General features: G+C 45.0%; 13 protein-coding genes, 3 long non-coding RNA genes and 6 pseudogenes across 194 annotated transcripts in view, besides 70 other annotated features; 10 read left to right on the forward strand and 12 right to left on the reverse strand.

The window, feature by feature from the left end:
- Window positions 3,690-4,459: a transcriptional cis regulatory region, noted in NCBI's record as "candidate enhancer chr12.1615 targeted for multiplex CRISPR interference". NCBI's record gives its function as "positively regulates LETMD1 gene expression in K562 cells {active_cell/tissue: K562}" and the evidence as "EXISTENCE:mutant phenotype evidence [ECO:0000015][PMID:30612741]".
- Window positions 14,646-14,846: a silencer, noted in NCBI's record as "peak1732 fragment used in MPRA reporter construct". NCBI's record gives its function as "represses an SCP1 promoter by STARR-seq MPRAs in K562 erythroleukemia cells {active_cell/tissue: K562}" and the evidence as "EXISTENCE:reporter gene assay evidence [ECO:0000049][PMID:32103011]".
- Window positions 26,322-26,531: an enhancer, noted in NCBI's record as "active region_6365". NCBI's record gives its function as "activates an Ori minimal core promoter by ATAC-STARR-seq in GM12878 lymphoblastoid cells {active_cell/tissue: GM12878}" and the evidence as "EXISTENCE:reporter gene assay evidence [ECO:0000049][PMID:35858748]".
- TMT1A (thiol methyltransferase 1A) lies at window positions 27,208-34,701 on the forward strand. Its single transcript, NM_014033.4, has 2 exons — window positions 27,208-27,729; window positions 32,107-34,701. Exons 1-2 carry the CDS (start codon window positions 27,232-27,234, stop codon window positions 32,341-32,343), a joined length of 735 nt encoding a protein of 244 aa, NP_054752.3. The 5' UTR covers window positions 27,208-27,231; the 3' UTR covers window positions 32,344-34,701.
- Window positions 27,545-28,088: an enhancer, noted in NCBI's record as "H3K27ac-H3K4me1 hESC enhancer chr12:51319135-51319678 (GRCh37/hg19 assembly coordinates)". NCBI's record gives its function as "activates a minimal SCP1, AML or CMV promoter by ChIP-STARR-seq in naive H9 embryonic stem cells {active_cell/tissue: H9 hESC(naive)}" and the evidence as "EXISTENCE:reporter gene assay evidence [ECO:0000049][PMID:30033119]".
- HIGD1C (HIG1 hypoxia inducible domain family member 1C) lies at window positions 33,303-74,785 on the forward strand. 5 transcript variants are annotated; one of them, XM_017019783.3, is made up of 6 exons: window positions 33,303-39,851; window positions 54,634-54,709; window positions 55,398-55,452; window positions 56,184-56,285; window positions 63,161-63,295; window positions 74,622-74,785. In XM_017019783.3, the coding sequence occupies exons 1-6, from the start codon at window positions 39,847-39,849 to the stop codon at window positions 74,723-74,725; spliced, it is 477 nt and encodes a 158-aa protein (XP_016875272.1). In that variant the 5' UTR covers window positions 33,303-39,846; the 3' UTR covers window positions 74,726-74,785. The 5 variants fall into 5 exon arrangements, with proteins under 5 accessions (XP_016875272.1, XP_016875273.1, XP_011536951.1 ...); XM_017019784.3 differs by lacking the exon at window positions 74,622-74,785 and adding an exon at window positions 72,635-72,800; XM_011538649.3 differs by lacking the exons at window positions 33,303-39,851; window positions 54,634-54,709 and adding an exon at window positions 54,737-54,908.
- Window positions 36,019-36,313: an enhancer, noted in NCBI's record as "tiled region #4642; HepG2 Activating non-DNase unmatched - State 5:Enh, and K562 Activating DNase matched - State 5:Enh". NCBI's record gives its function as "activates a minimal TATA promoter and a strong SV40 promoter by Sharpr-MPRA in HepG2 and K562 cells {active_cell/tissue: HepG2 | K562}" and the evidence as "EXISTENCE:reporter gene assay evidence [ECO:0000049][PMID:27701403]".
- SLC11A2 (solute carrier family 11 member 2) lies at window positions 54,456-131,079 on the reverse strand. Of its 37 annotated transcripts, XR_007063078.1 has the most exons (19): window positions 128,508-128,577; window positions 112,888-112,959; window positions 110,669-110,817; window positions 107,504-107,629; window positions 106,981-107,100; window positions 102,506-102,612; window positions 101,538-101,608; window positions 101,367-101,434; window positions 99,010-99,165; window positions 97,822-97,980; window positions 96,737-96,823; window positions 95,003-95,122; window positions 94,383-94,532; window positions 93,792-93,865; window positions 92,988-93,141; window positions 90,575-90,628; window positions 83,832-83,996; window positions 73,775-73,882; window positions 54,456-56,001 (listed from the first exon to the last, which is right to left on the reverse strand). XR_007063078.1 is itself a non-coding variant. In XM_047428887.1 (18 exons), exons 2-18 carry the CDS (start codon window positions 130,416-130,418, stop codon window positions 83,919-83,921), a joined length of 1,794 nt encoding a protein of 597 aa, XP_047284843.1. In that variant the 5' UTR covers window positions 130,419-130,604; window positions 130,704-131,079; the 3' UTR covers window positions 81,977-83,918. The 37 variants fall into 37 exon arrangements, 21 of the variants coding, with proteins under 21 accessions (XP_047284843.1, NP_001366375.1, NP_001401676.1 ...); XR_001748720.2 differs by lacking the exons at window positions 73,775-73,882; window positions 128,508-128,577 and adding an exon at window positions 130,370-130,435; XR_007063077.1 differs by lacking the exon at window positions 73,775-73,882.
- Window positions 54,819-55,319: an enhancer, noted in NCBI's record as "H3K4me1 hESC enhancer chr12:51346409-51346909 (GRCh37/hg19 assembly coordinates)". NCBI's record gives its function as "activates a minimal SCP1, AML or CMV promoter by ChIP-STARR-seq in primed H9 embryonic stem cells {active_cell/tissue: H9 hESC(primed)}" and the evidence as "EXISTENCE:reporter gene assay evidence [ECO:0000049][PMID:30033119]".
- Window positions 83,886-84,086: a silencer, noted in NCBI's record as "peak1733 fragment used in MPRA reporter construct". NCBI's record gives its function as "represses an SCP1 promoter by STARR-seq MPRAs in K562 erythroleukemia cells {active_cell/tissue: K562}" and the evidence as "EXISTENCE:reporter gene assay evidence [ECO:0000049][PMID:32103011]".
- RNU7-39P (RNA, U7 small nuclear 39 pseudogene) lies at window positions 113,192-113,250 on the forward strand (annotated as a pseudogene).
- On the reverse strand, window positions 116,327-116,434 carry RNU6-87P (RNA, U6 small nuclear 87, pseudogene; annotated as a pseudogene).
- Window positions 127,537-128,150: an enhancer, noted in NCBI's record as "H3K27ac hESC enhancer chr12:51419127-51419740 (GRCh37/hg19 assembly coordinates)". NCBI's record gives its function as "activates a minimal SCP1, AML or CMV promoter by ChIP-STARR-seq in primed H9 embryonic stem cells {active_cell/tissue: H9 hESC(primed)}" and the evidence as "EXISTENCE:reporter gene assay evidence [ECO:0000049][PMID:30033119]".
- Window positions 128,151-128,762: an enhancer, noted in NCBI's record as "H3K27ac hESC enhancer chr12:51419741-51420352 (GRCh37/hg19 assembly coordinates)". NCBI's record gives its function as "activates a minimal SCP1, AML or CMV promoter by ChIP-STARR-seq in primed H9 embryonic stem cells {active_cell/tissue: H9 hESC(primed)}" and the evidence as "EXISTENCE:reporter gene assay evidence [ECO:0000049][PMID:30033119]".
- Window positions 128,151-128,957: a biological region, named in NCBI's record as "H3K27ac hESC enhancer GRCh37_chr12:51419741-51420352".
- Window positions 128,168-128,227: a silencer, noted in NCBI's record as "silent region_4456". NCBI's record gives its function as "represses an Ori minimal core promoter by ATAC-STARR-seq in GM12878 lymphoblastoid cells {active_cell/tissue: GM12878}" and the evidence as "EXISTENCE:reporter gene assay evidence [ECO:0000049][PMID:35858748]".
- Window positions 128,238-128,957: a silencer, noted in NCBI's record as "silent region_4457". NCBI's record gives its function as "represses an Ori minimal core promoter by ATAC-STARR-seq in GM12878 lymphoblastoid cells {active_cell/tissue: GM12878}" and the evidence as "EXISTENCE:reporter gene assay evidence [ECO:0000049][PMID:35858748]".
- RNU6-1273P (RNA, U6 small nuclear 1273, pseudogene) lies at window positions 139,692-139,795 on the forward strand (annotated as a pseudogene).
- Window positions 149,795-149,914: an enhancer, noted in NCBI's record as "active region_6366". NCBI's record gives its function as "activates an Ori minimal core promoter by ATAC-STARR-seq in GM12878 lymphoblastoid cells {active_cell/tissue: GM12878}" and the evidence as "EXISTENCE:reporter gene assay evidence [ECO:0000049][PMID:35858748]".
- Window positions 149,965-150,044: an enhancer, noted in NCBI's record as "active region_6367". NCBI's record gives its function as "activates an Ori minimal core promoter by ATAC-STARR-seq in GM12878 lymphoblastoid cells {active_cell/tissue: GM12878}" and the evidence as "EXISTENCE:reporter gene assay evidence [ECO:0000049][PMID:35858748]".
- Window positions 150,135-150,404: an enhancer, noted in NCBI's record as "active region_6368". NCBI's record gives its function as "activates an Ori minimal core promoter by ATAC-STARR-seq in GM12878 lymphoblastoid cells {active_cell/tissue: GM12878}" and the evidence as "EXISTENCE:reporter gene assay evidence [ECO:0000049][PMID:35858748]".
- Window positions 150,135-150,764: a biological region, named in NCBI's record as "H3K27ac hESC enhancer GRCh37_chr12:51441816-51442354".
- Window positions 150,226-150,764: an enhancer, noted in NCBI's record as "H3K27ac hESC enhancer chr12:51441816-51442354 (GRCh37/hg19 assembly coordinates)". NCBI's record gives its function as "activates a minimal SCP1, AML or CMV promoter by ChIP-STARR-seq in primed H9 embryonic stem cells {active_cell/tissue: H9 hESC(primed)}" and the evidence as "EXISTENCE:reporter gene assay evidence [ECO:0000049][PMID:30033119]".
- Window positions 150,413-171,151, forward strand: LETMD1 (LETM1 domain containing 1). 52 transcript variants are annotated; one of them, NM_001351315.2, is made up of 9 exons: window positions 150,520-150,671; window positions 151,206-151,378; window positions 154,285-154,400; window positions 155,971-156,053; window positions 158,028-158,214; window positions 158,337-158,438; window positions 158,543-158,695; window positions 160,225-160,321; window positions 161,554-162,617. In NM_001351315.2, the coding sequence occupies exons 1-9, from the start codon at window positions 150,550-150,552 to the stop codon at window positions 161,622-161,624; spliced, it is 1,104 nt and encodes a 367-aa protein (NP_001338244.1). In that variant the 5' UTR covers window positions 150,520-150,549; the 3' UTR covers window positions 161,625-162,617.
- Window positions 150,515-150,564: an enhancer, noted in NCBI's record as "active region_6369". NCBI's record gives its function as "activates an Ori minimal core promoter by ATAC-STARR-seq in GM12878 lymphoblastoid cells {active_cell/tissue: GM12878}" and the evidence as "EXISTENCE:reporter gene assay evidence [ECO:0000049][PMID:35858748]".
- Window positions 150,765-151,303: an enhancer, noted in NCBI's record as "H3K27ac hESC enhancer chr12:51442355-51442893 (GRCh37/hg19 assembly coordinates)". NCBI's record gives its function as "activates a minimal SCP1, AML or CMV promoter by ChIP-STARR-seq in naive H9 embryonic stem cells {active_cell/tissue: H9 hESC(naive)}" and the evidence as "EXISTENCE:reporter gene assay evidence [ECO:0000049][PMID:30033119]".
- Window positions 163,398-185,789, reverse strand: CSRNP2 (cysteine and serine rich nuclear protein 2). Of its 14 annotated transcripts, none has more exons than XM_047429621.1 (7): window positions 185,532-185,789; window positions 184,714-184,887; window positions 183,621-183,654; window positions 178,604-178,840; window positions 176,016-176,275; window positions 169,866-170,162; window positions 163,398-166,862 (listed from the first exon to the last, which is right to left on the reverse strand). In XM_047429621.1, exons 4-7 carry the CDS (start codon window positions 178,752-178,754, stop codon window positions 165,939-165,941), a joined length of 1,632 nt encoding a protein of 543 aa, XP_047285577.1. In that variant the 5' UTR covers window positions 178,755-178,840; window positions 183,621-183,654; window positions 184,714-184,887; window positions 185,532-185,789; the 3' UTR covers window positions 163,398-165,938. The 14 variants fall into 14 exon arrangements, 13 of the variants coding, with proteins under 13 accessions (XP_047285577.1, XP_024304983.1, XP_047285575.1 ...); XM_024449215.2 differs by having other exon boundaries at window positions 183,621-183,689; XM_047429619.1 differs by having other exon boundaries at window positions 185,422-185,789.
- Window positions 171,624-172,124: an enhancer, noted in NCBI's record as "H3K27ac hESC enhancer chr12:51463214-51463714 (GRCh37/hg19 assembly coordinates)". NCBI's record gives its function as "activates a minimal SCP1, AML or CMV promoter by ChIP-STARR-seq in naive H9 embryonic stem cells {active_cell/tissue: H9 hESC(naive)}" and the evidence as "EXISTENCE:reporter gene assay evidence [ECO:0000049][PMID:30033119]".
- Window positions 185,351-185,840: a silencer, noted in NCBI's record as "silent region_4458". NCBI's record gives its function as "represses an Ori minimal core promoter by ATAC-STARR-seq in GM12878 lymphoblastoid cells {active_cell/tissue: GM12878}" and the evidence as "EXISTENCE:reporter gene assay evidence [ECO:0000049][PMID:35858748]".
- Window positions 186,214-186,840: an enhancer, noted in NCBI's record as "H3K4me1 hESC enhancer chr12:51477804-51478430 (GRCh37/hg19 assembly coordinates)". NCBI's record gives its function as "activates a minimal SCP1, AML or CMV promoter by ChIP-STARR-seq in naive H9 embryonic stem cells {active_cell/tissue: H9 hESC(naive)}" and the evidence as "EXISTENCE:reporter gene assay evidence [ECO:0000049][PMID:30033119]".
- TFCP2 (transcription factor CP2) lies at window positions 195,849-275,328 on the reverse strand. Of its 3 annotated transcripts, none has more exons than NM_005653.5 (15): window positions 274,494-275,328; window positions 220,814-220,965; window positions 219,864-219,940; window positions 218,508-218,613; window positions 213,070-213,176; window positions 211,314-211,466; window positions 209,429-209,539; window positions 208,718-208,806; window positions 206,348-206,396; window positions 205,863-205,956; window positions 204,128-204,218; window positions 201,848-201,972; window positions 200,969-201,111; window positions 198,182-198,233; window positions 195,849-197,471 (listed from the first exon to the last, which is right to left on the reverse strand). In NM_005653.5, exons 1-15 carry the CDS (start codon window positions 274,613-274,615, stop codon window positions 197,434-197,436), a joined length of 1,509 nt encoding a protein of 502 aa, NP_005644.2. In that variant the 5' UTR covers window positions 274,616-275,328; the 3' UTR covers window positions 195,849-197,433. The 3 variants fall into 3 exon arrangements, with proteins under 3 accessions (NP_005644.2, NP_001166923.1, NP_001166924.1); NM_001173452.2 differs by having other exon boundaries at window positions 195,949-197,468; NM_001173453.2 differs by lacking the exon at window positions 211,314-211,466 and having other exon boundaries at window positions 195,949-197,468.
- RPL35AP29 (ribosomal protein L35a pseudogene 29) lies at window positions 209,015-209,337 on the forward strand (annotated as a pseudogene).
- On the reverse strand, window positions 226,628-227,661 carry PHB1P19 (PHB1 pseudogene 19; annotated as a pseudogene).
- Window positions 265,094-265,200, forward strand: RNU6-199P (RNA, U6 small nuclear 199, pseudogene; annotated as a pseudogene).
- Window positions 274,611-274,660: an enhancer, noted in NCBI's record as "active region_6370". NCBI's record gives its function as "activates an Ori minimal core promoter by ATAC-STARR-seq in GM12878 lymphoblastoid cells {active_cell/tissue: GM12878}" and the evidence as "EXISTENCE:reporter gene assay evidence [ECO:0000049][PMID:35858748]".
- Window positions 274,761-275,508: an enhancer, noted in NCBI's record as "NANOG-H3K27ac-H3K4me1 hESC enhancer chr12:51566351-51567098 (GRCh37/hg19 assembly coordinates)". NCBI's record gives its function as "activates a minimal SCP1, AML or CMV promoter by ChIP-STARR-seq in primed H9 embryonic stem cells {active_cell/tissue: H9 hESC(primed)}" and the evidence as "EXISTENCE:reporter gene assay evidence [ECO:0000049][PMID:30033119]".
- Window positions 275,601-275,650: an enhancer, noted in NCBI's record as "active region_6371". NCBI's record gives its function as "activates an Ori minimal core promoter by ATAC-STARR-seq in GM12878 lymphoblastoid cells {active_cell/tissue: GM12878}" and the evidence as "EXISTENCE:reporter gene assay evidence [ECO:0000049][PMID:35858748]".
- Window positions 276,748-283,827, forward strand: LOC124902933 (uncharacterized). Its single transcript, XR_007063307.1, has 2 exons — window positions 276,748-276,876; window positions 283,531-283,827. It is a non-coding gene; the product is annotated as an uncharacterized LOC124902933 (long non-coding RNA).
- A 5,301-nt stretch (window positions 283,828-289,128) lies between these two features.
- POU6F1 (POU class 6 homeobox 1) lies at window positions 289,129-320,255 on the reverse strand. Of its 25 annotated transcripts, none has more exons than XM_047429034.1 (12): window positions 319,835-320,255; window positions 311,005-313,367; window positions 308,982-309,076; window positions 306,366-306,561; window positions 301,940-302,061; window positions 300,743-300,968; window positions 299,963-300,216; window positions 298,992-299,120; window positions 298,163-298,366; window positions 294,523-294,664; window positions 293,789-293,957; window positions 289,129-292,785 (listed from the first exon to the last, which is right to left on the reverse strand). In XM_047429034.1, the coding sequence occupies exons 3-12, from the start codon at window positions 309,027-309,029 to the stop codon at window positions 292,440-292,442; spliced, it is 1,836 nt and encodes a 611-aa protein (XP_047284990.1). In that variant the 5' UTR covers window positions 309,030-309,076; window positions 311,005-313,367; window positions 319,835-320,255; the 3' UTR covers window positions 289,129-292,439. The 25 variants fall into 25 exon arrangements, 15 of the variants coding, with proteins under 15 accessions (XP_047284990.1, XP_047284989.1, NP_001317351.1 ...); XM_047429033.1 differs by lacking the exon at window positions 319,835-320,255 and adding an exon at window positions 313,457-313,722; NR_147051.2 differs by lacking the exon at window positions 311,005-313,367 and having other exon boundaries at window positions 299,963-300,213; window positions 300,743-300,879; window positions 301,940-302,056.
- Window positions 290,519-290,658: a silencer, noted in NCBI's record as "silent region_4459". NCBI's record gives its function as "represses an Ori minimal core promoter by ATAC-STARR-seq in GM12878 lymphoblastoid cells {active_cell/tissue: GM12878}" and the evidence as "EXISTENCE:reporter gene assay evidence [ECO:0000049][PMID:35858748]".
- Window positions 291,029-291,238: an enhancer, noted in NCBI's record as "active region_6372". NCBI's record gives its function as "activates an Ori minimal core promoter by ATAC-STARR-seq in GM12878 lymphoblastoid cells {active_cell/tissue: GM12878}" and the evidence as "EXISTENCE:reporter gene assay evidence [ECO:0000049][PMID:35858748]".
- Window positions 302,007-302,506: an enhancer, noted in NCBI's record as "H3K4me1 hESC enhancer chr12:51593597-51594096 (GRCh37/hg19 assembly coordinates)". NCBI's record gives its function as "activates a minimal SCP1, AML or CMV promoter by ChIP-STARR-seq in naive H9 embryonic stem cells {active_cell/tissue: H9 hESC(naive)}" and the evidence as "EXISTENCE:reporter gene assay evidence [ECO:0000049][PMID:30033119]".
- Window positions 319,429-319,688: a silencer, noted in NCBI's record as "silent region_4460". NCBI's record gives its function as "represses an Ori minimal core promoter by ATAC-STARR-seq in GM12878 lymphoblastoid cells {active_cell/tissue: GM12878}" and the evidence as "EXISTENCE:reporter gene assay evidence [ECO:0000049][PMID:35858748]".
- Window positions 319,919-320,078: a silencer, noted in NCBI's record as "silent region_4461". NCBI's record gives its function as "represses an Ori minimal core promoter by ATAC-STARR-seq in GM12878 lymphoblastoid cells {active_cell/tissue: GM12878}" and the evidence as "EXISTENCE:reporter gene assay evidence [ECO:0000049][PMID:35858748]".
- Window positions 320,279-320,428: a silencer, noted in NCBI's record as "silent region_4462". NCBI's record gives its function as "represses an Ori minimal core promoter by ATAC-STARR-seq in GM12878 lymphoblastoid cells {active_cell/tissue: GM12878}" and the evidence as "EXISTENCE:reporter gene assay evidence [ECO:0000049][PMID:35858748]".
- Window positions 320,579-320,638: an enhancer, noted in NCBI's record as "active region_6373". NCBI's record gives its function as "activates an Ori minimal core promoter by ATAC-STARR-seq in GM12878 lymphoblastoid cells {active_cell/tissue: GM12878}" and the evidence as "EXISTENCE:reporter gene assay evidence [ECO:0000049][PMID:35858748]".
- Window positions 322,536-322,715: a silencer, noted in NCBI's record as "fragment chr12:51614127-51614306 (GRCh37/hg19 assembly coordinates)". NCBI's record gives its function as "represses an EF-1alpha promoter that drives an FKBP-Casp9 reporter gene in an ReSE screen in K562 erythroleukemia cells {active_cell/tissue: K562}" and the evidence as "EXISTENCE:reporter gene assay evidence [ECO:0000049][PMID:32094911]".
- Window positions 340,069-340,706: an enhancer, noted in NCBI's record as "NANOG-H3K27ac-H3K4me1 hESC enhancer chr12:51631660-51632297 (GRCh37/hg19 assembly coordinates)". NCBI's record gives its function as "activates a minimal SCP1, AML or CMV promoter by ChIP-STARR-seq in naive H9 embryonic stem cells {active_cell/tissue: H9 hESC(naive)}" and the evidence as "EXISTENCE:reporter gene assay evidence [ECO:0000049][PMID:30033119]".
- Window positions 340,798-341,092: an enhancer, noted in NCBI's record as "tiled region #9853; HepG2 Activating DNase matched - State 1:Tss, and K562 Activating DNase unmatched - State 1:Tss". NCBI's record gives its function as "activates a minimal TATA promoter and a strong SV40 promoter by Sharpr-MPRA in HepG2 and K562 cells {active_cell/tissue: HepG2 | K562}" and the evidence as "EXISTENCE:reporter gene assay evidence [ECO:0000049][PMID:27701403]".
- Window positions 340,798-341,265: a biological region, named in NCBI's record as "Sharpr-MPRA regulatory region 9853".
- Window positions 340,816-340,925: a silencer, noted in NCBI's record as "silent region_4463". NCBI's record gives its function as "represses an Ori minimal core promoter by ATAC-STARR-seq in GM12878 lymphoblastoid cells {active_cell/tissue: GM12878}" and the evidence as "EXISTENCE:reporter gene assay evidence [ECO:0000049][PMID:35858748]".
- Window positions 341,016-341,265: an enhancer, noted in NCBI's record as "active region_6374". NCBI's record gives its function as "activates an Ori minimal core promoter by ATAC-STARR-seq in GM12878 lymphoblastoid cells {active_cell/tissue: GM12878}" and the evidence as "EXISTENCE:reporter gene assay evidence [ECO:0000049][PMID:35858748]".
- Window positions 341,019-348,910, forward strand: DAZAP2 (DAZ associated protein 2). Of its 6 annotated transcripts, NM_001136264.2 has the most exons (5): window positions 341,019-341,113; window positions 342,536-342,654; window positions 343,064-343,122; window positions 343,189-343,309; window positions 344,523-346,126. In NM_001136264.2, exons 1-5 carry the CDS (start codon window positions 341,101-341,103, stop codon window positions 344,649-344,651), a joined length of 441 nt encoding a protein of 146 aa, NP_001129736.1. In that variant the 5' UTR covers window positions 341,019-341,100; the 3' UTR covers window positions 344,652-346,126. The 6 variants fall into 6 exon arrangements, with proteins under 6 accessions (NP_001129736.1, NP_001129741.1, NP_055579.1 ...); NM_001136269.2 differs by lacking the exon at window positions 344,523-346,126 and adding an exon at window positions 348,254-348,910 and having other exon boundaries at window positions 343,064-343,309; NM_014764.4 differs by having other exon boundaries at window positions 343,064-343,309.
- Window positions 341,982-342,618: an enhancer, noted in NCBI's record as "H3K27ac hESC enhancer chr12:51633573-51634209 (GRCh37/hg19 assembly coordinates)". NCBI's record gives its function as "activates a minimal SCP1, AML or CMV promoter by ChIP-STARR-seq in primed H9 embryonic stem cells {active_cell/tissue: H9 hESC(primed)}" and the evidence as "EXISTENCE:reporter gene assay evidence [ECO:0000049][PMID:30033119]".
- On the reverse strand, window positions 346,751-372,608 carry SMAGP (small cell adhesion glycoprotein). 2 transcript variants are annotated; one of them, NM_001031628.2, is made up of 4 exons: window positions 372,449-372,608; window positions 371,438-371,509; window positions 348,944-349,024; window positions 346,751-348,312 (listed from the first exon to the last, which is right to left on the reverse strand). In NM_001031628.2, exons 2-4 carry the CDS (start codon window positions 371,469-371,471, stop codon window positions 348,134-348,136), a joined length of 294 nt encoding a protein of 97 aa, NP_001026798.1. In that variant the 5' UTR covers window positions 371,472-371,509; window positions 372,449-372,608; the 3' UTR covers window positions 346,751-348,133. The 2 variants fall into 2 exon arrangements, with proteins under 2 accessions (NP_001026798.1, NP_001029045.1); NM_001033873.1 differs by lacking the exon at window positions 372,449-372,608 and adding an exon at window positions 372,252-372,403 and having other exon boundaries at window positions 347,542-348,312.
- Window positions 349,642-350,143: an enhancer, noted in NCBI's record as "H3K27ac-H3K4me1 hESC enhancer chr12:51641233-51641734 (GRCh37/hg19 assembly coordinates)". NCBI's record gives its function as "activates a minimal SCP1, AML or CMV promoter by ChIP-STARR-seq in primed H9 embryonic stem cells {active_cell/tissue: H9 hESC(primed)}" and the evidence as "EXISTENCE:reporter gene assay evidence [ECO:0000049][PMID:30033119]".
- Window positions 350,144-350,643: an enhancer, noted in NCBI's record as "H3K27ac-H3K4me1 hESC enhancer chr12:51641735-51642234 (GRCh37/hg19 assembly coordinates)". NCBI's record gives its function as "activates a minimal SCP1, AML or CMV promoter by ChIP-STARR-seq in naive H9 embryonic stem cells {active_cell/tissue: H9 hESC(naive)}" and the evidence as "EXISTENCE:reporter gene assay evidence [ECO:0000049][PMID:30033119]".
- Window positions 350,644-351,145: an enhancer, noted in NCBI's record as "H3K27ac-H3K4me1 hESC enhancer chr12:51642235-51642736 (GRCh37/hg19 assembly coordinates)". NCBI's record gives its function as "activates a minimal SCP1, AML or CMV promoter by ChIP-STARR-seq in naive H9 embryonic stem cells {active_cell/tissue: H9 hESC(naive)}" and the evidence as "EXISTENCE:reporter gene assay evidence [ECO:0000049][PMID:30033119]".
- Window positions 371,877-372,546: a silencer, noted in NCBI's record as "silent region_4464". NCBI's record gives its function as "represses an Ori minimal core promoter by ATAC-STARR-seq in GM12878 lymphoblastoid cells {active_cell/tissue: GM12878}" and the evidence as "EXISTENCE:reporter gene assay evidence [ECO:0000049][PMID:35858748]".
- Window positions 371,877-372,782: a biological region, named in NCBI's record as "H3K27ac hESC enhancer GRCh37_chr12:51663873-51664373".
- Window positions 372,282-372,782: an enhancer, noted in NCBI's record as "H3K27ac hESC enhancer chr12:51663873-51664373 (GRCh37/hg19 assembly coordinates)". NCBI's record gives its function as "activates a minimal SCP1, AML or CMV promoter by ChIP-STARR-seq in primed H9 embryonic stem cells {active_cell/tissue: H9 hESC(primed)}" and the evidence as "EXISTENCE:reporter gene assay evidence [ECO:0000049][PMID:30033119]".
- Window positions 372,587-372,666: a silencer, noted in NCBI's record as "silent region_4465". NCBI's record gives its function as "represses an Ori minimal core promoter by ATAC-STARR-seq in GM12878 lymphoblastoid cells {active_cell/tissue: GM12878}" and the evidence as "EXISTENCE:reporter gene assay evidence [ECO:0000049][PMID:35858748]".
- On the reverse strand, window positions 383,231-426,861 carry BIN2 (bridging integrator 2). Of its 9 annotated transcripts, XR_001748746.2 has the most exons (14): window positions 426,215-426,367; window positions 416,016-416,096; window positions 405,280-405,334; window positions 404,879-404,973; window positions 404,213-404,308; window positions 401,800-401,907; window positions 401,396-401,481; window positions 399,282-399,357; window positions 397,989-398,071; window positions 393,784-394,537; window positions 390,301-390,381; window positions 390,077-390,225; window positions 386,909-386,980; window positions 383,231-383,721 (listed from the first exon to the last, which is right to left on the reverse strand). XR_001748746.2 is itself a non-coding variant. In NM_001290007.2 (13 exons), the coding sequence occupies exons 1-13, from the start codon at window positions 426,706-426,708 to the stop codon at window positions 383,692-383,694; spliced, it is 1,620 nt and encodes a 539-aa protein (NP_001276936.1). In that variant the 5' UTR covers window positions 426,709-426,861; the 3' UTR covers window positions 383,231-383,691. The 9 variants fall into 9 exon arrangements, 8 of the variants coding, with proteins under 8 accessions (NP_001276936.1, NP_001351708.1, NP_057377.4 ...); NM_001290007.2 differs by lacking the exons at window positions 390,077-390,225; window positions 426,215-426,367 and adding an exon at window positions 426,706-426,861; NM_001364779.1 differs by lacking the exon at window positions 390,077-390,225 and having other exon boundaries at window positions 393,784-394,534.
- Window positions 421,078-421,137: an enhancer, noted in NCBI's record as "active region_6375". NCBI's record gives its function as "activates an Ori minimal core promoter by ATAC-STARR-seq in GM12878 lymphoblastoid cells {active_cell/tissue: GM12878}" and the evidence as "EXISTENCE:reporter gene assay evidence [ECO:0000049][PMID:35858748]".
- Window positions 421,418-421,587: an enhancer, noted in NCBI's record as "active region_6376". NCBI's record gives its function as "activates an Ori minimal core promoter by ATAC-STARR-seq in GM12878 lymphoblastoid cells {active_cell/tissue: GM12878}" and the evidence as "EXISTENCE:reporter gene assay evidence [ECO:0000049][PMID:35858748]".
- Window positions 422,838-423,132: a silencer, noted in NCBI's record as "tiled region #8177; HepG2 Repressive non-DNase unmatched - State 24:Quies". NCBI's record gives its function as "represses a minimal TATA promoter and a strong SV40 promoter by Sharpr-MPRA in HepG2 cells {active_cell/tissue: HepG2}" and the evidence as "EXISTENCE:reporter gene assay evidence [ECO:0000049][PMID:27701403]".
- LOC105369767 (uncharacterized) lies at window positions 424,561-426,201 on the reverse strand. Its single transcript, XR_944957.3, has 2 exons — window positions 425,921-426,201; window positions 424,561-425,396 (listed from the first exon to the last, which is right to left on the reverse strand). It is a non-coding gene; the product is annotated as an uncharacterized LOC105369767 (long non-coding RNA).
- Window positions 425,893-426,082: an enhancer, noted in NCBI's record as "active region_6377". NCBI's record gives its function as "activates an Ori minimal core promoter by ATAC-STARR-seq in GM12878 lymphoblastoid cells {active_cell/tissue: GM12878}" and the evidence as "EXISTENCE:reporter gene assay evidence [ECO:0000049][PMID:35858748]".
- Window positions 426,113-426,602: a silencer, noted in NCBI's record as "silent region_4466". NCBI's record gives its function as "represses an Ori minimal core promoter by ATAC-STARR-seq in GM12878 lymphoblastoid cells {active_cell/tissue: GM12878}" and the evidence as "EXISTENCE:reporter gene assay evidence [ECO:0000049][PMID:35858748]".
- Window positions 429,298-429,592: a silencer, noted in NCBI's record as "tiled region #12465; K562 Repressive DNase matched - State 5:Enh". NCBI's record gives its function as "represses a minimal TATA promoter and a strong SV40 promoter by Sharpr-MPRA in K562 cells {active_cell/tissue: K562}" and the evidence as "EXISTENCE:reporter gene assay evidence [ECO:0000049][PMID:27701403]".
- CELA1 (chymotrypsin like elastase 1) lies at window positions 430,635-448,872 on the reverse strand. The gene is made up of 8 exons (NM_001971.6): window positions 448,816-448,872; window positions 447,988-448,070; window positions 445,946-446,046; window positions 444,768-444,893; window positions 443,437-443,573; window positions 442,053-442,198; window positions 431,877-432,026; window positions 430,635-430,787 (listed from the first exon to the last, which is right to left on the reverse strand). Exons 1-8 carry the CDS (start codon window positions 448,829-448,831, stop codon window positions 430,770-430,772), a joined length of 777 nt encoding a protein of 258 aa, NP_001962.3. The 5' UTR covers window positions 448,832-448,872; the 3' UTR covers window positions 430,635-430,769.
- A 4,572-nt stretch (window positions 448,873-453,444) lies between these two features.
- GALNT6 (polypeptide N-acetylgalactosaminyltransferase 6) lies at window positions 453,445-493,866 on the reverse strand. 21 transcript variants are annotated; one of them, XM_047428182.1, is made up of 15 exons: window positions 493,794-493,866; window positions 493,275-493,388; window positions 493,043-493,130; window positions 485,654-485,775; window positions 484,534-484,702; window positions 481,484-482,077; window positions 479,388-479,560; window positions 467,623-467,772; window positions 466,314-466,548; window positions 462,914-463,031; window positions 461,325-461,525; window positions 460,323-460,454; window positions 459,542-459,643; window positions 457,999-458,151; window positions 453,445-456,685 (listed from the first exon to the last, which is right to left on the reverse strand). In XM_047428182.1, the coding sequence occupies exons 6-15, from the start codon at window positions 481,972-481,974 to the stop codon at window positions 456,572-456,574; spliced, it is 1,869 nt and encodes a 622-aa protein (XP_047284138.1). In that variant the 5' UTR covers window positions 481,975-482,077; window positions 484,534-484,702; window positions 485,654-485,775; window positions 493,043-493,130; window positions 493,275-493,388; window positions 493,794-493,866; the 3' UTR covers window positions 453,445-456,571. The 21 variants fall into 21 exon arrangements, with proteins under 21 accessions (XP_047284138.1, XP_047284130.1, XP_024304584.1 ...); XM_047428174.1 differs by having other exon boundaries at window positions 484,506-484,702; XM_024448816.2 differs by lacking the exon at window positions 493,275-493,388.
- Window positions 459,997-460,046: an enhancer, noted in NCBI's record as "active region_6378". NCBI's record gives its function as "activates an Ori minimal core promoter by ATAC-STARR-seq in GM12878 lymphoblastoid cells {active_cell/tissue: GM12878}" and the evidence as "EXISTENCE:reporter gene assay evidence [ECO:0000049][PMID:35858748]".
- Window positions 471,519-471,668: an enhancer, noted in NCBI's record as "active region_6379". NCBI's record gives its function as "activates an Ori minimal core promoter by ATAC-STARR-seq in GM12878 lymphoblastoid cells {active_cell/tissue: GM12878}" and the evidence as "EXISTENCE:reporter gene assay evidence [ECO:0000049][PMID:35858748]".
- Window positions 473,507-474,073: an enhancer, noted in NCBI's record as "NANOG-H3K27ac hESC enhancer chr12:51765098-51765664 (GRCh37/hg19 assembly coordinates)". NCBI's record gives its function as "activates a minimal SCP1, AML or CMV promoter by ChIP-STARR-seq in primed H9 embryonic stem cells {active_cell/tissue: H9 hESC(primed)}" and the evidence as "EXISTENCE:reporter gene assay evidence [ECO:0000049][PMID:30033119]".
- Window positions 481,446-481,947: an enhancer, noted in NCBI's record as "H3K4me1 hESC enhancer chr12:51773037-51773538 (GRCh37/hg19 assembly coordinates)". NCBI's record gives its function as "activates a minimal SCP1, AML or CMV promoter by ChIP-STARR-seq in naive H9 embryonic stem cells {active_cell/tissue: H9 hESC(naive)}" and the evidence as "EXISTENCE:reporter gene assay evidence [ECO:0000049][PMID:30033119]".
- Window positions 481,948-482,447: an enhancer, noted in NCBI's record as "H3K4me1 hESC enhancer chr12:51773539-51774038 (GRCh37/hg19 assembly coordinates)". NCBI's record gives its function as "activates a minimal SCP1, AML or CMV promoter by ChIP-STARR-seq in naive H9 embryonic stem cells {active_cell/tissue: H9 hESC(naive)}" and the evidence as "EXISTENCE:reporter gene assay evidence [ECO:0000049][PMID:30033119]".
- Window positions 490,200-490,699: an enhancer, noted in NCBI's record as "H3K27ac hESC enhancer chr12:51781791-51782290 (GRCh37/hg19 assembly coordinates)". NCBI's record gives its function as "activates a minimal SCP1, AML or CMV promoter by ChIP-STARR-seq in naive H9 embryonic stem cells {active_cell/tissue: H9 hESC(naive)}" and the evidence as "EXISTENCE:reporter gene assay evidence [ECO:0000049][PMID:30033119]".
- Window positions 490,298-490,592: a silencer, noted in NCBI's record as "tiled region #14751; HepG2 Repressive non-DNase unmatched - State 10:DNaseD, and K562 Repressive DNase unmatched - State 5:Enh". NCBI's record gives its function as "represses a minimal TATA promoter and a strong SV40 promoter by Sharpr-MPRA in HepG2 and K562 cells {active_cell/tissue: HepG2 | K562}" and the evidence as "EXISTENCE:reporter gene assay evidence [ECO:0000049][PMID:27701403]".
- Window positions 491,725-491,814: an enhancer, noted in NCBI's record as "active region_6380". NCBI's record gives its function as "activates an Ori minimal core promoter by ATAC-STARR-seq in GM12878 lymphoblastoid cells {active_cell/tissue: GM12878}" and the evidence as "EXISTENCE:reporter gene assay evidence [ECO:0000049][PMID:35858748]".
- Window positions 492,776-493,361: an enhancer, noted in NCBI's record as "H3K27ac hESC enhancer chr12:51784367-51784952 (GRCh37/hg19 assembly coordinates)". NCBI's record gives its function as "activates a minimal SCP1, AML or CMV promoter by ChIP-STARR-seq in naive H9 embryonic stem cells {active_cell/tissue: H9 hESC(naive)}" and the evidence as "EXISTENCE:reporter gene assay evidence [ECO:0000049][PMID:30033119]".
- Window positions 493,362-493,946: an enhancer, noted in NCBI's record as "H3K27ac hESC enhancer chr12:51784953-51785537 (GRCh37/hg19 assembly coordinates)". NCBI's record gives its function as "activates a minimal SCP1, AML or CMV promoter by ChIP-STARR-seq in naive and primed H9 embryonic stem cells {active_cell/tissue: H9 hESC(naive and primed)}" and the evidence as "EXISTENCE:reporter gene assay evidence [ECO:0000049][PMID:30033119]".
- Window positions 493,362-494,171: a biological region, named in NCBI's record as "H3K27ac hESC enhancer GRCh37_chr12:51784953-51785537".
- Window positions 493,632-494,171: a silencer, noted in NCBI's record as "silent region_4467". NCBI's record gives its function as "represses an Ori minimal core promoter by ATAC-STARR-seq in GM12878 lymphoblastoid cells {active_cell/tissue: GM12878}" and the evidence as "EXISTENCE:reporter gene assay evidence [ECO:0000049][PMID:35858748]".
- SLC4A8 (solute carrier family 4 member 8) overlaps window positions 493,639-561,131 on the forward strand; it is a 124,318-nt gene continuing 56,825 nt past the window's right edge. For 6 of the 13 annotated variants that reach the window (XM_011539010.2, NM_001039960.3, NM_001405268.1 and 3 more), the window contains exons 1-7: window positions 527,024-527,228; window positions 542,901-542,982; window positions 553,069-553,215; window positions 554,317-554,452; window positions 555,732-555,892; window positions 559,544-559,732; window positions 560,752-560,843. In XM_011539010.2, coding sequence (XP_011537312.1) covers window positions 527,181-527,228; window positions 542,901-542,982; window positions 553,069-553,215; window positions 554,317-554,452; window positions 555,732-555,892; window positions 559,544-559,732; window positions 560,752-560,843 — 855 coding nt within the window. In that variant the 5' untranslated portion in view covers window positions 527,024-527,180. Of the gene's footprint in view, window positions 493,682-527,023; window positions 527,229-527,309; window positions 527,608-542,900; window positions 542,983-543,171; window positions 543,373-553,049; window positions 553,216-554,316; window positions 554,453-555,731; window positions 555,893-559,543; window positions 559,733-560,751; window positions 560,844-561,131 lie in introns of those variants that run through there. The other 7 variants (XM_011539011.2, NM_001258401.3, NM_001405266.1 and 4 more) reach the window with 4 other exon arrangements.
- Window positions 495,990-496,079: an enhancer, noted in NCBI's record as "active region_6381". NCBI's record gives its function as "activates an Ori minimal core promoter by ATAC-STARR-seq in GM12878 lymphoblastoid cells {active_cell/tissue: GM12878}" and the evidence as "EXISTENCE:reporter gene assay evidence [ECO:0000049][PMID:35858748]".
- Window positions 521,944-522,445: an enhancer, noted in NCBI's record as "NANOG hESC enhancer chr12:51813535-51814036 (GRCh37/hg19 assembly coordinates)". NCBI's record gives its function as "activates a minimal SCP1, AML or CMV promoter by ChIP-STARR-seq in primed H9 embryonic stem cells {active_cell/tissue: H9 hESC(primed)}" and the evidence as "EXISTENCE:reporter gene assay evidence [ECO:0000049][PMID:30033119]".
- Window positions 524,092-527,521, reverse strand: SLC4A8-AS1 (SLC4A8 antisense RNA 1). 3 transcript variants are annotated; one of them, XR_001749147.2, is made up of 3 exons: window positions 527,433-527,521; window positions 526,680-526,792; window positions 524,092-524,370 (listed from the first exon to the last, which is right to left on the reverse strand). It is a non-coding gene; the product is annotated as an SLC4A8 antisense RNA 1 (long non-coding RNA). The 3 variants fall into 3 exon arrangements; XR_007063309.1 differs by lacking the exon at window positions 527,433-527,521 and adding an exon at window positions 526,945-527,043; XR_007063308.1 differs by lacking the exon at window positions 527,433-527,521 and having other exon boundaries at window positions 526,680-526,882.
- Window positions 526,783-526,992: a silencer, noted in NCBI's record as "silent region_4468". NCBI's record gives its function as "represses an Ori minimal core promoter by ATAC-STARR-seq in GM12878 lymphoblastoid cells {active_cell/tissue: GM12878}" and the evidence as "EXISTENCE:reporter gene assay evidence [ECO:0000049][PMID:35858748]".
- Window positions 527,263-527,472: a silencer, noted in NCBI's record as "silent region_4469". NCBI's record gives its function as "represses an Ori minimal core promoter by ATAC-STARR-seq in GM12878 lymphoblastoid cells {active_cell/tissue: GM12878}" and the evidence as "EXISTENCE:reporter gene assay evidence [ECO:0000049][PMID:35858748]".
- Window positions 527,583-527,642: an enhancer, noted in NCBI's record as "active region_6382". NCBI's record gives its function as "activates an Ori minimal core promoter by ATAC-STARR-seq in GM12878 lymphoblastoid cells {active_cell/tissue: GM12878}" and the evidence as "EXISTENCE:reporter gene assay evidence [ECO:0000049][PMID:35858748]".
- Window positions 534,897-535,397: an enhancer, noted in NCBI's record as "H3K27ac hESC enhancer chr12:51826488-51826988 (GRCh37/hg19 assembly coordinates)". NCBI's record gives its function as "activates a minimal SCP1, AML or CMV promoter by ChIP-STARR-seq in primed H9 embryonic stem cells {active_cell/tissue: H9 hESC(primed)}" and the evidence as "EXISTENCE:reporter gene assay evidence [ECO:0000049][PMID:30033119]".

The following is a 561,131-nucleotide window of genomic DNA, read 5'->3' on the forward strand; positions in this document are numbered from 1 at the left end:
TGAATACACAACTACCACTGAATTGTATGCTTTGTAAATAGGATTAATTTTATGGTATGTAAATTTTGCCTCAATTTAAAAAATCAATCATTACAATAAGAGAATAGATGGAGAAAATGTGATCATTCCAATAAATGCAGAAAAATTTTACATAAAATTCAAATACCCATTCATTATAAAAACTATGAGAAAATAGGAATAGAAGGGAAATTACTCATACTGATAAAGGATATCTATAAAATAACTGTAGGCTGGGCACAGTGGCTCATGCCTGTAATCCCAGCACTCTGGGAGGCCGAGGCCGAGGCAGTGGATCACCTGAAGTCAGGAGTTTGAGACCAGCCTGGCCAACATGGTAAAACCCCATCTCTACTAAAAGTACAAAAATTAGCTGGGTGTGGTGGCGGGTACCTGTAGTCCCAGCTGCCTGGGATGCAGAGGCAGGAGAACTCCTTGAACTCGGGAGGCAAAGGTTGTAGTGAGCCAAGATTGCACCACTGCACTCCAGCCTGGGCATCAGAGCAAGACTCTGTCTCAAAATAAAAATATAAATAAACCCTAAAGTTAACCTCGTGCTTAATAGTAAAAAAGCAGATTATCCTTCTAAGATCAGGAACAAGGCAAGTAGATTTGCTCTCACTACTTCTATTCAATGGTGACTAGAGATCTTATGCAGAGCAATAAGGCAAGAAAATTAAATACCAGGCATACATACTGGAAACGAAGAAGTAAAACAGTCTTTAACAGATAGCATGATCATTTGCATAAAAAATTCTAAGGAATCTACAAAAAAGCTACTAAAATTAATATTATAAATGAATGTAACAAAGTCAAGGGATACAGCATCAATATACAAACATCAATATATAAAGGTTGAGCATCTCTCATCTGAAAATCTAAATCCAAAATGCCCTAATACCTGAAACTTTTTAAGGGTCAACACGATGATCAAAGGTCACACTCAAAGGGAATGCTCATTAGAATATTTCAGATTTTGGATTGTCAGATTGGGGATGCTTGACTGGTATGTATATCAAATATTCCAAAATCTTAAAAAAAAAAAAATCTAAAATCCAAAACACTTCTGGTCCCAAGCATTTCAAATAAAGAACACTGAACCTTTACTAGCCATAAACAAATAGAAATTATACTTTAAATTCTGTTTACCATAGCACTAAAAATATGAATTAGTAATAAATTTCACAAAATATGTACAAAACTTACCAACTGAAAGCTACAATAGAAACTCGTAGAACTTGCTAAGAAAAACTAAAGAAGATGTAAATAAATACAAAGATATACCATATTTATGGATTGAAAGGCTGTTATTCAGAGCTCTCCATACTGATCTATAGATTCAATGCAATCACAATCAAAATCCCAGCAGGTTTTTTGCAAAGAGTAAGAAGCTATCTCTAGAATTTGTATAAACATGCAAAGTACCTTGAATACCCAGAATGATTTGGAGAAAGAAGAATAAAGTTGGAGAACTTAAAGTATCTGATTTCAAGATTTGCTCTAAAGTTATAATAATCAAAACAGTGTGGCACTGGCATACAGACAGACTTAAAGATCAATAAGACAGAATAGAAATCCCAGAAATGAACCCACAGATATATGATCAATTGATTGTGAACAAAAGTGCCAAGATAATTCAATAAGGAAAGGACAGTTCTTTCAACAAATTTGTGCTAGAACAAATAGATATCTGTAAGGGAAAATATTAGCCTTGCCCTTTAACTCACACCCTATGTAAGAAATAACTTGCACTAGGCCAGGCGCAGTGGCTCACGCCTGTAATCCCAACATTTTGGGAGGCCGAGGTGGGTGGATCACTTGAGGTCAGGAGTTCAAGACCAGCCTGGTCAACATGGTGAAACCCTGTCTATATTAGAAATACAAAAATTAGCCAGGTGTGGTAGTGTGCACCTGTAATCCCAGCTACCTGGGAGGCTGAGGCAGAATTGCTTGACCTGGCAGGCGGAGGTTGCAGTGAGCCAAGATCACGCCACTGTACTCCGGCCTGGGCGACCCAGCGAGACTCTGTCTCAAAACAAAATAAAACAAAATCTTGAAGTGAATAAGTGAATCACAAACCTAAACAAAAAAGCTAAAAGTATACAACTTATAAAAGAAAATACAGGAGAAACTGCAACCCTGAAATACACAGAGATTTCTTAAACCAAAAAAAAAAAATTCTGAACCCAAAGAAAAAAATTATAATTTGGCCTTCATCGAAAGAAAATGAAAAGGCAAGCCATGTACTAGGAGTAAATATCATCTATATATACATAAACACACATGTATACACATATACACATCTTTATATGTATCTCATAAATAACATATATATAAAATAGGTAAAGAACACTTTCCACCTAATAATACAGAGACAACCCAATTAAGAAATACACAAAAAGCCCAGGCACTATGGCTCACATCTGTAATCCCAGCACTTTGGGAGACTGAGGTAAGAAGATTCTTGAAGCTAGGAATCTGAGACCAGCTTGAGCAACATAGTGAGACCTCATCTCTACAAAAAAATGTTTAAAGTTAGCCAGGTGTGGTGGTACACACCTGTAGTTCCAGCTACTCCGGAGGCTGAGGCAGGAAGATCACTTGAGTCCAGGAGGTTGAAGCTTCAGAGAGCCAAGACTGTGACACTGTACTCCAGGCCTGGGCAACAATGTAAGACCTTATCTCTAAAACAAATTAAATTAAATTTAAATTTAAAAAAGAAAAGAAAAGATGGATGAAATATTTAAATAGATATTGCACAAAAAAGATATACAACTGGTCAAAAGCACACAAAAACATGCTCAACACCATTCAATCTAGAGGAATCGACATGTTAAAATTATATCTAGATGGTGAAATTCAAGTTACAAATATAAGTATGAAATAACAATATATTTCTGGTTTTCTGGAAAACACAACAGTTGTGACAGACACTTATCACTTTGGCCAAATAAACAGAGAAGATGGGCAGAAGAGCCATAGAGCTAAGCAAAGATTAGATTAAACAGTTCAAATAAGCCTCAGCTTTTTTTTTTTTTTTTAAATACAGGCTCTTTCTGAAACCCTTAGCTCTTTTAAGAACTAAAAATAGGAAATGTGTAGTAAATACTTCTGAAATACAGTGATTTCAGTACATTAACAAATAATCATCACTGAATTCATGCATTCAAAGAAACTTGTTGGTTTTGATCACTAAACACTGGATTCAAATTAAGTTATAGCTGCTCAGCAACATAAGCAAGGTGGCAGAATAGGAGGTCCCCAGCTCTAGTCCCCCTTGCAGAAAAAGTAATTAGCAAATATCTAAATAGCCATGTTCAAGAACACCTCTGTGAGCAGTGAGCATCCTGGGCAAAGTAGCAAGACCTCGTCTCTACAAAAAAAAAAAAAAATTAATTAGTCAGGTGTGGTGATGTGTGCCTATGGTCCCAAATACTCAGGAGGCTGAAGTGGGAGGATTGCCTGAACCTGGGAGATCGAGACTGCAATGAACCACAATCGTACCATTGCACTCCAGCCTGGGTGACAGAGCAAGATCCTGTCTTAAAAAAAAAAAAAAAAAATCTCTGTACAAATCCCAGAACCTGGGGGTGAGACTTAATCCCCCTCTGGTAACACAAAAACTAAGAAAAGCCACATTTTACAATGTGGTAAGAAAGCCATTTTACTTCCATCATATCACCTCTCTGCTGGAAAAGCACAGCACCATACCAAGAGGTATCCCCTGGGTCTACAGTTTCTCCGAGGAGCAAAAGAGAGCCCGAGGCAGACATCCAGCTTCCAAAGTGTTCAGAGGTACTTCCCAGGAGGACCACTTCTGCCTTGTCTCATGGGAAACACTGTGGATATTAATAGGGCTAAACTACCTGGGGTCAGGTAGGAACAAAGAAGTGGAGTGACGCCCTTCTGGTGACCTTACATGAACATTAAGCCCAGACAGCAGCTCCACCCACCTGCGCAGCTGATCTAGCAGCCCCATCTGGCTAGGGAGCAGAGTCAGCAATTCTGCCAACCTGAGGTCTCTAGCCAGAGGTCTAGCTCAGCTGCAGAGCTCAATCTGTGGCCCCCACCTGACTGTAGAACACATCTTGTGGCCCTGCATGATTAAGAAGCCCAGCCAGAGACCCTGTCTCACTGTGCACCACAGCCTGAGGTCACGCCCCACCATAGAGGATAGCCAATGGCCCTGCCTGATCATGGAGCTCAGCTTGCTGTCCCACCCAACGGCAGGGCCAGGTCAGCAGCCCCACCCAAACAGGGAGCCTGACCAGCAACCCTACCCTACCAGATAGCACAGTTAACAACCATGTCCAATTGCAGAGTCCATCTTGCAACCAAACCCTCTGCGAGGTACATCCTGAGACCCCACCCAACCTGAAGCTTGGTCAGCAATTCAGATCCATAGTGGAACAAAGTCAGCAACTCCACCCAGGTGGGGAACCCAGCCAGTGACCCCATCGAACTACAGAGCCCAGTTGGCAGCCTTGCCCAATTGCAGAGTCCAACTAGCAGCATCACTCCTGCTGGAAAATGCAACCTGTGATCCCACCAGACTAGAGGCAATGATGGAGCCCAGATAGTTGCCCCATATGACCTCAGAGAATGGGCAACATCCTTGTCCAACCAGCAACCCCAGTAGCAAGTCCCAAGTGCTACTGGCAGTTCCTTGCTCCCAGAGCTCCCAAGATGGTGGCAGGCCACTTCCAAGATGGTGGTGGGCCACTTCCAAGATGGTGGCAAGCCTCGTGTTCTCTGACCTGGGGTTCTTGGCCTCACAGATTCCAAGGAATGGAATCTTGGGCCATGCGGTGAGTGTTATAGCTCTATTAGAAGCCATGGGTCATGGAAGAGAACCGTGGAACCCACTGACTGGTATTCAGCTCGATTAGGATGAACCCAGGCACTTCGCCGTGCAGGAACAATGGCAAGCCTTTAGCCCGATCCGGAGCAGCAATGGGTGCCTGGCTGGATCAGGAGCACAGCGGACACCCTGCCGGACCCAGAGGAATGGAAGTCAGTGGCGGGTCTGCAACAGCGGCAAACAGCAGTGGTGGATGGCGAGCGAAAGCTCAGCTAGAGCCATAACACGGACCAGAAGAGATTGCAGTTGCAAGATTTAATAGAGTGAAAACAGAGCTCCCATACAAAGGGAGGGGACCCAAAGCGGGTAAGCCATTGCCGGCTCGAATGCCTGGGTTTATATCCTGATCATTGTCCCTCCCACTGTGCTCTCAGGCAATAGACGATTGGCTATTTCTTTACCTCCTGTTTTTGCCAAACTAGCTTTTACTGAGCTGTCTTTACTACCTGATTGGTCGGGTGTGAGCTAAGTTGCAAGCCCCATGTTTAAAGGTGGATGTGATCACCTTCCCAGCTAGGCTTAGGGATTCTTAGTCGGCCTAGAAAATCCAGCTAATCCTGTGTCTCAGATCCCCCTCTCAACAGGAAAACCCAAGTGCTGTTGGGGAGGTTGGCCAATGACCACTCTAACTGCTTCCTGCTGAACTGGGGCATAGTAGGGGTTGTGCAGTTGAGATTTCCTCAGGAGGGGTGCCCTTGATGTCATTAACATCGGACCATGGGCTAGCAGGCTGGTCCAGGGGTCCGCGGCAGATTTTAGTCATGGACTGCATCTGAGGCTCAATTTGAAGAACCATTTGTAGCTTTACAGCTTCAATTCTGGAAGAGACAAACTTAACAAGGAGGTTAAAGTTACAGTGTCCAAAGAGGAGTGACAATATTATAGCTGCTAGAGGTCCTAAGAAGGGGAGAATCCACAGTGTTCATTGGCTGAAGAGGCCCCAGGGTCCAGTGTTTTGAAGCTCCTCTGCTCTATGTTGTATTCGATCTTGAATTACTTTAACTTCCTCGGTGATGATTCCAGATTGATTAACATAATAACAGCATTGTTCCCCTAAAAATAAACAGGTTCCCCCTCTTTTGGTGGTTAGCAAGTCTAAATCTCTTCGATTTTGAAGGCCTACTGCTGCTAGGGAGTTAAGTTGATCTTGCAAGGTGACCAGGGAGTTGGCAACCCATTCCATGTCACCATTTAGTTCTTGAGATAGTTGGTAGTAGAACTGAGTAGAGGTTGTGATACCGCCAATGCCAGTACCTAGTCCAGCTAACACTCCTGCTCCAATAACAAAAGGAAGAATGGGAACTCTTTTGTTGCGGGGCTTAGGTACAACATGATTGTATAAATCTCATTCAGTGTAGATGGTCATAGGGGGCACTAAGAATGAGAGGAAGCACATAGATACTGAAAAGCTATTCAAACAATGATAGGCTGAAGTACCACAGACAAAAAATATTCCTGAAGGTAGGCAGACTATTCGTGTGGGAGGAGTTACCCACCTGATGCATTGGGAGTTGGTTGTGTCTATAGTGTTGCTAAATTTTACACAGGTGAGGTTTGAGGTATGGATTATTTCCACATTGGAAGCAAGAGGTCCTACTAAAACGGAAGTGGTGATTATTTCTGTGCTGAAGTTGTTCCACTGTTCAGGTACAGGGGTTGAAATGTATGGCCTGAAGTGCAGGGGGAGGCACATCCAACTGTTAGTAGGGTTTTGGGCTGAGACCTCATGGAGCCCAGTGAGGGCTGTATTAAATAGACTTACCAGGCGAGTATGGGTACGGAGGTTTTCATGTAGTTTTGAGAGAATATAATCCTTTGTAGGGGCTAGGGGTGCTATGTACCCGGGCCAGTTGGGAGATTACTTCCTTTATGTGTTTTTCTCTTGCTTGATCTTGAACTCCACCCCCATCAGACATACTGGTATGGGTGAAGTAAGTCCAACAGACAGTGGCTCCAAGACCTCCAGGACAACTAGGATTAATCATTTTCCCTGTCCAATAATGAGTATTTGCAGGCATGCAAAGAGTGGCAGAGTTATAGCAGTTGTGGGGCATATGGGTGTGGGCAGTAAAGATGGGGGTTCCCTTAGATAAAGTCCTATACGATGGAGCATCAATATTTCCGGGAAGCCACATTCTCCATAGAAACTGTTGGTAAGGGGAGCTACTGGTCGTACAGCAACATGGAGGGGGTGCAGTGAAAGTAAAAGGGGGTAAGAGAACAGTAAAGAGAAAAATATGATAAGGGAGGGCCATGGTGATTTATGATTTTAGTTACTTTCCTCATGGTTGTTGCTCGAAGAGCAGGCACAGATCCTCTAGATGTTCACAGGAATAGCTAGCGTTGTCTCCTGGATTTTTCGGTTCCTTTGGCAGTATCCAGGATTTGGCTCGAGTGTGAGGTATCCAAGACTCCACTCCAGCCACTTTAACCGAGGTTGGGGTAGATAAAATGACTGGGTAGGGTCCATCCCAGGATGTATCTAGGGATGGGGAATTAAAGGGAAGGGACTTGGCTAATAGCATGTCACCAGGGTGGAATAATTCCTTTCCCTCTTCTCGGGGACAGGCTCCTTGTAATGTTTTAAGAACTTGTTGATATTTGGCTAAGCAGGTGACGTCTGCAACTAAGTTGGCCATCTCTCGGTCGAGCACAAGGTTATTGGTTAGGAAGGCCGTCCATACAGCATTTCGTATGGGCTAAGTCCCGCTTTTTGGGGAGAGTTTTGGATTCTTAGTAAGGCTATAGGCAACAGAGCAGGCCATGCGAGGTGGGTTTCCTGGGTTAGCTTTTTTAGATATCATTTGAGTGTTTCATCCATTTTCTTGACCTTCCCTGAGGACTGTGGCCTCCAGGCGCAGTGTAAGTGATATCGTATGCCTAATGCCTGGGATACTACCTGGGTTACTGCAGCCTTGAAAGCAGGGCCATTGTCACTCCGTAAGCCTCAGGGAAGTCCGAATCTGGGAATTATTTCATGAACTAGTGCCTTTATTACCTCTTGGAACTTTTCTGTCTTACAGGGGAAGGCCTCTGTCCAACCAGTGAAAGTATCTACCCAAACTAGTAGATACTGAAATCCCTGAGATTTGGGCATGTGGGTAAAATCTAGTTGCCAGCCTTCTCCTGGGTAATGGCCTGTTCTTTGTTCTCCTGAAGGAGCTTAGCAATAAGGCAGGGGATTATTTCTTTGGCACACTTCACAGGCCCTGACTATCTGCTTGATAGTTTTGACAAGGCCTGCTCCAGTAAATAATGATTTGGCCATCTTAATGGTGCTATCAATGCCTAAGTGAAAGGTTTGGTGAAGGATTTTAAGTAATATCCATTGGTTAGCTGTAGGCAAAAAAGTATTTTTCCTTCTTTGGTGGCTAGCCATCCTGAGGGGAGGAAACTATGTCCTCATGAGGTTCCCCATTCTATTTCTTCTTCTGAGTACTGGGGCTTGGTTTCCTGGAGGGGATTACCCCATACTAGGGGTCCTTCTATAAGCATTTCTAATGGAGGGTCCTGCCTTGCGGCTCTTTTGGCTTCAATATCTGCTTGGCAGTTCCCTTCTATTTCCCTTTCCTTTCCTTTCTGATGACCCCGGCAGTGTAAGACTGCCACCTCTTTAGGTTTCTGTACAGCCAATAATAATCTCCTAATGGCTTCCTGATGTTTTATAGGTGTTCCCTCGGAAGTTAGGAATTTCCTTTCTCTCCATATTGCTGCGTGGGCGTGGAGGACTAGGTAAGCATACTTACAGTCTGTATATATATTTACCCTTTTTCCTTCTCCTAATTCTAGTGCCCGAGTGAGGGCTATTAGTTCTGCCAGCACTGAGCACTAGTTCCTGGAGTGAGGGGATTACTTTCAAGTATTCCATTATCACTGACCACTGCATACCCTGCTTTTTGAAGTCCTTTTTCTACAAAAGGAACTTCCACCACTATACAAGTTGAGGTTGGGATCAGTCAAGGGAACCTCTAAAAGGTCCCCTCGAGCAGCACAGGTTTGAGCAATTACTTGTTGACAGTTATGTTCTATCTTTTCTTCATTGTCTGGAAGACATGTGGCTCAGTTAAGAGTTGCACAAGTGCACAGTCGCAGCACTGGCCCTTCAAGTAACAGAGCCTGATATTTAAGTAAATCGTTGTCTGACAGCCACAAGTCTCCTTTAGCAGTGAGTATGCCGTTCATATCATGAGATGTCCACACAGTAAGATCTCTTCCCTGTATCATTTTAACTGCTTCAGATACTAAGACTGCTGCTGCCGTCACTACCCATAAACAATGAGGACAACCTTTGCCACTACATCAATTTCCTTACTCAGGTATGCCACGGGTTGCAAGCTCATCCCTCGGACCTGTGTAAGGACTCCTAGAGCTATTCCTGTTTTTCTGTGACATATAAAGAAAATTCTTGCCCCATTGGCAAGCTTAACACTGGGACTTGGGTTAGGGCCTTCTTTAGGGCCTGGAAAGCCACTTCTGCTTCAGGTGTCCATCTTACTAAATAGGTATTGGCTTTCTGAGTTTCCTTAATTAGTGTATATATTGGTCTGGCTATTTTGCCATGCCTGGACATCCATATTTGGCAGAAACCTGTTATGCCAAGGAACCCTGTTAGTTGCTTTAGGGTTTTGGGATGAGGATAAGCCAGTATAGGCTAGATACATTCCTCACTGAGGGCTCTGTTGCCTTTGGATAATTTTAGCCCTAAGTATTTAACCTGCTGTGAGCAGAGCTGAGACTTTGTTTTGGAAACCATGTAGCCATTGGTAGCAAGAAAATTTAAGAGCTCTTGGGTGGCTTGATGGCACACGGTTTCTGAACGGGTGGCTAAAAGTAAATCATCCATGTACTGAAGGACAAGGGTGTCCAGGTATGAGAATTGGCTCAAGTCTTGGGCTAATGCCTGGCCAAATAGATGGGGGCTATCCCTGAACTCTTGGGGTAAAACAGTCCAGGGGAGTTGAGACGTTAGGTTCGAAGGATCTCTAAAGGCAAACAAGAATTGAGAGTCAGGATGTACAGGGATGCAGAAAAAGGCATCCTTAGGGTCCAGGACTGTAAACCACTCTGCTTCCTCTGGTATTTGGGAAAGCAGAGTATAAGGGTTAGGTACAGCTGGGTCTAGAGGAACAACAACCTCACTGAAAATCCTGAGATTTTGCACTAACCTTCACTGTCCATTGGGTTTCTGTACTCCTAAAATTGGAGTATTGCAGGGGCTACTGCATGGTTTTACTAGGCCTTGGGCTTTTAGGTCCTTAACAATCTTCTGGAGTCTTTGTTTGGCCTTGGGTCTGAGGGGGTACTGCCTTTGGTAGGGAAAGGAGGCAGAATCCTTTAGTTTAACTTGAACGGGATGGGCATTCTTTGCTCATCCATATTGTCCTTCTGTTGTCCAGACTTCAGGATTAATTCCTTCCTCAAGCAGAGGACAACAAACGGGTGTTCCTTCTCCTATGTTCAGGTGTATAATGGCCCCCACTTTTGCTTGAATGTCTCTCCCTAACAAGGGAGTGAGGCTCTCAGGCATAATTAGAAAAGCACATGAAAAGAGTAAAGTTCCCCAGTCACATCTTAGTGGCTGGGAGAAGTATCTAGTGACTGGCTGTCCTAAGACCCCTTGGATGGTGACAGATGTGAAGGACAGTTGTCCAGGACAGGAGAGTAAGACTGAGAAGGCCGCGCCAGTGTCCAGGAGACAGTTAACCTCCTGGCCCTCAATGGTTAGGCATACCCGGGGTTCTGTGAGGGTGATGGCATGGGCTGGCGCTTGCCCTGGGCACCCTCAGTCCTGCTGCTGGATCATCTGGTTAGTGGCTTCTGACTCAGAGGACCTTCATCCCCTGGGGCAGTGGACCTTCCAGTGATTCCCTTGACATAAGGGGCATGGACGACCAGGCGGCTTATTTCTACTTGGACAATCTTTTTTAAAGTGTCCTTGTAGACCACACTGGAAGCAAGCCCTATTAGGCATTCGATTTGCCCAGCTTTTCCCTTTTGCAGAGGTTCCAAAGTCCACTTGCCTGAGAGCCATGACTAAAGCTGTGGCCTTTTCTTTTTTTTTTATCCCATTTGTCCCATTCCGTCTGCTCCTCCTGATCTCTATTATAAAAAACCGAGGTTGCCAAGTTCAATAGGGTTTCTAAGTTTTGCTCTGGGCCTAAGGTGGACTTTTGAAGTTTTTTTCTAATATCTGCAGCTGACTGAGTGATAAACGTATCCTTTAAAATTAGTTGGCCTTCAATAGAGTCAAGTGACAGGGAGGTATGCTTCCTCAATGCCTCCCTTAGTCTCTCCAGAAAGGCAGTAGGATTTTCTTCCTTTCCCTGTGTTATAGTGGACATCATTGAATAATTCATAGGCTTCTTTCTAGTTTTCCTTAGTCCTTCTAGCATGCAAGTTAGCAAATGTCTGCAGCACCAATCTCCATGTTCTGATTCTGTGTCCCAATGAGAGCCTACACTGGGAACTGCCTGCTGGCCTGTGAGGAATTTTTCTCTTTTCTCTGCTGCAATCCTATCATTGACCTGACTGAGATACCAGAGATCGCCAAACTCTCGGGCTGCAGTTATGGTGGCACTTCTCTCATTTGGGGTTAGTGTCTGATTTAGCAGTAACATTATATTTCTCCATGTCAGATCAAAGGATTGTCCTAACCCTTGTAAAACATCAATATAGCCATCAGGGTTATCTGAGAATTTATCTAGGTCTATTTTAATTTGCTTTAAGTCTGAGAGAGAAAAAGGTACATGAACTCTGGCTGGGCCGAATTCTCCTCCTCCCACTGCTTGGAGGGGGCATAATCGGGGATACTGGCATTCTTTGGTTCATTGTTTACCCCTTTGTCTATCTCCTTTTGGACAGTTTGGGTTGAAGGGGGGTCCTTATTAGTTGGGGAGGGAGTCGGGGGGAAGCTGGGGTAGGGAGGTAGACTCTGAGGGCTTCCTGTAGGGCATAAATCACACTTTTTACATAATTGCGAGTTGCCTCTTAATGAAAAGAAAGTTTGTACATATGGCACTTCACTCCATTTGCCTTCTTTTCTACAAAAGAGGTCTAGTTGTAAGATAGTGTTATAATTTATACTTCCCTCAGGAGGCCAGGTTTCTCCACCTTGAAGAGGATATCGTGGCCAGGCAGTACTGCAGAAGAATATAAGTCATTTCTTTCCTAGCGTCTGAGTGTCAAATTGGTCCCAATTCTCCAGAATACATCTTAGGGGCGTTTTTGCCTTGGGGGAACAGTTCCCATTTGAAAAAAGAACATAGGGACGCCGGCACCCCTAGTCATTTTCCGATGACCGTTAGTCCTAGAGCGTCCTCTATGGTCCTAACGCTTATTCCTTTCCAGGGTGTGTAACCACCCATGGACCTCTGCTTATTGGATTAGTTATGCTCACCAATGTAGCAGTCCTGCACCCCTTTTCCCGCCTTTCTTGACCACAAAGAAAGGGGTCCAGGCTGCTGGATTCTAGCAGCATGCCCAACATTGCCTTTGTGCTCAGGGGTGAGTCCTAGAGCTGGGCTGGGTTCCTGAGTATTTCATAACAACCCAGCTGCCCCATCAAGATGCATTCTCATAAACAACAGTTCTTATGCAAATTCATTTAGAGAGGGTGTAGGTAAGCTTTTGAGTCAGGATATTGATAGTCTTTTTTGATTCTGTAAGTACTTTAAGGCTTGTCTGGGAGCAAACAGCTCGCACTTTTGAGGAGACCAATTATTAGGCAATTTTTCTAACTCTGCTTCCAAAAGAGTCTCCCTATCAATTACTGAATACCCATTGTGGTTTTTCCCTCAATCACCTGGGAGGAAACTTCTATCATCCTGTCCTGAAGGGAGTTCCTCCTAGGTCTGGCCGGACCTTTGTATGGTAATTAAGATTTAAATCCCCTGTTAGGAAATCTGCTGGGTTAAGGGAATTATCAGCCGTTGGTGTTAAATTACCTTTTTCTAACAGAATAGACCCATACTTTACGATTTTTTAGTTAGTAAGCTACCTTTTTGCTTTTTTGACTTAGAATAATTCTGAACTGGTGAGGTGTGCTCACAATGAGGTTTCCTTTAAAAGTTACTTTTCTACTTTCTTCTGTTAGCAAAGCAGTTGCCGCTACAGATTGAATGCATCCACGGGTTACTGGGTTAAGGATTTTTGATAGGAAAGCTACGGGTTGTCAGTGGTCTCAGTGTTTTCAGGCTATGCCCTTGTTTACACTGACAACAAGGTAGTATTGGAGTGTTATAGGGAAGACCTTCAATTATCAATTATAGGTTTTAAATTTACCCTGGCTTTTAAAGGAATAGGGCATACTGTTGTTGTTGTTGTTTTGTTTTGTTTTACTATTTCTATCTTTCTCTTTTTCTCTTTGACTCTTTCTCTCTCTCTCCTCTGTCTCTCTCTCTCTCTCTCTCCCCTCCATCTCTCTCTTCACTCCTCCGTCCCTCTCTCCTCCTCTTAGCCATTACAAACTTGGGTCCCTGGCAAGGGTGGTGGGGAAAGGGTCCCACATAACTGCCCATGTCGAGAACTGTATACCTAAATCGGGAGGGACACCAGGGATAAGACTTCCTGGGTTTATAGCCTAGATGCCTAAGGACACAGCATAGAGCTTTCTTAGATCCCTTTGGAGATACAACTTGCTAGAGGAAATGCAAGTCTGAACCATTGGTACCTAGGAGGCAGGGATCAGAGGAAGTAGATTCAGAGGTAACGAGAATTTTGGGGCTACACTTTCAAGAAAGTCGTGGTTGGGACCCAGGAGGTATGGGTCAGAAGAAAAGGTACGGGGGCATGCATGGGTGACTGTTGAACAGAGACTTCTGGCTGTGCCATGATCTCAATCGGCTAATGCTGGGAGTTTGGAATGACAGCTTTCTGTCTCTAGTCAGCCCTCGGCTTCCCCAAGAAAATTGAAAGCAGAAGCTGGTTCTAGGCAGATGAATGCTCCCAACCCAGAAGGGTTGGGTGTTGTTAGAAAGTCCTTCCCCAGACAGCCTCACACCTGAGTCTTAAGTCTGACAGCCATGCTAATCGTTTTTAACTGGCCGACAGGTGCCCGGTATTTTCCGCCAATTCTAAGGAAAGACAGGACAGAATAGCAAGCGAAAGTGGTCCAATATTACTCACTGCTTTGGAGGTCCCTTCGTGGTCACCAAATGTTAGTGGTGGGTCCTTTCTCCCAGAGCTCCCAAGATGGTGGTGGGCTGCTTCCAAAATGGCAGCAGGCCACTTCCAAGATGGTGGCAAGCCTTGTGTTCTCTGACCTGGGGTTTTCGCCTCACGGATTCCAAGGAATGGAATCTTGGGCCATGTGGTGAGTGTTATAGCTCTATTAGAAGCCGTGGGTCATGGAAGAGAACCGTGGAACCCAGTGACTAGTGTTCAGCTCAATTAGGATGCACCCAGGCTAAAGGGCACTTAGCCGTGCAGGAACAATGGTGAGCCTTTAGCCCGATCGGAAATGGCAATGGGCACCTGGCTGGATCAGGAGCACAGTGGACACCCTGCCAGATCCAGAGGGATGGAAGTCAGCAGTGGGTCTGTGATGGTGGAAAACAGCAGTGATGGACGGAGAGCGAAAGCTCAGCTTGAGCCATAAGAAACACAGATCAGAAGAGAGTGCAGTTGCAAGATTTAACAGAGTGAAAACAGAGCTCCCATACAAAGGGAGGGGACCTATCAGGGGAACCCGCCCCCAGTTAGAACTACTGATAAGGGTCTATGTTCAGCAGTGTACGTATTGTCTTGATAAACATATTAAACAACAGAAAACAGGGTTCAAGAGCAGAGAACCAGTCTGACCACAAATTACCAGGACAGGGTTTTTCCCCACCCTAGTAAGCCTGAGGGTACTGCAGGAGACCAGGGCGTATCTCAGTCCTTATCTCAACTGCATAAGACAGACATTCCCAGAGCAGCCGTTTATAGACCTCCCCCCCAGGAATGCATTCGTTTCCCAGGGTATTAATATTAATATTCCTTGCTAGGAAAATAATTTAGCAATGTCTTCCCTACTTGCACGTCCATTTATAGGCTCTCTACAAGAAGAAAAATATGGCTATTTTTGCCCAACCCCACAGGCAATCAGACCCTATGGTTGTCTTCCCTTGTTCCCTAAAAATTGCTGCCACTCTGTTCTTTTTCAAGGTGCACTGATTTCATATTGTTCAAACACACATGTTCTACAATCAATTTGTACAGTTAACACAATTATCACAGTGGTCCTGAGGTGACCTACATCCTCAGCTTACGAAGATAATAGGATTAAGAGATTACAGGCATAAGAAATTATAAAAGTATTATTTGGGAACTAATAAATGTCCATATTTAAATGAAATCTTCACAATTTATGTTCCTCTGCCTTGGCTTCAGCCGGTCCCTCTGTTCAGGGTCCCTGACTTCCCACAACAGTAACCCAAAGAGGGTAGTCATTGCCGGCTTGAATGCCTGGGTTTATATCCCGATCATTGTCCCTCCCGCTGTGCTGTCAGGCAACAGAAAATTGGCTATTTCTTTACCTCCTGTTTTTGCCTAATTAGCTTTTTAGTGAGCTCTCTTTACTACGTGATTGGTCGGGTGTGAGTTAAGTTGCAAGCCCCCTGTTTAAAGGTGGATGTGATCACCTTCCCAGCTAGGCCTAGGGATTCTTAGTTGGCCTAGAAAATCCAGCTAGTCCTGTCTCTTACAAGTACCTGCAGATGCTACCAACTGACTCATCCAGAACCCCAGGCTGGACTTACTGAAAAAGTCTTTCCCTGCCAAAGCTAACCTGTAAAGGCAGAAGAGGTGACTACTTCCTCAAAAACACAGACAGCAACACAAGGACATAAGAATCACAAAGAATCAGGGAAACATGACACCACCCAGAGTAAACTAATAAAGCTCCAATCACTAACCCTAAAGAAATGGAGATCTATGAAATGGCTGACAAAGAATTCAGAATAATCCTCTTAAACAAGTTCAGTGAACTACAAGAAAACAGAGATAGACAACTAAACAAAATAAGGAAAATACATGGAGAAAATAAGACGTTCAACAAAGAAATAAAAACAAAAAAAGAAAACCTATAGCTGAAGAAAAATGTAATAGAGATCTTCAACAGCAGACTCAAACAAGCAGAAGAACCTATGAACCCTAAGACAAGTCATTTGAAATTAAACAATCAGAGGAAAAAGAAATAAAAAAACAAAAGAGTGAAGAAAGTCTATGAAACATTTGGCTATCAAGTGAACCAATATACAAATTATAGAGGTACCAGGAGAAGAGATAGAGAAAATGGTAGAAAGTCTACTTAAAGAAATAATGGCTGAAAACTTCCCAAATTTAGGGAGAAATGGACATCTAGATACAGGAAGCCAAAGCTTCCCAAAAAGGTTCAATTAAAAGAGGTCTATGCCAGGTAAGGTGGCTCATGCCTGTAATCCCAACACTTTGGGAGTCCAAGGTGGGCAGATCATAAGGTCAGGAGTTTAAGACCAGCCTGGCCAGCATGGTGAAACCTCATCTCTACTAAAAATACAAAAAATTAGCTGCACATGGTGGCAAGCACCTGTGGTCTCAGCTACTTGGGAGGCTGAGACATGAGAATCACTTGAACCCAAGAAGCAGAGGTTGCAGTGAGCTGAGATCACTCCATTGCACTCCAGCCTGGGTGACAGAGTGAGATTCTGTCTCCAAAAAAAAAAATTATACCAACACACACTATAAATTGTCAAAAGTCAAAGAAAAAAAGTGAATTTTAAAAAATTTAGCTAGGCATGATGGTATATGTGCCCATAGTCTTATCTACTCAGGAGAGACTAGGGCAGTAGAATTGCTTGAGCCTGGGAGATTGAGGCTGCAGTGAGCTATGATTGTGCTTTCCCATAAAAGCCTTTGCATTTAACTGTAAAAATGGCAACCCTCTTCCAGGTCCCCTCTCCACAGCACAGAGCTTTCTTCTTTCTCTTATTAAACTTTTGCTCCAACCTCACCCTTGGTGTCTGCACTCCTTAACTTTCTTGGTGGTGAGACAAAGGACTCTAGGTACTACCTCAGGGACATTGTGATGCACCGGCAAGACTGTAACATTTTGGTTCCTTGACTGGGAGATATCAGAAGGGTGAGTAGGAGCAGATCTCCAAACTTTTTTTTTTTTTTTTTGAGACAGAATCTTGCTCTGTTGCCCAGGCTGGAGTGCAGTGGCACCATCTCAGTTCACTGCAAACTCTGCCTCCCAGGTTCACACCATTCTCCTGCCTCAGCCTCCTGGGTAGCTGGGACTACAGGCACCTCCCACCTCGCCTGGCTAATTTTTTGTATATCTAGTAGAGACAGGGTTTCACCGTGTTAGCCACAATGGTCTCAATCTCCTGACCTCATGATCCGCCCGCCTCAGCCTCCCAAAGTGCTAGGATTACAGGCGTGAGCCACCATGCCCTGCCACCTCCAAACTCTTTACTTTCATTTCTGAAGCTGCTTCTCAGTTTTTTTTTTTTTTTTTTTTTTTTTTCCCCCTGAAGACCAAACAAGACACTGGGCCCCTGCCAGCCAGTTAAAAGATTTTAGAGTGGCTGTCAGCCTTACAAGACTCAGGGGACAGGTTTGCTGGAGAGTCAATCCTGCATTGCCATCAGGTGGTGGGAATGTTGGCTCTGTTCTAATCTAGTTTCCTTTCACAGAGGACCTAGCCATCGCATGGGGCTAGAAGGAGGTCCTGGGGCAACTGAGGGTTTCTGGCTGAGGCTACTCCTTGGTGTTACCTGAAGAGCCCCTAGAATAACTTCAGCTTCTGAGAGCCCATCAATGGTGTCCACACCAGGACTTCCAGACTTTTCTATAGCATTTTCTTCCTTTCTTTTTCGTGGCTATCATGTCTCCTATCCTTTCTTTGTATGCTATGTTAAGGGAGTTTTTACAGCCTAGGCAGATAATCTTCTTGGGTAAAGTTAGTGAGTGCCTTAGTAACCAGGAATGTAACTTTAAAAATTGCTGCTTCTCTGATTTCCTTGAGATGGGGGGATTTCAAGATTTCAGTCTAAACTTTCACCTAGTGAGGGCCTTTTTGACCCCCAGTGATAGGCATTCATAGCACTATATGGGAGGATATTCCACCCTAAGTAAACACCCTCCTCTCCATTTGGGTTTTCTAAGAGCTCAGCATTGACAAACGAATTTTCTTCTGCTGGGTGGCATACTATGGGGGTAGCCTATTAAGACCCAGACCTCTCTTTCTAACCTCTGCCTAAAAAGAATTTGGAGTCAGAGTTTTTACCTAACATTTCAAACCCTACAACACCACCAAATGGGATGGGATTTTTCATGGGGAGTCTTGTCAGTTCTTTGCCCAAAATCTCTAGTTCCCCAATTCCTTTCATTGTTATATCCCTCTCTCAGTGCTCAGGCCCCATGCCCTATTTGTAGATAGTAAAACTCCCCTTTCAACATGTGGGAGGAAGCCACCCTGGTGAGACAGATTTTAGCCTCAGTGCTATCCCCATCAGATATTCTTACATTCTTTTGAGGCATCTGTTCTGCATCCAGCTATGTTGGCATCCAAGAAAGGAAGGGATCTTATGTTTAAAAGTCAATTGGTCCCATTCTCTAGGAATTCATTACTTTGCCTGGGCAGTAATAAGGAGATATAAGGGTAGGGTTAAACCACTCACTCCATTAAAGGGTCTTGCCCAAATTCAACTACTGCATAATCTCTCCCGGGCCCCTAGGGTACTTCTGGAAGCCTTATAGGCCAAGTGGGTCTAAGAAACCAGCAGGGTGGAGAGCTAGGGCCTCACTCAGATAAACATGACTCTTCCTGCTGACTAGCTTCTCCAGATCCATTGGTGAAGGTCATGCTTGCATCCATGGGTGGCACCTGTGATGTTCGCTGGGACCCAGAGGAGATGGGAGGAAAGAGAAGGGGGATACCCCTTCTATCTTTCTCTCCACACTGGGTCGCTCTGAAAGGAGGAGGGAGACTAAGGGACACATTCTCCCCTCTCTTTCCAGATGGGTAACAACCCATCTTTAGCCTGCACTTCCCTTGAGTACAGCCTGGATCAGTGGAATTTCTCTGACCCTCAGACTCTAAAAATAGTGCCTCATATTCTTTTGTACTTGGGCATGGCCATCTCACCAAGTGCAGAACTTGGGGAGGCCTGGTCTCTTCAGGAAAGTGCCTTTTTTTTTTGAACCAGAGTCTTGCTCTGTCACCTAGGCTGGAGTGCAATGGTGCAACCTCAGCTCACGGCAACCTCTGCCTCCTGGATTCAAGTGATTCTCCTGCCTCAGCCTCCCGAATAGCTGGGATTACTGGTGCCCGCTGCCATGCCCAGTGAATTTTTGTATCTTTGTAGAGACGGGGTTTCACCCTGTTGGGCAGGCTGGTCTTGAAATCCTGACCTCAGGTGATCTGCCCACCTTGGTCTCCCAAAGTGCTGGGATTACTGGCATAAGCCACAGCGCCTGGCTACTCATTTCAACACTATCCAGCAACTAGACCTTTTCTGCAGGCAGGAGGACAAATGGTCTGAAGTCCCCTATGTGCAAGCCTTCTTTGCCTTGAGAGGCAACCCAAATCTTTGTCAGCACTGCATAATTGACCCTCCTCTTTTAGCAGTCATATCAGACAAGCATGCAGGAGATAATTCCCCAAAGTCAAAGAAACAACCCCCTGGGGAACCCTTAAATGCAACTTCCAGATGCCCTGGCCCTTCTTCCCCCCAACATTCACATCATCAGCTCCTCCAGTTCTACCACCCAAACCCCCAGACTTTTTTTTTGAGACAGAGTCTTGCTCTGTCGCCCAGGCTGGAATGCAGTGGTGCCATCTCAGCTCACTGCAAGCTCCGCCTCCTGGGTTCACGCCATTCTCCTGAGTCAGTCTCCTGAGTAGCTGGGACTACAGATGCCCACCACCACGCCAGGCTAATTTTTTGTATTTTTAGTAGAGACAGGGTTTCACCGTGTTAGCCAGGATGGTCTCAATCTCCTGACCTCGTGATATGCCTGCCTCGGCCTCCCAAAGTGCTGGGATTACAGGTGTAAGCCACAGTGCCCGGCCCCAAACCCCCAGATTTTTCTATGGTATTTTTCCTTCCTTTTTTCATGGTTTGAAATGGCTCTTCTCTCTTTATGATATCCCTCCAAACTGGGAAAAGTTAATTTCTCAAACCTTAAACCTTAAAATTCTTGGCTTAGAATTGATTGTGGGGAGGGCACCCAGAAGCCTGCCATGCCATTCCAAAAAGGTAAAAGGGTTGTTTTTTGTTTGTTTGTTTTGTTTTTTTACCAGTTTAGCTTTTGGCTTCTCTCTCCCTGTGCAAACCAGTAAAAGGAATAATAAGGATCACTGTTTATATTCTCTGTAAAGCTTTGATTAATGAAAAAGGATTTATGAAGTTGGTCTTAAGCTGTAGCCAATCTGGTGTGCTTTGCATGTCTTTCTGTACGGTTCTGTCAGAAAGAGGGGTACCTTAGGATGGAATGTGGGTCTAGAGCTCCATAAGCCCACTGTTCAAGCCAGCCTGGTAAACTGGTCAATAACAAACTTTGCTATAGGCCTCCATCTTGTTTTACATCCTTGGAAGTGTGACCTGTAACCATGTGGCAATACTTTGTTTTAATCTCCACCATTTTACAACGATGGCCCGAGTTCAATCCTGGCTTGGAGAATGAGTACCTTTGGGTTAATGTCTGTATGACTTTTGCCATTTGCTGATTCTGTTCCCCTCCATGAACAACTTCTAGCTTCCCTTCTTAAATCTTCCTTTCTCTGAGTTGCCTTTAAAGGTTCTAGATTTTGTACAAGTGTGGCCACCCAGTAGGTTCACCTTGCCCACTGCCTCAAAAGAGCTGATTTATTGGGATGGGGGAATTGAAATGGAGAGGGGGTGATTCATGTGGGGCTGGCTGTGTGGGAGACCATAGTTTTGTTATTGCTCTGGTCAGTCTCCCTAAGCATTTGGGGAGCAGAGTTTTTGAGGCGGCTTGGTGGGTGGGGAAGGCCAGTGAGCCGGGAATGCTGATTGTTTAGGTTAGAGATGAAATCACAGGGAGTCGAGGCTGTCCTCTTGTGCTGAGTCAGTTCCTGGTAAGGGGCCACAAGATCAGATGAGCCAGTTTATCAGTCTAATCCATCCAGCTAATCCATCAAGTGCAGGGTCTGCAAAATATCTCAAGCACTGATCTTAGGAGCAGTTTAGGGAGGGCTAGAATCTTGTGGCCTCCAGCTGCATGATTCCTAAACCATAGTTCCTAATCTTGTGGTTGGTTTCTTGGTCTGACAAAGGCAGTCTGGTCCCCAGGAAAGGAGGTTTGTTTTGGGAAAGGGCTGTTATCATCTTCGTTTTGGACTATAAACTATAAGTTCTTCCCAGAGTTGGTTCAGCCTATGCCCAGGAATGAATAAGGGCAGCTTGGAGGCCAGAGGCAACATGGAGTTGGTTGGGTCAGATCTCTTTTACTGTCTCAGTTGCAGTTTCACAATGGTGGTTTCAAAAGCTGCTTACCACCCCTTTGAAAATACCTTGTACACTCATGGTTAAATCGTAACCTTAATTGAGGCTTGTTGGTTTCACCTGTGAGGTTGCTTTTGGTAAAGTTCAAATGCCAGAAATCTTAACCACTTAGTGTGACTAAAGTCAGGTAACAAGGGATTTAAAAGGATTTTCTTAAAGAGCACTCAGCTTAATTAAAAGTGGATATCCAAGTTATAGGTATATTTAAAAGGCCTTTATGTTTTTCTCTTCTTGGCTCTTGTTTTTGTAGAAAAGGTTTTTAACCAGTCACCTACATTCTTCTTTTCCATTTTGTCTTGCCACTCTTAATGCATGCACGAGAGGCCCCAAGATAACTTCTGATGGCCTAGGACTCCTTGGTAAAAACAGAAAAGGCTCCATGGATTCCATTTTGGGAGAAACCTCTGTTTTCCTCATGGAACCCCAGGAATTAGAGGCAGATAGATCCCTCTCAAAATCTGTTTTTGTCTTCCCCAGAAACTGCATGCTTTTGATATAGGAGTTAAGAAGAATTCACATAGGCAGATAGTAAGGGTATGGGAGTCCTCAAGTAAGGCTTTTCTCTTCAGTGAAATCAGCCCAATCATTTTCTAACAAGAACAGCCTGTAAAGTCAAGCTGCAGACATATAGACAAGCAAGCTGGGAGCTTGCACAGGTGAATGTCGGCAGGAACTACAAACCAGACATGTTCAAGAGGGTGGTTCCATCTTCCCTTCTCTTTGTCAGCCATGTGTCTAGTAAGGAGTAGACAAGATGGTACCGATCAACTAGAAAGCCCATTTGCGTTAGATTAGGATAGGGCAGCCAGGCTTCCCTGCACGCTATGTAGATGTCATACCTATCAAACCAATCCCCTACGTAAATCAGTCACCGCCTTCTCTAGCCTGCCTATAAAATCTGCTGCGGTCTACTACCTACCCACTTTTTTCAGATGTCTCTCTCAAGGAGCTGCTCTCCTCTCTCCTTTCTTTTATTAAGCTTTCCACTCTTTAACCCACCCACATGGGCCTGTGTCCTGAATTCTTTCTTGGCATGAGACAACGAACCCCAGGGTATATACCCCAGACAATGTAGCCATTTCACTCTCCCACCCCTGCTCTTAAAGGGCCCCACTTGGAGGCCAATAATCCAATTAGAAGATTGGCAAATGAAAAATCTTATAATGACTAGATCCTCTTCTGTTTGTCTGTGTAGCTATATATGTGTTGTGTATGATGTCTATAAAAAGAGTTCTGATTGGCTTAAAAAAAATAAGCACTTAAATATTTTTTAAAGAAAAAAGTTGTCTTTTAGTTCATGTGACTTTAAGAAATAAAAATAGTTTTAAAGATAATTGGTATAAATAAATGTCGTCAAAATGTAAATAGGTGGTCTAAATCATGCAAGTCAGATACTAGGTTTGCTTAATGTTTCAAGGTTGTAAACTGCCTGCTTTACAACTCTGTAAGGCCTAGGGATGTACAAAATTAACCACTCCCCTAACTATGCTGGAAAAAGTCAGACTTTATCTGCACCTAGTACATAATTAAAACAACTTACTAAATTTTAAAGTTAAAAATTGCTAAGAGTTACCATTATAACATGTAAATGAGACTACTGAAAATAGATTTACATACAAGGTGTGTAAGAACAGTAAAATGTTTTGTGGTAAAATATTATAAAAAGGCATGGAAATGTAAATATTGCCTAAGGATAAAGGATTGTTTTGAAACCAACTTAAGGGTAAAATCTTGCTTTCTCTCCCTTGTATACGATTGTCATGTAATAGTGAAGAATAATGAAAGATTTTCATTTGCATGGTGGATAGACTGCCAAGAAGAGGAAAGAAGACAGGAGACAAACTTTGGAAAGCTAAGTCTTCCCTCTTAATGAGTAAAGATTTTTGCCTTGTTTTAAAATTTTTGAGTCATCATTTAGGCAAAGTAAATAACTTATGGTAACCTGGAACTGTATTTCATAATATCAAGTGTTTTAAACCTCTAACATTTAACAGGCTTTTCAAAATCAAACTTCAGTTTCAAAATTGTCTTTCCTGACCCTCTAGCTTTTCAATGCTACAGAGGGCCCTGAAGCATCCAGAAGAGAGGTAAACAGGATTATTTAACATATTTAGGCACGTGGAATTGCCAAAATGATGTTTAATGTTCTTCAGGTTATATTTTAGTGAATAATACTGATATGTGTTCCAAAATTGTATGGGATGTCTAAAATTCCAATGTCTGAGTACATGTTATCAATCAAAATTAAGGTTATGTTAAACCATTGTCAACCACAGAAATAACCAGATTTGTCAATCGTGTTTTTAACTGTAACTACCCTAGAAATTTTGTCATTCACAGACAATTGTCGTCTTGTTTTAAGCTTTTTCAAGAGACAGCTTATAATCAGCTATAAGACTTTAACAGGTGCTTTCACATGCAGGTTTCTGATAACTTTGGAAATCGTGACATGGGAGTAAAGACATACATACTACCAGTTTAGATTCTTTAATGGTTAGTAGTTTAATCAGATATTCTATGTCTTCTTGAATCAATTATGGTATTTTCAATTTTGCAGAAAATTAATTTATCCAACTCTTCAAACATATTAGCATAAAGTTGTGCCTAGTATTCTCATATAAATTTTTCTATATTATCTGTACATGTGCCCTTTTATTCCTATTATGTCTTTTCTTGAAGTCTTATTACTTTTCATTGAGATAAATTTACATATAATTAAAGTGCAAAAACTTTAAGTGTACAGCTTGATAAATTTTTACATATATATGTGTGTATATATATATCTGTTTAACTTCCAACAAAATCAAAATATAGAACATTTCCAATATCCCTAGAAGGCACCTTTGTGGCCTCTAAGTCAATAACCCCAAAATGTCTATGTAAGTAAGTCTGCTTGAATTTCATGTAAATAAAATGCTACAGTATGTACTCTCTTCCTTTAATCTGTAAGATTAATTTTTGTTGTTGTATGTATCAGTAGTACATTTGTTTTGTAGGGCTTTTTGAAAATTAAGTATTCCATTATTTGAGTTGACCATTCAATTTCATTTTTATTTTTTATTTTTATTTTTTTGAGACAGTCTCATCTCACTCTGTCGCCCAGACTGGAGTGCACTGGCACAATCTCAGCTCACTGCAACCTCTACCTCCCAGCTTCAAGCAATTCTCATGCCTCAGCCAGGCTGGTCTCAAACTCCTGGCCTCAAGTGATCCGCCTGCTTGGCCTCCCAAAGTGCTGGGATTACAGGTGTGAGCCACGGCACCCAGCCTGATAATTCAATTTCATCTGTCTCAACTGGGCTTTGTGACCCAGGTATTGTCCTTTGCTAAGAGCCTCAGAATGCTGTTTTGTTTTCACAATTCTGAAAAACAGTTTCAGGAACAACATTCAGGCTATTTCCCTAAACAAAAACAAAAGATAAGTGCAAAAGAAAAAAAGAAAAGAGTGTGTCACCAGAAGGATAATGAGGTTGTCTGATTTGTAAAAGGAAATATCTATAGCTGGAGATAAATGGCAAAGTTGTCCAGCCAGGTAGGTTCCCAAAAGTATTTTAATTTTCTTAATGATTATGTCTGGGGTTACTTTGGTACTTTTCTTACAAGCAAACTTTGTGGCCATAGGCCTCTCCATTTTAAAAAGAATAATTAAATTCTCTACAAAATTACTTTCATTCTCCTTTGCTGAGGGCTTTAGAATCTTCCAGTCCTGTGGAGTTGCTCAGTTTCTTCCCTGGATCCTGTTTTCAAAAACAGACAGAAGGGCAACCCGCTCGGGTCCCCTTCCACACTGTGGAAGCTTTGTTCTTTCGCTCTTCACAATAAATCTTGCTGCTGCTCATTTAAAAAAAAAAAAAAGGAAAGGAAACAGGCCACAGACAGAAAACAGGCCACTGATTGCCTCAGGATTAGGAATGCAGAAGGGAGGATCACAATGGAGCAAGAGTAATCTTTTAGGGGTGATGGATATGTTCATTTATCTTGGCTGAAGTGATGGGTTCACAGGTATATAGATATGTCAAAACTTATCAAACTGTACACATTAAATATGTAAAGTTTATTATATGTCAATTCCACCTAAAAAAATCTGTTAAAAATGGAATAGATACAATATTTATAAAATACATGCAGGTTATAACAAATCATGAAACAACAGAACACTCCCTGTATCCATCACCCAGTTTTTTAAAGTAAATGTTTACTATTTTTAAAAAATTATTTTTTTCTGTGTTCCCTAGCCACCCTAAAGCTCAGGCCTTTTTCTTTTTCTTCTTTCTTTTTTTTTTTTTTTTTTTTAAAGAGATAGAGTCTCACTATGTTGCCCAGACAGGATTTGAATTCCTGGGCTCAAGGTATGCTTCTGTCTTAGCTCCTCAGTAGCTGAGACCATGGGCACCCACCACTGTGCCCAGATTCGGGCTTTCTTGTAAAAAGCGGATGGATGCTTGAAACTATTTTCTGAATCCCTTTGGCTCCCAAATGTGAATATTCTGGGAAATATTTTTATCCAAATTAGCTGAGTAATCGAGTAGTTAGGCACATTTTGAAGACTGAGGCTTGTCCTTTAAAAGAAGGGCAGCCCACAAACTGACTTCCTTGAGCCAAAAATTGTTTTAAAAGGGGAAGTACAGCCCAAAACAGTGATTTTAAAATATCAACAAAAAGAGTCAAATTCTGTAAAATATTTAAAGAGATTTATTCTGAGCCAAATATGAGTGACCATGTCCTGTGACACAGCCCTCGGGAAATCCTGAGAACATGTGCCCAAGGTGGTCAGGGTACAGCTTGGTTTTCTACATTTTAGGGAGACATGAGGCTTCAATCAAATACATTTAAGAAATACATTGGTTCAGTCCAGAAAGGCAGGACAACCCGACGCGAGGCAGGGAGCTTCCAGGTTATAGGTACGTTTTAAATTTTTCTGGTTGACAATTGGTTGAGTTTATCTAAAGACCTGGGATCAATAGAAAGGAAATGTCTGGGTTGCAATAAGAGTTGTGGAGACTGAAGTTTTATTATGCAGATGAAGCCTCCAAGTAGCAGGCTTCAGAGAGAATAGATTGTAAATGTACTTAAGGTCTGCGTTGATGTGAATGCCGGCTTGAGGTATAATGAGGCATATCTGACCCCCACTTCCCCTCATGGCCTGAAACAATCTCTCAAGTTAAATTTTAAAAGCGCCCTGGCCAAGGAGAAAGTCCATTCAGATGGTTAGAGGCCTTAGAACATTATTTTTGGTTTACAAAAACGTTGAGTTGTGAACACTGAGAGCCTCTGCCCAGAATGTAAAAGAGAGAATTCTTGCTGACTGTGGCCGGGCATGCATGTCCTTTCACTTCCTTTTTTTTTTTTTAAAAAAAAAAAAAAAAAAAAAAAAAACAGGGTTTGGGCGGGGGAAGTAAGGGGGATGTGTTATGATAAAGGGGCCTTGGCAGCACTCTTCTGGTGTGGTTTGACCAGGCTCCACCCACGAATTCTGTTTTCTTTTAGAGGTCACTGGAGAGCCCGGTGGGGTGTAAGTACACTGCGCTTATAAAACTCTAGCAGGAAGCTAGCAGCTGTCTCCAAACCCAGAGAAGGGGAAACAGGAATCGATTAGGAATAAAGGATTATAATCCACTTTCCTTCTGAGGAAAAGCTGGGAACCTTCTCATTTTGCCTTATGAAAACTAAGCTGAATCGACTGCTGCCAAACATCTATTAGGCAAAATTGGCCTCTTGCCCATGATTTGACTTTCCAGCACAGCCAGTTCTTTTTCTCCTCTGCAGCTGATTGGCTCTGGAGTGTGGCCAGAAGCCTCTCTCCTGCAATTAAAGGAGTCGGGTCTCTAACTGTTGATCTGTTTTTTTCCCTTCTGAGCAATGGAGCTTACCATCTTTATCCTGAGACTGGCCATTTACATCCTGACATTTCCCTTGTACCTGCTGAACTTTCTGGGCTTGTGGAGCTGGATATGCAAAAAATGGTTCCCCTACTTCTTGGTGAGGTTCACTGTGATATACAACGAACAGATGGCAAGCAAGAAGCGGGAGCTCTTCAGTAACCTGCAGGAGTTTGCGGGCCCCTCCGGGAAACTCTCCCTGCTGGAAGTGGGCTGTGGCACGGGGGCCAACTTCAAGTTCTACCCACCTGGGTGCAGGGTGACCTGTATTGACCCCAACCCCAACTTTGAGAAGTTTTTGATCAAGAGCATTGCAGAGAACCGACACCTGCAGTTTGAGCGCTTTGTGGTAGCTGCCGGGGAGAACATGCACCAGGTGGCTGATGGCTCTGTGGATGTGGTGGTCTGCACCCTGGTGCTGTGCTCTGTGAAGAACCAGGAGCGGATTCTCCGCGAGGTGTGCAGAGTGCTGAGACCGGTGAGTGAAAGGGTGTGAGGAGGACTAGTTAGTAGCAGCTATTATCATAGAGGGCAGGCCTGTCAATTTCAGGTGGCTGAAACATTTTAACATAAAAAGTAAACTACTAGAAAATACTGTAGAATTTTTTAAAATTTTAGCGTGGGAGAGAAGCTATAAAGAGAAAGATTGATAAATCTGAATATAAAAACTTAAAACTGCTATAAAGAAAAAACCTCCTGGCCGGGCACAGTGGTTCACGTCTGTAATCCCAGCATTTTGGGAGGCCAAGGCAGGCAGATCGCTTGAGGTCAGGAGTTCGAGACCAGACTGACCAATATGGTGAAACCCCATCTCTATTAAAAATACAAAAATTAGCCAGGCATGGTGGCAGGTGCCTGTAGGCAGGAGAATCGCTTGAACCTGGTGGGGCAGAGGTTAAAGTGAGCCAAGATTGCACCACAGCACTCCAGCCTAGGCAACAGAGTGAAACTCCATCTCAAAAAAAAAAAAAAAAAAAAAAAGAAAGAAAGAAAAAAAAGAATAAGAAAAAAAAACTCCCCAAAACAAAGTTAAACTACAAAACAAGCTTGGAAAAAATATTTGCCAGGGATGATAGACAAAGGGTTAACTTCCCTCATGTTAAAAGACATTACATGTCAATAAGATCAATATTTTTCAATAAGAAAAACAAAAGGGAAAATGGGCAAATAACAGGAACAGAAATGTAAACCAATTATAGGACAAAAGTGCTCAAACTTAAAGAGTTAATTAAAGGAGATACTAATTTTACCTATTATACTGTTAGGGACTTCTTTTAAGGTCAGTATAGGGTTGGGGTGGGTTTAGGGGACTGGACACCACCATACACATTAGAAGAGGTACCCTCTTTGGGTGGTATCTGATAATATCAAAATTTAAACCACACATACTCTTTTATCCACATGCAAAAACTTGTCCATACACAAGAATATTAAGTAGAATTTGTAATTGCACAAACTGGAAATAACTGAAATGTCTATCAATAGGATGCTATGTAAGTGAGTTGTCATATTGTATAAAGGAACACTGTGCAGCTGTCAGAAAGAACAAGAAGAGTTATCTGTGCTGATACTTAAAAATCCCCAAGGGATAATGTTTAATGAAAACAAAAAGCAATCAAGCCACAGAATGTTAGGTAGAGCGTAGGCCCACCACATGCCCATTGTGTGAGGCAGGGAGAGGAGATACATATATGTGTATAAGTTAATGGGAATGACAGACAAGTAACTATTAACAGTGGTTGCCTTTGGGGAATGGGATTGGATTCAGGGAAAGAATTACTTTTCATTTTAAACCTTTCCGTAAAGTCTGTAATTCTTTATACCTGTATGTAGTTTTCACATATTACCCTTATTATTTTTAGCTAGTTTAAAATCGTTTTATATTCTGAACAAAGTTGAAGATATGGATATCTTAACATTTGAATTTACTCTTCTGGGGGAAAGGCATGTTTTGTAATCCCCAGTTTTCATTTTTTGTTGAGACAGGGTTTCCCTCTGTCACCCAGGCTGGAGTGCAGTGGCATGATCACAGCTCACTGCAGCCTTGACCTGCTGGACTCAAGCAATCTTTCCGTCTCAGCCTCCCCACCCTCCCAGCAGCTGGGACTACAGGCATGCACCACCACACCCAGCTAGTTTTTGTATTTTTGTAGAGATGAGGTTTCGCCATGTTGCCCAGGCTGGTCTCAAACTCCTGGGCTCAAGTGGTCTGCCCACTTTGGCCTCTCAAAGTGTTGGGATTACAGGTGTGAGCCACCATGCCCAACCATCAGTTTTATTTTCTAATAGAGGAAGTTCCTCAGGAAGAAAAGAACTTGGAGATAGGGTTTAGGGAAAATCATACAATCCTGTCTTGGCTCAATATCAGAGTAGTAAATAAAAAAGGACTGATTCTTATACCCAAATGCTGGGTTCTTATATGCTAAGACTGGGCACCAACTGGCACATTAGTAGATGTTTTGCTTACAGTGTTACTAATCTCCCAACACCGCTGCAAGGCAGGTAATTATTATCTCAGTTTTCCAGTGCCAAAAATCAATTGAACTCTTAAAGTTATCACATTCGTGATAGTCTTCCTTAGCTCCTGCCAAGCACCCACTCTCTGCTGGATATAACAAGGGAACTTTATTACATTTTCATTTAACCCTGTCAACAGTCCTCTAAAGTACATATCTTCATGTTAGGACAAAGAAACAGACTCAGAGAGATTAAGGAATTTGCCCAAAGTTACACAGCTAGTAGACATGGCTCTCTTTAATGCAAATGCAAATATTCCTTTTTTTTGAAACAGAGTCTTGCTCTGTCGCCCAGGCTGGTGTACAGTGGCATGATCTTGGCTAACTGCAGCCTCCACCTCCCAGGTTCAGTGACTCTCCTTGCCTCAGCCTCCCGAGTAGCTGGGTTTACAGGCACATGCTACCACGCCTGGCTAACTTTTATATTTTTAGTAGGGATGGGGTTTCACCATGTTGGCCGGGCTGGTGTCCAACTTCTGGCCTCAAGTGATCCACCCACCTTGGCCTCCCAAAGTGGTGGGATTACAGGTGTGAGCCACCGCGCCCAGCCAAATGCAAATGCAAATATTCTTACCACTGTACCACAGTGCTTGTTATTGGGGTTTTCATCTTTCTGATTTCAACATTGCTATCACTCTTGCTGGCTCTTCTTCCTCTACCCATCTCCTACCACTGGGGTTCCTTTCTTGGTGACACAGGATTTTTGCTCCTTAGCTCAGCTAGGTCCAGGTTCTTGTCTCACATTCAGGAAGAAATAGGCACGTGAACATGGAAGAGTGAGTGGAGTAGAATTTATCAAGCGAAACAGAAAGCTCTCAGCAAAAAGAGGGGTCCTGAAAACAGGTTGCTGGTTGCCCCCTTCGCAACTGAAAAGCTGATGGAGCTGGATTCCCTGTTTGTAAAGGCATGAATTCCTGGTGGCTCCACCCCATTCCCCCAGCGTGCATGTGGGGCCTTAGTGGGCTGCAGGCATGTTTAGGCAAGCCCCTGTGCAAGTTCCCTTATCTGCACAAAACATCTCATGTAACCATTTGTGGGACTGGTCAGAAGTTCTTCCGGGACCCTTCCCTACTGTCTGCCTAAAGCAAGCTGGCTAACTCCTTTCATTGGTTCATTTCACTTATATACACTCCCCAGCAATCTCATATACCTCCACAGTTCTCAAATACCACATATATACAGATGTTTCCAAATCTAAACATCTATCCCAGGTCTCTCTTCTGACCCCAAACCTTCATATCCAGCCGTCTACTCAACAGTCTCCTGGATTGCTCAGAGGCACCTCTTAACATATGTAAACCAGAGGGCAACACTGACCTCCCCAAACCTGCCTCTCCTCCTTTATGCTGCCCTATCCTATGAAGATTTTTTTTAAAATCAGGGCCGGGCACGGTAGCTCACGCCTGTAATCCCAGCACTTTGGGAGGCCTAGACAGGAGGATCACTTGAGCTCAGGAGTTCGAGACCAGCCTGGGCAATGCGGCGAAACTCTGTCTCTATAAAAAAAAAAATTAGCTGGGTGTAGTGGTGTGCACCTGTTGTCCCAGCTACTTGGGGGGCTGAGGCAGTAGGATTGCTTGAGCCCAGGAGGCAGAGGTTGCAGTGAGCTGAGACTGTGCCACTGCATTCCATCCTGGGTGACAGAGCCAGGCCCTGTCTCAAGAAATAATAAATGAATAAATAAATCAGGAAATTCCAATTTTTCTATTCGTAACATAGGTCTTACACTGACCCATATAATTTGGGGAAACTCCATCACTAAACTGAATTCTCTCTCTAAACTCTGCCTGAGGAGCCAAGACTAGGATAACTAGAGGAGGCCAAGAAGAGTGGTGCAGTTACCACAATTTTGTGAGGTGACTGTCTGGTCCCTTGCTCCTTACTCCCCTCAGAGGTAGATATGTAGAAAACTTCTGAAGATGTCCCCACACATAACATGTAATAACATCTATTGTGCCTGTACTTGATCAACATTTATAAAACTCCTCAATGAAAGCAGCAGTTGCTAATTCCTACAAAGAGTAATTTACATTTAGCATCCACTGACTGAATAAAATACCTAATGACAAAATGTTACCTTGAATTCAGTAATGATTTTAGATGAATCAGAATTTTCATTAATCATATCACGTACATATTTGTGAAAATGGCACAAAAATTTAAAACATGGTTATTCAGTCTCAAGGGTGTGCTTAGTGTGGAGTGACCCTCCTGCTCAGAACTCTACGGTTCTCTCACAGGTTTGCAAGGCAGTGCCAGAGAACAATTTTCAAAAAATAAATTAAAAAAGCAGAAATGAAAAAATCCTTGAAATGTTTTTTTTTTTCTTTCTTTCTCAGGGAGGGGCTTTCTATTTCATGGAGCATGTGGCAGCTGAGTGTTCGACTTGGAATTACTTCTGGCAACAAGTCCTGGATCCTGCCTGGCACCTTCTGTTTGATGGGTGCAACCTGACCAGAGAGAGCTGGAAGGCCCTGGAGCGGGCCAGCTTCTCTAAGCTGAAGCTGCAGCACATCCAGGCCCCACTGTCCTGGGAGTTGGTGCGCCCTCATATCTATGGATATGCTGTGAAATAGTGTGAGCTGGCAGTTAAGAGCTGAATGGCTCAAAGAATTTAAAGCTTCAGTTTTACATTTAAAATGCTAAGTGGGAGAAGAGAAACCTTTTTTTTGGGGGGCGGTTTTTTTGGTTTGTTGTTGGTTTTTTTTTTTTTTTTGGCGGGAAGAAAGAGTTTTGCTCTTGTTGCCCAGGCTGGAGTGCAATGACGTGATCTCCGCTCACTGCAACCTCCACCTCGCGGGTTTAAGCGATTCTTCTGCCTCAGCCTCCCTAGTAGCTGGGATTACAGGTGCCCACCACCATGCCCAGCTAATTTGTATTTTTAGTTGAGACAGGGTTTCACTACGTTGGCCAGGCTGGTCTTGAACTCCTGATCTCAGGCAATCCACCCACCTCAGCCTCCCAAAGTGCTGGGATGACAGGCGTGAGCAACCGCACCCAGCTTAAGGTTTTTTTGTTTTGTTTTGAGACGGAGTTTTCGCTCTTGTTGCCCAGGCTGGAGTGCAATGCTGTGATCTCAGCTTACCACAACCTCCACCTCCCGGGTTCAAGTGATTCACCTGCCTCAGCCTCCTGAGTAGCTGGTATTACAGGCATGCGTCACCACGCCGGCTAATTTTGTACTTTTAGTAGAGATGGTGTTTCCCCACGTTGGTCAGTCTGGTCTCAAATTCCTGACCTCAGGTGATCTGCCTGCCTCGGCCTCCCAAAGTGCTGTGATTACAGACGTCAGCCACCATGCCTGGCCTGAAACCTTTTTTAGGTAAAGTTGAATTCCATCCTTAAAAGTTTCTGTTATATCCTATTTAGCCATTTTCTATTGTCTCCCAAAGAATTCACATCAAAAAAACAGCTTTGAACTCCCCCTTCAAAGGAAACAGTCGACTTTCATAATTAGCATCTACCATTATCCCCAAATCTTATTTTATTCATTGACTTGAAATTTTTTCCAATTGCTTTTTTTTTTTTTTTTTTAAGGTTAAGAGCAGAGGTTTACTAGGCCAAAGAAAGAGAATAGCTCTCTGTTGCAGAGAGGGGTCCTGGAGAAATGGGTTACCCCAGTTGTCTTATTTAAATGGTTACCCATCAGATTTTAATTTTATCTTCTCTTTGAGAGCTTGGTAATAAGAAGCACTTAAATCACTCCAAAGAAGACTTTAAAAAGGGAGCAGTGAAAAGGTCTTAATAATTTATTGATTGAATTAAGAAATACTAGCTAATTAAGAATCTGAGTCTAAACAGCACAGATTTTTTCTTTCTGCTTTTAAATTGTGTTTTAAAAAAAGAGACAGGGGGCTGGGCGTGGTGGCTCACGCCTGTAATCCTAGCACTTTGGGAGGCCGAGGCGGGTGGATCACGAGGTAGGAGTTAAAGACCAGCCTGGCCAACATGGCAAAACCCTACTAAAGATACAAAAAAAAAAAAAAATTAGCCAGGCGTGGTGGTGGGTGCCTGTAATCCCAGGTACTTGGAAGGCTGAGGCAGGAGAATCTCTTGAACCCAGAAGGCGAAGGTTGCAGTGAACCGAGATCATGCCATTGTACTCTAGCCTGGGTGACAAGAGCAAGACTCCGTCTCAAAAAAAAAAAAAAAAAAAAAAAGAAGTAGAGACAGGGAGACAGGGTCTCACTGTGTTGCCTAGGCCGGTCTTGAACTCCTGGGCTCAAGTGATTCTCCCACCTTGACCTCCTAAATTGTTGGGATTACAGGTGTGAGACAGTGCACCTGGCCGAAATAGCTCAAGTTTCTGAAAAACAAATCTGAATCTATTTGTTATTCTTAGCGTCACTGGTCTGGCTTTCAGAATTAACATACAAGGTTGCCACACCTAGTTCTGCCCAGCTTTATGTCTTTTATTCCAGTATTCCACCAAAGTTTGTTTTCCTGCATTCCAGTTCTCAAGTCTTAAGATAAAGATTGTACTTGACAGTTTAGTATATCCATAAAACTATTTGAGGTGGTTAAGGTTCTTGGGTTCATTTTCCTTAATACTTTGCTGAATATTGTAGATTGTAGGCAATGAAAAAGTCTACTAAATTAGGAAAACCTTGAATAATTAGGTATCCTAGGTAAGAGCCCCTAAACATCAAGCAATCTGTGAGTCTGTAAAGAAATAAATATTTTTTGGATTATTCTTATCTAATTCCACCCCTGTTGGAAGATGATTTCTTTGTTCTTTGCAACTATGGAAGCTGTGAAAATCATCACAAGTGCCTCTGAAAGCGAGTGTTAGGTTGGTTAGAGGGTTTAATATTTTCTGCAATGGTTTGTAGGAATTTTAATAAATGTAGTATATTTTCTGAGATGATTTTGTAAAAGTACTATTTTAAATATCAAATCAACCAATAAATTCACATTTGTGTTAGGAACAGAAATATGGTTTATATCTTTGCTGGCTTGGTTTCCTTTTTCTTAATGTCTCTGGGAGGCTTATTCCTTCATTGTGGAAATTTTAGCTATTTAAACATGTAAATTTTTCTTTCTACAGCCAGGTAACTATAAACACAGCCAATAGATTTTACACAAAGCAATCCTAGAAGTATCAGAATGGGTTTTGAAAAGTTCAAGTCCATCATGTGATCATGTTTGGCTACTTTAAAAAAGCAAAAAAGTTCAAGTCTAACGATCCCATTTGTGAAATCCACAGAGCAGAAAGAAAGGAAGCTTTTACTATTTTAACTATCTCTTGAACGTGAAAAGTTATTGATGCAGTGAGGTCGAATGCACACCTACTGCTTCCTAAGCTCTGGAACATGAATCTCCTTCCTCTGTCATCTCCCCAGAATTGGAACCTCCTTAATCCAACCATCTCACTATTGGTCAGTCTAGTGATTGAGAAATAGGAAAAGCCACAGGTTGAAATGATGAAATGTCATTACACTGAAAGATAATACCAAAGTACAAAGTCCTAGGCACAGTCTTGTCAATTCCCTCTTGTCTAAGTGGTGTGGCAAATATTATTGTCACTTTTCAGAGAAAACTGAGGTGTAGAGAAATAAATAAATGAAGTTTTTTACAGTCATTCCACAAGTTACTGAGCAAGTCTTAGAAGCCCTGACTCCCCAAACCACAAAATCTCCTTTGATAATCATTGCTGCCATAACACCTTCTTTTACTGCTTTCCTCCTTGAATCCAGAGAACACATATTTATAATCATTTTAAGAGCCTGAGGAAATGACTTCAGCCTGTGCAAAAGGGAGAAAGAAAAAAAGGCAAAACATGTCCAATGTCTTTTAGGTCCTATATTGGTTAGGAATCCTTTGATTCCAAGTGACAGAATCCCAATCCAAACAGACTTAAGCAGAAAAAGGACTATCAACTCAAATTAGTGAAAATCATACAGGCAGAAAGCCTCAGGCACAGCCTGAACAGGGCTCAGATAATGTTATCAGGAGCCAGACAATCTCTAGGGTCATGTCTGTCCTCCCCTCTGCTCTATTAGGTAGCAAGTTGGTAGAAATGGCTCTGACCTTCATGCTTCCAGGGCACAAGCCCAGTTAGAAAGAGCAAGCCTACTTTTTGTGGCCATACCAGACCAATCTGATTTAACCTTTATGTAACAAAGTTGTGAGTTGTTTTTCAGTTGCCAATGGACCCTCAGGTCATGTGCCCTGAGCACACCCAGATGAACCAAGCCTGCAACCACAGGGGGAACCTAAGCTAAGTGCTCAGTCCAAGGATGGGGACTGAATTAAGAAGCAGACACATGGGAGGATCCATGACCGATCAGATCAAGCTGTGGTATCACCCCATGGCAGGATCCAGTCAGATCATGCCTCCCGGCATCACCTCATTGCAAGATCCAATCAGATCATGCCTCATTACCCTATACTTACAAAACCTGACCAAGCCCCCAGCTCTGGGAGATACTGCTCTGGGAGATACAGCCCTGGCATTCTCCTTACTTGTTGCAAGTAATAAAATCCCCTTGCTAAATGCTCCTTGGTTGTGGTCATTGGGTTGAATTTGCAATGGATGCTAGGAAGGCACATAACAAATATACATTATAAACCCATTGCTGGATTTCACCGGATTTGGATCAGACCCTGTCTGTCTTCCTATGGGAGATCATATAGTACAATGCTTAGAACACTGGATTTTCAGTGGGATAACTGCTTGCAACAAAGAAAGTAAAAGACAAATTGAAACACTGGCTTTGGCATCAAAGTGACATGGTCAAGTCCTGGTTGTGTCATTGGTTGAGTCTGTGACCTTGAGCAAGTTATCTGTTTTTTCATCTGTAAATGGGGGTATCTACCTAAAAGGTTATGCTGAGGAGTAAATGAAGCAATGCACTTGGCACTTAATATAGGTTGACTTCATTCAACAGATATTTATTGAGTGTCTACTGTGTGCTCTGCTCTTAGTGCCTGGCTTAGAGCCCTGAATAACTAGACATATCCCTGCCTGCGTGGAGCATACAATGATGATAAATGTTTTCTATAGATGAGGAAGAAGCTCAGGGTGCCCAGCGAATGTAATCTGACCTATCCAAGAGGAGAAGCTCTGAGGCTTTCTTGAGGAAGTAACATCTGAGCTGAATTCCAAAGAATGAAAAAAGAATATTTCAGTCAACTAGAATAGCTCGTGCCACAGCCAAGTGAAAGGAGGAAACACACTATATTCAAGGAAATGAAAGAAACCAGACAGGGCTGGGCACCAGAGCCTCAAGGGCAGATTCTAGGATGGTTACTATTTCCATCAGTTTCTTCCTAAATCTTGTTAAGACCCTGGGACAATGAGCCAAATGCTTATTTTAATGGCTGACACACACACACACACACAAAGGTACATTAAAATGTCTTATATTCTGAAACATTTTTTATTCCCAAGTGTTCTAATATTCAAATTGTTTCATCTGAATTCCTACATAGTTCAAACTTGAATAGAAAGTAAAGCAGACATTGCCTAATAGTTCCTTTTGTACTCTTGATCGTACCATAAGCCTTCCCCTTTCGTCTTGGTTTAGAAAACACAGAACTTAACATAACTGAAATTCTTGTTTATCTGTTAAAGTAATTAAAAGTCTGATGAATCATAGCAAACCAGTACCAACAAAAGCAAAAAGGCAAACTGTTCAGTATCACTTTAACTCTCTCAATATTTAAAACCAGAAGCATTAGGCTACATTAAAAAATAAAAAGAATTCCCTGTTGAACTGTGGAGCCACTGGTTAATCCCAGTGCCAGAGAAACGGAGCAGAGGTCACCTGAACAAAGGGCAAAGTAAATAATGAACCAGCAATGTGCAAGGTATTATTTTGTTTCTAAAGGAAACCATCTTGGGAACCTGCAGAGAACTACATGGTAACATATATGTGAACTAGGAAAATTACCATTCAGAATTTACCGTTTTTTGTTTTGTTGTTTTTTGAGACACGGTCTCCCTCTGTGGCCCAGGCTGTAATGAGGTGGTGTGATCATGGCTCACTGCAGCTTCAATCTCCCAGGCCCAAGTGATCATCCTGCCTCAGGCTCCTAAGTAGCTGGGACCACAGGCATGCACCAGCACACCTGGTTAATTTTTTTATTTTTAGTAGAGATAGGGTCTCACCGTGTTGCCCAGGCTGGTCTCAAACACCTAGGCTTAAGTGATCCTCCCTCCTCAGCCTTCCAAAGTTCTGGGATTACAGGCATTAGCCACCACACCCAGCCCCAGAATTTAACATTCTTAAAAGTAAAAAGCATGATAGTCTTACTTGAGGCTGCATGTTTCTCAATCTTTAAACATGTATCTGACACTGCCGGGCACAGTGGCTCGTGCCTGTAATCCCTGCACTTTGGGAGGCCAAGGTGGGCAGATTACCTGAGGTCAAGAGTTCAAGACCAGCCTGGCCAACATGTTGAAACCTCATCTCTACTAAAAATACAAAAAGTTAGCCGGGCGTGGTGGAGGCCACCTGTAATCCCAGCTACTTGGGAGGCTGAGGCAGGAGAATTGCTTGAACCTGGGAGGCAGAGGTTGCAGTGAGCCAAGATCACACCATTGCACTCCAGCCTGGGCAACAAGAGCAAAACACCGTCTCAAAAAAAAAAAAAAAATGTACCTCACACTGATGTCAATCTTCTCTTTGGAATAATCCTTTTATTCCATGTCCCAAATATCTAATAATTTCCATTTCTTAAGTATCTTCTTTATGCAAGGCACTATTTATTTATAGAGACAGGATCTTGCTATGTTGCCCAGGCTGGTCTCAAACTCCTGGGCTCAAGCAATTCTCAAGTCTCAGCCTCCCAAAGTGCTGTGATTACAGGCATGAGCTATCACACTCAGCTGGCATTAACTTTTTAAACAATTATTTCACATAGTACTTATAACTCTACAAGACAGGGATAATTATCCCCATTTGACAAATGAGAAAACAGATTTGCATATTTCTTGTCCAAGGCCATGAAGTGAGTGTCCACACCAGTGTTCCCATGCAGTTTGCCTGACTCAGAAGCCCAGGCCTCCCCCACTACACTGTATAGCTTCCCAAGATCATCTTCTGAGTCCAAGATCTCCATATTTGTCTCTTCTCTCCTCCACCATTTCACTGTGATGGTCTCCTGAGACTCATTTGTTCTGTATTATTCTATGTTCAATCCCTTGACCCTTTCTTCCACTCTTAGGTCATGAAAAATCACCTGTGTGAAGATTCCTAAACCTCATACTTTTGCCAATCCTTTGATATTTAGAATTTAACACAGCAAAACCAGAATACACTGTCTCCTTTCCTAAATAAATAACACTGTCTAACTTCTCTACTACCTATGATTATTTCTGTATTATTTAAGGATCAGATAAAGTGATGCCCCTTCTACAAAGCATTCTCTGGCTATTTCAAGAAACTTCCTCTTTGAGAAATCTCTTATCACTAACACCCAGAGGTATGATTTCACACCAGCAATTTCTTCTTTGTTTCTTCTACATGTCAGACACATTGCTTATTACATAGCACGTGCTCAAAAAGTATTTACTGATTAAATCATCATAAGTACTGCCTGTTCTTCTGACAAGGATTTTTTTGGTGCTGCTTTGCCAGACGCAGACCTCCATGGCTAGTGACACCCCTGCCCAGGGCCTTACTCCACCCTGGGCTTGCCGCAGGAGACACCTGACCCCCTAAACCCAGCAGGGCTGCACTTGGCTTGTGCTCTGGCTCAGATCCTGCAACTTTCTGTGGGATCTGTACTCAGCCTGCAGCTGGGCCAGGTATGCCAAGACCTGCCTCCAGCTTGGGCGTGGCATCTGGACGAGGGGAATGTGGTGACATCACAAAAACTTGGAGGCACCATTGACCCCGAAGCCTCAAAGTGGTGTTACAGCATGTCACAGCCCTGGCTTGGGGAGCCCTTAGATCTGGACTCCCAGAAGGGCCGCAGCTTTTCTTTCCTTCTCATCGCCTGCAACGTGACGAGCAGGAAGGGTTGCAGAAGGGTGGTGTGTGCTTCAGTCCATTTGTGTTGCAGCTCTTTCAGTCCCACCATTCGGCGGGTCCCTCGGTGGGTCCCAAGTTCTTGTTCCGTGTCCTGGAACAATGAGGTACATAGACACTGGAGGGTGAAGAAGGCAGAAGAGAGCTTCACTGAGCCACAGAACAGCTCTCAGGAGACCTGAAGTGGGTAACTCCTTTCTGCAGGCAGGACATCCCATCAAGCATGCAGCCCTCAGCAGAGAGGAGACCCAGAGTGGGTAGCTGCTATCTGCAGGCAGGTTGTCTCATTGAGTGTGTGAGTCTGGCTGAGTCTGGGGACTTTATGTGCTCAGAATGGAGGAAGTGCATGCTGATGGGTCCATGGGCAGCCATGCATGGGCCTGGGAAAAGCATTATCTGATTGGCCAAACGGTCATCAATGAAATTCTCACTCTGAGTTGTGGACTGTACCTGGAACTGGCAGCCTGGCCCCCCAACCTTCTGGCCATCCCTGACTTGAAGATGGGGTTTCACTGGGTACCTGCCCCTTCCAGCCTAGGAAACTGAACTTCCTCCCTCCGCCATCAATATGCCCTCCACAGCGCCCAGGCTGTCTGTGCCAAGGGGTGCCTGCAGGCCCCTTCCAAGCTTCCCTCTGCACCCCTCCACCCCCCCACCCCCCTACACACCCCTCGGTGTCCAAAGTCTGGAAGGGGCCCAGGTGGCAGAGGGCTGGCAGGAGGCTGGCGTGTCAGCACCGCCCTGAGTGCATGCACCCCCTGCTAGGTTGTGACAGTGCTGGAGCTTGGGGCTACAACTTTGTTCCACACCAGAGCGAGTACTGGGAGTGGGTAGAGGCCAGGGAGCAGGCACTTCCAAGCCTGTTGGGGAAGGGGGTTTCCCAGACTTCCAAGAGCACAGGGATGCCCAGGTCCAGAACCGTGGCTGGCCAGCTGCAGCTGTGCCCAGGAGTGCAGGGCTGGTGCCCCACCAACTCAGTAGGGCACAGGGCTCCTTCCTGTTCCCAGCCCCTGTGGACTCTACAGAGTGTGCAGCCCTGGCCATGCCTCCCCTACTGTAGCTGGCATCCTTGTAGCAGCCGCTCCAGATGGCCCGCTACAACCATCACTTCTACATACCTCTCATTTGTCCCTTCCACTCCATTTCCACAGCTATCACCATCACCTTAGTTTGAGAACTAGTGCCTGGATAACTATTTGTATAAGTTGACCAGGGATGGCTGGAATGACAAACCATTTGTGTGAGAACTTGCCAGTTATTGCCTAGTTACTCAAAGGATATGACAGGAAAGTAGGGAAGACACTAAGTCTAGATAAAACAGTAGAAAAACACTCCTTTTGCAACTGACTCAATCTTCCTTGCCCTTCTTTGTCCAATTCACCCCACTAACATAGCATGGCAAAAAGAGAAGCTTAGCAAGCAATTTTCCTGGGGTACAAAGAAGTGGCTTCCTAGATAAGCACCAATATCTGATCTAAAGCATAGTGTCTAATACCTAACAATGCTACATGTTGGTCTCCATACCTCCACACCTTCACTCCTCCTGTCTTCCTACTCACCATTTCCAGAATGAGGACAATCTTTCTTAACAGTTTATTTGTATTTATTTATTTTGAGACGGAGTCTTGCTCTGTCACCCAGGGTAGAATGCAGTGGTGCGATCTTGGCTCACTGCAACTTCTACCTCCCAAGTTGAAGCAATTCTCCTGCCTCAGTCTCCTGGGTATCTGGAATTACAGGCATCTGCCACCACACCCAGCTAATTTTTGTATTTTTAGTAAAGACGGGGTTTTGCCATGTTAGCCAGGCTGGTCTCCAAAACCTGGCCTCAAGTGATCTGCCTACCTCGGCCTCCCTAAGTGCTGGGATTAGAGGCATGAGCCACTGCACCTGGCCTGAAGTAACAGTTTAATTTGGCTATTCTCACAACTCAAAATTATGAAAGTACCTACTAATGATAAAATCGAATTTAAGCCGCTCATCTCTGTATTTAGGGCTGTCAGTGCTGCCTCGACACTTTTACCTGCTTTGTGGTGCAGTGGAAAACCATGAGGTTTGGAGTCAGAATATTTGAATCCAGATCTCATCATTGCATCTAATATCATTATTAACTTAGTAAAAGAGGATACCACCACCTACATCTCCCAGGATTCTTATGAGGATGAAATGAGATAAACACAAAAGGTGCTTCATAAACCATAAAACTGCCAGTGTTGAGCACTGGAACTTCTCCACACAGTCTCTCACTCTGGTCAAGGCCTGCTTCCTTAAGCATTTGTAAGAGGAACAGAATGTTTATTTTTCTATCAGAAAAGATATTTTACTTCTATAAATGTAGCCTTGAAATTCCAATCATCTGGATTTTTTTTTTTTTTTTTAGCCTAGTCAATTGAAGCAGTGGGAGTGGAGGAGGAACAAAAATCTATAACTGGCTGTGATCAGTTCACTGTAAACACCACTGCACTCAAACCAACCCATCTGGATTATTATACATTATAATGTTTTCTGAAGATTTGGTATATTTTAAAGGCTTCTGTCGTAAAAAAAATAGTTTGCAAAATTCTTATTTTTGTACCTAACAAAAAGTTCAGCACCCTCATGAGAAGCACTTGCTTCAATTGCTACAAAAAAGTTCCAGACAGACTGCTTGTGGATATAAACATGGTTTTCTAAATCTCTCTAATCTTGGCTCCCATCTTATCTGTCAAGCTAAGCAGGTAGTATTAGAACTATAAAAGAAACACCATCTAATTAATTCTATCTTGCCTATCAGGTTATGGGAACAGATTACTAAATCTAATCCCAGAGGAAGAGCTTCTTTGATCTTATTGTCCACTGAAGTTTAGAAATAAATCTAAAATCCTTCCTAAAAAAGCAAAGGCTTGGCCAGGTTTAATGGCTCACACCTGAAAACCCAGCAGTATGGGAGGCCAAGGTGAGAAGATCACATGGTGCCCAGAAGATTAAGACCTAACTGGGCAACACGGTGAGATCTCATCTCTACAAAAAATTGTTTTCAAAAATTAGCCGGGTCTAGTGGCACATGTCCATAGTCTCGCTACTCAGGAGGCTGAGGTGGGAGGCTTGCTTGAACTTGGTAAGTCGAGGCTGCAGTGAGCCGTGATTGCACCACTGCAATCCAGCCTGGGCGACAGAGTGAGACCCCATCTCAAAAAAAAAAAAAAGACTGCAATATTAAAATAAACAGATGTACATCTATATATCTACAAATATAAATGATGCTGTATACCAAGTTGCTTGCCAATGCATACAATCCCATTTGCCCCAATTTTTCTTTTCTTTTTTTTCTGGAGATGGAGTCTCACTCTGTCACCCAGACTGGAGTGCAGTGATACGATCACAGCTCACTGCAGCCTCAACCTCCCAGGCTCAAGTGATCCTCCCACCTTAACTTCCCAAGTAGCTGGGACCACAGGCATGTGCCACCATGCCCGGCTAATTTATTTATTTTTATTTTTATTTTTTTACAAAAAACCGAGATGAGGTCTCACTGTATTGCCCAGGCTGGGCTTGCACTCCTGGCCCTCAAGCAATCCTCCCTCTTGGGCTTCCCAAAGTGCTGAGCCACCATACCCAGCTGAATTTTTTCATTTTTAGTAGAGATGGGGTCTCCCTATGTTACCCAGGCTGGTCGCAAACTCCTGGGCTCAAGTGATTCCTCCGCCTCGATCTCCCAAAGTGCTGAGATTACAACCATGAGCCACTGCACTCAGCCTGCCCCAATTTTTTAAATGGGAGGAAACATTGGAGAAAGTGAACTATTAATACATTGTTAACCTGTCAGCCCACGTTTTTGCCACTGTGCTTTTATTTTTTTCCTTTCATATTCTGGGCTCCTGAGTAAAATTCTATAAACATTGGCCTTACGTTTGCACAACATTTGGATGGCAGGTATGCCTAAAAACATGAGAATTAGGTAAAAATGGTGCCATCTAATGCCAATTCTTAACTTTTATGGTGGGAGGGGCGGTATGGTCATCAACAACCTTGAGAATCTGATGAAAGGTATAGGTCCTCTCTCTAGAAAAATGCTCCTACAAATAAACGTACCATTTCAGGAGGAAACAGATAAAACAAACACTTCCAAAGCACCACATATGAAATTTTAAACTCAAAAGTCCCATTCTCTAAACCCAGACTCCTAGCCTTTTACATCTCCCACTAAACCTGATCCTTAACTTAGAGACTTCCAATGCCTCCACTCTACCTGGTCTGTTTCTGGCTATCAACCAGGACTGATTCCCTTCTCCCACCAGGCTGAACTACAGAGTAAATCAATTCATTAACATTATCACTCTCCTATTCATGCTCCCTTGTTCCTTTTTTTCTTTTTTGAGACATAGTCTCACTCTGTCACTCAGACTGGAGTGCAGTGGTGCAATCTCGGCTCACTGCAACTACCACCCTCCAGGCTCAAGGGATGCTCCCACCTTAGCCTCCTGGGACCACAGATGTGCGCCACCATACCAGGCTAATTTTTTTGTATTTTTGGTAGAGATGGGTTTCGCCACATTGCCCAGGCTGGTCTCAAACTCCTGAGCTCAAGCAATCCGCCCACCTCAGCCTCCCAAAGTCCTGGGATTACAGGCGTGAGCCACCGCACCCGGCCCATGTTCCCTTGTTCTGTTGCCATACAAATCAGCCAATTTCTGAGTGAGGGGGACCTTTTACCCCAAATCTGCTTCTTACTCTATATTTTTTAACTTAGTGAATGGCAAAACCATTTCTGTTACTGGAACTCAAACTGGAAACCAGGACATCATCCTAGCTCTCCCCCTCTCACTTACTGCCCACAACCAGTCAGATGTGGTCTCATCCTTTCTTCCCCCATTGCTTCTGCACACATCACTCTTTACTTGGCTTAACTGGCCTCCAGTCTGACCCCTTCCAATCTATTTTTTATGCTGCTACCAGAACCTAAATAAAAAATCACTTCCTCCTTGAAATCCTTTGATGGCTTCCCATAGCTTTCAGGTTAATTTTCAAAATCCTTAGTTTAAAATGCAAAGCTTGGCTGGGTGTAGTGGCTCATGCCTGTAATCCCAGCACTTTGGGAGGCCAAGGCAGGAGGATTGCCTGAGTTTGGGAGTTAAGAGGCCAGCCTGGGCAACATGGCGAGACCTCATCTCTACAAATAAAAAATTAGCCGGGCATGGTGGCATGCACCTGTGGTCCCAGCTACTCAGGAGGCTGAGGTGGGTGGATCAATTGAGCCCAGGAGTTCGAGGCTGCAGTGAGCCCTGATTGTGCTACAGCACTCCATCCTAGACAGAGCCAAATGCAGTTTCTCTTCTCTTTTTTTTTTTTTTTGAGATGCAGTTTCACTCTTGTTGCCCAGGGCGGAGTGCAATGGCATGATCTCGGCTCACTGCAACCTCAGCCTCCCAGGTTCAAGCAATTCTCCTGCCTCAGCCTCCCAAGTAGCTGGGATTACAGGTGCCTGCCACCACGCCCAGCTAATTTTTGTATTTTTAGTAGAGACGGGGTTTCACCATGTTGGCCAGGCTGGTCTCGATCTCCTGACCTCAGGTGATCACCCACCTCAGCCTCCTAAAGTGCTGGGATTACAGACACGAGCCACCACGCCCAATCAAGATGCAGTTTCTAATACAAAATCAAATAAAATGCAAGTATCTTGTGATCTGGCCCTGTTGGTCCTCACGCTTTATCCTCCACATGCCTCCCTCATGCCTGGTTCTATACATGATAACATTTGTGCTGTTTGCCTCTGTGCAGTTCCACAACAGCTATGCCCTCTGCCTGGAGTACCCATATCCTCCCTTCATCTGAAGCTTACTAGTTCTCAAAAACATCCATAGTCTTCTCCAAAAATGCCTTTCTTAATTCTGCAGTTTAGGCCGGGTGTGGTGGCTCACACCTGTAATCCCAGCACTTTGGGAGACCAAGGCAGGTGGATCACAAGGTCAGGAGATCGAGACCATCCTGGCTAACATGGTGAAACCCCATCTCTACTAAAAATACAAAAAATTAGCCAGGTGAGGTGGCGGGCACCTGTAGTCCCAGCTACTCAGGAGGCTGAGGCAGGAGAATGGTGTGAACCCTGGGGGCGGAGCCTGCAGTGAGCCGAGATCGCGCCACTGCACTCCAGCCTGGGTGACAGCGAGACTCTGTCTCAAAAAAAAAAAAAAATCTGCAGTTTATTAAGTGCTCTAGGTATACTCCCACAGGCCCATGCTTCTATCCTCTCACCTTTCCAGTGGGCTCTAATGTTGGTTTACTCATTTGTCTCTCCTACTTAACTCTAAGTGTCCTGATGGCAACACACTTGTTTTATATCCTTATATCATATCTGTAGCACTCAATTAATCTTTGTTAAATGTACAAATAATACCAGGCATCTCTGTTCCTACCCTCAGGAGAAAGTAAAATACCCTAGTTAGACTTTCAACGATGCTTATAAATCTTGTAATTTACCTTTAGCAGCCCCAAAAGCCAAACCTTGACACTCTCAAGTCACCCTAGTCATGTCCATACTCCTCCCTCTCAGCAGAGGACTTCACTTCTCACTTCATAGAACAAAAAAATGAGCCACTGAGACTGGAAATGTAAGAACCTCACAGATCCCTTCTCCTGACCTAAGGATGAGGTCTCCTCCCAGGCTCTGCAACAATACCCCTGGGCTCTTGATTCCTCTCTCCCAGGTCTGTCTTTTGCTAAGTCACACTCATTTTGTATCTTCACTGTTCCCCTCTTCAGGAATTCCTTCCCCTATACTCAAATATTCTAAAATCCACACCTTCCTCCAGTAAAATCAAAACAAAATAACACACCAGGCCAGGCACGGTGGTTCACTCACATCTGTAATGAATCCCAGCACTTTGGGAAGACAAGGAGGGCAAATCACTTGAGGTTGGGAGTTCAAGATCAGCCTAGGCAACATGTCTCAAAAAGGGTGGGGGGAACACCCAAAAACCAAAATAACACACCACAGAAAACTTAGTTTTACCTTCCCCTCAAGTTACTGCTTTCTCATCCTCCCTTCACTGTCAAATCTTTAAAAATGTTAAATCTGGCCAGGTGCAGTGGCTCATGCCAGTAATCCCAGCACTTTGGGAAGCTGAGACAGGTGGATCACCTGAGGTCAGGAGTTTGAGACCAGCCTGGCCAACATGGTGAAATCCCATCTCTACTGAAAATATAAAAATTAGCTGGGCATGGTGGCGCACACCTGCAGTCCCAGCTACTCAGAAGGCTGAGGCAGGAGAATCGCTTGAACCTGGGAGGCAGAGGTTGCAATGAGTCGAGATTGCCCCACTGCACTCCAGCCTGGGTGACAGAGCAAGACTCTGTCTCAAAATAAATAAATAATTCATCCCTGGGATGCAAGGCTGGTTCAACATACACAAATCAATCAATGTAATCCAGCATATAAACAGAACCAAAGACAAAAACCACATGATTATCTCAATACATGCAGAAAAGGCCTTTGACAAAATTCAACAGCCCATCATGCTAAAAACTCTCAAACTAGGTGTTGATGGGACGTATCTCAAAATAATAAGAGCTATTTATGACAAACCCACAGCCAATATCATACTGAATGGGCAAAAACTGGAAGCATTCCCTTTGAAAACTGGCACAAGACAGGGATGCCCTTTCTCACCACTACTATTCAACATAGTGTTGGAAGTTCTGGCCAGGGCAATCAGGCAGGAGAAAGAAATAAAGGGTATTCAGTTAGGAAAAGAGGAAGTCAAATCGTCCCTGTTTGCAAATGACATGATTGGATATTTAGAAAATCCCATCGTCTCAGTCCAAAATCTCCTTAAGCTGATAAGCAACTTCAGCAAAGTCTCAGGATACAAAATCAATGTGCAAAAATCATAAGCATTCCTATACACCAATAACAGACAGAGAGCCAAATCATGAGTGAAATCCCATTCACAATTGCTTCAAAGAGAATAAAATACCTAGGAATCCAACTTACAAGGGATGTGAAGGACCTCTCCAAGGAGAACTACAAACCACTGCTCAACGAAATAAAAGAGGACACAAACAAATGGAAGAACATTCCATGCTCATGGGTAGGAAGAATCAATATCGTGAAAATGGCCATACTGCCCAAGGTAATTTATAGATTCAATGCCATCCCCATCAAGCTACCAATGACTTTCTTCACAGAATTGGGAAAAACTACTTTAAAGTTCATATGGAACCATAAAAGAGCCCACATTGCTAAGACAATCCTAAGCCAAAAGAACAAAGCTGGAGGCATCACACTACCTGACTTCAAACTATACTACAAGGCTACAGTAACCAAAACAGCATGGTACTGGTACCAAAACAGAGATATAGACCAATGGAACAGAACAGAGCCCTCAGAAATAATACCACACATCTACAACCATCTGATCTTTGACAAACCTGACAAAAACAAGAAATGGGGAAAGGATTCCCTATTTAATAAATGGTGCTGGGAAAACTGGCTAGCCATAGGTAGAAAGCTGAAACTGGATCCCTTCCTTACACCTTATACCAAAATTAATTCAAGATGGATTAAAGACTTACATGTTAGACATAAACCATAAAAACCCTAGAAGAAAACCTAGGCAATATCATTCAGGATATAGGCATGGGCAAGGACTTCATGTCTAAACCACCAAAAGCAATGGCAACAAAAGCCAAAATTGACAAATGGGATCTAATTAAACTAAAGAGCTTCTGCACAGCAAAAGAAACTACCATCAGAGTGAACAAGCAACCTACAGAATGGGAGAAAATTTTTGCAATCTACTCATCTGACAAAGGGTTAATATCCAGAATCTACAAAGAACTTAAACAAATTTACAAGAAAAAATCAAACAACCCCATCAACAAGTGGGCGAAGGATATGAACAGACACTTCTCAAAAGAAGACATTTATGCAGCCAACAGACACATGAAAAAATGCTCATCATCACTGGTCATCAGAGAAATGCAAATCAAAACCACAATGAGATACCATCTCACACCAGTTAGAATGGTGATCATTAAAAAGTCAGGAAACAACAGGTGCTGGAGAGGATGTGGAGAAATAGGAACACTTTTACACTGTTGGTGGGACTGTAAACTAGTTCAACCATTGTGGAAGACAGTGTGGCAATTCCTCAAGGATCTAGAACTAGAAATACCATTTGACCCAGCCATCCCATTACTGGGTATATACTCAAAGGATTATAAATCATGCTGCTATAAAGACACAGGGAGGGATAGCATTAGGAGATATACCTAATGTAAATGACAAGTTAATGGGTGCAGCACACCAGCATGGCACACGTATACATATGTAAAAAACCTGCATGTTGTGCACATGTACCATAGAACTTAAAGTATAATAAAAAATAAATAAATAAAAACAAAAAATAAAGCCTTCATTTTATGTCTGATCTGTGTAATATCTGATTCTCATGTTCCTTCTTAAGATGTTCTTCCATTCCTATGGCTTCTGGACACCATTCTCTCATGGGTCTTTCAACCCTCTACATCTGCTCCACTTCTACTTCACCAGTATTCCTTCCCTAGTCCTTATTATTCCTGCAGACTTATTTTTGTGGGAGTTCACTGGATCTGTGACACGTCCACCCTTTCCTACCCTGTGGAGCAGACTGACTACACAGAAAAATGTTGGGCACCTGTCACTTGTATTAGTTTCCTACTGCTGCTCTAATGTATTACCATAACCTAAGTGGCTTAAAACACCACAAACTTTTCATGTGACAACTCTGGAAGACAGAAGTCCAAAACGGGTCTCACTAGGCTACAGTCAAGGTGTCAGCAGGTCTGTGTTTCTTCTGGAGGCTCTGGGGGAGAATCTATTTCCTTTTCCAGTTTGTAGAGGCCACCTTCACTCCTTGGCACATGGTTCCTTCCTCCATTTTTAAAGTCAGCAGCATAACATCTTCAAATCTCTCAACCTGACTTGATTCTCCTACCTTCCACCTTCTTGTAAAATCCGTTGTAATTACACTGGCCCCACCCAGATAGTCCAGGACAATCTCTCAACTCAAGGTCAGTTGATTATTAGCAACCTTAATTCCATCCACAACCTTAATTTCCCTTTGCCATGTAATGTAACACATTCCCAGGTTCTGGAAATTAGGATGTGGACATTTCTGGGAGTGGTGAAGAGGCAATATTATTCTGCCTGCCACATCAGCGAAACCAGCAAATATATAAAAGATAATGGGACCTTCAGTGAGGCATCAAACTGGTCTAAAATAGACAAGATGAGCTTAGCATGGTGGCAGGTGCCTGTAATCTCAGCTACTTGGGAGGCCGAGGCAAGAGAATCATGTGAGCCTGAGAGGCGGAGGTTGCAGTGAGCCAAGACCACGTCACTGCACTCCAGCCTGGGCAACAGAGTGAGACTCCGTCTCAAATAAATATGAAAGACAAGATGAGAACAGTGTGAAATGGCAGAATAGTTGCAGGAAGAACTGAATGAGGACTACAAGGGAACAAAATACTGCCCTTACACTCTAGGTTTCAAAAAGAAAATTAGGCTGCATTTTATAGAATAGCTCACATTTGTCTCTGACACATCTCCCCATGCTAAAATTATAATTTCTATTTCTGGAACCTTCCCTACATGATCACTTGACTCAGAATCCTTTGATGACTCTAAGCATATCTTCTAATCCTCCCCCAATCTCTTCACAACTTTAAAATTATGAAACCTAACAAATAAGTTATTGAATATGCAAAATGACCATTATACACATGAAAATATGTTCAATTTCACTCATAATACAAGAAATGCTCATCAAAACTGCTGTAAGGTACCATTTCTTACACATCAGATTGGTGAAAACTTCTAAAGCCTGACAACACATTCTGTTGGGCAGGCTGTGGAGAAAGAGACACTTCTGTAGATTGCTGGTGGGAATGCCAATATATTAAAACCTTGTAGGGAAATCTGGCAATATCTAAAAAACTAAACTTTATTTTCCTTTGACCCAGCAATTCCACTTCTGGGAATTTACCCTGAAAATATACCTTCAATAATATAAAAACACCGCCGGGTGCAGTGACTCATGCCTGTAATCCCAGCACTTTGGGAGGCCGAGGAGGGTGGATCATGAGGTCAAGAGATTGAGACCATCCTGACCAACGTGGTGAAACCCTGTCTCTACTAAAAATACAAAAATTATCTGGGCATGGTGGCATGTGCCTGTAGTTCCTTCCAGCTACTTGGGAGGCTGAGGCAGGAGAATCGCTGGAACCCAGGAGATGGAGGTTGCAGTGAGCTGAGATTGCACCACTGCACTCCAGCCTGGCGACAGAGCGAGGAGGAGGGGGGAGGGGAGGGGGAGGGGAGGGGGAGGGGGAGGGGGGAGGGGGGGAGGGGGGGAGGGGGAGGGGAGGAGGAGGAGGAGGAGGAGACAACACATATGCACGAGGTTATTCCTTGCAGCATTGTTTGCTGTAATGTCTCCAGCCTACATGCTCACTCACATCTAGGAGAGCATTTAAACTATGCTATACCCACACAGTGGAGGACTATGCAGCTATAAAACAGAATGAAGAAAAGATCCCTAGAATGTGAAGTCCTCCACTCTCTGCTTGTAGATTTCGGATGCTTTCTTCAGGATCCTTTCCATTTGACACTTCTCTTGCATCTTTCTAAGGCCATCTGGGCTGGGGTCCACTTGTCCAGGCTGTGTCGCTTCTCCCCCTTGTTCTTTTTGCTCATTGCCATGGCTTTCAGGAAATTTGCCTTGCCTTTGTCCTTCTTTTTCTTCTTCTGCTTGATCACACTGAGCTCTGCAATGCCTTTCAGCTAAAGGGGTCCCTTCTGGACCTGCTCAGAGGCTGTCACGGCACCCGCCGCAGTTTGGTAGGCAGACTGCCCTGGTTATTCTAATGATCAAATTGTCCCAGATTTCGCTATTGGAAACCCCTTTAAGCTGGCTCCTGTTGTCTATTGACATGTCTCATTATTCTTTGAATGCTTCTTTTTTTTTTTTTTTTTTTTTTTTTGAGATGGAGTCTCACTCTGTCGTCCAGGCTGGAATGCAGTGGAGTGACCTCAGCTCACTGCAACCTTCGTCTCCCAGGTTCAAGCTATTCTCCTGCCTCAGCCTCCTCAGTAGCTGCGATTACAGGCATGTGCCACCTCACCTGGCTAATCTTTGTATTTTTAGTAGAGACAGGGTTTCACCATGTTGATCAGGCTGGTCTCAAACTCCTGGCCTCAAGTGATTGGCCTGCCTTAGCCTCCCAAAGTGCTGGGATTAAGGCGTGAGCAGTGAGACAACATAGCCTAGGTAGCAGAACCACCACCCAAGGCAGGAATGGAACATACACCTTGTCCCTTTCTGAGCTCATTCCCCCAAAACCCCACTTCCAGACACTTCTAATGTGTATTGCCAGGGCAGGTATTTATAATCAATCACGGTTTCTTTGTAATGGAACCCAGACACAGTCTGCCTCATAACCCTCATCTCTGGGCTCCAAGCAGCCTCTTGTATTTACTCAGAGTTAGCCCATCACCTGGAGCCTATTTGGCATTCCAGCCTTAAGGACACCTCACGGGTGACAGGACCAAGGCACAGCCCCAGTGTAAACAGACATGGGTGCAGTCAAATGGGAGGGTCCAGGTACCAGTGCTGATGGGCCAGCGTCTTCAAGGGCCTACTTAACCTAGATGAGGATCAAACTACATGTGCTGCTGGGAGAAACAGTCTCTGCTGATACAGATATTGAATGAATAACAAAGGCAGAAGAGAAAAATCAAGCATGGAGTTTGAGGTTGGCCCATGTAAACTACAGAATAAAGCAAAAACCAGTTATTTTAAAATAAAATAAAATAAAAATAATCATAGTGATGGATTATAAGCCACTGAATAAAATAGGAATGCAAGAGTCCAAACTGATAAAAGATTAAATAGAGAAGAAAGAAAAGCTATTCCTCATTAGAATGCCTACTAATAAATGGTTGTTTGTTTTTGAGATGGAATTTCCCTCTGTCACCCAGACTGAGTGCAGTGGCGCAATCTTGGCTCGTTGCAACCTCCACCTCCTGAGTTCAAGCAATTCTCCTGCCTCAGCCTCCCCAAGTAGCTGGGATTACAGGCACGCACCATCATGCCCAGCTAATTTTTTTTTTTTTTTTTTTTTTTTGAGATGGAGTCTCATTCTGTCACCCAGGCTGGAGTGCAGTGGTGCCATCTCAGCTCAGTGCAACCTCCGCCTCCCAGATTCATGCCATTCTCCTGCCTCAGCCTCCCGAGTAGCTGGGACTACAGGCGCCTGCCACCACGCCCAGCTAATTTTTTTTGTATTTTTAGTAGAGATGAGGTTTCACCATGTTAGCCCGGCTGGTCTTGAACTCTTGACTTCAGGTGATCCACCTGCCTTGCTTGGCTTCCCAAAGTGCTGGGATTACAGGCATGAGCCACCGCGCCCGGCCATAAGTTTTTTTTTAAGGTGATATATTTAGAAAAACCACCATTTAGCAAACTAAAATTAATGGATTCAAGCAAGGATCATCAACAGACACTGAAATTAATGGGTAAAAGTCTGACAAATAACAGGATATTTGTATAATATTAAAGTACCTGTTCAGAAACTACTTATTAATTAAAAGGGAGAAAAAAAAGTAACCACAGTGGAGAACCAGGCAGACACCACGTTAATCCACATGATGAAAGCAGTGGTGTGCTAGAGCCCATTCCTACCAACCCAGGAAAGGGACATTTCCCAACTTTGTGTTCCGTGATGACAGACTCTATTTAGAAATTGGGCATGGTGGGAATATTTACAACACAGAATGGGGCAATGGCAAATGCCACAGAACAGGGCAATATCTCCCCCTCCAGAGCCAGTTGAGTTGTTAAACATTTGTCAGCACCACACTGGATCAAAGTTAACTACCACCAGGCAATTCAACTTTCTGTGTCTCCTGATATTTCACACTAAGAAGAGCACAACATCATTTTTGTCATATTCTGCCCAAAATGTATGACCTCAATCTAGTGAGAAAACATGAGTTGGGGGAGGGGACGGGAACACAGGATTAGATTGAGAGGCATCCTACAAAATAACTGGCAAAACATCAAGGTCGGCTGGGCGCGGTGGCTCACACCTGTAATTTCAGCACTTTTGGGAGGCCAAGGTGGGTGGATCACCTGAGATCAGGGGTTTGAGACCAGCCCGACCAACATTGTGAAACAAAATCTCTACTAAAAATACAAAAAAATTAGCCGGGCGTGGTGTGGCGCTTCTATAGTCCTAGCTACTCGGGAGGCTGAGGCAGGAGAATTGCTTGAACCAAGGAGACAGAGGTTGCAGTGAGCCAAGATTGCGCCATCACACTCCAGCCAGGGTGACAAGAGCGAAACTCCATCTCAAAAAAAAAAAAAAAGAAAAAAAAATCAAGGTCAAGACAGACAAAGATGATTAGGAAGGTGTTTCAGACTAAAGGAGACTAAAGAAACAGGACAACTAAATGCAATATATGATCCTAATTGGATGCTAGACCAGAAATTTTTTTTTTTTTTTTTTTTTGCTATTAAGGACATAATTGGGACAACTGGTGAATATGAATAAAATCTTTAGATTGAAAAACAGAATTATATCAATGTTAAGTTTCTGATTTTGAACACTGTACTATGGTTATATAATAAAAGAATGCCCCAAATGCATACAAAAGTATATGGAAGAAAAGGCATAAGTCTGCTACTGTCAGGTGGTTCGCCAAAAATATTTTTTAAAGAAAGAAACATGTTAATAAAGGAAAATGCGGGTACCAGACACACAGTTCTTTGTACTATTCTGGGGACTTTTCTATAAGTCTGAAATTATTTAAACATTAAGTTACAAGGGAAAAACCATGAACGCTACCTGATCCTCTGCCCTCATCTCTAGGTCCACATGGCTGCAGTCGGAGGGAGGCGGTGAGCAAGGTGTTCTCCAAGGTCTCAAGGGGCCCCAAGGCTACAAGGTCAGAACAGAAGCAAAGGCCACGTCCACCACCGACCCACCTCAAGAGCCACAGCCTCTCGGGTCTCCACAGCCCCACTCAGGTCTCACACACAGGCGCAGGGACTAGCCACAGGTGCAGCAACGTCACGTCTTTCCCCTGGGCGCGTGTGCAGCTCGAGGCTTTGCAGGAGGCGCACCTGCGATGGCCTTACCGCCAGGTGAGCCCGGCGGGCTCTCATCGCCTCAGCCGGAGATTCCAACTGCAGGGAGCGCACCTCCTCTGGCTAGGGCGTGTTTCCGAAGGATGGCAAGAATCCTGGCCTCTGATGGCTATCTTCTCCCCTTCCCCTCCAAGCCCAGTGTTGTGACCCTGTGCCCTCTTTCCCCTCAATTTTGGGCCCAGGAGTCAGGTACTAAGACTCAACAGTCACAGAGGGAAGTCAGGAGCTCCCTTGTGAAGGCAGACTTAAGCAAATGCATCTTCTTCCAAAGCCTTCATGTTTTTCTTAATGTTGGCTTCAAAAGCCTAGTTTGTGGCCCAGGCTGCTACTGGTGAGTTTCTAGCAGGGTGCTGGAAATCTTGGCCAATACCAGCCGACCACTCCCCCAGTCCCCTGGGGCGTGTTTCTGGGCTTTCCCATTATCAATTAGTTGGAAATTGCACATCGTGTCCTGGCCTTACAACAAACACCTGTTCTGATCTACAGCCTCTTGCTGAAGGAACAACAGGAGACAGACAGCAGGTGGCGGGGTGTGCCACAGGTATTGTGCTTCTTACGCTTAAGTTTTCTGATGAAGTCTCATTCATAGGATGAAGCCGCTGTATTTGAATTCTGGGGTGAACACAATAAGCTGCACAGGGAACAGACTCAGGCGCTGCTAAATCTGTTGTGATTATAGTTGCTTTTGCAAGTTTCTTCATTCATCCTATGTAGACAAGCCAGGCTAGACAAGGAATCCATTGTCTAGCATAGCAACTGGCACACAGTAGGTGCTTGGTAAATATCTGAATGACTTTATAATGCCCTGCACATTCTGCAGAGTTGAAGTGATCATTCTCCCAATACCTGTAAATCTGGAAGTATTTTTGCCTATGTTGGCACTGCCATACTTCTTTAAAATGATACTTTAAAAAGAAAATGTGTTCTTCAAATACAGTGCTTGTGGAAGAAGTCCTGAGGTTCCCAGTGATCTCAAATGCTGAGCAGTGGAAAGGAGACTGAATAACAGCATTATGATCTGTGTTTTTACTCTGTATTCATGAAATCTGATTATCATTTCCTCTATGTATTTTTTTCTTATCCCCTTCCCCTGCAAAATGAAAAAATTCGGTAGTGAAAAGTGTGAAGGAAAGACAATTGTTTCAGTTGAGCAGATAGGCTTATCAAACAAATGAAAACAAAAAAACACATAATCAAGAGTATGATGGGAGAGGAAAAACAAATTATTTTTAATGATTCACGGCAACCACATTTATATCCTATTGTTACTAGAGAAAAAAATGTCTTCAGATAACCAGTGGTCAGCAGATGAGGATGAAGGCCAATTATCCCGACTAATCAGGAAATCTAGAGACTCCCCCTTTGTCCCTATAGGTAAGTACAAGCCTTGACTGGATGCAGAAAACTGTAATAACACAATGATGCCTTACCCAGTGCCTTTGCGGATTGAAATGTTTCTTATAATTGAATTTTTTCAGATAATTGAAGCTAACCTCCTCTAAGCATGTGTTGAACTTTCAGAATAGTTCCTAATACATGGTAAGCCCCCAGTAAATGTTAGCTGTTATTTGAGGCATCAAATTTTATTCTATTTTATCCATTTCATTAGAAGTCTACCTAAAATTATTAGTTCCTAGCCAGTCAAATGGAATAGATTGAATGAATATTAACATTTCAGTCATAACTCAGGACCATCAACAGCAGCATCAGTTTATTATATTTAAAGCCTATTAGGGACTATTGAGATGCATATGTCTCTTTGTCTTGTAAGTAATCTAAACTTTAAGTTCTTACATCTTCTGTTTATAGATTTTTCTGTTTCTATCTTACTATTGGGCACATTAAAAACTTCTGCTTCTAGGCCGGGCACGGTGGCTCATGCCTGTAATCCCAGCGCTTTGGGAGGCCGAGGTGGGAGGATTGCTTGAGCTCAGGAGGTGCAGGTTGCGGTGAGCCAAGATCACACCACTGCACTTCAGCCTGGGTGACATAGTGAGACCCTGTCTCAAAAACAAACAAACAAATAAACAAAAAACCAAAAACTTCTGCATCTAATGTTTTTAATGCTCTGTAGCACCAGAAGCTAGATAACCAAGCTTGAAAGAACTGTGGGTCAATTCAGAGGAAAGCTCTGAGTAAAAGCCTGGATCTATCTGAACACTTGTGAGCATGAACTTTGGAGTGGTCATTTTGGCTGCTCAGTGGCCCTCTGTGCTGGCTTCTTGGTGTGCTCCAGGTGTTGAGTTTGATGGCAAAATAAATTCTGGACTAAAGAAGTGATACTATAATTAGGCCGGGCACAGTGGCTCACTCCTGTAATCCCAGCACTTTGAGAGGCCGAGGCAGGTGGATCACTTGAGGTCAGGAATTCAAGACCAGCCTGGCCAATAGGGTGAAACCCCATCTCTACTAAAAATACAAAAAGTTGGCTGGGCATTGTGGCACACACCTGTAATCCCAGCTACTCAGGAGGCTGAGGCACCAGAATCACTTGAACCCGGGAGGTAGAGGTTGGGTGCAGAGCGAGACTCCATCTCAAAAAATAAAAAAGAGAGATACTATAATTAGATCACCTAATAATCTGGACCCTTAGCCTCTTTATCCTTTCCCCACACATATTTAGTATGTTTACATTTTCAACAAGTATTATGTGTATGTGGACTTTAAAAAACCCCACAAAACCTAAGCACCAATATTATGTTTTGAAGTCTGAGCTTTCTCTTTCTTCTCCATGGATGTATACTGCAGCCATGCCTGTTTCCTTGTGTTCATTTTGTCTGGAAACTATTAAAATAGTTTACTTAAATCAGACTGACATAAGTTTGCAAAAATATTAATTCCATAAAAACTTCTAAATAGGTATGTCAGATGTTCCCGTTAAGTGTTACTCTGACTCTAGCAACTTCCTAAGTGTCATTATTCACATATCAAGAAAGAATCAAATTTTACTTTACAGTAATATTCTGTTTAGAAGTTTTAAGACTTATAATAGCACCCATAAGAAATGGAAGCAAATAATTTAATAGTGATTTATCTTCCTTAGCATTTTTAGTTAAAAAAAATTCGAAAACTCAATGCTACTTGAACAGATCACTATAATGAACAGAAATTAATTAATAAACAGAGACAAAGAGACATACGCACCACTGTGCCTGTTGTATATTAAATTATTTTTCCAGAGACATTTAGGATGATTAAAGTGGAAAGATAAAAGTGTTTCCAGCTAAATTCAATTATAAACAAACTAGAGACACTATATGGAAAACAGTAAAGGTTCTGACTTTAATCTCCAAAAGAAACAAAACCAATTTAAGTAAGAACAGAACTTTCATTTGATTAAGGGAATAGAGATAAGTTTTTGCTAAAAAATAAATAATGATAAAATTTGGTAGGCTGGGCACAGTGGCTCATGCCTGTAATCCCAACACTTTGGCAGGCCAAGGTGGGTGGATCACTTGAAATCAGGAGTTTGAGACCAGCCTGGCTAATGTGGTGAAACCCTGTCTCTACTAAAAATACAAAAATTAGCTGGGTGTGGTGGCAGGCGCCTGTAGTCCCAGCTCCTCAGGAGGCTGAGGCGGGAGAATCACTTGAACTCAGGAAGTGGAGGTTGCAGTGAGCCAAGATTGCGCCACTGCACTCCAGCCTGGGCAACAGAGCGAGACTCCATCTTAGAAAAAAAAATTGGATATATATCATTGAATAATTTGTTTAGCTATTGTCATTTTAACAATATCTACTATGTATTTTCCTGCTACAGGATGGAGGGTCCTATGCAGGTAACTTACAAAACATTTTTTGTTGGTTATCTTAAGCAACTTCCATCATTATAAATATATTTACACTGTTCAAATCATCTTACAATCACTGTTAAGGTCTCTGCATGCATTATATCTATTTAAAGTATGTGTTGACAGATTATTTGGCTTTGCTTGTTTCACTTAACAGCTCATACGTGCATTTCTGTGTATTAATACTCCCTATTCTTATTTATTTTTATAGCAATGGCAGTTTTTCTTCTGTTTGGGTTATTTAGGTTTTCCTCAAACATAGTGTAGCCCTGAACATCTTTGTGTCATTTTCTTGATTTTTCTTTTGGTTATTTCCTTGGAGTATGTTCCCAGAAGTAGAATTTCCAGAGCAGGAAGCATGTTCAGTTTAATATCATTTGTTATATATTTCCAGAGTTCTTTCTAGAAGGACTTGGCCAAACTTACAGAGCTTTCAGGGTTTTACCTGTTTCCTCATATGTCTACCATCATCATTTTGTTATTTTTTTTTTTGCTGTTTTTATGTCTGTAGCACATTAGTCATTTTTATTTATTGTGGATCAGTGTATAAAATATACATGTAAATGTAATGATTTACTGATTCTTATTTCCATTTATTAAATGGATCATGAAAGAATAAATATATCCTTACCCACCCATAGACACACATATGCCAACATAGTTATTCCAAACATGCTATCCACATAAAAATTACTTGCTTTTTTTTCTTTTTTTTTTTAAAGACAGAGTTTCCCTCTGTCGCCCAGGCTGGAGCGCAATAGCACAATCCTGGCTCACTACAACCTCCACCTCCTGGGCTCAAGCGATTCTCGTGCTTCAGCTTCCTGAGTAAGCATGCGCCACCACACCTGGCTAATTTTTGTATTTTTAGTAGAGACAGGGTTTTACCATGTTGACCAGGCTGGTCTCAAACTCCTGACCTCAAGTGATCCATCAGTCTCAGCCTCCCAAAGTGCTGGGATTACAGGAATGAGCCACCATGCCCACCCAGCCTGCATTTCTTCTTTTAATCGATCCTTACATTTAGATTAAAATTTGCATTTCTATATACTAACAAGAAGCATCTGGAAACTGAAACTAAAAACATAATACCAACCAGGCATGGTGGCTCACGCCTATAATCCCAGCACTTTGGGAGGCCGAGGTGGGCAGACCACCTGAGGTAAGGAGTTCGAGACCAGCCTGGCCAACATGGCAAAACCCCATGTCTACTAAAAATACAAAAATTAGCCAGGTGTGGTGGCATGCACCTGTAATCCCAGCTACTCAAGAGGCTGAGACAGGAGAATCGCTTGAACCCTGGAGGTGGGGGTTGCAGTGAGCCGAGATCATGCCACTGCACTCCAGCCTTGGGCAACAGAGTGAGACCCTGTCTGAAGAAAAAAAACAAAACAAAAATGGAGAGACTACTGTATTCATGAATTGGAGGTGTGTGTGTGTGTGTGTGTGTGTGTGTGTGTGTGTGTGTGTGTGTGTAGTAGAGGCAGGGTTTTACCATTTTGGCCAGGCTGGTCCCGAACTTCTGACCTCAAGTGATATGCCTGCCTTGGCCTGCCAAAGTGCTGGCATTACAGGCATGAGCTACCATGCCTGATCCTGTGTTCCTGAATTGGAAGGCACTGTATATTGGTAAAGATGTCAATTCTCCCCAAGTTTATCTACAGGCTTAATGTAATTCCTGTCAAAACCCCAGCAAGGTTTTTGGTAGACATAGACAAACTTATTCTAAATCTTATATGGAAAGGCACAAGTCCTAGAAAAGCTAAAATAATCTTTTTTTTTTTTTTTTTTAGACGGAGTCTTGCTCTGTTGCCCAGGCTGGAGTGCAGTGGCACTATCTCGGCTCACTGCAAGCTCTGCCTCCCGGGTTCACACCATTCTCCTGTCTCAGCCTCCCGAGTAGCTGGGACTACAGGCACCCGCCACCACACCCGGCTAATTTTTTGTATTTTTAGTAGAGATGGGGTTTCTCTGTGTTAGCCAGGATGGTCTTCATCTCCTGACCTCGTGATCCGCCCGCCTCGGCCTCCCAAAGTGCTGGGATTACAGGCGTGAGCCACCGCGCCCGGCCTAAAATAATCTTTTTTAAAACAAGATAAAAGTGGAAAGAATCACTCTGGCTGATATTAAGGCTTACTATATTGCTACAGTAATCAACATGGTGTGGTACTGATGGAAGGTCAAATGCAGGGATTAATGGGAAAGAATAGAGAACCCAAAAAATAGGCCGGGCACAGTGGCTTACGCCTGTAATCCCAGCACTTCAGGAGGCTGTGGTGGGTGGATCACTTGGGGCCAGGAGTTCAAAGCCAGCCTGGCCAACATAGCGAGACATCATCTCTACTAAAAATACAAAAGTTGGCCAGGTGTGGTGGTGCATGCCTGTAATCCCAGCTACTAGGGAGGCTGAGGCACGAGAATCACTTAAACCCGGGAGGCAGAGGTTGCAGTGAGCTGAGATTGTACCACTTCACTGCAGCCTGGGTGACAGAGCAAGACTCTGTCTCAAAAGAAAAACAAACAAAAAAAAGATGCACACTTTTACTGTGCAAATGTTTTCTTACTGTGCATTTTGTCCTTGTCATATTCTATTACATCTACCATATCCTCTTTTTTATTTTTTTCCTGAGACGGAGTTTTGCTCTTGTTGCCCAGGCAAGAGTGCAATGGTGCAATCTCAGCTCACTGCAACCTCTGCCTCCCGGGTTCAAGCGATTCTCCTGCCTCAGCCTCCTGAGTAGCTGGGATTACAGGCATGCGCCACCACGCCTGGCTAATTTTGTATTTTTAGTAGAGATGGGGGTTTCTCCATGTTGGTCAGGCTGGTCTCGAACTCCTGACCTCAGGTGATCCACCTGCATTGGCCTCCCAAAGTGCTGGGATTATAGGTGTGAGCCACTGTGCCCGGCCCCATATCCTCTTATAGATGTTATAAATACACTATTCTATTTTCTTCAGTTTTTGTTGTTGTATTTTTGTTTTGTTTTGCATTTAACTCTTACTTATCCAAAAATTTTTTTTCAGGGTCTAGTGTGAAATACAAATCCAAGTTAGTTCTTCTCTATACCAATAAGTTATACTTATGGCATTTATTAAATTATTCCAGTATCTGGGTTTATTTTTGTCGTTGTTGGTTTTGTTTGTTTTTTGTTTTTTAAAACAAAGTCTTGCTCTGTCACCCAAGCTGGAGTGCAGTAGCATTATCTCAGCTCACTGCAACCTCCACCTCCTGGGTTCAAGTGATTCCCCTGCCTCAGCCTCCCAAGTAGCTGGGATTACAGGCATGTACCACCACGCCCGGCTAATTTTTTTGTATTTTTAGTGGAGATGGGATTTCACCGTGTTGGCCAGGCTGGTCTTGAACTCCTGACCTCAAGTGATCCACCCGCCTCAACCTCCCAAAGTGCTGGGATTACAGGCATGAGCCACTGCACCTGGCCCAGTATCTGTTATCTGGCTATTTTTGTTTTGTCATGGATTAAGTTCTCAGTGTTTTAAATCTTTTTCTAGAATCTTTCCTATTTAGTTGATGAGTTCTTTGTTTCAGAGCCAGTTACACAGAATCTTGGTTGTCACAGCAGTATATTCACCCCTTGACATTTGTAGGAAATACAGAAATATTTGTATAGGCTTCTGAACTTTTCTAGAATCACAGTTCTTGCCAGAGTTATGCTTCTTGTGCATATATTCATACCTTTTCATCTCTCACTAAAGTTTATTGTTTCACTTTATATAGAAGCACAAATTTTTTCTCACTCTACTGGGTTTACTCCTTATTTGGTAACAGGAAGAGAAGAGTAAAGCCAAACACTCAAAAGCTGTGGGCACTGAGATGCTGGGTTAGTTCACTTACTGGCTAAGTGACTTGCCACAGATAATAACTTTGTAGCATGCACAGTTTGAAATCATTCCTCAGGAAATTACAAATGACTAGACAAGTTACTACACTATATGGTTCTAATTTTTCTGGGAAGAGTCAAAACTGCAAATACTGGACTCAAGAATATTAAGGGCTCATTTTAAAGTCTGGTAGATCAAATCCAGCTTGGTTCTTTGAAAAATGTTCTTTGCTGGAGTCTTTCCTGCTTATCTTTCAGGTTCTTATCCTGTAGACATTCTTTCATTTAACTCTCTAAGCACTTGAAAATTCTTGCCTGCTGTGTATTTAACCCATACATTTTTTTTTTTCTAGAGACAGGGTCTCACTCTGTCAACCAGGCTGTAGTGCAGTGGTGCAATCACAGCTCACTGAAGCCCTGAACTCCTAGGCTCAAGGGATCCTCCTGCCTCAGCCTCCTGAGTAGCTGGGACTACAGACGTGTATCACCATGTGTGGCTAATTTTTTTTTTTTTAGAGATGGGGTCTTGCTATGTTGCCCAGGCTGTTTTCAAACTCCTGGTCTCACACGATGCTCCTGCCTCAGCCTTCCAAATAACCCATACTTTTAAAATTCACAGGTATAGCAGGCTTTGTGACTGTGGTGTCCTGTGGTCTTTACAAGCTAAAGTACAGAAGAGATCAGAAAATGTCAATTCATCTTATTCACATGAGAGTTGCTGCCCAAGGATTTGTTGTTGGAGCTGTGACTCTAGGTAACCCGCTTAATTTGTATCTTATGTTCAGCTGTCTTTGAGAGTACATTTATTTATTTTATTCATTCATAGTAGAAGATGAATGTTGGGTCACAATGATGTAATGAGAGAGGGGTAGGAAAGACTGATCTTCCCTTAGTTGAGGTTGTGGCCCAGTTGTGCGCTTAATTTTTTATGAATGCAGCTGACAAAAACTGACAAAACCTATGGTAGAAAACTAGGGCAATGGGCTGTTCTTCTCTTTAGTGAAGGGAGTGGTGAATAGTTCCTATCCTATAACTCAAGCGCAGCAGTTATGGATAGATCACAGCCTATATTGTGGCTGTGATCCCCATCTCATGGCTAAGAGCAGCGATCGTATTTCCCAGCCTATCTGAACAGCAAATGTAGTTATTAGCTTAGGAAGAAGACATTTTTAGAGTCCACAAATCTCATCTGCCTTCTTCTTTCCTTCCAAGTTTCAGCAATAGGCAAATCTTTTTTTATTAGTCCATAAATTAAGCAAGACCTACCAGTCAAATCCAAAGAAAAGGTATAAAATTGTCTTCATTAATTCAGGTTATACCCAGAGCTAAATCAGGTAGTTCTAACAAGAAGTCCATTTTAGGACCTAAATTAATCTAAATTTGTTTGGCCTACATTAATGAGAACAGGTCACAATACTCTTAAGTCCCCTTCATGACGTGCAGAGTGGAGTCATCCTGCGTAGGATGGAAATTACAGAATGATGGGCATGGGGCTTGCAAGGAAAGTTACGTGGTAATAATCTTATTACTGTGAGCTGTAATGTGCTCCAAATACAGGAAGCCTTACTACAAAGTTACAGTCCTCATTTTCATCATTCAGCAAACATTGATTGAATGCCTGCTATGTACCAGACACTGTTTAGAAATATGACTCAGTCCCTACCCTTAAACAGTTTAGTCTCCTTAGGAAGACAGACCAAGAAAGAAAGAAGACAATATAAAGTTATAGATGCCGTGACAGAAATAGCACAGGCTGGCTGGGCGCAGTGGCTTGCACCTGTGATCCCACCACTTTGGGATGCCGAGGCGGGCAGATCAACTGAGGTAAGGAGTTCGATACCAGCCTGGCCAACATGGCAAAACCCCATCTCTACTAAAAAAATTACACACACACACACACACACACACAAAATAGCTGGGTGTGGTGGCACATGCCTGTAATCCCAGCTACTTGGGGGAGGCTGAGGCAGGAGAATCGCTTGAATCTGGGAGGTGGAGGTTGCAGTGAGCCGAGATCATGCCTTTGCACTCCAGCCTGGGCAATAAGAGTGAAACTCCATCTAAAAAAAAGCCAGGCACGGTGGCTCATGCCTGTAATCCCAGCACTTTGGGAGGCCAAGGCAGGAGGATCACTTAGGGTCAGGAGTTCAAGACCAGCCTGGCCAACATGGTGAAACCCTATCTCTACTAAAAATACAAAAATTAGCCAGGTGTGGCATGCGCCTGTAGTCACAGCTACTTGGGAGGCTGAGGCAAGAGAATCGCTTGAACCTGGGAGGCAGAGGTTGCAGTGAGTCGAAATCATGCCACTGCACTTTAGCCTGGGCATCAGAGCAAGACTCCATCTCAAAAAAAGAAAAAAAAATTTTTTTGCTATGGAAGCACAAACACAAGGGAGTGGTATTTAACTAGGGCTGGGAGGCCAGAGGAGGCTTCTTTAAGGATGTAAACCATGTACTGAACCAAGAATAAGGAGGAATTAACTAAGCAGAGAAGGACCTCAGGATTCTAGGCAGAGGAAAAAACAAAGGCACAGAAGCATGGCATGTAAGTGGAACTCTACATAGCTTGGTAGGCGAATCAGTGTTTGAGGAGAAAAGCAACACTACTAGTAGTAATGTTTAATGAGGGATTTATTACAGGTATTTGAACTTATATAATTATGAGGCTCTTGCTTATGAAATCTGGAGCTGGGGCCTGAAGTGAGCCGGGAAAGGAATTAGAAAAGAAAGGAAAGTAGGCCAGGCATGGTGGTTTGCACCTGTAATCCCAGCACTTTGGGAGGCCGAGGCAGGGGTATCACTTGAGGTCAGGAGTTTGAGACAAGCCTGGTCAACATGGTGAAACCCCATCTCTACTTAAAATACAAAAATTGGCTGGGAGTAGTGGTGCATGCCTGTAATCCCAGCTACTCAGGAGGCTGAAGTAGGAGAATTGCTCGAACCTGGGAAGCGGAGGCTGCAGTGAACCAAAACCACGCCACTGCACTCCAGCCTGGGTGAAAGGGCAAGACTCCATCTCAAAAAAAAAAAAAAAAAAAAAAAAGAAAAGAAAAGAAAGGAAAGTAGAAGCAAGGAAAATCCAGAACCTGCAAAGATGAGCTAGAACAATACACAGGACAGACTGGAACCCTTGTGGGTTTTCAGCCATCTCCAAGCCTCCACATTCACTGACGGAGGTGAAATATAGAAAATGCCAATGCCTTTCATCCTGGGGCTAAACATGGAGCTGGCAAAGGGGTCAGAGAAGGTGAAGGAGAAAATTCAGCAGGAGCCATGGTGGCTGTGCTCATGATTGCTGAACCCTGCCAATAAAGTGAGCCAGCAGAGAAGCAAAACTGTACCGCAACAGTGTCTTCCAGACATAAGAAGAATTCGACTGCTGCATCATTTCCACCTTCTAAATCTCATACAGGATGTCTCTTTTGCACTAACCCTGGTAATAAAAGGAAAGGAATTCTGGAAAATGCAGTTACAGGCTACTTCAACTGACATAATATAAGCCTACCACTGTCCAGCCCTTGTCAACTTGACATCCATATATACCTCTATTAATTACTCTTAACTTCCAAATAAAGACAGTGTCAAAATCAGCCACCCCTTGTATATCCAAAAGCATGCTAGTTATCTCCCAAAAGAGGATACAGAATCCCTTCATACGTCTTTGGATGATGATGATTCCTCTTTGAGCTGAATCACATTCCCCTTTGATATCCTATGACTTAAATCCTGAGATATAAGGTTGAATCCTATTAACACTTCTTATGTTAGATGATAGGTAAATGGACGTGGGGAATAGAAAAAAATTGGGCTAATCTATACATAAATGCATTCATATCAAAATAAGGAAGAAACACTCCTAAATATCACAGTCTGTTTCTGCAGCTGGTCAGATGGTTATTGCTAGTATTATATCTATATTCATCCACTACACATTTCATATCCCCTTTGCTTTCAGCAAGTACCTTGGCTACTCATGGTTATTTGACTGGTGGGGTGACCCAAACCTTCATTCCTTCATGCCTAACCTGGATTATTAGGCATCCTGCCTGTGTTGGATTTAGTTTTCCATTGTCTTTAATCACAGGACATGGGAGTACCAAGAAGTGCCCTAAAAGATATAATGCATTCCAATTTCCCCTTGATGTTCAGAACAAATTAATATAATGAACTAAAGGGATGTCCTGTGTAATGAAGAGATGATCAAGGTCCCTGCAGACTAGATTATGACATACGGCTGGAGAGTTCACACAGCCCTGATATTAGGCAGTGAAAGCATACTGTGGGCCCTGCCAGGTGAAAGCAAATGCTTCTGATTATCTTTAGTAAAAGATATACAGAAAAAAGCATTCAACCAGATTAACAGCTGCATACCAAAAAGCAAATGTTATGTTGATTTGCTCCAGCAGCAAAACCACATCTGGATAGCAGAGTGACCACCTGATTAAGTTTATAGGAATAGTATCATTCTCCAAGATCCATCTGTCTTCTGCCAAATAGGCAAACTAAATGGGGATGTTTTAGGAATCACCACTCTGGTATCTTTTTTCAAAGACTTTTTGTAGAGGCAGAGTCTCACTATGTTGCCCAAGCTCAAACTCCTGACCTCAAGCAATCCTCCTGCCTTGGCCTCCCAAAGTGTTGGGATTACAGGCACGACCCATTGCATCTAGCCACTCTGGCATCTTTGAAGTCCTTGATGATGGCACTAATCTCTACAATCCCTCTAGGAGTAGGGTAATGCTTTTGTTTTATGTTTGTGGGTTTTTTTGTTTTTGTTTTTTGAGACAGGGTCTTGCTCTGTCACCCAAGTTGGAGTGTAGTGGTATGATCATGGCTCGCTACAGCCCCAAACTCCTGGGTTCAAGCAATCCACCCACCTCAGCCTCTTGAGTAGCTGGGACTACACGTGTGCACCACCATGCCTGGCTAATTTTTAATTTTTTTTTTTTTTTTGTAGAGGTGAAGTCTTGCTACATTGCCCAGGCTGATCTTCACCTGGTGGGCTCAAGCAATCCTCCCACCTCAGCCTCCCAAAGTGCTGGGATTACAGTTGTCAGCCACCGTGCCCAGCCACTGGTTTACTATTTTTCCTTCCACTTGGTATTTCCTACTATAATAGCCCTTACTTTGCAGGTCAGGGGACCAGTGTAAGAATTCTGACAGTTGATGAGTATGTCTATTCCAATTACACATTCCAGAACTGAGGAATAACAGAGAGTGGGTTCAGTGACCCACCAGGCTTGACTATGAAACAGACCCACAGCAAAACTCCATTAACCACCTGACCTCCACAAACCCCTACTTTGACTGGTAGGCCACACTCATTCTACCAAAGTATGGATTAGTGTCAATTTAGAACCAGGATTCAAAAATCCCCCATAAATGTGATTCTTTTCCCTTCCTTGGTGAACAGGTACCCTGGTAAATGAGCACAGGTCCCCTTTGGGAAAGGCTAGAAGGAAGACTTACATCTATTTTTGTCTGTCGAACATGGTCTTTCCTTAAGGGGATCTGGCTCCCTCTTCATTCAAGGGATTTCTGGGCCTGTGAAAATGACTCAATTCTAGGAATTGGTCAAGGAGCCCTGGCTCTTTATTGTGGTGATTCAAGTTAGACTTTTGTTCACCAAACCTAGAGCTTTTCTGCTTCTGCCCATAAGTTTCAGTTCTAGGGATACCATAATCAGTTAGCCAATGCCAAAGATCTCTGTGGCTTACTTAGACTATTCTGATGACCACTTAGGCTTTGCTGCCCATCACAACAATCATGCTTTCCTTGTCTTTGTCAATCAAATGCTACCACTTGACCCCCACAGCCTCAGGATCCCATCATCCCCATTGAATTTAGGGAGCCCAGCAGTTTGCACTGTCATTTCTGGCATACAGAGAACAGTCACCACAGGACTCTTGTCAGGGCTACCCTGACAAATGTCTTTCTCACAACCTTAGTTTAGGGAGTGGGTAAGCAGGATAAATTTACTCTAACATACCAATCTCCCTAATCCTTTGGATACCTACCTCTGTGGCAGTTTCTGAACCTCAGCACTACTGACATTTTGGGCTGGATTCTTCTTTGTTGTGGAGGATTGTCCCATGCATTGCAAGATGCCTAACAGCATCCCTGGTCTCCACCCAAGAGATGCCAGTAGAACTCCTTCCCACCTCCACACCCTCAGTTGTGACAACCAAAAACATCTCCAGACATTACCATATTTCCCTGGGGAACAAAACTGCCCCTGGTTGAGAACCATTACTCTACCAAGGAAGTTCTGGCATTTCAATTTCATTTAGTGGAGATTACCTTTTGGTCCAAGTTTCAGTCATTCTCAGACAGGATGGAAGGACTGCTTCTATTGGCAAAGGAGTCTCACTAAAATTTAAGTGTTCAAAGACCCATTTCATTTATGTCTGCCACATCTTCCCAATTTTCAGTGTCCCACTCCTTCTAAAGCAATGGTTTAACATAAGTGACTTTGTGAGGTTGGGGATTGAATTTGTATTGTGATGAGCCACTCACAGGATTCGGGAGGCCAAGGTGGGTAGATCATTTGAGGTCAGGAGTTCGAGAACAGCCTGGCCAACATGGTGAAACCCCCATCTCTGCTAAAAATCCAAAAATTAGCCAGGCATGGTGGCATGTGCCTGTAATCCCTGCTACTCGGGAGGCTGAGGTAGAATCACTTGAACCCAGGAGGCAGAGGTTGCAGTAGGCCAAGATCACACCACTGCACTTCAGCTTGGGTGATGGAGCAAGACTCAGTCTCAAAAAAAAAAAAAAGAAAGAGAAATAGGGTCTTGCTCTGTCACTCAGGCTGGAGTGCAGTGGTGCAATCATGGCTCACTGCAGCCTCAAACTCCTGGGCTCAAGATATCCTCCTGCCTCTTCTGGGCTTAAGAGATCCTCCTGCCTGCCTCATTCCCACAGAGCTGGGACTACAGGTATGCATCATCATGTCTGGCTAATTTTAAAATTTTTTCGTAGAGGTGGGATCTCCCTATGTTGCCCAGGCAAGTCTCAAATTCCTGGGCTCAAATGGTCCACTTGCCTCAGCCTCTCAAAGTGCTGGGATTACGGGCATGAGCTACCAGACCTGGCCTTTATTTTTTGTAGAAATGAGGGTCTCACTTCATTGCCCAAGCTGGTCTCGAACTCCTGACCTCAAGCGAACTCCCACCTCAGCTTCCCAAAGTGCTGGGATGACAGGTATAAGCCACCATGCCTGGCCTAATGGGTGATAATTTAAGAAACTATTTTGCTACTAAATGCCATGGACTGTTAGCATCCTCCTTATAACTGAAAACATGGCCATTAATGCCTTTAAATCTAAACGGATCAGAGAACCAATTCCGGATAACCCAGAACCATTTCAGAGAACCTATCATGCTGGTTCTGTTCCTCTGGAAGTACTTCTAATTCCAAACTGTATCAGTCAAGATTCAGACAAGCAAAACTACCAGTAGTGATATATAAAAAGTGATTTAGGCTGGGTGTATTGGGAGTCCAAGGCAGGAGAATCACTTGAGCCCAGGAGTTTGAGACCATTCTGGGCAACATGGCGAATACCCTATCTCTACAAAAAATTAAAAAGTTAGCCAGGCAAGCTGCATGCACCTGTGGTCCCAGCTACTCGGGAGGCTGAGATGAGAGGATGGCTTGAGCCCAGGAGGTCGAGGCTGCATGAGCCTTGCTCACGCCACTGCACTCCAGCCTTGGCCACAGAGCGAGGCATTGTCTCAAATAATAAGAAGAAGAAGGAGGAGGAGGAGGAGGAGGAGGAGAATGAGGAGGAGGAGGAGAAGGGATTTATTACAGAGATATGACCTTAAAACATTTTTGGAGTTGGCTAAACAGTTTATGCGAAGCTGTTGCTTATGTTTCTAATACTGGGGACTGAAGTCAGTAAGGCAGCAGTTGGGAAGGAAAGATAAACTGGAATCTGCAAGGATGAACTAGAACCCAAGAAGACAGATGAGAACTTGTCAGACTTACTGCCTCCCAACTTACCGTAATCTCCACTCCAGTTACACTGATTCTTTTTTTGTGTGTGTGTGGGGGGAGACAGGGTCTTGCTCTGTCATCCGGCTGGCGTGCAGTGGCGTGATCACGGTTCACAGCAACCTCAAACTCCTAGGCTCAAGTGATCCTCCCACCTCAGCTTCCCTAGCAGCTGGGACTACAGGCGTGTGCCACCATGCCCAGCTAATTTTTGTTTGTTTTGAGATGGAGTCTCACTCTGTTGCCCAGGCTGGAGTGCAATCTCAGCTCACTGCAACCTCCACCTCCCAGGTTCAAGTGATTCTCCTCACTTTGCCTCCTGAGTAGCTGGGATTACAGGCACCCGTCACCACACCTGGCTAATTTTTGTATTTTTAGTAGAGATGGGGTTTCGCCATGTTGGTCAGGCTGGTCTCAAACTCCTGACCTCAAGTGATCCACCCGCCTTGGCCTCCCAAAGTGCTGGGATTACAGGCATGAGCCACCACGCCTGACCCTAATTTTTTTATTTTTTTGTAGAAATGGGTCTCGCTATTTTGACTAGGCTGGTCTCTAACTCCTGGCCTCAAGTGATCCTCCTCCCTTGGCCTTCCAACGTGGTGGGATTACAGGCATGAGCCCCCACCACGCACCGCATTTATATTGTTTATAAATAAATGCACAGTTTAGCTGGGCACGGTGGCTCACGCCTATAATCCTAGCACTTTGGGAGGCAGAGGCGGGTGGATCACCTGAGGTCAGGAGTTCGAGACCAGCCTGGCCTACATGGTGAAACCCCATCTCTACTAAAAATACAAAATTAGCTGGGTGTGGTGGCGCACACCTATAGTCCCAGCTACTAGGGGGGCTGAGACAGGAGAATTGCTTGAATCTGGGAGGCGGAGGCTGCAGTGAGCCAAGATCACCCCACTGCACTCCAGCCTGGGCAAGACAGAGAGACCCCATCTCAAAAAAATAAAATAAGTAAATAAATAAATCCAGATTTTGAGAGGCATGCTCAACATATTTACTTAGATAAATCTGGAAAGTTTGGAGACCACCTACCTGTGCCATGTAGAAATCTCATACGTAAGGCCAGGCACAGTGGCTCATGCCTGTAATCCCAGCACTTTAGGAGGCCAAGGCAGGCAGACCACCTGAGGTCAGGAGTTCAAGACCGGCCTGGCCAACATGGCGAAACGCTGTCTGTACTAAAAATACAAAAATTAGCTGGGCATGGTGGTGGTGCCTGTAATCCCAGCTACTTGGGAGGCTGAGGCAGGAGAATCGCTTGAACCTGGGAAGCGGAGGTTGCAGTGAGCTGAGATCACGCCATTGTACCACTCCAGCCTGGGTGACAAGAGCAAGACTCCATCTCAAAAAAAAAAAAACAAAAACAAAACGTCATACTTACAATAATGAATATATGGGTTTCACACTCAGAAGAGGGATCTAATTTCAAGATCTGATGCCTTGATAACTGAGACAGGTATGGGCTGGTGGTGGTGGTATGTGAGTTGTAGTTTAAATCTGTGACTCCCTAACTTGCTTTTGGGTGAGAACATTTGCTGACATCCTTGGAACTCATTAAAGCAGCTCCTCTCTTCCTTACCCTATTCCTTCTGGCTACTTCCCCCTTTCTGCATGCCCCAGGACTCTGTGGAAGCCATACATATCATCCGCCTAAACTCACAGGCAATTCACCCACTAGATCATAAATCCCTAGAAGCAGGAATTAGATCCACTCACCATTTGTTTTCCTCGGGATACTGAGTACAAGTAGAGACTGAATAAATGTTTGCTAATTGAGATGACTACTATTTTTATCTTCACATCTGGTCAAATTTGCCCACTTTCCTAACATTTCACCAATATTTTGGTGGCACTAAAACATCATAAATTTAAGTTGATATTGATTTGAAAGGGCTCCTAGAGTTTTGTTTTTTGTTTTTTTCTAGAGTCACTTGTATGATCCAAACCAAAAACTAGTAAGAAGGAGGGCCTTTGTTTGTTTCTGTTTAAATTGTGGGCTAGTTTCATAAAAATACAACAAGTGGAAGAAATTCAGTGTTTGTTTCCCATGGATACTCAATTGATATACATCCTTCTTTTTCTAGGTGTTCTCTATTCTATGTATAAGGATTACATTAGACCACGATTCTTCAGTGAGTCCAAAAAATGAAGCTTACATGCTGGAAGCAAGAAAGACAAGAAGCTTCTGAAAACTATTTATTATGAAGAATAAATTTTCAATATGTAGCAAATTTTACTACACAAGTGTCACAGAATGCTCATAGCCTTTGTATTTCAAGTCTCAGTGTTTTAAGAAGTTGATTTCCAGATCAACAATCATAAACAGTCAACTCAGAAATATCCCGTGTTAATGTCTTTCAGAACCTAGGGCATGATTTTCTGACTTAATTTTTTCAAATTTTGTAGTTAGTGGCAGAAAATAATCTGCCACTAATCTGTCAAACTAATGATAATCTGCCAAACCAATCTGAAAAATTAATAATTATATAATGGTTACAGAAGACTTCTCTTTTCTTTATTTTATTTTATTTTATTTTTTGAGATGGAGTCTTACTCTGTTGCCCAGGCTGGAGAGCAGTGGTATAATCTCCGCTCACCGCAACCTCTGCCTCTCAGGTTCAAGTGATTCTCCTGACTCAGCCTCCCAAGTAGCTGGGATTACAAGCACCCACCACCACCCCTGGCTAATTTTTTGTATTTTTAGTAGAGATGGGGTTTCATCATGTTGGCCAGGCTGGTCTCGAACTCCTGACCTCAGGTGATTCACCCACATTGGCTTCCCAAAGTGCTGGGATTACAGGCGTGAGCCACGGCGCCGAGCCACAGACTTTTTATATCCATGTTAAATGTGACACCCTATCCATGTCTTAATTCTCCCCAAATAGGGCAAAGTAATTACGGTTTCATAAACTCCTTTTTAGAATGGGTAATAATGACATCAGAGGAGAATGGTCATGTTGTTATATAAAGTTGGTTCACCACTTTATATCTCATTCTTATACAGAAACTTGACTATTTTACCGCAAACACATGTTTAACATTTAATTATTTGTTTATTCATTTTTAGACTTTAAAGTAGTTCTAGGAATACAAAGGTAAACTGCAAACACATTTCTTTTTCCTGAGATGGCAAAAAGGATTTAGTCCAGAAGTGCTAATGCTAATGTGGTACGACACTGTAGAAAACACAAGAAACCAAAGCAGATGTTAAAGGTTAAGTTTACCTGTGGCCTTGGACTCCGCTCTAACTGCCCTCAGGGTCTAAAAAATTAACTAGGCTTTGCTGAAGACATAACTGCCTTGACTTAAGCTTAATCCCAAAGACTCCAAGCCTAGGAGAGAAAAAAATAGTCACTGAAATAAAATCAAGAATATATGCAATGTAAGATGATTTCTGGTGGGTACTTCCTTTTCCTCAGTGTTTCCTGTAATGGAGGTTTACACTGACAAGAAGGTGAAGTCCAGTATTTGGGGATAAGAAAGATGTAAGAATATATGAAAATATGTCTGCATTCTGGATATTAACCTAGTGTTCTGTGTATTATATACATTTTTCCCCATTGGGACAGACAATTATTTTAAAAGTTGTCAACTGTATCTATCATGAAGATCTTCTAGTGCTACCAACAAGTACATATTTTGGTCAACACTGTCCTCTTTGGAAAATAGGCAAGGAAAGAATCCAACTGCTTTATTCCATTAGAGTAAATATTCCAGCAGCTGGATCTAATATGTTCCATTAAGGTCAGGAAAACTGAGGACAGCTGGCATGGAAATAAGTCATCCTTTCATGTTGGTTGTGCAATGAAAAGTATTTCTAACCAGGCCACTGGAAATATTCTACCTTCTCAATATGTACTCAGCACTAAAAATAGATTAAGAGTTTAATTAGAAACTAGCTTTTCCTACAAAACCCAGTAAGTTCCACAATTTTGTAATCTTACTCTGAGAAAGCTAAAGTAATATATTTGTTGCTTGAAAAAAGCAATGCTAAGTATTCATTTGTTAAGAGTATCTATGCATGAGAACCTACAAACTATGTTTAAATTAAAATGTAAAATCATTTCCCAGAACCAGAACAGGAGCACTTAGAAGGAAAGTGGTCACAATCGAATCACTCGGTCTTACTTGTAGCCATTGCCATGTTCTGGGGTGGTTCCAAGATGGCCGAATAGGAACAGCTCCAGTCTACAGCTCCCAGCATGAGCGACACAGAAGATGGGTGATTTCTCCATTTCCAACTGAGGTACCGGGTTCATCTCACTGGGGATTGTCAGACAGTGGGTGCAGGACAGTGGGTGCAGAGCACCGAGCATGAGCCGAAGCAGGGCGAGGCATCGCCTCACCCGGGAACCACAAGGAGTCAGAGAATTCCCTTTCCTAGCCAAGGGAAGTGGGGACAAACAGCACCTGGAAAATCGGGTCACTCCCACCCTAATACTGCACTTTTCCGACAGTCTTAGCAAACAGCACACCAGGAGATTATATCCCGCGCATGGCTCACAGGGTCCTACACCCACGGAGCCTCACTGATTGCTAGCACAGCAGTCTGAGATCAAACTGCAACGTGGCAGCGAGGCTGGGGGAGGGGCGCCCACCATTGCGGAGGCTTGAGTAGGTAAACAAAGCGGCTGCAAAGCTCGAACTGGGTGGAGCTCACCGCAGCTCAAGGAGGCCTGCCTGCCTCTGTAGACTCCACCTCTGGGGGCAGGGCATAGCCAAACAAAAGGCAGCAGAAACCTCTGCAGACTTAAATGTCCCTGTCTGACAGCTTGGAAGACAGCAGTGGTTCTCCCAGCACGGAGCTTGAGATCTGAGAACGGACAGACTGCCTCCTCAAGTGGTTCCCTGACCCCCAAGTAGCCTAACTGGGAGGCACCCCCCAGTAGGGGCAGATTGACACCTCACACGGCCGGGTATCCCTCTGAGATGAAACTTCCAGAGGAACGATCAGGCAGCAACATTTGCTGTTCACCAATATTTGCTGTTCTGCAGCCTCCACTGCTGATACCCAGGCAAAAAGGGTCTGGAGTGGACCTCCAGAAAACTCTAACAGACCTGCAGCTGAGGGTCCTGACTGTTAGAAGGAAAACTAACAAACAGAGAGGACATCCACACCAAAACCCCATCTGTACATCACCATCATCAAAACCAAAGGTAGATAAAACCACAAAGAGGGGAAAAAACAGAGCAGAAAAACTGAAAATTCAAAAAATCAGAGCATCTCTCCTCCTCCAAAGGAATGCAGCTCCTCACCAGCAATGGAACAAAGCTGGATGGAGAATGACTTTGACAAGTTGAGAGAAGAAGGCTACAGATGATCGAATTTCTCCGAGCTAAAGGAGGAAGTTCAAACCCAACACAAAGAAGTTAAAAACCTTGAAAAAAGATTAGACGAATGGCTAACTAGAATCACCAATGCAGATAAGTCCTTAAAGGACCTGATGGAGCTGAAAACCATGGCACAAGAACTACGTGACGAATGCACAAGCTTCAGTAGCTGATTCGATCAACTAGAAGAAAGGGTATCAGTGATGGAAGATCAAATGAATGAAATGAAGTGAGAAGAGAAGTTTAGAGAAAAAAGAATAAAAAGAAATGAACAAAGCCTCCAAGAAATATGGGACTATGTGAAAAGACCAAATCTACGTCTGATTGGTGTACCTGAAAGTGACAGGGAGAATGGAACCAAGTTGGAAAACACTCTGCAGGATATTATCCAGGAGAACTTCCCCAACCTAGCAAGGCAGGCCAACATTCAAATTCAGGAAATACAGAGAATGCCACAAAGATACTCCTCGAGAAGAGCAACTCCAAGACACATAATTGTCAGATTCACCAAAGTTGAAATGAAGGCAAAAATGTTAAGGGCAGCCAGAGAGAAAGGTCGGGTTACCCACAAAGGGAAGCCCATCAGACTAACAGCTGATCTCTTGGCAGAAACTCTACAAGCCAGAAGAGAGTGGGGGCCAATATTCAGCATTCTTAAAGAAAAGAATGTTCAACCCAGAATTTCATATCCAGCCAAACTAAGCTTCATAAGTGAAGGAGAAATAAAATACTTTACAGACAAGCAAATGCTGAGAGATTCTGTCACCACCAGGCCTGCCCTACAAGAACTCCTGAAGGAAGCATTAAACATAGAAAGGAACAACTGGTACCAGCCACTGCAAAAACATGCCAAATTGTAAAGACCATCGATGCTAGGAAGAAACTGCATCAACTAACGAGCAAAATAACCAGCTAACATCATAATGACAGGATCAAATTCACACATAACAATATTAACCTTAAATGTAAATGGGCTGAATGCTCCAATTAAAAGACACAGACTGGCAAACTGGATGAAGAGTCAAGACCCGTCAGTGTGCTATATTCAGGAAACCCATCTCATGTGCAGAGACACACATAGGCTCAAAATAAAGGGATGGAGGAAGATCTACCAAGCAAATGGAAAACAAAAAGAGGCAGGGGTTGCAATCCTAGTCTCTGATAAAACAGACTTTAAACCAACAAAGATCAAAAGAGACAAAGAAGGCCATTACATAATGGTAAAGGGATCAATTCAACAAGAAGAGCTAACTATCTTAAATATACATGCACCCAATATAGGAGCACCCAGATTCATAAAGCAGGTCCTTAGAGACCTACAAAGAGACTTAGACTCCCACACAATAATAATGGGAGACTTTAACACCCGACTGTCAACATTAGACAGATCAATGAGACAGAAGGTTAACAAGGATATCCAGAAATTGAACTCAGCTCTGCACCAAGTGGACCTAATAGACATCTACAGAACTCTCCACCCCAAATCAACAGAATATACATTCTTCTCAGCACCACACTGCACTTACTCCAAAATTGGCCACATAGTTGGAAGTAAAGCACTCCTCAGCAAATGTAAAAGAACAGAAATTATAACAAACTGTCTCTCAGACCACAGTGCAATCAAACTAGAACTCAGGATTAAGAAACTCACTCAAAACCGCTCAACTACATGGAAACTGAACAACCTGCTCCTGAATGACTACTGGGTACATAATGAAATGAAGGCAGAAATAAAGATGTTCTTTGAAACCAATGAGAATAAAGGCACAATATACCAGAATCTCTGGGACACATTTAAAGCAGTGTGTAGAGGGAAATTTATAGCACTAAATGCCCACAAGAGAAAGCAGGAAAGATCTAAAATTGACACCCTAACATCACAATTAAAAGAACTAGAGAAGCAAGAGCAAACACATTCAAAAGCTAGCAGAAGGCAAGAAATAACTAAGATCAGAGCAGAACTGAAGAAGATAGAGACAGAAAAAACCCTTCAAAAAAATCAATGAATCCAGGAGCTGGTTTTTTGAAAAGATCAACAAAATTGATAGACCGCTAGCAAGAGTAAGAAAGAAGAAAAGAGAGAAGAATCAAATATACACAATAAAAATTGATAAAGGGGATATCACCACAGATCCCACAGAAATACAAACTACCATCAGAGAATACTATGAACACCCCTACGCAAATAAACTAGAAAATCTAGAAGAAATGGATAAATTCCTTGACATATACACTCTCCCAAGACTAAACCAGGAAGAAGTTGAATCTCTGAATAGACCAATAACAGGCTCTGAAATTGAGGCAATAATTAATAGCTTACCAACCAAAAAAAGTCCAGGACCAGACGGATTCACAGCCGAATTCTACCAGAGGTACAAGGAGGAGCTGGTACCATTCCTTCTGAAACTATTCCAATCAATAGAAAAAGAGGGAATCCTCCCTAACTCATTTTATGAGGCCAACATCATCCTGATACCAAAGCCTAGCAGAGACACAACAAAAAAAGAGAATTTTAGACCAATATCCCTGATGAACATTGATGCAAAAATCCTCAATAAAATACTGGCAAACTGAATCCAGCAGCACATCAAAAAGCTTATCCACCTTGATCAAGTGGGCTTCATCCCTGGGATGCAAGGCTGGTTCAACATACACAAATCAATAAATGTAATCCAGCATATAAACAGAACCAATGACAAAAACTAAATGATCATTTCAATAGATGCAGAAAAGGCCTTTGACAAAATTCAATAGCCCTTCATGCTAAAAACTCTCAATAAATTAGGTATTGATGGGATGTATCTCAAAACAATAAGAGCTATTTATGACAAACCCACAGCCAATATCATACTGAATGGGCAAAAACTGGAAGCATTCCCTTTGAAAACTGGCACAAGACAGGGATGCCCTCCCTCTCTCACCACTCCTATTCAACACAGTGTTGGAAGTTCTGGCCAGGGCAATTAGGCAGGAGAAAGAAATAAAGGGTATTCAGTTAGGAAAAGAAGAAGTCAAATTGTCCCTGTTTGCAGATAACATGATTGTATATCTAGAAAACCCCATCGTCTCAGCCCAGAATCTCAAGGTGATAAGCAACTTCAGCAAAGTCTCAGGATACAAAAATCAATGTGCAAAAATCACAAGCATTCTTATACACCAATAACAGACAAACAGAGAGCCAAATCATGAGTGAAATCCCATTCACAATTGCTTCAAAGAGAATAAAATACCTAGGAATCCAACTTACAAGGGAGGTGAAGGACCTCTCCAAGGAGAACTACAAACCACTGCTCAATGAAATAAAAGAGGATACAAACAAATGGAAGAACATTCCATGCTCATGGGTAGGAAGAATCAATATCGTGAAAACGGCCATACTGCCCAAGGTAATTTATAGATTCAATGCCATCCCCATCAAGCTACCAATGACTTTCTTCACAGAATTGGGAAAAACTACTTTAAAGTTCATATGGAACCAAAAAAGAGCCTGCATTGCCAAGTCAATCCTAAGCCAAAAGAACAAAGCTGGAAGCATCACGCTACCTGACTTCAAACTATACTACCAGGCTACAGTAACCAAAACAGCATGGTACTGGTGCCAAAACAGAGATATAGACCAATGGAACAGAACAGAGCCCTCAGAAATAATACCACACATCTACAACCATCTGACCTTTGACAAACCTGACAAAAACGAGAAATGGGGAAAGGATTCCCTATTTAACAAATGGTGCTGGGAAAACTGGTTAGCCATATGTAGAAAGCTGAAACTGGATCCCTTCCTTACACCTTATACAAAAATTAATTCAAGATGGATTAAAGACTTAAACGTTAGACCTAAAACCATAAAAACCCTAGAAGAAAACCTAGGCATTACCATTCAGGACATAGGCATGGGCAAGGACTTCATGTCTAAACCACCAAAAGCAATGGCAACAAAAGCCAAAATTGACAAATGGGATCTAATTAAACTAAAGAGCTTCTGCACAGCAAAAGAAACTACCATCAGAGTGAACAGGCAACCTACAGAATGGGAGAAAATTTCTGCAATCTACTCATCTGACAAAGGGCTAATATCCAGAATCTACAAAGAACTCAAACAATTTCACAAGAAAAAAAACAACCCCATCAACAAGTGGGTGAAGGATATGAACAGACACTTCTCAAAAGAAGACATTTATGCAGCCAACAGACACATGAAAAAATGCTCATCATCACTGGCCATCAGAGAAATGCAAATCAAAACCACAATGAGATACCATCTCACACCAGTTAGAATGGCGATCATTAAAAAGTCAGGAAACAACAGGTACTAGAGAGGATGCAGAGAAATAGGAACTTTTACACTGTTGGTGGGACTGTAAACTGGTTCAACCATTGTGGAAGACAGTGTGGCGATTCCTCAGGGATCTAGAACCAGAAATACCATTTGACCCAGCCATCCCATTACTGGGTATATACTCAAAGGATTATAAATCATGCTGCTATAAAGACACATGCACACGTATGTTTATTGCGGCACTATTCACAATAGCAAAGACCTGGAACCAACCCAAATGTCCAACAATGATAGACTGGATTAAGAAAATGTGGCACATACACACCATGGAATACTATGCAGCCATAAACAATGATGAGTTCATGTCCTTTCTAGGGACATGGATGAAGCCGGAAACCATCATTCTCAGCAAACCATCGCAAGGACAAAAAACCAAACGTCGCATGTTCTCACTCATAGGTGGGAATTGAACAATGAGAACACTTGGACACAGGAAGGGGAACATCACACACTGGGGCCTGTTTTGGGGTGGGGGGAGGGGGGAGGGATAGCATTAGGAGATATACCTAATGTAAATGACGAGTTAATGGGTGCAGCACACCAACATGGCACATGTATACATATGTAACAAACCTGCACGCTGTGCACATGTACCCTAGAACTTAAAGTATAATAATAAAAAAAAAAATGTAAAATCACATTTGAAGAAAAGTTAGGAAGTATGCAGGATGTGAATTTACCCACTTCAGCTTGGGTAAAGTTTGAGGGTCATTGCATGAAGACCCTATAAACAGATAACATAACAATACTTGAATTTGCAAAAGACTTCCTGGGCAAAATTTTAGTGGCCTCATGTTGTAATGTCTGAAATTGAGAAGGCTGTTTATATTAGCTACTAAAACCACTGCCTCTGTTACTAATGAAACTACTTCATATACCTGGATACACTCACCTGCCTTTTATATTAGGCTGGCACACAGTTATGTAGCAGTGACTGCTCAGTAACAATTAGGTAATTGCACTTTTTCTGACATTCTGTGTATACATTGTCAGAGCATCCTTTTACAGATTGACTCTATAGTGTTGAACCCCAGGAATTAAGTGAATGCACTCAGGTTATTCTTAAGATTGAATATATTAATATATGCACAAGTACACTTATAGTAATCCAGATTTATATACCACAAATTGGAGAGTGATTAAATATTCTTAACTTAGAAAAAAGCTTACCCAAGACTCACTCTTAGTTATCAACCTCCTCTACTGGCTTTGACATGATTCAGTTTGCTTTATTATGACATTTTCTGATTACAGGAGTTCTGTGACCTGAACGGTACACTTGTAAACCTGTATTCTCTGTTCCTAGTAACATATAGTTCAGGACTGGAAAAGAGCTATAGAAATTCCATAAGTACTTAACCAACCACCTCACCTTTCTATGAGTTTCACAACAGGATGTTTTTATTTTTTACCTTCGTTTCCCCAACACTCTCTGGTAATGAAACAACTGAGAAATAAAACCACCCAGGGAGGCGGGGAAAATCCAACACACTGGTTTCATCTAGAGTTGTTGTCCTGTATAAAGAAACCAAAAACACTTAAGAGTCTCTTTTTCAAGTAAAAGCGTAAAACTGATGTGAATTCAGTCTCAGTTTTAAGATCAGAAGGACTCTATAGCCTGAGTTGCAGGGTTGGCTGCTCTCATTATCTGAAGTTTCAAGAGGCCCTGAAGTAGAAATGAGGAAATTTTAAAGTGTCATTTTAGAAAAATCCCTGCCTCTTTAAGGGCCGATTATAAACGAACATAGGCAATGTCTGGATTTTTTAAAAAGTTTTATTGAAATGTAGTAAGTTCTAAAATAAGGCAGAGAGGTCATATATTTAATGCTGAAAGGGGAAAGTGATGCTCAAAGTCACACAAAGGCTGCAGGATTTGCTGACTCAACACCTTTGGGGCTAGAAAGAAATGAGGAGTGAGCTGGATGCAGTGGCTCACGCCTATAATCTCAGCACTTTGGGAGGCCAAGGCCAGCAGATTACTTGAGCTCATGAGTTCAACACCAGCCTGGGCAACATGGTGAAATCCCGTCTCTACAAAAAATACAAAAATTAGCTGGGTGTGGTGGTGTGTGCCTGCAGTCCCAGCTATTTGGGATGCTGAAGTGGGAGGATGGCTTAAGCCCAGGTGGCAGAAGTTGCAGTGAGCTGAGATCACACCACTGCACTCCAGCCTGGGCAACAGAGCAAGACCCTGTCTTAACAACAAAAAACGCTGGGTGCAGTGGCTCACACCTGTAATCCCAGCACTTTGGGAGGCTGAGGCAGGTAGATCACTTGAGGTCAAGAGTTTGAGACCAGCCTGGCCAACATGGTGAAACCCCATCTCCACTAAAAATGTGGTGCCTGTAATCCCAGCTATTCAGGAGGCTGAAGGAGGAGAATCGATTAAACCGGGGAGGTAGAGGTTACAGTGAACTGAGATCACGTCAATGCATTCCCACCTTGGCGACAGGGCAAGACTCTTCTCAAAAAAATAACAACAAACAACAACAACAACAACAACAAATTTAAGGAAACAAATTCCTGGTTAGGAAGGTGGGTGAAAAAAAAAATCTATACATGTAGGCAAGCAGTTTGTGATATGTGGACTAATATTCCAAATCTCACTCTAGTACTAATCTCATGCTACTTGGTATAAATAGGTATTTTAAAGTGAAACATTTAGCATTCCCTAGGAGATTCAACAATACAAATATTGGCCACTCCTAGAAATAGACTTTGGACCTAGAAACAGTGTTTGGTATGTTAATGGGAATAGTGGGAAGAAAATACATTGGCGGACTATACAAATATTAGAAAGAAGATAAATATCTTCACTATCTTATGTCAGGACTTACAAGCTAAATGTTAGAAGTTTCCTCTTTTTTTGCCTAAAACTTGAATGCCAGAATGAGCTGAGTTACAATGCAGCACGGAAAACTGATCACTGGTTAAAGTGTGGTTTCTGGATCTTGTTACTGGATATTAAAGCTCTTTGGCAATGCCTTCATATCTGTTTAATGACTAGAAAACAATTCAAGAAAAGTGACGACAAAGACAATAATTACAAAATAGGCTGATAACCAGAGTTAATTATGATTGCCAAACAGAAGAAATGTTTTTTTAAGAAATGATGTGTTAATATGATGTGTTAATATCAGTAGATACAAAGGATATAATCTGGTTGACTAAAATCAAACTGAAATTTCACTGACATAGTAAAGTATCACTTTACAAGATAGTCAATTTGACCAGTTCATTGTGAAAAAGAGCATTGTTCTCTTTTCTTTCTCACTTGTGATCCAGACAAAACAAATATCTGATATATCAAAACAATATTTAAAAAAAAAATACAAAAGTTCTATCAGTTTCATATAACCTTAAAACTCTACCCAAACTGAGATGCTCAGGTTTACATAAATATATATACATATATATCTTTTAAATCCCAGAGTCCAAGACACAAGCCCATAGGGGTGTGTGGCCATCAGAGGCCAATCGTTTAACTCTGGGAGTGTATGACTGTTATGAGGTGGGTGGGTCTCTGACCTACATTTATAGCTGTCAGTTTTGAACACCCTTCCCATGAGGAAATCTTTGCCTTTTGTTCAAAACGTCTGAACAAAACTCACCTCTGAACTAACAGAGACGTTAACGGGACACCTGGCACAAAAAGGGCTTAGAAAAACATGTTCTTATAGAGTCTCTCAGGCTGTCAGTCATCTAGACACAAGTGAGTCAGCGTCCATGGTGTTCAGAAGATAGAGTTCAGGCTGAGCTGTCAATCCCAGATGGCACTAAGGAAAAAAAGATGGAAGAGGGTTAGACTGATTTTCACGTATTTATTGAAATCAGCTTTTAAGTACCTATAATTAGCACATCAATTTAGGCCTTTTTTTCTGTACTGCTATATTGATTTTTATTTCAGAAAAGAAATGGCTTACAGATACATACATGAATGGCTTCTGATATGCAAAATAACAGGTAGGAGCTGAAATAGTTAAGGACTGAGATGGTACCAAATGTCCTTAGCAAAATTAGCACTCTGACTATTCTTGTGACACACTCTGCCTAAGGATGGGTGCTTCAAATCAGGATAAGAACAAACAAGCAGAATGCTTTTGTATTTTACTACTGTGTGAATTAGAAATCAAATTCCCAATGGTTTCAATCCTGAGCCCTATTATCCTTTGGCACTGGAGCAGAGAAAAGCCTTTCATTTAAAAAACAAAAACATGAAATGGCATGTACCAAGAGGGAGAAAGATGACCTGTGGGTCCCAAATGTTTGTCAGCCTGCATCAGAATCACCGAAGCTGCTTTTAAAACACAATTCCCAGCTGGGTGCGGTGGCTCACGCCTGTAAACCCAGCACTTTGGGAGGCCAAGGTGGGCGGATCATGAGGTCAGGAGATCGAGACCATCCTGGCCAACATGATGAAACTCCGTCTCTACTAAAAATACAAAAAAAATTAGCTGGGTGTGGTGGCACACACCTGTAATCCCAGCTAATCGGGAGGCTGAGGCAGGAGAATCACTTGAACCCAGGAGGCAGAGATTGCAGTGAGCCGAGATTGCACCACTGCACTCCAGCCTGGCGACAGAGTCAGACTCCGTCTCAAAAAACAAAACAGCAAACAAACAAAAAACAATTCCGACTGGGCACGGTGTCTCATGCCTGTAATCCCAGCACTGTGGGAGGCCGAGGCGCATGGATCACCTCAGGTCAGAAGTTCAAGACCAGCCTGACCAACATGGCGAAACCCCTCGACTAAAAATACAAAAATTAGCGGGGCATGGTGGCGCATGCCTGTAATCCCAGCTACTCACGAGGCTGAGGCAGGAGAAACACTTGAATCCAGGAGGCAGAGGCTGCAGTGAGCTGAGATCATGCCACTGCACTCCGGCCTGGGCAACACAGCGAGACTCCGTCAAAAAAAAAAAAAAAAAAACCCACAATTCCAGACTCCACTCCTAAAGAACTGAGTCTAGATGGTTTGTGTTGGGACCTGTGAAGTTGTTATTTTTTTTGTAGAGACAAGGCCTCACTATGTCACTCACGCTGGAGTGCCAATGACACAATCTTGGCTCACTGCCACCTCTACCTCCTGGGCTTCAGCCATCCTCCCATCTCAGCCTCCCAAGTAGCTAGGACTATAGGCGTGTGCCACCACACTCAGCTAATTTTTTTGTAGACAGGGTTTTGCCATGTTTCCTAGGCTGGCTATGAAGTTATTTCTTTTTACTTTTTCTCTTCTCGAATACACCTTGAGACAAGTTTGAGTCTCATTTTAGCCCTATTATTATTACGCAGAGCTTTTATTGTTATCCTTTGGCACCAACAGCCTCTAAGTTAATGCAGAATGCAGACTATAAATTTATTGGTAGCAACTATCCCTATTTTAGTGTAATATAAAGGCACTGGAGTTGGGTTCAAGCCCTTAACTCTGCCACTTTCTATGGCCTTCAGCATGTCACATATACTTTTGGAGCCTTATTCTACTCATTTGTAAAATGTGAATAAATGCTACATTTGAAAATGCCAAGTACAGCCAGGCACAGTGGCTCACACCTGTAATCCCAGCACTTTGAGAGGCCGAGGCAGGCAGATCACTTGAGGTCAGGAGTTCGAGAGCAGCCTGACCAACATGGTAAAACCCTGGCTTTACTGAAAATACAAAAATTAGCCAGGTGCAGTGGCTCACGTTTGTAATCCCAGCACTTAGGGAGGCTGAGGTGGGTGGATCATGAGGTCAGGGGTTTGAGACCAGCCTGGCCAACATGGTGAATCCCCATCTCTAAAAATACAAAAATTAGCTGGCCTTAGTGGTGTGTGCCTGTAGTCCCAGTTACTTGGGAGGCAGAGGCAGGAGAATTGCTTGAACCTGGGAAGGGAAGGTTGCAGTGAGCTGAGATCGCACCACTGCACTCCAGCCTGGGCAACAGAGTGAGACTCCATCTTAAAAAAAAAAAATTATCCAGGCATGGTGGTGGGCACCTGTAATCCCAGCTACTCGGGAGGCTGAGGCAGGAGAATTGCTTGAACCTGGGAGGCAGAGGTGGCAGTGAGCCGAGATCATAGCACTGCACTCCAGCCTGGGTGACAAAGCTCGACTCCATCTCAGAAAAAAAAAAAAAGAAAATGCCAAGTACACCAATATACTATCTCATGTGAGTCTTCGACACATATATTTAACACATTACAAACTGCAGTGTATAACCTCACAGGCTTGCAGTGATGACTGTGTGAAGACAGATTAGACCAAATGATGCCCAGGATAAAACTATTTCCAACTAGTGGGCTAGGAAAACACTGTATTACACTGGCTTTAGGACATGGAAACAGCTCTTCAGACATCAGCTTGCTTAATTTAGGCTTAAGTAAATAACAGCAATTAAATATATTGACAATTCATTGAAGCCTTTCCCAAGTGAGCAATGGTGGTAGACTTCTTCAATACGTAGTAAGCAAGGGTTGCAGTATTGGTCCTGTGATGCCCACAGAGTGTCACTTAGATGACTTAGTTGATAGACCACTTTCATTGGAGATGTTTGTTATATTGTTCTGAGACATTGAGAAATGAGACTAAATGGCCTGGAAATAGGCTAAAATACTTCCGGGGGCAGAGAGCTAATGCAAATGAGTGAACTTATTAACTAGTAACTCTTGGCTATTGCTGGGATAGGACCATAGAGGGCCCTGTCCATTCTCTACACTTGCCAAAAGCATTCAAACTTACTTTTAAAAATTCTGCACAGGGACCAAAATCTACCAGTTGGCAACTTCTGCCTAATGCATATTCTAGCACTAATCAGAGTATGAAACAAATGCTTCAGTGTGTTATGTTCCTTGTGCTGCTAAACAACAAAGCTTGGTGACAACCCAACATGAAGGGTATACTATATATTACACAGGATAGTTTGGGAATGAAAACATGGGTTCTGGAGTTAAGCTATGCGAGTTCAAATGCCAACTGCACATTTCATTAGTAATGTAAATGTGGGCAAGTTACTTTTGGCCTTCCAGTTGACTCATCTACATAGAGGCTGATCCTCTTGTTGTTACAAGGATTAAATGAGATAATACAACTGTTCAGGCCAGGCCTTAGAACACAGTACTGAGTTAGCCATTTTTAAATTCATAAGCTAAGGGACTTAGAGAAGCTGACAGATTTAGATTCATTGGTCCTACCAATGAAGGAGCAGAAGGTATTCCAGAGGGCAGAGCTAAAGGAAATGTTTCAAAACAGGATCCTCACATTGTTTTGAATCCTATTTTAGTTCTGAAATTAAATCCAAAGTAAAGAGAGAGCACTAAATGAGGAAGGACAACATGGAGAACAAAATTCTTCCTAGATGAATTCCACTGTGTTACTCACAGGGAAGCCTTGCAACAGAGAAAGGGAAAATGAAGTTCTGGTGACACTCCTGGGACAAATCAAGTGCTGACTCAAGTTTTCCTGTCATGTGCCTAGTAAAGTTCACTGTGCCTGAGCTCTGCCTTTGTTTTTAATAAATGGTGTCAATATTTCCATTTATATCAGGTCTGCCAAAATGCTCCTTGGTCTTTAAGCTAAATGAGTTTGGTTTCTCTTCAAATACTAATTTTTCATTGGCAGCACATATAGAATGTAAAAGTGAAACAGTGAAATAAGCTACAGGTAGAAAATAGTCAGCTTAGAGAAAAGCAGAATAAAATTTTTTTCCCAAGTTTCAACATGGTAATGATGTGACCTTTAGCTATGGTAAAACTATTTGACTAAGTGGGTAAATGGAAATTAATATCCTGGTATCTGCAATTAATCCAAGCTTTCTGAGGACTAAATCCATTTATTTCTCTATCCTTTCTAAGGAGAAAATCCTAACAGTGTGGACTTAGTGTGCCATTCCAGGTGGTAGTTGCTGTTTCAGTATTTTTTGTATCAAAGTTGTTGTAACCCTATTAATAAATTATTTCAAGGTTAAAAAAATACCCAGGAAACCAAATTGGAAAAAGAAATTTTTTTTTAATTAGAAACCAAGTTTACATACGGTTAAATGGTTACTAAAAGCTCAGTTGTAACCACTCCTAACACCACTAGCAGAACCTCAAGGGAGCCAAGAGCTCTTCCCTTTTCCCCTGTTAATTTCCAGTATAATGTAGCAGCACAATTATTTCATGTCACATTTAAGAAGAACAAGAACCAATTTATATAAAGTACAATTGTATATCCTTAAACATTCCACATAAACACACTGTCAAAACTCACTGGATATGCTGGAATTGGAGGACTTAAATTTCTACATATTATTTATTGCACCCAGAGTACTGGTTAAAATGCACTTTCTGTGAAGATCAAATGCAATAACGTATGAGGGTATTTTTAACACTGTGAAGTACACACATAATATTATAAAATGCCATTTAATTGGAAGGAGTTTTCTATCATTGCAAGTCATAAATATAACTTTTAAAAGAATACTAGCAGCTTTTACCTAGGCTCCTAAATGCTTGTAAATCTGAGACTGACTGGACCCACCCAGACCCAGGGCAAAGATACATGTTACCATATCATCTTTATAAAGAATTTTTTTTTTGTCGTCAGTTTGGCCTTTCCTACTGCAGCCAGGTGAGAGCTTAAGATGTCAGTCCCCAATATCTTCACAGAGTGCCTTTATGACCAGTTTGGAGAATTACGATGGTAAGGGGAAGAGGCAGATATGAAGAGGAATGGTTAGGGGAATTGTCATTCATAACTCTGTGCTATATTACTTGAGGGGCTAAGAAAAATGTATGGTCAGTGAAACACAGTAGTGTACCCTTAAATGCCTTATAAAAGACCATCCATCCAGTCTGCGCTTTTGACTGTGTGCAAGTATCAGTAATAATGCTTTTGGGGGCTCAGATGAACAGCGAACACCAATCAGCCAGGACTCTGGAAGGAAAGCTCCAAAAATGAGAAGTCCTTCAACACCATTTTCCATTACTGTTCTCACCAAATCAATGACTATAAAACAGTTTTGATTATTTATCTCCATCAAAGTGATTTGATTTGAGATAATCACACAATCTCAGGCTCGGTATGTAAAAATGTCAGAAGTGGCTGAAGTAAAAGCAGCAGCTTTGTGCTGAAGACACCCATTTCCTCTGACTCCAGAGCTCCACCATCTGGTCTCAAGATTTTTCCCTCTGAGGAAACAGCTGTAGAGAGGTAGCCCAGTTCAACTTTGCTGAGACAGTGAACTTTGCAACCATACTAACACCTACTGACTTGCAGAGAACGCTGAGAAAGACAGTGTGCTTTGCAACGGTTAAGTCCACAGCTCCTGAGATTGCCTCGCAAGTCATCTTGGGCATGAAGCAGAGCGGTGCATCAGAAAAACATGACGATTCTGCTGAGAGGTGGCTTTAGGAACAAAATAGATGGCTCTCCTCCCTTAAAGTCTTTTCTCCCCACCCTCAACATTTCACGAGAACATCAGTTCATAAATACTACCATCTGTTTCTATCACCACCCTCCTGGAGAAAGAAAGTTAAGGTTTTACAACCACATGTGCTCAAGAGTAAATATCATCAGGAAAGCTCTGTACTAACAGGCAGGTTATTAAGACTCCCAAGAAATCCTCATAAGCTTTTCAATCTGAGGAAAATCCTGAGAAGGTAATTAGTAAGCACCACCTAGCGATGTGGTGCTGGTTTTGTTAGTTGTCAGTTTTTCCCCTTCTTTGTTTTCTCACCCCTCTTAACTTCCACTGAGAAATTAAAGTGGAAATAAGTTCAAAGAATCCTAAGCCTGATAGAGCTAGGTGTCTCTTCATTTTATATTTCATATGGATGAAGCTATTCTAGTTGATAATTTGGTATAATTAAAATAACTGAAAAGGTAGGTATAAGGAAAATTTCTCAGCCTTTAAAAATCCATTACATTTTGATAAATAAAACTTGCATACTCATTCTGTAGTTTGTATAATAAAAAATGTATTGCATTTTCCAATTTTTTTTTAACATATAGCCTGGTTAAGAATCATGCATATCCTTGTCTCTCCGAAGGATAAACTGAGCTGGCCCTTGGGCAACTACTTAAGAATTTAGTGTTGGAATGATAGCAGCAAATGTCAGCTTTTCAAAGATCCCACCCTAATCCAGTTCTAAGGTTAGGTCAGGAAGGAAAAAATAATTCCATCTTTCAAATACACATGAAACAAAGTCTTTTCCAACCAACGGTTGAGTCATAAACACAGTCTGTGCAACGGCACATACTTTTGGCTATGTTCACACAGTAAACCATAGAAACACACTGGCTCTGATGGCTACCTGCAGAAGACAGACTAATCCAGTGTTATTTAACGTAGCCACGGGTGGCTTCTTCTGTCAGCAGGCCTTTAGAGATGCTTACCGTATGCCCACAGTCCAGGAAGGACATGCCCAGTGCAATCAAACATTGCCAACCCTGAAAGACAAAATATGGTCATCACTCACCAGGCTCTTTGAAGAGCCATGACTGCTCACACAGCACTTCTCAAATGCAAACCTGCTCCCTTCCTTGAACATCCAGCTGTGCCCATCTTCTACCACCAAGGGTTGCACAAGTCATTCTCTCAACCCCACTCCCCCTTCAAAAAATCAGCTGCCTTCCTCAACAAAGTTTGTCCATACTATTTTAAATATTGAATTTCTCTGTTCTTACTGCTTTGTGTCTGTGGTTTTCCTTTTTTTTAAAATCTTTATTATTATTTTACATTTTAGAGACAAGGTCTCCCTCTATTGCTCAGGCTGGAGTATAGTGGTGCAATCATAGCTCACTGAAGCCTCGAATTCCTGGGCTCAAGCAATCCTCTCTCCTCAGCCTCCTGAGTTGCCAGGATTACAGACGCACACCACCATGCCCAGCTAATTTATTTTTTTTTGTAGAGACAAGGTGTCTTGCTATATTTCTCAAGCTGGTCTGAAACTCCTAACCTCAAGCAATCCTCCTGGCTCGGCCTCCCAAAGCACTGAAATTACAAGCGTGAGCCACCTCGTCCAGCCTGTTGTTTGTTTCTTTTACCCAACTGTAAGTTCTCGGAAGTCCACTTTTCCTCAGTCCTCCCCATGATAAGAATGACTAACAGACTAATACAATTGGTGTAGTCTCCTAAGCTGCTCTATGAAGTTCCTGTTTTGAAGTTAAACAACAGTAACCCACTCTAGAATCAGCCCTCTCCTCTCAAAATGGGTCTTCAAGCCAGACACGGTGGCTCATGCCTGTAATCCCAACACTTCAGGAGGCTGAGGCAGGTGGATCACCTGAGGTCAAGAGTTTGAGACCAGCCTGGCCAACATGGCAAAACCCCATCTCTACTAAAAATACAAAAATTAGCCAGGCATGGTTAGCACATGGCTGTAGTCCCAACTACTCAGGAGGCTAAGGCAGGCGAATCACTTGAACCCAGGAGGCAGAGGTTGCAGTGAGCTAAGATCATGCCACTATACCCTAGCTTGGGCGATAGAGAAAAACTCTGTCTCAAAAATAATAATAATAATGGGTCTTCAACAAGCTCATTAGCCTTAGGCTGACTGAGGACAAACTGGCATCTTCATATCCAATTTGCATTCTGAAAGGATCCCCCTAACTTCTATAGTGAATTTTTAAAAACAATTCCTGTCAAGGACACATTCAGTTACTTGGTTTTCCTTGAAGTTAAGTTCCTAGATCATAGGGTCAGTACAGTCTTTGTGTGCACAAAGTTTATTGGGAAGAAAAAAAGAAGAGATCTAGGAAATAATTTTTCAACATTTACTGAAGTGATTTTCTTAATAAAGTATCTAATGTGTGGCACACTGGTGTGGGGAAGTGTTCTAGAGATTAACAGCAGGTTTCCAGCCTCCATCTGTAGCCATTCTCTGCAGCAAAAATGGTATAAATTCTACTATTCCTTATCCCTAACCCCTGTGTCTTTTCAAAGAAACCTGTATAGAACAGGGAAATGGATCTGTTGTTATTTTGGCTGTTTTTCATTAATATAAGCAATGCTAAAGAAGATTTGGAAAATAGAGAAGAATATATCTATAATCCTAGCTTCCTACAACAACTATATTGCCATTTTTATATAATTCTAGACTTCTTAAAAAATTTTTTATAATTGAAATATAAATTTTACATACCTTTTTCATGTAGCTATAGTTTTATAACCATGATTTTTAAAAAATGACTCTAGAATGAGAGAGTCAAGGGGAGACTATCACTATTTAATTATTTCCTTGGACAGCTAGTAAGTGATGGAGCTGAGTGGGGCTGTGTGCCACATGTGTCCCACCCCGAATCTCTAAATCACACTGCATGCCCTATTCTCCACCTCTGTTTTGTACCGTTCTCCACTCTCTGTACTGCTACCCTTCTTTTAGTTCCTCAAACATACTATACTCTCTTGTTAGGAATTACTAAGAATGGAAACTACAGAAGTGACAGAAATTGAAAAATGACAAATCTTAGTAACCAAAGTGAATTTTATGGTTAGAAATATTATTTTGTAAACAGCTGATTTGACAATTCCATATACATTGTCTCGATCACCTGGAGGTAGATTGTTATGTGCTCTTTTGGGTCTGTTCATTTCTCTTTTTTTGTAGAGATGGAGTCTTACTATGTTGCCCAGATTGGTCTCTAACTCCTGGATTCAAGCAATCCTCCCGCCTCAGCCTCCCAAAGTACTGGGATTATAGGCATGAGCCACTGTGCCCAGCCTGGGTCTGTTCATTTCTGAATGTCAGTGAACCCCACCTCAACCATCCCTGATACCTATGCCCCTGCTCTTCCAGGCTAGACTTACCAAGTAGAACACAAAGCCCAGATAAGCCACGCTGACCACAGCAGCCACCACATATAATGCCACATGCCCTAGGTCCCGGACATAAACCACTACAAAGTACATATTGATGGAACAGATGATAAGGACCAAGATTCCTCCTGCAATCCGCCAGCCTCTGTAAAAGAAATCAGCACAGTCACTGATGGAATAATCCAACTTGGCCACAGACAGAAAAGGAAACAGGATGGGAATTAGAGGCAGTTCAAAATGAATGGAAAAATTGTTCTTAATTTGAAAAAAAATGATTCTTCATAAGTCTAAGTTAAATCACCCAAAGTTAGATACTGGTAGACAGGGAGAAAGAGGGGGGAAAAGACACCAACAAATAATCCCTAATATTTAAGTCCCTAGAGATGCAACAAGGCCTAGAAACGCAATGAGCCATTTTATTAACGTTCCCAAAAATGCAACAAGTCACTTCAGATACCTCATATCCTTTAAAGATATATATAAAAGGTACTAACTTATGCCTTTTTTGTTAAGATCATTTAACAAAGAATTAAGGTGCCTCAAACTTCAGTGGCTGAAGCTGAAGAGTTATGCTGTAAAAGCTGAACTTTCTCTCCCCTTCATATGAAAGACGTGCTTTCTCTTCCTTTACTATATTCACAGTTTCCATTCTCTAAGCCAAAGAGGAAGCAGCTAGCAATCACCTCTCAAAGCATATCGCTTCCCTCTGTGTCTCACGTCTGACTGGCCTACTGCATGAAGATACCCTTTCCCCATATCAGCATCCCCTTTGGGAACGAAGAGGAGTACACTCACAGTCCATTGGCAAAGTCACTCATTACTGGCCGCAAGCTCGTAAATGTGAGGATGGGTATGAGAGCAAAGGGAAGCTGGAAAAGAAAGAAGATCAGATGGGATTACTATGGGTCCTTGTATCACCCTAGAGAACAGCACAATTAATGAAAGGGAAACATAAATGCTGCCTCAACTACTCCATGAGAAATAATTATTCCTATCATCCCAACATGCTTGGGCATTATGCTGAATTCTGCAGAGCTGTCATTAACCTAGCATACAAACCTTTGTATGTGACTTGTCTTCTTAACCTCCACAGGACCTAGCACAGTGTCCTATATGTTCATTTAATGTTTGCTTGCATTAATGAACTACAATTTTGTGTCCCATATGTAAGTAAAGTTCATAGTTCCCATTCAACAGGTTTAAAAAACCAACCATTTCTAAAATCCTTTTAGATGCCAAGGATTTCATATACATTTACTGCAGACCACAACCATGCCTCTGTCTTCCTCTCAATATCCCCCCAGCACTCAGCTAGGCTTGGTACCCAAGGGCAGTACATAATGCTACCTGAATAACTAGGATGTGTTTCCTCAGCTTCCTCCTCACCTGTAAGCTCTGTAGAACATTCAGAAAGTCATTCATCCCTGTTAGATGCTCTACATCTTGGAAGACAGCAACAAGCAGAGTGGGGATGATGGCAATAGAGCGAGTCAGAACCACTCGGGCAAAGCGTGACCACTTTAGGTTCAGGAATCCCTGGAAGAAAACATAGGAGCAGATGACTGTCTGCAACAGGAAACAAAAAAAAGTTTTGGGGAGGTTCAGGAGAGACCTCAGAAGAATGGGATTAAGAAGTGACAAAAGGGGCCAGGCGCAGTGGCTCACGCCTGTAATCCCAGCACTTTGAGAGGCCAAGGCGGGTAGATCACTTGAGGTCAGGAGTTCAAGACCTGCCTGGCCAACATGGTGAAACGCCATCTCTACTAAAAATACAAAAAATTAGCCGAGTATGGTGGCCAGAGCCTGTAATCCTAGCTACTCGGGAGGCTGAGTCAGGAGAATCACTTGAACCCGGGAGGTGGAGGTTGCAGTGAGCCGAGATCATGCCATTACACTCCAACTTGGGCGACGAGTGAGACTCCATCTCAAAAAAAAAAAAAAAAGAAGAAGAAGAAGAAGTAACAAAAGGGTTGTGTTATCTCCCTCTATCCTATACCAGCACGTACCTCCATGACAAACTGGCCAGAATAGGTTCCTGTCATGGTGGAGCTCTGTCCTGCAGCCAGGATCCCCACTGCCCAAATGTAGAGTGCAGCAGGCCCAAAGTAACATCCCAGCACAACACCCTGTGAGAGGCCAAGAGGAAGGATATGATTGTGGCAATAATCTGCTCAGACAATATCCAAAACAGCAGTTCCCTGTGGCATTTCTCCCTTCTTTGCTATGCACCACCAACACCAAGTGCTGTGCTGCGCACTGTGCCAGAAGCTAGGCTCAAGTCTGGACCTCATTCCAGAAGCTTTCAGTCTAAACTTTACTGGATGCTCCTTCGTTTCTCTGCCTAGTCCTTTCTCTTCTCCAAGCTCCTAAACCTCCATCTTAAATATTAAAAAAAAAAAAAAAAAAAAAGAGGTCTACACCACTTTCCCCAAATTATATTCCTTTACACACTATTCTGGAAAATGGCAATAGAAGTACAGGGAAATATCAAATAAATTGGTGAAATGCTACACACTATATATTCTACTGTTGGAGGATCACAATGTAACCAGCATAAAAGAACTGAGAGACTCCAGTAAAAACACTTTACTAAGAACACTTTCTTGGGGCTGGGTAGGGTGGCTCACGCTTGTAATCCCAGCACTTTGGGAGGCCAGGGTTGGAGAATCCCTTGAGCCCAGGAGTTTGAGACAAGCCTAGGCAACATGGCAAATACCCTGACTCTACAAAAAAAATACAAGGCCAGGCATGGTGGCTCACACCTGTAATCCCAGCACTTTGGGAGGCCGAGGGGGGGGTGGATCACCTGAGGTCAGGAGTTCGAGACCAGCCTGACCAACATGGAGAGACCCCCATCTCTACTAAAAATACAAAATTAGCCAGGTGTGGTGGTACACACCTGTAATCCTATCTACTTGGGAGGCTGAGGCAGGAGAAGCACTTGAACCCGGAAGGCAGAGATTGCAGTGAGCCAAGATCACGCCAGTGCACTCCAGCCTGGGCAACAAGAACAAAACTCCATCTCAAAAAGAAAAAAAAAATAGCCAAGCATGGTGGTGCTTGCCTGCAGTCCCATTACCCAAAAGACTGAGATGGGAAAATCACTTGGACCAGGTAGGTGGAGGCTGCAGTGAGCCATGATCGAGCCACTGTACCCCAGCCTGGGCAACAGAGCAAGACCTTGTCTCCAAAAAAAAAAAAAAAAAAAAAAAAAGCTGGGGTGTATACTGCATCTTTTTTTTCCTTTTTTTTTTAAAGACAGAGTCTTATTCTGTCGCCCAGGCTGGAGTGCAGTGGCCCAATCTCGGCTCACTGCAACCTCTGCCTTCCAGGTTCAAGCGATTCTCGTGTCTCAGCCTCCTGAGTAGCTGAGATTACAGGTGCCCACCACCACATCCAGCTAATTTTTGTATTTTTGTTTTTAGTAGAGACAGGGTTTCACCATGTTGGTCAGGCTGGTCTTGAACTCCTGAGCTCAAGTGATCCACCCGCCTCAGCCTCCCAAAGTGCTGGGATTACAGGCGTGAACCACCGCACCCGGCCTGTATTATATATCTTTTCAACTGATCCTCTATTCCTTCCCATTTAATCCAAAATGCTTGTCTGGTGTCTGGAACTCTGAAATAAATGACACTCCAGAGGAGATATGCTCATATCTGAAGTGAAGTCACAAAAAAGACCACATACTATGCTAAAAATACTGATTCAGGAACAAAGATCACAAATCCAAACATGCTTACCCCTTTGTAGATGTCCACAGCCAGTGTCGAGTTATCTTTAGGAAAGAGGCCAGCATGAGGACTGCTGGTATTTGTACAGACTTCAACCTAGAACCCAAAGCAATTCAACAGCAACTTTTGTTTCAGAAGCAAGGACCAAATAAGAGCTCTCCTACATATCATACACAATCATCTATAAGAGGTAGGCTGGAGGGAAAACACTGGACATATGCTGTGATGTGGGCAGAGACTAGCAGCAATGTTATCTAGGATCTTCCTCTATAATCCTTCTACACCCACAGGTCATCAAAAATCTTTACTGAGTTACAGTGTGCATGGTAATAATGTACAAACGCTGGGGTACTTTAAATGATGACAAGAGGAGAGGCTCTGAAGAAGGCTTCAGACATGAGAGAACACCCAGAATAGAATCCTCAGTCAAAGCAGACAGAGGAGTCAGAGGTTCCATAGACGGGAAACAAATGGTGATCAAAACTACACAGGCAGGCCAGGCACAGGAGCTCACGCCTGTAATCCCTGTACTTTGAGAGGCCGAGGCAGGTGGATCACTTGAGGTCAGGAGTTTGAGACCAGCCTGGCCAACATGGTGAAACCCCATCTCTACTAAAATTACAAAAAATTAGCTGGGTGTGGTGGCAGGCACCTGTAATCCCAGCTACTCAGGAGGCTGAGGCAGGAGAATCGCTTGAACCCAGGAGGTGGAGGCAGTGAGCCAAGACTGTGCCACTGCACTCCAGCTTGGATGACAGTGCAAGACTCCGTCTCAAAAAAAACACTACATAGGTAATCAGAAATCAAGATTGATACAGAATTCAAAATGACAAGACAAAGTCTGTCATCATCACAGTTTCTGTTTTCTGTTTGTTGACTACTCCCAAACAAAAGCTGAGAAAGAGGGTCCAGGCTTGGTCAGCCCCATACTGTAGACTCTGACTGGTGCACAGTGATTTTGGGGGGCAGACGAGAAGCTAGAGATTATTTCTCCTGAACATTAACACTAGGATGAGGTATTTTCCTTCCCCATCCCATTGCAGTCTTCACTTTACCCTCACATTCACTACCACCCATAACCCTGGCTTACTCACCACCTGCTCGTTGGTTTTCCCAAAAAATGCTTCAGCAAAGACTGAGACAACAAAGACATTGATGATGAAGGAAACAAAGAGTGCAATGCAGGATTCAATGAAAAAGTACTTATTGGCTTCTCGAACTTCCTGCTTATTGTTCCGGTTTACCTGTCTAGACTAGAAAGATAACAACAGCAGTCACTTTTTGACCAGTTAGAACAAGTTTCCTTGTGACATTTCAGGAGTTTGGAGTCAGCTGAGAGATTTAGGGGACAAAAGTTGACCAGACGAAAAGTGAGAGATCCAACACTCACCTACATCCTAGTTCACTGAGCAATTAAGAACTTCATATGGGGGGAGAAAAAAGAACTTCATGCCCTTTCGTTGAACTGTACATTCCCCAAATAGGGAACAGAGACTAAATGACTACTGAGCTCTCAGTTACTCTCAGTGGCTGGAAGGACCACTGACCTATAAAAACGACCTGATTTCAGTCCTAAGGTGTGCATATACCTATTTATAAAGGTTTCTAAAATCTCCCAGCAAACTATTACATAATACTGACAGTAAAAGCCTGTTTGGGCTCCTTTACTCCTGACCTCCATAAGGCCACTCGAGCTTTTGAAATTTAAACACAAGAGACTTGATGCACTTCCAACCTTTTATGAAGAACTTTAGTCCCAGCTGGGTGCAGTAGCTCACGCCTGTAATCCCAGCACTTTGGGAGGCCAAGGCGGGTGGATTGCTTGAGCTCAGGAGTTCGAGACCAGCCTGGCCAACATGGTGAAACCACATCTCTACTAAAAATAGAAAAATTAGCCAGGCATGGTGGTGCACGCCTATAATCCCAGGTACTCAAGAGGCTGAGGCACGAGAATCACTTGAACCCGGGAGGGAGAGGTTTGCAGTGAGTAGAGATCACGCCACTGCACTCCAGCCTGGGCAATAGAGTGAGACTCCATCTCAATTTAAAAAAAAAAAAAAAAAGAACTTTAGCCCCACCTGCTTTATGCAGTTAGTAATCTCTGGTCAATTTGGTGATAAAAACAGCATCTAAGTATATGGAGTTTATAAATGTCCAGGCTTGGAAAATACCTTGCTCCTTCATGGTCCTAATAATTGTAAACTAACTTTGTGTCCCTTGCAATTGAAGGAAAAGATCCCATGAACTGTCTAGGAGGTGAAGGAGATAAGGGCCTTGCTCACCTTGACTAAGGCAGAATGCAGGTACATGTTGTGTGGCATGATGACAGCTCCCACGATGCCCACAGCCTGTTCAATCTGTGGAGTGCGACAGCCTGAACAGGATGGTACGAACATGCCCTTGAGTACCTGGCTCTGGCTGGGTTTCACTGTAACATACTACATACCAACATAACAATGATTAGCCTTTACAGGAACGTGAAACGGGAGTAACATAGTACCAGGGAACAGTTAGCATCCTTTATCCCTTACAATGCCTTCTTCCTTATTTTTATATTTTTTGAGATAGGATCTTGCTCTGTCACCCAGGCTGGAATGCAGTGGCATGATCACAGCTCACTGAAACCTCAATCTCCCAAGAACAAGCAATCTTCCCACCTCAGCCACCCAAAGTGCTGGGATTACAGGCCACCACACCTGGCCAAAATCTTTTCTTCTGCAACTACCTAAGATAATGAGGAATACAGAATCATCATAGGACCAAGCAACATAAGGGGCTTACTATTAGGGGCCAGAGAATTCAAGACTGAGTATCCGGATAGTTTACAACACATCTTAGATATATGAAACAGATGTGTATGATACATAATTAATTTCTAAAGAAAGGGCTGGGTGCGGTGGCTCACGCCTATAATCCCAGCACTTTAGGAGACCAAGGCAGGCGCATTGCTTGAGCCCAGGAGTTCAAGAGCAGCCTGACAACACAACAAAACCTTATCTCTACAAAAATTACCTCGGTGTGGTGGTGCATACCTATAGTACTAGCTACTAGGGAGGCTGAGGTGGAAGGATCACTTGAGCCCAGGAGGTGAGCTGAGATCGTGCCACTGAACTCCAGCATAGGCAATAGTGTGAGACTCTGTCTCAAAAAAAAAAAAAAAAAAAAAAAAAAGGCCAGGCATGGTGGCTCACGCCTGTAATCCTAGCACTTTAGCAGGTCAAGGCGGGTGGATCACCTGAGGTCAGGAGTTCAAGACCAGCCTGGCAAACATAGTGAAACCCCGTCTCTACGAAAAATACAAAAATTAACCAGGCACGGTGGCGGGCACCCGTAATCCCAGCTACGTGGGAGGCTGAGGCAGGAGAATCGCTTGAACCTGGGGGTGGAAGTTGCAGTGAGCAGAGATCGCACCACTGCACTCCAGCCTGGGCGAAAGAGGGAGACTCCATCTCAAAAAAAAAAAAAGAAAAGAAAAAAGAAAAAGCTGCTAAGGGACTTGTGGTTATTAGTAATTCCACAAGGCTCAAAAATATACAACCAGGGCCAGGCACAGTGGCTCACAGCTGAAATCCTAGCACTTTGGGAGGCCAAGATGGGCAGATTACTTGAGGTCAGCAGTTCAAGACCAGCCTGGCCAACATAGAGAAACCCCATCTCTACTAAAAATACAAAAAGTTAGCCAGGCATGGTGGTACACGCCAATAATCCCAGCTACTTGGGAGGCTGAGGCACAAGAACCACTTGAACCTGGGAGGCGGAGGCTGCAAGTGAGCCAAGATCACACCCACTGCACTCTAGCCTACATGACAGAGCAACGCTCTGGCTCAAAAATAAATAAATAAATAAAAATCTAAAAATTAAAAAAGAATATAGAATCAATTTTTATTATCCATACTGAGCATACTTCTGTTCACCCATGTTCATTTAAAAATCATTTGCTGTTTGCCACTAGTACGTGTGTAATGAGAGACTCATCCTTAAACACTCTCATATATACTCTTCCCCGGTTCAGTATTTCTCTTGGAAGCCTTAGGCCAAGAGGCATAATCAACCCATAGATTACATATATTTTTTAAAGTTCAGCCAGACCAGTAAGCAGAAATCAGTTTATAAGAATTGTACAAAGAAAGGTGCTAGTACTGCAAATAATATTAGTGACTCTAAGGAGTTTCTGGGTTGGGGCACAAACCAGGAAATATCCAGTATATTTCATATAATTCATTAACTGTTTTAATATTGGGAAAGTTCAAGCTGCAATTAATATAAACCAGGATGAACAAAAGCAGAACTCCTGTAAGTTAACACCCAAGAATAACCCTGCAACCCCCTCCTTAATTAACACTATCCATGGCTGTTCTGTTGTCAGATGGTCAACTTGGGACCAAAGAATCTAGTCTGGAAAGCCCTAAAATATCTAGTCATTTTAAACCTGGGAGCCCCTGCAGGCCTTTCTGCATGCTAATCTTTGCTATAGATCATATTCCTTTAAAATTGGCCCAGGGAAAAATTGGCTTTTTGTTGATACACCCACTATAAGTGAATCATACTAGCATTATTACTGTCTTTTATAATAAAAGGCTAAAAAAAAAAACCACAAAAACTTATTTTAAGAAGCTAATGAATATCCTGTACCACTTGCCTCATATCCAAATGTGAGGGCCATAATAGTGATGAGAAAGCCAAAAAATGCTTCTAGCTTCCGCAAGCCTAAAGGAAAAAAGGCAGCAGTGAGCTCAGAGAAGGTAGACTTCCCCATCTGCCACATGACAGAGAGCAGCTCCTTTGACCCTCCCATTCCCGCTCTCCTTACCATATTTGTCCAAGAAGAGAAATACAAAAGTATCTGCAATGGTGATGAGAACGCCACCCCACAGAGGAATTCTAGGTCAGAGATGAGATATGGAAGTCAGAGAGACGGAAAGAAAGGAAACATTGAAAAACACTCTCTTCCCAACAGCTCTCCAGATAAAGAACACTTGGAGAAGCTAGGACTTGAGGGAGGAGGGACAATGGCAGAAAACTAGGCCTTGGGTAAAGTAGGGTAACAGCATCAACTTAATTACATTCATTTAAACTTTGAGAGTCTACTATGTCACTCTTAGGATACAAAGCTGAAAAGTTTGGGTCTTACCCTCATGGAGTTAGACAGATAGAATTTTATAGGATTAGATAGATAGTATCTAGTGGGGGCTGGGTGTAGTGGCTCACGCCTGTAATACCAGCACTTTGGGAGGCTGAGGCGGGCATTCCTAGACCTGAGGTCAGGAGTTAGAGACCAGCCTGGCCAACATGGTGAAATCCCGTCTCTACTAAAAACACAAAAATTAGCTGGACATGGTGGCAGGTGCCTGTAATCCCAGCTACTCAGGAGACTGAGGCACAAGAATTGCTTGAACCTGGGAGGCGGAGGTTGCAGTGAGCCAAGATCATACCACTGCACTCCAGCCTGGGTGACGGAGAAAGACTCTGTCTCAAAAAAATAAATAAATAAAATAAAATAAAAAGATAGTATCTAGCGGGATAAAATGACATACAAATCAATAATTGCGATACAAAACGCCACACATTCTAATAAAGGTAAGCATAACCCACCATGGGAAACGGAAGATGTAGAGTCTACATCTACCAGGGGAGAAGAAATTGTTTCCAGAAAGGTTCCACAGAAGAAATAACAATTGAGTTGAGTCTTCAAAATTAAAAATGAATTGGGTTTTTGTTTTTATCTCTGCTTGGAAATCCAGCAAAACACTGATGACTTTCTAGAGGAAAACCCCTCACCTTCCTACAGACAGAAGATTGATAGCAATGGCTGAGCCAATGACTTCTTGCATGTCTGAGCCGATGATAGCCAACTCCACCATCAGCCACAGGATGACTCGTGGGACCTAAACATCAAACAGTAGAAAGACACGGTTCTGATTAATCATTTCTAAAAAATTCCTCCACAATTTGGAATTCACATTTTGGCACTAAACCATAAACAGTCCTTTATAAGCCTCCAGACTAGAGAAGAAATACCAGAACGTGCCTCCACTTGGCCGATCACTGCACTGTGGCTCTCACCTGGAGAAGGAAAAGTGTGCTACCACGTGGCAGAACCTGTGAACGAAGGTCAAGGCAGTAATTGATCTTACTTTTTTCTTTTTCCTTTCTACTTGAGAAGAATATAATTGCCATTTACTAACTTCCACTTAATTTCCTAAAAACAATCCTAAAAAGTTTAGAGGAGAATAAGGATGCTAATACGGTCCAAATATGGGTCAAGAAAGAATATTAAATGATTGCAGAAGAACATATCTATCCTGACCATAGCTGGGAAGACAAAACAAACATGAAAAGGTTGGGGTCAGGCTGGGCGCGGTGGCTCACACCTGTAATCCCAGCACTTTGGGAGGCTGAGGCAGGTGGATCACCTGAGGACAGGGTTCAAGATCAGCCTGGCCAACATGGCGAAACCCCGTCTCTACTAAAAATACAAAAATTAGCTGGGCATGGTGGCACATGCCTGTAATCCCAGCTACTCAGGGGGCTGAGGCAGGAGAATTGCTTGAACCCGGGAGGCGAAGGTTGCAGTGAGCTGAGATTGCGCCACTGCACTCCAGCCTGGACAACAAAGCGAGACTCCATCTCAAAAAAAAAAAAAAAAGGTTGGGGTGGACCAGGCACAGTGGCTCATTCCTGTAATCTCAGCACTTTGGGATGCCAACGTAGATCCCTTAAGCCCAGGAGTTTGAGACCAGCCTGGGCAACATGGCAAAACCCCATCTCTACAAAAAGTATAAAAATTGGGAGCAAAATGATAAGAACTTATGAACACACAGACAGAAACAACAGACACTGGGGTCTACTTGATGGGGGAGGGTGGAAGGAGAGAGAGAAGCAGAAAAGTTAACTATTGTGTATTGGGCTTAATATCGGGGTGATGTAATAATATGTACAACAAACCCCCATGACACGTGTTTATCTATGTAACAAACCTTCACATGTGACTGCTCTGCCTACGGAATAGCCTTTCTTTATTCCTTTACGTTCTTAATAAACTTGCTTTCACAAAAAAAAAAAAAAAAAGAAAGAAAGAAAGAAAAAACCTTCACATGTATCCATCTCCAAACCTAAAATAAAAATTATAGGAAAAAAAAAAAGTACAAAAGTATCCAGGCATGATGGCATACACCTGTAGTCCCAACTACTTGGGAGGCTGAGGCAGGAGGACAGCCTAAGCCCCAGTGGTCAAGGCTGCAGTGAGCTATGATCATGCCACTGCACTCCAGAGTGGGCAACAAACAAGAGCAAGACTGTCTCAACAAACCACCACCACAACAACAGAAAAGGTTGGAGTCACCTTTAATGTAATAATAATGCCCACGTATGCAAAAGGACTCAAGGGAAGATGGTTGGAACTGGGTGGCATATAACAAAGTCAGAAACTTATCTGGCCAAACAATACAGCTGAAAATCAGATTTAGTTATGCTGACTCACTGAAGCCAGAAAAAAACACCTCCAGATAGCTAGCATCCAAAAAATTTGTCAGGTCACCCATGGTAGTTCACACCTATAATCCCTGAACTTTGGGAGGCAGAGGTGGGAGGATTACTTGAGCCCAGGAGTTCAAGCCCAGCCTTGGCAACATGGCAAAACCCTGTCTCTACAAAAAATTTTAAAAATAGCTGGGTATCATGGTGCACACCTGTGGTCCCAACTATTCAAGAGACAGAGGTAGGAAGGCTGCTTGCGCCTGGGAGGTCAAGGGTATAGTGAGCCATGATTGTGCCACTGAACTCTAGTCTGGGTAATAGAGCAAGATCCTATCTCAAAAAAACAGGCCAGGCACAGTATCTCACATCTGTAATCCCAGCACTTTGAGAGGCTAAGGCAAGTGGATCACTTGAGGTCTGGAGTTTGAGATCAGCCTGGCCAACATGGTGAAACCCTGTCTCTACTAAAAATACAAAAATTAGCTGGGTGTGGTGGTGCGCACCTGTAATCCCAGCTACTCGGGAAGCTGAGACAGGAGAATCGCTTGAACCTGGGAGGTTGAGGTTATAGTAAGCCAAGATCACACCACTGTACCCGAGCCTGGGTGACAAAGCGAGACTTGGTCTCAAAAAAAAAAAAAAAGGGCAGAGCCAGGCGCAGTAGCTCACGCCTGTAATCCCAGCACTTTGGGAGGCCAAGGCGGGCAGATCACGAGGTCAGGAGTTTGAGACCAGTCTGGCCAACATAGTGAAACCTCATCTCTACTAAAAATACAAAAATTGGCCAGGCGTGGTGATGCACGCCTGTAGTCCCAGCTACTCAGGAGGCTGAGGCAGGAGAATAGCTTGAACCCAAGAGGCGGAGGTTGTGGTGAGCTGAGATCACGCCACTGTACTCCAGGCTGGGCAACAGAGTGAGACTCCATCTCAAAAATACCAAAACAAGGCCAGGCGCAGTGGCTCACGTCTGTAATCCCAGCACTTTGGAAGGCCGAGGTGGGCAGATCACAAGGTCAGGAGTTCGAGACCAGCCTGGCCAACATGGTGAAACCCCGTCTCTACTAAAAATACAAAAATTAGCCAGGCATGGTGGCAGGCACCTGTAATCCCAGCTACTCGGGAGGCTGAGGCAGGAGAATCACTTGAAACTGAAGGCGGAGGTTGCAGTGAGCTGAGATCACGCCACTGCACTCCAGCCTGGGTGAAAGAGTGAAACTCCGTCTCAAACAAACAAACAAAAAAGCAGGCTGGGCACGGTGGCTCATGCCTGTAATCCCAGCACTTTGGGAGGCGAAGGCTGGCAGATCACCTAAGGCCAGGAGTTCAAGACCAGCCTGACCAACATGGTAAAACCTCATCTCTACTAAAAATACAAAAATTAGCCAGATGGTGGCACGTGGCTGTAATCCAAGCTAGTCAGGAGGCTGAGGCAGGAGAATCCCTGGAATCGCCTCACTGCAAGAAGCAGAGGCTGTAGTGAGCTGAGATCACACCACTGAACTCTGAACTCCAGCCTGGGCAACAGAGTGAGATTCTGTCTCAAAAAAAAAAACAAAACAAACAAACAAACAAATATATATATATATAATTATTATTACAAAATAACTATTAACGTGTATGAAGAAAGAGAAGCTAGGCTTGGTGCAGTGGCTCATGCCTGTCGTCCCAGCACTTTGAGAAGCTGTGGTGGGAGGACTGCCTGAGCCCAGGAGTTTGAGACCAGCCTAGACAACATAGCAATACCTCATCTCCACAAAAAAAAAAAAAAAAAAAATTTTAATTAGCTGGGTGTGGTCGTGCTCGCCTGTGGTCCCAGCTACTTGGGAGGCTGAGATGGGAGAATCGCTTGAGCCTGGGAGGTCAAGGCTGCAGTGAGCCATGATCACATCACTGCACTCCACCATGGGTGACAGAGTGAGACTCCGTCTCAAAAAATAAGAAGAAAGAAAGAAAAAGAAGCTAGAAGGATTATAAATTACCAAGGTTTTGTTTGTTTTTTAAAAATTTTATGGGTACATAGTAGGTGTATATATTATGGGGCATATGGGATATTTTGATATAGGCATAAAATGTGTAATAATCACATCAGAGTAAATGGGGATATTATCAAGATTTTTTTATTTTTTTGAAAAGCAGATAAGGATACTTTTTGCTCACACCCAGGAAAAGAAACAAAACAAGAGACAAAACTAAGTTAAAAATATCTTCCAGACATAGTGTTCATTCTTGCCTTAGGCAACGGTAAGAAAGGCCCAAAATGTCCAGAAGAAGCTGCAGAGGACAGTGTAGCCCCCGGTGGGAGGGGAAACTGAAAAATAATTATTAGCAAATCCAAAGATCTTGCCACATATAGTTTGTACTAAAAAGAAAAAAAATTACTTTTTCAAAGTGATGGCAAAGTCAAACAAAAAAAGAACATATATAAAATGCAAACTGATGGAGTAACATGGAGGTATGAATAAAAGTGCTTAGAGAGAGCATCCTCCTCCCCTTGGGCTGGGCATTGCTAGATACTGGAAGCCAGAGTGAATGGTAACACAGTTTTTCTAAGAAAACCTTCTAGGAAATGCGAGTCTCAAGTTAGATTTTGAAAGAGGGGGAAAACATGGCCTGGCAGCAGGAGGAGCTACAGTATTTCCGTTGGTACCGTCTGTCTTCAGGGCCACTGACCCCCAAGTCCTTGACTGTCTCACTATAGAATGAGGCCAGCACATACCGCCAGACACACAGATTCCTATGGCATGGGTGAGAGACAAACAGGACAATACATTGCTCACCTTGGGATACTGACGGTGACATACTTCAGCAAGATGCAGCCCAGTAACCACTCCCAGTCTAGCTGCAAGCCGCTGGAGCAGCAGCCCCACAAGGGTGGCCAACAGAAGGATCCAGAGCAACTAAGAAGAACAAAATCTCCTGTAACACTCATTGAACAACTGAGTTTTTGTCTGTTTGTTTGTTTAGTTGTTTGGCAACATGAGTGGTAAATACTGCATTCAGAAAAGAGCCCAGGTCAAGAATCAAATGACTTGAGTTCTATAACAGATTTTGCACATGACCTGCTAAGTCACCTTGTACCTTTCTGAGCCTCAGTTTCTCCTATATGTAGTTTCTCCTTTGTTCAAGGAAACTATGTGGATAAAAATAAGACCAAATGGAAAGTACTTTACACATAAGAGCCACTGCCAATGAAGTATCTGCATGTAGCCCCTGAGGCTACTATCCAACATGCAGGGTGGAGAAAAGGATGTGAGAGTGTATTATGTGCTTAAAAGGACAGGGGTAGGACTAGATGTTCACCTTAAATCCAGCCACTGCTCCAGACTGCAAATCGGATTCAATATTTCCTGGATCCAGGTAGGCAATGCTCATAAGAAAACCTGGTCCGGTGAAAGCCCAGAGTTTACGAAAGCTAAAACAAGAGTACTGTACAAGAGAGGAAAAGAGATTAAACTGAACATCACCATTGAACTACTGATATAATTGGTCTGTTATCACATATGAAGCAACAAAATCCAGCCTCACAAGAAAAAAGGATTTACAATGTCAGATATTGCATGTGTCCAAGTTTCACCTCCATCTTACCCACTTTTTATTAAGAAGCTGGCCACTTCTCTGTCCAAGTCAAAGCTCTTCCCTTACCTGCAGGTTCCATCAGCCTCTTATTCTAAAACCAGAATAACAGTATCAGTACCTCTGTGCCCAAACACTTCCCAAAAAGGACAAGAGCCACCATTTTAAAAAGGAAACAAGCCAGGTGTGGTGCTGTGTGGTGTGTGCCTATAGTCCAACTACTTGGGACACTGAGGAGAGCAAACAAAAATAAAATTCTAAGCTCCCCCAACCAACTGAACGGATCCTCTTCTTGACCAAGGGCATTCCAAAGAAAACCTGAAAAACTAGTTCAGGCCATGATGGGAGGGAGGGGTCAGACAAACCTCATTATACTCCCGTCCCTTTGGAATTCAGACACAAATGACCAGCATTAAAACAGAGATCTTGGCCAGGCACAGTGGTTCCTGCATGTAATCCCAGCACTTTGGGAGGCCAAGGCGGGCAGATCACCTGAGGTTGGGAGTTCGAGACCAGTCTGACCAACACTTTAGTAGAGAAACCCTGTCTCTACTAAAAATACAAAAACAGGTGGGCGTAACGGCACATGCCTGTAATCCCAGCTACTCGGGAGGCTGAGGCAGGAGAATCACTTGAATGCGGGAGGAGGAGGTTGCGGTGAGCCAGGATTGCACCATTGCACTCTAGCCTGGGCGACAAGAGTGAAACTCCGTCTCAAAAACAAACAAACAAACAAACAAACAAAAACCAGAGATCTTAAAACTGACAAAACAGATTCCTTGTAGCAATAACATGCTAAATTCCAACCTGACTCTAGCATAGCATCACATGACAGATAACAGGCCCTGAAAGAAATCAAAGTATTTTACTCCAAGATATATTTCTTTGTATATTTTGAAATGACCCTGCAAAGCTGTCTCTTATGAGCAAAACCTAGAATATATAGAATCTCCTTCCCTTTTCAGGTCTTTTCCTGATCCCGGAGAGAATTAACTAGGAGTCCGGTACCTTTTTAAGTCTGATAAAAGACATTTACATCTATTTTCTCTGAAGCTTGTTACCTAGAGGCTTCACCTACATAATAAAAACCTTGGTCTTCACAACCCCTCATTTTAGACACTCCACAGCCCCTCATTTTAGACCAGGTCTTTAGAAAATAACTCTTTCAACCAATTTCTTTTTTTATTTATTTTTATTTTTGTAGAGACAGGGTTTTGCCATGTTGCCCAGGCTGGTCTTGAACTCCTGGGCTTAAGCAATCCTCCCACTTCAGCCTCCAAAGTAGCTGGGACCACAGGTGTGCACCACCACACCCAACTAATTTTATTTTATTTTTTTTACTTGGAGACAAGGTCTTGTCACATTGCCCAAGCTGGTTGGTCTCGAACTCCTGGGCTCAAGCGATCCACCCGCCTCAGCCTCCCAAAGTGCTGGGATTACATGCATGAGCCACTGCACCCAGTGTCAATCAATTTCCAATCAGAAAATCTTTAAATCCACCTTTGACCTGAAAGGTGCCCCCTCCCCACTTCAAGTTGTCCCACCTTTCCTGATGGAACCAATGTACATCTTAAATATATTGGCTGATGTCTGCCTGTAACTTCTGACCCCTAAAACGTATAAAATCAAGCTGTAACCCAACCACCTTGGGCACATGTTCTCGGGACTTCCTGGGGCTGTGTCACGGGCCTTGGTCACTCATATTTGGCTCAGAATAAACCTCTTTAAACATTTTACAGAGTTTGACTCTTGTTTGTTTGTTTGGTTTTGAGACAGAGTCTCACTCTGTCACTCAGGCCGGAGTGCAGTGGCGCGATCTTGGCTCACTGCAGCCTCTGCCTCCTAGGTTCAAGTGATTCTCCTGCCTCAGTCTCCCGAGTAGCTGGGATTACAGGCACCCACCACTACGCCCAGCTAACTTTTGTATCTTTAGTAAAGACAGGGTTTCACCATGTTAACCAAGCTGGTCTTGAACTCCTAACCTCAGGTGATCTGCCCATCTCGGCCTCCCAAAGTGCTGGGATTACAGGTGTGAGCCACCGCGCCTGGCCTGTTTTGTTTTGGTTTTCGTTTTTGAGAGGAGGTCTCATTCTGTTACCCAGAGTGGAGTACCATAGCATGATCTTGGCTCACTGCAACTTCTGCCTCCTAGGCTCAAGTGATCCTTCCACCTCAGCCTCCCGAGTAGCTGGGACTACAGGTGCATACCACCATGCCCAGCTAATTTTTGTATTTTTTGTAGAGACAGGGTTTCGCCATATTGGCCAGGCGGGTCTTAAACTCCTGGGCTCAAGTGATCCTCCTGCCTTAGCCTCCCAAAGTGCTGGGATTACAGGTGTGAGCCTGGGCTCAGCCAGAGTTTGACTCTTTTTCATCAACAAACAAGAGGAAGGATAGCTTGAGGCCAGGAGTTCAAGACCAGCCTGGGCAACATAGTGAGACCCTGTCTCTAAAAATAAAAATAAAAATAATGAGCCTGGCATGGTGGCATGCCATCTATAGTCCCAGCTACTGGGGAGGCTGAAGTGGGAGAATCACTTGACCCCAGGAATTCAAGGCTACAGTGGGCTATGGTTGTGCCACTGCACTGGAGCCTAGATGACAGAGCAAGACCCTGTCTGTAAAAAAGATTAGATAGACAGATAGATAGATAGATAGATAGATAGATAGATAGATAGACGGACAGACAGACAGACAGAGATAGATAGATATAGATGGGGTGTGTGTGTGTGTGTGTGTGTGTATATATATATATAGATATATAGATATAGTCTTCAGAGATTGCCAGCCAAAATTAAACCTGAGGCTGCTGAACTTGAGCCATCCAGCAGATCTTTCACTCACAGGTTTTCCCCAGACAATAGTGTTCTCCTCCAAGGACCTGATACTAACCTCCTCCTCAGGAATGGAGATCTTCTCATTAAAGTAAGTGGCGAAGTACTCCTCTGAGTCCCCAGGGGACTGTGAAAGAGAGGGATTACTATAGGCAGGGTTGATGTTACCAAGACTGGCAGACTCCCCATGATCTCCAGAAACACTGTCTGAATTAACAGATTTGAAAATAAATTAGTAAAAAATGAACAAAATACACTAACAATTCATCCTTAGTATACTGAAATTAAATAGTTTAATATCTAAATGCACAAGAGACCAACCTGACTCTAGCTCAATTTATTTTGAATAGTTTATTTTTAATGTACATTTTAGAATAAGTAATACATTCACATGGTTAAAAATTCAGGAAGTAAAAAATTTAGCCTACACTAAAAAAGTTATCTCCCTCCCCCTCCCCCAGTCACTCAATTCTCTAGATCAGTTTTAACTCACAATGGTTTTCCTACTTCCACACTTCTACTCCTACTTGGGAATTTTTAGAGCCATTTCATTTTCCTCTAAAAACACTGACATATGGGCTCAAAATATCATATTCCCAGACCAGCTCCTGGTAACCTAAAATCCTAGCTTTTAAAAGAAAAGAACTAGGCCTGTCTAGCGAAATGTCCTCCCCACCTCCTATATTTGGTAGGACTTACTCAAATAATCGACCGTGGACATTATACCTCCATCAGACTTCTCAAAAAATGTGCAAGTTACAAAATCCTGCCACAGTTCAGGCTAAACTCTGAAGCTGCAGCAAAACCACCAAGCAGGAACCCTTTGTACTCTGACTAAGGCTTGCAGTAAAGTGCCGCCGGTCACGGGGTACTGGCACCCTCGTGATGGCAGGGCTCATCTCAGACTGATATCAGCGTTTCCCTGAGTTCTGCATTTTGCAGTCAATCTTAAATATTGGGAAGCAGAAGGTCTGGGAGAAAAGGGATACCCTGCCAGAAATACACAGAGCCTAGTTTGCTTCAGCCATCAAATGGCTATTTTGAATCACAAAGCTCTAATCTCTGTGTTTGCAATAAATCCTTACAACCTCTAATTTAAACAAATAAGAGCTTTCTTTCCATAGGGAGCTGACTCATATCATCTTAATTAAGCAGCTTTAAATTAATGAAGAAATTTATAGAAAAGGAACAGAAATTCCAAAGAAGCTCAGATTTAGGAAGGAATAGTCAAAGCACTCAAGAAGCTCCAATCAAATACAGAGCGTAAGGTACTCGCCCTGTATTTTACTGCTCCATACACATCTGAAACACCAGGAAGCATCATGAGTAGCCAAAACACTCCAGAGGTTTTTATCCTGGGTCTGGGAATAACATTGCCCTTGCAAGCATTACTGCCAGAAACCAAATTTCAGCTAATCTTGGCTCAACTCAGAATTGTAAAAAAGATACGAAGCAGGTCTCTGGTTAAAAATCTGTTTTCAGGGCCGGGCACAGTGGCTCATGCCTGTAATCCCAGCATTTTGGGAGGCCGAGACGGGTGGACCACCTGAGGTCAGGAGTTCAAGACCACCCTGACCAACATAGCAAAACCCCATCTCTACTAAAAATACAAAAACATTAGCCGGGCGTGGCGGCAGGTGCCTGTAATCCCAGGTGCTCGTGATGCTGAGGCAGGAGAATCCATTGAACCGGGGAGGCGGAGGTTGCAGTGAGCCGACACAGTGCCACTGAACACTAACTAGCCTGGGCAACTAGAGCAAAACTCCGCCTCAAAAAAAAAACCAAACAAACAAACAAAAAAAAAACATTCTGTTTTCAGGATGGGCGCGGTAGCTCATGCTTGTAATCCCAGCACTTTGGGAGGCTGAGACGGGCGGATCACTTGAGGTCAGGCATTTGCGAACAGCCTGGCCAACATGGCGAAACCCTGTCTCTACTAAAAATACAAAAATTAGCCGGGCATTGTGGCGTGTGCCTTTAGTCACAGCTACTCGGGAGGCTGAAGCAGGAGCATCACTTGAACCCATGAGGCGGAGGTTGCAGTGAGCCGAGATTGTGCCACTGCACTCCAACCTGGGTGACAGAGACTCCACCTCAAAAAAAAAAAAAAAATCCATTTTCATTTACAGCCTAAGTCACCAGATGGTGACTTTTGAATGGAGTTGTTAGAATAGATGATGACAGATGATGACAAGAGGAAAAATATGATAAATTTCTGTTACCAACATAAACCTAATTACAAATAAAATTAGACAATAACACAAAGCGGTAAATTACCATCTGACATCTTCTGTTCAGGACCCAGCACCATGGTGGATACCTGAGTGGCTGAGTTCTTAGAATATGATTCTGGAAAGGAGAAAAGTGAGGGAGAAGAATTAGGAAGAACAAACTAACAAGTTCAGAACCAGCAGTTTGTTACTCTGTATGACTGAATCCTTACTATGAAAAGAGTAATTTTTCTACTGAATTAGGTAACCTTGAAAATAATTACAGTTTTCAGAATATGACTGACAGATATTTAACAAAAAAAGAAAAGTCTTAGTCAAGATTTTGCTGGCAAGACTTCAAAACCAAATTGAAGTGTTACAGCTCTTTTAGAATGTGTCTAGCAGGCTTTCTGGCTTTCACTGTGAAACCCTTCACGGATGGCAGGGGGTGGTGGACAAATTGAACAGGAGGTATTTTAGTGAGACAGCAAATACCATTTTTTTTTTTTTTGAGTCTTTGAGTCGGAGTCTTGCTCTGTCGCCCAGGCTGGAGTGCAGTGGTGCAATCTCAGCTCACTGCAACCTCTGCCTCCTGGGTTCAAGTGATTCTCCTGCCTCAGCCTCCCGAGTAGCTGGGATTACAGGTGCCCGCCACCACGCCCAGCCAATTTTTTGTATTTTTAGTAGAGACAGGGTTTCACCGTGTTAGCCAGGATGGTCTCGATCTGCTGACCTCGTGATCCGCCCGCCTCAGCCTCCCATAGTGCTGGGATTATAGGCATGAGCCAACGCACCTGGCCAGGCAAATACTTTTTTAATAAGCATCTACACAGAGGCTGCTAGGCAAGTATCCATTCTCTGCCTTTGCCTCCAAATTATCCCAAGTGTCTAAAGCCAGACACATTTCCCCCTATTTTATGAGTTGTTTTTTTTTGTTTTTTTTTTAGTTTTTTTAGACGGAGTCTCACTCTGTTGTCCAGGCTGGAGTGCAGTGGCACGATCTCAGCTCGCTGCAACCTCTGCCTCCTGGGTTCAAGCGATTCCCCTGCCTCAGCCTCCAGAATAGCTGAGATTACAGGCGTGTGCCACCATGCCTGGCTAATTTTTGTATTTTTAGTAGAGACACGGTTTGACCATGTTGGCCACGCTGGTCTCAAAGTCCTGACCTCATGATCCGCCCACCCCACTTCCCAAAGTGCTGGGATTACAGGCATGAGCCACCACGCCCAGCCTATTTTATGAGTTTTTAAGGACAGAAATCTGTAATTCTCTTTGGTCTAAAATATGTAATTTAAGCTCATGGTTCAATCTTCTAGAAAGGGTAGGAAAAAGCACCATACAAGCATACTGGTAGTGGAAGGCCACTATTTGGCAGCCTCAAATCTTCCTAAGAAAGTAAAGTCTGCAGCCATAATGTTCTAGACCTCATTCCTCAACCCTCTGACAACTAGAAGAAACTAGTCACCCGTGGCCCAGCCCCTCCCAAGCTCTCCAAGAGAGCTGAAGCACCAGCAGGATTAAGCATAGCGTGTGGGATGCCAGCCTTTGTCTACAGGTCCTGTACTAAGCAACCCGCAGTGGGGCGGGTGGAGTCAGGGGTGGGGTGGAAGTTCCAGATGTCCATCATCCTGTTAAGTTTAATTGGGAGGGAGGATTTTAGCAAGCTCACTTGGGAACAGATCTATGGCATATTCTCCATTGAGCCTTACCAATAAGGCTATTAAAAAAAAAATGTTTCAATCTTCTTATCTACTTCTCAGTTGATTTCAAATTTAGAAGGGGAAGGACAACATAGTATTCATTGATAAGCCCCTCTTTGAATCCCAATAATAACTGTCCTACTGAAGAAGTGATGAAGCCTCGCTTAATGATCTTTTACTGCTTAAATCTAGTCTTTTTTCCACCCTTGTCCCTTATATGTTGTTCCTACATGAACAATCTTCTACTTGCTGTTTCAGGTTTTGGGTAATCTTTCTATCTACCAACATATTCTGTACTTATAGAATTACAGAATTCAGACCAGAAAGGAGCTTTTCTTTTCTTTTTAGGTTTCATCTGTCTTCTGGGGCATATATACCACCACCTGCTAATTTGGAAAACATAATCCTTCCTCTCTAGAGTCACCAATGCCAAGTATTATATTACAACGGACAACTAGCCATGTGTCTCCTGTCAGGTTTTAAGCCACCAGATGACTAAACATCAGCCAACAGCCCCCAATAATACTGACTAAATTCAACCCCTCTTTCAGTCAATGACAATAGCACCTCACCTAAATGGGATTTAAATATTTGACCACTCAGAGTAGCAGTACTCACTTGGATTCCAATCACAGCACAGCCCCGACGTTCCCGGCAAAGCCTTTTTACTTTTGTTTTACATATAATTGTAACAAACTAATGTTATCAGATTGTCTTAACCCACAATAAATTGGAAACCACAAATCAGATCTGGAACTATGCATAGCTCTTCCAGGAAAAGAGGAACTTGGCACACTGAGGAATCAAAAAACTCAAGTACATCAATTAGTCTTGGGCTATTTGATATGAGGCAAACAGTCCTTCCTTATGCGTCAATCAGTTCTGAGAATATTACTGCAAGTATAATAACTCAAGTTTCCAATTGTGGCCCTGATCAAAATGAGCTGAATGAATTAAATTGCTTTTTTTTTTTTTTTTTTGAGACAGAGTTTCACTCTTGTCACCTAGGCTGGAGTGCAATGGCATGATCTCAGCTCGCTACAACCTCTGCTTCCTAGGTTCAAGTGATTCTCCTGCCTCAGCCTCCGAAGTAGCTAGGATTACAGGCGCCCACCACCGAGCCCGGCTAATTTTTGTATTTTTTTTTTTCAGTACAGACAGGGTTTCATCATGTTGGCCAGGCTGTAAATCACTTTTGTAATGATGATTAATATCATTAAGGCACTGGAAAATCAGCTGGGCACTGTTTAAGGCACTGGAAAATCACCTGGGCGTGGTAGTGCATGTCTGTGGTGCCAGCTACTTGGGAGACTGAACTAGGAGAACTGCTTGAGCCCTGGGGTCAAGGCTGCGGTGAGCCATGATCGCACCACTGCACTCCAGCCTGGGTGACACAGCGAGGCCTTGTCTAAAAAAGAAGAAAAAGAAGACACAGAAATGTCTCGTCTACATCTGAGGAAGATTTTTATCCAGAATAGGCAAAACAGGCCTTAAAAGTTTTTATTTTTTTTTGAGATGGAGTCTCACTCCGTCACTCAGGCTGGAGTGTAGTGGTGCGATCTTGGCTCACTGCAACCTCCGCCTCCCGGGTTCAAGCGATTCTCCTACCTCAGCCTCCCGAGTAGCTGGGATTACAGGCACGTGCCACCACACCCAGCTAATTTTTCTATTTTTAGTAGAGATGGGGTTTTGCCATGTTGGCCAGGCTGGTCTGAAACTCCTGACCTCAGGTGATCCACCCACCACGGCCTCCCAAAGTGCTGGGATTACAGGCATGAGCCACTGCCCCTGGACAAAAATTTTTCTTTTAATATGGAACACTTCACAAATTTGCGTGTCATCCTTGTGCAGAGAGGCCATGCTAATCTTCTCTTGATTGTTCCAATTTAGTATACGTGCTGCCGAAGCAAGCACCAAAATAGGCTTTTAAGTTATATTTTAAAAGCAAACAATTAAGGTAATAGCGTGATCTTCCCAGGACTGTAGTCTGCAAATATTTTTAGACAGAAATATTTCATGATAAAATTTTAAATAATTATTAGTGATATTCTAAGTTCATTCCTATACCAAGTACATACAGAGCCGTTCAAATACAAAAAGTTTCGTCTTCTATCTGAAATCTCAAGAATGAATTATTTCAAGAAAGAAAACAAATTCTAGATTCCAGTCTCCAGCCTTTTCAACAAAGCTTTTAGTCAACAAACTACATGTTTCATTACAGTGCCTACAGAATAAAACTTGGGGCCGGAGGCGGTGGCTCACGTCTCTAATCCCACCACTTTGGGAGGCTGAAGTGGGCGGATCACCTGAGGTCAGAAATTCAATACCAGCCTGGCCAACATGGGTGAAACCCCGTCTCTACTAAAAATACAAACATTAGCCAGGCGTGGTGGTAGGTGCCTGTAATTCCAACTACTAGGGTGGCAGAAGCAGGAGAATCGTTTGAACCCAGGAGGTAGAGGTTGCAGTGAGCCGAGATCATGCCACTGAACTCCAGCCTGGGCGACAGAGTAAAACTCTGTCTCAAAATAAAATAAAATAAAATAAAAGAGGTCAGGCGTGGTGGCTCACGCCTGTAATCTCATCACTTCGGGAGGCTGAGGCAGGCAGATCACCTGAGGTCAGGAGTTCGAGACCAGCCTGGCCAACATGGTGAAACCCCATCTCTACTAAAAATACAAAAGTTAGCCAGCGTGGTGGCGCATGCCTGTAATCCCAGCTACTCGGAACGCTAAAGCGGGAGAATCGCTTGAACCCGGGAGGTGGAGGTTGCGGTGAGCCAATATTGCACCACTGCACTCCAGCCTGGGCAACAGAGCAAGACTCCGTCTCATTAAAAAAAAAAAAATTAATAAAACTAGGGAGGGGCCGGGCGCAGTGGCTCACACCTGTAATCCCAGCACTTTGGGAGGCTGAGGCAGGCGGATCACCTGAGGTCGGGAGTTCAAGACAAGCCTGACCAACATGGAGAAACCCTGCCTCTACTAAAAATACAAAATTAGCCAGGCATCATGGTGCATGCCTGTAATCCCAGCTACTCAGGAGGCTGAGGCGGGAGAATCGCTTAAACCTGGGAGGTGGAGGTTGCAGTGAGCTGAGATTGCGCCACTGCACTCCAGCCTGGGCAACAGAGCAAGACTCCATCTTATAAAAAATAAATAATTAAATAGTTAAAAAAAAAAAAAACTAGGGAGGAATAGAAAGGGCCAGGCCAGTTATGCACAGCATTCAAGTCTCCATGAAAATTTATGACCCATATGGAAGCAGTAAGTTAATATTAAGACAGTTTTGCTCTCCAGGGCTGTAGCACCAGGTTGTTTCAGTTACTTCGTCACATTAAGGAAAAGATCCAGAGTTAGGACACAAACAACTAGAATCAACCCAGCAATACTTTGATAAGTAACCATCACAATTATGATTAACATTGCTTTGATATTCCAGCTTACCCCTAACCATAAAGTGTCACCTTCTCTTAAACCCATTAAGTTTCTTCCTATCGAACAGCAATTGACAGAAAAAAAATGGCACTCATGGTTAAATGTAATATGACTATTTTATCCCATTCTCCTGCCTCAGCCTCCCTAGTAGCTGGGATTACAGGCGCATGCCACCATGCCCGGCTAATTTTTGTATTTTTAGTAAAGACGGGGTTTCACCGTGTTGGCCAGGATGGTCTCGATCTCCTGACCTTGTGATCTGCCCACCTCAGCCTCCCAAAGTGCTGGGATTACAGGCGTGAGCCACCATGCCCAGCCTATTTTATCCCATTCTCTAACAAAAGTTGTAAGACTGGCTGGCTGTAGTGGCTCATGCCTGTAATCCTAACACTTCGGGAGGCCAAGGCAGGCAGATTGCTTAAGCCCAGGAGTTCAAGACCAGCCTGGGCAACATAGAGAAACCCCATCTCTACAAAATATACAAAAATTAGCTAGGTGGAGGCCGGACACGGTGGCTCACACCTGTAATCCCAGCACTTTCGGAGGCTGAGGCAGGTAGATCACCTGAGGTCAGGAGTTCGAGACCAGCCTGGCCAATATGGTGAAACCCCATCTCTACTAATAATACAAAAATTAAAGCTAGGTGCAGTGGCTCACGCCTGTAATCCCAGCACTTTGGGAGGCTGAGGCGGGCAGATCGTGAGGTCGAGAGCTTGAGACCAGCCTGGCCAACATGGTGAGACCCCATCTTTACTTAAGATACAAAAAATTAGCCAGTGTAGTGGCGCATGCCTGTAATCCCAGCTACTCAGGAGGCTGAGGCAGGAGATTCACTGGAACCTGAGAGGCAGAGGTTGCAGTGGGTTGAGATCGCACCATTGCACTCCAGCCTGGGTGGCAGGGGGAGACTCCATCTCAAAAAAAAAAAAAAAGTTAGCCGGGTGTGGTGGTGAACACCTGTAATCCCAGCTACTGGGGAGGCTGAGGCAGGAGAATTGCTTGAACCTGGGAGGCGGAGGTTGCAATAAGCCGAGATCGCGCCACTGCACTCCAGCCTGGGTGACAAGAGCAAAACTCTGTCTCAAAAAAAAAAAAAAAAAAAAAAAATTAGTTGGGTGTGGTGGTGGGCGTCTGTAGTCCCGGGAGGCTAAGGTGGGAGGATCACCTGAGTCTGGGAGGTCAAGGCTGCAGTGAGTGTTGATCAGGCCACTGCATTCCAGCCTGGGTGACAAAGCAAGACCCTGTCTCAAAAAAAAAGTGTTGTAAGACTGTTTTACAAGATAAAAATGCTAACAAAATTTTATTTTCTGTCTAAAATTTCAAAAGTCTACATATTCTTTGATCTAGCAATTTTACTCCTAAAAATGTATTCTTTAAAAAAAAAAAGCAAAAAGTACTCATCAAGGAAATATGTACAAGGATATTTCCCACAGCATTGTTTGTAGTATGAAAAGACTGTAAACAACCTTGATATTAGTAGAGGACTGGTTGAATAAACTGTGCACATTCATTGGACAGAATACCATGCAACCACTATAAATAAGACGATCTATCATGTATAGATAGGATACAATCTCTAAAATATTACATGTTGTCAAGTCAAAAGACCAATTTGTTGAGCAGCATGCTATCATGTATGTAGCAAAAAGAAAAAAGAGAAAACACACACGTACACGTACAATCTCCAAAGGACACACCAAAAACTGGTAATAAAGGCCATCCCTGAGAGAAGGAAGGAGTAGGAGAGCCCAAATGAGGTCATGTGAAGGGAAAACCTCTCACTGAATATACACTGTATACCTTTTGCACATAAAAAGAAGTTTTACCAGATACATGTATTATTTGCCTTATAAAAAATGTCAAGGTCATATAGATTCACTCAGCTTCTCAACAAACATTTTAGGGATGTTCAGTTGAACTCTCTGATAAAGCTTCTGCAATAGATAATCAGAAGTCTACAGCTGTCTAATTGGCAGGTATTTATTGCCTTCAGCCTAACTTACTACTAGTTTGTCTTAGTGCCACCTAAATGCAAAATATTAAAAATCCCCTCTCAGGAAAGCATTCCTGACTCCCTAATTTGGCTTAAGTGGCTTCTCCGTGTTCCCTCAAGGCACCCACTGCTTACCACTGTCATTTTCTTGAAAATTGTCCATTCCCTGGTACTACTCTTACAACTTTTCTGCAAGTTTGAAATTATATGAAAATTAAGTTACCCCCCAAAACACATACTAGCTATAATAAATTCTAACATCTAATTAACAGTAATTCTGTATATTCTCTTAGCATTTATAAGAACTCTGGAAGAACAATTTGGATAGCCCAAACCTGTTTTAAAAACTGCCCCTGGCTGGGTGGGGTGGTTCACACCTGTAATCCCAGCACTTTGGGAAGCCAAGGTGGGTGGATCACTTGAGGTCAGGAGGTCGAGACCAGCCTGGCCAACATGACAAAACCCCGTCTCTACTAAAAATACAAAAATTAGCCGGGCGTGGTTGTGGGTGCCTGTAATCCCAGCTATTGGGAGGCTGAGGCAGGAGAAACGCTTGAACCTGGGAAGTGGAGGTTGCAGTGAGCCGAGATCATGCCACTGCACTCCAGCCTGGGCAACCAAGCAAGACCCCATCTCAAAAAAAAAACAAAAAACACAAAACAGAAAACTGCCCCTAAGAAAGTTTGAAATACTGAGTATTAATATATACAACTTCAACTTTTTTTTTTTTAATCTACGGTTAAAACAAAAGTTTGGGCCGAGTGCGGTGGCTCAAGCCTGTAATCCTAGCATTTTGGAAGGCCAAGGCGAGCAGAGTTCAATGCCAGCCTGGGCAACAGGGCAAAACCCCATCCCTACAAAAAATATACAAAAATTAGCTGGGTGTGGTAGTGCGTGCTACTTGGGAGACTGAGGTGGGCAGACTGCTTGAGCCTGGGAGGTTGTGGCTGCAGTGAGCCGTGATCAGGGCACCCCAGCCTGGGCTACAGAGCAAGACCCTGTCTGTCATAAACAAATAAATAAATAAATAAATAGTTTGGGTTTGAAATAATTCGTTTTCATATAAAATTCCCCTATAGAGAATAAAGGTACTCAAAACCATTTCACTAGTCTTACAGCTGAAAAGGTCTCCCTAAAATTAATTGTAGGTTTAGAGAGGAATGTTTTTAAATACAGTCCCTTAATTCTTTCCTCCTTTTTTTTCATCACCTTCCTCATCTCAATAAAATCAAAGACAACATTAAATAGGAAAAAACTTTCATAGAAGCAGCCAGAAAGGTGTCTTCATGGAAGTAACTGATGAAATAAATGCTAGCAAGAATGCGTTCAAGCTACATGGCAAAGCCACCTCTTCCTCTTGACACTGTTCAGTTCATTCTTCCTCAGGCACTGTTCAGTGCCAGAGACATGCTAGTGACAAAAGAGAAACTGCTAGGTGCACAGATCAAGGCTTAGCGACACCCAAAGTGTTTATTAGAGAATAACAAAGAATTCTCATTTTTTAAAAAAATTATATTTGTCCTAAAGAAAATGAAAAGGTTTCTAGATTCTTCTAAAATTCTCTTTTCCCTAATGGTCTACTTCAAGGCCAAAGTACTTGACAGTTCTACTAAACCATTACTGTATTATTAACACAACACCTTGTTGTACCAGGTGCTCTTCATGAAGGTGGGCTCCTGCCATTTGGATGACTGACAGTCAACAAAACTTTCTGAAATATTCTAGCAGCTCAAACAGAGCTAATTATTTTCTGAACCCTATGTATTTTAATGAGGAAGGTTATTAATCACTTTTTTAAAATAAGAGATTATTACTCTCCCTCTATTTTTCCATTCTAGGTCATGAAGAAGCAGCATTTTCTGAGTCTATCAAAAATATCCATCCAACTTTTTTTTTTTTTTTTTTTTTGAGATAGTGTCTTGCTCTGTCACCCAGGCTGGAGTGCAGTGGCGTGGTCTCAGCTCACTGTAGCTTCAACCTCCTGGGCTCAAGTGATCCTCCCGCCTCAGCCTCCCAAGTAGCTGGGACTAGAGGCGTGTGCCATGCCCTGCCAATTTTTGTATTTGTTGTAGAGACATGGTTTCACCATGTTGCCCAGGCTGGTCTTGAACTCCTGGGGTCAAAGGATCCATCCACCTCAGCCTTCCAAAGTGCTGGGATTACAGGTATGAGCTACCATGCCCAGCCCAATTAGTTCTAAAACTCAATCTGCTCCCATTCGAGGTGTGGGGAAAGAAACAGCTTAGAATAGACATGTGAATTTCCAAATTGTTCTTGAAGGTATAAAGTCTGGTATTGTTTTTTATTTTATTTTTTGAGACAGGGTCTTACAGAACAATTATTTACATATTTCTAGCCTCCCAGGCTACAGTGCAGTTGCACAATCCCAGGCTCAAGTGATCCTCCCACCTCAGCCTCCCAAGTTCCCAAGTAGCTGAGACTACAGGCACGTACCACCACAGCTGGCTTTTTTTTTTTTTTGTAAAGGTGGGGTCTTGCTATGTTACTCAGGCTGGTCTCAAACTCCTGGGCTCAAGTGAGGTATTATTTTTTACACTGGAGTAAGTTTATCCTGTTTTCCTCTTATTAAAATGAATTTGATATAAAATGATACACAGAAAAAAAAAGTCAGGTTGAAGACTGATTATGTGTACTTCATGGTAAACAGTGAAAAGCCCCTGTGGTAAGTATTCATTTTAGAAAAAGGCCTCAAAACTCTAATCCCCTCTACTCAAGTGGGTAATATTAGAATGTCTTCAACCAAAAGCCACACAAACACACTCAGTTTATAAAGTACAAACAGAGCTGCTATTATACAATGCGCTTAACATGAACCAGTCTCTCTCTCTCTCTCTGGCATAATGGCCACTGAGATACAGTCAGGCCTCTGTAACCCTGGGTTCCACATTTGTGGTTTCAAACAACTGCAGATCAAAAAGATTTGGGGGAAAAAACGGTTGCTTGTGCCTGTACTGAACATATACACCATTTTTTTCTTGGTATTATTCCCTAAACAATACAGAACAATTATTTACATAGCAATTACATTGTATTAAGTATTATAGACCCAGTGCAGTTGCTCACACCTGTAATCCCAGCACTTTGGGAGGCTGAGGCAGCCCAGAAATTTGAGACCAGCCTGGGCGACATAGTGAGACATTGTCTCTACAAAAAATTTAAGAATTAGCCATGTGTGATGGCCACACTCCTGTAGTCCCAACTACTCAGGAGGCTAAGGTGGGAGGATCCCTTGAGCCCAGGAAGTCAAAGCTGCAGCGAACCATGATTGCACCACTACGCTCCAGGCTGGATGACAAAGCGAGACCCTGTCTAGAAGAAAAAGAGGGGGATTATAATTGATATAACTAATCTAGAGGTGATTTTAAGTACATGGGACGATGTACATAAGTTAAATGCAAATACTACACCATTTTATAGGGACTTAAGCATCATCCCAGGATTTTGGTATGCATGTGAGTGAGGTCCTGGAACCAATCCCCTACAGACACCAAACCATACTTTGCATGCCCTAGTAATAATCTCAAAATTGGAGACATCCTATTTAACTTACAAAACCACAATTTCGGGCCAGGCGCGGTGGCTCACACCCATAATGCCAGCACTTTGGGAGGCAGAGGCAGGTGGATCATTTGAGGTCAGGAGTTCAAGACCAGCCTTGCCAACATGGCAAAACCCCATCTCTACTAAAAATACAATAATTAGCCAGGCAGTAGTGGCACGTGCCTGTAATCCCAGCTACTTGGGAGGCTGAGGCAGGAGAATCGCTTGAGCCTGGGAGGCAGAGGTTGCGGTGAGCTGAGATCACACCACTGCTCTCCAGCCTGGGTGACATAGTGAGACCCTGTCTCAAAAAAAAAAAAAGACAACCACAACTTCAACTCAACACCAAGTTTGCTGTTTCTCACCTGAGCTGGACTTTTAAGTGTTTTGTAGTTGAATGAAAAACCTGACATTGAGACCATCTTAAGATAAAGAAAAAAGAAAAAGAGAAAGTGGAGAAAATGTTAGGAAGCAAGAAGAGGAGGGGGGAGGAAGATGTAAGGAGGAAGAGTACAGCTGATAATGAAACCAGCTGCCTGGGTGTCAAAAACGATAACAGTTGGGAGAAATGTGGCCAGGCTGTCAAGGAGTACTTATCTTTTAAACAAAAATATCACACATCAACCAGAGACATCAGAATTAGAAGGGGCTGGTACCCATTAAATACAACTCTTCACCTTCTCCCATCAGCACTCTTGAGGCTTAACCAGCTTCCAAATCTCCCTGAATGCTCACAAGTCAGGGTCACTAAAGTCTTACTTCCAGTGACTATAGCTTCGTCTTTGTTCTTCCCAACTCTGTGTGAGCTTCCTCTAAACTTCCTCCTAACCAGAAGTTTACAGCAGTGTGTTTCCTTTTGGGGGACAAACCTGGCCTCCTGATCTGACACCTCTATCATGGAACACAATGCCAAGCTCTGTGAACAATTTCAAAGACCCCTTTCTATTGGAATAAGAAAATTCCCTATTAGACTGGCCATGGTGGCTCACATCTGTAATCCCTTAGCACTTTGGGAGGCTGAGGCGGGAGGATTGCGTGAGCCCAAAAGCTTGAGACCAGCCTGGGCAACATAGCAAGAAACCCAGTCTCCATTAAAAAAAAAAAAAAATTACTTTTTTCCAAAAAAAAAAAAAAAAAAATCCCCTATTAAACCAGCCTATACCTACTTCTTGCCTCAGAAAATATGTTTTGTCCTCACACTTAAGTAGCTTTTCTCTGGCAAATATGAAGAATTTTCATTAGATTACATTCAACCCATTTTTCCTAATGATGGATATTGGCTCCCAAATGATGTAGATTGACCTTAACAACTTTAAGTAAATATTGTCCTCCAAGTTTCTTTTCCTAAAAGCAAAGAAAAATTAAGACAATATATACTACAAGATTCTCCAGCCTTTAACAAGCCTCTTTCTGCTCTTTGAAACCTGGTAAAGTTTTAATAATTAACTTGTAGCTTTCTTCTTTCATTTCCTAGGAGTTTTAACAGCTATCAGCTTAGTAGAGATGAGACCAAAACAAACACAAACCTGACACAAAATGACTTATCGGCAATAAGCACCAAAACAAGACTAAAAACCCTAATTTGTTCCTTATGCCAAAAAATATAAATTACTTTAACCTGAAATTAAAAGTGGAAGAGAAGTTAGGCCATTTTGATCATTGCTGGCCAATTGTTTTATATTCCATTATGATTTCATTAAAATATACCTTATTATATACATGTCATTTTATTGTATCTAGAATATTCCTGATGATGCCTTGAAGGCTCTTCTTTGTGTCTCAAGGGGCCAATTAATGTAAATTGCTCCATAAATATTTGTTAAATTATAAAAAGAATAAATGGCAAGGCTGGGCGCAGTGGCTCATGCCTGTAATCCCAGCACTTTGGGAGGCCAAGGCAGGAAGATTGCTTGAACCTAGGAGTTCAAGACCAGCCTGGGCAATATAGTGAGAACTCAACTCTACAAAAAAATTAAAAATTAGCTGAGCATGGTGGCGCAAGCCTGTAGTCCCAGCAACTCAGGAGGCTCTAGTGGGAGGATCGCTTAAGCCTGGAATGTGGAGGTTGCAGTGAACCAAGACTGAACCACTGCACTCCAGCCTGGGCAAGAGAGCGAGACCCTGTCTCAAAAATATAAAAATAAAGAATAAATGGCAGCAAGTAAGTGAGACATGGTCTGCATCTTCTAATTCATTATATTCCGCTCATTCAAATGCCCCTACCTTTTTTCCCAGAATGTTTTACTCAAACTACAGAGCCTCAGAGAGATGATAATAATGACAATATTAGGGCAGCAGACTTCCCTTTCTGCCTCAAACACACTCAGTTCTTTAAAGGTGTCATTCCCATGCCTCTCAGGGAAAAACAGATTACAAAGACATTGTCCTTCACTCTTACCAGGCCAACTTCCAACTTTAAATCCTAAAGAAGTATTAAACTGGTTGGGCACGGTGGCTGGCACCCAGGGGCTCAAGACAACCTGGGCAACCTAGTAAGACTCCATCTCCACAAAAAAATTTTTAAAAATTAGGGGTGGTGGCATGCACTTGTACTCCCAGCTACTAGGGAGGCTGTGGCAGGAGAATCACTTGAGCCTGGGAGGTCAACCCTGCAGTGAGCTGTGATCATGCCACTGCACTCCAACCTGGGTTACAGAGCCAGACCTTGTCTTGTGGGGGGTGGGAGGGGAAGTCTTGAACTCTCTTATTCCAAAACTAAACAACTAAACTTATACCAACTGCACTTCAACTAAATTTGGCCAGCATGCAGCTGAAGTAAGCAATGTTTTTTTTCATAAACTTAAAGTTTCTCATTTTCTGACTAGTTCCTAATAATGCTATGTGTATAAATAGCCGCTTCTTTGAAGGGAAGAATTAGAAGACAAAGCAGTCTTCCACTGGTGTATCCCAGATAGCACCACGAGAATATGAGAAGGCTTTTTAAGGCCATAGGAAGGGCAGATATCTGTCAGCAGACATTTGTACGTATGTGCATGGTGAGGAGGCAGAGAATAAAGATGTCTTTGATTCAACAACACTCACCCAAATTCTTAGCAATGAAAGTCAAACAAGAAAGATCTGGCAGGGCGCGGTGGCTCACACCACCCCAGCACTTCGGAAGGCCGATACAGGTGGATCACTTGAGGTCAGGAGTTCCAGACCAGCCTGGCCAACATGGTGAAACCCCGTCACTACTAAAAATACAAAAAAAATTCGCCAGGCATCAAGAGGCTGAGGCAGGAGAATCGCTTGAACCCGGGAGGCAGAGGTTGCAGTGAGCCGAGATCGCGCTATTACATTCCAGCCTGGGCAACAAGAGCGAAACTCCGTATCAAAAAACGAAAGAAAGAAAGAAAAAGATCCTACTTTGTAGATATAATTCTCTAACCTTCACTGAGTCATAACTGAACCAAAGCTGCCTACTAGCTTTGTAGAGTAATCCAAGGGACCACTGCTGATTTCCTAACATTAGAGTAAGATTAGATTCATAAGAAGCTTCCCCATTCCTTAACAAGAAGTGCTGCCAGGCTACCCAGAAATTCCCCTCCCGAGTCCCACTGCCATTCCGGAAACATGAGAAACCAAGTATGCTGCAATCATGGCCTTTTTAGTACTGGCTCCAAAATAAACTGAGTAGGCCAAGCAAGACTGTCAATGAAATACTGTCCAATGAAAAAATAAACAGCCGAAGGTTTCAGGTTTCATTTACCCAACACAGGTATCACAATAAATGACCTAGTATAATGATAGTTTCCAACCGTATTTAATAAAACAAACACGCAGCAGAAATCCTCTAGTCACATATAACTACACTATACCCTCAGATCAAAGTTAATGATGTCAATGGAAAGTATAGGCCGGCGGGTTCACTGGTGATAAGTCATGAGACTCTGAGCAAAGAATAAGTAATAAGGTTAGAATTCTTTAGAAGTGTTAAGGGGAAAGAAGGTAACAACAACAAAAACTCCTCCACATCAAGAGTTCTAAGTACTTTGTTGTTTATTAACTAATTTCATACCAACAACCCTGTAAGACTGATATTATCAATCCCCATTTTAAGTACGTGGAACAAAAGAAGAAAGAGGCAAACAACATGCTCAAAGATTTACAAAGCCAAGAAATCATGCGAACTGGTGGGGCTTCGGGTTCCAGAAGTCAGTGTAAACATAGCTTCTCCATTTTTCACCAACAGTCACTAAAATTGAGGCCAGCAAGTTTTTAGAAGCCTATCTCCCCTTGCAAACTCTCCTTCCATATAATTTTTGCTTTTGCAAGAGATGTCACATTTAAGCGGTAGCTTTAAAAGTGGGGACACATGAAACGCACAGCTGGGAGAGCCATCCAGCCCACTTACATATGTGCAATATCCCCCTGTAGAAAAACCCTGCTCATTGGAGCCTGGAATCCAGAGGGTCCCTGAGAGCTACACAAACAGCCTTAAAACCAATCTACCCACAATTACTGAGCCGCGTATGCAGGCTATTCACACAGAAGGCGCTCCCTGAAGTCGGTTAGGTTATAATGAGTCTTTTGTTGAAGCGGGGCGGCGGGAGGCCCCGGAGAGCAGCCCGGCCCCCTGCGGCGCCGACGAAGAGGCCACGAAAGACCTTGCCCTGTGCCCGTCGGCCTCTTTCGAGGCGTCGAAGCAGGTCAGCGCACCCCGACACAGGCCGGGCGCGCCATCCGGTGCAGCTGGGAGCTGGGCCATGTGTCCTAGGCCGCGGCGGGGAAGGGGCGAGACCCCCGCGACCTCCGGCGTTCCCTCCCTGCCCCCATCTTTGGGTCTTTCTCTGAATGGCGCGACTCCATCAGTCCTGGACTCTGGGCCTGAGGCCCTCCCTGGCCACACCTCCCCTCACAGCCCCGCACGGCGAGCCGGTGTCGCATCCTAGCCCCGGAGCCTGACCCCCGACACAGGCCCTCGAGCCGCCCCGCGCCCCTCCCTGCCAGCGAGCGGAATGCCGTGACCCCTGACCTTGCCTTCCCCTCACCTTACCAGCTCCGCAACCACCTGACACGCCGCCCCCGCGCCCAGGGCTCCATATTCCGGGAGCCAGCGCCACGCTGGCTAACGCCCTCCCCTCCCCGCGATTGGTCGACAGGACGGCAGCCGCACATCCCTATTGGCTGGAGTCCCTGCAGCGGCCGGGATGCGTGGCCCGCAGACCAGGGACCTAGGCTCCGCCCACGCGGAGTCTGGATGCGGCGGCCCCTGGGGCACGCGGCGGCCCCTGGGGCACCCGGCGGGAGCTGCATGCTGCCTAGTTGCTGCTTGCGTTGGCCAGACCCACACAGCCCCTGGACTGGGGAGCTCCAGTCCGCTAGCAGTCTGGGGACAGATAAGATTCCTGCCCTAGTTCGCCGTGGCGCCACGTTAGGTACTGACAATCAAGCTACGAGGTATAGCTCTATCCTGTAAAGGGTAGCCAGGCCAGGCGCGGAGGCTCACACTTGTAATGCCCAGCACTTTGGGAGACCGAGGCGGGAGGATCACTTGAGTCCAGGAGTTCGATACCAGCCTGGGCAACATAGTGAGACCCGGTCTCTACAAAAAATTTTAAAATTAGCCAAGCAAAGGCCGGGCGCGGTGGCTCACGCCTGTACTCCCAGCACTTTGGAGGGCCCAGGCGGGCGAATCACCTGAGATCGGGAGTTTGAGACCAGCCTGACCAACATGGAGAAACCCCGTCTTTACTAAAAATACAAAATTAGCCGGGCGTGGTGGCGCATGCCTGTAATCCCAGCTACTCGGGAGGCTGAGGCAAGAGAATCGCTTGAACCCGGGAGGCGGAGGTGCAGTGAGCCGAGATCGCGCCATTGCACTCCAGCCTTGGAAACAAGAGCGAAAACTCCGTCTAAAAAAAAAAAAAAATTAGCCAGGCATCACGGCGCCCGCCTGTGGTCCCAGCTACTCGGGGGCTGAGGTGGGAGAATCACTTGGGCCTGGGAGGTGGAGGCTGCGGTGAGACAAGATCGTGCCACTGCACTCCAGCCTGGGTGGCAGAGCAAAACCCTGTCTCAAAAAAAAAGGATAGCCACCTGGAAGGAACATTTCCTCGCGCCCCCAGAGCCACATCATAGTATCTGCTGCCCCACCAAGAGCACCCCACACCTGGGAGGAACCGAGAAACATCAGCTAGTGCAGCCAGTTTGACCGCCTTAGGTGTCCTCCCAAGCCTCCGTAGTGAATTGTTTTCCTCCTCGCCCAGCTGACTCGATTCTCCCCAGACTTCATCCTACCTACCCAAAAGCAATCCCACTCTATCGCCAGTTTCAGCCTCACACCGTATCTTTTGCTCTGAAGATGAGACTGCCAAACTGGTGAAGAGGGAATAAATGGCCTAACAAATTACCGTAATTTTCTGCAATGTCGTTTACAGCCACCAAAAACATTAGATCCTCCCGCCACCCTCACTCCCCGACCCCTCGCACTGCTTACAGCATTAAAGGTAATTGAGCTTCTTTATTCACGTAAAAACAGCTAGGAGAAAATTTCATTAGTAAGAGAGACCAAGAAATGAGGAAAGGAGCGTGAACTGCAAAGAGAAAAATCCAAATAAAGTGCGAAGTAAAAACAAACTCGGGGACCAAAAAAAAGTGGGGGGGGGGGGCTTGGCTTCCTGGAGCAGGTTGGTTTTCATACAGAATTTCTCCTGGAGAAAAAAGAAAATGCACAAATTAGTTCTGAGATTCTCGCTACAGTACATCTGTGGAGTTTCAGAAAGGTTTGATGAAGTTCCTCCAGATCGGAACCTTTCCTTTGGCAACTTCTATTATAACTAGAAAATAAAATTGCTAGAGCTGTACTTGTCACCCTTTCAGGTCTGCTCAGCTGGGCAGCTTCCCTGGGCTACTTACTTAGTTCACAGTGTGGAGCTGCCTCCGTCTTCAGCTGCTTCTTCCTCATGGTGCAGAACTAGTTTGACTTTCCCAATGCCAGCTCCTGCCTCTATATATGAAGACAAGTGCGCCTCCCTCAGTTAGATAAAGGGCACTTTTGGGTGCTCTAAGCAACACAGCTTTCTAAAGACGAGCAAGGAATTTCAAGAGGCAAACCACGCCCTCCAAAGCCTAATCAGATTTCATCTTTGACCTGTCGTGAAAAGAGAAGCATTATATATCTGCCACTCCTAGATATTAATTAACAATTTATTGAGTTCAAAAATTTTATTCTAAGATTTCATCTCTGTACCATTTGGCAGGAGCAAGAGTAGGTGGCAAGCCTGTGAGTGCCAGTGGTTGAAAGGGGTGGAGTAAGAAATTGCTTCCCTTCTCTGCTCCTCTTGGAGTGCAGCTGGTTCAGGCTCCACAGGTGCACTAGGACTCTGCTCCTCTGAGACGTGAGGTGAAACCATTAACCCCAAGCCTGACAGTGCACTTGTATTTTCCATATAGGTACGTGCAGCACTGAGGCAATTATGAGGAGTCTCAGAACGTGGGTGGAAATGCTGCCTGCTCTATTATCCCTCGGGATCTAAAGGACCCTCTGGCTTCAGCCTGGTCAATCAGTGATCCACGAGCAGACATCAGAGCCACGCAAACTCCGGACTTGGTGCCTGATGGAAAAGAAAAAGAAAGGAAAAAAACCCAGAGACTACAAGACAGAAGTCCAGGGCAAGCCTAGAATTTCTCAATCTGGGAGGAGGGGAGCTGAAAGAATGGGGAAATTTTGCCTCAGGGAAATAACTTAGACGACAAAGCTGCATAGGAGAAGCATTGGGGTGGCGTAAAATACAGGAGAGAAGAAAACAGTTTCTTGCAGGTAGCAGGCAGTTTTCTAGAAGTTTTCAAGAAAATCTGCTTAGTACCATAAAAACATAATAGCTTAGAATGGAAAAGAAAGAAAAGCAGTAATCGATTCAAATAAGTCAATGCAGGCTTCCAGCAAGTGGTTCTGGTTCCTACCTAGAACAACCATTGAGTCAGGAGAAAGAATTATGGATCTCCTGCCCAGGGATCCAGATGAAAGGTCTCTTTGCTTCAGGGCTCTCTTAATCACGAAAGTCAAATAACTACAACTTGACCTGTCTCCTGTCCTTGTTCTACATCAGGTAACTTCCCCAAGGCAAAGCTGTCTCTGCAGATTGGACTGGGGGCCAATTTGTTCCACTTGAAGGGAAAATAGAAGCACCTGTAAAATCACCCACGAACTAAAGTCTTGGCAGGAAAAAGCCTATTTGAGTTTAGGAATTCTTACCCTGGGCAACATAAGGAGACCCCCTCTCTACAAAAAATTTTAAAATTACCTGAGTGTAGTGGAACGTGCCTGTGGAACATCCCAGCTTCTTGGGAGGCTGAGGTGGGAGGATCATTTGAGGCTAGGAGGTCAAGGCTGCAGTGCGTCGTGATCACACCAGAGCACTCCAGCCTCTGCGACAGAGCAAGACCCTGTCTCAAAAAAGTGGGAGTGTAGAAGGGACAAAGAAATCTGTAACTGTTATGAGTGTCAGGTTTAGACTACGCCAAAGGTCATGTTGAGGTCCGGAGGTAGTGGGTGGATGAGCAGAAAGAACACTTGGGGAGCTGTAGACAGGTGAAAGATGATTTTATTCAGCAGCAGCTCTCATCAACAGCTTTCTCACACTGTCTGCCCTGTCTCGACTGCTTAGTCTGGCTCCCACATACAGTTGTGTGCCCCCTGCCTTCAGGGTCAGCAGCTTAACTCTCTGAGCATGAGCAAGCTGAGCTGTGTCCTGGCTCCCCTCCGTCCATCTGCAAAAAACACACTCCATTTTTGCCTTCTTGGTCCCCAATTTATACTTAAGAGTAACTGACAACCTTAATTGAATTTTTATTGTGTACCAAACGCTATATTTAACACTTCACAAGCATTAATCCTTGTAGTAGGCTGGCACAAAAATTCACGCCTGCAATCCCAGCACTTTGGGAGGCCGAGGCAGGCAGATCACTTGAGGCCAGGAGTTTGAAAACAGCCTGGGCAACATAGCGAGACCATGACTCTACCAAAAAAACAATCCTCATAATAAACTAATGGGGCAGGAAGTATTATTTATTATTATTCTCATTTTGCAAATTAGGAATCTGAGACTTGGAGTATAATTTGCCTAAGGACACAGCTAGTTAGTGGCAAAGCCAGGCTTTGAACACAAATCTGTTAGACCCACGAGCCAAGACTCAACCACCACACCATATTGGGACCTCCATCTTGTACACCTTAAACAATTCCCTTCCATTAAAAAATTGAGACAAGAATAACATAGGGTAGTCACAGAAGAACAGAAAACTCCAGGAGTTCAAGACTGCAGTGAACTGTGATCATGCAAATGCACTCCAACTTGGGCAACAGAGCAAGACCCTGTCTCTGAAAAAAAAAATTAAAAAAAAAAACAAAAAAAACCACTGTGGATTGCGGCCAGGCACAGTGGTTCACGCCTGTAATCCCAGCACTTTGGGAGGCCAAGGCGGGAAGATCCCTTGAGCTCAGGAGTTTGGGACCAGCCTGGCCAACATGGTGAAACCCTGTTTCTAATAAAAATACAAAAGTTAGCTGGGTGTGGTGGTAGGTGCCTGTAGTCCCAGCCACTTGGGAGGCTCAGGCAGGAGAATTGCTTGAACCCAGGAGGCAGAGGTTGCAGTGAGCTGAGATGGCACCACTTCATTCCAGCGAAAAAAAAAAAACTGTAGGTTGCAACCAGAATATTTTTTCTTTTCTTTTTTTTATTAAGAGAGCCCTGAAGCAAAGAGACCTTTCATCTGGGTCCCTGGGCAGGAGATCCATAATTCTTTCTCCTGACTCAATGGTTGTTCTAGGTAGTTGGACACAGCAAGAAAACAGGGTCTCCCTATATTGCCCAGGCTGGTTTCAAACTTCAGGACTCAAGGGATCCACCTGCCTTGGCCTTCCAAAGTGCTGAAATAAAACAGAATTTTTTTTTTTTTTTTTTCTGAGACAGAGTCTTGCTCTGTCACCCAGGCTAAAATGCAGTGGCGCAATCTTGGCTCACTGCAACCTCTGCCTCCCAGGTTCAAGCAATTCTCCTGCCTCAGCCTCCCAAGTAGCTGGTATTACAGGCATCCGTCACCACACCCAGCTAATTTTTGTATTATTAGTAGAGTCGGGGGGTTTCACCATGTTGGCCAGGCTGGTCTCGAACTCCTGACCTTGTGATCTGCCCGCCTCAGCCTCCCAAAGTGCTGGCATGACAGGCGTGAGCCACTGCGCCCAGCCAGAATTTTTAAAAAATAGAATAGAAAATATCAGAGAATGTCACAGGCACTAAGGTAGGTATTGTTTTGTGCAACTTTAAGAGTGTGTGCGTGTGTGTGTATGTATGTACGGGGTTACTGTAAAATATATTTCTTGGCTGGACACGGTGGCTCTCACCTATAATCTCAGCACTTTGGGAGGCCAAGGCAGAAGGATCACTTGAGCCCAGGAGTTCAAAACCAGCCAGGGCAACATAATGAGATCCTATCTTTACAAAAAATAAAAAATTAGGCCAGGCGCAGTGGCTCACACCTGTAATTCCAGCATTTTGGGAGGCTGAGGTGGGCCGATCACTTGAGCTCAGGAGTTTGAGACCAAGTGGGCAACATGGCAAGACCTCATCTCTAAAAAAAATACAAAAATTAGCTGGGAGCGGTGGCACATGCCTATAGTCCCAGCTACTGGGGAGGCTGAGGCAGGATAATCACTTGAGCCCGGGAGGCAGAGGTTGCAATGAGCTGAGATCACACCACTGCACTCCAGCCTGGGCAATGGGAGTGAAACCCTGTCTCAAAAAAGAAATAAATAAAAATAAAACTTAGCCAGGCATGGTGGTGCAAGACTGTAATCCCAGCTACTCAGGAGGCTGAGGGAGGAAAATTGCTTGAACCCAGGAGGTGGAGGTTGCAGTGAGCCGAGATCACACCACTGCACTCCAGCCTGGGCGACAGAGCGAGATGGATCTCAAAAAAAAAAAAAAATCAGCCAGGCATGGTAGCCTGCTCCTGTAGTCCCAGCTACTCTGGAGGCTGAGGCAGGAGGATCCCTTGAGCCCAGGAGTTCAAGGCTGCAGTGTGCTATGATTGTGTACTTCACTCCAGCCTGGGTGACAGGGTGAGACCCCATCTCTTTTTTTTTTTTTTGAGACAGAGTCTCACTCTGTCACCCAGGCTGGGGTGCAGTGGCGCAATCTCGGCTCACTGCAACCTCCATCTCCCGGGTTCAAGCAATTCTCCTGCCTCAGCCTCCTGAGTAGCTGGGACTACAGTCTTGCACCACCACGCCTGGCTAATTTTTGTATTTTTAGTAGAGATAGGATTTCACCATATTGGCCAGGCTGGTCTCAAACTCCTGACCTTGTGATCCACCCTCCTTGGCCTTCCAAAGTGCTGGGATTATAGGCGTGAGCCACCGCGCCTGGCCTGAGACCCCATCTCTTAAAAAAAAAAAATTAGCCAGGCTCAGTGGCTCACACCTATAATCTGAGCACTTTGGGAAGCTGAGGCAGGAGGATCCTTTGAGCCCAGGAATTCAAGGTTGCAGTGAGCTATGATTATACCTCTGCACTCCAGCCTGGGTAGCAGAGTGAGACTGTGTTTCAAAAAAAAAAAAATTACTAAATAAAAAAAAATGTATGCCCTACCTCACATAATTGTGTTAAAATTAAGTGATATGTAAATACAAGATTATTTTATAAACTATAAAAATGTTCATAAGTCTTAGGTAAAAACCTGTATATAATATTAAGTAAACAAGTGAAATTCGACGTAGTAGAAATTATACAGCTAAATGTGCATTAGGTATGGTTTTGTTTTGTTGTGTTTTGTGATTGTCAATGACAGAAACCCAATTCAAACTGCTTGTGCTCAAAAGGAGCTGAATCACTCACATAAACTGGGAAACCCAACAACACAGCTCACTGTAGGCAGGACTGAAGCTGGGGACCCAGATATCACCAAGTCACTGTCCACCTGTCCGTTTCCTTTTTTCCCTCCCCCACCCCTCCTCCTTCTTTTTTTTTTTTTTTTTGTAATAGGGACAGGGTCTCATTTTGTTGCCCAGGCTGATCTCACACTTCTGGTTTCAAGCGATCCTCCTGCCTCAACATCCCAAAATTCTGGGATTACAGGCTAGGGCCACTGCACCAGGCCCTGTCTCTTTCTTTCTATTTCTCACTCTCTAGTCTCTGCTTTAGAATCAGTGTGGTTTTGTTCTCAGGCAGGTTTCCCTGCATGATAGAACAGTGACCACCATCTGCACTGGGCTGACTTGGTCCTTTTTCCTATAGTTCCAGCAAAAGTCCCAGGGAAACTTACTCAGGAGGCTGAGGCAGGAGGAACACATGGGCCCAGGAGGCAGAGGTTGCAGTGAGATTGCACCACTGCACTCCAGCCTGGGCAACAGAGCAAGACTCTGTCTCAAAACAAAAACAAAAACAAAACAAAACAAAACAAAAAAGATGAGTAGTGTCCTAGCCTAGACTCCAAGAAGTCTTTCCAGACTAACACAGAAAGCTCTGCCTGCTACCTAGCTTGGGTCATGAGCCAGTCCCAAACCAAAAACAGTGACCATGGGGTGCCTGGGACACAAGCTGATCCTTGGAGGCAGGGGGTGGGGTCAGCCCTGCTTGAGTCACCTGAACTGAAAAAGAGGTTGGTGGCGGAGTCTTCTCAAGGGGTAGAGTGAGAGATTCAGAATGATTGCGCTTTTTTTTTTATTTGAGACAGAGTCTCGTTCTATCACCCAGGCTGGAGTGCAGTGGCACGACCTAGGCTCACTGCAACCTCCACCTCCCAGATTCAAGCAATTCTCCTGCCTCAGCCTCCCAAGTAGCTGGGATTACAGGTGCCTGCCATCACGCCTGGCTAATTTTTGTATTTGTTTTGTTTTGTTTTGTTTTTTGAGACAGAGTTTCACTCTTTCGCCCAGGCTGGAGTGCAGTGGCACTATCTCGGCTCACTGCAACCTCTGCCTTCTGGTTTCAAGTGATTCTCCTGCCTCAGCCTCCCAAGAAGCTGGGATTACAGGTGCCCACAACCTCGCCTGTCTAATTTTTGTATTTTTAGGAGAGACAGGGCTTCACCATGTTGGCCAGGCTGGTCTCGAACTTCTGACCTCGTGATCCACCCACCTTGGCCTCCCAAAGTGCTGGGATGACAGGCGTGAGCCACCGTGCTGGGCCTAATTTTTGTATTTTTTTGGTAGAGACAGGGTTTCACCATGTTGGCCAGGCTGGTCTCGAACTCCTGACCTCAGGTGATCCGCCCACCTTGGCCTCCCAAAGTGCAGGCGAAAGCCACCCCGCCCGGCCTATGACTGTACTTCTAATGCTGAATAGGATTAGTCTAGAAAGACTTCTTGGAGTCTAGGACACTACTGATCTTGCTGTTAGTTTCTTCTGTTTAATTTTCTCATATGCCAATCAATGCAGTAAGGATACACAACATATATGTTCATTTAATTTAGTTTCATTCATTTAACAAGTGCACTATTTGTAGATAATCTACTATGTTCCAGGCACTGATTCTGGGCAGTGGGATATAGCAATGATAAAGACATAAAAAGTTCCTGTTCTCTGAAAACGTATATTCTGTGGGGCAGACAGATAACAACCAGTCAATAAGTATACATCGATAAGTACAGATCATTAAATTTTATTAAAAACAAATTTAAAAATCAGGAAATGGAGCAGGGAGATCAGGACTATTTCAGAAGAGATGGTTAAATACCTCGCTCAGTGACTTTTGCTTTTTTTTTAAATTTATTTATCTTATTTTTTGAGACAGAGTCTAGCTCTGTCACCCAGGCTGGAGTGCAGTGGCGCAATCTTGGCTCACTGCAACCTCCACCTCCTAGGTTCAAGCGATTCTCCTGCCTCAGCCTCCTGAGTAGCTGGGATTACAGGTGTGGGCCACCACACCCGACTAATTTTTATATATTTTTTATTTTAGTAGAGATGGGGTTTCACCATGTTGGCCAGGCTGGTCTCGAACTCCTGACCTCGTGATCCGCCCGCCTCAGCCTCCCAAAGTGCTGGGATTACAGGCGTGAGCCACCGCGCCCGGCCACTTTTCGTTTTGGTTTTTTGAGAGAGAGTCTCACTCTTACCCAGGCTGGAGGGCAGTGGTGCGATCTCAGCTCACTGCAACCTCTGCCTCCTGGGTTCAAGCAATTCTCCTGCCTCCCTGAGTAGCTGGGATTACAGGCACATGCCACCACGCCTGGGTAACTTTTGTATTTTTAGTAGAGATGGGGTTTCACCATGTTGCCCAGGGTGGTCTCAAACTCCTTACCTCAAGTGATCCACCCACCCTGGCCTCCTAAAGTGCTGGAATTACAGGTGTGAGCCACTGCATCCAGCCCATGTACATTTCTTAATGAATATATATGAAATATGTTAACCTTTTTTTCTACATTGAAACAATTTTTATGACAGTGATATCAAACTGCAAAATCCTTGAGGCCTTTCTAATATTGATTCAGCTAGGTAAGACATTTATGAGTCTTGCTGAATGTGCAAATGCATTTAAATTGAGAGCACAGCCGGGTGCAGTAGCTCACGCCTGTAATCCCAGCACTTTGGGAGGCCGAGGTGGGGGATCACCTGAGGTCAGGAGTTGGAGACCAGCCTGACCAACATGGTGAAACCCCATCTCTACTAAAAATACAAAAATTAGCTGGGCGTGATGGCGGGCCCCTGTAATCCCGGCTTCTAGGGAGGCTGAGGCAGGAGAATCTCTTGAACCTGGGAGGTGGAGGTTGTGGTAAGCCGAGATCACACCATTGCACTCCAGCCTGGGGGACAGAGTGAGACTCCATCTCAAAAATTAAAAAATAGTAAAAATAAATAAATAAATTGAGAGCACTTTGAGGCAAGGGCTTCCTTTCTTTTATAGGAACTGAACACAGAGGAAGCTCAGTAAATGGTGCTAGTGGAACAACGGGGGTACCACAGTGAATATCAATACTGATGAGAGGGCCCCCAGGTGACCCTGCCAAAGCTGGGTGGGGAAAATTTTCCTCAAAGAGTTTCCTTAACTCTGTCCTTTTGCTCTAATTGCTGTGGACGTGCCAGGCAGCACAAAGTGACTCCTGAGGGTGGTTCCTGCTGATGCTGGGTAAAGGTCCACTTATTGAGAGCTAAGTGCTAACACAAAGTAAAAACTCCTCTGATTTCAAGCGTTAGTGAGGCTTATGTTGCTTGGAGGAGAAAAAGCTTGGAGTGGGGCACATGTGTGGAGGATGGAAAAGGAGAGGATGGGAGAAGTCAGAAGAGACCCACCCTACCTAGTTGATTGATGACAGTTTCCCTGAACTTGGAACCCCTATAGCAAATACATACTAGGCACTGCTTGTCACCCAGTGATGCCTTTATCCTTGAATTGCACCGACTTTGATGTGTTTGATGTTAATTCTTTACTATATACAGTAGTTCTAGATTGCTCTTTTTTATTGTTATATGGTTTGTCCTTTGCTTATCTGTTTTATTAATTTTCAGAGTATAAATTCTTAGACTATATTTGTGAATAATACATTCTAAATTTAGTTCAGTGTCTACCTTAATTGCCCATTGCAAGCAATCACTGATAAAAACTTTTCTGTTTTTTGTTTGTTTGTTTTTAAGACAAAGTCTCACTCTGTCACCCAGGATGGAATACAGTGGCATGATCTTGGCTAACTGCAACCTCCCGGGTTCAAGCAATTCTCCTGCCTCAGCCTCCCAAGTAGCTGGGATTACAGGTGCATGCCACCATGCCCGGCTAATTTTTGTATTTTTAGTAGAGACGGGGTTTCACCATGTTGGCCAGGCTGGTCTTGAACTCCTGACCTCGTAATCCACCTGCCTCAGCCTCCCAAAGTGCTGGGATTACAGGCATAAGCCACTGCGCCCGGCCCCCCCACTTGCTTCTTTAAAGGCCTTCAGTGAACCAAGATCACCACTGCACTCCAGCCTGGTGACAGAGCGAGACTCTGTCTCAAAAAAAAAATAAGGCCTTTGAAGAGCTATTCTAAGCCTGGGGCCTTTTATATTCCCATTCTCTTCAAGAAAAAGACTCTGAGGGAGGAGATTAGAAGCAGAGAGTCCCAAAGATGGTGAAGAATCACATAATGAGGCGCTGAAGTATCAGAAGACAGAAAAGGAATAGGCAAAAATAAACTCCAGGGCAATTAAATATCTAAAGTTGTAAAAACAAAACAAAACAAAACACCAACCAACTTCAAAATTATCTGGTGCTCACTTTGGCAGCACATATGCTACAACTGGAATGATACAGAGATTAGCATGGACCCTGTGCAAGGATGACACGCAAATTCATGAAGCATTCCATATATATTTTTTAAAATTTATTTTTAAAGGCTGAGCACAGTGGTTCACACCTGTAATCCCAGCACTTTGGGAGGCTGAGGCAGGCAGATCACTTGAGTCCAGGAGTGTGAGACCAGCCTGAGCAACATGGTGAAACCCCGTCTCTACAAAAAATACAAAAATTAGCCAGGCATGGTGGTGCATGCCTGTAGTCCCAGCTACCTGGGAGGCTGAGGCAGGAGGGCCGTTTGAGCCCAGGATGTGGAGGTTGCAGTGGGTTGAGATTGCACCATTGCAGTCCAGCTTAGGTGACAGAGTGAGACCTTGTCTCAAAAACAACAACAAAATTATTTGAAAAAATATATAGTATTTTTATAATCAAGATAAAATTTTAACAATAAAATTATGAAAAAGCAGAAGTAAAAATGGACCATTCTGATTCAATTGACTATTAAAAATATTTAAAACTCCCATCTAAAAAACTTTTTTTTCTTTTCTTTTTTTTTTTTTTTTTTGACACAAATTCTCACCCTGTCGCCCAGGCTGGAGTGCAGTGGTCCAATCACAGCTCACTGCAGCCTTGACCTCCTGGGCTCAGGTGATCCTCCCACCTCAGCCTCCCAAGTAGCTGGGACTACAGGCACATGCCACGACGCCTGGCTAATTTTTTCCAAATTAAACTGACAATGATATTTGTTTCACATCTACAGGACCATCAATAATCTAAAATTCTGACCATTTCAAGTGTCAGTGAGGATATGGAAAAACTAGGACTCTGATATCCTGTAAAACTGATACACCCACTTTGGAGAGCAACTTGATAATATCTACTCAAGTTGAAAATGCACTTATTCTTTGATCTAGAGAGTCTACTTCCAGATAAATGCCTTACAGCATTGTTTTTCAATCCATTAGTGAGTCATAAAATCAATGTAGTGAGTCATGTCCAGCATTTTACAAAAATGAAATAGGACAGAATGCAATAGAGTAGGAAACAGAGTGCATATAGCAAGGGCAGGTATTATTTTGTTAAATTTTTATTTCATCTATGAACTGGGTCTCAATATAAAACATATTTCCATAGTGGTTTCAAAAAAAAAAACCTCTAAAAACATTCCTTCATAGAAACTCTCATCCATTAGCACTAGGAGACCTGTTGGAGGATATTCCCTGAAATGTAGTGTTTGTAATAATGAAACACTAAAAACAATGTAAATGTCAATCAGTAGCAAATGGATAAGCAAATTGGGGTGTATTCATGTGATGGAACACCATTCAGCAAGCTAAATGAATGAACTTGCTGGGCCAGTGGCTCACACATGTAATCCCAGCACTTTGGGAGGCTGAGGTGGGTGGATCACCTGAGGTCAGGAGTTTGAGACCAGCCAGGTCAACATGGCAAAACCCTGTCTCTAATAAAAATACAAAAATTAGCCTGGTGTGGTGGCATGTGCCTGTAATCCCAGCTACCCAGGAGGCTGAGGCAGAAGAATCGCTTGAACCCGGGAGGTGGAGGTTGCAGTGAGCGAAGATCATGCCACTGCACTCCAGCCTGGGTGACAGAGCAAGACTCCATCTCAAAAGAAAAGAATAAAAATTTAAAAAATTGAGAAAATAAAATAAATCAATGAACTTAATCTAGATGAACAAATTATGAAAACAAAGTTAAGGAAACAAAACAAGATGCAGGAAAATAAGTGCCACATGAAACAAATTACATGAATTTTTAAAACATTAAGAAATACCATATATATGTAAATGTTCATATGTATGTATATGTATGTGTATAGATGTATGTATGTATATATGTATGTGTGTGTAAATACATCATAGATAGATAGATAGACATTCAAAGAATTAAAAGCAGACTAGGCTGGGCACAGTGGCTCATGCTTGTAATCCCAGCACTTTGAGAGGCCGAGGTGGGCGGACCACTTGAGGTCAGGAGTTCGAGACCAGACTGGCCAACATGGCGAAACCCCGTCTCTACTAAAAATACAAAAATTAGCCAGGCATTGTGGTACAGGCCTGTAGTCCCAGCTACTCAGAGGCTAAGGCAGGAAAATCGCTGAAACCCAGGAGGTGGAGGTTGCAGTTAGCCGAGATTGTGCCACTGCACTGCAGCCTGAGAGACAGAGTGAGACTCTGTCTCAAAAAATAAAACAATTAAAAATTTTTAAAAAATGAAAGTAGGCTAATATAAAAGTGATGCCTAAAGGGAAGGAGAAAAGGAAGAGAATTGGACTTGGAAGGCGAAAATAGGTATGATACTATTTATTCATTTTGGGTAGTGGATACATAGAGAAATGTTATAGTATTCTTTCTTATTATCCTTTTAAAACATTTTTAATACATACAAAAGAAATAGGATTAGGTGGGTTTTTGGGAATTAGGTTTTACTCTTGCTCAGAGAGTATCATAAAACTGTATTAACCATTGGTTATTAAGACCCTTGGCCAGGGCTGGGCGCGGTGGCTCATGCCTGTAATCCCTGCACTTTGGGAGGCCAAGGTGAGTGGCTCACCTGAGGTCAGAAGTTTGAAACCAGCCTGGCCAACATGATGAAACACTATCTCTACTAAAAATACAAAAAATTAGCTGGGTGTGGTGGTGGGTGCCTGTAATCCCAGCTACTCAAGAGGCTGAGGCAGAAGAATTGCTTGAGCCCAGAGGGCGGAAGTTGCAGTGAGCCAAGATGGTGTCACTGCACCCAGCCTGGGCAACAAGAGTGAAACTGTCTCAAACAAAACAAAACAAAACAAAACCCTTGGCAGGGCTGGGCGCAGCGGCTCACGCCTGTAATCCCAGCACTTTGGGAGGCCGAGGCAGGTGGATCACTTGAGTTCAACACCAGCCTGGGCAACAGGCCAGGCTAGAAACCCTGTCTCTACTAAAACAAAATTAGCCAGTCGGGCATGGTGGTACATGACCTGTAGTCCCAGCTACTTGGGAGGCTGAGGCACCAGAATCACTTGAACTCAGGAGGTGCAGGTTGCAGTGAGCTGATATTCAGACACTGCGCTCCAGCCTGAGCAACAGAGCAAGACGCTGTCTCAATAAATAAATAAATAAATAAAACCCTTGGCCGGGTTCGGTGTGGTTCATGCCTGTAATCCTGGCAATTTGGGAGACTGAGGTAGGAGGGTTGCTTGAGGCCAGGAGTTTGAGACTGACCTGGGCAACATAGTGAGGCCTTGTCTCTACAAAAAAATTAAAACTCACTTAAAAAAAAAAATCCCTCTTTAAGACTGGGCCCAGTGGTTCACACCTGTAATCCTAGTCCTCTGGGAGATCAAGGTAGAAGAATCCCTTGAGGCCAGGAGTTTAAGACCAGCCTGGACAACATGGCAAGACCACCTCTCTATAAACAGATTAAAATACAAACAAAAACTCTTTCATTCTGGTATTTCCCCCCCAGTTCCTTGGGAAGAATAACTGTCCCGAATCAGCTTGTCAAATTTAGTGAATTAGTAACTAAAAGTGGCAAATCACTGCAGTTATTACCTCTGCTACAAAAAGAAACTTTACCTTTCCCTAAGGTTGCATTCTTCCATATCTTTGCACATATTGTTCCTTCTTTCTTCCTAGAAATGATACTCCCAGTGATACTTGGGTTTGGGGGCTCCAATCTTGTGCCATTTATTCCTACTACTTGTCTGCCAAGCAATCTCCAATTGACTCTCCACAACCTACTTCAAATCTGATGTTTCTTCACCTGGAAGCACCACTACTGCCACCACCATCAGAATTTATAAATTTACAGCCAGGCACAGTGGCTCACACCTGTCATCCCAGCTACTCAAGAGGCTGAGGCAGGGAGAAGTGCTTGAACCCAGGAGGCAGAGGTTGCAGTGAGCCGAGATCACACCATTGCACTCCAGCCTGGGTGACAGAGCGAGACTCTGTCTAAAAAAAAAAAAAAATTATGAATTTACTACTCCTTCAACTTTTTTTTTTTTTTTGAGACAGAGTCTCACTCTGTTGCCCAGGCTGGAGTGAAGTGGTGTGATCTTGGCTCACTATAATCTCCACCTCCCGGGTTCAAGCGATCCTCCCACCTCAGCCTCTAGGGTAGCTGGGATTATGGGCAAGCACCACCACGCCTGGCTAATATTTGTATTTTTGGTAGAGACGGGGTTTCACCACGTTGGTCAGGCTGGTCTCAAAGTCCTGACCTCAAAGATCTTCCCCCCTTGGCCTCCCAAAGTGCTGAGATTACAGGTGTGAACCACTGCACCCAGCTGCACATTTTAATGTAAGGCAATGCCTTACGTTTCCCAAGGAGAAGAACTAAAAGATAGTTTTTGGCCAACCTTTTATGAAGTAGTCAGATGTCTACTTTAAACATCTACTTAGTGGAAAATGTAAGTCTAATATTATTTAGCAACACATATTTTAAACCACATATAAAACATTTATTTAGAAATAATGCTTTTTCAGTCAAATTTTATATCATAATTTTATTCAAATCATCAATGTCATCATCATTCACGCCACTTTTATCGTTAACTAGCCCAATTTGCAGAGCAAGACATCCTTACATGTATCTAAGTTGAGGACAGTTTTTTTTTTTTTTAGTTCATGCTATGTTTGTATGTTCTTGGCTTATACAATATAATTTCTGTTTGTTTGTTTGTTTTTGAGATGGAGTTTTGCTCTTGTTGCCCAGGCTGGAGTGCAATGGCGTGATCTTGGCTTACTGCAACCTCCACCTCCTGGGTACAAGTGATTCTCCTGCCTCAGCCTCCCGAGTAGCTGGAATTACAGGCATGCACCACCACGCCTGGCTAATTTTGTATTTTTAGTAGAGATGGGGGTTTCTCCTTGTTGGTCAGGCTGGTCCCAAACTCCTGACCTCAGGTGATCCACCCGCCTCAGCCTCCCAAAGTGCTGAGATTACAGGTATGAGCCACTGCGCCCGGCATGTTTTTTGTTTTTTGGGTTTTACTGAAATAGATTCTGGGTTTGTCACCCAGGCTGGAGTGCAGTGGTGCAATCTCAGCTCACTGCAACCTCCGTCTCCCAGGTTCAAGCGATTCTCCTGCCTCAGCCTCCCGAGTAGCCAGGATTACAGGTGCTTGCCACCTCACCCAGCTAATTTTTGTATTTTTAGTAGAGACAGGGTTTCACCATATTGGCCAGGCTGGTCTCGATCCGCCTGCCTTGGCTTTTCAAAGTGCTGGTATTACAGCATGATCCACTGTGCCTAACCCTTTCTGGTTTTTTGTTTTGTTTTCTTGAGATGGAGTCTCCCTCTGTCACCCAGGCTGGAGTGCAGTGGCATGATCTCGGCTCACTGCAACCTCCCCCTCCCGGGTTCAAGTGATTCTCCTGCCTCAGTCTCCTGAGTAGCTGGGATTACAGGTGCACACCACCACGCCTGGCTAATTTTTGTATTTTTAGTAGAGACGGGATTTCACCATGTTGGTCAGGCTGGTCTCAAACTCCTGACTTCGTGATCCGCCCACCTTGGCCTCCCAAAGTGCTGGGATTACAGGCATGAGCCACTGTGCTCAGCCTCTGTAGTTTTTATTTTATTTTTGAGATGAAGTCTCACTCTGTCACCCAGGCTGGAGTACAGTGGCATGATCTCAGCTCACTGCAACCTCCACCTCCCGGGTTCAAGTGATTCTCCTGCTTCAGCCTCCAGAGTAGCTGGGATTACAGGCGTGTGCCACCACGCCCAGCTAATTTTTGTATTTTTGGTAGAGACGTGGTTTCACTATCTTGCCCAGGCTGGTCTCGAACTCCTGACCTCAAGTGATCATCCTCCTCAGCCTCCCAAAGTGCTGGGATTACAAATATGAGCCACTGCGCTTGGCCATATTCATTTAATAAATATTTAATAAGCCCCCCTTGTGTGCCAGGGACTGGAATACAGTGAGCTTAGACTCCTGTGGGGAAGATAGCCATGAAATGTATAATGACACAGCTAATTAATTATGATGTTAAGTACTATGAAAAATAAGTATAGCTAGCTACAAAGTGAGTAACAGGAACCTCAGTCTGTGGGGTTAAGAGTTTCCTGTAACAGAGCTGTTTATATACAGTGCAGCACTAACTCATATGCCCAGCCTGCCTGGGTTCAAATTCTGACTCAATCTTGAGCAGATTATTGAACCTCATTTTCCTCATGTATAAAGTGGAGCTAGGTCTGGCTTAGTGACTCACACCTATGTGAACCCAAAATATCTGAGACAGGTCTCAATCAATTTAGAAAGTTTATTTTGCCAAGGTCAAGGACATGACACAGCCTTAGGAGGTCCTGATGACACGTGCCCAAGGTGGTTGTGGCACAGCTTGGTTTTTCTTTTTTTTTTTTTTTTTGAGACAGAGTTTCGCTCTTGTTGCTCAGGCTGGAGGCAATGGCGTGATCTCGGCTCACCGCAACCTCTGCCTCCCGGGTTCAAGCAATTTTCCTCTCTCAGCCTCCTGAATAGCTGGGATTACAGGTGTATGTCACCATGCCCAGCTAATTTTTGTTTTTTTTTTTCTTTTTGAGATGGAGTTCCGTTCTTGTTGCCCAGGCTGGAGTGCAGTGGCGCAATCTCAGCTCACCACAACCTCCGCCTCCCGGGTTCAAGCGATTCTTCTCCCTTGGCCTCCTGAGTAGTTGGGATTACTGGTATACGCCACCAAGTCTGGCTAATTTTGTATTTTTAGTAGAGACGGGGTTTCTCCATGTTGGTCAGGCTGGTCTTGAACTCCCGACCTCAGGTGATCCACCTGCCTTGGCCTCCCAAAGTGCTGGGATTACAGGCATGGACCACTGCGCCAAGCCTAAGTTTTATATTTTTAGTAGAGACGGGGTTTCATCATATTGGTCAGGCTAGTCTTGAACTCCTGACCTCAGGTGATTTGCCTGCCTCAGCTTCCCAAAGTGCTGGGATTACAGGTGTGAGTCACTGTGCCCAGCCCACAGCCTTTTGTTTGTTTGTTTTTTGAGACACAGTCTCACTCTGTTGCCCAGGCTGGAGTGCAATGGTGTGATCTCAGCTCACTGCAACCTCCGCCTCCCAAGTTAAAGTGATTCTCCTGCCTCAGCCTCCTGAGTAGCTGCAGCTGGGATTATAGGCACGCACCACCATGCCCGGCTAATTTTTGTATTTTTAGAAGAGATGGGGTTTCACCATGTTGGCCAGGATGGTCTTGATCTCCTGACCTCGTGATTCGCCCGCCTCGGCCTCCCAAAGTGCTGGGATTACAGGCGTGAGCCACCGCGCCCAGTCGGAAACCTGAAAGGTTTTATAAAGAGAAATGACAAGCTTAGATTTGCAATTTTAAAAGCTCTCTCTGGTTACATACAACATGGAGAACTGGTTGGAGGGAGGACAAAACATATGGCAGGGAAACCAGTAAAGAGGCTGCTGTAGAAGTGGGGACCAGAGGCTTGCAGCTTAGCCTAGGGTGGTGGCAGAGAAGATAGAAGGAAGCTGGCTGATTGAAGAACAGCTAGAAGATAGAACCAACAAGATGCATGTGTGTGTGTGTGTGTGTGTGCGTGTGCACGCGCGTGTGTGTGTGTGTGTGTGTGTGTGTGTGTGTGTGTAGCGGGGGAAAGGGGGAAGAGGCCTAAACACTAAATAAATATCTCAGGAAAGGGCTGGGTGCAGTGGCTCAAGTCTGTAATCCCAGCACTTTGGGAGATCAAGGCAGGGGAATTGCTTGAGTCTAGGAGTTCAAGATCAGCCTGGCTAACGTGGCAAATCTCTATCTCTACTAAAAACACAAAAATTAGCTGGGCGTGGCGGCATGCGCCTGTAATCCCAGCTACTTGGGAGGCTGAGGTGAGAGGACCACTTGAGCCCAGGAGATCAAGGCTGCAGTGAGCCATGATGGGGCCACTGCACTCTAGCCTGGGCGACACAGCGAGACCCTATGAAAGAAAGAAAGAGAGAAAGAGAAAGAAAGAGAGGAAGGAAAGAAAGAAAAGGAAGGAAAGGAAGGAAGAGAAAGAAAGAAAAGTCTGAGGAATGACCTGTGTTCCTGCCACATTCTTTCATTGCATGAAATGCCTTCCCCTCTACTCCATCCTTTCAGACACAGTTCCTTCCTATTTTCTCCACAAAATTCTGATTTTGTCTCCTTTCCAAGAGAGTTCCAGAATTTTAGAGCTGAACATTCTTGAGTAGTTGACATGACTCAGAAGCTACCTGAAGATGGCTGGGCACGTTGGCTCACGCCTGTAATCCCAGCACTTTGCGAAGCTGAGGTGGGCAGATCACCTGAGTTCAGGAGTTCGAGACTAGCCTGGCCAACATGGTGAAACCGCGTCTCTACTAAGAATACAAAAATTGGACTGGGTGTGATGGCTCACACCTCTAATCCCAGCACTTTGGGAGGCCGAGGTGGGAGGATCACGAGGTCAGGAGATCAAGACCATCCTGGCTAACATGGTGAAACCCCGTTTCTACTGAAAATACAAAAAATTAGCCAGGTGTGGTGGTGGGCACCTGCAGTCCCAGCTACTCGGGAGGCTGATGCAGGAGAATGGTGTGAATCCGGGAGGCGGAAGTTGCAGTGAGCCGAGATTGCGCCACTGCACTCCAGCCTGGGCAACAGAGCGAGACTCCGTGTCAAAAAAAAAAAAAAAGAATACAAAAGTTGTCTGGGCATGGTGGCGGGCGCCTGTAAACCCAGCTACTTGGGAGGCTGAGGCAGGAGAATCACTTGAATCCGGGAGATGAAGGTTGCAGTGAGCTGAAATTGCGCCACTGCACTCCAGCCTGGGTGACAGAGTGAGACTCTGTCTCCAAAAAAAAAAAAAACAAAAAAAAAAACTACCTGAATATGAAGACCATGTCTTAGTCAACTTTTTTTTTTTTTTTTTTTTTTTTGAGACAGTCTCACTCTGTTGCCCAGGCTGGAGTGCAGTGGTGCGATCTTGGCTCACCTCAACCTCCGCCTCCTGGGTTAAAGCGATTCTCCTGCCTCAGCCTCCCGAGTAGCTGGGATTACAGGCGCCCACCACCACATCCGGCTAATTTTTGTATTCTTAGTAGAGATGAGGTTTCACCATGTTGTCCAGGCTGGTCTCGAACTCCTGACCTCGGGTAATCAGCCCGCTTCGGCCTCCCAAAGTGCTGGGATTACAGGCATGAGCCACGGCGCCCAGCCGTCTTAGTCAACTTTCTATCCCGTCCACCCCATCTACCCAACACTTGTGAAGATCCAGGGCCATCTTTTAAAACTTTTCCTCTGACTGCACGAGTGGTACAGTCATTAATAACCTGTGCTAATATAAAGCTCTGTGACCCATAAAGCATTATACAGATGTGGGAGCTTTCACAGCTGTATTCTCTTTGGATCCTCAAAGATTTCTTATAAAGTAGGTACTATTATAAGGGAAATAAACTCAGAGCTAAAGTGACATATCCAAGGTAACATTCACTAAAACAAACGTCAATGCCAAGATTGAACCTATATCCAGGGAACCCACATGGGATGCTCTACCACCTTCCATGAAGAATAAATATTCATATATATCCAAGAGGACTGTTAATTCTTGGAGGCAGTTAAGTACCACTTCTGGGAATCCTTCTTAGTTTCAAGTATGAATCTATTCAAACATGTTTACTGAACACCTACTATGTGCTAAGTAAGGCACCTAGTGTTGGAGGTGCAGCAATGAACAAGGCAGAGAAGATGCTTACCCTCATTCTAGTTCAGGGAGCTGTCAAACAAGGACACAAATACATAAACACTGTAAGTGACAGATGCTACAAAGAAAATACAAGGCCGGGTGCAGTGGCTCACGCCTGTAATCCCAGCACTTTGGGAGGCCAAGGCTGGCGGATCACTTGAGGCCAGGAGTTGAAGACCAGCCTGACCAACATAGTGAGATCCCGTCTCTACTAAAAATACAAAAATTAGCCGGGCGTGGTGGCGGACGCCTGTAATCCCAGATACTCGGGAGGCTGAGGCAGGAGAATCGCTTGAACCCGGGAGGCGGAGGCTGCAGTGAGCCAAGATCGCGCCACTGCACTCCAGCCGGGGCGACAGAGCAAAACTGTCACAAAAACAAAACAACAAAACAAAACAAAACAGAGTAACATGAGAATAAGTGTGAAGTGTGTCCTTTTCGCCGGCACTGCTTCAGATAGGGTGGTCACAGAAATCCTCTCAGAATAGTAACATTTAAGTTGAGACAGAGCTTGGTCTTCGGTAGGTGCTTAACGAAAACCATTTTCCCACAAACTTAGTTCTGGAAACGACAAAGAGAGGAAAAAGTGTACTCAGTCCGCACAGGGGCCGCTCCCAGGCCTCCAACCTTCGCCGCCAGACTGACTGGAAAGTGGACAGTTCCCGGCCTATCCACGCCGGCACCATTAGAGGGCGCCGCGGGTCCTCCTAGCCCCAGGCACTGGCAAACTGACATCTGCTACCTAACAGTCGAGGCTCCGACGCCCCGAGTCCAGGCAGAGGGCAAGGGCGGCGCTGGGAAGCCCTGAGGCCCTAAGGAATCGCGGAGGGTCACTGGGCGCCTCAAGGACAGGGTGCCCTCCGCGTCGCAAACCCACACCAGTGGCATAAGAACTCGCTCCCTCTGGGACACCCTGTTTCCGGCGCCTTTAAACCTGGAAGTACTGCTGTGTCCAATCCTGGCCCTCCTTCCGCACTTAGTCTTTGAGTCCTTCCCTCTCCTGGCTTGTGCTGGAGCCAAGCAGGCTATGGCTACCAATCAGCGCTCAGAAAAGACGCATGCGTCTTCGAACGAACGCGACGTACGGTTAACTTTGACCCAAAGACAACCTCTTCTCTCCCGCTTCTCTCGCTGTGAAGATGGCGCTCTCCAGGGTGTGCTGGGCTCGGTCGGCTGTGTGGGGCTCGGCAGTCACCCCTGGACATTTTGTCACCCGGAGGCTGCAACTTGGTCGCTCTGGCCTGGCTTGGGGGGCCCCTCGGTGAGGGACCTGTAGCGAGAAAAGCATTTTTGACGTCCAGGCTCTTTCAGTGTCTCAACCTTGCTTGCATTCTGTCTCTTAATTCTCAGAGTTCCACGCCTTGGCCCTGGAATTTTTATTCTTCTGTTCAGGATTCAAACTCCGATCCCCACTAGTGACCCGGCTTCCTGACCCTCTGTACTCTCAGTGCCCCATATTGTCTGGTTTCCCCGCGTGTCCTGAGCTCATCTTTCAGCCTCACTTTTTCGGCTCAGGTTTTACCGCTGCTATCTCGATTCCACCTCTTTCTGACTTAGCCTGCAGTTCAAATTGTCCCACAGGCATTGCGCTCTCTCCAGAGGCATACCCTGAGTTACTTTCCTGCCTGGCCTTTGCCTGATTTGTGTTTCACAGTCTGATTGCCTATCTCTTCTTGACCCCAAGACCTTCCTTGGATTTCAGAAGTGTCAAGCCTTGGGATACAATCTCCGAGACTCCTGCTTTACATTAGGGACTCAAGGCGTGAGGGAGCTTCTAGGACTGATTCCCAGATAGTCTCTTTGATCTTCCTTGTAGGTCTTCAAAGCTTCACCTTTCTCCAAAGGCAGATGTGAAGAACTTGATGTCTTATGTGGTAACCAAGACAAAAGCGATTAATGGGAAATACCATCGTTTCTTGGGTCGTCATTTCCCCCGCTTCTATGTCCTGTACACAATCTTCATGAAAGGTAAAAACGAAACTACAATAGAAATTCCGGAATCAGCTCTTGGGCAGGGTCAAAGAGTTAGCATAAATAAGATCATTTGCAGGTTCTGCTATGGGGATGTGAGCCGAGATATCTTATATTTCATAAATGCCTGCGCCTTAAACTAATTCCTATAAATTAGCACTTCTTGAGAATGTTTCTAGAAAGATGTTATGAGAAACAACTTATGACAGCAACATGAGGGAGGGAGAATATAGGTATGTTCTCGTACTTTCTTAACCACACACCTGGCTATAGTAGAAATTTTTTGCCTTGCACACGGCAGGGATCTGTGGCTGTATAGACCTGCCCTGTGATGTATCAGTTGACTTACCCATAGGAAAATGAGGTCTAACCCTTGTTATGAATCTATATTAGGTAGTATGTTGTAGTGGCAATAGCCCTACATAATACTTGGTTTCTAAATGTTTTGTTTCAAATCAGAGATCCTTAGTTACTAGGAGAAGATATGTATCGTGTCAAGTGTCTACTCTGGAGCCAGATTGCCTGATTCAAATCCCAGTTCGTCACTGTGCGATTGGACTAATTAATTAACCCCTCTTTCCTTGGTTTTCTTATGTGTAAAATGGGAGTAATGGAACCTACCTATTTATCACATGATTGTGAAGACTTTAAAAATTGATACATGTAAAGTACCTAGAACAGGTCCTGATCCCTAGTAAGTGCCAAGTAAATGTTAACTTATTTTCATCTAAATGTTACCTAACAGTATTATAAGTTGGTGCAAAAGTAATTGCGGCTTTTGGCTTTCAGTGGCAAAAACCACAATTGCTTTTGCACCAAATCTATAATATGCTCTATGCTTTTATCATAACACTATAATAAACTACATTGTCAAATCTGAACATTATCATAATTATTACTAGCTTCATGGACTTGAAAAATTACTTATCCTTAATTTGTAGAGATAAAATTGGCTGCTTTTTCTGTTTTCATGTAGATAAATAGGATCAAATGAGAGAAAGGGATGAAAGCATTTGTGTTTGTTTTTAAACTTTTTATTATGAATTTTTTTTTTTTTTGAGTCTCACCGTGTCGCCCAGGCTGGAGTGCAATGGCATGATCTCGGTTCACTGCAACCTCTGCTTCCCGGATTCAAGCAATTCTCCTGCCTTAGCCTCCCAAGTAGCTGGGAATACAGGCGCCTGCCACCACACCAGGCTAATTTTTTTATTTTTAGTAGAGGTGGGGTTTCACCATATTGGCCAGGCTGGTCTCTAACTCCTGACCTCGTGATCCGCCTGCCTCGGCTTCCCAAAGTGCTGGGATTACAGGCTTGAGCCACCGCGCCCGGCCAACTATTATGGAAATTTTTAAACACACACAGATGTAGAGAGAGTAGTGTAACAAACTTCCATGTATTAACCTCACTTCATTATCATAACTCATGGCTGCCAATCCTATTTATATACTTGCCTTATGTATTATTTTGAAGACAATCGAGACATCATATAATGACATGTAAATCATTGATAAATATGAAAGCATTAAAGAAATAGATGCAAGAAGCCGGGCGCGGTGGCTCATGCCTGTAACCCCAGCACTTTGGGAGGCCGGGGCGGGCGGATCATCTGAGGTCGGGCGTTTGAGACCAGCCTGACCAACATAGAGAAGCACCGTCTCTACTAAAAATACAAAATCAGCCAGGTATAGTGGCACATGCCTGTAATCCCAGCTACTAGGGAGGCTGAGGCAGGAGAATCTCTTGAACCTGGGAGACGGAGGTTGTGGTGAGCCAAGATCGCACCATTGCACTCCAGCCTGGGCAACAACAGTGAAACTCCCATCTCAAAAAAAAAAAGAAAAGAAAAAAATTAGATGCAAGAATTTTCATAAAATGAAAATTTAAAATGTAATCATAAAAATATATTGAACTAAACTACTTTAAAAAGTGTTCCAGGCTGGGCACGGTGGCTCACGCCTGTAATCCTAGCACTTTGGGAGGCCAAGGCGGGCGGATCATGAGGTCAGGAGTTTGAGACCAGCCTGGCCAACATGGTGAAACCCAGTCTCTATTAAAAATACAAAAATTAGCCAGGTGTGGTGATGGGCACCTATAATCCCAGCTACTCGGAAGGCTGAGGCAGGAGAATTGCTTGAACTCAGGAGGTGGACGTTGCAGTGAGCCGAGATTGCGCCACTGCACTCCAGCCTGGGCGACAGAGCAAAACTCCATCTCAAAAACAAAAATAAGTGTTCCAGGCCGGGCGCAGTGACTCATGCCTGTAATCCCAGCACTTTGGGAGGCCGAGGCAGGTGGATTGCTTGAGGTCAGGAGTTAAAGACGAGCCTGTCCACATGGTGAAACCCCATCTCTACTAAAAATGCAAAAATTAGCCAGGCATGGTGGCACACGCCTGTAATCCTAGCTACTTGGGATTCTGAGGTGGGAGAATTATATAAACCTGGGAGGTGGAGGTTGCAGTCAGCCGAAATCGCACCACTGCACTCCAGCCTGGGCAACAAAGTGAGATTCCATCTCAAAAAAAAGAAAAAAAAAGTTCCAGAAAGGAGATTAAATTAATATCTGGCTGGGGAATACATAGGGTTAATTTAGCAAGACTTTCTGAAGTTAGGGAGCTTGATTTTTAAAAAGGAGTGACCAGTGAAACAGAAGAGGGAGACCATTCCATAGCAGATTACAGAAGCCAAATGTAGCTAGAAGAGAGGCGATGTGCTAGGGGAAAAAATGTTGAGAAAAGAGATTCGAGTTGACCTCAGGAGTTTCAAGTTACCTAGTTTAAAGCTTTGAGTATCGTTGGGGAGGGGTGAGAGTGTTTGCATGTGATTGAACATGGAGTAGGAAGCTGTGGTTAAGATTTAAACTGGGATAACATCACACTCTGTCCTCTACTTTAATGAGGCAGGATTGCAGATGTTATGGGCTGATGCCAAAAAGGCTAGAAGAATAAAGACAAATATGTGGAAGCACAATATAAAGTTTCATCAACTTCCATACCGGGAGATGGAGCATTTGAGACAGGTATGGGCCAGGGGCAGATATCCAGAAGTTCATGGTGAGGTAATTACATTTAATCAAGATCTCAAGGTTTTTTCTTTCATTTGTTGTTCACCATTGATCAAGCTTTTGCCCTTTGCCGTGAGAACAAAATATTGAACTGAATGAGGCATCAGATTATTTGTAAGAATTGGGTTCATCCAGAGTTGTAGCCCTCCATAGCAAGAGCTCCATAGAATTTCTGGCACACTTTCTGAATGAAAGTTGTAAATACTAAAATCTAATTAGTTTCTGAACATAACAAAAGTCTGCAAGGGGGCTGGGCGCGGTGGCTCACGCCTGTAATCCCAGCACTTTGGGAAGCCGAGGCAGGCAGATCACGAAGTCAGGAATTCGAGACCAGCCTGGCCCACAAGGTCAAACCCCATCTCTACTGAAAATACAAAAATTAGCTGAGTGTGGTGGCGGGCGCCTGTAATCCCAGCTACTCGGGAGGCTGAGGCAGGAGAATCGTTTGAACCCGGGAGGCAGAGGTTGCAGTGAGCCAAAATCATGCCATTGCACTCCAGCCTGGGTGACAGGGCAAGACTCCATCTCAAAAAAAAATAATAATAAAATGAAAATAGAAGTCTGCAAGGGCAGCCAGGCACAGTGGCTCTCGCCTATAATCTCAGCATTTTGGGAGACTGAGGTGGGCGGATCACCTGAGGTCAGGAGCTTGAGACCAGCCTGGCCAACATGGTGAAACCCCATCTCTACTAAAAATTCAAAAATTAGCTGGGCATGATGGCAGGCGCCTGTAGTCCTAGTCCCAGCTACTCGGGAGGCTGAGGCAGGAGAATTGCTTGAACCTGGGAGGCGGAGGTTGCAGTGAGTGAAGATCGCGCCACTGCACTCCAGCCTGGGTGATAAGAGCAAAACTCTGTCTCAAAAAAAAAAAAGTCTGCAAGGATCCAAAGGGCAGCATGAAAGTAGTATTTGGTGGTGACTTGATGGGTCGTTTTGAAGCTGAGAGTAAGAATCTAGGACCCATTCCGCAGATCAGGAAGAGTTCACTGAAGGATTTGGTATAATGTCAGGCTCTGTACTAGACATTATTTGGGATACAAAAGTAAATAAGTCAGAGGTTTTGTCCTCAAGGAACTAACCATCCAGAAGTAAATAGAAATAAACTTGGGGACCACATGCAGTGCTCATGCCTGTAATCCTAGCACTTTGGGAAGCCAAGGCGGGCAGATCACTGGAGGTCAGGAGATTGATACCAGCTTGTCCAACATGGTGAAACCCTGTCTCGACTAAAAATACAAAAGTTAGCCTAGAGTGGCGGCTTATGCCAATAATCCCAGCTACTCGGGTGGCTGAGGCAGGAGGATCACTTGAACCCAGGAGGCAGAGGTTGCAGTGAGCTAGGATTGCACCACTGCACTCCAGCCTAGGTGACAGAGCAAGACTCCATCTCAAAAAGAAAAAGAAAGAAATTTGGTCCTTTTTCTGGGCTGTAATAGAAGTTTACTGTACAGTGGGGTGGATGGATTGTCTATTGTATTAACAACTTATTTGGGTTAAAACTGCATCTGTGTTTATTTCTGCTTAGTTCCGCCAAGACGTCACCAAGTGTCTTTTCCTAGGTATTATTTCCATTCCACCTTTTGCCAACTACCTGGTCTTCTTGCTAATGTGAGTACAGACTTCCATCTCCCCAACATCTTGAAGATGTATCAATTTTTTTAAATTAAGAATTACTTTAAACAGCACTCATTTCAGAAGATAGGCAGAGGTTATCAAACTTCTGCTCCAATCTTCTCATTATTCCAAGGTTCATAAAAACCACTTAGGAAGACCTTGGTTACTGTGACACATCACAGCTATAAGTGTAGGTGGCCTAGACTCTCCCTATCTCTTAGCTGCCCTGAGTCATGTGAAATAAGATAGTGACCTTCTCCATCATCCCTAGAGGCTCTCTCCCCGAGAGAGAGTACTTTTAGACTAATTTCTTTAGGAAAAGTACATTTCGTATTCTGATAACATTTTTATTACTTCATATCCAAAAATGACATTTCTTAACTGTGATCTTGCATGTCATTCATTATCTATTGCTGTATAACAAATAACTTCAAAGCTTAATAGCATAAAACAATCGTATAAATCATTTTCATGATTTTGTAGCTCAAGAATTAGGGCAGTGCTCAGGTGGGCAGTTGATTTCTCTCTTCCATATAGGGTTGACAGAGGTCCCTTAGTGATATTTAGCTGCTGAATGGACTAGTCTGGAAAGTCCAATATCACTCTTATGTCTGGTGCCCTGGCAGGGATGGCTACACGGCTAGAACTGTCAACCAGAGTGCCCAGATGTGGCTTCTTCAGTATGGCAGCCTCAAGATAGTGGGACTTCTAACTTGGGAGCTCAGGGCTCCAAGAGTGAGGGGTTCTAGTAAGAATCTACATGACTTTATAACCTTGTCTTGAAGGTCACATAGAGTCACTGCTGCTCTGTCCTATTGATTGAATCAGTCACCTAGAATGAAAAAAGGGCAGGATGTAGACCTCAGCTCTCCATGAGACAAGTGCCAGAGAATTTGAGGTCATGTTTTAAAACCACCAAACACGTAGATAAATAAATTAAAAAACAAATCGTGGCCAGGTGCAGTGGCTCACGCCTGTAATCCCAGCACTTTGGGAGGCCGAGGCGGGCAGATCACAAGGTCAGGAGATTGAGACCATCCTGGCTAACACAGTGAAACCCTGTCTCTACTAAAAATACAAAATACTAGCTAGGCGTGGTGGCGGGTGCCTGTAATCCCAGCTACTTGGGAGGCTGAGGCAGTAGAATCGCATGAACCCAGGAGGCAGAGGTTGCAGTGAGCCGAGATCGCGCCACTGCAGTCCAGCTTGGGTGACAGAGCGAGACTCTGTCTCAAAAAAAAAACAACAAATCAGTTGCCTTTTACATACTGGGTCCACATAAGGACTGTGCTATAGTTAGATTGTCAACATCACATATAGTGTCCTGGTCAGGCTGCAACTCTCTCCAAAGCATGCTCTTCACATGCTTTAGTTCAAAATGAGTCATTATATCTGATTGCTGCGTGGCAGGCTATTCTGCTAGTCCTTCCTTTCACATCCCATTTCAGTAATGGTGCTTGAAATTGTGCTTCAGTGTGTCTTATAAACTTTGGTCTGAGAGTCACTTAAGAGAAAGGGCTGACTGTAGTGGCTCTCACCAGTAATCCCAGCACTTGGGGAGACTGAAGCAGGAAGATTGCTTGAGACCAGGAGTTTGAGACCACCCTGGGCAATATAGCAAGACCCGTCTCTGCAAAAAAATTAAAAACTTAGCCAGGCATAGTGGCCTGTGCCTGTAGTCCCAGCTACTCAGTAGGCTGTGGTGGGAGGATTGCTTGAGCCTAGGAGGTCGAGGCTGCAGTGAGCTGTGATCTTGCCACTGTACTCCAGCCTGGGTGAGAGAGGGGACCCTGTCTCTTAAAAAAAAAAAAAAAAAAAAAAAAACTGAAAAAGAAAAAGAACACTGAGGTAGGGAAATAGTGTCTCCATCTCTTCTTCCTAGTATTCATGTCTACCAAATGCTTTCTTTGGCTTCCTCTGAAAGAAGCCAGTTTCAGCAAGTGAGTTTGTGATTCTTTCTCCTTTCAGGTACCTGTTTCCCAGGCAACTACTGATCAGGCATTTCTGGACCCCAAAACAACAAACTGATTTCTTAGATATCTATCATGCTTTCCGGAAGCAGTCCCACCCAGAAATTATTAGTTATTTAGAAAAGGTCATCCCTCTCATTTCTGATGCAGGACTCCGGTGGCGTCTGACAGATCTGTGCACCAAGGTATTCCTGCAGTTAACCCTTCCTACAAATGTGGAATCTTGTTAGATTCAGTGTGCACTAAACTAGGTAAGAGGAGTAGTCAGGACTTTCCTAACATCTACAAATCTCTTACCTCTTCCAAGATACAGCGTGGTACCCACCCAGCAATACATGATATCTTGGCTCTGAGAGAGTGTTTCTCTAACCATCCTCTGGGCATGAACCAACTCCAGGCTTTGCACGTGGTGAGCACTTTGAGGGCTTCTCTTTTCCATAGCATCACCATGTTTCAGGTGTTTGCTTGAGCTCATACTATTTGCCTTTCCCCTCCTATGTGGTTGTGTTACAGAAAGCCTTGAGCCGGGCCATGCTTCTCACATCTTACCTGCCTCCTCCCTTGTTGAGACATCGTTTGAAGACTCATACAACTGTGATTCACCAACTGGACAAGGCTTTGGCAAAGCTGGGGATTGGCCAGCTGACTGCTCAGGAAGTAAAATCGGTAAGAGCTTGATTGCAACATCAACCCTCAACCCTTGGTGTGCTTTTGAGCCTATGGCAGGCCGGAGGTTTACAGGGGCTCCTTGTCTTGTTTGTTTATAGAACCCAGCTTCTTTATTCTCTCACTTCATTTATTTATTTATGATTTATTTTTATTTATTTATTTATTTTGAGACAGAGTCTCATTCTGTTGCCCAGGCTAGAGTACAGTGGCACAGTCTTGGCTCACTGCAACCTCTGCCTCCCGGTTCAAGTGATCCTCCTACCTCAGCCTCCCAAGTAGCTGGATTACAGGTGTGCACCACCACGCCCAGCTAATTTTTTGTATTTTTAGTAGAGATGGTTTCACCATGTTTGCCAGGCTGATCTCAAACCCCTGGCCTCAAGAGATCCATCAACCCAAAGTGCCGAGACTACAGGTGTGAGCTACCGCACCCAGCATATTTATTTATTTTTCAGTCTCACTATTTTAACCAAGCTGGTCTTGAACTCCTGGCCTCAAGCAATCCTCCCATCTTGGCCTCCTAAAGTGCTGGGAATACAGCCGTGAACCACTGTGCCCGGCCTTTTTAAAAATTATTTTTTAATTAGCCAGGAGTGGTGGCACATGCCTGTAATCCCAGGTACTTGGGAGGCTGAGACATGAGAATTGCTTGAACCCAGGAGGTGGATTGCAGTGAGCCAAGATCGCACCACTGCACTCCAGCCTGGGTGATAGAGTGAGACTCTGTCTCAAAAAAAACCCAAAAAATAAAATAAAATTATTTTTTATTTTTGTAGAGACAGGGTCTCACTATGTTGCCCAGGCTGGTCTTGAACTCCTGGGCTCAAGTGATCCTCCCGCCTTGGCCTTTCAAAGTGTTGGGATTACAGGCATGAGCCACTGCGCCCAGCTCCTCACCTCATTTCTGTGTCTTTTTTCTCAAGAAACTTAGCTAGGGGGAAGGAATTGCCCACAGAAATTTTGGTTTGTATTTCTTTTCTTCTGGCACTTCAGAAAGCAAGGATACTGCAGTTTAGACCTACTATTTTAGCTTATATAGGACTCTTTGCTTTTGTCATCTTGTCCATCACTAGTTTTCAAATTGCCATGAGGAAAGGCTTCATGTGGGAATGAGATTGTAACTTTTTTTTTTTTTTTTGAGACAGAGTCTCGCTCTGTTGCCCAGGCTGGAGTGCAGTGGCATGATCTTGGCTCACTGCAACCTCCGCCTCCCAGGTTCCAGTGATTCTCCTGCCTCAGCCTCCCGAGTAGCTGGGACTGCAGGTGCATGCCACCACGCCTGGCTAATTTTTGTATTTTTTAGTAGAGATGGTGTTTCACCATATTGGCCAGGCTGGTCTCCAACTCCTGACCTCGTGATCCGCCTACCTCGGCCTCCCAAAGTGCTGGGATTACAGGCACGAGCCACCGTGCCCGGTGAGATTGTAACTTATTTAAAGGAGATTTAGGATTGTTTGTGGATTTCCATTTCCTTGGCATAATCATTCTATGATTATTAAGGACCATTTCTGTTCTGAGTGGTATAGGCTTGTTATCTCCGTGGCCTGAATTCTACGCATATTGGTGAAGATAGGTGTCGAACTTGGCTGGGAGAATGGCTGCAGATTTCCTGCAGCCTGAAAGGTAAAACACATTTCTGTGGTTATACCACTAAAATCCAAGTCACTTTTGTATTTTATTCTGAGGTCATTTTGGAGTTAATTATTGAGTACTGTGAGACATATATATACATACATCTAATTGAAAGGGCACAAACTCACATGCCTACTGCATGCCCGGCAGGTAACGAAGTAGGCCATAAGACAAGAGGGAGTAGTGGGGACTGTGGAAACCTAAGAGTGAATGCATGCTAGTGTGAATTTTCCAACCTTGGCACTTCCTTATGGGGGGAATATCCTGTGCTTTATTTATTTATTTATTTATTTATTTTGAGACGGGGTTTCGCTCTTGTTGCCCAGGCTGGAGTGCAATGGTGCGATCTCGGCTCACCGTAACCTCTGCCTCCTGGGTTCAAGTGATTCTCCTGTCTCAGCCTCCCAAGTAGCTGGGATTACAGGCATGCACCACCACGCCCAGCTAATTTCGTATTTTTTTTTAGTAGAGACCAGGTTTCTCCATGTTGGTCAGGCTGATCTCGAACTCCCGACCTCAGGTGATCCGCTGGCCTCGGCCTCCCAAAGTTTTGGGATCACTGGCGTGAGCCACCATGTCCAGCCTATCCTGTTCTTTATAGGTATTTATTATAGCAGTATCCCTAGCCTCTACCCACTAGATGCCAGTAGCACCCCTTCACCCACAGTTGTCTCAACCAAAAATGTCTCTAGACATTGCCAAATGTCCTAGGGGTGGGGAGGAGAGAGGCAGGATTGTCCCCGTTGAGAAGTACTGGTCTAAAGGCATTCAAACTCAGAAAAAAAACAGTCTGCTGACCAAACACAAAGCATCTGAGGGTATGTATTAGGCTTGTTTGCCCCCTGTTTAGGCTAGGTCTTGATGTTTTGTGGGCCTTTGGATGTTAGGGTAGGCCTACTAATCTTGAAGCTGAGAAATGTCCCTAGAGCACCAACTTCTACCAGAAGAATCCCAACGCGACTGGTGTTTAGTACCATTACCATCTCTGAATTTTCTACTGCAATCACATGAGAAATAGAGGATGAGTTGATACGAATATATAGTAGAAGGAAAGGAAGGCATGCATACAGGGGCTGAAACAAAGAAGGGGAACTTTGAGAAAAACAGCTTCTTCATTCCACCCCTCCCTGCACTTGGCTTCCTGCCTCCAGGCTTAAGCCATATATAACAAGGCAGTTATAAGGCAGTGTTCCCAAGCCAAACCACTAACACTGTGTTTTCAGAAGCTGAGCTGTCTCTCTTGCTGCACAACGTGGTCCTGCTCTCCACCAACTACCTTGGGACAAGGCGCTGAATGAACCATGGAGCGGATGGCATTGTCCTGCAGTCGTATAGTATAGCAGTGCAGGAACAAACAGCACTTGCCAGCAAAGTCTGTGTGTACTGTTAAGTGTGTGGGAGGCAGAGAGAGGAGCAGGGGCCATGGGCTTCACAGCATGGCACACATGTGGGAACTGCAGACATTCCTCTCACAGCTAGAACTGAAACAAACCCTCTTGCTAGGGGTGGTCCGTGTGAGGTGTCATCCTGTCCCCCTCATAATTACTAATAGCTGGAACTGGCAGCAGCCTCTACTGGGCTTTTACTGTGATGTGTTCAGTTCATGTCCTAGGAAGTCAGCTTTTGCCCCAGGTGGGAATCCTTATTTGGCTTAGGACTGATCCACTTCCATGTTACTTACATCTGTGGGTTTTTGTTGTTGCTGTTAGAAAATTTGTGGCTGGTGAAAACAGCACTCCTTTGGCTGGAGCACATGTGTCCGTGCATGTACTTGGGTGTTTCCCTCCATCCTTTCTGATATGACCAAAAATCAAGTTGTTTTGTTTTTTGTCACCTTCACTGGCATGGGCTAACCACTTCTTTTTCAAACCCTCTGAACACCTTTTTCTGATGGGTAACTTGCAGGAATATTCTATTGGAAAAGATAACAGGAAGTACAAGTGCTTCTTGACCCCTTCCTCAATGTTTCTAGCCTTCACTCTCCATTGTCTTTTCTGGGCTGTATTACAGCCCTCTGTGGATCTTCAACTCTGCTGCCTCCACTGTGATGCAGCAGTCCAACTGTAACTGACAGTGGCTGCCTTCTCTGGGCCATGGATCACACCTGTAAGGTACTAATTACTGCCCAGCCTGGGGAGATCAGGAGAGGTCTGCATAGTTAGTAAGTTGGGTTTAGCTTTTGTGTGTGCATCAGTGACTTAGAGTTCTGTAATAACTTATTGTAAATGCATGAAGCACTGTTTTTAAACCCAAGTAAAGACTGCTTGAAACCTGTTGATGGAAATGACTTATGCATACTCTAATCATTTTGCTGTCTCCTTTTACAAGACTGACATAATCTAACAAATGGGGATTTAATTGGTTGGCATAGAACCTTCTGATGGGATGGAAGTTTTGCAGAAACTGATTTGAAGTTGATCTCCTTGCTGGACACTTTAAGGTGATAACAAGGAAAAGAGAATTTCATAAAGTTAATGGAATGAGGCCGGGCGCGGCGGCTCACGCCTGTAATCCCAGCACTTTGGGAGGCTGAGGCGAGCGGATCACAAGGTCAGGAGATCAAGACCATCCTGGCTAACACGGTGAAACCCCGTCTCAACTAAAATAGCAAAAAATTAGCCAGGCGTGGTGGTGGGCGCCTGTAGTCCCAGCTACTCAGGAGGCTGAGGCAGGAGAATGGCGTGAACCCGGGAGGCGGAGCTTGCAGTGAGCCGAGATTACGACACTGCACTCCAGTCTGGGCGACAGAATGAGATTCTGTCTCAAAAAAAAAAAAAAAAAAAAAGTTAATGGAATGAGAAAATGGGAGCCCAGAGTAGGGACAGGGCTAAGCTCCAACAGAGCAGGAGCAAGGCCTGCTTCAGCTGAACAGGTACACAAGGGCATATGAACCAAGTCCAGCTCTTGGTACTCCAAAGAGAATATTCTATTTTTCCATCACAAAATGTTTCTATTGTTAACATTAATTCCTAACTGACCTAATTAGTTTTATAACGAAGCTAGAGAAGCATCCTTTTTCTAACAAGTAACTGAACTGTGGCCTGCCGAGACAAAGAGTAACACATCATTCTTTTGAATATTTCTTTAATATTACATTTAAATATTCTCTTTAAATACAGCATTATCACAATGTAAAGAACCTAAAGGGGAAAAAATTATTTTCAGAGAACCAGACAAGCTTTGGATTCACATTGAAAATACTACCTGTGTACAGTATGTGAGAAAGGAAATTGGAAAATAATAAGGGTTGTGGTAATAAGAGTCATTTATCTAGGCCTAGACTGGGACTGAAGCTATCTGCTTCTATGATCAGAGGCCTAGCTTTCCTAGCAACCATGAGCTAGAATTCTGTCCAACTCAGGTAGCACCAGAAGTGAGATGGACTAGGTTGTAGAGAAGGCCTTTCGCTTGACAAGACAGTTAATGCTAAATGTTAATATTTAGCACTTAAAAGTTTGGGATCAGTGTGAGTCACAACTGTAGCGTTAATGAAGGGGATGGACTTAAATTAAGAAACTACAGGTTTTCAGAAACATATCTTGTGGGTTGGCAATGAGCTTAATAATTACAGATTCATATTCCTGGTTTGATCCCAAAAGCTAATGTGTTCCTCATCGTGCAGCTGGAATCTACTTCCTAGATTAAGCCGGAGCCTTCCTGCAGAGACAGTGGGCAAACCTCACCCTCCCCTTCCGACACAAACTTTGAAAAAGATTCTTTTCTCCATAAAGCCAAATTCCCAATTAAGCTTCAGTCCTGTGTTTGAGGGTACCAGTCTAAGGTAGGGGAGTCTAGTTCAGTTCTGGGTAGCTTCGAGAGCTCAGGTACTTAAAAGACTCTCAACTGTGTTTTGTGAGGCTAGGGGATGGGGAGAGATAAGGATCTGTGTACTTAAGTTCCCCTCCAAACTAAAACCAAGCAAAAACTGGAACAAATAGGAAAGGCAGAATGAACTAAAAAATGTTATGTGTATTAAATACAAATCTTTTCAGGCTCAGAGTTTAGAGACTTCAGGGGTGAAATGCTGCTGCGACATACGTGATGGTTTCTGTAAGACACCAGGGCCTTAATATCCCACCAGAAAAGGCTTTATGAGCAAGATAAGTAGGAGTAGTGTCTCCCCCCCAACACAGTTTTTCACTTTTGTGTGTGTGTGTGGTTAATAAACCATACCAGAAGTAAAGTATGGTGTAAAGGATGCTTGAGAAGAATAGTTTTGCTCCCTACTGCCTCCATTTTAGAACAGAGACAAAGATCACTTTGCTAATGAAAGGAAATCAGTGCTGTTCAATGGAGATCTTAGAACACAGGATGAACAGGAACTGTATTCCTCCTGACAGAGGTAAGAACTGAATCAAACTGAATGAGTTCCATTCTATACGCTTCAAAGGTTATAATTAGAACTTGAATCCTTTGGAATCTGGGAGTTGCATGTAGCATTTAAGAACTGGTTTGGCTTCCAATTTTTATATATCATCAAGATGGAGGGGTCCAATAAACATTTGCAATTCTTGGAATTGAACTGGAACAGTATAAGAACTCTAACCCGCTATGTTGAAAACGACCATGAGGGTAGATCCAGGAAAAAAGAACAAAAACTGATTGGTGACCTTAAGATTGCCACATTCTACATTCCACTAAAGCTCAGATCTCACAAAGAGGGAAAAACCTGGGTGAAAAAACAAGCATGGCACAAATATGTCATCTTTCCAGATAGCAAGCAGCCTGTTCCCGCTGCCTCCTTTGGCCACAGTTAATGCTCCACATAGGCCTCCTATGGGATGGGTGAGCCCCAGCCGAAAGCTGCCTGACAGTGCTAGTGTCAGACACGTACAGAAGGCTCAGGCTCGTTATACCATATCCCCAGCCAATCCAGCTCTTTCTCCGAAGGAAAAAGGATGGAGAGAAAAAAGACACATAGACAAGTTTAACTCTAGTACTTAAGAACATGTGGAAGAAACAATTCAAGTTACAGACCAGGAATCCCCAGTGTGGGGAACAGGTCAGAGAACACCAAACATGTCAAATATTAACTTATTTACCAAATATGGGATTGAAGGAAGGCAGGTTACATTTTTGTAAATCCTGGAGATTTTGTACAGAAGCAGAGACCCTTCCACTCCCTCCTCCCTAGACTCGACCAGGTGACTTTCCAGTTTGAAGTATTATGACACACCAAAATGGGATATCAGAATAACCACCGAGAAAAATGAGCTTGTACTCTGCCTGGGGCTTGGGAGAGAAAGGGCTTTGCCATGCTCTTCAAATTCTCGTGTTCTGGTCCCTACAGAAAGAATAGCTGCTTGAGTTACCCAGCTTTTCCTGTGAGATCCTAGTTCTTTGTTCCAGTGGCCCAGAAAGCTTAATGTTCAGCACTACGCAGCTTTCTTTGCCCCAAGACTATCCCCAGATCAAGGTAGGGCTGGTCTCCTTGGTACTGTTTCCCTTTTAAAAAATACTCAAACAATCCTTTCCCACCCATTCCCCAAAGACCCCAATAAAATAACATGGGAGCAGCAGCTGCTTCTACAGTTTTGTTTTGAAATGGTGTTAGATAAAATAAGGGAATAAATAGAGAATGGGTAAGAGGCAGGACCTCTAGCGCCTGTCACACTGCCAGAGGGAGTTCTAAGGAAGAATCTTCAGGGGGCCGATCCTCATTCTGCTGGGAGGTCTTCACCATCCCACAGCCCTCTTCATTGTCCGTGCGGAAGGGGAGGCTTGAGGGGGACCAGGAAGGGTGGAAGTCTTCATTTTCAGGCTCCTCAGGGTTACAATCTTCGGGCAATAGAGCTTCTAGGGTGGGTGTTTTCCCCACCTCTGATTTACAGAGGGCAGCTGGGTCTGTGGAGCTACAAGCCACGAGTGAGGTAACAGGGAGAGAGAAGACATTCAGATCCTTCTCCTTTGGGAAAGAGGCTGAGCCTTCTTCCGTACCAGGCTCTCCTTTCACTCCCAAGACTGGCCTCTGCTCCACTTGATAATAGACCAGGGGCCCACTGTTCAAGTAGGATGGGCTGTTCACCGTTGAGGCAGTTGGGTGGTCTGAGTTCTCGGTAAAACACAGGACAGAGGAGCCTGGGGGCAGCTGAGCCTGGATGAGAATGGGGGCTGTAAGGCCTGGGCACAGCTCTTCGGGGACAGCCAGAGGCTCCTCTAGGATGCACACACCCAGGCTCTCGATGCTCGAGTCCAGGCTGGCACTAGAGCCGCTGGAATCTTCTTCTGCCTTGAGCCGCTCCAGTTCCTCTGCACTCTGCAGGTGCATCACTGCTGTCTCATTCTCAGCAATGAACTCCTGGAAGTCCTGGGTCTCAGAGCCCTGTGCTCCTGTCAGGCTGCAACTGGCAGTCGGGGAGGGCTCCTCATCTGGGGCTGCTGGGCGGCTCACCTGCCGCTTGCTCTCCAGCTCCAGCTTCATAATGGTGTGGAGGTAATGAGTCCGGACCCGGATTGGATTAAATTCAATGCGTCCTGCCATGTTCCCACAGCCATCCCGGGAGCAGCCACATGGAAAGGACATGCGATCCACCTGAGCGGGGACAAGAAGGTTGGGGCAAGATGAGACCTACAATCCTAACAATGGAGACAGGAGACATGAGCTGGCAAACAGGCAGTTGGGATTTGAGGTCTCCTTGTAAGAAGAAAAGCAACCAATTCAAAGCATAGCATGCAGTGTGAGCTAACAGAACACTAGATGGTAGTTATCAGACCACTTGCATTTCAATCCCAGCTCAGCCATTAATTAGTGGTGTGACCTCAAGAGAATCATTTATCTCTCTAGGGCTTTGTTTCCTCTTCTAAATAACAAGTAGACAAAATCACAGCACAGGGTCCTTCCAGTTAAGAGTCCAGAGATACTTCTCTGAATGCTGATAGTTTTCACAGAGGAAATTTACGAGCCTCAGAGACTTTTTCAGAACTTACCTGGTTCACTGAGACAACAAAAGGCTGGAACCAAGCCTATGGCCTGCAATGACAGGCATGGGAGAGTGAGTGGAAGATCTTGCTACTTCAAAAAAAATACATTCTGGGGAAACTAAGCAAATGTGCCTTAGTTTGCTAAGGTGCTAGAACGCAGGTTCACACAGTGGCCAATTTTTTAGCTACCTGCTTTATTTTCCCTGAGGGTTGACTAGTTTAGTTCTGAAGCAGTTACCAAGATAATTAACTTACAGACCAGGAATATCTGGAAAGGAGATGCTTTCTACCTCCTTATCACTTTCATATTCCAACAGGAAAAACACATAAACCAAAAATAAAAGGAAAAATTAAAACCACAAGTAAGCAAATAAGCATGTACAAATCACAATGTCTTTCTATGATACTGACTTATAGAAATCTCCACTCCAGTTATACCATTTTTTTTTCCTTTGGAGATAGGGTCTTGCTCTGTCGTCCAGGCTGGAGTGCAGTGGTGCCATCATGGCTCACTGCAGCCTGGAGCCATGCTGGGATTACAGGTGTGAGCCACCGCGCCCGGCCCTAATTTTAAAATTTTTTGTAGAGATGGGGTCTCGCTATGTTGCCCAGGCTGGCCTCAAACTCCTGGGCTCAAGCAGTCCTTCCACCCCAGCCTCCCAAAGTGCTAGTTACAGGTGTGAGCCAACATGCCAGGCCCAGCTGCATCAATTCTTAGGACTGTTCTCAGGTGTGTGTGTAACAGAATGACTCATTATGGGACTTTGGTCTGAAAAGCAGTATTTGGCCAGATATACCACAGTTATTTGTTACCCAGCTAAAAATAAAGAAAGAGTGAGTTAGGAGAAATCCAACCACAAGGACTCAGCATCTACACCCTCAATAATTAAGTTCCAGATAAATTTCATTCTTAGGGATGGTATTGCTGTTTTCAACTGAAATGTGTCTTAAACTGTCCCCCATCAGAGGGCCAACAAGGGGCCAGGCACGGTGGCTCATGCCTGTAATCCCAGTACTTCGGGAGGCTGAGGCAGGCAGATCACCTGAGGTCAGGCGTTTGAGACCTGCCCGGCCAACATGATGAAACCCTGTCTCTACTAAAAATACAAAAGCTGGCCAGGTGCGGTGGCTCACGCCTGTAATCCCAGCACTTTGGGAGGCTGAGGCAGGCGGATCACGAGGTCAAGAGATCGAGACCATCCTGGCCTACATGGTGAAACGCCGTCTCTACTAAAAATACAAAAATTAGCTGGGTGTGGTGGTGTGTGCCTATAGTCCCAGCTACTCGGGAGGCTGAGGCAGGAGAATTGCTTGAACCCGGGAGGCAGAGGTTGCAGCGAGCCGAGATCACGCGCTACGGCACTCCAGCCTGGCAACAGAGCAAGACTCCGTCTCAAAAAAAAAAAAAAAAAAGAATTACAACAATACAACAATTAGCCGGGCATAGTGGTGCACACCTGTAATCCCAGCTACTTGGGAGGCTGAGGCGGGAGAATCACTTGAACCCAGGAGGTGGAGGTAGCAGTGAGCCAAGATCGCGCCACTGCACTCCAGCCTGGGCGACAGAACGAGACTCCGTCTCAAAAAAAAAAAAGGGCAGCCAACAAGAGATGATACTTTCTCTTTCAGATAACTATGGTTTTAAGCTCTGCTAGGCCAGGTCTGATCCTGAATTATAAAGCTCTGAATACTATTTTGATTTTTTCAAAATTGGAGTAGAGGTACTGAACAATAAGTGTTTGCAGATAGAATCTACAGGCCCACACCATTCCTCTGCTAACTTTTTGAGACAGGGTCTTGCTCTGTCGCCCGGGCTGGAGTGCAGTGGCACAATCATAGCTTACTGCAACCTATGCCTCCCAGGCTCAAGTGATCCTCCTCCCATCTCAGCCTCTTGAGTACCTGGGACTACAGGCCCATGCTACCATGTCCAGCTAATTTTTGTATTTTTTGTAAAGATGGGGCTTAGCCATGTTGCCCAGGCTGGTCTCGAACTCCTGGGAAGCAATCTGCCTGCCTGCCTCGGCCTCCCAAAGTGCTGGGATTACAGATGTGAGCCACCATGCCCAGTCCTGCTTCCTTTTATCTCAAGGAATCAGTATTTAGGAAACAGTATTTAGGAAATACTGTTTAGGAATCAGTATTTAGGAAACATTTACTAAATGTTAAATGTACTAACTCCTCTTCATCCCTTTCCTAACAGCTGCTTCTTATCACCTCTGAGAAATGAAACAAAAAAAGATGAGATACCTCCACAGCCTAAGAATCCTGTCATGCTTGTTTTCTTTGCAAAAATTTTAAGAGACAGGGTCTCACTCTGTGACCCAGGCTGGCGTGCACTGGTGTGAACTCAGCTCACTGCAGCCTTGACCTCCTGGACTCAAGAGATCCTCCTACCTCAGCCTCCCACATAGCTAGGATTAGAGGTGTGAGCCACCATGCCTGGCCGTGTGCTGTTTGCTTACTCTGTTGACGGAGGAGGGTTGTGGAACTGGAGAGTGTTCACAACCATAGGGAATCCACCCCTGAATGGGCCTCCCATGTTCAGTGGCACCCACACCTCACCCCGCTGACCCTGGTGTAGATATACTATCTCAGGCCAACTTGGACTGACCTGGCATTTAATCCCAGCCTGGCTGCAGGCACACGCTTCTGGGTCACAATACAGTCGGCAGTCACAACCACATTCTTCCCGTGACAGGCGGATGGCTCGAAGTTCTTGCTTCTCTTCAGCATCAATACGGTGGACCCCAGAAGCCCTCAGCAGGGCCCGTCGCCGTTTGGTGGGCAGAGGCTGCAGGAAGAAGTAATCATCCACCTCCACATTTTCCACATCAATATCTTCATCTGACACATCATCCAGCGTCAGGCCATCAGCCTCCACCGACTCCACTGTCCCATTCTTGGTCAGCTGCCAAGAGACAGGAAAGGTTAGCCTCATAGACATGAGCGGCATGCACCTCCTCAGTGACCATCCCAGAGCAGCACTGTCCCTTGAACCTTCTGCAATCATGGGAATATCTGTGCTGTCCAAAATGATGGCAGCTACTAGCACATGTGGCTACTGAGCACTAGAAATGCAGCAATTGGAAAACTGTCATTTTATTTATTTTTTTGAGACAAAAGTCTCATTCTGTCGTCCAGGCGGGAGTGCAGTGGTGCAGTCTTGGCTCACTACAACCTCCGCCTCCCGGGTTCAAGCGATTCTCCTGCCTCCCAAGTAGTTGGGATTACAGGCGTGAGTCACCAGCCTGGCTAATTTTTTCTATTTTCAGTAAAGACAGGGTTTCACTGTGTTGGCCAGGCTAGTCTTGAACTGCTGGCCTCAAGTGATCCACACACCTCGGCCTCCCAAAGTGCTGGGGTCCACTGTGCCAGCCCAATTTACATAATTTTAATTGAATAGCCGTATGTGACTACTGGCTGCTATATTCACTAGCACAAGTCAAAAGAATAAATCCAGAGTGGGAAGATGGGAAATCTTACGTACCATCACCTTTCTGGGTCCAAGCTTCTCAAAAACCCGTCTCATCTTCCCTCCTACACGAAAATCTATTTCCACAAACATACCGTCTATTTCCAGACATGTATCCCCTAATTTACACTCACTTGCCTTCTAACACAGAGAGGAAAAGGTATGTGAATGACTGGATGATCCTTGGATATACAGAAAAATGTGAAACACCCTTCAACTTGCACCCACTGAATGCAAAACTACCTTCTTGAAAAAAAAAGGGCAAATTAAAGTGTAGTAAAAGGCTACCAGGTCTTAATCAATGAACCCAAATCCCCACAGTGTGAACAATTATCTGTGCATGCACTAAAGAGCTTCATTCTACTGTAAGGAGAAAAAGCAAATATATTAACAGGTATTAAAGAAAGCCCTTGGCCGAGAAAAAATGTATTTCTTCTCCTTTCTTTTTTCATTTTTTTTTGAGACGGAGTCTCGCTCTGTCGCCCAGGCTGGAGTGCAGTGGCGTGATCTCAGCTCGCTGCAAGCTCCACCTCCTGGGTTCACGCCATTCTCCTGCCTCAGTCTCCCGAGTAGCTGGGACTACAGGCACCTGCCACCACGCCCGGCTAACTTTTTGTATTTTTAGTAGACATGGGGTTTCACCGTGTTAGCCAGGATGGTCTCAATCTCCTGACCTTGTAATCTGCCCACCTCGGCCTCCCAAAGTGATGGGATTACAGGCATGAGCCACCGTGCCCGGCTTCCTTCTCCTTTCTTTTTTTTTTTTTTTTTTTTGAGACAGGGTCTCACTGTCGCTCAGGATGGAATGCAGTGCATGATCTCGGCTCACTGCAATCTCTGCCTCCTGGGTTCAAGTGATTCTCCTGCCTCAGCCTTCCAAGTAGCTGGAATTACAGGCTCCTGCCACCATGCTCAGCTAATTTTTGTATTTTTAGTAGAGACAGGGTTTCACAATGTTGCCCAGGCTGGTCTCGAACTCCCGACCTCAACTGATACACCCAACTCCACCTCCCTAAGTGCTATAATTACAGGCCTGAGCCACTGCACCAGGCCTAATCCTTTTTTATTTGACTTCAAAGAAAAGCTGTATGTGAGGAAAGGTGGTATCAATAATACTGAGCGTACTATGTACAGGCAGAAATCTGGGTTTTTTTTTTTCTTTTTTTTCTTTTTTTTTGAGACTGAGTCTCACTCTGTCACCCAGGCTGGAGTGCAGTGCTGCAATCTCGGCTCACTGCAAGCTCCGCCTCCTGGGTTCACGCCATTCTCCTGCCTTAGCCTCCCGAGTAGTTGGGACTACAGGCGCCTGCCACCACGCCTCGCTAATTTTTTGTATTTTTGTATTTTTAGTAGAGACGGGGTTTCACTGTGTTAGCCAGGATGGTCTTGATCTCCTGTCCTCATGATCCGCCCGCCTCAGCCTCCCAAAGTGCTGGGATTACAGGCGTGAGCCACCGAGAAATCTGGGTTTTCTGGGCTGAGATGGATAGAGAGCCAAGAAAGGGAGTCTTGGTGGAAGGACAGATTGAAGACAAGCCGTGGCTGAAAGAGTTCTGAAAACTCACTAGAGAACTCAAGAAAATGAGGCCTCATAATCCCTGGGGCTCTGGAAGCTGCTAGCAGGATGAAAGCCACGTGACTGGAGCCTTTGGTTGATTTCATCAGACAACCAGAGTAGAGCTGCTAAAGGAACAACTCCTGGGAGAGATGTGATGCAATGGGCTTGGGTAATCAGCTACACACCTGGTTTTCTTGTTTGTGGGGGAGGTGGTAGAGAAATGAAGAGAAGTAAAGTGGGGCTTCTGGAGGTTTCCTAGTCAGTGATTTCGGTACTAGGCAGGCCAACTACAAAGGGCCTTTCTGTTTATCTCAGGATTGCTCCTGTCTACATCTCCAGGGTTGACCTCCCCCTAAGCATACCCCCTCCTGCTGTCCTCTCATAGGCAAGGGATTAGAGATGTAACACGAGGACACTCATATAGATGTGAGAATTTAAATATCGAGATAGAAGTGGCATTTCAAATCAGTGAGAAAAGAGTCTTCTAGTTATTAAATCGTATTGGAACAAGTGGATATTTTCTGGGGGAAAAAAGATTCCCAATGTATACTATTCATGATAATGAGTTCCATATGGATAACAGGCCAAAATACAAAAAATGAAATAAAAATATTAGAAAAATTATAGTTAACTAAAGTTGCGGAACACCAAGCAGCTGCTGGAACAACCCCAAAGGAAGACAAACATTAGATGGTACATGAGAGATGCAGAATGTACATTTTTTGAAACCAACTGCCTCCCTTATAGAGAGCTAAAAAACAGGCCTGGTGCAGTGGCGCATGACTGTTATCCCAGCACCTCTGAGAGACTAAGGTGGAAGAATCGCTTAAGACCAGGAGTTCGAGACCAGCTTGGGCAACAGAACAAGACCCCATCTCTACAAAAACTGGCCGGACATGGTGGCTCACTCCTGTAATCCCAGCACTTTGGGAGGCCGAGGCGGGTGGATCACTTGAGGCCAGGACTTCGAGACTAGCCTGGCCAACGTGGCAAAACTTCGTCTCTACTAAAAATAAAAAAATTAGCCCAGCATGGTGGTACATGCCTATAATCTCAGTTGAGGGAGGCTGAGGCACAAGAATCGCTTGAACCTGGGAGGCGGAGGTTGCAGTTAACCGAGATTGCGCCACTGCACTCCAGCCTGGGCAACGGAGTGAGACCCTGCATCAAAAAAAAAAAAAAAAACCTACAAAAATTAACCAAGCATGGTGGTGGGTGCAGCTGCAGTCCCAGCTATTTGGGAGGCTAAGGCAGGAGGATCGCTTGAGGATTGCCTCTGTGCTCCAGCCTGGATGACAGAGTGAGACCCTGTTTCAAGAGAAAAAAAAAATCTAAGCAAAGAATAAACTAGGTAAGGTAAAGCAAGGGATTCCTCTTGACATATAAAGATAAGCCTGGTGCAGTGGCCCACACCTGTAGTCCCAACTACTTGGGAGGCTGAGGTGGGAGGATCACTTGAGCCCAGGAGTTTGAGACTAGCCTGGGCAACAAAATGAGACCCCATCTTTAAAAAAACAAAGTGCTGTATTAGATGTCATCACTGCTGGTGCTCACTAAACATCCTGCTAACAAGTAGAGCTCCTGTATCTGTCTTGGGTTTGCCTGGCTTCGTCCCTAGAATTCCTGTAAGTGGAGAACACAGAACAGGATGGTATACTGTTTTGACAGATCATTCCTCTGCCAGATTTAGGAGAGTGGAGTTTTCTTCTAGGGAAAGGAAGGAATGCCTTCACTGCAATTGATGAGAACAGTGTTTATTTGCCCAGCTGTTGCTACGGCAGCTGGAAGGTGACAGGGTCAGTGATGGAATTCCTCAGACAGAGGAAAGGGAAGCCTGAATGTCATTCTAGAGTGAGAAAAACAGGTGTAGGGCTTTAGGAATAGTCTGAGGGAAGTAGACATACAGCTCTCAGAGAAAGAAAGGAATGAGATGCTCTGGTTAGCCTACATCCTCTGCCACCAGTCTCCAACTCCACCACATTCTAACGTGTCTCTCTCATGACTCTGGAAATAATGGAGCTACCTGTTTTAATATGGGTCAGCATGCTTTGGGCTTCAAAGAAACCTGGCCAGGCTTAAACTGGTGTTCTTCAAATTTGGAATCAGGATCTCTGGGAGAAATTTTTGAGAGGTAGTAGCAACTATGGCTGTGGGAATACCAAACAGTACTAAGATGAAAAATGGGTGGCCAAGTGCGGTGGCTCACGCCTATAATCCCAGCACTTTGTGAGGCTGAGGTGGGCAGATCACGAGGTCAGGAGACCGAACCCATCCTGGCTAACATGGTGAAACCCCGTCTCTATTAAAAATACAAAAAAAAAAATAGCCGGGTGTGGTGTTGGGCACCTGTAGTCCCAGCTATTCAGGAGGCTGAGGCAGGAGAATGGTGTGAACCCGGGAGGTGGAGCTTGCAGTGAGCCGAGATCGCACCACTGCACTCCAGCCTGGGCAACAGAGCTAGGCTCCGTCTCAAAAAAAAAAAAAAAAAAAAAAAAAAAAAAGAGTGGCTATGAAGAGCCATGTAAGGTGGGTCTTTTCCCAGCCTCTCTCTCTCGAAGAAGAGGTGGTGCTGTATCAGGTGGCAGGCACAGTATTATACAAATCTAAATAACTATTTGATAATGCTGTTTGTATCTACAAGATTATCACGTAAGGGTGATGGGGATTATAGAAACAGCAGGATCCTTTCAGAGACTGTGAAATATCCAAAACCTGTTCTGTGCATCCGGCCAAGGGACAATTATTTGACCAGAAATTGAAAATTGTGCTTCCTTGAGTTCCAGGGTGACAGACCTGAACGCCTTCACGTATTCATATTTTAAACTTAAAAATAAATTGGGGGCGGGGGTGTTGGGCATGGTGGCTCATGCCTGTAATCCCAGCACTTTGGGAGGTCAAGAGGGAAGGACCACTTGAGCCCAGGAATTGAGACCAACCTGGGCAACGTTGCAAGATCCCACTACTATTAAAAAAAATACTAGCCAGGCATGGTGGCATGAGCCTGTGGTTCCCAGATACTTGGGAGGCTGAGATTGGCAGATGGCTTGAGGCCAGGAGTTCAAGGCTGCAATGAGCTGTGATTGAGCCACTGCACTCCAGCCTGGGTGACAGAGAGAGACCCTGTCTCAAAAGAAAACATACATACATACATACATACATACATAAAATTGAGGGAGGCAGTGGGGGTTTGGGAGGGGGAAATTCTAGGGAAGCCATTTTGCTATATCTGGTAGACTCCCCTGCCAGATGCAAAGACGGGAGTCTTGGACTGAGATTTGATTTCAAATCTGAGATTTTTCATTAGAAAGAGTTGAAATCTCTATACCCCAAGGACAACAGTCAAATAAAAAAAAAAATCAGCTGGGTGCAGTGGCTCACACCTGTAGTCTCAGCACTTTGGGAGGCCGAGGCAGGTAGATCACTTGAGACCAGGAGTTCGAGACCAGCCTGGGCAACATGGCAAAACCCTGTCTCTACTAAAAATACAAAAACAAGACGGATGCACACCTGTAATCCCAACTACTCGGGAGGCTGAGGCACAAGAAATCGCTTGAACCTGGGGAGGCCGAGGTTGCAGTGAGCTAATATCATGCCAGTGCACTCCAGCCCGGGCGACAGAGCAAGACTCTGTCCCAGAAAAAAAAAAAAAAAAAAAATCAATCAACCAACCAACCAATGAACCTAAATGGTTTCCTACATGGACAGCAGTAGATCCCAGAACACTTAGGCACCTTCATTTTCTTGGCATGGAGTTTCTCTTCCTTCAGGTGCTCACGCAGAATCTCTCGATGGTTCACCTCCTGTTCCTGGGCAAACTCACAGAGTGTATAGCTCCGTACAGAGTTATGGCGCTGGGCCATGCCCAGAGAGCTACCACCCTGGCTGGGCACACTGGTAAAACCTTGGCGCCGGGCAAAGTAGTATACAGTCACCTGGTCAAAGCGTACATTCTTCCTCCGCAGCTGCTTCTGCCGCTTCAGGATGGATGTGGCTGAGAAGGGAGCACAGAGAGATGTTTTATTTATTTTTCTATTTATTTATTTAGAGATGGAGTCTCGCTCTGTTGCCCAGGCTGGAGTGCTGTGGCACTGTCTCGGCTCACTGCAGCCTCCACCTCCCGGGTTCAAGCAATTCTCCTGCCTCAGCCTCCTGAGAAGCTGGGATTACAGGCGTGTGTCACCACGCCCAGCTAATTTTTGTATTTTAGTAGAGATGGGGTTTCGCCATGTTGACTAGGCTGGTCTTGAACTCCTGACCTCAGGTGATCCGCCCGCCCCGGCCTCCCAAAGTGCTGGGATTACAGGTGTGAGCCACCATGCCTGGCCGAGAGATGCTTTATTAACTCAGGGATGACCTGTTTGGGGAGCTTGCTCTTTCTCATCCATCTAGGCTCTCAACTCTTCTTCTCTAAACGTGCTCTCTATATCTAGAGAACTGTCTAATATCTTCAAATCCTAAATGCTCTGTCAGAAGGGACCTTGAACTTCAGCTGGTTCATACAACTGCCTCCAGACTGACTATACCTAAACAGATGACCACAAAATCCATTTTTAGACATCAGCTGGGAAGAGGATCTCTAGTTAATCTTTTCTGGATATAAGAATCTACAGCTTTACTGTCCAATACAGCAGCTACTAGCCATGTGTGGCAATTTAAGCTAATTAAAATTAAATAAAATTTAAAATTCAGCTCAGGCCGGGCATGGTGGCTCATGCCTGTAATCCCAGCACTTTGGGAAGCCGAGGCAGGCAGATCATGAGGTCAAGAGATCAAGACCATCCTGGCCTACAGGATGAAACCCCATCTCTACTAAAAATACAAAAATTAGCTGGGCATGGTGGCACATGCCTGTAGTCCCAGCTACTCAGGAAGCTGAGGCAGGAGAATCACTTGAACCTGGGAGACGGAGGTTGCAGTGAGCCGAGATTGTGCCACTGCACTTCAGCCTGACGACAGAGCAAGACTCCATCTCAAAAACAAACAAACAAAAATTCAGCTCAATTATACTAACCATATTTCTTTATTTTCTTTTTTCCTTTGAGACAGGCTCTTGCTCTGTCACCCAGGCTAGAGTGCATGGCACAATCACGGCTCACTGCAGCCCCAACCTCCCAGGCCCAAGTAATCCTCCCACCTCAGCCTCCAGAGTAGCTGGGACTACAGTTGCACACCACCACACCCAGCTAATTTTTGTATTTTTTGTAGAGACGAGGTTTCGCCATGTTGCCCAGGCTGGTCTTGAACTCCTGAGTTCAAGTGATCCACCCATATCAGCCTCCCAAAGTGCTGAGATTACAGGCGTGAGCCACTGCGCCCAGCCACTAACCACATTTCAAGTGCTCAATAGCCACATATGGCAACTGGCTACTGTTGGACAATGCAGATACAGAACATTTCTATCATAACAGAAAATTCCATTGGATAGCATTGATCTGTAGCAGGGGACAGCAAACTGTCAAGAGCCAGACAGTAACTATTTTAGGCTCTACAGGCCATGAGGTCTCTGTTGCAATAATTCAACTCTGCCACTGTAGCATGAAAGCAATCATACACAATGGGTATAACTGTGTTCCAACAAAACAGGCATTGGGCCAGATTTGGCCCATGGGCAACCCCTCATATATAGTATCAGTTCTTTCCAAGAACTAATAGAGCCGTAAGAATTAAGAAAGCTTGGCCGGGCACAGTGGCTCACGCCTGTAATCCCTGCACTTTGGGAGGCCGAGGCGGGTGGGTCACCTGTGGTCAGGAGTTCAAGACCAACCTGGCCAACATGATGAAACCTTGTCTCTACTAAAAACACAAAAAATTAGGCGGGCGTGGTGGCAGGTGCCTATAATCCCAGCTACTGGGGAGGCCTGAAGCAGGAGAATCACTTGAACCCGGCAGGCAGAGGTTGCAGTGAGCTGAGATCTCGCCACTGCACTCCAGCCTGGGCAACAAGAGCAAAACGAGAAAAAAAAAGAATTAAGAAATCTGGATTTGCCCCAGTTGTCCAAGCAGCAAGCATTTATATCCTGCTACAGCTACAATTTCCTGGAACTCTCTGGGACTCTGGTGGGGGCAGGGTAGAGTCCTAGACTCCTTTTTCAATCTAATTTAACCCATTCTGGGAACCAGCAACCCACAAGACAAGTAAAATCAGCTAGAATAAATCAGACTTTAGTCTACGGTATGAGAGAAATGAGGTCCTCCAAAGAGCAAGGAAAGATGATGATTAAGGGCAAATCCCCAAGCCACACAGACGCTGTCTCGAGCTGCCATGGGTTCTGCTGCTTGGGGAATGTGGGTATAGGCAGGGACGGAGCAGCTTACTCACGTGTGAAGCTGGCAGTGGTAGGAGGATTGAGGCTGTCGCAGCTGTCAGCACTATCACTGCTGGAGATCTCATCATCTGAGTTGGAAACTGATGAGCCCACATCCACATCATCAAACTTCCTCTTGAGACCCGAGCCCGTGAATGCATCCATTGGTTTCAAAGGGGTTTCCTTGGGGAGCCCACCAAGTTGGCCCCAAAGCCCCTACTCACCACCAGCTAGCCAGGTACATTAGGATTCTGCCCAGGGAAAAAAAGGAATCAGCATTCCTGTCCCCAGACAGACTCCTCCCCAGTCTATACACACAGCTCTCTAAAGAAAGCACCTCACCTAGCACTGATGTCTGCTTTCTCAATATTACGTTCTTTCTCTACTAGCTCTGGCCAACATTCTCCTACTTTCGTTTCCCTTCAGCCCCTCTATTCTCAATCACTCTTAGAATAATGAGATGGGTAGCAGCAGCACCTTTCCCAGTGAAGGAAAGGCCTTTGCTTCCAATCCAGCTGGGGTCTAGGCTTCATTAGCCCAGGAATCACAGTAGCTGCTCTTCTGATCATATAGAAAAGCTCTCCAAGGCACCAGTGAGAAGAACTTGAAATCAAAAACACAATTATCACTGCTGCTTGTTTGGTTGGCAAAAAAAAAAAAAAAAGGAAAAAAAGAAAAGCAGAATTAGGCTTTGCCTAAACCAAGACTAGACCCAACTATTTATCTGTTTTAGAAACAGGGTCTCACTATGTTGCCCAGGCTGGTCTTGAACACCTGGGCTCGAGCAATCCTCCTGCCTCAGCCTCCAGAGTAGCTGGGACTACAAGGCACACACCACTGAACCCGGCTAGACCCACTTATTTTTCCTAGTGATAATACAGCCCGGCATTTCCCAAAGTGCGTGTCTTATGGTATTAATAGCTTTTACATAGAAATACGACTGCTGTGTCAAAAGGGTTTTAAAAATTGCCTATAGTGGAACTTCTTAGAGGCTTTTAATATACTAATAAGGATGGTGAAGGCTGAGAGAACACAGAATGCAGTGTTTCTACAAACGTGATTAAGGAACCCACTGTTTCCAAGGTATTTTAGAGTGCAAATAATGCTTGGAATACACTTTGGGAAATACTGCTCCAGGCACTCAATTTTGAAGGACATTAGCAGTCAGGAAAACCCTTTACCCAGATCTTCATAAGTGTAAAGTGTTTCACCAGGCTTCTATAAAGGTCAAATTTGGTACCAAAGAATGGACCCAAGATTAGAATCTGCATGGCTTCAAAACCCAGAATCTTTCCCAATCTCATACTGCTCCATAAAATAGGGCTCATCTGGTCTGTCACCATCCTCTGTGCAAGGACATTGTAGCTTTACAATCTTTGCCCTCTATAAAGAAATCAGCAAGGGGAAAACAAATAGCAAGAGAAGTAACTATTTATTCTGGTTATATCAATATGGCATGCAGTGTTGTTTTCAACACACTTTCATACAACCAAGGAGTCTGAGATAGTCCATTTCCCTAGGTACAAATCTTTTTCCTCCATCTTTGGATTTAAGTTCCAGAAGGACACGAATCTGCTCAGCAGAAATGCTGTCAAAGCGGGAGCCATGTGTGATGAGACACGAACCCTCCCTTGCCTCAGTAATGCCAGAATCTCCCCAGACTATGATCTCACTAGTTGCTAATTATGCAGCAGGAATAACAACACTGCCCAGAACGACAGGGCTGCATTACTGCAGAGCAGCTACCCAGAATATACTGTGGTGTCAAGAGATGCCTGCTACAGAGCTGCTTTTCTGGACTGTGTCTGTTGGAAGCAATTTGCCTGCTCTTGGATCAGCTCTACAAAGTCAACCAGACGTAATAAGTACCTTAGAGAAGGTATTTCCTAATCTATCCAGATTGCATCAAATTCTGCATTCAAGTCACAAGATGTACCTAAGAAACCTCAGCCATCAGAAGTCTCAGACAAGCACATTCCTGAAATAAATTTGCCAGGGAAGAAAAAAAAAAATCAAGTATTTGATAAAAACTGTAATTAAATTAAAAAACGAGCCCAAAGTATCAGTTTAGTTCTTCATGTTACTGATCTTATCAGAGGTCACATTCTTAGGGCATGGTAAGAAAGGAGCGAGCCAAGGGCTTTTTATGGGTTAAGATTTTAGCTGGGTTTAAAGATACCGATCAACAAGAAGACATTTATGCATCCAACAGACACATGAAAAAATGCTCATCATCACTGGCCATCAGAGATACGCAAATCAAAACCACAATGAGATACCATCTCACACCAGTTAGAATGGCGATCATTAAGAAGTCAGGAAACAACAGGTGCTGGAGAGGATGTGCAGAAATAGGAACACTTTTACACTGTTGGTGGGACTGAAAACTAGTTCAACCATTGTGGAAGACAGTGTGGCGATTCCTCAAGGATCTAGAACTAGAAATACCATTTGACCCAGCCATCCCATTACTGGGTATATACCCAAAGGATTATAAATCATGCTGCTATAAAGACACATGCACACGTTATGTTTATTGAGGCACTATTCACAATAGCAAAGACTTGGAACCAACCCAAATGTCCATCAATGATAGACTGGATTAAGAAAATGTGGCACATATACACCATGGAATACTATGCAGCCATAAAAAAGGATGAGTTCATGTCCTTTGTATGGACATGGATGAAGCTGGAAACCATCATTCTGAACAAACTATCTCAAGGACAGAAAACCAAACACCGCACGTTCTCACTCATAGGTGGGAATTGAACAATGAGAACACATGGACACAGGATGGGGAACATCACACACCGGGGCCTGTCGTGGGGTGGGGGAAGCGGGGAGGGATTATACCTAATGTAAATGACAAGTTAACGGGTGCAGCACACCAACATGACACATGTATACATATGTAACAAACCTGCATGTTGTGCACATATACCCTAGAACTTAAAGTATTAAAAAAAAAAAAAGATACCGATCGACAAACAAATTTCTCATTCCATTCTATTGTAGCGGGGAGGGGGAGCCCCTTGTGATTGAATGCTTATGTGGGTGGAATTTTTTAAGGAGACAGAATAAAGCTGGGCACAGTGGCTCATGTCTGTCATCCCAGCACTTTGGGAGGCCGAGGCGGGCAGATCACCTGAGGCTGGAGTTCGAGACCAGCCTGACCAACATGGAGAAACCCCATCTCCACTAAAAATCCAAAAAAAAAAAAAAAATTAGCCAGGCGTGGTGGCACATGCCTGTAATCCAGCTACTCAGGAGGCTGTGGCAGGAGAATCGCTTGAACCCGGGAGGTGGAGGTTGTGGTGAGCCAAGATCGTGCCATTGCACTCTAGCCTGGGCAACAGAGGGAGACCTTGTCAAAAAAAAAAAAAAAAAAAAAAAAGCTGGGTGTGGTGGCTCACGCCTCTAATCTCAGCACTTTGGGAGGCCAAGGCGGGTGGATCACAAGGTCAAGAGATCGAGACCATCCTGGCCAATATGGTGAAACCCCGTCTCTACCAAAAATACAATGATTAGCCAGGTGTGGTGGCGAGTGCCTGTAATCTCAGCTACTCAGGAGGCTGAGGCAGGAGAATCGCTTGAACCCAGGAGGCGGAAGTTGCAGTGAGCTGGGATCACGCCATTGCACTCCAGCCTGGGCGGCAGAGTAAGACTCTGTCTCAAAAAAAAAAAAAAAAAAAAAAAAAAAGAGGGAGGGAGGGAAGAGAAGAAGGCAAGCAGGCAGGCAGGCAGGCAGGCAGGCAGGCAGGCAGGCAGGCAGGCAGGCGGTCTTTTTCCTTAGCCTGGAAACACTCAAGGATTTATGACTGGAAGTAACTGTCCACTCCTGTTCTTTCCTCAGGTGTCCCCAGGCTTCTGGTAGTATCTCCGGTGAATATTTCTCTTTAAGCCCCATATGAACTTGGGTCTGATCCAAAATCATCTTTATTACTACAATTCTCCACGGTCTTAACCCAGCTGCCCGCAGGAGTATCAGTTATCTTTAGGTTACTTTTTGTGAACTTGGATGCAGCAAGGATTGCTGGCTGCTTGTTCTATTCTCCTCTTTTTCTGTGTTTTCTCTACTTCTGGAATAGTGGTTTCTGGGCAATGATAGGAGATAGGTAAGAAAGAAGGAAAAAGATGTGACACCTAGGAGAAAAGTATTTTCCTTAAGCTGTCTGAGAATAACTGGAACCTATGGCTATGTGTGTAAATAACATGTATACTGACTTATGGTCAAACTCTTCCATTCACATGGATGGCACTCAGGGAAATCCTCAAGGACTCCTCTCTTCACCCTACCCAGGCTCTGTTAGCAGCATTTTCTCTGACATTAGCTCCACCATTTTTTTAAAAAGAAAAAAGATTATGTCCCAACAACAATGTAAGATTAAATTTCAACCCAGCTCCCCTTGTCCAACTCTCTGATATGAACTCGACTTTTAGATGAAGATGTTCACTGGGCACCAAGAACAAACCTCCTGTTCACTTCCATGGTGCCCTGAAGAAATCCTTCTTTGGGAGGCTGAGGCAGGAGAATTGCTTGAGGCCAGGAGTGCAAAACCAACTTGGCCAACATAGCAAGACCCTGTCTCTGTATTTTCAAAAAATTGGCCCGGCATGGTGGCACATGCCTGTAATCCTAGCACTTTGGGAGGCCAAGGCGGGCAGATCACTTGAGGCCAGGAGTTCAAGACCAGCCTGGCCAACATGGCAAAACCCCACCTCTATTAAAAATACAAAAACTAGCTGGGCATGGTGGTGTGAGCCTGTCGTCTCAGCTACTTGGGAGGCTAAGGCGGGAGGATTGCTTGAACCCAGGAGGCAGAGGTTGCAGTGAGCTGAGATTGTGCCACTGCACTCCAGCCTGGGTGACAGAGCCAGACCTGCCTAAAAAAATAAAATAAAATAAATAAAAATAAATTTTTTAAAAAAATAAATCTTTCTTTGCAATAGTAACAGAATAGTTTCCATACTTTCCAATTCATCAAATTAATCTTTCAAACTACAACTAGAAAAATCAGTCATTCCTACCTCTCTCAATTATTCATTGGTAGAGGATCAATGCCTGTGTTCAAGAGATACACTTGTAAGTTTTAGCACCTAGGAATGCAGGTAAAAACCGACAGTTAACTGTCAAAATGACCAACTCAACAAATGCTTTTGGAGAAAATAATGCAACTCTCTTTAAAGCTTTTAAATGCCAGTGAAATGAAAGGTCAGCTGACACTTTCTGGCTACATGTCTAATGGTCTTTTCTCAAGAGTTTCTAGCTGAACATTTTCCAAAGTTATATGAAATAGTTAAGATCCAGAGCACAGAATACATCAGGCTAGCACCTAATAAACAGTTCCACCAGAATATGTATATTTTAGTACTAGATCTAAGTTTTTTTCAGGCCTAAAAGGATTCCTATAACCACCAAAACAAACAAACAAACAAACAACAACAACAACAAAAAAAAACAGCATATGTGAGAGCAGCAAGAGGGACTGCCCAGGCAAAATTTTCTGGAAGAATCTATTTGCAAAGTTTAGGTAATATAAGTCTCTTTCTTAAATGAGTCCAAAGTAATAAGCTACATCTCACAGGAGAAAGCCTCTTCACTTGACTGGAACCCAACCTTCTGCTAAAGGTCAAGGAATCAAAACCTCCAGTAAGATGGTCAGGGCTACCATCTGTAGCTGGGTTGGAAGGAAGGCTTGCTGCTGTGTTACCATAAACCTGAATAAAATGACCTGCCCTGTTTCTCCTTTTACAAGATACTGTGGTTGTTTCTCATATACCATGAATTTCATGGATCCATGTGTCTTTGTGATCACCAGGATCATGAACTTACAAAGCACCCAAGTGAAAACCCCCCGCTTAAGTTAGGTGTTTAAAGAAAGCCGTGCACTCACCACCCCCACTCCCCGATTTTTACCCATTCACTAACACAAGGTTAGAATTTTCCATGCCTAAACTACCATCGTGTGGAAGACAGATCTTTGTGGGAACTGGAACATGATGCTGCATTAACTCTCAAGGATATCCAGTCATTTATAACACCGGCACAACCAACATCCTGGCTTTGTGGATTTGCAAGACAGAAAGCCAGTGAAGAAAAAAATCTGAACTATGAATTTACCTTGAACTGAAAACTGCAGGACAAGGGGACAGTGTTGTCTTGTGGGGATAACTTCTAGCATTTCATTCTGAAGAACAGTTTGTGTGTCACACTGCCACTCTCAACCCCTTTAAAAGGATGAATCAAGACCACAGCACTAAAAGGGACGGGTGGCAGTTGGCTGCGTAATTGGGCCTATGAAAAAAGATCAAGCTAGCAACCAGGGCAATTGATGCTTTCATTTTCCCACACGACGCCAGAAATATGGGAGACATCAGGAACCGGAGCGAAGGGACATGTCAAGTCACCAGTTCCTTTTAATGAACACTCCTGCCGAACCCTTCAGCTCTCGGCCCACTTCCCTCTGATTCCTGCTAACCTTCCCGCTCATTCCAATCCTCTGCAGCCCCTACCCAGCCTTCCGCATCCCTTCCTGCCTGCTACTCACAAATTCCCAACCACTCCTCCCACATTTTCCTCTGTTCCCCCTCCCCTTCCTTCACTTTCCTCCATCCTACATCATTCTCCACTCCATTCCGAACTCAATCCTCATCTGCAATCCTGCAGGCTTCCAAGCCGCCCATCGGTCTCCCGCGAGCTGCCCCCGCAGTCCGGGCCAGCGTCCTCGGTGCCCCTCGCTCCCACGCCTCTTCCCGACTCGGTTCCTTCCCAACGGCACCCGACCTCCCCGCCCCCCGACCGCTCCCGTCCGAGCCTCTCATTTCTGACCCCTCCATCCGCACGGCTCTGGGCTTGACCACTCCTCCACGGCCGCCCGAGGGCCGATCCCGAGAAAGGACGAGGCGGCACCCTCCGCCCCGCACCCCTAGGCCCATTACCGGCCCCGCCGCAGCTGCCTCCTCCCGTGATGGTCTCTGCCGCCCCCGCTGCCGCCGCCGCCCTAGCCCGGTGGGAAGGAGGGAGGAGCGAGCGAGTCCCGGGCCCCGCGGCGACGGCCGGGGAGCTCCCAGGGCGGCAGGGCGGGGAGGGAGGGCGGTGGGCAGCCCAGCCGGCAGGCAGAGAGGGCCGGGCGTCTCCGGCAACTCGGGCGCCCCCGGCAGCAGACGCCCAGAACCGCCCCGGCTCCGGCTAACAATAGGATCCGGCCGCAGCGCACTGGCTCTTATAGGCGCCGGCACGTCCTGACCGAGACCCGGGGCTGGCTGGGAAATGGAGTCTACGGGCCGGCCCACACCCAGCAGCATGCCGGGAGTTGTAGGCGGTAACTGCTGCAAAGCCGAAGCCGGCGCGCAAACCGGCTCCCGAGGCGGCAGCTCTGCTGCAACCTTTTAATGGGGGAAGAGAGGAGACTCAGCTACAGATCTTAAATAAACGAATTCTCCTCCAAAGCTCCCTTTTTCTTTCGTGTCCTGACCACACGCCATTAGGAACATGATCCCCCCTTCTCCTCGCTCATGGGGTCTTAGTCTTCAGCAATATGACTTATTGCAGCCTGCGCAGGTTATAAAGAATACAAGCAATATCTTGAGTTATCTACTTATATGAGGGAGTGCTTTGAGTGTTTTCTTTAAAAAAAAAAAAATTGCTGCCGGGCGCGGTGGCTCACGCCTGTAATCCCAGCACTTTGGGAGGCCGAGGTGGGCGGATCACGAGGTCAGGAGATCGAGACCAACCTGGCTAACAAGGTGAAACCCCGTCTCTACTAAAAAATACAAAAATTAGCCGGGCGTGGTGGCGGGCGCCTGTAGTCCCAGCTACTCGGGAGGCTGAGGCAGGAGAATGGCGTGAACCCGGGAGGCGGAGCTTGCAGTGAGCCGAGATCGCGCCACTGCACTGCAGACTGGGCGAAAGAGCGAGACTCCGTCTCAAAAAAAAAAAAAAAAAAATCTTCTCAACTTTGCAAACTAATTTATTTATTTAAATAGAAAAGGGGTTTTCGCCATGTTGCCCCGGCTGGTCTTGCACTCCTGGGCCCAGGCGATCCGCCCGCCTCGGCCTCCCAAAGTGCTGGGATTATACGCATGAGCCACCGCGCCCTTCCGCAACCTATTTTTAAGAAAGGGCGCCAGGCGCGGTGGCTCATGCCTGTAATCCCAGCACTTTGGGAGGCCGAGGCGGGCGGGTCATGAGGTCAGGAGTTCGAGACCAGCCTGACCAACATGGTGAAACCCTGTCTCTACTAAAAATACAAAAATTAGCCGAGGGTGGTAGCACGTGCCTTTAATCCCAGCTCCTCGGGAGGCCGACCCAGGAGAATGGCTTGAACCCGGGAGGCGGAGGTTGCAGTGAGCCAAGACTGCACCATTGCCCTCCAGCACGGTCAACAAGAGCGAAACTCCGTCTCAAAAAAAAAAAGAAAAAGAAAAAGAAAAAAAAGGGGAAAACCAAGATTAAGAAGTCAAAAGTTGTATGTGATTTGCCAAGGACACATAGCCTTGGTTTCTTCTTTGTTGTCTTTCCCTTGAACTATAAGGCTCGGCAAGCTCGAGCTGCATTCTCTTGTCCCCCGACCCCCACCCCGCCCCCTCATTTTGTTCTGTCATCTTGTTTGCTTCTACTTTCCCCCTTCCATACTCTGCTTGAATACACTGGCCTCATTGCAGCTCCTTCAACTGGGCAATCATTCTCTTACCTCAGGGCCTTTTGTCTGGCTTCCACCAGCTAGCCACATACTTACTCCCTCACATAATATCTGCTCGAATGTCCCCATATCCGAGATCTTCCCTAACCATATTTCTTTTTCCCTGCATTAAGAGACAGGATTTCACTCTGTCACCCAGGCTGGAGTGCAGTGGCGCAATCACGGCTCACAGCAGCCTCAAACTCCCGGGCACAAATGCCTAACCATATTTCTAAAATGGTGCTTCTCCTTAGTTTCTATCCCTGTGCCTTATATTTCTTCTTAGCATCCACGTATTTGTTTTTGTCTTGTCTCACTTGACTAAATTCGGTGAGAGCAAGGAATTGTTTTGTTTACTGTATCCTCAACACACAGTACAAAGCCTAGTAGTTGACATTTAAGAGTATGATAGATATTTATTGGATAGATGGATGGACAGCAGGATTTAAACTCACGTTAGGCTGGTTCCAAAACCTGGTACATTTTTCACTGCAACCAAGAAACTATGAAGCCAGATCCACTAGCTACCAAGCCATCTCAGCTTTAGAAGTGAGAGGCTGGATGGCTTGGGAAAACATGCTAAGAATTTCAGTTCTCTCCCCTAGGTGACATCAGAGACTCCAAGAAGCTAGGACACTACACTGCAAAATAAAAAAGCAGTAGATCAGAAAAAAGCAATCTTTTGGTAACATGCACTTGTCATCTCTCTTTGCTGAAATTCAGAGGCAATATAATGAGTGATCAAGAGCATGGATCCTGGAGTGATCGAGAGCATTGATCCTGGAGCCAGACTGCCTGAATATAAACCCCACTTCCTCTACTTACTAGTGGCATGACCCCGGGCAAGGGACATAAGTTTTCTGCCTTAGCTTCCTCATTTGCAAGCCAGGAATAACGATGTCTATCTCATTGGGTTTTGTGAAGATTAAACAGCTGATATATTGGAAAATGTTTACAACAGTCAGTGCTGTGTAAATGTTAGCTATTTTTAATCATAAGCTTTCTATTCAGTTGTGTAGAAGGTTTGGTTCATGATCCCATTCTTCCTGTGCATACAGAAGACAAAAGGGAAGAGAAAACTATCCTAGACCACTCTATAGAATCAGTAGGCTGAGTAACAAAAAACCAGCCTGATGCCCATGTTGAGGATGCTAAAAAAGTGTCTCATATGCCTACACATCCAGTGTTCCAGCAGTCATGGAAATTCATCAGGGTACCATCAGCCCCAGTGCCCAATGCATTAACCTCAATTGGTTAATGCCACCAAACTAGAAGATAGCCAAACCAATGTTAGTACATCCTTTGAGAAGACGGCAGAATTCAATTTGGCAATAAGCTCTTGATCAGTCAGAAGATCATCTGGGCCAGGCATGGTGGCTCACACCTGTAATCCCAGCACTTTAGGAGGCTGAGGAGGGAAGATTGCTCGAGCCCAGGAGTTTGAGACCAGCCTGGGCAACATGGAGGGAGACTCTGTCTCACAAGAAATTTTTAAAAATTAGCCAGGTGCAGTGGCATGCACCTGTGATCCCAGTTACTTGGGAGGCTGAGGTGGGAGAATCACTTGAGCACAGGAGGTCAAGCTGCAGTGACAGCTGTGTTCATGCCACTGCACTCCAGCCTGAGTGACAGAACAAGACCCTCTCTTTTTTAATTAAAAAAAATAATAAAATAGAGATGGGGGTTCTCCCTGTGTTGCCCAGGCTGGTCACGAACTCCTGTGCTCAAGCAATCCACCAGCCTCAGCCTCCCCAAGTGCTGGGATTACAGGCCTGAGCCACCACACCCGGCAGAGACTCTGTCTCTAAAAATAAAAATAATAGGCTGGGTGCGGTGGCTCAGGCCTGTAATCCCAGCACTTGGGGAGGCCAAGGTGGGTGGATCACTTGATGCCAGGAGTTCAAGACCAGTCCAGCCAACATGGCGAAACCCCATCTCTACTAAAAATAGCTGGGAATGATGGCACGAGCCTGTACTCCCAGCTACTTGGAAGGTTGAGGCATGAGAATCGCTTGAACCCAGGAAGGCGGAGGTTGCAGTGAGCCGAGATTGCGCAACTGAACTCCAGCCTGGACAACAGAACGAGACTCTGTCTAAAACAAAAAACAACAACAACGAAAAAAATCATGACCCGAGCAGTGTTTTCTTTTCTTTCTTCCTTTTTTTTTCTTTTCTAATAGAGAGAGGGGTCTCACGTTCCCCAGGCTGGCCTTGGACTCCTGGGTTCAAACAATCCTCCTGCCTTTGCCTCCCAAAGTGCAAGGATTACAGGCATGAGCCACCACGCCTGGCCCTGGGAAGTGTTTTATACTTTGGTCTTGCAGCTATGACTGTGTGTGAAGGTGATCTTATAGTCAGTAGTATCCTTAGATTATTGAGCTAATGAACAGGTGTATAGTATTCAGTATAAACTGTTTTACACTCATAATCCCTTTAAAACTCTCAAATAACTCTATGAATTAAGTATTACCTCCTTTTTAATACTTAATTCATAGGGTTAAGATGATAAAATTGAGGCTTGAAAGATTACTCTGTCCAAAGTCATATCCAGGAAGAGAAGGATCTGGGATTTGAATGCAGGCCTATCTGACACCAAAATATATACTGTATCAACTACCTCTTACCACCAAAAGATAAACGAGAACACATTCCCCAGAGAGGTGAAAATAAATAGGACAGAGGATATAATATGTTGAAATTCTTAGAGAAAAAGAGTTAAAATAAAAATCTAAGGCATTGTGTTTGTTTTTCTGAAAAGGTATCTGTAGACTTAGCCCTAAAGTTGTTATGCTACTTCACTAATTGACATTTAATTATATTATATTCCAGATCTAGAGAGACAGGCACCTCTTTGTGACTAATTCCACACTAACAAAAAGAGAACAGTATGTGTAAATCTGAGAAAAAGAGTGCCACAGCAAACTGAAAGCACAAACACCAAAGAAGTCATATGCGCCATTGCACTCCAGCCTGGGCGACAAAAGTGAAACTCTGTCCTCCCACCACACAAAAAAAGGAAAAGAAAACAAGAATCTACATTAATTAAAATGTGCACCTCATCTTAAACATATCTAATACATGAAAACAGAGATTCGCATAATAGGTAAACCAGTTATAACTCATGTCCCAAAATACCATATCAGTAAAAAATAGTACAATAAGACAACAAATAATACAATAATATTAGTTTAAATAGCAAGTTCCCTTATAATTGATATTAATCCAATTGAAAACTTTAATTCATATAAACTTTTCAGTGTCTGAATTTGAAAATGCAAATGCTAGACTTACTTGAAATTTTTGGCCAGGCGCGGTGGTTCATGCCTGTAATCCCAGCACTTTGGGAGGCGCAGGTGGGTGGATCACAAGGTCAAGAGTTCGAGACCAGCCTGGCCAATATGGTGAAACCCTGTCTCTACTAAAAATACAAAAATCAGCCGGGCATGGTGGCAGGCGCCTGTAATCTCAGCTACTTGGGAGTCTGAGGCAGGAGAATCACTTGAACTCGGGAGGCAGAGCTTGCAGTGAGCCGAGATAGTGCCACTGCACTCCAGTCTGAGTGACAAAGCAAGACCCCACCTCAAGAAAAATAAATAAATAAATAAATTTTCAAGCAAGATAGATTTTAGCTTAGGCCTATGTTCACAAGGAACACTACAGGGGAAATGCTGTAGAGAATGTGTGAACAAAGACGTGAAAAGAAGAAGGAAGAAGTGGAAATAGATGAAAATTCAAGGTTGAAGATAAAATACAAGGTCACTAAAAGAACCAGGAAGGAGAAATAAAGTATGCAGAAAAAACAGTGCTGGTGGCATTACTCCCATGTCACAAAGGGCATCTTTCCCAACTCACTCCATTTTGCAGTGGTAGGATATTCTTCCTCATTTAAGTTTTGGAGTTGGTATAATGAAACAAAAATTAATCACAAACTAAAAGCAAGCATTCTAGCAGGGAAAGCCTTAACTCACAACTAAGAAAGTAGAGCATTTGCAGGAGAAGCAGAATGATGTAGGATTACTCCTAATGACATAATATATAGGCTGGGTGTGGTGGCTCACGCCTATAATCCCAGCACTTTGGAAGGCTAAGGTGGGAGGCTCGCTTGAAGCCAGGAGTTCAGATCAGCAAGGACCACATGGCAAGATCCTGTCTCTACGAAAAATAAAAATTAGAGCTGGGCACAGTGGCACATACCTGTAATCCCAGCACTTTGGATGGCTGAGGTGGGAGAATCGCTTGAGCCCAGGAGGTCAAGGCTGCAGTGAGCTATGATGGTGCCACTGCCCTCCAGCCTAGGCAGCAAAGTGAGATCCTGCCTCAAACAAAACAAAACAAATTTGTTGGGTGTGGTGGCACATGCCTGTAGTCCTACCTACTCAGGAGACAGGCGAGAGGATCACTTGAGCCTAGGAGTTCAAGGCTACAGTGTGCTATGATCACACCACAGCCTGGGCAACAGAGCAGGACCCTGTCTCTTAAAAACAAAAAAAGAAGCTAAGAAAGAAATAGGCTGGGCGCAGTGGCTCATGCCTGTAATCCGAACACTTTGGGAGGTCAAGGCTGGTGGATCACTTGAGGTCAGAAGTTTGAGACCAGCTTGTCCAACCCGGTGAAACCCCGTCTCTACTAAAAATATAAAAATTAGCTGGGCGTGGTGGCACATACCTGTAATCCCAGCTACTGAGGAGGCTCAGGCAGGAGGATCGCTTGAACCCAGGAGGCAGAGGTTGCAGTGAGCTGAGGTCGCGCCACTGCACTCCAGCCTGGGTGACAGAGACTCTGTCTCAAAAAAAAAAAAAAGGAAAAAAAGAAAAAAAAAGAAATATATATATATATATATAAATGGGGCAGCTAGGTGGGACAATTGTGCCATTCCTACTGAGACTGGAGTTCTCATAAGACCCATGGCGGCCATAACAGATCAAATTCCTGTAGAGGAACCATCCGTGACCAAGGAAGCAGACCAATAATTCAGTAAAATGATAAAATGGTTCTTCAATTTCAGTTCTCCTGTCCCCCCAAATCTGGAATTGTTAGGTTTGGCCAGAGAAAAAAGCTACAAGAGGGAGAAGCTCAATCCTGACTTCAAATATTTGGACTCTAAATTGCTTTCAAGACTGAATACCGAAGCTCTGCTCAGCCCTTCATGGTGATTTGCAAGACAGTTCAAATCTCTGCGGTAACCCTATACAAAACACTTTCTCAGAATATGTGGGGATACACAGGGTTTTGAGAACACTCCTCCATTATGCATACATTAGAAATGGTTGGTGCCATTATCTCACACCTTCTTTACTTGCCAAGCTTCCCCCGGAACCTCCAGCTCAGAGATCATACTCTGCCCGCACAACATACCCAGTACCTGGACTTCCAGGAATCAGAACTTCAGCCCCTTCATGTGGACCTTACTTTTTTGTCACGTCTTGGGTTGTCTTTTTAAAATTTCTTTTTTTAGATAGAGTCAGTTTCTTTTTCTCTCTCTCTTTTCTCTCTTCTCTCTCTCATACAGGCTGGAGTGCAGTGGCACAACCTCCGCTCACTGCAACCTCCACCTCCTGGGTTCAAGCAATTCTTGTGCCTCAGCCTCCTGAGTAGCTGGGATTCCAGGCACCCACTACCACGCCCGGCTAATTTTTTTTTTTTTTTTGTATTTTTAGCAGAGACGGAGTTTCACCATGTTGGCCAGGCTGATCTCAAACTCCTGACCTCAGGTGATCTGTCCGCCTCAGCCTCCCAAAGCGCTAGGATTACAGGGGTGAGCCACCACGCCCAGCCATGTTTCCTCCATTTATATGACTTCTTAAATAAATCATTTACGTGGGCAAACATTCTCATTGGGCCATAACATTGAACAGTCAATCTCATTACTCAACAGCCACATTTCACGTACTGACTACTCAATCCTTAGAGTCCTGCAACAACTTCCCTCCCCTTTTATTAATATTTCGCAATAACTCCCTTTTAATTATCAAGTCTTTATACAGCAGATTTTTCTACATGGAACCTATTATACTTCAAAGGAGTACAGGCAATGGTAAGTCAAATAGGATGCTACGCCTCTTCTCTAAATGGCCTAGGCCGGTATGGTGGGTGGCTCACACTTGTAATCCCAGCATTTTGGGAGGCTGAGGCAGGAGGATGCTTGAGCCCAGGAGGTCAAGACCAGTATGGGCAATATAGGGAGACCCTGTCTCTACAAAAAAATACAAAATTAGCCAAGTGTGGTGGCACACACCTGTAGCCCCAGGTACTTGGGAGGCTGAGGTAGGAGGATCGCTTGAGCCTGGGAGGCAGAGGCTGCAGTGAGCTGAGATGGTGCCACTGCGCTCCAGCCTGGGTGACACGCACACACAAAAAAAGATGCATGTTCAAATATATGTGACCTAAATGGCATCCATACAGAATAACCAGTTTTTAAAAAGAATGATGTAGAACTAAAAATTCTAGTATAGTAAGATATTCAAGATATGCTAAATACAAAAATCAAATTGCAGGTCATTAGTATAACATGAGCCCATCTGTGTGTGTGTGTGTGTGTGTGTGTGTGTGTGTATGTGTGTGCATGTGTGATGGGGGAAATTCTTTGCAATGATTACCTCTACAGAGTGGGACTAAGAGGTAAGGGGGAAAGTTATATGATACCATTCTTTATTGTTTGAATTTATCATTCTGTGTATTACTTTCATAATGAAAAAGCTAGTATAAAATTTTCACTTAATTGAAAGGATTATTAGTGAACATATGCAATGTTTTAAAGCAAACTGAATAATTACAGTGTTCTAGCACTATGCCAATTCTTACCAATTATACATCACTGGCACAATAAAAATTTTTTGTAGCTAAAGAAAGCCTAAGAGATTTTCTGGTAAATTTAAGGATCTATAATTTCAAAGTTGTATAAGTTCATTTCCATAAATTCGAAGACTACTCTAAAAAACCCTGACTTCAGGTAAAAATAGTTAAGTGTAATTTATAGTCAATATATTAATAAAGGCCAGGCGTGGTGGCTCATGCCTGTAATCTCAACACTTTGGGAGGCCAAGGCAGGAGGACTGCTTGAGGCCAGGAGTTCAAGACTAGGTTGGCAACATGGTAAGATCCTGTCTCTACAAAAAAACATTAGCAGGGCTTCGTGGTGTGTGCCTGTAGTCCTAGCTACTTGGGAGGCTGAGGCAGGAGGATCACTTGAGCCTGGGAGTTTGAGGCTGCAGTGAGCTATAACTGGCACTGCACTCCAGCCTGGGTGACAGAGGGAGATATAATTCTTGTTTTGTTTTCTTTGAGATGGGGGTCTTACTTCGTCACTTAAGCTACAGTGCAGTGGCATGATCACAGCTCACTGCAGCCTCCAACCCTAGGCTCAAGTAATCACTGCCATACCTGGCTAATTTTTTTAACTTTTTGTAGAGATGGGGGGGCGGGTCTCACTTTGTTGCCCAGGCTGGTCTTGAACTCCTGACCTGGCTTAAAGTGATCCTCCCATTTTGGCCTCCTAAAGTGCTGGGCTTACAGGCATGAGCCACTGTGCCTCATCTATATATTTAATTTTATGCATCATTTGCAGTAAGAGTCACAAATGCAAAGATTTGGAAGAAACCTTAAAAGTCACCTAGCCTTGGGCCAGGTGCGGTGGCTCACACCTGTAATCCCAGCACTTTGGGAGGCCGAGGTGGGTGGATCATGAGGTCAGGAGTTCAAGACCAGCCTGGCCAACATAGTAAAACCCCATCTCTACTAAAAATAGAAAAATTAGCATGGCATGGTGGTCCGTGCCTGTAGTCCCAGCTACTCAGGAGGCTGAGGCAGGAGAATTGCTTGAACCCGGGAGGCAGAGGTTGCAAGTGAGCTGAGATCAGGCCATTTAACTCCAGCCTGGGCAACAGAGTGAGACTCCGTCTCAAAACAAAAAAGTCACCTAGTCTTGGCCAGGCACGGTGGCTCACACCTGTACTCCCAGCACTTTGGAAGATGAGACGGGGGATCACTTGAGCCCAGGAGTTCAAGACCAACCTGGCAGGCAACACAGTGAGACCTCATTTCTATATTTTATTTTATTAAAAAAAATTTTTTTGAGACAGTCTTGCTCTGTCACCCAGCCTGGAGTGCAGCAGCCTGATCTCAACTCATTGCAACCCCACCTCCCAGGTTTAAGCAATTCTCATGTCTTAGACTCCCAAGTAGCTGGGATTACAGGTGTGTGCCACCACGCCCAGCTAATTTTGTATTTTTAGTAGAGACAGGGTTTCACCATGTTGGCCAGGCTGGTCTTAATCTCCAGGCCTCAAGTGATCTGCTTGCCTCAGCCTCCCAAATTGTTGGGATTACAGGCATAAGCCACGGTGCCCAGACTCATTTCTATATTAAAAAAAAAAAAAAAGAAAAAGGCATCTAGTCCAACTTTCCTACCCAAACACCTAGACATAAAAAAAAAAAAAAAAAAAAAAAAAAAAATCCAAACCAATAGCAGCCTGCTGAGGAAAGAACTGAGGTTGAGAACCAGTACTAGGAATATAAGACAACCAGATACGTCTCCTCCTCAAAATGGAGACACCTGGTAATCATTCACTAAGAAGCATTTTGGTGTAATATAACAAGTTGCTCAGGTCAGTTTTAAACAAGTCATTGACTTAATTTTTTGGTTTCAAAGTTTTCAATTTGTTTCAAACCAAGAGAAATTAGACCATGATGCAGATTGAGTTTAATGAACAAAAATCTCTGTATAAAAAACATTTAAACCTTATCAAATGCTTTAAACACACACACACACACACACACACACAAATCCAAATCCAATACACAATCTTAGAACATTATCTTTGTGTACCTCAACATAACCTGTAAAAGTATTTCTAGATAAAACTTTACAAGTGAAGAAAGAAAACCCATGATGTTACACTTACACACTTACACACACACACACACACACACACAATCATTCTTAAGGAAGAACAAAAACATGGTAAGAGTGTGAACAGGAAGGGAATGCATCTTTTTTTGTAAAGCTTCTATTAAAAAACATAGCATGAGTAAAATAACTTCCTATGCCAAGAGAAGATGCAGAGAGAGGAAACAGAAAGCAGGGATGAGACTAACTCATTAATAAATAGTTTGAGAATGTCATTCAAGAACAGTAAATTTGGGGAGTTACAGATAATCCCCAGTTGTCACCACCTCAAATTCTTTGATTCCGATAACTAATGACACTTAAAAAGCATCTATGTGTTCATTTCTTGTAGGTCTTGATTTGTTCATCATTATTTAGGTGTGCTTTGTCTCTTTCAGTGGTTAATTCCTCAGTTCATACTCAGTGTTATGTTGTAGTCACCAGAAGGGCCACAGTAATAAGCGAAGTGAACACAGGTTATAATGGGTAGCACTGGTGGTATGAGAGGGTGAATAAGGAGGGCCAGATTGCCTGGTTTGGATTTCAGCATCACTGCCTGCCAGCTCCTGGCACCTAGCAAGCTACTTAGCCACTGTGTGTCTCCATTTCCTCATCTTCGGTTGGGGGTCACTATAGCACCTACTTCAGATAGTGTGATTAGGGGGTTAAACAAGATGGTCATTCAAAAAATTTATCACACTGCCTGGTCAATAAATGTTAGCTGAAAATACTATTAGTTGTGGTATTACAGGGGAACCAAAAGGAAAATTCTGTATTTCTCCTCACTGATAAAGTTTTCAGGGACAAACTGTGGCAAAAAGCAGAGATACCAGTACATTTGAGACCAGTACAAAGAGATTGAAGACCTAGTCTTATGAATATAGATACCCATTTTTATATAAGAAAAAAATTACAGGGCTCCATATCACAAAATTTAAGATCTTCCTGTTAAACATCACACAATTCCCATCATCATTATGCCCTACATACACTCTAAATTATGTAGAGTTTCTACTGATATTTAACAACAACAAGGTCCAGAAATTTAACTAAAACAGCTGCAGAACTGCATATTGGGCAGTAATCTGTGTGTACCACAAGAGCTTGGGCCAACACAGAGGGCCAGGATTCTGCCTCCATGGCCTGGACTCCTCCACACACAGTCAGACGAGTCAGGTTCTTGCAGACCTTCAAATCTCCATTCATATCCCCCTTCAAGAGGGCCGTTTTCAGAGGTGAAGGAAGGAGCAGCCACTGGGCACGAAACGCCGCACTCCTACTTCAGTATGATATGATAGCTATCATTGGTTTCTGCTGTTAAAAAAAAGAGAGAGAGAGAATCATCTTTAGTCACCTCTAAAACACAGCAGGAGAAAAAAAGTATGGTAAGATTCTCGTGAGAAGGGGAGAAAAGGGAGGTGGAGGTTGCAGTGAGCTGAGATCACGCCACTGGACTCCAGCTTGGGCAACAAGAGCGAAATTCTGTCTCAAAAAAAATGCATTATAAAAACAACATGCCTCAATTTCCTCATCTGTAATGGAAGATGGAAGAGAATGGCAAAAAGCTGGGCCAGGCACAGTGGCTCATGTCTGTAATCCCAGCACTTTGGGAGGCCAAGGTGGGTGGATCGCTTGAGGTCAGGAGTTCGAGACCAGCCTGGCCAACAAGGTGAAACCCATCTCTACTAAAAATACAAAAATTAGCCAGACATGGTGGCACGTGCCTGTAATCCCAGCTACTTGGGAGGCAGAGGGAGGAGAATCACTTGAACTTGGGAAGCGAAGGTTGTAGTGAGCCGAGATCATGCCACTGCACTCCAGCCTGGGCAACAGATCGAGACTCTGTTTCAAAAAAAAAAAAAAAAAAAAAAGCCAACTTAAAAAAAGGAACAATCTCTAATATTGTCACTTTCTTTACCCAAATATGGTTACTTTTCCTATCTCTCCTCAAAGAAGTATGTACTTTGCCTAGTAGTAGTAAAGCTGTTAAACTGCTTAGAGAAAGATGTTTGTCTTACTATTACCTTTCATTGTGTCCAGAATAAAACATGCTTCTTCCTGAAAGTTCTGTATCATCTGAAAAATGCAAGAAAATTTGTGATTATTTAAATGAAAAACAACCCCTTTATATTCCTGTGTCCCTAAGGACTACCCCACATCCAGAGGGATTTATATGGGAGGCTTTACAGGTCACAAATAATGTATTTCTTGAATATCTAGGATCATAAAAGTTTTTTCCTCCCCTCCCATTTGGTTTTTAAATATTAAAAAACTAAGCAGATTGGAAGAGTTGTTTTAAAGCCTGGTATGCATTTCCCTGGGTTAACCCCAAGACTCTCCAAGGAGCACACGGACACAAATATGTGCATACAGGAGAACTGACTTCCGTGTCTTCAACTCCCATATGTGCTCTTTCCTAAAACCTCTTTAATTTTCCTTCCCCACTTTCCCTTCTCAAACTCCCTTCTCCCAGGGATAAACTCCCTTCTCCCAAGATAAAGGCATGAGTTTCACCCTCCCAGGATCCTAATAAGGTGGCCCATGATGTGAAAGCTTCAGGTGGCAAAGTGGAATGGCGAAGGTGAACGCTAATAACTGAGCAATAGACCCTTTTATGAGCCACATGGTTTCTAACTCTTTCCTTTCACCAGAATTAAAGAGTAACCTAATCACAAATTGTCGTAAGACAGAGGATTCAAAATGATTTTTTGGTAATATCACTATGTAATTTCTGGTATATAATTCTGAAGTATAATCTAATGACATTGTCATTACAAAATTCCATCCATTCCTATCAATTTATGGGAATCAAGTCCCTCAGCATTTATATCTAGAGGAAAAAAACAGAATGGAATTGATGCTGAAATCCTGTGTCATTCTAGCAATCAATAGGCAGTATTCAGCTACAAAGGAAATAATTATGTGCAAGGGTACAGGTAGGGAACGAAACAATTTCATCGAACTCATTCATAGATATACCTGTAATAATTTTTTCTTAATTTTTTTTTTTTTTTCTGAGACAGAGTTTTGCTCTTGTTGCCCAGGCTGGAGCGCAATGCCCCCATCTCGGCTCACGCAACCTCCGCCTCCTGGGTTCAAGGGATTCTCCTGCCTCAGCCTCCTGAGTAGGTGGGATTATAGGCACGTGCCACCACACCCGGCTAATTTTGTATTTTAGTAGAGACAGGGTTTCTCTATGTTGGTCAAACTCCTGACCTCAGGTGATCTGCTTGCCTCGGCCTCCCAAAGTGCTGGGATTACAGGTGTGAGCCACTGTGCCTGGCCTTCTTTTTTTCTTTTTTTGGATGAAGTCTCGCTCTGTCGCCTAGGCTGGAGTGCGGTGGCGCAATCTTGGCTCACCGCAACCTCTGCCTCTCGGGTTCAAGCAGTTCTCTGCCTCAGCCTCCCAAGTAGCTGGGATTATAGGCACCTGCCATCATGCCCAGCTAATTTTTGTATTTTTAGTAGAGATGGGGTTTCACCATCTTGGACACGATGGTCTTGAACTTCTGACCTTGTGATCCACCCGTCTCAGCCTCCCAAAGTGCTGGGTTTACAGGCATGAGCCATTGCGCCTGGGCAGCCTTCTTAATCTTTAATAATTACTTATTAAAACATGTAGCATATTTACATTATTTTAATCAATTGTATAATTATGATAATTCCATTATAATAATTTTTAAATTTTTATTTAAAAACTTTATTTCAAACAAATATAGTAGGATAATCAATAAAAGATGTTTGTGCATAAAAATATGTTATGGTAAGATGGCCAGGCGTGGTGGTTCACATCTGTAATCCCAGCACTTCGGGAGGCTGAGGCGGGTTGATCACTTGAGGCCAGGAGTTCGAGACCAGACTGGCCACATGGTGAAACCCAGCCTCTACTAAAAATACAAAAATTAGCCAGGCATGGTGGTGGGTGCCTGTAATACCAGCTACTTGGGAGGCTGAGGCAGGAGAATTGCTTGAACCTAGGAGGCGGGGTTGCAGTGAGCCGAGATCACACCACCGCACAACAGCCTGGGCGACAGAGTGAGACTCTGTCTCAAAAAAAAAAAGTTACAGTAAGATAAAATTCACCGGGGGAAGTAAATGAAAATAAGAGTTCAAGGAAACAGAGGAATAGTATAAGAATTCTAACTGTTAAAGAAAAGCACAATCATGTATTTTTTTTTAATGGATGGTGGTGGTATTAAATCATTTTTGTATTAAGGTTACATGGGATGCAATTAGAATAATGATGTAACCATTTCACTTAAAAATGTCATTATATATGCCCAGAAATGACATCTTTTACAACTATTTAAACTTTAACAAAAAATTTTAAGTCAACCTAAAAATGTGCATGGGAATATGTGGTTTTTAAAATATTTTAGGACCAGGCGCAGTGGCTCACATCTGGAATCCCACCACTTTGGGAGGCCGAGGCGGGTGGATCACTTGAGGCCAGGAGTTTGAGACCAACCTGGCCAACATGGCAAAACCCCATCTCTACTAAAAATACAAAAATTAGCCAGGCGTGGTGGCGCACGCCTGTAATTCCCACTATTCGGGAAGCTGAGACAGGAGAATCACTTGAATCCAGGAGGAGGAGGTCGCAGTGACCTGAGATTGGGCCACTGCACTCCGGCCTGGGCAACAGAGAGAGACTGTTTCAAAAAAAAAAAAAATTAGGAGGAAAGCAAGCAAAAAAGTATGAAACCCTCTGATCTAGAAAACAGAACACTCTGCCCCAGGAGAACTGCTCTTGCTCCATGCGCTGACAAATTAATCATCATCTGGTAATTCAACTGTACTGAAAAATCTACCTCATCACTGATGAGCACATGAATTCCTGTTGGCCCCTGCTTGTAAATCTGGCTGATCTGGCAAGGGGAAATGCTGAAAAGCTGAGCAATTTTTTCTGTCAATTCAACAGCTGTTAGTTCTTCTAGATAGATAGCATGGTAAACTGCAAAAGGGAGAGAGCAACAGCAGTCAGTACAAAGTTTGTCCACTCTTACAGGTAACTTGATCACTAGGAATGCCCACTTTTCTGAAGGACTCAGAAATCACACTGCCTAAGTTCAAATCCTGGCTCAACCACTTGCAGCTGTGTGACCTAGGGCAAGTTATTTAACATTCCTAGGCCTGATTTTTCTTGCATAAATACCGGAGATAACAGTAAAATCCTCCGCAAAGAGGAGATATTAGTTGTAAATATTAAAGCATATAAAAAGTGTTAAGAATAGTACCTGGCTGGGTGTAGTGGTTTACACCTATAGTCCCAGCAATTTGGGAGGCTGAGGCAGGGAGATCGCTTGAGCCCAGGAGTTCAAGACCAGCCTGGGCAACATAGGGAGATCCCATCTCTACAATAAATAAAACAATTAGGCAAATGAGTAGCTTTAGTTCTAGCTACTCGGTAGGCTGAGGGGAGAGAATCACTTGAGCCCAGGTGGTCAAGGCTGCAATGAGTCATGATTGTGCCACTGTACTTCAGCCTGGGTAACTGAGTGAGACTCTGTCTCAAAAAAAAAAAAAAAGAATGGCACCTGCCATGTATTAGGAACTTAATAAATGCTAGTGATTATTGTTACTTCTAGCAAATACTAAATCTGCTGTTTGATAGTTTCCCATCACACATGCCCATAAGTTATCTCTTCACCTTTCTTCATATCTGTCCTAGTGTGTCCAGAACAACCTACCGAAGAAAGTACCATTTGAGTCTCCATCCTCATGCTTCTGCTGCTGTTGCTGCTGCTGTTGTTGCTGCTCCCTCAACTGCAGTGATTCCTGACAAACATAAATGGTTAACCTTGGACGCACCATCCTAAGGGGAGGAAAAAGGCTAATTAGTCTTACATTCTTTATGGTAAGCACAATAAAAAGAAGGGAGAAATTGTGTTTCTACATTAATCGTATAGAGCAGATGAAAATTGGAAGCTCATTGGCCAAATGCAATTAATTTGCTATGTTTTATTAGTTCCCCAGTAGTAGGGTTTTTTTTTTCCTTAAGTGGAATTAGTTCCAATATGAGACATCATATAAACCTCTGAACTTTTGGCTTTTCCTGAAGACTCAGATCTAGCAATCTTAGGCCTGCATTCTCACATGAAAACAATCAGCCGTTCTTCTTACATGATGCATATATTCTTCACTATACCCCAGTCTTGACTGCCATTCACTTACATTACCTGTATGTACTCTATAGTCATTTGAGTTTGTGGCCTTTGGTGTAAAAGTTAGAAATAGTCAAAATATAAAAGCCACCGTCTAATGGGTCAGGTTCAAGATATACTTTTTACTAAAAAATGCCAACACAGTAAACTAGATCATCTTATTTCTCTCATTACCTTCTCCTAACTAGCCTAAGTCCTTTCTCTGTTCTTCTTAGAGAAAGGTATTCAACTACCTCTTGATCTGATCATCTTACTCCTTCCAATTTCTAAACACCCTTTAGATAATATGCTTGAAAAAATGAAAGATCAATTATTTTTCCACAAGTCATCAACCCCTGATTTCACTTCCTTCCTTAAAATTTTCCAAGATTCAACATCCCTTATGATGTAGACAAAAACAAATATGACCAGGCACGGTGGCTCACATCTGTAATCCCAGCACTTTAGGAAGGCGAGTCAGAAGGATTGCTTGAGCTCAGGAGTTTGAGACCAGCCAGGGGAACACGGCAAAACCCCGCCTCTACAAAAAGTACAAAATTAGGCGGGCGTGGTGGTGCGTGCCTGTAGTCCCAGCTGCTCAGGGATCTAGGCAGGAGGATGGCTTGAGCCCAGGAAATCGAGGCTGCAGTGAGCCATGATTGCATTGCTGCACTCCAGGCTGGGTGACAGAGCAAGACCCTGTCTGAAGAAAAAAACCCCAAAACAAAAGCAAACCAAAAATAAATACTGCACACTCTGTTTTACTATGTAGTCACTGATTTAGTTCTGTTGCCATTGACCTAAATGCTTTTTTCATCAGTTACTACTACCTATTTAAAATTGTAAATCCCAAAAAAGGACCACAAATTACTATGTATTTTAACAATTGCAGGCAGACACTTCCTACCCACATTTGCCGGGTGCGGTGGCTCACGCCTGTAATCCCAGCACTTTGGGAGGCCAAGGCGGGTGGATCACGAGATCAGGAGATCGAGACCATCCTGGCTAACACGGTGAAACCCTGTCTCTACTAAAAAAATACAAAAAATTAGCTGGGCATGGTGGCAGGCGCCTGTAGTCCCAGCTACTCGGGAGGCTGAGGCAGGAGAATGGCGTGAACCCGGGAGGTGGAGCTTGCAGTGAGCCAAGATTGCTCCACTGTACTCCAGTCTGGGCGAAAGAGTGAGACTCTGTTTTCAAAAAAATTAAAAAAAAGTAATTCCCACCCACATTTAAGAATGACCACTTCTCCAGTTAAAACCAACTTGGGACCTTTGCACCTGTTGTTCCTTCTGCCTAGAACAGTCTCCCTTCCTGTGACTCCAGAGCTGCATCTTTCTCAGAACTCAGCTTAAGTATCCCCTCCTTGGAGAGGCCCTTCCTGACCATATTCTGGGCACCCTATAGCCCACAACCTTGTTTTTTGCTTATTTGTTTTGTTTTCCTTCAAAGCTCTTATCACTATCCACAATATTTATTATCTTACTCCCCATTAGAAAGTAAACTCCCTAACAATGGGCACCCTGTTTTGCTCACCAATATATTAATATTCCCAGAGCCTACAATAGTACCTGGCTCATGAAAAGGATGATGAATTTTCATTGGAAAATTCATTCACCTGGAAATGAAAAATGGAATATCATGGGGAATTCCTTGGACAAAGTGCAAGAAAACATTTTTCTAAAATCTTTATTTGGTACATAGCTGACATTTAAAACAAATGTTTTGAGAAGGTGTATTTAGCTGTGTAGAGTATTGTGAAGAATTCCTGAATCCAAATCCATTTGGAATCCCAACCTTATTGATATTTTAACACTAATTACATACCGGCCTTTTAATGCATTAAAAAGTCTGATTCCATCTGCAGGGCCACAGATTTGGATCACATCATCTCTAGTTAATTTCAATAAATCTGCCCCTGGAATAAATATAAGAAAATGGATGATAAAGGCAAAGATTCTCTTTGTTAATGACTATTAAAATGGGCTGTATTATAAGGACACCTCATTACCAGAATGTTACAATCCATAATTTTCTTCATGGCATATAAGGCCCTTCATGACCTGGCTCCTAGCTCCTCTCCCGTCTCAATTCCCCCCAATTAACCTCCCCACTTAACCCTATGCTTTCATCATACTGATGATGTCTAATGAGCAAGTTGTTCTTTCTGCCTGAAATAACCTTCCACTATCTAAGCTGGGCACAACATGCCTGTAGTCCCAGCTACTCGAGAAGCTGAGGTAGGAGGATTGTTGAGGCCAATCGACTGTTAGGAGTTCAAGACTGTTAGGCGTGGGCAACATAGCAAGACCCCATCTCTTAAAAAAAAAATCCTGGGCCAGGAGCAGTGACTCACGCCTGTAATCCCAGCACTTTGGGATGTCGAGGAGGGTGGATCATTTGAGGTCAGGAGTTCGAGACCAGCCTGGCCAACATGGTGAGACCCTGTCTCTATTAAAAATACAAAAATTAGTCGGGTGTGGTGGTGGGTGCCTGTAATCCCAGCTACTCGGGGGCTGAGGCAGGAGAATCGCTTGAACCCAGGAGGTAGAGGTTGCAGTGAGCTAAGATTGTGCTTCTGCACTCCAGCCTGGGTGACAGTGAGACTCCGTCTCAAAAAATAAATATATAAATAAATCCTGGATTCACCTCATGTGTCACACATGTTCCCTAACACCAATCCTCCCATGAACGTCTTACTGTCACTATCAGAACACTTATCTACAAAATCACAACTATTTATCATTTTTTCAGAGTTTTATTTTGATTCGATTAGTTGTGTTTTGTTTCGGTGCTTTTTTTTTTTTGGATACCAGATGATTAATGGGCTATTTGATCAGGAAGTATGCCTCATCCATTTGTGTATTCCTACCACATCAAAAAGTGCTAAATAGGCCAGATGCCGCAGCTCATACCTGTAATCCCAGCACTTTGGGAGGCCAAGAAGGGTGGATCACTTGAGGTCAGGAGTTCGAGACCAGCCTGGCCAATATGGTGAAACCCTGTCTCTACTAAAAATACATAAATTAGCTGGGTGTGATGGTAGGTGCCTATAATCCCAGCTAATCAGGAGGCTAAGGCAGGAGAATCACTTGAACCTGGGAGACGGAGGGTGCAGTGAGCCGAGATCATGCAACTGCACTCCAGCCTGGGTGACAGAGTGAGATTCCATCTCAAAGAAAAAGAAAAAAAAAGCTAAATAAAAGTGTATTGTGTAAATGAAATAAATTATAGTGATATCAAGGGGAAAATTTCAGACTACCTGCAAATGCCCCCTTGATAAAACTCTACGAAATATACATTTTAAAAAGCGTTGTATGAAATAAGCATTTTTAAATTAAATTGAATTTAAACTAAAAAGTGTTTGTTTTTAAGTATTTCACAGCACAGCTGCAGCTAGTGAGAAAGTCTTAAGGGTTCTATGAAATTCATTTCATCAGAAAAATGCAGTAAGATCTCTCATACACATATACACACACAACTCTCCCATGGATACCAGGAGGCCCTAGAATGCAAAGGAAAATTTCATGCTAGGGAAAACAAAAGAAAAAGAAAATTTAACCTGAGAAGTTTGTGAAAAGCCTTGTGAATGTAGAAAAACGATTTCGATGCAACCACTGCTGAGCTTCCTGAGGTGTGGTTGTTGGTAAGAGGTTCTGAAAGGGAGAGCACGTTTTTTAGATAACCAAATAGATTTGTCTGTTACCCCATTAGGTAACACATAGCCAAACACCCCACACAACCCCATACTCAGGCCTAGTTTGTGAAAGTTGTTTTCTCTTTCTCCAACCATGCAAGATGCTCAAGGAGTTCCATCCTTTTCTTCCCCACTAGACTATAAGCTGCTCAAATGGAAAGGTCCTGCATTACTTGTTTCATATCTTTAGTCCCTAGCACAGTATCTGGTTCATAGTCAAAATTCAATAAATGTTTGTTTAATGAATGAATGAATAATACTCCCTAAAAGTTGGGCATTTCTACTGAATTGGACAGTCATCAAAGTATTACCAGACATTGCAAGTAACTGACATTCAACTTTAGACTTACATCTGTGACTGGAGGGGGTGGCTCTGGCTGGTGGTTTGGTGAACCATTTCTAAAGAAACATTTAAAATGAAAGGATGAGTCCATGACACATGCTGGGGCTCATTATTTCATTCCTCAGCTTCACAATAAATCTCATGCTAGAGATTAAAAAAAAATCTGTGCTCTCTCATAACACATTCTTATTCTTTGACCCAATACTTTAATTTTCTATTAGTTTAACCTAAAGACTTTATGAGGAGGGGGAGAAACTATGTCATTAGCAATATTTTCTTATTATTGAGGAAACTGAAGAAAATATCAACATTTCAATAAATTGGGACTGATGAGATAAATTATGGCATAAAAATATTTAACCATAAATTTACTAAGATGAAAAATTATGAAAGAATAATTATCAAGAAAAAAATTTAAAAATAAAATGAAAAATATCAGGATAAAAAATTTTATCAATACATTACTACTGTAGGAAATACATAAATATGCACACATATACAAGAAAAATATTGGAAGAAAATTTATGCAATGCAATATCATCACACAGATTTAAAATAAAAAACAATTTTTTTTTTTTTTTTGAGACGGAGTCTCGCTCTCTTGCCCAGGCCGGAGTGCAGCGGCATGATCTCGGCTCACTGCAACCTCTGCCTCCCGGGTTCATGCCATTCTCCTGCCTCAGCCTACCGAGTAGCTGGGACTACAGGCGCCTGCCACTACACCCGGCTAATTTTTTTATATTTTTAGTAGAGACAGGGTTTCACTGTGTTAGCCAGGATGGTCTCGATCTCCTGACCTTGTGATCCGCCCGCCTCCGCCTCCCAAAGTGCTGGGATTACAGGCGTGAGCCACCGCGCCCGGCAAAAAAAATTATTTTTAAAGTAGCCCCAAAAATTAGTGCTGCCTAATTTATGATCCAAGGGTTATCTCCACACTCCAGTTTTTCTTTTTCTTTTTTTTTTTGAGACGGAGTTTCACTCGTTTGCCCAGGCTGGAGCGCAGTGGCATGATGTCAGCTCACTGCAACCTCTGCCCTCTGGTTTCAAGCGATTCTCCTGCCTCAGCCTCCCAAGTAGCTGGGATTACAGGCGCCCGCCGCCACACCTGGCTAATTTTTTTATTTTTAGTAGAGACGGGGTTTCACCATGTTGGCCAGGCTGGTCTCGAACTCCTGACATCGTAATCTGCCCACCTTGGCTTCCCAAAGTGCTGGGATTGCAGGTGTGAGCCACCGCGCCCAGCCTGTTTTTCTTTATACGTTCTTTGTCTATGAATTGTCCCTCTTCCCTAATGCCTACTTTTATGGAAGAAAAAGTTTAACTAGTATGAAGTACACGACAAAGAGAAGAGAAAAATTTTTAAACACAGCTCTTAAACCCTATATCATATTTGGAATTACCTATAAGTAGAATGTATCATCTATGTGGATGTTAAGATTTTTTTTTCTTTTAAAAAAAGATCTTTTTCCTTTTTTAGCCTTAGCTGCAAAATTCAAATTTGGTATTCGAACTTAGTAATTAACTTATCTTAGGGCCCTACTTATATGTATTCCCTCTACAACTAATACCTACTTTTATTCTTAATTGTTACGTTTTAAATATTTAAGCTACCTTAATTAAATCCTTTAAAAAGTAGGTCAGACATAGAGCCTAAATAAATCCAAAACCACAAACATTGCAACCAAACAATATACTCGCACATTTGGTAGCCTAACTATTTCAAGTTTCAATATGGCTATGTGAAATACATGTTAAATGCTTGGACTATAATACAGCTACTTTTTAAAATTGGAGTAGGCATCTGTACCAACTTTCAATTATCTCTTATGGTAAAAGATAATAAGGCAAGATTAAATGTATCCCATAAATAATTCCAAAACTTCATTTTAGCCATCATCTTCAAACTTATTTCCCCAATTATCAAAGATTCATAATAATTAGGTGTTAGAAGTATTCCTAACAAGTAACAAAACAAATTTTAGTGTTTGTACAATTGTTTCCAGTTCCCAAAGACCACTGTCTGGTGCAAGTATGATCAGGAAATGAAATAACCACAAGATGTGCAGTAATAGGGAGAGGCAAAAAGCCCAGATCATCAGTCCCTGAACCACTAAAAATTGACCATAAATGCTACTTTCTAGTGGGGGGAAAAAAGACGAGGAGGAGGGAGAGGGGAGAACACAAAGAGAAGAAAGGGCTATATAAAACTCTTTCGATCTCTTTTGAAGCTACTCCAAATCTCAGTTAATATATAAATCCATCAAAGAACGACCAAATAGATATACTTATTGATTTAAAAAAGATCTTGTTTATGAACAGGTAATGAAAGAATATATATTTTGGACAAATATAAGCCAATTTTATTTCCCAGACTTACCCTTCCCCAAGAGAAAAACTGCTATGGGAACTGTTGAAGCCAGGTGATGGGGAGTTATTGACATACGTGATCTCGGGCCATGGAGAACACTAAAAACAAAGGATAAGTTAGATAATGAACGAGCACATATGACCCCAGGATTTGACTAAAACATTGTTACTTGAATAGCACATCTTGATTAGTAAATCTTAATTCCTCAGAGACTCCCATAAGCAATAGAGAACACTGCTTCTCTTTCCGCCATCTTGGAGCCTGTGGGGAGGCCTGCTGAGAATAGGACTTCTAAAAAGAAATAAGTCTAGAAAACTACGGTCCCAGGCCATTTTTGTTGGTTATAAGTGGGTTCCAGAACCAAAGGCAGCACACAGCTCTTCCTAAAATTGAAGGTGGTTTATGCCCAAGATGAAACTGAATTCTATTTGGGCAAGAGATGTGCTTATGTATACAAAGCAAAGAACACCACAATAGCTCCTGCAGCAAACCAAACCAAACCAGAGTAATTTGGGGAAAGATAACTTGGACACAGAGACAGTGGCATGGTTCGTGCCAAATTCTAAAGCAATCTTCCTGTTAAGGCCGCTGGACACAGAATCCATGTGATACTGTGTCCCTCAAGGCTTAGGAGAAGTAAATTCTGACCAGTTTGGAAGTGATGAATTTTTAAGATTAAAAATTATGAACTGAAATTGTCACCAAAAGAAATCTTTTTACCTCTGTGAGTATGGTTGTCTCATAGGAAGGCTGATATTTCTCCTTTTCATGAGGTGTTCGTTTCTCCATTTTTTCCCTATCCGTTTTTTGCTTTCTGTCTGCACCTTTGGGCTGAAATGAGAAATATTTTGTTTTAAATTCAGGTACTCACCTTTTAACCCAAAATATTGCTTCCAAAAACTTAAATATTCATGTATGAAACAAAATTGTATGTGCAGTGATGTAAAGGCAAGACACATCACTTTAAGTTTGAAAATAGGAAATTTAAATGTTTATATTCGATGGAGTTGAAAAGAATCAGATCTATAGCTACTGACATGGAAAGATCTCTAAAGCACATAGTTCACTGAAAAAAATCAAGTCTCAAAACATTTCTTTCTTTTTTTTTTGAGACGGAGTCTCATCCTGTCACACAAGCTGGAATGCGGTGGCGAGATCTTGGCTCACTGCAACCTCCGCCTCCAGGGTTCAAATTATTCTCCTGCCTCAGCCTCCCCAGTAGCTGGGACTACAGGCGTCCGCCACCACACCCAGCTAATTTTTTATCTTTAGTAGAGACGGGGTTTCACCATTTTGGTCAGGCTGGTCTTAAACTCCTGACCTTGTGATCCGCCCACCTCGGCCTCCCAAAGTGCTGGGATTACAGGCATGAGCCACCGTGCCTAGCCTCAAAACATTTCAAATAGTATAATCCCATTTATGTGTCAAAGAAAATATGTATATAGCTATGTATGTGTGTGTATAAAAGCATAGGAAGGAACTAGAAGAGCTGGGCGCAGTGGCTCATGCCTGTAATCCCAGCACTTTGGGAGGCCGAGGCAGGCGGATTGCCTGAGGTCAGGAGTTCGAGACCAGCCTGGCCAACATGGCGAAACCCTGTCTCTACTAAAAATACAAAAAATTAGCTGGGCATGGTGGTGTGTGCCTGTAGTCCTAGGTGCTGGGGAGGCTGAGGCGTGAGAACAGCTTGAACCCAGGAGACGGAGGTTGCAGTGAGCTGGCACTGCACCACTGCATTCCAGCCTGGGTGACAGAGTGAAACTCCGACTCAAAAAAAAAAAAGAAGAGGGAAGTAGAAGAACACATACGAAATTATGAAATTATGACAGTGGTTTCCTCTGGGAAGAGGTTGTGGAGGGGGTCAGTGTAAGAGTAGTAAAGGGAGAATTTCAGTGTTGCTATGAATACCTCTGTATTATTCAATCTCTTACAATGAGAACATATTTATTCATGTGATAAAAATAAACAGGACCCTGGCTGGGGCACAGTGGCTTACACCTGTAATCCCAGTACTTTGGGAGGCCAAGGAGGGCAGATAACTTAAGCCCGGGAGTTCAAGGCCAGCCTGGGCAACATGGCAAGACCCCCTCTCTATAAAAAATACAAAAATTAGCCCGGTGTGGTGGCACATGCCTGTAGTCCCACTTACTGGGGAAGCTGAGGCAGGAAGATCAATTGAGCCCAGGAGGTTAAACTATGATTGCGTCACTGCACTCCAGCCTGGGTGACAAAATGAAACCCAGTCTCAAAAATAAATAAATAAATAAATAAGACCAAATAAGAAAAGATCAAGTATGAAAATAACCATAACTAGTCAATTTTTGTGAGCTTTACAAGAGCTTGTAACTTCAATAGGCTTTAAGAGCTTTCAATGAGAATCCATGTTCTTGCCTCTAGCCCTCTTTTCCAAGTTCCTATTATCCTACGACCATGTAAATTTCTTTACCAGGCATCTTGGTAATTATTTCAATGACTCTAGCTTAGACTTTTTGCGTGTGTGTGAGTTTTCAAAAAAAGACAAGTTGATTTTCTGACTTGGTAACTAATGTTAAAATAGAATGATAAGGTAAAAGAATCCAAGGGCCAGCACATTGCCCAGGAATACCTTGAAAACTTTGATCTGGCAGCTGGCCGAGTGTAAGTGCTCAGTATATTCCCCGTTTTCATTCTCCTTGAAGGTATCTATTTGTACTCGGAATGGCACCCCCTTTTCTCCACCATGTTTCCTCATAGTGAACTCTGTGCTAATACAGTGCACCTGAAAAGAATACAACAGCAAGGCTTCAGTACCGCTAGCTAGCCAAACCAGTTGGCAGTATTTTTTTAGCAACTATTAACAGCAAAACCTTTACCAGGCATTATGAATACCTACAAAAAACACTTTTCCTCTTTTTGATCTTGAAGAACTTACAATCTGATAGAGGAAATAGAAAAATGCTTTACAAATGCAAACAAAATAAAAGTACAGATCTAATGCTAACAAAAGCTACTGTGAGGAACTAAATTCATTAACTGCTTCAAAGAACACAGAGCTAGCAAAAGAGAAATGATTTATGTTAGTTAAAGTTTCCTCAATTTTAAGGAAGATTGTAGAAAGAGGAGTCACTACCCAGTCTGGGAACATAGTAAATATGAAAGTTCACAGCAATAGTGGAGAAAAAGGTTTGCTTGGCTACTGCATAAAGTCTAAGATTGGTGAATTTTTTTTTTTTTTTTTTTTGAGACTAAGTTTTGCTCTTGTCACCCAGGCTGGAATGCAATGGCACAATCTCGGCTCACCGCAACCTCCACCTCCCCGGTTCAAGCAATTCTCCTGCCTCAGCCTCCCAAATAGCTGGGATTACAGGCACACACCACCACGCCCTGCTAATTTTTGCATTTTTAGTAGAGACAGGTTTTCGCCATGTTGGCCAGGCTGGTCTCGAACTCCTGACCTCAGGTGATCTGCCTGCCTCGGCCTCCCAAAGTGCTGGGATTACAGGTGTGAGCCACGGCACCCAGCCTGGTGAATCTTAATAGAAGAACCTTGTCTGACTGACTACTCCACAAGATTATAGCTGAAAGTCTTAAAATCATATATATAAAGTGTTTACTTAACATAGTGACTATTTCATGTGAAGTATTAATAAACTAGTGGTTACTATAATTACTACAAATAAGGATTTTCAAGGACTCTACCCAAAGAACATAATCAGATACGCAAATCAAATTTTAAGTATAAATATGTTCAAAATAACATCACAGATAATAGTAAAAAATCAGGCCAATCAAGGCCGGGCATGGTGGCTCACACCTATAATCCCAGCACTTTGGGAGGCCAAGGTGGGTGGGTCACCTGAGGTCAGGAGTTCAAGACCAGCCTGGCTAGCATGGCGAAATCCCACCTCTACCAAAAATACAAAAATTAGCCAGGCATGGTGACATGCGCCTCTAGTCCCAGCTACTGGTGAGGCTGAGGCAAGAGAATCGCTTGAACTGGGAGGCAGAGGTTGTAGTGAGCCGAGATTGCACCACTCCACTCCAGATTGGGAGACAAAGCCTAGACACTGTCCCCCCCCAAAAAAATTATGCCAATCTAACTGCCAAATAATTGTTATGTAAATTATGGTACAACCAAGAAATGAAATATTATGCAGCCATTACCAAGCAATTTTGGGAGACACAAATAAATAAACTGGGGTATTAGAAGAGCAATTCAGAAACTCCTCAATGCTCTCAGGCACAGGTTAAAGAGCCTGGGCTTGACAGTCAGGCTAGAACCCTGTAAAGATTTCAAAGTTAACATGTTTTATCCTTTAAGAAATAAACTGATAGTAAGAGAGATACTCTTCAAAACTGGAACCCTATCTGCAACGCCTTACCTGAATAAACACAGATGTCCTCTTTGCAGGGTCCCACAGGAACTCCACTGTATTTAGTTGAGTTGGATTAGCCCTAGGATCGATTATACCCACAGACATCGGGATATCTGAGAAACAAAATGGTAATCATTGAACAATTTTGAGGGCCACTCAGTTTTAAATAAGAAAGCATTGATTCTTATATTACTCAATGTAGCTACCAAGATTTTTGTATATCACATCCTAAATTTCTTTGTTTTTTTTTTTTGTCGTTGTTGTTGTTTTTTATGGAGTCTTGTTCTGTTGCCCAAGCTGGAGTGCAGTGGTAACAGGCCTGGAGTGCAGTGGCACCATCTCAGCTCACTGCAACCTCTGCCTCCTGGGTTCAAACGATCCTCCTGCCTCTGCCTCCTGAGTAGCTGGGATTACAGGCCCGTGCCACCACGCCCGGCTAATTTTTTTGTATCTTTAGTAGAGATGGGGTTTCACCATGTTGGCCATGCTGCTCTCAAACTCCTGACCTCAGGTTATCCACCCACCTTGGCCTCCTAAAGTGCTGGGATTACAGGCTTGAGCCACTGTGCCCAGCCCACACCTTAAATTTCTTTTTTGTCAATGAAAATATTTGATTAGAGTAAAATTGACTTAAGTACTTTGCTTGAGCACCTTTTTTCCTCTTTAAAAAGTTTTTAAAATACGGCAATTAAAAAAATTATTTGGCCAGGCACGGTGGCTCACACCTGTAATCCCAGCACTTTGGGAGCCCAAGGCAGGCGGATCATGATGTCAGGAGTTCGAGACCAGCCTGACCAACATGACGTAACCTCATCTCTACTAAAAATACAAAAATTAGCCGGCCGTGGTGGCCCACACCTGTAATCCCAGCTACTCAGGAGGCTGAAGCAGGAGAATTGCTTGAACCTGGGAGGTGGAGGTTGCAGTGAGCCGGAGATCGAGCCACTGCACTCCAGCCTGGGTGACAAAGCAAGACTTCATCTCAAAAAAAAAAATTATTTTTAGGCCAGGCGTGGTGGCTTACACCTGTTATCCCAGCACTTTGGGAGGCCAAGGTGAGCGGATCACCTGAAGTCAAGAGTTCAAGACCAGCCTGGCCAACATGGCGAAACCCCGTCTCTACTAAAAAATACAAAAATTAGCCAGGCATGGTAGTGGGCATCTGTAATCCCAGCTACCTGAGAGGCTGAGGCAGAGAGAACTGCTTGAACCAGGGAGGCGGAGGTTGCAGTGAGCCAGTATTGCGCCACTGTGCTCCAGCCTGGGTGACAGAGCAAGACTGTCTCGAAAAACAAAAAAATCATTTTTAAATTGAGAAATAATAATTGTACATATTCATGGGCTATATAGTGATGTTTCAATACATATAATGCATAGTGATCAGATCAGGGTAATCAGCATATTCATTGTCTCAAACATCTGTCATTTCTTTGTGTTGGGAATGTTTAGTATCCTCCTTCTAGCTTAAAATATGGCAATTTAAAGGCAGTTTCCTTTTAATTTGTTAAAATCCTATTTAAGGTGGATTAAGTCTACACTATCATGAAAACTGTAATTTATAATCTATTTCAACTACAGTTTGAAAATTAGTTTCATTGCCAAAAGCACATTAAGAGTATTGCTATTGAAGGGGTGCAGCAGAGTGTCTATATGAAGGTAGAAAGCATTATATCATGAATGAAAGTGGGAAAATTTTAACATAAAGATTGATGCAGGCCAAGCGTGGTGGCTCACGCCTGCAATCCCAGTACTTTGGGAGGCCAAGGCGGGTGGATCATTTGAGGTCAGGAGTTCGAGACCAGCCTGGCCAACATGGTGAAAACTTGTCTCTACTACAAATATAAAAATTAGCTGGGCGTGGTTGTGGATGCCTATAATCCCAGCTACTCAGGAGTCTGAGGCATGAGAATGGCTTGAACCCGGGAGACAGAGGTTGCAGTGAGCCGAGATCATGCCATTGTACTCCAGCCTGGATGACAGAGCAAGACTCTGTCTCAAAAAAAAAAAAAAAAAGATGGTTGATGCTGACTTACCAAGTCATCAAATAATCCTATAACAGAGTGACAAATCTTTACTTAAAAGGGAAGCAAGAATTAATGGGTTTGAGTAGAACTTTTCTTTCCATTCCACACAGCAGATATTCAAATAGCATTCCCTGATTTCTCCTATTAATGATCAAACTGGGGAGTTAAGGCCAGGTAATATGTATTATCAGAACTGTGGTATTAACTATACTACTGTTTTGGTATCAATGATTCAAACAATAGAGCATCAAGTGGGTCCCACTCCACAATATTAGTTGTGTTAGATTCATCTTAAGGTCAACTTATCATACAGATATCAGGATCACTGCATGAGAACCAATGTTTTCTCAGGTAAAATTAGTAGCAGTTAAATTTTTCTTAACAACTATGTTTACCAAAAGGAAATTTTAACCAATTAGAAATCAGAGAGGCAGACACCATGAAAAGTGACTGCATGTGTATTTGTGAAGATCTTTCCTTTATACCCTATGACTTAGGAAAAACAAATTCTACTCTGTGTAGCAACGTGGGAAGACACAACTTAACTGCAAACCAAGTGACATAGCTTCTAATACCAGAACTCCCACTTTATAGTGCCTGGTTCTCAGGCACTAGTAAAATGAAGGAACTTTCAGCATGCTGGGGAAAAAAGTCTGCCCCTCTTTACAAACGCAAAACAAAATATCAGATCCTGAGCAGCCAAAACAATCGTGAAATAGAACAAAGTTGGAGTTCTCATGCTTCACGACTTCCAAACTGACTATAAAGCTACACTTAGCAAAATAGTGAGGTATAGGCATAAAGACAGACATTTAAACAAATGGAATAGAATAGACAGCCTACAAATAAGTATTCAAATATATGGTCAAATGAGTTTTGACAAGGGTGCAAGACCATTCAGTGGGGGAAAGAACAGTCTTTTCAACAAACGGTGTGGAGAAAACTGGGTATCCACATGCAAAAGAATGAAGTTGGGCCCTTCTTTCTGTATATGGTTTACCATACAACCTTTTTTGTATATGGTTGTACCATATACAAACACGAACTCAAAATGGACCTGTGACCTGAATATAAGACCTAAAACTATAAAACTCTTAGGAGAAAACATATGGGAAAAGCTTCTTGGCACTGAATTTGGCAATGATTTCTTGGATGTGGCACCAAAAGCACAGGGAATTAAAAAAAATTAGATAAATTGGACCACCTCAATGTAAAACTTTAGTGCATCAAAGGATAGTATCAACACAGTAAAAAAGCAACCCACACAATAACAGAAAAGATTTGCATGTGATATATCTGCTATGGGGTTAATATCCAGAATATTTTAAAAATTCTTTCAACTCAATAACAAAAAAAACAAAACAATCCAATTCGATAGTGGGCAAAAGACTTGAACAGACATTTCTCCAAAGAAAATATATAAATGATGGGCCGGGAGCCTTGGCTCACACCTGTAATCCCAGCGCTTTGGGAGGCCAAGGCGGGTGGATCACCTGAGGTCAGGAGTTCAAGACCAGCCTGGCCAACATGGCAAAACCCTGTCTCTACTAAAACACAAAAATTAGCTGGGTGTGGTGGCGGGCACCTGTAATCCCAGCTACTCAGGAGGCTGAGGCAGGAAAATCGCTTGAACCCGGGAGGTGGAAGTTGTAGTAAGCCAAGATCATGCCACTGCACTCCAGCCTGGGCGACAGAGGGAGACTCCATCTCAAAAATAAATAAATAAATAAATAAAAATAAAGAAAGAAAGAAAATATATAAATGGCCAATAAGCACATGCAAAGATGCTTGACATCACTTATCACCAGGGAAATGCAAATCAAAACCACAATGAGATACTACTTCACAACCATCAGGATGGATATTATCAAAAAATAGAAAGCAACAGGCCAGGTGTGGTGGCTCACGCTTGTAATCCCAGCACTTTGGGAGGCCGAGGCGGGCAGATCAAGAGGTCAAGAGATTGAGACTACCCTGGCCAACATGGTGAAACCCCGTCTCTACCAAAAATACAAAAATTAGCTAGGTGTGGTGGTGCATGCCTGTAATCCCAGCTACTTGGAGGCTGAGGCAGGAGAATCACTTGAACCTGGGAGGGAGAGGTTGTGGTGAGTTGATATCGCGCCATTGCACTCCAGCCTGGGCAACAAGAGCGAAACTCCATCTCAGGAAAAAAAAAAAAAGGAAAGCAACAAGTGTTGACAAGGATTGGAGAAATTGGAACCTTTTTTTTTTTTTTTTTTTTGAGAGAGTCTCGCTCTGTCACCCAGGCTGGAGTGCAGTGGCGTGGTCTTGGCTCACTGCAAGCTCCGCCTCCCGGGTTCACACCATTCTCCTGCCTCAGCCTCCTGGGTAGCTGGGACTACAGGCGCCCGCCACCACGCCCAGCTAATTTCTTTGTATTTTGAGTGGAGACGGGGTTTCACCATGTTAGCCAGGATGGTCTCGATTTCCTGACCTCATGTTCTGCCCACCTTGGCCTCCCAAAGTTTTGGGATTACAGGCGTGAGCCATCGCGCCCGGCCGAAATTGGAACCTTTGAGTACCGCTGGTAGAAATGTAAAATGTGTAGTCACTGTGGAAAACAATATAGTGGTTTCTAAAAAAAATCTAAGATAGAGTTACCATATGACCCAGCAATTCCATTTCTGGATATGTATCCAAAAGAATTAAAAGCAGAGACTCAAACACATATTTGTACATCCATGTTCATAGCAGCATTATTCACAATAGCCAGGAAATGGAATCAAATTAAGTGCCTATCATGGGATGAATGGATAAACAAAGTGTGATATATACACACAATGGAGTATTATTCAGCCTTGCATGGGAAGGAAATGCTAATGTATGCTATACCATGAACCTTGAAAACATTATGCTAAGTGAAAAATGCCAGTCACAAAAGGACAAATACTGTATGATTTCATTTATGCAGTACTTAGTAGTCCAATTCATAGAGACAGAAAGGAGAATAGTGGTTACCAGGGGCTGTGAAGAAGGGAGAATGGGGAGTTGTTGTTTAACAGGTACAGACTTCTGGTTTTGCAGATGAGAAAAGTTCTGGAGATGGATGATAGTGATGGTTACACAATAATGTGAATGTACCTAATGTTACTGAACTATCCACTTAAAAATGGTTAAAATGATAACTTTTATGTAATGTATATTTTACCACAACTTAAAAAACAACAAAATCAACCTATAGTTGCTATGGAACTAAAGTGTTTACACTTCCAACTTCAATTTTGATATCATTTTAACTTGTATTACTTAAAATTTTTTATGCTTAGTAAATAATTTCAAGGTTTATACTAATTGAGCCTCTCAAGCATATGAATCAAGGTAAATGTCAAATAAAGAAAACCAACTCTGGGTCCATAGCTAAAGGCATTTCCTAGGCAATAGATTCTCTTAACTCACCTATGTCAAGAATTCTGTCTCCAGGTCGGTTCCACCTCCAGCCCTCTAGCTGCTGATGCTCAGTGTACTGAAGCCTTCTGTCATGGAACACCACACGGAATATACTCTAAAAGGATACAACAAAATCAGATGATAACAAGACCTCTTGAAAATCAGTGCTGACAAAGAAAAACTAGCAGGATTCACTGCCAGTTTGTTTCTAAACGCAATCTAAAATTATTTTTCTTAAGATCTGTTTCACTCTAAAACCCATACCATACTAAGTGCTATTTCAGGATAAAATTTTATAATTTCTCAGATATAATCTTTTTTTTTTTTTTTGAAACAGATTTTGCTCTTGTTGCCCAGGTTGGAGTGCAATGGTGTGATCTCGGCTCACCGCAACCTCCACCTCCCGGGTTCAAGGAATTCTCCTGCCTCAGCCTCCTGAGTAGCTGGGATTACAGGCATGTGCTACCACGCCTGACTAATTTTGTATTTTTTGTAGAGACAGGGTTTCTCCATGTTGGTCAGGCTGGTCTCAAACTCCCAACCTCAGGCGACCCGCCCGCCTCAGCCTCTCAAAGTGCTGGGACTATAGGCGTGAGCCACCGGGTCCAGCCAATTTCTCAGATAGAATCTTTATAGTTAACTGGTACCATATTTAAAACTTGGCTTAAACTTCAGTCCGATGGTAACTAGGAATAAAGTACTCCTGTCTGAAGCGTTTCTGCACACCTCTTCTGTTATACCACGGCCTATCTGGCTTAGCTCTTCAGATGTATATGAAAAACTCACCAACTCCCCCGCTTGCTAACCCACCATACAACCTGTAAACACTGAGGGTAGGTAGAGCCTGTTTCCATCAACTTTCCTTTTGTTACTCTTACTTTGTAGAAGTGCCTATTAATTCCTCCCACCACCTTTTGACAAAACTCCTCTGTTTCAACTGTGCTGTGAATTATCAAAATCCTAACTGTTAATCTAGACTAAGAGAACTGCTCTTCATCAAAGTAGCTTCTGTTTTCCTTGCTATAAGACTAAGTATCAAAAAAGACACTGAGGCTTCTCTAAAGATCTCAAGGAGGTTACTTTACTCCACCCAAAAGAACTTCACTGAGCCAGGGGTGATTACCCTGGACAGGGAGTGGTAAGCGTTCTATTTCTGCAGCTCTGAAAAATTCATGTGAATACTGGGGCTTACTCTGACCCCAAAGAAATAACACATCAGCTTACTACTCTGCCAACAAATTACTGCAGGCAAGAGATACCATTAAGCCATTGGAAGCAAAAGAACATTAACAACAACAACAAAATTTAAAATCCCAAAAGGATTAGTAAAAAATATTGTACAGAAGAATGATTTATTCGTTTTACCTTCACCAATTTGCCATTAATTTCTGGAAGTTCTCCAAGTTTCCTATTGTCTAGCATTCGAATTTCATAAGACTGTCCTAGAAGAAAAAGTAATTACATATTATATTCACCACAAATTAACTTTGCTAGATTCGGAAAGAATAAAATTCAGTTGGTTGAATATACAACAGTATAATAATATTATTAGTATTAGTAACAACAATCAGAAGCCTTTACAAGATGCTCAGCACTGTGCTAAGTATTGTCACATTATCTCATTTAACTGATATACTTTTCTAAGGTATTATCAATCCCATTTTACAGACAAAGAAATTGAAACTTAAAAGAGTTTTAGCAACTTGTCCAAGGCCACACAATTGGTAAATAATAGAGCCAGGTAGAGTAATACTTCTCAGACAGTAACCAATGGGAGTGTCTAGGGAATATGATTAGGAAGAGGAAGCTGGACACTAAAAATGGACAGCTAAGCAAAAGAAGCTAGTAATAGATATCAAGTATGACATTAGAACTCAAATCTCTGAAGTAGGACTTCTAGTTTGATAGGCCACACTAGAAAGATCTAAGTTTTTACATATAAGTGTACCTAATAAAACATCATAAATGGCCGGGCACGGTGGCTCACGCCTGTAATCCCAGCACTTTGGGAGGCCAAGGCAGGCGGATCATGAGGTCAGGAGATCGAGACCATCCTGGCTAACACGATGAAACCCTATCTCTACTAAAAATACAAAAAAATTAGCCGGGTGTGGTGGCGGGTGCCTGTGGTCCCAGCTACTCAGGAGGCTGAGGCAGGAGAATGGTGTGAACCCGGGAGGCAGAGCTTGCAGTGAGCCAAGATGGCGCCACTACACTCCAGCCTGGGTGACGCCGTCTCAAAACAAACAAACAAACAAAAAAATCATAAATACAGTAGGTCTGCAATAGTACTAATGAATGAGGAAGCATCTAACCTTGATTGAGATACGTTAGGGTTTCATCATGGAGTTTCACTGCTGGAGAGGTAGCAGCACAAAGCACATATTGAAAAGGCAGGATTTTATTCTCATTATCAGGAGGCAAACTCGACTCTTCTTGCTTAAAAATGGGCAATGCAAGGACATCACTAAAATAAAACAAATGACTCACATTAATACCTGGCAATGGTGCAAACGCAGGTTTATTGCTGAATGATTTAACTGCAATGCTTTGGAAAGCCATAAACATTACTCACCTTGGTGGAGTTTCATCCCAAGAATTCCATTTAGATTACCTGCTGTGATATCCCCCTGACCACAACAGTGTGGGTGATGACAGATATTCACTGCTAAAACCACTAAGTGTTAAAGAGAATGTTTCTAGGAATCATAGACAGGGGTTCCTAAAAGGACTGTGGAAATTATAAACAGAGTTCTAAAATGTATAAATCTAGGACATTCAGTAACGTCTTCATTCTCAGAAAGGCAACAACTATACTATCTATATAACCATATCAGCTGATTTACTATAAGGACTAAAATAACTTCTACAATTCCTTAGAAGCCACGTGAAAAGGACAAATCAATAACGAGTATATATTTCAAGGTCATCTTACATTCTGTGGAATAACAACTAATATTGAGATGTTCCTACAAGCCATTTCCTCTAAGAAAAAGCTTTTTGTATCTATCAGTTTATCTAAACTTGCAAACCAAAGACACATACCCATCCTTTGTCAGTGGGAATGTAAAACCACACTCTCATCCTTTTGTCAGTAGCAATGTACAATGACATAAAACAGTTTAGGAAAAGGTTTGGCAGTTTTTTATAAAATTAAACATGCAGTCAGGCACAGTGGCTCATGCCTGTAATCCCAGCAATTTGGGAGGCCGAGGTGGGCGGATCACCTGAGGTCCGGAGGTGGAAACCCGCCTGACCAACATGGCGAAACCCTGTCTCTACTAAAAATACAAACCTAGCTGGGAGTGGTGGCGCATGCCTGTAATCCCAGCTACTCAAGAGGCTGAGGCAGGAGAACTGCTTGAACCCGGGAGGTGGAGGTTGTAGTGAGCCGAGATGGTGCCACTGCACTCCAGCCTGGGCAACAAAGGCGAAACTCCATCTCAAAAAAAAAAAATTAATTAAAAAAATTAAATTAAATTAACCATGCATCTATTGACCCAGCAATTCCACCCATTGGTACTTATCCAAGAAAAATGAAAATGTAAGTCCACCCAAGACTTGTTATAAATGTTCACAGCATAAAAGCAAAAACTAGGCCAGGTGCTCACGCCTGTAATCCCAGCACTTCGGGAGGCCGAGGCGGGTGGATCACCTGAGGTCAGGAGTTTGAGACCAGCCTGGCCAACATGGTGAAACCCTGTCTCTACCAAAATTACAAAAATTAGCTGGGTGTGGTGGCGCATGCCTGTGGTCCCAGATACTTGGGAGGCTGAGGCAGGAGAATCACTTGACCTCAGGAGGCAGAGGTGCAGTGAGCCGAGATCGTGGCACTGCACTCCAGCCTGGGCAACAAAGCAAGACTCTGTCTCAAAAAAAAAAAAAAAAAAAAAAAAGAACAACAACAACAACAAAAAAATAAAAACTGGAAAGAACCTAAATGTTCATGAGTAAGAGAACGGATGTACAAACCATGGTATATCCATACAATGGACTACTCAGTGAAACAAAGGAATGCAACACGGATGAATCTCACAGATATAATGCTCGACAAAAAAAGCCGGACACAAAGAATGTGTAATGCATGGTTCTGTTTATATGACAGTCTAAAACAGGCAGAGCCAAAGAGAACAATGGTTTCCTGGTGGGGCAGGGGATGACTTGGAAGGTATATAAGGGAACTTTGTAGGGAGATAAAAATGTATTATACTATGATAGGTCTGCTACGTGGTTGTAACTGTAACAGCTTATTTTTGCATCTCATTGTATATGAATTTTACCTAAAAAAAAAATTATTGATTAGAGGATGGGGAATAGGTAGAAGTAAAAATAATAAAAGAGGGCTAGGTGTGGTGGCTCACGGCTGTAATTCCAGCACTTTGGGAGGCCAAGGCAGGCAGATCACTTGAGGCCAGGAGTTCAAGACCAGCTTGGCCAACATGGTGAAACCCCATCTCTACTATTAATAAAAATACAAAAATTAGATGGGTGTGGAGACACACATCTGTAATCCCAGCTATGTCAGAGGCTGAGGCACGAGAATCACTTGAGCCGAGATTGTGCCACTGCACTCCAGCCTGGGCGACATAGCGAGACTGTGTCTCAAAAAAAAAAAAAAAAAAAAGGTAAAAAGAGTAGTAACATGTTAAAGCAAGGTGATGAGTACAAGAGGGTTCATCATATTATTCTGTTTACTTTGTATATGTTTGAAATTTTCCACAGTAAAGTTTTTTTTAAAAAAGAAAAAATATATATAGGCCACAGAGTACTTCTGGGTACAAAAGAAAAGGAACAGGGTACATGAAATAAAAGAAACAATTAAGATTCCCTTGGCTAGGCACGGTATGGCTCATGCCTGTAATCCCAGCACTTTGGGAGGCCAAGGGGGGCAGATCACTTGAGGTCAGGAGTTTGAGACCAGCCTGGCTAGCATGGTAAAACCCCGTCTCCACTAAAAGTACAAAAATTAGCCGGGCGCGTTGGCGCGCGCCTAGTCCCAGCTACTTGGGAGGCTGAGGCAGGAGAATTGCTTGAACCTGGGAGGTGGAGGTTGCAGTGAGCCAAGATCGTACCACTGCACTGAAGCCCGGGAGACAGAGCGAGACTCCATCTCAAAAGAAAAAAAAATATTCCCCCAAAAGATCAGAAGTCAGGAATCCAGTGATTTTTTTTTTTTTTTTAAGACAGTCTCACTCTGTCTCCCAGGCTTGAGTGCAGTGGCACGATCTCGGCTCACTGCAACCTCCACCTCCCGGGTTCAAGTGACTCTCCTGCCTCAGACTCCCAAGTAGCTGGGACTACATGCACACGCCACCACACCCGACTAACTTTTGTATTTTTAGTAGAGACGAGGTCTCACCATGTTGGCCAGGCTGGTCTCAAACTCCTGACCTCAAGTGATCTGCCCACCTCAGCCTCCCAAAGTACTATGATTATAGGCATGAGCCACCACACCCAGCCCAATGATTCTTGTTAACATTCCCCATGTTCAAAATGAAATACATTGAAATCTTTACCTATAATTTAAATATTAAGCTTCTAAAGAGACAAAAATGCTTTTGTTTTAACCATTCACAGATGAAAAAGCAATTCTTTATATGTACCTATATATCTCACCTGTATACACATTTTCCCCAATACATCAGATTACAGGGTCACTACCTTCAGGCAAAGACACTATTGACAGAAAGTTGACTACACTCTTGTGAATTTTACAGACAATATTATAAATTATTACTGGAAAATAAAACAAGTAGCAAATGTTCTGATTATTGACTTCACACACAGGTATAATACAAATTTACTGGCATGAACACTAAAAAACAGAGGGGTGGAAGAGAAGAAAATTTTTCTTTCTGTTGATGTCTGAATAACAATGTTATTATTTGAATCCAGAAAGATTAGATGCAAACCAGTTTTCATGAAACAGTTTTATTTTTTTTCTTTTCTTTTTTTTTTTTTTTTTTTTTTTGAGATAGAGTCTCCCTCTGTTACCCAGGCTGGAGTGCAGTGACACCATCTTGGCTCACTGCAACCCCTGCCTCCTGGGTTCAAGTGATTCTCCTGCCTCAGCTTCCCGGGTAGCTGGGATTACAGGCACCTGCTACCACACTCAGCTAATTTTTATATTTTTAGTAGAGACAGGGTTTCACCATGTTGGCCATGCTGGTCTCGAACTCCTGACCTCAGGTAATCTGCCCATCTCGGCCTCCCAAAGTGCTGGGATTACAGGTGTGAGCCACCACACCCAGCCTATGAAACAATTTTCTAATCGTTAAAAAATATTTCAAAGGCCAGAAACACAAAAGGCACTTTCTTTTGCTTAGGCTTTGCTCATATGAGTTAAGAGTGGAGAATGTTGAGGGAATCCTTCTTCCTGTCCATATTAATTTTTTTCCACATGAAACATATTATTGTTCCCTTCAGACTATTTACAACTGTAGAAACATAGAGTTTTCTAAAAAATTACTCTGTTCTAGTCCTTTTATTTCTCAAGATCAGGAAGTTACCAGTGCTCTCCTAACAAAAAGTATAGAAAATAAAGTAAAACACCACAAAACTTAACACAGTGTTAGCATTTCTAAGCCTTTACTACCTTATCATTCTCAAATACATCACATCTGATGATTCCTTAAAAGATTAGTAAAGATTACCAGATTTCAAGGCAAACAGAATTTTGAAACATAGCAACAGTTCAACCTCTATGAATGTAGGGTGGTTATTTTTTCTTCTCAAGTATCACTACCAACCAAGGTTAATAAATAGCAACCATTCCTAGTCTTCTCAGGATCATGTGGCATTACACCTAACCCATGACTAAGCAAAGGACTGTCATCTGGGGCTGGAATTCTAAAACTGATTCTCAAAGTTACCCCTAAAATTAACTCAAAACAGTACAGCCAAACCAAATACACAAGACTGTATTTCCTCATCAAAGAGTTTAAGATCTATAAACCCCAAACATATTTCAATTATTCATATTCTTGCTACACCGCATTTCTTTTAGTCTGCTGCGGGAGCAAAAGTATCATCCAGTTCCACATTCCTAGAGATAGAGGTTAAAGGTCACTGTAAATATAATTCTAGGCCCCTATTTATACCAAAACAAAAACAAGTGCATCCAGAAAGAAACAATTTTGGAAATACAAAAGTCTGCTCTTCCTCAGAGGTGAGTTTAGAAAAGGAAAACCCAAACCCATTCTGGTAGATTCTAAGTAGTTGCTGCCAATGTATAATTTAACATTTTATTATATTTTCTGATTGCTTTATGTATTTAATTCATTTTTTTATTTTTATTTTTTGTAGAAATGGAGGTCTTGCTATGTTGCCCAGAGTAGTCTCAAACTCCAAGCCTCAAGTAATCCTCCCACCTCTTCTCCCAAAGTGTTGGGATCACAGGCATGAGCCACTGTGCCTAGATTAATTCATTCCAATGAACAATAAGCTATTTGAAAGGAAGACTTCTCTTTCCTGTTCTTAGCAAATATTCACTGATATGATGTATACTTTTGTTTTGTGAAATAAAAATTATAGGAGGCCACTAAACTCCTATACTAGGCCCCAACAGGGCAGACTAAAAATAAAAATGGAGTCATTCACCTTAAGGTCTACATCGCTAAACCTAAACTAAGCTATGTTATCTTCTAAGAAATCAGGAGAGAGAGGACACCTAATTTCCCAAACAGGACAGTTTAAATCTTCAAACAGCATGATAATGAAGTTCCCTCTGCTTTAATCCTCACACAAAAACAGTAGCCTGAAGTAACCTGATGTTAACCAACCAGCTACTTTTCTTTTTTTTTTCTTTTTTGAGGGGGTCTCACTCTGTCACCCAGGATGGGGTACAGTGGCGTGATCAAAGCTCACTGCTGCCTTCAATTCCTGGGTTCAAGGGATCCTCCAGCCTCAGCCTCCCAAGTAGCTGGGACTACAGGTATGCACCACCATGTCTGGCTAATTCTTAAATTTTTTGTAGAGATGGGGTCTCATCATGTTGCTCAGACTGGTCTTGAACTCCTGAGCTCAAGCTCTTCTCTCTTAGCCTCCCAAAGTGCTAGAATTACAGGCATGAGCCACCTGGCCCAACTAATTGGTTATTTTTTTCTTTTCTTCTTCTTCTTTTTTTTTTAAGAGTTCTGAAGTGATTTTACTTTTATTTCCTTCACTTTAAGCCAATTATGAAATTTCAGTGATTTCTGGGGTAGGGGGGTAAGGCAGTGTTAAGAATCATTGGGGCTGTGGCCCAGTCAGCCTGCGGAGGTGCAGGCAGGGTGGGCCCTCATGGGGCAGCCGGAGGAGCGGACTGCCCCGCCGGCAGGTAGGTCATGTTCCGAGAGCCTCCGCGGCTTCCAACTTGCACAGCTCCATCAGGCCGTCCCCCGCGGTGGCCAGTGAGTTGGCAATCAGCTCGGTTGCCTTGGAGTCGCCCTCAGCAGAGATCACGGCTGCCTTTTTCTGCTGCTCAACCTTTTTCTGCTGCTCAGCCTTTTTCTGCTGCTCAGCCTTTTCCTTCACAAATCTGGCCCTCTCTGCTTCCTGCTGAGCCACCTGTTTGGCTTCCACTGCTTCTGTGAACTCCTTTCCAAAGGTCAGATATGTCAAGGACACGTCGTCCAGGATGAGCCCAAATGTGGCTGCTTGCTCCGTAAGGTCGTTGCTCACCTGCCTGGAGACCAGCTCTCTCTGAGTGATAACTTCTCCAGCATCAAAGCGAGCCACCACTGACTTGAGGATCTCGGTCGTGATGTACGTCAGCACAGGCTCATCATAGTCCTCTCCGATGCTGGTGAAGATGCGAGGAAGCTGGCTAGCAACAGGCTGGAAGATGATGCGCAGTGTGATATTGACATTCTGTAAATCTTTGCTACCAGTGATGATTGGTACATTACGTGGTGGAGAAAGGCAAAGATAATTGGTTTCTGTACCCATGGGATGAGAAAGTGAGTCCCCTACCACAATGTCCTGTCATTTTTGTCCTGGAATCAGTCAAAGATGACAGCTCTGTGCCCAACATCCACATTATATAAGGCAGAGTTCACAGGTCTCCTGCAACAGCTAAGGCCAAGCCAAACTTACCGTGGACTCAAACACTTTGGCTGCCATGTTTTCTTCTGTGGGACCCTCTCACACCTGCTTCCACTCTGACCTCCATATGAATCAACCAGTTATTTTTCTATTGTTCTGTCTCCCTCTCCCAGCCTTGTAAGAAAAAGTAACTAATTGAAAAGTAACTAATATACTCTGTTCTTTGCTTCTGCTTTCTTTAGCCCTTCTGTCTAACCTCTTCTGCTCAGCTCACTGGAACAATTACTGTATTTTATGGAATGATGTCTTGCTCAATTCCAGAATCATAAAGAAAGCCAATTGAGATCTTTTAAATTTGCTGTAATTCTGTCCTTTGACAGGTTGTTTGCATTCACCAGAATACTCAGCACTATATACACTATGATCATTTTGGAATTTTTTATCTTACCCTATCTCTGATCAAAATATAAAGATACAGAAATCACAGGCTGGGCGTGGTGGCTCATGCCTGTAATCCCAGCACTTTGGGAGGCTAAGATGGGCGGATCATGAGGTCAGCAGATCAAGACCATCCTGGTCAACATGGTGAAACCCCGCCTCTACTAAAAATGCAAAAATTGGCCAGGCACGGTGGCTCACGCCTGTAATCCCAGCACTTTGGGAGGCTGAGGCAGGTGGATCACGAGGTCAGGAGATCGAGACCATCCTGGCTAACATGGTGAAACCCCATCTCTACTAAAAAAGACAACAAAAATTAGCCGGGCGTGGTGTTGGGCGCCTGTAGTCCCAGCTACTTGGGAAGCTGAGGCAGGAGAATGGCGTGAACCCGGGAGGCGGAGCTTGTAGTGAGCCGAGATTGCGCTACTGCACTCCAGCCTGGGTGACAGAGTGAGACTCTGTCTCAAAAAAAAAAAAAAAAAAAGAAAAGAAAAGATATAGAAATCATACCTGTTAAAAGGATAAGTTGAGTGTATGTTAAAAATGTATACCCCTAAATGGAAATCCACACCTCAGCATGGAGGTATAGCAGAAAGCAATTGAGTGAAAGAGGAACAGAAGCAATATCAGGAGTGATCTTTCTTGAATGTAACTAGGATTCCACAAAGAGCTGCTTCATGGTCCCCCGAGGTATAAATTACCCTTTTGAGAAAAGGCAGCCCTGAATGGTCTCTAATTCATAACTGTGGTTTAGCTTTCTTCCTTCAGGCCTACCAGCTGTTCGAGATGCTCTGTTCTAGAAAGAGCCTAGAAAAGGGAGAAGGAGAGGGTTGAAGAGTGTTACCTTGAGTAAGAAAGGCAGTAGATAGCATCTAAGGAACTTAGAAACTAACTTGGGACAATAAGATGTCATGAACTTCAACTTTCCTATTTGTAACCCTCATTTAGCCTCCACTAAATAAGAATAAGGCATTTGAAACAAAAGCATGCTAACATCCCTGTGTTAGCTACAGCATGAAAGGGCAACAGCTGAAGAGACTACACTCTACTCTGAGGCCAGCTTCAAAAGAAAAAAAATCTCCAGCAAACAATTGGCCATAACAACTGTAAGAAAATAGATTGATTTTCTGGGATTTGTGGGAAGGATGTAAGGTCAGATCAGGGAGGAGACCTGGCAAGAAGAGATGGCCCTGTGGTTTTACCATAAAGCCAGTGATGATACAAGATTTCTGCTACTGAAAAATCTCATTCAACTAAAAAGCAGCATATATGATTTTTAAAATTTGCCTTGCTAATTATTCTATCATCCAGAAGGTAGAAGAAATGAGTAGAATTATAATTTGGAACCTAATCTGAATAAGAAGAAACTGATCAGAAAAGAAGTAGTGGATGCCTCAAAAGAAAACAACCAAGACAGATAGGCAGGCAGAAGGGCAAGGGGCACAGCTAGATGTAGCAACTAGACTCTGAGAACAGGCTTCAACCAGACCTAAGGCTGAGGTGCTAAAGACAGGACCGAAGTCTGAGGTGCTAAAAGGGAAGACAACAGGATTGAGGTTCTCAAAAATGAAATTCTGGCAATCTCACATTATTTAACATAGAGGGGGAAAAAAGAGGGGGCTTATCTAAAGAGACTAGCTGGAAAGCTCACCAATCAACTCAGAATTAGACAGACATACACAATATACATATAAAGAAAGAAACTATTTTTAAAAATTGCACTGATGTGTCATCAAGAAGGAAGCTGAAGCTGAAGCCCAGAATGTGCTGAGACTTGCAACAAAGGTAAGGAAGGCACAGGCCCACTCTTTGATGTAAAAGGCGTATTACTAATTAATATAAAGCAGAGACAGAACATCTCAATTCCTGTTTTTCCTCTATCTTTTCTGTCAAGAAAAATCATCTTGAAAGTAGAAAGAAAAGAAGAAATATTAGGAAAAGTGGATTAGTGACCAAGATAAATAAGGAGACTGTCAAAGGGTGCCTATCTCTCTAAATGAATAAAAAATTCCTGGATGAATTCTACACTAGAGAACTTGAAGAGTCTCTGCAGATGAGACCCATGAGTGACACTGAGGAAACCCAGACAAATCTCATGATTCTAATAATCCCAAATATCACATTAGCTTTGTGTGTCTGAAGAAGCAATTTTCTTTTCTTTTTTTTTTTTGAGACGGAGTTTCACTCTGTTGTCCAAGAGGGAGTGCAGTGGTGCGATCTCGGCTCACCGCAACCTCTGCCTCCTGGGTTCAAGCAATTCTGCTGCCTCAGCCTCCTGAGTAGCTGGGATTACATGTGTGCACCACCATGCCCAGCTAATTTTTGTATTTTAGTAGAGATGGGGTTTCACCATGTTGGCCAGGCTGGTCTCGAACTCCTGACCTCAAGTGATCCACCCAACTCAGCCTCCCAAAGTGCTGGGATTGCAGGCATGAGCCACCATGCCCAGCCTGCAGAAACAATTTTCAAAAAGAAGGGAGAATATATTCCCCGTACCTTATACCAGAGTTGATGTGACGTGCAGGACAAGCAAGACTGAAGAATAGGTTACTAAAAGAATAGTTCATTAAAAAAACTAGTATTGGCATTAGGAGATATACCTAATGCTAAATGACGACTTAATGGGTGCAGCACACCAGCATGGCACTTGTATACATATGTAACAACCTGCACATTGTGCACATGTACCCTAAAACTTAAAGTATAATAATAAAAAAAAAAAAAACAAAAAAAACAAACTAGTATTGGGAACATCTAGAAACCATAACCAAACTCCATTTTCCTTTTTTTATATGGTTAGGCCAGCAAATGCTAGAGGCATAAATATAGTATCTGGATTTCAGCAAGGCATAAAATAAAGTCTCTCTTGATATCACTGTGCAAGGTGAAAAAATATGAATTTTTTAACTTAAAAGTTAAGTGGCTTCACAGACAACTATACAACTGTACCTAAAGAGTGCAGATAAATCTGGAAGAAGGCTCAGTAGTATGCAACAGGGGCCCAGAGCAACCTGTCCTTTGTAACATTTTTTTATAAATGACTTGGATGAGAATATGGAAAGGAGGACGATCAAATGTGCAAATGACAGGTATCTGGGATGGGAAAAGTAAATACCCTGTATGACATAATCAACTTTTTAAGTAATTCTAAGTGGCTGGAACAGGAGGCTAAATTTAAGGGGATCATATTTAATAAGGATAAATATAAAGTCATAAGCTTAGAACAAAAAAATCAACAATAACAACAAAATGGCACAGGACAGTGAGAAACAACTAGGCTTTTAAAAAAGTCTATTTCAAAGAGACATACAGCCTGTTACAGCTGCCAAAATCACTGGTATCAGGTTTCATTAAAAACAAAGTCTGAATGAAGAAAATGTCATTCTCTATGCAAATCAGACTACATTTGAATATACTTAGTTCTGAGTGTACAAATTTGAGAGGACTTAAAAAATCTAAGGAGAGGCCAGGCACGGTAGCTCATGCCTGTAATCCCAGCACTTTGGGAGGCTGAGGTGGGCGGATCACGAGGTCAGGAGTTTGAGACCAGCCCGGCCAACATGGTGAAACCCCATCTCTACTAAAAATACAAAAAATTAGCTGGTCATTTTGGCAGGCGCCTGTAATCCCAGCTACTCAGGAGGCTCAGGCAGGAGAATCTCTTGAACCCAGGAGGCGGAGGTTGCAGTGAGCCGAGATCGTGCCACTGTGCACTCCAGCTCGGGCGACAGTGAAAGACCCCGTCTCAAAAAAAAAAAAAAAAAAAAAATCTAAGGAGAGAGATAAGAATAAGTGAGGTGACCTAAAGTCATGTCACATGTAGAGTAACTAAAGGGAAAGAGGATCGCTGAAGCAAAGAAGTCTTTTTAGTTCTGTTCTGTAAAGAGATTTCAATAGCTCAGGGTTGGATGAGTTGACCTCTTTAAGAGGGCCTCCTAATCAGTTCTATGATTTTATTATTCTAAAAAGACTAAATGTTGTGAGACTGTTCAGGTATTAGAAGCTGCACTGGAAGGAAAATGGGCACTGGGAATCTTTTTGGCAGGATAAAAATGTTCTAAAACTGGGGGAAAAAAAAAAGCAGCAGCAGCTTCATTGGGGCCAGGCACAGTGGCTCACACCTACAATCCCAGCAATTTGGGAGGCTGAGGCAGGAGGACTGCTTGAGACCAGTAGTTTGAGACCAGCCTGGGTAAAAAATAAGACCCCATCTCTACAAAAAAAAATTGTTAAATTAGCTGGGCATGGTTCTGTGCATCTGTAATCCCAGTTAATTGGGAGGCTGAGGTAGGAGGATCGCTTGAGCCTGGGAGGTCACAGTGAGCCATGATTGTGCCATTGCACTCCAGCCTGGGCAACAGAATGAGACCCCTTCACAAAAACCCTACAAACAGAAAAATAACATTAAAAAAAGAAGCTGTTGGCCGGGCGCAGTGGCTCACGCCTATAATCCCAGCACTTTGGGAGAACGAGGTGGGTGGATCACCTGAGGTCAGGAGTTCAAGTCCAGCCTGGCCAACATGGTGAAACCCCGTCTCTCCTAAAAATACAAAAATTAGCTGGGCATAGTGGTGTGCGTCTGTGATCTCAGCTACTCAGGAGGCTGAGGCAGGAGAATCGCTTGAACCTGGGAGGCAGAGGCTGTAGCGAGCCAAGATCATGCTACTACACTCCAGCCTGGGTGATAGAACGAGACTCCGTCTCAAAAAAAAAAAGAAGCTGCATTGGACTGTGTTTAGGGATCCTATTTATTATTAGAAAATGCTAACTGGCATATAGTGTCCTCTGATAGGAAATACCACCAGTTCACTGCTATTACAAAGTCCAAAGCATATTTTCCATCTGCTATAGAAGGCAGAGCCAAATGATAACTATAAAAGCCTATATACTGGCTAAACTAACTGGCTTATAAATCTGTCTATACTTAAAAAAAAACTGGCCAGGCACGATGGCTCACGCCTGTATTCCTAGTACTTTGGGAAGCCGAGGCAGGTGAATCACCTGAGGTCAGGAGTTTAAGACCAGCCTGGCCAACATGGCAAAACCCCATCTCTACTGAAAATATAAAAACTAGCCGGGCATGGTGGCAGGTGCCTGTAATCCCAGCTACTCGAGAGGCTGAGGCAGGAGAATCATTTGAACCCCGGGAGGCAGGGGTTGCAGTGAGCCGAGATTGCGCCACTGCACTCCAGCCTGGGTGACAGAATGAGACTCCATCTCAAAAAAAAAAATTATTTGTACATTTGTGTACTTGCCTTGACAAAACAAGGACTAGACGCAGTTCGGGCGCGGTGGCTCACGCCTGTAATCCCAGCACTTTGAGAGGCCGAGGCGGGCGGATCACGGGGTCAGGAGATCGAGACCATCCTGGCCAACATGGTGAAACCCCATCTCTACTAAAAAAAAAAAAACAAAAAATTAGCTGGGTGTGGTGGCGGGCGCCTGTAGTCCCAGCTACTAGGGAGACTGAGGCAGGAGAATGGTGTGAACCCGGGAGGTGGAGCTTGCAGTGAGCCAAGATCGCACCACTGCACCCCAGCCTGGGTGACAGAGCAAGACTGTCTCAAAAAAAAAAAAAAAACAAGGATTAGACAAATTGACAAATTATATTAAAGGTATAGATAACATCTAGGCATACTAAATCTTCTGTATACCAAATATAACAGGCCCATCGGTATAGTTTTTTTCTATCATAAACAATTCCTAAAAATGGTATTCTTGGTTGAAGTTAAGATATAAAAGGTTTTCAGTTCTCAGAGAATGTCTACATCTTATGAACATCCACTTGGCCAAAGATGAACTATGCTCTCAGTATAATGAATGATACTCTCAGATCTTCTAAACTGTCTATGAACAAGCTGAGTAAAATATGTATTTCCTGAAATACCAATAACTCCCTTTAAAAATAATTTTTTTCACTCAAGGTGGCCTTGAATAACTCCTCTTTTGAAAAGAAAACTTCAGTCATTCAAAGATTTATTACCTACTAAGTACCAGCTACTATTCTAAGTTTGAAAAACCACACACTGATTTTTAAAAATAAAATTATTTTATTTTCCTTCTTTCCTCTCCTTTTTCTGTTCTTTTGGTCTTCAGTGTTTCAGCAGCAGTAAATAATTGGTATATCTTTTTAAGTTCTTACTACTTATTTAAACACAAAGTTTATGACATCATCTATTCTCTATTTTGTACTCACTTCTCCCTAACCAATTTACAACTAAGTTATTTTTCATTTATGCCTAACTTTCAGCTAAACACTTGCTAGACAGTTCCTATCTAACTGTAATAGAACAAATGCTAAAATAGAGGAACAACTGCTTGTGGGGGAAATGAATATAAATGAAGTCTAAATAATCCAAATGTAGTCTTAAGTTTTAAACATCATAAAAACCACTTGAGATTTCATCACTAGGCTGCTAAATGTGCCTTTGGTAGCTAATCTCCAAAGACGGTCTCAGATGACCCACAGTTCTCTGTATTCACACCCTTTCGCAGCACTCCTTCCACACTGGATCTGGGCTGGTAACTTGCTTTAACAACAAGAATGTGGAAGAATTAGCAGTGTGCAAGTTCTGGTTTAGGGATTAGTCTTTTTTTTTTTTTTTTTTTTTTTTTTTTTTAGACAGAGTCTCGCTCTATCACCCAGGCTAAAGTGCAGTGGTGCCATCTCGGCTCACTGGAACCTCCATCTCCTGGGTTCAAGTGATTATCTTGCCTCAGTCTCCCGAGCAGCTGGGATTACAGGCATGTACCACCATGTCTGGCTAATTTTTTGTATTTTTAGTAGAGATGGGGGTTTCACCATGCTGGCCACGCTGGTCTCGAACTCCTGACCTTGTGATCCACCTGCCTCTGCCTCCCAAAGAGCTGGGATTACAGGCATGAGCCACCGTGCCCGGCCGGGTCTAGTCTTTAAGAAGTATCGCTAGCTTTTACCTTTGCACTTTTGGGAACCCTGAACTGCTAGTAAGAAGTCTGGCTACTCTGTTGAAGCAACCACATGGAGTGGCTCAGTGGAGAGGGGAAGACCCTGAGGCCACACGGAAAGAGAGCGAGCTCCAGCCAACCCAGTGTCCCAGCAGAGCCCAGCATCAAACATGTAAGTGAGCCATCTTGAACGTCCCAGCCTAGGCCTCAGAATGACTGCAGCCTCAGCCTGCTGATACCACATGAAGAAGAACTGCACGGTCAATCCACAGATTCATGAGATGTCATTGTTGTTTGAGCCACTAAGTTTTTGTGCGTGGTTTGTTATGCAATAAGATAACAAAGCTTCTAAAAAATTTCTTTGTTCTAAAACAAAACTTAATAGTAATGGTGAATATGCAAAGGAAAATATTAAGTCAACCTTAATTAGAACAGTTCTACTAAAAAAAGAAAGGTACATTCCAAAAGCCATTGTATGACATTTAAGAAAAAATAACAGAGCACAAAACCACCTCAGATTACAATATAACTCATCTGAACTTAAATTACCCTTTAAAACAAGTTAATGCTATAAAACCTTTTACTACACTGCCAATAAAATATACCTATTTTCACTCTCTCTTTTTTTTTTCAGACGGTCTTGCTCTGTTGCCCAGGTGGGGTACAGTGGCGTAATCACCACTCACTGTAGCCTCAGCCTCTTGGGCTCAAGCCATCCTCCCACCTCAGCCTCCCAAAAAGCTGGAACTACAGGTGTGTGCCACCATGCCCAGCTAATTTTTGTATTTTTTTGTAGAGATGAGGCCTTGCGATGCTGCCCAGACTGAGACTGGTCTCAAATTCCTGGGCTCAAGCAATCTGCCGCCTTGGCCCCACAAAGTGCTGGGATTACAGGCGTGAGTCATCATGCCCAGCCTTTGTTTTCACTCTTTGGGTAAAGAAACAGTGTTGGCTGGGCACAGTGGCTCACGCCTGTAATCCCAGCACTTTGGGAGGCTGAGGCGGGCAGATCACTTAAGGTCAGGAGTTTGAGACCAGCCTGGCCAACATGGTAAAACCCTGTCTCTACTAAAAATACAAAAATTAGCCAGGCATGGTGGCAGGTGCCTGTAGGTTACTTGGGAGGCTGAGGCACAAGAATCACTTGAACTCGGGAGGTGGAGGTTGCAGTGACCTGTGATTGCACCACTGCACTCCAGCCTAGGCAACAGGGCGAGACCCTGTCTCAAAAAAAAAAAAAAAAACGAAAGAAAGAAACAGTGTTAAAGAATTTGAACAATATGGCCAGATCCAAAAATTAAGCAACTGGATAAGAAAACAAACAAAAAATGTCTAAGAAACAGAGAAAAAAGGAGAAAATAAATGTGTGTAACAATCAGTGTAGCCCCATTAAAGGAATGATGGGATGACTATCTTCTTTCCTCCATCTTGTCACATGTTCTTTAGTTTTGTGGTTTTCAACATCTTGAAACACCATTCGTATTAGGTAAGCCATTTTATATTCAGACCCAGTACACACATACATATGTTTGTGCGTCTACAGAACTGAAAAGTTTCACGAAACAATACTTACTAATTTTGGTATTTTTTCTTTTTTCTTTCTTTTTTGAGACAAGGTCTGGCTCTATTGCCCAGGCTGGAGTCCGGTGGTGCAATCTTGGCTGACTGCAACCTTCACCTCCCGGGCTGAAGCCATTCTCCCACCTCAGCCTCCTGAGTAGCTGGGACTACAGGCATGCACCACCATGCCCACCTATTTTTTTGTATTTTTAGTAGAAATGGGGTCTCACCATGTTGCCCACGCTGGTCTTAAACTTGTGAGCTCAAGCGATCCGCCAGCCTCAGCCTCCCAAACTCCTGGAATTACAGGCATGAGCCACCCCGCCTGGCCTTGGTATTTTCTATTTGACCTCATTTTAAATTTTTACTACAACCTGAAGTTTGGAAAAAATACTGTTCTAGTCTTTTGTGCCCCTTAGAACTTTGTACCAATTAAATCAAGTTTATTTACAGTTCCTTTAACAGTATTTTAAAAACAAACATAATAAAAGACAAGTCTAAAAGATCATACTGTAATTCAGCTACTTAAGTACAGGAATAATATCTACTTAAATAGATAATCAAACAAATACAGGTTGGGCACTGTGCCTCATGCCTATAATCCCAGCACTTGGGAGGCCAAGGCAGGAGGATCACTTGAGCCCTGGGGTTCAAAACCAGTCTGGGCAACATAGTGGGACCTTGTCTCTAAAAAAAATTTTAAAAATTAGCCAGGCATAGTGGTGTGCACCTGTAGTCCCAGCTACTCAGGAGGCTGAGGTGGGAGGATCACTTGAGCCCTGGAGGTTGAGGCTGCAGTGAGCCGTGACTGTGCCACGGCATTCCAGCCTGGGCAACAGAGTGAGACTGTCTCAAAAAGAAAAAAAAAAAACAAAAAACCTACAATTCAGGGCCAGGCACAGTGGCTCACACCTGTAATCCCAGCACTTTGGGAGGCCGAGGCGGGCGGATCACTTGAGGCCAGGAGTTCGAGACCAGCCTGACCAACGTAGTGAAACCCCATCTCTACTAAAAATATAAAAATTAGCCAGGGGTTGTGGTGGGCACCTGTAGTCCCAGCTACTCGGGAGGCTGAAGCAGGAGAATTGCTTGAACCTGGGAGGCAGAGGTTGAGGTGAGCCGAGATCGTGCCACTGCACTCCAGCCTGGGTGACAGAGTGAGACTGTCACACACACACACACAAAAAAAACAACTACGATCAGATCCTGCTTTTTAAGTCAGAAAGTATTTAGAAATAAAATAGTTTTCAAGTCATCTTCTGCTGTATTTGTATATTATATTACTAAATTCAAGTCAGGTCTGTATGAAAGGCATATAAATAGCAGTGGCTCTCAATCTTAGCAGCTGAACATCAGAATCACCTGGGGAGCTTTAGGCCATATCCCATGTCAACTAAATCCAAATGAGGAGGAGGGATTGGTGAGCTTAATTACTCAGTGCTATGTATTAATAAACTAAGATAATGAATGGATTTGATCTCTATGTCATCTAGGATGACCATCTTTTTATAGCAAGACTTGACTTTACAGAGGTCCTCAGTGAGCTATCTTGAAACATTACCACAAAGGGTGAGGGAATTTGTTCCGGTCTACACATACTCATCACCACTACTGGGGTGAAAACACTCAGTCTGACACTGTCTCAGTAAATCCCTTCAAACCTTTTTTTCTTTTTTGAATTCATCAAATAGTCTTTGAGCACTTGCTATGTTCTAGGCCCTGTTTTAGGTAGCAGGAATATAGCAATAAACAAGTTAAAGAAGGTTCCCTGGCCGGGCGCGGTGGCTCATGCCTGTAATCCCAACACTTTGGGAGGCTGAGGTGGGCGGATCATGTGGTCAGGAGTTCGAGACCAGCCTGGCCAACATAGTGAAACCCCGTCTCTACTAAAAATACAAAAAAATTTTAGCCAGGTGTGGTGGCAGGTGCCTGTAGTCCCAGCTACTCAGGAGGCTGAGGCAGGAGAATCTCTTGAACTTGGGAGGTGGAGGTTGCAGTGAGCTGAGATCGCGCCATTGCACTCCAGCCAACAGTGTGAGACTCTAAATAAAAAAAAAAAAAAAGAAAAAGAAAAAGAAGGTTCCCTGACGGAGCATAACATCACTGTCATCTAAATTTCTATCTCTTCACAGCAATACCATACTAAATTATTCTGCAAACCCCTCATGTTTTCTTCCTCTCCAGTCTTTACAGTATTACTGATAATAAAGGAAGCAGTATTACTGATAATAAAGGAATTATTTTAAAACATATAGTAAAAATGATGTAACTTGAAAGGGCCTAGTATGTTTATAGCAGGTGTTTTATGCAACTGCCCTGAGTAGCTTACCTGTATTCCCCTCCAGTTTCAAAGCAGGAACATGGAAACACAAGTGAGCAGTAGATAAAAACTACACATAGGCTGGGCACTGTGGTTCACGCCTATAATCCCAGCACTTTGGGAGGCCAAGGCAAGTCGATCACTTGAGGTCAGGAGTTTGAAACTAGTCTAGCTGACATGGTAAAACCCCATCTCTACTAAAAGTATAAAAAATAATTAGCCGGCATGGTGGCATGCACCTGTAGCCCGTAGTCCCAGCTAGTTGAGAGGCTGAGGCAGGAGAATTGCTTGAACCCAGAAGAGGAGGTTGCAGTGAGCTGACACTATGCCACTGCATTTCAGCCCGGACGACAGAGGAGACTCTGTCTCAAAAACAAACAGCAACAAAAAAAACTATACCATATCTGGATTTTATGCTGTCCCTGAGAGAGATACCTGTCATTTGATAGTCTTTCTCTGGGAATACTGGTTCTGGAACTGTTTCCCACATGTCAAAACTGGGCTTAATGTTCTTTAAGCACTTTAAGAAGTGCTTCTGGACTACAAATCTATTTCTTCAGCACGATTATGAGATCAGTTTAGATCACTTGCGAGATACCAGATGTACATTTCATTATGTACATCTCAAAGTTTACCAAAAAATGGAGCTGATTTCCCTTTTTTTGCCTCAAGTCTTTCAGTCTCTCACATTTCCACTCTGCTGAATTATTTGCCAACTACCAATTATTTATACCTACCAGAAATGTGCTTTTATTTTCCTTTAGCTTATAAAGTCACTAAACACATCTAATTTTTGCTAACCTTATTTATTTTGGAAGCTGAAAAGTATCTGTGTCAGATACAAATTTACTTCCAGGGAGCTTGTAAGATATTAAAAGTTTAATCAAAGAAATCTGAATCAGCAAAGCCCTACCTCAGGAGATTTACTAGATATAGGCCTACCTTCTTAGTTTTTTTCATACATTATAGGATTAGCATTTACCAGCCTACAGATCTCATTAAAACACTGCTAATTGAAAACATCACCTGTGGCATCATTAGTACTAGGCTCTTTTATTAAATTTCTGAAATCACTGACTCTTTCCAGTTAGGCAAAAAATGGCAACTCGCAGCAATATTCATAGGCTATATGTTGAAGGGAATCTGACTATTTTGATACAGAAAATAGAACTCCCATTTCAGTATTCAAAGATCAAATGTATATCATCATAGTATGGCATAACTGGGAAAACACCAACAGTTTTGTTTTGTTTTGTTTTCTTGGGACTAAGGGAATCCACACTTAGCCCTTTATAGTGCTGAGCCTCAAAGCTTCTTTTCCGATCCAAAATGTCTACCAGCTCATGCTTTCTTCCCTCTTGCAGTCAGGCTTCCATCTTCACTGGCAAGCATCACTATTACCTCTCTATACTTGAGAGTTCTTATGTCTTGCTCATCCTGTACTCCCTACCATGCCTGGCTTCAAAGTAGGACAATCTCTCTAGTCCCTCATTCCTCCCCTTAATGAAAGGCAAGCACAGACACTTTTCTGTGTATTTATTTATTTTCTATTTTTCTCTGTGTGTGTTTTGTTTGTTTGTTTTTTGAGATGGAGTAGCACTCTGTCGCCCAGGCTGTAGTGCAATGGCACTATCTCGGCTCACTACAACCTACGACTTCCACGTTCAAGTGATTCTCCCGCCTCGGCCTGTCGAGTAGCTGGGATTACAGGCGCACTCCTATAATCCCATGTAAACCATGCCTGGCTAATTTTTGTATTTTTAGTAGAAATGGGGTTTCACCACATTGGCCAAGCTGGTCTCAAACTCCTGGCCTTAAGTGATCCAACCGCCTCGGCCTCCCAAATTGTTGGGATTACAGGTGTGAACCACTGTGCCTGGCCTAGTTTTCTGTGTTTTAAGGCTTTAATTGCCGATGACTTTCAGGAAAATCCTGAAAGTACCAGAATAGTTAGTCCTATGAAATGGTAAATAGGCTCTAACCATCTCTCCTCTTTTATGCTAAAAGTGATAGGACTTACGAACATTTCTCCTCCTTCAGACCACATTTCTTTTTTCTTTTGAGACCAAGTTTCGCTCTGTTGCCCAGGCTGGAGTGCAATGGTGAGAGGCTGGAGTGCAATGGCATGATCTTGGCTCACCACAACATCCGCCTCCCGGGTCCAAGCGATTCTCCTGCCTCAGCCTCCTGAGTAGCTGGGATCACAGGTGTGCGCCACCACACCTGGCTAACTTTCTATTTTCACTAGAGACGGGGTTTCTCCATGTTGGTCAGGCTGTTCTCGAACTCCCAACCTCAGGTGATCCACCAGCCTCGGCCTCCCAAAGTGCTGGGATTACAGGTGTGAGCCACCATGCCCGGCCAGACCACATTTCTGATGAAGGAAGGCCTTTTCTTCTAAAATGGCCAGCAAATTCCCTAGAGATGTAACCAGTTAGACCTGATGATGCAATCAAAGCAGAAATGTTATTTGCCCCTTGTCTTTTATAGACAGAGAGTAAATTTGTATTTCTAAGGATATGCAGAGCAGAAGACACCCAGTTTACTAAGCCTCAACCCTCCTCAGGCATGATAACTAGCTTTTTATCATTATCCTCTAACCTGCAGCCAGAGTAACTTTTTAAAAAGGTAAATCTAGAAATGTCCCTTCTCTGTTTATAAAGCTTCAGTGGTTTCCCAACGCAATCATGATAAAGTGCTAACTCTTCAACATGGCTCCCAAAACTCTTCAAAACTGGGCCCAGTTTACCTTTTCAGTCTCATCTCTCACCATACTTCCCATCTCTCTTTTCCCTTTATCTACATATGTATAGTGAGACGGCGTCTTGCTCTGTTGCCCAGGCTGGAGAGCAGTGGCGTGATCATAGCTCACTGCAAGTCTCAAACTCCTGGGCCCAATCAATCCACCCACCTCAGCCTCAGCCTCCCAAGTAGCTAGGACTATAGGCACACACCACCACACCTGGCTCATCTTTTAATTTTTTGTACAGACAGGGCCTCACTATGTTGCCCAGACTGGTGCTGAACTCCTGGCCTCTCAGGATCCTCCTGCCTCAGCCTCCTAAAGTGCTGACATGACAGACAGGAGACACTGCACCTGGCCTCTTTGACTTTTTTAAAAGATTCAGCAGACAAACTGCAGTTCTTTCCCTTGCCCCCAGGCCTTGGGGTCCACCTGCTCTCTTCTACCTCAACTCAATTGCTATGATTCATTTTTTGCACATAAATTTCCATTTAATTCATACAATAATGCTGTGAGGTAGGAGGAATTGTCTCCTCCTCACCATTTTCCAACTGAAGGAACTGAGGCTACAGTAATTAGAAATGTTAAATGATGTGCCCAAGGTTACACAGCTATTAAATACTGGATTTACAAATGAGTTTATTCATTCATTCAATAAATACATTATGAACACTGATATGCCTGGAACTATTTCAGGCAGTAGGGAAATAGTAAGCAAATAAACTCATTTTATCCAAGTTTTATCCTTGTTTATCAACACTCAATGCCTCATATTAAGTAGCAACTGTTCAAAACATTCCTGAGGGGAAAAATAAATAATCAAAAGCTCCCACTGATGCTCCAAAGATATTTCTAAAGGTGTTGCACTCTAACACTTATGCATGGATATTTGCACAACTCATACTAATAAAATGATAGTATTGATTAACTATGATTTCACTAAAAGAACCTGAAAAGGACTCAAAGGCCAGGCATGGTGGCTCCCATTTATAATCCCAATACTTTGGGAGGCTGAGGCGGAGGATCACTTGAGCCCAGTAATTCAACACCAGCCTGAGTAATATAGTGAGACTCTGTCTTTCTTCCTTTTTTCTTCCTTCCTTCTTTTCTATCTTTCTTTTCTTTTTCTTTTTTTTTTTTTTTTTTTTTGTAGAGGTGGGGTCTCAAAATGTTGCCCCGGCTAGTCTCAAAATCCTGGGCTCAAGTGATCCTCCCACCTCAGCCTCCCAAAGTGCTGGGATTATAGGTGTGAGCCACTGCACCTCGGCCCTCCCTTCTTTCCTTCATTTTTTAGAGACAGGGTCTTACACTGTCACCCAGGCTGGAGTGTAGTGGTGCTATCATAGCTCACTGCCACCTCAAACTCCTAGGCTCAAGGGATCCTCCTGCCATAGCCTCCTGAATAGCTGGGACCACAGAGACACACTACTGCAACCATCTAATTTTTAAATTTTTTGGTTGGGCACAGTGGCTCATACCTGTAATCGCAGCATTTTGGGAGGCCAAGGCAGGTGAATCATCTGAGGTCAAGAGTTTGAGACCAGCCTGGCTAGCATGGTGAAACGCTGTCTCTACTAAAAATACAAAAATTAGCCAGGCGTGGTGGCAGGCGCCTGTAATCCCAGCTACTTGGGAGGCTGAGGCAGGTGAATCGCTTGAACCGGGGAGGCAGAGGTTGCAGTGCGCTGAGATCACACCACTGGACTCCAGCCTGGGCAACAGAGTGAGACTCTGTCTAAAAAATACAAATAATGATAATAATAATAAAAAAATAATATTTTTTACATTTTTTTTGGTAGAGATGGGGTCTCACCATCTTGCCTAGGATGGTCTTGAATTTCTGGGTCTAAGCAATCCTCTCACCTCAGCCTCCTGAGTAGCTGGGACCAAAAAAAAAAGCAGGGGGAAGTGGGGGAAGAACTAAAAGATTCTGCAATATAGCTGATCTTTCTGCCCAGAAGGCTAAATAAATTTCCAGATTTCTGTGTGGTTCTTTTTATTATTTAGGTCTGTGTTCAAGTGTGTACCTCTGCAGAGAGACATTCACTCATCATTCTACCTAAAGAAGACTCCATATATTTTCATTATGGCACTTCTTTCTGAAATTTCCTTATCTATCTGTTTATAGTTTCTTCTCTGTACTTCTTCCATAGGAATGCAAGCTCTACTCTTGCAAGGATCTTCTTTGTCTTGTCACCCTATTATCAACAAGACCTGGCCATCCTAGGTACTTAATAAACACTATTTTTTTAAATAACTAAAATAATAAGAATATGCCCATATAAAAAATAGGGGTCTTTAGCTGGGCAGGGTGGCTCACACTTGTAATCCCAGCACTTTGGGAGGCCGATGTGGGCAGATCACTTGAGGCCAGGAGCTAGAGACAAGCCTGGACAACATAGTGAAAACTCATCTCTACTAAAAATACAAAAAAAAAAAATAGCTGGGCATGGTGGCGCACGCCTGTAATCACACCTACTCGGGAGGCTGAGGTACAAGCATCGTTTGAACCTGGGAGGCAGAGGTTGCAGTGAGCCGAGATGGCGCCACTGCACTCCAGCCTGAGTGACAGAGTGAGACTCTGTCTCAAAAAAAAAAAAAAAAAAACCAGGCACAGTGGCTCACGCCTGTAATCCCAGCAGTTTGGGAGGCCGAGGCGGGTGGATCACGAGGTCAGGAGTTTGAGACCAGCCTGACTGACACGGTGAAACCCCGTCTCTACTAAAAATACAAAAATTAGCCAGGCGTGGTGGTGCACACCTGTAATCCCAGCTACTCAGGAGGCTGAAGCAGAAGAACTGCTTGAAATCCCCAAGGCGGAGATTGCAGTGAGCCGAGATTGTGCCACGGCACTCCAGCCTGGGTGACAGAGCAAGACTCTGTCGCAAAAAAAAAAAAAAAAAAAAAAAAAGTCTTTATAATTAGGCTACTTGGCAAACATGATTGGGATATACTGTGGATGAATAGTCAAGACAATGCTGCTACCATTTATTATCAAATCTGTATTGAGTACCTGGCTGTCTATGATCCCTGTGAAGATCTCCTGAATATTCTTCTTTACGGGTCTGCATGTTACTGCAATTACTTCTTCATGTACAATTTAATTAATTAAATCTCTCATACATTTTTAAGCATCTTCTTTCCCTACCAAACCTACAAACCTATATGCCCTTGAAACCATCTTCTCTTTTGCTCCTGATGCAACGAAGGCTAAGTTCCTCCTCCTGGGAAAGGCTAATCCTTACCCACAGACTTGGATCCCATCCCTTCTCAATTCTCAAGAACCTTTTTCCTCTGATTATCCCAATACATGTACCATCAATCTTCCTCCATGGATCATTCCCATTAGCATACCATCACATTTGAGTATTTCCCATCTTTTAAAAAGAAAGTCTTCCCACATCCGCCTTCAACTACTGCTATACTTCTCTGTACCTTTCATAACTAAAAGTCTTTATACACAGAATCTCTATTTCCTCACTTCCAATTCATTCCTTCAACCAAGACAGTTCAGCTTTCACTACAACACACCATGGCAAGTACTTGTCATGGTCACCAATGACTTCCATGTAGCCAAACTCAGTGGTCACTTCTCAGGGCTCATCTTACTTCTGTTTTCAGGAGCACTCAACCCAACTGTAACTCCTAAATTTACCACTCTCTTCTCTGGATCCTGAATACTCTTACCTGATTTTCTTCCTACCTCACTGGCAACATCTTCTCAACTCCCTTGTGGCAACCCTCCCCCTCTACAAAATCTCTGGACTTGATTTTTGGCTCTTCTCTTTCTACACTTTCAGAAGATCTCATTAACTCCCATACATTTAAGTATCTCTTTATTCTGATGACTCCCAAATGTGTCTACTAGGCCTAGACTTGTATATTGATTTGCATATTTAATACCTACCTAACACTGCCTTTTGGATGTCTCTCAGAGATACCAAATGGACCAAGTCCAATATAAAACTCTTGATCTTATTCTAAACATAACTAGCCTATCCCCCTTTCTCAGCAAATGGCAACACCATCCAACAAAATATTCAAACCAGAACTATTGAAGGCATCCTAGATTGATCCTTTCCCTTATCCTCATGTCCCTTAGCAAGTCCTATACATTTTTATCTATAAAATATATCTTGAGTTCATGTTCTCTTCAGTAGAGGATAGAAATTTAGAGGACAGGCTCTGGAGGTAAGCTACTAGAATTTATATGACAGTAATAATTGCTAGCATTTATTGAGCACTTACTAGTTGCCTGACACTACCCTAATTATTTTACATATATAAACTCATTTAATCTTCATAACAATCTCACAAGGTAAGTACTATTATTATTACCTCCATTTTAAAGAGAAGCATGGAGGTGTTAAGCAATTTGCCCAATCCTGTTGGGGCCAGAATTCAAACCCCTAAGTTTGGTTTCAGATGTCACTATGCTAGGCTGTCTCTTGGAAAAGATAGACCAAAGATGGGGAGTTGAAAGCTATTCAACAGTCCAGGTAAGAAACAATGAGAATTTGACCCAGCAACAAAAGTACAGATACAAAGCAGACAAATTCAAGAAATATTCAGATAAGACCTAAATAGAGGGTTACATTATGTTCAAAGATTGAAAGGCTGGATACATATGCCGATGATGTCAATTTATCCCAAATTCATCTATAGGTTCAATTCCAATAAATATTGCAATAGATTCAACTTGACAAGATGATTCTTAAAAAAAATTTTTTTTTGAGACAGGGTCTCATTGCTGCCCAGGCCAAGTGCAGTGGCATAATCATGGCTCACTGCAGCTTCAACTGCCGAGGCTCAAGCAATCCTCCCCCAACCTCAGCCTCTTGAGTAGCTGGGACTACAGGTGTGCACCACCACACCTGGCTAATTTTTCAATTTTTTTGTAGAGATAGGGTCTGTTTATGTTGCCTAGCCTGGTCTCAAACTCCTGGGCTCAAGCAATCCTTCCACCTTAGCCTTCCAAAATGCTGAGATTACAGGTGTGTGCCACTGCACCCAGCCATTCTAAAATTTCTATCAATAAGCGAACCAAGAAAGGCCACATACTCCTGAAAAAGAATGAGATGAGGGCTATGCCCTGCCAGATACCAACAATTACTTAAAAACTTGAGTAATTAAGACAGCATGGTATTGAAACAGATAGACAAATTAACCTATAGAAGAGAACACAGAACCCATAAACTGACCCCACATATATAGAAATTTGATTTATGACAGCTAGTATAGTTGATCAGTGGCAAAAGATGGACTTTTCAATAAATTATGCTGGAAAAATTAGACATTTGTAGGTGAAAAAAATGGAATTGGAGCCTTAGCAACACCCAATACAAAATCAACTTTAAGTAGATTAAAGACTAAAGTGTGAAAAGCAAACATAGAAAACTTTAAAAAGACAATACAGGAGAATATCTTGACAGCCTCAGCATAAGCAAGAATTTCTTAGACAACACTGGACACGGTGACTCATGCCTGCAATCCCAACACTTTGGGAGGCTGAGGCGGGAGGATCACTTGAGGTCAAGGGTTTGAGACCAGCCTGGCCAACATGGCAAAATGCCGTCTGTACTAAAAATACATAAATTAGGCCAGGTGCAGTGGCTCACGCCTATAATAATCCCAACGTTTTGGGAGGCCGAGGTGGGCGGATCACTTGAGGTCAGGAGTTCGAGACCAGCCTGGCTAACATGGTGAAACCCTGTCTCTACTAAAAATACAAAAATTAGCTGGGCATGGTGGTGGGCGCCTGTATTCCTAGCTACTTGGGAGGCTGAGGCAGGAGAATCGCTTGAACCTGGGAGGCAGAGGTTGCAGTGAGCCGAGATCACATCACTGCACTCCAGCCTCGGGGACAGAGTGAGACTTCATCTCAAAAAAAAAAAAAAAAAAACTAAATACAAAAATTAGCTGCGTATGGTGGTGCACACCTGTAATTCCAGCTACCTGGGAGGCTGAAGCAGGAGAATCGCTTGAACCTGGGGGGTGGAAGTTGCAGTGAGCTGAGATCACACCACTGGACTCCAGCCTGGGGGACAGAGTGAGACTCTGTCTCAGAAAAAAAAAAAAATACAAATACAAATACAAAAATTAGCCGGGTGTGGTGGTACACACCTGTAATTCCAGCTACTTGGGAGGCTGAGACAGGAGAATTGCTTGAACCCAGGAGGTGAAGGTTGCAGTGAGCCAAGATCACACCACTCACTGCATTCCAGCCTGGGTGATGGAGTAAGACTATCTCAAAAAAAAAAAAAAAAAAAAAAAAAAGATTTTCTTAGACAAGACTCAAAAATCATATACCATAAAAGATTCATAAATTATACTAAGTTAAGAACTTTAGGCCAGGCATGGTGGCTAATGCCTGTAATCCCAACACTTTGAGGTAGGTCAAGGTGGGAGAACTGCCTGAGCCCAGGAGTTTGAGACTAGCCTCAGCAACATAAGGAGACCCCCGTCTCCACAAAAAATACAAAAAATTAGCCAGGCATGGTGGTGCATACCTGTGGTCCCAGCTCCTTGACAGGCAGAGGCAGGAGGATCACTTGAGCCCAGGAGTTCGAGGCTGCAGTGAGCTGTGATTGCCACTGCACTCCAGCCTGGTCGACAGAGCAAGACCCTGTCCCTTCCCCCTCCCCACCAAAAAAAGAACCTTAGAACCAAAGACACATAAAGAGAGGGAAATGACAAGCCACAAACTGGCAGAATATACTGACTACATACAAAACTGACAAAAGATAAGTATCTAAAATATTTTTGAGGCTGGCCATAATGGCTCACACCTGTAATCTTAACACTTTTGTAGATTACTCCGTCTCTACAAAAATAAAAAATTAGCCAGGCATGGTGGCATGCTCAGCTGTTGTCTCAGCTACTCGGGAGGCTAAGGTAGGAGGACTGCCTGAGCCCAGTAGTTTGAGGCTGCAGTGAGTCAAGCTTGTGCCACTACACTCCAGCCTGGGTGACACGGCGAGATCCTATCTCAAAAAAAAAATTAATAAAATATATTTAAGATTCCTATAAATTAATATGAAAAAGGCCAAACCTCCCTCCCCCACCCCATACCCCCAAAAAACTCAAATACTTACTTCTTAGGAGAAAACATCAGTGGCCCACAAACATATGAAAAGGTGCTGGCCTCATAAGAAATTAGGAAAATACAAATTAAAACCACAATAAAATACTATTCCACACAAAAATTACAACAGTGAACAATTAAAATAATGGCTAGGATGCAGAACCGAAACACCTGACCTCTAAGTATACTAGAACAATAATTTAGCATTATCTTGTAGGAAGATACAGCAAGCTCATAATCCAACAATTCCATTGCTCCTATAATCCCTCTGCCTGGAATATATTTCTCCTCCACCTTTGCAGGGCCAAATCTTACCCTTCTTTCAGATACCACCTTAGGAGGCAGAAGTAGTATTTCTGTGTTCTGAATTCCTATAGCACTTCAAGTGCTTTTAGCATATTTATTTCCAGCCTGTATCACATTTATTTATATACATGTCTTATCTTCTCCATCAAATTGTAAGCAAATGAAAGACAGAAACCTGTTTATTTAGATTCAGCACCTGCATATGGGAGCATATGGTGAAGACAAAGCTACAGAATCAAGTTGTACAAAACCAAGTACATAGTAGGCACTCAAGTGTTTGCTGAATGATAGAGTAAAAATCTGCTTAGTGACTGAGGGAATAAACCAGGATTTGCTGTGCATATAAAACATTAGGCCGGGCACAGTGGCTCACGCCTGTAATCCCAGCACTTTGGGAGCCCAAAGCAGGCAGATCACCTGAGGTCGGAAGTGCGAGACCAGCCTGGCCAATATAGTGAAACTCCATCTCTACTAAAAATACAAAAATTAGCCAGGTGTGGTGACACATGCCTGTAATCCCAGCTACTCGGGAGGCTGAGGCAGGAGAATCACCTGAACCCAGGAGGCAGAGGTTGTAGTGAGCCGAGATTGCGCCACTGCACTCCAGCCTCAGCAAGACTTCATCTCAAAAAAGAAAGAAAGAAAGAAAGAAAGAAAATTAAACCATTGGTGAAAGGAAAACTGGAACACCAATTTGTGTACACAAAGTCCCAAGTTTATTCTGTTAGGTTCTACTTGAGGCATAGTGAGAGTCGACTATCAGCAACAAATGGAAACTACTATGAACAAGGCAGATAAAGGGAGACCAGGATAGGAAGAGGTGGGGGGGGAAAGAGAGAAGGTGACAAAGTAGAGGGAAGGCTGGGATAACTGGCAAGCCACATGTAGGAGAATGAAACTGGATCCTCATCTCTCACCTTATACAAAAATCAACTTAAGGTAGAGCAAAGACTTAAATCTAAGACTTGAAACCATAAAAATTCTAGAAGATAACATTGGAAAAAACCCTTCTAGACACTGACTTAGGCAAAGACCTCATGACCAAGAACCCAAAAGTAAATGCAACAAAAACAAAGATAAACAGATGAGACTTAATTAAACTAAAAAGCTTCTGCACAGCAGAAATAATCAGCAGAGTAAAGAGACAACCCACAGAGTGGGAGAAAATCACAATCTATACATCTGACAAAGGACTAATATCCAGAATCCACAAGGAACTCAAACAAATCAGCTAGAAAAAAAACAAACAATCCCATCAAAAAGTGGCTAAGGATATGAATAGACAATTCTCAAAAGAAGACATACAAATAGCCAACAAGCATATGGAAAAATGCTCAACATCACTATCAGGGAAATGAAAATCAAAACCTCCATGCAATACCACCTTACTTCTGCAAGAATAGCCATAATCAAAAAATTAAAAAAAAATAGATGTTGGCATGGATGTGGTAAAAAGGGAACACTTTTATACTGTTGCTGGGAATGTAAATAGTACAACCACTAGGAAGAACAGTGTGGAGATTCCTTAAAAAACTAAAAGTTTATCTACCATTTGATCCAGCAATCCCACTGCTGGGTATCTACCCAGAGGAAAAGAAGTCATTATATGAAAAAGATACTTGCACACGCATGTTTATAGCAGGACAATTTGCAATTGCAAAAATATGGAACCAGCCCAAATGCCCATCAACAAGTGGATAAAGAAAATGTGGTGGCCGGGCGTGGTGGCCCACACCTGTAATCCCAGCACTTTGGGAGGCGAGGCGGGCGGATCACAAGGTCAGGAGTTTAAGACCAGCCTAGCCAATATGGTGAAACTCCATTTCTACTAAAAATACAAAAATCAGCCAGGCGTGGTGGCGGGCGCCTGTAGTCCAGGCTACTTGGGAGGCTGAGGCAGGAGAATCACTTGAACCCAGGAGGAAGAGGTTGCAGTGAGCCGAGATTGCACCACTGCACTCCAGCCTAGGCAACAGAGTGAGACTCTGTCTCAAAAAAAAAAAAAAAAGAAAAAGAAAAGAAAATGTGGTATATAGGCCAGGTGCAGTGGCTCACATCTGTAATCCCAGCACTTTGGAAAGCCGAGGTGGGCGGATCACCTGAGGTCAGGACTTTGAGGCCAGCCTGACCAATATGGCGAAACCCTGTCTCTACTAAAAATACAAAAATTAGCCTGGAGTGGTGTCAGGCACCTGTAATTCCAGCTACTCAGGAGGCTGAGGCAGGAGAATCTCTTGAACCCAGGAGGTGATGGCTGCAGTGTGCCAAGACTGCGCTGCTGCACTCCAGCCTGAGCAACAGAGCAAGACTCCATCTCAAAAAAAAAAAAAAAAACAGAAAGAAAGAAAATGTGGTATATATACACCATAGAATATTACTCAGCCATAAAAGGAACGAAACAATGGCATTTGCGGCAAGCTGGATGGAACTAGAGCCCATTACTCTAAGTGAAGTAACTCAGGAATGGAAAACCAAACATCGTATGTTTTCATTCATAAGTGGGAGCTAAGCTATGAGGTACAAATGTTTAAGTATAATACAATGGACTTTGGGGACTCAAGGGGAAAGCATGGGAAGAGGTGAGGGGTAAAAGACTATACATTGGGTACACTGTACACTGCTCAGGTGATAGGTGCACTACAATCTCAGAAATCACCACTAAAGAACTTATTAATGTAACCAAACACTACCTGTTCCCCAAAAACCTTAAAAAAAAAAGTAGAAGGAAGGAATGGCAGCACTGCTGCTTTGTAGGTTGTTTTCCATAATAAGAGGAGGACAAGAAAAGTGTAGGAAAGCAAAGAAAATTTATGAACTTACAGTAAAAAGGAGTAACAGCATAACTTAAAAGAATGAAGAAATAGATTACGTGTTAGATAAATTTTTTCTTAATTTTTTTTCTTTTTTTTCGAGATGGAGGCTCGCTCTGTCACCCAGGCCAGAGTGCAGTGGCACGATCTTTGCTCACTGCAATCTCTGCCTCCCAGGTTCAAGCGATTCTCGTGCCACATCCTCCTGAGTAGCTGGGACTACAGGCATGCATCACCACGCTCAGCTAATTTTTTGCATTTTTAGTAGAGACGGGGTTTCGCCATGTTGGCCAGGCTGGTCTAGAACTCCTGGCCTCAGGTGATCCACCTGCCTCAACTTCCCAAAGTGCTGGGATTACAGGGTGAGCCACCGCACCTAGCCTTTAATTTGTTATAAGGTATTTTAGACATAAAAAAGATAAAACAGTGTAACAAATGACTGTGTACACTCTAGGCAGCTTAAGATACAGCATTAACAGTTGAAGCCCCCTATATTTTTCCTCAGTTACATCCCCTCCAACTCCCAGAGGCAACATTATCCTGAATTTGCACTTAATCATTCTCAGCATGTCTTTATATTTTTACAGCAGTGCCATCTTTTAAAAAGTAGTGAAGTATGGCTGAGTGCAGTGGCTCACGCCTGTAATCCCAGCACTTTGAGAGGCCAAGGCAGGCGGATCACCTGAGGTCAGGAGTTTGAGACCAGCCTGGCCAACATGGCGAAACCTCTTCTCTACTGAAAATACAAAAATTAGCTGGGCGTGGTGGCAGGCACCTGGAATCCCAGCTACTTGGGAGGCTGAGGCATGAGAATCGTTTGAACTCGGGAGGCGGAGGTTGCAGTGAGCCGAGATTGTGCCACTGCACTCCAGCCTGGGCGACAGAGCGAGCCTCCATCTCGAAAAAAAAAGAAAAAAAATTTTTTTTAAAAAGTAATGAATTAAAAATTCTTTTTAATTTTAAAATTTAAAAAGTAATGGATAACGTTTGCAGCAAAACAGGGCGAATCTCATCTAAATACACTGTCCATCATAACAGACTTAGAATGAAAGGGAAAGTAAAGAACAGTAACAACTGACCAACTCTGAGACAAAGAGAGAAGATTTGGAAGATGGACAGATGATAATTGAAGTGGGGAGAAATGAAGAAAAAAAGTACTGAAAAATCACAGCAAACAACAACAACAAAAGGGCAAAAATCAGTCTCAATAAAGAGACTTAGGTCTCAATGAAGAGAGATAGTTGCCTCAGGAACTGCTATAGTACTTGCCTTTTTTAAGAAAATGGAGATAGTGAATTCATTCATTCAACACATCAGCGCAAACTACTTATTAGGCACTATTCTAACAGTAGGCAGAGGGTAGAGAACAAAAGAAAATCCCTTCTTTTATGAAGCATGAAGTTGGGGAGAGAAGCCAACAAATGAATTACACATCAGATGTTAGGGAAGAAATAAAGCAGAGGGGGTAAAGAAAGCAAGGAGTGCTGGTGAGGGGGAGGAGGCTCTTGCTATTTTACGTGAAGGACATTAGAAGGCCTCTCTGATAAAAAGACATGTGAGCAGAAACCTAAAGGAAGTAAGGAACATACAGGAATGTTTCGGGAAGAGTAACTGCAAATGCAAAGACACTGAGGTGAGACTGGAGCCCTAAGACCAGGTGCGGCTGCAGCAGAGCAAGCCAGGGGAAGAGTATATTCAATGGCTGGAGGAGCAGACCATATGGATCCTTGACAGACCTGTGGCTTTTATTCAGTGAGATGTGAAGCCACTGGACAGTTTTTAGGAGAAAAGTAGCATGATCTGATGAACATTTTAAAGAAAGTGATCATATAATTTATCACTAAAACAGGTACACCTTGGTGAGTGAGGAAGGGTGATATTAACAGTTACCTTAGGACAGTATTAATAAGACCTAATTTTTTGTTGTTATTGTTGTTGAGACAGAGTCTCTCCCTGTCGCCCAGGCTGGAGTGCAGTGGCGCGATCTCGGCTCACTGCAAGCTCTGCCTCCCGGGTTCACGCCATTCTCCTGCCTCAGCCTCTCAAGTAGCTAGGACTACAGGCGCCCGCCACCACGCCCGGCTAATTTTTTGTATTTTTAGTAGAGACTGGGTTTCACCGTGTTAGCCAGGATGCTCTCGATCTCCTGACCTTGTGATCCGCCCGCCTCGGCCTCCCAAAGTGCTGGGATTACAGGCGTGAGCCACCACGCCCGGCCAATACCTAATTTTAAAAGGCTTCTCTGAGTGCAAGTCATTTTGAAGGGATTCCTGCTGGCCAAACCTGGAACACTGTCATCAAAATATATAGTGATAGAAGATTACATTGTATTCAATAAAGTAAGAATCTATGAGTCTACATTGATAAAAAATAATAGGAACAGAAAGCTCTTTCTTACAGTAGAAAGCCAACTAATAAATGTAGAGGGAAGGCAAAAAGAGAAAATCACTTGGCAACGATCATAAAGATAACTGATTAGGGCAAGAATCATCTGAATGCTAAAATTAACAGGTGAAAAGTTTGAGAACAGGATATTTACATAGTCTCAAAACATCTCCCAAGACATTATTACAAAAGGCAAATGAATAACTTTATGATGGAGAAAACTGGACCCTACCACTCAAGTAACACTGCCAGTAATAGAAGCAATAAATAGCATGTGCATCCTAATATGATACGCAGAGAACTCAGCATCACTTCTTAGGTATTAATGCCCAACGTGCATAACCTGAATCTAACCACGAGGAAACAACAGACAAAAACAAATTGAAGGATGCTCTACAAAATAACTACCCTGCACTTATCAAATTGTCAGTGTCATAAAAATACAAGGAACAAGAACTGTTCCAGATTAAAGGAGATGAAAGAGACAAGGTCACTGAATCAACACATCATATTGGATATTCTTTTACTATAATGGATATTATTAGGACAACTGACAAAATCTGAATAAGGTCTATAGATTATAGCATTGTGTCAGCGTTAAGTTCCCGATTTTGATCATTATACCATAGTTATGTAAGAGAATTTGTTTTTAAAAAATACAAACTGAAGTATTTAGGTGTTTGGGGCGCCACATCTGCCTTTTACCTTTAAATCATTCAGAAAAAAATAATTCTGAGTGTGTAAGAAATTCTGAGAAAGAGAAGGATAAAGCAAATATATTAAAATATTATCCTTTGGGGAATCCAGGTGAAAGGTTTTCACAAATTCTTTGTAGTATTCATGCAAATATTATACAAGTCTGAAATTATTTTTTCCCAACTGCTTTTTATTGTGATAAAATACACATAACAAAATTTACTATCTTAATCACTTTTAAGTGGACAGTTCAGTGGTATTAAGTACAATCATATTGTTGTACAACCATCACCATCATCCATCTCCAGAACTCTTTTCATCTTGCAAGGCTGAAACTCTTATAGCCACTGAACAGTAACTAGCCCCTGGCAACCATCATTGGTGGTGATACTTTCGCAGCTAGCTGAGGGATCAGGACTTGGGCAAAGGAGAACTATTTGCATTCTTTTTGTTTTCCATTTTTAAAATCTGTAGTAAAATATACATAATACAGTGTTGGCTGGGCACAGCAGCTCATGTTTGTAATTCCAGCACTTTGGCAGGCCAAGGCAGGGGGATGGCTTGAGGCCAATTCTAGACCAGCCTGGGCAACATAGCAAGACCCCATCTCTCTAAAATTTTTAAAAAATTAGCTAGGTGTGGTGGTGCACACCTGTAGTCCCAGCTACTCAGGAGGCTAAGGCAGGGGAATAACTTGGGCCCAGGAGTTTGAGGTTGCAGTGAATTGTGATTGTGCCACTGCACTGCAGCCTGGGTGACAGAGCAAGACCCTGTCTCAAAAAAAAAGTTATCATTTAACCTTTTTTTTTTTTGTTTTTTGTTGTCTATATCAATGCTTCAATCTGTAATATTTTAACCATTTTTAAGTATACACGTCAGTGCTATTAAGTACGTTCACCACTATCCATTTTCAGAACTTTTCATCATCCCAATCTAAAATTCTGTGCCCATTAAACAAGAACTACTCACTCCCCTCTCCTGGTTAACCACTATTCAACATTCTATCATTATGAATTTGACTACTTGAGGTATTTCATGGCAGTGGAATCATATATTTATCATTTCGTGTCTGACATTTCACACACCATAATGTCCCAAAGTTTATCCATATTATATTACACATCAGAATCTCCTTCCTTTTCAAGCCTGAATAATATTCCATCATATGTATACATTATATACATTTTGTTTATCTAGGTTCCTTCCACCTTTTGGCTGTTGTGAATAATGTTGTTAAACATGGGTGTACAAATAGCTGCTCAAGTCGCTGCTGTCAATTGTCTTGAATATACACTCAGAAGTGAAACAGTTGTATCATAATTCTACATTTAATTTTTTTGAGGAACCACCATACTGTTTTCCACAGTGAATGCACCATTTTACATTGCCACCAGCAATACATAAAGGTTCCAATTCCTCTACATTCTTGCCAACACCTGTTACTTTGATTTTTTTACTAGCAGCCATCCTAAAGGCTGAATAATATTCCATTGTATGTACTTACAACATTTTGCTTATACATTCATCCCTTGATCAATGGGCTATACCTATGAACACTAAGTACACAAATATCTCTTAGAGACCCTGCTTTCAATTATTTTGAGTATACATTAGGTCATCCTTATCTGATGGGGGGGATCCAAGACTCCCATGGATGTGTGAAACCAGGGAGAGTATCAAACCCCGTATAGTGTGTTTTTTCCTATATATGTATATCCATGGTAAAGTTAATTTATAAATTAGGCAGAGTAAGAGATTAACAACAACTAAAAATAAAACTATAACAATATATGGTAATAAATTATATAAATGTGGCTGGGCACAGTGGCTCACGCCGGTAATCCCAGCATTTTGGGAGGCCGAGGCGGGTGGATCACTTGAGATCAGGAGTTCGAGACCAGCCTGGCCAATATGATAAAATCTCATCTCTATTAAAAATACAGAAATTAGCCAGGCGTGGTGGCAGGTGCCTGTAATCTCAGCTACTCAGGAGGCTGAGGCACAAGAATTGCTTGAACCTGGGAGGTGGAGGTTGCAGTGAGCTAAGATGGTGCCACTGCACTCCAGCCTAGGTGACACAGTGAGAGTCCATCTCTAAATAAATAAATAAATGTGGTCTCTCTCTTTCTCTCAAAATATCTTATTGTACTATACTCACCTATTTTTTTACAGGCCACAGTTGACCTTGGGTAACTGATATCTCAGAAAGTGAAACCTAGGATAAGGGGGAACTACTAAACCCCCACAAGTAGAATTACAGGATGATATGGTGTGATGATTTTTAGGTGTCAACTTGACCGGATTAAAGGATACTTAAAAAGCGGGTAAAGCATGATTTCTGACTGTATCTGTGAGAGTGTTTCCAGAGAAGACTGGTGTGTGAGTAGGTTGATTGAGGGAGTAAGATCCATCCTCAATGTGGGAGGGCAACATCTAAAGGGCTGGGTGCCCAGATAGAACAAAAAGGCAGAGTAAAGGTAAATTCATTTTTTCTCCTGGGGCTGGGACATCCTTCTCCTGCCCTTTGATATCAGTACTCCAAGTTCTCCAGCCTTTGGACCCCAGGACTTACACCAGTAGCCTCTCAGGTTTTCAGGCCTTCAGCCTCGGTCTGAGAGTTATGCCATTGGTTTCCCTGGTTCTGAGGCTTTGAGACTTAGATTGAGCCATGCTACTGGCATCCCTGGTTCTCTAGTTGCAGATGGCCTATCACAGCCTTCTTAGTTTCCATAATTGAGTAAGCCAATTCCCCTAATAAATCCCCTCTCATTCACCCATCCATCCATCTATATCCTATTGGTTTTGTCTCTCTGGAAAATCCTGATACATATGGTAATTTTATTTTTAATTTTTGGAAGAACCACCAGTTTTTCACATAGGCTATGCCATTTGACACGACTAACAACAGTGTACAGTGGTTCCAATTTTTCCATGTCCTTCCCAACAATTATTTTCTGCTGTTCTTGATAGCAGCCATCCTAATGGGTGTGAGGTAGCATCTTGGAGTTTTGACTTGCATTTCCTTAATTAGCAACATTGAGTATCTTTTCATGTGCTTATTGGTCATGGTGTATAATCCTTTTAATATGCTGTTAAATCTGGTTTGCTGGTATTTTGTTGATGATTTTTACATCAATGTTTCTAAGAAATGTTAGTCTATAGGCCAGGCGCAGTGGCTCACGCCTGTAAAGCCAGCACTTTGGGAGGCCAAGGTGGGTGGATCACTTAAGGCCAGGAGTTTGAGACCAGCCTGGCCAACATGGCAAAGCCCCGTCTCCACTAAAAATTTAAAAATTAGCTGGGCATGGTGGCACATGCCTGTAATCCCAGCTACTTGGGAGGCTTTGGCACGAGATTCATTTGAACCCAGGAGGCCCAGGCTGCAGTGAGCCAAGATTGCACCACTGCACTCCAGCCTCAGTGATAGAGTGAGACTCTTTTTGTCTCAAAAAAAAAAAAAAAAAAAAAAAAAAGAAAGAACTATTAGTCCATAGATTTCTTATAGCATCTTTGTAGGGCTTTGGCATCAAGACTATTCATCCATTTTGCATTGCTATAAAGGAATACCTGAGGCTGGGTAATTTACAAAGTAAAGAGGTTTATTTGGCTTATGGTTCTGCAGGCTGTACAAGAAGCAGATACTTATGGTGCCAGTATCTGCTTCTGATAAGTACCTCAGGAAACTTTCAATCATGGCAGAAGGTGAAGGAAGAGCAGGTATGTCACATGGCAACAGAGGAAGCAAGGGGGGGGGAGGTGCCACACTTAAACAACCAGCTCTTGAGTAAACTAATAGAGCAAAAATGCACTCATTACCATAGGGACCACACCAAGCCATTCCTGAGGGATAAACCCCCATGACCCAAACACTTCCCACTAGGCCCCACCCACCTCCAACACTGCAGATCAAATCTCAACTTGCGATTTGGAGGGACACATATCCAAACTATGTCAAAGATAATGCTGACTTCACAGAATGAATTAGTGAGTGTTCTTTCCTCTTCAATGTTTTGAAAAGTCTGAGATGGATTGGTGTTAGTTCTTCTTGAAATGTTGATAGAATTCACCAGCGAAGTCATCAGGTCCAGAGATTTCTTTGTTGGGACATTTTCGATTACAAATGCAATCTCCCTATGAGTTATGAGACTATTTACATTTTCTATTTCTTAGTAGTTTAGTCTTGGTAGGTTTTGTGTTTCTAGGATGTGACCATTTCATCTAGGTTACCCAATTTGTTGGTGTACAATTGGTTTATTAATCTTTTTCCCCAAAAAACTAGTCAAGTGCAGTAGTAAGGATAGGGGAAAGAGTAGAACAAGTTCTATCTGTAACTGACTGTCAACAATCAATTAAGACAATTCACTATCTCCAGACCAGCCTACAATTGCTTATCGTAGTCTATTATAATCTCTTTTTTTTCTTTTTTTTTTTTTTGAGATAGAGTTTCACTCTTGTTGTCCAGGCTGGAGTGCAATGGTGCAATCTCAGCTCACTACAACCTCTACCTCCCAGGTTCAAGTGATTCTCCTGCCTCAGCCTCCTAAGTAGCTAGGATTACAGGCATGTGCCACTACGGCCGGCTAATTTTCTTATTTGTATTTTTAGTGGAGACGGGGTTTCACTATGTTGGCCAGGCTGGTCTCAAACTCCTGACCTCAAGTGATCCGCCCACCTCAGCCTCCCAAAGTGCTGGGATTACAGGCGTGAGACACTGTGCCCGGCCCATGATCTCTCTTTTTAAGAGACAGGCTCTGTTACCCTAGGTAGAATGCCGTGGAACAATCATGGTTAACTGCAGCCTTGAATTCCTGGACTAAAGCAATCCTTCTGCCTCAGCCTTCCGAGTAGCTAGGACTACAGGAATGTGTTATTTTTTTGTATAGACAGGGTCTCAGTATGTTGTCCAGGCTGGTTTGAGCTCGTGGGCTCAAGTGATACTCCCATTTCAGCCTTCAAAAGCATAGAGATTACACATGTGAGCTGCCATGCCCAGCCTACCCTTTCCATTTCTGTGGAATTGAGGGTAATATTCCCACTTTCATTTTTATCTTTAGTATTTCAGTAATTTGAGTTTTTTCTTTTCTTTTCTTTTTTTTTTTTTTTTTTGAGACAGAGTCTCGCTCTATTGCCCAGGCTGGAGTACAGTGGCATGATCCTGGCTCACTGCAACCACCGCCTGCCTCCTGGGTTCATGCGATTCTCCTGCCTCAGCCTCCCAAGTAGCTGGGATCATAGGCGTGTACTAATTTTTGTATTTTTAGTACAGACAGGATTTTGCCATGTTGGCCACGCTGGTCTCGAACTCCTGACCTCAGGTGATCCTCCCACTTTGAACTCCCAAAGTGCTGGGATTACAGGCATAAACCACTGCACCCGACCCATTTTAATTTTTTTTTCCACTATAATCTTAATTTTTTTTTAGAAACAGAGTCTTGTTCTGTCACCAAGGCTGGAGTGATGTGGCACAATCATAGCTCACTGCAGCCTCAAACTCCTGGGCTCAAGCAATCCTCTCACCTCAGCCTCCTGAGTAGCTAGTAGCTAGGACTACAGGAATATATCACCATGCCCAGCTAATTTTCCTTCTTTTATTATTTTTTGTAGAGACGAGGTCTTGCTATGTTGCCCAGGCCAGTCTTGAACTCTGACCTCAAGAGAGCCCCCCCATTCCTAAAGCACTGGTATTACAGGTATAAGCCACCATGCCTGGCCTCCATTATAATCTTATAGGACCACTGTTATCTATTCGGTCTGTCACTGACCAAAACATCATTATTCAGTACATGACTTTACTGAGGCTTCCACCCACCCCTGGGCATACATAATGACTTCTTAATTTCTCCCATCTATTTGGTTCCTTTTGATCATCCTAGTCATCAGTATCTGTTTTTTTGTTTGTTTGTTTTTTAAGATAGAGTCTTGCTCTGTCGCCCAGGCTGAAGTGCAGTGGCACGATCTCGGCTCACTGCAACCTCTGCCTCCCAGGTTCATGTGATTCTCCTGCCTCGGCCTCCCGAGTAGCTGGGACTACAGGCATGAGCCACCATGCCCAGCTAATTTTTATATTTTTAGTAAAGACAGGGTCTCACCATGTTAGCCAGGCTGGTCTCAAACTCCTGACCTCAAGTGATCCACCAGCCTTGGCCTCCCAAAGTGCTGAGATTACAGGCGTGACCCACCACACCCAGCCCCTAGTCATCAATATCTGGCTCTCAAAAGGGAAAAAAGAAAAAAAAATGGAGACGGGGAGTATGGTGCCAGTCCTTTAAATCTCCTGGACATCGGCCAGGTGCGGTGGCTCAAGCCTGTAATCACAGCACTTTGGGAGGCCGAGGCGGGAGAATCACAAGGTCAGGAGTTCAAGACCAGCCTGGCCAACATGGTGAAACCCTCTCTCTACTAAAAATCCAAAAAAAAAAAAAAAAAAAAAATTAGCCAGGCGTGGTGGTAGGCGCCTTTAATCACAGCTACTCAGGAGGCTGAGGCAGGGGAAACGTTTGAACTCAGGAGGCGGAGGTTGCAGTGAGCCAAGATCATGCCACTGCACTCCAGCCTGGGCATCATTGTGAGACTCTGTCTCAAAAAAAAAAGAAAAAGAAAAAAAAAAAGAAATCTACTGGACATCACTTCAGTGGTGGTAGTGGGGGAATTTGCAACAAAGTGGTGAGATGCAACAATAACCATTGCCTCTTTGCAACTCTGTGATCAAAACCAGCAATTCTTTCTTTTATTTTTAATTTATTTTTTATTTTTTTTTGAGACCGAGTCTCGCTCTGTCACCCAGGCTGGAGTGCAATGGCGTGATCTTGGCTCACTGCAAACTCCCGCCTCCCAGGTTCAAGCGATTCTCATGCCTCAGCCGCCCAAGTAGCTGGGATTACAGGCGCCCACCACCATGCCCAGCTAATTTTTGTATTTTTAGTAGAGACGGGGTTTCACCACATTGGCGAGGCTGGTCTCGAACCCACCTCAGCCTCCCAAAGCGCTGGGATTGCAGGCGTGAGCCACCGTGCCTGGCCAGAAGCATCAATTCCGACCGGAGCACAGATTTCTGAAATTTGGGTTTGTTTTTAGAGACAGGGTATCACTATGTTGCCCAGGCTGGCCTCAAACTCCCAGGCTCAAGCAATCCTCTCGCCTCAGCCTCCCAAAGTCCTGGGGACCAGCCACTGCACTTGATCCAGATTCCTCATATTTGGAAGAGATGGTCCTTTCTGCCCACCTTAGGTTCCACAAACTACATGCAAGCTGCTCCAGGAACATGTGCACAGCTGCCTGCCATGGGGCTGAGGGATGTGGATGGGCAGCTGCTATTGTGCTAAGCGCTGAAACTGACTGAAATTAACCAAAATTTACCATCCAGGATTGGATGGTAAATTGCAGTTAATTCCTCACAGTTGTAAGATTTCAATAAACTCCAGAGTTCCAAAGGAGATGCATCAGACAGATTCTGCCAAAGCAACTGTTATCTTGGTGGTGGGGAGACAGATTTCTGGTACCTCCTACTTTATCAACTTCCCAGAATCCTCTCTGAATTTTTTTTTTTTTTTTTTTTGAGACGGAGTCTCACCCTGTCACCCAGGCTGGAGTGCATTGGCACAATTTACGCTCACTGCAACCTCCGCCTCCAGGGTTCAAGCGATTCTCCTGCCTCAGCCTCCCGAGTGGCTGGGATTACAGGTGCCCACCACCATGCCCAGCTAATTTTTTGTATCTTTAGCAGAGATGAGGTTTCACCCTGTTGGCCAAGCTGGTTTCAAACTCCTGACCTCGTGATCCACCTGCCTTGGCCTCCCAAAGGGCTGGGATTATAGGCGTGAGCCACCGCGCCCAGCTGTGAATTTTTTTTTTTTTACTCCGCTTTTTCCATGTTAAGAATGAAATTATCTTTTAAGTGAAAAAAACATAGGCACTGGCACTTACAAAGGGTTCTTTCTGTGTAGAGAACAGATTGGATGAGTGTGTGTGCGCGCATACACTGAGAAGGAGGGTTGGATCAACTAAATCGGTGCTGAAAATTAAGGACATAGGTCAAGATGACAGAGTAGGAACTTCAGGAGTTAGTATCTTCACCAAAGTAACTATTGAGATGGCAAGAACTGCTTGAGGTGATATTTTAGGACTCTGGGGTCTAATGAAACACTTGCAGTGTCCAGAAGAGTGCTTGATGAAGAAAAAAGTTGGTAAATTTTAGTGAATTTTGGCATTTGGAATAGCATCTTATCATTCTCTAGCTCCCATCCCTGTGGTAACCAACTGTTGGGATGGCAGTTTCTGCTGCAGCTTGCTGGTGCTAGGGCAGGAAATAGGGGCTTTGTCCTCCAAAAATTGAAGTTATGTGTTTCGTTCACTACTTTTGATTGCTGAGGAGCTGCCAGAGCGCTGGCCACTGTTTCACACATGCACACCCCCGACTGAAGTTGCCTACCTAGTGGCACTAGACAAGTGAACTTAAAGGGAGAGAACACTCTTTTTTTCTTTCTGTTTTCTTTTCTTATTGGATCTAAGCATTTAAGGAACTCTCTGTCAAGTCATTGAAAGACCACAGAGATAAAAGAACAGAGACTTCAGTGACCGCATGCAACCAGATATACACTCTTTGCAAAGACAGTTTGGAAAAGTCACTAAACAAATGCAGCTTTCGTAAGTAACAACAGTAATCCCTAGGGAGGCAGTGGAATCTGACTTTCAGAGTTACCATATTACAACACACAAAATGTCCACTTCCCAACAAAAATTTGCAAAGCAAACAAAGAAACAGGACTATACGGCCCATTCACAGGAAAAAAAAAAAGAAATTGGCTGGGCACAGTGGCTCACGCCTGCAATCCCAGCACTTTGGGAGGCCGAGGTGGGTGGATCACGAGGTCAGGAGATCGAGACCATCCTGGCTAACACGGTGAAACCCCATGTCTACTAAAAATACAAAAAATTAGCCGGGCATGGTGGTGCATGCCTGTAATCCCAGCTATTCAGGAGGCTGAGACAGGAGAATAGCTTGGACCCGGGAGGCAGAGGTTGCGGTGAGCCAAGATCATGCCACTGTACTCCAGCCCAGGCAACAGAGTGAGACTCTGTCTCAAAAAAAATAATAATAATAATAATAATTTTTTTTCTTCGCACCACTGCACTCCAGCCTGGGAGACAGCAAGACTCCATATCAAAAAAAAAAAAAAAAAAAAAAAGAAATTGACAGAAACCACCCCATAGCAAGCCCAGACAATGGACCTACTAGACAAAGATTTTAACTGTCTTAAATATGCTCAGAGAGTTGAAGGAAACCACGAAAAACAAAAACAAACAAACAAACAAAAAAACTAAAGGAAATCAGGAGAACAATGTATAAACAAGTAAGGAATATCAATAAAAATATTTTAAAAATATAAAAATGAATCAAATAGCAATTCTGGACATAAAGATACAAGAGCCAAAATAAAGATTTCACTAAAGGATTCAACAGCAGAGTTGAACAGGCAGAAGAAAGAATCAATGAACATGAAGATAGAATTGAAATTACTTAAGCTAAGGAGCAGGAAAAAAAAACGAACAAAGAAAAAGGAACAGAGGCTGGGCACAGTGGCTCACACCTGTAATCCCAGCACTTTGGGAGGCTGAGGCGGGTGGATCACCTGAGGTCAGGAGTTCAAGACCAGCCTGGCCAACATGGCAAATCCCCATTTGTACTAAAAATACAAAAATTCGCCAGGCGTGGTAGCCCATGGCTGTAGTCCCCGCTACGCAGGAGGCTGACGCAGGAGACTTGCCTGAACCCAGGAGGTGGAGGTTGCAGTGAGCCAAAATGGCGCCACTGCACTTGAGCCTGGGTGATAGAGCTAGACTCCATCTCAAAAAAAAAAAAAAAGAAAAGAAAAAGGAAAGAGCCATGGGGCCTACTGGGGTACCATCAAATGTATCAATGGCTAAACCAACCTAATTAATACATGCATTACCTCATATGCTTCTCTTTTTTGTGGTGAAAACACTTAAAATCAACTCTACTCTCTTAGCAATGTTCAAGTATACAATATATCGTTTTAACTATAGTCCCCATGATGTACAAGAGCTCTTGAACGAAATCCTGATTTTTTTTGTGGTTGGGTCTCACTCTGTCACCCAGGCTGGAGTGCAGTGGCACAATCACAGTTCACTGAAGCATTTACAACCCTAAATTTCCCTCTGAGTTTTTACTACATCCCATGAGTTTTGGTATGTATGTTTTCCTTTTAATTTGTCTCAATATATTTTCTTATCTCCCTAATGATTTCCTCTTTTTATTCATTTGGTGTTTAAGTGTGTTGTTTAATGCTCACTTCAGCAGCACATATACTAAAGTTGGAATGATTCAGAGAAGATTAGCATGGCCTCTGAGCAAGGATGACATGCAAATTTGTGAAGCATTCCATATTTTAAACATTTCAGGGCTGGGTATGGTGGCTCATGCTTGTAATCTCAGCACTTTGAGAGGCCAAGGCAGGAGGATCACTTGATCCCAGGAATTTGAGACCAGCCTGAGCAACATGATGAAACCCTGTCTCTTCAAAAAATACAAAAATTAGCTAGGCATGGTGGCACGAGCCTATGGTCCCAGCTACTTGGGAGACTGAGGTGGGAGGATTGCCTGAATCTGGAAAGTGAAAGCTGTGATGGTGCCACTGCACCCCAGCCTGGGCAACAGAGCAAGACCCTGTCTTAAAAAATAATAGTAATAAGGCCGGGCGCGGTGGCTCACGCCTATAATCCCAGCACTTTGGGAGGCCAAGGCGGACAGATCACCTGAAGTTGGGAGTTCAAGACCAGCCTGACCAATGTGGCAAAACCCTGTCTCTACTAAAAATACAAAAATTAGCTGGGTGTGGTGGTGTATGTCTGTAATCCCAGCTACTTGGGAGGCTGAGGCAGGAGAATCGCTTGAACTTGGGAGGCAGAGGTTGCAGTGAGCCAAGATCACGCCACTGTACTCCAGCCCAGGCAACAGAGCGAGACTCTGTCTCAAAAAATAAATAAATAAATAATAATAACAATAATAAAATATTAGAAAGAAGGCAGGGTATGGTGGCTCATGCCTTTAATCCCAACACTTTGGGAAGCTGAGGTGGGAGAATCGCTTGAGCCCATGAGCTCAAGACAAGCCTGGGCACCATAGTGAAACCCCCATCTCTACAAAAAATAAAAATAAAAACAGAGATAAAAAAAAGAAAGACCTTAAGTCAATACTCTAACTTCAGACCTTAAGGAACTAGAAAAAGAAGCACAAACTGGACCCAACCAAAGGGAGGGAATAACAATGTTTAGAGCAGAGATAAGTGAAATAAAGAATAAAAATAAGGCAGGTGCAGTACCTCACACCTGTAATCCCAGCGCTTTGGGAGGCTGAGGCAGGAGGATCGCTTGAGGCCAGGAGTTCAAGGCCTGGGCAAGACAGTGAGACCCCATCTCTATGAAATTAAAAAAAAAATTAGCTGGGTTTGGTGATGCATGCCTGTAGTCTCAGTTACTCAGGAGGCTGAGGTAGGAGGATCACTTGAGCCCAGCAGTTTGAGGTTGCAGTGCATATGATCACACCACTGCATCATTCCAGCCTGGGTAACAGAGCACGGCCCCATTTCTCAAAAACAAACAAACAACAACAACCACAAAAACCAAGAAGAATAAAAATAGTAGAATCAACGAAACCAAAAATTTGTTATTTAAAAAGATCAACAGAATTTACAAACTCTTGGCCGGGTATGGTGGCTCACGCCTGTAATCCCAGCACTTTGGGAGGCCGAGGCGGGCAGATCACAAGGTCAGGAGTTCAAGACCAGCCTGGTCAACATGGTAAAACCCTGTCTCTACTAAAAATACAAAAATTAGCTGGGCACGGTGGCAGGCACCTGTAATCCCAGCTACTGGAGAGGCTGAGGCAGGAGAATTGCTTGAACCTGGGAGGTGGAGGTTGCAGTGAGCTGAGATCATGCCACTGCACTCCAGCCTGGGTGACACAGCAAGACTCCATCTCGAAAAAAAAAAAAAAAAAGTAATTAACAAACTCTTGTCAGACTGACTGGGAGAAAAAGAAAGAAGATGAAATGAAAATAAATAAAATCAGAAATGAAGCTGGGGATATTACTACTAATTTTATATAAATGAAAGGATTATAAGAGAATACTGTGAATGACTAAACCAGCATATTAGATAATTTAGATAAAAGAGACAAATTTTTAGAAACATTAAAGTACCAAAACTGACTCAGAAAAAATTAAAAGTCTCAACAAACCTATAATAAGAGATTGAATTGATAAACAAAAACCTCCCAACAAAGAAAAGTCCAGTATCACATGGCTGCATTGGCAAATTCTACCAAATATTCAAAGAATTAACACCAATCCTACTCGAACTCCTTCAAAAAACAGAAAAGAATGGAACACTTCCTAACGTTCTATGAGGCCAACATCACCCTGACACCAAAGCCAGAAAAAGATACGATAAAATTCAGGCTGGGCATGGTGGCTCACACCTGTAATCCTAGCACTTTGGGAGGCTGAGGCAGGAAGATCCCTTGAGTCCAGGAGTTCAAGACCAGCCTGGGCAACATAGGGAGACTTGGTCTCTTAAAAAAAAGACATGATAAGAAAACTATAAACCAATATCCCATATGAATATAGAAATAAAAATCCTCAAGAAAATAACAGCAAACTGCAAACTGGATCCAACAGTACATTAAAAAGATTATATACCATGACCAACATTTATCCCAGGAATGCAAGAGTGGTTCAACATAAGGAAATCAATCAATGTGATACACCACATTATCATCTCAACAGACACAGAAAAGATATTTGAAAAAATTCAATACCCTTTTAAGATTAAAAAAAAAAACACTCAGCAAAAGTTCAAAGACATTATGCTAAGTGAATAAGTCAGTCACAAAAGGACAAATATATGATCCCACGTATATGAGGTTTTTAGAGTAGTCAAATTCATAGACACAGAAAGTAGAATGGTGGTTGCCAGAGGCTGGAGTGGGGGGAGATGGGAAGTTAGTGTTTAATAGGTACAGCATTTCACTTTGGGATGAAAAAGTTCTGAAGACAGATCATGGTGACAGTTGTACAACAACGTAAATGTACTTAATTACACTGATCTGGACATTTTTAAAGGGTTAAAATGATAGAATTTTATGTTATGTGTATTTTACCACAATAAACACACACATACACACATATTCAGCAAACTAGGAATAGAAGGAAACTTATTTAACACTAAAACGGCATTTATGAAAAACTCTGAGTAGGGCATGGTGGCACATGCCTGTAGTCCCAGCTACTCAGGAGGCTGAGGCAGGACTGCTTGATCCCCGGGAGTTCGAAGCTGCAGTGAGCCATGAACATGCCACTGCACTCCAGCCTGGGCAACAGAGTGAGACCCCATCTCAAACAAACAAACAAAGAAGTTGGCCAGGCATGGTGGCTCACATCTGTAATCCCAGCACTTTGGGAGGCCAAGGCAGGTGGATCACCTGAGGTCAGGAGTTTGAGACCAGCCTGGCTAACATGGTGAAACCCCGTCTCTACTAAAAATACAAAAATTAGCTGGGTGTGGTGGTATGTGCCTGTAATCCCAGCTACTTGGGAGGCTGAGGCAGGAGAATCGCTTGAAGCTGGGAGGCAGTTGCAGTGAGCTGAGACCATGCCATTGCACTCCAGCCTGGGCAACAAGATCGAAAACTCCATCTCAAAAAATAATAATAATAATAAATAATAAATAAATAAAAGTTAACATCTGTGAACAGCCTGGGCAACATAGCATGACCCTGCCTCAAAAGAAAAAAAAAGGAAAGAAAAAAAAGATGACATCTCTGACTGTGGGTCACTATATTAACAGATGCTTAAAGTTGTTTTTCAGGAATTAGGGGACAGCTCTTACCCAGTTGAGACCACCAATCCCTCAACTGGACCTGCATGAGTGCCCAAAAAGTGACCTTTTCATGTCAGAGGGACAAAAACTCCACACTTAGATCATGTTAACACTGCCATTTTCTGCACATGGCCTATGAAGAGCAATGTAGCTCAATTACGCTTGTGCAGAAACCTTGATTACCTCACCTTTCCTACCTGCCAATCACCTTTCCCCATGCTTTAGACCACCCTGCGTCCTACCCCACAAATACTGCCAAGCCCTATTTTCAGGGTGCCAGATTTGGGATTTGCTCTCCTGTCTCCTCATTCAGCAGCCCTATGAATAAAATCTTGTCTCTTTTGCAAAACCCATCATCATAGTGATTGGCTTGCTGCACGTGGGCAGGACGAACCTAGTTTGATATCATAACCATCATCACAAACAATTTTAGAACATTTTTAACACCCTGAAAAGAAACTCCATTCCCACTAGTAGTCCCTCTCCATTCCCTCCTCCTCCATAGTTCTAGTCAACCACTAATTTATTTTCTCTACAGATCTGCCCATTCTAGAAATGTCATAGAAATGGAATCATATGTATGTGGTCTTTTGTGACTGGCTCCTTCACTTATCATGTATTCACAATGAATCTCCTTTTCCTTTTAGTATAAAGTTTGTGCCACAATAAAAATATAAGAAAAAAAGAATAATAAAAGGACCACTAATAAGGATTAAATAAATCTAATTAAGATGACTCTTTATAAAATACAAATTAATAGATTTGAAGATGAAACCATCATAAGATGCAACAGAAAATAAACTAGGGTAAAACAAATGTGTCAGAGAAGATATTTTATAAAACAAATTGCTTGTCAAAGAGAGTATTTTCCCTAATAAAGATGTAGAACGTCAGACTGATTGACATTTTTTTTTTTTGAGACAGTCTCGCTTTTGTCCCCTAGGCTGGAGTGCAGTGGCTCGATCTTGGCTCACTGCAACCTCCGCCTCCCAGGTTTAAGTCATTCTCTTGCCTCAGCCTCCCGAGTAGCTGAGATTACAGGTGTGCACCATCATGCCCAGCTAATTTTTGTATTTTCAGTAGAGACAGGGTTTTACCATGTTGGCCAGGCTGGTCTTGAACTCCTGACCTCAAGGTGATCTGCCTGCCTCAGCCTCCCAAAGTGCTGGGATTACAGGTGTGCACCACCATGCCTGGCCTGATTGACTCTTAGAACCAGTTGGCAAAGATTATTGCTGGAGGGTGGCACACTAAGATCCAAGGTCTTATTAAAAGGAGAAATAGGCCTGGGAACCGCGGCTGACATGTGTAATTACAGCAATTTGGGAGGCCAAGGTGGGAGGATCTCTTAAGGTCGGGAGTTAGAGATCAGCCTGAGCAACACAGCAAGATCTAGTCTCTACAAAAAGTAGAAAAACTGGCCAGGTGTGGTGGTGTGACCCTGTAGTCCTAGCCAGTCAGGAGGCTGCAGCAGGAAGATCACTTGAGCCCAGGAGTTTGAGGCTGCAATGAGCTACAATCACGCCACTGCACTCTAGCTTGGGTGACAAGAGTGAGATGTCGCCTCCAAAAACATAAATAATAAGACAAAATTAAAATTAAAAAAAAATAAAAATCAGGGCTGGGCACAGTGGCTCACACCTATAATCCCGGCACTTTGGGAGGCCAAGGGGGAAGAACTGTTTGAGCCCAGGAGTTCCAGAACAGCCTGGTCAACATAGGGAGACCCTGTCTCTGCAAAACATTTAAAAATCAGCCAGACATGGTATCTCATGACTGTACCCCCAGGTGCACTCCAGCCTAGGGGACAGCTACTTGGGAGGACTGCTTGAGCTCAGGAATTCGAGGCAGCAGTGAGCTGTGATTGAGCCACTACACTCCAGCCTTGGCGACAAAGCAAGACCTCAACTCTAATGAATAAATAATCAGATTTCTAGTCTGTGCCCCAATCACTGGAGATGGGACCCTGTAAACTGGTGTTTTGTTTTGGTTTGGTTTTTGTTTTTTTGAGACAGGGTCTCACCCTGTCACCCAAGCTGGAGTGCAGAGGCACAATCACAGCTCACTGCAGCCTTGACCTCCTGGGCTCAAACGATCCTCCCATCTCAGCCTCTGGAGTAGCTGGGACTAGGGGCAGGCACCACCATACTCAGCTAATTTTTTTATTTTTAGTAGAGAGAGGGTCTCCCTATGTTGCCCAGGCTGATGAAAACTCTTGAGCTCAAGCAGTCCTCCCACCTTGGCCTCCCAAAGTGCTGGGATTACAGGCACGAGCCACCATGCCTATCCCCAACTGTATTTTTATTTTTATTTCATTTTTTTTTTGAGATGCAGTCTGGCTCTGTTGCCCAGGCTGTAGTGCAGTGGCACAGTCTCAGCTCATTGCAACTTCCGCCTCCCGGGTTCATGCAAGTCTCCTGCCTCAGCCTCCCAAGTAGCTGGGATTACAGGCATGCACCACCACGCCCAACTAATTTTTGTATTGTTGGTAGAGACAGGGTTTCACCACGTTGGCCAGGCTGGTCTCAAACTCCTGACCTCAGGGGATCCACCCACCTCAGTCTCCCAAAGTGTTTGGATTACAGGCGTGAGCCACCACACCTGGTCCCCAAGTGTATTTTTAATAAGCTGTCCAGGTGACTCTTATGAATACTAAAATTTGAAGACCAATATCTAATTAACACAAATTAATAGAATAGATTAAATGTGTATAAGTCAAGAGAGCTGGGTGCAGTGGCTCACGCCTGTAATCCCCCAGCACTTTGGGAGGCTGAGACGGGTGGATCACCTGAGGTCAGGAGTTCAAGACCAGCCTGGCCAATATGGTGAAACCCCATCTCTACTAAAATTACAAAAATTAGCCGGGCATGATGGCGTGCGCCTGTAGTGCCAGCTACTCGGGAGGCTGAGGCAGGAGAATCGCTTGAACCCGGGAGACAGAGGTTGCAGTGAGCTAAGATCACACCACTGAATTCCAGCCTGGGCAACAGAGCGAGACTCCATCTCAAAAAGAAAAAAAAAAAGTCAAGAGAATAGTGACAAGTACCTAACACATGAAAAAAAGGATGAAAAAAACAAAAAAGCCAGGCGTAGTGTTATATGCCTATAGTCTCAGCTACTCGGAAGGCTGAAGTGAGAGGATCACTTGAGCCCGGGAGATGGAAGTTCTACTGAGCCGAGATGGTGCCACTGCACCCCAGCCTGAGTGACAGAACAGGACCCGTCTCAAAAAGAAAAGAAAAGAAGAAAGTACTTAAAATGTTGGCACACTATACTCTCAAGAACTCAAAGTGATGTTTGAAACTTGTGCATTTGATTTTGATGTTGAAAAAACTAAATGTGTAAATATGCAAGCCATTCTAATGTCTGTGAAAAACACAGAGTATGATTTGTAAAGAACTCTTAATTAAATGTAAGATGGCATAGTATCAAGAGCATATGGTATTGCACCTAGTAGATTAACAAATGTTTGCTGGTGATGTTAACTATTTTTATAATGAGTACAGTTATATTTAATTATTTCCAGCCTAACCTCTGGTAACCTAAACAAAATCAAACTTTTTGCTGTGAATATCTTTACACAAGTAACAGCATAAAAAATTGTCAAATATTATGTCAGACGCTCATGTGTAAGTTCAGGGTCAGGGCACTTACTTTCAGACCAAATTAACCTCTGTTTTTATGCTCAGACTTACATAAACAAGGATAGGTAAAACCAAAGTTAAATTTCTCATGACTAAGAACACTGCATGATAGAACATATGGAACTCAAGTTTCCCTGAAAATCACTAAAATATTTATATAACGATAGTATTTTTTTCCAATTTTTCTTAATTTTTAAAATCTTTCTTTTTTTTTAATTTTAAGAGATGAGGTCTCACTCTGTCACCAGGCTGGAGTACAGTGGTGCAATCACAACTCACTGCAGACTCAAACTCCTGGGCTCAAGCAATCCTCCCACCTCAGTCTCCTGAGTAGCTGGGGCTACAGGAACATGCCACCAGGCCTGGGTAATTTATTTGTTGATTTATTTGTGGAGAGCGGGTCTTGAACTCCTTGGCTTCAAGAGATCCTCCAGTCTCCACCCCCCAAAGTGCTGGGATTACAGGCATGATTATTATTTAGAATAATAGTCTTTATTATTCTAAGTAAAGATTCCTGAAGATGCTGAAGTATTAAATTCTCTCCCCCTTTTTTTTTTTGAGACGGAGTTTTACTCTTGTTGCCTAAGCTGGAGTGCAATGATGCGATCTCTGCTCACTGCAACCTCCGCCTCCCGGTTCAAGCAATTCTCCTGCCTCAGCCTCCCAAGTAGCTGGGATTACAGGCGTGCGCCACCACACCCGTCTAATTTTTTGAATTTTTAGTAGAGACGGGGTTTCACCATGTTGGCCAGGCTGTTCTCGAACTCCTGACCTCGTGATCCGCCCACCTCAGCCTACCAAAGTGCTGGGATTACAGGCATGAGCCACCGTGCCCGGCCTGAAGTATTAAATTCTAACTCATAATTTTACTTCAGTGAGGTAAGTCTACTTTGAATTGGCAGGAATAAAGGAACTTTATATAACTCTTAAAAGATCTCATTATCAGAATGAAAAATGCATCTACTTTCCCCCTAAAAAGCATCTTTCCCCTATGAACTCATAAACCCAATGAAAATGTTAAGTTCTAGTCTCTTGACTCACTTATTTAGATTAAGTCTTAATAATGCATTAGGAAACCCAATTATAGTCCATCTACCCCTAAGATGCAGCTGTTTCAACATTTCCATACAGGATTCTTACACATCTATAAATGAAATAAACTATACTGGAGGAATGAAGCAGCCAATGCATGCAACAAGTTATATAGGCAATAATGTTGCTTTCAAAGGAGTTTTTGTTTTGTTTTGCTTTGTTTTTCAAATGGAGTCTCACTTTGTTGCCCAGGCTGGAGTGCAATGACACCATCTCTGCTCACTGCAACCTCCGCCTCCCGGGTTCAAGCGATTCTCCTGCCTCAGCCTCCCGAGTGGCTGGGATTACAGGCCCGCGCCACCACACCCGGCTAATTTTTGTATTTTTAGTAGAGACGGGGTTTCACCACGTTGGCCACGATGGTCTCGAACTCCTGAGCTCAAGTGATCCGCCCGCCTCAGCCTCCCAAAGCGCTGGGATTACAGGCGTGAGCCACCGCACCCGGCCGAAAGGAGATTTTTCATCTGTTATCAACAACTGGCTTGATACATAAAGATCCAGAAGCATCTTAAGTTTTCTTCGTCACTTTTTCATTTCACAGCTTATGTTTTAAAAGTCAGAAATCCCAGAATTAAGTAAAGTCTTAAAGCAAGCTAGTGGTAAGATAGAGCTGTACGGACTTCTTCATCAAGGACTTCCATATCTTTCCAACAAGAAACGAACCAATATTCATCATTAAGCACCAGCTCCCAATTTCCCAACTTCCTAGATACCATTCCTATGCTATATGTAACCCTTCTTCACACAACGTCAGACTTACCCACACATACACCATCAGTCCCCAAGTCTCCCACATTGGCACAAAAGCCTCTCAACATTCATCTGGTTACTAATCAGGGACCACTTCCTTCTTCCACTGATTCTGCACAGGCTTCATATCGCCTACAATCGCTTTTTCCATTTCTTCCACAACACTAACTACTCAAAGCGACAAAAGAACAAGTCCCTTTTCCCCAATCGTAAACAGCTTTTTAAAACTCTATACACCTCCTTCCCACTCAACCCCTTTTCTTAGTGTCTATCCGCCTTTGTTATTCAGAAGGTGTAGGGTCTGGGAAAATCTCACTCACCTCATGCTATAGGCACCAGCACCCAGTTCCTGGCCGATCCCGGACAGGCTAGCATCAAAGTCCTGCACCAACCCGGATTCAATCACTTCGTCGGCCAGAGGCAGCTTCAGAGCCCAGGCCATCCTGGCTCCTTCCTTGCCCCAGGAGACACCGTGTCTTGTACAAAGGCGCGGAGGGTAATTCTACCCAACAGGAGTAACGCAAACCAAGAAAACTACAAACCAAGGTTTCCCACGCAGTGCCCACCAGCCACCCCCAAGCCCGACCAGCACTGCTCTGTGCACAACTAATCTCCCGTACCCTTGGCTGCTCGTTCTTGGCTGCCCCAGGTTCCAAAATCCCCCCTGCCCAGCTCTCAGGAACGTGAGGACCCCTTTGCTCAACTACTGCAGACTTCCCAGAGGCAGCTCTGGACTCCCGCACTCCCACTCCTCTTGAGAGTTCGTAGTGGTGGCTTGCTGCTTCCCAGTCAGACCAGCAGCAGCCGCAGGAAGCCAGCCCGGCGCTCCCACGCTGCTTTTGCACCTTTTCCCCCGCCCCTTTCTGCTGGAGGCCCCCTCCCTCCCAGGTCTCGCTCTCTCTTTCCCCTCCAGGCCTCGCTTCCGGTCAGTCCCACGATCACTTCCGGTCACCCCTTCTCAACCCCACGGCTTAGAACCAAATCCAGGTTTCCGCTGAGCCGACTTCTCGCCCTCTGTAGCCCCCCACGGCCTGGAAACATGGAAGGAGAAAGTCCAGCACAGGCGTAAAACCTAGACTCGCCAGGCCCTTCCACCGTCCGCCGCCCCAGCGCCAACCAATCATGGCGTCCTCTTTCCTCGCCTGCCCGGCGAACATGACGTCACGCTGTCGTTCGCCTATAAAGAAGAGACCGCGTCAGTCTCGGCAGCGATGATAGGCGGGCTGCGCCACGGCTCTGCCCCCGAGATGGGCTGGGCGATCACGGGGAGGACCCGGCGTGCAAGTGTCCGGGTTTAAACGTGTATCCGTGTAGTTACCAGAGTTCTGGTATTCGCTACCCATCAAGTCGTCACCCTGAGCCATGGAAGGAGCCCTTCTTCTAGCCTTATGAACCCACTCCACCCCTGGCGGACTCTTGACGGCTTCCCAAACGCTCCTTACGTGTGTGCGCTTGCTCCTGCCCATACTCCTGTCTCCTTAAACTCACCTCTCCGGAGGTCAAGACCCTGCATAAGTCCCACTTCCCTGTATATTCATTTTATCTTCGGCATCCTCTCTAATGCATTTGAACAGAAAAGCATGAGATCAGTAAAAATGTGGTTTTTAGGCCGGGCGCGGTGGCTCACGCCTGTAATCCCAGCACTTTGGGAGGCCGAGGCGGGCGGATCACCTGAGGTCGGGAGTTCAAGACCAGCCTGACCAACATGGAGAAACCCCGTCTCTACTAAAAATACAAAAATTAGCTAGGTGTGGTGGCGCGGGCCTGTAATCCCAGCTACTCGGGAGGCTGAGGCAGGAGAATCTCTTGAACCCAGGAGGCGGAGGTTGCAGTGAGCCGAGATCGCGCCATTGCACTCCAGCCTGGGCAACAAAAGTGAAACTCCGTCTCAAAAAAAAAAAAAAAAAAAAAAAAAAAAAAAAAAAAAACAGTGGTTTTTAAAAGGTTGTTGTGCTGGTATGGGGTGTTGGAATTTAAAAGATCTGAAAATCAGAGTTTAGGCTGGCGTCTTCATTTGCTACTTTGGTGTCTTCAGAACAATTGCTTAATGTCACAGATTTAGCTTCCTCGTTTGTAAACGGGAGTGGGAGTAACTTTATCTGCTCCACCTTCCTCCTTTGAGGATTGAGTAATAATGGCCATTGTTTATTAAGTATCAACTACTGCTAGGAACTTTATTACACTATGAGTAGTCCTCAAAGCGATCTTGGAATTAGAATTATAAAGCTAAATTTAATGACTCTTATTTTATCAGTAAGAAACCAAGGCTAAGCCCTTAAATTGGCCGGAGCTAAATTGACATGCCAGCTTCAGAGCTGATTCCAAAGCCTGGCATTTTTCGTTACAAGACATTGCCTTTATGTGAAAGTCTTGGTTCATTGTTGTATTCCGTTGCTGAATTTTTTAAAATCTGCCTTGACTTATACTTTTGTATATATCTGCCTCTCTCACTAGATTGATCTAAAGAATAAGGAATAGGTCTTTTTCAGGCTTGCGTTCTAAATATCTCCTACTATAGTTCCTGCTTTCAACAGGACTTTTAAACATGTTTATTGAATTTAAAAAGGAATGAAAAAGGAATAAGAGAACCAAGAAAAAGAGAGAAGTTGACATGAAGATGGCAACATGTTGTGCTGGTATGGGGTGTTTCAGCCACAGGCATCTCTCTGAAGGCTCCAGGCTTAAACCTGCCGTCTTACCTTGGTAAGCCCTAGGATCAAAGTCTTAGCTCATTCTGGAGACATTCAGTATCTCTTTAAGCCATCTTTTCTTCCCATGAGCCAGTTCTATCTCAAAATGTGTGACTGTGGATAAAGGAATGGGTCCTGGGCTCATAGACAAAAAGAGAGATGTCACATGGAGATCTGAGGGCTCAAAGTTTTTGGGTTTTGTTTTTGTTTTTGAGATAGAGTCTTGGTCTCTCGAACAGGCTGGAGTGCAGTGGCGCAATCTCAGCTCACTGCAACCTCCATCTCCCAGGTTCAAGCAATTCTCCTGCCTCAGCCTCCCGAGTAGCTGGGATTACAGGTGTGTACCACCACACCCGGCTAATTTTTGTATTTTTAGTAGCGACGGGGTTTCACCATGTTGGCCAGGCTGGTTCTGAACTGACCTCAAATGATCCACCTGGCGCAGCCTCCCAAAGTGCTGGGATTACAGGCGTGAGCCACCGTGCCCGGTGGTCAAAATCCTTTGTAAACCAGCATTGTACTTAGGGTATTTTTAAACCTCTCTTAGATAGAGCCATGCCTTGTTTGACCATCAGCTCCATCTCTAGCTGTGTAATCTCAGGCAAGTAACTTTACATCTCTGAGCCTCAGTATTTTAATGCATAAATTAGTGAAAATAATACCTCCCCCTAAAATTGTTGTGAGTATTTTTTTTTTGAGACGGAGTCTCGCTCTGTCACCCAGGCTGGAGTGCTGGAGTGCAGTGGCGCGATCTCAGCTCACTGCAAGCTCCGCCTCCCGGGTTCACACCATTCTCCTGCCTCAGCCTCTCCGAGTAGCTGGGATTACAGGCGCCCGCCACCATGCCCAGCTAATTTTTTTAATATTTTTAGTAGAGATGGGGTTTCACCGTGGTCTCCATCTCCTGACCTCGTGATCCGCCCGCCTCGGCCTCCCAAAATGCTGGGATTACAAGCGTGAGCCACCGCGCCCAGCCTGTTGTGAGTATTAAATAAGGTACCAAAATGCCGCAAAAATAGTAATGATTCAATAAATGTTATCTCCAGTCTCCCACTGGTAGTACACTTCTGCTTCTCTGTTAAGATTGGGTTGATTTTGTTATCCTATTTTAATAACATTAATTTACATTGTATAGTATGTTATGGGCTTGGGATTTTTTTGTTTCTTTTAGAGACAGGGTCTCCCTCTGTCACCCAGACTGGAGTGCAGTGGCCTGATCATAGCTCACTGTAACCTTAAACTCCTGGGCTCAAGCAATCCTCTTGCCTCTGCCTCCCAAGTAGCTGGGACTACAGGTGCACACCACTATGCCCTTTGAGACTGAGTCGCGCTGTGTTGCCAGGCTGTAGTCAGTGGTGCGATCTGCAACCTCTGCCTCCTGGGTTCAAGCGATTCTTATGCCTCGGCCTCCCAAGTAGCTGGGACTACAGGCACATGCCATCACGCCCAGCTAATTTTTGTATTTTTAGTAGAGACAGGGTTTCACCATGTTGGCCAGGATGGTCTTGATCTCTTGATCTGCGCGCCTCGGTCTCCCAAAGTACTGGGATTACAGGCATGAGCCACAGTGCCCGGCCATGTTTTCTTTTTTTAAGTTTTGGTTTTGGTGTTTTTGAGACAGGGTCTCACTCTGTTGCCCAGGCTGGAATGCAGTGGCATGATCACAGCTCATTGCATCTTGCACCTCCCAGGCTCAAGCAATTCTCCTACCTAAGCCTTCCGAGTAGCTGGGACTAAAGGCATACACCACGACACTCAGCTAATTTTTTATTTTTAGTAGAAATGGAATCTTACTATGTTGCCCAAGTGAGTGTCAAACTCCTGGGCTCAAGCGATCCTCCCACCTCAGCCCCCCAAAGTACTGGGATTACCGTGGCATGAGCCACGGTACCGAGACTGTTATGGTTTTAATAGCATTTATTTATTTATTTATTTATTTATTTATTCATTTATGAGACGGAGTCTCCCTCTGTCGCCCAGGCTGCAGTGTAGTGACGCGATCTCGGCTCACTGCAACCTCCGCCTTCTGGGTTCAAGCAATTTTCCTGCCTCAGCCTCCCGAGTAGCTGGGACTACAGGCACACGCCACCATGCCTGGCTAATTTTTATATTTTTAGTTGAGACGGGGTTTCCATGTTGGCCAGGCTGGTCTTGAACTCCTGACCTCATGAGATCTGCCTGCCTCTGCCTCTCAAAGTGCTGGAATTACAGGTATGAGCCACTGTGTCAGCCACCGTGTCCAGCCTTAATAGCACTTTAAAATACATTGTCTTGGCCTGGCACCATGGTTCATACCTGTAATCTCAGCATTTTGGGAGGCTGAGGCAGGAGGATCACTTGAGCCCAGGAGTTAAAGATCAGCCTAGGCAATATAGTGAGACCCCCTTCTCTACAAGAAATTTAAAAATTAGGCATGGTGGTGTGCACCTGTAGTCCCAGCTACTCAGGAGGCTGAGGTGGGAGGATGGTTTGAGCCCAGGAGTTCGAGGCTACAGTGAGCCATGATTGGGCCTTTACACCCAGCCTGGACAACAGAGCAAGACACTGTCTCTATTAAAAATAAATAAATCAAATACATCATATCATTTAATCTTCATAGAAGTTTTTGTTTTGTTTTTCAATATGAGGAAGCTGAGACTCAGGACAGAGTGGTCAGGATCAAGCAGAACTCTTTAAAAATTATCCTGAAAATTATTTTGTGATTCAGCAACTCCTTTCTACATATATACCCTAGAGAAACTCTTCTACATACATACCAGGAGACTTGTATGAGAATGTTGATGGCAGCACTCTTTTTGGTAACAAAATGGAATAAAAAAATTCTCCACCAGCAAAAGAATGGATAAATTAGACTGGAATATAATATTATTGAGCAGTGAAAATGAATAAAGCTATACTGAACTGCATGAATAAATCAATCTTAGAATTGAGGGGGAAATTCAGAAGTCCTCATACTGTGTAATATCACCTTATAAAGCTCAAAAGCCAGTAAAATTAAGCAATTATCATTTAGGACAGTATGCAGTTGACCTTTCAACAGCACAGGTTTGAACTGCACAGGTCTACTTATTTGTGGGTTTTCTTTTTTTTTTTAATTTTTCATTTTTGTTGTTTGTTGATATCTTCTAATATTCATGGATTGTCTTTCACCTCTGACACTCCTGAGAGATTAAGACCAACCCCTCCTCTTCCTCCTCCTCTTCAGCCTACTCAATGTGAAGATGAGGAGGAAAGACCTTTTTGATGATCCATTTCCATTTAATGAATAGTAAGTATATTTCCTCTTCCTTGTGATTTTTAAAATATTTTCTTTTCTCTAGCCTACTTTATTGTAAGAATACAATATATAATACATAAAACATAAAATATATGTCCATTGACTATGTTATCAGTAAGCTTTCGGATCAACAGTAGGCTGTTAGTAATAAAGTTTTAGGTGAGTCAGAAGTTACACTTGAACCTTCAACTGTGTGGGGATCACCCTCACATTGTTTAAGGGTCAACTTTACATAAGTCCTTTCAAAAGAAATGAAATAAATACAATTATAGTGATGGCCACATCTAAGGAGAGGCAGGGGAATAGGTGAGGGAAGGAACTAGAAAATAGCTTCAGCGTGGCCAGGCACCGTGGCTCACACCTGTAATCCCAGCACTTTGGGAGGCTGAGGTGGGCGGATCACATGAGGTCAGGAGTTTCACACCAGCCTGACCAACATGGAGAAACCCAGTCTCTACTAAAAATACAAAACTTAGCTGGGAGTGGTGGTGCGTGCCTATAATCCCAGCTACTTGGGAGGCTGAGGCAGGAGAATCTCTTGAACCCAGCAGGCAGAGGTCACAGTGAGCCAAGATCAGGCCACTGCACTCCAGCCTGGAAGACAGAGTGAGACTCCGTCTCAAAAAAAAGAAAAGAAAAGAAAAGAAAATAGCTTCAGGCTAGGCGTGGTGGCTCACACCTGTAATCCCAGCACTTTGGGAGGCCAAGGAGGGCAGATCACCTGAGATCGGGAGTTTGAGACCAGCCTGACCAACATGGAGAAACCCCATCTCTATTAAAAATACAAAATTAGCCGGGTGTGGTGGAATGCGGCTGTAATCCCAGCTACTCAGGAGGCTGAGGCAGGAGAATAGCTTAAACCCAGGACGCAGAGGTTGCAATGAGCTGAGATCACACCATTGCACTTCTGCCTGGATAACAAGAGGAGCGATACTCTGTCTCAAAAAAAAAAAACAGATAAAAAGAAAAAGAAAAAAAGATAGCTTCAACAGTTCTTTTTTTTTTTTTTTTTTTTTTTTTGAGACAGAGTCTCACTCTGTCGCCCAGGCTGGAGTGCAGTGGTGCAATCTTGGCTCACTGCAAGCTCCGCCTCCCGGGTTCACGCCATTCTCCTGCCTCAGCCTCCCGAGTAGCTGGGACTACATGTGCCCGCCACCACACCCAGCTAATTTTTTGTATTTTTAGTAGAGACGGGGTTTCACCGTGTTAGCCAGGATGGTCTCGATCTCCTGAACTTGTGATCCACCCACCTCGACCTCCCAAAGTGCTGGGATTACAGGCGTGAGCCACCACGCCCAGCCTCAACAGTTCTTAATAGTTTACGTAAGTGGAGTAGTGGGTGCATGAGTGATTGTTTCATCATTATGCTTCATAAATTACCAAAAAATTGTACTCTTGAATAAGTAACAAATATATATAAATTAGCAGCTAGTTCCTGATTCTCTTAGCTGGGATTTGCCTATGGTGATGCCTCCCTGCCAATGGAAACTGCACACACACACAGCAAAAAATAATAGCTAATATGGCTGGATGTGGTGGCTCACACCTCTACTCCTGGCACTCTGGGAGGCTGAGGCAGGTGGATTGCTTGAGCCGAGGAGTTCAAGACCAACCTGGGCAACATGGCAAAACCTCATCTCTACAAAAAAATTAGCTGACTGTGGTGGTGTGCCCCTGTAGTCCCAGCTACTGGGGAGGCTGAGGCAAGAGGATCCATTGAGCCTAGAAGGTAGAGGATGCAGTGAGCAAAGATCGCATCACTGCACTCCAGCCTGAGCAATAGAGTGAGACCCTGTTTCAAAAAATAAATAAATAGATAAAAATTAATAATATTGATAGGCTTATATTTACTGAGCTCTTCCTAAGTGCCAGGGCCTGACTAGGTGCATTAGGTTTATTATCTCATTTCATCTTCACTCACCCCTACAAGAAAGGTATCCTTATTCAATTCATCTCATAGATAAGGAAACTGAGGCTTAGAAAAATTAAATGGCTTGTCCAGGGTCACCCAGCATGAGAGCAGTAACCCCACAGTCTAGGCATCTAACCTTCATGTTACACTCTCTCTGTGAGTGGTTATAACTTTAAAAAGGGCCAGGTGTGATGGCTCATGCCTGTAATCCCAGCACTTTGGGAGACGGAGGTGGGTGGATAATCTGAGGTCAGGAGTTTGAGACCAGCCTGGCCAACATGGCAAAACCCTATCTCTACTAAAAATACAAAAATTAGTCGGGTGTGGTGGTGGGCACCTGTAGTCCCAGCTACTTGGGAGGCTGAGGCAGGAGAACCGCTTGAACCTGGGATGCAGAGGTTTCAGTGAGCCGAGATTACGCCACTGCACTCCAGCCTGGGCCATAGAGTGAGGCTCCGTCTCAAAAATAAATAAATAAATAGCCGGGCGCGGTGGCTTACTCCTGTAATCCCAGCACTTTGGGAGGCCGAAGCGGGTGGATCACTTGAGGTCAGGAGTTCGAGACCAGCCTGGCCAACATGGTGAAACTCTGTCTCTACTAAAAATACAAAAATTAGCTGAGTATGGTGGCTCATGCCTGTAATCCCACCTACTTGGGAGGCTGAGGCAGGAGAATCGCTTGAACCCGGGAGGTGGAGGTTGTAGTGAGCCGAGATTGTGCCATTGCACTACAGCCTGGGCGACGAGCAAAACTCCATCTCAAAAAAATAATAATAATAAATTAAATAAATAAATAAATAAACTTTAAAAAGATCTGCTTTGCCGGGCGCAGTGGCTAACGCCTGTAATCCCAGCACTTTGGGAGGCCTAGGCAGGTGGATCATCTGAGGTCAGGAGTTCAAGACCAGCCTGGCCAACATGGTGAAACCCCATCTCTACTAAAAATACAAATTTTAGCCAGGTGTGGTGGCAGGTGCCTATAATCCCAGCTACTCAGGAGGCTAAGGCAGGAGAATCCCTTGAACCCGGGAGGCGGAGGTTGCAGTGAGCCAAGACCACACCATTGCACTCCAGCTTGGGTGACATAGCGAGACTCCATCTCAAAAAAAAAATTAAAAATTAAAAATAAATAGGCCGGGCGCGGTGGCTCACGCTTGTAATCCCAGCACTTTGGGAGGTCGGGGCGGGCAGATCACGAGGTCAGGAGATCGAGACCACGGTGAAACCCCGTCTCTACTAAAAATACAAAAAAAAAATTAGCCGGGCGTGGTGGCAGGCGCCTGTAGTCCCAGCTACTCGGAGAGGCTGAGGCAGGAGAATGGCGTGAACCCGGGAGGCAGAGCTTGCAGTGAGCCGAGATCGCGCCACTGCACTCCAGCCTGAGTGACAGAGCAAGACTCCGTCTCAAAAAAAAAAAAAAATTTAAAAATAAATAAATAAATAAAAAAGATCTGCTTCTTACCTATTTTTCCTTTCAGAGATGAGTTTTGAAACTTGTGGAGGTGAGAATATTGAATTTTTAGAACATTGTTCCCATGAAGGAATATTGGATGAAGCATGTTTTCTCATTCACGGAAGAATAGTTCAAAGGGAATGGACTTTAAAAAAAACAAAGAGTAATCATATTAGATGTTTCGAAGAGATGACTGTGCCACATCCAGGAATATCAGGGAGCCCTGTGCCCTGGAAAATATTTAGGAAAAGACACACATGTACTCCTTGGAAATGTTTGGGACTAAGTTTAATATCTGAACCAAAATAAACACTGCACGGAAGTCCTCCTTGCCACTTATTAATTCTAAAACACACTGAGGTGAAATAAGAGGAGACTCCTAAGCCTCAGCCCCTCCCAAGTAGAGTGTAGGTCAGCCTGGAGTCATGCCCTTGACTGCGGTTCCCCCTTGGGAAAGAAGACTTCACACACTGTTTACCCCTGGAATTCTGTGACTCGGAAAGTGAACTTTTCCCATACTCTTCCCCTCCCCAACGTAACTAAGAATGAAATTGGAGTGCCACGATAGGAGAGATTCTAGGAGCAGCCCAGAAGGCTCTGCCTCCAAGAAAAGACCACTAGATGTTCCCTTAGAAATCTGGCAACACTGGGCTGGGTGAGGTGGTTCACGCCTGTAATCCCAGCACTTTGGGAGGCAGAGGTAGGTGGATCACCTGAGGTCAAGAGTTCGAGACCAGCCGGGCCAACATGGTGAAACCACGTCTCTACTAAAAATCTAAAAATTAGCTGGGCCTGGTGGCGTGCATCTGTAATCCCAGCTACTTGGGAGGCTGAGGGAGGGGAATCACTTGAACCTGGGAGGTGGAGGTTGCAATGAGCCAAGATCGTGCCATTGCACTCCAGCCTGGGCAACAAGAGCAAAACTCTTTTCAAAGGAGAAGAAAGAAATCCAGCGACACCTATCAATAGATCAAATTTTTGTACCCATAAATTAATCCCACAATAAAAATCCTGGCTTCTATTACACATAATAAATCAGAGTACCGGCCGGGCATGGTGGCTAACGCCTGTAATCCCAGCACTTTGGGAGGCCGAGGTGGGCAGATCACGAGGTCAGGAGATCGAGACCATCCTGGCTAACACGGTGAAAACCCATCTCTACTAAAAATATTTTAAAAATTAGCCGGACGTGGTGGCGGGCACCTGTAGTCCCAGCTACTTGGGAGGCCGAGGCAAGAGAATGGCGTGAACCCGGGAGGTGGAGATTGCAGTGAGCCGAGATCGAGCCACTGCACTCCCACCTGGGTGACAGAGCGAGACTCCGTCTCAAAATAAAAATAAAAATAAATCAGAGTACCTGTGGCACAGAGCTCCAAATTCAGTGTTCTGGATTGTTTAAGTTAAGGCTCATCATGGAGGGTTCATTTCTCAAGATTGGATCCTAAAACTGGACACCATCAATATGGGACATAGCAGGGTCTACCCTGGTAGGTAGAAACATGTGGAAACTCTACCAAAAAGATCACTTTGGGCACGGTGGTTCACACCTGTAATCTCAGCACTTTGGGAGGCTGAAGTGGGCAGATCATGAGGTCAGGAGTTTGAGACCAGCCTGGCCAACATAGTGAAACCCCGTCTCTACTACAAATACAAAAAATTAGCTGGGTGTGGTGGCGGGCACTTGTAATCCCAGCTACCTGGGAGGCTGGGGCAGGAGAATCATTTGCACCCAGGAGGCAGAGGTTGCAGTGAGCCGATATTGCACCACTGTACTCCAGCCTGGGCAACAGTGTGAGACTCCATCTCAAAAAAAAAAAAAGATCAGAACACACAAACACACCGCAACCTCAAGGTCCCACCCACCTCTCAGAGCCTGTATGAGGTAAAGTCAAGCACAAAAGCTTTACAGACAGCCTACCTGGGTTCAAATCCTGGTTTTGCTGTTCACAAAGCAGCACTGAGTAGATTGCTCATGCTCCGAGTACCTCAATTCCCTATCTGCAAAGTGGACATAATAATATTTCTTACTTTATAGAATTACTGTGAGAATTAACTGAGATGGTGCATGTTAAGTGCTTACAAGAGTGCCTAGCACTCTGACTAGTGATCAGTAAAGGCTAGCTATTGTTATTATTGACAAGGAGGGCACCCTAGCAGCTGTCTTGCCTATCTCATAAGACAAATCAGTTCTCTCAGAAGCTTGAGGGTTTGCATGCCTTGGGTCGGTACCCATTCATCCCCTAGCCTTCCCTTTTCACTCGAGTAATCAAGTCAGTCAATGTCATTGGGTTTCCCAGTTAATCAGTGGACATTTTCCTCCAGGTACAAGAAGAAACCATTCCCCAGGCAGGCTTTTTTAGGGACTGACCATCTCGTTTTAACTCTTCACCTCTTCCTGCCACCCACCTGTGAGACCTAGTGTGGCTTCTCTGAAGGACCCTGCAGTTGAAAGGAAAGGAAATCAGAAGTTTTCACAGCCCCACAGTTCTACCTCAGGCTCTTCTCCTCTAGAGAAGACTAGAGAAGTCCAGAAACCAGCCCATATCCATAAAACATCAGTTCCCCCATCAGAGCCATCCACAACACAATAGACTTCCCAGGCCTGGGAATAAAGACTGCAGTCCCTTCATCCTCTAAAGCCTTCCTGGGCCAAATGCCAAGAGCCACCCTCAGCTGGTCTGAGCCAGAGCTATCAGCTCCAACCGACCTTGCTGGTGGGAGCTGCTGGGAGCTGTCTGTCTCAGGTCACAGCCAGCTGCTGCCCAGATTCTATTCACTCTCATATTTCACACACCCAACCCGGCATAGCTAAGCTGAATCTCATAGTCCTGCTTTCTCCCAGGAACCTGAAGTCAGGGACTCAGCTGTCATTATTTCCGTGAAGGAGAGGGTATGAAATGCATTCAGTCAATCATCTGCCATTTATCAAGCACCTACTGTAGGCCCCTAGCCTGTGTAATGAGGAGTCACAGCCCAGCGTGGATAGCTAATATCTATGTAAGATCTATGTAATATCTACGTAAAATCTATGCAAAAGGTAAGTGCTGGCTTCTGTTTGAATTTTTGCCCCATTGTTTCAGAGTACTGTAAAGCTCCTCTGATCCCTAAGCTTTGCATCAGAGGCTTAGACATTCATTATCTCCCTGGGTAGGGGTGAAGAGGTGAGGCATGGTCCAGAATCCAGCACAGTGCCCAGCTCAGGAATGTTGGTTGGGTAGAATCAAAGGTGCTGTCTTGCTCTCACCGGTTTATTTTTATTTGTTTGTTTATTTTTTTGAGACAGGGTCTCACTCTGTCATCCAGGCTGGAGTGCAGTGGCTTGATCTCGGTTCACTGTAGCCTCTGCCTCCCAGGCTCAAGCGATTCTCATGCCTCAGCCACCCAAGTAGTTGGGATTACAGTCTTGTGCCCCCACGCCTGGCCAGTTTTTGTATTTTTAGTAGAGACAGGGTTTTGCCACGTTGGCCAGGCTGGTCTCAAACTCCTGACCTCAGGTGAGCCACCCGCCTCGGCCTCCCAAAGTGCTGGGATTACAGGCATGAGCCACTGCTCCCGGCTGCTCTCACCAGTTTGGATTAGGTAGCCCAGACGTCATCAATACCAGCTGAGTGTCAGGGGAGAGGGACCTGAGAGACAGATGTCATGAACCCTGCTCCTAGGAAGTAGACAAGCCAAGAGAGACCCTCATGACAGGTGTGCTCTCAGCTCTAAGCTCAGGTGACAGTCCTGGGGAATAATACAAAGTCTTGCTTACCATATAGTCACCCTTTTGTAAAGTATAAGTCAAACTAATTATTAAAGTTCTGGCTTCCTATCCTGAAGAGTATACCTTTATAGTGACCTGGGAGGCCAGGTTTGGATTTAGAACTCCTTGAAGTCCCATGCTAGAATGTGCCCCAGTCCTGGCCCTCAGCCCGTTGGCTGCCTTCTCTTCCCTCTCCCCATCTTGCACTGCAAAGAGCCTGACGTACATGTGTAGACACCGTAGTCTACATATCCAAGCTCTGTCACCCTACTGTCTGACAAACAGCTGCCCTTTGGCCACGGCAGGGCTGAATGTTTGTGTTTCCCAAAAATTCCTATAATGAAACTGAATCCCCAATGTGATAGTACAGTTGTCCTTCCATATCTGTCGGGGATTGGTTTCAGGATGCCTGAGGATACCAAAATCCACAGGTGCTCAAGCCTCTCATATAAAATGGTGTACTCCAGCCTGGGCAACATAGTGAGACCCCATCTCTAAAAACAAAAATAAAAAAATTAGCCAGGTGTGGTGGCACATGCCTGTAGACCCAGCCACTTGGGAGGCTGAGGTGGGAGGATCACTTGAGCCAGGGAAATCTAGTGAGCTGTGATCACGCCACTGCACTCCAGCCTGGGCCAACAAGTGAGACTCTGTCTCTAGAAACAAAACAAAACCCACCAAAAACAGTGTAGTATTTCCACATAACCTCCTGTGCACATCCTCTTGCATAAAATTATCACTGGGTTACTTATAATACCTACTAATATAATGTAAATGCTATGTAAATAGTTGTTATACGATATTGACATTTTTTGTTTGTTTTGTTTTTTACTGTTGTATTAGGGGGGTTGGGTTGTTTGTTTGTTTGGAGGCAGAGTCTTGCTCTGTTACCCAGGCTGGAGTGCAGTGGTACGATCTCGGCTCACTGCAACCTCCATCTCCTGGGTTCAAGCAATTCTTGTGCCTCAGCCTCCCAAATAGCTGGGATTACAGGCATGTACCACCACACCTGTTTAATTTTTGGATTTTTAGTAGAGACGGGGTTTTACCATGTTGCCCAAGCTGGTTGCGAACTCCTGAGCTCAGGCAATCCGCCTGCCTTGGCCTCCCAAAGTGCTGGGATTACAGGCAATAGCCACCACACCCGGCCTGTTGTTGTTTTTGAATATTGTATTTTCCATCTGAGGTTGTATCTGAGGACACAGACCCCAGGGATATGGAGGGCTGACTAGATTAAGGTGGGGCCTTTTGGGGTGTGATTAGTCAAGTAAGATTAATGGGATTAGCTCCCTTATAAAAGAGGCCAAGGGAGCTTGCTTGCCCTTCCACCATGTGAGGTTACAGTGAAAAGATACCTGTTTATGAGGAAGAGGGCTCTTATCAGACATCGACCTTGATCTTGACCTTGATCTTGGACTTTCCAGTCTCCAAAACTGTGAGCAATAAATTTCTCTTGTCTGTAAGGCACTGAGTCTAAGGTACTTTGTTGTAGCAACCAGAGCAGACTAAGGCAGCCACCTCTTAGACCTACAAGTGTGCACACCAACGGCACAGCTCCTGGAACCCAGAGAGGAGGGGTCCAGGAAGTGGGCTTGGCAGAGAATTCTGGGGCTCTAGGTATAAGAAGGGTGTTCTAAAAGGAGACCCTGTGCCCTTCTGTCTCTAGAACTGAATCCCCAATGTGATGGGAGGGTCGTGGTGGCAGGAGGGCCCAAGCAGGGACTTCTGAAATGGGAATCCAGAGTACTGACCCCTGCTTTCTTGCAATGGGATTTTCCAGGCTGCAAGCTGACAGCAAAGACTGTCACTTCCCTGTCCTCTGACACTGTTTCACTAATATTTCTACCCTGAAGAGTGAACAGGAAACAAGCAGACCAGTACAAAAGAAAAAATACTGTTTATTCCACACAACTACATCAAGCGCTTCTTCCCCATTCTCCTCTCCCCTTGCTGCCCCTCCAGCCCTCAGGAAGCTTTGTCTGTGTTGGGAACAGTGAGAACCTCAGTGCCAGAGCCTGGTCCAAGAGGCAGGAAGGAAATCTGGGCATGGGAAGGTAATTGGATTTCCAAGAACACAAAAATGTCAGAGTCTCGCATTCCAAACTCGTGTGTTCCTTAGTCCATTTGGCTGAGTTCTTTCCCTGGACTTCACCTGGATAAAATGCCGTGGTAATGCAGGGTCAAAGGCCCTAGCTGATCCACCAGGAAAGTTTTGGTCTTTCTTCCATTTAAAACAAAACAAACAAAACTCCACACAGTTAAACCATTTCTGTCCATTCTCCTCTCTTTCCATAGTAAAGACGACACTAAGCTCTGGTGTAAGTCCAGAAGATGTTTTCAAAACAAAATGTATACCAACTCCTTCAGAGCCTGATGCTAACAAAAAATAAAATAAACCTACCTCCTAGGTGAGAGGTTCAGGCCCCAGCTGCTTCCTGGGGGGTCTTACACTGTGGGAGGAAGGGCAGAGGTCACAGGCCAGCGAGCTGTGCTTTGGGTAAACCTCAGGGACACCCTGCACCCCCATGCCTGGGGAACTCAGCCTGCAAACCTCCCACCCCTGGTATTGTTCCTCTGAATGACCAATCCATCATTCCAGCAGAGGAGAAATGGTTTAGTTTTAGCTCAGCTTTGGGAAGACAAATTTAAATGAGGGAGGGGCTGAGAAAGCATGGCCAGGCCTAATTTAGACCAGTGGTTCATGATTGTTTTCCCATCATGACACAGGACAGATGGTGTTCCCCTGCACGTCCACCACCACAGACACACCCTGGATTATGTGCTATTCCCAGGGTGCCAGCTGTGACCCATTTGTCTCTCTCAAAAAAGAAAGCATACCTGAATGCAAGCGTCTGAGCATGAAAACCTGCATCGCCATAAGTTTTTGTTTGTTTGAGACCGAGTCTTGCTCTGTCACCCAGGCTGGAGTGAAGTAGTGTGATCTCAGCTCATTGCAACCTCCAGGGTTCAAGCAATTCTCCTGCCTCCACCTCCCAAGTAGCTGGGATTACAGATGTGCACTACCACACCTGGCTAATTTTTGTATTTTTAGTAGAGACGGGGTTTCACCATGTTGGTCAGGCTGGTCTCGAACTCCAGACCTCAAATGATCCGCCCACCTCGGCCTTCCAAAGTGTTGGAATTACAGGCATAAGCCAATGTGCCTGGCCTAATTTACTGAAGTGTCAGTCACTGAATCCTTTACAAGCTCTGGAACTTAACTATTCTCACTGAAAACTTGTTTGCAACACCCCTCCCAAATGAGTCTGTCATCTCATTGAGGCAGGTCGATAACCCTGAACTAGAGTGTGGAGACTCTCTGTTGGAGACACGCTCTCCTGAAAAGCTGGGTCAGGCAAGCTGCCCACCTGCTTCCTCACCTCTGCTACACTCTGGCAGGCATGGTTTGTCCAAATGCAGCAGAGCGTGTATGTGTGTGTGTGTGCGCGCGTCTGTGCGCGCTGCACGTGCGTGTGCTAATTCAGCACACAACTGTCCTCCTCTTACTGGCCAGGCTACCAAGAGGGTGGCCACGCTGGCACTGCAGGGCCTGGGAGGCACCAACAGTAAGTGGGAAAGGAAACAGGACACCAGAGGAAGCTAGGCTAGGAGGTGGCTCTGCACCAGTGACTGACAGAGGTGGTGATGTGTCCCCAGCTGACGGTCCTTCCCTCAGGGTGGATCATGGGAGGTCCACTGGAGGCAGCTGTTAGAGACCAGCCTCTGTAAGGATAAGAGTACTGAAGACAGGGGTGGTTGACCCCCGTGACTTGGGGCCCTTTAGGGATAATCTACACCGCAAGCCTGTGGTCATCTAGGCAAATCTCAGTTCTCTCCTGACTTCCTGGAGTTACATACTGAATTTTAGGGGCTTTCCAGCCACAGTGAGGCTGGAAACTCACTTAACAGCTTGGATGAGAGCTAACCCCCAAGGTACCATAGCTACCCCGTCTAGAAGCAAAACTCAATCTGATCTGGGGGTGTCCTTGGCTCAGAGGACACTGTGGGGATTGCTTACACACAGACATGGTCTGAGACTCGACAAAATGAGATTTCTCCTCCCGTATCCAAGGCTTAAAGTTACAAAGAAAATTAGAGTTAAGTCAACTTCCACAAGAGACCTTCCTGGGCTCCATCATTTATTTCAGGATGTTGTCCTTTCCCCCAGGGCCTTGCTGTCTGGTTTATTGTTTAATTTGCTCCTTTTGAGAAGGCCCCAGTATTGGGTTGGGAATGGGTGTGGGGACAAGAGAAAGAAAGAGAAAGTCAGCATTCCTTTCCTTATTTTTCTCCAGAGTTGCCCGTTTGCTTGCATATCCAGTCTGCAAGTTCTCTTAACCCACGTTTTTTTGTGGGAGGGATGGCCATTGACAGAGATTAAATTAAAATATGAAAGAACAGCCTTATTTTCTAAATTCCCAACCTTCTGCAGACCCAGGAGAACTCCAGAACAGGTAGAGTTCACTGTTGCTTCCTTCCAACATGGATTAAGAAAAGGTTCTGTTTTAGTGCAATTTTCCCCGCAAAGGAACCAGGAAGAGGTGGAAGAGGAGATCCCATGTTCCAGCCCCAGGGGTTTGGGAACCTTCTGACCTTGAGGTCAAGGCAGACATGGAGTCTGACCTTCTGAGCAGCACATCACACTTTTTTGAATTTTATCTCCCAGGTCCTTTCGGTGCACCTGCAGGCAAAGTGTGGGGGGCGGAAGGGCAGTGTGAGGCTGTGTTTCCACTGGATGAGTTGTCATACCTGCCACACTAACACAGAGGAGCAAAGGAGAAGACAAGGTGGAAAGAGAATGCCATCAAAAGCAAGAGCTAATGGCCAGTGGTCCTTAGGAGCTGCTTTAGCCCTGCCCCAAAGACAGGGAGTTTCTGGTTCCCCACCAGAATTCACCCTTCAGAAACCATGCTAGCAAGGTGCTTCTCTAAGTGACGTCACAAATCCTCTTCTTCGGAGTGACCAGCCCAGAGCCTGGAGCTCTCGTGTGGCCCCCTCTGGCCTCCCCATGATGTGAGATGTGTGGGAGAAAAGAGGGACATTGATGCACATGCACACGGTGGAGTCTGATGACCTGGGGTGAGCACAGCTGCACGTGGCAAAATGACAGGTGCTGTCATGGCAGTGGCTGCAGCCGGATGCCACGGGAAATGGACAAAGTGCTAGAACACAGGGCCAGGGGCTGAGCCCTAAGGGATCTGAAAGACGTTCAGCTTGCTGGTGTTCTTGAGCGTCTGGCGCCGATTGCAGAACCAGACCCGCACTACCTCACGGTCGTAGTTGAGCTCCTTAGCAATTTCAGTGATCTCCTGGCCTGTGGGCAGTGGGTTCTTCTCAAAATAGGCATTGAGAGCCTCTATGGCCTGGGGGGTGAAGGAGGTGCGGCGTTTGCGTTTCTTGGAGGGCTCGCCTCCCACAAACTCCATCAGGTTCTGCTGGCCTTCCTGGTTCCGCAGTTCAGCTTCGTTTAGCCACTTTTCCAGCACCGGCTTTAGCTTCTGGGCACTCTTGGGTGTGATGTCTAGCTTCTCGAACCTGTGGGCAACCCATACCCAGGAAGAGGCAGTGAGAGCATGTTGGTCTCTTTGGCACACCCCGCACCTAGGTGCAGGCTCCATCCTCAAGGGGCCGCTCCTCTAGGGGCTGGTGAGACTGTACCCAGTGCTCCCCTCACCACCTCCACCAAGACCCCTCTAGTTTGGCCAAGCCCAGACTCCTCAGACCCTCTGATGTGCCCGGTCCTAACAGGGAAACCATTCCCACGGCCTCGGCTCAGTCAGTAGTGGAATAATAATAGTGCAACTGCCTTACAAACAACCATTCTAGAACGTTCCCCTAAATGAATGAAGTCCTTTTGAGGAGTCACCTTGGGAGGCCTCCAGTCACACTCCCATAGCAGCATCACTAACAAGTCAGGCTGCTCTTTCTGGCTGAGCTGGATGTGGTGACAGGATTCTCCACAGGATGCTGGAGGCACTCTAAAGGTCACTCTAGCCTGACCTATGGAGCTGGCAGGCAGATGAAACCTTTTGGCCATCCCTGAGCCATGCGCTTATTCTTGTTTGAAACTCTATCCCTCCTGGCACCAAAACTAGTTTGTAGGCTGCTTACAGAAAACTCAGCTATGTTACTTTACAGTCATTCCTTGTTAGAGGGGAGATGGGAGCATGATGAGGTATGGTGGGTTACAGTTAAGGGCCAACATAGAATGGAAGTTCCCACTTTGGTGACTAATTTTATAAGCTGTACTCCTTTCCTGCTAGAATTCCTCAGTGGATTAGGGTCTTGGGTTCCCCAAAGAAGACCCATATTAATGCCCAGGATTGGAGGATAATCTTCAGAGGACCTCAGAAGGACAGGGTCAGCCTTTGACTGCCCCAGGTGTTCATATCTACCCTTAAGATGGTCTTCCTTATCTGGAAAAAGGCTGGAGCAAGGGGGCATATGGAAAAGGGGCCGGTGCTCAGGTTCCCATGAGTGCCCGGTGGCACCAGGCAGCTGAGCAGGCCCTAATCCTGTCTAGGGCAGCCTTACTCACCGGCAGATGGCTGACTGGCTGTAGGCTGGACCTTCCGTTGCAGTCAGAGCCTGACCCACCTGGGTCTGTGTAAGGCCCAGCGAGAGCCGCCGGATCTTAAAGTTCTTGGCAAACTCCCGGATCTCTTCTAAGTTGATCCCATCCTCATCCAGACTTGGAGTATGTGGCTCTAGGCCAGAGGGAGGGAGCAGGGATGAGTGTGTAACATGGGAACCATCCCTGCTTATCTGGCTCATTGGTCTGAACTGACGCAGTAGTGAGAGGTGAGGACACCTGGGAAAAGGCTCACGCACCTTCAAGACTCTTATCACCTTTGTCCCCAAGACAAGCAAGAGTTGAAGGGGCCTAAACTAACCTCTCCAGGGGTAAGGAGCTATTTTCAAGTTCTTCCAGCTCTAACTGCTCACCCTCCCCCATTCTCCCTAGGCCTGGCCCCAAACACACTTGTTGGTCACCCACATTCCTCAAATACTGGGTGAGAGACCATAGCGGAGACAGCCCATGGCTCGGCCTCTCCAAAAAGCAGCCAGCCAGCCAGCTTGACAGCCTCCACTGTCATCGTGCCCAAACTCCACCTCAACAGGAATGGGAATAAAAAAGCCAGCCCCTCATATTGGGCCTCTGCCCTTCCCCTCTGGACCCCAGGATATCAAGGAAAGCAGCATCTGAAGAGATTGGGTGCCCACATAAATGCCTCCCCACTTCTCCACACTACTTCTCCAGGAGCCACTTACTGGACACCAACTGGCTGACGGTGGGGGTCTCTGAGCAGGTAATTGGGATAGGAGCAGAGGCAGATGGCTTGGCGGCTGGAGCTGGGCTGGCAATGACCACAGCAGGCTGGGGCACGGTTGGTGTGGGCTGGATGGGCTGCACCTGTGAAAGGACAGACAACAAGCCTTTGCTGCCCTCTGCCAGGCTCAGGGAGTTAAAATCCCTGGGTGGACCAGAGGCAGGGCAAAAACAGACATGAAATCCTCACGCATGCAGGACATTCCCGCCTGGGCTCTATCATAAAACAAGACTAGGCAGGGCATGGTGGCTGATGCCTGTAATCCCAACACTTTGGGAAGCCAAGGCGGGAGGATCACTTGAGGTTGGGAGTTTGATATCAGCCTGGGCAATGTGGCAAAACCCTGTCTCTACTAAAAATACAAAAATTAGCTGGGCATGGTGGTGGGTGCCTATAATTCCAGCTACTCAGGAGACTGAAGCAGGAGAATTGCTTGAACCTGGGAGGCGGAGGTTGCAATGAGCCAAGATCGCGCCACTGCACTCCAGACTGGGCGACAGAGTGAGACTCCGTCTCAAAAAAAAAAAAAAGCAAGACTAAGAAACACCTTATTAATACCCACCCAACAATAGTGACTGAATTATACTAAATAAGCACAGCAACCTGCCCTACCAACCTGGAGCTTCACACCCAACTGTGACACAGGCAGGCGAGAGGCTCAGAAAGGTTCAGTACACTTGGCCAAAGCCCCAACAAGTGCTCACCCTTGGGATAACTGCTTCCAAATCTCTGCCCTCAAAGCAGCAGCCTCAACCTGATTTTAGAGCCTCTCAGGCACCAAATGCGCATTGAACAGGGAAACTGGCAGATGGCTTTTGGTATCTCTCTACCAAGACAGACTGTGCAGCCATTAAAAGGGAGAAGGTATACCTCTTAACTACTCTGATGTCTGAGTCATAGCCCTAAGTGAAAAATGTGGTCGGGCGCGGTGGCTCACGCACTTTGGGAAGCCAAAGGGGGCGGATCACCTGAAGTCAGGAGTTCAAGACCAGCCTGGCTAACATAGTGAGACCCCGACTCTTACTAAAAATACAAAAATTAGCCAGGCGTGGTGGCACGCACCTATAATCCCGGCTACTGGGGAGGCTGAGGCAGGAGAATCGCTTGAACACGGGAGGCAGAGATTGCAGTAAGCCGAGAGATCATGCCACTGCACTTCAGCCTGGGCAACAGAGTGAGACTCCATCTCAAGAAATAAAAAATAATTTAAAAAAAAAGAAAATCAGTTTTTATGGAATAATGCCTTTAAGAAATACATATGAATTTCCAGAAAAACAAAATCTTGCACATAAAGTGAGCTATCAAAAGAAGTTGTCTCTGGAGTTGGAATTAGAAGGAATTTTTACTTTTTACATTACACAAAATATTAGAATTTTTGTAAAAACCACATATCCTATTTGTAATCAGAAGAAACTATAAATATATGAAAGTATTTGGTATGATTAAAAAGAAAAAAAGCTTTCTAGGAAGTACAGATTTCTCCAGGATGGTCCTGTTTCCTGGATTCTACCCCTGGTACGTCTCAAGTCCATTGCTTCTTCATCCCCAGGGCCTTTGACTTAGTTCAGAGCTCCTTGACTCTCCCTAGAGCTGTTTAAACTGCCTCACCACAGTCCAGTTCTTGACACCATGTGAATAACGGGGATTTTTTTTTTTGAGACGGAGTCTCACTTTGTTGCCCAGGCTGGAGTGCAGTAGCATGATCTCGGCTCATCACAACCTCTGCCTCCCGGGTTCAAGCAATTCTCCTACCTCGGCCTCCCAAGTAGCTAGGATTACAGGTGCCCGCCACCACACCTGGCTAATTTTTGTATTTTTAGTAGAGACGAGGTTTCACCATGTTGGGCAGGCTGGTCTTGAACTCCTGGCCTCAGGTGATCCACCCGCCTCGGCCTACCAAAGTGCTGGGATTACAGGCCTGAGCCACTGTGCCCAGCCTATAACAGGGATTTTTAAAAAATGCATCTCTCAGCTGGGCACGGTGTCACATGCCTGTAATACCAGCACTTTGGGAGGCTGAGGTGGGCTGATCACTTGAGTTCAGGAGTTTGAGACCAGCCTGGGCAATGTGGCAAAACCCTGTCTCTACAAAACATACAAAAATTAGCCAGGTGTGGTGGTGCACACCTGTAGTCCCAGCTACCGGGGAGGCTGAAGTGGGAGGATTGATTGAGTCTAGGAGCAGAGGTTGCAGTGAGCCAAGGTCACATCACTGCACACCAGCCTGGGCAACAGAGCAAGACCCTGGTCTCAAAAAAAAAAAAAAAAAAGCTCATCTGGTCAGCCATTTCCTTGCTAACGCCCTTCAGCATCAGCAGTTCCCTACTACCTTACCTGATAATGGTAATAACAAGAACTACTGCTTGTTTTTCAAGTGCTTTCTGTGCGCCAGTGTTCATTGCCTATGTATAATATATCCTTTAGCATTCATAACCTTCTGAAGTTGGTACCCTTATGATCCCTGTTCACAGATAAAGCTAAGAGGTTATTTACAAAACTTGGAAGTGCATGCTGCATTTGCGAACCACTGGCCATATTGTGACCTGGGAACTTAGGAATGCAAACTCTTGGACCCCACTTCAGATCTACTGAATAAGAAACTCTGAGGTGGGACCCAGGAATCTTCATTCCAGCAAGGCCTCCAGGGGATTCTGATGCACAGGCTTGAGAACTGCTGCTCTAGCATGTGATACTTGTTGCAGTTCCCTGAAGGTAGAACACTCTCACATCCAACTCATCCCTTTTTATTTTTAGAGATGGGGTCTTGCTATGTCGTCCAGGCTGGAGTGCAGTGGCTATTCACAGCCATGATCATTGTACACTGCAGCCTTGAACTCTTGGCCTCAAGCGATCCTCCGCCTTAGCCTCCTGAGTAGCTGGGACTACAGGTGAGCACCACTACACCTGGCTTTATCCCTTTATGATAGTCCAATGTCCCTTATCTATGAAGTCTTGCCTAACCCCCAAGTTTGTCAAGAGCTCTTTTCTCTAGGGCCCCAAACCACCTTATTTGTGTGTCCCTGTGATAGTTTTGTCCCACTGACTTGTAATGGTCTCCAATGCCAAGCTACCTAAGGCTAAGAAGGCATCTTATTCATCTTTGTGTCTTCAGCACTTGGAATAATAGTAGGCACTAAATAAATACTCCTAGAATGAGCAATGAGTAAATCAAAGCCACGGTGCAGAGTGGAGGGGTGGAGGGATGGAGGGGTAGAGGAATGGGGTACAGAACTGACTTCCCAGGGCTTTTCAGGAAGTTTGTTCACCCTAAAGCTGATTCTGGCCCAGTCTACTTTGACCATCACCTACCTCCCTGACCTTCTTAGAACAGCACTGGCATCTGAGGGCACCTATACATATTTTGGGTGCGTGTGAGTAGGGGGTCTCGTGGTGCTGTTTCCCTGGGCAGAACCTGTGTGGACACATGTGGGCCTTCTACTCTGGGACCTCCCCCACTTTAGGAAGCGCCCTGCACTCCCAGGAGTTTCAGAAGATGCTGTCCTGCCTGGCAGTCTGGAGGGAAGCAGCCGGTGCCAGATAGCAGAGCCTGCCCCACCCCCCACCCCCCCCAGCCCCTGTACCTCACTCTTAGCAGGGGACTCAGGTGTGCTTGGCTTCCGGACAGCCACAGGTGGAGGCAGGGGGCTGCTAGCCAGGGTCGCAATCACCTGGCCCTGGGCGTTCAACAACAGCTGGGGGGTCACGGCCTGGACCTGCAGGCTTTGGGCTGGTGCTGGGGCCGCCACACTAGCTGAGTTCACTACCCATGGAAGGGTTCCAATAACCTGGGAGGAAATAAGGCAGGGACCCCAGGTGTGAGGGTAGCATCCAGCTCCACCCCAAACCCAGATCCCCACACCACCAGGGGAACAGACTAATGGACAAATCCCTCAACCTGCTCTGGCCTCAGCTTCTGCATGAGTAAAATGCAGGATTCACACTCTAAGGGCTACTTCCTTTATTCCATCCTCAGAGCTATGGTGGAGCAGGAATAGGTCTGGATGTGGATTCAGAGACCTGCCTTGTTCTGCCACATTTTAGCTGTGTAGCTTTCATTGCTCTGAACCTCAGCCTTCTGTCTTGTAAGATGGGAATAAAAATCTCCATCTAATAGATTTGTACTCCAAAGAAAGTGAGATGATGTATGAGAAAGCACCTAGCATAAAGCCTGACCACAGCATGGGTGCTCCATAAATGAAAACTCCCACGTAATGTGAGCACCTCCAGGACAGGGTGGTGGCTACACCCCTGCCCAGCTTCAGCATCGGCAGAAAGCCGCCGCAGAGGAGATAGGAACAACAGCTTGACGTCTGTTCGAGTTTCTATGACCCACAGCCCAAGACCTGGCCGCCATCCCCTGGCCAGCCTCTCCACAGTCCCCACCCTCCAGCCCTGTCTTTGGCCACTTGCCTGTCCCTGAGCATTGGTGAGGATCTGACTGCTGATCCCTGGCATGCTGGGAATGGCGCTGGTAATGACTGGAGCTGTAGTGAGGGACCCCAGGATCTGGGTCTGTCCCCCGAGGGAAGCAGCACTGATCTGTGGGTGGAGGAAGAGCCTTGCTCAGAAGCCAAGGGGTGAGAAGAACCCCGGGCAGAGGGAAGAGGACAGAGGGCATTGGGGTGGGTAGATGTGAATGTGGGCTTCAGGCCCATGTCTACCGGCTGGATGGTTTCCAGGGCTAGGGGTCTACCGGCTGGATGGTTTCCAGGGCTAGGGGTCTACCTGCTGGATGGTTTCCAGGGCTAGGGGTCTACCGGCTGGATGGTTTCCAGGGCTAGGGGTCTACCGGCTGGATGGTTTCCAGGGCTAGGGGTCTACCGGCTGGATGGTTTCCAGGGCTAGGGGTCTACCGGCTGGATGGTTTCCAGGGCTAGGGGCTGCAGGGGTCAGCAGGGAAGGGCAGGGCCACAGTCATGGAAAAGTAACTCGGGTTAATCTTTCAGGCCAGGCCTGGGAGGGTAGAAGGGCCACACTGGAGAGGCTGATGTGATCCTAGTCATATCTAACGCCTCCCACTGCCAAGCCAGGAGCTACACTGGACAGACACCAGCATAGAGCTGTAAGCTCTGACTGCACCGTAGGGACAGCTCACAAGTTTTCAACCCCCAGACGTCATCCCACCCTCCAAGCCTGGTCCAGTGGTTCAGGTTCTGGAGAATGTGCCCAGCCCTCTTGGCAGAGGTTGTCTGCTTTTATCTGGGATGGACGGGCTGGCAGCTGCAAGGAGAAGGCCTCAGAGGGAGCCCATCTCTGCTGATGTGTTGGAAAAGGGCTGTTTTCGGGGGGGGCTCGTCCTCCACTGTGGGAAGGGTCAGTTCCACCCTTGGCCCATGATTCCGTCCATCCCTGGTCAGCCCTGGGTGAGGGCAGCAGCTTACGATTCCTGGGCTAAATGCGAAGCCTGCAGGCTGGACGGTGATCTGTGGGGGGGTGTCCACTGGCTTGGGGGTAGGGGCAGCAGCGGTGGCAGCAGTGGGCTGCGGGAGGATGGCAGGTGTGGTCTGCAGCAGCGGCTGGGTCTGGAACAGCGTCTGGGGCTGGGCTGGTGGCCGGGGTTGGGCCGTCGAGGAGGCCTGTACTGGTGCGGCAGCTTGTACCGGTGCCGGAAGAGCGGTGTTCAGCACAGCAGCTGCTATGGAGCAAGGCAGAGACAGAGGTGCTCAAATGCCTAGCCACTGCTCACAGCGGCTCCAATCCCAAGGGATCTGGCACAAGAAGGAGAGGGGGTTGGGGCAGTGGGCTCAGTGGGGCAGGCAGCCACGATTCCCTTGATCCTTGAAGGGCTGGCGCACGCCAGCATCTCTTATCCCCCCTCCCTGGGGCCAGGAGATGTGTAGGTTCAAGAACCAGACGTTGAATCTTCTTGTAGTCCTTCCCAGGAGGCCGGTCATGGGGTGAGTTCTGGCGTGGGGGGAGAGGGGCAGTCTCAGACAGCTGGCCGAAGTACGGCAGGCCTGCGGGGCCAGCGTGGCGTCACGGCCTACAGTCCCGAGGTGGTGCAGCAGCTCTGCGGCCGGATGCCCAAGACACCGGATCCAGACTCCAGGGCGGTTGCCCTGGGTGGGCCGTGGGTTCTGAGTCCGACATGGCAAGCACACGTGCGGGGGTGTAGTAGAGGGTGGGGGGCCTGGTGCAGTCCTGGGAAGAGTTGCCGTTACCTTGGAGACCGGCTAAAGGTGGCTTGAACACTCCCCCCGTAGGAGAAGCAGCGGTCAGTCCTGGGAGGGCAGCCACAGTTGCTGTAGGAATTGTCCACACGGCCAGCCCCTGCTGACCAGCCACTTGACCTGCAATACTGATGGGGATAAGAAGAGGTTGAGTAACTGCCCCTGCTGGAACCATAACTCCTGTCAGAACTGTGGCTAAGTTTTCCTGAGTCAAGACCTGCAAAAGCAAACAAGATTTCAAAAAGAAAAGAAAAAATAAAAAATCAACATTGACAGCGCAAACACTGGGTCTCTGAGACCCAGCTGAGCACAAACAAAGCATTCTGAGGGCGATGGGCCGAAGGCCACATGAGGATGGGGAAGAGCCAAACCCTAGCTGGAGGCCCAAACCTGAGGGGGTGCCTGGACCGACTATCCTGCCTTCAGAGAAGTCGCCTAAATCCAGGGCAAGGCGGCCCTGCTCACAGGATGGGAAGGGGGCACAGGCCTCCCCCACCACAGCCTGCTGCCTGCCAGGCCTTCCGCGAGCCCTTGCTGACAGGCCCCGTGCTTAGTGGCCAGGGAACAGGGAGCAGAGGCTGATGGAACCAAGTGGTCAAGGCCCCGCAGAGGCTAATGGAACCAAGTGGTCAAGGCCCCGCAGAGGCTAATGGAACCAAGTGGTCAAGGCCCCACAGAGGCCTCCGAGAAGTTTCTGAAGGACCATACCCTTGGCTGGATGCCTTGGAGTCAGGGAATGTAGCGAAAGGGACAGGGAGCTCTGCCTGCCTGCAGGATCCTGAAGGCAGCCTCTCATGGTGCTGGGGCCACTCCCTGGCTCTAAATGAGGACTCTGAACAATCCATTAACTCTTACAGGCATCCACTGGAGGGCCGGCAAGGGTATTCATTCATTTAGTCATTTGATAAACAGAAACTCTGGCTGCGTGAAAGAGTTAATGTTATTTCTGCAATCCTGGCAGGCCCAAGGAGATGATTCTGCAAATGTAGATCCCCTTTTCCAAATGGGCCTGATCTAGGCAGGGGTGAGGCTGGATGTGCCTAGTGGGAGAGTCCCTCCCTCAAGCCATAGCCCCTTCCCTGTCCTGCCCCCATGAAGTTCCCAGATTCCATGGCTTCCCCATGCTGGCTGTCCCATGCCTCGCTCCTGCCCCCGGCCTTCTGTCCAGCTCCCGAGGGCAGCCCTTACCTGGGGGGCAGCTTGTACAGCCAGTGGCGTCAGGGTCTGCGATGCCTGAGGCTGGCTTGGGGCTTGGCTGAAGGTGGCAATGGCAGTGGCAGGGCTCGGAGGGATCCCCGGGGGTGACTTCACTTCACAAGGCATTGAGAGAAAGAAGGACAAGGAGTGAGCCTGACGTGAGTGGAGGGGTCACCACAGCAGTACATGACATCCCATCTGCAGCCTGAAGCGGGGACCCTCAGCCCCATGCTGCATTGCTACATAGCCCAAGACCAATTGTTGGTCTTCCCTGGCCCATGAGGCAGCTTCCTGAATGCTACGGTGGTGAGGACAGGAGGCTGGGGAGCCCTGTGCCAGCTCTGGGAGGTAGGCCACCCCTTCTCACATCTAGCTGAAGAAGATACCCAGGTGAGTGTTAGCCCTCATTTCCTGGCCCTGTAAGGACTGTCACATCATCAACAGAGGAGTCTGAAGCACACGTGTGTCAGGGAGGGCCGGAGCTAGAAATGATGGGAGCGGCTGTCCTTGGTTCATCCTGCCACTGAATCGCTGTTCATCCACCTCCAGGGTACTTTTGGATGCAGCTGCTGAAAGGGCAGGAGTTCCTGAAGGGCAAAGTCCTGGAAGCAACAGTCCCTGAAAATTGGACAGGTCTGTGCTGCACTACAGGATCACAGGGGCTCTCCAGGACAGCCAGCTTTTCTCTGCTATTCCCGGAGGTCTAAAGTCATGTGAGCAGCTTCAGTGAGCTTCTAAATGAATTTCCCGTGACCTGCAGCTTTTTGCCTTCTCTTGGTACCTTAGCCTACACACGTACTGGGGTACCCCACCAGGAAACTTCTTCACAGCCATACAACGAGGAGAAGGGTTATTATTTAATATATGGTTAGTTAAAAGGAGCCTAGGAGTTGAGTGATGGATATAGGACCAGATCACTGGCTTCTTTTTATTTTAATTTAATTTTTTTTGAGATGGAGTCTTGCTCTGTCACCCATGCTGGAGTGCAGTGGTGTGACTTCTGCTCACTGCAATCTCTGCCTCCGGGGCTCAAGGGGTTCTTCTGCTTCAGCCTCCCAAGCAGTTGAGATTACAGGCGCATACCACCACGCCTGGCTAATTTTTTTCTTGTATTTTTAGGAGAGATGGGTTTTCACCATGTTGGTCAGGCTAGTCTCGAACTCCTGACCTCAAGTGATGTGCCCGCCTCAGCCTCCCGAAGTGCTGGGATTACAGGCATGAGTCACCGCGCCTGGCCAGATCAATGGCTTCTTAAAACTGCTGGGCATATATTTCTAGGCTTTAATCCAGGCCTACTGAATCAGAATGTCCAGTAGTGGAGGCTAGTTACCTCACCTCTCTTTTTTCCTTCAAAGCTCCCCCTGCGATATGGCCAAGAGTGGGAACCACTGAATCAGATAACCGCAAAGGTTCTGTCCAACCCTGCAGTACTAGTCCATGTTTCAACTTGGGAAGGCGTCAACCTCAACTCAGGACTATACTGTTCACAGCATGCAATAATAAAACCCAGGTAGTTTAAGGAATTCAAGAGACAAGCACACACCAACAAAGGCCTTATGAAATAGTAAAAGAAAACAAAATGACAGGTTTATCTCCTCTGTGGAGGGAAGATACATTTCTAACTCCAGAAAAAAAATCAGGCTGGGTGCAGTAGCCCACGCCTGTAATCCCAGCACTTTGGGAGGCTGAGGTGGTAGCATCACTTGAAGCCAGGAGTTACCAGACCAGCCTGGGCAACAAAACAAGATGCTATCTCTACAGAAAAAATAAAAATGAGTTAAAAAAAAAACAAAAAAATTAGCAAACATAAGGAGAGTCTGAACATGTGAAAATTTTAAAAACATTTTGTTGGACAAAATGTGACAAAGCATAACAAGTAAGTGAGAAAATGGGAAAGTGACAAACATAAATGATGAAAGCTTACCCTCTAAAGAAGCAAAATATTCATTTTATTAGGGCATATTTAGTAGGACCATGGAGTCCAAGGTTTTACATACATTAGGGCTGCTATTGCTTCCTGCAAGACTGTACAGAAAGACTAAATGAACTCACAGAAACATCAACAATGTACCTGTTTCTCCACAGCACCACTCAATATAGTTGTTTTTTTTTTTTTTTTTCTGAGACAAGGTCTCACTCTATCACCCAGGCTGGAGTGCAGTGGCGCAATCTCGCCTCACTGTAACCTCCACTTCCCAAGCTCAAGTGATCCTCCCACATCAGCCTCCAGAGTAGCTGGAACTACAGGCATGTGCCACCACACCTGGCTAATTTTTGTATTTTTTTGTAGAGACAGAGTTTTGCCATGTTGCCCAGGCTGGTCTCGAACTCCTGAGCTCGAGCAATCCACATGCCTCAGCTTCCCAAAGTGCTGGGATTACAGTCGTGAGCCACCATGCCTGGCCACCAATATAGGTTTTATCATTGCTTATTTATTTTCTGGCTTAACAGGCAACTCATACCTTAAAGTCAATTACTTTTCTTCTCATTGATAGCAAGATTTTATATTTTTCCATGAAATGACTTCCTCCTATGTTAATAATTAATTTCCCTCCAAAGGGAATTTTATTTTATTTTATTTTAATTTGAGACGGAGTCTCACTCTGTTGCCCAGGCTGGAGTGTAATGGCGCGATCTCTGCTCACTGCAACCTCTGCCTCCCGGGTTCAAGCGATTCTCCTGCCTCAGACTCCTGAGTAGCCGGGATTACAGGCGTGTGCCACCACGCCCGGCTAATTTATTTATTTATTTTTTTAGTAAAGACGGGGTTTTGCCATGTTGGCCAGGCTGATTTCGAACTCCTGATCTCAGGTGATCTGCCCATCTAGGCCTCCCAAAGTGCTGGGATTATAGGCATGAGCCACCGCGCCTGGCCTCAAAGGGAATTTAGTAGACTATCACACACAGAATTTTTTAAAGGACCAATACAAAAACATTCAAAGCAGCACTGTTTATGAAAAATGAAAACCCAGACAATTTGACAATGGCCAAAACCAGAAGCAGGTGCGTGACTCTATGTCAATAAAAGACATAGGTACATGAAATTACGTGGTGGTGTCATACTACTTAGTCTACCCTCAGCGGCCACAACAATGAAAATATGCATGTGTGACAAAGACTGGATAGTAATTTAGAGTGACACAAACCAATAGATTCTGTTTTCATCCTGGAAAAGTTTCCTGTTACTCAGTTTTGTTTTAAAAACAGGAAACCCTTCTTAATACTGCACACCTAGGAAGTTTCCACCGCTCTAAGCTGGCAGCTTAGGTGGTGCCATCAAAATACCTCCCTTACCTGCTTGATGGTGACTAAAATTCCTTTATAGAGGAGGAGGCGTTTGTGAAAGGCTTAGACACACAAACCCCTGGAAGAAGATGCACACTACACAAACACTCACGAAAACCATTGATTTAAGATCCATTTCTGAGAGCGAATTTGGATAAGGAGCAGAATTAAGGCACCAGAGGAAATGAGATATGAAGATGGATAAATGGGTGAAAAGCGAAGTGAGGGCATGATGAATAAACCTGAGAAACCTCCCCTGTTTTCTGAAAAGGGGCTCCACTGCACAATGGCTATGCTGAATGGAAGGAGTGGCAGAGATGCAGGGTCCTTGTCTTCCCTGCCTGGTCCCCAGGGCACTGCCCCTTGGGAACAGGTGATGACCCATCCTGGCCTCAACATAGAAGCAGAGCATTTCCAGGCTAGGGAAAAATGGTCATGTCTCTTGTCATTCCTTTATCCAAAAAGAAAAGAAAATGACTAAGGTTACTAGGGTTCCAAAGAATTTGCATACTGATGTGAAGGTAGAGCAAGTAATGTGTGGCCATGCAGTTTCTTGTTAAGGAGCTGTTGCTTTTCGGAAGTTTGCGTGTTCTCATGTGCTCTCTTCTTGCCTCCTCTTCTTGGCCCACCCCCACCAGTCCAGATCTCCAGTCAAGGGAAGGGGGAATATACAGCAGAAGTCAAGGGGAAATGAATTGGGGTGTTCTGGGGAAACTGAAAAAGGAGGCCCAAGGCTTCCTGCAGAAGGAGATGACTACTCTGCAAGGTGTTAATGAGGAAGACTGATGAGAGGGTGCCCCAAGGCCAGGGAGCAGTGCCTGATCTCCCACAGCTCAGCGGGTTCAACTCCCAGGTGCAACCCCCTAAGCGGAGCGCTACCAGTCTCTTCCCACCTCACCCTGATCCATCCTAGTTTAGGCCTGGAAGTGACACAGACTAGAACTAAAGCTCCAGAAACAAAGAGTGTAGAGTAGCCCTCGCAGCTGACCAGAGGCACAGGCTGTCCAGTGGGCAGGCAGACAAGACCCTAAAACCACCTGAGCCCCAGGGATTCATGCTGGCTCCCCAGGGACCACAGGAGGGACTTGGCACTCAGGTGGAGCAGTACCAGGTGGGGGTGATGGCCTCGTACCAGTTGCCTCTGCAGAGGAGCCCAGGTTGTCTGGCCCAGCTTCACCAGCAGCTTGACTGGCTTCAGCAGGGTCTCCGCTCTGGGAGCCCTCGGCGGCCACACCCTCCAGTCCTTTGCTCTCTTCCTCAGCAGGGAGTTGGGCATCCACTCCGACTTCCAGCACTCGGATGGTCTCATGACCTGACATCACGATGACCTGCAAGCAGAGGACAGGGGCACTGTTGGGATAGGGGCCAGTATAGCCGCAGGGTCCAAAGCTCTGGGTATGGTTTGGGGAGAGAGGGGAGGGCACCTCTGGATGCAGACCTCCTGTCCAGAGGGCTGTGTGCTCTGTGAGAATTCCAGAGCCTGGCGCAGGTTGCAGCTCCCTGATTCCAGGGAAGGAGCTGCTGGAAGAAAGCAGGCCCTGGTGACAGGGAGAAGGGCCTGACGCAAGCTAGAAAAATGTCCCCCAGAGCCAAACCATTTGGGAGCTAATTTCTCTTTGTTCCATCTCTTGGACTCAGTGCAGGGAGCGGCGGATGGCCTATCCTACAACTTGCAAGGATGTCCTCTTGGCAGCTAGGATCTTCGAACGTGGGTATGAGGGCTCCTAACATGGTATCCACAGCTTAAGTCGGGCCAGGAACCAAATCCCTCTTCACTTCCCTTGAAACCATCTGAAAGTTCCCCAAAGATAAAGGGATGGAAAATGAATGCTCCACAATGCTGAGTAACTTCTATCGCCCATGATTCCTTTATTTCGAAAACTCTGGAGTAAAGGCTCAGGATTTCCCTGCAAGCTAAATTCCTGAAACAAGGGTCAAGAATCCTGAAGATGCATCCTCTCCCTCTCTGCCTGGCACCGCTCCTGGACTGCAGCTTTTTTTTTTTTTTTTTTTTTTGAGACAGAGTCTCGCTCTGTCACCCAGGCTGGAATGCAGTGGCGCAATCTCGGCTCACTGCCAGCTCCACCCCCCCGGGTTCACGCCATTCTCCTGCCTCAGCCTCCCGAGTAGCTGGGACTACAGGTGCCCACCACCACGCCCGGCTAATTTTTTTGTATTTTTAGTAGAGATGGGGTTTCACTGTGTTGGCCAGGATGGTCTCGATCTCCTGATCTCGTGATCCGCCCACCTCGGCCTCCCAAAGTGCTGGGATTACAGGTGTGAGCCACCACGCCCGGCCTGACTGCAGCTTTTTATCCTGTGGCCCTGTGGCTCCAGTCCTGCCACCTGCTGTGGGCATGCTCAGACTTCAAGGGCAATCTCCATGCATGAGCGATGCAGGCGGACCCTGAGCCTCCTCAGAACACTCAGTCTCCCTCCCCTGCCCAGACGACACACACTAGCTCTTCATCACCAGCACGGAAACCCTGCCAATTGGGCCATTCAAGAATCAGAGACAAAGTCTGTAAATTAAACAGCTTTGTGTCAGGCCTCTGTGCATTTGGCCTGTGCCTGAAATCACTCTCACAACACACTCTTTGAGCCTGAAAGTGGATCCAGTCGGAGGCTGTGCTGGAAAAAGTGACGATGTGACCCATCAGCAGAATATGAGATGAGTGAAATACATCCCCAAAGCAGCTCTTGTGCTGCCCCAGCTTGCCCTATGAGGGGCTTCACTCCAATTACATTTTCAGAGAAATTCATCTTTTCTTTTCTTTCTTTTTTTTTTTTTTTTTGTAGACAGAGTCTCGCCCTGTCACCCAGGCTGGAGTTCAGTGGCGCGATCTCGGCTCACTGCAAGCTCCACCTCCTGGGCTCACGCAATTCTCCTGCCTCAGCCACCCAAGTAGCTGGGATTACAGGTGCCCACCACCACGCCCGGCTAATTTTTGTATTTTTTGTAGAGACAGGGTTTCACCATGTTGGCCAGGCTGGTCTCGAACTCCTGACCTCAGGTGATCCACCCACCTCGGCCTCCCAAAGTGCTGGGATTATAGGTGTGAGCCACCGTGCCTGGCCTTTTTTTCTCCTTTTAAAAAATGGGCCGGGCGCGGTGGCTCACGCCTGTAATTCCAGCACTTTGGGAGGCCGAGGTGGGCAGATCACGAGGTCAGGAGATCGAGACCATCCTGGCTAACACGGTGAAACCCCATCTCTACTAAAAATACAAAAAATTAGCCGGGTGTGGTGGTGGGTGCCTGTAGTCCCAGCTACTCGGGAGGCTGAGGCAGAAGAATGGTGTGAACCCGGGAGGCGGAGCTTGCAGTGAGCCGAGATTGCGCCACTGCACTCCAGCCTGGGTGACAGAGTGAGACTCCATCTCAAAACAAACAAACAAACAAACAAACAAAAAAGATATAAGTAATAGTAATTTGCAAAAAAAAAAAAAAATTAGAAAATATGTGTAAGCAAGAAGAAAAACTAAGGAGTAAATTACCTGATGTTCAAACCTTTCCCCATGTAAACTTAAACATATTATGTACACTTTGATTTTACATCTTAAAGTCACAGCTTAACTCCCCAAACCCAGGCCCTGAGAAATCCTAAATGGCAAGTACCTCTGGACAGGTGAAGTGATGGTGAACCCTGGTAAGAAACAGAGAGTGAAGGGCCCTGTGGAGTCCTCCTCTGTTGCCCACACCCCTCACTCCATCACCCTTACCCCCCCACTTCCCACCCCAGAAGATACCTGCTCATTGACAGTCAGAGATGTCTCTGACCCGGCTCCAGGATCCATGGTCACTTGTCAGGGTCGGGTGGGGGCCGGCCCACACCTAGCACATCCTGGGTAAGATGGGATTGGAAAGGCAAAGGGTGATGTGACACAGTAATACAATTTCTATACCATCTAGAAAAGTCAGAATAGAATCACAGAAGACAGAGAAGTTAGGTTCTCCCAAGTATCTGTAGAGGTTAAAAAAAAAAAAAAGGATTCTTTTTTTTTGAGACAGTTTCACTCTGTCGCCCAGGCTGGAGTGCAGTGGCACGATCTGTGCTCACTGCAGCCTCTGCCCCTCGGGTTAAACCAATTCTCCTGCCTCAGCCACTCGAGTAGCTGGGATTACAGGCATGTGCCACCACGCCAGGCTAATTTTTGTATTTTTAGTAGAGACAGGGTTTCACCATGTTGGCCAGGCTGGTCTTGAATTCCTGACCTCAAGTGATCCACCCGCCTCGGCCTCCCAAAGTGCTGGGATAACAGGCATGAGCCACTGCACCTGGCCAAAAAAAAAAGATTATGTTGCATTTCCTACAGCATCCTAGGAGAATCTACACTCAGTAGTACCAGGAACATCTGGGCTTAGGGTGAGGAGAGTAAAGAAAGGGCAAGATATCTGTCCCTGGGGCCTCCCCAGTCCGGTGGGAGAGCACACCCAGCAGAACCCAATGGGAATCTGACCCTGACCCTCAGAACCTTAGACTTAGGTAAGGAGCAAGGGAGAAATCTGGGCAGACTTCCTGGAATAGATGGTAAAAACATAAATTAAAGTGCTCTCCAACTTTAATATGCATGATCATCACCTGGAGCACTTAGTAAAAATGTTAGTATTTATATCAATTAAAGTACAGAGTAGAGTGGGACTCAGTCTCACTAAATAAATAAAATACAGAGTAATAATTTAAAAATAAAAATGTAAATGCAGACCCTTAGACCTTTTCACCCAACTACTCTCAGAGAGTCTGATTCAGTGGGTGAACATCACAGAATCAGCTCTCAGGTGACTCTGTGACAGTGGCCCAAAGACCACAGTGGCCTGTAACAGAGGAGGTGGGACATCCCAGATGGTGGAACAGCCTGCCCTGTGCAGTGAGGAGTGGGTGAAGCCCTCATGTGAGGACAGGTTGTCTGACTAGAGCCACAAACTACAGTCGTAAGAAATAAAGAAAATAGGTTGGGCGCAGAGGCTCACGCCTGTAATCCCAGAACTTTGGGAGGCCAAGGCAGGAGGATCACCTGAGTCCAGGAGTTCCAGACCAGCTTGGGCAACATAGTGAGGCCCTGTCTGTACCAAAAAAAAAAAAAAAAAAATTAGCTGGGCATGATGGCGCATGCCTATAGTCCCAGCTACTCAGGAGGCTGAGGTGGGAAGATCGCTTGAGCCTGGGAGGTGGGAAGATCGCTTGAGCCTGGGAGGCAGAGGTTGCAGTGAGCAGTGAGTGGTGCACTCCAGCCTGGGTTACAGAACCAGACCCTGTCTCAAAAAAGAGAGAGAGAGAGAGACAGAGAATCAGGCAAATAGCTTTAGACACTTTTAAAGGAAAAAAAGCAATTGACATTTATTTCGAGTGCATATTGTATGCTAGACATTTTATATAACACAATTGCTTGCTGTATTACTCATGCCAACCCTGGGGGCGTGGGGAATGGGAGGCATTATTATCCGCATGTTACAGATGGTGAAACAAAGCCCAGAGGGGTGTTCTGGATTCACCTTTCCTTTCTGCTATGGTCTGAATGTGTCCTTCCCCGCAAATTCATGTGTTGAAATGCTAATCCCCAAGGTGGATAGTATTAAGAGATAGGGCCTCTGGAAGGTAATTAGGAATGGGATTAGTGCCCATATAAAAAAGAACCAAGGCTCATGCCTGTAATCCCAGGACTTAGGCAGGTGGACTGCTTGAGCCCAGGAGTTCGAGACTAGCCTGGACAACATGGTGAAACCCCGTCTCTACAAAAAGTACAAAAAGTAGCTGAGCGTAGTGGTGCATACCTGTAGTCCCAGCTACTCAGGAGATTGAGGCAGGAGGATCACTTGAGCCCAGGAGGTTGAGGCTGTGGTGAGCAGTGATTTCGCCACTGCACTCCAGCCTGGGCAACAGAGAGACCCCAGTGTGAGAGAGATACTTTCACCCTTTCGACTATGTGAGGACACAGCAATAAGGCTCTGTCAGTGAGGAAGTGGGTCCTCACCAGACAACACCACCTTGATCTTGGACTTCCCACCTTCAGTACTATGAGAAATAAATTTCTGTTGTTTAAAAGCTACCCAGTTTATGGTATTTTGTTATAGCAGCCCAAACAGACTACGATAAATTCACATCCCATACAATTAACCATTTTAGCCACTTTAAAGTGCTCCGTACAGTGGAATCTGGTGGGTTCACACTTGTGCCACCATCACCACTGTCTAGTCCCAGAACATTTTCATCAACCCAAAAGGAAACTCCATATCCACTAACAGTCATTCACCTTCCACTGCCACCGCCCAAGCCCTGGCAACTACTGATGTGCTTTCTCTATGGGGTTCCCTATTCTGGATATTTCATGTAAATGGAATGATAGAATATGTCGCTTTGTGTGTCTAGCTTCTTTTACTTGGCATGTTTCCAAGGTTCATCCACATTGTAGCATGTGTCAGAACTTCATTCCTTTTCATGGCTGAATAGTATTCTATTGTATGGATACACTATATTTTGTTTATCCATTCATTAGTTGGTGGACATTTGGGTTGTTCTACCTTTTGGCTATTGCAAATAGTGTATTATGACTATTGGGTATAATTTTTTTTGAACACCTGCTTCCAATTCTTTGGGTATATACCTAGGAATGGAATTGCTGGATCACCCCTGGGGTTTTAGCATCTTCATTGCTTGGCAGAATGTTCCCTGATCAACCAGGTAAGGAGAACCATGAGGTTCTTTCCCTCCTCTTCCTTCCTTAACCCCTCTAGAGTGGGATTCAAGAGAGGGCAAGCAATTCCAGGTACCTAACAATTTGAAAAAAGAGGAAATGAGCCTTCCCCTTTCAGGTAGGATGAGGGGGTGCAGGAGGGGCAGAGGAATTTGCTGAAAGAACTGGTGAGCATCTAACTACCTCAATGGGGCTCTAGCCTCCTTCTTAGGTGATGTCTCCCCTCAGATTTTTTTTTTGTTTTGAGATAGGGTCTTGCTCTGTTGCCCAGGCTGTAATGCAGTGGCATGACCATGGCTCATTGCAGCCTCAAACTCCCAGCCTCAAGTGATCCTTCCACCTTAACCACCAGAGTAGCTGGGACTACCCATGGCCAGCTAATTTTTTTTATTTTTTATTTTTGGTAGATATGAGGTCTCACTATGTTGCCAGGGCTAGTCTTAAACTCCTGTCTCCCCAGATTTTGTACATGGTAGTCTTCCATGAGTTTTTCAGAGAACTTGGCAATTTACCATCACTTCTGGGTAGGAACTGGGATAAGCTATGAAAGTCGTTACACATAGAAGCCATTTGCAAAGAAAATAAGAGGAAGAGACAAAATTGAAATGAAAGCTGCACAAGGTGAATCTGGGTGCATTATAGCTTGATACATACATTTCTTGGGGAGAAGAATTTTCCAATTCCAAAGGTCATTAGGCGTAAGGCAGCAGTAGCCAATCTTTGTAGGACAACAAGGCATCTGCTTGAGAGGAGCGTTAAGTCTGCTCATAGTCTTGTTGTGGCGTCTGGCTCCTTGCTGCCAACTATGGCCACTCACAGGGAGTGGCTGAGCAGGGGCAAGCGTCCACTTTGTGACTGTGTTATTAGGAGGATTCAGGTAGTGATAAGGCTTGGGTGATTCTGATATCCCTTTCACCCTTAAAATTTGACGAGCTTTGAGGACCTGGGTCCTCAGTGTCTGGTCCTTTAAGTCAAGGGCAAAGTCAGTCCTGAGACATAGCCTCTAGCCACACCTAAGCCCACTCCAACCCACCCACCAGATTTCATTCAGCCCACCAGAAATCCAGGCAGAGCAGAGTCCAAGACCTCCTTTGTCTCAGATCTCAGACTCCCTTGTCTGTCTCTGTCTTACCTTTAGATGGCTCCTATTACACATGTATGTGATATCAACGTCTCTCTGACAAGTAGACACTCAGCATTTTGACTCTGAGCTGTACCCTGTGTGTTCCCCTTGCTTGGTATCTGTGCAGACTTTCCTCTGGACCTGCTGCCATCTCCTTGTCAGGAACTTTCCAAATTTTTTTTGAGCCTCAGGCTGTGGCTTGGTTCCAGTGACTAGACAGCCCTCTTCAGTTTGCTTTTTGACCATTTCCCCAATGACTGCATAAATAGCACATCTGGATGGCCTCCTTTAAGCCCATGATGCTGTGCAGTGCCCACAGCCTGAAGGCCAGGGAGGAGAGACAATCAGCTGTCTGTTTCAAGAGAAGGAGCTCCTGTCCCCATCCCAGCAGTAGAATCCCAATACATACACAGATCACAGCAGAGCTGCTCTGGTTAAAGCTGGGGAGAGAGCCAGAGCCCACCAAGGGCCCTCTCCTTTGCCTTCTTTCTCCAGTGAGTTGACTTTGAAAAACGCCTGGATCAGGGCTGGCAAGGCACTCTGGTTGGCTAGCAAATGGCTCACTTATCCCTTGCTTTCCTTGCTAACATCTAAAAACGCAGGCAGGGCTGGGCACAGTAGCTCACACCTACAATCTCAATGCTTTGGGAGGCTGAAGGGGGAGGATTGCTTGAGCTCAGGAGTTTGATATCTTCCTGGGCAATGCAGGGAGACTCTGTCTCTACAAAAAATTGAAAAAATAAAATAAACTAGCCAGGTGTAGTGGTACACGCCTATGGTTCCAGCCACTTGGGAAGCTGAGGTAGGAGGATTGATTGAGCCCCAGAGTTCAAGGCTGCAGTGAGTCGTGATCACGCCACTACACTCCAGCCTGCACTCCTTGACAGAGCAAGACCTTGTCCCTAATAAATAAATAAATATACAAACAAAAACCCAAGCAGCCTCAGGGGTAGAAGGAACAGCAAGTGCTAAGGCATTTGCCTACCACCTGAGAATCCAAAGAGGTCCAGGGCCATGCAGGATTTTCAGCGGGGGAGAATGAGCTAGAGGACCTAGTTCTGCCTGTCATTCTCCTCTGGAACTGCTCTGGGCTTAGTGCAACATTCCAAGATACCCAGGAGGAGAACTGGGATATCCCAAACAAATCAGAACTCCCTAGAATAGTCTGAGATCCTATTAGAAGAAATCCTGAAATGCCTTGCCTTTCGTTTTTTTTTTTGTTTTTTTTGTTTTGTTTGTTTGTTTGTTTGTTTGTTTGAGACGGAGTCTGGCTCTGTCACCCAGGCTGGAGTCCAGTGGCACAATCTCGGCTCACCGCAACCTCCGCCTCCCGGGTTCAGGTGATTCTCCTGCCTCAGCCTCCTGAGTAGCTGGGACTACAGGTGCGCGCCACCATGCCCAGCTAATTTTTGTATTTTTAGTAGAGACGGGGTTTCACCATGTTGGCCAGGCTGGTCTCGAACTCCTGACCTCGTGATCTGCCTGTCTCAGCTTCCCAAAGTGCTGGGATTACAGGCATGAGCCACTGCGCCCAGCCAAACCTTTGTTTTTTCAACGCATGTTTCAGTGGCTACTATGTGCTAGGCACTGGGAATTCAATGGGGAAAACACATTTCCCACCTTTGTCAAGAAATCTATAGTCCAGGCCGGGCGTGGTGGTTCTTGCCTGTAATCCCGGCACTTTGGGAGGCTGAGGCGAGTAGATCACCTGAGGACGGGAGTTCGAGACCAGTCTGATCAACATGGAGAAACCCCGTCTCTACTAAAAATACAAAATTAGCCTGGGGTGGTGGCACATGCCTGTAATCCCAGCTACTCGGGAGGCTGAGGCAGGAGAATCGCTTGAACAACAGGGAGGCAGAGGTGAGCCAAGATCGCACCATTGCACTCCAGCCTGGGCAACAAGAGTGAAACTCCGTCTCAAAAAAAAAAAAAAAAAAAAAAAAAGAAAGCTATAGTCCAATATGGGAGTCAAGGAAATAAGAAGGTAACTACAATACAGTATGCTTAAGTTTCATGGTGGGTGAACAGAAAGCAGTAAAGAATCTACAAGAGGGACACCTAACACCTAATGACCTAATGCAGTTGTTTTTTTTTTTCGAGGCGGAGTCTCGCTCTGTCACCCAGGTTGGAGTGCAGCGGCGGGATCTCGGCTTACTGCAACCTCCGCCTCCCAGGTTCAAGCAATTCTTCTGCCTCGGCCTCCTGAGTAGCTGGGACTACAGGTGCGCATCACCGCACCAGGCTGATTTTTGTATTTTTAGTAGAGACGGGGTTTCACCATGTTGCCCAGGTTAGTCAGGAACTCCTGACCTCAGATGATTCACCCGCCTTGGCCTCCCAAAGTGCTGGGATTACAGGCGTGAGCCACCGCGCCCGGCCTCTAATGCAGTTTTATGTGGTGCTTGTTCCCAGGGAGGCCTGTATTTCAGACATGAAATTTTATGTAAAAGAATCTTGTCCTATGTAGGAAAATGGAACTTGTATGGGATTCAGACTTTTAAACTCAGATCCATTTCTGGTTTTATTATCATTTTTTTTCAGAGACAGGGTCTTTCCATGTTGCCTAAGCTGGTTTCCAACTCCTGGGCTCAAATTATCTTCCCACCTCAGCCTCCCAAAGTGCTGGTATTACTGGCATGAGCCACCATACCTGGCCCATTTCTATGGTTTATTTTATTTTATTTTATTTTTTTGAGACGAGGACTTGCTCTTGTTGCCCAGGCTGGAGTGCAGTGGCATGATCTCGGCTAACTGCAACCTCTGCCTCCCAGGTTCAAACGATTCTCCTGCCTCAACCTCCCGAGTAGCTGGGACTACAGGCGCCCACCACCTTGCTCAGCTAATTTTTGTATTTTTAGTAGAGACGGGGTTTCCCCATATTGGCCAGGCTGGTCTCGAACTCCTGACTTTGTGATCTGCCCACCTCGGCCTCCCAAAGTTCTGGGATTACAGGCGTGAGCCACCACATCCGGCCTAATTTCGTTATCTTTAAAATGGTGACTAGGCCAGGCGCAGTGGCTCACACCTGTAATTCCAGCACTTTGGGAGGCCAAGGCAGGAGGATCACCTGAGGTCAGGAGTTCAAGACCAGCCTGGCCAACATGGGGAAACCCCATCTCTACTAAAAATACAAAACTTAGCTGGGTGTGGTGGCGGGTGCCTGTAATCTCAGTTACTTGGGTAGCTAAGGCAGGAGAATCGCTTGAACCGGGAGGCGGAGGTTGCAGTGAGCCGAGATCATGCCATTGCACTCCTGTCTGGGAGACACAGTGAGACTCTATGTCAAAAAAATAAATAAATAAAAATAAATAAATAAATAAATAAATAAAATGGTGATTAAATAGGCAAGCCCTATGGGATTGTTATGATGGTGATATGAGATCATGTAAATGAAATGCTTAGCATGACTCTTACCACAATCATCTTCATTTTTATCTATATGTACATAGAGGTAGAGAGAGGTCAGGTGACTTGACCAAGGGCACAGGAGAGTCAGTGGCAGATTCAAACTTCAAGGCTCTGTCGACCTGCCCCGGACCCCATCCTCCTGACACCACACAGAACCTCCTCTCAGGAAATGGGGGTAAGGCTGATGGGGACTGCTCTGGTCCCCAAGGCTCAGGACACACTGGAAAACAGAGGATCTCAATTCTGCTCCACACCGACGCCTGTCCCCACACCCTGAACCATGAGCAGAGATAACAGTCTTGCCAAGCTGTTGGTAGGCTAACAGCTAGGCACACACAGGCCAGAGAAAGGAAAAAGAATGATGAGGTGACCAAATAAATAGGAGAGTAGAGTCAAGGGTAGTAGCTCACACCTGTAATCCCAGCACTTTGGGAGGCTGAGGCGGGTGGATCACTTGAGGTCAGGAGTTGGAGGGCAGCCTGGCCAACATGGTGCAACCCTATCTCTACCAAAACATAACAAACCCAAACAAACAAATAAAAAATTAGCTGGGTGTGGTGGCGCAGGCCTGTAGTCCCAGCTACTTGGGAGGCTGAGGCCAGAGAATCGCTTGAGCCCAAGAAGGTGAAGCTGCAGTGAGCCAAGATTGTGCCACTGCACCCCATCCTGGGTGACAGCAGAGTGAGAACCTGTCTCAAAAAAGAAAAAAAAAAGAAATGTGAAAAATGAAAAGTAGGTATGTTCCTAGTAGACTGTAAGCTCCAGGAAGGCAGGGATCATGTCTGCTTATCATCATATCCCTGGTGCCTAAGATAATATCTGGTATATAACTAGGTTCATGAATATGGGCTGAAAACAATTGAAGATACGAGGTCACGTCATAGCCACATCACTTAGCCTCTTATTATTTCCTACCTTTTCCCTCAAAACACACACCCTACTTCAAATGTTTTGCCTCCATTTCCAGTACTGGGGCTACTTAAAAATGATTTCAAAGACGTGGTACAGGCCGGGTGTGGTGGTTCACGTCTGTAATCCTAGCACTTTGGGAGGCCGAGGCGGGCGGATTACTTGAGGTCAGAAGTTCAAGACCAGCTTGGCCAACATGGTGAAACCCCGTCTCTACTGAAAATACAAAAATTAGCCAGGCATGGTGGTGTGCGCCTATAGTTCCAGCTAGTTGGGAGGCCGAGGTGGGAGAATTGCTTGAACCCGGGAGGTGGAGGTTGCAGTGAGACCAAGATCGCGCCACTGCACTCCAGACTGAGCGACAGAGTGAAACCCTGTCTCAAAAAAAAAAAAAAAAAAAAAAGAGAGATTTCCAAGGTGTAGTATTGGGTTCTGGAGAACCCAGACCACACTGGCCCCTTCCTAAAGCGCCCGTCTAATTTCTCATTCCAAGCCTTCCTCCTGTGGCCAGTTTCTCCTGCATCCCACTCTCTCTTCTGCCTCATGAACCCTCATTTTGACATGAGGGGTCAAAGGCAGGTTTAAAGGCAGAAGACCCAGCTTGAGTACTGCTTCTACTAGAGGTAATCCCTATAAGCCTCCGTTTCCTTATCCAAAATGGAACCAAATTATAGTAACCACCTCATGGGTTATTGTGAGGATTAAATTGATAATATTTATGGAAGGCACTTAAAACAGGGCCTAGCATGAAGCAAACACTATATATATGTTTGTTATTATCATTGCTATTATTTTGAACTGAAGTAAAGCATGCATATAAAAATGTTTTAAATTATAAAGCATTTTAAAAATGTAAAAGATGGCCAGGCACGGTGGCTCACGCCTGTAATCCCAGCACTTTGGGAGGCCAAGACGGTTGGATTGCCTGAGCTAAGGAGTTCGAGACCAGCCTGGGCAACACGGTGAAACCCCATCTCTACTAAGATACAAAAAAATCAGCTAGACTCTGTCTCAAAAAAAAGAAAATGTAAAAGATTACTCTGATAATTTTATGGTGAGTAAATCTTGGGGACAAGAATATGAGCTTATCCCAAGTTCCTTCAAAATGCAGAAAAACCTTACAGGAGCAAATTTTTTCTGAGTCACTTTTCTTAACTGCCAGCTAGTACTTCCAGGAACAAAACAGAATAAATGGCTACATACACACACACTGACACACAATCACTCTATGGTATTACCTTGTTAGTTTTAATGTTTAGCATCTACTTGTCCACCCCCAGAATAAAAACTCCATGATAGAAGTTTTGTCTGAATTGTTCAGAGCATGGCACTGAGTGGGTATTTTTGTTGAACTAATGAAGAAATGAAGTTCTACAGCAGATAAGCGGAGTACCAGGTCACAGAAGTATCACTTTGAGGACCAGGACTTGAATGAAAATGGAATATATGGAATTATTCCTCAGAAGGCCTCTGCCAGTCAATGGTGGCTGCCTTAGATTGCTAAATAAGGGGCATGGGACACATGTATATGAACAATTGAAGACCAGCCCTCTACTTTTGGAACAAGGAATTTGGGAAGGGCAGATGAGGTTAAAAATCTCTGCAAAGAGCCTCTTTTCTTTGGCCCAGGAATGCTTCCCGAACTCTTCTGATTTCCCCCTGCCCAGCCGCAGAGGCTATTCTGTGAAGGTTTTAGGCTTCCAGTCGGGCTGAGTGGGGTATTCTGCCGCGAAAGTGGAGGTTAGAGGGTATGCTGGGAGCTCCCTTGGCCTTGCCAGGTGAGCCTGCCCAGGGAGCCTGCATCGGGCCCATTATTATGACTATTTATTAATAATAATATCGATATTAAATATTTATGAAGTGCTCATGCTCTGCTAGAAGGTGGCCCTCCCATCACTGACCCACCCTTCCAGCAACGCCTGGGTCCCTACCCCCGGGTCCCACCGGTCGTCCCGGAGTTTGTTCATTCGGGAGAACCGTGACAGGTCACCCTGGCCGCCCCAGCTGGCCCTAACCGCCGGGAACCCAGGCGTCCGTGTTCTCCAGAGAGGCAAGGATCCGCTTCTGGTCGCCACTGGTTCTGTGTACAGAGCGTCCCCTGTGGTCCGCACCCCACAAGGGCTCCAGGGGCAGAAACGGGGAGGGGCCAGGTCGGGGTTCCCCACCGGGTCCACCTGGCGGCCGCCCCCTCCGCTCCAGGTCCAGAGCGGCCCGCGGGCGGGCGAGGGCGCGGCCCCCGGGTGTCTAGCCCCAGCTGGGCAACCGCGCGCTGTCCCGCTCCCGCAGCTCCCCGCCGCCCCGGCCCAGCATCCCGCCGCCCCGGCCCCGCGGCTTTTTTTCTCTTTATCATAAATATATAAATTATGCTAATTACGGGCATTGCATATTAACCAAACCCGAAACCTCCCCTGCCCGGCCCCCTCCCCCTCCGTGCAAACCCCTCCCCGCCCCGGACCCCGCTACTTACCGGAGCCCGAGCCCGAGCCGCCTTCGCCGCGGGTGTCTGGCGGCCACCGATTAGAGATTCATCTCACAGCCCGGGCCAGGGGGCCGGGGCCGGGGCCGGGGCCACGGCGGCCGCCGCCCGCAGACAAAGAAGCCAGTGCGGCTTGGCTGGGCTCGGCTCGGCCCGGGAGCTGGTCGGGACCCGCCGCCGCCCCCAGGCCCCCAGCCTGGGCTGGGCAGAGCCGAAGGGGGCTCCGCAGGCTAAGCCGGGCGGAGAGGGGACGGCCGGGAAGCGGGAAGGGGAAGCCGGGTGGGGGGGCGGTCAGGTATATATTTTTCTTCGTTCCCCCTTCCACGACCCCCCCCTTTTCCCTCCCCCCCTTTTTTCCCTCCTTCTGCTACTTGGATTTTTTTAGCTGCTGCGTCATGAGCATAATTTATGCAAAGAGCTTTGCCGCATGCTGCACCGCCCGCGCCAGCCGCCGGGGGCGGCGGGCTGGGAGGGCGGTCAGGGAAGGGAGGGGAGCACGGGAGCCAGGAGCGAGGGGTGGGGGTGGGGAGGGGACCCTCTGGCCCTGGCCGAGCGGGAGGTCCCGGAGGCTCTCTCCCGGGACAGGGATGGACGGTCAGTGGGTCTGGTTACTCAGCCCCTCCGAGGTGCCGCGGAGGTGGTTTCATTTCGGAAGGTGCCAGAGTAGGAGCTGGAGTCCGGACCCTCCATGCCACATGGCCTTCAGCTGAGGGTTGGGGCGGTGACTCCCGGCCACCGCCTTTCCTCTAGGTAGTCAACTGTCCTCAATGTTGAAAGTCAAGTTTATGTCTATCCCTCCCTCCCTAGAAAGGCGGGGGAACTCAGACATCGCTCAGCCAACGTGGAGAACCTCTGAACAGCTGTGCCCCAGCGCCAAAGCAGCGAAGGGTCCCAGGTCTCTCACCCGGTGGCGGCCGTGGGCTGTGTTGTCTAAAAGCAGATTTCCGGCCTTCTTGTCCAAGTAGACAAGGAAATGTGAACAGAAAGACAAAGTTCAGTGGAATGGTGAAAAACCTCTAGCAGCTTCTTAAGGTAGAGAGGGGACCAGAAAAGGGGTGGATGTGGGTGGCTGAGGGAAAGCAGATTGGAGAAGTGGTGGACAACTGAAAGAGGAAAAAGTTGGAAGACCAAAGTGGAAGCGTGGGAATGGAGAGAAGAACTGGGAAGGAAGGAGGCTCTGTAAATCCAGTGAATGTGGATCCCAATACTGAGGCCACCTGCTGTCATCCTAGGCTGTTCCCCCTCCCACCCTCTCCCGATATTTGGTGGTCTGAGGATAGCTAGAGGTAGATGGGTTAGAGGCAGTGTGAGAATGCAGTTGGAGGCCTCAGTCCTCCCCGGGACTGCTCCGTAAGGCCTCGTGGTGGAAGGGCATTGAATGGCCCGGCCTCGTCGTTAACCTGGCCAGTGGACTAGGCTGTTATCAGCTTGCTGTTTCCATCTGGAAGTGAGCAGGTACTGCTGGCGGCGGATTTATGAGTAACCAATGTATTAGGAGTCAGAATACTTAGGTTTTAGTCCCAACTCTTCCACTAGCCGTCCAGGCAAGTAATTTAACTTCTTCATTACTTATAAAACAAGGATAATATTTATAATGACATTTATAATGACTACTTCATAGGGTTAAGTTTGTGAGCCTGTATGTGAAAAAACTGAAAGCTGCAAGCTCTATACAACTGTAAGGTGTCATTCCTTGTACAATAGTTTGAACTCGTTTTAATGGCCCTGTGAAACTCTACTGCGTGGCTTGATATTACAGTTCTTGGGGTTTTTGTTTGGCCGGTAGTCCCTGTAGTTTCTCTCCCTGGACTGTGAATTCTTTGAGAGCACTGGTTGTGACTTACTCATGTTTGTATTTCCCACTACTCTTTATGTGAAGGAGGGGCTCAGTATTGCTGCTGAACTTTGTCACATGAAGGTTGAAACTTTTCATTTATGTCACTTGGTTTGGTGCTACACATAGATCAAAGGCTTTGGATAGCATGGATATCAGCGACAGTTTGAAGAAAGAAATATGGATGTGATCAGAGGAGTTCAGGGAGACATACATAAAAATGTTAATCACGGTTTTCTTTATGTTGTATACACTTCTGCATTGCTTAAATATTTGATGAGCATATATTACTTTTTGTTTCTGTGTTTATTGGGGCATAACATGTACACAGTATGTGTATACCTTGATAAATTTTTACATGTATATACATATGTACGTGTATGTATGTGTGTATACATATGTACGTGTATGTATGTGTGTATACATATGTACGTGTATGTATGTGTGTGTATACATATGTACGTGTATGTGTGTGTATACATATGTACGTGTATGTGTGTATACATATGTACGTGTATATGTGTGTATACATATGTACGTGTATATGTGTGTATACATATGTACGTGTATATGTGTGTGTACATATGTACGTGTATGTGTGTGTATACATATGTACGTGTGTGTGTATACATATATACACGTGTATAGATACGTGTATACATATATACATGTCTATATATACATGTATATACTCACACACATATATATATCCATGTAATCCCCACCCAAAACAAGATATAGAGCCTTTCCAAGACCTGAGGATTCCCTTATGTACCTTCACCGGCCATAAATTCCCAAAGTAACCATTATTCTGATTTCTGTCACCATAGATTGATTACTTGAGCTGATTCTTGAACTTCTCATAAATGGAATCAGACAATATGCAATCTTTTGTGTTTGGCTTCTGTCACTCAACAAAATTTTTTTTTTTGAGACGGAGTCTTGCTCTGTCGCCCAGGCTGGAGTGCAGTGGTGTGATCTCGGCTCACTGCAACCTCCGCCTCTCGGGTTCAAGTGGTTCTCCTGCCTCAGCCTCCCAAGTAGCTGGGACTGCAGGTGCGTGCCATCACGCCCAGCTAATTTTTTTTTTCTTTTTTTTTTCGAGATGGAGTCTCGCTCTGTCGCCCAGGCTGGAGTGCAATGGTGTGATCTCAGCTCACTGCAACCTCCACCTCCTAGGTTCGAGTGATTCTCCTGCCTCAGCCTCCTGAGTAGCTGGGATTACAAGCACACGCCACCATGCCCGGCTAATTTTTGTATTTTTAGTAGAGATGGGGTTTCACCATGTTGGTCAGGCTGGTCTTGAACTCCTGACCTCATGATCCGCCCACCTCAGCCTCCTAAAGTGCTGGGATTACAGGCATGAGCCACCACGCTCCCAGCTAATTTTTTATACTTTTGGTAGACACAGGGTTTCACCATGTTGGCCAGGCTGGTCTCGAACTCCTGACCTCAAGTCATCCGCCCTCCTCGGCCTCCCAAAGTGCTGGGATTACAGGTGTCGGCCACCACACCCGGCCTCAATATATGTTTTTGAGATTCATCCATGTTGTTGAATGTAGAAGTATTTTTTATTGCTGTGTAGTATTCCATTGCATAATTATACTACAATTTATCCATTCCATTATTGATGGGCATTTGCTTGTTGTTTGGGCCTCTTAGGAATAAAACTGCTATGAGCATTCTTGTACAAGTATTTTGGTGAACATATGCACTTATTTCTTCCAGGTAAATACTGAGGAGTAGAATAGCTATTCTATTTTATTTAGCTTTTGTCCATACTGCTAAATAGTTTTCTATAGTGTTTGAACCAATTTATATCTTTATCAGCAATGCATGAGAGAGTTCTAATTGTTTTACATCCTCACCAGTATGTGGTATTGGTAGTCTTCTTGCAATGAAAGTTTATTACTTTTTGGCTGGGCGCTGTGGCTCATGCCTATAATCCCAGCACTTTGGGAGGCTGAGGCGGGTGGATCGCCTGAGGTCAGGAGTTCGAGAGCAGCCTGGCCAACATGGTGAAACCCCGTCTCTACTAAAAATATAAAAACTAGCCGGGCGTGGTGGTGGGCTCCTGTAATCCCAGCTACTCGGGAGGCTGAGGCAGGAGAATTGCTTGAACCCAGGAGACGGAGGTTACAGTGAGCCGACACGGTGCCACTGCACTCCAGCCTCAGTGACAGAGTGAGACTCCGTCTCAAAAACAAAAAACAAAGTATATTACTTAAAAAATTTTTTTTTCTTTTTTTGCCTGGGCATGCCAAAGACCGCACCTGGCTTTTGTTGTTGTTGTTGTTGAGACAGAGTCTCACTCTTTAGCCCAGGATGGAGTGCAGTGGCACGATCTCCACTCACTGCAACCTCTGCCTCCTGGGTTCAAGCGATTCTCCTGCCTCAGCCTCCCAAGTAGCTGGGATTGCAGGCATGTGCCACCGTGCCCAGCTAATTTTTGTATTTTTAGTAGAGACAGGGTTTCACCATGTTGGCCAGGCTGATGTCAAACTTCTGACATCAGGTGATCCGCCTGCCTCCACCTCCCAAATTGCTAGGATTACAGGTGTGAGCCGCCACGCCTGGCCTAATATTTTATTATTTTTATTTTAAAATTTTACTTTTTTTTGAGACAGAGTCTTGCTCTGTCACCCAGGCTGGAGTGCAGTGATGAGACCTTGGCTCACTGCAACCTCCACTTCCCGGGTTCAAGCTATTCTCCTGTCTCAGCCTCTCGAGTAGCTAGGATTACGGGCATGCACCACGATGCCCGGCTAATTTTTGTATTTTTAGTAGAGATGAGTCTTCACCATGTTGGCCAGGCTGGTTTTGAACTCCTGACCTCAGGTGATCCACCTGCTTCGGCCTCCCAAAGTGCTGGGATTACAGGCGTGAGCCACTGCACCCGACCTATAGTATTTTGTTATAACAGCCCAAACGGACTAAGACCCATCGATACTGATCCACTTTCAGGTTCTTAAACTTCGAGCTCTTTCCTGCCTTCATTGTGTCTGCCTATGCTGTTTCTTCTGCCTCCTCCTTAGCCCATCTTTCAGGCCTTGCCTTATATATGGCTTCCTTCCTCAGAGACATTTTCCCTGCACTTCAGTGTTATTTTGTCTCGTATCACCTTCCCGTTTTCTTAATCACCATGTGTGCTGATGTATTTGTATGTTTATTTTCTATTTAATATGTTTACCGAGTAGGCAGTAAATTCCAAGGCAACAGTCCATTTTGTTTTTGACTGGACATTTGGCACCAAGCCCAGTTATCTGGCACACAGTAGATAATAATTACTTATTGAATAAATGAAGGCTCGGAAAGTTGGGGAAATGTGAGTGAAGGAGAAAACGAAAACGTGCTGGGCTGAGAATCCTGTTGAAGAGTTTTATTTGGCCGGACACGGTGGCTCACGGGTGTAATCCCAGCACTTTGGGAGGCCGAGTCAGGTGGATCCCGAGGTCAGGAGTTTGAGACCAGCACGGCCAACATAGTGAAACCCCGTCTTTACTTTTTTGTTTGTTTGTTGAGACGGAGTCTCGCTCTGTCACCCAGGCTGGAGTGCAGTGGCGTGATCTCGGCTCACTGCAAGCTCTGCCTTCCAGATTCATGCCATTCTCCTGCCTCAGCCTCCCGGGCAGCTGGGACTACAGGTGCCCACCACCACGCCTGGCTAATTTTTTTGTATTTTTCTTTTTTTTTTTTTTTTTTTTTTTAGCAGAGATGGGGTTTCACTGTGTTAGCCAGGATGGTCTTGATCTCCTGACCTCGTGATCCTCCCACCTTGGCCTCCCAAAGTGCTGGGATTACAGGCATGAGCCACCGCGCCCAGCCCCGTCTTTACTAAAAATACAAAAATTAGCCTGGTGTGGTGGCATGTGCCTGTAGTCCTAGCTACTCGGGAGGCTGAGGCAAGAGAATCGCTTGAACCTGGAGTTGCAGTGAGCTGAGACCGTGCCATTGCACTCCAGCCTGTGTGACAGAGTGAGACTCCGTCTCAAAAAAAAAAAATTATATACTGGATGGCTTATAAACAACATAAATTTATTTCTCACAGTTCTAGAAGCTGGAAAGTTCAATATCAAGATGCTGGCTGATTTGATTTCTTCTGAGGGCCTGCTTCCTAGTTCATAGACAGCCATCTTCACATGGCAGAAGCAGGCTAGGAAGCTCTCTGGGGTTCCTTTTATAAGGGCTCTGATCCCATTCATGAAAGCTCTACCCTCATGACCTAATCACCTCCCAAAGGGCCCACATAATACCATCACATTGGGGGCCAGAATTTCAATATATGAATTTTGAGGGGGACACAAACATTTGGTCTCTTGTAGGCTAGGACACCGCAAGAGGTGGGGGAGAATTGTACAAAATGAGGTTGGAAAGGGAGGCAGACACCAAATCAGGTAGGCTTGGCCATATATACCTCTAATCTTTCTAATTGGGACCCTTCTAGCTTTGCAAACTCAAGATTTACCTCCTCCAAGAAGGCTTCCTGTATAATACATACCACATTGTTCTAATTATTATTATTTTATTTTGTTTGAGATAGGGTCTCACTCCTTCACCCAGTCTGGATGTAGTAGTGTGATCTTGTTTCACTGCAGCCTCAACCTTCTGGGCTCAAGTGATCCTCCTGCCTCAGCCTCCCAAGTAGCTGGGACTACAGGTATGTGCCACCATGCCTGGCTAATTTTTGTATTTTTCGTAGAGATGAGGTTTTGCTATATTTTGCCCAGGCTGGTCTTGAACTCCTGGGCTCAACTGATCTGCCAGCCTCAGCCTGCCTAAGTGCTGGGATTGCAGGCTTGAGGCACTGTGCCCAGCCAATATTACTTTTTTTTCTTTTTTGAGATGGAGTCTCACTTTGTCACCCACGCTGGAGTGCAGTGGTGCGATCTCAGCTCACTGCAACCTCCACCTCCTGGATTGAAGGGATTCTCATGCCTCAGCCTCCCGAATAGCTACGATTACAGGCACGTGCCACCACACCTGGCTAACTTTTGTATTTTTAGTAGAGATGGTGTTTCACCATGTTGGCCAGGCTGGTCTCGAACTCCTGACCTCAAGTGACCAGCCCACCTTGGCCTCCCAAAGTGCTGGGATTACAGGCTTGAGCCACTGTGCCCAGCCAATATTACTTTTTAAATTACATTATTGTTCCAATAACTTCACTTTGTAATTTATAGGCCATTCCCTCCCTCCCGTTCTTTCCCTTGCCTTTTCTTTCTTTCCTTTCTCTCTCTCTCTCTTTCTTTTCCAGACAGGGTCTTGCATTGTTGCCCAGGCTGGAGTGCAGGGGTGTGATCATGGCTTACTGCAGCCTCAACCTCCTGGGCTCAAGTGATCCTCCCACCTCAACCTCGAGTAGGTGATACCACAGACACATGCCACCATGCCCTGTTAATTTTTTAATTTTTTGGTAGAGATAGGGTCTCCCTATGTTGCCCAGGCTGGACTTGAATGCCAGAACTCAAGTGATCCTCCCGCTTCAGCCTCCCAAAGTTCTGGGGTTACAGGTGTGAGCTACCACACCTAGTCCTCACTCTGTTTCTTGAGAATATGTATTATTTACCCACTGGACGAATGACAGGGCCATGTATTTTCTCTTTCACCTGATCTCCTCCAAGCACCCAGCATATAAGGGATGCTCTGTTCACAGTAAGAGTCTTCCTGGGCACTGTACCTAGAAAGGTTCTGAAATATTAACAGATAATCCCTGGGGTCCCCTCTTCCCTGGCATGATAACTAAGCCAGTTCCAGGTCTTCAGAAACTTGTCATAGGACAACCAGGTGTTACCAGAATCCATGCATATTGTCCCAAACACCTTCCTTATTTCTGTAGTCAATTTTGTGCCTCCCTCTCTCTAACCAACAGATAAAAGGCACCCACTCCTGCTGCTAAGGCAATAAAGCTAGGGCATTCAGCAGGGAACTCAGGTTGGTCAGCAGAAAAAGAATCTCTCAGCTGTGAGAGAGGAAAGGGAGCAATGCATTTCTAAGGGCGAGTTTTCATAAAACAACAAAGCAGATGTCAGTTGCGGCTGGTCATATTGAAGGCATGTGAAGAGATCGGGCTGCGGAGGAGAAGATCCCTGATGCTGTTAACAATGCAAGGATATCTTAAGGTGAGAAGCCAGAGTTTTTGACAACTTATATGTGACAAGGAGTATGCCTGTGCATGCTCCATTTTTAATAGACCTCCACCTCTTGCCCTGAAATGCGTTTATTTTATTCTACTTACTTTAATTTTAGCAATGATGTAAAACTGTATTGCTGGGCTGCTGTCACTGTCTCTGACAGATCACCCTACCACCTGAAAGGGTAAATATGGGTTTTTTTTCCATAATTTTTGTACAGTAACAACATGAGGAACATTTTAGCTCATAAATTATTTACTAAACCTCACAGGCATAATAGGCCGTGTGCATATTCATCAGGCTATCATCCATTATTCATAAGAAGTTCACTTCAACTGTTAGAAGAAAATGAGGTTGTTGATTGAAATGCTGAAGAAATGTGGGCTTTTGTACTCCCCCCCTTCCCGCTCTCATCTGAGCAAGTCTGGAAGTTTCCATCAAAAAATGATATTACAGGAAAAAAATGTTATTCCTGACAAGTGAATATGTAGATAGAGGGAAAGCAAGCATGAAGTAGGAAATAAATGGGCAGAATCAACCACTATTCATTTAATTCAAATAATGTCCCCTGACCCCAGCTTCCACAGAGTCTGTGCCCAAGGGGACCCCTTTCTTGCAATAAAAGATCGGCTTCTGCAAATCTGGTAGAGTTATTGCATATATATATATATATATATATATATATATATATATATATATATATATATTTTTTTTTTTTTTTTTTTTTTTTTTTTTTTGAGACAGAGTTTCGCTCTTGTCATCCAGGCTGGAGTGCAGTGGCGCAACCTCAGGTCACTGCAACCTCCACCTCCCAGGTTTAAGTGATTCTCCTGCCTCAGCCTCCGGCACAGCTGGAATTATAGGCATCAGGCATCTGCCAACACGCCCGGTTAATTTTTGTATTTTTAGTTGAGATGGGGTTTCGCCATGTTGGCCAGGCTGGTCTCAAATTGCTGACCTCAGGTGATCCGCCCACTTTGGCCTCCCCAAGTGCTGGGATTATAGGCGTGAGCCACCGTACCCAGCCAGTTATTGCTTATATTAACTAAGATACAGGTTGCATCCTATGGCTTAAGAAGTATTTATTCTTATCTTCTTATTTGACCCTCACACCAAGTCTGTGAGGAATAATTTTCCTTTTTCTTTCTTTCTTTTTTTTTTTTTGACAGGGTCTTCTTACTCTGTCACCCAGGCTGGAATGCAGTGGCACAATCATGGCTCACTGCATCCTCTGCCTCCCAAGTTCAAGCGTTCCCCCTGCCTCAGCCTCCTGAGTAGCTGGAACTTCAGGCACACACCACCACACCTGGTTAATTTTAATTTTTTTGTAGAGACAGGGTCTCCCTAAGTTGCCCAGGCTGGTCTCAAACTCCTGGGCTCAAGCTATCCACCTGCCTTGGCCTCCCAAAGTGTTGGGATTCCACTGCGCCTGTGGAATAATTTTGAAGATGAGAAAACAGCCTCAGAAAACTGAGAAAGATGAGCAAACTGAAACTCACAAGTTAAGTGACTTGTCCAATGCCGATAAGCTTATGAGAAACAGAACTAGGACTGGAACCTAAACTTCCTTCCACATCCCATGTTTTGTTTATTTATTTTCGTAGAGACAGAGTCTTGCTATATTGTCTGGTCACAATGTAGGCTTGTCTCAAACTCCTGGCCTCAAGCAATCCTCCCTGCCTCAGCCTCCCAAAGTGTTGGGATTACAGGTGTGAGTCACCATGCCTGGTCCACATCCCGTATTCTTTTTTTTTTTTTTTTTTTGAGACAGAGTTTTGCTCGTCACCCAGGCTGGAATGCAATGGTACAATCTCGGCTCACTGCAACTTCCACCTCCTGGGCTCAAGTGATTCTCCTGCTTCAGCCTCTTGAGTAGCTGGGATTCTCCTGCCTCAGCCTCCCAAGTAGCTGGGATTACAGGCATGAGCCACCACACTTGGCTAATTTTGTATTTTTAGTAGAGACGGGATTTCACCATGTTGCCAAGGCTGGTCTCGAACTCCTGACCTCAGGTGGATGATCTGCCCACCTCAGCCTCCCAAAGTGCTAGAATTACAGGCGTGAGCCACCGTACCCAGCCCACATCCTGTATTCTTAATATTCTGTCTTACTAAGTCCTCTGGATGGTAAAACCCACCATTCCCAAGATAACAGGTATTTCATTGTGTTCTCTATGAACCACTGATTTATTTTCCTTTTTTAATATCTTTATTATTTCTGTGGAATACAAAAGCAATATACGCTTGAAAGCACTAAACAATACAAAGTTCCGTAGAATAGAGAATAACAAACGTCCCAGCTATCGACAGGCAGCATATGGACTGCCGTGACTGCCAATGTCTACAGCCACCTCCATTTCCATAGGAAAAAGTGGGAGATGTGATCAGGTCAGACCCACAGATACAGGTTGAGATCTCGGCATGGTCACTTACTGGTATATAATGTTGGGCAAATTAGCCTCTTTAAGCCATCATTTCCTTATTTGTAAAATGGGGCTAATGCCTACTCTTGAGATTTTTGTGTTAAGTGAGATAATGTATATAAAATCCAGGTGTCAGCATTTTCCTCCATTTTAAGGGTTACTTTTCTTGAGTATATTTGAAGAAGTGGGATGGGAGGCAAGGTTTGTCTCATGCCTTTCCCTCAAGTCTTCTGCTTGACACTGACTTCCATTCTGCCTTGGGCCACTCACTTGCCTGCAGGTCACAGCCTAGAACTCCTGGTGTGGTTCCTCTACATGAAAGGCCCCTAGATTCACAGTGGGACACAGGTGTGAATTCTTTGCATCATGACTGCACAAGGTTGTTCTTTACTAAAGTGTTGGGGGGACAACTAAAGGGAATTACAATAGTGGAAAGTATTAAAACTTTGTGGGTTTTTGTTTTTGTTTTTTGAGACAGTCTCACTCTGTCGCCCAGGCTGGAGTGCAGTGGTGCAATCTCGGCTCACTGCAACCTCCAACTCCCAGGTTCAAGCAGTTCTCGTGCCTCAGGCTCCCGAGTAGCTGGGATTACAGGCTTGCGCCACCACACCCGGCTAATTTTTCTGTTTTTAGTAGAGACGGGGTTTCGCCGTGTTTTGTTTTGAGACAGGGTCTTGCTCTGTCACCTGGGCTGGAGTGCAGTGGCATGACTGCGGCTCACTGCAGCCTTGACCTCTTAGGCTCAAGCGACCCTCTTGCCTCAGCCTCTCAAGTAGCTGGGACCACAGGTGCCCACCACCATGCCCAGCTAAACTTTGGTTTTAACTTTCCCTATAATCTAAGTGAAAAGCCGCCAAGAAGTTTAACCTTTATTACGGAGTGTCAGGTCTACCCTGGCTCCCTGTCCTCAGGTCTGCTTCCCTCGCTAGGAACATCTTCAACCCTCCATTCCTTCCTGGGAAGCCCCAGGCCCTGCCTCTCTCTGGTCCCTCAGCTGTCCCCAGAAACACATTTCCCCAAATCTGACCCATTCAGTCCATATTCAGTCTAGATTCTGGATTTAAGGCTAGAGGGGTGAGAGTGAGTCAGTGACTGTGTATGTGTGTATGTGCGTGGGGCCCGGTGCAACAGGGAGAAGGTGGCACAGCAGCCTTGTGTGAATGAGCTTTGGCATATAGTCCCTCCAAGTAGGACTGTCTCGGGGAGGCTGGTATTCCCTCCAGTCTGAGTAAGACACAGATGAAGCTCTGCTCTTCTGAGTACCCTGGATAACCTTTGGTCTCGAACTACTGGCCTTAAGCAATCCTCCTGCCCCGGCCTCCTAAAATGTTGACATTACAGAGCCACTGTGCTTGGCCTTTTTTTTTTTTTACTTTTTTTAATTTTTAATTTTTTTAGAGTCAGGGTCTCACTTGTCACCCAGGCTGGAGTGCAGTCATGCGATTATAGCTCACTGCAGCCTTGCACTCCTGAGTTCATGCAATCCTTACCTCAGCCACCCTAGTAGCTGGGACTACAGGCCTGTGCCACCATGCTTGGCTAACTGTTTTACATTTATTATGCAGAGCAGTGTTAGTGACTCTCCTACAAGGCTTGCCAGGAATAAGAAATGAGGGTACTTTTTTTTTTTTTTTTTTGAGATGTATTCTCACTCTGTTGCACAGTCTGGAGTGCACTGGCATGGCATGATCTCTGCTCACTGCAACCTCCGCCTCCCAGGTTCAAGTGATTCTCATGCCTCAGCCTCCCAAATAGCTGGGATTACAGGTGCATGGCACCACACCCGGCTACTTTTTGTATTTTTGGTAGAGGCGGGGTTTCACCATGTTGGCCAGGCTGGTCTCAAACTCCTGACCTCAAGTGATCTGCCCGCCTCAGCCTCCCAAAGTGCTGGGATTACAGGCGTGAGCCACTGTGCCTGGGCCTAAGCCATATATCTTATAATAGCTGTTCCCTTAGTTACACAAAGACTAGATAAAGCTTTGAAAAAGTTGCTTCAAAGAGGCCGGGTACAGTGGCTCACATCTGTAATCCCAGCACTTTGGGAGGCCAAGGTGGGCGGATCACTTGAGGCCAGGAGTTAAAGACCAGTCTGGCCAACATGGTGAACCCCATCTCTGCTAAAAATACAAAAATTAGCCGGGTGTGGTGGGACGCACCTGTAATCCCAGCTACTCGGGAGGCTGAGGCAGGAGAATCGCTTGAACCCAGGAGGTGGAGGTTGCAGTGAGCCAAGATCGCACCACTGCACTCCAGCCTGGGTGACAGAGTGAGACTCCATCTCAAAAAAAAAAAAAAAAAAAAAGTTGCTTCTAAGAGAGATTGGATTCTTTCACAAAGCTCCAACTCCTTTGGGCTAGGAAATAGGTTGTTTTGTTCTTCTGGTTACATAAGTGAAGAGCACAACACATAGTAGGTGTTGAATAAAGGTACATAAACAACTATAGTCAACCTAATTAACCGGGACTAGGATAAGCTTGTCCAACCCTCGGCTTGCAGACCACATGTGGCCCAGGATGGCTTTGAATGCGGCCCAACACAAACTCGTAAACTTAAAACATTATGAGATTTTTTGGTGATTTTTTTGGTTTTGTTTTTAGCTCATCAACTACCATTAGTGTTAGTGTATTTTATGTGTGGCCCAAGACAATTCTTACAGTGTGGCTCAGGGAAGCCAAAAGATTGGACACCCCTGGACTAGGGGGCCCAGCAGGAAGAGTCACTATCATTCTGTGAGTCCTCACATCACAGCTTACCCATCTCCAATGTGGCACTTACCAAGTGCTGCTGTAATTTTCCTTTTAGCATCCATCTTGCCCAAGGCACATTAAGATTCATTAGCTGTCGACTGGGCACAGTGGCTCACACCTGTAATCGCAGCACTTTGGGAGGCTGAGGCAGGCTAATCCCTTAGCCCAGGAGTTTGAGGCCAGCCTAAGCAACACGGCGACACCCCATCTCTACAAAAAATACAAAAATTAGCTGGGCATAGTGGCACGCGCCTGTAATCCCAGCTACTCAGGAGGCTAAGGCAGGAGGATGGCCTGAGCTTCTGAGAGCAAGGCTGCAATGAACCATGATCGTGTCACTGCATTCTAGCCTGGGTGACAGAGTGAGACCCTGTCTCAAAAAAAAAAAATGAAAACAAAAAAATTAAAGCTCGGGCACAGTGGCTCACACCTGTAATCCCAAAAATGTGGGAGACCAAGGTGGGCTGATCACTTGAGGTCAGGAGTTGAGACCAGCCTGACCAACATGGTGAAACCCTGTCTCTACTAAAATTACAAAAATTAACCAGTGTCGTGGTGGGACCTGTAGTCCCAGCTACTTGGGAGGCTAAGGCAGGAGAATCACTTGAACCTGGGAGGTGGAGGTTGCAGCGGGCAGAGATCATGTCACTGCACTCCAGCATGGGTGACAAAGCAAGACTCCCTCTCAAAAAACAAACAAAAAAATTCATTAGCCATCATGCTTGGGTTTTCCTCATCCCAACATTATTATTTTAAAAAAACAGCCTTATTGAGGTATTGTTAGTTGACATAAATTGCTCATGTTTAAAATATACACCCGGCCGGCCGGGCGCAGTGGCTCACGCCAGTAATCCCAGCACTCTGGGAGACTGAGGTGGGCAGATCACGAGATCAGGAGATCGAGACCATCCTGGCTAACACCGTGAAACCCCGTCTCTAATAAAAAATACAAAAAATTAGCCGGGCGTGGTGGCGGGCGCCTGTAGTTCCAGCTACTCGGGAGGCGGAGGCGGGAGAATGGCACGAACCCAGGAGGTGGAGGTTGCAGTAAGCTGAGATCGCACCACTGCACTCTAGCCTGGGCGACAGAGCGAGACTCCATCTCAAATAAATAAATGAACAAAATAAAATAAAATATACACCCAGCTGGGCGCGGTGGCTCACATCTGTAATCCCAGCACTTTGGGAGGCTGAGGCAGGCAGATCACCTGAGGTCAGGAGTTCCAGAGCAGCCTGGTCAACATGGTGAAGCCCCACCTCTACTAAAAATACAAAAATTAGCCAGGCATGGTGTCGGGCACCTGTAATCCCAGCTACTCAGGAGGCTGAGGCAGGCAGAAGAATCGCTTGAATCCGGGAGGTGGAGGTTGCATTGAGCCGAGATTGCGCCACTGTACTCCAGCCTGGGCAACAAAGCGAGACTCTATCTCAAAAAAAAAAAAAAAGGCACACCCATGAAACCATCACCACAATCAAGGCAATGAGTATATATTCATCAGTCCCAGAACTTTCCTACATTCCATTTACAACCTCCTTCCTTCCCCTTCTGCTTCCCTTCACAGCAACCATTGATCTGCTTTTTATCACTATAGTTTGTATTCCTAGAATTGTATATAAATGGAATCCAACGGGCACAGTGACACATGCCTGTAGTTCCAGCTACTTGAGAGGCTGAGGTGGGAGGATTCCTTCAGCCCAGTTCAAGGCTGCAATGAACTATGACCACGCCTATGCACTCCAGCCTGGGCAATATAACAAGACCCTATATCTAAAAAAAAAAAAAAAATTCTATAGTATGTATTCTTATTTTAAAAATCTGCTTCCTTTACTGAGCATAGATTATCCATGTTGTTTTGTGGATCCATACTTTATTCCTTTCTACTGTATGGCATTAAATTTGTTTATCCATTTACCTGTTGGTAGACACTTTCATTGCTTCTGATTTTTGGATATGACAAATAAAGCTGTTATAAATATCCATGTATAAGTCCTTGTGTACCCATGTGTTTTCTTTTCTCTTGGGTAAATACCTAGGAGTGGAATGGCTAGATCATGTGGTGTATGGATGTTTAACTTCTAAAGACCCTGCCAAACTGTTTTCCAAAGTGGTTGCACCATTTTGTTCTTTCTTATTATGACCAGCAGTTTGCCCTGACAGAGGTTGCACCATTTAAGATTTTAACCAGAGTGTGTGAGAATTCCACTTCCTCCACATCCTCTCCAACACTTGATGTGGTCAGTCTTCTTTTACTTATTTTTATTTTTTAAAATTTAAACAGAGATGGGGTCTCACCATGTTGCCCAGGCTAGTCTTGAACTCCTGAGCTCAAGTGATCCTCCCAAAGTGCTGGGATTACAGGTGTGAGCCACTGCACCCTGTCCAGTCTTAATATTAGCCATTGTAATAGGGAAGCCAACATTGTTTTAATTTTTTGACTAGGTAAGCATTCACATGGTTCAATGTTTTTGTTTGTTTGTTTTGGAGCATCATCCAGGCTGTAGTGCAGTGGCTTGATCTCGGCTCATTGCAACCTCCATCTTCCAGATTCAAGCGATTCTTCTGCCTCAGGCTCCCAAGTAGCTGGGATTACAGGCGTGTGCCACCACACCTGGCTAATTTTTGTATTTTTAGTAGAGACGAGGTTTCGCCATTTTGGCTAGGCTGGTCTCGAACTCCTGACCTCAGGTGATCTGCCTGCCTTGGCCTCCCAAAGTGCTGGGATTACAGGCGTGAGCCACTGCGCCCAGCCTCATTTTTTTTTTTTTTGAGACAGGATCTTGCTATGTCATTCAGGCGGGAGCCCAGTGGTGCCATTATCTTCACTGCAGCCTCGAACTCTTGGACTCAAGTGATCCTCCCACCTCAGCCTTCCAAGTAGTTGGGACTATAGGTATGTGCCACCACACCAGGCTAATTGATTTACTTTTGTGTGTGTGGAGATGGGGTGTCATTATGTTGCCCAGGCTGGTCTCGAACTCCTGGCCTCAAGTGATCCTCCTGCCTTGGCCTCTCAAAGTGCTCGGATTATAGGTTCAAATATTTTTAAACGTCTAAAAAGTATATAGTAAAAAGTCACTTCCACCTTTGTCTCACATCCTCCACTCCCTCTCCCCCTTATGTAACCACTTTTATAGGTATTTTGTGTATCCTTCCAGAATTTCTTTACTCAAATTCTGATGAATATTCTTGGTTTCCCTGCTCTTTGACATAAAAAGTATCATATTGGCCAGGTGCGGTGGCTCACGCCTGTAATCCCAGCACTTTGGGAGGGCGAGGCGGGTGGATCTCTCGAGGCCAGGAGTTCGAGACCAGCCTGGCCAACATGGCAAAACCCCGCCTGTACTGGAAATACAAAAACTAGCCAGGCATGGTGGTGCACACCTGTAATCCCAGCTACTTGGGAGGCTCAGGCACAAGAATTACTTGAACCTGGGAGGCAGAGGTTGCAGTGAACCGAGATCACGCCACTGCATTCCAGCCTGCGTGACAAGAGTGCAACTCTGTCTCAAAATAAAATAAAAAATAAAATAAATAAAATGTATCACACTAAGTATATGGTTTTGAATCTTTCCCTTTTTTATTTAAAGAACACCTTGGAGTACTTTCTCATTCTCTGTTGCAGCCACATAGTATTTTATTGTATGGATGTATCAAGATTTATTTTTTCTGTTTCCTATTGATAGAAATATGGGTTATTTCTAATCTTTTGCTGTTACAGAAAAGCTGCAATGAATAGCCTTATACATACGTTTCTCGTGAGTGCAAATATATCTGTAGAATCACTCCCATTAGTGGGAATGGTATGTTTGCAAGTTTGATGGATATTGCCAAATTAACCTTATAGGATTTGTACCAATTTTCACCCCCATCACCAACAAATTAGAATGCCTGCTTATCCACAGCCCTGCAAATAATGTTAGCAAATGTTTGGATTTTCGCCAATCTGATAATGATATCGGTGGGGTTTAATCTGCCTTCTGATTACGACCCAGGCTGAACATCATTTCATGTGTTAGGGAGTCATTTGTTTTTCCTTTTCTGTGAACTGTCTGTCTGTAAATGTCATTTGCCATTTTTTTCTAATGGTTGATCATATTCTTACTGATGTCTAAGAGTTCTTTACATGCAGGAAGATTAGCTCTTTGTGATGTAAATTACAAATATATTTTTCCAATTTGTCATTTGACTATATGGAGTTTTGACTTTGTAGAAATTTTGTCCTGACATTAGTCCTGGAACTAGTCCAGTTGTTTCTGCTTCCTGGATATTTCTGGAATCCCCCCATTTCTCTCTACTGTACTGCCTCTTCCCTAGGCCAGTCTGCCATCATCACACCTAAATGACTAAATTTGATTCTAAATGGTATCTCAGACATACGTCCACTCTTGCCCTTTCTTTAACCTATTCTATATTCTTTAGCAACCAGAGGGATTTTTCCTTTTCTTTTCTTTATTTTTTTGAGATAGCCTCTATCACCGAGGCTGGCAGAGTACAGTGGTGTGACCACGACTCACTGCAGCCTCGACCTCCCGGGCTCAAGCAGTCCTCCTATCTCAACCCCTCGAGTAGCTGGGATCACAGGTGCGTGCCTCTATGCCTGGATACTTTTTTAGAAATTTCTTGCCGAGATGGGGTTTCACCACGTTGCACAGGCTGGTCTTGAACTCTTGGGCTCAAAGAATCCTCCTGCCTTGGACTCCCAAATTGTTGGGAATGCAGGCATGAGCCACTGTGCCTGGCCCAGAAGCATTTTTCTAAAAGAAAAACACAAGCCAGGAGCAGTGGATCACGCCTGTAATCCCAAGTTTGGGAGGCCGAGGCAGGAGGATTGCTTGAGGCCAGGAGTTCTAGACTACTCTAGGCAACAAAGTGAGACTCTGTCTCTATAAAAAATTTAAAATTAGCCAGGCATGGTGGCAAGCACCCACTGTCCCAGCTACTCGGGAGGCTGAGGTGAGAGGATGAACTGAGACCAGGAGTTCAACGTTGCCGTGAGCTGTGACTGCACCACTGCACTCCAGCTTGGGTGACAGAGCAAGACCCTGTCCCAATCAATCAATCAATCAAACAAAAACAAGATCATATCACTTTCCTGCTTAACATTCTTCAGTGGCTAACTAGTGCCCTTAACATAGAATCCAGTATCTTCATGTGGGATCTTACATGGGCTCTAAGGCGTCCCTGCAAGGTCTGGCTCACAGTTCTTCAGCGTCAATTTTTTTTTTTTTTTTTTTGAGACAGAATCTTGCTCTGTCACCCAGGCTGGAGTGCAATGGCACGATCGCGGCTCACTGCAACCTCCGCCTCCCAGGTTCATGCAATTCTCCTGCCTCAGCCTCCCAAGTAGCTGGGATTACAGGCACGCACCACCATGCCCAGCTAATTTTTGTGTTTTTAGTAGAGACGAGGTTTCCCCATGTTGGCCAGGCTGGTCTCGAACTCCTGACCTCAAGTCATTTGCCCGCCTTGGCCTCCCAAAGTGCTGGGATTACAGGCATGAGCCACCGCACCCGGATCTTCAGGGTCATCTTTTATCAGTCCCCTTACCAGTATGCTCTGGCTACACTGAACTCTTTCATGCCCTCCCCCTCTATAAGCCTTCTCACCTCTAGGCCTTTGCATAAGCAGTTCCCTCTTCCAGGAACCCTCTTCACTTGCTTAACCTGCTCTCACCCTTCAGATTTCATCTCAGACATCACTTGCATCAGGAAACCTTCCCTGACTACATCAGAATAGAGTAGGTGCCTCACCTATGTGTTCTCCTCACACTCCATGCTGTCTTTATGTCAGCACTAATCATATTATGTGTTCACTTTTCTGTCTCTCCCATTAGGTAGACCATAAATTCCATGAGAGTATGGACTATGCCTGTCTCTTCATTATTATTTCCCTAGTGCCTGTCACAGGGCCTGGCACATAATAGGTGCTCAAAAAATATTTGTTAAATTAATGTAAGAAAGAATGTTTGATAAATGACCAAATAAACATCTTCATCTCATTGGGGAATCTACGAGAATGAAGAAAATGCCAAAGTTTGATCCTGTTCAAGAAAGTAGCTAATTACTACTACTTTTTTTTGTAGAGATGAAGTCTCACTATGCTGCCTAGGCTGGTTCTGAACTCCTGGCTCAAGCGATCCTCCTGCCTAGGCTGCCCAAAGTGTTGGGATTACAGGTGTGAGCTGTTGCACCCAGCCACCATTTACTTCTTAATTCCACCTGCCAGAGAAAGCACTGGCCTGCAACTCTTTCATTTTTGTTAGTAATCTCATTTGGCTCTGCCCTGGTTTTCCCAATGCCCAGGTCCCACTGTGACAAGCAAAATACCCAACAACCTGTAAAGTAGGCCTGACCAATCTGAGGGCAGTTTACATGAGCAGGAGGTAGGCCCAGGAGAGTTCCTGGGTCCTAAGAGTTAACCCTTTAATCATTGGACAATGGAGGTGGCAAGATCGCTTGAGGCTGGAAATTCAAGACCAGCCTGGCCAACACAGGGAGACCCCATCTCTGTATTAAAAAATGAATAGCACGTGCCTGTAATCCCAGCTAGTCGGGAGGCTGAGGCAGGAGAATCGCTTAGAACCCTGGAGGCGGAGGTTGCAGTGAGCTGAGATTGCGCCACTGCACTCCAGCCTGGCGACAGACCAAGCCTCTGTCTCAAAAATAAATAAATAAATAAATAAATAAATAAATAAATAAATAAATAAATAAAAATAAGGCTCGGCGCAGTGGCTTATGCCTGTAATCCCAGAACCTTGGGAGGCCGAGGCAGGTGGATCACCTGAGGTCAGGAGTTCGAGACCAGCCTGGCCAACATGGTGAAACCCCGTCTCTACTAAAAAATACAAAATTTGCCGGTCGTGGTGGCGGGCACCTGTAATCCCAGCTATTCGGGAGGCTGAGGCAGGAGAATTGCTTGAACCCAGGAGGCGGAGGTTGCAGTGAACCGAGATCATGCCACTGCACTCCAGCCTGGGCGACAGAGCAAGACTCCATCTCAAAAAAAAAAAAAAAAAAAAAAAGAAAAGAAAAAATTAAAACTTTTTTTAGAAAGAAAGAAAACCAGCCTGGCCAACATAGTGAAACCCCGTCTCTACTAAAAATACAAAAATTAGCCAGGAATGGTGGCGCACGCCTGTAGGCCCAGCTACTCAGGAAGCTGAGGCAGGAGAATTGCCTGAACCCGGGAGGTGGAGGCTGTGGTGAGATCGCCCCACTGCACTCTAGCCTGGGCAAGCGAGCAAGACTCCGTCTCAAAAAAAAAAGAAAAAGAAAAGAAAACACTTAATCGCTGCCCTAAAGGATGCCATCTTTGCCCTTAAGGATAATTAGGTTAGAAAGAGAAGCCATACATAGAGAAAAATAGAGGTACCATACAGGTCACCTGCAACAGGTGCTAAAAAAAGGAAAGGGCCACAAACACTCCATGGGTAGTGCAGTTATGTCAGTTTCAGTGCCAGGTGTTGCGTACAGCACGGAAAACATAACCCCTTCCTGTACGTGAGAAAGGCAACGACTGTCCTGGGGAAGACAGGGCAGCGAAGATTCCAGTGCAGGTCTCATTCAGGAAAGGATACATGTGAGCTGGAGTGGCAAAATAAATTTTAACAGAGCTGAAGCTTAAGTTGGGCTTGGTGGGGAGGGACGCATGATAAACTAAGGTGTGGGGAGCCGATTTCAGGCAGTGCGACAAATTTGCAGAAATCTAAGCCCCTCGTGGAAGGTTGCCAAGGTGAGGTGACCTTGAGTGAATGCGTGTAGGTGGAAAAAGGTTCCGGGGAATGCTTGCATCGTTCTGCATCCGAGCGTCCAACAGAGAAAAGATCCTGTTTCCAGACAATACCTGCATTTGGTTTTTCTCCAGCTGAGGGACACCGGTAGGGGGGGGGAGGACAGAAACGAGCAGGGGGTGGGGCCAAGGCGAGTGGGCGGGACCGCGCGGACCCTCCCGCGGCCGACTGGAGGCCCGGAGCAGGGGCGGAGTTTCCGGCGGCAGCGCCACTCGGGCGTCGGGTGACGCTAGGCGGACGGACCATCATGTGACACGGAAGTAGCTCCGAACAGGAAGAGGACGAAAAAAATAACCGTCCGCGACGCCGAGACAAACCGGACCCGCAACCACCATGAACAGCAAAGGCAAGGACCGAGGGTGGCAGAGGCCGTCGGGGGGAGTACTGCTGGCCCAGAGCGAGCGGATTCGGAGCCCAGGGTCACCAAACGCCAGGTTTGGGGTGGGCTGCGCCATGCTCCTTGGCCGGCTGCAGTCCAGGGCGCTGCGCCTGACGCCTTCGTCATACCCAAATTACGGCAGCTTGCTGCCTCCAGGCCCTTTCCTCCGTAAACTCTGTGGCGCAGTTTGGAGCTGCGGGCTCGGGTGGTGGGGGGGCTTGACATGATGGGCATCCGCAGGAGCAAATAGAGCGCTAGCGCAGGCATTCGCGTAGGCCAATGGAGAGCCGGCGGAGGCGGGGCGCCGCGCTCCGGAACCCCCAGCGGGGCCGAACTTAACTACTGAATTGCTGGAGTTGGTTCGTGGGCCGGGGCCTGTGAGGTCTCTTTTCCTTCCCTTCGCACCCCCTCGCCCTTCGCTGACGGGATCAGAACTTCTCCCCTTTTCTGTGGTTGTACCAGTGTGTCTGTCGGAACATGATTCCCATAACGCAGGAATAGGTTGAGGGGGTAAAAAAGGAATAGAAAAAAAAAAAAAAAAAAGGCCGAGCGAGGTTGCTCACGCCTGTAATCCCAGCAGTTTGGGAGGTCGAGGCGGGCGGATCACCTGAGGTCAAGAGTTCGAGACCAGCCTGGCCAACGTGGTGAAACCCCGTCTCTATTAAAAAATACAAAAATCAGCTGGGCGTGGTGGCGGGCGCCTGTAATCCCAGCTACTCGGGAGGCTGGGGTAGGAGAATTGCTTGAACCCAGGAGACGGAGGTTGCAGTGAGCCGAGATCGCGCCACTGCACTCCAGCCTGGGCAAAAGAGCGAGACTCCGTCTCAGAACAAACAAAAAACCAAACCTGATCCCCCGCTTTTCCAGTGAGGATATTCCTCCTCACCCCTCAGCCCTGCACCCTTTTCCCAGTCTCACGGTTCACTTCCATCATTCACACCCTTTGTTTGGAAGTCGACCTTGAATAGTAATCTGTAAGGAAAATCAGAACTGCTGTTACCCACGAAGTCTGGGCTGGTTGTAGACAGGCTGTGGAGACTACCTAGAGCAGAGGCACCCTTGATAAGCCAGAACAGCAGCAGGCCAGAACCCCAGACCTGTCCTGCATTCCGGAGGGAACTTGGGCCCAGGTAGACTTAACCCCTTACTTCGGTATGTTAGTAGGAGCAGTGAGCAGTGCCTTTCTTGTCTCGTTAGAATCCAGCACCTTCCATTTTAAGGGTGCAAAGACAATGCATATTTTCTTAGTTCCAGGAATCAGGCCCTCTGGGGCAGACTATTTGCAAATCCCCTTCTGCTTGCTCCCACTAAGTTAGCTACCCGATATGACCTGCCTCATTTTGGTAGCTCTGTGTAGTAGGCAACCTTCATTTTTTTCTTGTCTTTCAGGTCAATATCCAACACAGCCAACCTACCCTGTGCAGCCTCCTGGGAATCCAGTATACCCTCAGACCTTGCATCTTCCTCAGGCTCCACCCTATACCGATGCTCCACCTGCCTACTCAGAGGTGCTTCCAGTTTGCCAGATTTGAACTAGCTGGGAATACTCTTAGGGTGGTCCTTTAGTCCTTAGCTAAATCTGACTTCACATATTTACTCTTCACAAATGCTAACATGAATAATCTAAAACACTATATAATTTGGCAATTTTTGTCGGAGTTGAAAGTGCATTATTTGATGATTTTGTGTTATTTGGCACAGGCTAAGGTGCAGAAGATGAATTTGCGTTCTGTGAGCCCAACATTAGCTATAGCAGAAAGTGATCCAGGAGAATATTGAAGGCCAGTGGAAAGGCAACTTGTATAATCTTACAAAAAGTATAACCTGCATAAGGAGAATTAAGAATTAGCTCATTAAAGAGATCTCAAATAGGAATGTCATAAAGTAACATTTTGCCTTCTCTTCTGCCTCTTCTAGCTCTATCGTCCGAGCTTTGTGCACCCAGGGGCTGCCACAGTCCCCACCATGTCAGCCGCATTTCCTGGAGCCTCTCTGTATCTTCCCATGGCCCAGTCTGTGGCTGTTGGGCCTTTAGGTTCCACAATCCCCATGGCTTATTATCCAGTCGGTCCCATCTATCCACCTGGCTCCACAGTGCTGGTGGAAGGAGGGTATGATGCAGGTGCCAGATTTGGAGCTGGGGCTACTGCTGGCAACATTCCTGTGAGTATGACCTCATCAGAAGAAACTCAGCCCTTGTGTATTTTAACTTTCTGAAATGACTTCATATTCATTCTCTTACCATTTCTGGATGATAGTTGCCAGTGTTGGTACAACTACTGACATCCAATACTCAGGCAGAAAGTGTTTGAGGGGGCAGAACTGTGGCAAGTGAGTAGCATCTCACTGGGGGCTGAGTTAACCAGATTCTTTTGTTTTCATGTCTGTCGAGTCCTGCTTGCTGCTTTTCCAGTTCATTGTGGTACACTGAACTGGTCTAGTAATGCTCCTTATTCATTCCATAAGCATTTACCATTTACTTAATATTTGCCATCAGCATGGTGTTGCACTAGGAACCCTGATAATTAAAAAAGTAGAATGTATAATCCCTAGTAAGTAGCTTTTAGAAAGATATTAACAATTTTAGTTATCATTTTTTCCTACTTAATTCCCCAGTGCGTGGGATTTAGAGCTCAAATGACTGCTCAGTAACTACATGCTAGAGATGAAGTGAATGTGTCATTAGCGAGCCTTCAGTTTTCCAGTAGTTCATTCAAAAACTGTGTAAGGGCGAAGCACGGTGGCTCACCTGAGGTCAGGAGTTTGAGACCAGGCTGGCCAACATGGTGAAACCCCGACTCTACTATAAATACAAAAATTAGCCGGGCATGGTGGCAGGCGTCTGTAATCCCAGCTACTTGGGAGGCTAAGACAGGAGAATCACTTGAACCTGGGAGGTGGAGGTTGCAGTGAGCTGAGATCCCACCACTGCACTCCAGCCTGGGCGACAAGAGCAAGACTCTATCTCAAAAAAATTAAAAAAAAAAAAAATTAAAAATTAAAAACTATGTAGGGACCATGTGGGATTCATACATGGACTGGCACCCTGTCCCTGTTTTGGGAATGTGAGTAGGACAGTGGTTCTCTACCCTCAAAATGACTGTTGGTCTGGTCTGTTCATGTTCAGAAGGTAGCCATAGGCTTCATCTTAGAGCTGGAACCCTTTGAATGAGTGGTAGGCTCCCTTTCCTGTTTGTATCTTTGGGTTCACATAAAGTATAGACCTACTTTAGAACTCAAATTGGTGGCGGAACTAGCTCCTTAAAACGCAGCTGGTTAGCACATTGCCTCATCCTAACAGGCCTCTGCTTCCCCTATGTCCCCTTCGCTTATATTAGCTGCCCTGTGCCCATTCTATCATGTCATTTCCTTTCAGCCTCCACCTCCTGGATGCCCTCCCAATGCTGCTCAGCTTGCAGTCATGCAGGGAGCCAACGTCCTCGTAACTCAGCGGAAGGGGAACTTCTTCATGGGTGGTTCAGATGGTGGCTACACCATCTGGTGAGGAACCAAGGCCACCTCTGTGCCGGGAAAGACATCACATACCTTCAGCACTTCTCACAATGTAACTGCTTTAGTCATATTAACCTGAAGTTGCAGTTTAGACACATGTTGTTGGGGTGTCTTTCTGGTGCCCAAACTTTCAGGCACTTTTCAAATTTAATAAGGAACCATGTAATGGTAGCAGTACCTCCCTAAAGCATTTTGAGGTAGGGGAGGTATCCATTCATAAAATGAATGTGGGTGAAGCCGCCCTAAGGATTTTCCTTTAATTTCTCTGGAGTAATACTGTACCATACTGGTCTTTGCTTTTAGTAATAAAACATCAAATTAGGTTTGGAGGGAACTTTGATCTTCCTAAGAATTAAAGTTGCCAAATTATTCTGATTGGTCTTTAATCTCCTTTAAGTCTTTGATATATATTACTTGTTATAAATGGAACGCATTAGTTGTCTGCCTTTTCCTTTCCATCCCTTGCCCCACCCATCCCATCTCCAACCCTAGTCTTCCATTTCCTCCCGCCAGTCTCCATTGAATCAATGGTGCAGGACAGAAAGCCAGTCAGACTAATTTCCTTCTTTCCTCGCACTTCTCCCCACTCGTCATCTTTTAACTAGTGTTTCACAAGGATCCTCTGAAACCCTCTCTGTGCCCCAAGTACAGATGCCATTACTTCTGCTTTCGTATCTCCTCAGGCAAAAGTGGAGGGTGCCTTATGGGCCCTCCTCATAGGTTGTCTCTGCATACACGAACCTAACCCAAATTTGCTTTGGTGCCAGAAAAACTGAGCTATGTTTGAACAAAGATGTCGTGCAAACTGTACTGTGAACAACAGTTGGTTTAAAATATGAGGGGCAAGGAGGAGGATGCATTTCAAAAGCTTGATTGATGTGTTCAGAGCTAAATTAAGAGGAGTTTTCAGATCAAAAACTGGTTACCATTTTTTGTCAGAGTGTCTGATGCGGCCACTCATTCGGCTCCCCAGAATTCCTAGACTGGGTTAATAGGGTCATATTGTGAATGTCTCACTACAAAATGACTTGAGTCCAGTGAAATCTCATTAGGGTTTAAGAATATTTCAGGGATCCTTAATGTTTTGATTTTTGTTTTCTGAAATTGGATTTTATTTTATTTTATCTTATAATTTCAGTTCATCTAAATTGTGTGTTCTGTACATGTGATGTTTGACTGTACCATTGACTGTTATGGAAGTTCAGCGTTGTATGTCTCTCTCTACACTGTGGTGCACTTAACTTGTGGAATTTTTATACTAAAAATGTAGAATAAAGACTATTTTGAAGATTTGAATAAAGTGATGAAGTTGCATTACACCTCACTGCAAGGATTCTTTACTTAGCTTGTTTTTAGATTTCTTCTATATATATTTTATTTATATCCCATCTAGAATTCAGCTAGGTGCTGCTGCTGCTCTGTTTCCTTTGATGACGCTTTGAAATAAAGGCAGGAGTACAAGCCTAAGACTTGATCATTTCATGAATTCCATTCCAGATGTTCAACTTTTCATCATTTTACTCCAACCTCTTACAAATTTTGGAATTTCGGACCTAAACTTAGAAATGAGGGAACTATTGATTCTCCTAACTTGCTCTAAAGTTTGGCTTGAAGAAAAGGTTCTGGTATAGCAATTTGTATACGTTGAGGATGACCTTTAGTTTCTCCAATGTTCTATGTGGAGAAATACTGAAAACTCATAGAATCTAGGTTGCCAAGATAGATTCCTCAGCTCTTTTATTTATTTTTTGAGACAGGGTCTCCCTCTGTCACCCGGGCTGGAGTGCAGTGGCAGTGTCTGCTCACTGCAACCTCCACCTCCCGGGTTCAAGTGATTCTCCTGTCTCAGCCTCCTGAGTAGCTGGGATTACAGGCACCTGCTACAACACCTGGTTCATTTCTGTACTTTTAGTAGAGACGGCTTCACTGCGTTGGCCACGCTGGTCTCAAACTCCTGACCTCAAGTGATCTGTCTGCCTCAGCCTCCCAAAGTATTGGGATAACAGGCAGTGAGTCACTGCACCCAGCCAGATTCCTCAGCTCTTGATCTTAACTTGGTTGGGTTTGAGCTTGGACAACAGAGGCAATACATTAAGACTTCAAAGGAGATCTAGCTTTAATTCCAAAGTGAACAATATCTGATGAGCTAATAATTTATACCAAAATGTGCCTTTTAAACACAACTTATCTTGAGACTAAAATCCAAGAAGCTTCTTGGCTTGATTCTGAGGATACACTGGGAAAGGTGGTAGGTTGATTTTTTCTGGTTCCTTCTGTATATATGTAGAAGGGATTCTGGGAAATTCTGGCCCTTGCCAGGATGGAGGCTTGAACCAACTCATCTCCCAGGGTACTTTTTTTTTTTTTTTTTTTTTTGAGACGGAGTCTCACTCTGTTGCCCAGGCTGGAGTATAGTGGTGCAATCTCAGCTCACTGCAAGCTCCGCCTCCTGGGTTCAAGCCATTCTCCTGCCTCAGCCTCCCAAGCAGCTGGGACTATGGGCGCCCGCCACCACGCCCAGCTATTTTTTTTATATATTTTTAGTAGAGACGGGGTTTCACCGTGTTAGCCAGGATGGTCTCGATCTCCTAACCTTGTGATCCGCCTGCCTCGGCCTCCCAAAGTGCTGGGATCACAGGCGTGAGCCACCGAACCCGGCCCTCCCAGGGTATGTTTCTAATGATGTTCCCCTGGAACAAGCTTTCCTGCACCATCTTTGTCTCAAATCCCTGAGATAGTTCTGCAAACTTCTAGAACTTTCCTAGGGTTCTTATTGCTTGGAAGAGAACATATGTAAAGGCGTTAAATAGGGAAAAGAAAATGTCAAAAATGTTTAAGCAAAAATAAGTCAAAATGTAGTTACTTCTTGCACATGAGAATCTGATTTCTGTAGCAATGAAAATTTTTAATTTGAATAAAAATCACGTAAGCATGAGGTTGTTGGGGAACACGGAAAGGAAGGGCTCAGATTAGGGGGTGTAGCACATTTATCAGGAGGTAAGATCTCCATAGTCTCCTACCCCTCCTGGCCTGGCCTTTTACTGTGGTATCCAGCCTCTGGGAAGACCTTGTATGGACAGTATCTCCACTGGGGCTATCACTAGGTGACCAGGTAGGGGACAGAGTAGAGCAGCCAATGACCTTAACTCAAAATCTTTTCTCTCCCTTCAACCTGTGAAAAAAGATGACTGGGCACATACTCAGATGTCCCCTGGCATAGCCACATCTTGTTGGCCAGTCACAAACACCAGCTCTAGTAAGAGGGCCTGGTTAAAGATATCATAAACAGCTTTCTCCATGTCCCTGGTCCCTGGAGTCAGTGATGTCGGCATTTGGGACTGCGACCTGGCTGGAGCTTGGATTTGCCCACATCAATCAATGCTTCTCCCTGGCTTCAGAGAAAACTTTCCCATAATAAGCAGTCAACGTGTTAGCGATGGAGCCAGGAATAAGCTCCTTGGGGCCTGGGAGTCATTAGATGAAATATTCCTCTTTCTCGCTGCCCTTGGCCAAGTCACTCTCCATCTGGACGATGGCACTGGGCTCACCTTCTGTAGGTTCATAGGTGACGTAGCTGCCTTTGTTCTTGTACAGGTAAAAGAAGATCAAGATCACGACCGAGAGCAGGGTGAGGAAGACAACGGTGATAACAACTTGGAAAGGAGAGGGAAAATGTAGAGATGTTTCAGGATTGAGGATGTCTCAGTAGTTCCTGGAGTCATCTGATTTAGTCACTGTTTTCGTAAAGATCCTCTTGTTTTCATTAACTAGTGTCCACTTCCATCCAAACCCATGTTCCCCCACCAACCCCAATTTCCATGGCACATAATAGCTGGAGTCTCCTGGTGCTTAAGCTAAGGACACATGCTTTTGATTTCTGACAAAACTGAACTGCCTCCCAAACCAGTTCCTGATTCTTAAAGAAACGGGAAGGAGGGAACAGGAAATGGCTTATCCTAACAGGAAGTGGTTTATCTGATCCTCCCCCTCTTCCTCACCCACTCAACCAACCACATATATCCTCGTCCCTACCCACGTACTCAAGTGTAACGTCCGTATGCATATCTATTTGCGGCCACCTCCCAACCTGTCATTTACTGGTAGTGCCTCTGACAGAAGCCTCCGAGTCTTTTATGGCTGTGTGTGTGTGTGTGTGTGTGTGTGTGTGTGTGTAATATAACTTACAAGCCAGAGTGAGCCCATTAATGGATTTGGTCAGGCTCCCTCTGGAGAGAGATGCCCTTGATCCAGAAGGTCCCTTGGAGTTGGCTCAGAGTCTATTACCTGCAATGAGTGCTGTGCTGGCTCCATCTTCTGGGGACAGGGCCTCAGTGGGCTGTAAAATTGGGGTGGTCATCAGTTCTTCTGGAAAATGTAGAAAAGTGGAAAAGGAAATGGAGTGAATTCTTTTGTTTGAAAGCATATGTTTGGCCTTCAAATTTCACCACCCCACCTTCTTCCCTATTCAAAAGTTTATCATTTAACTCCTAGAGTATATCCAAATAGAAAATCCTAGAGAATAAAGAAGAAAATAAACCACCACCCAAAGACAATATGTTGATGGATTTCTCCCTGCATAATATAGTGATTAAGAGTAGGGGCTATAGAGCCTGACAGACTGGGTTTCAAATATGAACTCTGTCCTTTACTAGCTGTGTGACCTTGGGAAAATTACCTAACCTCTATCTGCAAAATGGAGGTAAGAGTACCTACTTTAAAACGTTGTTGTGACATTTAATAAGTCACTCAGTAGGATAAGCCATTATTAGGAATGCATATTTTTACAATAAGTGAGATCAAATGAGTTGTATGTGTATATATTTACATTATATTATATAGCATGTGCATTTTCTTGCAGCATTCTTACTAATTCTTTGTAAACATTATTTTAACATAATGAAATAGTGCTCCTCTCCTATTAAAAACCCTTTTCTACACTTCCAGGATAGGCCCTGCAATTTGAAAGGTTCTGAAACAGGCCTCTCCTCTACCCTAAAATAGATCCTGCACCCCCTCCTGCTACGGGTTTATTTATCCTTCAGAGCGTGAAAGTCCCACCCTAAAGTCATTACCCAGGGACAGAACATGACAAAATGAGTGGTCTCCAGAAGTCCCTTTTAAGTGTTTACACAGGAAGTCAGGAAGCCCTTCCATTCTTTCCTATTAGCATTTTAATGTAGAGGTTACTGCAGGATAGAGGTCTCCTGGGGAAAACCAGCTGGCTGATCCTGGCAACACCCACAGGAGGCACCCCGACCTGACTGGCATCCCATAAACAGCAACACTCACCCACTGCCTCCTCTTTGCTAGGCCCTGTGCTAGATGAAAGGTCGAGCAAAACAGACACGGCCAGCTTCCCGAGGCTCACCCTCCACTGCACCCCACAGCTTGCACGGTGAGGAGCTGCTGTAAGTGCACTTAGGAAAGTGTGCAGCCGAGGGGCCTGATCTAGTCTTCCAGCCAGAAGCGACCCCCCAAGGGAGGAATATCTGACCTGGGAGCTGAAGCAGGGGTAAGAGTTTACCGGGTAACAGGGATGGGGCACATTCTAGGCAGAGAGAAGAGCCTGGGTCAAAGCTCTGAGACCAGGGGACTCAAAGGCCAGCGTGGCCCGAGCGCGGTGTGAGCATGACTCCCGTCCAGTGCCTGACACGTTCAGGTTTCCATCCACAGCAAGTGAAATGAGGGTATCAGTGGTGGTCTGGTGGGCCTATGCTAAGAGGGGCCAAGAGTGTTGAAGGGTCTTTCCACGCGGGCCCAGGGGAGCCTGATGAACCATCCTCATCTTGCAATACAGAAAGCAGAGGCAGGCTGTCCAGAGCGCTTCCTCTCCCAAGGCCAGGCCAAACCTTTCTCTCTGGTCCCCTCTTTGTCTAGGAATGGTAGTACCCTCAACCACTCTGGCCTTGGGCGAATGGTTACTGTGGTGTTTTACACACACACACACACACACACACACACACACACACTCTCTCTCTCTCTCTCTCTCTCTCTCTCTCTCTCTCTCTCTAGGTTTTCATCCAGTTCCTGGCTCCTAATTCCCACAGCCCGTTAGCCTTGTGTTATGATGTGGGTGTGTCACACCGCAGGAGCGGGCCTCAGGAAACAGCATCTCTCCAGCCTTCTCCTGCCCTTCCCTTCACCTGCCCCAAGGCAGGACTCTAATCTTCCTCTGCCTTTCCCATAGTGGGTCATAAGATCCTCATTCCAGAGGGAGAATTTGGGAAGGGAATGCTGACATCATGAAGCTTCCATTAAAAACCCAAGAGGACTGGCCTCAGAAAGCTTCCGCATAGTTGAACATGGCTGGACATGGTGGCTCATGCCTGTAATCCCAGCCCTTTGGGAGGCCAGGGTGGGTGATTTCCTGAGCCCAGGAATTTGAGACCAGCCTGGGAAACATGGCGAAATCCTGTCTCTACCAAAAATACCACAAAAAAAAAAAAAAAAAAAAAAAAAAAAAAATAGCCAAGTATGGTGGTGTGCACCTGTAATCCCAGCTACTTGGGAGGCTGAGGAATGAGAATCGCTTGAGCCCAGGAGGTGGAGGTCGCAGTGAGCTGAGATCGCGCCACTGAACTCCAACCTGGGGGATAGAATGAGACCCCATCCAAAAACAAAAACAAAAACAAAACCCCAAAAACAACTAGCTGAACATGCAGAAGTTCCCGGAGGGTGACGCACCAGGGAGGGCGTGGAAGCTCCGCCCCCCTCCCCACACCTCACCCTACACATGTCCTCATTTGTATCCTTTGCAATGTCCTTTATAATAAACCAGTAAACACATTGTTTCCCTGAGTTCTGTGAGCTACTCCAGCAAATTAATTGAACTCCAAAGCAGGGGTTGGCAGGGGTGGGAACTCCAACTTGAAGCTGGTTGGTCACAAGTTTTGGAGCCTGGACTTGTGACTAGTGTCTGAAGGGAGCTGCAGCCTTGGGGGCCCAGACCTTGGCCTGTGGTATCTGACACTATCTCTAGGTAGATAGTGTCAGAATTGAATTGGAAGACACCCTCTTGGTGTCTGCTGTGGAACTGCTTGCTTGCTTGCTGGTGCAGAGAAATTCTCAAATATTTTGGGGTCACAGAAGTCTTCTGTGTCAACTGTTGTGAGAGCTGAGGAAAAATGGTTTTAGAGTTTGTCTAGAACAGTTATACATTTTTTTTTTTTAAGATGGAGTCTTGCTCCATTGCCCAGGCTGGAGTGCAGTGGCGCAATCTCGGCTCACTGCAACTTCCACCTCCTGGCTCAAGCGATTCTTCTGCCTCAGCCTCCTGAGTAGCTGGGATTACAGGTGTGTGCCACCATGCCCAGTTAATTTTTGTATTTTCAGTAGAGACAGGGTTTCACCATGTTGGCCAGGCTGGTCTCGAACTCCTGGCCTCGAGTGATCCACCTGCCTCGGCCTCCCAAAGTGCTGGGATTACAGGTGTGAGCCACTGTGCCTCGCCTATACATATGGATTCATTCATCCATTCTCATCTGTTACCCACAGGAACTATATTAACCAACATTGCAGTTCTATTATGAAGATTAAATGAGAGAACATGTAAACATCATATAGTAGCTACTACTTAAATATTATTTAAGGTGACTTTGTTAATATGCTTAGTGATTAAAAGGGCCAGGCATGGTGGCTCATGCCTGTAATCCCAGCACTTTGGGAGACCAAGGTGGGAAGATCGCTTGAGGCCAGGAGTTTGAGACCAGCCTGGGCAACACAGTAAGACTCTGTCTACAAAAAAAAAAAAAAAAAAAATGTAAAAATTAGCCAGGTGTGGTAATATGCGCCTGTAGTCCCAGATACTCATGAGGCTGAAGTGGGAAGATTGCTTGAGCCCAGGGGGTTAAGCCTGCAATGAGCCAGCACTGCATTACTGAATTGTTGGGCAACAGAGTAATGAGACCCTGTCTCAAAAAAATAAATTAATTAAAGGGAGAGTTGCTCTGGGTTTGAATCCTGCCTAAGCATATTACTAGGTGACCTTGAGGAAGTTACTAAACCTCTCTGAACCTGGTTGTTGTTGTTGTTGTGTTTTTTTTTTGTTTTTTTTTTGTTGTTGTTGTTGAGACAAGGATCTCACTATGTTGCTCAGGCTGGAGTGCAATGGTGCAATCTTGGCTCACTGCGGCCTCAACCTCCTGACCTCAAGCAATCTTCCTGCCTTGGCCTCCCAAAATGCTGGGATTATAAGCGTGTGCCACCACACCTGGCAGTACCTCAGTTTCTTGATTTGTGAAATGGGAGTGTGGTGTACAGCTTCTAAGATGGCTCACAATGATTTCTGCCTCCTGGTATTGACATCTTTGAGCATGCCTCTCCTCTGGTATATGGGTTGAACCTGGTGACTTGCTTTTAACAGATGATGGCAAAAATGATGGCATGTAACTTCTGAGATTAGGTTATACAACACTGTGACTCCCATCAAAGGGAAGCCCTGAAGTTTATCTACCTGGTCATGACTTCACACATTTCACCATGCACTTTCCTCCCCAAATCGCCCAGGGCTGCAATCCATCTTCCTACCATGGATCTAGAGTTCTATACAGTTGTTCCTAGTTTTGCTTTCTTTAAACATTTTGAGAATTTAGGATGTACAAAGCATTGAGAAGATTAATGTATATCAGAAGCTTGAAGATGAGTAATTTGTGTTCAATCATCAACAGTAACTTACTTTGTACATTAGGTTTAGTGTGGTAGCTCACGCCTGTAATCCCAACACTTTGGGAGGCGGAGGCAGGAGGATTGCTTGAGGCCAGGAGTTTGAGACTAATCTGGACAATATAGCAAGACACCATCTCTATTTGTTTTTTAAAAATAATATATGGAGGAGGCTGGGTGCAGTGGCTCACGCCTGTAATTCCAGCACCTTGGGAGGCCAAGGCAGGTGGATCGCTTGAGCCCAGGAGTTGGAGACCAGCCTGGGCAACATAGCCAGACTCCCATCTCTACAAAAAAAAAAAAAAAAAAAAAGTTAGCCAGACATGGTGGCACACACCTGTAGTCCCAGCTACTCGGTAAACTTGAGGTGAGAGGATCACTGGAGCCCAGGAGGTCCAGGCTGCAGTGAGCTGTGATTGTGCCACTGTACTCTAGTCTGGGTGACAGAGTGAGACCCTGTTTCAGAAAAAAAAAAAAAAAGAATAAAGGTGGGAGGAAACCAGATGATCACAATTAAATACAGACAGTTGTGCTACAAAGTGCTTCTTTAACATGAACTGGCTCACTGGTGATAGGTAACTTAAGGGAACGATGTCAGTGTAATGCAGAAGTCATGTTGGTTTATATGTGACTTCTTTATTTTTAGTTTATTTTCAGTTATCTATTCTTTAATTTTTTTAAATTGAGCAGCCCCTAGAACCAAAAGAGGTTCAGAGGACTCCCCACCCTCTTTAGCTTTAATGTTTAACATGATCAGAAGCAAGCTTTCTCACAACTAGAGAATATTTTAGCCATACAGGAAGACCTTAAGAAAAAAATTCTACAGAATGCCTTGCTGCGATGCAGCTATTGGTCAGTTTCCACTTATATGAAGCCATCTGGTGAAGCAGAAAGTGCAGATGAAGAAAGGTGCAAAGAAATTTACCTCAATATTTAAACGATGACAAGAAGGCAGACTCTACATCAGATTTTTTTTTTTTTTTCCAGACAGAGTCTCGCTCTGTCACCCAGGCTGGAGTGCAGTGGCGCGATGTTGGCTCACTGCAACCTCTGTCTCCCAGGTTCTAGCGATTCTCCTGCCTCAGCCTCCCGAGTAGCTGGGACTACAGGCGCATGTCACCACGCCCGGCTAATTTTTTGTATTTTTTAGTAGAGACGGGGTTTCACCATATTAGCCAGGATGGTCTTGATCTCCTGACCTCGTGATCTGCCCGCCTCGGCCTCCCAAAGTGCTGGGATTACAGGTATGAGCCACTGTGCCCGGCCTATTATTATTATTTTTGAGGCCAAGTCTCACTGTGTCACCCAGGCTGGAGTGCAGTGGCTTCATCTCGGCTCACTGCAACCTCCGCCCCCTGGGTTCAAGCAATTCTCCTGCCTCAGCCTCCCAAGTAGCTGGAATTACAGGCATGTGCCACCACACCCGGCTAATTTTTGTATTTTTTAGTAGAGACAGTTTTGCCATGTTGGCCAGGCTGGTCTCAGACTCCTGACCTCAGGTGATCCGCCCTCCTCAGCCTCCCAAAGTGTTGGGATTACAGGCGTGAGCCACATCGCCCCCCGAAGGACAATTTAAAAAGCATTATATTTGCAACAAGAACAAAGAAAAAGCTAGGCTTCTTTGGGCCTGAGGGGTCAGGTTGGAGGTAACAGAGAAAGCAGAATTCCCTCAGGCCTTTTCACCTCTGTTTCCTATCAAAGAGAATCATTTTTTTGCACTAAGGAGCAGTGGAGCCTTTGGGGACATGGGGGAAGTGAGCTCAAGAGAAGCAAAGAAACCCAGCAAGCACCAGACTAATCTAAAAGGGACCAGATATGACAGCCAAAGGCACTGCAAGAACTTGTAAATGGGATTTCTGTTGGTGACATAGGAGCTTCTGAGAAAGAGAAAGGGGTCGGGAACCTGAAGGGGCCATGGAAGGAAGGTGGAGTCCATAAAGCAATGGTGAGCTTGATGTGACTCCCCAGCAAAGTTCTAGAACACACTATTACGGCCTGTTTGGGGGGCTTTGAACTCGAAACAGCAAGCATTAGAAGTCAGAATGGGACTACTGAGAGCAAGCTGGGTCAGATAAGCTGCACAGCCTTCTTAGACTGAGATTCCAGGTTCCTAGACAGGGAAATTAAACAGTTAGTTCAACAAGAATTTACTGAGTGTGTACTCTGTGCCAGGCTCTGGGCTTCTATCAGTGAACAACACAGGCAAAAACCCTTACCTTTAAAGTTCCTGCCAGGATTAAACAGAATTACCCAGCAATCTCATTGCTGGGTGGGTATGATCCCGCAATCCCACTTCTAGGTATATACCCAAAAGAAATGAATGGACTTCAACTGATACTTGTATATCATGTTCATAGGAGCATTATGCAATAGCTAAATAAAAGGTGAAATAACCCAAATGTCCAACAGTAGATAAATGGATAAACAAAATGTGGTATATACATACCCTTAAAGAGGAAGGAAATTCTAAAAAAAAACAAAAAACAAAAAAGGAAGGAATTCAGACATATACTACAACATGGATGAACCTTGAGGACATGACACTAAGTGAAATAAGCCAGGCACAAAAGGACAAACATTCCAGCCTGGCCAACGTGGTAAAACCCCGTCTCTACTAAAAATACAAAAATTAGCCGGACGTGGTGGCAGGTGCCTGTAATCCCAGCTACTTGGGAGGCCAAGGCAGGAGAATCACTTGAACCCGGGAGGTAGAGGTTGCAGTGAGCCAAGATCATGCCACTGCACTCCAGCCCAGGCGAAAGAGCGAGACTCTGTCTCAAACAAAAAAAAAGAGGACAAACATTGTATGATTCCACTTATATGATGTGCTTAGAGCAATCAAATTCATAAGACAGAAAGTACTACAGGAGATTGTAAGGGGCTGGAGAAGGGGAAAATGGGGAGTTAATGTTTAATGAGTATAGAGTTTTAGTTTGGGAGGATGAAAAAGTTCTGGAGATGCATAGTGGTGTTGGTGAAGGTATAACAACATGAATGTACTTAATACTGCTGGACTGTACACTTGAAAATGGTTAAAATGGTCAATTTTATGTTATGTATAATTTTACCACAATTAAAAAACCCTCTGTTTATATAATTTACATTTTTAGAGGGGGAAGACAGACAATAAATAAAATAAGGCCGGGCGCGGTGGCTCATGCCTGTAATCCCAGCACTTTGGGAGGCCGAGGCGGGTGGATCATGAGGTCAGGAGTTTGGCACCAGCCTGACCAACATGGCAAAACCCCGTCTCTACTAAAAATACAAAAATTAGCTGGGTGTGGTGGCGTATGCCTGTAGTCCCAGCTACTCAGGAGGCTGAGGCAGGAGAATCACTTGAACCCAGGAGGCGGAGGCTGCAGTGAGCCGAGATTGCACCACTGCACTCCAACCTGGGTGACAGAGAGAGACTCCATCTAAAAAAAAAAGTAAAAATAAATAATTAAATAAGTAAAAGATATGCTATATTAGACGTTAATTAGCGCTATGTAGAAAAATAAGCAGAAAAGAGGATGGAAAGCTGGGATGTGGTTGGAGTTGTGGTTTTAGAGAAGGTTGTCAGGGGAAGCTTTACTGATGAGGTGACTTGAGTGAAGACCTAAAGAAGGTAAGGGAGGCAGTCATGCAAAGAGCTGATTGAGGAACATTCCAGGCAGAGGGGACAGCAAGTTCATGGGAGGGCTGTCCACAGCACTGAAAAACACCCCGGGGCCAGGCATGCTTGGCCTGTTAAATGCACAGTATGGAGGCCCCTGAGTGGGAGTAACGGGGAGAGGAGGAGCAGAGAAAGTCAAGGAGGCCTGTACAACACAGGCCTTGTAGGCCAAGGTAAGGGCTTTTTCAGGGAGTGAGGTGGGAAGCTTTTACAGGTTTTTGGGCAGAGACTGATCAGATTTTTTTTATTATTTATTCACTTACTTATTTTTGAGACAGGGCCTCAGTCTGTCCTCCAGGCTGGAGTGCCATGGTATGATCATGGCTCACTGCAGCCTCCACCTCCCAGGCTCAAGCGATCCTCCTGCCTCAGCCTCTGGAGTAGCTGGGAATACAAGCGTGCACCAACACGCCTGGCTAATTTTGTTATTTTTTGGAGAGACGGGGTCTTGCTATGTTGCCCAGGCTCGTCTCAAAACTCCTGGGCTCAAATGGTTCTCCCTCCTTGGCCTCCCAAAGTGTTGGGATTACAGGCATGTGCCACTGTGCCTGGCCTAGGTTTGTGTTTTAAAGCAATGCTTCTCAAACTTTCTTGTGCATAACAATCTCCTACAGATCTCGTTAAAATGCAGATTCTGATTCAGGAGATCTGAGGTGGGGCCTGATTTCCAAAGACCACACTTGTGAAACCCTGAGACCACCATGTTGAGAGGAACCCCAATCCTGCCTGCTAGAGGATGAGAGGCCATATGGAGGAAAACCAAGCACCCCAGGCTCAGCTGACTGCCAGACATGTGAGGGAGACCATTTTGGCCCTTCTAGTCTAGCAGACCTTCCAGCAGCAATACATGATTGAAACAGGGATTGATTTGAAAGGATCCCTCTGACTACAGTGTGGACAATAGGCTGTGGGAAGGTGGCACACGTGCAGAAGCAGGGTGTACCCTGCACAAGTGCACAGTTGCATCTGCCAAAAGGTGTGCCTTTTTCTTTTTCTTTCTTTTTTTTGAGACAGGGTCTTGCTCTGTTGTCCAGGCTGGAATACAGTGGTGTGATCTCAGCTTATTGCAGCCTCCGCCTCCCGGGTTCACGCAATTTTCCTGCCTCAGACTCCCAAGTAGCTGGGATTACAGGCATGCACCACCATGCCTGGCTAATTTTGTATTTTTAGTAGAGACGGGGTTTCACCATGTTGGCCAGGCTGGTCTTGAACTCCTAACCTCAAGTGATCTGCCCACCTTGGCCTCCCAAAGTGCTGGCATTACAGGTGTGAGCTACCGTGCCCAACCCCTTTTTCTAATTTCCACGACAGCATTGATTGCTTTTGCAGCAGCTCAGTGAGAAAGTGGTGAGATTCTGAATATAATCTGAAGCAAAGACGGACAGGATTGGATGTGGGGTGGAGTCAAGGGTGAAGGCATGGAGTTATGTGAGAGGGGTAAGCCTGCAGGGGGAACAAATTTGGAAGAAACATGATTGCTTACTAGATATCAAAGTTCAGATATGAAGATTAGAATTTGGAGGCCAGGTGCGGTGGCTCACGCCTGTAATCTTAGCACTTTGGGAGGCTGAGGCCAGAGGATCACTTGACCTCAGGAGTTCAAGAGCAGCCTGGGCAACATAGTGGGACCTCAGCTCTATTTAAAAAAACACAAACAAGCCGGGCGCGGTGGCTCACGCCAGTAATCCCAGCAATTTGGGAGGCAGAGGCAGGCGGATCACCTGAGGTCAGCAGTTCAAGACCAGCCTGACCAACATGGAGAAACCCCATCTCTACTAAAAATACAAAATTAGCCGGGGTGGTGGCGCATGCCTGTAATCCCAGCTACTCGGGAGGCTGAGGCAGGAGAATCGCTTGAACCCAGGAGGCGGAGGTTGCGGCGAGCTGAGATCGTGCCATTGCACTCCAGCCTGGGCAATGAGAGCGAAACTCCGTCTCAAAACAAACAAACAAACAAACAAAAAAAACACAAACAAACAAAACCTCCCCCCCACCCAAAAAAAGATATATATATATATTCTTATATATGGTACTAGAGGTTGAAAAGTCATTAGATATTTAAGACCATAGACTGGGTGAGATCACCCAGGAGTAAGTGCAGATAAAGAGAACCCAAGACTGAGCCCAAGGAGACTGGGGAGTAGCAGCCAAACAGCTTTTGCCATGCAGAGATCATAAACGACCTTTACAAGAGAAGTTTTGGTGAAGTGCTGGATACAAACCCGTAATTTAGGGTGGGTTCAAGGAAGAAATGGAAGGAGAGGAACTGAAGGCAGAATATAAATAAATGCTTACACAAAATTTCTCTGTAAAGGTGAGTAGAGAAAGGCTGTGACTGGAGGGGAAAGGGAGTTCAAATTTGTTTGTTTTTCTGATGGGAGAAATGCCAGCATGTTTGCATACAGATGAGAATGACCCAGATGAGAGGCACAATTGATGATGCACAAGAGTCCTTGAAGGGATGAGATCTAGAGCACAGAGGGGCTGGGGGGCTGGCTGCAGACAGCAGCAGAGACAGTGCCATTGGAATAGGAGGAAAAGCAGAGTATATGGGCACAAATGCAGGTGGCAGGTTGATGGTGAGGGTGCGAGCCTTTGGCAGTTCTCTTCTGATAACTTTAATTTGCTCAAGAAAATAGGATCTTAACTGGGCCCAGTGGCTTGTGCCTATAATCCCAGCACTTTGAGAGGCCGAGTGGGGAGAATTGTTTGGGGCCAGGGCCAGGAGTTCAAGACAAGCCTGGGCAACATAGTGAGACCTTTGTATACATTTTTTTTTTTTGAGACAGTCTTGCTCTGTCACCCAGGCTGGAGTGCAGTGGTGCCACCTTGGGTCACTGTAACCTCCTCCTCCCAGGTTATAATGATTCTCTTGCCTTAGTCTCCCGAGTACCTGGGATTACAGGTACCCACCACTACACTTGGCTAATTTTTGCATTTTTAGTAGAGATGGGGTTTCACCCTGTTGGCCAGGCTGGTCTCGAACTCCTGACCTCAGGTGATCTGCCTGTCTTGGCCTCTCAAAGTGCTGGGATTACAGGTGTGAGCCACTGTGCCCAGCCTACCCATTCTAAAGTAAGATCTTAACTGGGCCCAGTGGTTTGCACCTATAATCCCAGCACTTTGAGAGTCCAATGTGGGAGGATCGCTTGAGGTCAGGAGTTTGAGATCAGGCTGAGAGCAACATAGTGAGACCTCCATCTCTACAAAAAAAATAAAAATAAAAATAAAAGCAATAGCCAGGCATGGTGGCACACACCTGTAAGTCCAGCAATTTGGAAGGCTGAGGTGGGAGGATTCCTTGAGCCCAGGAGTTCAAGGCTGCAGTGAGCTATGATTGTGCCATAGCACTCCAGCCTAGGTAACAGACCCTGTCTCTCAAAAAATAAATTAATTAATAATTACAAAATAGGATGTAAGATAATCAGTTGAGAGTGAGGGTAGGAGGGGCTTAAGGAGAACTGAAGGTGCTGCAAGAGTAAATAGCATCAGAAAACATACAACAACATTATTTACAGGCCGGGCACAGTGGTGCATGCCTGTAATCCCAGCATTTTGGGAGGCTGAGGGCAGGTGGATCACCTAAGGTGATGGAGGTTGGGAGTTCAAGACCAGCCTGGCCAACATGGTGAAACCCCATCTCTACTAAAAATAAAAATTAGCTGGGCATGGTGGTGGGCACCTATAATCCCAGCTACTACTGGGAGGCTGAGGCAGGAGAATCGCTTGAACCTGGGAGGCACAGGTTGCAGTGATCTGAGATCGTGCCATTGCACTCCAGCCTGGGCAACAAGAGTGAGACTCCATCTCAAAAAAAAAAAAGAAAGAAAAGAAAAGATTATTTATAATATCCTTGTGGACAAGGCAGAGAAATACAGCCTGGCTATAAGGCCTAAGTGAGGCAGTAATGGGTTGTTAAGGGATGAAGTGATGCCAGTCTAGACAGAGACTCTTTCACTGTGGTTTAACCTTAGTCCTTTTTGAATTGATAGTTATGTCAAATCATGCAAGGGCCAAAATAAGGCCTTTATGTAATTTGAAATAAAAATATTAAATCATAAAGCAAGTATAAGAAAGTCCAAGGCTGGGTGCAGTGGCTCATGCCTGTAATCCCAACAATTTGGGAGGCTGAGGCAGGAGGACTGCTTGAGCCCAGGAGTTCAAAGCCAGCCTGGGCAACATGGGGAGACCCTGTCTCTACCAAAAAAAAAAAAAAAAAAAAAAAAAAACCTGATAGTTGAACCCTGAGGAGGATTCTAGAGGATCACTTCAGTCTGAGAAGTTGAGGCTGCGGTGAGCCATGTTTGCGCCACTGCATGCCAGCCTGGCTGACAGAGTAAGACCCTGTCTCAAAAAATATATATTGAACTTCAAATTCTTTGCAAGATATATACATACATATTTTTGGTCTTATGCTTTATTGGTGCCTTCTACAAAGGCTGAGCTGAATGCCCTTGGGGTAAATGCAGATCCTGCAGACCCAGGGAAGATTCGACAATTTTAAAATTTTTTGTACAGATGGAGTCTTACTGTGTTGCCTAGGCTAGTTTTGAACTCCTGGGCTCAAGCGATCCTCCTGCCTGAACAACACAAAGTGCTGGGATTACAGGTGTGAGCCACTGCGCCCAGCCCTGACAAATTTGTTAAAGGCTTCAAAGCTAGAGGGGCAACTAGTAAACTGATAAACACAGACACATTTCAAATGACTGAAGAAATGCACCAAACTGAACAAGATGAGAATTTAACACATTCCTTGCTCTTAGGTTCAGGAAGCCAACTACTCACAAAGAATGGGGAAGCTATGGCTTAGCAACATCATATATAAAGTACTTATGGGGGGGTCCCTAAAAAAACCACTGACACTGGAAGGATATACTCCAAAACAGCAGCAGGAGTTACAGATAGGTTGTGGAATTCCCAATGATTTTAATTTTCTTCTTTTTTTCTTAGAGACAGGGTCTTGTTCTGTCACCCAGGCTGGAATGCAGTGATGCAATCATAGATCACTGTAACCTTGAACTCCTGGGCTCAGGCAATCCTCCCACCTCAGCCTCCTGAGTAGCTGGGATTACAGGTGTGTGCCACCATGCCTGGCTAATTTTTAAAGTTTTTTGTAGAGAGGGAGTCTTGCTATGTTGCCCACGCTGGTCTTGAACTCCTGGCCTTAAGGTATCCTGCCACCTTGGCCTCCCAAAGTGCTTGGATTACAGGTGTGTGCCTGAATTTTATGTTGTTTTATATGCTTTCCTTTATATTCCGAATTTCTCACAATGATAAAGAATTACTTTTATAATCATAAAAAATTAAAGATTGCTGTTATTTTAGGCACCAGCAATATAAATATGGTCTAATAATGGAGGCCACAGTACTGCTCTACTTTGTACCACGCCTAGACTGCTGAGTTCATCTGGGTGTCATGGTTTCTTTTTTTTTTTTTTTTTTTTTTTGAGACAGGATCTCTGCTCACGACAGATCTTGGCTCGCTGCAACCTCCGCCTCCCGGGTTCAAGCGATTCTCCTGCCTTAACCTCCCAAGTAGCTGGGAGTTACAGGTGTGCACCAGCACAGCCGGCTGATTGTTTTTTTTGTTGTTGTTGTTGTTGTTGTTTTTTGAGACGGAGTCTCGCTCTGTCACCCAGGCTGGAGTGCAGTGGCAGAATCTCGGCTCACTGCAAGCTCCGCCTCCCAGGTTCACGCCATTCTCCTGCCTCAGCCTCCTGAGTAGTTGGGACTACAGGTGCCCGCCACCACGCCCGGCTAATTTTTTGTATTTTTTTAGTAGAGACAGGGTTTCACCGTGTTAGCCAGGATGGTCTCAATCTCCTGACCTCGTGATCCACCCGTCTTGGCCTCCCAAAATGCTGGGATTACAGGCGTGAGCCACCGCGCCCGGCCAATTTTTTTTTTTTTTTTTTTTTTTTGAGACGGAGTCTCATTCTCTGGCCCAGGCTGGAGTGCAGCGGCGTGATCTCGGCTCACTGCAACCTCTGCCTCCTGGGTTCAAGCGATTCTCCTGCCTCAGCCTCCCGAGTAGCTGGGACTACAGGCGCCCACCACCACGCCCAGCTGATTTTTTTGTATTTTTAGTAGAGACGGGGTTTCACCATGTTAGCCAGGATGGTCTCGATCTCCTGACTTCGTGATCCACCCGCCTCAGCCTCCCAAAGTGCTGGGATTACAGTATTTTTAGTAGAGAGGGGGTTTCACCATGTTGGTCAGGCTGGTCTCGAACTCCTGATCTCGTGATACACCTACCTTGGCCTCCCAAAGTGCTAGAATTACAGGTGTGAGCCACCGTGCCCAGCCTTAATTTTTTTTTTTTTTTTTTTCTGAGACGGAGTCTCACTCTGTCACCTGGGCTGGAGTGCAGTGGCTCAATCTTGGCTCACTGCAACCTCCGCCTCCCAGGTTCAAGCGATTCTCCTGCCTCAGCCTCCCAAGTAGCTGGGATTACAGGCACCCGCCACTATGCCCAGCTAATTTTTTGTATTTTTAGTAAACACAGGGTTTCACCATGTTGGCCAGGCTGGTCTCGAACTCTTGACCTTGTGATTTGCCCACCTCGGCCTCCCAAAGTGCTGGGATTACAGGCATGAGCCACCACACCCGGCCTGGGTGTCACAATTTTGAAGTGAGCAGGCAAACCATGTCAGATAAGGAAAGCTTGCAAGAGAAAGCCCAGAGAAAAAAAAGGGAGCCTAGAGCTTGAATTCTGTCTTCTAATATGCCAAGGCATGACCTGTACAAGAGAACTAACAGCAGAAACTGGGAAAGACAGATGTCTCCCCAACAGAAGGAAGAGCAAAACTGGACAAAAGCTACGTAGCATCTTGGAGAGAGAATTCTAGGACAGAATGGTTAGTTGAACTAGCTGAGCATCAGAACCCCTCTCAGCCTTAATTTTTGAATTTTTATAAATGGAAAGTGTTCTATTAGAATTCTCATTAAAATCAAATTTTAAAATAAAAAATCCAGACATACTTAGAATGTCTATCTGGAGAGGAATGATGAAATAAATTACAGGCCATCCATTGTGGAAACAGTTGCTAAAACGAATATGAGATCTACAATATTACTGGGACAGGATACATGGTTAGATGAAAAAAGCAAACTGCCAGGTGGTATATGTAGTAGGACTGCATCTTTGTTTAAAAAAAAAAAAAAAAGTAAATTGGCAGAGTGCAGTGGCTTACACCCATAATCCCAGCACTTTTGGAGGCTGAGGTGGGAGGATTGCTTGAGGCCAGAAGTTTGAGTCCAGCCTGGGCAACATAGCGAGACCCCTGTCTCTCTGTGTATTTTTTTTTAAGTAACTTTAAAAAACCCTATAAATATGCATATATATGTTTGTACATAGAAAAGGTCTAGAAAGCTGTTCTCTGAGGGGCATGTATTACCTTTCAAATAAAAGAACATGCTTGGCAAGGTGGCTTACACCTATAATCCCAGCAATTTGGGAGGCTGAGGCCAGAGGATCACTTGAGTCCAGGAGTTCAAGACCAACCTGGGCAACATGGCAAAACCCTGTCTCTACAAAAAATACAAAAATTAACTGGGCATGGTGGCACGCACCTGTGATCCCAGCTACTTGGGAGGCTGAGGTGGGAGGATCACCTGAGTCTGGGAAGGTTGAGGCTGCAGTGAGCTGTGATTGAGCCACTGCTCTACAGCCTGGGTGAAACTGAGGCCCTGTCTCAAAAAAAGAAAAAAAGGACAAACAACAACAAAATAAACTAAGTTCAGGAAAGCTGGCATAAAAGGAGGAAATGGCTTATAGCTTTTCCCCCATTCTCTCCCGTTTCTACCCCATTTTTTTGTCCAAACAAAGGAATAATTATTAAATAGCACTACAGTCTTTCCAAACCTTCCCTGCTCAGGTTCATAAGATTGAAGGCCCCACCCAAGTCCTAACCAATAGCAAATGACCTTCAAGATCTATTCTGTTCACTTACTCTTTTTTTTGTTAACCCAGATACTGGCTGGCTTCTTTGTGGTCCTTGTTCCCAGCTTGAGCTAAATCTCTTATCACTGAGGCATCAGATCTTTTGCCACCTAAGTCTGCCAGCCTACTTATTTGCTCTAGACCTGCCCAGCAGAGGGCGGCTCCCCGAGTTCTTTCCATGGGAAGCCACCCTGGGACTCGGCCCCCTTTCTTCTGCCTTCTCTTTCATGTGCACCAGCCAGTTGGGTGGAGTGAGACCTTGGGAGCAGTACACCATGACAGAAAGAACACAGGCTTGCAGTAAATCAGACTTGGCGCAAAATCCTGCCTCTGCCATTACTAGCTGTGTGACCTTGGGAAATTTTTTTAATCTTTGAAAATTTAACGGTGACTCATGCCTGTAATCCCGGCACTTTGGGAGGTCGGGGTGAGTGAATCACTTGAGATCAGAAGTTCGAGACCAGTCTGGCCAACATGGTGAAACCCTGTCTCTACTAAAAATACAAAAATTAGCTGGGCATAGTGGTGGGCGCCTATAGTCCCAGCTACTCGGGAGGCTGAGGCAGGAAAATTGCTTGAACCCGGGAGGCAGAGGTTGCAGTTAGCCGAGATTGCACCACTACACTCCAGCCTGGGTGACAAGTGGGAAATTCCATCTCAAAAAAAAAAAAAGAAAAGAAAATTCCTTAACTCCCCTGAACTTCAGTTTTTCCTTCCGTAAAATGAGACTAAAACTTGTTTCATTGGGTTGTGGTGAGGAATAAGTGCAATGAAAAATGCTGCTTTGGGAGGCTGAGATGGGAGGATCACCTGAGGCCAGGAGTTTGAGACCAGACTGGGCAACACAGTAAGACCTTATTTCTACAAAAAATTATTTTTAAAATAAAATAAAGAAAAATGCTAAGTGTCTAATACAGGGTGAGGACAACCTAGGCGGTAGCTGGTGTGATCATTTGGTGGCAAGAGATGAGCTTTACCTGGCACGGTGGGCAAAGCCCACAAGGCACAGTTCCACTCTGCCCTACTTCGAATAGGGCTGACTTATGCACTAGGCACAACAGGCACAGTGCCCTGGGCCCACAATGCTTCGAAAGGCCCATGAAAATGTTTTAAATAATTTTCATTTCTTTTATAATTAGAAGAAGGAAAAGAAACAAAATTTTAGGTCAAAGAAATATTAAGGTTGTTATGCCATTCAATTACTAATTATAAATATTAATTATATTATATTATATTCTTCCTTACACTGATGCAGTTGTAAAATATGATTTTTAATATTTTTTTAAGTGAAGGAGGAGCCCACAAAGACAGAAGTGCCCAGGGCTCAGGAGTCATAATGTGGCCCTTCCTTTCAAGGTTCCTGGAGGATATCTTCTCTAGGAAGTCTTTATAGACTGTGAGGGAGGAATAGGTGGGAAGGTGGGGGAAGAGAAATGCAAGACAGGGGTAGAAGAGAAGAGCTGGCCTTTAGTGATCCCATCATTTAAAGTATAAGCTTTCTTCCTATCTGTGATTTCTATTCTTTTGTCTATTGCTGTCTCTGAACTTACACTTGCTTGGACCCAGTGGATAGGAGACTGTCCTAAATCACTACTTCACTCATGTCACTCGCTGGATCAAGAATGCAGCCAGGTGAGGTGGCTTGCGCCTATAATCTCAACAACTCAGGGGCAGAGGAAGGAGCATGGCTTCAGGCCGGGAGAGTTGCCTGAGCAACATAGCAAAACCCTATCTCTACAAAAAATTTTAAAATTAGCTGGGCGTGATGGTGCACGCCTGCAGTCCCAGCTGCTCAGGAGTCTGAGGTGGGAGGATCCCTCAAGCCCAGATGTTTGGGTCTGTAGTGAGCCAGGATTGTGCCACTGCACTCCAGCCTGGGCAACAGAGTAAGATCCCATCTCTTAAAAAAAAAAAAAAAAAAAAAAGGTCAGGCACAGTGGCTCATGCCTGTAATCCTAGTACTTTGGGAGGCCAAGGCAGGCGGATTGCCTGAGCTCAGGAGTTTGAGACCAGCCTGGGCAACATGGTGAAACCCCGTCTCTACTAAAATACAAAAAATTAGCCGGGTGTGGCAGCGTGTGCCTGTAATCCCAGCTACTCAGGAGGTTGAGGCAGGAGAATTGCTTGAACCCGGGAGGTGGAGGTTGCAGTGAGCCGAGATGGTGCCACTGCAATCCAGCCTGGGTGACAGAGCAAGACTCCATCGCCAGAAAAAAAAAAAAAAAAAGAGAAAGAGAGAGAGGACTGATTCAACGATCAATTTTTTAAAAAAAATTTTTAAAGGATATAAATATACAACTGAACAAGAACAAAACAAATCAACTAAAAAATGGGACAAGACTTGAATAGACATTTCTCCAAAGATATACAAATGGTCAATAAGTACATGAAAAGATGCTCCACATCACTATCACTAGGGAAATGCAAATCAAAACCACAATGAGATACCACTTCACACACAATATGATGACTACCATTAAACAGAAAGTAACAAGTGTTGGCAAGGTTGTAGAGAAACTGAAACCTTTATGCATTGCTGGTAGGAATATAAAATGGTGCAGCTGCTGTGCAAACCTATATGGTGGATCCTCAAAAAAATCAAACACAGAATTACCACATGATATAGCAATTCCACTTCTGAGCATACATCCCAAACAACTGAAAGCAGGGTCTCAAGAAGATATTTGTACACCCATGTTTATGGCAGCATCAGTCACAATAGCCAAAAGGTGGAAGCAACTCAACTGTCCATCATAGATGAATGGATAAACAAAATGTAATATACACATACAACAATATTATTCAGCCTTGAAAAAGTAGGAAATTGTGACATGCTACAATATGGATGAACTTTGAGAATATTATGCTAAGTGAAGTTAGCCAGACACAAAAGGTCTATTGTATGATTCTACTTACATGAAGTACCTAGAGCAGTCAAATTTACATAGACAGAAAATAGAACGGTGTTTGCAGGGAAATGGGGAATCAGTGTTTAATGGGTGTCAAGTTTCGGTTTGGGAAGGTAAAGTTCTGGAGATGGATGGTGGTGAGGAACATGAATTACTTAATACAGTAGTCCCCCCAGGCCAGGCACTGGCCTGTAATCCCAGCACTTTGGGAGGCCGAGGTGGGCGGATCACGAGGTCAGGAGATCAAGACCATCCTGGCTAACACGGTGAAACCCCGTCTCTACTAAAAATACAAAAAATTAGCCGGGCGTGGTGGTGGGCGCCTGTAGTCCCAGCTACTCGGGAAGCTAAGACAGGAGAATGGCGTGAACCCATGAGGCGGAGCTTGCAGTGAGCTGAGATGGCGCTACTGCACTCCAGCCTGGGTGACAGAGCGAGACTCCGTCTCAAAAAAAAAAAACAACAGTAGTCCCCTCTTATCTGCGGTTTTGCTTTCCTAGGTTTCAGTTACCCGTGGTCAACTGCAGTCCGAAAACATTAAATAGAAATTTAACAGAAAAAGAAAATTCCAGAAAGGAACAATTCATACATTTTAAATTATGTACCGTTCTGAGTAGCGTGATGAAATCTCACACCCTGCTCCATCCTGCCTGGAAAGTGAATCATCCTTTTGTGTCCATGCTATAAACGCTTAGTAGAGTACCACAGCGCTTGTGTTCAAGTAACCCTTATTTTACATGACAGTGGCCCCAAAGCACAAGAATAGTGATGCAATTTGGACATGCCAACAAGAAGTGCTTCCTTTAAGTGAAAAGGTGAAAGTTCTTGACTTAAGAAAAAAAAAAAAAGAACTGTGTACTGAGGTTTCTAAGATCTATAGTAAATAAGACATTTTAAGTGAGAGAGACCATTTTCACATAACTCTTATTACAGTATATTGTTATAGTTGTTCTATTTTATTATTATTGTTAATCTCTTACTGTGCCTAATTTACAAGTTAAGCTTTATCATAAGTATGTATGTACAGGAAAAAACACAGTATAGATGGGGTTCAGTACTATCTGAGATTTCAGGCATCCACTGGGGTTTTTGGAATGAATCCCCTGTGGATAAGCGGGGACTACTCTACCACTGAATTGTCTGCGAAAAAATGGCTAAAATGGTAATACCTGTACTATGTTTATTTTACCATAAATTTTAAAAAAGAAAAAATGGCATGAGCCTGTAATCCCAGCACTTTGGGAGGCCGAGAAGGGCAGATCACTTGAGGCCAGGAGTTTGAGACCAGCCTGGCCAACATGGCGAAACCCTGTCTCCACTAAAAGTATACAAATTAGCCAGGCGTGGTAGCGCACGCCTGTAATTCCAGCTACTAGGGAGACTAAGGTGGGAGAATTGCTTGAACCCAGGGGGCGGAGGTTGCAGTGAACCGAAATTAAGCCACTGTACTCCAGCCTGGGTGACACAGCAAGACTTGGTCTCAAAAATAATAATAATAAAATTTAAAAAATGTAAACAGCTCCCCCTTGCCAAGGTTCTAATCCCTCAGCTAGCTGCCAAGGTATCACCTTTTTTCCCTTGTGGGCAGGATTATTCTGGAGGTCCTCTGCCCACCCGCTTCCTGAACATCCTCCAGGGTAAATCGTCTCTGTAGCTTCACACATGGTATGAGGTATTCTACCTTTATCTAGAGCAGGTACACACGAAAAAGGTATTCTACGTTTCTCTAAGATACCTGCTGCGCCCCTTTGCCTGTATGAACCTTGTCCGTCTTTCAAGGGCAAGACTCAGATCCCCTTCCTCACCCACCCATGAAGCCTTTGCTGACCTATTCCCCCCCCCCACTCCGTGTCCCCCTAACTCTTTTTTTTTTTTTTTAAGACAGGGTCTTGCTCTGTCACCTAGGCCGGAGTGCAGTGGCATGATCTCGGCTCATTGCAACCTCCATCTCCTGGGCTCAAGGGATCCTCCCACCTAAGCCTTTGGAGTAGCTGGAACCACAGGTGTCTACCACCAAGCCCGGCTAATTTTTAAATTTTTTTGTAGAGATGGGGTTTCGCCATGTTGCCCAGGCTGATCTCGAACTCCTGAGCTCAGTCTGCCTGCCTCAACCTCCCAGAGTGCTGGAATTACAGGCGTGAGCCACCATACCTGGCCATTTCTCTCTTTTATCTCTTCTCACCAGACAACTAAAAGTCTGAATTGTGTGCATTACCAGTCACAGAGGACACTGTCTTAGACTTCCACTGGTGGTGTCACTCACCTGTTTCCACATCAGTAAAAGCAGAGAATGCCTGTCCTAATGACAAATGTGACTGTGTATAGGAAGACAAAGGTGTATAGACCAACCAAGGGTTTGTTCCTCTCTCTCCCTAACTAGCACATGCTGAAAACAGTCAATAAATAACTGATAGTTTGTCCGGCCCAGCCTGATGATGAACTAAAAGGTGGGCATCCATTCTCAGAGTGCTGAGCAGTAGTGCCCGGCCTCCGCACACCTTCAGGGAACAATGGGGTTTTGATGCTGGGTCTGTATCACCAGAGGAGTGGAATGAGAAAGCCAGCAAAATCACTTTCAAGGGAAAGATGGGTTTCTAACAAGTACTCAGTGCTAATAACCAACGTGACTGAGTGCTTACGAGATACTACACACTCTTCTAGGTGTTTTATATGGGTTGTCTCATTTAATCTTCATAAATCATAAGATAGGTACTATTTTCCCTATTTTGTGAATGATGAAACCGGAGCTTAGAGGTTAGCAATACTATCTTTAGCAGGTTTTTAAAAAATGATTTCCCTGTTATCTTTGAAGATTCCTTTTCCACATTTAATTACAAGGGTTTCTGCTACATTCTTTGCCATAGCTATAAATTATTAGACAGATGAATGTAAAGCCCTTCCTTTAGGCTTATACAATAATCTTCCTTCCTTCCTTCCTTCCTTCCTTTCCTTTCCTCCCTCCCTTCCTATTTTTTGAGACCGGTCTCACTTTGTTGCCCAGGCTGGAGTGCAATGGCACGATCTCGGCTCACCTGTGCTTCCCAGGTTCAAGCGATTCCCATGCCTCAGCCTCCTGAGTAGTTGGGATTACAGGCGTGCACCACCACGCCTGGCTAATTTTTTTGTATTTTTAGTAGAGATGGAGTTTCACCATGTTGGCCAGGCTGGTCTCAAACTCCTGACCTCAGATGATCCGCCCACCTCGACCTCCCAAACTGCTGGCATTACAAGCATGAGCCACCACGCCCGGCCTCTTTCTTTCTTTTGAATTAGCAATGGGGTCTCACTATGTTCCCCAGGCAGGTCTCAAACACCTAGCCTCAAGAGATCCTCCTGTCTCAGTCTCCCAAAGTCCTGGGATTACCGACATAAAATTATTTGATAAACCGAGGTTACAAAGATTTGTGAAGTCACCATGTCCATGTGACTTCAGATTAAAACCGTACTAAGGGGCACACTCTAGTTCCTGCTTCCTCCCAGGCCCTTCCTGTGTGAGGCAGGCAGAGAGAGGTGGGAGTCTTCCCACCTGGGCTGAGGCTTCCAGGACTGGTCTGGGGAAGGGGATGTTGAACAATTCTTTCTCACTGGGATTAGGAAAGGCCTTCACCTACCTCTTGGAGAAGGAGTAGTCAGGAGGCTGGTCATTGTCACTAGTGGTTGAGTTTCTTGGAGAAGAGGCAGATCTGTAGGAAGAGGGGCAAAGACAGGAATGTAGCGGGTGGGCCCCTATGGCTTTGAGTCCTGGAAGTCCCAGGAAAGCCTCTGGTGCCAGGTTCTCCCAAGTCCCTTCCCCTTTTTCTCTTGTCCTCTTCTGGTTTCCCTGAATATCTCCTCAGGCTCCAGGTACCAACAGCTCTCCACAGGAGCAGGTCTGAGGCCGCATGCAGTTTGACGGGGTGTTACCTTCATACGCTCTCTCCAGGTCCTTTCAATGGGCCACCAAATTTACTTAGATCTCTCAAGGCCTGAGAAAGTCAGGCAAAGGTTCGCAAATCAGCAGCGAACCCAGTTTCGCCAAAGCGCGGTAACAGGTACCCTAGGGTTCCACAGCTAGGAGTTCTGGTGACGCCATCCACCAGGTGTCAGGAGAGGGCCGGGAAGGTCAGGACCCGCGCCCAGGCTCCAGAGCGGAGTGGGCGCAGCGCAGTAGCCGGGCCGGGACCGGGAGGCGACGGCCGTGGGCCGCCTTCTGGCTCGCCTCGGACGCTGGGACGCCGGACTGGCCGCCCCCTCCGGGCCTGCTTTCGCCGTCCAGGGCGCGGTCCGCGCACAGCCTGCCAAGCCTCACTGGGCCCCAGCCCGCGCCCCGCGCCCCGGAGATCCTCGACGCCCCTGCGAACGCGGGGTGGACGCGACGGGCTGGGTTGGTCCTCGCCCCGCGGCCCCGCCCCCGTCCCCGCCCCCGCCCCGAGCCCCCCGCGTTACCAGCACCCCGCGGAGCGCGCTGCGCTGGGGGCGGCCGGTGCGTCGGGGAGCGGCGTTCCCAGCCGCCGCGACCCTCTGCCCCAGCGGAGCGCTGAGCTTCGGCCGCTCCGGGTTTCGGTTCCTGCCACGGCCGAGGTGGCTGCGGCGAATGTGGGCGACCCGGCTCTCCGGCGCCCCCGCCCTTCCCTCGTGCTCACCTTTCCAGTCGGACGGGCTGCTGGTGAAGGGCCGGCGCCGCTCCGCGCGTCCTTTTGAACTCAACGGGGGCGGGCACCGCGGAGTCGCGGAGGCCAGCAGAGGCCGAACGAGGACCCCGAGCGGAGGAAGCCGCGGGTGGCGCGCGGGGTTGGCGCAGAGGCCGGAGGGGGTGGGGGGCAGGCCGACGGGGTGGGACAGGAAAAGCGGAGAGAAACCGCCCTCTGCAGGTCCCCTTGGCTCCCCCGGGAGGAAAGGCAGCCTGCCCTTCTCCGATTGTCACTTTACTCTCCATCCGGAGCCGCTTCCTTTCTCGCCGCGAGGCTCGGGGTTGGGGGGGGACCAGATTGGAGCCGCGGGCTAACTGGGATCCGTCCCATTTCCCTGGGCTTGACGTTCTCTGAATTTTTAGCTAATGTGGAAAGTTACATTTATTTGCATTTGTTTATCGCTTGCTCACATAGGTCTGTGTCCTGAAGCTTGGCAGATGAGCGAACTTAGCCAGCACACCCCCGGCCGTGAAGCAGGGAGGTGAAGCGGGGAGAGCAACGAGCCCCACCCGGGTCTTGCCAGCTGGACGTTCTTGTGGGGCAGCGTTGAGCAGCGGTTAGGAGTGCCGTGGACTTTGGATTCAAACAGCCCCAGCTCTTCTGCTTGCTAGCTGGGTGACTTTGGGCAAATTAACATCTCGAAAATCTGTTTCCTCATTCCTAAAATGCGGGTCTGAAAGTGATCATGCCTGTAAAGCCATCTCATATCCATGGTTCTAGAAGCATGGTGAGCACCTCAATTTGAATAATCAGTGCCATGCTTTAGCTACCTCTTGACTCACTCGTTTGTGGCAGGAAATGTTCCCAAATTAATCAGAAGAATTCAGTGACTAAGAGGATGTAATAGTATATAGCGCAGGCACTGGAATCAGCTCTGCTGTGTGATCTTGGACAAGCTGCTTCTGTTCCGTTTCTCTTATCTGGGGCAATACCTGTCTGAATAGAGTGACTGTTGGGACGAAATAGGTTAGTAAATATGTACTGTAAGGCATTAGAACCTTGCCTGGCACATAGTAAGTGCTCAATAAACGCTAGGTCTTGTTACCTTGGCTTCCCGTTTAGGATTGGAACCCTTGTGATTATTCTTTCCCTCCCAGTGATAGACTTCTGTGCTTACTTCGCACTCCTAGGCGTTCTGTAGGTTTGTAAACCAGTATTTATACAGAAATACTTTCTGTAGAAAGACAGGCATCATCAGATTGTGCATGTTAATCCGGGAACAGACCGAAAGGGAAGGTCTCAGAGGAGAGAGGCATAAAGGGAGAAAACAAAACAAAGTCACAAGCAAAGCAAGAGTAGTTGCTTTTATTCCTAAAGTGTTCATTATAAAAGAAACCAGAGGGCAGGGCACTGTGGCTCCCAGCACTTTGGGAGGCGGGTGGATCACTTGAGGTCAGTAGTTTGAGACCAGTCTGGCCAACAAGGTGAAACCCTGTCTCTACTAAAAATACAAAATCCGCTGGGCGTGGTGGCACACACCTGTAATCCCTGCTACTCTGGAGGCTGAGGCACGAGAATTGCTTGAACCTGGGAGGCAGAGGTTGCAGTGAGGCGAGATCACACCATTGCACTCCAGCCTGGGCAACAACAGCAAAACTCCGTCTCAAAAGAAAAAAACAAACACAAATACAGGAGGAAAACAAACAATAAAAAAGTGATGAAATTCATTTTATATAAATATATTGTGAGAAATATATGTAAATATGTGCATGGGAAAATGCCAATCCAACCAAGAAAGGCAAAGAAAGTGATATGCCAGCTATGCATATGTAACTTAATAAAAGAAAGGTGAGCCTGGCTTGTCCTTAGATAAGAGAATATCCAAGAGAAAAGGAAATTAAAATCCTAGAGGGCTAAATCCAAAGGAGGACAATTGCTGGCATTGACATACTTCTAGCTGTCCACCTTGATCATGAATTCCAGGAGAAGTTCAGATCGTTCTTGGACCTGGGTCTGTCTCTTTCACATTTTCTATTATGTGTTGAAGATTGTTTAGAACTATAGACTCAGCCAGGCGCGGTGGCTCACACTTGTAATCCCAGCACTTTGGGAGGCCGAGGCGGGTGGATCACAAGGTCAGGAGTTCAAGACCAGCCTGGCCAACACAGTGAAACCCTGTCTCTACTAAAAATATAAAAATTAGCTGGACGTGGTGGCAGGCGCCTGTAATCCGAGCTAATGGGGAGGCTGAGGCAGGAGAATCGCTTGAACCCGGGAGGCGGAGGTTGCAGTGAGCCGAGATTGTGCCACTGCACTCCAGCCTGGGCGACAAAAAAAAAAGAAAAAAAGAACTACAGACTCAGAGGCTATCTGGCTCAACTGACTGACTCTACTGATTTGCTGTCACTTTCACAATTTCGACAGTTGTTAGTAATGTTCTTTCAATAAGCATCTTTTTTTTCTCTTTAAAATGTAACTGGTGGGGCGCAGTGGCTCACGCCTGTAATCTCAGCACTTTGGGAGGCCAAGGCAGGCAGATCACCTGAGGTCAGGAGTTCGAGATCAGCCTGGCCAACATGGCGAAACCACGTCTCTACTAAAAATACAAAAATTAGCTGAGTGTGGTGGCGGGAGCCTGTAATCCCAGCTACTTCGGAGTCTGAGGCAGGAGAACCTTTTTGCACCCTGGAGGTGGAGGTTGCAGTGAGCCGAGATTGCACCAACGCACTCCAGCCTGGGCAACAGAGTGAGACTCTGACTCAAAAAAAAAAAAAAACAAGTAACCTTACACCTATAATCCCAGCACTTTGGGAGGCCACAGTGGGCAGATCACTTAAGCCTAGGAGTTTGAGACCAGCCTGGGCAACATGTTGAAACACTGTCTCTACAAAATACAAAAAAAGTTAGACAGGAGTCGTGGCATGCACCTGTGGTCCCAGCTAGTCAGGAGGCTGAGGTGGGAGGATCACTTGAGCCCTGGGGGTGAAGGCTGCACTCCAGCCTGGGAGATATAGCAAGATCCTTTCCCCTCAACCAAAAAAAAGTAACCTTAGGGAGGGAGGTGGGGATGATTAATGGGTACAAAAAAAAAAAAAAAAAGAATAAGACCTTAAGACCTACTATTTGGTAGCACAACAGGGTGACTATAAATAATAACTTAATTGTACATTTAAAAATAACTAAAATAGTGTAATTGGATTGTTTTTAACACAAAAGATAAATGCTTAAGGGGATGGATACTCCATTCTCCATGATATGATTTTATTATGCATTGCATGCTTATATCAAAACATCTCATGAGGCCGGGCATGGTGGCTCACACCTGTAATCCCAGCACTTTGGCAGGCGGATCACAAAGTCAGGAGATCAAGACCATCCTGGCTAACATGGTGAAACCCCGTCTCTACTAAAAATACAAAAAATTAGGCAGGCGTGGTGGCAGGCACCTGTAGTCCCAGCTACTGGGGAGGCTGAGGCAGGAGAATGGCATGAACCCGGGAGGCAGAGCTTGCAGTGAGCTGAGACTGTGCCACTGCACTCCAGCCTGGGCAACAGAGCAAGACTCTGTCTCAAAAAAAAAAAAACAAAAAAACTCATGTACCCCATAAATATATATACCTCCTATGAACCCACAAAAATTAAACATTAAAAAAATAAAAATAGGCCAGGCACAGTGGCTCACGCCTGTAATCCCAGCACTTTGGGAGGCCGAGGCGGGCAGATCACAAGGTTGAGAGATCGAGACCATCCTGGCCAACATGGTGAAACCCCAACTCTAATAAAAATACAAAAATTAGTCGAGCATGGTGGCGCATGCCTGTTATCCCAGCTGCTCAAGACGCTGAGGCAGGAGAATCGCTTAAACCTGGGAGGCGGAGGTTTCAGTGAGCAGAGATCACACCACTGCACTCCAGTCTGGCAACAGGGTGAGACTCCATCTCAAAAAAAAATAATAATAAAAATGAATAAAATGTAACCTTAGAAGGTTTGCTGATACTTGATTTTTTTTTTTTTTTTTGGAGACAAGAGTCTTGCTCTATCACCCAGGCTGGAGTGCAATGGCGTGATATCGGCTCACTGCAACCTCCGCCTCCCGGGTTCAAGCAATTCTTCTGCCTCAGCCTCCCAAATAGCTGGGATTACAGGCGTCTGCCATCAGGCCCGGATAATTTTTTGTATTTTTAGTAGAGACAGAGTTTCGCCATGTTGGCCAGGCTGGTCTCGAACTCCTGACCTCAGGTGATCCACCCGGCTCAGCCTCCCAAAGCGCTGGGATTACAGGCATGAGCCACCACGCCTGGCCTGATACATTATTTATTAATTTTTTTATGTAGTCACATACCTCATTTTATTTTTTGAGGTGGAGTCTCACTCTGTCGTCCAGGTTGGAGTGCAGTGGCTCCATCTCAGCTCACTGCAACCTCTGCCTCCCAGGTTCAAGTGATTCTCATGCCTTAGCCTCTGGAGTAGCTGGGATTACAGGTCCACACCACCAGGCCTGGCTAACTTTTGTATTTTTAGTAGAGACAGGGTTTCACCATGTTGGCCAGGCTGGTCTCAAACTCCTGACCTTGAGTGATCCACCTGCCTCGGCCTCCCAAAGTGCTGGGATTATAGGCATGAGCCACTGCTCCCAGCCAACATACCTCATTTTAAAAGTGTAGTCATACAGAAAAATAGATCCAATATGCACATGCTCAGCACCCAGTTTGGTGTAAAATAAATACTATTGTAAGCAGTGTGCGTATTGTGTTCTCTGGTGTGTGTGCTGTTTATCTGGATATGTCATGTCTCGAGCTCTCTGCATGTCTTACCTAGTCTGTCAGTATGTCCTTCAAACTGCTGGAGGGCAGGGACTGGAGGATGTTCTTGCAATTAATTCTATGTAGAGAGGCATACAGACAGATGATGAATGAAGGCTTGTGGTGGTAAACTACCAGTGTTCTCCAAGGATTAAATGCTAAACCTCAGAAACTGCAGAGGCTGTCCTTTTGTCAATAGACCTCAAGGGGCCTTAGGGGAGGGGACAAGAGACATTCATCTCCACCCAGTTTTATTGGCCTTCAGCCCCACCTTGTGCTGCTGCCAGGATGGCAGTCTTTCCCCTGGACATTACCATTTTGTCAGTTAGGGTAAACAAGCTGTTCCCCAAATGGCACTATCCACCCTAGGTAAGCATATGGGCACTTTCCCCTGCCTCCTCGGAGCTCTCAGTAGGGTTATACACAAAGTGCCAACCTCACAATTTAGTAAAATTCTCCACTTCAGGTGTGCCTCTATTGCAGCAGTTACTGCTTGTCTGCCCCACCAGACTGTAAGTCCCTAGAAGTCTCTGGCTCACGCCAAAGAGGATCAGTCTCCTGAGGAGAGTAGGGAAAGCCCTGGAGAGAAAAGGGTTGAGGGCCTTGTGCAGCTAGGGTCCTCTGTTCCCAGCATTTTCCCTGTATCACTCCCAGCAGTGATTCTGAATGCCAAGGGAGTGGAACATCTTTTATTTTATCTTATTTATTTATTTTTGAGATGTAGTCTTGCTTGGTCACCAGGCTGGAGTGCAGTGGCGCGATCTCGGCTCACTGCAACCTCCGCCTCCTGGGTTCAAGCGATTCTTCTGCCTCAGTCTCCCGAGTAGCTGAGACTACAGGCATGTGCCACCACACTCAGTTAATTTTTTTTTTTTTTTTGAGATGGAGTCTAGCTCTGTCGCCCAAGCTGGAGTACAGTGGCACGATCTCAGCTCACTGCAAGCTCCGCCTCCCGGGTTCACGCCATTCTCCTGCCTCAGCCTCCCAAGAAGCTGGGACCACAGGCGCCCACCACCACGCCCGGCTAATTTTTTTGTATTTTTAGTAGAGACTGGGTTTCACCATGTTAGCCAGGATGGTCTCGATCTCCTGACCTCGTGATCCGCCCGCCTCAGCCTCCCAAAGTGCTGGGATTACAGGTGTGAGCCACCGCGCCCGGCCCACACTCTGTTAATTTTTGTATTTTTATTAGAGACGGGGTTTCACCATGTTGGCCAGGATGGTCTTGATCTCTTGACCTTGTGATCCATCCGCCTTGGCCTCCCAAAGTGCTGGGATTACAGGAGTGAGCCACTGCGCCTAGCCTGGGAGTGGAACACCTTTTAGGAGAGCTATGAAAAAGGACAGGCAGTAGGGCTTTTATAATTTGAAGAACAACTCTCCTCTCAGGGGGAAATGTAAGCTTCTCCTCTCCATTACTGCTGTATGCAGTAGAGATCCTTTGAAGATGATCCTTTTCTTTTTTCTTTCTTTTTTTTTTTTTGAGACTGGGTCTCGCTGTGTTGCCCAGGCTGGCTGGAGTGCAATGGTGTGATCAAAGATCACTGCAGCTTTGATGTGAGCTCAAGATACCCTCCTGTGTCGGCCTCCAGAGTGGCTGGGGCTACAGGCATGTGCCACCATGCCCAGCTAATTTTTAATTTTTTGTGGAGATGGGGTTTTGCTTTGTCACTCAGGCTGGCCTTGAATTCTTGGGCTGAAGCAATCCTCAAGCCTTGGCCTCCCAAAGCAAAGATGATGTTTTTTTTTTTTGAGACGGAGTCTCGCTCTGTTGCCCAGGCTGGAGTGCAGTGGTGCGATCTCGGCTCACCACAACCTCCACCTCCCAGGCTGAAGCGATTCTCCTGCCTCAGCCTCCTGAGCAGCTGGGACTACAGGCGCATGCCACCATGCCCAGCTAATTTTTTGTATTTTTAGTAGAAGCGGGGTTTCACTATGTTGGTCAGGCTGGTCTTGAACTCCTGACTTTGTGATCTGCCTGCCTCGGCCTCCCAAAGTGCTGGGATTACAGGCGTGAGCCACTGTGCCCGGCCAGATGATGCTTTTTAAAGAGTAACATAAGCCTGGCCATCATGGCGAAATCCCATCTCTACAAAAAATGCAAAAATTAGCCGGGCATGGTAGCACGTACCTGTAGTCCAGCTACTCAGGAGGCTGAGGTGGGAGAATCGCTTGAGCTCAGGAAGCAGAGGTTGCAGTGAGCCTGAGATGGTGCCACTGCACTCCAGCCTGGGCAAGAATGAGCCCTCGTCTCAAAAAAAAAAAAAAAAAAAAAAAAGAAAAGAAAAAGGAGTAACAGGATTAGATTTTGGAAAAAATGACTCCCAAATATAAACATGTATTTCCAGCTCCTTAATGAACATATCTACTGGAACATCCTGCAAGGACTACAAATTCCTTGCACCCAATGCTTGTAGGGGACACCTAGAGTTTGTTTTATAGCTTAATCAAGGTATAATTGATGCACAGTAAATTGCACATAAAATATGCAATTTGATAAGCTTTGACACATGTATATACCCATAAAACTATCACCATAATTAAAATTAAGAACATTTCTGGCCAGGCGCAGTGGCTCATGCTTGTAACCCCAGCACTTTGGGAGGCCGAGGCGGGTGGATCACCTGAGGTCGGGAGTTCGAGACCAGCATGAAGAAACCCCATCTCTACTAAAAATACAAAATCAGTCGGGCATGATGGTGCATGCCTGTAATCCCAGCTACTCGGGAGGCTGAAGCAGGAGAATTGCTTGAACCCAGGAGGTGGAGTTTGCAGTGAGCCGAGATAGTACCATTGCACTCCAGCCTGGGCAACAGAGTGAGACTCTGTCTCAAAAAAAATAAAAATAAATAAAAAATTCACCCTCCTTATCATGATCCCCTCCTATCACTGGTCTTCTTCCCGTCATAGGCACTAACATGTCTGGTAATAGTGTCAGTCACAGTTCGCCATTTCCCTGGCCATAGGATGGACACATCATGCAAATTGGGCCAGTTGAATTTTCTCTAAGGGAATGTGGATCTGGAGAGAACACAGTGGCAGAAGGTGGCAGCTGCTGGAGGGGCTGTGCACACATTCCTGATGCAGACATCCAGGGGCTGGCTCTTGTCCTTCCTGCAGCCTGGTTCTTCTTTTGGCTCTATGAGCTGTCTAATATCAACATATCCTTTTATCTTTTTTTTTTTTTTATTGAGACAGGGTCTCACTCTGTTGCCCAGGCTAGAGTGCAGTGACGCAATCTCAGCTCACTGCAACCTCTGGCTCCTGGATTCAAGCAATTCTCAGTGCCTCAGCCTCCAGATTAGCTGTGATTACAGGTTCACAACACCATGCCCAGCTAATTTTTGTTATTTTTTGGTAGAGACGGGGTTTCATCGTGTTGCCAAGGCTGGTCTCAAACTCCTGGCTTTGCCATGAGATCAGAAGCAATCTGCCCATCTCGGTCTCCCAAAGTGCTGGGATTACAGGCATGAGCCACTGTGCCCGGCCCCAACATATCCTTTTCTTTCAGACAGAGTCTCGCTCTGTTGCCCAGGCTGGAGTGCAGTGGTGCAACCATGGCTCACTGCAACCTCTGCCTTCCAGGCTCAAGCGATCCTCCCATCTCAGCCTCCCAAGTAGCTGGGACCACAGGTACATGCCACCAGGCCTGGCTAATTTTTTGTAGAGATGGGGTCTCACTATGTTACCCAGGCTGGACTTGAACTCCTGAACTCAAGCGATCCTCCAGCCTCTGCTTCCCAAAGTGCTGGGATTACAGGTGAGAGCCACCACGCTCAGCCCCAACATATCGTTTATTGCTTAATTTTGTCAGTTTGTCGCTTGCAACCAGAGAACCCACATAAATATACTTCTTTCTGCAGTCATTGTTAAAAGGAAAGACACCACCAAGTTCTAGTCTCTCAAGCCTAACTTAGAATAATTCCTGGCCAGGCGATGGCTCACACCTGTAATCCTAGCACTTTGGGAGGCCGTGGCAGGTGGATCACCTGAGGTCAGGAGTTCGAGATCAGCCTGGCCAACATGGTGAAACCCCATCTCTACTAAAAATACAGTTAGCAGGGCGTGGTGGTGTGTGCCTGTAATCCCAGCTACTTGGAGGCTTAGGGAATCACTTGAACCAGGGAGGCGGAGGTTGCAGTGAGCCGAGATTGCACCATTGCACTCCAGCCTGGGCAACAGAGCAAGACTCCATCTCAAACAAAACAAAACAAAACAAAAGAAAAACACCTCACTTTTCATCATGTGTGCCCTTCTAGCCCGTCACTAAATCTTGCCCATTCTGCTCCTTGCTCAATATTCTGTCTCGTTAAATATCTTATTTTTAACACCCCTCATCATTGTTTCCCTGGTTCCTAGTACTGGTACTCAGTGCTTGGTAGACGGTTGATGCTCAGTAAATGCTTGCAGAATGACTGAACGAATGGTGATATCATCACCTCTAAAAACAAGAGCAAGGATGGAAAGGTTTTGGCATTTATGTGGCATTTATCAAGTTGGCAGGACTTCAGAGCTATTTTGAAAATGTCACAAATATTTTCATATAAAGTAATGATAGGACTTGAATCCAAGACTTCCTTTTTTAATTTTTTCTTTTTTTTTGAGACAGTGTCTTGCTTTGTCACCCAGGCTGCGCAATCTTGGCTCACTGCAACCTCTGCCTCCCAGGTTCAAGCAATACTCCTGCCTCAGCTTCCTGAGTAGCTGGGACTACAGGTGTGCGCTACCACGCCTGGCTAATTTTTGTATTTTTAGTAGAGACGGGGTTTCACCATGTTGGCCAGGCTGGTCTTGAACTCTTGACCTTGTGATACACCTGCCTCGGCCTCCCAAAGTGCTGGGATTACAGGTGTAAGCCACCGTGCCCGGCCTTTTTTTTTTTTTTTCTTTTTCTTTTTAAGACAGAGTCTCCCTCTGTCACTCAGGTTGGCATGCAGTGGTATGATCGTTGCTCCTTGCAGACTCAACCTCCCAGGCTGGAGTGACCCTCCCTCCTCAGCCTCCTAAGTGGCTGGGAGTATAGGTGCGCTCTACCGTGCCTGGCCTAGTTTTTAAATTTTTTGTAGAGATGGGGGTCTATGTTGCCTAGGCTGGTGTAAAACTCCTGGGCTCAGGTTATCCTCCCGCCTCAGCCTCCCAAAGTGCTGGGATTAAAGGTGTGAGCCACCACATCCAGCCCTTTAAAATTTTTTTTAAAAATAAGAGATAGAGGTCTCATCATCTTGCCCAGGCTAGTCTCCAACTCCTGGGCTCAAGCAGTCTTCCCCTGTTGGCCTCCCAAAAGAATCCAGGACTTCTGACTCCAAATTTCATGCCATTTCTAGGATAGGATTTTTTTTTTTTGAGACAGTTTCACTCTTGTTCCCCAGGCTGGAGTGCAATGGCACAATCTTGGCTCACTGCAACCTCCGCCTCCTGGGTTCAAACGATTCTCCCGCCTCAGCCTCCCGAGTTGCTGCGATTACAGGTATGCACCACCACGCCCGGCTGCTTTTGTATTTTTTTAGTAGAGACAGGGTTTCTCCATGTCGGTCAGGCTGGTCTCGAACTCCCAACCTCAGGCGATCCACCGGCCTCGGCCTCCCAAAGTGCTGGGATTATAGCTGTGAGCCACCGCACCCAGCCGATATGATTGTTATTATTATACTTTGTATCCTTTCAGTTTCATATCTTCCTCTCTTGTGCTCAGACCCTTACTCATACCAAGTACTAAATTGTAAACACCAGATATAGCTCTAAAATGTTATTACCCCTTTCCAAGTGTATCTGTTTATCAACCAAAGTGGGGAGTGGGGAGCACATGCAGGATTAAGGAGAAGAGTCTGTGGCCCTTGGTATCATAAAAGAATTACAGTCAGGAGTTAGGGTGAGCTGGGGGTCAGGGATGTGACTAAACCTTTCTGAACCTGGGGCAGAATCAATAACCATACCTAAGTGGAAAACAGTGTGCTGGGTTGCAACAATGCCCTTTGTCAAATAAACAATCCACAGATAGTCAGAATCAGACTTTATTTAACAATCTGAAAATGTGTTCTTCCGGCTTTAAGTCTTGCAAAATGGGTCGTAAGTCAAAGACAGATTTGTTCACTATCCTCTGAGTGTGTGTGGTTATGTCTCTGTATAGGCAAGTGTCTGTGTCTATAGATACTTTTGCTTTTTATAGTGATTAAAGCTCCACTTTAGTTAATGTATAAAGTCTTATTCTAATAATGCTAAAACCAGAATTAAATATTCCCTGAGTCTAATGTTCTCTTCTCCCCAGCCTGCCTCCCTCCATCCCTCCCGTAAGGCTGCTCCTCCGCCTCCATTAATGCCAGGTCTTTAGACAGCACCAGCATTCCTACTGAGAACCCAGGGATGGATGCTGGCTCTTATATCCCTCTGACCTATACCCTCTGGTTGAAGAGCTTCTCTGGCGAGGTTTGGGGCAGGAGGAGTCTTGGTAGTTTCTCTTCAGAGTTGTGGATTTTCACTTGTGGATACCTGGAAAGTAAACATGATTGTGTTAGGTGTTGACCTGCCTTCCCACCAACCACTTATGGAGGGGTTAAACTCAGTTTGCTTCTACTGAATTATACTTCATGTAATGCCACTGGCCTCTCTTGAGGGAGGCAATGTGAAACTGGTTGTTGGGATTATTGCAAGGACTTGTTGCAGATATTGTTCATTACATCATTCACAATATCTTTATGATGATTCACAGGAGAATTTCTTTTTTTTTCTTTTTGAGACATAGTCTTGCTCTGTCTCCCAGGCTGGAGTGTAGTGGCACAATCATAGCTAACTGTAGCCTTGAACTCCAGGGCTCAAGTATTCTCACCTCAGCCTCTGAGTAGCTAGGACTACAGGCGCACACAACCATGCCTGGCTAATTTATTAAAAAAAAAATTTGTTGCCTAGAATGGTCTTGAACTCCTGGGCTCAAGTGATCCTCCCACCTCAGCCTCCCAAAGTGCTGGGATTACAGGTGTGAGCCCCGGCACCTAGCCTCCTTAAGGAATGAGCATTGTGAATTGGGTTAACTGATCAGGTTTTTCTCTTCTTGGATTTTAGAAAGTCTGGAACCAATTTCATGGTCATCCTTAGTAAGCTTATTTTATAGAATGCATTTTTTATACTTGCCTAATTCATGGCTCCATTTTACATCACTATCCTGTCTCATATAATTCTGAGTTTTTCTGCTGTATGTTGTGTATATGTGTGTATGTTAATATAATAAACATATATATATGCAGTTCACATGCTGCATAATGACATTTTGATCAACAATGGACTCTATATACAAAGGTGGTCCCATAACATTTTAATGGAGCTGAAAAATTTCTATTGCCTAGTGATGTGGCAGCTATTGTTAACATTGTAGCCTTTATAACATCACAGCACAACACATTACTCACATATTTGTGATGATGCTGGTATAAACAAACTTACAGTGCTGCCAGTTGTAAAAAGTATAGCACATGCAATTATGTACAGTACATAACACTTGATAACAATAAACAACTATATTACTTGATGTATTTAATATACTATGCTTTTAAAAATATTTTTCTATATATATTATTTTTGAGACACAGTCTCACTCCATTGCCCAGGTTGGAGTGCAGTGGCACAATCCTGGCTCACTGCAGCTTCTTTGTCCCGGGTTCAAGTGATTCTCATGTTCTCATGCCACAGCCTTCCAAGTAGCTGGGATTACGGGTGCGTGCCACCATGCCCGGCTAATTTTTGTATTTTTAGTAGAGATGGAGTTTCACCATGTTGGTCAGGCTGGTCTTGAACTCCTGGTCTCAAGTGATCTGCCTGCCTCAGCCTCCCAAAGTGCTGGGATTACTGGCATGAACCACCACATCAGCCTACAATACTTTTTATTATTATTTTAGTGTGTTTCCTACTTATTAAAAAAAAAGTTCTGCTAATTGGCCAGGTGCGTTGGCTCACACCTGTAATCCCAGCATCCCAGCACTTTGGGAGGCTGAGGCGGGAGGATCATGAGGTCAGGAGTTCCAGATCAGCCTGACCAACATGGTGAAACCCTGTCTCTACCAAAAATACAAAAATTAGCCAGGCATGGTGGCGCCACCGCCTGTAATCCCAGCTACTCAGGAGGCTGAGGCAGGAGAATCGCTTGAACCCAGGAGGCGGAGGTTGCAGTGAGCCGAGATTGCACCACTGTACACTGTACTCCAGCCTGGGCGACCGAGAGAGACTCCATCTCAAAAAAAAAAAAAAAAAAAAGTTCTGCTTATTTAAAAAAAACATTAACTGTAAAACAGCCTCAAGTAGATCCTTCAGGAAGAGGCGTTGTTATTACCAGAGATGACAGGTCCATTTGTGGTAGTGCCCTGAAGACCTTCTAGTGGGACAAAATGTAAAGGTAGAAGACAGTGATATGGGTGATCCTGACCGTAGGCCAATGTGTATGTTTGCGTGTTTTTATTTACTTGTTTATAGACGGTGTCTAGCTATGTTGCCCAGGTTGTATTTGAACTCGTGGGCTCAAGTGATCCTCCTGCCTCAGCCTCCTGCATCGCTGGAACTACTACAGGCACATGCCACAACACACCCAGCTCTGTGTCTTAGTTTTTAACAAAAAAAGTTTTAAAAAGAAACAGAAAAAATACAGAATAAAGCTTACAGAATAAGGATATAAAGAAAATATTTTTTGGCCGGGTGTGGTGGCTCCCGCCTGTAACCCCAGCACTTTGGGAGGCCAAGGCAGGTGCATCATCTGAGGTCGGGAGTTTGAGACCAGCCTGACCAACATGGAGAAACCCCGTCTCTACTAAAAGTACAAAATTAGCTGGGCGTGGTGGCGCATGCCTGTAATCCCAGCTACTCAGGAGGCTGAGGCAGGAGAATTGCTTGAACCCAGAGGCCAAGGCTGCGGTGAGCCGAGATCATGCCATTGCACTCCAACCTGGGCAACAAGAGTGAAACTCCGTCTCAAAAAAAAAAAAAAGAAAAGAAAAATATTTTTTAATGGTGTAGCCTAAGTGTACAGTGTTTATAGTCTATAGGAGTGTAAGTAATGTCCTAGGCCTTCACATTCACTCACCACTCACTCACTGACTCACCCAGAGAAGCTTCCACTCCTGCAAGCTCCACTCATGATAGTGCCCTATACAAGTGTATCACTTTTTATTTTCTATATGCTATTTTTACTGTACTTTTCTATGTTTAGATACACAAATATTAACCACTGTGTCACAGCTGCCTACAGAATTCAGTAAAGTAACATGCTGTATAGGTTTGCAGCCTAGAAGCAATAGGCTATACCATACAGCCACACATAATGACAAAATCGTCTAATAATGCATTTCTCAGAGCATATCCTTGTTGTTGAGCAACACATTACTGTATAATATGACCTTTTTGCATTTAAAAAAAATATCTTAACCTCTTTAACTCCTTTTTGAAATAATTTGAGATTTAATTAAATAAATACCTAGAAGATAGGGCCAGTTTAAGGTCAAGTATAGGAAAATGGGCACGGAGATACCACGAAGTCCCAGTTCATTCTTGTTTCCTCTGATTCCCACCTGCTTGACTGCCCTAAGGGTATGGTTCACTGCCGGATTCCCCTTGTAGCCTGTGGTGAAGATTCCAGCCTTTTCCCAAACCCCTGTCAATCTAATGCCCAATCTATTCTCTGTATATCTGGTCTTACCTCTTCTTGAGGTTCAGGTGCTGTGAGGTTGTTGTTTTCTGGTACCATGGAGACTTGAAGCTGGTCTTGGCCCTACAAAGAGAAGAGTTCTGCCAGTAAGAGGTGGCTCAACCTTTCCAGCCTCTCAGCATAGAAGTGTCTTCTGTGCCTTATACTTTACAAGGGTCTCAGTATTTGTACTATTACAAAGGGCAAAATACAGTGTTGTTTCACCAGAGCCTGAAGGCATCGGGAAAGGCTTTCATCCATCCTCTTTTACAGATGAATAAACTAAGATTCAAAGGGTAAAAAGACTTGCTGGGACAGGAAACCAGGTCTTTGAATTCCTGAGTTGTTTCCATGATCAAACACCATGTAATCTGTGTGACATGGTGTGGATGTGTATCTATAAGGGAGTGCGAGGTCTTAAAATTACTACCTGCCACTTTTAGATGAACCGTCCTCAAGAATGTACTGCAACTCTCACACTTAAGTGATCCTAATTCATGACACGCAGTTAGGAGAAGCAAGTGGTAAAATAATTTCTTTGGGAAAAATTTTAGGTTCTGAGATGGGAACCCAAGGTGTAGGAAGCCCAGTCTAGACCACGTGCAGGGGTGCACACCTGTAGTCCCAGCTCCTTGAGAGGCTGAGGCAGGAGGATCACTTGAGGCCAGGAGTATCAAGGTTGCAGTGCACTATGATTGCACCTGTGAATACCCACTGCACTCCAGCCTGGGCAACATAGTGAGATCATCTCTAAAAATATAAATTTTAAAAAAAAGAAAGAAAGCCCTGCCTAGAAACTGCTATGCTAGGGGAAGACCCTGTGAGGTTTAAAATAAGTTTTTAAAACATGAAATTTAATTTACAAACTATAAATTCATATTTTAAAAACAGAACCAATTTCTTTTTAATTTTTTCTTTCTTTCTTTTTTTTTTTTTTTGAGAAGGAATCTGGCTCTGTCACCCAGGCTGGAGTGCAGTGGCGTGATCTTGGTTCACTGCAACCTCCACCTCCCAGGTTCAAGCGATTCTCCTGCCTCAGTCTCCCAAGTAGCTGGGATTACAGGCGCCCACCACCATGCCTGACTTTTAGTAGAGATGAGGCTTCACTATGTTAGCAAGGCTGGTCTCAACCTCCCAACCTCAAGTGATCCACTCCCCTCAGCCTCCCAAAGTGTTGGGATTACAGGTGTGAGCCATGGCACCTGGCCAACAGAACCAATTTCTAACAGTGTGATAGCCACTTGAAATTCCAAGATTTCTCCTTCAAGGACATTTTCTTTCTTTTTACTCCCTCCTCCCTTTCCAGGTCATGAATTAGCTCAGAGGTGATGTTACATCACCTCCCGGAAAGTTATCAAAACCTTCCATCTCTCTGAGATGATTCAAATGGTAAGCAAGAACAGATTTTTTCCCAGTAATTTTTTTTCAAAAATGGCTATGTTTTTTCCCAGTTATATTTATATTTACCCATTTTTACATGTGACATGTCCATAATTCTGCCTGAGAGAAAATATGATTTATAATGCATCTGCAAGGGAAGTGAGCATACACAGGCTTCAGAGGATTGATGACACGAATAGGCTAGGATCTAAGATGCTCTAGTTGCTTAATTCTACAGGAAAAATATTTCTCCTTAGCTGATGACCAAAGCAATCCCACCAGAGAGGCTAAGAGTAAGGAAATATTATAAATCTAAAATATAAGGAGACAGACTCAGGCGGAAGGAGAGTGTATCCTGTACCTCTTTTCCAGGGAGGACAGTGTTACTAGCCTGTTTCTTAAAATGGTCAGAAAGAGTCTTGGCTCCTATAAACTCCTCCCTTCAAAAAGATGACTCCAAGAATGCAAGCTTGTTTTATCATTCCCCAGAGGCAATCAAAAAGTCACTCTATTACTGTCTCCATCTAAAATCATATAATACATTATAAAATCAAATTGAAATCAATTCAACCATTGAGTTGCTCTTTTCAGTGCAGAAAAATGAGAAGTGGCTATGCTTACCTACTCAAAACCCCGCATCTATCCTGCACTTATTCACTCTCCACATGTCCTGCCTATCTCTCTCCATCAGCACAGCTGCCTCAGACTAGAAACTGACCAAGGAAAAGTCATTTTTATTATTTAAAAAATCTTTTTTTGAGATGGGGTCTCACTCTGTTGCCCAGGCTGGAGTGCAGTGGCGTGATCATGGCTCACTGTACCCTTGACCTCCCTGGGCTCAGGTGATCCCACCTCAGCTTCCCAAGTAGCTGGGGCCACAGGCATGTGACACTACGCCTGGCTAATTTTTGTATTTTTTGTAGAGATGGGTTTTTCCTATGTTGCCCAGGCTGATCTTAGACTCCTGGGGTCAAGTGATCCACCTGCCTCAGCCCCCAACAAAGTGCTAGGATTACAGCCACCTTGGGAGGTTGAGGCACTGCACCCAAATCTTTTTATTAAATTTTTTTTAAAGAGATGGGATCTCACTATGTTGCCCAAGCTGGAGTGCAGTGGCTATTCACAGGTGTGATCGTAGCATACTACAGTGTCGAACACCTGGGCTCAAGTGATCCTCCCGCCTCAGCATCCTGAGTAGCTGGGATTACAGGCTTGCATCAGTGAGCCTGACTTAAGGAAAAGTTGTTTTTTTTTGTTTTTTTTTTTGAGACAGAGTTTCACTCTTGTTGCCCAGGCTGGAATGCGATGGCGAGATCTCGGCTCACTGCAACCTCCGCCTTCTGGGTTCAAGCAATTCTCCTGCCTCAGCCTCCTCAGTAGCTGGGATTTCAGGCACATGCCACCATGCCCGGCTAATTTTTGTATTTTTAGTAGAAATGGGGTTTCACCATGTTGACCAGGCTGGTCTCAAACTCTCGAACTCCTGACCTCAGGTGATCCGCCCACCTCGGCCTCCCAAACTGCTGGGATTACAGGCGTAAGCCACTGCACCCGGCCTAGGAAAAGTTTTTTTTTTTTTTCTTTTTGAGACGGAGTCTCGCTCTGTCACCCAGGCTGGAGTGCAGTGGCGCAATCTCGGCTCACTGCAAGCTCCACCTCCCGGGTTCATGCCATTCTCCTGCCTCAGCCTCCCGAGTAGCTGGGAATACAGGCACCCGCCACCACACCCGGCTAATTTTTTGTATTTTTAGTAGAGACGGGGTTTCACCGTGTTAGCCAGGATGATCTCGATCTCCTGACCTGGGAATCCGCCCGCCTCTGCCTCCCAAAGTGCTGGGATTACAGGCATGAGCCACCGCGCCCGGCCAGGACAAGTTTTACATCTTGCTCTGTTAGGGCCCTCAGTGCTTCATGTGAATCAAGACTGAAGGCCTCTGAAAGATATACTTCTGGAAAAAGAAAAATAAATTTTAATGTACAAAAAAATAGGGCATCATCATGTAGATGACTTAGGCTTTTAGTACCTCCGAGGAGTTAGCTGAGATAAGCTTATTATCCTTTTCCTTGTCTTCCATCTTCTTTGCCTCTCCAGGCTCTGAAGCAACCTGTGAATCAAAGTGAACAATGGAGGAGAGAGTCCCACACCTTCCACCTGGGGGCCATCCCTGTGCCCTTGGTCCATATTAGCTCCTCTCAGATATCAGGAGGCTCCCGAGGTAGCCTTGGTCAGACACAGGCAGTAGTAGGGTGGTGTGATCTAACGAGTGTCAGAAATCTCACACACTTCTCCCGGATATACACATGGCTCATGTGCTAGCCTTCTTCATTGCTCACATGTCACCGCTGACTGCTCTATAAACTTGCAACTCAGCTCCCACTCCCTGTGTCCTTCCCTACTTAATTTTTCTTCATATCACTTATCATTACTAGATTGTAATTTTATTTATTCTTTTTTTTTGTCTGTCTTCCGCACTAAAATATAAGCCTCAGGAAGGCAGGGTATTTTGTTTTGTTCACTGTCATACCCCACCTCCTAGAAAAGTCCCAGGCACACTGTAGGGGCTCAGTAAGTAATTGTAGAATGAATAAATCTTGTTGCCATCTAGTCAGACATTTCACCATAATCCTCTCTACAATGTACCTGACTGGAGATAATCTATCCTAGATCTTTTTTTTTTTTTTTGAGACAGGGTCTTGCTCTGTTGCCAGGCTGGAGTGCAACGTGGCACAATCTTGGCTTACTGCAACTTCTGCCTCCTGGGTTCAAGCGATTCTCCTGCCTCAGCCTCCCGAGTAGCTGGGATTACGGCACACACCACCATGCCCAACAAACTTTTTGTATTTTTAGTAGAGACGGGGTTTCACCATGTTGGCCAGGATGGTCTCGATCTCCTGACCTCATGATCCGCCCACCTCAGCCTCCCGAAGTGCTGGGATTACAGGCGTGAGCCACTGCGCCCGGCCCTTAGCTCTTAACATCAAGGAAAGAGAACTAATTTTCAAGGCGGCCCATCCCATATTTTTTTTGATCAGCCCCTTGTGTCTCCTTTGCCCTTCCACAATACTTTTTTCCCATCCCATTTAAAAAATTGAGCTAATTGTTGAAAGTTCCTCTTGTATTGTTCCAAAATGTATCTTAAAAAAAAGTCTTTATATGTAGTTTCTGCCTCTGCCCTCTGGAGTGTCACAGAACAAGTCAAATCCCTATATGATAGTCTTTCCATATAATGTGACTAGAATATGACTTGAGGCCGGGCACGGTGGCTCACACCTGTAAGCCCAGCACTTTGGGAGGCGGAGATGGGAGGACCACTGGAGCCCAGGAGTTTGAAACCAGCCTGGGCAACATGGCGAAACCCCATCTCTACCAAAAATACAAAAATGAGGCAGGCATGGTGGCATGCGCCTGTAGTACCAGCTACGTGGGAGGCTAAGGAGGGAAGATCACTGGGGCCCAGAGAGGTCAAGGCTGCAGTGAGTCATGATCATGCCATTGCACTCCAGCCTGGGTGACAGAGTGAGACCCTGTCTCAAAAGAAAGAAAGAAAAAAAAGAGTATGACTTGATTTACAGATCCTTCACAGAACTAGTTGCTCTTCAATGGGTTGGCATCTCTCAATTTTTTTTCAAGACTTAAAAATTTTTTTTTGAGATAGGGTCTCACTCTGGTGCCCAGGCTGGAGTGTAGTAGTGCTCACTGCAGCCTCGACCTCATAAGCTCAAGCAATCCTCCTGTCTCAGCCTCCCAAGTAAGGAGCAGCCTTTTCAAAAGGCTGTCCTTTTTGCTTTACTTCCCTCTGTGAGTTCCTGCTTCTAGGTCTTCTCATCAGAGAAGACACACCCTGGAAATTTGCTGCCATTTTTTTTCAGGGTCTATTTACCATAGTCACAGGTATAATGAACTGAAGTGAGACCCACCCTCCTGCCCCCACTAAAGAAGGTAAAGCTCAGGATTCCAACTATTGGTCCTTTATTTTTTTGAATTTATTATTTATTTATTTATTTATTTTATTTTGTATTAATTTTTTTTTAACTTTTTCTTTTTCTTTTCTTTGAGACACAGTCTCACTCTGTTGCCCAGGCTGGAGTGCAGTGATGTGATGTCGGCTTACTGCAACGTCTGCCTCCTGGGTTCAAGTGATTCTCATGTTCTTGTGCCTCAGGCCTTCCAAGTAGCTGAGACTACAGACACCACCATGCCTGGCTAATTTTTGTATTTTTAATGGAGACAGGGTTTCACCATGTTGGTTGGCCAGGCTGGTCTCGAACTCCTGGCCTCAAGTGATCTGCCTGCCTTGGCCTCCCAAAGTGCTGGAATTACAGGTGTGAGACACGACGCCCGGCTTCAACTAAAGGTTCTTTATACTAGGAACTCCCAGAACTTGGAGGAAAAGAAAGAAATTAGTAAGAATCTGCTCATTAACACTACTAGAGATAAGCCCCTTATAGAAGTCAATTACTGGCTGGGCGAGGTGGCTCACGCCTGTAATCCCAGCACTTTGGGAGGCCGAGGCAGGCGGATCACGAGGTCAGGAGTTCGGCACCAGCCTGCCCAACTTGGAGAAACCAGCTGGGCGAGGTGGCTCACCCCTGTAATCCCAGCACTTTGGGAGGCTGAGGCGGGTAGATCACAAGGTCAGGAGATCGAGACCATCCTGACTAACACAGTGAAACCCCATCTCTACTAAAAATACAAAAAATTAGCCAGGCATGGTGGCCGGCACCCGTAGTCCCAGCTACTCGGGAGGCTGAGGCAGGAAAATGGTGTGAACCCGGGAGGCGGAGCTTGCAGTGAGCAGAGATCGTGCCACTGCACTCCATCCTGGGCGACAGAGCGAGACTCCGTCTCAAAAACAAAACAAAACAAAACAAAAAATAAACATGGAGAAACCCCGTCTCTACTAAAAATACAAAAATTAGCCGGGTGTGGTGGCGTGCACCTGTAATCCCAGCTACTCTGGAGGCTGAGGCAGGAGAATCACTTGAACCCAGGAGGCAGAAGTTGCAGAGAGCCAAGATTGCATGACTGCACCCCAGCCTGGGTGACAGAGCGAGACTCCATCTCAAAAAAGCAAACAAACAAACAAACAAAAAAAAGTCAATTACCCTAAAAGTAGATTACTAAATTAATAGCTATGAAGACATGAAACAATCCCCAAAACCAAAAAAGGTGTCCAAGAGTATTCTGACTATAGTAAAGATACCTACATGGAGGTTATAAAAGGATATAAAGACCCTACCAGAGCCGGGTGCAGTGGCTCACATCTGTAATCTCAGCACTTTGGGAGGCCAAGACAGGAGGATCACTTGAGGCCAGGAATTCAAGACCAGTCTGGGCAACATAAGGAGACCCTATCTCTGTTGGCAGAGGATCACTTGAGCTTGAGAGGTCGAGACTGCAATGAGCTGTGATCGCACCACTACACTCCAGCCTGGACGCCTGAGTGAGACCCTAGCTTAAATAAATAAATTAATTAAATTAAATACCCAACCAGAACTACTCTTACCTGAGATGTCATTAAGGTGGGGGAAGTACAAAGTTCTTCAGGGTTCTGATTGTGGATGTTTTCATTTTCTTTGGCCTCAGGAGTTCTTACTGGCTTCTCTGGTGGTTCTGGATTAGGAGAGACCTCTAGGGAGGTCCTAGGACTTGCAGTCCCAGTCCCCAAGGAGGCCCTAGGGCTGGTGGGTGAACCCCCTCCAGAGGCTGTAGGGCTGGAAGGTATGTTCCCTGAGGAGGGCCTGGGGCTTGCAGTGGCTCTGGGTGGAGGAGGCCTACTAGGGGGTGCTGAGGTCCTCTGGATAGAGGCTCTCTTCTTTGGTTGTTCAGATCCTTCACTTGCGGTGCGGGTTCGGAGGACTACTTCTGTGGCAGATGATGAAGGCTGCCCTGAAGGGCTCAGGGCTCCGCCTGGTGATGGAGTTGTGGAGCTGGGGAGAACTTCCTCCTGGGACTTGGCCCTTTCAGTGGTAGGAGAGGGCTGGGCCTGGGCGGGGCCATTGCAGGCTGGTAGAGGCTCATCTTCCTCAGAGGAGCTTGCTTCAGATCCTTCCTTCTCTATTTCCTCCTCTTCTAAGAGCTCCTTGATCTCAGAATTGTCTTCCCCTTGGGCTGCATCAGGTGCCAGATCTTCAGTTGCTGAGACAGATTCACTCTCACTCTTCAAGGAAAGTGTAGAGGGACTAGTAGGTGAGGTAAGAGGACTGGAGACTGTAGCTGTTCGAACTGGGGGAGAAATGACTAAAGAGCGCCTGCTGCTGCTAAAAAAGGAAGGTGTTCAGATTCAGAACGGCTAAAAACCAGAAGCAATGTAAATATGCAAAACTTACGATGCATGTAATAAAAAAAAGAATAAAGCAATTTAAAATGTTAGAAAGTTTGCATAATTTACAATAACACTTATACAGTGAAATGAAAAAAGGCCAAAATTTTATCTATATCATGAACTCAATTATGTAAAAATATGTACAGAGAAAGAGACTGGAAAGAAACACTGCAAAATGTCGCAAATATTTCCTCTGGGGCAAAGATTAATGGGTGATATACAGTTGAACTACACAGATTTCATATCTGTGAATTACCTACTTATTTATTTGGAACCCCCAAATCAATACTTGTGGCACTTTCCCAGTCACTATTGGAGATGCCCAAGTGGTGAAGAATGAGTTGCCTGGCACGCACTTTCCAGATGAAGTCTAACAAGGCAATCATCTACCTTCTTGCTTCCGTTCTCAAACTGTAAACAAATGTCCTTTCCACCATGTTTTCCTAACTTTGTGCTTTTTGCTGGTGATTTTGCTACTTTAAATGGCCCCCAAGCTGTAGTGCTAAGTGCAAAAAGACTGTGATGTGCCTTCCAGAGAAAATACATGTATTATTAGGTAAGCTTCATTCAGGCATGAGTTACAATGCTGCTGGTTGTGAGTTCAATATTAATAAATTAATAATATATATTAAATAAGGTATCTTTAAACAGAAACTCACATAAAACAAGGTTATATGTTGGGTGGTTGATGAAAATGTTGTGACCAGGGGCTCACAGAAACCTGTGTTTTGATGTTCAGTGAGTATGGCAACTTTATAAAACAAAACTACCATGAACAACAAGAATCAACTATAACATCTATCAAGTAGCTGCTATGTGCTGGATGCCATGCTTATCCTTGAGCATCCAAGATTAGAATCTAGAATATATCAGCCAAAAAAAAACCACCTTATTTTTATTTATTTTTTTATTTTTTTTGAGATGGAGTCTCGCTCTGTCGCCCAGGCGGGAGTGCAGTGGCGCGATCTCGGCTCACTGCAAGCTCTGACTCCCGGGTTCATGCCATTCTCCTGCCTCAGCCTCCCGAGTAGCTGGGACTACAGGCGCCCGCCACCATGCCCAGCTAATTTTTTTTTGTATTTTTAGTAGAGATGGGGTTTCACTGTGTTAGCCAGGATGGTCTCGATCTCTTGACCCCGTGATCCACCTGCCTCGGCCTCCCAAAGTGCTGGGATTACAGGCGTGAGCCATCGTGCCTGGCACAAAAACTTACATAGATCGATTTTTTTAAAAAAGGTCAACAACCCAATTGAAAAATGGGAAAACGATATATAGGAAAGTCACAGAACAGGAACCTTAAATGGCCAATAACATGAAAAGATGCTCAAGGAAACTAGCAATTATGAAGCTATGATTTAAAACTGCAAAAAAATTCCATTTTATACTCATGAGCTTGTAAGAATGAATAAGTCTGACAATTTCACATGTAGTGAGAATGTGGACTCATGAGGGCTCTTACTCACTGCTGATGGGTGGTAAACTGGAATTATCACCTTGCAGAGCAATATGGAAATATCTCATTAAGGGTCAAGAAGCCCCATGACAGACCTTATGACTCAACAATCCTGCTCCAAGTATAGACCCTAAAGAAACTCTTGATAATATTCACAGGGACAAATGTAAAACATGTTCATCACAACATTATTTATAATAGCAAAAACCTAGAAGACAACTCAAATGCCCCAAACTAGCAGGAGGATAAATAAATCATGAAGTAGGCATACAGTAACAACTATAGAAAGGAAACAGCAGAGCTATTATAACAACATGTAGCAATAACAAAAAATCTTACAAACAACACTAAGAGAACAAAAGAAGTTGCAGAACAATACATACAGTATAAGTCCATTTATATAAAGTTTAAAAACATGCAAAACAGCCGGGCGTGGTGGCTCACACCGGTAATCCCAGCACTCTGGGAGGCCAAGGCGGGCGGATCACGAGGTCAGAAGTTCAAGACCAGCCTGGCCAGTATGGTGAAACCGCGTCTCTACTAAAAATACAAAAATTAGCCGGGTGTGGTGGCATGTGCCTGTAATCCCAGCTACTCTGGAGGCTGAGGCAGGAGAATTGCTTGAACCCGGGAAGCAGAGGTTGCAGTAAGCCAAGATTGTGCCATTGCACTCCAGCCTGGGTGACAGAGCAAGACCCTGTCTCAAAAAAAAAAAAAACAAAAAAAACCCCCCAAAAACATGCAAAACAATATTTTATGTGTGCATGTATGTGTGAAACAATACAGTGTGTGCATGTTACATTTAGTATTACATTTAGTATTTATTTCCATGCGTATTATTTTATGTGTGAAACATACATGCACACATAAAACAACACACATAGAAATGATAAATACTAAATGTAACATAGCGGTTACCTTTAGTGGGGTCAGAAAGAAAAAGTGAGTGGGGAAGGAACATTGGGAACTTCAGCTATATTTACAACAGCCAAGTTCTTAAATTTGATGGTAGGTACATGGCTATTTGTTGTATTATTCTTTATACGTTCGGTTATGTCTAAAATATTTAATTTTTATTAATTTTTTTAGAGACAGGGTCTTGCTCTGTCATCCAGGCTGGAGTGCAGTGGCATGATCATAGCTCACTGCACCCTCAAACTCCTGCACTCAAGTGATCCTCCTGCTTCAGCCTCCTGAGTAGCTAGGAGTACAGTTACGCACCACCTTGCCCGGCTAATTTTTTTTTTCTTTTAATCTTTTTTTGTAGAGATGAGATTTCACTATGTTGCCCAGACTGGTTTCAAACTCCTGATCTCAAGTAATTCTCCTGCCTCAGCCTCCCAAAGTACTGGGATTATAGGCATGAGCCACCATTGTCTGGCCTTGAAATATTCAGTAAAAAGTGGCCGGGCGCGGTGGCTCACGCCTGTAATCCCAGCACTTTGTGAGGCCGAGGCGGGCGGATCACGAGGTCAGGAGATTGAGACCATCCTGGATAACACGGTGAAACGCCATCTCTACTAAAAATACAAAAAAAAAAAAAAAAAAAAATGAGCCGGGCGTGATGGCGGGCGCCTGTAGTCCCAGCTACTCAGGAGGCTGAGGCAGGAGAATGGCATGAACCCGGGAGGCGGAGCTTGCAGTGAGCCTAGATCGCGCCACTGCGCTCCAGCCTGGGCGACAGAGTGAGACTCCGTCTCAAAAAAAAAAAAAAAATATATATATATATATATATATATATATATATATATATATATATATATATATATTTAGTAAAAAGCAAAATAATTTATATAGGAGCATAGTACAAACAACAAACATCATCACGCACATGCACATAAGGGACAGGTCAGGATTCTGGACTGGAGATGAGGATGTTGAATACATTCACACACAGGACAAGCGAAGCAAAAAAGTCTTGGATGCTGCTCACCTTGACAGTCCCTTCACCACAAAGACTTTATTGGAATGTTGCTTCTCCAGTTTGCTCATCACCTCGTAGAGATTGTGGTTCAGCTAGAGCCAATAAGAAAGAAGGGGATGCTAGCCAACTGGGAACCCGAGAGTGGCATATCCCTTCTCCCCTCCCCTTCAGACAGCTTCCCAAAATAAAACCTCCCCCTTTCAATTCTGATGTGAATTCCTCTTCATCTGTCTAGCATTAGAGTCCAGGGTCCTGTCCCGCCACCCCCTCTTCCCTGTCTCTCTGTGTTCTAAGTTCTGCCTCTTCCATCAGACTGGCAGCTGTCTCAAGGCAGGGTCCATAACTGATGTCTGATTTGAGGTTCTAGCTTCTCACAGGTGATCCAGGGAATGAAAACTCATTTTTAGGCCAGGCGCCTAAAAATGTAAAACTCATTTTACAGGCTCATGCCTGTAATCCCAGCACTTTGGGAGGCCGAGGTGGGCGGATCACGAGGTCAGGAGATCGAGACCATCCTGGCTAACATGGTGAAACCCTGTCTCTACTAAAAATACAAAAAAATTAGCTGGGCGTGGTGGTGGGCACCTGTAGTCCCAGCTACTCGGGAGGCTGAGGCAGGAGAATGGCGTGAACCTGGGAGGCAGAGCTTGCAGTGAGCAGAGATTGCGCCACTGCACTCCAGCCTAGGTGCCAGAGCAAGACTCCGTCTCAAAAAAAAAAAAACCAAAAAACCTCATTTTTAATATTAACTAGGCAAATCATACTTTAGCCAAATAAACTATGGAGAGTAGTATGTATAGCTGTTTGTGAATATAACTAATATAAATGTTGTAGTAGCAAAGAATCTTGGAATCCCAGGACTAGAAAAGACTTCATAAATTATGTTATATGGCTGCCTGTCACTGACAGGATTAGTCTTATTTGAGACCAACCACCTGAGAAACTGACTTGTCCTTAAACACTGCCCTCTCCAGTCCCCAGCAACAATAGATAGATATTTCACAATGGGGTTCCCCATTTTAATTTTTCCTTCTATAGGCCTAACCTCCTTTATTCATGCTAAAGCTCAAATTTGGACACACTTACTCAGTTGTTAAGGGAGATGAAGAGGGCCCTCGGATAGTGTATATATGTGTTTCAATACAGTTAAGTACACAATCAAGTGCTCTTATTTCATCATGAGAGAAAAGCCAAAATCTGTGGTGCCAATACGGATATTTAAAGAAATCATGTAAGTCAAGGCTACCTTCATATTTACTAGAAAACACACCTAGGAGCCTCAATTGGCCAGACACCTCTCACCTTGCTCATTTCCCTGTAGAAGACATCCCTCAAGTTGGAAATGTTTTGGAAGATGGTCACATAGCAGCCAATACGACTATTAGGAAGCAAAACCACAAACACATACGAGTAAGGCATGGGAAAGGAGTTCTTTGTTTGAAATACAAAGTAGGACTTAAGCCAAAACCAGCCACCAAGGCTCCTAAATGAAAGCCATCCCGCTGGGCACAGTGGCTCACGCCTGTAATCCCAGCACTTTGGGAGGCCAAGGTGGGCGTATCATGAAGTCAGGAGATCAAGACCATCCTGGCTAACATGGTAAAACCCGTCTCTACTAAAAAAAAAAAAAATTAGCCGGGCGTGGTGGCATGAGCCTGTAGTCCCAGCTACTCAGGAGGCTGAGGCAAAAGAGTCGCTTGAACCTGGTAGGCAGAGGTTGCAGTGAGCCGAGATCGTGCCACTGCACTCCAGCCTGGGCGACAGAGCGAGACTCTATTTTAAAAAATAAAAAAAGAAAGCCATCCCACATCCCACACTCAGGATGTTCTGGGATCTGGATTCGTCAGAGCTGGGCCAGGAACACACGTGATTCTTAGGAGCAGGAAGGCCAGGGGAGACAATATCAGCTCAGGCTGACACCAAAGTTTAACAGTTTCATGGAGTTATCTGATTTGGGCTCTTGAAGGGCTGAGGAGACATAAAAGGGCTTTGAATAATTTTTTAAAGGGCTATATAAATATAAGGCTATCTAATTATAACTATTACAGTAAGTAATTATTCTTTCCCTTTATGCAATACAGGATGACTTCTGCGCCTGTATGTACATTAATGGAATTCTCCTGTAAGTGAATCAAGGAGGTATACTTTTAAAGAAACTGTATTAAATTTCATTTCTAGGCCAGGCACGGTGGCTCATGCCTGTAATCCCAGCACTTTGGGAGGCTGGGGCAGGTAGATCACCTGAGGTCAGGAGTTTGAGACCAGCCTGTCCAACAGGGTGAAACCTGTCAAAAAATACAAAAATGGCCAGGCACGGTGGCTCACGCGTGTAATCCCAGCACTTTGGGAGGCTGAGGTAGGCGGATCACAAGGTCAGGAGATTGAGACCATCCTGGCCAACATGGTGAAACCCCATCTCTACTAAAATACAAAAACTTAGCTGGACTTAGTGGCACGCGCCTGTAGTCCCAGCTACTTGGGAGGCTGAGGCAGGAGAATCGCTTGAATCCGGGAGGTGGAGGTTGCAGCGAGCCGAGATTGTGCCACTGCACTCCAGCCTGGCAACAGAGTGAGACTCTGTCTCAAAACAAAACAAACAAACAAACAAAAACAAAAATTAGTCAGGTGTGGTGGCACGTGCCTGTAGTCCCAGCTACTCAGGAAGCTGAGGTGGGAGAATTGCTTGAACCCGGGAGGCATAGGTTACAGTGAGCCACACTCCAGCCTGGGTGACAGAATGAGACCCTGTCTCAAAATAAATAAATTAATTAATTAATAAAATAAAATAAAAAATAAAATTTCAATTTCATTTTAATTAGGAGTCACATAATGTTTTAGAATACATGTGTTCATTAAAAAGGCTCCATCCTATGTACACTAATAAGTGACAATATAAAATATTCTGACCATAATTCTATTAATGCATCTCTTGTACAATAAAAAGAAAAAAGGATACAAATGGAGTTTCTGCTTAGATTTCTCTTTAAATGTGGAAAATCTGGCTGGGCATGGTGGCTCACGCCTGTAATCCCAGAACTTTGGGAGGCCAAGGCAGGGGGATCACTTGAAGCCAGGAGTTCGAGACCAGCCTGGGCAACATGGTGAAACCCCATCTCTACTAAAAATACAAAAAAAAATTAGCCAGGCATGGTGGCACATGCCTGTAATCCCAGGTACTCGGGTGGCTGAAGCACAACAATCACTTGAACTAGGGAGGTGGAGGTTGCAGTGAGCTGAGATTGAGTGCTACTGCACTCTAGCCTGGGTGACAGAGTGAGACCCTGTCTCGAAAAAAAAAAAAAGGGGGCGGGGCAGTGTGGGAATTTAAATCTAAAACACTTTTATCTACTTACTGTCAAGGCACACAAGGTGCCTTGTGTGAAGCAAAGGCACCTTTTCTGAATTTCAGTCATTACCTATTATAAAGAATAGGCAGCTCCTCTAGTAGTTCTTGGTTCAGATCTTCAAACACAGTCTGGGCTTTGTTGAACTCTTCCTCTGCCTAGGTGGTAAAAGAGACAAGACAATCTCCCTCAATTCTGAACCCAGTACTACAGCATGCCTCCTTCATCCTCTGCATTTTTTTAGGCACTAGGCTTTTTAGGAGCCATCCCTCTTCTTCCCCTGACCATGCCCTCCCCAGCCTCAAGACTCTGACTATCCTTACAGCATCAGTGTCAGAAGAAACAGATTTCCTTTAGGACACTGGATGCTGAATTTATAATTTCCTATACCCATGTTGGCCCAGCCACCTGCTACCACCATGGGGAGAAGGAGAACAGGAAGGGTTTACCAGTTTTTGTTGTTGTTTTTGTTTTACCTTGGCAGTCTTGGCCTCATCTTTCTTCTTGGCATTCTGCACTGCCTCCAGGTGGTGTCGGGCACTGTCATAGTCCACGAGTTTCCGACCCCGCTTGGCAATTCTCTCCTGACCCAGGGTAATGAGAAAGGGTGTGGATACTCACTTTTTAGTGGCCAGGATGTAGGTAACAGAATACCAAACAGAGAGCAAGATTCTTGCATCCTACTATCAAATTTCACTTTCGTTGTTTTTTGCTTTTGTTTTTTTTGAGACAGGGTCTTGCTCTGTTGCCCAGGCTGGAGTGCAGTTGTGCGATCTCAGCTCACTGTAACCTCTGCCTCCCAGATTCAAGCAATTTTTGTGCTTCGGCCTCCCAGGTAGCTGGAATTATAGGCATGTGCACCAAGCCCGGCTAATTTTTGCATTTTTAGTAGAGATGGGGTTTTGCCATCTTAGCCAGGCTGGTCTCGAACTCCTGGGCTCATGTGATATGCCCACCTCGGCCTCCCAAAGTGCTGGGATTACAGGCAGGAGCAACCGCACCTGGCCCAAATTTCACTTTCTAATAGGGTTTTGCGCCCATGGGGTCTCCCTCAGTATCTGGGAAGAATGGGGGAGTCTCAGAGGGAGATAGAGTCCTACAGAGCATGTGGAAATCTGTATTAATTATATATATGTAATAGATATATAATTAAATACATATATATATTTCCACCTCCACCTCCCGCTGTATTAAATTTTAATATTTCCTATGAACCCATTATAAACTGGTTCAGCCTCCAGGAGAAATGGCCTTGAGAATCACATGAAAGTGAAAGTCTGGATTTTTGGGAATTAGTCCCAAATCTGCCATTCATAGCCTGTGGCCAGTGGCAAGGCACATCTCTTTTGGAGCCTCAGTAGCCCCATCTCCCCTTATACAACTGTTATTTGAAAGAGTGAATGCTGAATACAAAGTGCTTTGAAAGCTCTAAAACACAATAAAAGCTATAAATTACTATGACCACTGAGAGAAAGTCTACTCAGCCTTATCCAAACTATAAATTATACCAGTGAGAAGCAAACTATGTCTTTGAACCGTTTCATTCTCTCAGTCACAGAATTTGAAAAGATCTTAGCAATTATCTGGTCCAATTTCCCATACAATACCATGAGGCTTCTCTATAACATCCAAGATAAGAAGTAGTTTGACTTCTGTTTGCACAAAGAACAGACAACTCACTATCTTTGAGTCTATTTCATTTCATTTTTGGAAAGCTTTAACTATTAGGAACTTAAGTCAGCCTCCTTCTAACTTCTTCCTCTGAATCAGCACGGTGCTTGACAGAGTAGGTGTTTAATAAATACTAGAGCCGGGTGCAGTGGCTCACGCCTGCAATCCCAGCACTTTGGGAGGCCGTGGGCGGATCACCTGATGTCAGGAGTTTGAGACCAGCCTGGACAACACAGAGAAACCCTGTCTCCACTAAAAATACAAAAATTAGCTGGGCTTGGTGACGCATGCCTGTAATCCCAGCTACTCGGGAGGCTGAGGCGGGAGAATCCCTAGAACCCGGGAGGCGGGGGTTGCAGTGAGCCAAGACTGCGCCATTGCACTCCACCCTGGGCAACAGAGCAAGACTCCATCTCAAAAAAAAGAAAACAAAAACAAAAACAAAAAAAAACTAGCTGAATGAATAGATGAATTCTAATTCTGCTTTCTGGAACAGAAAGCAGAACAGTTTAGAATAGGTTGAATTCCTATTTTACCTAACAGACTTTCAAATATTTGAAGATAACTATTTGATTGCTCCATGTTTCCTCTTCTATACAATAAACATCTTTAGTGCCATCAGCTGTTTCTCACAGCTAAAAGGGATGCCTCTAACTTGGATCTAATTCGAAATCAGCCCAAATATAGCTTACTGAAATCTAAGTTTATTTTATTTATTTACTTTTTTTGAGACACCAGCCTCTGTCACCCAGGCTGGCGCACAGTGGCATGATCTTGGCTCACTGCAACCTCTCCCTCCCCAGCTGAAGTGATCCTTCACCTCAGTCTCCTAGGGTGGCTGGGACTACAGACACGCACCACCACATGACTATTTTTTTTTGTATTTTTTGTAGAGATGGGATTTTGCCATGTTGCCCAGGCTGGTCCCGAACTCCTGGGCTCAAGTGATTCTCTTGCATCGGCCTCCCAAAGTACTGGGATTACAGGTGTGAGCCACTGCACCCAGCCTTGAAATCTAAGTTTAAACATAAACTTCACACTACTTCCAACCTTCTATCCTAACCTCTTGTCTAACCCTCAACCTTAATCTTTCTCCTAACTTACCCAAACTTCATTCTTAATCGTGAGTTCTAATTCTACTTATAATGCTTAACCCAATATGTTCTCTAACCTGGATGGGTCATCCACAACCCAGCCTTGATTCTGTACATTGAGTACCTTAATTTCACTGAACTGGGCAACATAGATTTCCATGGTCCTTACAGCCTGGTCAGCCAGTTTCTCCTCGTAGTCTTCCCAAAGGAGATCATTATTCTGTAGGATAGAGTCAGAGGCTGGTGAAGGCTCCACTTCCCAACAACAACTGCCTACCAGGGAAATACCCAAATTCTCCCTGCAAAAACCTTTTTTGTAGCACCGTATTTAGAATACCATGTTGGATTCTGGGGACTAGTCAGAGGAAGAAAAGAGACAGCCCCTACCCCAAGGAACTGCTCTATGGGAGTCTGAACATACATTCAGAGATTAAGAACAGGGCACAAGGTCAAAGCCTTGGACTCCAGAGCTTAGATGGGAAAGTTTAAGAGTGTATAACTGCATGAAGTTTGTTTTAAAAAACAACCAATCTTTAGGAGGTAAAACTTCCCATAATGTTTTAAAGAGGAGAAGAGGGTCAAAATTAGAGGGATCCACAGATTAGGGAAAACTTGTTTTTACCTTAACAGTTGTAGCTTCTTCCTACCACCCAGTGACTGAGGCTACACAAATGCACAGTGTGAACTGGCTCCTTTGTTTTCCTATTTTCTTGGATAGAGAAGCTAAGCTGAGGTTGAGATGCAAACAGGAGTAAGTGCCAATAAGTTGTAAAACTCAAGCCACTCTTACCCATACGATGGCCTTCAGCTCCTCATGACCGTCCCACTCGCTGCTGTAGATCTCCTGCAGGGTTTCTGACACTCTTTTTGAACTTTCATGCATCACTGAAAGGAGAGAATTCAGTCCCACCATCATGTTTCCCCAACAGTAGTTGGTGTAATCACATGGGTGACAAATCAGTGGTTCCAATTCAGAAGGACAAACTCAGAAGGTTTAGGTTATATAAGTGAGGAAAGCTGGATGGGGCTGAAAGGAAAAGTCACTCTTCCTCAGCCCACAAAATTCCAGGAGTCAAGAGTAGTCAAATGATAAAATGACAAAAACCTGGGGGTATGGCTATTGTTTTCCACCCCAAACCTCCTAGTAGCTGTATAAATGCCCTCTGGATTCTCCCATGCTGCATTGCCCACCTTTGACTGCACTAAGGAAGTTCTTCAGGTCCTTGTACAGCTTGTGGCCTTCTGCCTGAAAGAGAAAAGTACATTTGGTGACTAAAGAGATTAATATTTCAAAAGATGCTCCAGAGGTCAAAGTCAAAAAGTAGGTTAAGAGCAGAAATCACACCTGGAATTTCTCTAAATATTCACAATTGTTATAAGTCAGCCTTTACTTTCTTTACCAACCTGTTGTAGGTGGTCTCTTTTGTGTTAGTTTTTAAGATGGGTGCTTGCTAAAGCTCCCATTACACTGGCGTCTTCCTTTCAGTGAACAAGAGCCTATACCCAAGTTCCACTGTTGAAAGGTAAGTGTTCTCCATGTAACACTATCTATGCAATTCTCTGGCTTGCACCCTCCTCTCTGGGTAAAGTGCTACCATTTTCTGCAGACACCAGGCCTTCTTCTTTCTCTGAACCCTCACACAGACATTCCTCTCCTCCCCAATATCCTTCTCTGACTTGTCTCACTTTACCCTTCCCTTCCATCAGTCACCTTTTATACTACTCCAAGGAGCCTCATCATTGCTTCTCCTGTTCCACCCCGAATGTCTTCATCTATAGCTCTATCTATCCCTGCTTCCATCTTTGCTCCTGTGTCTGAAATCTCATTTTTTTAGGCTAGGAACCCCAAGTTCAGACAAGGGCTCCTCCTCCCTCTAAAAAAGGAGAGGAAGGTATTATTTAGACTTGGAAGTTCAAATCTCAATCTGGTAGATGAACTGCTTTTGTTATAACTCTGACAAATGTTCATTTAGCCTCTGCTTCCCAATACTTCCAGAAACTGGAAACTAATGTCTTGCCTGAGACAGTATCACTTGATTTTAAACTAGCTCTGTTAAAACTTTTTCTGGCTGGGCGTGGCAGTTCACACTTATAATCCCAGCACTTCGGGAGGCCAAGGCTGGCGGATCACTTGAGGACAGGAGTTCGAGACCAGCCTGGTCAAAATGGTGAAACCCTGTCTTTAGTAAAAATACAAATGTTAGCTGGGTGTGGTGGCGCACACCTGTAGTCCCAGCTACGCAGGAGGCTGAGGTAGAAGGATCGCTTGAACCTGGGAGGCGAAGACTGCAGTGAGCTGAGATCGGATCACGCCACTGTACTCCAGCCTCGGTGACAGAGCAAGACTCCATCTCAAAACAAACAAACAAACTTTTTCCTATTAGTCTTGGGTTGGCCTTCTGTACTCATAGAGTAGATCTAATTTCTCTTCCACACATGCTTGAAGACAACTTGCATGTGCCCTTGACCAAGCCTTTCTCACAGGTTTCCTCAATTGTTCCTTATGGTGTTTAGGCCCTCTTCCCATTTTGGTCTCCTTCCTATGTGTAAACTCATTTTGAAGAGTTGGTTGGGAATTTAAGGCCAGACATCTGACGTTCTGGAACCTGACTTCAGGACTGTGGACTGTAGGGATGGACTGAGAGGTGCAGCCCACTTCAAGGGAACTCTAGGGAGCCAGCCTACAGATCAGAACAGACCAGTTCAGGGGATGTTGTACTTGAAAGCCAAGCTGCATTATTCAGTACACCATAAAATACTTGTTGTGAATTTGTTCATTTGTTAATTGCTGTATTCATTACTTGATAGACTATTGATGATACCAAAAGTGTAAAAAACTGGCCAGGCGCAGTGGCTCACGCCTGTAATCCCAGCACTTAGGGAGGCCGAGGCGGGCGGATCACGAGGTCAGGAGATCAAGGCCATCCTGGCTAACACGGTGAAAGCCCATCTCTACTAAAAATACAAAAAAATTAGCTGGGTGTGGTGGCGGGCACCTGTAGTCCCAGCTACTCAGGAGGCTGAGGCAGGAGAATGGGCATGAACCCAGGAGGCAGAACTTGCAGTGAGCTGAGATCACGCCACCGTACTCCAGGCTGGGCGACAGAGCCAGACTCCGTCTCAAAACAAAACAAAAAACAAAAGTATAAAAAAGTATGGGGCCAGGCACGGTGGCTCACGCCTGTAATCCCAGCACTTTGGGAGGCCAAGGCAGGTGGATCACCCGAGGTCAGGAGTTTGAGACCAGCCTGACCAACATGGTGAAACCCCATCTCTACTAAATATAAAAAATTAGCAGGGTGTGGCGGCAGGCACCTGTAATCCCAGCTGCTTGGCAGGCTTAGGCAGGAGAATCGCTTGAACCCAGGAGGCAGAGGTGGCAGTGAGCCGAGAGCAAAACTCCATCTCAAAAATAAATAAATAAATAAAAATAAAAAATTATGGGAAAGGCTGGGCGCAGTGGCTCACGCCTGTAATCCTAGCAGTTTGGGATGCCAAGGCAGGAGGATCACGAGGTCAGGAGCTCTAGACCAGCCTGACCAATGTGGTGAAACCCTGTCCCTACTAAAAATACAAAAATTAGCCAGGCATGGTGGCACGCACCTGTAATCTCAGCTACTCAGGAGGCTGAGGCAGGAGAATCACTTGAACCCAGGAGGCAGAGGTTGCAGTGAGCCGAGATCGCACCACTGTACTCCACCCTGGGCAACAGAATGAAACTCCATCTCAAAAAAAAAAAAAATGAGAAAAAAAGGAAAATTCAGAAAATTCTATCTAGTGACAAAATTTTTCCTGTGGAAATCTTTGGGGAAAGGTCACTATTTACTTAATTTTAGCAGCAGAAAATTTAGGTCTACTTGGTCAAATCAAAGAAAACTGGACTAGTTATTTCATCCATTTTTTTTGCCTCCAGAGCTCACTGTTTTCTTTCTTTTTTTTTTTTTTTTTTTTTTTTTGAGATGGAGTCTCGCTCTGTCGCCCAGGCTGGAGTGCAGTGGCGTGATCTTGGCTCACTGCAACCTCCGCCTCCTGGGTTCAAGCGACAATTCTCCTGCCTCAGCCTCCTGCATAGCTAGGACTACAGGTGTGTGCCACCACGCCTGGCTAATTTTTTGTATTTTTAGTAGAGACAGGGTTTCACTGTGTTAGCCAGGATGGTCTCGATCTCCTGGCCTCGTGATCTGCCCACCTCGGCCTCCCAAAGTGCTGGGATTACAGGTGTGAGCCACTGTGCTGGGTCTCAGAGCTCACTTCTAAGCTAGTCCAAACTTTTGATCAAACTTCAGATCAAAAGTCCCTCTCAAGGGGCTGAATGTCAGTTTGAAGGGACATGAGGACACAGTCTTAAAGGAGTGAAAGGCACTGTCAGACAGGTACAGAACTGTGATTGTGTGCTGTGTTACAGCAAATGAGGATTAAGAGAACATCATATAAACAATCAAGGAAGTAGGCCAGGCGAGGTAGCTCAAATCTGTAATCCTAGCATTTTGGGAGGTTGAGGTAGGCAGATCACTTGAGGTCAGGAGTTCAAGACCAGCCTGGCCAACATGGTGAAAGTCCGTCTCCACTAAAGATACAAAAATTAGCCAGGTGTGGTGGTGGGTGCCAGTAATCCCAACTACTCGGGAGGCTGAGGCAGGAGAATCACTTGCACCCGGAAGGTGGAGGCTGCAGTGAGCTGCAATTGCGCCATTGCACTGCAGCCTGGGCGACACAGCAGACTCTGTCTAAAAATCAAAACCAATCAAGGAAGTGTCAGATGCTACAGAGACGTTAGAATGCAGGAAGAATTGGTAAAATTCACTGGATTTGGTAATGGGTCACTGGTGACCATGAGAAAGCACTTTCAATAGCATATTGGAGACAGATTCAGTCAGTTAACAAAATTCAGAAACACTCAGCATCTACCAGAAAGGATATCTCACTTCCTCCTTGCTTTTTCATTTATAGAAAAAAGCTTAGATAGCCTAACATGTTAAATGTATACAACATCTTTTAAATGTGGATAAGGGAGGTAGGTAGAGGTTTGAGAATTTTGAAAAGGTGATAATCAAGATTTTAAAGAGCCTTGAAAAAGTTTTGGGGATTATAAAAATGAACAAGGCTTGGCCGGGCACAGTGATGCACGCCTGTAATCCTAGCACTTTGGGAGGCCGAGGCGGGCAGATTGTGAGGTCAAGAGATCGAGACCAGACTGGCCAACATGGTGAAACCCTGTCTCTACTAAAAACACAAAAATTAGCTGGGTGTGGTGGCACACGCCTGTAATACCAGCTACTTGGGAGGCTGAGGCAGGAGAATGGCTTGAACCCGGGAGGTGGAGGTTACAGTGAGCTGAGATCGCGACACCGTACTCTAGCCTGGGCGACAGAGTGAGACTCTGACTCAAAAAAAAAAAAAAAAAATTAACAAGACTTTTAAATTCTTTCTTGAAGGAGAAAAAAGGACTCAATTTTTTACTTCACCATGAAAATTTTATTTCAAAAATAAATACAATAAAGTAATAAAAACTGTTAAATTACCTTGCACAGGCTGGGAGCGGTGGCTCACCCACTATAATCCCACCACTTTGGGAGGCCGAGGCAGGTAGATCACCTGAGGTCAGGAGTTCAAGACCAGCCTGGCCAACATGGTGAAACCCCATCTCTACTAAAAATACAAAAATTAGCTGGGTGTGGTAGTATACGCCTGTAATCCCAGCTACTTAGGAGGCTGAGGCAGGAGAATCGCTTGAACCCGGGGGCACAGAGGTTGCAGTGAGCTGGGATTACACCACTGCACTCCAACCTGGGCGACAAGAGAGAAACTCCGTCTCAAAAAAAAAAAAAATTACCTTGCACAATTTGTACAAATAAAGTTCCTAATTTTTTCCCATTAGTTATCATATAACCTGAAAAATCAGATGAGTAATCAAGGCTACCATGCATAAATGCACAGTGTTGAAAACTAGGGGGTACTCTATCACAGCCCAGAAAATGAATGCCTTCTGCTTTCCACTGCAGCTCACAAAAGCCCCGCTCCATTTCTGTGTTTTAGAATGAAGCCTTTTAGTTACAAAGTTCTCCTTTATGCTCTTGCTCTTTCTTTTGCGAAGATGAAGTATGAGTGTGAGAGTGAGTGTGTGTGTGTGTTGGTGGGGGTAGTGGTATGGAGTGGGGAAGGAGAGAGAAGACAGGTCAGCAACAGGTATCATTTTCTTTCTCTGACCTATCTGTCCCCCCCTGGAATATATCCAGGCTGAATAATCCCAACATCTTTCTCCTTTCCTGACAGATGTGACTCTCATAGTCTTGGGTTCTCGCTTGTCTGGGAGTCAAGAAACTTGACTTTACCACCAACTAGCAAGTTACTCCACTTCTCTGCCTTCCATTTCTTCATCTATAAATGCAGGGTAAGCCAGTTCTAGCTCTAAATCTTATGACTTTATCACTTCTGCTCTCTGAATCCTTGCCGAATTCTTGGCATTGCCATAAAGAGTCTGAGTCAGTCCTTCCCACCCATTATACAAACAGTCCCAACCCTCAGTTAATGAACCACTCACACCAGAAGCTTGTCCTGAGCAGTCAGGAGGACAGAGCTAGGTCTTAAGAGACTGGGGTACTGAGGATGGAGAAAGTTCTTGTCCTGGGGTTCCCTACTTTCTGGAGAAAAATTGGCTCAGACACTCAGCAAAACAAGTGTAAATAGCATGCCCAAGTGTTGAAGTGATCAAGTGTTGAAAGTGCTTGGTTTAATGTAGATCTAGGAGGGAAATACGAAGCTAGATTATTAGATTTGAGTTTAAAGGTAATGAATTGGAAGCAGCTGTCACTACCAAAAATAACAGGTTAAAGTGTTGCTTGAGGAAAATAATCCTTCCTATGTAATACACTGAAGAGAAGGAAAAGCAGGAAGCAAGTAGAGCCTCAGAGAAAAATTACCTATAGAAGAAATGTGATCAGGGCTGGGTGCAGTGGCTCATGCCTGTAATCCGAGCACTTTGGGAAGCCGAGGTGGGTAGATCACTTGAGGTCAGGAGTTTGAGACCAGCCTGGCCAACATGGTGAAACCCCGTCTCTACTAAAAATACAAAACAACAACAAAAACAAAAAAGAAAAGAAATGTGATCAGGAATGTGGGCGAATGGCAAGACTTTGAAATCAGGCTAGGAAGTTTGGTATTGATAGGATAAGCTATTAATAAAAAGTTTACCTGCAAGCTGACTGTGGGTGAGGGATAGGGCACATGACCAACCCGTTCAACTTCTGGAACACTTCACTCACACCTGTAATCCCAGCACTCAAGGAGTCAGAGGCAGGAGGATTGCTTGAGCCTAGGAGTTTGAGACCAGCCTGGGCAACATAGTGAGACCTCGTCTTCACAAAAAGAAAAAAAATCCTTGACCTTGTCCTTTTTCCTCCTGTGTGTCTTTGCCACCCCAGGTCCCCAGGTCAGACGTGACTGTATTGTCACTGTCTTCCTCCATAAACTAAGAGCCTTGAGGGCAGGCAGGTTGTCTCATTCATGCTGAAGTCCCAGCACCAAACACAGTTCCTGGCACACAGCAGGTGCTCATAAAATGTTTGTTAAATGTATTTACCAAAAAGAGAATTTCAAAAGCATGTTCAATCAGCACTTATTATAGGTGTATCATTCTCTCAGTCAAGAAGTTTTTCCTTATTTTTTTTTTTAATAGAGACAAGGTCTCACTATGTTGCCCAGGCTGGTCTTGAACCCCTGGCCCTTCCGCTTCAGCCTCCCAAAGTGTTGGGATGACAGGCATGAGCTGCTGCACCCAGCTAGAAGCTTTTCCTTATTCCCAACCTAACTCCATTTCATTTCTCAAACGTATTTTCCCCGCTTAAGTGATGTTTAAATGGTGGGCTTCCACAGGGAATTCTGAGGGGATTGTCCCATCAGATCTTGTTCTTCCTGATGGCGCTTCTTCTTCTCTTACCTTTTCTACCTACACATCTGCTCTTAGAGAGAGGACAAAGGGACAGAATGGGCCAAGAATCAGAAACCTTCCACAGTGGGTGTTAACTTACTGATTTTTCTTCTTTTCAACCTGGAGTTGGAAATAGAACAGTAAGAAGAGTTGAGAAGAGGCCCAGAGAGGCCTCCTAGTGAGGCACAGTGAAAAAAGCTGAGTTTAAGTCTAAATCCTGGCCCTGCAACTTATATGCTGTTACTTTACTATTAACATCACACAAAAAAGGAGACAACCAGATTTTATGTGTCTCCTGATGGAAGAATACAATAACACCTACTAAGTATTCTTGCCATCAAAACAAAAACCTGAATCTCATCAAGCCTCTAAGTCTATCCATTTATAGAAAATATGGAAGACATAGGAACATATTAGACAATATCATGGGAATTCAATCAGCAAAATATACACTGTAGGAAATTGCAGGACAAACAACCTAGTATCATTAACAAATAAGCTACAAGAAGGGAGGGATTAGAATATAGATTAAGAGATATGACCTTAAATCTAATAAACTTAAACATGTCAGTGAGTTGCTGATTTAAACAAACCATAAAAAGCATGAAGACACAATCAGGGGAATTTGGACACTGACAGGATATTTTGTGATATTAAGAAATGATTCTGGTTTTTTTAAAAGATAGCACTAAAACTTACATTTTAGTGAAATATTTAATCTGAAATATCTGAAAAGATTTGTATGACACTGGTAAGTGAAAAAGGCAAGTTGCAAAATCATATGCATGGAAGAATCTCACTTTAGTAAATCTCACATTTATTTATTGTGGATATACTTAGATATCATACACATACATAGCAAAGTAATTGTAAAGATATAAAATAACATTGTTGTAGTTTAGGAAGATGTAAAATCATAATCGTTTTGTTTATATTGTTTTCTTTTCCTTTTTTTTGAGATAGGGTCTCACTTTGTCACCCAGACTGGAGTGCAGTGGCACAAACAAAGCTCACTGTAGCCTCGACCTGAGACTCAGTCAGTCCTCTTGCCTCAGCCTCTCAAGTAGCTGAGAATACAGGAGCACACCACCATGACCAGCTAATTTTTGTATTTTTTGTAGAGATGGGGTTTTGCCATGTTGCCCAGGCTGGTCGCAAACTTCTGAGCTCAGCACTTTGGGCTGCCAAAGTGCTGGGATTATAGGTGTGGGCCACCATGTTGGGCCTATTATTAATTTTTAAATTCATTTCTTTCTTTTTTCTTTATGTAGGGGCTTTTTTTTTTTTCTTTTGAGACAGGGTCTTGCTCTGTTGCTTAGGCTGGAGTGCAGTGGCACAATCACAGCTCACTGCTCAGTAGCTGGGACCACAGACGTGCACCACCATGCCCAGCTAATTTTTCTTATTTTTTGTAGAGTTAAGGTCTCCTGTGTTGCCGGGTTTGTCTCAAACTCCTAGTCTTAGCAACCCTCCCACCTCGGCCTCCCACTGGGAGGTGTGAGCCACTGTACCCAACCATGTACTTTCTGATTTGTTGTAATGAGTACATATTTTATTTATACTTTATTCATTTTTGAGACCAGGTCTTGCTCTGCTGCCTAGGCTGGCATGCACTGGTATGATCATAGCTCACTGCAGCCTGGAATTCCTGGGGTCAAGCAATCCTCCTACCTCAGCCTCCCAGGTAGCTGGGACTACAAGCATGTGCTACCACACCTGGCTAATTTTTGTATTTTTTTGTAGAGACGGGATCTTGCTATGTTGCCCAGGCTGGTCTTGAATTCCTAGGCTCAATTGATTCTCCTGCTTTGGCCTCTCAAAGTGCTAGTATTACAGCCATAAGCCACCATGCCTGGCCAAGTAAATGTTGTATAGAAAAATATTTTGAGGTGTGATAATGGTATTGTAGTTACATTTTAAAAGAGTTCTATTTTTAGAGATTGATAATGAATTTTTTTTTTCTTTTTGAGACAGAGTATCACTCTGTCACCCAGGCTGGAGTGCAGTGGTGCGATCTTGGCTCACTGCAACTTCCGCCTCCCAGGTTCAAGCAATTCTCCTGCTTCAGCCTCCCGAATAGCTGGGATTACAGGCATGTCCTATCACGCCCAGCTAATTTTTGTATTTTTAGTAGAGATGGGGTTTTACCATGTTGGCCAGGCTGGTCTCGAACTCCTGACCTCAGGTGATCTGCCCGCCTCGGCCTCCCAAAGTGCTGGGATTATAGGCGTGAGCCACTGCACCCGGCCTGATAATGAAATTTTTATAGATGTGTCAATGTTGTTGGAATCAAAATGGAGTCACTAGTGTTAAAAAAAAATCTCTGATAATAGAGCCAGGGAAGGCTATGAAAAGAGCATTCTCATGCTTATTTGCCTGATAAGAATTATCACAAAAGATCCTATGAAAACCACAACCTTGCACAAAGGCCATCACAACCTTATACAAAAAATATTTCTGCAAGGACTTCTGCCCAGCAACTGCCTGTTCAACCTTGGACTGGTGTCACCCTTATTATTGATCTTTGTAGCCAATGATAATTATTTTCAAAGAATCATGTAATCCTTCTCATTTTTTCCTTTGAAAACATGTGTCTTCCTTTACCTCCCTGAATACCTCATAGTTTACTATGGTACACATATTCCCATTGCAATGCTCTATTCCCGCATAAATATCTTTTTCTCTTAGACAGCCTCCCTCTGTTCGTTACTTAGGTTGCCGAATGAAATGATATATCTAGAATTTGTTTCATAATAATCAAGGATAGGAGAAAGTGAGTGGGGACACAGTGAAACATGATTGCCCATGAGTGGATAAATTATGGAAGCTGAGTGATGAGTACATGTGAATTCATTTTACAAGTTTATCTGCCTTTGTACATATTTGAAATATTCCATTAAAAAAAAGTTCATCAGATCTAAGATGGTAAACCAATAACAACAACAAAAAGTTCAAAAGTAAGATTCCCAGGCCCTACTCCCAGAGAACTTGCATTTAAAAATATTTCCCAAATGATTCTGATATACACTCAGCTACTGAATTAGATGATAGCTAATAACCCATTAATATAATTTTAAAAATTATTTTCTATATAATTCAACTGATATTTATATAGTAAAGAATTTGTGGGCCAGGTGCAGTGGCTCATGCCTGTAATCCCAGCACTTCGGGAGGCCAAGGTGGGTGGATCATCTGAGGTCAGGAGTTTGAGACCAGCCTGGCCAACATGGTGAAACCCTGTCTGTACTAAAAATAAAAAGAAAAAATTAGCATAGCATGGTGGCACACACCTGTAATCTCAGCTACTCGGGAGGCTGAGGCAGGAGAATTGCCTGAACCTGGAAGGTTGAGGTTGCAGTGAGAGGAAGGAAGGAAGGAAGGAAGGAAGGAAGGAAGGAAGGCAGGAAGGCAGGCAGGCAGGCAGGCAGGGAGGGAGGGAGGGAAGGAGGGAGGGAGATTTCTCTGTTCCCAAAATGACAGTCAGCAGCAAGAAAAAAGGTAAATTCCTTTATTTTTATTTTTACTTTTTTTTTGAGATGGAGTTTCACTCTTGTCACCCAGGCTAGAGTACAATGGCAAGATCTCTGTTCACTGCAACCTCTGCCTCCCAGGTTCAAGTGATTCTCCTGCCTCAGCCTGCCGAGTAGCTGGGATTACAGGTGCACACTACCATGCCCAGCTAATTTTTTTGTATTTTTAGTACAGACGGGGTTTCATCATGTTGGCCAGGATGGTCTCAAACTCCTGACCTCAGGTGATCCGCCCGCCTCGCCCTCCCAAAGTGTTGGGATTATAGGGGTGATCCACTGCGCCTGGCTGGTAAATTCCTTTAGTTCACCGAGGAAGGATAAGCAACAGGTCACCCTGTAGCCCTTAACCCTAGGGGGAGGGTGGCTTGGTGGAGATGTTTGCCAGTTTGCAGAACTTATTGTTCTTCTGCCACTCAGCCCTCGTGTCTCCTTTCTTCTTCCAAGCTTCCCTCCCCTACCCTCCAGATTACCTGTTGTTGGTAGAAGTTGCTAGCGCTTTGTTCAAATCGTTCATCTTTGGTTTCTACAGCTTTCCCCAATTTCTGCAGCACCTAGGGATATAAGTCAGAAAGGCCCGTAAGGTTATAGTCAAGTCTCTCTTACATGTTGGCCTCATATGACCCTGGCTTCAGTCAAGAATCTCACTTACAACTCAAGGGCTGTACTTATTTATTTATTTATTTATTTATTTATTTATTTATTTATTTATTTTTGAGACGGAGTCTCACTCTGTTGCCCAGGCTGGAGTGCAGTGGCACGATCTCGGCTCACTGCAACCTTCGCCTCCCAGGTTCAAGCAATTCTCCTGCCTCAGCCTCCTGAGTAGCTGGGATTACAGGCGTGTACCACCACGCCCAGCTAATTTTTGTATTTTTAGTAGAGACGGGGTTTCACCATGTTGGCCAGGCTGATCTCGAACTCCTGACCACAAATGATCCACCCGCCTTGGCCTCGCAAAGTGCTGGGATTACAGGCGTGAGCCAACATGCCTGGCCTTGAAGGGCTGTACTCTTACTGGACCAAAAGAATTAGGAATACAACAAACTGCTGAAAAAACAATCCTGTTCTGTAGTTCTTTTCAAATTAGGGGTAGCTCTAGGGGATACGTAGTAGTGAGCTAGAGGATATATATTAATATAAAGCTCAGAAGAAATAAGGTATATCTGGCTGGGTGTGGTGGCTCACACTTGTAATCCCAGCACTTTGGGAGGCCAAGGCAGGTGGATCACCTTAAGTCGGGAGTTCGAGGCCAGGCTGACCAGCATGGATAAACCCCATCTCTACTAAAAATACAAAATTAGCTGGGCATGGTGGTGCATGCCTGTAATCCCAGCTACTGGGGAGGCTGAGGCAGGAGAATCGCTTGAACCCAGCAGGCAGAGGTTGCAGTGAGGCAAGATCGCACCATTGTACTCCAGCCTGGACAACAAGAGCGAAACTCTGTCTCAAAAAAAAAAAAAGAAAGAAATAAGGTATATCTTTCTGAATGTCATTGTTATTATTGTCATTATTTTATTTGAGACAGGGTCTTGCTCTGTTGCCCTGGCTGTAGTACAGTGGTGCAATCACAACTTACTACAGCCTCAACCTCTCTGGGCTCAAGCAATCCTCCCACCTCAGCCTCCCCAGTAGCTGGGACCACATGCTCACACCACCACACCTCACTAATTTTTAAAAATTTTCTGTAGAGACAGGGTCTCACTATGTTGCTCAGGCTGGCTGAACTCCTGGGCTCAAGTGATCCTGTTGCCTCAGCCTCCCAGAGTTCTGCAATTATAGGCATGAGCCATTAGGCTGGCTGGCATTGTTATTATTATTATTATTTTTTTTTTTTTGAGACGGAGTCTCGCTCTGTCGCCCAGGCTGGAGTGCAGTGGCACTATCTCGGCTCACTGCAAGCTCCGCCTCCCGGGTTCACGCCATTCTCCTGCCTCAGCCTCCCGATTAGCTTCGGACTACAGGCGCCCGCCACTATGCCTGACTAAGTTTTTTTGTATTTTTAGTAGAAACGGGGTTTCACCTTGTTAGCCAAGATAATCTCTATCTCCTGACCTCGTGATCCGCCCGCCTCGGCCTCCCAAAGTGCTGGGATTACAGGCGTGAGCCACTGCGCCCGGCCTGTTATTAATATTTAAAGTGGGTTTTTGAGAAGGAAGGAGAAAAGCATTATATTAAAACAAGTATTGTTGAGAAAACTGTAAACTGTGCATGGCTTTTAAGTAAAATGTGAGCCCTGAAGACATTTTTTACTTGAGAGACTGTTTTCAGCTATAGCCATAGGTTCCTCTAGATAGATGAGGTTAGAGAGGTTGGGCAGGGACACTTCTCTCATGGGGGCTTTTGTGGAAAACTTTGAGAGGCCCCGATATAATGCATTTGAAACTCAGCTAGACCTGAATGCTATCCATGTCTATCACCTCTCAACTAGAAAACCTGAGAGCCAAACCGTCATACTGATGTCAGTGCTAATGCAAAAGACATGTGGATGAATAAGACCCAGTCTCTGTTCTCATAGGACCCTCACTTATAAACAGGCAATTACATGTAGTAAGAAAGCCCTGAGTCTTCTGCCTATAACCCCCATCTTGGAAGGAGATACCATCATCCTGCGAAGTCCAAGTTAGAATCTCGGGAGTTGCCTTCAACTACTTCTTCATCCTCTTCATTGAATCCCTCGCCATGTCCATCTCTAGAAACCATCTTATTCCCCTGGTCTCACTGCCACAGCCTTAGTCTAGGCCCTCACTGTTTATTACCTGGCCTGCTGCAATAGGTCTACTATGCTGCTGCTCCTTAAAATCTTCTAATGGTTCCCCATTCATCTGTTCAACAAATTTTTATTAAATGCCCAATATGGGCTAGGCGCGGTGGCTCATGCGCCCGGCCTTGGGAGGCCGAGGCAGGCGGATCACTTGAGGTCAGGAGTTCGAGACCAACCTGGCTAACAGGGTAAAACCCCGTCTCTACTAAAAATACAAAAAAAAAAAAAAAAAATTAGCCGGGAGTGGTGGCAGACGCATGTAATCCCAGCTACTTGGGAGGCTGAGGCATGAGAATCACTTGAGCCTGTGAGGCAGAGGTTGCAGTGAGCCAAGATTGTGTCACTGCACTCCAGCCTGGGTGACAGAGGGAAATTGTCTCAAAAAAAAGAGAAAAAAAAAGTCCAATATGTATCTTTAAGTAATAGTTCAAATTCTAGCATGCATGCAGGTCCCAAGGCTACATTAAGCTTCACTTCTCATACTCCTCCTCTCTGCAGGTCTCCTTTCCTAACACTTTTTTAGTTTCCCAAATAACCCACACTGTTGCTTGTCATAGATGCTGGTCCCTCTTTCTAGAATGCCTTTCCTCACCTTGTCTGCCAGGCAAGTATCTTACAAAACCCAGTTCAACTCCGTATCTTTTGTGATACTTAACCACATCCACTTCATCCCATTGATCGATTATTCACTCCCTTCCAAGTGCTTGCAACTTCTGTATCTTGTATACAGTCCAATTGTTGTTTTATTACTACTACTACTATTATTATTATTATTATTTTGAGACAGAGTTTCGCTCTTGTTGCCCAGGCTGGAGTACAATGGCGTGATCTCAGCTCACCACAACTTCCGCCTCCTAGGTTCAAGCAATTCTTCTGCCCCAGCCTCCTGAGTAGCTGGGATTACAGGCATGTGCCACCACGCCTGGCTAATTTTGTATTTTTAGTAGAGATAGGGTTTCTCCATGTTGGTCAGGCTGCTCTCGAATTCCCGACCTCAGGTGATCCGCCCGCCTCAGCCTCCCAAAGTGCTGGGATTACAGGTGTGAGCCACTGTGCCCGGCCTGTTTTATTATTTCTATTTGTTTATTCTCCTAAACTATAGGCTCCTTAAGGTTTAGGTACTTGCTTTGTTCATTTGGATTTCTCAGTATCCAGGAACTAGATATTTAATAATTGTAACAGGAAGGAGAGTAAGACTGATCTAGGAGAGGATATAGGACTGAATGAGTGGAGCCTTGGAGTAGGATTTTCTAGACTGAAATAGAGTATAGGGGCTAGGCGCAGTGGCTCACGCCTATAATCCCAACACTTTTGGAGGCCAAGGCGGGTGGATCATCTGAGGTCAGGAGTTTGAGACCAGCCTGACCAACATGGTGAAACCCCATCTCTACTAAATACAAAAAAAATTAGCTGGGTGTGGTGGTGCACGCCTGCAATCCCAGCTACTTGGGAGGCTGACGCAGGAGAATCGGTTAAAGGGTTGCAGTGAGCCAAGATTGCGCCATTGCACTCCAGCCTGGGCAACAGAGCGAAACTCTGTCTCAAAAAACAAAACAAAAAATTAAATTAAATTAAATTAAAAAAGAAAAAAAAGGCCGGGAGCGGTGGCTCACGCCTGTAATCCCAGCACTTTGGGAGGCAGAGGCGGGTGGATCACGAGGTCAGGAGATCGAGACCATCTTGGCTAACACGATGAAACCCCGTCTCTACTAAAAACACAAAAAATTAGCCAGGCGTGGTGGTGGGTGCCTGTAATCCCAGCTACTCAGGAGGCTGAGGCAGGAGAATGGCATGAACCCGGGAGGCGGAGCTTGCAGTGACCCGAGATAGCGCCACCGCAGTCCGGCCTAGGCAAAAGAGCAAGACTCCGTCTCAAGAAAAAAAGAAAAAGAAAAAGAAAAAAGAAATAGAGTATAAAGGGTGACAGCAGAAAGAGGATTCCAGTTAGAGACAACAGCATCAGGAAAATCATAGGAGTACACAGCTTCACTAGCTGGTTCAGCATGGCTGTTATGGGGAGTGGTGGGGAATGAAGCTAGAAAGGGAGACTGGAGTTTCATTGTGAAGGGCTTTGAATGCCATGCAAGAGTGCCCAGATCTGGGGAGTGTGGCAGGTTCTGTGGAGAGACTCTGATTCATATCTCCATTCTTTTTTTTTTTTTTTTTTGAGACAAGTCTTGCTCTGTCGCCCAGGCTGGAGTGCAGTGATGCCATCTCAGCTCACTGCAACCTCTGCCTCACCGGCTCAAGCCATTCTTCTGCCTCAGCCTCCCAAGTAGCTGGGATTACAGGTGCCCACCACCACGCCTGGCGAATTTTTGTATTTTTAGTAGAGACAGGGTTTCGCCATGTTGGCCAGGCTGGTCTTGAATTCCTGACCTCAGGTGATCTGCCCACCTCAGCCTCCCAGTGTTGGAATTATAGGCGTGAGCCACTGGGCCACCAGTATCTCCATTCTTAATCCGGGGGTGTGTCTCATTCCTGGAGCTCTTGCTGTAGTGGATAAGATCAAGCATTCTGGAGTTAGACAGATATGGGCTCCTATCTTGGCCTTTCTACTTACTGACTGTAAGTCTTCAGGCAAGTCATTAAAACTTTTGAGCCTCGGTTTACAGAACTCCCTTTCCCCCATTAGATAATATTTATCTCCTTGAGTTGTCAGGAGGATTAAATGATATTTTGCATGTAAATTGCTTTCTCAGAGCTGCCCTACAAAGAGCACTCAATAGGTACTCACTGTCATTATGTTTAGTTTTGCTCCCTTGCCTGTAAATGCTTATATTTTTGGTTTGGCCATATCTGTTTGGTTTGGCCATATCTGTTTTTGTCCGTCTCTAACTGCACCTCACTTGCCACCCAGCCCTGGATGTGCAGTCTGCCATCCTCCCTGGCTCCACCCTTCTCAGCTAACAAAACACTGTTCTCTACCAGAAAGTTGCAAAACCACCTTGTTAGTGGTAAGTGCAGCTCTTAACTTCCTTTCTGCTACCCCTCCCTTCCTTTGTCCCTAATTTGGTTCTTCTTAGGTGGAGAGGACAGAAAAAACAGAAAAGAGAAAACTCAGTCTAGAGTCAGTGTAAGGGATGACTGGGGCAGACCAATCTCCCCAATCCCCAAAAGGCTCAAGGCCAAAAGGCTTGGAGAGTGTGGGGTCGGGGGTTGGGGGGTACTGAGAGAAACTTCCTCACCCTCCAACTCTGAAAGTGAAAAGGTGTTACCACCCTGAAACATACCCCAGTACTCTGGAGCCAAAGTAATTTGTTGCCATAAGCAACAGGTACATGTTAGGGCACTTATACTGTGTCATGGGTGTTCTTCCCAACGAAAGACCCTTGAGGGAACAGGGTGTACAGATGCTAAACAGATGTTTGTTGAAACAATGAATAAATTCTACTTTTGGATCACTTCCTAATGAAAACCCATATAATGCTAATCCCTAAAATCCTGCTTTGAGAATTCTGTCCCAATTTATCTGGCCTGGCAGCTAAATTAGAATATAGATATTTAAGGAGAAAGAGCAAGAGCAAGGCAAAAAAGTAAATGTGGCAAAACGTTAACACTTGGTGAATCTGCATGAAAAATATTCCAGTGTTCATTGATTATTTATAACTTTTCTGTAGATCAGGGTTGGGGTGGAAATAGAGCTTTAAAAAAAATTACTACATATATCTTTGGTGGCTATAGTTCCCTACCATTGCCTCTCCCATAATCATTTATTATATTTTAGTTAATTCCCTCAATTGGGGTAATTTGCATAGGGCCTGGATATTTGATATTATAAAATTTTGCTAAAATTTTTTCTTAGGTGCAGTAAATTTTTGTGGTTATGTAGGAAATCTTTCTCTTTCCTTCCTTCCTTCCTTTTCTCCCTCTCTTTCTTTCTTACTTTCGAGACAGAGTCTAGCTCTATTGCCCAGGCTGGAGTGCAGTGGCACAATCTCAGCTCACTGCAACCTCCACCTCCCAGATTCAAGCGATTCTCCTGCCTCAGCCTCCAAGCAGCCAGGACTACAGGTGTGCACCACTAGGCTAATTTTTGTATTTTTTGGTAGAGATGGGATTTCGCCACATTGGCCAGCCTGGTCTCGAACTCCTGGGATTTCGCCACATTGGCCAGCCTGGTCTCGAACTCCTGACCTCAGGTGATCTACCCACCTCGCCCTCCCAAAGTGTTGGGATTACAGGCATGAGCCATGGCGCTTGGCCGGAAATCTTTATTTTTAGGATATATGATAAAGTAAGCTTTCCTTAAAAGGTCCTAATATACTTTTTCCAGCCTTTGCTCTGACCACTCCCTGTGCTCCAGCTGAGCTGTAGTTCTCACTCCAGTCTCCATGCCTTGCTTATGCTGGCACTTCTCAGCTAGAATGCTCTCTGATCACGTGTCTGAAAAACTACTAATCTCCCATAATTCCTATTTCAAATTCAGCCTCCACTATAAAACCTCTCGATTCTCCCCAATCCTTTTGTCCTCTGAATAGACCTGCATCTCTCAGGTCAGTTATTTTATTATCATTATTCTTTTTTTTTTTTTTTTTTAACTAGATCTTAAGCTTTTGGCAAAGCAAGAATGTCTCTTACCCCTAAATTCCCTGCTGGGTCCAGCCCAGTACCCTGAACAAAGGAGTTTTTCTGTAAATATTTGTGGAATTTAACCCTCTGGGATTTAAGCTGAGTAGATGTCAACAGAGGAGAAGACCAACAAAGGAGTGGTAAACAACGCCCCTTCTCAGGGGGATCTGAGAGGTTTGCCACAGAGAAATCACAAACAGATGGTGAAAGCAGTACTATAGTTGGAAATGAGAAGATGTATCATACTAAAAACACACACACACACACAAACACACACACACACACTCTAAAGCCAGCTTAAATTCAGTCCCATGTTGAGTTTGGGCGGGAAATGGAAAACAGACCAAGAATGTTTCATCCCTATTGTGTTTAATGGTCACCAGACCTCCACTCCCAGCTTTTCAGAGGATGCCTGAACAAAAAGTGTTTCTACTTCTGAGCTCTGTTCCTGAGAGAGGATCAGCAGGAAGTGGGGGAGGCACAGATGTGAGAGTGGCTTATCAGGAACGTTGTAAAGCAGCAGCCTGAGTGAGGTTAGGATTCAGAGGCAGGACACCTGGGTTTCAGTAATATTTCTGCTACCTACCAATCTCTTTTGAGCCTTGTTTCCTTATTTCTAAAACAGAGATGCTAATAACCTGCTTAAAGTGTTGAATAGATGAAGGGAGATGACATCGGTAGAATGTTGGCTCCATAAAGGGAGAGAGAATCACTTTGTCTTTTTTTTTTTTGAGACAGAGTTTTGCTCTTGTTGCACAAGTTGGAGTGCAATGGCGCGATCTCGGCTCACGGCAACCTCCGCCTCCCAGGTTCAAGCGATTCTCCTGCCTCAGCCTCCTGAGTAGCTGGGATTACAGGCATGCGCCACCACACCCGGCTGATTTTGTATTTTTAGTAGAGACGGGGTTTCTCCATGTTGGTCAGGCTGGTCTCGAACTCCCGACCTCAGGAGATCCACCTGCCTGGGCCTCCCAAAGTGCTGGGATTACAGGCGTGAGCCACTGCACCCCGCTGATAATCACTTTCTTATATCCCTGTCTCTGGTCCATAATAGGCGCTTGATATTTGACACATTTCACTATTTGACACATTAGCTATTACTTATTACTCAGAAGATTACATCCAACTGCTTGCAGAAAAAGCAAAAAGTGTTGCAAGGAATTCTTTCATTTTAGTGCAAATTTCTCCCTCTTTATCTTGGTCTCAATAACTTCCCAAGACTCAAGGACTGGCTTCAGGCTGACGGAGCTGAGCTCCCTTCCGGCATCCCAGGCCATTCCCACCTTATCGAAGTTCAACCTTTGCCTACCCTTTTGTCTAGTCTAGGTTCAGAATATCTTGTTTTCTTCATCAGCTGGGAATTCCTCATGGCAGATTTGAGTTTGCTCCTCTTTCTCTACTTCCTCAGGGTTCAGGCCAGAAGAACCTGAGAGACTGGTTCTGTCTTTGGGAAGTATTTGACTCTGAGTCTAATGTGACAGCTTTTCAATTTAGTGTTCTTACCATATTGAGTTTCATCAAGAACATCAACCCTCTCATTTTACAGGTGCAAGATCTGAAGCCCAGAGCAGGACATTATTTAGCCAAGGTTTGGAGTCTATGCTTACAAAGGAGTGAAAGCCCAAAGCAAGGTTTTAGTGTTGACGAGAGGCTAGATGAAGACAGAAGATGCAAGAGTGAAATACAATCAATTGTATGTCTTTTATTTTTATGTATTTATTTTTATTTTTTGAGACAGAGTCTCCCTCTGCTTGAGTGTGGTGTGGTGTGATCACTGCTCACTGCAGTCTTGATCTCCTGGGCTCAAGCAGTCCTCCCACCTTGGCCTCCCAAAGTGCTGGGATTACAGGAGTGAGCCACTGTGCCTGGCTGGTATGTCTTTTTAAAATTACTATCATTCATGAGTGTTTTGTCTTTTAGGGTTTTTTTTTTTTTCAACCACAGTGTGGCCTTCTCTCCAGTACCTCCTGCTCGCCCACACTGTTTCGAGCTAGACCTTCCCATAGGCCCTGCTCTCGGGTCTACCAGATTTGTAAGTCTTCAGAGAGGCTGAAACTAGGATCAAGGTGAAGTTAGGGTAAGTGAAGTAACGAAGTCTGGCTACACGAACTCTTTCCCTTTTCCTCCTCTCTTTCACATGACCTCAAATGATAGAAAATAACCTCCCTTCCATTGTGGTCTCTTAAAGTCAGGAGCTACATCTACATTCCATCAGTTTTCTGCTGATAAATCAACTCGGGAGAGCTGGTTGCCTTTAAGCCTTCCCAGGGCTCAAAGCAGTGCTCCACTTTTAGAAGATAATAGGGATATTTCAGTTGGTAAGCAGAGCTGTTCATCCAAATGCTTCTAAGTCCATCAGCTCTTAGAAAACCAAAACTTCTCCGTTGTAGAAGGCAGGTTGGGCTTAATAAAGAGAGAGAGAAAAAAAGGAAAACCGAAACTCTATCTCAGGTCCTTCTTGTCTTTCTTCCCTCGCTCTTTCTTCTGGCTGACATGTCTTCCCAAACCGCCTTGTCTACTAGAGGGTTGGTAGGTGGAGAGCAGAGGCTCAGGTTAGAAGCAAAGAAAATATTCTGTACAGGTAGAAACAAAAATGCCATCAAAATGTGTAGAGAATGTCCCCACAATTTAGATTGCCAAGCAAGTAATAGATGGGCAGCCCACCTAAGTGCCAGTGCTGGAGCAGGGCTACCTGACACTAACCAAGGACACACTCTGAACACAGATGTGGTTCATCACCCTGGGAGGTGTACTCCCCAACGCCAAAGGGAGGGTAGAAGAAGCAGATTTGGGCTCCTGCTTACGTCAGCTGAAACACCACCCAGAGGCCAGGCAGGGTCAGGTAGGGGGAGAACTATGCAGGATTATTCTAAGCCTTTGGTGGGGGGTGCCTGCTGGCATCCGCTGCATCGCTGTTTTTGGGGAAATTGCCCTCTATGGAAAATTACCCTCCAATTTCATCATCTGTAAAATACCAATTTTGGATTGCTAGCACAAAATTTGATACAAAGGTGGCCACCACCATCACTTCCTTTCTTTCACCTTTTCTGGGTCAGCCTGAGGGTTGTCGAAGGTTCTGCCCAGAGACTGTTGTCTCCCCAGCTTCCCTTATCCTTGCCCAAGATCGGGTGGCGGTCTCCGACCTCTCTCCAATCTGCCAGTTTTCATGGAAGCCCACTCCTCGCTCCCGTTTCCCTGGGAGAGCGGGAGACCCTTCTCGTCAGCCCAGACCCTTCGGGGCCCCTGAGCACCCTGCCCGCCCCTCCTGCCCGGCCGGGCTCGGCCTCGGCCTCGGCTCCCTGTGGGCCAGACAGACAGCGAGGCCCGGCCACCTACCTTCTCCTGGGCCCTGCTAAACTTCTTCTGCACCTGCTTGGCGAAGAGGCCGGCCGCGCCGCCTGCCTTGCCCTCTGCCATCCTGCCAACTCCCTGGGGGCCGCCGCCCTGGCCCCGCGCCCTGTGGTTTTCTGAGGCCCCCGAGGAGGAAGTGCGGGCTCCCGGCATGCCTCGCATCCGGCCCCAGCCCTGAGCCACCTCAGGCCGCCCCTGGCCAGCCCTGAGGCCCGCCCCTCAGCCCACCACTGTCAGCTGGAGCAGGCCGGCTCGGAGGGGCGGGCCCGGGGCCTACCCTCAGGCAGCGCTCGCTCGAGGCCAGCTTCCGAGCTCCAACCCCTGCCCGAAACCTCGGCCTCACTGAACCAGGTCCTCAGTGGTGGGCCCACACTCACTCGCTCCGGAAAGCCAGTTCCCATCACGCTGAGCACTGCAAAGCAACTGCCACCGCAGGGTAGAAAATGATGTGGGTTCCACTCAGCGAGAGGACCTACCATATCGAAAACACGTTTAGGTTCTCTGAGTATGCATGCGAAGCCGCCATGTACACTGCGTTTCTTGCTCCAGGTAGGCTCTAAGCCTGGAACTGGTAGGGATAGAGTGCAGAAAGCAGGCAGGACACCCGAGCCGGGCTTGAAAGAGAGAAACAGGCCGGGCGCGGTGGCTCACGCCTGTAATCCTAGCACTTTGGGAGGCCGAGGCGGGTGGATCGCCTGAGGTTAGGAGATCAGCCTGACCAATACGGTGAAACCGCGTCGCTACTAAAAATACAAAAATTAGCTGGGTGTGGTGGCGCACGCCTGCAGTCCCAGCTACTCGAGAGGATGACGCAGGAGAATTGTTTGAACCCGGGAGGCAGAGGTTGCAGTGAGCCGAAATCGCGCCACTGCATTCCAGCCTGGGCGACAGAGCGACAGTTCGTCTCAAATAAATAAATAAATAAATAAATAAATAAATAAATAAATGAGGAACAACTAAGCTGGAGATAGAAACAGGGTAGGGGGCTGGTTCTTAGGCAAGAGAATGATCACATTGAAAAAAGGCTGAGGAGGATAGTATGGACGCCCGTGCTGAGCATGAGGAGCAAGTTTTTCTAGTTGGAGTACAGTGTACTGGATGGAGGCAGAATGTGAACACAGACACAGATTGTGCAAATTGGGGTGCGGCTGTTGAGATGACAACTATTGTTTCTTTAGGGAGAAGTTCTCCAAAAAATTCCTCCCTGACCTGTTTGAGGGGATAGCTTGAGATTAGGACACTAGGTGTGGAGGAACCACGTACTCAGATTTTACAGTGCAGGTTAAAATTTCCTCAAGGCAGGGAAGAAGGTCAAAATAACACTTCCTAAGGAGTGGAGGGGGAAGATAGGGCCTGACACAAAATTAGAGGCCCTTGTATGCTACTGTGTTCCTCTTCTTTCTCCAAAACAATCATTACTGCACTCAAGGTCAACTGTGTACCAGGCATTGCTGGGTGTTCTGAAACAAGGATGAATAAAATGCAGTCCCTGACCTTAAGATGCTTAATGAAGTCTGGCCGGGCACCACGGCTCACACCTGTAATCCCAACACTTTAGGAGGCTGAGGCAGGCAGATTGCTTGAGCCCAGGAGTTTGAGACTAGCCTGCGCAACATAGCAAGACCTTCTCTCTGCTAAAAATACAAAAATTAATTGGGCGTGGTGGCACACACCTGTAGTCCCAGCTATCAGGGAGGCTGAGGTGGGAGGATCACCCGAGCCAAGGGAGGTGGAGGCTGCAGTGAGCCCTGATGGTGCCACTGCATTCCAGCCTGGGCAAAGCGTGAGGCCCTTTCTCAACCAATAAAGAATAAGTATTAATAAATAAGTACATAAATAAAGATGCTTAAAGTCTGGAAGTGGAGATAGGTGGGTAATCAGGTGATTCTAATGTAATGTGCTTAATTTATTTGTAGAGATGGATACAAAATTTTCTGGGAATAGGTGATTAGGGTTTGTTTGTTTGTTTGTTTGTTTGGAGACAGGGTCTTGCTTTGTTGCCAGGCTGGAGTGCAGCAGTGCCATCAGGGCTCACTGCAGCCTCTACCTCCCAGGCCCAAGTGATGGTCTCACCTCAGCCTCCTGAGTAGCTGGGACTAAGGTGCGTGCATGCCACCACTCCTGGCTACCCAGGCTGATCTGGAACTCTTGAGCTCAAGCAATCCACCCGCCTCAGCCTCCCAAAGGGCTGGGATTACAGGTGTGAACCACCTTGCCCTGCCAGGCGATTAGGGTTTATTCTGGATGTTAGCTTTGGTGATGCCCTGGAAGAGGCAGGGTGATGAAAATAGAAGGACTTGATATTGGATGGGGAGAAGTGGGGAGAAGCATGGAGAATAGCAGTACTGCGGGAACACTGAGAGTAGATGGCAATGCTAACAGGTGTGTCACTGGCAGAAGGAGGCCAGTACCTGTGTCCCTGCCAGGACTACATGGCATCCTCAGCAATGCAACCCAGCCACTGTCTCCTAAGAAACTCTGTTTAGTGCCAATATCTTGCAAACTGAAATTGATGGTCACCAAATCATGTAGTGTTAGAGAAGAAACAACCCTTAGAAGTTAATTAGATAGGGAAATTGAGTCACAGAAAGGGCTGATGACTTGACCACAGCCACCCAGCTCCTCAGTGGTGGAACTGGGATGGGAACAGACTCAGCCTCTTATAGCACATGGAGTGTTCTAGAGGCCTCTGCTGAGCCTGTCAATTCCAGGGTCTGTCTCAGCCAGTTTCTCCTTCTGTAATGTTTAATACCCTAGTCCCTCTTGTCTGGTCTTAAGTGATTGACATGAAAAGCTGCTTCTCATCCTTTTTAGCCTTCCCCTTTCAGTTCCCCCTTTGCTTTCTCATAGGCCACTCTAACAGACTGAGCCCTGGCCAGGATACAGCAGAATTATCAGTTTCCCAGTTCTCTGTGGTTTATAGAACCCTGGATCCGGTTGCCTAATTTTAGTCCCAGCCTTAAAGTGCTGATTCACACTTAGCTTGAGGCCCTATGTTGTTGTTGCCTCTTCCTTTCTGTTCTGCCTCTTCCCCTCAACCCTTTCGTTTCTTTGTTTAGTATCTTCTCTTCTCTCCTTTTTTCTATTCTTAGCTCTCCAGTCTCCATTGTTGTTTTTTTTTTTTTTTGAGACAGAATCTCACTTCATTGCCCAGGCTGGAATGCAGTGGCGCAATCTTGGCTCACTGCGGCCTCCACCTCCCAGGCCCAAGCGATTTTCTCCAGTCTCCTTTCTAATTTGTCACTTTCTTAGTCTGCTGGTATCTGCCCTGCCTCCTAATCTTATACTTCTATCTCTGGTGTATCCTAGTAGTTGCCATCACCCAGAAACTTGGAGTGGGCGTTCGTTTTAGGCACTAAAGGGGGAAACAAAAGAAGGATGAACCCACAGTATACCTGGGAAAGACAGGGCACATTCAGTCACTCAGGAAGTTTTTTGTTTGTTTGTTTTGAGACGGAGTCTTGCTTTGTTGCCCAGGCTAGAGTGCAGTGGCACGATCTCAGCTCACTGCAACCTCCACCTCCTGGGTTCAAGTAGTTTTCCTGCCTCAGCCTCTTGAGTAGCTGGGATTCCAGGCGCCTGCCACTGTGCCCAGCTAATTTTTGTATTTTTAGTAGACACGAGGATTCACCATCTTGGCCAGGCTAGTCTCGAATTCCTGACCTCGTTATCCACCCACCTCGGCCTCCCAAAGTGCTGGGATTACAGGCGTGAGCCACCGTACCCAGCCCACTCGGGAACCTTTTTTTTTTTTTTTTTTTTTTGAGATGGTCTTTCGCTCTTGTTGCCCAGGATGGAGTGCAACGGTGCAATCTTGGCTCATTGCAACCTCCACCTCCCGGGTTCAAGCGATTCTCCTGCCTCAGCCTCCCAAGTAGCTCTGTGCCTTCGAATATAGCAAATATCCACAGGAATAGGGCAGATGGACAGATTAGTGGATACATAGATCCTAAAGTAACCCAAAATGGATAACATAAAGCTACTCCCACTGGGTTTGTGTTGTGGACTGGTAGAGGTAGCAGCAAAGGGAAGACCCAGCCTGCAGATGTGGTGAAATCCAACTTGGATCCTATAACTGCATTTCTTCTAAATCAGTGGTCCCCAACCTTTTTGGCACCAGGGACCCGTTTCGTGGAAGACAATTTTCCACGAACCGGGGTGGGGGATGGTTTCGAGATGATTCAAGGGCATTACATTTATTGTGTACTACATTTCTATTATTATTACACTGTAATATATAGTGAACTAATTATACAACTCACCATAATGTAGAATCAGTGGGATCCCTGAGCTTGTTTTCCTGCAACTAGACGGTCCTGTCTGGGGGTGATGGGAGACAGTGACAGATCATCAGGCATAGGGACCCCTGCTCTGGAGGGCTTAATTACAAATAGACACAGTATGATAATGTATATCTAGTTTTATTTGCTTTTCTATCAATGGCTCAATAGTCTTTCAGAATGTGTTTTACTTTTTGATCGCAAGTCCTACTGCAGATCTAAGAACCATTTTGGGAAGGTCGTTGGACTCAGGAAAATGTTCAGTTGGAGGCGATGACCTGAAGGAAAGACAGTTATGTCCACAGTCAGTAACTCCTGCCTACCTCCTTTCTTGTTTCCTCAGGGCTCCCAGTTAAGTATGGTTTTGTACTGGGTTTATGGGAAGTTGACAGGGTGTGGGGACAGGGAGGCAGGAAGTCAGCCTCAACTGTGATAGGACAGCTCAGTGTTATAGGTACATACCCAGAATACAGTGGCAAAGACAGACCTTGAAATGGCCGTGAGCCAAGATTAATACACAAGGCTCCAGAATGTGTTTGAAGGGTGGAGGGCACAGTGAAATGTGTTGTGTGGCCTTTCCACCAGGTCAGTGTAGGCAGAGCCTCACCTAACTCTCAAGCATTATTTAAGGTGGTAAAACCTGTCAAAAATTAGAGCAGGCCGGGCGCTGTGGCTCATGCCTGTAATCCCAGCACTTTGGGTGGCAGGTGGATCACTTGAGGTCAGGAGTTCAAGACCAGCCTGACCAACATGGTGAAACCCGATCTCTACTAAAAATACAAAAAAAATTTACCAGGTTTGGTGGTGCATGCCTATAATCCCAACTACTTGGGAGGCTGAAGCAGGAGAATCACTTGAACCCAGGAGGCAGAGGCTGCAGTGAGTCGAGATCAAGCCACTGCACTCCAGCCTGGGTGACACAGTGAGACTCTGTCTCAAAAAAAAAAAAAAAAAAAAGTTAGAGCAAATTATCATAATGTCCTTAGAAAGACGTTGTGGGAGAGGAAGTCGGTGCCTCCTTCCCTTGCCTAGGAGTACGCAGGCCTTTCTGAACCTGTTTTTCCCTGGGCTTTGACTTAGGAAGGCACTGATATGTCCCTGATTCAGATTTGATGTTGCCACTGTCTTACCCTAAGCAATAAACAATACAGTGAAGTCTGCTCTGTGGGTATGTGGAGGGGAGGGAATTCAGGATGGCAGCCTTATTGAAGGAAAGTACACCGTGGAAGGAAGGGAAGGGAGTAAACACATGAATGTGGTAAGGAAGATGACGGCTTGCCCAGTCCATCCAACGTTTGTTCCCCAACCCAGCCAGTGCGTAGGTCTCCAGGTGACCCCATTTCAACCCATCATTTGAGAGGACTCACATTATTTATCCAGGAGATGTAAGCAGAGACCTGGGTGAAGACTGTAGGCTTCCTGGAGACATTACAGCCCCGGCTGGACACAAAGCTGGTCACTCCATGGACAGAATACTTGCCATTCACCAAGCAATGGAGGGGGCCCCCAGAGTCACCCTGCAGGGAGGAGAAACAGAATCCTAAAACTCCAGATCTTCGGGCTTTTGCTTGCACTCCCCCCGCCCCCGTCTCTGGTTGTGAAATTCTGTACGGTTTTAAAGCTCCAATGCAAATCTCCACCTCCTTCATGTCCCCACAATCAAAATGAATCTCTTCTTCCTTTCTAAACAACCACAATACTTCTTCTCTTTTGCTGCACTTATTTCATGTTCTGCCTTGTATTTTGGTTTCATAATTTGTTTGTACCTCCTCACACATGTCTATGAGCTTCCTGAGACAAAAACTCTTACCAAGATCTTTCCTCTCCACAATGCTAGCATAGAACTTTAAATATCTAAAGTTCAATCGCTTTTATTGGCTTAAATTGAACCTGGGGTGGCAAAAATAGGGCATTCTAATAATTTCTTTATCCCCAGCATTTAGACCAATGGGTATAATTAGACCAAGTATTTAGACTTGGTAGTCAAAACATGCTAAACTAAACTGGAATGAAGAGGAAAGTGATGTATTAGGTCACATGCTCAACTGGGAACCTGGGTTTATGGAATATGATCTTGCCTCCCTTCTTACTCAGCTTCTAGAATGCCAGGTCCATAATGCCACACATAAAATGGGAAGATACTTCTCTGGAAAAACTGAACAGTCCAAGAGGAAAGACCTAAAGATACTGACATTGGAGGTCCTCCACTAAAATGGCCTAGCCAGATCACCTGACAGAGAATCCACTATTGATGAACCCCATCTAAGGCTCAGAGCTACCAATCAGCCCACCCACTCTGGGTAAAAATACCACCCCCACTCTGAAATAAAAGCAGATGGTTAAGGATCACTAAACATCTAAAGAATGCCTCTAGCCGGGCCCAGTGACTCATGCCTGTAATCCCAGCACTTTGGGAGGCTGAGGCGGGCGGATCACGAGGTCAGGAGATCGAGACCATCCTGGCTAACACGGTGAAACCCCATCTCTACTAAAAATACAAAAAATTAGCCGGGCGTGGTGGTGGGCGCCTGTAGTCCCAGCTACTCGGGAGGCTGAGGCAGGAGAATGGCGTGAACCCGGGAGGCAGAGCTTGCAGTGAGCCAAGATGGCGCCACTGGGCTCCAGCCTGGGCGACAGAGTGAGACTCTGTCTCAAAAAAAAAAAAAAAAAAGGAATTCATCTAATATAAAAATAAAGATTGAAACAAAGAAACAAGGAGCTAAATAAAAAAATGAAGGCAACCAAGACTATGCAGGGAGAAGAAAACAAGCAATAAAACCATAACTAATAGGCTGGGCATGGTGGCTCCACACCTGTAATCCCAGCACTTTGGGAGGCTGAGGCGGGCGGATCACCTGAGGTCAGGAGTTCAAGACTAGGCCAACACAGTGAAACCCCTAAAACTCTATTAAAAATACAAAAATTAGCCGGGCGTGGTGGTACATGCCTGTAATCCCAGTTACTCAGGAGGCTGAGGCAGGAGAATCGCTTGAACCCAGGAGCTGGAGGTTGTAGTGAGCTGAGATTGCACCACTGCACTTCAGCCTGGGCGACAGAGCGAGACTCCGTCTCAAAACAAACACACAAACAAAAAACATGACTAATATGCATCCATGATACAAGAACGGCATACTACTAAACAACATTCAGACAGCAAAAAGAGCCTTTGGAAATTACAGATTTGATAGATTTAGAAATGAGAGACTGGAAGAGTTGGAACATAAGATAGAACAAACAAGATATAGAGAAAACAAGAGGACCAGCTTAGGAGGCAAACATGTGAATAACAGAAATTCTAGAAAGAGAAAAGTGAAAATAGAGTGGGAGGAAATCAACAAATAAACAACATTTTCTGGATCAAAGGTCTGGAGTTTCCGGGAAAACCCACCCATTAAGTATCCCTCACAACGAATGCAAATAGATCCACATAGACCACTAGGTCAAGAGAAGATGATATAGGTCACTTAACAAATTAGTGGAGTGTGTGGGGTTGAATTAATGAAAAACTGACTATATTAAGCAAATGAAAAAGACAATTTTTAACAGACATTGAAAAAATTGAAAAAGTTGTGCAGCAAGGGCTGACCTTGGTGGTTTATGACTGTAATCCCAGCACTTTGGGAGGCTGAGGCAGGAGGACTGCTTAAGCTAAAGCCAGGAGTTTGAGACCAGCCTGGGGTACAAACCGAGACCCCCATCTCTATTAAAATTTTAAAAAATCAGCTGAGTGTGGTGGCATGTGCCTGTAGTCCTGGCTACTCAGGAGATTGAGGTGGGAGGATTTCTTGAGCCCAGAAATTCAAGGCTGCAGTGAGCTGTGATTGTGCTACTGCACTCCAGCCTGGGTGACAGAGTAAGATCCTGTCTCTTTAAAAAAAAAAAAAAAAAGTTATGCAGCAAATGAAAAGTAAACCTAGAATATATTACATGATTTTGTTGTAAATAGCATTTTATATAATCATAGTAAATGCCGAATGTTGATCTAACCAAAATATTTTGAGAGGTTGAGATGGTGATCAGAAAATGTCATGCTTGGAGGGCAGGTATGTATATATAAAAAATAAAGAGAATCACATCTGCCATAATGTCAACACAAAAATAGCAGTGTAAGTATATAATTTTAAAGATGTAGACACCAAAAGAATCAGCTGAAGAGTTGAAAGTGGCCTCCCATGGGGTGGGAGAACTAGAGTAGCTATTCTTTTCCATTATTGAGCCCCATAATCTTATTTGCCAATTTAAGCTTCAATAAAAAGTAAAACTTGGGGCCAGGTGTGGTGGCTTACACCTGTAATCCCAGCACTTTGGGAAGCCGAGGTGGGTGGATCACGTGACGCCAGGAGTTTGAGACCAGCCTGGCCAACATAGCGAAACCCCGACTCTACTAAAAATACAAAAAAAATTAGCCAGGTATGGTGGCTCATGCCTGTCATCCCAGCTACTGAGGAGGCTGAGGCACAAGAACCCAGGAGGAGGAGGTTGCAGTGAGCTGAGATCACGCTACCGTACTCCAGCCTGGGCAACAGAGCAAGACTCTGTCTCAAAAACAAACAAACAAAAGTAAAACTTAAAAAAAACTAGGGAAAGAGACCAAAATTTCAAACTGGGATAATTCTGTGTGTGTTTGTTTTGAGATGGAGTCTCGCTCTGTCGTCCAGGCTGGAGTGCAGTAGTGCCATTTCGGCTCACTGCAACCACCACCTCCCAGGTTCAGGTGATTCTCCTGCCTCAGCCGCCTGAGTAGCTGGGAGTATAGATGTGTAGCCCCACTCCCCGTTAATTTTTTTTTTTTTTTGAGACTGAGTTTCGCTCTTGTTGCCCAGGCTGGAGTGTAATGGCATGATCTCAGCTCACTGCCACTTCCGCCTCCTAGGTTCAAGCAGTTCTCCTGCCTCAGCCTCCCAAGTAGCTGGGATTACAGGCATAAACCACCACACCTGGCTAATTTTGCATTTTTAGTAGAGATGGAGTTTCACTATGTTGGTCAGGCTGGTCTTGAACTCCTGACCTCAGGTGATCCACCCACTGTGGCCTCCCAAAGTGCTGGGATTACAGACATGAGCCACTGAGCCCGACTGTTTTTTTTTTGTTTTTTTTTTTTTAAGACAGAGCCTCTGCCCAGGCTGGAGTGCAGTGGTATGATCATAGCTCACCACAGTCCCAATCTCCTGGGCTCAAGCAGTCCTCCCACTTCAGTATTCCAAGTAGCTGGGACCACAGTGTGCGCCACCTCGCCCGGCTAATTTTTTAAATTTTTGCAGAGACAGGGTCTCCCTATGTTGCTGAGGCTAATCTCTAACTCCTGAGTTTAAGTGATCCTCCCACCTCAGCCTCCCAAAGTGCTGGGATTATAGGCATGAGCCACCACGCCCAGTCAAGGGTAATTACTTTAAAGTGGAACTACCTGTACTCCACCCTAACTGCTATTTAGGAAACGATGTTTTCTTTAGATTATTGTACTCAAAACAAAACAATCTCTTCCACCAAAATTCTATCAGGGATTTGAGAGTATTTCAGGGGCTAGAGGAATGATAGATAAATGAATTGTATATAATACTATTGTCTTGTGCTAATTGACCCGAAAAGAGACCAAGCCTCAGGAGAGAGGGAGGGTGTGGCTGAGGATTTTAGAGCAGAAGGAAGAGTTGGAAAAGAAATCAGTGGGGATGGGTTGATTGAAATGGGAGGTTCTAAGTGAATCCATTCTGAGGAGAAGGGTTGGAGACCCAGAACTGTGAAAGCCCAGAAGACACACTATTTGAGAAACTCCAGTGGGGAGGGACCTGGGGACACAATTGCCTCTGAGAACTGTCAATTTGGAGTGGCAGCCAGAAGAAAAGTACTCGTTTTTTTAGAGCTCAGGGCTTATGGGAGAGCACAGGCATGTGTATTCACTCAGAAAGGTTAAACCTTAGGAGGTTATAGGTGAAGCTGGCTGATGAAGGCCTAGAAGAGGTTGCATTATGCATTAGTCTATTTTCCCCCTTATTCCCATGTAGAGTCCCTGGGATACAGGACTTTTAAATGTTAATACCAGGAAAGTCTAGGGCAAACTAGGATGAATTGGCTACTTTATTTCCATGGTTCTTTGTACTCATACACACAAAAAACTTTTTAATCCTTTTTTTTTTCTTTGAGACAGAGTCTTGCTCTGTTGCCCAGGCTGGAGTGCAGTGGCACGATTTCAGCTCACTGCAAGCTCCACCTCCCCGGTTCACACCATTCTCCTTCCTCAGCCTCCCGAGTAGCTGGGACTACAGGCACCCGCCACCACACCCGGCTAATTTTTTTGTATTTTTAGTAGAGACGGGGTTTCACCGTGTTAGCCAGGATGGTCTCGATCTCCTGACCTCGTGATCCGCCTGCCTTGGCCTCCCAAAGTGCTGGGATTACAGGCATGAGCCACTGCGCCTGGCCTAATCCTTTCATTTTTTATAGTTTCAGCCAGCCTGCCAGCTTCTCTCTCTCCTCCATCTAGTTTGGACCTTGCAGTTGATCTGCAATCCTGTCCTTTTACCCCAATCATGCAGGAAACCGTCTTTGAGTAAAACAGAGTGAATCATATATCCATGTGGTCGTAGTCTGGTCTCCAAACAGCCAGTCAGCAACATCTTGGAGGACTGTCCTCCCATTCACACTAACTAGTCCAGACCCATACAACCCTTTCCCCTTCATTTTCAGCAGTCAAGTTGACTCCTCCTAGTTCATGAGTAACTAGAAGCAATAATGTAGAACACCTGCCAACGTTCGGCTACCAAATCCAGCAAACTTTTCTATGTCTGTGTGCACATCTGGTATCCCTCTTCCTGTTCAGAGCCAGCTCCACCTGTGCTCTTAGTTCCATCTCTTTCTTCTGTGGGATCTTGTGCCATCCATTATTATTATTACCTCTGTCTGACTCTACAGGATTCTTTCCTCTCTGCCTATTTATGCACTCAATTTTCTTTTCTCTTTTTTTGAGACGGAGTCTCACTCTGTCACCCAGGCTGGAGTGCGGTGGTGCGATCTTGGCTCACTGCAACCTCTGCCTCCTAGGTTCGAGCAATTCTCCTGCCTCAGCCTCCTGAGTAGCTAGGATTACAGGCACGCGCCACCATGCCTGGCTACTTTTTTGTATTTTTAGTAGATGGTGTTTCACCATGCTGGCCAGGCTGGTCTCGAACTCCTGACCTTGTGATCTGCCCGCCATAGCCTCCCAAAGCACTGATATTACAGGCGGGAGCCACCGCGCCCGGCCAATTTTCTTCTCTTAGAAGATCCACTCCCTCCATGACTTGCTGTCCTTAAAGCTACCAGACTTTTTTTGTTCTTCCTTTTTTTTTTTTTTTGTCCTCTTTTGAGACAGGGTCTCACTCTGTTGCCCAGGCCGGAGTGCCGTGGTGCGATCATAGCTCACTGCAGCCTCGAACTCCTTGGCTCAAGTGATCTTCCCACCTCAGCCTTCCAAGTAGCTGGGGTTACAGGTGCACGCCACCACATCCAGCTAATTTTTAAAATTTTCATAGAGATGAAGTCTCCCTACATTTCCCAGGCTGGTCTCTAACTCCTGGGCTCAAGCGATCCTCCTGCCTCAATCTGCCAAAATCTTGGGATTACAGGCATGAGCTACTACACCCGGCTGGTTATATGTCTTATTGCCTCTTTATTTCTTACCCTTCGGACAAGCTTCTGCCCTCACCACTCCACTGAAACTGCTCTTGCCAAGGTTACAATTGCCAAAGTGGCCACTTTCAGCTCTTACCTACTGTGGCTTCTGGGTGAATTGTATATTATGTGATATCTGTAAGTACTTCCTGAGATTTCATAATATCCTTATTACCAGGTTTTTATCTTACATCTACTTCTCCTTTCTTAGATCCTAGTGGTTTCTTTATCCTCCACTTATCCCTGAAACACTCAAGTATTTATGTTCTGACAGTTCTTTCCCAACCCACTGCTCTTTTCTCATTGAACAGTTTTTCCCTGGAATGGGATCTGATTTGTTCTCAGTAGGTATCTCTAGCCCAGCTCTTCCCCCAGGCCCCACTTTTTCTATCTAATTTCTTGGCCAGGCGTGGTGGCTCATGCCTGTAATCCCAGCACTTTGGGAGGCTGAGGTCAGGAGTTCGAGACTTAGCCTGGCCAACATGGGGAAACCCCGTCTCTACTAAAAATACAAAAATTAGCCAGGTGTTGTGGCACATGCCTGTAATCCCGGCTACTTAGGAACCTGAGGTAGTAGAATCACTTGAGCCCGTGAGACAGAGGGGGCAGTGAGCTGAGATCGCGCTACTGCACTCCAGCCTGGGTGAGAGAGGGAGACTCCGTCTCAAACAAAACAAAAAAAACACCAAATTTCTTACTGGTTGCTATACCTGAATGTCCCACTGGGATCTCAGACAAAGGTTGTCCAGAACCAAACTCATCATCTTCTCTCTCAAACTCTGTAAATCTTGTCTCAGGGCAACAGTGCCCTCCCCCAAATCACTTAAACCAGATGCTTGGCTGTTGTTCCAGATCCTCCTCCTTCCCTCCTCCGGTTCCTATCACCACTGCCTTAATTCAGGCCCTCAAATTTCTTGCTTAGATCATTGCAATAGCCCTCTAGGCAATCTCCCTGCCTCTCTTGTCTTCTTCAAAAACATGCCTAAAGAACAATTCTAAAAGGTGAATCTGGTTGTGCTAGTCTCCTGTTTAGAAGTCTTTGATGGCTTCCCAATGCCCAAGAGATAAGGTTCATGTCCCCAAGCCTGGCATTTGAAGCCCTGAGTTGTACAGCTCTTGCTTGCCTCTCTAGTCTTACCTCCTGACATTTCCTAGTATGGTGGTAGCTTCTATTCTAGCCCACGGGTCAGCAAACCTCTTCTGTTAAGGGCCAAACAGTACATATTTCAGGCTTTGCAGGCCATACCGTCTTGATTGCAACTACTTTGTGTTGTACTACAAAAGCAGCCATAGGCTGGGCATGGTGCCTCACGCCTATAATCCCAGCACTCCAGGAGGCCAAGGCAGGAGGATTGCTTGAGGCCAGGAGTTCAAGACCAGCCTGGGCATCATAGTGAAACCTTGTCACTACCAAAAACAAAACAAAATTAGCTGGGTGTGATGGCATGTGCCTGTGATCCTAGCTACTTGGGAGGCTGAGGTGGGAGGATCATTTGAGCCCAGGAAGTTGAGGCTGCAGTGAGCCAAGATGGCACCACTGCACTCCAGCCTGAGTGACAGAGCAAGACCTTATCTCTTCAAAAAAAAAAAAAAAAAAAAAAAGCAGCCATAAACAGTTTGTAAATGAGCAACTGTGACTGTGTTCCAGTGAAATGTTATTTATGGGCACTGAAATTTTATATATTCTTCATGTGTCATGACATATTATTATTCTGATTTTTTTTCCTTACCATTAATAAATGTAATAATTCCAGCCTGGGCAACATGGTGAAACCCTGTCTCTACAAAAAATACAAAAAATTAGCTGGGTATGGTGGTATGTGCCTGTAGTCCCAGCTACTAGGGAGGCTGAGGTGGGAAAATCACTTGAGCCTGGGAGGCAGAGGTTACAAGTGAACCATGATGGTACAACTGAACTCCAGCCTGGGCAACAGAGTGAGACGCTGTCTCAAAAAAAAAACAAATATATATATATATGTATATGGCCAGGCGCGGTGGCTCATGCCTGTAATCCCAGCACTTTGGGAGGCAGAGGCAGGTGGATCACGAGGTCAGGAGTCCGAGACCAGCCAGTTCGAGACCAGCCTTGCAAACATGGTGAAATCCTGTCTCTACTAAAAATACAAAAATTAGCAGATGTGGTGGTGCGTGCCTGTAATCCCAGCTACTCGGGAGGCTGAGGCAGAAGAATTGCTTGAACCCGGGAGGCAGAGGTTTCAGTGAGCTGAGATTGCGCCACTGCACTCCAGTCTGGGCGACAGAGTGAGACTCCATCTCAGGAAAAAAAAAAAACATACACACACACACACACACACACACACACACACATACACATACGCATACATATATATATATATATATAGAAATCAAAATGTAATAACTGTTCTAAGCTCATGGGCCATATAAAACAAGCAGTGAGCTAGATTCGGCTTGTGGACCTCCAGCCGCTGCTCTACTCTAGCCTTAGGGAATGCCCCATAATTCTGTATGTACTCTAGGTTGTTTCTTGGCCCCCTGCCTTTATTCATGCCGTTCCCTCCCTCTGAATGTCTTTTCTCCTTTTTGCCTGGCCTATTCCTATTTGCCCCTCAGGACCCACTACAAATTCTAGTTTCTTGGGGAAGGAAAGTCTTTTCTGGCCCCAGTAGGTAGAGGTAGGTACCTACCCTTGGGCTTCCATATCACCTGTGCACATCCTGATTATTAACACTTAACCACATTGTATTACAATGTTCTATTGTATGTCTGTGCCTCTGGTTTCTTTACTTGACACTGTTTGATCCATCTTTGTAACCTTAGCACTTAGCACAATGCCTGGCATATAGTAGATATATAATGAATAGTTGTTAAACTGCATTAAGAAATCTGGGGTGGGGCATGGTGGCTCACGCCTGTATTCCCAGCACTTTGGGAGGCCAATGTGGGAGGATCACTTGAGCCCTGGAGTCTGAGACCAGCCTGGGCCACAAAGCAAGACCCCATCTCTATATTAAAATAATAATAATAAAAAAAGCTTAAAAAGAGAAATCTGTAAGATAGTTTATGGCTGATTGATCTTGTCAAAATAGAGGAAGGTTATATTTGTTATATATAAGCTATTATAAAATTATTTTGTGCACTTTCCCCTATCAAACTCACCTGTACATACTGCCAGAAATATCACTGGGGTAAAGGGATGGTGGTAGAGGAACTGCAAGAGAAGTAGGACTGATAGGTAAGAGGGAGCAGGGTACTGCTTATACAGCATCACAACCACCTGTCCAGGCTCAGCTGCATCGCTGCCATTAAAAAATCTAGGTAACAAATTTGGCTGGGCATGGTGGCTCACGCCTGTAGTCCCAGCACTTTGGGAGGCCAAGGCGGGTGGATCACCTGAGGTCGGGAGTTCGAGATCAGCCTGAGCAACATGGAGAAACCCTGTCTCTACTAAAAATACAAAAAATTAGCCGGGCGTGGTGGTGCATGCCTGTAATCCCAGCTACTTGGGAGGCTGAGGCAGGAGAATTGCTTGAACCCAGAGGCGGAGGTTGCAGTGAGCCGAGATCGTCCCATTGCACTCCAGTCTGGGCAACAAGAGCAAAACTCCATCTCAAAAAAAAAATCTAGGTAACAAATTCTAAGAACACACACATATACCAACAACAACATATAAATGTTGGGCCACGTACAAACTTTGAAGTGAGGGCATCGAGCAAGATCAATTTTAAGGTTCCTTTCAACTTTGAGTTTCTGCATGTGTAGAATTACCAGCACAGGATCATTCTCACTTAGACGCCAGAGTAGAAAATTGAGTCTGTGTAGGACTAAGAGTAAGTGTCGAATAGGGAGGTGAGGAAGAGGGGTGGAGGGATAGGCAGAGAGTGGCGGGACCTGGGGTGGGACCCCCTGCAAATGTTCACCTGGCATCCAGAGCGAACTCCATCTCCACCAGCACACACCATGGTGTTCTTCACAGTGGAGCCCCAGTAGGAGGAGCTGGAGCAGATGGCGTAGTCCACAGAGGGCAGGTAAGCCTGCTGCAGGGTCTGGGCCAGCTGCCCATTGGCTGAACAGGACACACGGCATTGGCAGTCAGCTCCAGATGTGGTCCAGCAGAAAAACCTTCCACCCCTGCCACACCTTCCCAAACTCTCGTGAAAGCTGAGCTCAGGGCAAACTCCTTCTCTCTCCCTGTTGCATGTGGTGGATCCTCTGTCTTCTCTCTTTATATGGCCGCACAGGACCCTTCCCTCAGGGAGGCAGCCTTGCTTACTGTACCTAGGCTCCAAGCCACCAACCCTACTCCTGCTTCTTTTCACTCGTGGATAACTTAGTTGCACCATGGAATGGCCTTATTTGTGGATGATTTATCTGTCTGTTCTGTTTGCTCCTGCAAGCTCCATGGAGCAGAAATGGGATTGTGCATGCTTGTTTCCATTTCTTTCTTTCTTTTTTTTTTTTTTTTTTGAGATGGAGTTTCACTCTTGTTGCCCAGGCTGGAGTGCAATGGAGCAATCTCGGCTCACCACAACCTCCGCCTCCCAGGTTCAAGAGATTCTCCTGCCTCAGCCTGCCGAGTAGCTGGGATTAAAGGCATGCACCACCATGCCTGGCTAATTTTGTATTTTTAGTAGAGATGGGGTTTCTCCATGTTGGTCAGGCTTAAGCGATCCTCCTTCCTCAGCCTCCTGAGTACCTGGGACTACAGACTCATGCCACCACACTCAGCTAAGGATCCTTAATTTCTCTGGACCTTGGTTTCCTCATGTATAAAATGAAGGGCTGGCTGGCTGCAGTGGCACATGCCTGTAATCCCAGCACTTTGGGAGGCCAAGGTGGGAGGATTTCTTAAGCTCAGGAGTTCGAGGCCAGCCTAGGCAATATAGCGAGATCCCATCTCTACAAAAAAATTTAAAAATTAGCTGAGTGTGGTGGTACATGCCTATAGTCTCAGCTACTCAGGAGGCTGAGGTGGGAGGATCACTTGAGCCCAGGAAGTGGAGGTTGCAGCCTGGGTGACAGAGCAAAACCCTGTCTCTAAATAAATAAATAAATTTTAAAAATGAGGGGCTGGTAAAAAAAATTCTCTGATAAAGTCTTTTTTTGTTCTAAGAGTCCATGAATCTGTCAACTACTTCACAGCCCATTCTTAGCTTGATATAATGCATCAGTTATTGTATCTATGGTTCTTTTAGCTCCTGGTCTCTGGCCATAAGCACCTAGGACCACAGAAAAAGGTGTCTTAGAAGCTCAGCTACCTAATCAAGATCCCCGTGGTGGATTGTGCCAATGTAGGCAACTTACTCTTGGTCTTGCCCCAGCCTGTGATGTAGCAGGGACTGTTGTTAGCCAGGATGGCTCCCTCCTGGGGCAGAACACCCAGCTGGACATAGCTATTGAGGGTAACGCTCTGGGCCAGGCGCAGCAGGGCGATGTCATAGCTGCAGGAGAAAAGGAGACTGCTCACTCATGGGATCAGCTCTTCCCTGAGGTCAGCATATACACTGGCCCTCTCTAAGCATTTGTATCCCCGTGGAATTGGAAAGTGACGACTTTGAAGAAGGACGGGGCTCACTTGCTAAGCCTCAAACTAGAGCAATTACAATTTAACATGTAAACATTCTATGTTTAACAGCAGCATCTGCTGGTGGGACATTGGTATTGCAGCCTAGCTCTGACCTTTGCAACCCCGGGAAGTAGAGAATGGGGGAATCTGAAAGGAGCAGAGTGGCATGATCTTGGTGGCAGAGTTCTCAAACAAGAAAAATGTAAAAGGCTGAGTGGCTCTACAAGCTCAGTAGAATATCCCAATTCCTTGAACCCACCCCCACCTGCACATGCTATAGAATTGACCACCGTTTTAATTATTTATTTTCCAGAAGTTTACAACTCAACTTGCAATTTTCCCGTGTAAGATTCACTTTAGGAAATTTACTTTTGCTGATGGAGTCTATTCTATAATGTGAATAATAAATAATGATAAAACCCCCCATAGAAACAGAACATTAAAATCTGCAGAGAATGGTAATCCACTGTGCAAACCAGCCTGGATCCAACAAATCCTAAAGGTCTTCAAAGACTCTCAAGCCCTCCAGAACGTCAGTTCTCTTTTTCTTATGAGACAGAGTCTCACTCTGTCACCCAGGCTGGAGTGCAGTGGCGCGATCTCAGCTCACTGCACCCTCTTCCTCCTGGGTTCAAGTGATTCTCCTGTAATCAAGCGATTACAGGCACATGCCACCATGCCTGGCTAATTTTTTTTTTTTTGTATTTTTAGTACAGACAGGGTTTCACCATATTGGTCAGGCTGGTCTCAAACTCCTGACCTCAGGTGATCCGCCTGCCTTGGCTTCCCAAAGTGTTGGGATTATAGGCATGAGCCACTGTGCCTGGCTCAGAACCTAAATTCTCAAAGTCCTCCTGGACGAATGAGCCAGCTCATTGCTCCCTCTAGGACATGGTGCCTTCTCTCAGGCTCAGCTGGGCTCCTTAACTAAAGGCCAGGCCAGGAGCCACGGACCAGGTTTCAGGCCATGCAATCCCTCTAGCCCTCTGAAAGAACAGGTGAAGGCAGCCAGTTGTTGGCTAGTCAGGCCTCACCGCCCAGCCCAGGGCCAGCTTGGACTTGCTCCTACCCGGCAGCCACGTTATCGCTGTTCCAGTATGGATGCACCACGATCTTCTGCACACTCACGTACTGCTCAGTGCCATCATTCTGGCTCAGGTTATGGTCTCCAGCCACCACGCGGAAAGTCTTCTGGCTGGCGTGAGAGAAGGAATCCCTGAGTCATCCAGGGGACTCAAACCTTCTCTACCCCACTTAGAGAAAAGTTGAAAAACCATCTTTTTTTTTAATCATTATTATTTAGGAAATTTTTTTTTTTTTTTAGAGATGGGGTTTTGCTGTGTTGCCCAGGCTGGCTTCAAACTCCCAGGCTCAAGTGATCCTCCCACCGCAGCTTCCCTAGTAGCTGGGACTACAGGTGTGAGCCACCGTGCCCAGGTTTTGTTTATTATTTTAGGACAGGAACCCATCTTATCTGGTCTAGGCAGAGGAGGGATATAAGACTCTCCAAAATGAGAAAGTAACAAGCTCTTTCATTCCCTAATTGACTAACTTGTGGAAGTGAAAAAAACTACCATCACTTTGATTTTCTCGGTTTAACATCATAGGCTGAATATCTTGTAAACTGGGAGAGGTGTAGTGCGCATAAATGAAATAATGGCTCTCAGCCACCAAGATTTTGAAGGAAGCATAGACTTTTAGGCTAGTTGTTCTTAAAGCGTGGTTCCTGGGCCGCAGCATGAGCATCACCTGGAAACTTGTTAGAAATGCAAATTATCAGGCCTCACCCTGGACCTACCAAATTAGAAACTCTGCTGGATGGGGCCCAGCAATCTGTGCCTTCCAGGTGATTCTGACACATGCTCAAATGTGAAAACCATTGCCCAAGACAAATAGGAAAAAATAGTCACCAGTCAGACATTGACTAGGCACTTACATATTTACTCAATCCTCACAACATTTCTACAAAGTAAATGTTCTTAGCCCACTTTAGAGATAGGAGAATGGGGGCATAGTTGCCCAAGGCTACATAGCTAGAATTTGGTGGAGCAAGATTTGAATTTGAGTCTCCCTGACTCCAAAGTTTGTACTTTCACCATACTACCTCCCTGCAGGCCCTGAACAGGAAAGGAGCCACTGCCCAGTCCCTGAAGTGCTGTCCAGAGAGGGCAAAATTATATCCTCTTTCAGAAGGTCAGCCCCTTCCCCTTCCAGGGGCCCAGGAAAGCTTGTCTTTGTTTTTCTTACTAATCCACGCAGTGAGCAGCTGTCATCACCCAGTTCTGTCTGATAAGGGTCCCTCCACAGGTGTGATACCGGGAACCTCCAGACCGGTACTGGAGGGAAATCTAGATGGGGAGGAAAGAAAGAAGGGATAGGTTGGTGTTTCTCAAATGGTTTTGCCCCAGGTCGGTTGCAGTGGCTCATGCCAGTAATCCCAGAACTTTGGAAGGCTGAGGCAGGAGGATCAGTTGAGCCTAGGAGCTGGAGACCAGCCTGGGCAACATAGTGAGACCTCGCCTCTACAACGTCAAAAATAATTAAATATAAAAGACTTTGCCTCAAACTACATGTCACCTCCTTAAAGTCCTGCTGTCCTTCAAAACATTCTCTTTCTAGGCTAGAGATGGCAAATAGGTTTCATCTGACCTGCCAATTGCTACTGATTGCTTGGTAGTGGCCACCTGGAGTGTGGCATTGATAAGGGGTGTGTAGATGCTTCTGGGGCCAGCAGGAAGGGATGCTCCATCGCTTGGTGATGTTTGCTGTGTACATGGATGGAGGAGTAAAGGCACACAGTGTATTTGGCATTATCTCTCTAGGTTGTTGCAATGGACCTAGAACCCATTGTAACTCCTTTTTTGGAACTCCTTCTACCTCTGTTCTCCCTTAAAGAGGAACTATAGGCCAGGCACCATGGCTCACGCCTGTGATCCTAGCACATTGGGAGGCCAAGGCGGGTGGATCACCAGGTCAGGAGATCAAGACCATCCTGGCCAACATGGTGAAACCCCATCTCTACTAAAAATGCAAAAATTAGTCGGGCGTGGTGGCATGCACCTGTAGTCCCAGCTACTCAGGAGGCTGAGGCAGGAGAATTGCTTGAACCCAGGAGGTGGAGGTTACAGTGAGCTGAGATAGCGTCACTGCACTGCAGCCTGGTGACAGAGCGAGACTCCATCGCCCCCTCTCCTCCCCCAAAAAAGAGGAACTATAGGCAAAGATTTGCTCCATCACCTAAGCCCAACAGGCTTAGGTCTCCAGAGCTGTACCTTTAGTGTTTTCAAGACATCTCCTGTCTCCCCACTTCAGGGACTACTTAGAAATACCAATGGGAGGCCAGGCGCTGTGGCTCATGCCTGTAATCCCAGCACTTTGGGAGGCTGAGGCGGGTGGATCACCTGAGGTCAGGAGTTTGAGACCAGCCTGGCCAACATGGTGAAACCCCGTCTCTACTAAAAATACAAAAATTAGCTGGGCATGGTGACAGGCGCCTGTAATCCCAGCTACTCAGGAGGCTGACGCAGGAGAACTGCTTGAACCCAGGAGGCAGAGTTTGCAGTGAGCCGAGATCATGCCATTGCACTCTAGCCTGGGCAATGAGAGCAAAACTCCATCTCAAAAAAAAAAAAATACCAATAGGATGTTTGTTTTTATCAGTTCATGTCTCTTCTTCTAGCACCTCATGTTATGTAATAGCTCTACTCCTGAAAACTGGGGCTCAGACTTTTATAAGCTAAAACTCTGATTGCAGTGATATCTTCTCAAAGTGTGGATCTTCATCAGTTAATTTGCCAGGTTTACATATTTAGATCACTTAAATCAGGGCCCAGCTGCCCTGTTAGCAAAGTGGAAACTCTAAATAGCCAACTAAGCAGCATGCTGTACGTGTGTGTGTGTGTGTGTGCGCGCACATGCGTGCAAGCATTGTGACACACACAGTGTGGAGTGGTGTGCGTGTGAGTTTCAAGGTATGTGGAGTCCAAGGTGACTGTCTGGCACCCAGTCTTTCTTGCGTGGCACAAGTGCTGTCGCTGAGAATATAAATGTATCTTGTGTTTGGGTGTGTGCCTTGAAGAGGGACTGTGGTTGGTGTATAAATCCCCTCCTCCAAGCCTTTTGCATTTAGAAAACCACCTAAGCCTGATCCCATCCATCTTTAAAATCGAGAACCTAGACAATTGGAGAGCTGCTTGTTGATAGGGACATGCACAAATACACATGATACCTTATGTCATGCACTGAGCTCTTATTTGGGTGGAAGTCTGGGGCTGGGAAGGAACACCCACCTGAGAGGGCCAGGAATTCCTCCCGGCCTCAGTCCCTCCGACTACGCGGGCATTGGTTTCCGGAAGGTCCTGGGTGCTGTGTCCTTTGTGGGGCAGAAGAAAAGTGAGTGATGACTAAGCATGGGGTCAGCCAGGGGTAGGGGTGGGGGGTGGCGATTGTGCTTTGAGGAATGTTAGCCTTGTCTGCAAATTCACAGTTCCTCTCTAACGAATGAGGGGCCCAGCTGTGAGTTCTCTGAGCCCCTTTTGAAAACAGGGGTGCCTGGGTGCCTTCTGTTTCCCCCAGGTGTTCCCAGAACTCCGGCATGCTATGAAGGACCTCTCTCAAACCACCAGGCTAGGCCCCAGAGGCTCCTTGTGGTCTCCTCTTTGCTCAAGATCACCCTTTGGCCTGAAGAGACCCCCCCCCACTCTTTGACCCCCACCAGCCCCCTAATGCTTTGGCAAGATTCTCCAGGGTTCAGGGCCTGCAGTGCACACCCCAGCCAGGCACCTGCTGAGGAAGTCCTCCTGTCAATGGGGGTGGTGGGGAAGCCCAGGGACCCACCCCACTACCAGATGGGGCTTCTCTCTGCTTTGTGGCCCAGGGACCTGCCACCCAGAGGGGCCTGAATAGCCAGTGGCCCTGACCTTTTCTATCTTGGCCTCCAGGAGAGTAAAGGACGCTCTGCAGGCAGAGCGTCCCACCTGCCCTGGGACAGGGTGCTGGCCTGGACTTAGGGAAAATTTGCTGACCTTCCTGCCCAAGTCCCCCTCCCTATAGACCTCAGGCCACATGATCCACTTACCATAAAGGACCAGGGTTGCGACTGGACCATATCCACTTACCATAAAGGACCAGCATGTTGCCGATGGAGTAGACCACTGCCTTCTTGCTTGGACCAAGCCCTCTTTATACTCCTCTTAGCAGCAAAGCTGACTGTCTTCTTGCCAACTGGCAGGGCTGAGGGTGCAAGGCAGGGAAAATCACAAGTGACATGGAAATACAAATGAAAATATTTCTTTTCAAGTAAACTAATGTATCTGTTATTCAAAGACAGAACAAGGCCAGGGCTGAATTAATCATCTGCTTTTAATTGAAAAGCATCCAACAAACTCTTTTTCAGAAATAAGATGGAGAACCAGGGCTGGTTTTTCTCTAAGGGAGCACCCCTTGTCATCCATCACTCTCTCGTTGTCCTCAGTGGCACCATAAATGCAGAGACTTGCCCTGTGCACTAGCAGCTGGAGGCCAGGGGGATAGTGGAAGAGGGGGGAGTGGTTAGCAAGGGCAAGGAAGACACAGCAACTCTCTCTGCCCAAAGAGGGAGATGGCACATGCCCCCAGGATGCAGGCATAGGTGTAAATGCAGACACAAAAGCCAAATAGATGCAGTGGAGATAATTCTGGGGGAGGAAAGTACTGAGAAACAGGCTTGGGCCCTCTCAGATGGAGAGCCAAGAAGGGGCTCCCAGAGGAGAATATGAGGCAGGGTAGAGGAGGGGATCCTTGGGATGTGAAGACAGTCTGAGGGCTATGAGGGTAGATGGAGGGTGGAGGGCAGAGGGAGAACGAGGGTAGGAGCCGAGGTTCCTGCAGGAGATGAAAGGCTTTGTTCATCACAGTTCGTAGAGGAGAGAGAAGGGAGTTGCGGCCGGGCGCGGTGGTTTACGCCTGTAATCCCAGCACTTTGGGAGGCTGAGGCGGGCGGATCACAAGATCAAGAGATCGAGACCATCCTGGCCAACATGGCGAAACCCCGTCTACTAAAAATACAAAAATTGGCCGGGCGCGGTGGCTCATGCCTGTAATCCCAGCACTTTGGGAGTCGGAGGCGGGCGGATCACGAGGTCAGGAGATTGAGACTACTCTGGCTAACACAGTGAAACCCCGTCTCTACTAAAAAAATACAAAAAATTAGCTGGGCGTGGTGGCAGGCGCCTGTAGTCCCAGCTCCTCGGGAGGCGCAGGCAGGAGAATGGCGTGAGCCCGGGAGGCGGAGCTTGCAGTGAGCCGAGATCGCGCCACTGCACTCCAACCTGGGCGACAGAGCGAGACTCCATCTAAAAAAAAACAAAAACAAAATACAAAAATTAGCTGGGCATGGTGGTGCGCTTCTGCAGTCCCAGCTAATCTGGAGGCTGAGGCAGGAGAATCGCTTCAACCTGGGAAGCGGAGGTTGCTGCACTCCAGCCTGGAGACAGAGCAAGACTCTGTCTCAAAATAAATAAATAAATAAATAAATAAATAAATAAATAAATAAATAAATAGAGAGAGAAAAGAGTTGCAATGTGCCTTGAGGTGGGCAGAGGACCCTTGGGTTGGCCACAAAATGATCAGAGCCACTGCAGGCTCCAGAGCAGAGGACTGTGGGTGCAGCAGTCATGGTAGCAACGCATGGGGTTTGGAATTAGGCAGGGAGAAGCCAGGAACCTAGACAGAAGCAGGACCATCACCTGCCCACCCAGGGCTTTTGTTGCCTAAACACTCCAGAATCCAAGCTTCATGGCTGCAGGGGTGGGAGAAACCTGGAAAATGCTCTTTGAAGGAATCTGCACAGTCACTTTTTCAGTGTCTAGAGCTGTTCAGAGGAGTTGCACTTTGATGCTCAGATAACCTGAAGAGCTTGCTCTCCAGCCTGCCCTCCAGCATTCTGGCACACTCAGGGAAGAGGGGTGAGCTGCGCTAGGGAACCCGGGGCCTCTTTGGTCATTCTCCTCCCGCTTCCCTGCTTCCTCTGGCCTCTAGCCCCAGGATGAGGAGTCCAAGAGGAGGCTTGAGGGCCTCCTGAAGGTTACCTCTTTACATCACAGCAGGGCCAGATCACCTGAGGTCAGGAGTTCCAGACCAGCCTGGCCAACATGGTGAAATCCCGTCTCTACTGAAAATACAAAAATTAGCCAGGCGTTGTGGTGTAGTCCCTGTGCTTGGGAGCTGTAATCCCAGCTCCTTGGGAAGCTGTGGCAGGGAGAGTTGCTTGAACCCTGGAGGTGGAGGTTGCAGTGAGCCGAGATTGTGCCACTGCACTCCAGCCTGGGCAACAGAGCAAGACTCCATCTCAAAAAAAAAAAAAAAAAAATCTTACTCTTAGGGTTAGGCATAGACAATGGCTTAAATTTTTTCTTTTTTTAAGACAGGGTCTCATTCTGTTGCCCATGCTAGAGTGCAGTGGCATGATCTCAACTCACTGCAACCTCCATCTTCTGGGCTCAAGCGATCCTCCCACCTCAGCCCCTCAAGTAGCTGGGACTACAGGTGCCAGCCACCATGCCCAGCTAATTTTTGTATTTTTTGTAGAGACGAGGTTTCACCATGTTGCCCAAGCTAGTCTCAAACTCCTGAGCTCAAGTGATTCACCCACCTCAGCCTCCCCAAGTACTGGGATTGCAGGCATGAGCCACCCGCCCAGCCAGACAATGACTTAAATTTTGAGGCATTGCATTTCTTCTGACATTGCATACCAATTCTAGGAATGAATTCTTTTGAGATAAACACTGGTCGGGCATGGTGGCTCATGTTTGTAATCTCAGCAATTTGGGAAGCCAAGGCGGGAGGACTGCTTGAGGCCAGAAGTTTGGTATCAGCCTGGGCAACATAATGAGACCTTGTCTCTACAAAACATGAAAAAAACATGGTGGCGCATGCCTGTAGTCCCATTACTTGGGAGGCTGAGGTGGGAGGATCCCTTGAGCATGGGAGGTCGAGGCTGCAGTGAGCCATGATTGTGTCACTGCACTCCAGCCTGGGTGACAAAACAAGACCCAGTCTCAAAACAAAACAAAACAAAAAAACAGGCAGAAAAATAAATGTTCGAGGTTGTGGGTTACAGTATAGTTTGTCACAAAGCTTGTTGCAAAATTGGAAAAAAGCTAAGTATTCATCAGTAGAGGAAGACTGAATAAATTGGGTTTAACCCTGCTATGGAATACTATATAGCTTTATTATTTTTTTGAAACAGAGTCTCTCTCTGTCACCCAGGCTGGTGTGCAGTGGCACGATCACAAATTACTGCAGCCTTGACTTTCTGGGCTCCAGCAATCCTCCCACCTGAGCCTCCCAAGTAGCAAATTTCACTTTTTTAAACCTCACTTTTCTAGATCACTTGACTTTTCTCCACAATATTACTTTAAAAAAAACAAAACAAAACAAAATGGAGTCTCTCTGTGTTGCCCAGGCTGAAGTGCAGTGGCACAATCTTGGCTCACTGCAACCTCCACCTCCCAGGTTCAAGCGATTCTCCTGCCTCAACCTTGCGAGTAGCTGGGATTACAGGTGCCCACCACCACGCCCAGCTAATTTTTGTATTTTTAGTAAAGACGGGGTTTCGATATGTTGGCCAGGCTGGCACAGTATTACTTTGGTAATTAAAAATAAGAATAAATTCTGGGACATCTAGCTATTTGTGGCAATGGCCCCAGTACTCTTCATGTGGGAAACAGATCCCCAGAGAGGCCTAGCTCTTTAATGCTAGAGTGAGAGACTCCTAGAGCCGGGAGATAGTAGCACAGGGCTAGCAGCAGGGTTTTAAGAGGTAGGGGCCTTAGGTTAGCTGAGAGTGGTCAGAGGGGTGGGTTTTAAGGAAGAATACGGGTGTTGTTAGGGCCAGGCCAGGCTTGACTAAGGAAAATGCCATGAAGAAGCTAGTTTCTTGTTTGTTTGTTTGTTTTTTTGAGACAGAGTCTCACTCGGTCACCCAGGCTGAAACACAATCTCAGCTCACTGCAACCTCTGCCTCCCAGGCTCAAGCGATTCTTGTGCCTCAGCCTCCCGAGTAGCTGGGATTACAGACGCCTGCCACCACGTCTGGCTAACTTTTGTATTTTTAGTACAGACTGGGTTTCGCCATGTTGGCCAGGCTGGTCTTGAACTCCTGACCTCAAGTGATCTGCCCGCCTCGGCTTCTGAAAGTGCTGGGATTACAGTTGTCAGACATTGGTGCCTGGCCAAAGCTAGTTTCTTGAGCCTTCCCACCACTCCCATCAGTGCCTTCTCCCTCTTCTCCACCACCTCCCTTCCCTAGTCCTCCCCTCATCCCTGAACCCAGACCTCCTCTCTAGACACAGCCTGTGTCTCCCTCCTGCTGCATCTCCCACTCCCTGCGAGTAGCTCTTGGCTGACTGTGCCTGGGAAGTGCTATGCTATTTGGGGGCAGGTGGAACCTTCTTGACACAGCTGGGCACCTTGGTTGGGCTACATCATATGATTAGGCTGGGGAGCTGTTGGGTGATACCATAGACAGTATGAGGGATACTGGGATCCACGTTTGGATATTTAATGCAACCAAGAATAAGGCTAGGGTTAGGCTCCACGACTCCCTGTGGCTTACCGGACCTACCAAAGCCTCTCTCAACTGGGCCCCAACCCACTCTTGTACGGGGCTGAGTTACCCAGTAGGCACAGCAGGTGCAGTGCCCAGGGCCCATAGAAATGTTTTAGCTTCTTTTAAAACCAGAAGAAATAAAGTAAATCCAATCAGCCTGGATTACATTCATCTTTATACCAACATAGTCATAACATTAATTTTTTTTTGAATGGAGCAAGAGCTCCGTGAAGGCTAAAGTGCCTAGGGCCCCTGAAATTCATGATGTAACTCTGATCTTCCAGCTTCTACACCAGTCACTCCCTCACCCCAATGTCCTCTGGGTTTCTCAGACCCACTGGGGCCACATGTCCTCTGTGGCTTTGCTCCTGCCAGGCTGCTGCCTGTGTAACAACTCTGCTTATTGAGCCCTTCCCATCTGAGGACTCATCTTCCGAGGTCTTAGGTCAAACATTGCCATCTTTGTGAGGCCTTATCTGATTCCCTAAGTGGAAGGAATTGCTCCTTCTAACTCATCCAGCACCTCTTGGAGCATCTCCAGGCTTGCTATGATTTGCTTACATTTAGCGTGTGAGTTCCACGGGGACAGGACCTCGTTTGACGTCTCACGTCTCCACGTGCTTGACACAATACATAAGCTAGATTTAGGGCCAGAGAATGTTTGGGGACATGAGACAGTGGCTGTAACAGAACTTTTCAGATGTGTGTGGTTCTTCATAGCCCAAATCAACTGATTCAGCTAAGGGACAACACAGGTAAGAGAACACAACGCGAGTTTCCTTGACCAATGCCAGAAAACCTTTATTTCCACTGAGACCTCTCATCCAATTCTCTTCTTTCCGGGAACTTTTTCCCTTCCCTACTCCAGGTCGTACCCTGGCCACTCCTTTCCTTTTGGCTGGCCAATGTCTCCTCTGTAGGCTCCAGAAGGCTCTCAGGGATGTAGGCGGCCTCCCGCAGGGTTGAGTTGCAATGGGAACAAAGACAGCTGTGGTCCCATAGCACCCTCATCTGGTGACATCCTGCTACTGACAGTCAAAAGAAGCCTTCCCAGATGAAATTTTAGTCCTCTGCGCAGCCATGCTCTTCTTCCAGCAAAAGAGCCATGTGCAGTCGGGTCTGCTCCCCATGGGGGCTTTGATGTGGGCCCAGCAGTGGATCAGCCTTCCAGACACGCTCAACTCTGCACACTCTTCCTGCCGCCTCAGGCTTTCCAGGACCCTCCCGAGCCTTATCAGAGTCCTTACCCTCAGGGCTACTGATACCTTGCTGGGTGACCTTGGACAGATTCACTTACCTGGACTCAGTTTCATAATATGAAAATGATAGGGTTGGGCTACGTGATTTTCACGTTGTGCTTCCAGATTGTTAGAAGTTAGGGGCTGGAAGGCATTACCTGTCCCTCTCTCAATTTCACTCATGCTACTTTGTTTTTTTAATCTACCTTTTATATGGGGCTTAGAAAAAAGGGTTCTGGGACAAACCTGAGAATCACTGGCTCCAGGAGCTTTCTTTTAACACTAACATCCCAGGATTCCTAAGTGTGCTCTCTCCACAATGGCTACCTGGCCCTGTTTTTCCTTTCTTTTTTTTGGAGATGGAGTTTTGCTCTTGTTGCCTAGGCTGGAGTTCAGTGGCGCGATCTTGGCTCACTGCAACTTCCGCCTCCCAGATTTAAGCAATTCTCCTGCCTCAGCCTCTTGAGTAGCTGGGATTACAGGTGTGCGCCACCATGCCTGGCTAATTTTTATATTTTTAGTAGAGATGGGGTTTTACCATGTTGGCCAGGCTGGTCTCGAATTCCTGACCTCAGGTTATCCACCCGGCTCGGCCTCCCAGAGTGTTGAGATTACAGGCATGAGCCACCGTGCCCGGCCCTGGCTGTTTTCCTATGCTCTGTGGAGGCCAGCCAGCTAGAAATGATTAGAATGGAGGAAGAGGGAATGAGAAGGCTGGTGGCGAGTGGTCTAGCGTTCTTGTGGTGCAGCGGAAGGAGCCCTGGCTCAGCATTGAAGAACGAGCCTCAGTCTTGGCTCCAGCCATCTGCTAGCTATGGGACTACAGACAAGCCCCTTTACCTGTGTCTCAGTTTTCGTATCTGTAAAATAGGCACAGTGGTTTCTGTCCTGTCTTTCTCACAGGATTACTGTACAGATAAAGTAAGATAAAGGACACCTGTCAAGGAGATATCTGTAAACAGTTCTACAGACTTCAGGTAATAATAGCAAGGGAGGATCTCTTAGACCTCTGATCTGTCTGTTAGAATATACTTTTTTTTTTTTTTTTTTTCCTGAGATGGAGTTTCGCTCTTGTTGCTCAGGCTGGGGTGCAATGGTGCTGTCTTGGCTCACTGCAACCTCTGCCTCCTGGGTTCGAGTGATTCTCCTGCCTCAGCCTCCCAAGTAGCTGGGACTGCAGGTGCGTGCCATCATGCCCAGCTAATTTTTGTACTTTTAGTAGAGATGGAGTTTCACCATGTAGTCCAGGCTGGTTTCAAACTTCTGACCTCAGGTGATCCACCTGCCTTGGCCTCCCAAAGTGCTAGGATTACAGGTGTGAGCCACTGTGCCCAGCCAGAATATATCATTTCACTGGACTCTGCAGGTGCTTTGGATGATCAAGGAATAGGACATGGCTGTAGAAGTACTTTTCTTCTTCTTTTTTGTTTTTTTTTGAGACAGAGTCTTACCTGTTGCCCAGGCTGGAGTGCAGTGACACAATCAAGGCTCACTGTAGCTTCAACCTCCGGGGAACAAGCAATCCTCCCACCTCAGCCTTCTGAGTAGCTGCGACTACAGGCATAAGCCACCATACCCAGCTTTTTTTTTTTGCCGGGGGGAGGGTGGGCGTAGAGATGGGATCCTCACTATGTTGCTCAGGCCGGTCTTGAACTCCTGGGCTCAAGCCATTCTCCCACATTGTCTTCCCAAAGTGCTAGGATTTCAGGCATGAGCCACTGTGCCCAGCCTGAAGTACTTTTCTTGAACTCAGCATTGCTGCCCTGAACCCTCCCCCAGCTGCCTTCCCTACTTTGGGAGCCTCTATTTCTAGAACAGGAAAACGCTAGGCTAAATATATGTCCTAATGGTCTCTTCCATCGGTGTGAAGGAAAGAAAATGGGCCCAATGTTGTTGCAAGGATTAGGAAGGTCCTGCCTTGCCACCCAGTGGGTTTAGAAATCCATCTTTACGGCCTCCAGAGAAGCTGGTGATCAGGTTCCCAGACATCAGCAATCCTGTTTCCTGAGGAGCTTGTGGGGGCTCTCTCTGGGGATGATCTGGGTCCTAGACAAAGAGCCACAACTGATGGGGGTCACTGGGATTGCAGGGGGCCATGGCTGGCTTTTTGTCCTGGGATGTCAGGCAGGTACCAGATCCTGAGTTCCTGATGAGCTGATCCTAAAAGATGACAAAGCAAAAGGTCAGTCTGGGCCACAGACCTCTTAACGGTGCTACCAGGGACAATGCGATGGGGTGCAATTGACAAAAGCCAAGGGAACCCCACAAGGCACAAAGAGGACACTTCCCCATTCCTTTCCTGCCCTCTCATGAGACACATTCCTGAGTTCCCACCTCTATCTGGTGCCAAATCCCCATCCCTAGCTTCAGACTGAGTGGATGAAATGGTGAAAGACAAGACCATGGGCTGAGAGAAAAATGCTTTCAGGGCCTCCCGCACCCCCAGATGGCCAGGCTCAAAGACCCAGGGCCACTGCTCCACCTCCAATTTTCTGCCTTGGATTATGTTTAGACTGCTCCCTTCCCTGCAGCCTCCAGGTTAGGTTCCTCTTTCCTAAGCTGGGGTGGAGTAGGGAGGCTCACTTGGGGTGCTGGCTTGAGCTCAGCATGGTGGCGGTTACATGGCATATCCTGGAGCAGTGTGGTGTAATGGAAAGAGCCCGTGCTTTCAAGTCAGACCCATCTGGGGCTAAATCCCAGGCCTGCCATTTACTAGTGATGGGTCTTGGGCCAGTCACAGACATGCTGGGCTTCCTCCGGCTCCAGCTCATCTGTAGAAACAGTGACTATTCCTGCTTGGAAAGAGCCTCTGAAAGATTAACTGGACCCAGGCATGTGAGTGCCTAGCTTTGAGCCTAGGACACAGAGGACAAGCAGGAACTATGAATGACTCTTCACCTTCTTCTAATTGGGTTCAGCCTAAAAATGCTTCAGCCATGGCAGAGCTAGCCACGAACCATAACCTGTCACCCCATTTTTACATCAGTCATCACCAAATACCCTTTAAGCCTGAAGAACCCTGCCTGTGGCCACACACACACTCACCTACCTTCTACATTGCTCTACTCCACCCCATGGCGTCTCAGGAAGAAAATGAAGAAAATATAGAGGGGCCGATGTGGCCTCAAGTTCTCTTTTTATTTTTTATTTTTCCCAAGATGGAGTCTTGCTCTGTCACCCAGGCTGGACTGCAATGGCACGACCTCAGCTCACTGCAACCTCCGCCTCCTGGGTTCCGGCAATTCTCCTGCCTCAGCTTCCTGAGTAGCTGGGATTATAGGCGCCGACCACTATGCCCAGCTAATTTTTGTATTATTAGTAGAGATGGGGTTTCACCATGTTGGCCAGGTGGTCTCGAACTCCTGACCTCGTGATCTGCCCTCCTCGGCCTCTCAAAGTGCTGGGATTACAGGCGTGAGCCACCACACCTGGCCTCAAGTTCTTGATTCTGAGCTTTCTGGACACTGACTCACCTGGGCCAATTCCCATTCCTCGTCCTTGGGGACCTGGCTATTCTTGCCAGTGAAGTGACAGCTCCCAAGGCCCAGAGCACCCTTGCTGACATGTAGACACAGCTGCTTTGCGATGTTGTGGCGAAGGTCCCTCTGAGTTGTGTACTCAAAGTACTGGAAATCAAGACAAGAGAAGCAGGTGGAGAGTTCACCCCCAGCCTTCCAAAGCCACCTGCCCTGAGCTGTCTACCATGCATGGTCTCCTGGGGAGGAGAGTGAATGTGAGGCCATGCCAAGACTTTACTCATTTATGTGCTGCCTTCAGGATTGTTACCATATCAGGGTTATGCTGGAATTTTATATACATATATATATATGTGTGTGTGTATATATATATGTGTGTATATATATATGTATATGTATATAAAATTCTTTTTTATGAGATGGGGTCTTGCTATGTTGCCCAAGCTGGTCTCAAACTCCTGAGCTCAAGTGATCCTCCCACCTTGGCCTCCCAAAGTGCTGGGATTACAGGTGTGAGCCACTGCGCCCAACCAGTATATTTTCTCTTTTTTTTTTTTTTTTTTTTTTTTGAGGCAGGGTCTTGCTCTGTTGCTTAAGCTAGAGTGTGGTGGCATGATCATAGCTCACTGCAACCTTGAATTCGTTTGTTCAAGCGATCCTCCATGTCAGCTTCCTGAGTAGCTGAGACTGCAGGCGTGTAGCACCACACTCAGCTAATTTTTTAAAAATTTTTTATAGAGATGGGGTGTCTTGCTATGTTGCCCAGACAGGTCTCAAACTCCTAGGCTCATGTGATCCACCTGCCTCACCCTCCCAAAGTGCTGGGATTACAGGTGTGGGCTACCGTGCCTAATCATATTTCCTTTAAATTAGATTAAAATTCAATTTAACTTAGCCTCATTTTAAGTAACATCCGTGAAATCATGTGATATGCTTGTTCTATTTTTGCTAATACATTACTATTAAAATAAAAAATGTTCTCCAGTGCACCACTGGAAATCATCTTGCAGGCCAGTGGTACAGGAAACTGCTGTAGAATGACTGTCTTCACCTACATATGCCAGCGGGCTTGTTCAGTGACCCACACCACTCCTTTCCCCACTCTGGCTCTGTTTTCAGTGCCTCTCACTTACTAGTGCTGGGCACCTAGTTTTGGGGTCACTGGAAGGTGGTAGGATCAGAGTGGTAGCTTCTGGGCAGAGGATGCATTGAAGATAGAAGTTGAGTGCAGGTGATGGGATGTGCTGGAAAATTTTCCACCCTCACCCCTAAATATCCCCCAGCAGCTAGCCTCCTCAAGCCTCCTCTGATGAACAACCCTCCCTCCCATCCCCTTCTCACACCCAGCACCGATGCCTCGTTCTCTCCGGATGTCCCTTATTCAGACCTTGTGTGTGTTATGCCTTCTCCTCCGACTGGAAGCTTCCTGAGGGCAGGGATGGTATCTCCTCCCTCCCAGTCCTCAGGAAAGGACTCTTTAGGGTAGAGAAAAGGAGCCGGTGAGGAGAGGAGATGCTCCGGAGATGGGTGGGCTGCATACCTGGTTGCCGCCAAGGCCGTGGCAGGAGTACATGATGAGGGGCTTCCCCCCGCGGTTGTTCTCACCCACATCCAGGCATTGGTTGGTGCCGAGGTTCTTGATCTGCAGAAGGGTGAGCAGAGAGGGGAAGCAGGATGGCACAGTCAGGAGGTTCCTCATGTGTGGTATGGGGCCCCACTGGAACAAATTCCAGTCAACTGCAACAAATTTGCATGGCTGGATTTCCCCCGTCATTTCTCTCCTCTGTGCGTTAACCCACATGCCTGGAGCTAACAGCAAAGTGAGCTGCAGAGCCCCAGAGGCTGGAAAGGGCAGGACTGAACCCCTCTGTGGGGCAGGCAGGGAACCTCCCAGGATGCCAGGTCCCTGGAAGAAGCCCTCAGCACGTGGGAGTTTCCTTATAAGCAGTGGTTCTCAAATGTGAGCCCTGGACCATCAGCATCACCTGGAGACTCGTGAGAAATGCAAGTTTTCAGACCTCCCCTGAGTCCTTCTGAATCAGGAACTCTGGGGATGGGCCCTAGCGTTTTACCGTGCCTTCCTGGTGATTCTGATGCATGCTAATGTTTCAGGACCACTGCTTGTGGGTTGTTTTGCCCTTTATAAGGTTTTTTGCTATCTCTAGAAGCCCCAACGTGGCCTCTCAGTCCTCCTCCTGGATAAAGGAGGGTGCAGGGCAAAACTCAATTCTTGTTTGTCATCCATCTGTGGGGTCAGTGGTCTTGAACTTCTCCAAGGGGTGCTGTGGTGATGGGCAGGCAGGTTGGTTCTCAAGACTTACGGCACCATAGAAGGTGGGCGTCAGGTCAGGAACAAACATCTCTGGGTAGACATTGTGCAGGTACCAGGAAAAGTTGTGACAGTGCAGTTGTTCCCTCAGCTGCAGTCGTTCCGAAATGTCACCGAAGGATTTCTGTCAATCAAGCCAGCCCCCTAAGGATCAGTTCCACCAGTTTTTTTTTTTTTTTTTAAGAGGGAGTCTCACTCTGTTGCCCAGGCTGGAGTGCAGTGGTGCAATCTCGGCTCACTGCAACCTTCCCCTCCTGGGTTCAAGCGATTCACCTGCCTCAGCCTCCTGAGTAGCTGGGACTACAGTCGCGCACCACCACGCCCAATTAATTTTTGTATTTTTAGTAGAGATGAGGTTTCACCATGTTGGCCAGGCTGGTCTCAAACCCCTCACCTTAGGTGATCTGCCCGCCTCGGCCTCCCTAAGTGCTGGGATTACAGGCGTGAGCCACCACACCCAGCCAGTTCCACCAGTCTTTGACCTTCCTGTCTGGGCTGAAGTAGTGCAGATAGCATGGAGCGCCTGGGGCTACTGTCTCTCATGTTCATTCCCACTCAGGACCTGTTAAAGATACTGGCCCAGCCCTCACATCCAATCCCAAAAACCCCGCCTTAGCTTTGGAGTCCCCTGCTTATCGGTCCATCTCCTGTGACTCCCCAGACAATTATGTCCCACTCCCCAGTGCCGAGGCTCTCAGAGCCATTCCTCCAAAGCCTCCAAAGCCTCCGTAAGAGGCTTTTCCTCCAAATCTCCTTTCCCTCCCTTCCCCTCCAAAGGGATGCAGAGACTCTATGCGTAGGGACAACATTCTCTAGCTTTTGAAACCTATGTGCCTTGTGGCCTTCTCCTGGGCTCTAGCTCACAGGTCCCTGAGGGTGAAGGGAGGCGCCAGATGGTAGAGATGAGGTGGGTCCCAGCCATTAGGCCCATGAACAGGGTCTGGGGGCCGTACTTCTCTTCATCTAAACCTCTCCGAGAACCATTTCCTCTCACCTCTTGGGCCATCTTTGCTGCCTGCAGATTTCTCCTATAGAAAATCTTCTTGTAGCTGTCCATCCAGACCTCTGCCAGGCGCACTTGATTGCGAGCAATGACACTAGTGCCCTTGGGGAAGGTGTGGGGGCTCTTGGTCCGGAACACATGGCCTACGACAGAGCAGGGGATGATCTCCAGCTGGCCCCCACACTGCCACACCTGATGTAAGAGGAGACAGGATGAGGCCTTCAGTGGGCTAGGTGAGACAGTCTCCCCATAAGCAGCTCTATTCTATTCCCAGAGCACCAGACCCCAGGTCCAAGGACTTGGGCAAATGCTGCTCTCTCTCCCTGGGAAAAAGGATACCGACCAGGCTTCTTCCTAGGCCATGACTACACGATCCCAGGCTTTCTGATGTTGGTTCACTCTGACTTAAGCACAGGGAGACTGCAGGGTCCTGTGTTTACCAGGGCCCACTTTAGGGAAAAGCCTGCTGGTTAATTTTTGTTACCTGTGCCTGTATACCTACTCTGAGCTCTGATCACTTGGCTTTTTGACCTGGAAATGTGAGTTTATCAGCTCCCTCAGGTGATAAAAACCAGAGCATCAGTCTGTTAATTAATAGCAAGGATAGTTGGCTGCTAGGTGGCTAGTGGTAGTCACTTGGGCCCTTAGCACACTGGCTGCCTAGGAAGGTGAACAGAGGTCAGAGGCTCATGGAGGAGCCTAGGATTGGGCCGCTGGGAGTTGGGGTGACTGGCAGGTGACCCTTTTCTATGCTGGTGGGCTGGCTGAAGACATCCCTCCCACTGGTTTCTTCTTTTGGGTTTTAGGTGGGAAAGTATGTTGTTATTCATTTTAGTGTGGCAGCAACAGAAATACATAATCGTTATAGTAACAGCAGGCATCAATTACGTGCTTAATATGCATCAGGCACCGTGAGAGGTGACTTCATAAATGAGCTCATCTACTTACTAATTACTTTTCCATGGCATGGAGATTTGTGTAGGTTTCATGGAGAGGCAATCCTTGCTTCCTGACCTAATCCTGATTTGCCTAATTCCTGGAATCTCTCAGAGTTCTGGGGTCCACCAGAGTTGGGGCCACCATCTTCTCTGACTGTTATGAAGGGCTTATTGTACATAGGTAGGGAAACTTCAAAGGTTACCAGGGCATGTGTCCTTTGAACTGGGAAGGGGAGCCTGATTTTTCCAGAAAAAGGATGATGACTGGTTACTCATCTGTTTTTTTTTTCTAGCCCTAGTTGTGAACATACTAACCTGTTTCTATCTTCACCCTAACCCTTTCCCACAGACATCGCAAAAGAGTCCCCAGTCACCAGATGTCCAGTCCTCATTACCCCTATTATTCCTTGCCTCTGAGAAGTTGTGCCCAGTAGTTTGTTTTGAGCTGTCCAGGCTGACTGCCCAAGCCCTACTGCCATGGACAGGGGGAGCAGAAAAGAGGAAGAGACACACTGGGAAATAGCCACCCTTTCTAGTTCAGTTCCAGATGGGATGTCCCTGATGCCACCTCTGCCTGAGAGATGTTTCTCAAGCTGTCGCCTGGGATGTTGTGGTTCCCCCCAAAGCCCTCTTCACTCTCACCCGGAAGGACATTTCCACGTTCTCCCCTCCCCAGATCTCCATCTGATTATCATAGGTACCGATGTGCTCAAAGTAGGACTTGGAGATGGAGAAGAGGCCACCAGCAAACGTCGGGGATCTGGAGAGACAGAGGGAGAAGTGTGTGCATCTTCTGGGAGAGGAGGAGCGGAGCCTGGCGGGGAAAGCTGTTTGTGGACTCCCCTCCTAACCCACCTCCCCCTCCTTTCCTCTTTCTCAGGACGTGCAGCCCCTCATCCACTAACTCACTCATCATTTAGCTTTTACTATGTCCTCTTCCCCTTCTAGGACCAGGTCAAGGAAATATGTAATTATCCTCTAAAAGGCACTCATTCATTCGTTCAACCTAGGATGCACGTAACACTGGCCACCAGGGCCCGTGCTACATGATGGACACACAGAACGGAGAAAGACAGATCCTATTCCCCCAGAGCTCAATCTAGTCACAGAGGTTAAAGCTACCATTAGTTACTTTTTGGCAGCAAAGTGCCTGGAGCCTAGGAGATACTCAACTTTCAGAAGCTGTGTGAAATTGTTTTTGAAAATAGGCAGGATTCAAACCATGAATAAATGAATGAATGAATATTGTCAGCTGGGCTGACTCCATTCTGTTTCAGGGCCCCTGCCCCTCAGGGACTATTAAGCCACAGTTTTAGTAGGCGCCTAGCCCTGGTGATTTACACTGCATGAGAAACTGTAGATTTGGGGAGAAGTTGCCAGTTGCTTTTAACAGAGAAAGCTGATAAAAGGTGCTCCTGGAAACAGTGGAAGGTCAGGTGAGATCAAGCTCAATTTGGGCTACAGGGAACATTTAGAAGGTTATAAAAAGATTCTGGCTTTCAGACACAGGCAGGGAGGTGTGGACTCAAGATAAGATAAATTGACAAAAACATCTAATTCCTAGAATTTAGATACCAGGTTGCTTCGAAGAGGGACTGGGCTAAGCGTTAGGGTATCGAAGCGGACCCGGGGAAGTATAAGCAAGATGGAATGCTGGGGTGGGGGCCGGTGAGACATGGCAGGAGCACAATCATCAGCTGCTGGTTTCTGTTTGGGCCAGCCTGGCATGGCTAGGGCTTTGCTGCCCTCAGTGGGCAGCTTCATGTGGTACAACCAAGCAGAAAGATACAGAACCCCTGTAACCCCAGAACCTATCTAGGTGCCTTACACACAGCTGGGGCCCAATCACTGTTCATTCGCATGATCCATCAAGGTGCCTACCCAGGAATGTGACCCTGGTGTTACCCTGTGGTTGCTCTTGTCTACCTGAAGTTGGCTCCTGCAGCCACTTTCTGGAAGGAATTTCAGTCGTGCTCAGGCTGGCTTCCTATCACTTTGGAAGAGGCTCTGGCCTCTCCCAGGGGTCTTAAACCGGCACAAGTAGCACCCTGAGAGGCTCAGAGAGTGCTGGAACTGCAGAGGAGCACTTGGAAGCCAACCTGCTTCCTCCCCCACAGGCCCTGAGTCTTGTCTTTGAGAAGTCTCCCAGACCGAGAAGTCACTGATGGATTAGCCATGAGGACAAACCCTGCATGGGAAGCTTCACTGTAAATTCACAACCACAGGCAACCTCTAGTAAACACCCTTTATGTCCTGGCCTACCCCTAGAATCCCCCAGGTCCTCTGCCTCTCCTCTTAGGCTCTGGTTGGCTTGAGATGGGAGGCCGGGAGGGGACTGTCAGCAGTCCTCCTGGGGTGGGGGCGCTACATGAAGAGCCTCGGCAAGCCATGCATGCTACCGGGGCATGTGGGCCAAGGAGCACATTCATTCCTCAAACACTGGAGCTTTGTCTTCCAGTTGTATGGCCCTTGGACATTGAAGCCTGCGACGTCAGTGATGGGTGGGGGCCAGGTGCCCTCTTTCTGACTGTGCTGCTGTGTGCCTGGTCACTGGCATGGGGGTGGGGGTGGGGATCTGTTGCAGTGCACACCAAACAAAAGGCAGCTATGAAACAAACATTGGGTCAGTGGAAAGTTCCAATTTCTTTTCTCTCTTTTGCCTTTTCCTTTCCCTCTCTCCTTCTAATGGAGACAGAGCAGCTGGCTGTTCAGGATCTGTGGGATTTCTCCCTGTGGCATTCACCTGAGTTCCTTTCTACTGGGACTCTGAGCAGGTTTTTTTTTTTTTCTTTTTCTTTTTTAAGAGATGGGGTCTTGCTATGCTGCCCAGGCTGTTGTTAAACTCCTGAGCTCAAGCAATCCACCTAATCCACCTCAGCCTCTCATCTAGCTGGGATTACAGGTGTGGGCCACTGTGCCTGGCATGGACAGCATTTTTTAGGATTCTGGGCACGTGGAGAGGAAGAAGCACCAATCCTTTCCTCCTTTCAAACCTTCCCTCTTATCTCTGGCTACTGTATCTCCAACCTCTGCATCCCTCCGTCCTGGATGTATATTCAGTTGAGCCTTAAGTATACTGGCCAGTCTAAGATAACAATGACACAAATAATCCCAAACCACAGGCTACACTAAAAGTCACTCCTCAACTTGGTTTGTCTGAGACAACTGTTAAAATAAACTTACAGTCTCCAATAACACCAACAGGCTGCCTGGAGAGGGGAGGATGGGGTGAGTATAAGAGGGAAAGGTGAGCCCAGTGGGCATTAAACTGTGGGTTGACTTCCAATTGTCTACCCTGCAGCTCAGGGGCTGGCACACAAGAGCCTGTGGGCAAAATCTGGCTGCCTGGTTTTAGAAGCCTCTGGGGCAAAAAATTATTTTTACATTTTTTAATGTTTGTAAAAAAAATAAAAAATAAATAAGATGAAGAATATGCAGCAAACTATATGTGGCTGGCAAAGCCCAAAATATTTATCATCTGGCCCTTCACCAAAGAAGTTCAGGGCAACTGCTACAAACTTCACGCTGCAGAAAATGTGTCTGTTTTCTTTTAGTATATTCTCAGTCTTTTCAAAGACAGTCACCTGGGGGCACATACCACTCCCTCTTATTACAGTGACTATTCCACAATGGCCTCCATCACATCTCTTGCCCCATCTGCAAGCATGGGCCACTCCTTTTATGTGTAGGGAGGAATAAACTAAAGAATGTATAGCCCTTAGTTCAGTGCCTGGCACATGGTAAGTGGTGAATAAGAGCAAACTGTCATGGTGAATAAGAGCAGTGCCACGGTTAGGGCCAGACAGTCCGGGAAGTGTGTCCTTGCTCCACTGTTGCTAGCTGCATGATCTTAGGTCAGTGTTTATCACTATGAGCCTTAGTATTCTTAGTATTGTACCTGCTTCATAGGGAGTGAGGATTAATCACAATATGTCAAGTGCTTGATAGAGCACCTAACAAATGTTGATGTGAGATGGCACAGGTTCCTGGAACTGGGTAGGACTGGGGCCAGGTTGGGGGCTCACCAGGCTGCGGTCCTTACTTGATGGGGTAGGTTTCATCCTTGCGCCTCTGCTTCTCATGTGGAGGAAGTGTTTCCCAGCCGAAGGTCAGGCTCCAGTCAAAGTTGCCTCGGCTATGGACTCTGCCCCTCTGGACGGGCTTGGCGAACTCAAAAGTATTAAGGTCGATGGTGACGATGTCTGGGCTCACCACCACTGTCTTGTCCTCAGCGATTCGAGCCAGGAGGGGCTCCAGCCAGCCGTGGAAGCACTCACCTGCAGGCCCCAACCAGGAGGCAGCAGTCAGGGCCCTGCCCACAGCAGAGCCCAAGCTGCATCCTGGAGGGAATGCCCAGGAGGATAAGAGACAGTCCACCTACTCCTGGGTTACAGGCAGCAAGCCCCACAGCTACAGGGAGCACACAGAATTTCCTAAAACCCTTCTACCACCCCTCTACCCCCAAAGGCGGAGGCAGCTTTGGCAGGGAGAATGGAGGTCTCAGGGGAGTAACATGGTCAACTCAGATGACCCAAAAGCACAGGGAGGCCCTGGATGGTATCTTCCGGGGTTCCAGCCGATCCATTGGCCCAGCCCTCCGGGCCCACGTGTGGATTTCAGAAGAGGGTGTTCCCCCTCCCAGGGGCATCCGCATGTCAAGCTTCAGCCCTAATTGTAGAAGAATAATCTCTTTCATTTGTCTAGCTCCTTGAGATTTTCAGTGAGCTTCTGCACGTATTATTACTTCATTCGGCCCTCAGAGTAATATTTCTGTTCAGTAAGGTTAGTATCCTCATTCCTATTTTATAAATGAGGAAACTGAGGCTGTTAGTGGGGCAGGGTCAGAATGCAAACCAAGAATTCTGACTCCAAGACTAGAGCTTCCCCTAATATATATCACCACTCCTAGGGAAAATATTTCATCCTCCACAACAGTGGGGAAGTGTTTTGGTTTTGGGCAAGAAGGAGGCCTTCCTGGCTCCATGTTGCCCTAGAAGAAAGCCCCAAACAAGCCAGTTCTGTCATAGCAGGAGGCCTCTCTGAGGGGCCAAGCTCAGAGCAAGGTGCAGATGGGAGTACAGGGAGGGATGAATGTCCGGGGCCCCGGTGATCACTGGAAATCACTTCCAGTGATTTTGGGGTCACCAGTTGTTTTAGGGATGTTTGTCTTCTTGATGAAACATCCTTGGGATTGGGGTGAGAAAGGGGTAGAGGCACCTGGAGTGGGTCCCAAGCCTCCTTCACTCCCGGAAGAGAGAACAGGAAGGGGCCTTGGGGAGGCTGTGGCCCTGGCTCATTCTAGCAGGGAGGGAGCCTCCAGGTTACACCCAGGCCGGTGCCCTGGTACTCACAGTGGGCATCCAGGAACGTGAGCACCTCCGCCTGTGCCACGCTGGCCCCCAGCAGCCGGGCGGTGATCAGCCCCTTCCGCTCCTCCTGCCGCACCACCCTCACCACCTGCAGCTGCTTCACGTACTGCTCCAGCTTCTCCTTTAGGTGCTCTGGAAGGGACAGTGTCATTGTGGCCAGTCCACCACTTTGCTGTATACCCAATCCCCTGTGGGCACCAAGCTAGGGGCTCTCAGGCCTCTAGCAGGCCTGAATTTTAAACCCCCAACACCTGCTGTACTGAGCCATTCCACAGAAGCCGGAGCTGGGGAAGGAGGTTAACAGGGAAGATGGGGAGAGGAAGAAAGAAGCCCTGTCTGTGGTCAAAACTGCCTCACCAGGGCTCTGGCTCTGTGGTGCTAGATCCTATGCCTGTTCACCTGGGCACCCTCTCTAATGTCAGGGACAGCACCTCAGAGTTGTGTTTCTGTGGTCACGTATCAAGTACAAACTTTTTGTTGTTGTTGTTGAGATGGAGTCTCATTCTGTCACCCAGGCTGGAGTGCAATGGCGTGATCTTGGCTCACTGCAACCTCCACCTCCTGGGCTCAAGTGATTCTCCTGCCTCAGCCTCCTGAGTAGCTAGGACTACAGGTGTGTGCAACCATGCCTGGCTCATTTTTACATTTTTAGTAGAGATAGCATTTCACCATATTGGCCAGGCTGGTCTCGTACTCCTGGCCTCAAGTGATTCGCCTGCCTTGGCCTCCCAAAGTTCTGGGATTACAGGCATGAGCCACCACGCCCGGCCCAAGTACAAAATTCTGACAGAGGCTCTCAGATGCCTCCCTCAGTTTCTCCACCCTCTCAGCCACCATCTTCCAGAGCTGCAATTCCACAGCTCCATTGCACGGTTGTTTTCCAGTGTCTAGGATTCCCTGTCTCCCAGGCTCTTCACGGTAACGTCGATGGGTGGGCATACACAAATGGTGACTCCTTGCTTGCTGGATCAGCAGCAGGACATCTGACTCTAATCCCCTTTGTAACCTCCTCTGCAGATAGAATTCTTTAAGGTGAAAACATGCCCAGCAGCTTTTTAATTATATTAAGAAAATACTTGCACCAAGCACCTACCACGGACCAGGCACAGTGGCGAGCCCAGCCGGCTTGACCATTTGTCCTAAGGAACAAACCACCCAGAAGCAAGGCTGACCAGGAAACAGGCAATTCCAGGGCAGGTGATCCATGATCTAACAGAGGTAGTGCTGGGGTGTGGGTCCCAAAGAAGGGCCAAATCTCCTGGATTTGAGGAGCGGGGAAAGCTTTTTGAAGGGAAGATGTCTCTACTGAGACCTCCAGCTCCTTTCAAAGAAGAGTTTTAGTTCATGGCCCTGTAATTTAGTCTGAAATCCTCAGAGCATTAACAATAGCTCTATTCTGGCTGGGCACGGTGGCTCACTCCTGTAATCCCAGCACTTTGGGAGGCCAAGGCAGATGGATCACTTGAGCCAAGGAATTTGAGACCAGCCTGGCCAACATGGTGAGACCCTGCCACTATTAAAAATACAAAAATTAGGCCAGACGCGCTGGCTCATGGCTGTAATCCCAGTACTTTGGGAGGCGGAGGCAGGTGGATCACCTGAGGTTGGGAGTTCGAGACCAGCCTGACCAACATGGAGAAACCCTGTCTCTACTGAAAATACAAAATTAGCTGGGCACGCATGCTTGTAATCCCAGCTACTCGGGAGGCTGAGGCAGGTGAATCGTTTGAACTTGGGAGGCAGAGGTTGCAGTGAGCCGAGATTGCACCATTGCACTCCAGCCTGGGCAACAAGAGCGAAACTCCGTCTCAAAAAAACCAAAAACAAACAAACAAAAATTAGCCAGGTGTGGTGGCGCACACCTGTAAACCCAGCTACTCGGGAGGCTGAGGCAGGAGAACTGCTTGAACCCAGGAGGTGGAGGTTGCAGTGAGCTGAGATCATGCCACTGCACTCCAACCTGAGTGACATAGCAAGACTTGTCTCAAAACAAAAAACAAACGAAGAATAGCTCTATTCTGAAGCAGTCCATCTTGAAACATACCGAATTCCAAACCTTACTATGTTTTACTAACTGCCATTTTGGTTTATCTCTGCCACGGTTCTGTTCTGTGCAGAATGGAGTTGCCTGCAGTTTCAGATGTGGGGGACAGATGTGACAATTGTGTGTCCTTTTCCTTTTGGACTGTGGGATCAGCCCAGAGCTTGGGCCTTGCTCTGAATGCAGCATTCTACAAACGGCAGGTCCTGAAATTAAGCAGCTTAGGGGGTTGCATGCAATTGATCTCCCACAAATGCACGCACACAATAACCCAGCACTGAGCTGGAGTGTGTGCCGGTGTGGGTGAGGTAGGTGTCTTCATGGTGACTTCTTTATTTAATCTTCTCTATGATAGTTAACAACTCTATGAAACAGGGAGTATTGTCCCCAGTGTTTATAGATGGGGAAAGTAAGACTCAAAGTGACTAGCCCAGGGTGGCAGAAGCACAAAGGGCAGCAGCAGGATCCTAGCCAGTCTGCATGTGAGGACTCCCCACCTTCTCCCTCCAGGGGAAGTGAGGCCATGGAATTTTTTTTTTTTTTAATTTTTTAATTCTGGAGCAGATTAAGATCAGAAGGCCAAGGACTTAATGCACCTGAGTTTCAAGGTGGTCTCTTGACCACCAGTGAGGCCACGGACTTTTTTTTTTAAATTTTTTTATTCTGGAGCAGATTAAGATGAGAAGGCCAAGGACTTAATGCACCCGAGTTTCAAGGTGGTCTCTGCTTCCTCTCGCAGTCACCCAAGGCCTTGCCATTTCCCTGTGTGTGAGATCCCGGGAGGGAAAGGGAGAGAAAGGGGTTTGTTGAAGCTGTTCTTTAGTCACTGTCCTGGAGAGTGGCGCCTAGGAGAAGGAAAGTCTCTATAATTTGGAATTTCAGCTTTTTCCTTCTTTTTTTTTCCATGTTTTTTTTTTTTTTCTTCTTTTTTTTGGAGACAGAGTCTTACTCTGTCGCCCAGGCTGGAGTGCAGTGGTGCAATCTCGACTCACCACAACCTCCACCTCCTGGGTTCAAGCAATTATCCTGCTTCAGCCTCCCAAGTAGCTGAGATTATTGGCACCTGCCACCACGCCCCGCTAATTTTTTGTATTTTTTGTGAAGATGGGGCTTCACCATGTTGGCCAGGCTGGTCTCGAATTCCTGACCTCAAGTGATCTGCCCGCCTCGGCCTCCCAAAGAGTTGGAATTACAGGCGTGAGCCACTACGCCCCGCCCACTTTTTCCTTCTTCAATCCTACTGGACAGACAGGTGAGGTGATTATGACATGGCGCTCATTTATGAATGGATTCTTCAGGCAGTCATCTGAGGAGGGGGCTGTATCTTACTTAACTCCAGGAATGAGGCCTCTTATCTCTGGGGGCCAGGACCTCAGGAATCAAAATCAGCCTCATGCAGCAGCCTCAGCCCAGCACTCACTCCACAAATGTCTGTCAATGTGCTGCCAGGTGCCAGATGCTGTTCTGGGAAGGGAGGGGCCTGGTCTGGGTCCTGCCCTTTGAGACTCATAGTGCACCTGCAGCCCCGGGTGCTGGCCCTGACAGGAAGGAGGGAGGAAGCCCAGGCTCCTCAGCATGGCTGCTGTGTTTCCCCGAGAGCTTGCCCAGCTCTGCGCACAGGAAGTTCACGGTAGTGGAGATAACCCACGGACAAAACATCATAGGAAGTGGGTTTTGTGGTGAGAGACAGTGAAGCACTGAGCTGTGAACCTCAGGGGGGGCCCCGAGCACTACAAAGCCCTTCTCCCACGCCTTCCTTCCAGTCTGGTGAGGCCAGACCCAGGGATTCTCAGCCTGAGAGGCTTCCAGCCTCTGGCCTCAAGCCCTTCTGGGGAGACAACTCCCCTAAGCAATGCCCCTCGTGATACTCCACCTGTTCCACCCCCAGACCTACTGGACAGACCCAGAACTGAGGAGACTGGAGCTGAGCATAGCTGTACCGGTGAGCCCAGCCACACACTCATGTCCCCGCCGTGACAGCCTTCCAACTTAGGTTCAACACCCCACCACCCCAACCAGCTTCACTCCTCACAACTCAAGTCCACAAGACCCCTGGGATGCCAACACAGACACCGCACTCAGTTCCATGATCTGAAGTATCATGCAGATGGCTCCCAGGGATTCCTTCCTGACCTTGCCATCTTCACTTGGATGTGGAACAAAATGGAAAATTCAACATATGCCCAAAACAGGCTCTGAATTTCCCCTGCAAATCTGCCCCCCAGTCTCCCTCACGTCAGTACACGGTGCCAGCATCCCTCCAGCTGCTCTAACCTGGAAGTCATGCTAGAATCCCCCCTGCTGTCCCCTTCCACAATCAGCACATCTGCAGGTACTGCCAGCTCTCTCTCTCATCCCCACAGTCACTGCTTTTCTGCCTTCTATACCACTCTCCTCAATCTATTCTTGACACGGCAGCTACTGTGAGAAGTAAAATTCTCTCTAAAAATCATAAATCAGATCATGTCACTACAGCGGCTTCAAATTGTATTTAAAAACAAATCCATGGTGTTTCCTTATGGAAAGGTATGATGGTTCCTTAAAAAAAACTAAAGACAGAATTACCATATGATCCAGCAATTCCACTTTTGGGCATATACCCTGAAGAGCTGAAAGCAGAGACTTGGATATTTGCACACCAATGTTCACAGCAGCATTAGTCACGATAGCCAAAGGCAGAAACAGCCTCAGTGTCCATCAGCGAATGAACGGACAAACAAAATGTGGTGTATACATACAATAGAATAGTATTCAGCCTTAAAAAGTAAATTCTGGGCCGGGTTTGGTGGCTCACGCCTGTAATCTCAGCACTTTGGGAGGCCAAGGTGGGTGGATCACCTGAGGTCAGGAGTTCGAGACCAGCCTGACCAACACGGAGAAACCCTGTCTCTACTAAAAATTCAGAATTAGCCAGCACGTGCCTGTAATCCCAACTACTCGGGAGGCCGAGGCAGGAGAATCACTTGAACCCAGGAGGTGGAGGTTGCGGTGAGCCAAGATTGCGCCAATGGGCAACAAGAACGAACTCCATCTCAAAAAAAATAAAGTAAATTCTGACAAATGTTACAACATGGATGAATCTTGAAGGCATTATGCTAAGTGAAATAAGCCAGTCACAAAAGGACAAATACTGTATGATTCCACTTATGATAATCAAATTCATAGAGACAGAAAGTAGAAGGGTGGTTGCCAGGGGTTGTGGGGAGGACAGCGTGGAGAATTCATGTTTAATAGGTACAGAATTTCAGTTTGGGATGACAAAAAATAAGTTATTGGCTGGTTGTGGTGACTCACGCATGTAATCCTAGCACTTTGGGAGGCTGGGAGTTCCAGACCAGCCTGGTCAACATGGTGAGACCCCATCTTATTAAAAAAGGGAAAAAAAAAAGTTCCGGAGATGGTTGCACAATAATGTGAATGCATTTAAAATCAATAAACTGTGGACTGAAACCGTGAAGATGATACGTTTTATGTCGTGCCTTTTACTACATACACACATGAAAAATCCAAACACTGTCGGTGGCTTACGGAGGTCTCACAATTTGGTCCCGCTAGCCTTTTAAAAAATTATTATTATTATTATTATTATTATTATTATTATTATTATTATTTGAGATGGAGTTTTGCTCTTGTCGCCCAGGCTGGAGTGCAATGGTGTGATCTCAGCTCACTGCAACCTCCGCCTCCGGGGTTCAAGCAATTCTTCTGCCTCAGCCTCCTGAGTAGCTGGGATTACAGGTGCCCACCACCATGCCTGGCTAATTTTTGTATTTTTAGTAGAGACGGGGTTTCTCCATGTTGGCCAGGCTGGTCCCAAACTCCTGACCTCAAGGGTTCTCTTGCCTCGGCCTCTCAAAGTGCTGGAATTAACAGGCATGAGCCATGGGCCCGGCTCCTTACACCCACTCCACCAGCACTCTTTCTGCTCCCTGGCTTACTTTGTTTAAGCCACACTGTCTTCTTTCTGCCTCATTAACAAGTCAAGCCTCAGGCCTCTGTGTTGGCTGCTCCCTTTGCAGGGAGTACTAAGAGTAGTCTTTCCTGGCTACTCCGGTGAAAAGAGCTCCCTAATTACTCACTCACTAACCCATTGCCCTGCATTCTTCTTTTTTTTCCCTCTAATTTAGTTAAGCTGGTGGAGTGTGCCAGACAGGGAGGGAACCCTGGCTGCTGACCTAGCCACTCAGGAATGAGGTCTGTGCCCTGGTTCTGACTCAGAGGTGGGGAAGAAAAAGCTCCCCAGCTCAGCACGCGGTCTCCTCCCCCATGGTATCAAATGCCCTTAGACTCACTCTCATAGGGCTACTACTGGGTGCCTGGAGTGGAGGTCAGAGAGCAGGGACATTGTATTTCGGCAGAGACACAGTCCTGTTTGTGTGTGTGTGTAATGAGAGCTGGTTAATCTGATCAAACAGTCAAACGTGTGGGAAATTTTATCCCACTGTGGACGGCAGAGATTTCTGACCATGGATCTGAGGGTTTTTTCCTCCTTTCCTCACTGAACTGAATGTTGCTTAAAGTATCTCTAGCGTCTGAAAGCCCTCTGGGTAGGGTTGTTTATCATAGGGTCCACAAATTCCCTGGAATTAAATGCAAAAATGTGGGTTTTGCATATTATTGTGGGCAGTGGTGCACTATTCTAGGGATTTTAACAGATTCTGAAAGGATGCCAGGACCCAGAAAAATAAGAATGACTAGCTTAGGTTTTTCAGGCAGGTGATTGTTTTGTTTTTGTTTTTGACACAGGGTGTCGCTCTGTCACCCATGCTGAATACAGTGGCATGATCAGGGCTCACTGCAACCTTGACCTCCTGAGTTCAGGTGACCCTCCCACCTCAGCCTCTCGAGTAGCTGGGACTACAGGCACATACCACCATGCCCAGCTAATTTTTTATTTTTTTGTAAAGACAGAGTCTTACTATGTTGCCCAGGATGGTCTTGAACTCCTGGGCTCAAGTGATTTTCCCACCTCAGCCTCCCAAAGTGCTGGGATTACAGGTGTGAGCCAGTGCGTCCTGACCATGCAGATGATTTAGAGATGCTGGAATTGGCCTTTGGAGAGAATTGGCTTTAGAAGAGAGTCCAGGGCAACAAGTCCAGGACAGACAGAGAGAAGGTGAACGTGTATATGGTGGCCTGCTAGGGGCGGGTGCTCTGGAGGGGATACTGGGGCTACTGCCAACTCTGCCCTACTGAACACAGGCTACTCTGCCTGTTAGATGCTGCCTATGCCAGCCTGGCATTATGTCACTTGTCTAGCTAGTCAGAGGAGTTGCCTACCTGGGCACTTGCAGCTCACAGAGTCACAAAGTTTAGGGTGAAAAGTTAACAGTTTAGAACCCCCACGTCCAAGGCTACGGGAGCCCACCTCTTGCATCAGCGTGACCTGGATGTGAGACACGAAGTCAAAGGAAATCACTTTGGAACTTTAAGGCTTAATGAATGCCCTGTTGGATTTTCGATTTGCATGGGGCCTGTAGCCCCTCTGTTTTGGCTAATTTCTCCCATTTCAAATGGTTGTATTTACGCAATGCCTATACCTCCATTGTATCTAGGAAGTGACTTAACTTGCTTTTGATTTTACAGGCTCATAGGGGAAGGGACTTGCCTTGTCTCAGATGGGAGTTTGGACTTGGACTTTTGGGTTAATGCTGGAATTAGCTAAGACTTTGGGGGGACTGTTGGAAAGGCATGATTGTGTTTTGAAATGTGAGGACATGAGATTTGGGAGGGGTTAGTGGTGAAATGATATGGTTTGGCTGTTTCCTCACCCAAATCTCATCTTGAGTCGTAGGTCCCATAATCCCCACATGTGATGGAAGGGACCCAGTGGGAGATAATTGAATCATGGGGCAGTTTCCACCATGCTATCCTTGTGATAGTAAGTTCTCACGAAATCTGATGGTTTTATGAGGGGCTTCCCCTTTTGCTCGGCTCTCATTCTTCTCTCTCCTGACACCTCATGAGGAAGGACATGTTTGCTTCCCCTTCTGCCATGATTATAGGTTTCCTGAGGTCTCCCCAGCCCTGCAGAACTGTGAGTTAATTAAACCTCTCTCCTTTATAAATGAGAATGGACTAATACACTCCAGTACAAGAGATTCAGGTGAAAGAGCTTCCGAAGGATGGGTAGCATAGGGTTAGGAGGAGAAAGATAACGAAAGAACCCAGTTTGAGAGGAAGGACCGCTAATATGCTTGCTTCCATTCCATACAACCTTTCCATTGCTACAAAGATTCCCTAGAGATCACTGCCAAGCTCCTCCCATCTCTGCCAAACTCTTCACCCTTCCCTTTCCAGAAGCCTAATCTATACATTCCTTGTCCACCAGACCCTGTCATTGCATCCCTGATACTTGCTTGCCTTGATTTATTTATTATTTTTTTTTAGAGACTGGGTCTCACTCTATTGCCTAGGCTGGAGTACAATGGTGCAGTCAAGGCTCACTGCAGTCTCAGCCTGCTGGGCTCAAGCAATCCTTCCACCTCAGCCCTCCAAGTAGCTGGAACCACAGGCACATGCCACCGTGCCCAGCTAACTTTTCTATTTTTTATAGAGATGGGGTCTTGTGACATTGCCCAGGCTGGTCTTGAACTCCTGGCCTCAAGCAATCCTCCTGCCACAGCCTCCCAAAGTTCTGGGATTACAGGCATGAGCTACTGTGCTTGGCCTATTTTACTTTATTTGTATCTTTTTTAGAGACAAGGTCTCACTCTGCCATCCATGCTGGAGTGCAATGGTGCAATCACAGCTCACTGCAGCCTCAATTTCCTGGGCTCAAGTGATCCTCCCACCTCAGCCTCCCAAGTAGCTGGGACCACAGGCAAATACCACCATGCCTGCTAATTTTTTATTTTTGTAGAGATGGGATTTTGATATGTTGCCCAGGCTGGTCTGGCCTTGCTTTATAAGTGCTGCCAAGTATCTGTCTTCCCTGGGAAGATGTGAGCTTCCTGAAGAAATGAACTCAACAGGGCTCACACTCAGCCCTTCCTTCCACAGCCCTAGTCCTCTTTTCAGCATCACCCCTAACCTAGAGGAAGGAGGGAGGCTGGGGGAGGACAAGGACAGGAAGCAGCTCTACTGGAGTGGCCCCAGCGCTTACACTGGGAAGTGTGGAGTCAGTTCCTGCCCTCACTATTGGGAGTTTGAGCACAGGAGGTCAATCTGGGAGAGCCCCAGACACCACATGCCTCCTACGAGGAGGGCTAAGCTTGTGGAGACTCTCAGCCTAAAGGTGTCTCAGTCCCACAGCCTTTCCTAGTTCAGGCCCCATCATCTCCTACTCTCAAGTGAGTGTAAGAACTTCCTCTCCAGACTGTGAGTCCTCTGCCTCTCTTCCTGCCGATTATCCTCCTCCAAAGCTGCCATCCTTCTGAAATGAAGTCACAGTACAGATGAAACACTTTCAACGACTCCTTCTTACTTTCTAAATAAATGCTTTTAGCATGACATGAATGTCAATTCAACATTTTTTTTTTTGAGACAGGGTCATGCTCTGGCTCAGCCTCCCGAGTAGCTGGGACTACAGGCACATGCCGTCATGCCAGGCTAATTTTTGTAATTTTTATAGAAAAAAGGTCTTGACATGTTGCCCAGGCTGTCTTGAACTCCTGGGCTCAAGTGATCCACCCGCCTCGGCCTCCCTAAGTGCTGGGATTACAGGGGTGAGCCACTGTCCCTGGCCAATTTAACATCTTTTAAGTCTCATTTCCTAAACAAACCTAAGCTTCAGCCACACCAGATCTCTTTAACAAACACATTCATGTCTTTAGGACTGTGCTTATGCCATTCTCTTGTGGGAATGCCCTTCATCCACTCTTCTCTCTTAGACACTCATCCTTTAAGGCCCAGCTCCAATCTGGCTTCCACTGCAGACCAGCCCTAGCCACGCCAGGCAGAAATGGCACCTCCTGGCTACATACTCCATGGTGCATTGTTCTCGTACCATGAATAAAATGGAATGCATGCTTGTGACACTCTTACTTGATGCCAGCCACTCTGTGGCACATGAATCTCATTTATGACCTATCTCATATCCCTCACCCACCATGTAAGGGACTCAACTGCTCTTTTTTTTTTTTTTTGAGATGGAGTCTCACTCTGTAGCCCAGGCTGGAGTGCAGTAACATGATCTCGGCTCACTGCAACCTCCGCCTCCTGGGTTCAAGCGATTCTCCTGCCTCAGCCTCCCGAGTAGTTGGGACTACAGGCATGCTCTGCCACGCCTGGCTAATTTTTGTATTTTTAGTAGATACGGGGTTTCACCATATTGGCCGGGCTGTCTCGAACTCCTGACCTTAAGCAATCTGCCTGCCTCGGCCTCCCAGAGTGCTAGGATTACAGGCGTGAGCCACCACGCCCAGTCCTTTTTTTTGTTTTGTTTTTTTGAGAAGGAGTCTCACTCTGTCTCTCAGGCAGAAAAGCAGTGGTGCCATCTTGGCTCACTGCAGCCTACGCCTCCCGGGTTCAGGTGATTCTTGTGCCTCAGCCTCCCGAGCAGCTGGGACTACAAGCGCGCACCACCACACCTGGCTAATTATTTTTTGTATTTTGGGTAGAGATGGGGTTTCACCATGTTGGCCAGGCTGGTCTCAAACTCCTGACCTCAAGTGATCTGTCCGCTTCAGCCTCCCAAAGTGCTGAAATTACAGGCTTGAGCCACTGTGCCCGGTCTGCCCCCATTTTTTGAAGAGGAAACAGGTTCAGGGAGGCCAAATGCTTGTCCAAGGTCACAGAGCTAGGAAGGGTCAGAGCTGGGATTTGAATTCCTAGGTGTTGGACTCTGCAGTCCATGCCCTTTCACACCTGTTACAGGTGCATCACTGCCACAGCACTGTGGCTAGTGTTGTAAGAGGCTTCTGGCCGGGCACGGTGGCTCATGCCTGTAATCCCAGCACTTTGGGAGGCTGGAGCAGGCAGATTACCTGAGTTCGGGAGTTCGAGACCAACCTGACCAACATGGAGAAACCCCATCTCTATTAAAAATACAAAATTAGCTGGGTGTGGTGGCACATGCCTGTAATCCCAGCTACTAGGGAGGCTGAGGCAGGAGAATCGCTTGAACCTGGGAGGCGGAGGTTGTGGTGAGCTGAGATCACACCATTGTACTCCAGCCTGGGCAACAAGAGCGAAACTCCATCTCAAAAAAAAAAAAAAAAAAAAGGCTTCTGACCTATGGGGGTTTTTAGTATTTTCAGGGCAGGGTCTGTCTCCTTTGTCATGGCATCCCCTCTGCCTGGGTCAGAGCCAGGCACACAGTACTCAGTAGATGTTTGTGGAATTGAAGGCTGGAAGTTTGGTGAGCAACCCCACTTACCTATCAACAGCTATGGCAAAAAGGGCTGGTTGGGGAGTCTTCAAGAGCAGAAGAGTGGCCCAGCGGGTAGGAAACAGAGGTGAAGGCCTGTCCCTACCCTCTGCCCTGTCTCTCCCAGCATTTCTGAGTTAGGGTTGGCCTTGGCAGCGTTCAGGGAGTCTTGAAGCCAGAGCTGAAAAGCTCTTGGAGCTCTTTGGCTGAGGTGTGAAGGAAGCATGGTCTACCTGCCCCTACCTGACTTCTTCCTGCTCCTGGCCTTTAAGATGAGCTGTGATGTCAGGCAACAGGCTCATGAGGTGGTGCCTGCTCCCTTGAAAGGAACTGCCCTCCTCCTTTGAGTGCCCAGGGGAGACCCCGGCCCCCTCCTCTGGGCCCCTCCAGCCTCACCCTCTGTGCTGGCATCATCCACCAGTATGATCTCCTTGAGCAAGATGGCAGGGGTGGTGTGTAGGACGCTGTACACTGTTCGCAGCAGTGTGGACCAGGCTTCGTTGTGGAACACAATGATCACGCTGGTGGTGGCCAGTGGGGGGCAGCGCCGGAACTTCTGGTCCACACACCTGGAAGTATGAAAGTACGGACAAAGTTCTCCTGGTCCCTGGGAGTACCAGGTGTGGGGAGGGCCCCATCCAGAGACTCCCCCAGACCATCCTCCACTCCTCTGAACCACAGCCTACATTCTCTATAGCAGGTGGGAACAGCTGTTCCCTGTTCCTGTCTTCCCCGGTATCTGCCACCCACCCTGAGCCTTTGCACAGGTTCTAGCCAAACCACTCCAAAATCCATCCCCACAGAGCTGGCTCAGTGCCCCAGCTGTGATGCTGAGGCTCCTCCACCCCCTTCCTTCATCTGCTATCTGCTCTCAGGCTAGGAGTTCCCAGGGCTGGCTCTCTTCCTCCGTAATATGTGAACTGCATAAAATGTAATCCAATCCAGAGGTCCCAGAGGGGTAGGTAATAAAGGCCAAATTTGACATCTGAGAAAAGTGACTATGATTTCCATACTCAATGAGAAGAAAAGGCTCTTCCCTTTACAGCGTACAGTTCCTCTCTAATCCATTTTCTCATTAACTCCCTGTGATTTGACACCACTATCACAGTCAATTTCCTGCAACCTTTCTTCCAACTTCATCCACTCCAGCTACTCTGTGGCACTTGGCCATGCTGCTACCTTCTTGACACTCTATCTCAGGGTTGGGGTGGGAATGTGTGAATCCTGGATCTCAAGGAATCATGTGACCTCACACCCTTTCCTTGACCTCCTCTGCTGGTCAGAGGATTTCTTGGGGACCCTCCAGAGAGATTCCCTGTCTTCCTCCTCTGGCTGCTGTCACACCCAGTGCTCTTCTCTCTGTCTGTTTTTTTTGAGACAGAGTCTTGCTCTGTCACTCAGGCTGGAGTGCAGTGGTATGATCTTAGCTCCCTGCAACCTCCACCTCCCAGGTTCAAGCGATTCTTGTCCTTCAGCCTTCTGAGTAGCTGGGATTACAGGCACCCACTACCATGCCGGGCTAATTTTTTTGTATTTTTAGTAGAGACAGGCTTTCACCATGTTGGCCAGGCTGGTCTTGAACTCCTGGCCTCAAGAGATCCACCCACCTCAGCCTTCCATAGTGCTGGGATTATAGGCATGAGCCACTGTGCCTGGCCCCAGTGCCCTTCTCTGCTGAGGAATTCCTGATAGCTTCAAGTGGCCCCTTGTTCTAGGGCTATCATACTTGGCTCAAGTCTCAAGAACCTCAGGTTCACAGCCCTAAAGACTCACGAAATCTGGGGATGAGGGCTGCCATTTGAGAAAAGGCCAAATAGGGTATAACACTTGACCTGGAAAAGACAAAGGCTAAGTGGGGAAGACACACTGTCTTTAACTTGAGGATCATGGGAATGCAGCCATGGGGGCGTTAGAGGGAGGGGGCTGCCACTCAAAGATCTAAGTGAGATCTCATTGTGCAAGATTGAGGCTATAAACAACTTCAGATAAAGGTTGGAATCAATTCCGGCCTTGTGGGCCTTCACTGGAGGAAACCAGGTGTGAGGATATTCCTAACCACCAGGGTTGCTGTTAAGAAATGCCCACCCCCCCCCCAAACAGCTCAGCATTAGAGTCCCACAGTCTCTGGAGCAGGCCTCAGTAGAGGAGAAAGCTACTGAAACCACAGCTTGGTATCAGGTCTCCCCAGTCACCCCGTGCCAGGTCCTGGTGCCAGGCTGAGTTCCTTCTTCCACATCATCTCACTTTCATAATTGCATTTCACTCTCACAGGTCTCCCTGGGCCTCTGGCCTGACCATAATACCCTTGAATCACAACCCCTGGGATCAGCACAGTTGTTCTGGGAAAGAAGTGAGGCATAGAGGAGATCCTTGCCCATATTATAAAATTCCCTTCAACTCTTTCTCTGGCCCTTGATCTATGGCCCTGGCCATACTAGCCATGCCTTTAGCAAAGCCCTGGTCTCCCCACAAGGACTCTGGGTGCTACTTACTCAGGTGGTCGGGTGTCTGGCCCCAGGGACCTCTGCAGGGAGATCCGGTCGCTGGCAAAGGCATTGAAACAGTGCTTCTTATAGCCTTCTTCCTTTTCCTGGGTCTCCAGGGGGGTCCACTTGCTCTTCTGAAATGCTTTTCCATCTGCCCCAGGGGCATTGGGGTCCTGTGGTGGCCGTTCCCAGAAGGGCTTCAGTTCAGCTGGGGTATAGAACCCAGGGAGGCAGGACTGGTTTATGGAGAACAGAGTCTGCTGGGCTTCTGGAGCCCTGATTTGGAGCTTGGGCATTGAATCTCTAAGGTTGTTCATGGCCTCCAGCATGAGGTCCAGGACGTGATCCTTCCGGCTCACCAGGGACTTCAGCCACGGCTTCTCTGTGGCCTCCTCTCTGCTGCTCACATCCCTATGCAGGAGGAAGAGGAAGAGCACAAAGGCGCAGCCCACCATGGCCAGGCGCAGGGGCATGTGGCGTCTGCGGAGGAGCCTCATCCTCCAGAACCAAGGGGCACCCCAGCTGCGTCAGCTCTGAGTCCTGAGCCCAACCCTGGAGATAGCTTGATACGTTGTGGTGGCCACAAGCTGGGGCCTCAGCCTGAGAAAGGAGGGGACAAGAGAGAGAAGTGAGCCAACACAGGGTAAGGAGGGAGTCGGGTGCTTGGGGTTCGAGGCCAGGCTCTGTTGCTGAGTGGTGGCATCACCTTATTGGCCACAACTTTCCCATATCTACATTTCCTTCATCCATAAAATGAGGAGACCGGAGGCAGTGTTTCTTTCCTGCCCTAAGATCCTAATATGCATGGATCTAGAGTCACTGGAACACTGAAACACTACATGAGATTTAATCATTAAACTCATGAGATTTAATCATTATGGCTTTGGGAAACAACTTGGTATTATCAAGAAAAATTTGAAATGAACACAGCCTGAGCCAGCAATTCCACTCCTCATTTTATATCCCAGACAAACTCTGGTAGATGCAAACCAAGAGGTATGTACAAGAACATTTAAGCCAACACTGACTTAAATGGCAACAAACTGGTAAAACCTTTAAGTCCACTAGCAGAATGAATAAATAAAGTGCAAAATACCCATACCGTGCAGTGCTCTACAGTGATGACCAAGAATGAACCACTTCTCCATGCAACAATGTGGATGTGTTGTTGGGTGAAAAAAGCAAGTGACAAAAGGATACATACAGTATGATTCCACTTATAGAAAATGTAAAAACATGCTAAAATTAAACAATATCTTGTTCTTGAATACAAATATGTGATAAAGCTATAAAGAAAGCTAAAGAAGACTAGCCTGGCCAACATGGTGAAACCCTGTCTCTACTAAAAATACAAAAATTAGCTGGGCGTGGTAGCGCATGCCTGTAATCCCAGCTACTTGGGAGGCTGAGGCAGGAGAGTCACTTGAACCCGGGAGGCAGAGGTTGCAGTAGGCTAGGATCATGCCACTGCACTCCAGCCTGGGCAACAGAGCAAGACTCCGTCTCCCCACGAAAAAAAGAAAGCTAAAGAAATGACATAACCAGTTTCTGAAGATGAAGAAAACGGTACAGGATTAGAGATGGTTAATGGGGGACTTCAAAGTGTTTTTTTCTCAAAGTGGATGGCGGCTGCTGGTGGACTGTAATTCTTTAGACCCTATACGTATTTTATAAATATTTCTTGGCCAAGCATGGTGTAATCCCAGCACTTTGGGAGGCTGAGGTGGGAGGATCGCTTGGGCCCAGGAGTTCAAGACCAGTCTGCTCAACGTATTGAGAGCCCATCTCAATAAAAAATTTTAAAAATTAGCGAGGCGTAGTGGTGCACACCTGTAGTCCTAGCTGCCTGGGAGGCTGAAGCAGGAGGACTGCTGGAGCCCAGGAGGTTAAGGCTGCAGTGAGCTATAATCGCACCATTGCTCTTCAGCATGGGCGAGAGAGAGATTCTGTCTTTAAAAATAAATAAATAAAAGTTATCTGTAATCTACTCCTATTTAATAAAAAAGAATTTAACAGAAACCTAAGATTTCATGACAAGACATTCCCGGCAGGGCTGGGCATGGGCGTTCACCAGGCTCCACCCCCAGGCATGTGGATCCATGCCCTAGAGGATGAATGCTTGCAGAACTTTCTGTGCAGAGTTCTGGACACATAAGCTCACTGGTTAAGCACTAGACATCAATGGCAAGGGACCTGGGCACAAATTCCAGTTCTTCCTCTTCTAGTAGTAGCACCTACCTCCTAGGGTTGTTACAAGGATTATGCTCCTTCCCCACAAAATTCATGGACAAAGCTTAGCAGTCTCTGCACATGGTAAGTTCCCACAAAGTGTTAGTTTTGATCATTAGCAGCTGTGTGACCCTTGGGTAATTTACTTAATCCCTCTAAGCCTCAATTTCCTCATCTATAAAGTGGGGGCAACTAATACCTAACTCACAGGGTTGTGGGGAGGATTAAATCAGATAATGTAGGTAAAATGTTTGGCAGAGCACCTGTCACACTAAGCCCTCAATAAATGGTATCAACTATTTCTATTATTATGATAAATCCCTGCTTCACTTCCCAGCAGTTATCCTCAAGCACCTGGCCCTTGGCCAAAGCCACGTTCATTACTCCCTGCATGTTTTGCTTAAAAATAACTCTGGTTGTACTATTTAATGCTATTGTTTAAACGCACAAGCTCCTGCCTGTGGAGAGGCCTGGTGTCTGAGACCTTGGGAGTATGTGGCCATCGTGATCTCAAGTGGGGAGGTGGATTCATTCTGGACTGGGGTACAAATGTGGCTTCTTTTATAACATCAGATTCAGCAGCACCGTCAAAAATCAAACAAAAGAAATCTCTTTGAGCATCTATTTTGTATTAACTATTGTCTAGGAGATAGGAGAGATTTGTTTATTCCACCAGTATTTACTGAATAACTGCCTCTACCAGGTACTCTGCAAGAGGCGGGGGACACAGAGAAGTGCAAGGCCAGCCCTCAAGGATCCTACAGTCAATTGGGGGCATCAGATTTTAAACAGAGATTACCCTGTGAGAAGCAGAATCAAAGAGGTACCCTTGAGTGCTGAAGGAGCCGGCATGCAGGAAACTCAGCAAATGGGGGAGGGCAACATCTGTGAAGAAATCTCACGGGGGCAGAAATGGGCCGAACACTAACTGGCGAGTAGGAGTCAGCGAGGCGAGGTGAGCACATTTCAGGCAGAAGGCACAGTACCTGCAATGGTCTAGAGGTGGGAGACAGAAGAGCCAGTCACAGAACTGTAAGCAGTCTGGTATGGCAGGAGTAGCAGAAATTGGGCCTACAGAGGTGGCTGAAACCAAGTCCTAAGGGCCTTGTTCATCATGCTGAGGAGCATTTGCCCTTGACCCAAGGCATGGGGAGTAATAAAGCGTTAAGCTGGGAGCCCAGCATTACAGGAAGAGCAATATGACAGCGGTGGAGGGTATCTTGGAAAGGGACCTGCTTGGCAGCTGGATGACCCATTCGGAGTCTGACCCAGGAGAGTTAGTAGCAGTGTGGATGGAAGAGGGAGGGTATGGTGCCTAGGAAGACCCCCTTGGGTGATGGGGTGGGACAGTTTACCCCGTCTGGTACACAGAGGGACACAAAGGCTCAATTCCTTTCCCCAAGGGATTTGAAAATCTTATTGGAGAACGAGAACTGATAGCACTGACCAGGTGAAGGAAGCACCTGACCAGGGGAGATTCAGGAGCAGGAAAAGGACCTTTCACTGAATACTCTTTTGTACTTTGAACCCTGACTATATTACTTATTCAAAAATGAATAAAATTAAAGCAGAATAGCACAGACAGTAAGAGCTAAGCTGAGAGAGGTAGAGTTCCCTGTGGGTTTGAGGAAGGCTTCGGGGAGGAAATGGGGATTCAGTGTAGCAGGAGTTTCTTGTCACAGAGGTTGAGCTATGCTGGGGCTAGCACAGGGGGATTTGCTTGAGCTAGACACCTCATCAGTTCTGGAACTGTCCCGGCTAAGCCCACACAGAGGCCTGCAGAATGGGGGAGTGTTTGCCATGACAGCTTTGAACCGTCCTGCAGGCTTCGTCTTCCCTGCTACTTTCCATCTACCTTCCCACTCCAGCAAGAAAGAGGGAGCACAGTTAGAAACAAAGGCATGGTAAGATTGTAGTTACTAACTGTTGCCAGTGCTCAAGACTCACCCCCTCCAGGAAGGCCTCCTGACTGATTCACTCAGAATCACCTAGGTTACTCCAACTCTTTCATCCTGGCACTGCCTCGTGGTCCCTCACAGCAGGGCCTGTTTTTGCTTCTTTTATTTTCCCTGGAGAAAGAAATATAGGGTTAAATTGAGCTCTTCCTAGGCATCTAATCTCTCAATCCCATCTGGCTGCCTGAAGCTTTCTCTCTCAAACCTACAGTTCCTCAAGGTACTAACCACATCCTGAACCGAAATGAGACACCTGGGATTAGCCTTGGTGGTGAGGCACTCATTCTCTAGTTTGTTTGCTTAGCATGAGGGCAACAGGAAGAGTCCCTTAGAAGAGACACAGAATCTAGTGCAAGCCACAGGACTTTGGGGTTAAGGATTTCTGCTCCCTGTGTAGGAGATGATTCCCAGAAGTATGGTTAGCAAGGTCGTGGAGGTCGCCCCTCCACCAGCCTTGGAGAAAGAATAGCTGCTATTCTTTGCTATTGTTTCAAGTACAAAGCTTCACGAGATCCGCCCCTGGTGTCTTGTATATCTCCCTCACCTTTGGGCTCCCACACCTGGCCTCCTGCTTTCCTGGCAAGTGTGCCCGCAGCCCCCATCCACTCATTTCCCTCTCGCTGTGGCTCAGCACTTCTTCCCAAGTCTTTTTCCTCCAGCTACCCTTGGGCCTGCAACTCTTTGGACCATCCTTGGCTTTGATCCCGAGATGATGCCAGAAATCCTCTCTGAAAAGCCTGCCTAGATTGAACAAATGGGATTTGCTTCCCTGGCCCCACCGGCCAGAACACAAACTTACCTTCTCTCACTGGTGTAAGGAACTGAGGCTTTACCCAGCCCAGCTTGTATCAAACTGCTGATTACAATCCACTGTGATATTATAAAATAAATTCAGAGTGTTGCAAATTAGCATTCAAAAATTTCTTTAAAAGACCAGTTAGGACCAGGCACAGTGGCTCACACCTGAAATCCCAGCACTTTGGGAGGCCATGGTGGGCAGATCACTTTAGGCCAGGAGTTCAAGACCAACCTGGCCAACATGGTGAAACCCCTTCTCTACTAAAAATACAAAAATTAGCCAGGCATGGTGGCATGTGCCTGTAATCCCAACTACTCAGGAGACAGAGGCAGGAGAGTTGATTGAACCTAGGAGCTGGAGGTTGCAGTAAGCAGAAATAGCACCACCGTACTCCAGCCTGGGTGACAGAGCAAGACTCTGTCTCAAAAAAAAAAAAAAAAAAAAGACCAATTAGCAAAAAGAGACCAGTTAGCTGGGTGTGGTGGCATAGGCCTGTAATCTCAGCTACTTGAGAGGCTGATGCTGGAGGATTGCTTGAGCCCAGGAGGTTGAGGCTGTAGTTAGTTATGATCATGCCACTGCACTACAACCTAGGCAATAGAGCGAGACCCTGTCTCAAAAAATAAAAATAAATAAATTTTAAAAACCCAGAATAGAATGAAAAGAAAATATCAAAGTGCATCATGTATCACATGTAACACAGGCAAGTATTCGTTTTTTCTTTCTTTCTTTTTTTTTGGAGACAGGGTCTCATTCTGTTCCTTAAGCTGGAGTGCAGTGGTGCAATCTCAGCTCACTGCAGCCTTGACCTCCTGGGCTCAAAGGATCCTCCTACCTCAGCCTCTGGAGTAGCTGGGACCATAGGTGTGTGTCATCAAGACCGGCTAATTTTTATTTTTTGGTAGAGATGGGGGTCTCACTATGCTGCCCAGGCTGGTCTTCAACTCCTAGGCCGAAGCAATCCTCCTGCCTTGACCTCCCAAAGTGCTGGGATTACAGGTGTGAGCCATCATGTCCAGCCTGAAAAGTAAACTTTTATTTTAATGTTTGTTTCAGTCTATTAAAGATACACACTGCCTGATACAAAATTAAAATGATAAATTTGTTATTCAAAATTCATACAACTAAAGACAAAAGAAGTTTAAATGATTCCATTTTCAAATGATAGTTTTTATGGTTTGCAGAATTTATGCTTGTAATGTGATTAAATTATAAAACTGCCCTAAGATTTTTGGGATGCCCTGTCACATATACACAGGTACCGGGTCTCGCTATAAAGTATATTTCTCACTTTGGTCAAGTCATAGAAGTTTGAAAGCCAGTGACACAGTCCAAACCCCACAGTTTATATTCTAGCCCCCCTCCAAAAAGCCTTCTCAGATCTCCCAGCAGAATTCATCTCTTCCCTGCTTTGCCCCCTTAGCACCCGATTTTTATTTGTACTCCAGTCTCATCACAGCCCACCCTGTGTTTATGGACTCCTGGACCAGAGAGGCCATGCCATTTCCAGCTTTTTATCACCTACAAAGTCTAGCACAAGTTTTACATATAGCAGGTGTTCCATAAACTTTTTTTTTTTCTCTTGGAGACAGGGTCTCACTCTGTCACCCAGGCTGAAGTGTAGTGGCATGAACACAGCTTTCTGCAGCCTCGACCTCCCAGGCTCAAACAATCCTCCTATCTCAGCCTCCTGAGTAGCTGGGAATACAGAGGTGCGTGCCATCAGGCCTGGCTAGTTCCACAAACTCTTGTTAAATGAGATGAGGTTGGAAGGGTTAAATGTGGAGCACTGGCTTCACTAAATGATGTTCTGAATGAACTTACTGCAAGAAATACTTGACTTACAGGATATTCTGCCATTACACATTAGCTTGCTGTTTTGACTAGGTCTGTCTGTGGGTCTAACACCCTCATTTTATCAACGGCGAGGCCAGAATGGTTAGGTGACTTCTCTAGCAACACACAGCTAGTGGCTCCCAGGAGTAGAACCCGATCTCTCAACTCCTAGACCACTACTCTGTTTACCACACTCATACCCGTGGAGGTTGAGTAGGGAATTTGGGGACCAGGCCTGTCCTCCCTGAGCCTCCCCGACTCCACCCTTTGATCCCCTTCCTGGCATTTGCCTTCCTCCCACTCAAGGATACAAATGCTTTAAAGATGTGGAGACTGGAAGTCCCAGGCAGCCTTAGCTTTTGTGAATGTCAGAGTCAGCCATCCAGAACATGCCCTAGCTTTCCAGGTGGCCTCTTTGTAACAATGTTTCTTTCTATTTATCAGGTGAGCTGGTCACCTCCTTAGACGTGGCAGCAGGAAGCAAGCAGTCCTTACCACAGCGATATTTGCTCAAGTTACTCAGAGGAGGGCTCAATTACAAGTTTCTTTGGAAAGTGATAACTGTCACCACTCTTACCACGGGCACAGGTGTGTGGAGCTAGACATCATATTGGGGAGGGGGCAGGTTAATTTCACACTACTGTTGGGGGAAATGGGGCTGAGAGGCTGTTTGGCCAAATGACCGTCCTTTCTTCCTCATAAGCACTTTCTCTCCATCAAACACAGCACTCATCTCAAGTCCTCTGTACTCATACTGTGAACAGAAGAGCAAATTATCTTCTCCAAAGCCCTCCTCCCACCCCTGACCCTTTTGATCACAGAATGTGGGAGGTTTTTATTTTTCCCCGTAATTACACCTTCAAGACACTTCAGCTTTTCTCCAAGACTCAAGCTGCAATACTGTGGCTTATTTTCCCAGGAAGATACGCTGAAAATTATTTCTGTAGCTAGTCTGTCAAGTTCCCCCAACATATCAAGGTTCATTTTATGTTTGCATAATTTTTTTTTTTTTGAGATGGAGTCTCATTCTGTTGCCCATACTGGAGTGCAGTGGCGGGATCTCGGCTCACTGCAACCTCCGACTCCTGGGTTCAAGCGATTCTCATCCCTCAGCCTCCCGGGTAGCTGGGATTACAGGCGCCCGCCACCACGTCCGGCTAATTTTTGTATTTTTTTAGTAGAGACAGTGTTTCGCCATGTTGGCCAGGCTAGTCTTGAACTCCTGACCTCAAGTGATCTGTCTGCCTCGGCCTCCCAAAGTACTAGGATTACAGGTGTGAGCCAATGCATCCAGCCTGTTTGCATGATATTTTAAGCTTAAATTACCCAAACATGGATTTTCTATTGAAAAACTCAACCCAACTTTGCTCACCACTGTATACCTAGAGCAGCGCTTGGCATGTGGTAGGCACTTGGTTAATATTTGTTGACTTATTCCAAGAAAAAGTCACCAAAAATCAAAATAATATGCCACCAAACAGGAGGTTCAACAGTTCACAGGTTTTTCACTGGAGACCCTGTAGGCCCTTCCAGGTGGGGCAGGGGTGTGCAACGGTTTATCCCTAGGAGTGCAGAAGTGGAGGGAGGGTTCCAGGTGGAGATGAGGTGGGATTCTCTAATCACCTAGAAGCCTTGGTGACAACGAGACTGGGCTTGAGGGGGAGAGTTGGGGGAAAGGACAGAGAAGGGACAGGGAAGTGATGAGAAGGGTGGAAGACAGGAGGGGTATTCCCGAAGGCCTCTTGGGCCAGTCTTCAAATTGGGAAGGGGGCTTAATGGGAGAGACTAGAATTGAATTTTTCCTTTTCTCCTCATCCCCCAGTCTGCTCTTGGCTGCAGAACTTTCACCCGGGGCCACTGGCTACTCAATGTACCATCCCCTGGGCTCAGGGTCTGTGCCCAGCCTCCTCTGCTAGCCAGCCTGCCCAATTTCCCCATTGCTGCCAGAAGCATTGAAGTCCGTGAAACAAGCCAGCCCCTGTCCCACTCTCAGACAGGTCGTTTTTAATCCTGTCTCAATTTCAGGTTCACCCCACACCCGCTCCCAAGTCCTGCTGATTCATTCCCTGCCTCCGGGTTCCTCACTGTCCTTTCTGCTTTCAAAACCTTCATTTGAAATTGGGCCTTTATCAACTAGCATCTGGAGGATCAGCAGGAGCTGCCTGCCAGCCTCCTTTGCCTCGGGCCCCTCTCTCTCTTTCACAATCAGGACAGCCGTATTCATATTCCTTGAGCACTGTTTGACTGTGGCAGAAACACAGAGGGGCTGGCCGGGTTGCTTCCTGTTTGCTGCTCACCCTCAAGCCCAACCAGATGCTTGGCACTCACTGGCTATCTTTTCTTCCTCAAAGCCTTTCCCTTATATTCTTGCTAAGCAAGCCATATTTCTTTTCTTTCAAATTCTTACCAGAGACTCCCCTCTTTCAAGAAGGCTTCCTAGACTAAGGTGCATCTTGCTGCCTCAGTTTCTAGGTGTTATTTGTTCCCAAGTTTCTCTACTACCCGTGCTTTCCTTACGTGGGATTTCCCCACTAACTATCATGGAGAAGGGAGAACCAACAGGCCTAGACGGTAGACCACCTAGATCCTATTTCCTTCTCCTTCCCAATCCTTGAGTCTTGGTCCCCAAACTTCTGTCTCCAGAATGTTCTTCCTGACCAATCTACCTGGCCTTCCAATCCCTGTCGCATCTCTCTGCCTTGAGATGTATGGCAATGCTATTTTGCTAGTCTGTTCTTCATTCTCTATTACGTGCAGAGTTGAGGACTGGGTTGCTTTCTTCCTTCAAATCTCTACCTAGGCCTTAGGACCAAGTTGTTCAGGGTACGAGAGAATAAGCTGACCCCACAGGGCTGTCAGGTGCCACAAAAGTCTTCTAACAGTCCTTCTCCTCCCTGGAGTGAGCTCACCCTTGTTCACCACACAGGCCTTTTACACAGCACAATTACAACATTGAGCTCGACACAGAGACAGGCACTGCCCTGCACTTAACCTCCTGCTTATTCAAATCCTCACTCTCGTTCCTATCAAATGAGAATGAACATTTGGGCTTTCCCAGAAAGGGGCAGAGGACTGTGTAAAGAGCTGAGTTCACCCAAGCTACGGCATGGACACACCCAACCTGGTCTTCAGCATCCCTTCCAGGGCTGAGATGTCGGAACACATCCGTGGGAGCCAGAAAATGTTAAGAAGAATACCATCACCATTTTAAATATTACTGCTTACCATATCAAATCAAGTTACAGTTATCTTCTCTGTTTTACACAGAAGGAAACTGAAGCACAGGGAGGTCAAGTAACTTGACCAAGGTCACACAGCTAGAAATGTGGCAGAGGCAGAATTTGCATTCAGGCCTATGTATCTCCAAAGCCCACTCTCTTAACTATGACATCACATTGTCTTGCATTTGACTGGTGCTTGGAGCTTTGCCAAAACACTTCATATACACCTTCTCATTTGCTCCCCACCCAGGGAGTGTTTATGTGTTTTGGCTAAGATTATATATCGAAGTTAGTGACAGGGCTGAGTCAGCTGCCTGCCTTCATGATACTCACTGCCTCCCTGCACTGAGAGGCCCTCAGCCCTAGGGTTAGCTGCCCCTCCTGGTCCTGAGGTCTGTTCGAGGCAATGGTTGCATGGACTAAGTTCATGCTCATATTTCCTGTCCCCACTTCTTCCAGCTGAACTTGGGCAAATATGTTTCTGACCTCACAGGGCACCTGACACACATCAGGGCCTCCCCTTCTCTGCCCTGAGTTCTTCCATGCTGCTACAGGTAGGAGTCAGCTGTTCCACCCACTGTAGGACTGTGGGCAGCATTACTGAGGTGAGGTCATCTTGAGCAGCCCAGTCTCCTGCACACTTCCCTCTTTCTTTTGAGGGTCTTGTCCTGTTCTCTGCCCTGGTGCCCCTGGAAGCAACTTTCTCTGATTACCTCTGGGTTCCTAAAGTGCATGGCACCATTAAGGAACTGGAGCTAGGGAAATGCCTGCAATGCTACTGGCTCCTGCTAGGCAATTGGAATCAAAGCATATTTCTTTCTTTCTTTCTTTCTTTTTTTTTTTTTTTTTTTTTTTGAGACAGAGTTTTGCTCTTATTGCCCAGGCTGGAATGCAATGGTGCGATCTCAGCTCACTGCAACCTCTGCTTCCCAGGTTCAAACAATTCTCCTGCCTCAGCCTCCCAAGTAGCTGGAATTACAGGCGCCTGCCACCATGCCCGGCTAACTTTTTGTATTTTTTGTGGAGATGGGGTTTTGCCATGTTGGCCAGGCTGGTCTCGAACTCCTGATCTCAGGTGATGCACCAGCCTCAGCCTCCCAAAGTGCTGGGATTACAGGCATGAGCCACCACATGTGGCCGGAACCAAAGCATATTTCAAACCCCTCACCTGACCTGGTTTTCATCATCACATGAATTTCCCTGTCTCATCCTTCTTAACCTTTCCTTTGATGGGAAGGGAGACAGCTCATCTGTCTGGAGCGGAGAATAGGGCCTGTGTGGTGCACACACATCTCTGGTAGAAGGCGCAAAAGTCCTCGAGGCTCTTTGGTGTGTCCAGAACTATGAACCTCACCCAGTGCCTGTAAATTGTGTGTGTGGGCCTGGGGGCGAGCTCAGAGCACAGAGTTAACATCCTTTCTGAGAGTGCTGCAATGGGTTGTCGGCTGCTAGAAGGGGTCTGCTGTAAGCTTTGTGGGCAAACTGACCACCCTCCACCCCCATACACAGAAGAGCCCCATCCTACCCTCTGCAGACGTCTGGGTCTGCGATGATTGGCCCTGGATGCAAGTAAAAGCTGTTTCTCCTTTTTGTCAGCCTGGGAATCTGAACAACTGAGGAAATAGGGAAGTCGGTGACAGTCACAGTCATGAACACCCAGCAGATTCCATTTCCCCACAGCAGGAGGCAGATCCCTTCCCACCCCCAAAAGCCCCCAGGCTCTGGAGGGAATTCAACCAAGCAGGGCTCAGACCGACCTCCACCAGCGAGGCTTCTCCTTGCTGTCCCCTTCTGCTCAGGCGCAACGTGGCAGGGCAGGAGGAAACCTCTCTGCAAGAGTTGCCGTACCAGAGCACATGGGGTGGCCCGATCTGGGGAGACGGGGCACAGAAGGAATGCAGGGCATGGGTGGGTGAGGGGAAGAGGGTGTGGAGCCCTGGCTCTGGCTTGTCCCCCTCTCACCCCTCCAAGTTCCAGAGGTCTGGGCTCCTCATTCATCTCGTAAGCGCCAAGGTGGAGGGGGGTCCTACCGAGGGAGGAGCTACAGGCCACCGCGACCAGCAGAGAGCGAAGGCAGGAGGGACCAGCCTGGCCCAGCCCCTTCATTTTACTGTCGGGGGTAGTGAGGAGGAAGAGGAAGAGGCGAAGGCTGGCGGAGGAGGAGGTGAGAGCGAGGACTCGGCAGAAGCGAGATCCGCCGAAGGGAAGTCCGAGCAGTCGGGGAGCTCAGGGGGGCCCTCCCGGGGAGAGGGTCGCGGGCTCCTTCTGCCGCTTACCTGTCGCGCCGAGGCAAAGCCGCAGCCGCGCCGCGGGGTGGCTCCCGGGTTTCCCCACCGGACGGCCGGGAGGGTGGGACCGGGGCGGGACCTCCCCCAGCTGCACTAACGCGCCCGCCCCGCCCCTCCCTGGCCAGGTGCAGCGGGTCCCGCCGTGTCCTCAGCCTGCTGCGGGCCCGGGAACTCCCGGCGGACCGGCAGAGGGGCGCCCCGGCTTCTCTGCGTCTCAGCCCGCCCCGGGGGTGCGGTCTTTGCGGCCAGGCTTTCAGCGCGGAAAAAGATTGGAGGGTCCTAGTCACCCCAAAGAGGACAGGCATTAGCAGAGCCGCGGGCGGCGGGTGCATGGAACCGGAATGTGCTGCGCGCCAGCCTGGAGCGCTCGGAGCCCGGAGGCCTGCCCCGGAGGGGGAAACGCGGCGGGGCGGCCATGGGCCCCGGGGTCCTGCCCCAGGTTTGCTTCTCATTTGTGCTCCATCCAACAAGAGCTCGTATTCCGTGTGCCATGAACTGTGTCAAGGGCTCCAAGTGCCAGGTATCAGGTGAATCCCAGCCCCAGCAAACTTTAAACCTACTATGATTATTCCGAATGTACCGGGGAGGCAGCTGCTCACACAGCAGAGGGTGTTTCTCAAAGTGGGATCCCCCACCAGCAGCGCCAGTCAGAATCACCTGAGAACTTATTAGAAATTTTGGCCGGGCGCGGTGGTTCATGCCTGTAATCCCAGTACTTTGGGAGGCCGAGGCGGGCGGATCACAAGGTTAGGAATTCGAGACCAGCCTGGCCAACATGGTGAAACCCCGTCTCTACTAAAAATACAAGAAATTAGCTGGGCGTAGTGGCGGGCGTCTGTAATCCCAGCTACTCGGGAGGCTGAGGCCGGAGAATCGCTTGAACTCGGGAGGGGGAGGTTGCAGTGAGCCGAGATCACGCCACTGCACTCCAGCCTGGCGACAGAGCGAGATTCCGTATCAAAAAAAAAAAAAAAGAAAAAAAGAAAAGAAAAGAAAAGAAATGGGCCCCACCGCAGACCTAAATATTCCGAAACTCGGGTTGGGCCCGGCGACTTGTGTTTTAAAAGCCCTCCGGGTGATTTTGTGCATGCTCGACCTTGAGAACCCTGAACAATTAGTGGCAGGGCTGGAATGAGAATCCTGGTAAACCCGCCTCCTAAGCCGGTGTTCGGAATTACCCCGCCAGGGCCCGTGCTGCTCAGTGGTCCTCTCCGGCGCTGCCTCGTGTGCTGCAATCTTTTGGGGCCTTAGCAACAGAGAAGGAGCGCGCATGACTCCAAATAGCCAATAATTTGAAAACTTTCTATGGTAGAAACTTCTACCACTAGTTCAGTTTCTCTTTTGTTTTGATATTTAAATAAATTTGTCTTTCTTTCTTTCTGTTTTCTTCCTCTTTCTGCTGCCCCGCCTCCCTCCTTTTTTCTTTTTTCTTTCTTTCTTACTCTCTCTGTCTCTCCTTTCTCTCTCTCTCTTTCCTTCTTTCTCTTTCTTTCCTTCTTTTTCTCTTTCTTTCTCTCTTTCTTTTCTTTTCTTGCTCTACTGCCCAGGCTGGAGTGCAGTGGAGCTATCACGGCTCACTGCAGCCTTGACCTCCGGGTCTCAAGCTGTTCTCCTGCTTCAGCCTCCACAGATGCATGCCACCATGCCCAGCTAACTTTTTTTTGTAGAGAGGGAGTTTCGCCATGTTGCCCAGGTTGGTTTCAAACTCCTGGGCTCAAGCCATCCTGTTGCCTCGGCCTCGCAAAGTGATGGGATTAGAGGCATGAGCCACCGAGTCCAGCCATGAATTTGTATTTCTAAGACCCTAAGACCTGGGAGCAGGAGCATGAGTGAGTAGATCCTAGCAAGAAGTTCTGACACGCACTGGGAAAGGCAGGGAAGCCAGCCGGGTGTTAACAGGTGAATGAAGAAAGTAATCTTTTTTTCTAACCTGAGACTCCAAGGTAGGTTTGATCTATTCAGAAGGTGAGATGTTCTTTGATGGAGTCAGGAGAGAAGGCCAGCAGAGTGTGGAGAAGAAGAGTTGCCCAGCTACACATGATCAGAGTGACGTGAAGGATGGACATTCTCCCAGGAGTAGAAAGGGGTTCATCTGCTCACTCTTGGCATGATGCCCGACTCCCCTAACTCTAAGCAGCCTTCCACCAACTCCCTTCCTTTCACATTCCAGGCCGTGGGCTTTAAGCTCCTAGAGAGACTTTCTACAGAGCTTCCTTGAGCATCCCTTAGCCCATCTGTAGACCCTCTGGACTCTGATTCCACCTCACTGCCCCAGCTGCTTCTATTCTTGTCATGTGCCTTACTTGACAGCTGTCTTTCTCAGAATGAGGGCACTTCCTGTGGAAGATTGTGGGATGCTGCCCCTCATGTCTCTCTTCTTGGGGCTGAACACTCCCTGTACAGGTCGGACCTACCGTCTTTGCTCTGTCCTTCCTCCACCTCTGCCCTTTGACCCTCAGGGGTTGTGTGATCCTGACGTGAGTCTTGCACCTTAGTCAGGACCCAACCTAACCTGAGGTGAATGGCCCCTATTCCTTCCCAGGACAGGGTCATGGCCATTACCCCCAGCCTGGTGCTCCTGAGAGGGCCGGGCCCAGCTTCCCAAGAAGTAGCAGCAGTCTGCGTTGTGTGTTTCGCATTCCGGAAGCAAATTACTCATCTGATTTTACTTCAGCTGACGCTGATTTTAAATGTGACTTGGAATCCTCAGAATAATTAGCTGCCTAATTTGGAGGTTCATGAGTCCGCAGGATGTGTGACCCACCCCTAATGTGTCATGCACTGAGCTGTTCTCTCCTAACAGGAAGGACGGTGCAGGCTTCCTCTCCACCAAGCCAGGAAGGTTTGCAGATGAGCCACCACAGAATAGTGACTGCAATTTCTGCCTCCGCTGGTACAGGCAACTTTCGAAAAATGGTTTTTTAGGCTGGGAGTGGTGGCTCATGCCTGTAATCCCAGCACTTTGGGAGGCTGAGGTGGGAGATCACTTGAAGCCGGGACTTTGAGTTCAGCCTGATACAGCGAGACCCTGTCTCTACAAAAAATAAAAATACAACAGGCACGGGGGCCCACTTGAGGGTGGAGGGTGGGAAGAGGGAGAAGATCAAAAACTACCTAGCGGGTATTATGCTTATTACCTGGATGACAAAATCATCTGTACACCAAACCCTCGCAACATGCAATTTACCCATGTAACAAACCTGGACATGTACTCCTGAACCTAAAAGTTTAAAAAACATATATGATAGTGAAAAAATGAAAATAAAATTAGCTGGGTGTGTTGGCATGTGCCTGTGGTCCCAGTTACTTCGGAGGCTCAGGTGGGAGGATTGCTTGAGCCTAGGAGTTAGAGGCTGCGGCGAGCTGTGACTGCAATGCTACATTCTAGTCTGGGCAACAGAGCAAGACCATGTCTCTGAAAAAAATAAATAAAAAAAAAACGGGTTTCTGTAAATGAAAAAGTTATACGTAAATGAAATGGAAAATAAAAATGAAAAAGTTATATATGCACATGGTAATAAGTCAGGCACTATGAAAATGTATACAGTGAAAGCTCCATTTCCCACCTCTCTAGACATTGTCTCTATCTCCAGAAACCTTGGGTCCAAGGTCCCGTGCATATTCCTGACTGAAAGTTCCCATAAGCGCTTCTGCAGGACATGTCTAGATTCTGTTAACTGCAAAGACCCAGGATGACCCCTTCTCAGGAAGTCCTATGAATTTCTTTTTTTTTTTTCTCACGATCTTATTTTTATTTCTTGGCTGTTTTAGATTCGGGTTTTGGGTGTTCTGAGTTTCACTTTTCACATGAGTGTGCATCAAGGGTGTTCCCCACCATAAGGCAGGAAACCTGGAGGGGAGCAGAACAGTGGAAGTGTGACAAAGGCAGCTCTGTGAGGCCGTTGACACCAGCCCTGGCCTTTATCTAGTCTCTTCCTTCCACACGGTCCCTGGTGAGGGGATACCCACCTCTGGTGGGGCAGAGTGAGGGAGACCTGCCCTTCAGGGGGAGGTGCTGGCTCCACTTAGCTAGGGGAGTGTGCAAGGGATGCCGTGAACTTGCCAAGGAGGTTAGTAGGGAGGCCAGCTGGTCAACCTCCCTCTGTCCTATCACTACCTCTCATCTCACCCACTCTCCTCTACCCTGAGGGAAACAACGGAGTCTCCCACTCCCTCCCTACCTCTTTGTTTCTTATCTGTGAAGTGCAGTTAATGATACCTGGGGTTGTTAATGAAGCTCAAGTGAGATAACACATGAAAGTGTGAGAGTTGGGTCTTCTAAATTACATCTGCTGCTCTACTTTCCTGCATATTCACATTTACTCCTCATCTCATTCCCATGCTCAGGAGAGAAACAGTTAAAGCGAGAAATATTTTAGGGAACCCAAGCAGAGCTGCTCCTAGTTCTGCCATAATCACTCATGCGCTACAATTCACCCATTTCTGTGTGCCTCAATTTCCTCATCTGTAAAATGGATATGTTATTTTTATGATTGGGTTGTAAGATTAAATAAGCAAAGTGCTTAACCCAGCATCTGGTACACAATAAGCAGTCAGTTGAAATTTGGATGTTAGCCATTATAATATTAGCTGTTTTTCTTCTTTCCTTCCTCCATTCCTCCCTTCAATAAAATGCTGTTAAAGTGCTCCATGTGTTAGCCTCTATGCTAGGTCAGGTGTGGAGATACAAGGATAATAAGTCATGTCTGTCTCATCCAGACACCCATAGTTTGTCAGGGGAGCCTGATGTAAAAATGACTATGAAGGAGCAGGGCTAGGACTAGGGTAAGGCAAGTGAGGGCACTTCTCTTGAGTGCAAAATTTATGGGGGCATCTAAAAACTCAGTAACCAAGATAAATAATACTTTAATGCAATATTTTAAAAAAATCAAAATTAATGCAAAAAATCAGTGATGGACAAAGTATCAAAAATTCAAAATAAAGAATCAGCTGGGCCTGGTGGCTCATGTCTGTAATCCCAGCACTTTGGGAGGCTGAGGCAAGAGGATCACTTGAGCGCAGGAGTTTAAGACCAGCCTGGGCAACATAGTGAGACCCCATCTTTATTTAAAAAAAAAAAAAAGACTAGTTTCCTTCTAAGCCATATTGAAGCCTAAGGAAAAAAGAAAAATATATACCCTCATACATATTTTTCTGTATTTTTTGAATGGTTATTTTTTCCTAGAGCATTAAAGTAGTTGAAAAAACATTTAAAACTTGAAACATAGGTGTATTAAAACTCACAGCATTACTTTAAATATTTTATTTGTTCCAAAATGGAATTTATTATGATTTTACTTCAGCCTTAGTTAATTTTTTTTTTTTTTTTTTTTTTGAGACGGAGTCTCATTCTGTCGCCCAGGCTGGAATGCAGTCGCACGATCTCAGCTCACTGCAACCTCCACCTTCCAGGTTCAAGCGATTCTCGTGCCTCAGCCTCCCGAGTAGCTGGGATTACAGGTGTGTGCCACCACACCCGGCTAATTTTTGTATTTTTAGTAGAGACGGGGTTTCACCATATTGGCCAGGCTGGTCTTGAACTCCTGACCTCGTGATCCGCCCACCTCGGCCTCCCAAAGTGCTGGGATTACAGGCGTGAGCCACCACGCCCGGTCTCAGCCTTAGTTAATTATAATTTATTTAAGATCATCACTTGGTCAAGGGAAACTGTCAAACGTGGCAATCTTACAATTCAAAATGAAATAAGCAAAACAGTTAGTTTTGAAAATATGACTAATGAGTTTGCTTGCCTTAAAGCCAGGAGCTTGTATTTTTCCTTTTGCCTCAAGCTCCAATTTGGCTTAGCATGGCATTGGATTGGGACGTGGACAAAGAACATAAAGAGAACAGAGAGGAGAATAAGAGACAGGGAGAAGGGTTGAAAGAGTCAGGTGGGATGGGGAATATATTATTTTTCCTAATGATCCAAATATCACATTTTCAATGTGCAAAATTTCAGATGCACAGAAAATCACAAAAAAAGAAGACAAGTTATCCATAATTATGTTACCTAGAGATAACCAATGTTGCTATTTTGGTATGATATAGTCTGCTCTTTTTCTATGCATATATGATTTATATGTACATATAAATTTCATCAATTCTAAGGTGCATTTTTAAAAATCTTTAACATATCTGAAATTGGTATGTATCTTAAATTGATGGTGTTATAACTTAGCAGTGTTGGATAATGCCTGTAATCCTAGCACTTTGGGAGGCTAAGACGGGAGGATTGCTTGTGTCCAGGAGTTTGAGACCAGCCTGGGCAACATAGTGAGACCCCTGTCTCTATAAAAAGTACAAAAATTAGCCAGGCATGGTTGTGTGTGCCTATAGTCCCAGCTACTCGGGAGGAGGCTGAGGTGAGACCCAGGAGGTCTCAAACTCCTGAGCTCAAGTGATCCACCCACCTCAGCCTCCCAAAGTGCTAGGATTAAATCCGTGAGCCACTGCGTTCTGCTCGAGTATCCTTATTTTTACAAGTGAGAATTTTATAAGCACAGCAGTTCCCTGTAACTGCAGTCTGAGCCCTTAGCCACTACTTTTTGCAAGTCTGTCTCTCCATTTATTCAAGTTTCTAGTTTATGATCCTCAGAAAAGTTTTCTAGTGTTCTCTCTCCTAATCTTTACAGCTCTTGTTAAAATGATTCCTTGGCATTTTATATTACCTATTTTAGGAGACTCTTGATCAGTCTTTCTTTTGTATAACCGAAGCCTCCTAATATCATACAATTAATAAGTGTTCCTCTCTTGGGGTTGTCAAACTGTAACTATGGACTTTCTACTTAAATCACACAAGATCATCTCCTTAAAAGCAATCAAGTGCCCAAGATCTGTCCTTTCACAGTAGAGAAATTTCACAACTGCAATGAATAAAACATCCAAATGCTTGTAAGATTTTGCTGTGAGAGCTTTTTCTGCTCAAAATTATGATTTCTTATTTAATATCTCTCTTTAAAAGAAGAAACATATGCACATTTAACCTTCTGAAATCTTAATTGGATTTCAATCTGACAGTTGTTTTGCCCAAAGAGAGGTAATAAAAGGGGCTATAAACTAACTCCGCAGAGCAAACAATCCTCCAGCTAAAAGCAAAACCTGTTATCTTCCCCTAAAAAAAGAGAAGTTTCTGTTTCTTTCTTTTTTTCTTTTTTTGAGAGAGAGTCTCGCTCTGTCGCGCAGTCTGGAGTGCAGTGGCCTGATCTCGGCTCATTGCAATCTCTGCCTCCCGGGTTCAAGCGATTCTCCTGTCTCAGCCTCTGGAGTAGCTAGGATTACAGGCGTGCGCAACCACGCCCAACTAATTTTTGTATTTTTGTAGAGATGGGGTTTCACCATGTTGGTCAGGCTGGTCTTGAACTCCTGATCTCAGGTGATCCACCTTCCTTGGCCTCCCAAAGTGCTGGGATTACAGGCGTGAGCCACCACACCTGGCTGAAGTTTCTGTTTTCTTAGACATTTGAAAAATCACAAATTTCATTAGGATTGAAGTCTATCTGATATTAATATTACTTTGGATTGTAAGTAAAGGAGAGGTGATAGAATAACTCATTGGTAGATGAGTCCAGATGTTTAATGTCCTCTTAATATCCTAAAATGTTTGCCTCATTGTTTATTAATTCCCGTGGAATCTTATTTACTTATTTTCAATAGGTGATATGTGCATATGGCAAAAAAAATCTAAAGCTCAAAAGTATAGTGAAGAGGGAGTCTCCCTCCTTCTCCCATCTGCAGTCACCTAGTTTTCCTCCCCAAAGGCAGCCACTGTTACTGATTTCTTTTGATTCTTTCTAGAAACATAGTTCAGAGGAGTCACCCTGATTTTGGCAAGTACTTTAAATAGCAGCTTCTTAATTTTTTTTTTATTACATTGCCCATAATGGTTAAAGTTATTTTAAAAGTAGTCCTCTTACTGAGCTCTCTTTGTGGCTCTGATAGATTTCCAGAGGATTCTCTTGATTTTCTAGGTAGACGGACATATCAGCAGCATTCAATTTTGGCAAAGTGAAAACAGTTTTGGAGTGAGACCTGGGTTGAATCCTGACTCTTCCAGCTGTCTGATCTTAAATCTAGCCTTTAAAACATGTTGGGCCAGGCGTGGTGGCTCACGCTTGTAATCCCAGCTCTTTGGAAGGCTGAGGCAGGCAGATCACGAGGTCAGGAGATTGAGATCATCTTGGCCAACATGGTGAAACGCTGTCTCTACTAAAATACAAAAAATTAGCTGGGCATGGTGATGCGTTCCTATAATCCCAGCTACTTGGTAGGCTGAGGCAGGGGAATCGCTTGAACCTGGGAGGTGGAGGTTGCAGTGAGCTGAGATTGCGTGACTGCACTCCAGTCTGGTGACAGAGCAACACTTCGTCTCAAAAAAAAAAAAAAAAAAAACCATGTTGGCACTGTCCAAAGGTAGCACAGAGGTACGAAGTGGTCCCTCCTCCTGGGTGTGGTGGGTGGAGTGGGCAGAGGCCATGCAGACCCAAGCACTGCCCCTTGGCCCTCTCCTGGGTTTGTTCCACCTGGACCTGCAGATAAATCCAGAGGCCTTTGATCTCAAGGATTTCTAACCACCCAGAGATCAGGAGGAAAGACTGCAAAGGAAGCCCTAAAGTAGAATAACCTTTTCTTTCTCCATGAATGGAATGTAAGTTATGTTTGCTGAGGGCAGATTAAAATAGATTTTATTGTTTGAAATCAGGAATTTACAGAAACTCTTTGAAGAGCTACTATCATCGAAGACCTTTAAATCCCCCACTGTGGTAGTGGGCAAAATAGTCACGTACAATTGTAATGTGTATAGATGTGTATAGGTTTTCTCAGAGTTGGGACCCACTGCCAGGCAGGGAGTTGGTGGTATTTGATGCTGTTGTTTGGGGAGGAGTGGTACTAAGAAAAAAAACCATGGTTAGTGAGGAAAAAACAAAAAACACAAAACACACTCTCAGTTGCCCATAGAGTTATATCAGTTTGATGGGATACCCTAGAACACCTCAGGGGTCTGTGAATCCTTTAACCACTCAATGGAAAAGGTGACTGGGGTATAGATTGTCTAGTTTGTTTATATGACATAACTTTTTTCCAACGGTACTTGAGAGGAGTGTGAATGAACTCCTTTATATATATATATATATATATATATATATATATATATATATATATATATATACATACATACACACACACACACACATATATAAACATATATGTTTATATACGTATATAAACATATATGTTTATATACGTATATAAACATATATATGTATATACATATATATATATTTTTAAACAGGGTCTCACTCTGTTGCCCAGGCTGGAGTGCAGTGGCACCGTCACGGTGAAACGGGAAAGGTTCCCTTGTCCCCCTCACAGGGAGTGCAACAAGGGGAGTGGCTCGCTTCTTTAGGGCCCGGCTGCTGAAATCTCTATGGAACATACAGATGGGCAGGTTGTGGGGTTCAGATCCCACGGCAGCGTCTACCTTTGGACAGTGCCAACATGTTTTTCTTTTGTTTGTTTGAGACGGAGCGTTCCTCTGTCGCCAGTTAGTGTTTACAGCTCCTAGCCCCAGTGGGCGTGTGCTACCGTGTGCTCTTTTAATTTTGCCGTCTGTAGGCGGCTGTGCTAACCAGCTGGATTAGACCCTCTGCCTTATCGCGAGGTTTTCTGTATCCCGGGTTCTTGCCTTGGTGTACCGGAAAAATCAGATCATATGTGGGCTTGGAGAATGAGTGCAAGGTTTTATTGATTTTAAGTAGCTCTCAGTAGATAGGGGAGCCAGAAGGGAGATGGAGTGGAAAGGTGGTTTTCCCCTGAGTTGGGCCGCTCAGCAGCTGGGCTCTCCTCTGACTGCCCCAGGCAAACTCTATGTCTTTCCGTGGGCCGATGGCGTGCCAGCGTGCTGGCATCTGCCACTGCATGTTGGTATGCTCTTCCACCAGTGTATTCCTCTCGATGTCCAGCTGCCTGTGCGTTCCTCTACTGATCTGTTCCTCTTGACGTCCAGCCGCTTGTGTCTCTGCCCGCTCGGGTCTCGGGGTTTTTATAGGCACAGGATAGGACTGTGGTGGGCCACGGTGGTCTTGGGAAATGCAACGTTTGGGCATGAAAACAGAAATGCCTGTCCTCACCTAGGTCCCTGGGCACAGGCCTGGGGGTGCAGCCCTAGCCAGGGACCACCCCCTTCCCTTCCCAGCACTTCCCTGCCCCACTCCCATATCAACTCTTCAATGCAGCCTCAGCCTCCCCAGGCTCAAGCAATCCTCCCACCTCAGCCCCCTGAGTAGCTGGGAGTACAGACATGTGCAACCACACCCAGCTAATTTTTCTATTTTTTTTTGTAGAGATGGGATCTCCCTATGTTGCCCAGGCTGGTCTCAAACATCTGAGCTTAAGTGATCCTCCTCCTTCAGCCTCCCAAAGTGCTGGAATTACAGGCATGAGCCACAGTGTCTGGCCCCTTCGTATCTTAACCACCAGGAGAAACAGACCTGAAGTGATGCCTTGATATATGTGTGTTATGCAAGACTAGAGTAAGATTTGACAGGCATATATGGTTACAACAGGGGGTGAGCTCAGACTTTGAAAAGATATTGGCTTCACTCCCTAATCATCAAGACTTGGAATATCCTGGGATTCAGCTGTTGTTGAAGGGAAACCATTCCAGGTTTGCCAAACAATTGAGTGACTTAAGGGGTGCAAAGCTAGAATGCTTCAAGAATAGAGGGAGAAGAAGCCCTGCTGTGCTGATGGGCTCTCTATGGTGTTATCCTGTCCTGGCATTTGCTACCCCGATAAACTCACAGGTGCTAAATTTAAAGGCTAAAGTGAGGCCTGGCACAGTAGCTCACGCCTGTAATCTCAACACTTTGGGAGGCTAAGGTGCGTGGATCACCTGAGGTCGGGAGTTTGGGACCAGCCTGGCCAACATGGTGAAACCCCGTCCCTACTAAAAATGCAAAAATTACCTGGGTGTAGTGGCGTGTACCTGTAATCCCAGCTACCTGGGAGACTGAGGCAGGAGAATCTTTTGAACCTGGGAGGTGGAGGTTGCAGTGAGCCGAGACCGCGCCATTGCACTCCAACCTGGGGTACAAGAGTGAAACTCCATCTCAAAAAATAAAAAATGAAAGCTAAAGTGGTCAGGGTAGTTGACTCCTAGGCATTTATTTGTCCCTTTGCAATTAATCTAAGCACCATATGGTGATTCCACTCTCCTTGCCAGTGATGGGCAAAGACGGGTGTCTTCTGGGGGTGCTTGTCACTTATCCTGTTCTTCACAGCGTTATCCCATGGCCAGATGCTATGGGAGAGGCATGTCTCAGTATGGGACTGGGGGTCCCTGATAGAATCCCCCCCAGTGAAAGGAGAGACTCTGAGAATGACTGCATGAAGTCCCCCAGTTAGCTGGCAGTTCTGTAGTCATGGGTAAGTTGTTTAGCCTGTTTTCATTTTTTTTTAAAGGACAATTATATAGAGTCTGTTGTGAAATTTAGATTAGGTAATAGGTATAAACTGCTCAGAACAGTGCTCAGAACATAATAAATGCTCTATGTTCAACAAGAACAACAGCAACAAACTCAGAAGCACTCCTCGCTACCGCCGGGGAGACCCAGGATACCTAAACTTTACTGAGTTGGGGCCACTCAAGCCTGAACAGAAGGATCAGTGGAGCCAACATGTGAGTTTCTTGATATGTGCCTGTTACTCCACCAGAAAGCGTTACTTACTCATTTCCAGAGTTTGGGCAGGAGCCATGACAGCCTGTTGATGAGCTTGGCTGAATCATGAAATTTGGCCTGGGTTTGAGGGTGGGCAAGAATGGCCGCTTGGATCCTGCTCAAAGTTCTTTCGTTTTAGGTTTACTCCCAAAGCAGCTGAAAGCAGTGCACAGGATAGAAATGAAACAAGGGTACATTTAGGTGGGTGGCTGCTGCTTCCCATGGCCTCTTGTGTCAACTCCCAAAGAAGCACCCCTCAGAGTCTGCCGATGTTACCATTCAGTGGGGGAGAAAGATGTTTGCCAGACTGGAGCAGCAGATAACGGCAGGTTCACTGCCTTTATACCCCAGCCACATGGCACCCAGAAGGAATAAGAACACCTATTTTATTTAACACCCGGCAATAATTCTGTTAATCAAGCCATGTCACCCAGGTCTAAAGTCTAAGCATTGAGATTCTTCCCATGTCAGCCTTGGGGCAATCATTCCTTATCTGTACTTTTGCCGTAGGCAGGGCGGTTGCTAGCATTGCTAAAAGGCATCCTTTCTGTTGGGCAGATGCAAAGCTATACATTAGGATGCTTGCTTGACAAGCTAAGTGTGTGCAAGGCACAAAAGTTGCACAACCACAGGTGGTGGCAGTGGCTGCAGGGCCCTGGAGTTCCCATTTCTGCTTGGGGCCTGGCACAGTGATCTCTGCCTTAGGGTAGACAAGGGAAGTAGGCTTCACTCAGGGTGAAGTCAGACTTGTGAGCAAATCATAAGACTCTTCCGTGTGGCCACTGTTGCTGCTTGCTGCAACACAAAAGCAGACGCAAATAGGACATCGGGAGCTACATGAAGGGGTTAGATGGCTTTGGAACCCTGGGCTGCCTGGTGAGCATAAAATTGTCAGTCTGTGGAAGTTGACTCCTGACCAAATGCAAGAGAGGCTGGGGAGGTTGACTATGTACAAGGAGAGGCAGAGATTGGGATGGGGCAGTCAAGTACAAAGAACCTGCTTTTTCCTTTAGCATCTTTTAGGGAACTACCTTCCTTTGATTCTTAGTCCATGAAATTCAGATGAGGCCCTCCTCACTCCCTAGCGCCAGCCAGGTGAATCTTAAATCTTGTAGCCACAGTGATTGGTTTAGGGTTAGGCATGTTACCCAAGCCAGGCCACTCAGAGCTTTCTCTGAGACATTTCTTAGGGCAAGCAAAAAAGATGAACTCCTCCCCCCGTCTTTTCTCCTCCATCCCCACATGACCACTGATGGAATCATTAGATGGGAAGTTATGTATGTTTAGGGTGGCTAGTGATCATCTTTGCTATTACATGAGGCAGGAGAGTCAACTTGACCGTGAAGCCAACGCTGAGAAAGCAGAGAAAGATAAAGAATGAGAGGACTCCAGTGATATCTTTTGGACTCCTGGGTCCTGCTGTATCTGAAGTCATTTATTCCTAGACTTCTCCTTTCTTCCACTTTCTTTGCTTTCTCCTCCCTTCCCTGCTTTCTTTCTTCCCTTTTCTTTTGTCTCTTTTTCTTTCCTTATTTTTTTCTTGTTTTGATTGAAATTTGTTTGAGTGTGTTTTTGTCACTTTCAACCAAAAGAATCTGATCAATAAATAATATGATGCACTGGATTAAGTTATTGCTATAAGGGCGTGAAAAGGCTTGAGGTAAAAGGGCTGTCTATGTTCATGAAAATCCAGGTCTGGCAGGGAAGAAGCAGAGAGAAACTGCCAAGAAAAGCTTAGGAAATGATGCTTCTGACTCTCCAGGGAGCAGAGAAAGGGAGTTGGGTGGTGACTCACAGTGGGGAGGTGGGAACACATTGGATTGGAAGGGATGGACCACCCATCCTTGTGGGCTTTATTCTATGAGATGCCCTTGAACCATCCAGTTTCTAGGCAGGTCTTGGAGATCTTGGAAGACCAGGAAACTGGAAGCCTTCCCCCTGGGAGAGAAGGTGATCCCAAGAATAGAGAGGCAAGAGGCTGGTTAGTGTCTGGCCTATTCCAAGCGCTTCAGGACATACTGTACCTCATTCCCTCTGAGCACTGGAGAGGTCACCATTTCTCTGCTTCATTACACCATTAGGCTCAAGCCTGTTGATGTTCTGTGCCTAACCATGTCCCTCATGTTTGCTTTGAAGAGGTTGCACCCAAATTCCCCAGTGGGGGTCTCCACCATTATATATAAATAATACCGCTGTAAACCCCCTTTATGTTCATCTATGGCCATTTTCTTTCTTTTTCTTTTCTTTGTAGAGACAGGGTCTTGCTATGTTTCCCAGGCTGGTCTCAAACTCCTGGCCTCAAGCAATCCTCCCACCTGGGCCTTCCAAAGTGCTGGGATTACAAGCGTGAGCTACCATGCCTGCAGGGCCCCGTGGCCATTTTCTTAGGATAAACTTCTAGAATGAAATGTACCAGGTCAAAGGTTATGAACATTATTAAGGTTTTCGATTCATTCCAGGAAGAAATATTATCTATTACTAGAAAAGAGATGTAAAAAGTTCCAGCCTTTGTCAACTAGGAGAGTGATGATCATCAAATACCACACGTAAGAGGTGACTTGTTTTTCAGAAAAACAGAGCCATGTCATGATGCCTATAATAAATTAAATTAAGGCCATAAAATAGGGTGTGAGTGCAGCAGATCATGTGGCATTAAACAAATTGGACTGTCTGGTTCCCTGGAGATATATAAGACAAACACACCAGAGAGGTGATGTAATGGGGTTATCAGGGCATTTCCTTGAGAGTATCCCAACAGTAGCAAGTGTGGTGGTAGCCACAGTGGCAGAGGCAGCGGTAGCAGCAGCTGTAGTTGCATTTACTTCTGCGTAAGTGGGGTTAGGACCAGAGAGGGAAAAGAGCTAGTCTTTCACTCTCAGGAACTTTTTGTCTAATGAGGGAGATCACCAACTGCAAATAAAATTATCCCGAGGGAGAGATTTTGGCCTGGTATAAATAACATTCTAAGTCTATTCACAGTTGGAAAGGTTAATGCATTTGAAAGCAATGTGGAAGCCATAAAGCATTATTGATGTGGGGTAGAGTGTTAGGTACTAGGGAGTCAGACAAGAAAGACCTGGTCCCTATCTGTAAGGAGCTTCCAGTCCCTGGCACAGTTACTCTAGAATGTGATATGAATGTGTAACAGAGGGGTGTGTGTAGGAGGCCCGGTGGTGGCATGAAGAGGGGAGTGGTTAACTTCACCTGCTGCTTCAGAAGGATTTAGAAGAGGTGACATGACCTGGTTTGTAATGAACGAGTAGAAGTTTGCCAGGTAGGTAAGTGGGAGAGATGCAAATAGAGTGAAGGGCATTTGTGTGACGTTGGTGGCCCCCACAATTTGGGGAGCAAATAACATGCCCCTGTTAGTCCTCATAATTTAGTGCTCCAGGCCCCACGTGCAGCAATATCAGGTCTGTGGCCCTCTGAGGCTTCACCCTCTCCCCCAGATCCTTGAGGTTACTAGTGTTGAGGGGAACTTGGCGCTGGCTGGCAGGGCTCATTGCAGCAGGGGACTGCAGCTAATGAGGAGGAGCCAGGCTAGGCCAGGCAGTTCTCCCTGCAGAAGCCGGGCAACGTTTGAGGCCTGTGAAAGGAAGTGGATACTGGAGTGATATCTTATCCTGGGGGTATGTCTTACTCCATTTGGGCTGCTATAACAAAATACCTGAGACGGGATAATTGATAAACAACAGAAATCTATTTCTCAGTCTGGAGGCTAAGTCCAAGATGAGGGTGCTGGCAGGTTTGGTGTCTGGTGAGGGCTGCTCTCCTCTTCCAAGATGGTGCCTTGTTGCTGTGTCCCGGCATGGAGGGAGGCAGAAGGGCAACCTGACTGACGGGAGGAGCCCTCATGGCCTAATCATCTTCTAAAGGCCTACCACTAATACTGTTGCATTAGAGATTAAATTTCAATATAAATTGCTTGCTTGCTTTTTCGTTTTTTAGAGATGAAGTTTTGCTCTGTTGCCCAGGCTGGAGTTCAGTGGCACAATCATAGCTCGCTGTAGCCTGGAACTCTTAGGCTCAAGCAATCCTGCCTGAGCCTCCCAAGTAGCTGGCACTACAGGCATGCATCACCATACCTGGCTAATTATAAAAAAAATTTTTTTTTTTTTTGGTAGAAATGAGACCTCCCTATGTTGCCAAGGCTGGTCTGAAACTCCTGGGCTCAAGTAATCTGCCCACCTTGGCCTCCCAAAGAGCTGGAATCATAGGTGTGAGCCACCGTGCCCGGCTTCAACATAGATTTCAATATAATTTTGAAGAGACACATTCAAACCATAGCGGGGTGTGTCTCTAAAGCATAGGCTCCTTGCTCTCCAGGAAGTATGCCCCTAACTGAATTGCTCAAAATTGCCTGCATAAACTCTTGGTTTTTCCACCAGACCACTTCCACTGGGTGCTCAGCTGCCTGCCCTGGTGTGGGACGTGCACACATTCTGACCATAGGCATCTGTATTCGTTCCCTAGGGCTGCTATAACAAAGTACCACAAACTGGGTGGCTCCAAGCATGTTTATTGTCTCACAGTGCTGAAGAAATCTACAAGGCCATGCTCCCTGTGAGGTCTGTATGGTAATCCTTCCTTACCTCTTCCTGGCGCCTGGTGGCTGGCTGGCAATTTTTTGTGTTCCTTGGCCTGTGCAGGCAGCACTCCAATTCTCCATCCTCATATGGTGTTTTCCCTGTCGCACTGTGTCTTCACATGTCTGCTTCCCTATAAGGACACCAGTCATATTGGATTAGGAGCCCACCCTACTCCAGTATGACCTCATCTTAACTGATTACACCTGCAAGGACCCTATTTCCAAATAAGGTTATATTCTTAGGTACTGGGGGCTAGGGGTTAGGACTTCACCATATCCTTTTCTGGGGGACACAATTCAATCTATAATGGGTTTTGTTTGTTTGTTTTTGAGGCAGAGTCTCACTCTGTCATCCAGGCTGGAGTGCAGTGGCACGATCTTGGCTTACTGCAACCTCCGTCCCCTGGGTTCAAGTGACTCTCATGTCTCGGCCTCCAGAGTAGCTAGGATTACAGGCGCGTGCCACCATACCCAGCTAATTTTTTGTATTTTTTTTTTTAGTAGCGATGGGGTTTCTCCATGCTGGCCAGGCTGGTCTCGAACTCCAGACCTCAGGTGATCCACCCACCTTGGCTTCCGAAAGTGCTGGGATTACAGACGTGAGACACTGCGCCCGGCCTATAATGGGTTTTCTGAGAGATGTGGTGGTGGAGCTTTGAGATGGCAAAGACCAGTGCTCCCAGTATTTGGAGGTGCTGCTCAGGGGCGACAGCGCAGGAGCATGGTGTTCACCTCTTTCTGCTTGGTGACCCGAGGCTGCCCAGGAGTATGGCTGAGGGGAACTGGGGCTCTGCTGGAGCCACACAGAGTGATGTTGCATCTGGAGGGAAGGGTGGAGTGGAGTCCCTGTCAAGGGAGCCATTGCTGGGCCTCTTCCCTGCTGTTCCTCAAGAAAAGGAAACTGCCAGTGTGATGCGCACTCCAGAGCATTTTCCTTTTAGAACAGAGAAGGAGCGGGGAATGCATCTGACTAGGTACCCAGTCTTGTTTTTGTTTTTCAGAGTTATTCTGGATATTTTTGCTTGCCCATTAATTAAAAAAACCCTGTTCATAATTTTATTGTAATGTCCTGAAATTTAAAGATGAGTGAAAGGAGAATTAGCATATATATATACTTTTTTTTTTTGAGACAGGATCTCACTCTGTTGCCCAGGCTGAGTGCAGTGGCACAATCATGACTGACTGCAGCTTTGCCCTCCCCAACTCAAGCAATCCTCCCGTCTCAGCCTACCAAGTAGCTGGGACTACAGGTACACACCACTACACCTGGCTAACATCTTTAATAAAATTGAGTTTTTCCTACCAGATACACAGTTATTCAATCTATTCAAGAGTCTTTTGTGCTACTCAGTAGTATTTTAATGACTTTTTTTCTTCTAGTTCTTGCACACTATTTGTTGTTTGCTAGATCTTTTCTCTTTGCTTGCTAATATAACAGGAATCTTTTCTCTCATCTTGTTATCTAATCAGTTGTGCTTTGTGTTATAGGAAAGCTGTTGATTTTTGCATAATATTCTTTTGCCTAGTCACTCGCTTCTCTGAATTTTCTTACTATTTGCAGTTGTTTTCAGTTGATTCTGTTAGGTTTTCTAGGTTTACAATAATATAATTTAATCTCTTTCTTTTTGATATTTTTAAAGAGATGGGGTCTTGCTGTGTTTCCCAGGCAGGAGCACAGTGGCTATTCATAGGTGCAATCATAGTGCACTGCAGCCTTGAACTCCTGGACTCAAGGGATCCTCCTGCCTCAGCCTCCCTAGTAGCTGGGACTATAGGTGTGCACCACTGCACCCCTGATTTTTATACATTTTATTTTTTTCTGTTGTCAAGTTCCATTTGTAACCAAATGTAAGTCTGGCTGCTCGCTGCCTGAGAAGCCAAATACTCATGAGGCGAGGTGTGGTGAAGCACCAGCAGTTGAAGAAATGGCTAGGCTCATTCTTCCAAAAAAACCATTTCAACTTTTTGGGCTGAGTAAAGGGATTTAAGAGGAAAATGTGGTATGGGAAATACGTGGAAATGTCGGGTGCGGGTTCTGCATGTCTCGTTCCGATGGCTATCTTGATAATCGCCCCTCCAGGGGCCTGGTTGGCGTCAGTCTGACTTTGGCCTGATGGTGGTGGGCTAATCATTTGTAACCTTCCTGCAGGAGGATTCTGCAGCTGGGCCTCTATGCCTGGTTTATTTCAGAATTGGTCCCTGGAATTTCTAAGCAAGCACATAATTAGATAAGCAAGCACAGTGCATGGGAGTGCCTGGCGGGAAAGGGAGGAAAACAAAGAGTTTTAAAGTACATTTCAAGGCTATATTTTGAGTTTAAAGAAAAAAAGTTTTAAAATGCATCTTGAAGCTGAGATACTCGGTTACACATTGACCTATTCAATCCTTCCCCACCCATCAGGTAACAGTAGTGTTCTTGGGCATCTTTAGCTAGTTTTTTACTTTACTAGGAATATATCTCTATTTTCCCATCAAGTATGATGCTGGCTTTGATTCTTCTGGTTAGAGTCATCCTGAATGCATCTGGTGTTGAAATTAATCTCTTTTTTTTTTTTTGAGATGGAGTTTTCACTCTTGTTGCCCAGGCTGGAGTGCAGTGGCGCGATCTTCGCTCACTGCAATCTCTGCCTCCCTGGTTCAAGCAATTCTCCTGTCTCAGCCTCCCGAATAGCTGGGATTACAGGTATGCGCCACCAGGCCCAGCTAATTTTTTTATATTTTTAGTAGAGACGGGGTTTCACCATGTTGGCCAGGCTGGTCTCAAACTCCTGACCTCAGGTGATCCACCTGCCTCGGCCTCCCAAAGTGTTGGGATTACAGGTGTGAGTCACCATGCCTGGCCAATCATTTTTTAATTAGAGGGGATTTCTTAAAAAACTTTCTTGTCCCCCTTCCCACACTCCATGGTTTGGATTTCCTATCTCTTCGAACAATCTTTCTTTTCTTTTCTTTTCTTTTCTTTTTTTTTTTTTTTTGAGACAGGCTCTCACTTTGTCGCCCAGGCTGGAATGCAGTGGCAGGATCATAACTCACTGTAACCTCAAACTCCTGGGCTCAAGCCATCATCCCACCTCAGCCTCCCAAAGTGCTGGGAATACAAGTGTGAGCCACTGCTCCTGGCCAATCTGTTTTTTTTTTTTTTTTTTTTAAATACAGAATTACCTGTTGAGATTTCAGTTCCTTATACAGAGTTGAGCAATTTTTTTTTATCAATGGAGGTTATTTATTCTCATTACTTATTATTTGCATTTATGCTTTTTCTCCTTCCCTGTCCCTTCCCTATGCAATAATTTGGTTAGTTGATGCTTTAATCTTTTCTGATGCTCTATTGCTTTTCAATTTTCTAATTTAATAATTTCTACATTTATCTTTAAAAAGTCTTTCTTTAGGCTGGGTGCAGTGGCTCACACCTGTAATCCCAGCACTTTGGGAGGCTGAGGTGGGTGGATTATTTGAGCCCCGGAATTCAAGACCAGCCTAGGCAACATAGCAAAACGCCATCTCTACTAAAAATACAAAAAATTAGCAGGGTATGGTGGTGTGCACCTGTAGTCCCAGCTACTCAGGAGGCTGAGGTAGGAGGATCACCTGAGCCCAGGAAGTTGAGGCTACAGTGAGCGGTGATTATGCCATTGTACTCCAGCCTGGATGATGAGAGTGAGACCCTGCCACACACACACACAAGTCTTTTTTAAGTTATTTTGTGGCTCTTTTTCTAACTTTTTGAGTTGGGTACTTAATTCATTTATTTTCATTTTCATATTTATGTATGTAATTATTTAAAGCTGTAAAATATGTTTGGTTCTAGTCTTCTGCAGTGTCAGTTGAAAGAGCTGCTTAAGTGTTTAAGAAGTTCTATTTAGTAGAGTTAAAAAAAAAATTGTTGTCTGGGCATGGTGGCTCATTCCTGTAATCTCAGAGCTTTAGGAGGCCAAAGCCGGAGGATCGCTTGAGCCCAGGAGGTTGAAACCCTTTCTCTACAAAAAATACAAAAATTAGCTGGGCGTGGTGGCATGTGCCTGTGGTTCCAGCTACTCGGGAGGCTGAGGTGGGAGGATCGCTTAAGCCCAGGACTTCCACACTGCAGTGAGCTGTGATGGTGCCACTATACTCCAGCCTGAGTGACAGGGTGAGATCCTGTCTCAAAAAAAGAAAAATTGTTACTGATTTCAAGTTTTATTATCTTATGACAACAGCATGCCTTTCACTCTATCAAAATTATTGAGGGTTTTTTTTTGGCCTAATAATCAATTTTGATAAATATTCCATGAACCATTGAAAAGATGTATTCTTTGTTTCCAAAATATAGAATTTAATATATATCAATTGGATCATATGAATTATGTTACTTGGATGTATATCTTTATTTTTAAAAATGTTCTAGTTGATGCATAATAATTATATATATTTATGGGGTACATGTGATATTTTGATACATGCATACAGTATGTATTAATCAAATCAGGGTATTTAGGATATCCATTACCTTGAACATTTATTATATCTTTGTTTTGGAAATATTTCAAATCTTCTCTTCTAGCTATTTTGAAATATACAATAAATTGTTGTTAACTGTAGTCACCCTACTGTGCTATTGGACACTAGAACTTATTTCTTCTAACTGTAGGCTTTTGTCCATTAACCAACCTCTGTTCATTCCCCACCTGCCCCTGCTCTTCCTAGCCTCTGGTAACTATCATACTGCTCTCTACTTCCATAATATGAACTTTTTTAAGCTCCCATATAAGTGAGAACATGTGATGTTTGTCTTTCTGTACCTGGCTTATTTCACTTAACATAATGATGTCCAGTTCCATCCATGTTGCTGTGAACAATAGAAATTCATTCTTTTTTTATGCTTAATAGCATTCAGTTGTGTGTAAATACATTTTCCTTATTCATTCATCCATTGATGGACACTTAGTTTGATTCCATATCTTGGCTATTGTGAACAGTGCATGGAGATGCAAGTATCCCTTTGATATACTGATTTCCTTTCCTTTGGATAAATACCCAGTGATCAGATTGCTGGATCACATGGTAGTTCTATTTTTAGTTTTTTAAGGAACCTCCATACTGTTTTCCATAATGTCTGTAATAATACACATTGTTACTATCAGTTTATAAGAGTTCCCTTTTCCCTGCATCCTCACCAACATTCGTGTTTTTTTGTCTTTTTGTTAATAGCCATCCTGGCTGGGGTGAGATGATATGTCATTGTGGTTTTTATTTGCATTTCCCTAACAGTTAGTGATATTGAGCATTTTTTTCATATACCTGTTGGCCATTTCTATGTCTTCTTTTGAGAAATATCTACTCAGATCCTTTGTCCATTTTTTCATGGGATTATTTGTTTTATATTTTGCTGTTGAGTTCTTTATATATTCTGGATATTAATTCCTTGTTGGATGAATAGTTTGCAAATAATTTCTCTCATTCTACAGGTTGTCTCTTTACTCTGTTGATTGTTTCCTTTGCAGTGAAAGAGCTTTTTACTTTAATATAGTCCCATTTGTCTATTTTTGTTTTTGTTGCCTATGCTTTTGAAGTCTTAGCCATGAAATATTTTGCCTAGATCCATGTCCTGCAGCATTTCCTGTATGTTTTCTTCTAGTAGTATTTATAGTTCCTGGTCTTACATTTAAGCCTTTAATTCATGTTGAGTTAATTTTTGTATATGGTAAAAGATAGGGTCCAGTTTCATTCTTCTGCGTATGGATAGCCAGTTTTCCCAGCACCATTTATTGAAGAGGGTGTCCTTTCCCCAGTGCATGTTCTTCATGCCTTTGTTGAAAATCAGTCAGTTGGCTGTAAATATGTGGATTTATTTCTGGGTTCTCTATTCTGTTTCGTTGGTCTGTGTGTCTGTTTTTATATCGATACCATGCTGGTTTTGCTTATTCTAGCTCTGTGGTATATTTTAAAGTCAGGTAGTGTGATGCCTTCAACTTTCTTCTTTTTGCTCAGGATTGCTTTGGCTATTTGGGATCTTTTTTGGTTTCAGACAAATTTTACGATTATTTTTTCTATTTCTGTGACGAATGTCTTTGGTATTTTTATAGGGACTGCATTGAATCTGTATATTGTTTTGGGTAGTATGGTCATTTTAACAATATTAATTCTTCCCATCCATGAGCAGGAGATGTCTTTCTGTTTGCTTGTGCCCTCTTCAATTTCTTTCATCAGTGTTTTGTAGTTTTCTTGCAGAGATCTCTTACCTCCTTGGTTAAATTTATTCCTGGGTCTTTTTTTTTTTTGTAGCTATTGTAAGTGGGATTGCTTTCTTTGCTTTTTTTTCCCAGCTAGTTCATTATTGGCATATAGAAATGCTGTTGATTTTTATAGGTTTACCTTGTATACTGCAATTTTACTGACTTCGTTGGTCAGTTCTAAGAGTTTTTTGGTGGAGTCCTTAGGTTTTTCTATATATAAGTTCATGTCATCTGCAAAGAGCGAAAGTTTGACATCCTCTTTAATCTGAATGCCTTTTATTTGTTTCTCTTGCCTGATTGCTCTGGCTAGGACGTACAGTATTATTTTGAATAAGAGTGGGCCGGATGTAGTGGCTTACACATGTAATCCTGGCATTTTGGGAAGCCTAGGCAGGAGGATCACTTGAGCCCAGGAGTTTGAGACCAGCCTGGGCAACATAGTGAGATCTCGTCTCTACAAAAAATCATAAAACGAGGTGGGAAGATCACTTAAGTCTGGGAGGTTGAGGTTGCAATGAGTTGTGATTGTGCCACTGTACTCTCACCTGAGTGACAGAGTGAGATACTACCTCAAAAAAATAGTGGTGAAAGTGGACATCCTTGTCTTATTCTAGTTCTTAGAGAAAAGGCTTTCAGCTTTTCCTCATTCAGTATATTAGGTGTGGATTTATTACATGTGGGCCTTTATTATATGGAGGTATGTTTCTTTTATGCCTAATATGTTGAGAGCTTTTATCATGAAAGAATGTTGGATTTTACCAAATGCCGTTTTAGCATCTATGGAAATAATCATATGGTTTTTGGTCCTTCATTCTGTTAATGTGATGTATATTGATTTGCATATGTTCAGCCATTCTTGCATCCCTGCGATAAATCCCACTTGATTATGATGCAGTATCTTCTTGATGTGCTGTTGGACTTGGTTTGATTTTGTTGAGGGTTTTTTGCCTGTATATTCATCAGGAATATTGGCCTGTAGTTTTCTTTTTTGTTGTTGTTATATCCTTGTCTATTAGGTTGGTGCAAAAGTAATTGTGGTTTTTACCATTGGAAAAAAAAAAAGTCAAATACCGCAATTACTTTTGCACCAACCTAATTTTGATATCACAGTAATGCTGGCCTCATGGAATGAGTTAGAGAGAATTCCCTGCTCTTTGATTTTTTGGAATAGTTTGAGAAGAACTGATGTTAGTTCTTCTTAAGTGTTTGATAGAATTCAGCAGGAAAGCTATCCAGTTCTGGGTTTTTCTTTGTTGGGAGATATTTTATTACTGATTCAATCCTGGTATCTGTTACTGCTCTGTTCAGGTGTTCTGTGTCTTCCCGGTTCAATCTTGGTAGGTGGTAGGTGTTCAGGAATTTATCCATTTCCTCTAGGTTTTCCAATTGTGAGCTTTACTTATGTTTTGTCTTGCTCTGTCACAGGCTGACAGAGGTAAAATAAGCTCTTCTCAGAATAATGTGTGTTGATTCTTTCTTGTATGTCCAGTAAACTTTGTTTTATATCTTTGTTGCTATGTTATTTGTTTACTCAGATATTTATTATATCTTCATTGTAATGTAAACCTTTATTGTTATAAAGTGCCTATCTTGGACACAAATATGGAAATTACAGACACTGGGGACTCCAAAAGGGGAGAGAGTGGGAGGGAGGCGAGCATTGAAAATTTACCTATCAGGTACAGTGTTCACCAGTTGGGTAATGGGCCTACTAGATGCCCAGTCCCCAGCATTACACAATATAACCACATAAAAAATATGCAAATGTACCCCCGAATCTAAAATAAAATTAAATATAATAATATAGTGCCTATATTTGTCTAGTTTAATAATTTTCCCCTTGAAATCACTATTACCAAAAGGTAAGAGTACGACCTCTACTCTCTTCCTTTTTTTTAAATTTACTTGGTATACCTTTGCTCATTCTTTTATCTTTCAAACTTTCTGAGTTACCTTGCTTTAGCCATGATTCATAGGCTGGGAATAATCTGTACCTTTGGCATTTTGCCAGCTTAGGACTAGAGCTGTCCTAATTAGTACCCACTGGCCTGGGGAATTTGCCTGTTTGATGGAGGTCTTTTGTTTTTTTTTTTTTTTTTTTTTGAGAATTTGTGTTTTTGAAAATGTCTCTATTTCACTTTCATTCTCTCCCACCTTTTCTGGCCCTTTATTTCCCAACTTTTAATTGTGAAAATTTTGAAACAAAGAGATGCTAAAACATAAGGACAATAGGCTGGGCACGGCGGCTCTTGCCTGTAATCCCAGCACTTTGGGAGGACGTGACAGGCAGATTGCTTGAAGCCAGGAGTTTGAGACCAGCCTGGTCAACAAGGTGAAACCCCATCTCTACTAAAAATACAAAAATTATCTGGGTGTGGTGGCGTACGCTTGTAATTTCAGCTACTCGGGAGGCTGAGGTACGAGAATCACTTGAACCCAGGAGGCAGATGTTGTGGTGAGCCAAAATAGTGCCGCTGCACTCCAGCCTGAGTGACAGAGTGAGACTCTGTCTCAAAACAAAACAAAACAAAACAAGGACAATGAACATCTGTAAAGCTTCCACAATTGTTAACATTTTGTCATATTTGCTTTATTTCTCCTTATATAGCTATCTAGGCATATCTATCTGTTTCTGTATCTGTAGTGCTGTATCATTCAAAAGTAAGTTGTAGACATCATGGTACTCTACCTTAACACTGCAGCATGCATCTCCTAAGAGTAAGAACTGCTCATGCCTATAATCCCAGCACATTGGGAGGCCAAGGTGGGTGGATTGCTTGAGCTCAGGAGTTCAAAACCAGCCTGGGTAACATGGTGAAATCCTGTCTCTACAAAAAATACAAAAGTTAGCTGGCCACGAGTGTGCCTGTAGTGTCAGCTACTCAGGAGGCTGAGGTGGGAGGATCACTTGCATCCAGGAGTTTGAGGCAAGATCTTATCAACTTGGACGACAGAGTGAGACCCCCTGTCTCAAAAAAAAAAAGAGAAAGAATTGTCTTCTACATAACCACATTACCATCATCACACATGAAAATTAACCATGGTGTAAGTCTTTTCATTTTTTTATATTTGAGACAGGGTCTCCCTTTGTCACCCAGTGCAGTGGCACGATCACAGCTCGCTGCAGCCTCGACCTCCCTTGCTCAAGTGACCCTCCTGCCTCAGCCTTCTGAGTAGCTGAGACTACAAGTGTGCAACACCACGGCTGGCTAGTTTTTGAATTTTTTTTTTTTTTGAGATGGAGTCTTGCTCTGTTGCCCAGGTTGGAGTGCAATGGCATGATCTTGGCTCACTGGAACCTCTGCCTCCTGGGTTCAAGCGATTCTCCCACGTCAGCCTCCCGAGTAGCTGGGATTACAGGCATGCGCCACCATGCCCAGCTAATTTTTGTATTTTTTTTTTTTTTGAGACGAAGTCTCACACTGTCGCCCAGACTGGTGTGCAGTGGGGCGATCTTGGCTCGCTGCAGCCTCCACCTCCCGGGTTCAAGCGATTCTCCTGCCTCAGCCTCCCGAGTGGCTGGGACTACAGGCATGCGCCACCACACCCAGCTAATTTTTGTATTTTTAGTAGAGACGGGGTTTCACTATGTTGGCCAGGCTGGTCTCGAACTCCTGACCTCGTGATCTGCCCACCTCAGCCTCCCAAAGTGCTGGGATTACAGGCGTGAGCCACTGCACCCGGCCTAATTTTTGTATTTTTAGTAGAGACAGGGTTTTGCCACGTTGGCCAAGCTGATCTCTAACTCCTGACCTCAGGTGATCTGCCCGCCTTGGCCTCCCAAAGTGCTGGGATTAGAGGCGTGAGCCACCATATCTGGCTGTAAGTCTTTTTAAACTGTGCATTCCATTGCTAAATTCCAGACTCCTGGCAGTCTGGAATTATAAGGGTGCAAGTGGTTTACTGGAGACAGTAATCCTATCCTGATCATGCCCTGTCTCAGAAAGATAAGAACGAGGGAAGAGATCATAATGGGCTACAAGAATTTGAAGGGCTGTCATGTAGAAGAGTGAGCAGACTTTGCCTTTGGAGTTACAGAGGAGAGCATTTGGAATGAAGAGTGAAAGTTTCAAGGAGGCAAATTGAACCTGGAATGGGGCTGCCAGCCTCATTCGATGGTGAGTACTCTGTGACTAGAGATATCCAGGGAAAATCAGATGGCTCCTTCTCTGGGATGGAGTGGAGGGGAATTGTGTTGGATAGGAACTGGTCTATAGGACATTTAAGTTTCTTCCAAGAATTCTTAGGGGGCAGGGACAAGTTCCGGAGAGACCCAAAACAATATACAAGTTATAGTCTAATTATAATGGCTCTAGTCCATTTTGTCTACCCCAAACAAAGCTGATTATCCTTACATGTGTTTTAAGATTGTATTTTTTCCTCTGCTATTTGTTGGCTAACCATCTCATAGCTCTGGTTTTTGGTAAATCTAGCAAATACTCTTTCTTATATTTTCTGTTGGTTTGTAGAAAGGGCTAAAGAACTCTGCCTTCTTTAAGGAGGGGGCCGGCCCTTTCAATTTGGTAAAATGTTAGAGATAGAAAAAAGATAAGTGAAATAAATTCGCATTCTATCTCTATTCCTTTTTGCCCCAGTCCTAATGTCTGACTGGGTATCTTTTTTAAAATATATATATAACTGCAAAATAAAAGGCCTCAGGGGAAATATCACTGGAAGTAAGAGTAGCTTGGATTGAATTTATATCTATGTCAGATAATGTGCTTCAGTAATAGTTATTTTCAGAACTCCATGGGAGTTTTTTCAGTAAACTAATGAATGGGTGTCACTGACAAGCTTTCCAAAGCGGAAATTATGTGAAAACTCCCATCTTATGGGAAAGGCTAAACAGAGGAGAAACCCTGGGCTTTTGCTGGTGGGGGAGGGGTTAATGTCAGTTCTAAAGAAGATTCACATTTTCATTGTTTCATTGAAGCCAATTCAATTTTATGCAGGAAATGGCTGAATGGAATTATATTTCTAGGAAGCCATACAATTAAGTAGAAAGCATTAGTAGTTCTTGACCCAGCTCTGCTATTAACTGCCCTGGGCAAGTCCCTATACCTAGCTACATTTCCACTTCCTAGACTTCAAATGTTCTATGTACATTTACCAATCCATTGAAGATAAATGAGATAGCAGTGATTACAAATGTCGGGTATTGAATTTGCTGCCACCTTAAAGCTGTCCCAGGCCTATGGGCTAAAAGTGAAATAAGAACTTCCCTACTTAGTATAATACTTAGTATAAAAAGCTCAGGAGGTCTTATCCCTAAATAGATAAGATGTGGAGTGAAATCACTTTAAATAGACCTGATTTATAAGCAGGGTTAGGTTTGGTTAGACATGGATAAGATAAATGTATTGACTATGAATGTGTTCAGCTCTTGTATCAAGGACTTGGCAAGTAGTCCTTGGTTAACACCTGCTGCTTTCAAATTTCTGAATGGCTTCCCATCTGAATCTGGAAGTCCTACAGCTTTTCTCCTCCAGGGCCTATTCTTGACTTGCGGATGACAACCGTTTTTTTTACAGCCAGCTTTTCTGTTTTGTTCTGCTCCCTCTAGAGGTCCCTTCCCCTACCTCTGCCTCTGTCCAAATATCTTAATAGTGATATCAAAGAAGGCAGAAGTCAGGTTTTGCCATTTCACTTGAATTCTGCCCCAGAGCCTCTCTCAGTTTGGAGCAAAGTGTAACTGAGTGTGGTGTAACGAAGTTCTGTGGATGATGTTGATGATGACGAATAGTGGGGAGCGATTTTCACAGCCAGGAGCTTGGCTCTCAGCTTTTGTGGCGCCTCAGACTCTTCCCTGGGATGTGTAGTGTTCCATGCTGGCAGCATGCTGTGAACAATGAAAATTGTATTCTGTAGTCTCTTTCAATATGCTGTGACTTGGCAAGGGCTGAAAGCAAATCATGCACCTGCATAACCTTTTCAGCTTGACAAAGAATCTCTCTCACTCCCCCTCTCGCCCCTCCCTTCCACAGGAAATGCTCCCAGACGACAGCACGAACAAGCCCTAATTAAGTCTTTCCTCAGATCCCGACGTCTTTTCCTCCAACCACATCTTGGGTTTAGATGTGTAAGTAAGAGGAAAGTGGAGAAATAAAAATCAGGTATAAGACACAGCTGGAAATTGGGACCTATTTAATTGCAAGTAAAGCCTAAGACCCCGGCCCTGGTGGCTCTTTGGACAGTTCACATAGAACAAGAGACAGAGTAAACTGATGGAGGAGTTAAGATGCTTTTGATGAAAAAACTGGTTGCAAATTATTTAAGAACATTTTCTCAGACTTTTTGCGTTTCTTATATTTGTGTCTGTCTCTGAATAGAAGAATCTCAATGTCTTTCAGGATATTTAAGGATCATATACGTAAGGTGCCTCATGCTTCCTTGAGAAGTCTATGAACACATCCTTACAATTATATGCAAAATTTTGGGCTTTGTTTACTTATCTGAAAAAGAGAATCCACAGATTTTATAATGTCTCCAGGGAGTTCAAGACCCACCGCTTTCCCCAAAGTTTAAGAACCACTGGTATTATAGAAGAGAAAGAATAGGTCTAAAACAAAATCTGGAAGGATGGCCACGTCAGGAAGCCACAAAGAAAGAGTGGAGCCTATGAAAGTTAGAGAAGGATGAAATTCCCAGGCATCCCCATGGGAGACAGTAGGGTGGTGAAGCTCATGCACTGTGGAATCATTTCATCTGAGCTCACAGTCTAGTGTCTCCATCTATTAACTGTGCTGGCTGTGTGCCCTGGGGAAGTTACCTCTCCAAGCCTCAGTTTTCTAATCTATACAATGGGATGATAGTGCCTACCTCAGAGTTGTTGCAAGGATGAAGTGAGGCTATCCATGTAGCATGCCTCTCTGCCTCCCTATTGGTATGATGTGTGTGTGTGTGTGTGCATGTGTTGTCTCTGCCTCTACACATGTATTTTCCATTTTCTTGTCCACTTTATGCCTCTTTCTGGGCTGACTGAAGATTCAAGAAGGCTCTGAATTCTGTTCTGCTGTTTTTTTCTGATTTCTTTAGAAAAATAATCAGTGTGAGGTGATGTCCTTGGCTGAATACCCCCAGCTCCACTAGGACTTGTCTTCCAGCCAGGCTGAGAGCCATGTGTTTGAGCTTTTCCAACCAGGGTAAGGAGCAGTAGATGTTAGGAGCCTCGTGCTTAGAGCCAAGTGAACCAGCTTTTTCTGGGAAGGAGAGACCAAATCATCCCTGGGAGGATAGAGCCTGTCTTCTGCAGTGCCCCAGATAGCAGCAGCCTTAGCTGCTGCCTCTGTGGCCTACTTCCTTTTGTAATTTGCACAATAGGCCAGAAGATGGGGCTCTTGACCCTGGAGTCAAGGGCCAGAGGCTCTGACTTTTTCCACATTTGTACTGGAGAGAAGTCAGATCCACCAGTCCTCCCAGGAATCACCACTACTTCTCAATTCCTTTCCCTACCCTACCTACTCCACTTCTGCCATGGCTGGGACTTGCCTTCCAGGGGAGTGGGGGATGTGGGCACATCTTTCCTTTGGCCACCATCCTCGGCTCCTGAATTACCACGTTGCTAGAGTCAGTCTTTCTGACGCCCTGCCTCAGGTTTCCCCCTCTAATCCATTCTCCCCTAAGGGCAGATTTTGGAGATGGTACAATTTTTATAGGCCAATACAACATAGTGGTCAAGAACTCTAGAATCAGAGAGCTTGTTCTTGACTCGTCTCCTCAGGTGAATCTTTCCCCACCTCCTCAGAGAAGCTCTCCCTATCCCATGCCAGTTACTCTTGATCACATAACTCTTTATTTACTTAACAGTAGTGATTATAACTAGCGGTTATCTTGTTTGATGACTTGTTTACTTTCTCCCACTTGATTGTAAGGCTTATGAGGCCAAGGACACTGTCTTAATTGCTGTTTTCCCAACACCTAACATAGGGCACGATACATAGGTTCTCAGCAAAAGTGTTTTGAATTAATAGATGAATGATGGAATCCCAGCTTCATGACTGCCTGACCTTGAGTAAGTTGCTTAACTTCACTGAGCCTCAGTTTTTTACCTGTGAAATAGAAAAAGAGTAGAGACATTATGACTATTAAATGACACAATGCATTTATACCACTAAACCCAGGTTCTGGTGTGTGGAAGTTTTCCCTAAAGCCTTCAGCGTCCTGCTTTTTATCATTTAAGAAAAATAAAGTCTGAATGAATTAGCCAGATCTCCACAATTTGATCACAGCCTTTTATTTTATTTATTTTTTATTTTTTTGAGACAGGGTCTCACTCTGTCACCTCGGCTGGAGTGGAGTGGTATACTGAAGCCTCTCCTGGGCTCAGGTGATCCTCCCACTTCAGCTTCCTGAGGGGCTGGGACTGCAGGTGCATGCCACCATGCCTGGCTAATTTTTTTGTATTTTAAAAATAGAGATGGAATTTCTACATGTTGGCCCAAGTTGGTCTTGAACTGTTGGGTTCAAGGGATCCATCTGTCTTGGCCTCCCAAAGTGCTGGGATTACAAGTGTGAGCCACCATGCCCAGCCCACAGCCTTTCTCTATCACAACTATTACCTCCCACTGCTCTTCTCAATAACTTTCTGCTTTGGCCCAAATTGTGGCTACCCTGAATGGGCCATGTGCATTATTATTCTTAAGTCTTTGCCTAAGACTTGAGATGCTTGCTCTTCTTACCTTGGGTCAGCTAAATCTTACCCATGTTTTCAGACTTAGCTCGAATCCATGTCCTCTGTGAAACCTTCCTGAAGATCATTTTCTCTTCTGAATTTTTGCAATCTTCATGGTTTATATAATATTACTCATTAACATATACCCTGTTTCCCTGATAAGCCTGTTAAGCTCCCTTGGAGATATATATTTTAGATTTCTCTGCCTCTACAGTGTTACTTGGGCCTGTTCATTAGTAGGTGTTCAATACATTTTTTATTAGATTGAATTAAAAGCATTCATATTTACTAAGTACTTTCTATGTGCCTGGGATTGGTTGAGGCTCTGTTGAGTATACAGAAGGGCATAAGAAAAATAATCATTGCTTTCAAAGAACTTATAATATTTTAGTAAGCTAAAGTCAACATATAAAGTACTTAAATAACCACAGCATGACAACTGCTATAAGAAAGGTATGAAGTGCCTTGAGAATTCTGGGGAGGGTGAGATGACATCTGTTAGGGGTATCAGGGACAGTAGAATAAAGAAAGGCTTCTTGGAAGAGGGTGGCTTTTGAGATTAACTTTGAAGGATGGTTAAGATTTTGATGGACAAAAATGGGGATGAGGGTAGGATGTGAATTCCAGATTCAAGATGACAGGATTAGTAAAGAGATTGATGGAGTGTGTGGCAATGAACACTAAAACGCAGAGACTAGACAGGAGGCTTATACAGGACATCAGAAATACAATTCTGCTTCAGGGATACTGAAGCCCAACCTTGTTTCCAATTTCAGGACCAACACAAAGGATGGTAAGCAGGGGTGGAAAGTTTTAACATGTATCAGACTACCTTCCCCAACTGTAGCTTCTTTAGGGGCTGAGAATTATTTGCAACAATTCTTCCCCTGACCCCAATTTGGACCTACCTGAAGTCTGGTATGATAGTGCATATAAAACAAAAGGCCCCACGGCCGGGTGCCATGGCTCACGCCTGTAATCCCAGCACCTTGGGTGGCTGAGGCGGGCAGATCACCTGAGGTCAGGAGTTCCAGACCAGCCTGGCCAACATGGTGAAACCCCGTCTCTACTACAAATACAAAAAAATCAGCCGGGCGTGGTGGTGGGGACCTGTAATCCCAGCTACTCAGGAGGCTGAGGCAGGAGAATCGCTTGAACTGGATAGGCGGAGGTTGCAGTGATCCAAGAACACGCCATTGCACTCCAGCCTGGGCAACAAGAGTGAAACTTCGTCTCCAAAAAAAAAAAAAAAACAAAAAAAACAACAAAAAAAAAACAAAAAAAACCCAAAAGGTACCTTTCTTTTTCTTGAGGAGAGAGGGTTGCTTCGATTTTAGCCAGCCTCTCTTTTCTTATAAATCCAAATCAAATTTAATGCATTATTCATGATATTCTAACCTTGTGTTAAGTCAGTAGTTCTGTTGCTAAATAATAGTTTGCCTTAGATCATTTCCTGGAAAAGTTCGAAGCCTTTTTGTGGAATTGCTTCAACAGTCATCCTTAGCTCGACCCTGTCCGTGTGTTTTGCTTCTGACTTGAGACTCAAGAAGAAGACCTAAGTCATAGTGAGACTGTGAGGGAGCCTGACACTGCCTGCCTTCTTCAATTTAATGCTCTTTAATCTGGCCATTAGCTCAAGGAAAAACAATTAATTTTAGAAGGCCCTCTCCCCTCATCCGCAATTACCTCCTCCTGCAATCGCGAAGGATGTTTGCCCGGAATTTAAACATCATCTCCCAAGGAATGAAATCAGAATAGGCAAAACCGACACTTTCCCAGTTTTCAAGGGTCAGGTGCAGCTGCAAATAGAAGCAGAGATTTTCTAGCAAGCAGTTGGAAGGACCTTCACGCCCAGAGGCCCCTGAAGGGAGGGAGGCGGTTTCCAAGGCAACCGGGCCCGGGAGCGGTTGGCTCCCCGGCTCCTCCCCCTCCCCGCGGTAGCCCAGGGTACCGCCGGACAGCGTCCTCCCGTGCTCCGCGCCCTGATTGGCTGCGCAGGCCTCTCGCTGATTGGTTGCGGCGGATGCCTCGCGGGCCGGTGGCTATGGAGGCGGCGGCGGTTGATGGTTGACCGTTGGCTCCGGGGTGGGGGTCGCCGTTCGAGTGATCTGCTCAGACCCGACCAGAGGGCGCGGGCTGCTGATGCTTGGCTTGGAGCCCGTGGGGGAGACCTAGTTCGGCTCCGCCATGCCGGCCGCCGGGAGTAACGAGCCGGACGGCGTCCTCAGCTATCAGGTAGGGCCCCGCCTCCCGCGCCTCCCGCTCCTCCCCGGGGCGCAGCCTCCTCATCCTCTGCCCACCCTCCTTCCTTCTGCCCCCGAGCCCAGGCTTCCCAGGCCGCTCCCTGAGGGCGAGGGGAGGCCAGCCCGGGACACCAGGGGGCGCTCCGGGCGGTTGGGGACCAGGCCAGGGCTGCGAGAGAGTGACCTTGGGCCGAACCTGGGATCTGGCCCATCTCTGCCGCATCCCTTGCGCCGCCCGCCCAGGAGCCCTGACAGCCGGCGGGCGGCGACCTCTTGTTCTCCTCGCGTCTTTCTGTTGGAAGGGGCCGGCGTCTGGCCTCGCGTTGTCCTGCCAGAACGTGGGCAGAAAGGGTAGCAGGGACCTTGCTCTGGTGGGGCACGTCTTCTCTTTGTGTTTTTATTTCTGGGGGTTTCTGGTTCCTCAGTGGTTCAGAGGAAAAGCCAGAAAAGACTCTGGAGGCTGGGACCAATCCCTGATAGGGTGACCCGGTTTGTGACTCCCTCTGCCCCATTGAACAGACACCTGAAAACTTCTGGGTAGGGACTGCAAACTGGGCTGAGGATGTGTGGAGGGGTCAGGAACAGGTGCTTATTTAAGGGAATTAAAAAACCAAGGTTAAGTAACTGGTATTGGAACTGTTGGGGCGGCTAATGTAAGGAAAAGCATTGGACTAAGTGTTAGAGTCTGTAGTTTGAAATCCTACCTCTGCCTCACACAAACTTTGTGACCTTGAGTAAGTCACTTGCCTCTTTGAACCTCAGTTTCCCCAGCTATTAAAATGGGAATAGTTATGTCTGCTTTGCATGCTTCACAGGGTTGTTTTGAGGATCAGACGAAGTGCTGTTTGTGAAAGGGCTTTGTGGAGTAATGTTTATTGTGTGACACTCAGTGAATGAGTGGCAGCCCATTGAATTCTCACTCCCCGTTTCCTGTGCAATCAGATGGTGTGGTTTCTGCCTTGGAAAGAGGGTTGGAAGAGGAGGCAAGTCTGAAGTACAGGGCTCTGAAGAGGGTAATGGGCCATCTCAGGAAGGATGACACGTCTTGGAAACAAGTGCCATGTTGACCTCAGGGATGGTTTCCCCGAGGAGGCAGGGAAAATATCCTGAGTTTGCAACAAAATGAGTATCAGACACTGACTCTCTCCTCTTCTTCCTGGTTAATAGTTTGCTACAATTAATAGAAGATACATCCTTCTTTCCTTGCTCTGTCTGAAAAGAACAATATCTAAGATTTTGGAAAATGCATATCTAACCCCCTTAAAGCCTATTAAATGTATTCAATCTCTGTTTGGGATACAATGGTAAGAAAAAATAGGCAATGTTCTTGCCCTCCTGGAGCGTATCATTTAGTGGGGGAGGGGAGAAGTACTATTTTTAATCAAATATCACACAAATAAATATCATAAACTGTGATAAATGCTTTGAAGAAAGATAGGCAGTGCCATAAGCGTGTATAACAGTGGTTCCAGACATGGTCTCAGAGAAGATTTTGCTAAGGAAGAAAATCTGGGCAAAGAGCTAAAGGATGAATAAATGTTAACTGAGGGAAGAGGGGGATCACAGGGCCTGAGAGGCAAAGAGAACAGCTACACAAAAGACCTGTGGCAGAGGGGGACACACCTGGTTAGAGACCTGAAATGAGGCCAGTGTGGTGCAGCAACAAGGAGCGATGAGGGGAATGGTATATGAGATGTGTTCTGGGGTTATAACACACAGGGCCATTTGGAGCCCATGCTGAGGAAGTTGACATTTATCTGAGGAACAAGGGGAAGCCACTGAAGGGGTTTAAGTAGAGGGGAAAGGGGAGAGAGGGGGTCTCTCCTAACCGGGAGAGAGAGAGAGGGCATGAGAGAGTAAATGAGATCATGAACAGATTTTCTTTTTTTTTTCTTTTCTTTTTTTTTTTTTTTGAGATGGAGTCTTGCTCTGTCGCCCAGGCTGGAGTGCAGTGGTGCGATCTCCACTCACTACAAGCTCCGTCTCCCAGGTTCACGCCATTCTCCTGCCTCGGTCTCCGGAGTAGCTGCGACTACAGGCGCCTTCCACCACGCCCGGCTAATTTTTTGTATTTTTAGTAGAGACAGGGTTTCACCGTGTTAGCTAGGATGGTCTTGATCTCCTGACCTCGTGATCTGCCCGCCTCGGCCTCCCAAAGTGCTGGGATTACAGACGTGAGCCACCGTGCCCGGCCCAGATTTTCCTACTGAAAGATTTCTTTGGCTGCAGTGGGGAGAATAGGTTGGAATGGATGTGAGGATACAGTGTCCTTAACATGCAGAATGTTTACAGGTTATATTATTGAGGGCATCATGACCCTTAGGTTTCTGTTAGTGTTCTGTGAAATTAGTAATTCTTGAGTACTTCTGGAGTAGGATAGAAAATATCTCCTTTATATCTAGTTTGTGAAACTTTCTTGGGTGGTAGGGTGAGGAGAAGAAAAGGAATACAATGGGAACAGTAGGACCTCATGAAGGCTGGAGTCAGGTAATAGGCAAATGGAAATTTGAGAGATAGGGAGGAAAAGAGAATGAGGGTAGAAGGAGGAAAGGAAATGGGGATGACTTGGGGGAGAGACAGTCAACTGACTGGCAATGACCAATTAAACCTTCTATGTGCTAACTAGGCTGTGTGGAGATGGGCCTTGTAAAGTGAGCAGATTGTGTAACTTGATGTAAACAGAGAGGTTCCAGACATCACCTCTAAATATCATAAGGCTGTGCTGTTTTGGAAGATGTGAGCTACTGTCCTAGCCTTCTAACAGTTCCCTCTGCTTTCTTTCTTGCCCTTCTGTAAGACTACTCTCCACATGGCAGCCACAGGGAGCTTTTAAAAACACAAATCAGATCATGTCACATCTTATCTTGAAACCCTTCAGTGGCTTCCTGGTGCCTTTTAGAATAAAATCCAAACTCTTTATCATGGCCTACCAAGCCTGAATACAATCAGGCTCTTGTCCACCCTCCCAGGACTGCCTCTCCTCCACTCTCTTTCTTGCACCTCCTCTGGCTTTCTGTTTCTTCAATACAGTAAGTCTTGCATACCTCAGGTGGGTCTTGTGCCTGTCATTCCCTCTGCCCAGGATGCTGTTTTACCCAGGCCTTCTCATGATTCAACTAGAATGTCACTTCCTTAGAGTGGCTTTCTCTGAACCTTCATCCCAGTCACTCTCTTTAAGATGGTCCTGTTTTATTTTCTTATAACATATGACTTACCTGAAATATTCTTCTTTTGGTTTCTTGTTTATTATCATCTCAGTTAGAAGCTTCTTGAGGGCAGGGGACAAGCAGAAAATCTTCTCACCTAGCACAGTGCCTGGTATAAAATTGGTGCTCAATTGCATAAGTGAATGAGCAGCTCTCCCGTATCCAAAGCCAGATGCCTCCCCTTAAGGAGCTCAAGGTCTAGTCAGGATTGGCACAGAGTGACAGATGGCCATTACTTCATTACACAACATCTCTTCCCTCTATGTTGTGCCTTTGCTCAGGCGTTGAAGCTGGAAAATCTTTCCCCTCCTCTCCGCCAAGAATATTCCATTTTAACCTTCAAGGTCTGGCTCCATATCATTCTATTATATTCGTCACTCACTCTCCCCTGCTCACAACACCTACCAAGTACTATCTTCCGTGAACCCTGACTTGTGGAATATACATATTCATCTCTGCTGCTCACCTGACAGCTCCATTTGCTGTTACTGTTAACTTTTATTGAATGCTTGCCATGTGCCAGGCACTATGCTAAGTGTTTTTCATGCATTATCTCACTTAATGCTCTCTATAACCCTGAGAATTATGGAACTTTATTATTGTTTTCCAAATGAGAAAACAAAGATAATAAAGAGGTTAAGTAATTCTTTTATTTTTATTTTTATTTTTTATTTTTTGAGATGGAGTTTCACTCTTGTTGCCCAGGCTGGAGTGCAATGGCATGATCTCGGCTCACTGCAACCTCCAACTCCCAGGTTCAAGTGATTCTCCTGCCTCAGCATCCCGAGTAGCTGGGATTACAGGCGCCTGCCACCACCCCTAGCTAATTTTTTTGTATTTTTAGTAGAGATGGGGTTTCACCATGTTGGCCAGGCTGGTCTCAAACTCCTGACTTCAGGTGATCCACCTGCCTCGGCCTCCCAAAGTGCTGGGATTACAGGCATGAGCTACTCTGCCAGGCATAGAGAGGTTAAGTAATTCTAAGTGCCAGGGTTGCTTGTGGCCCTGCCAGACCCAGGGCTGCATCTCTGCAAAGGATGTGCCCTTAATCACTGTGCATTACTGTGGCTGTGTCTTTGTTGCCTATAACAGTACCTGTCTCTGAATAAGCACTCACTAAGTGTTTGGGAAGGCAGGATGGGAAGAGACTGCAATGAGGGAGGCCAGCTAGGAGGCCATTGGTATAATTCAGGATGAGTTAATGAAGACCTACATTAGTCATCATTTTGATGAGATCTCTGAAGGTGTTTATGGAATTTTTATTTATTTTTGAGACAGGGTCTCACTCTGTTGCCCAGGCTGGAGTGCAGTGGTGTGATCTCAGCTCACTGCAGCGTCGACCTCCTGGGCTCAAGTGATCCTTCCACTTCAGCCTCCCTAGTAGCTGGAACTACAGACATGAACCACTATGTCCAGCTATTTTTTTTTATTTTAATTTTTATAGAGACAGAGTCTCACTATGTTGCCTGGGCTGGTCTTGAATCCCTGGTCTCAAGCGATCCTCACCCCTCGGCCTCCTGAAGTGCTGGGATTATAGGCATGACCACCACGCCCAGCCGGTTATTGAAATTTTAAGAGTCAATGAGCTTTTCATAGGGGGTAGTAATAGAGGAAGGAAGTCAGAAAGCTTTAAGGAAAGCCCCTACTTTGGATTGGAACTGGGGACACCTGGTATCTTCACAGTTCTCCTGATAAGCACTTTCAGAACAAGCAGAAGGAAGTGTTGAAAGAGAAAACTGGTGAGATTGGAACTCTCAGCATTTGAGCCAAGTGGTGCTGGGGACTGAAGGAAAGTTCAGGGAGGGTGAAAATGGTGGATGGGGAAGCAAGTGAATTTGGGCAATTACCAAGGCTTTTATGTGGATCAGGCCTGCTCAGAATGGAAAATTTTGCAGAAATCTTCACAATAATAAACCCTGGTAAGTGGGTGATAATTGAGAAACATGGCTGATAGGAGTAGAGTTACACCCCATGTCTTATGATGGACCTGAAAAAGCTCTAAGACAAGAGTTCTGAAGGAGACCTGGATTCTAGTGCCCAGTGACTGTGGCACATGTTGGAGCTCAGTAAATATTTGCTGAGCGAATGAATGAATGGCTCTACAGGGAGTGCGTCAACTTTTCTGAGGGTCATAGCCAGTTTATGGTAAGCAGTCAGTAAATATTTGCTCATATTATTTAACAAAAGTATCAACTGTAGATAGCAGTTTCTCCTCTCACTACATTGCACATACCCCTCCACCCTCTCCTCACACATACTAGGTATTCTTTCCATGTGAGAGAATTGGGGAACCTGTGGGCATTCTTTTTATCTGGTTTTCCCAGATCTGCTAGAGAGCTTCAGTAGGAGAGATGTGGGCAGACTTGTCAAGCAGAGACTTGAGCAGAGAACTGGGGACAATTCGGACTGCAAATTTACTTCCTTCAAAATCTGTAGATAATCGTCTTAGCTCATGGTTTGCCTTGGCAGGGTAGACAGGGTCATGGTAGTAATCAGGACACAGAAAAGCAATTGTGTCTATTCTAAATCTGCTGCCAGGTAACAGCAACAGATCTTAGATAATGGAGAGGTTGGTTGTTTCCCATAGGTAGTAACAAGTTTACTGGTCCTGGTCTTGGTAGTCAGGAAGTCATAATATATGTATTGGTTTTCAATTTCTGCCATAACAAAGTACCACATATTTGATGGCTTAAAAAACACAAATTTATCCTACAGTTCTATAGTTCAGAAATCTGATACAGGTCTCACTGGACTAAAATCAAAGTGTTGGCGGGACTGTTTCTTTCTGGAGGTTCTGGGAGAGGATCTGTTTCCTCGCCTTTTCCATCTTCTAGAGACTGCCTGCATTCCTTGGCTCATAGTTCCCTTCCTCCATCTCCAAAGCCAGAAACATAGCATCTCTCAGAACCTGCTTTTGTCATCACATTTTTCTCTGACTCTAGTCTTCTGTCTCTCTCTTTCACGTTAAGGATCCTTGTTATTACACTGAGATTACATAATGGTTTTCATAATTTAGGATGATCTCCTTATTGTAAGATCAGCTGATTAGCAACCTTACCTCCGTCTCCAACCTTAATTCCTCTTTGCCATTATAAGGGAACATATTCACAAACTCTAGGGATTAGGATGTGCATCTCTTTAGAGGACTATTAATCTATCACAGTGTAACCTATACTGAACAGGAGTGACTCCAAGTGGGGTTCAGCAAAAGAATCACTGAGAAGCCAGAGCCATTTTGGAATTTTAGGCCCCTAGCAGGCTGCTGAAGGGTTAGAATGGGAAGCTCATGGGTATTCAGGAGCTCATGGCCACTGAGAAGAGGAAGTCTGGAACAGCTGCATGAGTCCTTGTGGAATTTTTTTTTTGTGGCTATAGGGTGTTTTCATTCAGTAAGAAAGTATTTGAGGGCATTGGAGAGTTGGGGACCCGTGGGTCAGATTTGGTGATGGACTCCCCAAAGGGCCAGCATTCTGAGGCTCTGCTGGATGAAGAGGAAGATGGAAGTGAATAAGGAGATGAAGAACTATTGGAGGTCTGGTCAGTAAAGGGCAGTTTGGGGTGCAGGGTTCTGGAGCGCCAAGGATTTAAGAAGGTAATAATGTGGATCTTAAGCTATTCTTACTGTGGGCATTAATCCATGATTAGTCCATCTGACTAAATGGTGAGGTTCTTTGCTTTTGGCAATCTTAGCATACTGACTTACTAATGTTAGTAAGGAACACAGACTTGATTAGAGTTCTTATCTCACTTAGCTTTTGTGAGATCTTAGCCTCAATTTAGAACTGTTTTGAGGATTAAGTGAGGCAACATATGTAAAACACAATGTGAGGTATATAAGTGTATTACCTCGGTTTGCTGATTAGAAACCTTGGAAATGGGCCAGGCGCGGTGGCTCACGCCTGTAATCCCAGCACTTTGGGAGGCCGAGGTGGGAGGATCACAAGGTCAGGAGATCGAGACCATCCTGGCTAACAAGGTGAAACCCCATCTCTACTAAAAATACAAAAAAAAATTAGCCGGGTGTGGTGGCGGGCGCCTGTAGTCCCACCTACTCGGGAGGCTGAGGCAGGAGAATGGCATGAACCTGGGAGGCAGAGCTTGTAGTGAGCCAAGATGGCGCCACTGCACTCCAGCCTGGGCGACAGAGCGAGACTCCGCCTCAAAAAAAAAAAAAAAAAAGAAACCCTGGAAATGGCTGGGTGTGGTGGCTCACACCTGTAATCCCAGCACCTTGGGAGGCCGAGGTGGGTGGATCACGAGGTCAGGAGATAGAGACCATCCTAGCGAACATGGCGAAACCCAGTCTCTACTAAAAATACAAAAATTAGCTGGGCGTGGTGGTGCGTGCTTGTAGTCCCAGCTACTCGGCAGGCTGAAGCAGGACAATTGTTTGAACCCAGGAGACAGAGGTTGCGATGAGCTGAGATGGCGCCTCTGCACTCCAGCCTGGTGACAGAGCGAGACTCTGTCTCAAAACAAACAAACAAACAAAAAACTCTGGAAATCATCTCTATATTTATTGATTTTGAAATGGTTGAATGTATTAGAACTCAATAAACACTTGACTTTTTTGGGGGGGGTCTTGGCAGGGATAGTGGTGGGAGTGAAGTAGAATGTTAATGTATGTACTCTCTGAAAACACTGAAAAAGATGAAAGGGTTCTTTGAGGTAAAAAGTCTGAGACCTACTGCAGGAAAGGAGGTGGGATTCATTTGGGCAGGTCCACCACCACGCAGGTCCAGAGAGGAGCCTCAGGGGAAGTGTGTTAAGAGAGAGAGCTTGAGGTGGGCTCTGCTCCCCACCTTCCCTGTTCCCTGTAGCCTCTGTGGCTGCTTCCAGGAGCTGGGGCCATTATGTAAGACTGAGCTCTGCCCGTGCCTTTTAATTTCCATTTACTGTAAGTGAGAATCTGGTCTGCTACTCAGTTATAATTCATTCATTTTTCAAGGCTCATGACAATGCTTTCTTTCTCAAGCCTTGCCTTGCAATTTCAGCATTTTAATGTGTATTTAACCCTCTTAGTTCTTTTTATCTATCTAGTCCTTGAGGTAGGCACTCAAGTCAATTCACATTTACGTAGTGGGTCATTATCAGTGAACTAAGAGGAAGTTCAGAAAAGAGGATACTCAGAAATAGGGCTTTTTCCTTCCTTTCTTCCTTCCTTCCTTTCCTTTTTCTTAAGCTTATATAATGTGTTTCTCAGGATTCTAATCTTTTCTGAGTCACAAGCCCCTGTGAGAGAATCTGATGAAAGTTATGGACCCTCTCCCAAGAAAAGTGCACATTCACACATATTCCCACAGATCCTCTGAAGCCCATTTACAAGCACCCTAGAAATCCATGGACCACAATTGAGAGATCTTTTTTGCCATAAATAAATGATACTATCAGAGGAAATAATAGCCAATTGGTGAGGAATCTGCAGCAAGCACAGGCCAAAGAGACCTGATGTTCCTTTCTTTTCATTTTTAATGATTTCAAACAAACTTTGTATGTGCCTGAAATTTATGGAACATTTCAAGCATATAGCAAAGTAGAGAGATTTTGCATAGTGAATCATCATGTACCCATGACTTGGCGTCAACAATGAACACACCATCTGTTTTTTTTTTTTTTTTTTTTTTTTTTTGGTTGGTTTTTTTTTGAGACAGGGTCTTTCTCCGTTGGCCATGCTGGAGTTCAGCGTACAAACACGGCTCATTAGAGCCTCCAACTCCTGGGCTCGAGCAATTCTTCCACCTGAGCCTCCAGAGTAGCTGGGACTACAAGCCCATACCACCACACCCAGCTAATTTTTGAATTTGTTGTAGGGACGAGGTTTCACTATGTTGCCCAGGCTGGTCTCGAACTCCCAGCCTCAAACGATCCTCCCACCTCAGCCTTCCAAAGCTCTGGGGTTATAGGCATGAGTTGCAGAGCCTGGCCACACAATCTTGTTTCATCTATGTTCATCTATTCTCCAAATCTCAGACATATTATTTCATGAGTAAAAATTTCAGTGTGTAGCCCTAAAGATTAAAGACTCTTTTAAAACAACGACATAACTGCCAAAACACACGAGATTATTATACTGAAAAAATAGTTTCCTAATATAATCAAATTTTCATTTAGTTGTTTACATTTATGTGAGTACCTTGTAGTTTTTTAAAAAATACTTGTTTTATTTGAATCAGGATTCAAACAAAGTCCACACATTCACATTCAAGCCTGACCTTTCAAATGCTTTTGCTAATGGTTATTGACAGTGGCTCTGTTTTCTTTGGCAAGACAAAGAAAATGGATGAACAATTATTCAGTGAATTTAGGCTGTGGTTAACCAATCTAAATTAAGGAAACTAACAAACAGCAAGAAAGTTTTTCAACCTGAATTTTTCAGATGATTGACCTTGCTCTTTATATTTTGCAGTTACAATTTTAAAGAAATCAATCATCTCTCCTACCCTCCCTCCCTCTGTTTCTCTAGATTCCCACTGTGTTCTCTGTGGTGTCAGGTGTCTGAAGACAGTACCAAGTATTATAATTAATTGATTCCTATCCTCTGGATATTAAAAACCAGTAGGGGAGCCAACATGAATAATTATTCATATATCTAATTATTTATTTATATAGTTTTATGAGAAAACATCTGATCAATTATCAAAGAGTTTATAAAACTAATAAACATTCATTGAAATGTATGGGATACTTACCATGTACTGGACATTGTACTGGGTGCTGGGTAGATATTGATGAATATAAGACCCAGTACCTATCCTCCTAGAACTTTTGAGGGGACAGAATCTGGATTTTGCTGATTGTATTCCCATGGTGTTGTTTTTCAAGGAACTCTGTTTTATTGTACTTTCAGTAAATTGGTATTTGGATTTAGAGGCTTGATCAGATTCAGGGACAATTTATTTGGTAAGATTACCTCATGGGTGGTGATATGGTCTCCCATTAGGAGGCATACAATGTCTGATTGTCTCTCCTTTGTGATGTTAGTGGCTGTTGAAAATCAGTACAATCCATTGGGGATTGCAAAATGATTTTGTTCCATCATTCCCTTTTCATTTAGTCTCTCCCATAATGAGAAGCTTTTCTCATCTACTCTGTGGTACCACTCTATGGTATAATTTATCTAGGAAAGCCCAGATAAATTATTTGCCAGTTTTCAAAGTAATGAGTTGGTTTATTAGTGTTATCCTCCAAATGTGACCAATTAGTTAATTTTAAAAGTGACCTTGTGAAGCCAGGCGTGGTGGCTCGCGCCTGTAATCCTAGCACTTTGGGAGGCTGAGGAGGGAGGATCACTTGAGCTTAGGAGTTCGAGACCAGCCTGGGCAACATAGTGAGACCGCCCGCCCCAACTCCGCCACCTCTCTATTTTAAAAATAAATAAATAAACAAATAAAATAAAAGTGACCTTATGAAGTGAACTCATCAATCTTAACATATTGACATGGTCAATCTGTTGTAGGCATTACCCTACTGATGCTCAAATTGTCCTATTTTTTGGCAAGAGACCCCTTTAAATTGGCTCCTGAGTCCTTTGGACACAATCCTAGTTGTCTTCGAGTGCTTCCTTACTATCTAACATAATAAGATGTTTTAGACTTACCTTGTACATTTCCTGGCTGGGACCTATGACCAGCCATTTCTCCAGGGAGCTCTGATTCCTTTTATTACAAAATGGTATTTTAAGAGACTATAATGTAGGTACTAATTATACTCATTGCTACTGATTGATCATTTTTTCTAAGCCTTTGAGTGGGCAGAGCTAGAAAATATAAATTTGTAAATTTAAAAACATTAAAAATAAAAACGCATTGTATATTATTGTTGATACTTCCAATTCAATTTAGGACTGCATGGCTCTTATTTACCTTTTGTCTTAAAACTGTATCTCCTTTCTCTCTTGCCGAGAATCCCAGTCCTCAGCCGCACTGGGAGTGACAGAATAAATTCACATAGCTACTCATTTGTTTTATCTCACAACACACAACAAGCCTCAGAATACCAACACCAACCCTACAACCAACAATAGGATAACCAAAAAACAGTTTCAGATCTTTTAAAATTCTTCTTTGTCCTTAGAGTATATGCCACTGAGGATGTTCAGTCAGGTTACTATGTTTTAATGTTACTTAGAATAATTTCTCTTGGAATTTATACCATCAATTTGACCTTTGTTTTCATTTTGTTTTTGATTTTGGGGAATTACTTTAAAATTTTTAATTTTACATTATGTAAATTATTTACAAAATAAGGCATATTCAAAAAAGTCTAGTTTCTATCTTTGTCTCTTCCATCTTATTCCCTCCCTCCTCTCTAGGTAACTATTTAAAAAAATCTTTTGTGACTTTTTCTTCTTTTATTTGTTATTTATTTATTTATTTAGTTAGTTAGTTAGTTATTTGAGATGGAGTCTCACTCTGTCATCCAGGCTGGAGTGCAATGGCGTAATCTTGGCTCACTGCAATCTCTGCCTCCTAGGTTCAAGTGATTCTCCTGCCTCAGCCTCCCAAGTAGCTGGGATTATAGGCGTGCACCACCACACCCGGCTAATTTTTGTATTTTTAGTAGAGATGGGGTTTCACCATGTTGGCCAGGCTGGTCTCGAACTCCTGACCTCAAGTGATCCACCTGCCTTGGGCTCCCAAAGTGCTGGGATTATAGGCATGAGCCACTGCAGTCATCCTATTTGTTTTAAAATGTAAGCAAACACTTATGTTCCAACACCCTTTGTTAGATAAAAGGTAGCAAATTATACAGTTTTCTCCATCTTGCTTTTTAAACTTAATATTATATTTTGGAGATTTTTCCATGGTAGTAATAATATATAATTTTAAATGTCTATAAAGCTAATTTAATACATAAAAATCCTAAGTAGATATTAGACTATTTTATTTACTTCCCTAAAAGTTTGTTTATTCCAGTTGGCCTCAAAAACTTTATTTCAATCTTCCCATTGGGAAAATGAATTGCCTTATGTTCAGAGTTGTCTTATTTGGGAGCATAGATGATAACTACAAAATAGTAACTTTGGAACAGTAAGCTGGAAACTTGAGCAGGATCTAGAAGGAAGGTGATATCGTTTGGCTATTTGTCCCCACCAAATATGTTGAAATGTAATCCCCAATGTTGGAGATGGGGTCTGGTGGGAGATGTTTGGGTCATGGAGGCAGATGCCTCATGAATGTCTTGGTGCCATCCTCACAGTAATGAGTGAGTTCTTGCTCTGAGTTCACCCAAGATCTGGTTGTTTAAAAGAGTCTGGGCCCTCCCCTCTCTCTTGCCCCCATCTTGCCATATTATACACCAGCTTCCCTTTTGCCTTCTGCCATGATTGTGAGCTTCCTGACTCTCTTACCAGAAGCAGATGCTAGCACCACACTTCCTGTACAGCCTGCAGAACTGTGAGCCAAGATAAACCTATTTTCTTAATAAATTACCCAGTCTCAGGTATTCCATTATAGCAATGCAAATGGACTAATACAGGAGACGTGGGGATTTAATGTGCTGGAGAGTTTGGGGAAATGGCATGTTAGATGACTAGATGACCTGACAATATGAGCAAAGACATAAAGGTGGGAATGTGCACAGTGCTCTCGGGATCAGTCAGCTTGGCTGGAGTTGCAGGTTTGAGAAGGGAAATAGATTGCCAGGGAAATCAGCTAAGAGTTTTTTTGAAATAATTCAGGGTCTTGTGATTCAGGGTATTGATAGGATAGGTGCCATTATATTCATTCTTTTAAAACGTTTAATTTTTATTTTGAAATTGACAAGTAATATTTAAGTAATATTGTACATATTCATTGGGGTGCATGGTGATGTTTCAATACATGTAATGTATAGTGATCAGATCAGAGTAATTAGCATATCTATCATTTAAAACATTTATTATTTCTTTGTGTTGAGATTACTCAATATCTTCCTTCTAGCTGTTTGAAACTCTATATTATAGTCATCCTACTATAGTATAGAACACTAGAACTTATTCTTCCTATATAGTTGTAATTTTTTATCCTTTAGCAAATCTCTCCCTACACTTCTCCCCCTTGCCTTCCTAGCCTCTAATATTCTCTCTTATACTTCTTACTTCTCTGAGATCAACTTTTTTTAGCTTCCACATATGAGTGAGAACATGCAGTGTTTAACTTTCTGTTCCTGGCTTATTTCACTTAACATAATGTCCTTCAGTTCCATCCATATTGCCACAAATGACAAGATTTCATACTTTTTATGGCTGAATAGTATTCTGCTGTGTATATATGCCATATTTTCTTTATCCATTCATCTGTTGTTGGACACCTAGGATGATTCCATATCTTGGCTATTATGAATAGTGCTGCGATAAACGTGGGGATGCAGATGTCTCTTTAATATAGTGATTTCCTTTCCTTTGGATAAATGCCCAGTAGTGAGATTACTGGATTATATGGTGGTTCTGTTTGTAGTTTTTTGAGGAACCTCCACTGTTCTCCACAGTGGCTGTACTAGTTTATATTCCCACCAACAGTGTATAAGGGTTCTTTCTTCTTCATATCCTTGCCAGCATTTGTTATATTTTGTCTTTTTGATAATAGCCATCCTAACTGGAGTGAGATGATACCTCATTTTGGTTTTGATTTGCATTTCCCTGATGATTAGTGATGTTGAGCATTTTTTCATATATTTGTTGACTATTTGTTTGTCTTTTGAGAATTGTGTATTCATTCTTTTAACAAAGATTTATAGAGCACTGTTATGTGAAAAGTCTGTGCTGGGTGCTAGGATACAGTGGTGAGGAAGATGGACATAGTTCCTTCTTCCTCAAGGAACAGAGGAGACTTTTTTTATTTTTTTTGAGACAGAGTCTCGCTCTGTTGCCCATGCTGGAGTACAATGGTGCGATCTCAGCTCACTGCAACCTCTGCCTCCCAGGTTCAAGTGATTCTCCTGCCTCAGCCTCCTGAGTAGCTGGCACTACAGGCACGCACCACCACACCCAGATAATTTTTTTATTTTTAGTAGAGATGGGGTTTCACCATGTTGGTCAGGCCAGTCTTGAACTCCTGACCTCAGGTGATCACCTGCCTTGGCCTCCCAAAGTGTTGGGATTACAGGTGTGAGCCACCATGCCCGGCCAAGACATTTTATTACTAAGAGAATTGCAGTGTGCTATGAGGGTATATAAATGGTGGACCTAGCTTAGTTTGGAAGTCGGAGTGGGTAATCAGGAAAGGCTTCCAAGTAAGTGTGTTGAGGCTGAGATCAAAGAGATCATCATCTCTTTGATCATCATCAAAGGTGGGGGCAGGTGGTGGGAGTGGCAGGGAGAGAATGGTAGTTCCAGGAAGAGACAGCAGCACTAAGTAAAGAAGGTGGGTGTGGTTCCAGAACTAAAAAAAAAAAGAAAGAAATGCCTAATATGATTTAAAGGGTTGGAGCATGTAGGGAAGAGTGGATGAGAGATGAAAATTAATTTTTTAGAGAAATTGCAAAGGAAGAAAGACTTGGTAAGAAAAGGGAACTAGCTACCTGAAGGCATATGGTAGGCACTCATACATGTGGAATGGATGAATAAGTAACTTTGAAATTTCACCTGTGGGCTAATAAATGATGGTGCCATTGGTAGGAATAAACAAATGAGCACAGGGTGTTAGTTTTGGAAGGAAAGTTAGTTGGGTTTTAGACACATGGTTCTTGAGGTGTGGCATCCTAGTGGCTTATCAATTACTGAACCACAGTTTCAGACTGCAGTTGAAATTGTAAGTCTTAAGTGAGGAAAACAAAGAGTAGAGAGCTCTTTCTTGGAAATTATGGTTAGAGGAAGAAAAAGACTAAGGATGAGACAGAGGAGGCCTGATAAGAGGAGCAGGATGGAAAATTTCAAGGACAGCGTGTGGTAAACAGGCCCAAATGCTGCAAAGAGGCCAAGGAGACCAATCTACACCAAATGGGACAACTTGCTTCACAGCACTTGCAAAATGCCAAAATGTTATACAGAGGTATAGATGGAGTGGGGAGGTGGAAAAGGCATGAGATTTACAGCCACAAGACCTGGGCTCATGACACGTCCTAGTAATCCCAGCTGCTCTGGAGGCTGAGGTAGGAGAATTGTTTGAGCCCAGGAGTTCAAGGCTGCAGTGAGCTATGATTGTATCACTGCAATATAGCCTGGGTGACCCATTCTCTCTCTGTTTTTTTTTTTTTTTAAAAGACCTAGGCTCAGTCCTAGCTCCGCCTTTTATGACATTTGTGACCCTGGGCCATCATTACTTAATGTTCTCTGAGTGTCAGTCTGCTCATTTATAAAATGAGAAAGATAATGGCTACCATATTTGCATCTAAAAGGTATTGTGAAGTTCACATGTAAAAATACAGGTAAACAATTGTGTTTCCCCCGTAAGTATCTCAAAAGGATCTGGCATACACAAGGTTTGTATATTTGAACGAGGTATGTGTATTACTGTGACTACTTATTTGTGTTTAAACAGAGACCAGATGAAGAAGCTGTGGTGGATCAGGGTGGGACCAGTACAATTCTCAACATTCACTATGAAAAAGAAGAGCTGGAAGGTAAGAACTGCCATGCTGTGTGATCAGGGAAATTGGTGAGGGGCAGCCTGGTGTGGGAAGACCTGGCTCTGTGTCCTAACTCTCTCACTAGCTGTCAGACCTTGGGGAAAATCACTTGATTTCCTTTAGCCTCACTTTCCTCATCTGGTAAATAAAAGTGGGGATACTAATACTTGTCCTACCTTACAGGGATATCATTAGGATCTAATTGCCTACATGGGAGATAGTGCTTTGAACACGGTGAAGTCCAATATAAATATTAACAAGTAACCTGTTCTTTGAGAATGTGATGTACTCAGTTCAGTGCGTTAATTCTTGACAACTGCCTGGAAATACAAATAAATACAAAACTTAAAGAGAAAATAAAATACAAATAGTTTTAAAAACTCATTTTGGCTACAAAACCCTATTTTTACCCCATTTCCAATATTTACTGTTTCTATTCTATTTATACCCATTTCTGCCTGGTGGTTTCATCTAAACAAGAGGGAAAACAGGAACACACCTGTGACATACTCTTGAGTTCATAACATCAAAGTTATATAAAAGCCCAGCTGAAGGGGAAAGGAAAGAAGAGGCATTTTGGATGACCCACTCTGTCCAGTTTACCTTATTTCAGCTCTTCCTTTCTCTGCACCTCACCCCCAGCTCCCCACATAACCGTTATGTGGTGTCCTGCTTTCCTTTTTCCCCTGGGGACTAGTTGGTGTGTTAGGAGTTGGACCCACACCTGGCCATGGTTTTCTAATTAGTGTTGATGCTCAGTTTCATTAGAGGAAGGCTCATGTCCAGTATCCAATATAGCTTTAATGAGAAGCCACATTTGGCTCAAAAGCCTTTGTGAAATCTCTGCAGCATCCCCTGCAATGTTGAAGGCTATGATACAGCAACTTTCTGATGCCTGAGACAGCATGTGAAATGTTCTCTCTGTACTGCCTGTTCCCGTGACAGTTTTTTCATCAAAGTTGTACAACCTCCAGAGAAAACTTGTCCTTTTGATGGGGAGAACGGAAGCTGTAGAGGCTGACTCAGCCTCTGGGTCTGTTACCATGAGAACTGACGTGGGTGGCTCTGTGGAGGTCAGTGGTGTTTGGGTATACCAAGGTGAAGTTTTCCAAGTTATTTTGACCAGATGGAAGAAGAGAACATGTGAGTTGCAGCAGTTGGGAGGGAGTGGGAGAAGGAAAGGGTGTGGAATGGAAGGCTAACATTTGTTGAATGCCCCTTGTGTGTTAGGCATTAGATTAGGCACCTTATACAAGTTGTCCTTTTCATCTTCATAGCACCCCAGGCAGGTAGGTATCATTATCCCTATTTTACACATGAGGAAACTGCTCAAGGTCATCGAGCCTAATTGCAGGTGAGGCTGGGGAGAGAATCCTGCTCTTTTCATTCTGCCACACAGCCTGCAAGAGAGGACAGTAACTGTCATTAACCACCCAACCTCAATATCTTGCTCCATCAAATAAAATTTTTGTATGTTGCTCTTGCCTCTTCTTCTGTTCTGATAATCATGTGGTCTCTCTACCCTCTCATTGCATCCTGGGGGCATGTTGCTGTCAGTTTAGTTGTTCTATAGCAAGCACCACTGGACCTTTGCCCTCAGCAAGGAGGTAACCATTTATGAACACTCTTGTCTACTTGGGAGTAGAATAAGAAACCTGAGCAAGCTCTCTTGAATCTTAACAACTGGTTCCATCCACGGAGATCAGCTGAGTAACTGGCGGTGGGAGCAGCTTCTCCAGATGACATCATCTGTTCTTTATGCATGTTCTACTTTGCTAAAAAAGAATGCTGTCTGTGATGACAGCCTTACTAGTGCATAGTGTGTTGGGAGATGGTCCTTTGTACGTAGACTTTTTTGAAAACTAGAATCTTATTTATGTTAACACTTAAAAAAAAAGCATTACACGCAAATGGTGGACAAACTAGAACCAGATCTCAGGCCTGATGTGGTTTCTAGACCAGCTCTGGAGAAGAGAAGAGAGAGTTGGGATTTGCTATAGGGTTGGCTGTGCTGTGGGTTCCACTCAGACTCACTCCGAAGGGCAGCCCTAGGACTCAATGAGGCTGTACTCAGGGTAGTGTTATCTCTTGAAGGCATAGAATAAAACGAGTACCATTTTGATGGAACACAGAAGCAAATTGTGTTCAGATTCAATATGCATGCCATGATATCAGGTTCTGTGGCTGCAAAAAAAATCTCCAGGTCTTTTTTCCCCTTTATGTCATAACTTCTGCCCACATGACATAAACTATAAATCATTGCCTTACCACATTTTATTTATTTATATTAAACAACAACCTCTAGTCCAAGAATATGAGTTTTTTGTTTTTGTTTGATTGTTTTTTGAGGCAGTCTTGCTCTGTCACACAGGCTGGAGTGCAGTGACCCAGTCTTAGCCCACTGTAGCCTTGACCTCCTGGGCTCAAGTGATCCTCCCACCCCAGCCTCCCAAGTAGCTGGGGCTACAGGCACGTGCCACCATGCCTGGCTATCCTTACCCCATTTTAAGAACTATTTCTGAGATTTAGTCTGTGTACATTGTTAGAAACTTTGTAAGTGTGGGTCTTTTGCATAAATTAATTCTATCAGTAAGAGAAGTTGCATTAAGCCATTATGTTGCTTTTTTTTTAATATGTGAGAAGAGTCAAAAGCCAACATCAGAACACGTTCCAAAGATGAACTCAAGAAGAGCAATAGTCCATGATGTGCTTCAGTGGACTTTCCCAGTCCCAGAGGAACAAGAGGCAGTTGCTTTAGTTAGAGGGATGGCTTTTTCCATTTTTTCCTGGCAGATCATTATTCCTGATTAACTACTAGATTAATGAACTCTGGAGTGAGTTTAAGGCCTTCTAATACGTTTTTAACAGAGGTAAGAGCCATTTGGTCATATTTATAACTTCTAAAAAGGCTTACATCTGCTCGACATGTGAGATTCACCTCTGCAGTTATTGACTTTGAGTTAACCTGTAAGCCCAGAGGAGCCGAGCACCCTGTTGTATGTGCTAATGAGCTCTGTGTGAGTGCTGGGTAAGCAGTGTGCGTGTACTGCATTGTACCTTAGTAGGCCCAATCTCCATCTGCAGGGTACGTCAAACCTATGGTTCCTGTCCTGCTTCACATGATTCATTGCCAGTTCACTAAAGATTGCTCTCTGCATGTGTATATGTACTTATTTTTTAAACTATAGACTAAAATTACATCTTTCCCATAATTTTTACTAAATTAGAATACTTTATTTGCACACAGATAGTTCCAAAAGACTAGGTTTGACCTTTTTTGGAAAAAAGAATGACGAGTTAGATGGGAAAAAAATGGGATTTGTGCGAGTTGGTAGGTAGAAGACGGGGGCAAAGAGCGGTTGAATGGCCAACAAAGTGACCACAGAATTAGTTTAATGAAGTCACTGGGTGGCCAGAATCCAGTTAGATGGACTGGATTTTATTGGTGCTATATTCATTTCCTAGTGTCTGTTTGTCATCTTTTCTGCCAATTTTTCTCAGAAAATCCAAATCCTTGCTTTAGAACTCCCAGACTAGAAACTGATGCCTGATTTTCTGACAGCCGCTTGGTCCTTCTTAGCTCTGACCCCCTGCCGAACTTGATTTCATTTCTGCCTGTCTCTCTGATATTTTCAAAAGACAGGCATTGCGATTGGCTAATGTTCGTGATAATTGATTGTACTAAAGTAAGATTTACCTTACTTCCTACAGAACCATTCAAGGCATCTATAGGATGTCTTCACCATTATGCCTCAAACCTACATAGTGGGAATTTAGATACCAAGCAAAACCATATATTATTCACTCAGCAAACATTTACTAAGCCCCTTCTGTAGTCCCTTTCTGCAGTAATAAGTCAGGACAGTGAGAACAATTGAACCATCGTGTCTTTTCTGAAGAATAACCTAGCCTGAAACTTTCATAGGACTCGAACATTAGAACCTGGACTAGCCATCATCTGGACAAGCCTGGGAAGTCATTTGGTCTGGCCTCCTTGTTTTACTTTAATAGTGACAGTGAGTAATTTAAACCAATAACATGAAATCTAATAATGCAGTTTCTAATATCCAATCACTGCCTCCTCAATTTCTCCTTTAAAATTAAATAATACTAGCAGTATACCAGCATGAGCCCAGTGGAAGTATTTGGAATGGGCTCAAGGAGCAAGGAGAAGTAGAGGTTCTAGCCTGGCTAGTAATCCTTTGCGGGGTTTGTAGGGAAGAGGAAACCCATGGTTGGGATGGCTGTATTGAAGAACTGAAAGTCACCTCTCACTGAGGCTGTTCTTAACCTAAGTCCAGCTCTATCTAGCTGTACTAGATTTTACAACACCAGGTCATCATTTTAGAGGCCAAAGTGGTTGTTTAGTTTTAAATTTTGTTTTGTTTTGTTTTGAGGCAGGGTCTCACTCTGTCGCCCAGACTGAGTGCAGTAGTGCGATCATGGCTCACCACAGCCTCCACCTCCTGGGCTCAAGTGACCTCCCACCTCAGCCTCCCAATAGCTGGGACTACAGGCATGCACCACCATGCCTGGCTAATTTTTTATTTTTTATAGAGGTGGAATCTTGCTGTGTTGCTCAGGCTGGTTTCAAACTACTGAATGCAAGTGATCCTCCTTCCTTAGCCTCCCAGAGTGTTGAGATAACAGGTGTGGGCCGCTGTGCCTGGCCAGAAGTGGTTGTTCAGGATCGAATTATGCTTTTTACAGCACATAGATTCTTCATGACCTGCCCCTGCCTGTTTTTCTGTCCTTGTACATCTCCTTTCCTTCCCTTTTCTACCCTGCCCTGGCCCTACTGGCCATCCTTTTGCCCCAGAACCAGCTCTGCACATTCCCACCTTAGGACCTGTGCACTTGATCTTCCCCCTTCTTGGAATACTCTTCTCCCAGGTCTTCTCATGGCCTCTCCTTCTTATCACTTAGATGTCCCCTCTAATCATCTTAAAGTCTCCCTTCTCCATCCTACCCCTTACCCTAGACACGCTAGCATTTTACCTTATTTGGTTCATAGTAATAATCAATATTTAAATGATATATTTTTGTTTTCATTTCTGACCCCCCCCAAGCAGAATATGTGTCCTGAAGACTTTGTTCTGTTCACTATTGTATCCCCAGCCCTTGGGACAGGATCTGGCACAATTACTTGACTCTAGTCTGCTGCTAATGCCACCTGGGTTGGTCTCAGTAGTGTGCTACAGGGATTTCATTAACATACTATAATGGAACATAATGAGTTAACAAATTGTATTTTATTAAGATGGTATTCAATTTAGTATTTTCACGCTATATGCTTTTTATAGTTTATACTGATAATGTCAGGGTCTGGAATCCCACATCTTAGCAGATGACCTCCTCTGGCTCTATATTTCTGTTTCTATGAAGTTGCAAGATGACTACATTATGTTCAGAGATCTGCCTGTTAAAAATGACCTGAGATATACACGAGGCAACAGAGAACTCTCCTGAGACAGGAGGGTAAGAAGTGCGATTCCACCAGATACTAAACATTTTATCCTCCTGCCTCTTAACATTCTAGCAGATCTCTGATCATCTTATCCTCTAATCCTTACTGTTTGTTTTTTATTTTGCTTTATCACTTTGGAATTTGGAAAACAGAGAGGGCAAATAAAAGGAGAGACAAATAGAGAAAGGTGTTAGAATGGCATCCAAGGCACTTTAACCTGACTTGGAAGTGGAGGGCACTATCAAGGAAGTTGAGTGCAGCCTTAGGAAACCCCATTGCTGGGAAAAGAAGAAGATAAAGAGTTGGCAACTCTTCCCACCAAGTCTCCTTCTCGGGGAAGTCTTCCTGATGAAGCTCTCCATTCTCAGGTCAGTTAGGACTTTATCAACCTCCCCATGCCCTGGTGAGTACTTTATTTGTCCTAAACACATTCACTTTGGTTACATGTTCTTTTTGTGGCCCCTTTCAGGTCAGAGTCAGAGGCCCTCTTAGGTGAGATTATGTACTCCTGAGGAGGTCCTAAGGGCTTATGCTCTTCAGGGAGGTACTTAGGAGGTATTTTATTTGCTGAACATTTATGGAACAATGACCATGTGTGAAACACTGTGCTTGATTATGTAGGCATTCTGAGAGAAACGTCTAACTTGGGACACCAAGGAGATTGCAAGAGAAGAGTGCAGAATAAGAGAGATAGCTGCTTAACTTTAACGCAAAATAGAAAAATAAGTACATGAGAACAGCACTAACCAAGGGTGCTGGGAATCTGCCTGCCTGCCTGTCTGTCTGTCTGTCTGTCTATCTATCTGTCTATCTATCTATCTATCTATCTAGAGATAGGGTCTCATTCTGTCACCCAGGCTGGAGTGCGGTGGTAATGATCATAGCTCATAAGCTCATGCAGCTTTGAACTCCTGGGCTCAGGCAATCCTACCACTTCAGCCTTCCAAATAGCTAGGACTATAGGTGCACACCACCACACCTGTCTAATTTTTTTTTTTTTTACACCTTTTGTGGAGATGAGGTCTCACTAAGTTGCCCAAGCTGGTCTCAAACTCCTGGCCTTAAACAGTCTTCCTGCCTTGGCCTCCCAAAGTGTTGGGATTACAGGTTTGAGCCACTGTGCCTGGCCTGGCACTGGGAATTTAAAGGAATGAGGCAGCACATCTGATGGGGGAAATCAGAAAAAATACCAAGAAGGAAGATGCATCTGCAGTGCATCTTGAATAAGTGAGCCAAGCCAGTGTCCAGAAAGCACTGGCACATTTGTGGAATGGCAGTTTGATTCTGGTAGAGAAAAGAGTATGAGGTGATGGTGGGTACAGCAGTCAAGGCCATGAAGAGGAGATGGAGTCAAAACCAGGCCATTTGGTTGCTGAGGTACATGGCAGTTATACATCTCTAGATATTTCCCCCCCAGAATGTTGATTCTCTGTGAGCATGTGGGATTTCCACTTTTTTTTTTTTTTTTTTTTGAGTCAGAGTCTCGCTCTGTCACCCAGGCTGGAGTGCAGTGGCGCGATCTCTGCTCACTGCAACCTCCGCCGCCCAGGTTCATGCCATTCTCCTGCCTCAGCCTCCTAAGTAGCTGGGACTACAGGCACCCACCACCATGCCCAGCTAATTTTTTGTATTTTTTTTAGTGGAGACGGGGTTTCACCATGTTAGCCAGGATTGTCTTGATCTCCTGACCTTGTGATCCGCCTGCCTCGGCCTCCCAAAGTGCTGGGACTACAGGCGTGAGCCACCACGTCCGGCTGGGATTTCCACTTTTTATTTCTCTTGAACTTGTTATTCAGTTCTTGAGAGGTCTTTCATTTTATTTTCCCACTGAATGTATAATTGGTATTAAAAGAAGAAAAGATTAAAAAGGAGATTGAGTACTGAGCATGAAGGTCCTGAATTCATATGGGTGAGCCATGATCAGAGATGTAACTAGGAGGATTTGTTTGCAGGGTTAATTTAATGTGAGAGGCAGGAAGGGGCCCCTGCTTTGTTAAAGTGGGAGTTTTGATGGCCCTAATCTATAGAAAGTACGGTGAGGGAGAAAGGGAATGGAGTTGAAAATCTAAGGTAACGCTCGGTTTCAAGCCTAGGAAATTGAGAGAATGACAAGGCCATGAACAGAAACATGGAATGAGTATAAGACCGATTTGAGATGGAGGATGGTGAGTTTGCTTTGTGACATGTTCAATCATTGTAGATAGAGATTTGAAGGTCATTTGTAGAAGTGAATTTTGAAAACAGAAGAGTGTTTAGCACTAAAAAGGAAGAAAAGGGCCAAGGACAGAAACTTGAGGAGCTTTCCTTTGGTGGCTTGTTGGGGGATGGAGCAGCACAGTCAGAGTAGTGCAAGTGAACCAGGGGAGGGCAGTGGCACCGGAGCTCAGGGAGCCCAGAGCACCCAAGTGGTTTGGATACTGCCTGCAACGTGGTGGGCTCTCAAGAAAGTCTTTTGAACTAAGCTGAGAGAGATGTAAGATGATAGAGATTTGGTGAATGAGTGGTGTGGTGTCCCTAATGAGGGAAGCTTCAGCAGAGACTGGGGTCAGAAGCCATATGCAGAGGCTGTGGAACAAGGAAGTGGTGAGGAAAGGGAGTTAGGTTGTGACTGTTTTTGGAAGTGGTTTGATAAAGAAGGAAAGAGGAAACAGCAGAAGCTTGGGTGGGTAGCACTGCTTGGGAAGGTTTCTTTTTAAGAAGTCAGGAGAAACCTATGGCAGGGATGGATGGAAAGGAGAGACTGAGGATAACAGAAGCAACAGGATACCAGAGGGGTGGGAGACAATGGGATAGAGTCATACTCATTAACATACCCAGCTTGGCAGAGGAGAGCAAGCCAGACTGAGGAAGAGAAGAACTTCTTCCATCTCTTCTCAGGAAAAACTGAAGTGAGGGCTGGGTGCAGTGATTCACACCTGTAATCCCAGTACTTTGGGAGGCCAAGGCAGGAGAATCGCTTGAGCTCAGGAGTTTGAAACAAGCCTGGGCAACATGGCAGGACTTGTCTCTACTAAAAATCAAAAAAATTAGCTGGGCGTGGTGGTACACGCCTGTGGTCCCAGCTACATGGGAGGATCACTTGAACTTGGGAATTCAAGGCTACCATGAGTGGTGATCATAACACCACACTCCAGCCTGGGCAACAGAGTGAGACCCTATCTAAAAAAGAAAGGAAAAAAAAAAAAACTGATGCAAAGTCACCTGCTCTCAGCAGGAAGGAATGTGGATAAGGTTGTGGATTTGAAGACAGTGGCTAAGGATTAGAACAGCTCCTTTGGTGGAAGATGTGGGGAATGGGTCTGAGATCTAGAGTGCTGAGCAGCAGTAACCAGGCAGAAATGGGAGAAGACCAAGGCATGGTGCATTGGGCATGGGAGCATCAGCAGCCCCAAATTCTGGGCTCCAGGTTTGGCAGGAAGGCAAGGGAAAGCCAGGTAGAGGTGACAGAGATCTGGAAATCTGGATCAAAACAAAAGCAGGCTTATAGAAGGAATGAGGCCAGATGTGGTGACTCATGCCTGTAAACCCAGTGCTTTCGAGGTGGAGACAGTAGGATTGCTTGGGGCAATCAGCTTGGGCAACGTGGCGAGACCCCATCTCTACAAAAAATTGAAAAATTAGCTGGGTGTGGTGGTGCACACATGTATTCCTAGCTACTTGGGAGACTGAGGTGGGAGGATTGCTTGAGCCCAGGAGTTCAAGGCTACAGTAAGATATGACCAGGCTACTGCCCTCTAGCCTGGGTGACAGAGTGAGATACTGTCTCAAGAAGAAAAAGAAGAAATAGGAGCAGAGGAACTAGGGAGGGAACACTATTGGGTCACTTATTTTCTCATGTTCCCCTCTCTTTGTACAGTATTTAATGTCTTTTTTTAACCTTAGCCTCACCCTCCTCATGACTTACAACTAGTCTCTTTTAGTACTGTTCTAGATTGTGTATGCTACAATGTAGAAAATAAAATAATGGAAGCTGATCCTAGGATGAATACATCCTAGGCTGCTACAATTTATTCCAGGCATGTGTTAAGCATTTTGCATGCATAACCTTATTTACTGCTTATGAAAACTCTGAGTTTAAATACTAAGCTTTTAATATTTCTTCTTAAAGATGAGTCACAGAGAGATTAGATAAATTGTTCAAGGTCACATGGCAAGTGAATGATGGAATTGAGTTTTGGACCCAGGTGGGCTGATTTGAGCCTTACCTGTGCTCTTAACGACTTTTCTAAACTGCCTCCCTGCCAAGACCTGCCACACTTGTCATAGAGCAACTGTATTGCCTTTTAAAAAAATCACTCAGTCAAATTGTCATTGTCATTGTCATAACAATAACATCTGAATCAGCCTTTACAGTTTGGAAATCACATTATTTCTTTCAGTCTTCACAAGATCCCTGTGAAGTTTGCAGGCATGTGCAGGACAAAGGAAGAGACCTTCAACTCCAAAATCTCTATATCTTTACTCCTGGAAGTCTTTGAAGTTTTGTTGTTCCAGAGCTGTGACCAGACCAAAGAACTGTGATATTTTTTTCTCTTAACTATGCTAGGCTTTTTGTTGTTGTTGTTTTTTAAAACTAAAGGAGTTCTCTCCACAGACCTTCTGCTTCTTTCCAGGTCACAGAACTCTGTATGTGGGAGTTCGGATGCCGCTTGGCCGGCAGAGCCATCGGCATCACCGCACTCATGGCCAGAAGCACCGGAGACGAGGGCGGGGCAAAGGAGCCAGCCAGGGGGAGGAAGGCCTGGAAGCCCTGGCCCACGGTAAGGGCCTTGGGAGACAGGGCGGGTGTCCATGGCCCAGGGGAATGGGGAGGCTGAGGGGACATGTGACTGACATTAGCAGCTGGTCTTGATTCTTGAGCCTTTTTGTAGGATTTCCAAAGCTTGCTTCTAAGAAGAAATGCCTCTAAGAGTCAAAAATATTTTCGTGAAAACTTCACAGTTCCGGGCGGCTGGGACTACAGGCGCCCGCCACCACGCCGGGCTAATTTTTTGTATTTTTGGTAGAGACCGGGTTTCACTGTGTTAGCCTGGACGGTCTGGATCTCCTGACCTTGTGATCCGGTCTCGATATCCTGACCTCGTGATCCGCCTGCCTTGACCTCCCAAGGTACTGGGATTGCAGGCGTGAGCCACCGCACCCGGCCACTGTTTTTAAATTTTAAAATATACAATTAAATTGTTATTTACTATAGGGTTATTTTTATGGTCATAATACAAATTATATGTGAGTATAAATAAAATTCATTTCTAAACTCTTAATATTTTTTCAAAATTGTTATATATTTTTGTTTGAACATGTGGCCTGTCTGCCTGCAAACACACAGACTTTTTGATTCACATAGAGTTAAATATATATTAGTCTAAAGACAAACTTTAGGTGTAAGAAAATTATGGAATAAGTGTGTGTGTGTGAGTATGAGTTTGTACCTATTTTCAGAAGAAAAGAACAATATGGGAATGAAAATCATTTTAATAAGGTGGCTACTATAAAACCAAAAACCTAAAAACTGAAAGCAAATGTAAAAAAAAAAAAGAAAAGAAAACTTCACAGTTCTGACCCCCTAAAATCAATACTATAATAGGTAAAACCCCTTGCTAGAGAATTAGCCAATCTTTTTGATCAAATTCATCAGTTTTCCAGTTTCTCGTGGGTTTTCTTCAAGTGGTCTTCATTCATAAATTTTTCCTCCCATGAAACTACTTCTACAGAGTAGCTTTTTCTCTGAGAATAAAGAAATCTTTTTCTTCTGCATTCGTGGTTGTCTATATATATTTCTAAAGTTGTTAGGTAAGGAAGAATGCTATTTCTGTTCTAAGTGTGAGGCTAGAGCAGACCTTTCTCTTTGGTTGATTTCCTAGACACACCATCTCAGCGTGTTCAGTTCATTCTTGGCACCGAGGAAGATGAAGAGCATGTGCCTCATGAGCTGTTTACAGAGCTGGATGAGATCTGTATGAAAGAGGGAGAAGATGCTGAGTGGAAGGAAACAGCCAGGTGAGGCCCTAAAATGGCCTGCATCAAGATCTGCTTGGGTAGGCAAGTGTGTACCCTTCAGCAAGTGACAGGCCTGCCTGCCTTATTTCTTCTTGGGAGAAGCTGTGACTGACATGGGGACTGACATTCCAGTGTCTCCTGTGGAGAATTTTGGTGTTGGCATCTTTATGATGTCTTTGGTGTTACCTATGCCAGTTGACCTGGAGCATGGGATTGGTGAAATAACATGGGATATTCAGGGGGGCCCCTCTCATTTGTTTGGGGCTCAGAGTAAGTTTATGGGCTATCTTGGTATTATTATAGGTCTGACTTAGAAGATGTAGACAGGGCCACCTTGGTGGGGACCTAGTTTAGCAGACATAGCATAGGTCCAGACTTCTTCTGCAGGTGAACCACAGGGTTCAAATTCACCAGCAGTCACAGAGTTTTTGAGACTTTAACTTCCTCTGGGACAATTCAAGCTATCTAGAGACCCTTGGGATTATATCCAGCCTGACTGTAGGCTTCCTGAAGTGGTTGTAGAATAATTATGCTTCTCTGAGACTCAAATCCCAGAAGAGCCCTCAGGATAACCAAGGACATGTCTAGGGTCCTCTAGTAACTGACCAGTGAACCTTACGGATGATGCCTGAGCTTTGGGGAAGGAGCGAGATGGGTAATTAGCAAAGCATGGCTTCAGCTCTCACTGAAACAGCTCTTGCTGGGTGCCTGCTGTATTGTGAATGTTATGGGCTGAGAGATTCAAACAGGCCAATTGACCTGGTACCAAGTGAAAAGGCAATTAGTCTTTTGTTATTCCATCTTGGCAAACTTCTAAAGGTCACACAGGACAATGATAAAAAGAAAAATATCATTTTATTAATGTGGTTTGTCAGTGTATCCAAATGATATAGATTAAATCTATTTTTTTAATTGTACAGGTAATGCATGCTCATTATAGAAAGTTTAAGAATAAAGATAAGCAAAAAGAAGAAAAAAATTATCTGTAATTCCACAACTGCAGGGTTAATGAGGAATATAATATTTGGTGTCTTATACATGTATGTATTTGACTTTTAGAATTTTCTTTAAATAAGAATGGAATTAAACTATACTCAATCTTGCAGTGTTCTATTACCTGCTTTTTTCACTTATCAATGTACCCTGAACATACAGATTAGATTTTACAATGTTCAGTATGACTATCCAGATATCTTCCTCTGTGGCTCACATCGAAGATTCTCTCTTAAAAATTCCTCATTTTCTATCTTTGGCATCTAGTTATTTGTAATGCTTTCAGGTGGCTGAAGTTTGAAGAAGATGTTGAAGATGGGGGAGAACGCTGGAGCAAGCCTTATGTGGCAACCCTTTCATTGCACAGCCTGTTTGAGCTAAGGAGCTGCCTTATTAATGGAACAGTCCTCCTGGATATGCATGCAAATAGCATAGAAGAAATTTCAGGTAAGGTTGGGGAAGGGAAAACAGAGCAACTTTCTTATAAATTTAAGAAGTGTGGGAAAAAAGGAGTGTGGCGTGACAGAAAGAATACAGTGGGTTGTGTGTCCTTGGGCAAGCCACAACCTTCCTGGCCTCAATGTCCTTGGCTGTGGGAAGGGTTTCAGGCTAATAAACGACTCTACCTACTTCACAGGTGTATTATGGTATTCAAATGACATGGTGTTAAGTTTCCATTTGTCTGTTTATTCAGCAAATGTTTTATTTTGTATCTGCTATATACTTGATAATGTGCTAGGCATGGGGTTATGAATAAAGTTCCCTCGGGTGCAGTGGCTCACACCTGTAATCCCAGCACTTCGGGATGCCAAGGTGGGTGGATAACTTGAGCTCAGGAGTTCCAGGCCAGCCTGGTCAACATGGTGAAACCCTGTCTCTACAAAAAATACAAAAATTAGCCAGGCATGGTGGCTCATACCTGTAGTCCCAATTATTCAAGAGGCTCAGGCACGAGGATCACTTGAGCCTGGCAGGTCAAGGCTGCGGTGAGTCAAGATTGTGCCACTGCACTCCAGCCTAGGTAGCAGAGTGAGTGTAGGGGTGGGTTGCCCCTACACACCTGTGGGTGTTTCTCATAAGGTGGGACGAGAGATTTGGAAAAGAAAAAGACACAGAGACAAAGTATAGAGAAAGAAATAAGGGGACCCGGGGAACCAGCGTTCAGCATATGGAGGAGCCCGCCAGCCTCTGAGTTCCCTTAGTATTTATTGATCATCTGTGGGTGTTTCTCAAAGAGGGGGATGTGTCAGGGTCACAAGACAATTGTGGGGAGAGGGTCAGCAGACAAACACGTGAACAAAGGTCTTTGCATCATAGACAATGTAAAGGATTAAGTGCTGTGCTTTTAGATATGCATACACATAAACATCTCAATGCTTTACAAAGCAGTTTTGCTGCCCGCAGGTCCCACCTCCAGCCCTAAGGCGGTTTTTCCCTATCTCAGTAGATGGAGCATACAATCGGGTTTTATACCGAGACATTCCATTGCCCAGGGACAGGCAGGAGACAGATGCCTTCCTCTTGTCTCAACTGCAAGAGGCATTCCTTCCTCTTTTACTAATCCTCCTCAGCACAGACCCTTTACGGGTGTCGGGCTGGGGGACGGTCAGGTCTTTCCCTTCCCACGAGGCCATATTTCAGACTATCACATGGGGAGAAACCTTGGACAATACCTGGCTTTCCTAGGCAGAGGTCCCTGCGGCCTTCCGCAGTTTTTGTGTCCCTGGGTACTTGAGATTAGGGAGTGGTGATGACTCTTAAGGAGCATGCTGCCTTCAAGCATCTGTTTAACAAAGCACATCTTGCACCGCCCTTAATCCATTTAACTCTGAGTTGACACAGCACACGTTTCAGAGAGCACGGGGTTGGGGGTAAGGTTATAGATTAACAGAATCTCAAGGCAGAAGAATTTTTCTTAGCACATAACAAAATGGAGTCTCCTATGTCTACTTCTTTCTACACAGACACAGTAACAATCTGATCTCTCTTGCTTTTCCCCACAGTGAGACCCTGTCTCTTAAAAAAAAAAAAAAAGTAAAAGAAAGAAACGGTTCCTACCTTCAAGGAGCTCGCCTTCAAGTGGGGGAAATAGCCATGGAAATAACAATTAAAAAAAGTGCAACGACAGAGACATGCTTGATAATAATTAGAGAAAGGGGCAACTGGAAGTTGTGTGGAAAAAAGGAGTAAAGAGAATTAAAGACTTTAAAATATAGCATCTAGGGCAGATATTCAGGAACTTGAGCCAAAGTGCCCCTACCTCTTCAGTAAGATGTGAAGGGGAGATATCTGATTGTTCTTCCTGATGTGATTGAGTGTTAAGTTATTATGTTTGGGGCCTGAATGGAGAAACACCTGGATGCATGGGGGAGTTTTCTCTTGAATTGGTTCTGTTTGGCTGGACAGGTTAAGAAATATTTCTCCAAATCTTTCTCTATTTCAAGTATCCAAGTCATTCTGTCTCTCTGGGATCATAGGAGGACCCAGGGGAGGGGTAAGCACTGATGGGACATTGGGCCCCCCTCTTTTTCAGGGAGGTACCCCAGAAGTATCACTCTGACTGCCTGGGAAAAATGAAATTCTCATGTTCATCATTGGAGTCACATTTTGCTAACTTTTGACTATTTGTCTGAAATCCCATGAATGTTCCTTAAAAGGTTGTTTGTTAGGGAGAAGAATCCCTGGGAGCTATTGAAGCTGTTTAAAACTCTTTGTAAACAACAGCAGTCACGGGAGAGTTTTGGACAGGGTAATGATCAATCAGATTTTGCATATTAGAAAGATAATGATGGCAGCAATATGGAGGGTGAGTTGATGGGAGAAATGCATTAGGCTATTGCAGTAGTTCAGGTGAGATCACCTGCACTGTGGGCAGTGTCAGTAAGGGATGGATAATTTTTCTTCTGATAACTTTAAGTGATAAGAGAGACAGGAGGTGATAGATAGAGGGAGACATGAGGTGGATGTTCTTTTTTTTCCCCCAAGATGAAGGGTCCTGAAGCATGATTATAATATAGGGGGAAGGAAACAATGAATATAAAGGTTAAAAATACAGAAATATGGCTCTTCAGCTTGAATATTAAATAGATTTTCCTCATTTATTTCTTCTAGTACTTGAATAGTCATGAATAGAATTAGAAATTGAGGATAGGTTCAGATTTTTGGGAGGCTTTTGAAGAAGTGCATAGGACTGAAGTAAAAGTGCTATGATTCTTCACATCAGGTACCTAATATGTTCATAATATTTTAGGGATACTGATAGGTAAAGTGCCTAAAAGGAAATCAGCACTGTATATCATCTCATTTAATTTCCTGTAACAACCTTTTAACAGATAATATGAGCTCCATGTTACAGATGAAGAACTGAGGTATAGAGAGATTATATACCTTGCTCAAGATCACACAGCTAAAAAGTGGTAGAACAGGGAAACAATGTGGGCCTTTAACTCCAGAACTCATACTGATAACTGCTATGTTTACTGCCACTTAACACTAGGTATTGAGATTTTTTTCCTCCTCAAATCTGTTGGGCTTGATAGGTTTAAATGTGATGCTTGGTGGTAATTGTCTGGGGTGAGTGGTTAGTTAACTTAATTTTTCTTATAGATTTCTCTTCTAAATAGCCCTTTGGAGTTCTACAGTTATAGTTCTTCTTGACAATTACAGCAATGTTAAAATCTTGGAGGAAGGAAATGTAGGGGAAATTTGGCAGATGACAGAACAAAGCAGGTAATAATGTGAGCTTTCAAATTATACAGTCCTCAATTTGAATCCCAGCTGTGCAAACTGCTAGATGTAAGACCTTGGAGAATTTTCTAGCATTTGGGCCTTAATTTCCTCATTTGTAAAAATTGTTGTACTAGTGCTCAATAGTTTCTATGCCCAATAAGAATAATTTGTTACATGAATAAAGTATAACTTTTCACAGTCACTATCATCAAATGGCACTTTCAGACAGGAAGCTGAAATTGCACCTCAATGACCCTAGTGGAGCTGCTTCCCCCTACTCCATGCCCTTTACCCCACTCCACCTGATGTTGGCCTTCTTGGGTTCATTAACCCTCAATCTGAGTGTTCATGTGAGTGCCTGCTTTCCAGACCTGATCCTGGATCAGCAAGAACTGTCCAGTGACCTGAATGACAGCATGAGGGTTAAAGTGCGGGAAGCCCTTCTCAAAAAGCATCATCATCAGAATGAAAAGAAGAGAAACAACCTCATTCCCATTGTTCGCTCCTTTGCTGAGGTTGGCAAGAAGCAGTCTGATCCTCATTTGATGGATAAACATGGTAAGATTATTAGGTGATTTTTCTCTCTTTATTAATAAGACATTGGGAACTAGTTGGAGATGCTGACTTACTAGGGGTGGGGGCTGTATTTGTCTAATATGTTTCCATGTCCACTTAGGCACTTAGTACTTTTTGGAGACTGGTAAGATTGGTGGCTGGGACTGGTGCTCATCTCTCTCTCACGGCATTCCTCAGATAGGTCTCAGCGGACCCAAGGTGAGGGACTTATGCCCCAGGGTGGCCTCAGAACTGATGTAGCTTTTGAGAGATAGCCACATTGGGGACAATTTGAGACCCGAGAAGGTAAACTGGAGCTTTTTAGGAGCAAACAAATATCTTAGATTAGGGAGGCAAAATACAGTAGAGTAGGCTCTGGAGTCAGACTTGTAGGCTTGTGATTGTGGCTTTACCACTCACAAAATGTATGACTTTGGGCACTCTACTAAGCCTCTTTAAGTCTCACTTTCTTACCTATAAAGTAAGAGTAATAATAGGACCTACTCCACCTACTCCATTTATTGTGAACTTCAATGAGTTAATCCATGTGAGGCCCTTAGCCAGATGCATGGTGGATTATAATCACTCAGAATTTTGGCTACTGATTGGTTCCTTTTCCTGTGGCCAGGAAGGGTCTCATCTACATTTATTTCCTGGTCTCTACTCATAGTGAATCACCATGTGCAGGGGATATGCCTGGGAATCTATATTTTTGAAAAGTTTTCCATAGGGGTCTCTCATATGCATGTCTGGTGAAGGATTACTGCCTTAATAGAGAAATAAAAGAGGGTCATAAATGTGTTCAGAAAGAAGGTGCAGAAGTAGCAAGAGCTCTGTCCTTTCCTTACCACTAACTAGTAGATAAGGAGAAAGATGTGTGTGGGTCTTGACTTCGTAGTCATCTTAACCTCTTTTCTAGATAGGCTTTGCAGGAGAAGGCAGAACCAACTGATGATGGGTGGGATGTGTCAGAAGGGGAAAAGGGCAGGGACTCAGGATTTTGTTTTATTTTCTCCAAATAGGTCAAACCGTGTCTCCTCAGTCTGTTCCAACTACAAATCTTGAAGTAAAAAATGGAGTGAATTGTGAACATAGTCCTGTGGATTTAAGCAAGGTGAGCAGAGTGGTGGGAAGTTGGCTTCAAGGCCTAAGGTTCCTTTTAGTGGAATCCAGAGTTTAATTGCTGGAATCTGGGTAAGGTTTAGTGTTTCAAGACTCTTTCCCTAAGACTAGAGCCCTTTCTGCATAAAAGGGGGCCCATCTCTGCATGTCTTTTCCCTTCTCCTTCAGCCTGGATGAAGCTGACTCAACAGTTTCTTTCTCCAGATTCAACATACTGAAAACTGGGACTAGCTGCTTAGAATCTTCCCTAAAACAGATCTCTTGATTTTTCAATTATTTT

Source organism: Homo sapiens, chromosome 12, assembly GCF_000001405.40.
Source record: "Homo sapiens chromosome 12, GRCh38.p14 Primary Assembly".
NCBI lineage: Eukaryota > Metazoa > Chordata > Mammalia > Primates > Hominidae > Homo > Homo sapiens.

Bases quoted from the DNA above. Each gene is read 5' to 3' on its own strand.
- CELA1 (NM_001971.6), bottom strand. The intron at 443,574-444,767 runs GTAGGAGCAAGT...TTTCTCCTGCAG, and splicing joins AGCGATAACGTGGCTGCCGG to CTATGACATCGCCCTGCTGC. The intron at 442,199-443,436 runs GTAAGTTGCCTA...TGTCCTGTTCAG, and splicing joins AGGCTGGGGCAAGACCAAGA to CCAATGGGCAGCTGGCCCAG.
- SMAGP (NM_001031628.2), bottom strand. From the start codon at position 371,471: ATGACCAGCCTCCTGACTACTCCTTCTCCAAGAG. The intron at 349,025-371,437 runs GTAGGTGAAGGC...TACATTTTCCAG, and splicing joins GACTACTCCTTCTCCAAGAG to AAGAACTGATGACCACCCCA. The intron at 348,313-348,943 runs GTAATAGACTCT...CTCCTTTCCAAG, and splicing joins CAGCACAGCACTCATTGCAG to TTGTTATCACCGTTGTCTTC.
- POU6F1 (NM_001330422.2), bottom strand. From the start codon at position 309,029: ATGGATCCTGGAGCCGGGTCAGAGACATCTCTGACTGTCAATGAGCAG. The intron at 300,969-301,939 runs GTAAGGGCTGCC...TTGCTTTTGCAG, and splicing joins CTGTACAAGCTGCCCCCCAG to GTCTTGACTCAGGAAAACTT. The intron at 299,121-299,962 runs GTAAGCTGCTGC...CTCCACCCACAG, and splicing joins TCGCATTTAGCCCAGGAATC to ATCAGTGCTGCTTCCCTCGG.
- CSRNP2 (NM_030809.3), bottom strand. From the start codon at position 178,754: ATGGATGCATTCACGGGCTCGGGTCTCAAGAGGAAGTTTGATGATGTG. The intron at 170,163-176,015 runs GTGCCTAAGTGT...GTCTCTTGGCAG, and splicing joins TCCATGCCAAGAAAATGAAG to CTGACCAAGAATGGGACAGT. The intron at 166,863-169,865 runs GTCAGTCCAAGT...GTCCCCGCTCAG, and splicing joins AGGCTGGGATTAAATGCCAG to GTGGATCGCATGTCCTTTCC.
- DAZAP2 (NM_001136266.2), top strand. The intron at 342,655-343,063 runs GTGCTTCCAGTT...TGCCTCTTCTAG, and splicing joins CTCCACCTGCCTACTCAGAG to CTCTATCGTCCGAGCTTTGT. The intron at 343,233-344,522 runs GCTCCACAGTGC...ATTTCCTTTCAG, and splicing joins CGGTCCCATCTATCCACCTG to CCTCCACCTCCTGGATGCCC.
- TFCP2 (NM_005653.5), bottom strand. From the start codon at position 274,615: ATGGCCTGGGCTCTGAAGCTGCCTCTGGCCGACGAAGTGATTGAATCC. The intron at 218,614-219,863 runs GTAAAACGAATA...GTATCCTTTTAG, and splicing joins TTAATGGCAAATTGGTGAAG to AGTATATTCCGTGTGGTGTT. The intron at 209,540-211,313 runs GTATTCCTGGGC...TTCTCATTTCAG, and splicing joins GCCAGATCAAAGTTTTCAAG to CCCAAAGGTGCAGACAGAAA.
- HIGD1C (XM_017019783.3), top strand. The intron at 54,710-55,397 runs GTCAGAACAGAA...TCTGATCTACAG, and splicing joins AGGGGCCCCAAGGCTACAAG to CCTCTTGCTGAAGGAACAAC. The intron at 63,296-74,621 runs GTAACCCGCTTA...ATCATTTCCCAG, and splicing joins TGTTGGAGCTGTGACTCTAG to AACCAGAACAGGAGCACTTA.
- GALNT6 (XM_006719214.3), bottom strand. From the start codon at position 481,974: ATGAGGCTCCTCCGCAGACGCCACATGCCCCTGCGCCTGGCCATGGTG. The intron at 466,549-467,622 runs GTGAGTACCAGG...TGGGGCCTGCAG, and splicing joins CACGTTCCTGGATGCCCACT to GTGAGTGCTTCCACGGCTGG. The intron at 458,152-459,541 runs GTATGCAGCCCA...CTTGATTTCCAG, and splicing joins ACGGCCTTGGCGGCAACCAG to TACTTTGAGTACACAACTCA.
- LETMD1 (NM_001243689.2), top strand. From the start codon at position 150,550: ATGGCGCTCTCCAGGGTGTGCTGGGCTCGGTCGGCTGTGTGGGGCTCG. The intron at 151,379-154,284 runs GTAAAAACGAAA...TTAATGAGGCAG, and splicing joins GTACACAATCTTCATGAAAG to GATTGCAGATGTTATGGGCT. The intron at 160,322-161,553 runs GTAAAACACATT...CTGTGTTTTCAG, and splicing joins GATTTCCTGCAGCCTGAAAG to AAGCTGAGCTGTCTCTCTTG.
- TMT1A (NM_014033.4), top strand. From the start codon at position 27,232: ATGGAGCTTACCATCTTTATCCTGAGACTGGCCATTTACATCCTGACA. The intron at 27,730-32,106 runs GTGAGTGAAAGG...TTTCTTTCTCAG, and splicing joins TGTGCAGAGTGCTGAGACCG to GGAGGGGCTTTCTATTTCAT.
- SLC11A2 (XM_047428887.1), bottom strand. From the start codon at position 130,418: ATGAGGAAGAAGCAGCTGAAGACGGAGGCAGCTCCACACTGTGAACTA. The intron at 99,166-101,366 runs GCAAGTGGTACA...GTTGGTATGTAG, and splicing joins CCCTCACATTTGGATATGAG to TATGTTACAGTGAAACCCAG. The intron at 83,997-90,574 runs GTAAGCATCTCT...TTTTTTCCTTAG, and splicing joins TCCTGGACTGTGGGCATACG to TGCCATCTGGGATTGACAGC.
- BIN2 (NM_016293.4), bottom strand. From the start codon at position 426,295: ATGGCAGAGGGCAAGGCAGGCGGCGCGGCCGGCCTCTTCGCCAAGCAG. The intron at 404,309-404,878 runs GTAAGAGTGGCT...TCTATCCTACAG, and splicing joins AGCTGAAGGCCATCGTATGG to AATAATGATCTCCTTTGGGA. The intron at 386,981-390,300 runs GTACTAAAAGCC...TTCTCTTTGTAG, and splicing joins TCTCAGCTAACTCCTCGGAG to GGCCAAGACCAGCTTCAAGT.